We start from the raw sequence: 535,989 nt of genomic DNA, 5'->3' as shown, positions 1-535,989 counted from the left end.
CCTAGAAATTACCCCAAGTGTGTAGATAAAACCTTCATCTCTGTCCCTCCTCAGTTATCCCAGGTTTTCCTGGCTGGGAGCCACACAGAGGCTGTAAATTCAAAGGCAGAAAGAGAAGGTCTGTCAGCAAAAGGCACAAAGAAGGGGACAGGTTTCAGAAAACATTTCTGCAATCCAATGAATACCTCATTGAGTACCTCATTTATCCTTCAAAATATTCATTCTCTGCCCTGGACATTCCCTCAAGTTTTACCCCCAAAGGTTTCCCCTCCTGCCCACCCCTGACTGCCTCAGTGTCCATCAGGAGGCACATCCTCTCTGCTACAGGTGACCTCACACTGGACCCACTGCATTTTCCTGACCTCTCCACATCTCAGCAACTCACTTCTACATCAAGATGTTCATTCTCTACCCAGCAGACCCCCTCCAGGTTACTCTCAACACTTTCCCCACCTCTCCACCACCCAGGAACTCATTTTCACCTCAGAAGAGTCACTCTCTACCGTGCAGATTCCCACAAGTTTTACCCCCCAACATTTTCCCTGGAGGTCTGCAAGGTTTACCCCAGGAGGTGCATTCTCTCTCCTCCACATGACCTCTGATTTTACAAAGAGAAATTTTCCCTCCCTGCCCACCACTGACTGCCTCACTGGACCTCAAAAGGCTCATTTTCTCCCCTAGGTGACATCCACACTTACCCTCACAGTTTTCCCTGCCTGCAAACTACTTATTACCTCATTTTTACCTCCAAACATTCATCCTCTGCCACAGAGATGACCTCAACGTTTCCCCCAAAACCTCCTTACCTGTCCACTACTGATTACCCCAGTTTACCCCAGGAGGTGCATTCTCTCTGCTGCACATTACCTCAGCTTTGACAAACAAAGATTTCCCTCCCTGCCCACTACTGACTGCCTCACCTTACCCCAAAATATTCATTCTCTCTGGGACAGATTGCCCCACATTTTACTCCCAACATCTGCCTTACCTGTCCACGTCTGACCAGCTCCTTTGTACCTACAGAGGGTCATTCTGCACCCCACACACACCTCAGGCTTATCTCAAACCTCTCCCCACCTGTCTGCCACCGAGTGCCTCATCTTTACCTCAACACATTCCTTCTCTCCCCAGCAGATCACCTGAACTATAACACCCACAATTGTCTGTGTCTGTCACCACTCACTACCTCAGGTTACCTCAGTGTGTTCATTCCCTGCCCTGGAGAGAATGAACCTCCTTTTTAACCCCCAAACTTTCCCCTTCCAGCCCACTCCTGATTACCTCTTTTTGAACACAAAAGAGTCATTCTCTCCCCAGAGTCTTCCCTGCTGCACACTCCTGATTACCTCTTTTGGACCTCCAAATATTCATTTTCTGCCCTGCAGTTTTGCTCAAGGTTCACACTCAGAAATTTCTCAGCCTCTCCCCCACTGACTGCCTCACTTTGTTCCAAAATGTTCCTTCTCTCTGCTGCACATTGCCACAGATCTGACCCCCACAATTTTCCCTACAAGTCCACCACTGAGTACCTCACGTTCATCTCTCAATATTCATTCTCTACCATGCAGATTACCTCAGATATTTCCCCCCCAATTTTCCCTACGAGTCCACAACTGATTACCCCAGTTTACCTCAGGATGTAAATTCTCTGCTCCACGTGACCTCAAATTTTACAAACAGAAATCTTCCCTACCTGCCCACCACTGACTGCCTCACTTTACCCCAAGGTATTCATTCACTCTGCTACAGATTGCCCAGATTTTACTCCCAAAATTCTCCTTACCTACCCACATGTAATCAGCTCCTCTGTACAAATACATGTTCATTCTCTACCCTGTGGACTAACCCAAGTTTACCCCAAAACACTCCCCAACTGTCCACCACTGAGTATTCATTTATCCTTCAAAATATTCATTCTCTGCCCTGGACATTCCCTCAAGTTTTACCCCCAAAGGTTTCCTTTCCTGCCCTCTGTTGACTGCCTCAGTGTCCATCATGATCTGCATCCTCTCTGCTCCACATCATCTCTGATTTTACCAACAGAAATTTCCCTACCTGCCCACCACTGACTGCCTCACTTTACCTCCAAATGGTCATTCTGTCCTCTACAGATGAGATCAACTCTTACCCCCAACATTTCCCTTCCTCTACATCACCCATTTTCTCTTCCCGACACTCCAAATTTCCATTCCATCCCTACACATTCCCTGAGTGTTTCCCTCCCAAGCATCCTTCCCTTCTTCCCTCTTTAAGAACTCACACTCCAGCCCCAGGCTCTCCACTCCCCCCTCAGTGGGACCCCTCCAAAATGCCACCTCCCTCCCCTCTGCAGCACCTCACCTTTTCCTACACAAACAGTTGCTGGGTCCCCTCGAAATTACCCCAAGTTGGCAGCTACAAATGTCACCTCTGTCCCTGCCATGTTCTCCCAGGTTTCCCCAGCTGGGAGCTGCAAGGAATTCAGGCCAGTGAATGGACATCAGGGAACAGCTGTACATGCAAAGGCAGAAAGAGAAGATCTGTCAGCAAAAGGCACAAAGAAGGGGACAGGTTTCAGAAAACATTTCTGCAATCCAAGGAATAACTCTTTCCAGTTTCCCAGGGAGAAGAACAGGAACTCACAGCCACCAAGGCCTGACAGTGCCCTGCAGCCAGAGCTCAGCACACACCCAGAGAGGCAATTCCAGCATCTAAAAGAAAAAAAAAAAAAAAAGAAGAAAAAAGTGATTTATTTTGTTTTAAAGTTACTTTAGGTTGTTCCAAGCAAAGCAAGCCTTGCTTTGGTTTCAGTTGGGTGAACAGTGAGCGGTGGGCACAGGGCACGTCATTAATGCCCAGGGGATGGGGCTTTGTGGGGGAAGAGCAGCTGATGGAGTTGCCCAGTGCAATTCCTGCCCAAGGCCTGACTGGCCCAGGACAAACCCTCTGGCAGGCAGTGGTTTTGTTCCCTCTAATGGTCAGTGCCCCGTGTGTCCCTGTGGGCAGTGCCAGGCTGGGGACAGGCACACAGAGCTGGCAGCACTCTCTGCTCCAAAGACACTTCTGGGCTCCTTAGCAAACTGCCTCTGACACTTGGTTTTCTCCAGAAGAAATTAAGGAATTGCTCATGGCACTTTGGAGATGAAGTTATCCCAAAGGGAAGGAAAGAACAAATATTCCTGTCAGAGCCCTTGGGATCTGCTGGGCTGAATTGGGAAGGGCCCCTTATCCGCAGAGCAAATACAGGACAACCTCAAACACAAAGCCCAGACTGTCAAGTGGGGTGTGAAAGCACCACTGGGACAAACCTCCACTCTCCTGATTCTTTTCAGGGACTGCTCCAATTCAGCTCTGAAGCTGCCAAGCCCAAACTGTCCCCAGCGCTCTGGAACAACAGGATCTTCCCAGGGATGATGTACTGGAAACACAGCCCTCATTCTCACCCTCCACACGCTCCCAGGCTCACCCCAAATTCAGGACAGGGGGCCAAAGGCCACTCAGGCCGGGGCTCTCTCCGTCTCTGCGGGCTCAGGGACTGCAGCCACCAGGGCCCTCCAGCACGGACAGCCTGGACCCAGAGCAGATCCCTGGGGATTAGCAGCATCCTGGGCATCCCTGGAGACAGAAACCATCAGCCTCTGGGATAGCACTTCATTGCCAGCACACACAGCCTGCCAAATTTAGGGCTGCAGCTCTCGGACCACAAAGCCCAGTCTGACCCAGTTCTCCTGGGCACCAACAGGGACTCCACAAACCCACAGGAATGACAGTCTTCTGCTGCTTTGACAAACTTCAGCCCAGCTTTGCAAACCTCAGTCCCTGCAGCTCCTGCTCTCCAGAGCCCCGTTCAGGGCTGGCTCCAGTTCCCTGGAGAACCTGCCCCAGCCCCACTCTGGGCCAGCCTGAGCAGAAGCCACTGGGCTGCACAAGGAAGAACCCTCCCCTGGCTGCTGCAGCTGGAGGGAGATCCAGCTCCCAATGGAACCCTGGGAACAGCCTCCCAGATGGTCTCTCCCCAGCCCTTGGCAGTGGCTCAGAGTGGCAGCAGCTCCAGTGCCAGCTGGGTCCCTGCACGAGTCCTTGTCCCAGCCCTGCCACACGGACACACACGGGAGACACCCACGGGCACACAGGCCTTGCTTGCACAATTCCTCACCCACAGCTGAGGGAAAGCCACAAGACTAAGAAATACCCTGGGCTGAGAGCACTCATCACTCCAGTCCATCAGGACTTGGAGGCAGTTGGGTAGGCAACAGACCCAAATTCTAATCCTACCTCTAAATTTCTAACAGGTTCTCTTAGAACGATCCTGGACAGGAACTCAGACAACAGAACCCACAGACTGCACAAGCAATAACAGAAGGTTTGCCATGAAGAACAGGAGTTCCTTGTTTTCCTTAACCCTCTGGGACTGGAGGACCCAATCTTTGCAACCAAGGGACACCAGAGATGTGATTAACACTTAAACCTCTCCCCCATGGTTCTGCCTCAGAGAACTGGGCCAGCCCTGAGCTACTCCCAGGTGCCTGCAGTGCTTTGGGGAGGGGCAGGACGATGCCCCACTTCTGCTTGGAAACATTCCAGATGAGGAAAAGCCACTTCCCTTCTCTCTTTCTGACCCAGAACCAGAACAGTCCTGTAGGACAACACGGACTATGCACAGAAGGCCCGAGTCAGTGGGGGAAAAAGCCTAAACAAACCAAACCACCCCAAATTTCAAGATAAAAACATGTTGCTTCCTTAACAGGAGCACACCAAACTCATTGAAGCCAGAGAGGAAATTACAAACAAACAAATAAACAAACAAAAGACCCAAAAAGATGCTTTGCAGTGATACATTCCCTGGTCGATCATTCCAAAGGAAATTCTCCACAGATCAGAAGCAAGTACCAACACTTGCTTGTCCTCTGTTGAAAATTAATGACTTGAGGGGCTGGACATGTCCAGTGAGGGTTCAGGGGTCTGGTGGCTCCTTTCTGGCTGATCCTGGCCAGCCCAGGCCAAACCCAACCACCCCCATGGCTGCTCCATCCCAGACCTGGGGACAACATTCAGACAGTTTGGAAATACTCCCCTTCCCTGCTACTCCGTCCTTCCTTACACATCCAGTGCCCAGGGAGCAAATGCCAACAGGCAGGAGGAGAGAAAGGTGTCCCTCTGACTTACCCCACCCCACGGGCAGCACCAGGAGCCCCCAGCCCGGCCGGCGGGGCTGCAGCCTCTTGCCTTTGGCTGCTCCCAGCCCAGGGCACTTGGCAGAGCTGGGCTGGATCAGGGCTTTGGCCTGGCCTGGAAGAGAGGAGAACAAGGCAATTAAGTGCACCGGGCAAGTCAAAGGCTCCTGCCCTTCACCCTTCTCTTCAATTGCTCACTAGAGAGTTTGAGCCATGAAAAATCCAGGGGGGACAACAAATGAAACGTGGCCTTTTCCAGCATCTTTATTCCTCTCTACTTCAGGCACTAAAAGGAGGCTCATCTTTCTTACTGCATTCCTTGCCCCATTTGAACAGAACCTTCTTCACTCCAAACCCCCCTTGGGAGTTAGTCAATCCTCTGCCACTGGACTTTGGGCAAAGGAAGAGACACCTGGGATGCTGGAGCCCAGGAAATGAGGGAGAGGAAGCTGACAGGGAGAGGATTCGAGGCACTCCAGAACTCAGAAATATGTTCATGCCTTGCCAGCCCACCTCAATTCTCTGCCACCCACCTGAGCTGGGCAGGTGAGGCCAAGGCTCCCCTTCCTCCTGCCAATCACTGTCCCAGCACACGGATCCCCGTGCTGGGCAGCACTTGGAAAAACTTGGGAAAGGCAATAAGCAAATGGCACTGCCTGTCAGAAAACAAGTGTCCGTGAACAAACCTCCTGGACAAATTCAATCCCATCCCTCTGCTCCAATAAACACAGGGCAGGCAGGTCTCTCCAGCCCAGGGGAGAGCAGGAAGGAGAACTGCAGAAACACAGGCAGGCACAGGCAGCTCTTGGCACTTCTTCCCTGCAGACCTCTCTGCACTTGGGGCTCTTGGCACTTCATTTATAAAGAAGGGGGGGACAGCAGCCCAGGAATGCCCCTCAAAAATAAGGGCCTGGGCAGCTGGAGATTAGAGGAGGGGAGTTGGGAGGGGAGACACAGAGAGAGAACAGGAACAGGGGTTGTTTGGGAACAGGCTGGGTGTCCAGCAGGGAGGGGAACTGGAAACACGGGAGGCTGGAGGAAGGCAGGGGGTGAGCACGGGCCTGCCTTGGATGGATCCTTTTTCCCTTTCCTCAGGGGCCTCAGCTCCACCCTCTCTGAGAGCAGTAGGGAACTGCTGCAGGGGAAGAGTTCCTTTAGGCACAAGGCAGTGATGCAGCCACTGGGGCAGGGGAAGAGGGGACAGGAACTGAGAGCAACTGACACAAAAATGACACACCACTGAAAGGGACTTTATTGAGCTGCAACACAAACACATTCACAGCACACCAGGGCCAGAGGTGCCCACAGCACCACCAACATAGCAGCTGGGCTTGCAGGAACACCATCTACTCAAGTTATGGAGCCAGGGGCTGACAGTTGGGATCCATCCAAAAGATGCACTCAGGCAGTAATTGACCCCTATATTTACTGTTTGCATTTGGTGATCAAGTCAAGTCTTATTTCAAATTTGCAGGGCAATAATTTGCACTTACATACAAAAATCCCTGGCTTACTTACACTGAAGTGTGTTATTTTTCCAGCACGATATCAGTCGGGGCACTGCAGCAGTTCAGGAGACAAAATCCAGTTAATTTTTGCAATCCAGGATGTGAATACGGTCCTCCACAGCAGTTCCTTGGTACCCATTAAGTCATTCTGTCCCTTATTGCTTTGTATTACAATATACACACTATGGCATGGACTACTTTTGCCTCCCCCCATCGTGACTCTGGCACGGGTTAGATGCTCCTGCTTTCCAAAAGTGCTTCCCACTGACAGATGTGGCTGAGCCAGCAGTGAGCCATGCATGCTCCCTCTCTTCTCCCAGCACTTGCTTTGGGGTTTTTCCCCATTTCCCAGTGATTTGTGCTCACTGTCCAGGGGATCTACACTTGCTGCTTCAACCACAGGGCCGTTGGCAACTCCCTCCCAAGGCCTCGCTCCTGCCCCGACCCCTGCTCTGGCTCTGGCTTGGATCCACCATCTCCATTCCATGGTGCTGCCTTCCTGAGCATGGCCTGGCCTGTGCACCCTGGAGGAGCTTTTTACCCAAGGCCTTAGGGGGATTTCAGGCCCTCTTATCATTTGTTGTTCCCACTAAAGCCCAATAACGTACTCAGAGCCACTTCTCCAACAGGGTCTATCTTGGGCTGGCTTCCAGTAACTTCCTATTCCCAAATCCTGAGGGCACTTCCTTCCTACCTGTAACAGTTCGTTGGGATACATGCCCAGAATAAAGACAAGTGCCACAAACATTCAAACACACAAAATATCTTTATTGCAGTGAGAATAATAATAATAATAATAATAAACTTAGCAAAGAGAATCAAAAGTTAAAAAAAGGATACAAATGAACTACCTTAGCATGTGGCATTAAAACAAATACTAAGAACAGCATTCAATACAGTATAATATTAACTAGTAAAAAGGGAGTCAAAGGGATACCAAAAAGGATCTTAACACAATATTATGGATCACTATTAACACGCTATTTGGTTAGTAAAAGGGGAAATAAAAGGGAAAAATATTATGAATACTAAATAAAGAGTATTAAAGGAACACTAAAGGATATTTAAAGTCTTCCTTCTCGGTGGCTTCCCATCACTAAACTCTGCCCACCCCCCCAGACAGGCAGGGCTGTCAGGATCTGCAGCAGCTGGTCGGTGCCCATCCCTTCGCGGGCGTCCCCGCGGAGCAACACAGGCTCGGTGGCAGGATGAGGATCGCTCAGCTCAGCAGTCCTGACAGCCCATTTTTATCAGCTCCACATTACACCACGTAGGGCCAGGACGCAGTGTAAGGGGAGGCCTGAATGGCAGCCAAACCCCACCTGAGCATTGCCTGATGGCAACAGTCTGGGCCTGCCCTACTTGGATGGCAAGGGGCCAGCGACCCCTGCCCACATCATCTTCCTCTCACCATCATCTTTCTCACCCCTATGGGTGACCTCTACCCTTGTGTTTCAAGAGGAGAGGTATCTATCTGGCAATATGTAGCAGAACCAAGGAAGAACTCAGCTCTCAGAACAGGGGATATCAGGCTGACTTGCTGAAAAGCACAATGGACCTTACAATTAGCTTGTGCCATCAAGTTACATTGTACCAGACTCCAGCCGGTTTCACATCCTAATATGATTTCTTTCTCACACCTCTATGCTCCATTGATCATCTCATTCAAAAGTTCCCCCCTTACATTACCCTACTTCTGCCAGAGGCTCCAAGGGGCATCATTAGCACTGGCAGGAACCTTTAGTTCCCCCTCTCTGGCTCGGATTGGCCACAGGTCCAGAGCCTGTTGAATTGCTCCCTGAGCTGTTTCCAACCCTCCTGGCTGCTCATTTCCCACTCAAACTCACACTTCTGTCCTGGGACTTTACGGCACGGGCCAAGGATTGGTCCCAAAGGAGGACCTTCTTGTCACCAAAAGCCAAACAAACCAATAAACTGCTGGGCTTCCACCTTGCTCTGGGGGTGACAAAGCCTCAAGTCACTTGCCTAGTCCTGGGCAACACTTCCTGGGGACCACAACGCCACTGAGTTCCTAAAAATATCACAGGTTGGGGAGGTGCTTGAATTCTGTCTGGATTAACTCCCCCCCTTTCTTTCCACGTGCTGCACTACTCACTCTAATGGTGCTTGTACTCCCTGAACCAGTCCCTCACCCATCCAACCATCCCTTGTCCTCTCTCTGACAAGGACAGTGGGTCCAGGTGTTCTGCCACACTCCCAGGGCAGAGGGTGGGACTGTGGAGCCACCCTCGAGGGGGGAAACGTGCCCAGGGAAAGGGAACTGCCCTCAGTGTTCCCCAGCACAAGGCAGCCCTTGGAAATATCCACTGCAATGGGACACTCAGGGACAGCAACAAGCACTGCACAAGGCTGCTCTGGCACAGGACCAATTTGAAGCTCAGCTTTTCTCTGGACCACTTCACTTGGTTTCCCACCTCATCCTGCACTCAAAACTTGCTGCCATTGCAACTTTTTAGGGTGACCATAAATTAGAGGCCTCTGCTCCAGCACCCATGAGGGCCTGTACCGTCTGACAGGATCCATTTTTCCAGGGAATTCAAAGCTCCACCTGAGGACCAGGGTCTTTTCTCACCCATCCTTCTGCTGGAGCTTGGCCTCCATCTCACTCTGCTTTCAGTTCTTTCCATGGTTACAACATTGGCAGCCCTGGCCCTGGGTGGAGCTCGGCATCCTGATCCCATCCCTCCTGGCCCCCGGAAACGCTGACTCAGCAATGGGGCCCTCCATTGCCAAGGGCACGGTCCCGTCGGGGCTCACGGAGGGAGCAGAAGGTCGAAGGCTCCATCCCTCCTGCTACAACCTTCCACCACTACAGCCAACAGAGGAGCCTCCCCAGCCCTGCCTCCCAAGGCATCCTGAACAAACCCAGCCCAACTCCACAGGACAAACTGCTCCTTGTCTGCCCAGTCCAGTCTAATCCCAGAGGCTCCCAGATCATGCAGAAGAACTACTCAGGAGATCAGAGACTCCAGTCCATCTCTTCCTAGCACAGGTTTGGCTGAGTTTGGCAAAGAGGGAAACTGAGGAATTCCCCAATGTTTTCCCAGTTTAACCCCTGTCACACCAGTCACCTTAACACTGCCAGTCCTTAATTCACCCTTGATTGGGTTAAGGACTGAGGAAGTTGGACCTGTGTCTGACCAGGACATGTGCAAACCAAATGCTGGGGACTAGAACACACACCTGGCACTCCTGCAGCTCTTACCATTACATTCAAGAGAAAACAGCCAATTGTACCATCACTGCTTGTTTCTTAATCCCAATCCCACACTTCCTTTGCTTTGAGCTCCCCAAGGCCGGGCACCCTGAGGATCTCCCCGAATAATCCTTTCGGTGCGCGCTGGAGTCCTCGGGGTGCCCCAACCCGGGGGGCACCAACAGCACTGTCCCTCCAGGGGGCCCAATTTGGTCCCAAAATGCAGGGGGATCTTGCCTGTGTCCCAGACTGCTCCGGGGATCTGAGGCCCTTCCCGAGAAAATCTCGGTGCCGGCGTGAAGGCCCAGAGATCCCTTGGAGCCACGGGAGAGCAGGCACAGAGTCCCTCCTGCAGGGTCAATTCTGCTGCCTGAACTCAGCTCTTCAAAGAAGCCTCTAAGACTCAGCTGGTGAGGTTTAGAAGCCAGGCATTCCTTGCTTACAAACACCCTGCCATGATCCCATCCCACCGGGTGTCCTGGCAATCAGCTTCCAAAGGGCACACACAGGTATCTCCACTGCAGCTGATATGGCAGCATTACAGGAAGATTGATTTTCCTTCCCTGCATTCCTAATCCCTACTCAGGAAATTTTCCAACAGTCATTACCACACACACCTACCCTTAGAAGGTTTCCAAGGGGCTTCACCGAGGGCCTTCGCAGCTCTGCTCTGTCTGGAGCCCTCAAAGTCCTCAGTGCCTGCCTTAGGAACCTCAACACAACTCACCTGCTGATACAGGCACTTGGTGCTGCTTGGCTGCTGCCTCACTTCCCTTCTTCCTTCTTTCTTCACCTCCCTTGGTTAGTCCCTTTAAGTCCCTTGGCTCAGCTCTGTGCAGTTTCCAGGCTACATCCCACTGCAAAAAGGATTAGCTCTTGTTACATCTCAACACGCAGATATCATTCCCACTTTTTTCGTGACACTTGGCCATTAGGCCAGTGTCTCATTATTTAAAGCAGAGTTTGACTCCTCAGTGACAACAACAGCTACAGCCCTGAATCATAACACAGGCTGAGACACAAACACGGATGGGAACTATTAAGGATCCACTTTGTTCTGCTCACCAACCAAAAGGAGCTTTCTGAACTCAAGAAGAAGAGACTCAACATCCTTTTTCTGCAACTTTAGTTGCTATAAATGTGACCCACAAGACCTGCAAAGGCCCTTCCCACTTCACCTGCAGGGCTGGCAGTGCCACCACTGGACACGGACCCAGTGGCTGGGCAGGAACGGAGGGGCTGGGGCGTCCAATCCATCGGCCCAGGCGGCACCAGGAGTTCCTGGACTTCCTGAGGGGAGAGCCTCAAGCCAACAAAGGATTATGAAGATCATTTTAAACTTTAATAGGTATATCTCCTGGAATATGGGGACTTGGACAAGGCCTACTGGTGCAACAAGGACACACTCAAGGCTATCTATTAAAAGCATCTACCAGCACTCAAAAGCTGTCACTATCCTTCTTTCAGGGGCAACTCAGGAAACTCTGTTGGCCAAGAGCCTCCAGGAGGATTTCCAGCTTTTGGGGCTCTCTTTTAACCATTTTTCCCATCACTCTAGCTGGGACTATCACCTGCCCTACAGGGGGAACAGCCCACAAAGTTCACTTGCAGGGATGCCATTAACACAAAGTCCCTTCTCAGGGGGGTCACTGCACACCTTGTCCTTTGTTTGCCCTCCCCAGCAAAGATGCTTCCAACAGTTCTGAGAGATCTGGCACACCCAGAGCTCTCCTCAGGGAATGCTTTAGCTGCTTAAAGGCTGCCCTTGCACCATCTAGCCAAGGCAGCAAATGCTTACAGGCTGTTGGAAAAGCTGGTATAACAGTCTTACCACACACCCAGAGGGAGCAATCCAGAGTCCACCCCGTCCTACCATTCCCAAGAAGGCAGTTCATGGGCTGTCTGGGGCTCAGGGAGGAGTCAGGTGGCTTCTCTTCTTCCTTTCCCATTTCCAGATTTTCTCCTTCAAAGGCAAAGGTTTCTTGGCTTTCCTTGATCAAGGAGAGGCAGCAAAGGCCATCTTTTAAATCCAATACTGGAAACTCCTCGAGATTGTCATTCAAGGTGGTTCTCTCAGGTCCTGCACTCATCAATCATCTTGGCCATTGCTTTTCTTGGCAGGTTCTTGCATTCACATCCTACAAGCAAACCAGGATGAGCCAATTTAGCTGTTACTGCAACCAATCCAAGCTGGCATTCTCATTTTAGAGGACACTGGCTTTGCCTTACCCATATAGATCCCACATCAGGGGTAATACCTACAGGTTCTGCCCTCTTCCACTCTCCTGGAACTCCACTGGCCCACACCACAGGAACAACTGCAGCTGCCACTTCAGTCGGGACCTTGCTGCTGACAGGAGTTATTCCCTGCACAACAAGAGCTGCTGCTTTGACACATTTAGTTCCAGCAATTACAGTTTCAATATCCCCAGTTTTCCATTTCATTTCTGCCTCAACTTTTCCACTCAATCTCTTCCTAGCACAGGTTTGGCTGAGTTTGGCAAACAGACAAACTCAGGAACCACCCAATGTTTTCCCAATTTAACCCCTGTCACACCACTCACCTTAACACTGCCAGTCCTTAATTCACCCTCGATTGGGTTAGGGACTGAGGAAGTTGGACCTGTGTCTGACCAGGACATGTGCAAACCAAATGCTGGGGACTGGAACACACACCTGGCACTCCTGCAGCTCTTACCATTACATTCAAGAGAAAACAGCCAATTGGACCATCACTGCTCATTTCTTAATCCCAATCCCACACTTCCTTTGCAGTTGGAGCACCACTTTTAGAACCCAATTACAGTCCATTAGAGAGCTCCATGTCTAGCATGGACAGCTACACCTGGGATACTCTCAGCAATGCCTGAATCCATTGCAGGGACCTTGCTTTGAGCTCCCCAGGGCCGGGCACCCCGAGGATCTCCCCGAATAATCCTTTCGGTGCGCACTGGAGTCCTCGGGGTGCCCCAACCCGGGGGGCACCAACAGCACTGTCCCTCCAGGGGGCCCAATTTGGTCCCAAAATGCAGGGGGATCTTGCCTGTGTCCCAGACTGCTCCGGGGATCTGAGGCCCTTCCCGAGAAAATCTCGGTGCCGGCGTGAAGGCCCAGAGATCCCTTGGAGCCACGGGAGAGCAGGCACAGAGTCCCTCCTGCAGGGCCAATTCTGCTGCCTGAAAACAGCTCTTCAAAGAGGCCTCTAAGACTCAGTTGGAGAGGTTTAGAAGCCAGGTAACCTTTTATTCCTATGCTCTTGAATCATTCCACCCCGCCAGGTGTCCTGGCAATCAGCTCCCAAAGGGCACACACAGGTGTCTCCACTGCAGCTGATATGGCAGCATTACAGGAGGATTCATTTTCCTTCCCTGCATTCCTAATCCCCACTCAGGACATTTTCCAACACTTACTACCATACACACCTACCCTTAGAAGGTTTCCAAGGGGCTTCACCGAGGGCCTTCACAGCTCTGCTCTGTCTGGAGCCCTCAAAGTCCTCAGTGCCTGCCTTAGGAACCTCAACACAACTCACCTGCTTACACAGGCACTTGGTGCTGCTTGGCTGCTGCCTCACTTCCCTTCTTCCTTCTTTCTTCACCTCCATTGGTTAGTCCCTTTCAATCCCTTGGCTCAGCTCTGTGCAGTTTCCAGGCTAAATCCCACTGGAAAAAGGATTAGCTCTTGTTACATCTCAACACTCACATATCATTCCCACTTTTTTTCCTGACACTTGGCCATTAGGCCAGTGTCTCATGATTTAAAGCAGAGTTTGACTTCCTCAGTGACAACAACAGCTACAGCCCTGAATCATAACACAGGCTGAGACACAAACATGGATGGGAACTGTGAAGGATCCACTATGTTCTGCTCACCAACCAAAAGGAGCTTTCTGAACTCAAGAAGAAGAGACTCAACATCCTTTTTCTGCAACTTCGGCTACTATAGATGTGACCCACAAGACCTGGAAAGGCCCTTCCCACTTCACCTGCAGGGCTGGCAGTTTCAATATCCCCAGTTTTCCATTTCATTTCTGCCTCAAGTTTTCTACTCAATCTCTTCCAAGCAGAGGTTTGGGTGAGATTGGCAAAGAGACAAACTGAGGAATTCCCCAGTGTTTCCCCAGTTTAACCCCTGTCACACCAATCACCTTAACACTGCCAGTCCTTAATTCTCCCTCAATTGGGTTAAGGACTGAGGAAGTTGGACCTGTGTCTGACCAGGACATGTGCAAACCAAATGCTGGGGACTGGAACACACACCTGGCACTCCTGCAGCTCTTACAGTTACTTTCAAGAGAAAATAGTCCATTGTACCATCACTGCTCATTTCTTCTGTGACACAGCAACATCATTCCAGGCCTCTCACTGCCAACCTTATGCTTCTCCCAGCAGCTCCAGTGGCACCAAAACTTGTCCTGAAGGCACAAAGGCTCCTTTTGGGAGCACCACGACCCATCTAGACTGTAGCACTGGAATTCCGTCTCCTGGACAAGCTGGGAGAAGCAGGGAAGAAAACCAGGACCTTACAGGTGAATTGGGGCACCTCTCCATCCAACAGTAGCTCCAAGAAAGGTACTGAGTCAACACCTCACCAAAAACACAGGAAAACAACTGCCAACACCTCAACAATCACTCCAATTTTCAGTTGATAAAGCAACACTGAAGAACAGCTTTTCAGACACTTGGGAAGAGTCCATCCCACTTTAACCAGTTTGTGGGACTCGTTCCCAGCCTCCTGAGGTTCATTTCCCACCTCACTCAGGGCTGCAGTACACCTGGTTCTACACACACACAGGGAGCTGCTGCTCCTGGATTCCAGTCTCCTGGTTCTCCTTGCAACTCCTCCAGCTGTTTGCCCAGCTCTCCAGTGCCCATTCCTTTGCCCACTGCACTTGTTCACAGCCCCAGGGCTCCCAGGGCCACCCTGGGCTCTCCCCTGCCCTGACACTCAGGGCCCTTTCCCAGCCTGACTCCATCCAGCACTGACACAGCTGCTGCACCTGCAATTCTCCTGCTCCTGCCCTCCCTCTGCCTGCAAAACACCCCTGCCAGCTCCTGCACCCCCACCTCTTACCTCCCAGGAAAACAGAGCTGCATCCTCCTGGATCCTCCAGCTGGATGCTGCTGGCTCTGGGCAGCTCCCACCCTTCAGCAGGGGATGCCAAAGGCAGCTCTGGGGACTGTCCCGAGGGCAGGGACACCCACTCTGGGTCACACCAACACTCAGCCATCTCAGCCCTGGGCTCTTCTGCCTGCAGGGCAACAAACAGCCAAGCAGGGACACTGGGACACTCCAAGGAAACAGGGACAACACACTCAGGAGCCTGGCACACCACAACCCCCAAACCTGCCCAGGCTCCAGCTGCTGCACACACCTGTGGCCACACAGGACCCAAACCCACCCCCAGCACAGACAACCCTGGGGAGGTCAAGCTGCTCATTCCCAACCACAACCAAACATCCAGTGCCACTGTCTGCCAGCCCCTGCTCCCAGCAATCAATCATCTTGCCCATTTCCTTTCTTTACAGGTCCTTGCATTCACATTCTACTATCAAACCATCAGCAGCAAATTTAGCTCTTACTAGAACCAATCCAGCTTAGCTTCCTAATTTTAAAGGATACTTGGTTTGCCTTACCAGGAGAGACTCTGGCTTAGGGGTAATTCTTACAGGTTCTGTCCTTGGCCATTTTCTTGGAATTCCACTGGCCCACACCACAGGAACAACTGCAGCTGCCACTTCAGTGGGGACCTTGCTGCTGACAGAAGTTTATTATCCCTCTGTAAACACCACACTGCTTCAATACAAACAATCCAGTGGACACTACAACTCCTTGGCACTTTCAGTGGAACCAGTGCAAGTCAGTTGCTAAGTTACACAAGGTTTTCTTCTCAAGTTGTAACTCATTAAGATATCAAAACAACAACAACTGTGAAATAAGAGATCCCCCTCAATGGTTCTGCTTTTAGGGAAACAAAAACCCAAACCCCCATCCCCAGTACTACAATAGCTCAGGCTCCCAGAAAGGCCCAGGGGCTGTGCTGGGGCTTTTGGCTGCCCTGGAGCACAGGGAGGAACACGAGGTCACCACCCCACAACCACAGCTGAGAACCCAAAGAGCAGCCACACCAGCAGCTCCTGCCAGCCCTGCTGGGCTGGGCCTTGGGGAGAAGGGCACTGACCTTTCTTCCTGCCTAGGAGCAAAGAGCCTCCTTGCTGAGCACTTCTCCTGCCAAGGGCATCAGCTCAGATAGGAAGTTCACCAAGGGCAACTTCTTGCACTGAGCAAGATTTCTCTTCCCTGGACAATCTCTTTCCAACTGAACTCAGAAGTACACACAAAAGTTCAGGTGTTACCTAAAATTTCTTACAAGAACCTCTGAGACTCAATTGATGAATTTTAGAAGCCAGGTAACCTTTTATTCCTATGCTCTTGAATCATTCCAGCCCACCAGGTGTCCTGGCAATCAGCTCCCAAAGGGCACACACAGGTATCTCCACTGCAGCTGATATGGCAGCATTACAGGAGGATTCATTTTTGTTCTCTACATTCCTGTTCCACATTCAGGGCATTTTCCAACACTTACTACCATACACACCTACCCTTAGAAGGTTTCCAAGGGGCTTCACCGAGGGCCTTCACAGCTCTGCTCTGTCTGGAGCCCTCAAAGTTCTCAGTGCCTGCCTTAGGAATTTCAAGATAACTCACCTGCTGACACAGGCACTTGGTGCTGCTTGGCTGCTGCCTCACTTCCCTTCTTCCTTCTTTCTTCACCTCCCTTGGTTGGTCCCTGTCACGACGAGGGAAGAAAGTGACACTCAATATGAGAATCAGCAACCTTCGTTTATTGATCATTGCTAACAGCTTAATATATGCTTTATAATTAGCTCATACATATTGCAAAAGCTAAGCTCACTATTGGCTCTGGCTTAAATGTTGATTCCGCCTCTTAGTCCTTTCTTGTGTTGACACAGGTGGCTCTCAGTTGCCTTTGTTTTGCTAATCACAACAACCTGTTTACCAGCCAACTAGCAGGCACAAAGACACTGTAGCTTCCCTACCTCAGATTTTCTCACGGCCCAGGCAAGTCCTGCTCTATAGCCAATTCCTTACAGGTCCCTTTAAATCCCTTGGCTCAGCTCTGTGCAGTTTCCAGGCTACATCCCACTGCAAAAAGGATTAGCTCTTGTTACATCTCAACACTCACATATCATTCCCACTTTTTTCCTGACACTTGGCCATTAGGCCGGTGTCTCGTTATTTAAAGCAGAGTTTGACTCCTCAGTGACAACAGCAGCTACAGCCCTGAATCATAACACAGGCTGAGACACAAACACGGATGGGAACTCTGAAGGATCCACTTTGTTCTGCTCACCAACCAAAAGGAGCTTTCTGAACTCAAGAAGAAGAGACTCAACATCCTTTTTCTGCAACTTTGGCTACTATAGATGTGACCCACAAGACCTGGAAAGGCCCTTCCCACTTCACCTGCAGGGCTGGCAGTGCCACCACTGGACACGGACCCAGTGGCTGGGCAGGAACGGAGGGGCTGGGGCGTCCAATCCATCGGCCCAGGCGGCACCAGGAGTTCCTGGACTTCCTGAGGGGAGAGCCTCAAGCCAACAAAGGATTATGGAGATCATCTGAAACTTTAATAGGTGTATCTCCTGGAATATGGGGATTTGGACAAGGCCTACTGGTGCAACAAGGACACACTCGAGGCTATCTATTAAAAGCATCTACTAGCACTCAAAAGCTGTCACTATCCTTCTTTCAGGGGCAACTCAGCAAACTCTGTTGGCCAAGAGCCTCCAGGAGGATTTCCGGCTTTTGGGGCTCCCTTTTAACCATTTTTCCCATCACTCTAGCTGGGACTATCACCTGCCCTACAGGGGGAACAGCCCACAAAGTTCACTTGCAGGGATGCCATTAACTCAAAGTCCCTTGTTGGGGGGTCACTGCACACCTTGTCCTTTGTTTGCCCTCCCGAGCAAAGATGCTTCCCAACAGTTCTGAGAAATCTGGCAGACCCAGAGCTCTCCTCAGGGAATGCTTTAGCTGCTTAAAGGCTGCCCTTGCACCATTTATCTAAGGCAGCAAATGCTTACAGGTTGTTGGAAAAGTTGGCATAATAGTCTTAGCACAAATCCAGAGGGAGCAATCCAGAGTCCACCCCATCCTACCATTCCCAGGAAGGCAGTTCATGGGCTGTCTGGGGCTAAGGGAGAAGTCAGGCGGCTTCTCTTCTTCCTTTCCCCTTTCCAGACTTTCTCCTTCAAAGGCAAAGGTTTCTTGGCTTTCTTTGATCAAGGAGATGCAGCAAAGGCCATCTTTTAAATCCAATACTGGAAACTCCTCGAGATTGTCATTCAAGGTGGTTCTCTCAGGTCCTGCACTCATCAATCATCTTGACCATTGCTTTTCTTGGCAGGTTCTTGCATTCACGTCCTACAAGCAAACCAGGATGAGCCAATTTAGCTGTTACTGCAACCAATCCAAGCTGGCATTCTGATTTTAAAGGATACTGGGTTTGCCTTACCCATATAGATCCCACATCAGGGGTAATACCTACAGGTTCTGCCCTCTTCCACTCTCCTGGAACTCCAGTGGCCCACACCACAGGAACAACTGCAGCTGCCACTTCAGTCGGGACCTTGCTGCTGACAGGAGTTATTCCCTGCACAACAAGAGCTGCTGCTTTGACACATTTAGTTCCAGCAATTACTGTTTCAATATCCCCAGTTTTCAATTTCATTTCTGCCTCAACTTTTCCACTCAATCTCTTCCTAGCAGAGATTTGGCTGAGTTTGGCAAAGAGACAAACTGAAGAATTCCCCAATGTTTTCCCAATTTAATCCCTGTCACACCAATCACCTTAACAGAGCCAGTCCTGAATTCTCCCTCGATTGAGTTAAGGACTGAGGAAGTTGGACCTGTGTCTGACCTGTCTAGCATGGACAGCTACACCTGGGATACTCTCAGCAATGCCTGAATCCACTGCAGGGACCTTGCTTTGAGCTCCCCAGGGCCAGACACCCCGAGGATCTCCCCGAATAATCCTTTCGGTGCGCGCTGGAGTCCTCGGGGTGCCCCAACCCGGGGGGCACCAACAGCACTGTCCCTCCAGGGGGCCCAATTTGGTCCCAAAATGCAGGGGGATCTTGCCTGTGTCCCAGACTGGTCCGGGGATCTGAGGCCCTTCCCGAGAAAATCTCGGTGCCGGCGTGAAGGCCCAGAGATCCCTTGGAGCCACGGGAGAGCAGGCACAGAGTCCCTCCTGCAGGGCCAATTCTGCTGCCTGAAAACAGCTCTTCAAAGAAACTTCTTAAGACTCAGTTGGTGAGTTTTAGAAGCCAGGCATTCCTACACACTATGAGATATTTTAAAAGCTTACTGAGTGAAAAAACATAAAGCTTTTATCAGTGACATCTGATCTCAAACAGACAGCTCCTTTCTCCTTTCAGTACAAAATTATTTTCATGGAATCATTTAATAGGAAGTGCCCAGGAACCCCAGACTGTGCTTTCCAGAACAGAAAGGGAAGGAGCTTTGCACAAGTGTAACATACTCCAGAACACACCTGACTTTAGTTTTACCCCTTATGTTCAAATATAGCAGAAGACAAACACTCCAGCAGGAGAGCTGGCACATTACCCATGGTACCCTGAAAGTCCACCTTAAGAGAGCTGGAGAAAAATGGCAGTTGTGCCAGTCCCTTTTGCCTGCAGATGGCTGGGGATCCTCTCCATCCACCTCATGCTCTCCCAACAGCAGAAAGGGTGACCTCGGGGACATGGTGGCACTCGACATCCTGCTGAGAGAGCAAGGAAACCTTTAGCAGAAAGGGGAGTTGGAATCTAAAACTTCCTTTCCTGGGAGCTTTGGGAAGCCTGCAACCAAGAGGGGCAAAATTTGCAGCTCCTTTGGGGCAGGTGTCAACAGAGGCCAACAGAGCTTTCACCTTTTTCAGACAACTGTGCCCCTTTTGGCTCCCTGGCAGCTCCAATGGCACCAGAACCCCCTTCCAGCACACCCACGGCTGTCACACACAGGCACCCACACACCTTTGCTCCAGCCCACACGGGGCCAACATTTTCTCACCCTGCACATCCCAAGGAGAGTAGTTTTGCTGGAAAGCACAGCAACCCCCCTGTCCTCACAAACTGCCTCCCTGCAAAAAAAGGAATCATTTCTCCTGGACACTTCGCCCACAGTCAAGGGCTTTTCAAATGTGCTCAGGGTCCCTCCCAGCTCCTGCCTGTCCTTGCATTTCAAGGCATGGGCATGTTTCAGCAGCAGAACCCAGCTCCTCACTGGCAGTAGAAGCCCTGCTCTTACCTGGACAGACTGCCGGGCTCGGCACAGCTGTGGCTCATGGAGCAGCTTCCCAAGGCCCTTCTCTCTCCCGGCAGGAAGCACAACTCGCCTCCACTCCCCAGCACCAGGGGAAACCACGAGCCAGGCTGCAAACTGACACAGAACGAGCAAAAAGCATTAATGCAGCACCAAAAAAAACCAAGCTGAAGCAGTCTTTGCCTCCCTGCACAGGGAAAGGGGTTGGAATTCCAAAGCAAAACTTGAGACACCCAGAGAGCACCAGCCCCGCAGTCCTGCCACGGCTCCCCCAGGGTCACCCGGCAGGGAAGGGCTTTACCCGGCCCTTGCTGCCCAGCACAACGCGCCCCTAAACGCGCCCCGGCTCCCCCGGTGCACAAACCCAGCGGCCAAGGCGCTCTCCCCTCCGCAGCCCTCACACACAACCGACCGCACCCGCCCCGCCGGCCCTTTATACCGCGGGCCGGCAGCGCTGCCCAATCAGCACTCGAGCGCCGCCGCCCAATCCCAGCCCGCCTGTCCCCGCGGCCCCGCCCCGCCCGCTCCGCTTCGGGAGATCGGGAACTGGGGACAGGAACCTGCTGCTGGGGGAGACACCCTGCACATGGAATTGCACACGGGCACCTGAACCCCAGGCCATTTTCTTGCCTTGGCAAGGCCCTGCGTTGTTCCCAGTCGCAGGAAATCTCTGTTTCCCTGCCCATCCCCGGAGACGGGTGGCCCCTAAAATCCCCGGCAATCAGGAAGCACAGGCTGCAGGAGCTGGCGGGACCCAGTGGCCGTGTGTGCTGTGTGACACCGTGTCCTGCACAGCAGGGACAGGTCCTGGCAGCGTTTCAGTGCCGAGGCCAAAGCTGGGGCTCAGGGACAGCTGGGGCACATGGCAGCTCTGGGAATCTCTGCCATGGATGTCTGGGCATTCCAGGACTGCCTGCTGGGCAAAGGAGCTTCTCTGCAGACTGTGGAACCAACAGGTCTCATGGACTGTAGGAAGCCAGAAGTGCTGCAGGACTGTAGAGGAATCTGGGTCAGAAGAGACAGTTGAAGGTCTCGAAGTCTGACCTCCTGCTCAGGCCACAGTCACCAATGGGATCGCACCGGGCTGCTCAGGGAGGGATCCAGTCATGTTTGGAAACATTCCACGGATGGGGATACAACAACCTCCCCAGGCAACCCATTCCATGAGCGACTGTCCTGACAAAATACCTTCCCCTCCTCTGCGGTTGGAAGCAACAGCTGGGCTGGCAGGAGCAGAACCTCCCTGCTGGGCCATTCCCCAGCAGCCCAAACGCCCTGTACGGGGCTCGGTGCGGAGGCCTGGGCGGCTCGTTCCTCCAGCTGGGCATTTTAGGAGCTGCCCTTGCCCCGTCACTGCCAAGTCCCTCTGGCAGTGGTGCAGCTCCTCAGCTGGAGTGCCTCTGAGGGACCCCTGGCCACGTTTCCCAGCAGCTGAAGGAAGGGAGGCTCACCCCCCAAGCTGGGCTGCCTTTCTCTCGCTGCCTTTTCCCCACCTTTACACTGCAGTGACAAGAGCTGCACTTTCCCAGGGAACGGGGCAGTGCCAGGGGAGAGCAGCAGGCAGGAACCCCCTTCTTTTCTGCAGGCCAATGACTAACTGTGTGTGAAGGGACAGCGACTCTGGTACCAACTCCACCTCCCACTTCTTGTCACAGATCGATCTGAGGCACTTGTCAGGTCAATACCTGCCCTTTTCAGGAGCACCAGGCTTGTGTTCAGTGTCCTCATTGCAGCCCACGAATCCCTCTAGGTGTTAAATCAGCCTCTCTCTCCTGATTCTTCTAATGAAGAATTAGCATTTAATGAGAGATACAAATTATCCTGAGAGTGTCTATGTTACAAGCTCAGTTTGGCAGTGTTGCTATCCTGGAAAGTGTGGAACAGGGACTGTCAGTTCTCCTTATGCTGCTCTTAAACACCATCCCTACATTCCCAGGAGAACTCTGGAGGGAGAGACAGAGAGATTAAAACACGAAACCTTGGCATCGCAATTGTTATTTCTAAGGATGTGTTTCTATCTGATCCAGTTGTTGGGGTGATTACTCTGGAGAGTGTTTTGTACCTCAGGCAGTAAGTCTGATGGATCAGCCTCCTCGTGAGCAGGAACCAGCACGTTCCCCAAAGGAAGGTGGTGGTGCTTGTGCACAGCTGAAGTGAAGCACGCTTGGATTCGAACTGCTCTGGGAGATCTTTGTTGAGATGGGTATTTCTGCACAGCTTCTTGTGACATGTTGAATTTCGAGATGAGCTGATAAAGGCAGTGACACTGTTCTGTCATCACTGAGCTTTTGAGGGTTTCAAACCCCTTACTCTTAAGTCCAGGGGCTCGTTCCCGGGGGTCCGTGCTCGGGGGTTTGTTCCCGGGGCTCGTTCCCGGTCCCGCCCGTGCCCGCTGCAGGTCCCGGCCAGTGCCGCCTCTCGCCCGGCAGGCGAGTGGGGAGTGGGGGCCCCGCGGCGGGAGGACCGAGGTGGGATTGGGGCTGGGATCGGGACCGCTGCGGCCATAGCGGGGCTGGGACCCCCCCAGGGAACGGGACACGGTCCCGCTCGGGCCGGGGGAGCCGGGGCTGTGCCGCGGCACGGGAGAGCGGTGATCCCCGGTGGGCACGGCCGGGACTGCAGCCCCGGGGCGCGACCCAAAAGCGGGGGATGGACCCCAAACCACGGCTGGGATGAGACAGTGTGTCGTGGGTGGCCATAACCACTTGTCCCTGCCGCAGTCCTCGGCCCTGTCGCTCAAGTCCTGCAGTGGGGACTCGCCGTTCCCGGTAGCTGGAGAGGGCTCCCATCCCCGGGCAGCCCCAACGCCCCTAAATCCCGCAGCTCCTGCTCCCGATGCCGGTGTGCCGGCTCTCCTCATCCCGCCCCTGCCGCAGGTATCTGTACGAGTACGCCAGCAGCTACAGCCAGGCGCCCCTGCCTGTGCTCCTGGGCTCCACCAGGACCTTCCTCTCCATGGTCTCCACGTGCTGCATCTCCCCTGCACCCACCGCCTGCTTCCTGAAGGAGGTGAGCCCCCTGGCACCAGTGGGCTCATCTCCATGCTGCTCCTTGGCAATCCAGGCCAACCAATGACGCCTGCTTCCAAATTTCCAGCCACTCCCCCATCCCACCACAGTGATCCTCAGATCTCAATTCAATCAGACAAGACTCGACACATGAGGAGCGAAAATGGACATGAACTCTCCCATAAATGCATAAAGTTACTTTATTTTCAGTAGACATTTAATTTTGAAAAATATAAATGCTAAAATATCTCATCATCTTCATCTTTTGATTATTCCATAAAAGTCACAATAGAAAGCTTCATAAAACTGTAAAATACTATAATGTTATAAGGAATTTCATGTTTTATATTACTGGAAAAAAACCCCACTTTAATAATATTTGAAATGTTTTCTGCTTTTTTCCTTTTTGTTCCACCATCCTGATCCACTTCATTTCATCCCAAGTTTTCATTCTCTCCTCCAAAGCAAATACAGACTTAGGAGAATTAAAAACAATAATAAAAGTAGCTGAAAGTGCTGTTGATTCAAAATAAAAATACAAACACAAAGGTGTATCAGCAGGCCAGAGGCTGGTGGCCACCGTGTTCCCGGAGCTGGGACAAAGCTGGCTGTGGCTGGTGGCCGTCAGGGGTCCCACCGGGAGCTGGGACCTTGGATTTGTGAGGGGAGGGTCGTTGTTGACGGCCGACTCTGATCTCAGAGGGCTTTGGGTCAGCCTCCACACCTATTCCCTGAAGCGCCCACCCAGGCTTTTCCTACGAAATACCCAATTTGGATTGAGCTGCTCCTCTTCAGGCCTTTTCCCGTGTCTCTCCAGCCTTTTCAGAGCAGGTTTCAGCTGCATTCCTGTGACATACAACACAGCTTTCATGGAAATGGAAGCGAAGACCCCTTGAGAGTGAGCGGGGGATGTACGGAGGTGACGGCTCCTTTGTGGGAGCAGATGCTAAAATTTGGCATTTAAGGTCTCAGCACCATCAGAAAATCCTCTCGACTTCACCAACAGGAACTTTGGTTTCACAAGGACCAAGCGGCAGCACATGCCCTTCCTCTGCAGTGGGGTTGTCTCCATCAGGGAATTCACCTGGACAGCTCGGGGATTCTTTCTTCTTATTTTAATTTTTGGACGAAGCTTTTAGTGTGTTCCCTCATGTCCTGGTGAAACCCAGTTTCCCAAAGGCTTGTTTAGATGCACACACCAGTATAAACACACTATGGAGAGAAAATCCTCCCCTGAGGTGATTGCTCACTTGGTTCCACCCCAAAATCCTGGGATGCCCCTGCCTGGCCTGCTTGTCCTGCTGCATTGCCGGGTCTGGGGCTGAGAAGCTGAGTAGCCAAGATTTCGGGTAAATTCCACAGATGATGGTGTGGGATGCAGGAGGATGCAGATCACATCCCGTCTCCTTCACAGCAAAGATTACTCATAAAAAATAAACCCCATAAAACCAACATAACCCTAAAACAGCCAGATGCTTCGGAGCAGAAGGTGTTAATGGAACCGATCCAGCCCTGTGCCACGTCCTGGAGACTGTGGTGTGGTGGGTTTGTTTTTCTGTAAAAATCACATTATATATGGTACAATACATTTTTTACAGAAAGCCTGGCATCTAGAAATAAGAGGTAGAACTTTTAGATACTTCTGTATCTAAAACCCACAGAGCAATGCTCCGTGTTGCCCAAGGCCTCTCTGTGCCACCAAAAGGAAAGGGACTTGGGTCCCAGCTCTTAAACCCTAAGGATAATTTAAGGATTTATCATCTAGGGCTTTAGGTCCTACTCCCAGGAATTACCAGTCTGGCAGCAGCACTAATTTATTACTCTGATTTGTATTTCTCCCCTCCCAACTCCCAACAAAACAGTATATGACACCCTTAGGATATTAAAAAGTCAGCCCAAAGGCAAAAAAGCCAAGGTCAGCTGTGATTCCTCACTTAAAAGAGGAAAATGTAAAGTGGGAATGACTGAAAATAAAGATTACAATCAGCATTTATGGATATTAACATGAGAAATTAAAACCAAGAGAAGAGCACAAAAGCGAATCATCTAAGAAGGGAAATAAGTTAATGACCAACTGATCCCTGCCTGGGCAGCTTAATGACACAAATAATTAATTACTCTGTTAAGTGCTGATTTTTTTTGCAACTGCTTGGCACCTAAGGAAACAAACAGTGACAGGACAGCGCTGCAAATCCAGAACACCAGACTCAGAGGAAAAAAATAAATCCCACCATCAGCAGGTTAACACCAAGGGGGAGAGGAGAGGAGAGGAGAGGAGAGAGTGGGTGGCCAGGAGACCTGTCAGGAGCTGGAGAAAAGCACTTAAGCTGGAGGCACCAGAAGGAACAACATTGATTTTGTAACCAGCAAAGGAAAAAATAAACAAAACAAAAAGCTCACAAAAGCAAAATCTGTCATAAAGCAGAGGCCTGGAAATTAAAAAAGAGAGAAAAAAAATAGAACAAGAAAAAGTACTTCTCAAGTAAAAGGAAAGATTAAAAAATAAAAAAAATCACTCTAAATATATAGATCTATATTTGTAGTGCAAGTCAGAGTCAAGCAGGCATGCGAGAGGTTAGTTCTACTCGCTGTCGGCAGGTTTGCTATCACTTAGGAAAGGTTCCTGCTCCATGTTGTCCATTGGTATTTTAATACTTGGGACTTTTTCTGAGTAGGGGCAGTCAGACTGTGAAAGAAACGTGTAAAAGCTCTTAGAACATTCCCACTGCTCTCTCTCTCTTATCGTCTCCCACCCATTAAAATTATCCTTCACAGAGTTTCTGTAGGAACGGGAAAAAGAAAAGAAGGAAAAAGAGAAAAGCATTGTCCAGCTTAGTTTTAGTTGCCTGGTGGATTCCACTGGTTCCCCACTGCACCCCACTTCCCCTTGCTCTTCACACTCCAAAAGTAAAACAGACTGAAAGGATAATCTTGTGGAATTGTAAATTAACACAGATCTTCCCCTTTCCCACCCCACCAGCTTTTAAGACACCATCCCATTCTGCTTGGAGTCGGCTGCAGGAAATACAGACAGAAAACGAATCTGTAGGCAGACACAGCAGGGCACTGGCTGCTGGGAAAGCTCATCCAAACCCTTTATCCTCCTGGCATTTCTGTAAAACCCCTTAGTTGTTCCCAGTTGCTCTATGAGGGCAGAGGTTCCGTATGCTGGGCTGGTTCAGCAACTCCTCTTTAATTGGGGTAAAACCCAGCCTCAGTTACACCTCTAGTTCATCAATTCCAGGACCCTTGGAGGGATTCAGGATCCCTGGCTTGGCAGGACAAACAGCAACCAGGTCAGGAAGAGGCAAAGGGAAAAGCTGGAGTACCAGCAGGTCTTACACCCCACTGCCTTCTGTCACCCACCTGCTTATGCTTAGCAGACAGTACTTGGAATTATCCTGCTTTTTTCAAAAGAAAGGAAACTTCTCATAGCCAAGGAAAGGCTGATATTGCCTAACATGGCAAAGGCAGGAAGGTGGGATTTGCAAGAAACATTGGGACAGCAGCCCTGTGCCCCAAGACAGAAAGTCTGTGAGGTTTGGTTTTCAGGTGCAGTGTGTGGGCCAGCCTGGGCACTCCACAGGCAGCAAGAGCTTTCTGTCCTGACCCCTTTGCTCTGGGAGGAATCTTCGTCCGTACGATATTTGGGCAGTGGCACTGGCAGCTGGAGCTGTATAAAGCCAAGAGCCCTTCTCCCCAGCCAAGCAAGCCTGCAACTTTTGGCTCCCTGGTAGATTTGGTGGGCCACCCTGGGAACTCCACAGGCAGCAAGAGCTTTCTGTCCTGACCCCTTTGCTCTGGGAGGAATCTTCGTCCGTACGCCATTTGGGCCGTGGCACTGGCACCTGGAGCTGTATAAAGCCAAGAGCACTTCTCCCCAGCCAAGCAAGCCTGCAACCTTTGGCTCTAGAGTGAATTTGGTGGGCCAGCCTGGGCACTCCCCGGGCAGCAAGAGCTTTCTGTCCTGACCCGTATGGTCTGGGAGGAATCTTCGTCCGTACGCCATTTGGGAAGTGGCACTGGCAGCTGGAGCTACCAAAAGCCAAGAGCATTCTCCCCAGCCAACAAGCCTGCAACCTCTGGCTCCCGGGTGGATTTGGTGGGCCAGCCTGGGCACTCCACAGGCAGCAAGAGCTTTCTGTCCTGGCCCGTTTGTTCTGGGAGGAATCTTCGTCCGTACGCCATTTGGCCGTGGCACTGGCAGCTGGAGCTGCCAAAAGCCAAGAGCCCTTCTCCCCAGCCAAGCAAGCCTGCAACCTTTGGCTCCCTGGTAGATTTGGAGGGACAGCCTGGGCACTCCATGGGCAGCAAGAGCTTTCTGTCCTGGCCACTTTGCTCAAGGAGGAATCTTCGTCCGTAAGCCATTTCGGCAGTGGCACTGGCAGCTGGAGCTGTATAAAGCCAAGAGCCCTTCTCCGCATCCAAGCAAGCCTGCAACCATTGGTTCTTGGGTGGATTTTGTGGGCCAGCCTGGGTACTCCATGGCAGCAAGAGCTTTCTGTCCTGGCCCCTTTGCTCTGGGAGGAATCTTCAAACGTACGCCATTTGGGCAATGGGACAGGCAGCTGGAGCTGTATAAATCCAAGAGCCCTTCTCCCCAGCCAAGCAAGCCTGCAACCTTTGGCTCTCTGGTGCATTTGGTGGGTCAGCCTGGGTACTCCATGGCAGCAAGAGCTTTCTGTCCTGGCCCCTTTGCTCTGGGAGAAATCTTCGTCCGTACTCCATTTGGGCCGTGGGACTGGCAGCTGGAGATCTATAAAGCAAGTAGCCCTTCTCACCAGCCAAGCAAGCCTGCAACCTTTGGGTCTTGGGTGGATTTTGTAGGCCAGCATGAGTAGTCCCTGGCAGCAAGAGCTTTCTGTCCTGGCCCCTTTGCTCTGGGAGGAATCTTCAAACGTACGCCATTTGGGCCGAGGGACTGGCAGCTAGAGCTCTATAAAGCCAAGAGCTCTTCTCCCCAGCCAAGGAAGCCTGAAACCATTGGTTCTTGGGTGGATTTTATGGACCAGCCTGGCTACCCTAGGACAGCAAGAGCTCTCTGTCCTGGCCCCTTTGCTCTGGGAGGAATCTTCAAACGTACGCCATTTAGACCGTGGGACTGGCAGCTGGAGTTCTATACAGCAAGTAGCCCTTCTCCCCAGCCAAGCAAGCCTGCAACCTTTGGCTCTCTGGTGCATTTTGTGTACCAGCCTGGGTACTCTATGACAGCAAGAGCTTTCTGTCCTGGCCCCTTTGCTCTGGGAGCAATCTTCAAACATACGCCATTTCGGAAGTGGCACTGGCAGCTGGAGCTGCCAAAAGCCAAGAGCCCTTCTCCCCAGCCAAGGAAGCCTGCAACCTTTGGCTCTTGGGTGGATTTGGTGGGCCAGCCTGGGTACTCCATGGCAGCAAGAGCTTTGTGTCCTGGCCCCTTTGCTCTGGGAGGAATCTTCAAACGTACGCCATTTCGGAAGTGGCACTGGCAGCTGGAGCTCTATAAAGCCAAGAGCCCGTCTCCCCAGCCAAGCAAGCCTGCAACCATTGGTTCTTGGGTGGATTTTGTGGGCCAGCCTGGTTACTCCATGGCAGCAAGAGCTTTCTGTCCTGGCCCCTTTGCTCTGGGAGGAATCTTCAAACGTACGCCATTTGGGCAGTAGGACTGGCAGCTGGAGCTGTATAAAGCCAAGAGCCCTTCTCCCCAGCCAAGGAAGCCTGCAACCTTTGGCTCTCTGGTGCATTTGGTGGGCCAGCCTGGGTACTCCATGGCAGCAAGAGCTTTCTCTCCTGGCCTCTTTGCTCTGGGAGGAATCTTCAAACGTACGCCATTTTGGCCGTGGGAATGGCAGCTGGAGCTGTATAAAGCCAAGAGCGCTTCTCCCCAGCCAAGGAAGCCTGCAACCTTTGGCTGTTCGGTGGATTTGGTGGGCCAGCCTGGGTACTCCATGGCAGCAAGAGCTTTCTGTCCTGGTCTGTTTGCTCTGGGAGAAATCTTCGTCCGTACGCCATTTGGGCCGTGGGACTGGCAGCTGGAGATCTATAAAGCAAGTAGACATTCTCCCCAGCCAAGCAAACCTGCAACCTTTGGGTCTTGGGTGGATTTTGTAGGCCAGCCTGAGTAGTCCCTGGCAACAAGAGCTTTCTGTCCTGGCCCCTTTGCTCTGGGAGGAATCTTCAAACGTACACCATTTGGGCCGTGGGACTGGCAGCTAGAGCTCTATAAAGCCAAGAGCTCTTCTCCCCAGCCAAGGAAGCCTGAAACCATTGGTTCTTGGGTGGATTTTATGGAACAGCCTGGGTACTCCACGGCAGCAAGAGCTTTCTGTCCTGGCCCCTTTGCTCTGGGAGGAATCTTCAAACGTACGCCATTCAGGCTGTGGCACTGGCAGCTGGAGCCCTATAAAGCCAAGAGCGCTTCTCCCCAGCCAAGGAAGCCTGCAACCTTTGGCTCTCTGGTGCATTTGGTGGGCCAGCGTGGGTACTCGATGGCAGCAAGAGCTTTCTGACCTGGCCCTTTTGCTCTGGGAGGAATCTTCAAACGTACGCCATTTAGACCGTGGGACTGGCAGCTGGAGTTCTATACAGCAAGTAGCCCTTCTGCGCAGCCAAGGAAACCTGCAACATTTGGCTCTCTGGTGCATTTGGTGGGCCAGCCTGGGTACTCCATGGCAGCAAGAGCTTTCTGTCCTGGCCTCTTTGCTCTGGGAAGAATCTTCAAACCTACAACATTTGGCCAGTGGGACTGGCAGCTGGAGATCTATAAACCAAGTACCCTTCTCCCCAGCCAAGCAAGCCTGCAACCTTTGGGTCTTGGGTGGATTTTGTGGGCCAGCCTGGGTACTCCATGGCAGCAAGAGCTTTCTGTCCTGGCCCCTTTGCTCTGGGAGGAATCTTCAAACGTACGCCATTAGGGCCCTGGGACTGGTAGCTGGAGCTTTATAAAGCCAAGAGACATTCTCCCCAGCCAAGGAAGCCTGCAACCATTGGTTCTTGGGTGGATTTTGTGGACCAGTCGGGGTACTCTATGACAGCAACAGCTTTCTGTCCTGGACCCTTTGCTCTGGGAGGAATCTTCAAACGTACGCCATTTGGGCAGTGGGACTGGCAGCTGGAGATCTATAAAACCAAGAGAGCTTCTCCCCAGCCAAGGAAGCCTGCAACCTTTGGCTCTCTGGTGCATTTGTTGGGCCAGCCTGGGTACTCCATGGCAGCAAGAGCTTTCTGTCCTGGCCTCTTTGCTCTGGGAGGAATCTTCCTCCGTAAGTCATTTGGGCAGTGGGACTGGCAGCTGGAGATCTAAAAAGCAAGTAGCCCTTCTCCCCAGCCAAGCAAGCCTGCAACATTTGGCTCTCAGGTGCATTTTGTGTGCCAGCCTGGGTACTCCATGGCAGCAAGAGCTTTCTCTCTTGGCCCATTTGCTCTGGGAGGAATCTTCAAACGTACGCCATTTGGGCCCTGGGACTGGCAGCTGGAGCTGTATAAAGCCAAGAGCGCTTCTCCCCAGCCAAGGAAGCCTGCAGCCTTTGGGTCTCTGGTGCATTTGGTGGGCCAGCCTGGGTACTCCATGGCAGCAAGAGCTTTCTGTCCTGGCCCCTTTGCTCTGGGAGGAATCTTCGTCCGTACGCCTTTTCGGAAGTGGCACTGGCAGCTGGAGTTGTATAAAGCCAAGAGCGCTTCTCCGAAGCCAAGCAAGCATGCAACCTTTGGCTCTCAGGTGCATTTGGTGGGCCAGCCTGGGTACTCCATGGCAGCAAGAGCTTTCTGTCCTGGCCCCTTTAATCTGGGAGAAACCTTCATACGTACGCCATTACGGAAGTGGCACTGGCAGCTGGAGCTGTATAAAGCCAAGAGCCCTTCTCCCCAGCCAAGCAAGCCTGCAACCATTGGTTCTTGGGTGGATTTTGTGGGGCAGCCTGGGTACTCCATGGCAGCAAGAGCTTTCTGTCCTGGCCTCTTTGCTCTGGGAGGAATCTTCAAACGTACGCCATTTGGGCCCTGGGACTGGCAGCTGGAGCTGTATAAAGCCAAGAGCGCTTCTCCCCAGCCAAGGAAGCCTGCAGCCTTTGGGTCTCTGGTGCATTTGGTGGGCCAGCCTGGGTACTCCATGGCAGCAAGAGCTTTCTGTCCTGGCCCCTTTAATCTGGGAGAAACCTTCATACGTACGATATTACGGAAGTGGCACTGGCAGCTGGAGCTGTATAAAGCCAAGAGCCCTTCTCCCCAGCCAAGCAAGCCTGCAACCATTGGTTCTTGGGTGGATTTGGTGGGCCAGCCTGGGTACTCCATGGCAGCAAGAGCTTTCTGTCGTGGCCCCTTTAATCTGGGAGAAACCTTCATACTTACGCCATTACGGAAGTGGCACTGGTAGATGGAGCTGTATAAAGCCAAGAGCCCTTCTCCCCAGCCAAGCAAGCCTGCAACCATTAGTTCTTGGGTGGATTTTGTGGGCCAGCCTGGGTACTCCATGGCAGCAAGAGCTTTCTCTCCTGGCCCCTTTGCTCTGGGAGGAATCTTCAAATATACGCCATTAGGGCCCTGGAACTGGTAGCTGGAGCTGTATAAAGCCAAGAGCCCTTCTCCCCAGCCAAGCAAGCCTGCAACCTTTGGTTCTCAGGTGCATTTGGTGGGCCAGCCTGGGTACTCCATGGCAGCAAGAGCTTTCTGTCCTGGCCCCTTTGCTCTGGGAGGAATCTTCAAACATACGCCATTTCGGAAATGGCACTGGCAGCTGGAGCTTTATAAAGCCAAGAGACATTCTCCCCAGCCAAGGAAGCCTGCAACCATTGGTTCTTGGGTGGATTTTGTGGACCAGTCGGGGTACTCTATGACAGCAACAGCTTTCTGTCCTGGACCCTTTGCTCTGGGAGGAATCTTCAAACGTACGCCATTTGGGCAGTGGGACTGGCAGCTGAGCTGTATAAAGCCAAGAGCGCTTCTCCCCAGCCAAGGAAGCCTGCAACCTTTGGCTCTTCGGTGGATTTGGTGGGCCAGCCTGGGTACTCCATGGCAGCAAGAGCTTTCTGTCCTGGCCCCTTTGCTCTGGGAGGAATCTTCAAACGTACGCCATTTGGGCAGTAGGACTGGCAGCTGGAGCTGTATAAAGCCAAGAGCCCTTCTCCCCAGCCAAGGAAGCCTGCAACCTTTGGCTCTCTGGTGCATTTGGTGGGCCAGCCTGGGTACTCCATGGCAGCAAGAGCTTTCTCTCCTGGCCTCTTTGCTCTGGGAGGAATCTTCAAACGTACGCCATTTTGGCCGTGGGAATGGCAGCTGGAGCTGTATAAAGCCAAGAGCGCTTCTCCCCAGCCAAGGAAGCCTGCAACCTTTGGCTCTTCGGTGGATTTGGTGGGCCAGCCTGGGTACTCCATGGCAGCAAGAGCTTTCTGTCCTGGCCCCTTTGCTCTGGGAGGAATCTTCAAACGTACGCCATTTTGGCCGTGGGAATGGCAGCTGGAGCTGTATAAAGCCAAGAGCGCTTCTCCCCAGCCAAGGAAGCCTGCAACCATTGGTTCTTGGGTGGATTTTTTGGGCCAGCCTGGGTACTCCATGGCAGCAAGAGCTTTCTGTCCTGGCCCCTTTGCTCTGGGAGGAATCTTGAAACATACGCAATTTGTGCCGTGGCACTGGCATCTGGAGCTGTATAAAGCCAAGAGCGCTTCTCCCCAGCCAAGGAAGCCTGCAATCTTTGGCTCTCTGGTGCATTTGGTGGGCCAGCCTGGGTACTCCATGGCAGCAAGAGCTTTCTCTCCTGGCCTCTATGCTCTGAGAGAAATCTTCGTCCGTACGTCATTTGGGCAGTGGGACTGGCAGCTGGAGATCTAAAAAGCAAGTAGCCCTTCTCCCCAGCCAAGCAAGCCTGCAACCTTTGGTTCTCTGGTGGATTTTGTGGGCCAGCCTGGGTACTCTATGACAGCAAGGGCTTTCTGTCCTGGCCTCTTTGCTCTGGGAGAAATCTTCGTCCGTACGTCATTTCGGCCATGGGACTGGCAGCTGGAGCTGTATAAAGCCAAGAGCCCTTCTCCCAAGCCAAGCAAGCCTGCAGTCTTTGGCTCTCAGGTGCATTTGGTGGGCCAGCCTGGGTACTCCATGGCAGCAAGAGCTTTCTCTCCGGGCCCCTTTGCTCTGGGAGGAATCTTCAAACGTACGCCATTTCGGAAGTGGCACTGGCAGCTGGAGCTGTATAAAGCCAAGAGCCCTTCTCACCAACCAAGCAAGCCTGCAACCTTTGGCTCTCTGGTGCATTTGGTAGGCGAGCCTGGGTACTCCATGGCAGCAAGAGCTTTCTCTCCTGGCCCCTTTGCTCTGGGAGGAATCTTCAAACCTACGCCATTTTGGAAGTGGCACTGGCAGGTGGAGCTGTATAAAGCCAAGAGCGCTTCTCCCCAGCCAAGCAAGCCTGCAACATTTGGCTCTCTGGTGCATTTGGTAGGCAAGCCTGGGTACTCCATGGCAGCAAGAGCTTTCTGTCCTGGCCTCTTTGCTCTGGGAGGAATCTTCAAACGTACAACATTTGGGCACTGGCACTGGTAGCTGGAGATCTATAAAACCAAGAGCCCTAATCCCCAGCCAAGCAAGCCTGCAACCATTGGTTCTTGGGTGGATTTTGTGGGCCAGCCTGGGTACTCCATGGCAGCAAGAGCTTTCTGTCCTGGCCCCTTTGCTCTGGGAGGAATCTTCAAACGTACGCCATTTGGGCAGTGGCACTTGCACCTGGAGCTCTAAAAAGCAACTAGCCCTTCTCCCAAGCCAAGCAAGCCTGCAACCTTTGCCTCTCTGGTGCATTTGGAGGGCCAGTATGGGTACTCCATGGCAGCAAGAGCTTTCTGTCCTGGCCCCTTTGCTCTGGGAGGAATCTTCAAACGTACGCCATTAGGGCCCTGGGACTGGTAGCTGGAGCTTTATAAAGCCAAGAGACATTCTCCCCAGCCAAGGAAGCCTGCAACCATTGGTTCTTGGGTGGATTTTGTGGGCCAGCCTGGGTACTCCATGGCAGCAAGAGCTTTCTCTCCGGGCCCCTTTGCTCTGGGAGGAATCTTCAAACGTACGCCATTTCGGAAGTGGCACTGGCAGCTGGAGCTGTATAAAGCCAAGAGCCCTTCTCACCAACCAAGCAAGCCTGCAACCTTTGGCTCTCTGGTGCATTTGGTAGGCGAGCCTGGGTACTCCATGGCAGCAAGAGCTTTCTGTCCTGGCCCCTTTGCTCTGGGAGGAATCTTCAAACCTACGCCATTTTGGAAGTGGCACTGGCAGGTGGAGCTGTATAAAGCCAAGAGCGCTTCTCCCCAGCCAAGCAAGCCTGCAACATTTGGCTCTCTGGTGCATTTGGTAGGCAAGCCTGGGTACTCCATGGCAGCAAGAGCTTTCTGTCCTGGCCTCTTTGCTCTGGGAGGAATCTTCAAACGTACAACATTTGGGCACTGGCACTGGTAGCTGGAGATCTATAAAACCAAGAGCCCTAATCCCCAGCCAAGCAAGCCTGCAACCATTGGTTCTTGGGTGGATTTTGTGGGCCAGCCTGGGTACTCCATGGCAGCAAGAGCTTTCTGTCCTGGCCCCTTTGCTCTGGGAGGAATCTTCAAACGTACGCCATTTGGGCAGTGGCACTTGCACCTGGAGCTCTAAAAAGCAACTAGCCCTTCTCCCAAGCCAAGCAAGCCTGCAACCTTTGCCTCTCTGGTGCATTTGGAGGGCCAGTATGGGTACTCCATGGCAGCAAGAGCTTTCTGTCCTGGCCCCTTTGCTCTGGGAGGAATCTTCAAACGTACGCCATTAGGGCCCTGGGACTGGTAGCTGGAGCTTTATAAAGCCAAGAGACATTCTCCCCAGCCAAGGAAGCCTGCAACCATTGGTTCTTGGGTGGATTTTGTGGACCAGTCGGGGTACTCTATGACAGCAACAGCTTTCTGTCCTGGACCCTTTGCTCTGGGAGGAATCTTCAAACGTACGCCATTTGGGCAGTGGGACTGGCAGCTGGAACTGTATAAAACCAAGAGAGCTTCTCCCCAGCCAAGGAAGCCTGCAACCTTTGGCTCTCTGGTGCATTTGTTGGGCCAGCCTGGGTACTCCATGGCAGCAAGAGCTTTCTGTCCTGGCCTCTTTGCTCTGGGAGGAATCTTCCTCCGTAAGTCATTTGGGCAGTGGGACTGGCAGCTGGAGATCTAAAAAGCAAGTAGCCCTTCTCCCCAGCCAAGCAAGCCTGCAACATTTGGCTCTCAGGTGCATTTTGTGTGCCAGCCTGGGTACTCCATGGCAGCAAGAGCTTTCTCTCTTGGCCCATTTGCTCTGGGAGGAATCTTCAAACGTACGCCATTTGGGCCCTGGGACTGGCAGCTGGAGCTGTATAAAGCCAAGAGCGCTTCTCCCCAGCCAAGGAAGCCTGCAGCCTTTGGGTCTCTGGTGCATTTGGTGGGCCAGCCTGGGTACTCCATGGCAGCAAGAGCTTTCTGTCCTGGCCCCTTTGCTCTGGGAGGAATCTTCGTCCGAACGCCTTTTCGGAAGTGGCACTGGCAGCTGGAGCTGTATAAAGCCAAGAGCCCTTCTCCCCAGCCAAGCAAGCCTGCAACCATTGGTTCTTGGGTGGATTTTGTGGGGCAGCCTGGGTACTCCATGGCAGCAAGAGCTTTCTGTCCTGGCCTCTTTGCTCTGGCAGGAATCTTCAAACGTACGCCATTTGGGCCCTGGGACTGGCAGCTGGAGCTGTATAAAGCCAAGAGCGCTTCTCCCCAGCCAAGGAAGCCTGCAGCCTTTGGGTCTCTGGTGCATTTGGTGGGCCAGCCTGGGTACTCCATGGCAGCAAGAGCTTTCTGTCCTGGCCCCTTTAATCTGGGAGAAACCTTCATACGTACGATATTACGGAAGTGGCACTGGCAGCTGGAGCTGTATAAAGCCAAGAGCCCTTCTCCCCAGCCAAGCAAGCCTGCAACCATTGGTTCTTGGGTGGATTTGGTGGGCCAGCCTGGGTACTCCATGGCAGCAAGAGCTTTCTGTCGTGGCCCCTTTAATCTGGGAGAAACCTTCATACTTACGCCATTACGGAAGTGGCACTGGTAGATGGAGCTGTATAAAGCCAAGAGCCCTTCTCCCCAACCAAGCAAGCCTGCAACCATTAGTTCTTGGGTGGATTTTGTGGGCCAGCCTGGGTACTCCATGGCAGCAAGAGCTTTCTCTCCTGGCCCCTTTGCTCTGGGAGGAATCTTCAAATATACGCCATTAGGGCCCTGGAACTGGTAGCTGGAGCTGTATAAAGCCAAGAGCCCTTCTCCCCAGCCAAGCAAGCCTGCAACCTTTGGTTCTCAGGTGCATTTGGTGGGCCAGCCTGGGTACTCCATGGCAGCAAGAGCTTTCTGTCCTGGCCCCTTTGCTCTGGGAGGAATCTTCAAACATACGCCATTTCGGAAATGGCACTGGCAGCTGGAGCTTTATAAAGCCAAGAGACATTCTCCCCAGCCAAGGAAGCCTGCAACCATTGGTTCTTGGGTGGATTTTGTGGACCAGTCGGGGTACTCTATGACAGCAACAGCTTTCTGTCCTGGACCCTTTGCTCTGGGAGGAATCTTCAAACGTACGCCATTTGGGCAGTGGGACTGGCAGCTGAGCTGTATAAAGCCAAGAGCGCTTCTCCCCAGCCAAGGAAGCCTGCAACCTTTGGCTCTTCGGTGGATTTGGTGGGCCAGCCTGGGTACTCCATGGCAGCAAGAGCTTTCTGTCCTGGCCCCTTTGCTCTGGGAGGAATCTTCAAACGTACGCCATTTGGGCCCTGGGACTGCTAGCTGGAGCTGTATAAAGCCAAGAGCCCGTCTCCCCAGCCAAGCAAGCCTGCAACCATTGGTTCTTGGGTGGATTTTGTGTACCAGCCTGGGTACACTATGACAGCAAGAGCTTTCTGTCCTGGCCCCTTTGCTCTGGGAGCAATCTTCAAACATACGCCATTTCGGAAGTGGCACTGGCAGCTGGAGCTGCCAAAAGCCAAGAGCCCTTCTCCCCAGCCAAGGAAGCCTGCAACCTTTGGCTCTTGGGTGGATTTGGTGGGCCAGCCTGGGTACTCCATGGCAGCAAGAGCTTTCTGTCCTGGCCCCTTTGCTCTGGGAGGAATCTTCAAACGTACGCCATTTCGGAAGTGGCACTGGCAGCTGGAGCTCTATAAAGCCAAGAGCCCGTCTCCCCAGCCAAGCAAGCCTGCAACCATTGGTTCTTGGGTGGATTTTGTGGGCCAGCCTGGTTACTCCATGGCAGCAAGAGCTTTCTGTCCTGGCCCCTTTGCTCTGGGAGGAATCTTCAAACGTACGCCATTTGGGCAGTAGGACTGGCAGCTGGAGCTGTATAAAGCCAAGAGCCCTTCTCCCCAGCCAAGGAAGCCTGCAACCTTTGGCTCTCTGGTGCATTTGGTGGGCCAGCCTGGGTACTCCATGGCAGCAAGAGCTTTCTCTCCTGGTCTCTTTGCTCTGGGAGGAATCTTCAAACGTACGCCATTTTGGCCGTGGGAATGGCAGCTGGAGCTGTATAAAGCCAAGAGCGCTTCTCCCCAGCCAAGGAAGCCTGCAACCTTTGGCTCTTCGGTGGATTTGGTGGGCCAGCCTGGGTACTCCATGGCAGCAAGAGCTTTCTCTCCTGGCCCCTTTGCTCTGGGAGGAATCTTCAAATATACGCCATTAGGGCCCTGGAACTGGTAGCTGGAGCTTTATAAAGCCAAGAGCCCTTCTCCCCAGCCAAGCAAGCCTGCAACCTTTGGTTCTCAGGTGCATTTGGTGGGCCAGCCTGGGTACTCCATGGCAGCAAGAGCTTTCTGTCCTGGCCCCTTTGCTCTGGGAGGAATCTTCAAACATACGCCATTTCGGAAATGGCACTGGCAGCTGGAGCTTTATAAAGCCAAGAGACATTCTCCCCAGCCAAGGAAGCCTGCAACCATTGGTTCTTGGGTGGATTTTGTGGACCAGTCGGGGTACTCTATGACAGCAACAGCTTTCTGTCCTGGACCCTTTGCTCTGGGAGGAATCTTCAAACGTACGCCATTTGGGCAGTGGGACTGGCAGCTGAGCTGTATAAAGCCAAGAGCGCTTCTCCCCAGCCAAGGAAGCCTGCAACCTTTGGCTCTTCGGTGGATTTGGTGGGCCAGCCTGGGTACTCCATGGCAGCAAGAGCTTTCTGTCCTGGCCCCTTTGCTCTGGGAGGAATCTTCAAACGTACGCCATTTGGGCAGTAGGACTGGCAGCTGGAGCTGTATAAAGCCAAGAGCCCTTCTCCCCAGCCAAGGAAGCCTGCAACCTTTGGCTCTCTGGTGCATTTGGTGGGCCAGCCTGGGTACTCCATGGCAGCAAGAGCTTTCTCTCCTGGCCTCTTTGCTCTGGGAGGAATCTTCAAACGTACGCCATTTTGGCCGTGGGAATGGCAGCTGGAGCTGTATAAAGCCAAGAGCGCTTCTCCCCAGCCAAGGAAGCCTGCAACCTTTGGCTCTTCGGTGGATTTGGTGGGCCAGCCTGGGTACTCCATGGCAGCAAGAGCTTTCTGTCCTGGCCCCTTTGCTCTGGGAGGAATCTTCAAACGTACGCCATTTTGGCCGTGGGAATGGCAGCTGGAGCTGTATAAAGCCAAGAGCGCTTCTCCCCAGCCAAGGAAGCCTGCAACCATTGGTTCTTGGGTGGATTTTTTGGGCCAGCCTGGGTACTCCATGGCAGCAAGAGCTTTCTGTCCTGGCCCCTTTGCTCTGGGAGGAATCTTGAAACATACGCAATTTGTGCCGTGGCACTGGCATCTGGAGCTGTATAAAGCCAAGAGCGCTTCTCCCCAGCCAAGGAAGCCTGCAATCTTTGGCTCTCTGGTGCATTTGGTGGGCCAGCCTGGGTACTCCATGGCAGCAAGAGCTTTCTCTCCTGGCCTCTATGCTCTGAGAGAAATCTTCGTCCGTACGTCATTTGGGCAGTGGGACTGGCAGCTGGAGATCTAAAAAGCAAGTAGCCCTTCTCCCCAGCCAAGCAAGCCTGCAACCTTTGGTTCTCTGGTGGATTTTGTGGGCCAGCCTGGGTACTCTATGACAGCAAGGGCTTTCTGTCCTGGCCTCTTTGCTCTGGGAGAAATCTTCGTCCGTACGTCATTTCGGCCATGGGACTGGCAGCTGGAGCTGTATAAAGCCAAGAGCCCTTCTCCCAAGCCAAGCAAGCCTGCAGTCTTTGGCTCTCAGGTGCATTTGGTGGGCCAGCCTGGGTACTCCATGGCAGCAAGAGCTTTCTCTCCGGGCCCCTTTGCTCTGGGAGGAATCTTCAAACGTACGCCATTTCGGAAGTGGCACTGGCAGCTGGAGCTGTATAAAGCCAAGAGCCCTTCTCACCAACCAAGCAAGCCTGCAACCTTTGGCTCTCTGGTGCATTTGGTAGGCGAGCCTGGGTACTCCATGGCAGCAAGAGCTTTCTGTCCTGGCCCCTTTGCTCTGGGAGGAATCTTCAAACCTACGCCATTTTGGAAGTGGCACTGGCAGGTGGAGCTGTATAAAGCCAAGAGCGCTTCTCCCCAGCCAAGCAAGCCTGCAACATTTGGCTCTCTGGTGCATTTGGTAGGCAAGCCTGGGTACTCCATGGCAGCAAGAGCTTTCTGTCCTGGCCTCTTTGCTCTGGGAGGAATCTTCAAACGTACAACATTTGGGCACTGGCACTGGTAGCTGGAGATCTATAAAACCAAGAGCCCTAATCCCCAGCCAAGCAAGCCTGCAACCATTGGTTCTTGGGTGGATTTTGTGGGCCAGCCTGGGTACTCCATGGCAGCAAGAGCTTTCTGTCCTGGCCCCTTTGCTCTGGGAGGAATCTTCAAACGTACGCCATTTGGGCAGTGGCACTTGCACCTGGAGCTCTAAAAAGCAACTAGCCCTTCTCCCAAGCCAAGCAAGCCTGCAACCTTTGCCTCTCTGGTGCATTTGGAGGGCCAGTATGGGTACTCCATGGCAGCAAGAGCTTTCTGTCCTGGCCCCTTTGCTCTGGGAGGAATCTTCAAACGTACGCCATTAGGGCCCTGGGACTGGTAGCTGGAGCTTTATAAAGCCAAGAGACATTCTCCCCAGCCAAGGAAGCCTGCAACCATTGGTTCTTGGGTGGATTTTGTGGACCAGTCGGGGTACTCTATGACAGCAACAGCTTTCTGTCCTGGACCCTTTGCTCTGGGAGGAATCTTCAAACGTACGCCATTTGGGCAGTGGGACTGGCAGCTGGAACTGTATAAAACCAAGAGAGCTTCTCCCCAGCCAAGGAAGCCTGCAACCTTTGGCTCTCTGGTGCATTTGTTGGGCCAGCCTGGGTACTCCATGGCAGCAAGAGCTTTCTGTCCTGGCCTCTTTGCTCTGGGAGGAATCTTCCTCCGTAAGTCATTTGGGCAGTGGGACTGGCAGCTGGAGATCTAAAAAGCAAGTAGCCCTTCTCCCCAGCCAAGCAAGCCTGCAACATTTGGCTCTCAGGTGCATTTTGTGTGCCAGCCTGGGTACTCCATGGCAGCAAGAGCTTTCTCTCTTGGCCCATTTGCTCTGGGAGGAATCTTCAAACGTACGCCATTTGGGCCCTGGGACTGGCAGCTGGAGCTGTATAAAGCCAAGAGCGCTTCTCCCCAGCCAAGGAAGCCTGCAGCCTTTGGGTCTCTGGTGCATTTGGTGGGCCAGCCTGGGTACTCCATGGCAGCAAGAGCTTTCTGTCCTGGCCCCTTTAATCTGGGAGAAACCTTCATACGTACGATATTACGGAAGTGGCACTGGCAGCTGGAGCTGTATAAAGCCAAGAGCCCTTCTCCCCAGCCAAGCAAGCCTGCAACCATTGGTTCTTGGGTGGATTTGGTGGGCCAGCCTGGGTACTCCATGGCAGCAAGAGCTTTCTGTCGTGGCCCCTTTAATCTGGGAGAAACCTTCATACTTACGCCATTACGGAAGTGGCACTGGTAGATGGAGCTGTATAAAGCCAAGAGCCCTTCTCCCCAACCAAGCAAGCCTGCAACCATTAGTTCTTGGGTGGATTTTGTGGGCCAGCCTGGGTACTCCATGGCAGCAAGAGCTTTCTCTCCTGGCCCCTTTGCTCTGGGAGGAATCTTCAAATATACGCCATTAGGGCCCTGGAACTGGTAGCTGGAGCTGTATAAAGCCAAGAGCCCTTCTCCCCAGCCAAGCAAGCCTGCAACCTTTGGTTCTCAGGTGCATTTGGTGGGCCAGCCTGGGTACTCCATGGCAGCAAGAGCTTTCTGTCCTGGCCCCTTTGCTCTGGGAGGAATCTTCAAACATACGCCATTTCGGAAATGGCACTGGCAGCTGGAGCTTTATAAAGCCAAGAGACATTCTCCCCAGCCAAGGAAGCCTGCAACCATTGGTTCTTGGGTGGATTTTGTGGACCAGTCGGGGTACTCTATGACAGCAACAGCTTTCTGTCCTGGACCCTTTGCTCTGGGAGGAATCTTCAAACGTACGCCATTTGGGCAGTGGGACTGGCAGCTGAGCTGTATAAAGCCAAGAGCGCTTCTCCCCAGCCAAGGAAGCCTGCAACCTTTGGCTCTTCGGTGGATTTGGTGGGCCAGCCTGGGTACTCCATGGCAGCAAGAGCTTTCTGTCCTGGCCCCTTTGCTCTGGGAGGAATCTTCAAACGTACGCCATTTGGGCCCTGGGACTGCTAGCTGGAGCTGTATAAAGCCAAGAGCCCGTCTCCCCAGCCAAGCAAGCCTGCAACCATTGGTTCTTGGGTGGATTTTGTGTACCAGCCTGGGTACACTATGACAGCAAGAGCTTTCTGTCCTGGCCCCTTTGCTCTGGGAGCAATCTTCAAACATACGCCATTTCGGAAGTGGCACTGGCAGCTGGAGCTGCCAAAAGCCAAGAGCCCTTCTCCCCAGCCAAGGAAGCCTGCAACCTTTGGCTCTTGGGTGGATTTGGTGGGCCAGCCTGGGTACTCCATGGCAGCAAGAGCTTTCTGTCCTGGCCCCTTTGCTCTGGGAGGAATCTTCAAACGTACGCCATTTCGGAAGTGGCACTGGCAGCTGGAGCTCTATAAAGCCAAGAGCCCGTCTCCCCAGCCAAGCAAGCCTGCAACCATTGGTTCTTGGGTGGATTTTGTGGGCCAGCCTGGTTACTCCATGGCAGCAAGAGCTTTCTGTCCTGGCCCCTTTGCTCTGGGAGGAATCTTCAAACGTACGCCATTTGGGCAGTAGGACTGGCAGCTGGAGCTGTATAAAGCCAAGAGCCCTTCTCCCCAGCCAAGGAAGCCTGCAACCTTTGGCTCTCTGGTGCATTTGGTGGGCCAGCCTGGGTACTCCATGGCAGCAAGAGCTTTCTCTCCTGGTCTCTTTGCTCTGGGAGGAATCTTCAAACGTACGCCATTTTGGCCGTGGGAATGGCAGCTGGAGCTGTATAAAGCCAAGAGCGCTTCTCCCCAGCCAAGGAAGCCTGCAACCTTTGGCTCTTCGGTGGATTTGGTGGGCCAGCCTGGGTACTCCATGGCAGCAAGAGCTTTCTGTCCTGGCCTCTTTGCTCTGGGAGGAATCTTCAAACCTACAACATTTGGCCTATGGGACTGGCAGCTGGAGATCTATAAAACAAGTAGCCCTTCTCCCCAGCCAAGGAAGCCTGCAACCTTTGGGTCTTGGGTGGATTTTGTGGGCCAGCCTGGGTAGTCCCTGGCAGCAAGAGCTTTCTGTCCTGGCCCCTTTGCTCTGGGAGGAATCTTCAAACGTACGCCATTTGGGCAGTGGCACTGGCAGCTGGAGATCTATAAAGCCAAGAGCCCTTCTCCCCAGCCAAGGAAGCCTGCAACATTTGGCTCTTGGATGGATTTTGTGGGCCAGCCTGGGTACTCCATAGCAGCAAGGGCTTTCTGTCCTGGTCCCTTTGCTCTGGGAGAAATCTTCAAATGTACGCCATTTCGGCAGTGGGACTGGCAGCTGGAGCTGTATAAAGCCAAGAGCCCTTCTCCACAGCCAAGGAAGCCTGCAATCTTTGGATCTCGGGTGCATTTGGTGGGCCAGCCAGGGTACTCCATGGCAGCAAGAGCTTTCTGTCCTGGCCCCTTTGCTCTGGGAGGAATCTTCAAACGTACGCCATTTGGGCAGTGGGACTGCTAGCTGGAGCTGTATAAAGCCAAGAGTCCGTCTCCCCAGCCAAGCAAGCCTGCAATCTTTGGCTCTTGGGTGGATTTGGTGGGCCAGCCTGGGTACTCCATGGCAGCAAGAGCTTTCTGTCCTGGCCCCTTTGCTCTGGGAGGAATCTTCAAACGTCCGCCATTTTGGCCGTGGGAATGGCAGCTGGAGCTGTATAAAGCCAAGAGCGCTTCTCCCCAGCCAAGGAAGCCTGCAACCTTTGGCTCTCTGGTGCATTTGGTGGGCCAGCCTGGGTACTCCATGGCAGCAAGAGCTTTCTGTCCTGGCCCCTTTCCTCTGGGAGGAATCTTCAAACGTAGGCCATTTGGGCAGTAGGACTGGCAGTTGGAGCTCTATAAAGCCAAGAGCCCTTCTCCCCAGCCAAGGAAGCCTGCAACCTCTGGCTCTCAGGTGCATTTGGTGGGCCAGCCTGGGTACTCCATGGCAGCAAGAGCTTTCTCTCCTGGCCTCTTTGCTCTGGGAGGAATCTTCAAACGTACGCCATTTTGGCCGTGAGAATGGCAGCTGGAGCTGTATAAAGCGAAGAGAGCTTCTCCCCAGCCAAGGAAGCCTGCAACCTTTGGCTCTTGGGTGGATTTTGTGGGCCAGCCTGGGTACTCCATGGCAGCAAGAGCTTTCTGTCCTGGCCCCTTTGCTCTGGGAGAAATCTTCGTCCGTACGCCATTTGGGCCGTGGGACCGGCAGCTGGAGATCTATAAAGCAAGTAGCCCTTCTCCCCAGCCAAGCAAGCCTGCAACCTTTGGGTCTTGGGTGGATTTTGTAGGCCAGCCTGAGTAGTCCCTGGCAGCAAGAGCTTTCTGTCCTGGCCCCTTTGCTCTGGGAGGAATCTTCAAATGTACGCCATTTGGGCCGTGGGACTGGCAGCTAGAGCTCTATAAAGCCAAGAGCGCTTCTCCCCAGCCAAGGAAGCCTGAAACCTTTGGTTCTTGGGTGGATTTTATGGAACAGCCTGGCTACTCTAGGACAGCAAGAGCTTTCTGTCCTGGCCCCTTTGCTCTGGGAGGAATCTTCAAACGTACGCCATTCGGGCTGTGGCACTGGCAGCTGGAGCTCTATAAAGCCAAGAGCGCTTCTCCCCAGCCAAGGAAGCCTGCAACCTTTGGCTCTCTGGTGCATTTGGTGGACCAGCCTGGTTACTCCATGGCAGCAAGAGCTTTCTGTCCTGGCCTCTTTGCTCTGGGAGGAATGTTCAAACCTACAACATTTGGCCAGTGGGACTGGCAGCTGGAGATCTATAAAGCAAGTAGCCCTTCTCCCCAGTCAAGCAAGCCTGCAACCTTTGGGTCTTGGGTGGATTTTGTAGGCCAGCCTGGGTACTCTATGACAGCAAGAGCTTTCTGTCCTGGCCCCTTTGCTCTGGGAGGAATCTTCAAACGTACGCCATTTGGGCAGTGGCACTGACAGCTGGAGCTGTATAAAGCCAAGAGACCTTATCACCAACCAAGCAAGCCTGCAACCTTTGGCTCTTGGGTGGATTTGGTGGGCCAGCCTGGTTACTCCATGGTAGCAAGAGCTTTCTGTCCTGGCCCCTTTGCTCTGGGAGGAATCTTCAAACGTACGCCATTTGGGCTGTAGGACTGGCAGCTGGAGCTGTATAAAGCCAAGAGCCCTTCTCCCCAGCCAAGGAAGCCTGCAACCTTTGGCTCTCTGGTGCATTTGGTGGGCCAGCCTGGGTACTCCATGGCAGCAAGAGCTTTCTGTCCTGGCCTCTTTGCTCTGGGAGGAATCTTCAAACGTACGCCATTTTGGCCGTGGGAATGGCAGCTGGAGCTGTATGAAGCCAAGAGCGCTTCTCCCCAGCCAAGGAAGCCTGCAACCTTTGGCTCTTCGGTGGATTTGGTGGGCCAGCCTGGGTACTCCATGGCAGCAAGAGCTTTCTGTCCTGGCCCCTTTGCTCTGGGAGGAATCTTCAAACGTACGCCATTTGGGCAGTAGGACTGGCAGCTGGAGTTCTATAAAGCCAAGAGCGCTTCTCCCCAGCCAAGGAAGCCTGCAACCTTTGGCTCTTCGGTGGATTTTGTGGGCCAGCCTGGGTACTCCATGGCAGCAAGAGCTTTCTGTCCTGGCCCCTTTGCTCTGGGAGAAATCTTCGTCCGTACGCCATTTGGGCCGTGGGACCGGCAGCTGGAGATCTATAAAGCAAGTAGCCCTTCTCCCCAGCCAAGGAAGCCTGCAACCTTTGGGTCTTGGGTGGATTTTGTAGGCCAGCCTGAGTAGTCCCTGGCAGCAAGAGCTTTCTGTCCTGGCCCCTTTGCTCTGGGAGGAATCTTCAAACGTACGCCATTTGGGCCGTGGGACTGGCAGCTAGAGCTCTATAAAGCCAAGAGCTCTTCTCCCCAGCCAAGGAAGCCTGAAACCATTGGTTCTTGGGTGGATTTTATGGAACAGCCTGGCTACTCTGTGACAGCAAGAGCTTTCTATCCTGGCCCCTTTGCTCTGTGAGGAATCTTCAAACGTACGCCATTCGGGCTGTGGCACTGGAGCTCTATAAAGCCAAGAGCGCTTCTCCTCAGCCAAGGAAGCCTGCAACCTTTGGCTCTCTGGTGCATTTGGTGGGCCAGCCTGGGTACTCCATGGCAGCAAGAGCTTTCTGTCCTGGCCCTTTTGCTCTGGGAGGAATCTTCAAACGTACGCCATTTGGGCAGTGGGACTGGCAGCTGGAGATCTAAAAAGCAAGTAGCCCTTCTCCCCAGCCAAGCAAGCCTGCAACATTTGGCTCTTGGATGGATTTTGTGGGCCAGCCTGGGTACTCCATGGCAGCAAGAGCTTTCTGTCCTGGCCCCTTTGCTCTGGGAGGAATCTTCAAACGTACGCCATTTTGGCCGTGGGAATGGCAGCTGGAGCTGTATAAAGCCAAGAGCGCTTCTCCCCAGCCAAGGAAGCCTGCAACCTTTGGCTCTTCGGTGGATTTGGTGGGCCAGCCTGGGTACTCCATGGCAGCAAGAGCTTTCTGTCCTGGCCCCTTTGCTCTGGGAGGAATGTTCAAACCTACAACATTTGGCCAGTGGGACTGGCAGCTGGAGATCTATAAAGCAAGTAACCCTTCTCCCCAGCCAAGCAAGCCTGCAACCTTTGGGCCTTGGGTGGATTTTGTAGGCCAGCCTGGGTAGTCCCTGGCAGAAAGAGCTTTCTGTCCTGGCCCCTTCGCTCTGGGAGGAATCTTCAAACGTACGCCATTTGGGCAGTGGCACTGGCAGCTGGAGATCTATAAACCCAAGAGCCCTTCTGCCCAGCCAAGCAAGCCTGCAACATTTGGCTCTTGGGTGGATTTTGTAGGCCAGCCTGGGTAGTCCATGGCAGAAAGAGCTTTCTGTCCTGGCCCCTTTGCTCTGGGAGGAATCTTCAAACATACGCCATTTCGGAAGTGGCACTGGCAGCTGGAGCTGTATAAAGCCAAGAGCCCTTCTCCCCAGCCAAGCAAGCCTGCAATCTTTGGCTCTTGGGTGGATTTTGTGGGCCAGCCTGGGTACTCCATGGCAGCAAGAGCTTTCTGTCCTGGCCCCTTTGCTCTGGGAGGAATCTTCAAACGTACGCCATTTGGGCCCTGGGACTGCTAGCTGGAGCTGTATAAAGCCAAGAGCCCTTCTCCCCAGCCAAGCAAGCCTGCAACCATTGGTTCTTGGGTGGGTTTTGTGGACCAGTCTGGGTACTCTATGACAGCAAGAGCTTTCTGTCCTGGCCCCTTTGCTCTGGGAGGAATCTTCAAACCTACGCCATTTGGGCAGTGGCACTGGCAGCTGGAGCTGCCAAAAGCCAAGAGCCCTTCTCCCCAGCCAAGCAAGCCTGCAACCTTTGGTTCTTGGGTGGATTTTGTGTACCAGCCTGGGTACTCTATGACACCAAGAGCTTTCTCTCCTGGCCCCTTTGCTCTGGGAGGAATCTTCAAACGTACGCCATTTGGGCAGTGGCACTGACAGCTGGAGCTGTATAAAGCCAAGAGACCTTATCACCAACCAAGCAAGCCTGCAACCTTTGGCTCTCTGGTGCATTTGGTGGGCCAGCCTGGGTACTCCATGGCAGCAAGAGCTTTCTCTCCTGGCCCCTTTGCTCTGGGAGGAATCTTCAAACGTACGCCATTTCGGAAGTGGCACTGGCAGCTGGAGCTGTATAAAGCCAAGAGCCCGTCTCCCCAGCCAAGCAAATCTGCAACCATTGGTTCTTGGGTGGATTTTGTGGGCCAGCCTGGGTACTCCATGGCAGCAAGAGCTTTCTGTCCTGGCCCCTTTGCTCTGGGAGGAATCTTCAAACGTACGCCATTTGGGCAGTAGGACTGGCAGCTGGAGTTCTATAAAGCCAAGAGCCCTTCTCCCCAGCCAAGGAAGCCTGCAACCTTTGGCTCTCTGGTGCATTTGGTGGGCCAGCCTGGGTACTCCATGGCAGCAAGAGCTTTCTGTCCTGGCCCCTTTGCTCTGGGAGAAATCTAAAAATGTACGCCATTTCGGCAGTGGGACTGACAGCTGGAGCTGTATAAAGCCAAGAGCCCTTCTCCTCAGCCAAGGAAGCCTGCAATTTTGGCTCTCTGGTGCATTTGGTGGGCCAGCCTGGGTACTCTATGACAGCAAGAGCTTTCTGTCCTGACCCTTTTGCTCTGGGAGGAATCTTCAAATGTACGCCATTTGGGCAGTGGGACTGGCAGCTGGAGATCTAAAAAGCACGTAGCCCTTCTCCCCAGCCAAGCAAGCCTGCAACATTTGGCTCTTGGATGGATTTTGTGGGCCAGCCTGGGTACTCCATGGCAGCAAGAGCTTTCTGTCCTGGCCCCTTTGCTCTGGGAGAAATATTCAAATGTACGCCATTTGGGCCCTGGGACTGCTAGCTGGAGCTGTATAAAGCCAAGAGCGCTTCTCCCCAGCCAAGCAAGCCTGCAACCATTGGTTCTTGGGTGGATTTTGTGTACCAGCCTAGGTACTCTACGACAGCAAGAGCTTTCTGTCCTGGCCCCTTTGCTCTGGGAGTAATCTTCAAACATACGCCATTTCGGAAGTGGCACTGGCAGCTGGAGCTGTATAAAGCCAAGAGCCCTTCTCCCCAGCCAAGGAAGCCTGCAATCTTTGGCTCTTGGGTGGATTTGGTGGGCCAGCCTGGGTACTCCATGGCAGCAAGAGCTTTCTGTCCTGGTCCCTTTGCTCTGGGAGGAATCTTCAAACCTACGCCATTTGGGCAGTGGCACTGGCAGCTGGAGCTGCCACAAGCCAAGAGCCCTTCTCCCCAGCAAAGCAAGCCTGCAACCTTTGGGTCTTGGGTGGATTTTGTGTACCAGCCTGGGTACTCTATGACAGCAAGAGCTTTCTGTCCTGGCCCCTTTGCTCTGGGAGGAATCTTCAAACGTATGCCATTTCGGAAGTGGCACTGGCAGCTGGAGCTGTATAAAGCCAAGAGACCTTATCACCAACCAAGCAAGCCTGCAACCTTTGGCTCTTGGGTGCATTTGGTGGGCCAGCCTGGGTACTCCATGGCAGCAAGAGCTTTCTGTCCTGGCCCCTTTGGTCTGGAAGGAATCTTCAAACGTACGCCATTTCGGAAGTGGCACTGGCAGCTGGAGCTGTATAAAGCCAAGAGCCCGTCTCCCCAGCCAAGCAAGCCTGCAAACATTGGTTCTTGGGTGGATTTTGTGGGCCAGCCTGGTTACTCCATGGCAGCAAGAGCTTTCTGTCCTGGCCCCTTTGCTCTGGGAGGAATCTTCAAACGTACGCCATTTGGGCAGTAGGACTGGCTGTTGGAGCTGTATAAAGCCAAGAGACCTTCTCCCCAGCCAAGGAAGCCTGCAACCTTTGGCTCTCTGGTGCATTTGGTGGGCCAGCCTGGGTACTCCATGGCAGCAAGAGCTTTCTGTCCTGGCCTCTTTGCTCTGGGAGGAATCTTCAAACGTACGCCATTTTGGCCGTGGGAATGGCAGCTGGAGCTGTATAAAGCCAAGAGCGCTTCTCCCCAGCCAAGGAAGCCTGCAACCTTTGGCTCTTCGGTGGATTTGGTGGGCCAGCCTGGGTACTCCATAGCAGCAAGGGCTTTCTGTCCTGGTCCCTTTGCTCTGGGAGAAATCTTCAAATGTACGCCATTTCGGCAGTAGGACTGGCAGCTGGAGCTGTATAAAGCCAAGAGCCCTTCTCCACAGCCAAGGAAGCCTGCAATCTTTGGCTCTCGGGTGCATTTGGTGGGCCAGCCAGGGTACTCCATGGCAGCAAGAGCTTTCTGTCCTGGCCCCTTTGCTCTGGGAGGAATCTTCAAACGTACGCCATTTGGGCAGTGGGACTGCTAGCTGGAGCTGTATAAAGCCAAGAGCCCGTCTCCCCAGCCAAGCAAGCCTGCAACCATTGGTTCTTGGGTGGATTTTGTGTACCAGCCTGGGTACTCTACGACAGCAAGAGCTTTCTGTCCTGGCCCCTTTGCTCTGGGAGGAATCTTCAAACGTACGCCATTTGGGCAGTGGCACTGGCAGCTGGAGCTGTATAAAGCCAAGAGCCCTTCTCCCCAGCCAAGGAAGCCTGCAATCTTTGGCTCTTGGGTGGATTTGGTGGGCCAGCCTGGGTACTCCATGGCAGCAAGAGCTTTCTGTCCTGGCCCCTTTGCTCTGGGAGGAATTTTCAAACGTCCGCCATTTTGGCCGTGGCACTGGCAGCTGGAGCTGTATAAAGCCAAGAGCGCTTCTCCCCAGCCAAGGAAGCCTGCAACCTTTGGCTCTCTGGTGCATTTGGTGGGCCAGCCTGGGTACTCCATGGCAGCAAGAGCTTTCTGTCCTGGCCCCTTTGCTCTGGGAGGAATCTTCAAACGTAGGCCATTTGGGCAGTAGGACTGGCAGTTGGAGCTCTATAAAGCCAAGAGCCCTTCTCCACAGCCAAGGAAGCCTGCAACCTTTGGCTCTCTGGTGCATTTGGTGGGCCAGCCTGGGTACTCCATGGCAGCAAGAGCTTTCTGTCCTGGCCCCTTTGCTCTGGGAGAAATCTTCGTCCGTACGCCATTTGGGCCGTGGGACCGGCAGCTGGAGCTCTATAAAGCAAGTAGCCCTTCTCCCCAGCCAAGCAAGCCTGCAACCTTTGGGTCTTGGGTGGATTTTGTAGGCCAGCCTGAGTAGTCCCTGGCAGCAAGAGCTTTCTGTCCTGGCCCCTTTGCTCTGGGAGGAATCTTCAAACGTACTCCATTTGGGCCGTGGGACTGGCAGCTAGAGCTCTATAAAGCCAAGAGCGCTTCTCCCCAGCCAAGGAAGCCTGAAACCATTGGTTCTTGGGTGGATTTTATGGAACAGCCTGGCTACTCTAGGACAGCAAGAGCTTTCTGTCCTGGCCCCTTTGCTCTGGGAGGAATCTTCAAACGTACGCCATTCGGGCTGTGGCACTGGCAGCTGGAGCTCTATAAAGCCAAGAGCGCTTCTCCCCAGCCAAGGAAGCCTGCAACATTTGGCTCTCTGGTGCATTTGGTGGACCAGCCTGGGTACTCCATGGCAGCAAGAGCTTTCTGTCCTGGCCCCTTTGCTCTGGGAGGAATCTTCAAACCTACAACATTTGGCCAGTGGGACTGGCAGCTGGAGATCTATAAAGCAAGTAGCCCTTCTCCCCAGTCAAGCAAGCCTGCAACCTTTGGGTCTTGGGTGGATTTTGTAGGCCAGCCTGGGTACTCTATGACAGCAAGAGCTTTCTGTCCTGGCCCCTTTGCTCTGGGAGGAATCTTCAAACGTACGCCATTTGGGCAGTGGCACTGACAGCTGGAGCTGTATAAAGCCAAGAGACCTTATCACCAACCAAGCAAGCCTGCAACCTTTGGCTCTTGGGTGGATTTGCTGGGCCAGCCTGGTTACTCCATGGCAGTAAGAGCTTTCTGTCCTGGCCCCTTTGCTCTGGGAGGAATCTTCAAACGTACGCCATTTGGGCAGTAGGACTGGCAGCTGGAGCTGTATAAAGCCAAGAGCCCTTCTCCCCAGCCAAGGAAGCCTGCAACCTTTGGCTCTCTGGTGCATTTGGTGGGCCAGCCTGGGTACTCCATGGCAGCAAGAGCTTTCTCTCCTGGCCTCTTTGCTCTGGGAGGAATCTTCAAACGTACGCCATTTTGGCCGTGGGAATGGCAGCTGGAGCTGTATGAAGCCAAGAGCGCTTCTCCCCAGCCAAGGAAGCCTGCAACCTTTGGCTCTTGGGTGGATTTGGTGGGCCAGCCTGGGTACTCCATGGCAGCAAGAGCTTTCTGTCCTGGCCCCTTTGCTCTGGGAGGAATCTTCAAACGTACGCCATTTGGGCAGTAGGACTGGCAGCTGGAGCTGTATAAAGCCAAGAGCCCTTCTCCCCAGCCAAGGAAGCCTGCAACCTTTGGTTCTCCGGTGCATTTGGTGGGCCAGCCTGGGTACTCCATGGCAGCAAGAGCTTTCTGTCCTGGCCTCTTTGCTCTGGGAGGAATCTTCAAACGTACGCCATTTTGGCCGTGGGAAAGGCAGCTGGAGCTGTATAAAGCCAAGAGCGCTTCTCCCCAGCCAAGGAAGCCTGCAACCTTTGGGTCTTGGGTGGATTTTGTAGGCCAGCCTGAGTAGTCCCTGGCAGCAAGAGCTTTCTGTCCTGGCCCCTTTGCTCTGGGAGAAATCTTCGTCCGTACGCCATTTGGGCCGTGGGACTGGCAGCTAGAGCTCTATAAAGCCAAGAGCTCTTCTCCCCAGCCAAGGAAGCCTGAAACCATTGGTTCTTGGGTGGATTTTATGGAACAGCCTGGGTACTCTAGGACAGCAAGAGCTTTCTATCCTGGCCCCTTTGCTCTGGGAGGAATCTTCAAACGTACGCCATTCGGGCTGTGGCACTGGAGCTCTATAAAGCCAAGAGTGCTTCTCCCCAGCCAAGGAAGCCTGCAACATTTGGCTCTCTGGTGCATTTGGTGGGCCAGCCTGGGTACTCCATGGCAGCAAGAGCTTTCTGTCCTGGCCCTTTTGCTCTGGGAGGAATCTTCAAACGTACGCCATTTGGGCAGTGGGACTGGCAGCTGGAGATCTAAAAAGCAAGTAGCCCTTCTCCCCAGCCAAGCAAGCCTGCAACCTTTGGGCCTTGGGTGGATTTTGTAGGCCAGCCTGGGTAGTCCCTGGCAGAAAGAGCTTTCTGTCCTGGCCCCTTTGCTCTGGGAGGAATCTTCAAACGTACGCCATTTGGGCAGTGGCACTGGCAGCTGGAGCTGTATAAAGCCAAGAGCGCTTCTCCCCAGCCAAGCAAGCCTGCAACCTTTGGGTCTTCGGTGGATTTTGTAGGCCAGCCTGGGTAGTCCCTGGCAGAAAGAGCTTTCTGTCCTGGCCCCTTTGCTCAGGGAGGAATCTTCAAATGTACGCAATTTGGGTAGTGGCACTGTCAGCTGGAGCTGTATAAAGCCAAGAGCGCTTCTCCCCAGCCAAGCAAGCCTGCAACATTTGGCTCTCTGTTGCATTTGGTAGGTAAGCCTGGGTACTCCATGGCAGCAAGAGCTTTCTCTCCTGGCCTCTTTGCTCTGGGAGGAATCTTCAAACATACGCCATTTCGGAAGTGGCACTGGCAGCTGGAGCTGTATAAAGCCAAGAGCCCTTCTCCCCAGCCAAGCAAGCCTGCAATCTTTGGCTCTTGGGTGGATTTTGTGGGCCAGCCTGGGTACTCCATGGCAGCAGGAGCTTTCTGTCCTGGCCCCTTTGCTCTGGGAGGAATCTTCAAACGTACGCCATTTGGGCCCTGGGACTGCTAGCTGGAGCTGTATAAAGCCAAGAGCCCTTCTCCCCAGCCAAGCAAGCCTGCAACCATTGGATCTTGGGTGGATTTTGTGGACCAGTCTGGGTACTCTATGACAGCAAGAGCTTTCTGTCCTGGCCCCTTTGCTCTGGGAGGAATCTTCAAACCTACGCCATTTGGGCAGTGGCACTGGCAGCTGGAGCTGCCAAAAGCCAAGAGCCCTTCTCCCCAGCCAAGCAAGCCTGCAACCTTTGGTTCTTGGGTGGATTTTGTGTACCAGCCTGGGTACTCTATGACACCAAGAGCTTTCTGTCCTGGCCCCTTTGCTCTGGGAGGAATCTTCAAACGTACGCCATTTGGGCAGTGGCACTGACAGCTGGAGCTGTATAAAGCCAAGAGACCTTATCACCAACCAAGCAAGCCTGCAACCTTTGGCTCTCTGGTGCATTTGGTGGGCCAGCCTGGGTACTCCATGGCAGCAAGAGCTTTCTCTCCTGGCCCCTTTGCTCTGGGAGGAATCTTCAAACGTACGCCATTTCGGAAGTGGCACTGGCAGCTGGAGCTGTATAAAGCCAAGAGCCCGTCTCCCCAGCCAAGCAAATCTGCAACCATTGGTTCTTGGGTGGATTTTGTGGGCCAGCCTGGGTACTCCATGGCAGCAAGAGCTTTCTGTCCTGGCCCCTTTGCTCTGGGAGGAATCTTCAAACGTACGCCATTTGGGCAGTAGGACTGGCAGCTGGAGTTCTATAAAGCCAAGAGCCCTTCTCCCCAGCCAAGGAAGCCTGCAACCTTTGGCTCTCTGGTGCATTTGGTGGGCCAGCCTGGGTACTCCATGGCAGCAAGAGCTTTCTGTCCTGGTCTGTTTGCTCTGGGAGAAATCTTCGTCCATACGCCATTTGGGCCGTGGGACTGGCAGCTGGAGATCTATAAAGCAAGTAGCCCTTCTCCCCAGCAAAGCAAGCCTGCAACCTTTGGGTCTTGGGTGGATTTTGTAGGCCAGCCTGAGTAGTCCCTGGCAGCAAGAGCTTTCTGTCCTGGCCCCTTTGCTCTGGGAGGAATCTTCAAACGTACGCCATTCGGGCTGTGGCACTGGCAGCTAGAGCTCTATAAAGCCAAGAGCGCTTCTCCCCAGCCAAGGAAGATTGCAACATTTGGCTCTCTGGTGCATTTGGTGGGCCAGCCTGGGTACTCCATGGCAGCAAGAGCTTTCTGTCCTGGCCCTTTTGCTCTGGGAGGAATCTTCAAACGTACGCCATTTAGACCGTGGGACTGGCAGCTAGAGTTCTATAAATCAAGTAGCCCTTCTCCCCAGCCAAGGAAGCCTGCAACATTTGGCTCTCTGGTGCATTTGGTGGGCCAGCCTGGTTACTCCATAGCAGCAAGAGCTTTCTGTCCTGGCCTCTTTGCTCTGGGAGGAGTCTTCAAACCTACAACATTTGGCCAGTGGGACTGGCAGCTGGAGATCTATAATGCAAGTAGTCCTTCTCCCCAGCCAAGCAAGCCTGCAACCTTTGGGTCTTGAGTGGATTTTGTAGGCCAGCCTGGGTAGTCCCTGGCAGCAAGAGCTTTCTGTCCTGGCCTCTTTGCTCTGGGAGGAATCTTCAAACGTACGCCATTTGGGCCGTGGCACTGGCAGCTGGAGCTGTATAAAGCCAAAAGCCCTTCTCTCCAACCAAGCAAGCCTGCAACCTTTGGCTCTCTGGTGCATTTGGTGGGCCAGCCTGGGTACTCCATGGCAGCAAGAGCTTTCTGTCCTGGCCCCTTTGCTCTGGGAGGAATCTTGAAACATACGCCATTTGTGCCGTGGCACTGGCATCTGGAGCTGTATAAAGCCAAGAGCGCTTCTCCCCAGCCAAGGAAGCCTGCAATCTTTGCCTCTCTGGTGCATTTGGTGGGCCAGCCTGGGTACTCCATGGCAGCAAGAGCTTTCTGTCCTGGCCTCTATGCTCTGAGAGAAATCTTCGTCCGTACGTCATTTGGGCAGTGGGACTGGCAGCTGGAGATCTAAAAAGCAAGTAGCCCTTCTCCCCAGCCAAGCAAGCCTGCAACATTTGGTTCTCTGGTGGATTTTGTGGGCCAGCCTGGGTACTCTATGACAGCAAGGGCTTTCTGTCCTGGCCTCTTTGCTCTGGGAGAAATCTTCGTCCGTACGTCATTTCGGCCATGGGACTGGCAGCTGGAGCTGTATAAAGCCAAGAGCCCTTCTCCCCAGCCAAGCAAGCCTGCAACGTTGGGCTCTTTGGTTGATCTTGTAGGCCAGCCTGGGTACTCCATGGCAGGAAGAGCTTTCTGTCCTGGCCCCTTTGCTCTGGGAGGAATCTTCAAACGTACGCCATTTGGGCAGTGGGACTGCTAGCTGGAGCTGTATAAAGCCAAGAGACCTTATCACCAACCAAGCAAGCCTGCAACCTTTGGCTCTCTGGTGCATTTGGTGGGCCAGCCTGGGTACTCCATGGCAGTAAGAGCTTTCTCTCCTGGCCCCTTTGCTCTGGGAGGAATCTTCAAACGTACGCCATTTCGGAAGTGGCACTGGCAGCTGGAGCTGTATAAAGCCAAGAGCCCGTCTCCCCAGCCAAGCAAATCTGCAACCATTGGTTCTTGGGTGGATTTTGTGGGCCAGCCTGGGTACTCCATGGCAGCAAGAGCTTTCTGTCCTGGCCCCTTTGCTCTGGGAGGAATCTTCAAACGTACGCCATTTGGGCAGTAGGACTGGCAGCTGGAGTTCTATAAAGCCAAGAGCCCTTCTCCACAGCCAAGGAAGCCTGCAACCTTTGGCTCTCTGGTGCATTTGGTGGGCCAGCCTGGGTACTCCATGGCAGCAAGAGCTTTCTGTCCTGGTCTGTTTGCTCTGGGAGAAATCTTCGTCCATACGCCATTTGGACCGTGGGACTGGCAGCTGGAGATCTATAAAGCAAGTAGCCCTTCTCCCCAGCAAAGCAAGCCTGCAACCTTTGGGTCTTGGGTGGATTTTGTAGGCCAGCCTGAGTAGTCCCTGGCAGCAAGAGCTTTCTGTCCTGGCCCCTTTGCTCTGGGAGGAATCTTCAAACGTACGCCATTTGGGCCGTGGGACTGGCAGCTAGAGCTCTATAAAGCCAAGAGCGCTTCTCCCCAGCCAAGGAAGCCTGAAACCATTGGTTCTTGGGTGGATTTTATGGAACAGCCTGGCTACTCTAGGACAGCAAGAGCTTTCTGTCCTGGCCCCTTTGCTCTGGGAGGAATCTTCAAACGTACGCCATTCGGGCTGTGGCACTGGCAGCTGGAGCTCTATAAAGCCAAGAGCGCTTCTCCCCAGCCAAGGAAGCCTGCAACATTTGGCTCTCTGGTGCATTTGGTGGGCCAGCCTGGGTACTCCATGGCAGCAAGAGCTTTCTGTCCTGGCCCTTTTGCTCTGGGAGGAATCTTCAAACGTACGCCATTTAGACCGTGGGACTGGCAGCTAGAGTTCTATAAATCAAGTAGCCCTTCTCCCCAGCCAAGGAAGCCTGCAACATTTGGCTCTCTGGTGCATTTGGTGGGCCAGCCTGGTTACTCCATAGCAGCAAGAGCTTTCTGTCCTGGCCTCTTTGCTCTGGGAGGAGTCTTCAAACCTACAACATTTGGCCAGTGGGACTGGCAGCTGGAGATCTATAATGCAAGTAGTCCTTCTCCCCAGCCAAGCAAGCCTGCAACCTTTGGGTCTTGAGTGGATTTTGTAGGCCAGCCTGGGTAGTCCCTGGCAGCAAGAGCTTTCTGGCCTGGCCCCTTTGCTCTGGGAGGAATCTTCAAACGTACGCCATTTGGGCCGTGGCACTGGCAGCTGGAGCTGTATAAAGCCAAAAGCCCTTCTCTCCAACCAAGCAAGCCTGCAACCTTTGGCTCTCTGGTGCATTTGGTGGGCCAGCCTGGGTACTCCATGGCAGCAAGAGCTTTCTGTCCTGGCCCCTTTGCTCTGGGAGGAATCTTGAAACATACGCCATTTGTGCCGTGGCACTGGCATCTGGAGCTGTATAAAGCCAAGAGCCCTTCTCCCCAGCCAAGCAAGCCTGCAATCTTTGGCTCTCTGGTGCATTTGGTGGGCCAGCCTGGGTACTCCATGGCAGCAAGAGCTTTCTGTCCTGGCCTCTATGCTCTGAGAGAAATCTTCGTCCGTACGTCATTTGGGCAGTGGGACTGGCAGCTGGAGATCTAAAAAGCAAGTAGCCCTTCTCCCCAGCCAAGCAAGCCTGCAACATTTGGTTCTCTGGTGGATTTTGTGGGCCAGCCTGGGTACTCTATGACAGCAAGGGCTTTCTGTCCTGGCCTCTTTGCTCTGGGAGAAATCTTCAAACGTACGCCATTTTGGAAGTGGCACTGGCAGCTGGAGCTGTATAAAGCCAAGAGCCCTTCTCCCCAGCCAAGCAAGCCTGCAACGTTGGGCTCTTTGGTTGATCTTGTAGGCCAGCCTGGGTACTCCATGGCAGCAAGAGCTTTCTGTCCTGGCCCCTTTGCTCTGGGAGGAATCTTCAAACGTACGCCATTTGGGCAGTGGGACTGCTAGCTGGAGCTGTATAAAGCCAAGAGCGCTTCTCCCCAGCCAAGCAAGCCTGCAACCATTGGTTCTTGGGTGGATTTTGTGTACCAGCCTGGGTACTCTATGACACCAAGAGCTTTCTGTCCTGGCCCCTTTGCTCTGGGAGGAATCTTCAAACGTACGCCATTTGGGCAGTGGCACTGGCAGCTGGAGCTGTATAAAGCCAAGAGCCCTTCTCCCCAGCCAAGGAAGCCTGCAACCTTTGGCTCTCTGGTGCATTTGGTGGGCCAGCCTGGGTACTCCATGGCAGCAAGAGCTTTCTGTCCTGGCCCCTTTGCTCTGGGAGGAATCTTCAAACGTAGGCCATTTGGGCAGTAGGACTGGCAGTTGGAGCTCTATAAAGCCAAGAGCCCTTCTCCACAGCCAAGGAAGCCTGCAACCTTTGGCTCTCTGGTGCATTTGGTGGGCCAGCCTGGGTACTCCATGGCAGCAAGAGCTTTCTGTCCTGGCCTCTTTGCTCTGGGAGGAATCTTCAAACGTACGCCATTTTGGCCGTGAGAATGGCAGCTGGAGCTGTATAAAGCCAAGAGAGCTTCTCCCCAGCCAAGGAAGCCTGCAACCTTTGGCTCTTGGGTGGATTTTGTGGGCCAGCCTGGGTACTCCATGGCAGCAAGAGCTTTCTGTCCTGGCCCCTTTGCTCTGGGAGAAATCTTCGTCCGTACGCCATTTGGGCCGTGGGACCGGCAGCTGGAGCTCTATAAAGCAAGTAGCCCTTCTCCCCAGCCAAGCAAGCCTGCAACCTTTGGGTCTTGGGTGGATTTTGTAGGCCAGCCTGAGTAGTCCCTGGCAGCAAGAGCTTTCTGTCCTGGCCCCTTTGCTCTGGGAGGAATCTTCAAACGTACGCCATTTGGGCCGTGGGACTGGCAGCTAGAGCTCTATAAAGCCAAGAGCGCTTCTCCCCAGCCAAGGAAGCCTGAAACCATTGGTTCTTGGGTGGATTTTATGGAACAGCCTGGCTACTCTAGGACAGCAAGAGCTTTCTGTCCTGGCCCCTTTGCTCTGGGAGGAATCTTCAAACGTACGCCATTCGGGCTGTGGCACTGGCAGCTGGAGCTCTATAAAGCCAAGAGCGCTTCTCCCCAGCCAAGGAAGCCTGCAACATTTGGCTCTCTGGTGCATTTGGTGGGCCAGCCTGGGTACTCCATGGCAGCAAGAGCTTTCTGTCCTGGCCCTTTTGCTCTGGGAGGAATCTTCAAACGTACGCCATTTAGACCGTGGGACTGGCAGCTGGAGTTCTATACAGCAAGTAGCCCTTCTCCCCAGCCAAGCAAGCCTGCAACATTTGGCTCTTGGATGGATTTTGTGGGCCAGCCTGGGTACTCCATGGCAGCAAGAGCTTTCTGTCCTGGCCCCTTTGCTCTGGGAGGAATCTTCAAACCTACAACATTTGGCCAGTGGGACTGGCAGCTGGAGATCTATAAAGCAAGTAGCCCTTCTCCCCAGTCAAGCAAGCCTGCAACCTTTGGGTCTTGGGTGGATTTTGTAGGCCAGCCTGGGTACTCTATGACAGCAAGAGCTTTCTGTCCTGGCCCCTTTGCTCTGGGAGGAATCTTCAAACGTACGCCATTTGGGCAGTGGCACTGACAGCTGGAGCTGTATAAAGCCAAGAGACCTTATCACCAACCAAGCAAGCCTGCAACCTTTGGCTCTTGGGTGGATTTGGTGGGCCAGCCTGGTTACTCCATGGCAGCAAGAGCTTTCTGTCCTGGCCCCTTTGCTCTGGGAGGAATCTTCAAACGTACGCCATTTGGGCAGTAGGACTGGCAGCTGGAGCTGTATAAAGCCAAGAGCCCTTCTCCCCAGCCAAGGAAGCCTGCAACCTTTGGCTCTCTGGTGCATTTGGTGGGCCAGCCTGGGTACTCCATGGCAGCAAGAGCTTTCTGTCCTGGCCTCTTTGCTCTGGGAGGAATCTTCAAACGTACGCCATTTTGGCCGTGGGAATGGCAGCTGGAGCTGTATGAAGCCAAGAGCGCTTCTCCCCAGCCAAGGAAGCCTGCAACCTTTGGCTCTTGGGTGGATTTGGTGGGCCAGCCTGGGTACTCCATGGCAGCAAGAGCTTTCTGTCCTGGCCCCTTTGCTCTGGGAGGAATCTTCAAACGTACGCCATTTGGGCAGTAGGACTGGCAGCTGGAGCTGTATAAAGCCAAGAGCCCTTCTCCCCAGCCAAGGAAGCCTGCAACCTTTGGTTCTCCGGTGCATTTGGTGGGCCAGCCTGGGTACTCCATGGCAGCAAGAGCTTTCTGTCCTGGGCTCTTTGCTCTGAGAGGAATCTTCAAACGTACGCCATTTTGGCCGTGGGAATGGCAGCTGGAGCTGTATAAAGCCAAGAGCGCTTCTCCCCAGCCAAGGAAGCCTGCAACCTTTGGCTCTTCGGTGGATTTGGTGGGCCAGCCTGGGTACTCCATGGCAGCAAGAGCTTTCTGTCCTGGCCCCTTTGCTCTGGGAGAAATCTTCGTCCGTACGCCATTTGGGCCGTGGGACCGGTAGCTGGAGATCTATAAAGCAAGTAGCCCTTCTCCCCAGCCAAGCAAGCCTGCAACCTTTGGGTCTTGGGTGGATTTTTTAGGCCAGCCTGAGTAGTCCCTGGCAGCAAGAGCTTTCTGTCCTGGCCCCTTTACTCTGGGAGGAATCTTCAAACGTACGCCATTTGGGCCGTGGGACTGGCAGCTAGAGCTCTATAAAGCCAAGAGCTCTTCTCCCCAGCCAAGGAAGCCTGAAACCATTGGTTCTTGGGTGGATTTTATGGAACAGCCTGGGTACTCTAGGACAGCAAGAGCTTTCTATCCTGGCCCCTTTGCTCTGGGAGGAATCTTCAAACGTACGCCATTCGGGCTATGGCACTGGAGCTCTATAAAGCCAAGAGCGCTTCTCCCCAGCCAAGGAAGCCTGCAACATTTGGCTCTCTGGTGCATTTGGTGGGCCAGCCTGGGTACTCCATGGCAGCAAGAGCTTTCTGTCCTGGCCCTTTTGCTCTGGGAGGAATCTTCAAACGTACGCCATTTGGGCAGTGGCACTTGGAGCTGGAGCTCTAAAAAGCAACTAGCCCTTCTCCCCAGCCAAGCAAGCCTGCAACCTTTGCCTCTCTGGTGCATTTGGAGGGCCAGTATGGGTACTCCATGGCAGCAAGAGCTTTCTGTCCTGGCCCCTTTGCTCTGGGAGGAATCTTCAAACGTACGCCATTAGGGCCCTGGGACTGGTAGCTGGAGCTTTATAAAGCCAAGAGACATTCTCCCCAGCCAAGGAAGCCTGCAACCATTGGTTCTTGGGTGGATTTTGTGGACCAGTCGGGGTACTCTATGACAGCAACAGCTTTCTGTCCTGGACCCCTTGCTCTGGGAGGAATCTTCAAACGTACGCCATTTGGGCAGTGGGACTGGCAGCTGGAGCTGTATAAAGCCAAGAGAGCTAATCCCCATCCAAGGAAGCCTGCAACCTTTGGCTCTCTGGTGCATTTGGTGGGCCAGCCTGGGTACTCCATGGCAGCAAGAGCTTTCTGTCCTGGCCTCTTTGCTCTGGGAGGAATCTTCCTCCGTAAGTCATTTGGGCAGTGGGATTGGCAGCTGGATATCTAAAAAGCAAGTAGCCCTTCTCCCCAGCCAAGCAAGCCTGCAACATTTGGCTCTCAGGTGCATTTTGTGTGCCAGCCTGGGTACTCCATGGCAGCAAGAGCTTTCTCTCTTGGCCCCTTTGCTCTGGGAGGAATCTTCAAAAGTACGCCATTTGGGCCCTGGGACTGGCAGCTGGAGCTGTATAAAGCCAAGAGCGCTTCTCCCCAGCCAAGGAAGCCTACAGCCTTTGGGTCTCTGGTGCATTTGGTGGGCCAGCCTGGGTACTCCATGGCAGCAAGAGCTTTCTGTCCTGGCCCCTTTGCTCTGGGAGGAATCTTCGTCCGTACGCCTTTTCGGAAGTGGCACTGGCAGCTGGAGCTGTATAAAGCCAAGAGCGCTTCTCCCCAGCCAAGCAAGCCTGCAACCTTTGGCTCACAGGTGCATTTGGTGGGCCAGCCTGGGTACTCCATGGCAGCAAGAGCTTTCTGTCCTGGCCCCTTTAATCTGGGAGAAACCTTCATACGTACGCCATTACGGAAGTGGCACTGGCAGCTGGAGCTGTATAAAGCCAAGAGCCCTTCTCCCCAGCCAAGCAAGCCTGCAACCATTGGTTCTTGGGTGGATTTTGTGGGGCAGCCTGGGTACTCCATGGCAGCAAGAGCTTTCTGTCCTGGCCTCTTTGCTCTGGGAGGAATCTTCAAACGTACGCCATTTGGGCCCTGGGACTGGCAGCTAGAGCTGTATAAAGCCAAGAGCGCTTCTCCCCAGCCAAGGAAGCCTGCAGCCTTTGGGTCTCTGGTGCATTTGGTGGGCCAGCCTGGGTACTCCATGGCAGCAAGAGCTTTCTGTCCTGGCCCCTTTGCTCTGGGAGGAATCTTCGTCCGTACGCCTTTTCGGAGATGGCACTGGCAGCTGGAGCTGTATAAAGCCAAGAGCGCTTCTCCGAAGCCAAGCAAGCCTGCAACCTTTGGCTCTCAGGTGCATTTGGTGGGCCAGCCTGGGTACTCCATGGCAGCAAGAGCTTTCTGTCCTGGCCCCTTTAATCTGGGAGAAACCTTCATACGTACGCCATTACGGAAGTGGCACTGGCAGCTGGACCTGTATAAAGCCAAGAGCCCTTCTCCCCAGCCAAGCAAGCCTGCAACCATTGGTTCTTGGGTGGATTTGGTGGGCCAGCCTGGGTACTCCATGGCAGCAAGAGCTTTCTGTCGTGGCCCCTTTAATCTGAGAGAAACCTTCATACGTACGCCATTACGGAAGTGGCACTGATAGATGGAGCTGTATAAAGCCAAGAGCCCTTCTCCCCAGCCAAGTAAGCCTGCAACCATTAGTTCTTGGGTGGATTTTGTGGGCCAGCCTGGGTACTCCATGGCAGCAAGAGCTTTCTGTCCTGGCCCCTTTGCTCTGGGAGGAATCTTCAAACATACGCCATTTCGGAAATGGCACTGGCAGCTGGAGCTTTATAAAGCCAAGAGACATTCTTCCCAGCCAAGGAAGCCTGCAACCATTGGTTCTTGGGTGGATTTTGTGGACCAGTCGGGGTACTCTATGACAGCAACAGCTTTCTGTCCTGGACCCTTTGCTCTGGGAGGAATCTTCAAACGTACGCCATTTGGGCAGTGGGACTGGCAGCTGAGCTGTATAAAGCCAAGAGAGCTTCTCCCCAGCCAACGAAGCCTGCAACCTTTGGCTCTCTGGTGCATTTGTTGGGCCAGCCTGGGTACTCCATGGCAGCAAGACCTTTCTGTCCTGGTCCCTTTGCTCTGGGAGGAATCTTCAAACCTACAACATTTGGCCAGCGGCACTGGCAGCTGGAGATCTATAAAGCCAAGCGCCCTTCTCCCCAGCCAAGCAAGCCTGCAACCATTGGTTCTTGGGTGGATTTTGTGGGCCAGCCTGGGTACTCTATGACAGCAAGAGCTTTCTGTCCTGGCCCTTTTGCTTTGGGAGGAATCTTCAAATGTACGCCATTTGGGCAGTGGGACTGGCAGCTGGAGATCTAAAAAGCAAGTAGCCCTTCTCCCCAGCCAAGCAAGCCTGCAACATTTGGCTCTTGGATGGATTTTGTGGGCCAGCCTGGGTACTCCATGGCAGCAAGAGCTTTCTGTTCTGGCTGCTTTGCTCTGGGAGGAATCTTCAAACGTAGGCCATTTGGGCCGTGGCACTGGCAGGTGGAGCTGTATAAAGCCAAGAGCCCTTCTCCCCAACCAAGAAAGCCTGCAACCTTTGGCTCTCTGGTGCATTTTGTGGGCCAGCCTGGGTACTCCATGGCAGCAAGAGCTTTCTGTCCTGGCCCCTTTGCTCTGGGAGGAATCTTCAAACATACGCCATTTGGGCCGTGGCACTGGCATCTGGAGCTGTATAAAGCCAAGAGCGCTTCTCCCCAGCCAAGGAAGCCTGCAACCATTGGTTCTTGGGTGGATTTTGTGGGCCAGCCTGGGTACTCTATGACAGCAAGAGCTTTCTGTCCTGGCCCTTTTGCTTTGGGAGGAATCTTCAAATGTACGCCATTTGGGCAGTGGGACTGGCAGCTGGAGATCTAAAAAGCAAGTAGCCCTTCTCCCCAGCCAAGCAAGCCTGCAACATTTGGCTCTTGGATGGATTTTGTGGGCCAGCCTGGGTACTCCATGGCAGCAAGAGCTTTCTGTTCTGGCTGCTTTGCTCTGGGAGGAATCTTCAAACGTACGCCATTTGGGCCGTGGCACTGGCAGGTGGAGCTGTATAAAGCCAAGAGCCCTTCTCCCCAACCAAGAAAGCCTGCAACCTTTGGCTCTCTGGTGCATTTTGTGGGCCAGCCTGGGTACTCCATGGCAGCAAGAGCTTTCTGTCCTGGCCCCTTTGCTCTGGGAGGAATCTTCAAACATACGCCATTTGGGCCGTGGCACTGGCATCTGGAGCTGTATAAAGCCAAGAGCGCTTCTCCCCAGCCAAGGAAGCCTGCAATCTTTGGCTCTCTGGTGCATTTGGTGGGCCAGCCTGGGTACTCCATGGCAGCAAGAGCTTTCTGTCCTGGCCTCTATGCTCTGAGAGAAATCTTGGTCCGTACGTCATTTGGGCAGTGGGACTGGCAGCTGGAGCTGTATAAAGCCAAGAGCCCTTCTCCCCAGCCAAGCAAGCCTGCAACCTTTGGTTCTTGGGTGGATTTTGTGTACCAGCCTGGGTACGCTATGACAGCAAGAGCTTTCTGTCCTGGCCCCTTTGCTCTGGGAGGAATCTTCAAACGTACGCCATTTCGGAAGTGGCACTGGCAGCTGGAGCTGTATAAAGCCAAGAGCGCTTCTCCCCAGCCACTCAAACCTGCAACCTTTGGCTCTATGTTGCTTTTGGTGGGCCAGCCTGGGTACTCTATGACAGCAAGAGCTTTCTGTCCTGGACCCTTTGCTCTGGGAGGAATCTTCAAACGTACGCCATTTGGGCAGTGGGACTGGCAGCTGGAGATATAAAAAGCAAGTAGCCCTTCTCCCCAGCCAAGCAAGCCTGCAACATTTGGCTCTTGGATGGATTTTGTGGGCCAGCCTGGGTACTCCATGGCAGCAAGAGCTTTCTGTCCTGGCCCCTTTGCTCTGGGAGGAATCTTCAAACGTACGCCATTGGGACAGTGGCACTTGCACCTGGAGCTCTAAAAAGCAAGTAGCCCTTCTCCCCAGCCAAGGAAGCCTGCAAGCTTTGCCTCTCTGGTGCATTTGGTGGGCCAGTCTGGGTACTCCATGGCAGCAAGAGCTTTCTGTCCTGGCCCCTTTGCTCTGGGAGGAATCTTCAAACGTACGCCATTAGGGCCCTGGGACTGGTAGCTGGAGCTGTATAAAGCCAAGAGCCCTTCTCACCCACCAAGCAAGCCTGCAACCTTTCGGTCTCTGGTGCATCTGGTGGGCCAGCCTGGGTACTCCATGGCAGCAAGAGCTTTCTGTCCTGGCCCCTTTGCTCTGGGAGGAATCTTCAAACGTACGCCATTTGGGCAGTAGGACTGGCAGCTGGAGCTGTATAAAGCCAAGAGTGCTTCTCCCCAGCCAAGCAAGCCTGCAACATTTGGCTCTCTGGTGCATTTGGTAGGCGAGCCTGGGTACTCCATGGCAGCAAGGGCTTTCTGTCCTGGCCCCTTTGCTCTGGGAGGAATCTTCAAACATACGCCATTTCGGAAGTGGCACTGGCAGATGGAGCTTTATAAAGCCAAGAGACATTCTCCCCAGCCAAGGAAGCCTGCAACCATTGGTTCTTGGGTGGATTTTGTGGACCAGTCGGGGTACTCTATGACAGCAACAGCTTTCTGTCCTGGACCCTTTGCTCTGGGAGGAATCTTCAAACGTACGCCATTTGGGCAGTGGCACTTGCACCTGGAGCTCTAAAAAGCAAGTAGCCCTTCTCCCCAGCCAAGGAAGCCTGCAGCCTTTGGGTCTCTGGTGCATTTGGTGGGCCAGCCTGGGTACTCCATGGCAGCAAGAGCTTTCTGTCCTGGCCCCTTTGCTCTGGGAGGAATCTTCAAACGTACGCCATTTCGGAAGTGGCACTGACAGCTGGAGCTATATAAAACCAAGAGCGCTTCTCCGAAGCCAAGCAAGCCTGCAACCTTTGGCTCTCAGGTGCATTTGGTGGCCCAGCCTGGGTACTCCATGGCAGCAAGAGCTTTCTCTCCTGGCCCCTTTAATCTGGGAGAAACCTTCAAACGTACGCCATTACGGAAGTGGTACTGGTAGATGGAGCTGTATAAAGCCAAGAGCCCTTCTCCCCAGCCAAGCAAACCTGCAACCATTGGTTCTTGGGTGGATTTTGTAGGGCAGCCTGGGTACTCCATGGCAGCAAGAGCTTTCTGTCCTGGCCTCTTTGCTCTGGGAGGAATCTTCAAACGTACGCCATTTCGGCAGTGGCTCTGGCACCTGGAGCTCTATAAAGCAAGTAGCCCTTCTCCCCAGCCAAGCAAGCCTGCAACCTTTGGTTCTTGGGTGGATTTTGTGTACCAGCCTGGGTACTCTATGACAGCAAGACCTTTCTGTCTTGGCCCCTTTGCTCTGGGAGGAATCTTCAAACGTACGCCATTTGGGCAGTGGGAATGGCAGCTGGAGCTGCATAATGCCATGAGCGCTTCTCCCCAGCCAAGCAAACCTGCAACCTTTGGCTCTATGTGGCTTTTGGTGGGCCAGCCTGGGTACTCCATGGCAGCAAGAGCTTTCTGTCCTGGCCGCTTTCCTCTGGGAGGAATCTTCAAACGTTCGCCATTTCGGAAGTGGCACTGGCAGCTGGAGCTGTATAAAACCAAGAGTCCGTCTCCCCAGCCAAGCAAGCCTGCAACCATTGGTTCTTGGGTGGATTTTGTGGGCCAGCCTGGGTACTCCATGGCAGCAACAGCTTTCTGTCCTGGACCCTTTGCTCTGGGAGGAATCTTCAAACGTACACCATTTGGGCCCTGGGACTGGCAGCTGGAGCTGTATAAAGCCAAGAGCGCTTCTCCCCAGCCAAGGAAGCCTGCAGCCTTTGGGTCTCTGGTGCATTTGGTGGGCCAGCCTGGGTACTCCATGGCAGCAAGAGCTTTCTGTCCTGGCCCCTTTGCTCTGGGAGGAATCTTCAAACGTACGCCATTTCGGAAGTGGCACTGGCAGCTGGAGCTGTATAAAACCAAGAGCGCTTCTCCGAAGCCAAGCAAGCCTGCAACCTTTGGCTCTCAGGTGCATTTGGTGGGCCAGCCTGGGTACTCCATGGCAGCAAGAGCTTTCTCTCCTGGCCCCTTTAATCTGGGAGAAACCTTCAAACGTACACCATTATGGAAGTGGTACTGGTAGATGGAGCTGTATAAAGCCAAGAGCCCTTCTCCCCAGCCAAGCAAACCTGCAACCATTGGTTCTTGGGTGGATTTTGTGGGGCAGCCTGGGTACTCCATGGCAGCAAGAGCTTTCTGTCCTGGCCCCTTTGCTCTGGGAGGAATCTTCAAACATACGCCATTTGGGCCGTGGCACTGGCATCTGGAGCTGTATAAAGCCAAGAGCCCTTCTCCCCAGCCAACGAAGCCTGCAATCTTTGGCTCTGTGGTGCATTTGGTGGGCCAGCCTGGGTACTCCATGGCAGCAAGAGCTTTCTGTCCTGGCCTCTATGCTCTGAGAGAAATCTTCGTCCGTACGTCATTTGGGCAGTGGGACTGGCAGCTGGAGATCTAAAAAGCAAGTAGCCCTTCTCCCCAGCCAAGGAAGCCTGCAATCTTTGGCTCTCTGGTGGATTTTTTGGGCCAGCCTGGGTACTCTATGACAGCAAGAGCTTTCTGTCCTGGCCTCTTTGCTCTGGGAGAAATCTTCGTCCGTACGTCATTTCGGCCATGGGACTGGCAGCTGGAGCTGTATAAAGCCAAGAGCCCTTCTCCCCAGCCAAGGAAGCCTGCAACGTTGGGCTCTTTGGTTGATCTTGTAGGCCAGCCTGGGTACTCCATGGCAGCAAGAGCTTTCTGTCCTGGCCCCTTTGCTCTGGGAGGAATCTTCAAACGTACGCCATTTGGGCAGTGGGAATGGCAGCTGGAGCTGTATAAAGCCAAGAGCCCTTCTCACCCACCAAGCAAGCCTGCAACCTTTGGGTCTCTGGTGCATTTGGTGGGCCAGCCTGGGTACTCCATGGCAGCAAGAGCTTTCTGTCCTGGCCCCTTTACTCTGGGAGGAATCTTCAAACGTACGCCATTCGGGCTGTGACACTGGCAGCTGGAGCTGTATAAAGCCAAGAGCGCTTCTCCCCAGCCAAGCAAGCCTGCAACATTTGGCTCTCTGGTGCATTTGGTAGGCGAGCCTGGGTACTCCATGGCAGCAAGAGCTTTCTGTCCTGGCCCCTTTGCTCTGGGAGGAATCTTCAAACATACAACATTTGGGCACTGGCACTGGTAGCTGGAGATCTATAAAGCCAAGAGCCCTTCTCCCCAGCCAAGCAAGCCTGCAACCATTGGTTCTTGGGTGGATTTTGTGGGCCAGCCTGGGTACTCCATGGCAGCAAGAGCTTTCTGTCCTGGCCCCTTTGCTCTGGGAGGAATCTTCAAACGTACGCCTTTTGGGCAGTGGCACTGGCAGCTGGAGCTGTATAAAGCCAAGAGCGCTTCTCCCCAGCCAACGAAGCCTGCAATCTTTGGCTCTCTGGTGCATTTTGTGGGACAGCCTGGGTACTCCATGGCAGCAAGAGCTTTCTGTCCTGGCCTCTTTTCTCTGGGAGGAATCTTCCTCTGTAAGTCATTTGGGCAGTGGGACTGGCAGCTAGAGATCTAAAAAGCAAGTAGCCCTTCTCCCCAGCCAAGCAAGCCTGCAACATTTGGCTCTCAGGTGCATTTTGTGTGCCAGCCTGGGTACTCCATGGCAGCAAGAGCTTTCTCTCTTGGCCCCTTTGCTCTGGGAGGAATCTTCAAACGTACGCCATTTGGGCCCTGGGACTGTCAGCTGGAGCTGTATAAAGCCAAGAGCGCTTCTCCCAGGCCAAGGAAGCCTGCAGCCTTTGGGTCTCTGGTGCATTTGGTGGGCCAGCCTGGGTACTCCATGGCAGCAAGAGCTTTCTGTCCTGGCCCCTTTGCTCTGGGAGAAATCTTCAAACGTACGCCTTTTCGGAAGTGGCACTGGCAGCTGGAGCTGTATAAAGCCAAGAGCCCTTCTCCCCAGCCAAGCAAGCCTGCAACCTTTGGTTCTTAGGTGGATTTTGTGGGCCAGCCTGGGTACTCCATGGCAGCAAGAGCTTTCTGTCCTGGCCCCTTTGCTCTGGGAGGAATCTTCGTCCGTACGCCATTTCGGAAGTGGCACTGGCAGACGGAGCTGTATAAAGCCAAGAGCGCTTCTCCCCAGCCACCGAAGCCTGCAACCTTTGGCTCTCAGGTGCAATTTGTGGGCCAGCCTGGGTACTCCATGGCAGCAAGAGCTTTCTGTCCTGGCCTCTTTGCTCTGGGAGAAATCTACGACCGTTCGTCATTTGGGCAGTGGGACTGGCAGCTGGAGATCTAAAAAGCAAGTAGCCCTTCTCCCCAGCCAAGCAAGCCTGCAACCTTTGCCTCTCTGGTGCATTTGGTGGGCCAGCCTGGGTACTCCATGGCAGCAAGAGCTTTCTGTCCTGGCCCCTTTGCTCTGGGAGGAATCTTCAAACATACGCCATTTCGGAAATGGCACTGGCAGCTGGAGCTTTATAAAGCCAAGAGACATTCTCCCCAGCCAAGGAAGCCTGCAACCATTGGTTCTTGGGTGGATTTTGTGGACCAGTCGGGGTACTCTATGACAGCAACTGCTTTCTGTCCTGGACCCTTTGCTCTGGGAGGAATCTTCAAACGTACGCCATTTGGGCAGTGGGACTGGCAGCTGAGCTGTATAAAGCCAAGAGAGCTTCTCCCCAGCCAAGGAAGCCTGCAACCTTTGGTTCTCTGGTGCATTTGTTGGGCCAGCCTGGGTACTCCATGGCAGCAAGAGCTTTCTGTCCTGGCCGCTTTGCTCTGGGAGGAATCTTCAAACGTACGCCATTTGGGCAGTGGGACTGGCAGCTGGAGATCTAAAAAGCAAGTAGCCCTTCTCCCCAGCCAAGCAAGCCTGCAACATTTGGCTCTTGGATGGATTTTGTGGGCCAGCCTGGGTACTCCATGGCAGCAAGAGCTTTCTGTCCTGGCCCCTTTGCTCTGGGAGGAATCTTCAAACGTACGCCATTTGGGCCCTGGGACTGGCAGCTGGAGCTGTATAAAGCCAAGAGCGCTTCTCCCCAACCAAGCAAGCCTGCAACCATTGGCTCTCTGGTGCATTTGGTGGGCCAGCCTGGGTACTCCATGGCAGCAAGACCTTTCTGTCCTGGTCCCTTTGCTCTGGGAGGAATCTTCAAACCTACAACATTTGGCCAGTGGCACTGGCAGCTGGAGATCTATAAAGCCAAGAGCCCTTCTCCCCAGCCAAGCAAGCCTGCAACCTTTGTCTCTTGGGTGGATTTTGTGGGCCAGCCTGGGTACTCCATGACAGCAAGAGCTTTCTGTCCTGGCCCTTTTGCTTTGGGAGGAATCTTCAAATGTACGCCATTTGGGCAGTGGGACTGGCAGCTGGAGATCTAAAAAGCAAGTAGCCCTTCTCCCCAGCCAAGCAAGCCTGCAACATTTGGCTCTTGGATGGATTTTGTGGGCCAGCCTGGGTACTCCATGGCAGCAAGAGCTTTCTGTCCTGGCTGCTTTGCTCTGGGAGGAATCTTCAAACGTACGCCATTTGGGCCGTGGCACTGGCAGCTGGAGCTGTATAAAGCCAAGAGCCCTTCTCCCCAACCAAGAAAGCCTGCAACCTTTGGCTCTCTGGTGCATTTTGTGGGCCAGCCTGGGTACTCCATGGCAGCAAGAGCTTTCTGTCCTGGCCCCTTTGCTCTGGGAGGAATCTTCAAACATACGCCATTTGGGCCGTGGCACTGGCATCTGGAGCTGTATAAAGCCAAGAGCGCTTCTCCCCAGCCAACGAAGCCTGCAATCTTTGGCTCTCTGGTGCATTTGGTGGGCCAGCCTGGGTACTCCATGGCAGCAAGACCTTTCTGTCCTGGTCCCTTTGCTCTGGGAGGAATCTTCAAACCTACAACATTTGGCCAGTGGCACTGGCAGCTGGAGATCTATAAAGCCAAGAGCCCTTCTCCCCAGCCAAGCAAGCCTGCAACCTTTGTCTCTTGGGTGGATTTTGTGGGCCAGCCTGGGTACTCTATGACAGCAAGAGCTTTCTGTCCTGGCCCTTTTGCTTTGGGAGGAATCTTCAAATGTACGCCATTTGGGCAGTGGGACTGGCAGCTGGAGATCTAAAAAGCAAGTAGCCCTTCTCCCCAGCCAAGCAAGCCTGCAACATTTGGCTCTTGGATGGATTTTGTGGGCCAGCCTGGGTACTCCATGGCAGCAAGAGCTTTCTGTCCTGGCTGCTTTGCTCTGGGAGGAATCTTCAAACGTACGCCATTTGGGCCGTGGGACTGGCAGCTGGAGCTGTATAAAGCCAAGAGCCCTTCTCCCCAACCAAGAAAGCCTGCAACCTTTGGCTCTTGGGTGGATTTTGTGGGCCAGCCTGGGTACTCCATGGCAGCAAGAGCTTTCTGTCCTGGCCCCTTTGCTCTGGGAGGAATCTTCAAACATACGCCATTTGGGCCGTGGCACTGGCATCTGGAGCTGTATAAAGCCAAGAGCGCTTCTCCCCAGCCAAGGAAGCCTGCAATCTTTGGCTCTCTGGTGCATTTGGTGGGCCAGCCTGGGTACTCCATGGCAGCAAGAGCTTTCTGTCCTGGCCTCTATGCTCTGGGAGAAATCTTCGTCCGTACGTCATTTGGGCAGTGGGACTGGCAGCTGGAGATCTAAAAAGCAAGTAGCCCTTCTCCCAAGCCAAGCAAGCCTGCAATCTTTGGCTCTCTGGTGGATTTTTTGGGCCAGCCTGGGTACTCTATGACAGCAAGAGATTTCTGTCCTGGCCTCTTTGCTCTGGGAGAAATCTTCAAACCTACGCCATTTTGGAAGTGGCACTGGCAGGTGGAGCTGTATAAAGCCAAGAGCGCTTCTCCCCAGCCAAGCAAGCCTGCAACATTTGGCTCTCTGGTGCATTTGGTAGGCAAGCCTGGGTACTCCATGGCAGCAAGAGCTTTCTGTCCTGGCCTCTTTGCTCTGGGAGGAATCTTCAAACGTACAACATTTGGGCACTGGCACTAGTAGCTGGAGATCTATAAAACCAAGAGCCCTAATCCCCAGCCAAGCAAGCCTGCAACCATTGGTTCTTGGGTGGATTTTGTGGGCCAGCCTGGGTACTCCATGGCAGCAAGAGCTTTCTGTCCTGGCCCCTTTGCTCTGGGAGGAATCTTCAAACGTACGCCATTTGGGCAGTGGCACTTGCACCTGGAGCTCTAAAAAGCAACTAGTCCTTCTCCCCAGCCAAGCAAGCCTGCAACCTTTGCCTCTCTGGTGCATTTGGTGGACCAGTATGGGTACTCCATGGCAGCAAGAGCTTTCTGTCCTGGCCCCTTTGCTCTGGGAGGAATCTTCAAACGTACGCCATTAGGGCCCTGGGACTGGTAGCTGGAGCTTTATAATGCCAAGAGACATTCTCCCCAGCCAAGGAAGCCTGCAACCATTGGTTCTTGGGTGGATTTTGTGGACCAGTCGGGGTACTCTATGACAGCAACAGCTTTCTGTCCTGGACCCTTTGCTCTGGGAGGAATCTTCAAACGTACGCCATTTGGGCAGTGGGACTGGCAGCTGGAGCTGTATAAAGCCAAGAGAGCTTCTCCCCAGCCAAGGAAGCTTGCAACCTTTGGCTCTCTGGTGCATTTGTTGGGCCAGCCTGGGTACTCCATGGCAGCAAGAGCTTTCTGTCCTGGCCTCTTTGCTCTGGGAGGAATCTTCCTCCGTAAGTCATTTGGGCAGTGGGACTGGCAGCTGGAGATCTAAAAAGCAAGTAGCCCTTCTCCCCAGCCAAGCAAGCCTGCAACATTTGGCTCTCAGGTGCATTTTGTGTGCCAGCCTGGGTACTCCATGGCAGCAAGAGCTTTCTGTCCTGGCCCCTTTGCTCTGGGAGGAATCTTCAAACGTACGCCATTTGGGCAGAGGCACTTGCACCTGGAGCTCTAAAAAGCAAGTAGCCCTTCTCCCCATCCAAGGTAGCCTGCAACCTTTGCCACTCTGGTGCATTTGGTGGGCCAGTCTGGTTACTCCATCGCAGCAAGAGCTTTCTGTCCTGGCCCCTTTGCTCTGGGAGGAATCTTCAAACGTACGCCATTTAGGCAGTGGGACTGGCAGCTGGAGCTGTATAAAGCCAAGAGAGCTTCTCCCCAGCCAAGGAAGCCTGCAACCTTTGGGTCTTGGGTGGATTTTGTGGGCCAGCCTGGGTACTCCATGGCAGCAAGAGCTTTCTGTCCTGGCCACTTTGCTCTGGGAGGAATCTTCAAACGTACGCCATTTGGGCAGTGGCACTGGCACCTGGAGCTCTATAAAGCAAGTAGCCCTTCTCCCCAGCCAAGCAAGCCTGCAACCTTTGGCTCTTGGGTGGATTTTGTGGGCCAGCCTGGGTACTCTATGAAAGCAAGAGCTTTCTGTCCTGGCCCCTTTGCTCTGGGAGGAATCTTCAAACGTACGCCATTTTGGCCGTGGGAATGGCAGCTGGAGCTGTATAATGCCATGAGCGCTTCTCCCCAGCCAAGCAAACTTGCAACCTTTGGCTCTATGTTGCTTTTGGTGGGCCAGCCTGGGTACTCCATGGCAGCAAGAGCTTTCTTTCCTGGCCCCTTTGCTCTGGGAGGAATCTTCAAATATACGCCATTTGGGCAATGGGACTGGCAGCTGGAGCTGTATAAAGCCAAAAGCCCTTCTCACCCACCAAGCAAGCCTGCAACCTTTGGCTCTCTGGTGCATTTGGTGGGCCAGCCTGGGTACTCCATGGCAGCAAGAGCTTTCTGTCCTGGCCCCTTTGCTCTGGGAGGAATCTTCAAACCTACGCCATTTCGGAAGTGGCACTGGCAGCTGGAGCTTTATAAAGCCAAGAGACATTCTCCCCAGCCAAGGAAGCCTGCAACCATTGGTTCTTGGGTGGATTTTGTGGACCAGTCGGGGTACTCTATGACAGCAACAGCTTTCTGTCCTGGCCCCTTTGCTCTGGGAGGAATCTTCAAACGTACGCCATTTGGGCAGTGGGAATGGCAGCTGGAGCTGTATGAAGCCAAGAGCGCTTCTCCCCAGCCAAGGAAGCCTGCAACCTTTGGCTCTCAGGTGCATTTGGTGGGCCAGCCTGGGTACTCCATGGCAGCAAGAGCTTTCTGTCCTGGCCCCTTTGCTCTGGGAGGAATCTTCGTCCGTACGCCATTTTGGAAGTGGCACTGGCAGCTGGAGCTGTATAAAGCCCAGAGCCCTTCTCCCCAGCCAAGCAAGCCTGCAACCTTTGGTTCTCAGGTGCATTTGGTGGGCCAGCCTGGGTACTCCATGGCAGCAAGAGCTTTCTGTCCTGGCCCCTTTGCTCTGGGAGGAATCTTCAAACATACGCCATTTCGGAAATGGCACTGGCAGCTGGAGCTTTATAAAGCCAAGAGACATTCTCCCCAGCCAAGCAAGCCTGCAACCATTGGTTCTTGGGTGGATTTTGTGGACCAGTCGGGGTACTCTATGACAGCAACAGCTTTCTGTCCTGGACCCTTTGCTCTGGGAGGAATCTTCAAACGTACGCCATTTGGGCAGTGGGACTGGCAGCTGAGCTGTATAAAGCCAAGAGCGCTTCTCCCCAGCCAAGGAAGCCTGCAACCTTTGGCTCTTCGGTGGATTTGGTGGGCCAGCCTGGGTACTCCATGGCAGCAAGAGCTTTCTGTCCTGGCCCCTTTGCTCTGGGAGGAATCTTCAAACGTACGCCATTTGGGCCCTGGGACTGCTAGCTGGAGCTGTATAAAGCCAAGAGCCCGTCTCCCCAGCCAAGCAAGCCTGCAACCATTGGTTCTTGGGTGGATTTTGTGTACCAGCCTGGGTACACTATGACAGCAAGAGCTTTCTGTCCTGGCCCCTTTGCTCTGGGAGCAATCTTCAAACATACGCCATTTCGGAAGTGGCACTGGCAGCTGGAGCTGCCAAAAGCCAAGAGCCCTTCTCCCCAGCCAAGGAAGCCTGCAACCTTTGGCTCTCTGGTGCATTTGGTGGGCCAGCCTGGGTACTCCATGGCAGCAAGAGCTCTCTGTCCTGGCCCCTTTGCTCTGGGAGGAATCTTCAAACGTACGCCATTTCGGCAGTGGGACTGGCAGCTGAAGCTGTATAAAGCCCAGAGCCCTTCTCACCAACCAAGCAAGCCTGCAACCTTTGGCTCCCTGGTGCATTTGTTGGGCCAGCCTGGGTACTCCATGGCAGCAAGAGCTTTCTGTCCTGGCCCCTTTGCTCTGGGAGGAATCTTCAAACCTACGCCATTTCGGAAGTGGCAGCTGGCAGCTGGAGCTGTATAAAGCCAAGAGCGCTTCTCCCCAGCCAACGAAGCCTGCAACCTTTGGCTCTTGGGTGGATTTGGTGGGCCAGCCTGGGTACTCCATGGCAGCAAGAGCTTTCTGTCCTGGCCCCTTTGATCTTGGAGGAATCTTCAATCGTACGCCATTACGGAAGTGGCACTGGCAGCTGGAGCTGTATAAAGCCAAGAGCGCTTCTCCCCAGCCAAGGAAGCCTGCAACATTTGAGTCTCTGGTGCATTTGGTGGGCCAGCCTGGGTACTCCATGGCAGCAAGAGCTTTCTGTCCTGGCCCCTTTGCTCTGGGAGGAATCTTCGTCCGTACGCCATTTCGGAAGTGGCACTGGCAACTGGAGCTGTATAAAGCCAAGAGCGCTTCCCCCCAGCCAAGGAAGCCTGCAACCTTTGGCTCTCTGGTGCATTTTGTGGGCCAGCCTGGGTACTCCATGGCAGCAAGAGCTTTCTGTCCTGGCCCCTTTGCTCTGGGAGGAATCTTCAAACGTACGCCATTTCGGAAGTGGCACTGGCAACTGGAGCTGTATAAAGCCAAGAGCGCTTCCCCCCAGCCAAGGAAGCCTGCAACCTTTGGCTCTCTGGTGCATTTTGTGGGCCAGTCTGGGTACTCCATGGCAGCAAGAGCTTTCTGTCCTGGCCCCTTTGCTCTGGGAGGAATCTTCAAACGTACGCCATTTCAGGAGTGGCACTGGCAGCTAGAGCTGTATAAAGCCAAGAGCCCGTCTCCCCAGCCAAGCAAGCCTGCAACCATTGGCTCTTGGGTGGATTTTTTGGACCAGCCTGGGTACTCCATGGCAGCAAGAGCTTTCTGTCCTGGCCCTTTTGCTCTGGGAGGAATCTTCAAACGTACGCCATTTCGGCAGTGGGACGGGCAGCTGGAGCTGTATAAAGCCCAGAGCCCTTCTCACCAACCAAGCAAGCCTGCAACCTTTGGCTCCCTGGTGCATTTGGTGGGCCAGCCTGGGTACTCCATGGCAGCAAGAGCTTTCTGTCCTGGCCCCTTTGCTCTGGGAGGAATCTTCAAACGTACGACATTTAGGCCCTGGCAATGGCAGCTGGAGCTGTATAAAGCCAAGAGCGCTTCTCCCCAGCCAAGGAAGCCTGTAACTTTTGGCTCTCAGGTGCATTTGGTGGGCCAGCCTGGGTACTCCATGGCAGCAAGAGCTTTCTATCCTGGCCCCTTTGATCTGGGAGGAATCTTCAAACGTACGCCATTACGGACGTGGCACTGGCAGATGGAGCTGTATAAAGCCAAGAGCGCTTCTCCCCAGCCAAGGAAGCCTGCAACATTTGAGTCTCTTGTGCATTTGGTGGGCCAGCCTGCGTACTCCATGGCAGCAAGAGCTTTCTGTCCTGGCCCCTTTGATCTGGGAGGAATCTTCAAACGTACGCCATTTCGGAAGTGGCACTGGCAGCTGGAGCTGTATAAAGCCAAGAGCGCTTCTCCCCAGCCAACGAAGCCTGCAACCTTTGGCTCTCAGGTGCAATTTGTGGGCCAGCCTGGGTACTCCATGGCAGCAAGAGCTTTCTGTCCTGGCCCCTTTGCTCTGGGAGGAATCTTCAAACGTACGCTATTTAGACAGTGGGACTGGTACCTGGAGCTCTATAAAGTAAGTAGCCCTTCTCCCCAGCCAAGCAAGCCTGCCACCATTGGTTCTTGGGTGGATTTTGTGGACCAGCCTGAGTACTCCATGACAGCAAGAACTTTCTGTCCTGGTCCCTTTGCTCTGAGAGGAATCTTCAAACGTACGCCATTTGGGCAGTGGCACTGGCAGCTGGAGCTCTATAAAGCCAAGAGACCTTCTCACCTACCAAGCAAGCCTGCAACCTTTGGCTCTCTGGTGCATTTGGTGGGCCAGCAAGAGCTTTCTGTCCTGGCCCCTTTGATCTGGGAGGAATCTTCAAACGTACGCCATTTCGGAAGTGGCACTGGCAGCTGGAGCTGTATAAAGCCAAGAGCCCGTCTCCCCAGCATAGCAAGCCTGCAACCTTTGGCTCTCTGGTGCATTTGGTGGGCCAGCCTGGGTACTCCATGGCAGCAAGAGCTTTCTGTCCTGGCCCCTTTGCTCTGAGAGGAATCTTCAAACGTTTGCCATTTCAGGAGTGGCACTGGCAGCTGGAGCTGTATAAAGCCAAGAGCCCGTCTCCCCAGCCAAGGAAGCCTGAAACCATTGGTCCTTGGGTGGATTTTGTGGGCCAGCCTGGATACTCCATGGCAGCAAGAGCTTTCTGTCCTGGCCCTTTTGCTCTGGGAGGAATCTTCAAACGTACGACATTTGGGCCGTGGGACTGGCAGCTGGAGCTGTATAAAGCCAAGAGCCCTTCTCACCAACCAAGCAAGCCTGAAACCTTTGGTTCCCTGGTGCATTTGGTGGGCCAGCAAGAGCTTTCTGTCCTGGCCCCTTTGATCTGGGAGGAATCTTCAAACGTACGCCATTTCGGAAGTGGCACTGGCAGCTGGAGCTGTATAAAGCCAAGAGCCCGTCTCCCCAGCATAGCAAGCCTGCAACCTTTGGCTCTCTGGTGCATTTGGTGGGCCAGCCTGGGTACTCCATGGCAGCAAGAGCTTTCTGTCCTGGCCCCTTTGCTCTGAGAGGAATCTTCAAACGTTTGCCATTTCAGGAGTGGCACTGGCAGCTGGAGCTGTATAAAGCCAAGAGCCCGTCTCCCCAGCCAAGGAAGCCTGAAACCATTGGTCCTTGGGTGGATTTTGTGGGCCAGCCTGGATACTCCATGGCAGCAAGAGCTTTCTGTCCTGGCCCCTTTGATCTGGGAGGAATCTTCAAACGTACGCCATTTCGGAAGTGGCACTGGCAGCTGGAGCTGTATAAAGCCAAGAGCCCGTCTCCCCAGCATAGCAAGCCTGCAACCTTTGGCTCTCTGGTGCATTTGGTGGGCCAGCCTGGGTACTCCATGGCAGCAAGAGCTTTCTGTCCTGGCCCCACTGCTCTGGGAGGAATCTTCAAACGTACGCCATTTCAGGAGTGGCACTGGCAGCTAGAGCTGTATAAAGCCAAGAGCCCGTCTCCCCAGCCAAGCAAGCCTGCAACCATTGGCTCTTGGGTGGATTTTTTGGACCAGCCTGGGTACTCCATGGCAGCAAGAGCTTTCTGTCCTGGCCCTTTTGCTCTGGGAGGAATCTTCAAACGTACGCCATTTCGGCAGTGGGACGGGCAGCTGGAGCTGTATAAAGCCCAGAGCCCTTCTCACCAACCAAGCAAGCCTGCAACCTTTGGCTCTCTGGTGCATTTGGTGGGCCAGCCTGGGTACTCCATGGCAGCAAGAGCTTTCTGTCCTGGCCCCTTTGCTCTGGGAGGAATCTTCAAACGTACGCCATTTTGGCCGTGGGAATGGCAGCTGGAGCTGTATAAAGCCAAGAAAGCCTGCAACCTTCAGTTCTCTGGTGCATTTGGTGGGCCAGCCTGGGTACTCCATGGCAGCAAGAGCTTTCTCTCCTGGCCCCTTTGCTCTGGGAGGAATCTTCAAACGTACGCCATTTCGAAAGTAGCACTGGCAGCTGGAGCTGTATAAAGCCAAGAGCCCGTCTCCCCAGCCAAGCAAGTTTGCAACCATTGGTTCTCGGGTGGATTTTGTGGACCAGCCTGGGTACTCTGTGACAGCAAGAGTTTTCTGTCCTGGCCCCTTTGCTCTGGGAGGAATCTTCAAACGTACGCCATTTGGGCAGTGGGACTGGCAGCTGGAGCTGAAGAAAGCCAAGAGCGCTTCTCCCCAGCCAACGAAGCCTGCAACATTTGGCTCTCAGGTGCATTTGGTGGGCCAGCCTGGGTACTCCATGGCAGCAAGAGCTTTCTGTCCTGGCCCCTTTGCTCTGGGAGGAATCTTCAAACGTACGCCATTTACACCGTGGGACTGGCAGCTGGAGTTCTATACAACAAGTTGCCCTTCTCCCCAGCCAAGCAAGCCTGCAACCTTTGGCTCTCTGGTGCATTTGGTGGGCCAGCGTGGGTACTCCATGGCAGCAAGAGCTTTCTGTCCTGGCCCCCTTGCTCTGAGAGGAATCTTCAAACCTACGCCATTTGGGCAGTGGCACTGGCAGCTGGAGCTGTATAAAGCCAAGAGACCTTCTCACCTACCAAGCAAGCCTGCAACCTTTGGCTCCCCGGTGCATTTGGTGGGCCAGCCTGGGTACTCCATGGCAGCAAGAGCTTTCTGTCCTGGCCTCTTTGCTCTGGGAGGAATCTTCAAACGTACGCCATTTCGGAAGTGGCACTGGTAGCTGCCGCTGAATAAAGCCAAGAGCCCTTCTCACTAACCAAGCAAGCCTGCAACCTTTGGCTCTCTGGTGCATTTGGTGGGCCAGCCTGGGTACTCCATGGCAGCAAGACCTTTCTGTCCTGGCCCCTTTGCTCTGGGAGGAATCTTCAAACCTACGCCATTTCGCAAGTGGCAGCTGGCAGCTGGAGCTGTATAAAGCCAAGAGCCCTTCTCCCCAGCCAAGCAAGCCTGCAACCATCGGTTCTTGGGTGGATTTCGTGGGCCAGCCTGGGTACTCCATGGCAGCAAGAGCTTTCTGTCCTGGCCCCTTTGATCTGGGAGGAATCTTCAAACGTATGCCTTTTGGGCAGTGGGACTGGCAGCTGGAGCTGTATAAAGCCAAGAGCGCTTCTCCCCAGCCAACGAAGTCTGCAATCTTTGGCTGTTGGGTGGATTTGGTGGGCCAGCCTGGGTACTCCATGGCAGCAAGAGCTTTCTGTCCTGGCCTCTTTGCTCTGGGAGGAATCTTCCTCCGTACGTCATTTGGGCAGTGGGACTGGCAGCCGGAGATCTAAAAAGCAACTAGCCCTTCTCCCCAGCCAAGGAAGCCTGCAACATTTGGCTCTCTGGTGCATTTGGTGGGCCAGCCTGGGTACTCCATGGCAGCAAGAGCTTTCTGTCCTGGCCGCTTTGCTCTGGGAGGAATCTTCAAACGTACGCCATTTCCGAAGTGGCACTGGCAGCTGGAGCTGTATAAAGCCAAGAGCCCGTCTCCCCAGCCAAGCAAGTTTGCAACCATTGGTTCTCGGGTGGATTTTGTGGACCAGCCTGGGTACTCTGTGACAGCAAGAGCTTTCTGTCCAGGCCCCTTTGCTCTGGGAGGAATCTTCAAACGTACACCATTTGGGCAGTGGGAATGGCAGCTGGAGCTGAAGAAAGCCAAGAGCGCTTCTCCCCAGCCAACGAAGCCTGCAACATTTGGCTCTCTGGTGCATTTGGTGGGCCAGCCTGGGTACTCCATGGCAGCAAGAGCTTTCTGTCCTGGCCCCTTTGCTCTGGGAGGAATCTTCAAACGTACGCCATTTACACCATGGTACTGGCAGCTGGAGTTCTATACAGCAAGTTGCCCTTCTCCCCAGCCAAGCAAGCCTGCAACCTTTGGCTCTCTGGTGCATTTGGTGGGCCAGCCTGGGTACTCCATGGCAGCAAGAGCTTTCTGTCCTGGCCCCCTTGCTATGGGCGGAATCTTCAAACGTACGCCATTTACACCGTGGTACTGCCAGCTGGAGTTCTATACAGCAAGTTGCCCTTCTCCCCAGCCAAGCAAGCCTGCAACCTTTGGCTCTCTGGTGCATTTGGTGGGCCAGCGTGGGTACTCCATGGCAGCAAGAGCTTTCTGTCCTGGCCCCTTTGCTCTGGGAGGAATCTTCAAAAGTACGCCGTTTGGGCAGTGGCACTGGCAGCTGGAGCTGTATAAAGCCAAGAGCCCTTCTCCCCAGCCAACGAAGCCTCCAGCCTTTGGGTCTGTGTTGCTTTTGGTGGGCCAGCCTGGGTACTCCATGGCAGCAAGAGCTTTCTGTCCTGGCCCCATTGCTCTGGGAGGAATCTTCAAACGTACGCCATTTAGACCGTGGGACTGGCAGCTGGATTTCTATACAGCAAGTTGCCCTTCTCCCCAGCCAAGCAAGCCTGCAACCTTTGGCTCTCTGGTGCATTTGGTAGGCCAGCTTGGGTACTCCATGGCAGCAAGAGCTTTCTGTCCTGGCCCCTTTGCTCTGGGAGAAATCTTTTTCCGTACGTCATTTGGTCTGTGGCACTGGCAGCTGGAGCTGTATAAAACCTAGACCCTTCTCCCCAGCCAAGCAAGCCTGCAACCTTTGGCTCTTGGGTGGATTTTGTGGGCCAGCCTGGGTACTCCATGGCAGGAAGAGCTTTCTGTCCTGGCCCCTTTGCTCTGGGAGGAATCTTCAAACGTGCGCCATTTGGGCAGTGGGACTGGCAGCTGAAGCTGTATAAAGCCAAGAGCCCTTCTCCTCAGCCAAGCAAGCCTGCAACCTTTGGCTCTGTGGTGCATTTGGTGGGCCAGTCTGGGTACTCCATGGCAGCAAGAGCTTTCTGTCCTGGCCCCTTTGCTCTGGGAGGAATCTTCAAACGTGCGCCATTTGGGCAGTGGCACTGGCAGCTGGAGCTGTATAAAGCCAAGAGCCCTTCTCCTCAGCCAAGCAAGCTTGCAACCTTTGGCTCTGTGGTGCATTTGGTGGGTCAGCCTGGGTACTCCATGGCAGCAAGAGCTTTCTGTCCTGGCCTCTTTGCTCTGGGAGAAATCTTCGTCCGTACATGATTTGGGCTGTGGGACTGGCAGCTGGAGCTGTATAAAGCCAAGAGCGCTTCTCCCCAGCAAAGCAAACCTGCAACCTTTGGCTCTTGGGTGGATTTGGTGGGCCAGCCTGGGTACTCCATGGCAGCAAGAGTTTTCCATCCTGGTCTGTTTGCTCTGGGAGAAATCTTCGTCCGTACGATATTTGGGCAATGGGAGTGGAAGCTGGAGCTGTATAAAGCCTAGACCCTTCTCCCCAGCCAAGCAAGCCTGCAACCTTTGGCTCTCTGGTGCATTTGGTGGGCCAGCCTGGGTACTCCATGGCAGCAAGAGCTTTCTGTCCTGGCCCCTTTGCTCTGGGAGGAATCTTCAAACATAAGCCATTTGGGAAGTGGCACTTGCAGCTGGAGCTGTATAAAGCCAAGAGCCCTTCTCCCCAGCCAAGCACGCCTACAACTTTTGGCTCTTGGGTGGATTTTGTGGGCCAGCCTGGGTACTCCATGGCAGCAAGAGCTTTCTGTCCTGGCCCCTTTGCTCTGGGAGGAATCTTCGTCCGTACGACATTTGGGCAATGGGAGTGGCAGCTGGAGCTGTATAAAGCCTAGACCCTTCTCCCCAGCCAAGCAAGCCTGCAACCTTTGGCTCTCTGGTGCATTTGGTGGGCCAGCCTGGGTACTCCATGGCAGCAAGAGCTTTCTGTCCTGGCCTCTTTGCTCTGGGAGGAATCTTCAAACGTACGCCATTTCGGAAGTGGCACTGGCAGCTGGAGCTGTAGAAAGCCAAGAGCCTTTCTCCCCAGCCAAGCAAGCCTGTAACCTTTGGCTCTTGGATGGATTTTGTGGGCCATCCTGGGTACTCCATGGCAGCAAGAGCTTTCTGTCCTGGCCTCTTTGCTCTGGGAGGAATCTTCAAACGTACGCCATATGGGCAGTGGCACTGGGAGCTGGAGCTGTATAAAGCCAAGAGCCCTTCTCCTCAGCCAAGCAAGCCTGCAACCTTTGGCTCTCCGGTGCATTTGGTGGGCCAGCGTGGGTACTCCATGGCAGCAAGAGCTTTCTGTCCTGGCCCCTTTGCTCTGGGAGGAATCTTCAAACGTACGCCATTTGGGCCATGGGACTGGCAGCTGGAGCTGTATAAAGCCAAGAGCCCTTCTCCCCAGCCAAGCAAGCCTGCAACCTTTGGCTCTTGGGTGGATTTTGTGGGCCAGCCTGCGTACTCCAAGACAGCAAGAGCTTTCTATCCTGACCTCTTTGCTCTGGGAGGAATCTTCAAACGTACGCCATTTGGACCGTGGGACTGGCAGCTGGAGTTCTATAAATCAAGTTGCCCTTCTCCCCAGCCAAGCAAGCCTGCAACATTTGGCCATTGGTGCATTTGTTGGGCCAGCCTGGGTACTCCATGGCAGGAAGAGCTTTCTGTCCTGGCCCCCTTGCTCTGGGAGGAATATTCAAACGTACGCCATTTCGGCAATGGGAGTGGTAGCTGGAGCTGTATAAAGCCAAGAGCCCTTCTACCCAGCCAAGCAAGCCTGCAACCTTTGGCTCTTGGGTGGATTTTGTGGACCAGCCTGGGTACTCTAGGACAGCAAGAGCTTTCTGTCCTGGCCCCTTTGCTCTGGAAGGAATCTTCAAACGTGCGCCATTTGGGCAGTGGGACTGGCAGCTGGAGTTGTATAAAGCCAAGAGCCCTTCTCACCAACCAAGCAAGACTGCAACCTTTGGCTCTGTGGTGCATTTGGTGGGCCAGCCTGGGTACTCCATGGCAGCAAGAGCTTTCTGTCCTGGCCCCTTTGCTCTGGGAGAAATCTTCGTCCGTACGTCATTTGGTCTGTGGCACTGGCAGCTGCAGATCTAAAAAGCAAGTAGCCCTTCTCCCCAGCCAAGCAAGCCTGCAACATTTGGCTCTCTGGTGCATTTGGTGGGCCAACCTTGGTAGTCCATATCAGCAAGAGCTTTCTGTCCTGGCCCCTTTGCTCTGGGAGGAATCTTCAAAAGTACGCCATTTGGGCCATGGCACTGGCAGCTGGAGCTGTATAAAGCCAAGAGCCATTCTCCCCAGCCAAGCAAGCCTGGAAGCTTTGCCTCTTGGATGGATTTTGTGGGCCAGCCTGGGTACTCCATGGCAGCAAGAGCTTTCTGTCCTGGCCTCTATGCTCTGGGAGAAATCCTCGTCCGTTCGTCATTTTGGCATTGGGACTGACTGTTGGAGATCTATAAAGCAAGTAGCCCTTCTCCCCAGCCAAGGAAGCCTGCAACCTTTGGCTCTCTGGTGCATTTGGTGGGCCAGCCTGGGTACTCCATGGCAGCAAGAGCTTTCTGTCCTGGCCCCTTTGCTCTGGGAGGAATCTTCAAACATACGCCATTACGGCAGTGGCACTGGCAGCTGGAGCTGTATAAAGTCAAGAGCCATTCTCCTCAGCCATGCAAGCCTGCAATCTTTGGCTCTTGGATGGATTTTGTGGGCCAGCCTGGGTACTCCATGGCAGCAAGAGCTTTCTGTCCTGGCCCCTTTGCTCTGGGAGGAATCTTCAAACGTACGCCATTTTGGCCGTGGGAATGGCAGCTGGAGCTGTATAATGCCATGAGCGCTTCTCCCCAGCCAAGCAAACTTGCAACCTTTGGCTCTATGTTGCTTTTGGTGGGCCAGCCTGGGTACTCCATGGCAGCAAGAGCTTTCTTTCCTGGCCCCTTTGCTCTGGGAGGAATCTTCAAATATACGCCATTTGGGCAATGGGACTGGCAGCTGGAGCTGTATAAAGCCAAAAGCCCTTCTCACCCACCAAGCAAGCCTGCAACCTTTGGCTCTCTGGTGCATTTGGTGGGCCAGCCTGGGTACTCCATGGCAGCAAGAGCTTTCTGTCCTGGCCCCTTTGCTCTGGGAGGAATCTTCAAACCTACGCCATTTCGGAAGTGGCACTGGCAGCTGGAGCTTTATAAAGCCAAGAGACATTCTCCCCAGCCAAGGAAGCCTGCAACCATTGGTTCTTGGGTGGATTTTGTGGACCAGTCGGGGTACTCTATGACAGCAACAGCTTTCTGTACTGGACCCTTTGCTCTGGGAGGAATCTTCAAACGTACGCCATTTGGGCAGTGGGAATGGCAGCTGGAGCTGTATGAAGCCAAGAGCGCTTCTCCCCAGCCAAGGAAGCCTGCAACCTTTGGCTCTCAGGTGCATTTGGTGGGCCAGCCTGGGTACTCCATGGCAGCAAGAGCTTTCTGTCCTGGCCCCTTTGCTCTGGGAGGAATCTTCGTCCGTACGCCATTTTGGAAGTGGCACTGGCAGGTGGAGCTGTATAAAGCCCAGAGCCCTTCTCCCCAGCCAAGCAAGCCTGCAACCTTTGGTTCTCAGGTGCATTTGGTGGGCCAGCCTGGGTACTCCATGGCAGCAAGAGCTTTCTGTCCTGGCCCCTTTGCTCTGGGAGGAATCTTCAAACATACGCCATTTCGGAAATGGCACTGGCAGCTGGAGCTTTATAAAGCCAAGAGACATTCTCCCCAGCCAAGCAAGCCTGCAACCATTGGTTCTTGGGTGGATTTTGTGGACCAGTCGGGGTACTCTATGACAGCAACAGCTTTCTGTCCTGGACCCTTTGCTCTGGGAGGAATCTTCAAACGTACGCCATTTGGGCAGTGGGACTGGCAGCTGAGCTGTATAAAGCCAAGAGCGCTTCTCCCCAGCCAAGGAAGCCTGCAACCTTTGGCTCTTCGGTGGATTTGGTGGGCCAGCCTGGGTACTCCATGGCAGCAAGAGCTTTCTGTCCTGGCCCCTTTGCTCTGGGAGGAATCTTCAAACGTACGCCATTTGGGCCCTGGGACTGCTAGCTGGAGCTGTATAAAGCCAAGAGCCCGTCTCCCCAGCCAAGCAAGCCTGCAACCATTGGTTCTTGGGTGGATTTTGTGTACCAGCCTGGGTACACTATGACAGCAAGAGCTTTCTGTCCTGGCCCCTTTGCTCTGGGAGGAATCTTCAAACATACGCCATTTCGGAAGTGGCACTGGCAGCTGGAGCTGCCAAAAGCCAAGAGCCCTTCTCCCCAGCCAAGGAAGCCTGCAACCTTTGGCTCTCTGGTGCATTTGGTGGGCCAGCCTGGGTACTCCATGGCAGCAAGAGCTCTCTGTCCTGGCCCCTTTGCTCTGGGAGGAATCTTCAAACGTACGCCATTTCGGCAGTGGGACTGGCAGCTGAAGCTGTATAAAGCCCAGAGCCCTTCTCACCAACCAAGCAAGCCTGCAACCTTTGGCTCCCTGGTGCATTTGTTGGGCCAGCCTGGGTACTCCATGGCAGCAAGAGCTTTCTGTCCTGGCCCCTTTGCTCTGGGAGGAATCTTCAAACCTACGCCATTTCGGAAGTGGCAGCTGGCAGCTGGAGCTGTATAAAGCCAAGAGCGCTTCTCCCCAGCCAACGAAGCCTGCAACCTTTGGCTCTTGGGTGGATTTGGTGGGCCAGCCTGGGTACTCCATGGCAGCAAGAGCTTTCTGTCCTGGCCCCTTTGATCTTGGAGGAATCTTCAATCGTACGCCATTACGGAAGTGGCACTGGCAGCTGGAGCTGTATAAAGCCAAGAGCGCTTCTCCCCAGCCAAGGAAGCCTGCAACATTTGAGTCTCTGGTGCATTTGGTGGGCCAGCCTGGGTACTCCATGGCAGCAAGAGCTTTCTGTCCTGGCCCCTTTGCTCTGGGAGGAATCTTCGTCCGTACGCCATTTCGGAAGTGGCACTGGCAACTGGAGCTGTATAAAGCCAAGAGCGCTTCCCCCCAGCCAAGGAAGCCTGCAACCTTTGGCTCTCTGGTGCATTTTGTGGGCCAGCCTGGGTACTCCATGGCAGCAAGAGCTTTCTGTCCTGGCCCCTTTGCTCTGGGAGGAATCTTCAAACGTACGCCATTTCGGAAGTGGCACTGGCAACTGGAGCCGTATAAAGCCAAGAGCGCTTCCCCCCAGCCAAGGAAGCCTGCAACCTTTGGCTCTCTGGTGCATTTTGTGGGCCAGTCTGGGTACTCCATGGCAGCAAGAGCTTTCTGTCCTGGCCCCTTTGCTCTGGGAGGAATCTTCAAACGTACACCATTTCAGGAGTGGCACTGGCAGCTAGAGCTGTATAAAGCCAAGAGCCCGTCTCCCCAGCCAAGCAAGCCTGCAACCATTGGCTCTTGGGTGGATTTTTTGGACCAGCCTGGGTACTCCATGGCAGCAAGAGCTTTCTGTCCTGGCCCTTTTGCTCTGGGAGGAATCTTCAAACGTACGCCATTTCGGCAGTGGGACGGGCAGCTGGAGCTGTATAAAGCCCAGAGCCCTTCTCACCAACCAAGCAAGCCTGCAACCTTTGGCTCCCTGGTGCATTTGGTGGGCCAGCCTGGGTACTCCATGGCAGCAAGAGCTTTCTGTCCTGGCCCCTTTGCTCTGGGAGGAATCTTCAAACGTACGACATTTAGGCCCTGGCAATGGCAGCTGGAGCTGTATAAAGCCAAGAGCGCTTCTCCCCAGCCAAGGAAGCCTGTAACTTTTGGCTCTCAGGTGCATTTGGTGGGCCAGCCTGGGTACTCCATGGCAGCAAGAGCTTTCTATCCTGGCCCCTTTGATCTGGGAGGAATCTTCAAACGTACGCCATTACGGACGTGGCACTGGCAGATGGAGCTGTATAAAGCCAAGAGCGCTTCTCCCCAGCATAGCAAGCCTGCAACCTTTGGCTCTCTGGTGCATTTGGTGGGCCAGCCTGGGTACTCCATGGCAGCAAGAGCTTTCTGTCCTGGCCCCTTTGCTCTGGGAGGAATCTTCAAACGTACGCCATTTCAGGAGTGGCACTGGCAGCTAGAGCTGTATAAAGCCAAGAGCCCGTCTCCCCAGCCAAGCAAGCCTGCAACCATTGGCTCTTGGGTGGATTTTTTGGACCAGCCTGGGTACTCCATGGCAGCAAGAGCTTTCTGTCCTGGCCCTTTTGCTCTGGGAGGAATCTTCAAACGTACGCCATTTCGGCAGTGGGACGGGCAGCTGGAGCTGTATAAAGCCCAGAGCCCTTCTCACCAACCAAGCAAGCCTGCAACCTTTGGCTCTCTGGTGCATTTGGTGGGCCAGCCTGGGTACTCCATGGCAGCAAGAGCTTTCTGTCCTGGCCCCTTTGCTCTGGGAGGAATCTTCAAACGTACGCCATTTTGGCCGTGGGAATGGCAGCTGGAGCTATATAAAGCCAAGAAAGCCTGCAACCTTCAGTTCTCTGGTGCATTTGGTGGGCCAGCCTGGGTACTCCATGGCAGCAAGAGCTTTCTCTCCTGGCCCCTTTGCTCTGGGAGGAATCTTCAAACGTACGCCATTTCGAAAGTAGCACTGGCAGCTGGAGCTGTATAAAGCCAAGAGCCCGTCTCCCCAGCCAAGCAAGTTTGCAACCATTAGTTCTCGGGTGGATTTTGTGGACCAGCCTGGGTACTCTGTGACAGCAAGAGTTTTCTGTCCTGGCCCCTTTGCTCTGGGAGGAATCTTCAAACGTACGCCATTTGGGCAGTGGGACTGGCAGCTGGAGCTGAAGAAAGCCAAGAGCGCTTCTCCCCAGCCAACGAAGCCTGCAACATTTGGCTCTCAGGTGCATTTGGTGGGCCAGCCTGGGTACTCCATGGCAGCAAGAGCTTTCTGTCCTGGCCCCTTTGCTCTGGGAGGAATCTTCAAACGTACGCCATTTACACCGTGGGACTGGCAGCTGGAGTTCTATACAACAAGTTGCCCTTCTCCCCAGCCAAGCAAGCCTGCAACCTTTGGCTCTCTGGTGCATTTGGTGGGCCAGCGTGGGTACTCCATGGCAGCAAGAGCTTTCTGTCCTGGCCCCCTTGCTCTGAGAGGAATCTTCAAACCTACGCCATTTGGGCAGTGGCACTGGCAGCTGGAGCTGTATAAAGCCAAGAGACCTTCTCACCTACCAAGCAAGCCTGCAACCTTTGGCTCCCCGGTGCATTTGGTGGGCCAGCCTGGGTACTCCATGGCAGCAAGAGCTTTCTGTCCTGGCCTCTTTGCTCTGGGAGGAATCTTCAAACGTACGCCATTTCGGAAGTGGCACTGGTAGCTGCCGCTGAATAAAGCCAAGAGCCCTTCTCACTAACCAAGCAAGCCTGCAACCTTTGGCTCTCTGGTGCATTTGGTGGGCCAGCCTGGGTACTCCATGGCAGCAAGACCTTTCTGTCCTGGCCCCTTTGCTCTGGGAGGAATCTTCAAACCTACGCCATTTCGCAAGTGGCAGCTGGCAGCTGGAGCTGTATAAAGCCAAGAGCCCTTCTCCCCAGCCAAGCAAGCCTGCAACCATCGGTTCTTGGGTGGATTTCGTGGGCCAGCCTGGGTACTCCATGGCAGCAAGAGCTTTCTGTCCTGGCCCCTTTGATCTGGGAGGAATCTTCAAACGTATGCCTTTTGGGCAGTGGGACTGGCAGCTGGAGCTGTATAAAGCCAAGAGCGCTTCTCCCCAGCCAACGAAGTCTGCAATCTTTGGCTGTTGGGTGGATTTGGTGGGCCAGCCTGGGTACTCCATGGCAGCAAGAGCTTTCTGTCCTGGCCTCTTTGCTCTGGGAGGAATCTTCCTCCGTACGTCATTTGGGCAGTGGGACTGGCAGCCGGAGATCTAAAAAGCAACTAGCCCTTCTCCCCAGCCAAGGAAGCCTGCAACATTTGGCTCTCTGGTGCATTTGGTGGGCCAGCCTGGGTACTCCATGGCAGCAAGAGCTTTCTGTCCTGGCCGCTTTGCTCTGGGAGGAATCTTCAAACGTACGCCATTTCCGAAGTGGCACTGGCAGCTGGAGCTGTATAAAGCCAAGAGCCCGTCTCCCCAGCCAAGCAAGTTTGCAACCATTGGTTCTCGGGTGGATTTTGTGGACCAGCCTGGGTACTCTGTGACAGCAAGAGCTTTCTGTCCAGGCCCCTTTGCTCTGGGAGGAATCTTCAAACGTACACCATTTGGGCAGTGGGAATGGCAGCTGGAGCTGAAGAAAGCCAAGAGCGCTTCTCCCCAGCCAACGAAGCCTGCAACATTTGGCTCTCTGGTGCATTTGGTGGGCCAGCCTGGGTACTCCATGGCAGCAAGAGCTTTCTGTCCTGGCCCCTTTGCTCTGGGAGGAATCTTCAAACGTACGCCATTTACACCATGGTACTGGCAGCTGGAGTTCTATACAGCAAGTTGCCCTTCTCCCCAGCCAAGCAAGCCTGCAACCTTTGGCTCTCTGGTGCATTTGGTGGGCCAGCCTGGGTACTCCATGGCAGCAAGAGCTTTCTGTCCTGGCCCCCTTGCTATGGGCGGAATCTTCAAACGTACGCCATTTACACCGTGGTACTGCCAGCTGGAGTTCTATACAGCAAGTTGCCCTTCTCCCCAGCCAAGCAAGCCTGCAACCTTTGGCTCTCTGGTGCATTTGGTGGGCCAGCGTGGGTACTCCATGGCAGCAAGAGCTTTCTGTCCTGGCCCCTTTGCTCTGGGAGGAATCTTCAAAAGTACGCCGTTTGGGCAGTGGCACTGGCAGCTGGAGCTGTATAAAGCCAAGAGCCCTTCTCCCCAGCCAACGAAGCCTCCAGCCTTTGGGTCTGTGTTGCTTTTGGTGGGCCAGCCTGGGTACTCCATGGCAGCAAGAGCTTTCTGTCCTGGCCCCATTGCTCTGGGAGGAATCTTCAAACGTACGCCATTTAGACCGTGGGACTGGCAGCTGGATTTCTATACAGCAAGTTGCCCTTCTCCCCAGCCAAGCAAGCCTGCAACCTTTGGCTCTCTGGTGCATTTGGTAGGCCAGCTTGGGTACTCCATGGCAGCAAGAGCTTTCTGTCCTGGCCCCTTTGCTCTGGGAGAAATCTTTTTCCGTACGTCATTTGGTCTGTGGCACTGGCAGCTGGAGCTGTATAAAACCTAGACCCTTCTCCCCAGCCAAGCAAGCCTGCAACCTTTGGCTCTTGGGTGGATTTTGTGGGCCAGCCTGGGTACTCCATGGCAGGAAGAGCTTTCTGTCCTGGCCCCTTTGCTCTGGGAGGAATCTTCAAACGTGCGCCATTTGGGCAGTGGGACTGGCAGCTGAAGCTGTATAAAGCCAAGAGCCCTTCTCCTCAGCCAAGCAAGCCTGCAACCTTTGGCTCTGTGGTGCATTTGGTGGGCCAGTCTGGGTACTCCATGGCAGCAAGAGCTTTCTGTCCTGGCCCCTTTGCTCTGGGAGGAATCTTCAAACGTGCGCCATTTGGGCAGTGGCACTGGCAGCTGGAGCTGTATAAAGCCAAGAGCCCTTCTCCTCAGCCAAGCAAGCTTGCAACCTTTGGCTCTGTGGTGCATTTGGTGGGTCAGCCTGGGTACTCCATGGCAGTAAGAGCTTTCTGTCCTGGCCTCTTTGCTCTGGGAGAAATCTTCGTCCGTACATGATTTGGGCTGTGGGACTGGCAGCTGGAGCTGTATAAAGCCAAGAGCGCTTCTCCCCAGCAAAGCAAACCTGCAACCTTTGGCTCTTGGGTGGATTTGGTGGGCCAGCCTGGGTACTCCATGGCAGCAAGAGTTTTCCATCCTGGTCTGTTTGCTCTGGGAGAAATCTTCGTCCGTACGATATTTGGGCAATGGGAGTGGAAGCTGGAGCTGTATAAAGCCTAGACCCTTCTCCCCAGCCAAGCAAGCCTGCAACCTTTGGCTCTCTGGTGCATTTGGTGGGCCAGCCTGGGTACTCCATGGCAGCAAGAGCTTTCTGTCCTGGCCCCTTTGCTCTGGGAGGAATCTTCAAACATAAGCCATTTGGGAAGTGGCACTTGCAGCTGGAGCTGTATAAAGCCAAGAGCCCTTCTCCCCAGCCAAGCACGCCTGCAACTTTTGGCTCTTGGGTGGATTTTGTGGGCCAGCCTGGGTACTCCATGGCAGCAAGAGCTTTCTGTCCTGGCCCCTTTGCTCTGGGAGGAATCTTCGTCCGTACGACATTTGGGCAATGGGAGTGGCAGCTGGAGCTGTATAAAGCCTAGACCCTTCTCCCCAGCCAAGCAAGCCTGCAACCTTTGGCTCTCTGGTGCATTTGGTGGGCCAGCCTGGGTACTCCATGGCAGCAAGAGCTTTCTGTCCTGGCCCCTTTGCTCTGGGAGGAATCTTCAAACGTGCGCCATTTGGGCAGTGGCACTGGCAGCTGGAGCTGTATAAAGCCAAGAGCCCTTCTCCTCAGCCAAGCAAGCTTGCAACCTTTGGCTCTGTGGTGCATTTGGTGGGCCAGCCTGGGTACTCCATGGCAGCAAGAGCTTTCTGTCCTGGCCTCTTTGCTCTGGGAGAAATCTTCGTCCGTACGTCATTTGGGCATTGGAACTGGCAGCTGGAGATCTGAAAAGCAAGTAGCCCTTCTCCCCAGCCAATCAAGCCTGCAACCTTTGGCTCTTGGGTGGATTTTCTGGGCCAGCCTGGGTACTCCATGGCAGCAAGAGCTTTCTGTCCTGGCCCCTTTGCTCTGGGAGGAATCTTCGTCCGTACATGATTTGGGCTGTGGGACTGGCAGCTGGAGCTGTATAAAGCCAAGAGCCCTTCTCCCCAGCCAAGCAAGCCTGCAACCTTTGGCTCTTGGGTGGATTTTGTGGGCCAGCCTGGGTACTCCAAGACAGCAAGAGCTTTCTGTCCTGGCCTCTTTGCTCTGGGAGAAATCTTCGTCCGTACATGATTTGGGCTGTGGGACTGGCAGCTGGAGCTGTATAAAGCCAAGAGCCCTTCTCCCCAGCCAAGCAAGCCTGTAACCTTTGGCTCTCTGGTGCATTTGGTGGGCCAGCCTGGGTACTCCATGGCAGCAAGAGCTTTCTGTCCTGGCCTCTTTGCTCTGGGAGGAATCTTCAAACGTACGCCATTTCGGAAGTGGCACTGGCAGCTGGAGCTGTAGAAAGCCAAGAGCCTTTCTCCCCAGCCAAGCAAGCCTGTAACCTTTGGCTCTTGGATGGATTTTGTGGGCCATCCTGGGTACTCCATGGCAGCAAGAGCTTTCTGTCCTGGCCTCTTTGCTCTGGGAGGAATCTTCAAACGTACGCCATATGGGCAGTGGCACTGGCAGCTGGAGCTGTATAAAGCCAAGAGCCCTTCTCCTCAGCCAAGCAAGCCTGCAACCTTTGGCTCTCCGGTGCATTTGGTGGGCCAGCGTGGGTACTCCATGGCAGCAAGAGCTTTCTGTCCTGGCCCCTTTGCTCTGGGAGGAATCTTCAAACATACGCCATTTGGGCCATGGGACTGGCAGCTGGAGCTGTATAAAGCCAAGAGCCCTTCTCCCCAGCCAAGCAAGCCTGCAACCTTTGGCTCTTGGGTGGATTTTGTGGGCCAGCCTGGGTACTCCAAGACAGCAAGAGCTTTCTATCCTGACCTCTTTGCTCTGGGAGGAATCTTCAAACGTACGCCATTTGGACCGTGGGACTGGCAGCTGGAGTTCTATAAATCAAGTTGCCCTTCTCCCCAGCCAAGCAAGCCTGCAACATTTGGCCATTGGTGCATTTGTTGGGCCAGCCTGGGTACTCCATGGCAGGAAGAGCTTTCTGTCCTGGCCCCCTTGCTCTGGGAGGAATATTCAAACGTACGCCATTTCGGCAATGGGAGTGGTAGCTGGAGCTGTATAAAGCCAAGAGCCCTTCTACCCAGCCAAGCAAGCCTGCAACCTTTGGCTCTTGGGTGGATTTTGTGGACCAGCCTGGGTACTCTAGGACAGCAAGAGCTTTCTGTCCTGGCCCCTTTGCTCTGGAAGGAATCTTCAAACGTGCGCCATTTGGGCAGTGGGACTGGCAGCTGGAGTTGTATAAAGCCAAGAGCCCTTCTCACCAACCAAGCAAGACTGCAACCTTTGGCTCTGTGGTGCATTTGGTGGGCCAGCCTGGGTACTCCATGGCAGCAAGAGCTTTCTGTCCTGGCCCCTTTGCTCTGGGAGAAATCTTCGTCCGTACGTCATTTGGTCTGTGGCACTGGCAGCTGCAGATCTAAAAAGCAAGTAGCCCTTCTCCCCAGCCAAGCAAGCCTGCAACATTTGGCTCTCTGGTGCATTTGGTGGGCCAACCTTGGTAGTCCATATCAGCAAGAGCTTTCTGTCCTGGCCCCTTTGCTCTGGGAGGAATCTTCAAAAGTACGCCATTTGGGCCATGGCACTGGCAGCTGGAGCTGTATAAAGCCAAGAGCCATTCTCCCCAGCCAAGCAAGCCTGGAAGCTTTGCCTCTTGGATGGATTTTGTGGGCCAGCCTGGGTACTCCATGGCAGCAAGAGCTTTCTGTCCTGGCCTCTATGCTCTGGGAGAAATCCTCGTCCGTTCGTCATTTTGGCATTGGGACTGACTGTTGGAGATCTATAAAGCAAGTAGCCCTTCTCCCCAGCCAAGGAAGCCTGCAACCTTTGGCTCTCTGGTGCATTTGGTGGGCCAGCCTGGGTACTCCATGGCAGCAAGAGCTTTCTGTCCTGGCCCCTTTGCTCTGGGAGAAATCTTTTTCCGTACGTCATTTGGTCTGTGGCACTGGCAGCTGGAGCTGTATAAAGCCAAGAGCCCTTCTCCTCAGCCAAGCAAGCCTGCAAACTTTGGCTCTCTGGTGCATTTGGTGGGCCAGCCTGGGTACTCCATGGCAGCAAGAGCTTTCTGTCCTGGCCCCTTTGCTCTGGGAGGAATCTTCAAACATACGCCATTACGGCAGTGGCACTGGCAGCTGGAGCTGTATAAAGTCAAGAGCCATTCTCCTCAGCCATGCAAGCCTGCAATCTTTGGCTCTTGGATGGATTTTGTGGGCCAGCCTGGGTACTCCATGGCAGCAAGAGCTTTCTGTCCTGGCCCCTTTGCTCTGGGAGGAATCTTCATCGTTTCGTCATTTGGGCAGTGGGACTGGCAGTTGGAGATCTATAAAGCATGTAGACCTTCTCCCCAGCCAAGCAAGCCTGCAACCTTTGGCTCTTGGGTGGATTTTGTGGGCCAGCCTGGGTACTCCATGGCAGCAAGAGCTTTCTGTCCTGGCCTCTTTGCTCTGGGAGAAATCTTCGTCCGTACATGATTTGGGCCATGGCACTGGCAGTGGAGCTGTATAAAGCCAAGAGCCCTTCTCCCCAGCCAAGCAAGCCTGCAACCTTTGGCTCTCTGGTGCATTTGGTGGGCCAGCCTGGGTACTCCATGGCAGCAAGAGCTTTCTGTCCTGGCCCCTTTGCTCTGGGAGGAATCTTCAAACATACGCCATTTGGGCCGTGGCACTGGTCGCTGGAGCTCTGTAAAGCCAACAGCGCTTCCCCCCAGCCAAGCAAGCCTGACACCTTTGGCTCTGTGGTGCATTTGGTGGGCCAGCCTGGGTACTCCATGGCAGCAAGAGCTCTCTGTCCTGGCCCCCTTGCTCTGGGAGGAATCTTCAAACGTACGCCATTTGGGCAGTGGGACTGGCAGCTGGAGTTCTATAAATCAAGTTGCCCTTCTCCCCAGCCAAGCAAGCCTGCAAACTTTGGCTCTCTGGTGCATTTGGTGGGCCAGCCTGGGTACTCCATGGCAGCAAGAGCTTTCTGTCCTGGCCTCTTTCCTCTGGGAGAAATCTTTTTCCGTACGTCATTTGGTCTGTGGCACTGGCAGCTGGAGCTGTATAAAGCCAAGAGCCCTTCTCCTCAGCCAAGCAAGCCTGCAAACTTTGGCTCTCTGGTGCATTTGGTGGGCCAGCCTGGGTACTCCATGGCAGCAAGAGCTTTCTGTCCTGGCCTCTTTGCTCTGGGAGGAATCTTCAAACGTACGCCATATGGGCAGTGGCACTGGCAGCTGGAGCTGTATAAAGCCAAGAGCCCTTCTCCTCAGCCAAGCAAGCCTGCAACCTTTGGCTCTCCGGTGCATTTGGTGGGCCAGCGTGGGTACTCCATGGCAGCAAGAGCTTTCTGTCCTGGCCCCTTTGCTCTGGGAGGAATCTTCAAACATACGCCATTTGGGCCATGGGACTGGCAGCTGGAGCTGTATAAAGCCAAGAGCCCTTCTCCCCAGCCAAGCAAGCCTGCAACCTTTGGCTCTTGGGTGGATTTTGTGGGCCAGCCTGGGTACTCCAAGACAGCAAGAGCTTTCTATCCTGACCTCTTTGCTCTGGGAGGAATCTTCAAACGTACGCCATTTGGACCGTGGGACTGGCAGCTGGAGTTCTATAAATCAAGTTGCCCTTCTCCCCAGCCAAGCAAGCCTGCAACATTTGGCCATTGGTGCATTTGTTGGGCCAGCCTGGGTACTCCATGGCAGGAAGAGCTTTCTGTCCTGGCCCCCTTGCTCTGGGAGGAATATTCAAACGTACGCCATTTCGGCAATGGGAGTGGTAGCTGGAGCTGTATAAAGCCAAGAGCCCTTCTACCCAGCCAAGCAAGCCTGCAACCTTTGGCTCTTGGGTGGATTTTGTGGACCAGCCTGGGTACTCTAGGACAGCAAGAGCTTTCTGTCCTGGCCCCTTTGCTCTGGAAGGAATCTTCAAACGTGCGCCATTTGGGCAGTGGGACTGGCAGCTGGAGTTGTATAAAGCCAAGAGCCCTTCTCACCAACCAAGCAAGACTGCAACCTTTGGCTCTGTGGTGCATTTGGTGGGCCAGCCTGGGTACTCCATGGCAGCAAGAGCTTTCTGTCCTGGCCCCTTTGCTCTGGGAGAAATCTTCGTCCGTACGTCATTTGGTCTGTGGCACTGGCAGCTGCAGATCTAAAAAGCAAGTAGCCCTTCTCCCCAGCCAAGCAAGCCTGCAACATTTGGCTCTCTGGTGCATTTGGTGGGCCAACCTTGGTAGTCCATATCAGCAAGAGCTTTCTGTCCTGGCCCCTTTGCTCTGGGAGGAATCTTCAAAAGTACGCCATTTGGGCCATGGCACTGGCAGCTGGAGCTGTATAAAGCCAAGAGCCATTCTCCCCAGCCAAGCAAGCCTGGAAGCTTTGCCTCTTGGATGGATTTTGTGGGCCAGCCTGGGTACTCCATGGCAGCAAGAGCTTTCTGTCCTGGCCTCTATGCTCTGGGAGAAATCCTCGTCCGTTCGTCATTTTGGCATTGGGACTGACTGTTGGAGATCTATAAAGCAAGTAGCCCTTCTCCCCAGCCAAGGAAGCCTGCAACCTTTGGCTCTCTGGTGCATTTGGTGGGCCAGCCTGGGTACTCCATGGCAGCAAGAGCTTTCTGTCCTGGCCCCTTTGCTCTGGGAGAAATCTTTTTCCGTACGTCATTTGGTCTGTGGCAGTGGCAGCTGGAGCTGTATAAAGCCAAGAGCCCTTCTCCTCAGCCAAGCAAGCCTGCAAACTTTGGCTCTCTGGTGCATTTGGTGGGCCAGCCTGGGTACTCCATGGCAGCAAGAGCTTTCTGTCCTGGCCCCTTTGCTCTGGGAGGAATCTTCAAACATACGCCATTACGGCAGTGGCACTGGCAGCTGGAGCTGTATAAAGTCAAGAGCCATTCTCCTCAGCCATGCAAGCCTGCAATCTTTGGCTCTTGGATGGATTTTGTGGGCCAGCCTGGGTACTCCATGGCAGCAAGAGCTTTCTGTCCTGGCCCCTTTGCTCTGGGAGGAATCTTCATCGTTTCGTCATTTGGGCAGTGGGACTGGCAGTTGGAGATCTATAAAGCATGTAGACCTTCTCCCCAGCCAAGCAAGCCTGCAACCTTTGGCTCTTGGGTGGATTTTGTGGGCCAGCCTGGGTACTCCATGGCAGCAAGAGCTTTCTGTCCTGGCCTCTTTGCTCTGGGAGAAATCTTCGTCCGTACATGATTTGGGCCATGGCACTGGCAGTGGAGCTGTATAAAGCCAAGAGCCCTTCTCCCCAGCCAAGCAAGCCTGCAACCTTTGGCTCTCTGGTGCATTTGGTGGGCCAGCCTGGGTACTCCATGGCAGCAAGAGCTTTCTGTCCTGGCCCCTTTGCTCTGGGAGGAATCTTCAAACGTACGCCATTTGGGCAGTGGGACTGGCAGCTGGAGTTCTATAAATCAAGTTGCCCTTCTCCCCAGCCAAGCAAGCCTGCAAACTTTGGCTCTCTGGTGCACTTGGTGGGCCAGCCTGGGTACTCCATGGCAGCAAGAGCTTTCTGTCCTGGCCTCTTTCCTCTGGGAGAAATCTTTTTCCGTACGTCATTTGGTCTGTGGCACTGGCAGCTGGAGCTGTATAAAGCCAAGAGCCCTTCTCCTCAGCCAAGCAAGCCTGCAAACTTTGGCTCTCTGGTGCATTTGGTGGGCCAGCCTGGGTACTCCATGGCAGCAAGAGCTTTCTGTCCTGGCCTCTTTGCTCTGGGAGGAATCTTCAAACGTGCGCCATTTCGGCAATGGGACTGGCAGCTGGAGCTGTATAAAGCCAAGAGCCCTTCTCCTCAGCCAAGCAAGCCTGCAACCTTTGGCTCTCTGGTGCATTTGGTGGGCCAGCCTGGGTACTCCATGGCAGCAAGAGCTTTCTGTCTTGGCCTCTTTCCTCTGGGAGAAATCTTTTTCCGTACGTCATTTGGTCTGTGGCACTGGCAGCTGGAGATCTAAAAAGCAAGTAGCCCTTCTCCCCAGCCAAGCAAGCCTGCAACATTTGGCTCTGTGGTGCATTTGTTGGGCCAGCCTTGGTAGTCCATATCAGCAAGAGCTTTCTGTCCTGGCCCCTTTGCTCTGGGAGGAATCTTCAAACGTACGCCATTTGGGCCATGGCACTGGCAGCTGGAGCTGTATAAAGCCAAGAGCCATTCTCCCCAGCCAAGCAAGCCTGGAAGCTTTGCCTCTTGGATGGATTCTGTGGGCCAGCCTGGGTACTCCATGGCAGCAAGAGCTCTCTGTCCTGGCCCCCTTGCTCTGAGAGGAATCTTCAAACGTACGCCATTTAGACCGTGGGACTGGCAGCTGGAGTTCTATACAGCAAGTTGCCCTTCTTCCCAGCCAAGCAAGCCTGCAACCTTTGGCTCTCTGGTGCATTTGGTGGGCCAGCCTGGGTACTCCATGGCAGCAAGAGCTTTCTCTCCTGGCCCCTTTGCTCTGGGAGAAATCTTTTTCCGTACGTCATTTGGTCTGTGGCACTGGCAGCTGGAGCTGTATAAAGCCAAGAGCCCTTCTCCCCAGCCAAGCAAGCCTGCAACCTTTGGCTCTTGGGTGGATTTTGTGGGCCAGCCTGGGTACTCTAGGACAGCAAGAGCTTTCTGTCCTGGCCCTTTTGCTCTGGGAGGAATCTTCAAACGTGCGCCATTTGGGCAGTGGGACTGGCAGCTGAAGCTGTATAAAGCCAAGAGCCCTTCTCCTCAGCCAAGCAAGCCTGCAACCTTTGGCTCTCTGGTGCATTTGGTGGGCCAGCCTGGGTACTCCATGGCAGCAAGAGCTTTCTGTCCTGGCCCCTTTGCTCTGGGAGGAATCTTCAAACATACGCCATTACGGCAGTGGCACTGGCAGCTGGAGCTGTATAAAGTCAAGAGCCATTCTCCTCAGCCATGCAAGCCTGCAATCTTTGGCTCTTGGATGGATTTTGTGGGCCAGCCTGGGTACTCCATGGCAGCAAGAGCTTTCTGTCCTGGCCCCTTTGCTCTGGGAGGAATCTTCATCGTTTCGTCATTTGGGCAGTGGGACTGGCAGTTGGAGATCTATAAAGCATGTAGACCTTCTCCCCAGCCAAGGAAGCCTGCAATCTTTGGCTCTTGGGTGGATTTTGTGGGCCAGCCTGGGTACTCCATGGCAGCAAGAGCTTTCTGTCCTGGCCTCTTTGCTCTGGGAGAAATCTTCGTCCGTACATGATTTGGGCCATGGCACTGGCAGCTGGAGCTGTATAAAGCCAAGAGCCCTTCTCCCCAGCCAAGCAAGCCTGCAACCTTTGGCTCTCTGGTGCATTTGGTGGGCCAGCCTGGGTACTCCATGGCAGCAAGAGCTTTCTGTCCTGGCCCCTTTGCTCTGGGAGGAATCTTCAAACATACGCCATTTGGGCCGTGGCACTGGTCGCTGGAGCTCTGTAAAGCCAACAGCGCTTCCCCCCAGCCAAGCAAGCCTGACACCTTTGGCTCTGTGGTGCATTTGGTGGGCCAGCCTGGGTACTCCATGGCAGCAAGAGCTCTCTGTCCTGGCCCCCTTGCTCTGGGAGGAATCTTCAAACGTACGCCATTTGGGCAGTGGGACTGGCAGCTGGAGTTCTATAAATCAAGTTGCCCTTCTCCCCAGCCAAGCAAGCCTGCAAACTTTGGCTCTCTGGCGCATTTGGTGGGCCAGCCTGGGTACTCCATGGCAGCAAGAGCTTTCTGTCCTGGCCTCTTTCCTCTGGGAGAAATCTTTTTCCGTACGTCATTTGGTCTGTGGCACTGGCAGCTGGAGCTGTATAAAGCCAAGAGCCCTTCTCCTCAGCCAAGCAAGCCTGCAAACTTTGGCTCTCTGGTGCATTTGGTGGGCCAGCCTGGGTACTCCATGGCAGCAAGAGCTTTCTGTCCTGGCCTCTTTGCTCTGGGAGGAATCTTCAAACGTGCGCCATTTCGGCAATGGGACTGGCAGCTGGAGCTGTATAAAGCCAAGAGCCCTTCTCCTCAGCCAAGCAAGCCTGCAACCTTTGGCTCTCTGGTGCATTTGGTGGGCCAGCCTGGGTACTCCATGGCAGCAAGAGCTTTCTGTCTTGGCCTCTTTCCTCTGGGAGAAATCTTTTTCCGTACGTCATTTGGTCTGTGGCACTGGCAGCTGGAGATCTAAAAAGCAAGTAGCCCTTCTCCCCAGCCAAGCAAGCCTGCAACATTTGGCTCTGTGGTGCATTTGTTGGGCCAGCCTTGGTAGTCCATATCAGCAAGAGCTTTCTGTCCTGGCCCCTTTGCTCTGGGAGGAATCTTCAAACGTACGCCATTTGGGCCATGGCACTGGCAGCTGGAGCTGTATAAAGCCAAGAGCCATTCTCCCCAGCCAAGCAAGCCTGGAAGCTTTGCCTCTTGGATGGATTCTGTGGGCCAGCCTGGATACTCCATGGCAGCAAGAGCTCTCTGTCCTGGCCCCTTGCTCTGAGAGGAATCTTCAAACGTACGCCATTTAGACCGTGGGACTGGCAGCTGGAGTTCTATACAGCAAGTTGCCCTTCTCCCCAGCCAAGCAAGCCTGCAACCTTTGGCTCTCTGGTGCATTTGGTGGGCCAGCCTGGGTACTCCATGGCAGCAAGAGCTTTCTCTCCTGGCCCCTTTGCTCTGGGAGAAATCTTTTTCCGTACGTCATTTGGTCTGTGGCACTGGCAGCTGGAGCTGTATAAAGCCAAGAGCCCTTCTCCCCAGCCAAGCAAGCCTGCAACCTTTGGCTCTTGGGTGGATTTTGTGGGCCAGCCTGGGTACTCTAGGACAGCAAGAGCTTTCTGTCCTGGCCCTTTTGCTCTGGGAGGAATCTTCAAACGTGCGCCATTTGGGCAGTGGGACTGGCAGCTGAAGCTGTATAAAGCCAAGAGCCCTTCTCCTCAGCCAAGCAAGCCTGCAACCTTTGGCTCTCTGGTGCATTTGGTGGGCCAGCCTGGGTACTCCATGGCAGCAAGAGCTTTCTGTCCTGGTCCCTTTGCTCTGGGAGGAATCTTCAAACGTACGCCATTTGGGCAGTGGCACTGGCAGCTGGAGCTGTATAAAGCCAAGAGCCCTTCTCCCCAGCCAAGCAAGCCTGCAACCTTTGGCTCTTGGATGGATTTTGTGGGCCAGCCTGGGTACTCCATGGTAGCAAGAGCTTTCTGTCCTGGCCTCTTTGCTCTGGGAGGAATCTTCAAACGTACACCATTTGGGAAGTGGCACTGGCAGCTGGAGCTGTATAAAGCCAAGAGCCCTTCTCCCCAGCCAAGCAAGCCTGCAATCCTTGGCTCTCTGGTGCATTTGGTGGGACAGGCTGGGTACTCCATGGCAGCAAGAGCTTTCTGTCCTGGCCTCTATGCTCTGGGAGAAATCCTCGTCCGTTCGTCATTTTGGCATTGGGACTGACTGTTGGAGATCTATAAAGCAAGTAGCCCTTCTCCCCAGCCAAGCAAGCCTGCAACCTTTGGCTCTCTGGTGCATTTGGTGGGCCAGCCTGGGTACTCCATGGCAGCAAGAGCTTTCTGTCCTGGCCCCTTTGCTCTGGGAGGAATCTTCAAACGTACACCATTTCGGAAGTGGCACTGGCAGCTGGAGCTGTATAAAGTCAAGAGCCCTTCTCCCCAGCCAAGCAAGCCTGCAACCTTTGGCTCTTGGGTGGATTTGGTGGGCCAGCCTGGGTACTCCAAGACAGCAAGAGTTTTCTGTCCTGGCCTCTTTGCTCTGGGAGTAATCTTCGTCCGTACATGATTTGGGCATTGGAACTGGCAGCTGGAGCTGTATAAAGCCAAGAGCCCTTCTCCCCAGCCAAGCAAGCCTGCAACCTTTGGCTCTCTGGTGCATTTGGTGGGCCAGCCTGGGTACTCCATGGCAGCAAGAGCTTTCTGTCCTGGCCCCTTTGCTCTGGGAGGAATCTTCAAACGTACGCCATTTAGACCGTGGGACTGGCAGCTGGAGATCTAAAAAGCAAGTAGCCCTTCTCCCCAGCCAAGCAAGACTGCAACCTTTGGCTCTCTGGTGCATTTGGTGGGCCAGCCTGGGTACTCCATGGCAGCAAGAGCTTTCTGTCCTGGCCCCTTTGCTCTGGGAGGAATCTTCAAACGTGCGCCATTTGGGCAGTGGGACTGGCAGCTGGAGTTGTATAAAGCCAAGAGCCCTTCTCCCCAGCCAAGCAAGACTGCAACCTTTGGCTCTGTGGTGCATTTGGTGGGCTAGCCTGGGTACTCCATGGCAGCAAGAGCTTTCTGTCCTGGCCCCTTTGCTCTGGGAGAAATCTTCGTCCGTACGTCATTTGGTCTGTGGCACTGGCAGCTGGAGATCTAAAAAGCAAGTAGCCCTTCTCCCCAGCCAAGCAAGCCTGCAACATTTGGCTCTCTGGTGCATTTGGTGGGCCAGCCTTGGTAGTCCATATCAGCAAGAGCTTTCTGTCCTGGCCCCTTTGCTCTGGGAGGAATCTTCAAACGTATGCCATTTGGGCAATGGCACTGGCAGCTGGAGCTGTATAAAGCCAAGAGCCATTCTCCCCAGCCAAGCAAGCCTGGAAGCTTTGCCTCATGGATGGATTTTGTGGGCCAGCCTGGGTACTCCATGGCAGCAAGAGCTTTCTGTCCTGGCCTCTATGCTCTGGGAGAAATCTTCGTCCGTTCGTCATTTTGGCATTGGGACTGACTGTTGGAGATCTATAAAGCAAGTAGCCCTTCTCCCCAGCCAAGCAAGCCTGCAACCTTTGGCTCTTGGGTGGATTTTGTGGGCCAGCCTGGGTACTCCAAGACAGCAAGAGCTTTCTGTCCTGGCCCCTTTGCTCTGGGAGGAATCTTTTTCCGTACGTCATTTGGTCTGTGGCACTGGCAGCTCGAGCTGTATAAAGCCAAGAGCCCTTCTCCCCAGCCAAGCAAGCCTGCAACATTTAGCTCTTGGGTGGATTTTGTGGGCCAGCCTGGGTACTCCATGGCAGCAAGAGCTTTCTGTCCTGGCCCCTTTGCTCTGGGAGGAATCTTCAAACGTACACCATTTGGGCAGTGGGACTGGCAGCTGGAGCTGTATAAAGCCAAGAGCCCTTCTCCCCAGCCAAGCAAGCCTGCAACCTTTGGCTCTTGGGTGGATTTTGTGGGCCAGCCTGGGTACTCAAAGAGAGCAAGAGCTTTCTGTCCTGGCCTCTTTGCTCTGGGAGAAATCTTCGTCCGTACATGATTTGGGCTGTGGGACTGGCAGCTGGAGCTGTATAAAGCCAAGAGCCCTTCTCCCCAGCCAAGCAAGCCTGCAACCTTTGGCTCTCTGGTGCATTTGGTGGGCCAGCCTGGGTACTCCATGGCAGCAAGAGCTTTCTGTCCTGGCCTCTTTGCTCTGGGAGGAATCTTCAAACGTACGCCATTTGGGCAGTGGCACTGGCAGCTGGAGCTGTATAAAGCCAAGAGCCCTTCTCCCCAGCCAAGCAAGCCTGTAACCTTTGGCTCTTGGATGGATTTTGTGGGCCAGTCTGGGTACTCAATGGCAGCAAGAGCTTTCTGTCCTGGCCCCTTTGCTCTGGGAGGAATCTTCAAACATACGCCATTTCGGCCATGGGACTGGCAGCTGGAGCTGTATAAAGCCAAGAGCCCTTCTCCCCAGCCAATCAAGCCTGCAACCTTTGGCTCTTGGGTGGATTTTGTGGGCCAGCCTGGGTACTCCATGGCAGCAAGAGCTTTCTGTCCTGGCCCCTTTGCTCTGGGAGGAATCTTCAAACGTGCGCCATTTGGGCAGTGGGACTGGCAGCTGGAGCTGTATAAAGCCAAGAGCCATTCTCCCCAGCCAAGCAAGCCTGGAAGCTTTGCCTCTTGGATGGATTTTGTGGGCCAGCCTGGGTACTCCAAGACAGCAAGAGCTTTCTGTCCTGGCCTCTTTGCTCTGGGAGAAATCTTCGTCCGTACATGATTTGGGCATTGGAACTGGCAGCTGGAGCTGTATAAAGCCAAGAGCCCTTCTCCCCAGCCAAGCAAGACTGCAACCTTTGGCTCTCTGGTGCATTTGGTGGGCCAGCCTGGGTACTCCATGGCAGCAAGAGCTTTCTGTCCTGGACCCTTTGCTCTGGGAGGAATCTTCAAACGTACGCCATTTGGGCAGTGGCACTGGCACCTGGAGCTGTATAAAGCCAAGAGCCCTTCTCCCCAGCCAAGCAAGCCTGCAACCTTTGGCTCTTGGGTGGATTTTGTGGGCCAGCCTGGGTACTCCAAGACAGCAAGAGCTTTCTGTGCTGGCCCCTTTGCTCTGGGAGGAATCTTTTTCCGTACGTCATTTGGTCTGTGGCACTGGCAGCTGGAGCTGTATAAACCAAGAGCCCTTCTCCCCAGCCAAGCAAGCCTGCAACATTTAGCTCTTGGGTGGATTTTGTGGGCCAGCCTGGGTACTCCATGGCAGCAAGAGCTTTCTGTCCTGGCCCCTTTGCTCTGGGAGGAATCTTCAAACGTACACCATTTGGGCCGTGGGACTGGCAGCTGGAGCTGTATAAAGCCAAGAGCCCTTCTCCCCAGCCAAGCAAGCCTGCAACCTTTGGCTCTTGGGTGGATTTTGTGGGCCAGCCTGGGTACTCCAAGACAGCAAGAGCTTTCTGTCCTGGCCTCTTTGCTCTGGGAGAAATCTTCGTCCGTACATGATTTGGGCTGTGGGACTGGCAGCTGGAGCTGTATAAAGCCAAGAGCCCTTCTCCCCAGCCAAGCAAGCCTGTAACCTTTGGCTCTTGGATGGATTTTGTGGGCCAGTCTGGGTACTCAATGGCAGCAAGAGCTTTCTGTCCTGGCCCCTTTGCTCTGGGAGGAATCTTCAAACATACGCCATTTCGGCCATGGGACTGGCAGCTGGAGCTGTATAAAGCCAAGAGCCCTTCTCCCCAGCCAATCAAGCCTGCAAACTTTGGCTCTTGGGTGGATTTTGTGGGCCAGCCTGGGTACTCCATGGCAGCAAGAGCTTTCTGTCCTGGCCCCTTTGCTCTGGGAGGAATCTTCAAACGTGCGCCATTTGGGCAGTGGGACTGGCAGCTGGAGCTGTATAAAGCCAAGAGCCATTCTCCCCAGCCAAGCAAGCCTGGAAGCTTTGCCTCTTGGATGGATTTTGTGGGCCAGCCTGGGTACTCCAAGACAGCAAGAGCTTTCTGTCCTGGCCTCTTTGCTCTGGGAGAAATCTTCGTCCGTACATGATTTGGGCATTGGAACTGGCAGCTGGAGCTGTATAAAGCCAAGAGCCCTTCTCCCCAGCCAAGCAAGCCTGCAACCTTTGGCTCTCTGGTGCATTTGGTGGGCCAGCCTGGGTACTCCATGGCAGCAAGAGCTTTCTGTCCTGGTCCCTTTGCTCTGGGAGAAATCTTTTTCCGTACGTCATTTGGTCTGTGGCACTGGCACCTGGAGCTGTATAAAGCCAAGAGCCCTTCTCCCCAGCCAAGCAAGCCTGCAACATTTGGCTCTTGGGTGGATTTTGTGGGCCAGCCTGGGTACTCTAGGACAGCAAGAGCTTTCTGTCCTGTCCCCTTTGCTCTGGGAGGAATCTTCAAACGTGCGCCTTTTGGGCAGTGGGACTGGCAGCTGGAGCTGTATAAAGCCAAGAGCCCTTCTCCTCAGCCAAGCAAGCCTGCAACCTTTGGCTCTCTGGTGCATTTGGTGGGCCAGCCTGGGTACTCCATGGCAGCAAGAGCTTTCTGTCCTGGCCCCTTTGCTCTGGGAGGAATCTTCAAACGTACGCCATTTGGGCAGTGGGACTGGCAGCTGGAGCTGTATGAAGTCAAGAGCCATTCTCCCCAGCCAAGCAAGCCTGCAATCTTTGGCTCTTGGGTGGATTTGGTGGGCCAGCCTGGGTACTCCATGGCAGCAAGAGCTTTCTGTCCTGGCCCCTTTGCTCTGGGAGGAATCTTCAAACGTACGCCATTTGGGCAGTGGCACTGGCAGCTGGAGATCTAAAAAGCAAGTAGCCCTTCTCCCCAGCCAAGCAAGCCTGCAACCTTTGGCTCTCTGGTGCATTTGGTGGGCCAGCCTTGGTAGTCCATATCAGCAAGAGCTTTCTGTCCTGGCCCCTTTGCTCTGGGAGGAATCTTCGTCCGTACGCCATTTCGGAAGTGGCACTGGCAGCTGGAGCTGTATAAAGCCAAGAGCCCTTCTCCCCAGCCAAGCAAGCCTGCAACCATTGGTTCTTGGGTGGATTTTGTGGGCCAGCCTGGGTACTCCATGGCAGCAAGAGCTTTCTGTCCTGGCACCTTCTGTCTTGGAGGAATTTTCCTCCGTGTGAAATTTTTGGAGGCCGATTTGCCATTGCAGGAGAGGATTCCTCAAATTCAAGAACAGTGCTTTTCCACAAGTAAGAAAACACTTACCTTTGTGGTTTGTGTTGCAATTGGTTGGACAGCCTTGGTACTCTGTGGGCAGGAATTACTTTCTATCTTGGTATCTTATATCTGGGAAGTATCCTCATCCACATTCAATTTTTTGTGTTAGACTACCTTTTTCAGCTCCATGATTCCTGCAAGCAAACATCAGTCTTTTTTGTTTGTAAAGAAAACCCTTACCGTCATTGTTTCTGTTACAATTTCTGGGCTAGCTTAGACGCTCCGTGGTCATCAAACGCTCTGTGTCCTGGCATCTCAGCAGACTAGCTCAGCTCAGCTGCTTTTGAAGAGTTTCTGAGGTAACCAAGAGAGGAGTTGAGGTTCTTCCTTTGAGATTTATACTCCATTGAGAAGCTCCTCCGAGCTCAGCCCAGCTCAATCCAGCTGCACTGCAAGCTCTAATCATCTGATCATTGAATGAAGCTGAGGGCATTTGTGGGAGATTTAAACTGCAGGGAAAAAGTACTCCCAGCTCAGCCCAGCTGCCTTGCGAGGCCTAATCAGCTCACAAGAAGACGGTGTCCAGGTTGTTACTGGGTGATATAAACTGCTCCAATAGGAGTAAGCAAGCAAGGGTGTGGCATGTGAGGGTGTGGTTGGGCATTCTGGGCAGCAAGTCACCAAGGCAGGGGGAGCAGAAAAACCACAGCCGCTCTACCTCCTTTCCTCCCTCCCAGCTCTCTTTCATGGCCTATGAGGTAGGTCTGTGGTGGACAATCCTCTTCTGGTGTAAACCTGGTAATTTAAGTGGAAACTTTCAATACCAGATTGAGGGCAGTTCAACACTGGAAAGAAAACTGTTACCACAAGTCTGTTATTTTCAGCTGGAGGAACATTCTTGCTATTCCGTGTGCAGCAAGAGCCTTCTGTGGTGGCACTTTTTCCCTGGGAGGAATCTTCATTTTTATTAAACTATGGGGATGTGGGACCCCAATCCCAAGGCAGAACTGAGAAAAACAAAGAGCAGAATTTTACCCCAGTAAGGAAATCCTGGAACCTTTGACTCTGTGGTGAAGGTGCTGGAGCAGACTGGGCACTCTGTGGGTAGAAAACTTCTCCGTGCTGGAACCTTTTATCTGGGAGGAATCTTAATTTGTCTCAGTTTTTGAGAAGGGGGACCAGCAATTGGAGCACCGGGCTGAAAAAAGCGTATAGCAGCCCTGTTTCCTGGGACAGAAAGCCTGTGAGCTTTGGCTTTCAGGTGCAGTGTGTGGCACAGCCTGGGCACTCCGTGGGCAGCCAGGGCTTTCTGTGCTGGCACGTTTTCCCTGCGAGGAATCCTTATTTCTATCGGTTTTGGGGGGGGGGGCGGGCCGGGGCTGACCAAAGGGGGCAGCAGCCCTGTACCCCAGGACAGAAAGCCTGTGAGCTTTGGCTTTCAGGTGTAGTTGGTGGTGGTGCCTGGGCACTCTATGGATAGTAAGAGCTTTCTGTCGTGGCACGTTTCGTCTGGGTGGAATTGTCGTCCATGTGCAACTTTGGGAGTCGGGCTGGTATTTTCTGCACAGATGTGAGAAAAGCAAAGAATAGCCCTTATCCCCAGGACAGAAAGCCTGCAAGCTTTGGCTTTCTGGTGCAGTTGGTGGGCCAGCCTGGGCATGTCTTAGAGCTGTGGCTCATTGAAGCTGTCACAGCATGAAGGGAACAGCACCAGTTGTATTTACAGCAGCAGGGGTTTGCCCCAGGTCTGTCCCATGGATGGAATCACAGAATTCAAGAACAGCACCAGTTTGAGAGAGGACACATTGTTTTATTATTATGTGGGATGAGGGAGCAAAAGTCTTAATGACATCAGGCATCACTTATTTTGCTCATCCACTAACTTGTTCCATTAGACAAGATGCTCTTGGTGCCGTCGCCTTCCAAAAACGCCTTTATTGTTCTATGAAGCTGAAGGAGTCAATCCCAAAACCAGAAGCAGCTAAAATTAGAACAACCCAAAGAACTAGAAAAAAATTCAACCAGGCCAGTGAGACAGCTGACACTCTGCAGCCCTAGAATAATATACCTATTGTCTAATTAGGGGTGTCACCAGCACTGCTTTAAGCAATTACTTTGAAGGAACTGGTTCCTAGGTGGGAAATGGAAAAACAACGCACTGATGAATTGGAAATGCAGGTTTTTGGGGAAAGAAATTGTATTTATTTATCAAATATTTTCAAAACTGAGTCTGTTGTGACATGGAAGTAATAGCCCCTAAGAAACAACAAATTAGGCCCATGTCACAAAATCACCGTTCTCCAAGAACAGGACAGCTTATTTATCACCACAGATTAACAGGCATGTTTGTATTTGAGTTCTGAAGAATCAAAATTCTGAGAAGAAAAACGTTACTGCACCGATAAGTAAGTGTTTATTATCTTTTTCTTTTCTCAAGCAAAGCTTCAGGTTGCATGTGATGTTTTCCTTGTGTCCTTTTTCCACACATTTCTGTGGCTTAAGAAAGTGGCTGTTGGAAGATGAAGCAGAAAGGAACCCACAGTACCAGCACTGAGATATTTCACGTCTTTCTGCGTGACTATTGTACGATTTTAAAATCACACTGTTGCTGTGGAGGCAGCTAAGTCAGCTTTCACCCTGGTACCTGCCAAAACCTCCTCCAGTGATTTTTTTTTTTTTTTTTTTTTAATCACACAGCACAGTTTTTCTGCACCGGCTGATTCAAAGACTTTCTCTCACGGTCAGGGTGGGTGAATATTTTGTAAATAAAATTAAGCAGCTTTAGGGGGAGCTGTCTCCTGTGCTCTCGAGGTCTGTTGAGACAGCGACCTCTTAGCGTGTGTTTTGAAGTTGCCTCCTCGATGAGCAGGAGCTCGGGGGAGGTGGAATTGTTCCCGTAAATCGGCAACAAGAAGCCCCCAAGGCTCGATCTGAGAGCATTAGTGGCCAGACATTCTTTTATTGTCAGCGCTGACCACACAGGAGGCTCACTCCTCTAATCGCGTGTGTTTACTTACAATACTACATATTCAACAAAGGTCTTACATATTCACGCCTTCTCGCATAAAGTTCATACATATGTTAATTAGGTCTAAGAAGTTTGTCTTCAGAAGTCCTAATTTGGTCACTAGAGGGTGTTCTGGTGGTCTCTTAGTGGTCGTTTGGAGCTTGAACTTTACTAGAACTTGCCCGGTGAGCAGCCTATTTACAGCTGATTGGAAAGTGTCTTTGTTCAGCATTTCTTAGCCAAAAACTGGATACTTATGTTACCCTTGCTTTAACTAAAGCATTCAGAAACGTGGCTTATTCTGTTACTACCTTAACAGAAACTTACATTGTAAAGGCCGACAAAAATTTACTGAGAATTATTGCTCTTATTTTTACATTGTAGAGGCCGATAGAAAACTGCTGAACCTTGGAGCATTACTGCTGTTAATTTTTTACACTGTGAAGGCCGGTGGAAAATTCACTGAGCAATGGCTACAGCAAAGCCTCCCGGTTTCCGAGGCCCTCCCAGGGAACGGGGAACCCCCTCAGGTACGGGTCCGGGGCGGGCGCCCGGGCTGCATCCTGCCCCTGCCGCCGGTGAGGGAGAGAGGGAGCAAAACCGGGCTGGGAGGGAGCGAATAAGGAAATCCGGGCAGCGCTTCCCTCATGGCCGCCCCCTCTGCGGCCTCTTCCGCCCGCCCCCGCGCGCGGCGATGACGCACTTCCGCCCCCCGCCCCCGGCCCGCAGGCGCCGCCGCCATTTTGCCGCTCAGTCGCTGCTGGGTCCGGGCGCGGCGGTAGCGGCGGGAGCAGCTCCTGAAAGGGGGTTTGTTTGACCTCGCTCGGGGCCCCCCGCGCCCCAAGACCGGCCTATAGTGCGACATGTCCGGAGAGGGGAGCGCCGGCGACCAGGTGAGCGGGGAGCTGGGTGAGCTCGGCCGACCAGGGGAGCGGGGCGGCGCGGGGCCCAGGGGAGCGAGGGAGCCTCGCTTATTTCTAGTCCTTGAGCGCGCCTCGCTCGAGAGGAAAATTCCGACCCGGATAAGCTTTTTTAGGCAGATAATTTGCTGTGTTTGGTGAAGTGAGTGCTTACCGTTTAATTAACGAGGCCTCTTTAACGACACGTTTTTCTTCCGGGAAAAAGCGTTATTAAAACGCGTTTAAATTAGAAAAAAAATAATTAAAATACACTTATTTGATTACGAGACTTCTTTATTGTACGGCACAGATTTCCTCTAGCGTAAAACAGCTGCAGTTTCAGTGGAATTTGGCCTAGTTTTGTTTTTTTTTTTTTTAATAGACTAAAATACGTATTTACCATGACTTGTTATTTTTATAGGGAGGTGCAGTCAGGATGTTGTACATAATCTGTTTTAATCTTATGTTACTGTGTACTGTCTCCTGCTTGCTGGCAGAATTTCTCCAAACTGGCTTTTTTTTTTTTTTTTGTAATTGGGATTAGGTTTAAAATCGGTGTCAGTGAGAGAGGTGGGGATGGAAGCTCCTGGCGGAGGGAGGAGTGATTGATAACACAGTCACGTGCCTTAGTGGCCACGGTAGCCTTGAAAAACACTTCAAGTTAAAGCTGATGACTCAGTGCTTCTTTAGGAAGCTTTTTTTTTTTTTTTTTTTTGTAGAACGTAATTTTCTTTACCAAAACAGGTTAATTTTTCTGTGTTTGGGCCTTTTCCCCGAAAGGCTGGGGGTGTAAATTTTACAAAATCACCAATCCGGTGGAGGGGGTGGGTGGGTGTAGGAAAGACAAACGCACACAGTGTAAAATATCCGGGTTTGGCCTCATTGGGAGAATATCCCCAAAATTGCCAGCCTTTGTGCTCCAAGCTGATCAGGTTAGTAAGTGTACTTTGGAGTATGTTTTTGAGTAGGAGATTCTTCAGGATGGTTCGTTTCATGGCTGCAAAGAAGTAAGAATATGCTACAGCAAAGTTCTGTTAATCCTGGTGTGTAATGTTTCACATTTAATCTTCGCATTCCTATATATATATATATATAAAATAATGGATGTTTTATTGCACAGTTGAGCTGTTGGTCAAAGCAGTGTGTGTGTGTTTCTGTAGCTTGTAAGCCTTATTATTTAACTTAAACAATGCTGGCTTAAGGTTTTAATTTGTTTTGCAAGGGAGTGTTTGATATGCAAGAAAAGGCTGAATTACTGTCTGTAGAGTGAAGTAAAAGTTATTCTGTGAAGTAACAGCTGCAGCGTTGCTGTGCCACGTCACAGAGGGGTCTAGCATTCAAAAAACTGTAAATGTTTATTTGCAGCCCACAAGAGCGCCTGGTTTAACATATGACTTAGGGGTTGGTCCATGTTAAGGTTCATCTTTTTTTCCCCCTGTGATTACTGTGTTCATGTTGGGTGCACTTTAAATAAAAATAAAATATAAAGCTTTTGTAGACTGGGTTAATTTTTGTTGTCGTTTTTTTGCTGCTTCATCCTCTTTATGATGGATTTGATTTCCTGCAAGTCTCTAATTTTGTTGTAGCCACTTTTCTCCCTTCCATCAGGTTTCTTCAGCTTCAATAGCTTGTCCTCCACAGCCTTTTTTTCTTACCTGACAGACTTCTGTCTCTGACTCTGAATGTTACAACAAGCCACAACTTGATCTCTGTGCCTTTAGCAACACTGCCATGGAGTTTCCAGCACCAGAAGCTCCCACTCATCCCGTGGTGTAGGAGGGAGGTCCCTTCAGTGAGCAGGGTGCCAACCTGGCTGTGGGTGTGCAGGGCATGGGAGACCCAAATCCACCTGTCTGTGGGAAAAGGAGCAGCAGAGCCCTGTGAGTGGGGCAGTTGTGCCTTGGCCCTGCCCCACCCAGCAGCTGCTGTGGGGCACTCTGACTTAGCAAACACAGTGTTCTTAGGGCTGTAAATGTGCCCTTCTGTGGGAGGCTGAAGCTGGGCAGAGGTTGGGTTGCACCTGGCTTTCCTGTTTCAGGTTTCATTTTCTGCTTCCCCGAGCAGCTCCTGAGGTTTTGGGAATGTGGTAGTTCATGATGCAGGTTTAAAGCTCTTTTACAAGTCAGTGTTTGACTCACTGACCTGCAGGGGAGTCTGTGTCTTGCTTCCCAGAGCTCAGCTTTTGGAGGGGACTTCCAAAGGCAGCCAGGGGAATAACAGATTGTCCTGCTGTCTCCAGCAAGTACAGGGCTCTGGCAGTGTAGAAAGGAAGGACAGAGGTGAATGTTGGATGTGGGGAGGGCAGGAGAGTAAAGGTATTACAGGGTTTAAGAACTAGGTGGGCTTTAGGAGGCTTTATTGTACTGGGGGCAGCGCAGCTGAAATGTGGCCTTACTGCATTTAGGCCAAGTTTAGCACCAGGAATTGTTGGGCTGCTTTCCTGGGTGGATCAGGAGCCTGAGCTGTTTTATGTAGGTTGTCTCCTCCTTACATTGTTATTGTAGAACAAGATGGAGCTGCAACCATCACTATTCTAGTAGATTTTAAATTCTTGCACTGTGTTAACTGTGCTGGATCCAACTTAATTCTGTAGAACCAGTTGAATGGTGTCAGGACTTAAAATCTGTTAGGCCCCTGCCAGACATGATGTTTAACAAACCAGACTTTCCAGGGTTAGTTTTTGGAATAGCAAACACTCAGCCCTCTCCATATCATAGACATGCACATTTGTAGACTGGAAGGCTGCATCTGCCACTGTTGGCCAGCAAGTTCCCTGACAAGCTGTTCCCAGTCTTGTGTCAGGCTTACAAAGAGCACATGCTTGCACCTCTGTCTGTCTTTACATTTCTTGGACCTTAATGTACAAATCTAGTTCCATTTCAATCGTGGCTGTTTCATGTACTCTCTGACAAGACCTAAAGTGATTGTGCTTTCTCCCTCTTTTTACCATGGCACAAACACTTTTTTTCCCCACTTAATATATATTTGCCAGGCATCAGTTTTACCTGAAGACAATGCAACGTTTGCTTTACCTCTGCACCTTCTAATCTTTTAAGGCTGGAACACACATTTCAAACTTGCTGTGACTGTTTCCAAGACACATCCCCCAGTGTGTGTGATGTATATGTGTTATATGAATATGGAGACTGAGCTTGGGGGAAAAAGATGTTTGTATTGTCTCTGTGACTATAGAAGATATCTCTAGAACAGTCTACTCTCATTTCTTGCTGGTACTTTTCTCCCTTTTTTACTCCTTTCTCCTTTTTTTTTTACTCCTTTCTCCTTTTTTTTTTACTCCTTTCTCCTTTTTTTTTTACTCCTTTCTCCTTTTTTTTTTACTCCTTTCTCCTTTTTTTTTTACTCCTTTCTCCTTTTTTTTTTACTCCTTTCTCCTTTTTTTTTTTACTCCTTTCTCCTTTTTTTTTTTACTCCTTTCTCCTTTTTTTTACTCCTTTCTCCTTTTTTTTTTACTCCTTTCTCCTTTTTTTTTTACTCCTTTCTCCTTTTTTTTTTTACTCCTTTCTCAAGTTCGTGTCTTGTGTCTGTTTGAGGTGGTACATCATGAAAGTTTTTGCATCCTGAATACAATTCTACAATACTAAATGTTGTAATTAACTTTAGCTTAACATTTTAAAAATATATGTCATTGAGTGCAAGGCTGAAAACAGAAGGTTATTCTTGCAGGACTGTGTGGGTTTAACGTCTCAGGAGGAGCCATTTGAAGGGAACTTCTCTAAGAGCATATTTTATATGATACCTGTAAAACTGGGTTTATTGTCAATGTTTACTGTAAAACAGGTTGTAAACAGAATGAACACAAGTATTGATGAAGACTTGTGTCTTGGCAATGTGGTGGTTTTATGCCAGTTTTTATGCAGTTGTAAATAAACTATGATTTAGGTGCATTTCCAGAGTCAGTAAGTTCCAGGTATGACAACAAGAACTTGAAGTGGAAAATGTGTCAGTCTAAAGTTTGGGAAACAGTCCTGTGAGGAAAGAAGAGTAATCATTACTAATCTAAAGCTCTTGGTTTATCTAGAGTTCTGAAACAGCCCAGAATGTGTTGGGCTGGGGCAGTACTTACAAAAGTATCCTTTTTTAGTTATTTGAGATGAATGTGCTGGGCTTTATCTGCTCATAGTGATCCAGTCTTAAAGAACAACATTTTTTCAAGACTGGTCACAGTTAAATTCATTTAGTAGCAGAACAGAAGCCAAGGCATTAAAAACATTTAAGAAAGTGCAAGGTTTGATAAGCTGTAACTGTAGTGAAGGGATGTGTTACTGAGGAAAGGATTTTAAAACTTCTTCTATGCACATACAGCTATAAATAAACTTTCAGGAAAGAAAACCCTTAGGCTTGGCAGACCTGTAAATTTACCAAACTGGGGAAGTAACAATGCTTGTTGAGTGTTAATATGTTTGAAATTGTGTGCATTGGGTCTGTTACAGTCCAGGTTGTGATAAACTGCAATAGCCAACCAAAACCAGGCAGTAGCTTCTGTGGAATGGACATAGACTTCCTTTTGAATATTGAACCAGTTTTACTAAACCAGCCATTAAAATTCCTGCCTCTTCGTGTACAACAGCCTGTGTGTCTTGTTTGTAGGAGTTCTTATTTCCTAATTAGCACTGGTTTTTAAATCATCTTAAACTGGCCACTTCACAGGTGGAACAGCTGGTTTAAATACATCTCCTTTTCCCTGCAGAAGATCCTTCTGTGGAAACAGGAGGATGCCTTAAGAAATTCGATGCATTAAGTGGTGCAAATAATTGAAAGGTGTTTAGCTAAGTGTTTTCTTACACTCTTTGGAATCGAGGTTCATTCAAGAGGCCTGAGGAAACTGTTGCTTTTACCTGGATGGTATAAAACAATTTTTCCTTGAAAGTGATTGATAAATAACTTTAAGTAAATATTAGAAGTCAACTTTGTTTCTTCTGATTTTTTTTTTCCCTCTGACATTCTTTATGAATTTAGATTTGGATTTTGTGCAGTTGATGTATTTTGCAGGAAGGAGTTCCTAGACTTTTTGCTAGATAATTTGGTTTTAGATCTTTTCAGATTTTGGAAAGATCATTTTGCACTTTTAGTATCTGTGAAACCCAAAATCTGTTGGTATTTGTCAGTGTATAAATAATAAAAGGGAAGCTGTGAACTGGACTAGGTGGTAAGAAGACACAGAACCCTAAGTGTTAAAATAATGCCATGACCTTCAGAGGGTTGCTTGTGGGACAGGAGCCTGATTATGTGGATGTATACTGAAAACAGCTATCAAAAACAGAGGGAAAAGTGTTTTTACAGTAATTTACAGTAATTACAGTAATTCATTGTGACACTTTTTTTTAAGGCAGTAAAGAAAAGTTAAAAGCCAGTATCTATCTGTGATTAGGTTCAGTTTTATAGTAGTTTAAGCTGATCTAAGTTGGGACTGCTGAGGTCTTGAATGTTTTGCATCCTTTATTCTGCATCAATCTGGTCCTGAAATCAAGGGATTGAACTGTTAGAAAGTTAATCACTTTTCTGAGAGGTTATTTTTCTGCTGATTTAACTCGAGGAACTGGCTTGTTCCAGGATGAGATTAGGTGCAAATGCTTATCTAGGGGCAGGATCACGGCAGTGAACACCCAAGAACTAAATGTTCACAGTTTGGGATATTGGTGGTTGTGCAGGCTGTACAATGAAAAAAAATAAAAGCTACGTAGCCTTGAACTGCTAACAGCAGGTGTGAGCCCAGAGTGCAGTGAGCATGCAGCTCTCAAAAGTGGGGTCACGTGTCTCTCTGCCTCTAGCTCAGTTAGGTTGGAAGTCAAGCTCCTGCTTCCCTTTTGCTGTCTGTGTGCAGTGGGTGTTCGTCCTCACAGATTTGGTGTGTGGCTCAACGTGTGTTTGCTCACACACCCAGTTCTGGCAATCCTGGAAATCCTAAGGGTTGATTCCTCCAGTCTATCAGGAGTGATAATTTGTGAAGATGCAAAGTAAAGAGGTCTTATTTTCCCTCAGGTAGAACCAGGACACTGATTTCCTTGTAGTGCAGTATGTCCATGAAATGTGGATGGCTTCTACACATCCTGGAGATGGATAGGGACAGGAGAGGGAGTTCACACTGGCTGTAGAAAATTAAGTGTTTTCTTACATAAGGTAGAAGCACATTCAGGCAGTCTAGTTTAAAACTCTGAACATATAGTTATTTTCAATTCTGTAGAGCACCCATGTAGAGCGTGGAGAACTCTTTGCTGCTGCTGCTAAGGGAATATTTGTCAATTTAGGAAATGATAGTCTTTTTTATTTTCCAACAAAAGAATGGGCTTACTGTGCTTCTTACACACACTGAGCCCTGTATCAAAGGTACAAAATTAACTTGGGATTGCTATAGTTATGCATCTTACCCACTTCTCCTTTTTCATGAGCTATTTCAACCTGAGTTTATGACTCTATATCAGCACGGGTGAAATCAAATTCCTGGAAGTCTTCACTCAGCTGACACTGCAGTGAAACAATTATTTTTTTTTGTCACACTGGAAGGTTTGAGATAAGACAACTAAACTACTACTAAGATAGTTGAAATGTGCTTCAGTGGCCCATTCTACTTTTTCTTGTTGAAATTCAGTATTTTACAGTGCAGGACCCTGTGTTTTTGTAGGGTGGGGTCCTTTTTATTGTAGGGGACATTAATGGTACTGACATGCTGCTACTTTGGGTCACCTCTAGAGACAGTGCTTAAACCTTGGAAATTTCAGCTCCAGGGCTATGTTCTGTAAGCTGAAATATGTTTATGCATGTCATAAAGAAGAAATAAAAACACTGGTTCATTTTATACCGTTTTGCATCTCAAGCCTGTATTAGTTGAACTGTAAATTTATAAATTTACTACTTTTGAGCTGACAGTTTTGAGTTACTGCTTTTTAATTTGATTTTTTAAATCAAATTAATTTGGTAATAGTTTAATGTGGGACTTGATACTTCCCTTCAAACCACACTGCTTTGCACTGAGCAATTAATGTTAAGAATTACTTGAAAAGTAAATTAAAAAGAATAATGATCTTTAAACTCCTATAAAGCCCTTCCACTTGATTTTTTTTTCTTTTCCCTTTAATGCATATCTTCCATTACATGTCCATTTCAGAGTTCTGCAACATTTTTGATCATTTGTCCATTTTATAAGTAAATTTTTTTAAAAAAATAAATTGTTTTTAAATTCAGAAGGATGCACTGACCTGTGCCATGTGCTCTGGGATAACCCTGCTTGGCCAGGGAAGTTGGACCAGACAATCCACTGTGGTTCCTCCCAAGCTGCCCCATCCTGTGATTCTGTGACCTAGACCCAATGTTAACAATGAAAATTATTTCCTTGAAATAATCATTTAGCAGTTGACAGGGGCTTTTAGAAATTTTTCTGCACGGTAAATCAGTGCAGAATATATATATACTATATATATATATATACAATATATAATACAAAATTATATATTCTAACAGTAATTATGTAGCTAACTTGTAAATAAAATTTCACCAACAAGCTCTTGTAGTAATGACTTAGAGGTTATTACCGTTGCATCTCACAAAGGCAAGAGTTTGGTTGGTGGTATGATTTTTGGATTGCTAACAACTGCCTGAAAATGAGTCAGATCTGGAAAGTTTGTAAATAAGCTATTTGGAATACAGGTCAGATTATGCTTAGTAATAAACTTCATATCCTTTAGGGTTGTAAGAAGCATGTAGTTTAAGGGGTGTCTGTATGTGATCTTCAGATTGTAGTTTGTTTTTAATCTACTTCGTGATAACAGTGTTAAATCTAGAAAAAATATCTGGAAATCATAAAGCATCTGTTTTCAGAGGTCTTTGAAAGAAGACTTAAACCTGTTCTTTAATGGTAACTGTGTCAACAAAGTACACATTCAATTTGGTAAAGTGTTTTTTCTTTTTTAGAAAAAGGGCAATTTAAGGATAGTTTAGTGTCAAAACTACAGGAAGGCAACTGTAAGATGAGAGATCAGAAAGTTAACAAAGAAATTGTGCTTGGATAGCATGTATATGTTCCTGCTAAAACTGTCATCTCCTAGTTTATATCTTAAATTTCTGATACAAAATACTGTTCTCCATACACTGATGGACTTGTGCAGTAACTGGGATTTGTTTTTCTGGGGTCTGTAATAGAAATATTGGTCTGAATTTACTTATTGCATCTTAAAAGCTCAAGGGTGGTAAAAATGTTTAAAATTCAGAGTGAAGTCAATTTTCCAGCAAACTCAAATTTGTTCTTGTGTTTTAGAAACATGTAGTTTCTTTAGTCTAACTCTTTGCTGGATCTTCACAAAGGTAGAACTTGTGCTAAGAGTGCATTATCTTCCCAGGCCAGCTTGTTTGCCCCATAAATTACAGTTTAGGAAATCCAGCTTGAAAACCGAGCTCGGGAAATGTTACGTTGTCAGAATGTTATTGTTGGCTTGACTTCGTGGCTGGGGCAAGAACTTTTCAAACACTGCTTGTGATCTCTTATGTCTTCTTTTTGATTTTTCTAGACTGCTGAATATGTCCCAGAAAAAGTGAAGAAAGCTGAAAAGAAACTAGAAGAAAATCCATATGACCTTGACGCTTGGAGCATTCTCATTCGAGAGGCACAGGTTTAGTGATATAGGATTACATTTCCTTATCTATGGTCCACTCACACTATTTGGTTCTGGAGTAAAAATCAGCATATTCATTTACAGAAGTCATAATATTGTAAATGCTGTTTTGATTTTTAATTTTTAGAATCAGCCTATAGACAAAGCACGGAAGACCTATGAACGCCTTGTTGCCCAGTTCCCCAGTTCTGGCAGATTCTGGAAACTGTACATTGAAGCAGAGGTTAATATTTTTACTTTTTTTTGTTTGTTTGTTTTTTTCTTATATGACATTTAATAGGAGTTTTTAAGTTTCTACTTTTATAAGCATGATTAAGATAGGCACATAATATCTAGGGGAAAGGGGATTTTAAATATGCCTTGCCTTTATTTTGTAAAATAGGTACAAAGGAATGATTAAAATGAATTCTAAAGTATTGGGTCTTTTATGAGTTGATGATTGTTGCATTATGGAATTGCAACAACATTAAAACTGTTTCAATGGTATTGGAGTGCTTTAGCCTTTTATTTGCTTGTCGTGTCAATTTATTGCCTCCCGTGTCATTTACTTAGAGGACTTATTTTTTTTATTTACACATACAAACTTATTTGAATGACTTTCTCTGAATATTTGGATTTTATTTTTCTTTTATTTTGCTTTCTTAGGGAATTGAGTGTTTCTGTGAACAGTGTTTGCAGGGAGGGTGTGGGGTGGAAGCTAATTTCTGGAATGAAAATGCTGGGGAAAATGCATTAGCACAACTCAATAGCTTTTAAAAATCCCAACCAAAATTGTGTTTGTTTACATAACTGTGTAAGAGTTACCCCTCAGTGCATTGGTCATTTAGACCACGTTTAATGACATGCCATGGAATGCCCTGCAGGACTGGGGGGTGGGAGGAGTGTTGGTTCTGGTTTTATTCATTTCTGTAGTTGTTATTTAATCCTAATGCACATGCTTTTTGTGAGCATCTTCCAGCTGCCCATTTTTCTTGGGACAGATTTTCTATGTGCTAAACTACAGGGGTGGGGACTTGTGTTCTGTAGATGAGAAATGAGCTCAATATTTTTCCATTTCATGTGACACTTGCTGTGCAGCAATCTGAGTGGCAAAACTTCATTGTATAGTTATCATATCTTATTTTACATTAAATTTACATATCCAGACATGCCTGGCAGTAAATTTCGAAGACAAATAAAATTGGGATGATAGGAATCTAACAAAAATTTTTATATTGCAGTTTGAAGTAAGATGTTACAGTGCAATCTGAATTGATGTTACCAAATTAAATAGAGTTTTCACTATTTTTTTTTCCAGCAGTTTGTAGTGGGAGTTAGAATGTTGGTGGTTATACATGTTTGGGAGGTTGTGAATGGACTAACATGCAGATACATATTTTTGCCATTGGGACCCTGCAGCCAAATCCTTAAGCCTTTTGTATCCTGTAACGTTTGCTACAGGTTCCAGTCTTTAGAATGTCATCTAATTTCATTTTTACATTAAGTTACCTGATTTCTGTGCTTATTTAAAACCTTTACCTTTCCCATGCCTCAAGTTTAAGAGTAAGAACACCTCAGAAAGCTGGTACTACATTGTAGATCTTTCAGCAGAAAGTCCTGTTTCCAGTGTGAACCTTCTTGTCTTGAGCCACATTCAGAGATGAACTGACAGGTGTTACTTCCCTTAATCCATACCTTTTAACTGATCTATAATCTAAGAGTATTTAGAAACATTAACAGTGGCAAAGCTTGTAACAGTCTAGGGTATCATTTTTTTCTGTGCTCCTTCAAGGAAGGAAGATCAGCTGCTTCTCAGCAGGTTTGGTAACTAGGTAACATGAGGTAAATTTGAGAAGGAGAGAATTGGCCTAATGATCACAAGTTCTTTTGTGTCTGCCTAATTAATACACTTCAGATATTAGGGATATGGAATATGATTCTGGTATTCAAAACAGTGGAAAAATATGAGCTGTAGATTTGTGGTAGAGGTTACAATTGGAGAGGATTATATTTGAAAGAAATGGAAGAGGGCACTTTTTAGAAATTTATCTTCCATCTTAGCAGCCAAATTTTAAAAATCCCAGTTATGACTTAATTTTCAACCTTTTTTTCCTGGTTCCAGTAGCATATCACAGAACTCATATAGTGACTGATTTATCTACACAGCAATATGATTTTCTCTGCTTCTTCTAAGTATATGTAAGCATTTGTAGCTGTAAGTTGAAATAGCTTCTAATTTCCAAATTCCTCCCTAAAAATATACACACTCACACAATTGGATGCTCTTGTCAATGTTGTTTTAAGTTGCATATCGTATGAACAGCTCATCTGAGAGTAAATTTAAAATGAAATGTTATCTCACACGTTCTTTTAACACTGTGGTTGAGTATAAATTAAGTCTTCAATTAATTTTTGAAGGCTACCTGAGGTAGAGCAATTGTTTTGAGACTTCTTTGATTGCAGCCTTAAGATGTACAAAGAATACAGGGAAGGTATTTCCCAAGGACTTCTTTTCCATGGAAATCTTAGTAGTCTCCTCCTGCTAGAAAGTTTCTCTTGAACTGTTCAGTATAGATCTTTTCACCCTGGAGTTGGGAAAGTCAACCTGTGGTAGGTCTTCAGCATAGCTTTTGATTTGCTTTCACTGCCTCAGTATTGAAATCTGAAAATTGCTGAATCTTTAGTCATCCGTAAGTGCATTTCTCCTGATGTCAAAGAAGCATTTTACTCTTTAACATGGTAATGTTTCCTCTTTGCCTCACAGAAAGACAGAAAGGGAGAGGAAAGTGGGGGTTGTTTTCTGGCAGGTTGTCTTTGGCTAGAGAATTTTGTCCTCTGGAAGGCATAAGTCAGAGCTGCAAGCATTGCCGAGTTGTGGGCTATTACTGGGAGATTAGCCAGGAGTAGGGTTGTGATTGTGGCCTTAGGAAAATGAAATTAGCCCTTTAACAGTTGTACTCTATTGATACAGTTGTTAGAAGTCTTTAAACTCCTGTTTGCCTAACTCAAGGAATGTGTTCTTTTTAGTCACTTCAATAGGAATCATTGTTTATATGAACAAAAACCGTTGCCCTGCATGTGCCAGTCCATTTTGTAACGTAGAACGTCCAAGTGCAGGCCTTACTGCTGTGATTCCCTCTTGGGTTTATGACTCTTCAGCTCCCTGACTGCTTCCCTTTCTGTGCATGACTGTGTTCCCTAGTGGAATACAGTGCCCAACAGTGCTCAGCACCTGGTGTATCATCCAGCTCACTGCAGCTGATACACAGACTGTGCTGAAGGAACCAAATACTTCATGTTGGCATTTCGGGTGCCAAGCACCGATTTATGTGCTCTGGTCTCTTAGGTAGTCAGTAGAACATGGAAATTAACTTGGAAGGGCATGCTTTGGCTGTTTTTTAATGGGAATTATACTATTAAAGTTTGAATTGGTGAAAAAGTTTGGATTCTCACACTGGTTCTTATTTCTTCTGACCTTCAAAGAAGAATTGCAGGACATAGAAAGAATAGAATTGGATGAAACAACTCCGATTTCACAACTTTTTTGGGGTCATAGTATTTGAACACTTTAAATAGAGTTTGGGATTTGATACATATTTTAGCAAGTAAAATAGTTAACTTGCTATTGCACATCTCTTAAAATTAGGAAGTGGAACAGTAATGCCACTTTTCTCAGGCTCTTGTTTTCTCTAGTTGCTTAAAGGACGTTTTTCTCTTGATACCTTTCTCGTAAAAAAACCTCTTTCCAGAAAACTTGAATCAATTCACATGGCAGTGCCTCTTTCCCAGTTTTTATAAAGGAGTATGTAAGTCTCAGTGCCAAATGTGCCATAATGTTAAATCCATAGATCACACAGTCTGGATTCTAGCCTGCTCTGCTGATGTGCTGTGTCTTCTTGGGTAAGTTATTTAACCTGTTTTGCCATTATTAAAACAACCTACCTCACAGGGTTGTTGTGAGGCTTGATATAGTGATTAAAGTGCTTTGGCATCTGGCTAAAAGGTTCTACAGGAATGTAAAAATAAATTCTGATTTAATACCCTATGATCCCATAGGCCCAGCTGTCTGTTACTATTTTCTTTGTCTCTTTGACTGTTTGAACCATCTCTTAGACACAGAAAGACTTGATAATGCTTTCCATGCACATGAAAGAACATTGACATTACCAGTGTCGTAAATACTTCAGTAGTTCTGAAGCCAACACTTGAAGTTGTCTCTTTTTTCTCTGCTAGTTTTCCTTTGAGAAATCACCAGGTTGAAAATCCTCTTAAGCACATTTATTAAACTATGGTCATGTATTTGCAACATTTTTTTAATGAGCTAAAGAATTTTTAGTTCCAGTTACTCTGAATGGAAACTTTCATCTGTAATTGTCCTGAATGCTTCAGGCCAGTTCACACCACACCTTTTTATCTTTTTTTTTTTGTTGAGTATATTGCATTATATCGTGGTCACCTTAAACTGGTGTTAGTGGGGGTTAAAAGGTTGCCATAATTAAAGATTTAAAATTCATAAGTACAAGACAGTTGTGACAAACACCCCAAGTCTAGAAACAATAAATACAAACCTGGTAATGTGCGTGTGAAGCGTTGGGCTGTTAATATGTATTTTTCATCTCGAGAATTTTGCAACTGAGATTCCTGTGTTGTTGCTCTTTCCAAAGAAATGAAACTAGATACATTTGTTTACATAACTTCTATTTGATATGAACACTTTGAATTTTAGATGTCTTGTAGCAAACCAGATTCTGTGGGTGGGACCAAAGCTTAGGGTTGATTCTTTTGCATTTCATCATATGCAATACATCAGTATCTTTAATCCATGTAATTCACACTGGTGTGGATACTAGTCAGAATGTATCATTTAACATACTTGTATATGAAAAATGTAAATAAAACTGTTTAGAAAAATGACTGTTTTTGTTTAAAATGTTTGTGTTTCTTCAAAGCATTTTCTTCCCCTGCTTTACTTTAATCTGGTTATGAATTCAGGAAAAAAAAACTGTTGAACATACCACCAAAATTATTCTGCTTGGGATAAAATGGGAACTGACTTCTGTCAGGATGAAGTCGGAGTGATCAGAAGTCAAAGTAGAATAGACTCCTTGGCTGAGGTTGTGTTTAGTGGTGCTTTCAACCGAAAATATTGTCTGTCTCACCAGCTGCTCTTTGTTAAGAGAGCCTGGAAGGCATTCCCATGATAATCCATGCCCACCCCTCTAGCCTCCCACATTTCTCATGGTAAACTTCTGCTTTTGAGAAACTCCTGTACAGGTGCTCTGTACAAATACCTGTATTGCACAGTCTTGACTGCCTCAGTCTGAGATTTTCAATCTTTTTTACAACTGTATTATTTATGATCTTTTCTTATTCGTGTGTGGACTTGTTCCATTCCTGTTAATAAATGTTGTTCTGTCTGTGTGATTATTGTAGACTTGCACTAGAAGGTGGATGCAACTTCTTTCCTGTCTCTTCTGCTCAATATGTAAATACAGGCTGTACATCTTGCATAGTTGCCATGGTCCTACAAGTTGTACAATATCAGAAAGTTACCCACACACTGACACTTGTAGTTTCAGGAGATGCACAGTACAACACTGGTGGGTTTCTTCGTGACTCTGTTTTCTGTATTTGATCATTGAAAATATCATGGGAAATTTTTAGGACCTTTTTGAAGTGGAAGCGATGCCTAATGAAGAGATGACTATGAACCCTCTTCTGTCGTGTGTTGCTGTTTTCACATGAATAAACACGAACTGCTTCCTGTTCTGTTGTATTCTTTCCATGTGGGGTGACAGAAATATCCCTGTTAGAAATGTTAGCTGTATACTCTCGTTCACAACACTGTTGAAGTCTCACTTTCAAATGTAACAAGGACAGTGAAAACTTTTCTCATCGTGTGCTTTATTTTGTTGAAGTCATTCGTTGATTCTCCTGTTGATATTTTGAGGGGGGAATATGTGTGTTAGGTCAGGCACAAACTCGAGCTTCTTATGTCTGAACCTGAAAGAACCAGAAGTAAAAACAGAGGTTTCTTGTGTACCCTGTATTTGCTACAGATTGATTATCTTCTTCTGCATGGGAGAGGGAGCTATAGTCCTAATTTCTGATTCGTTTCTGCATCTCTTCCAGCTTCTAGCTGGTTGAGTTTCCTGATACTCTTTATTCAGATTTTGAGAAGTGTGATGGCTGAGAGAACACTCTGCTAAACCTTTCCTACCAGTGCTACTACATACAGTAATATGTTACTTTATTCGCTGTGGAGTCTCTTTAGGTTGTGAAAAGGCTTTGAGTCATGGCTGTCATGAAATGCAGTGGCTTCTCTTAGCTCGAAGCTCTGGGAAGGCATTCACTGTGACAGTCCTGTGCCCTGGTAGAAGAAATGCTCTTCATTTTAGAGTGTGCATTGGTTTTCCCCTCATTAGGATTTGCTTTTTCTCACCACTGGCTTCAGGTGCTCTATATCCAGTAGCAGTTTTGGATTTCTGTGTGGTGTACCTAACACCCTATGATATTTTTTTTGCTTTCTTACATAAAACGATTCAAAAGTGAGAAGTGACAGGCATTGGTTCATAACTCTACCATTGCACAAGCAGCACTCACTTTTTTAATGCACATTTATATACATGCAGTTAATTACACATGAGATCTTAGAATTATTTGAATCTGATCCATACTGGGGTTTAGCTGGATATAGGTAGTGACAAATATTCATAATGTAGAAACCTGGGAGCGTGTCCAGAGTTCATTAGAACTGTGGCATGGTAAATGTTTGGCATTAAGGACAGGCAGATAAGGAGAAAGATGTTCTTTTTAAATTTGGGTTGTGCATGGTTTTCAGTAATACTTTTCTGGAGTGGAGTCCTATTGCATCTTGAGGCAAGGCTGTTTGATAGAACCCACTGTTAACCTGAAGTGTAAACAGTTCATCTGGCTCTGGGCCTGTTCCTTTAGGAGCAGATTGTTCTGAGCCCTGTGGCAGAGGCTCTGCACTAACCTTAGTTTGCACAAGTTCCAGTGAGCGCACACTGCTGATCTATTAGTAGGTGATTTAACCAAAGATCCTTTAGGCTGCCAGGGGAAAGGCTTTCAGACTTTTAACATCATCTGCTTCTCCAAAAGGAGGAGAGGGAGAAGTGTTAGTGTGCTGAGGTTGCATGGGAATTTTACTCATACATTCACGCTGGCTCTGTGTTTCAGCAGAACAGCTTGTACGTATATCTAAATTATATAGTTTTTGTTCCTAATTCAAGCTGTTCCTCTGAATTCATATTAGTTAATTTGAAAAGTTTAGTAGTGTGATGGAGGATCAACTGTCTTACCTCCTTTGATTCCTGTAATATATCTAGATAAAACTTAGACTTTCTAATGACGGCAGCTTATTCTCTCTAGTTCCCCATGGTTTGCATTAATGTATGAAACAGAGAATAAGAAATAACCAGTGCATGAAACTGGAACAAGACATAACCATCCATTCTTGCTGTAAACATTCTGATACTGCTGTATTTGGTTTATGTGAGAATAAATATCAAAACATTATTTAAAATACTTCTCAAGTCTTACATTTGGACTAAAACGATGCCTAGTTATTCAGTTTGTAGGATTTTCTATGTCCAGACTGCAACAAAGTCATCAACTTCGGTCAGCTGTCGTTCACCCTGAAAGTATAGGTGTTCAAACACTATTCTTACTGCTGAAACAAAATAAAAGTGAACCCTCAGATTGAAATTGTTTAGATTGACAAAAATGGGGTGGCAGATTTGTGGTTATGTGTGTGTTATCCTGCAGATAAAACAGATGTGGTGAAGTTAGAATGTGAGCTCGCTTCATTGTGCTCAGTGGAACTAGTTATACGTCAAACTGTGTTTAAAATGTTCTCCTAATTTAGGATTTTGATTAGTTTTTATGGTTAAATGAGGGCATACTAGGTTCTGTGCCTGTGGATTCCTCAGGAATCTCTCAACATATGTACATGTATAGATACTCATTTGTGTCTATACATGTTTATGTAATGAGGTCACACCGCGTAATTAACGTTCTTTTTAAATCATAGAATAGAAATGTTGGTGTATGAGCTTGTTAATGTGAATTGTCTACAGGTAATTTACTCAGATTACCTAAAAGTTTATCGGTACTTAGAAAAATAATTTGTTTAGAATATATTTAAAATAACAGTGAAAAGAATTTTATTATGTGCAGCTTCAGCCTGAGTGCAAAAACATGACTTGATGCTGTATGTAAAGGAGTGGGAAAGACAGAGCTAGATTTCATTTTTATTTTTGTTGTCTTGAAACCAGTATTGGCCTGCATTTTCTCCATTCCTCCCTACCCATCAAAATACTATTTTTGTGTGTTTTTTGTGGGCAGATGTAGAAGTATATTTGGTGTGAGGATTGTGGGCTCTCAGGGATTGCTCTGGGCCATGTCTTTCAATGGGCACTTGCAGTTCCCCTTTCAGATGATGAGGAGGTCTCAGGAGGCTGTGATGGGACAGCTCAGACATTTTCTTTAAGTGTCAGAATTGTACTGACCATTTTTGATGGGGCAGTGAGTGGAGTGAGGGGAGATTCCCTAGTAATGAAATAATTAACTTTTTGTCGCCCTTCTGTAACTTTCCTGATTTTATTTTTAAAAGAAATGTAAAACTAACCCCGTGACAAACTTTTTTTGCATCCTAATTGTTGCAGAAGAAATCTGGTGCTCTTAACCAACTCTTAATTATGCTTATGCAACTGAATAGCTGCTGGTGAGATTGTAATGGTGTTGCATTTGTAAAGCATGCAAACACATTCAGCAGCCTGTGATATGCAGGATATTGTGGAAGCAGTTCTGAATTAGTTTCCTTTAAACTTTCCCTGGAACTTGGTTTGGTTAGTCTCCATAGTTTACTCCTTTGCATTGTATCACAATACTTAGAAGATCACGTTATATCATGCTGGAGTTTGAGGTAAAAGAAGCCCTGTCATTGATGTTAATACTGCAGACACTGGAGTGGTGGTAATTTAGTATATGTAGGCTTGCATCTACTTAAAGGTGTTCTGCACTTCTCATGTGCAATTAATGCAAGTTGAAGATGAGCGTCAGTGAATAAGTTTGCAAAAAATTGCTTTTGTAACACATTTGCTGATGGAAGCTCAGATTGCAGTTTCCTTCCGCCGCCTCTGCCAATTGACCCCTTTCCCCAGATTTTCCATGACATTGGAGTAACTAATAGTTTTAGTTAGAGTCTACCTGCCTAAACTGACAGTGCTGACAGGTTCATACATGAAGAAACACATCCTTCATACCAGATTTGAATGGAAGGCCCTACACTGAGAGCCTTAGTCGAGCAGGTTTCGTTTCATTAGGGAGGTTTTGTCGTTCTAGTCCTGGCTGACCATGGTTTGGGAATTGTGAATTCTGCCTAACTGTAAGATTGTGCTAGATGTGCACATCACAGTGATGGTGACTGATGGTATATAAAAGGTGACTAGAAAAAAGTATAGTTAATCTATAATGAAAAATGTGAAGTTTCAAGTGGACTGGTTCTAAATAGACTGGGATAAATGTTAAAAAGTACACGTAGGTGCCTCTGAAAACCCTACGAGCTACTGAGCTTTCCTTTCTAAAAATGCACTCTTAACATAGTCCCAAATGCATGGCTTTTTCATTCAAGTTACCTGAAAAAATGCTGTGTATGCAAGTTAACATGTTTAATACAGAGCAGGGTCCCCATCCCTGCTCCATCCCCTAAAAAATAAATTGCTGCCCCGGTAAGTATATGTTACTTGCCCATTGTTGTTGCCCCACTAGCTAGAATTCCTCAGGGAAATGTTACCAATAAACTTACATCAACTGAAATTCTGCACAGGAATACTTGAGCAGGATGGGCAAATACCTCAGAATATTCCACAGTATTTGCCCTTGGTAAACTGTCAGTGCTGGTAACCCTGAGCAGGAAACAGATGGTCTGGTTTATCCTTAAAAGATAAAACTTTAATTTCTCCTACATAAGCTGTGACTAAATAGAATTCAGGCTTCAGGTTTTTGGGGTTTTTGACTTTTTAAATTCAATTTGATTGAATTTACTCAGAAATTACATAGCACATGCTTTTTTGTATGTGTTCAAAATGGGTATAAAAGGGAAGTACTGTGGAACTTTAAAATTAGCAGACAGACTTGAATTCAGCAGAAATATTTTTCTGGCACTAAGCAGATGGAGGTAAGTTTTGTGCTAGTAGTCTTAGCTGTTAAAAAATTACTGTTGCATAAGAAATCTCAACTACTTAACCAAAAAAAAGCATGACATTAGATATCACGTTTGTTATTGTAATGTTCTTAAAATTTGGGTTTTGCCCTAGAAAAGTTGTGAATAAGGTCAATCTACGGGGTTTTTAATTTACTAATCAGAAAAATATGGGTGTTTCTAAATAATTAGGTTTGATAATTCTAGCTGATCTTTGGACTGAATCAAAGGAAGACTCTGTACTGATGAGGTCTGATTAGCCTGCATGACAGACTTCTAACAGTCTGTCATTTCTGCAAAAGCTTCATAGTCAAAACATTTTTCATTGCTCTTGGAGTGTATTTTGTGCCTCTAATGCAAAGAAACGTTGCCCAGCTGCTCAGCTACACCAGCTACTTGAACTCAGTAGTGTTGGCTGTGTTTGCCTTCCTCCCAGGCTGGCAGAGGTGCTAAGAACTAACATCTGGACTGTGACGTTTTTCACCCGTGTGCAGAGTTTCCTACTGCAATCAATATTTGAAATCAGTTCTCAAGTGCTGGCTGATTCAATCACAGGGCTTTTGTAGTGATGCTTCAACTGGGTCACCACTCAACATGCACCAAAACCAAGTCAAACGCTGTTGTCTTCCAGCACTAACGTGGGGGAGTTCACACCTTTTCTTGAGCTGTGTTTTCTCAATTTAGGTGGCTTACATTGTGTTTTGGTAGAGGTTCTCTGTTTTATATTTAATATTTTCTGCCAGTGATGGGGATTATCAGTTGAGATGCTGTGCTAGTTACGTGTCAGTTTTACAGAGCAGTTTGGTATTGTGTGCTTGGTGTCTTTACATCAGACCAAGTGCTGCTCTTGGCTTAAAGCAGCAAAATATAACAAAAAGGGCTGTTTTAGTGTTTCTGAGATCCCTACTGTTCTTTTATGCAAATTAGATGTAAGAAGTTAGTCGAGAGCCTGCATACCATTTTTAACATTTTAAACTTTTTTTGCAATCATTTTGCAGCATTCTTTAATGCAAATGCTGTCTGAATATATTCTGTATTTACATAACATTCCACCTAGCCTGGCAGTTAAAGTCAAGTCCTCACAGTCCAAATCAAATAAATACATGCTCTCTGTCTGCCATAAAGAGGCTGTTTTCTACAGGAACTTTTAGAACACTGTACCGTGGGTTTCTGGATCTTCAGCTACAGCAGAGAAGCCACAAAATGCTCAGTTAGAGGGAGAGGGGAAAGAAATATCAAACTGAATCTCTGGTGTCTCAAAACAGCAGTTGCCTAGAATATGCCTCGTTCTGCATGGACAAGCACTTGGTGGTGGGTGGGTGTAGAAGAAAACACACTTTTCACCCTGAAAAGCAACAAAGGAACGGGATGATTAGTACCACACAAGGCTTTACTGAAAAGAAACTAATTGTTCCCAGTGCTCTCTAGCACAGGGGGCAGAACTACCAGTGGTATTTGTTAGTTCTGTGCAGGTGTTCATAACAGTAGCACATATCTGGTCATGAGCAGGGTGTTTATAGTATATAGGTCAGGGCTAACCTTTCTTTGGCAGGTCTAGAGGTTTGCCTTTGCCAGTGTCTTTTCACTACCCCCAAATCAGAATCTTTAGCTGAAATACATGACCCTAACTCCTGGTGTTTCTTCAGATGGGGAGAGGGAGGTGGGAGGAAACTGGGAATTCCGTTGTATTCCGTCTCGCTCTTGTGCAGGCTACAAGGGCTGTGAGTTTCTGTACTGCTTCTGTGACATGCTTCCACATTTCATCTTTCCCCTAAGATGTGAAATAAGCTGCAAATGCACCTACCAAGGCTGCATGGGAAATGAATGTTAGCACATGGGATCTTTGTTACATTGAAATCTGGCATCAGAAGAACAGCTCTTCTCTCTAACCAATGGATTTCAAATAGGAACAACATAATGAATTGTCTGTGCAAGTCTTTTATCTTACAAGTACAACTGTCTTAAATGGGGTTTAATCTTACAGTTCTAATTGCATGGAGTGTATAAAAAAACCACGAACACAAACCAACCTCACATAAAGTGTAAGTTATTTTAAGCTGACCTGTAAAATTAGATGTCAGTGTAGAGCTAACCCCTCTCTCCTTTCAGCAGCAGTGTCACCTACATAGCTTTCATTTCTAAAGCATGGAAATGTGTGATCTGTGGTTTTATTTTCCAACTTCAGTGCATCTCTGTGTAGCCAATTATTCAAGTGTAACGTCATTTAGTGTTATCTAAGCACTACTATCAACTCAGACAGACTTAAAAAAGCTATACATATATTTTTGTCTTAACCCTGTTTTATGAAGTGAGACTGTTCCCACAGATGGAAGCCCAGCAGGGCATGAAGCTGAAGTTTAAAAGACAAGGAGAAGGGGAAGCCACTTTTAAAACTACTTATAGTGTTTAAATGGAGAAAAGTAGTATAGCATTTAAATCTTCTAGAAACCTGTTTTTTTTTTTAATGTACTAAGCAGTCTCATTAGCTAGGATAGTAATTGCACTCAAATTCAAGTATTCTGGAAGCAGAGGAGCCAGTGTAGTTGTGCAGAGCCTATGCACCTACGTGTTTTTGGATTAAGTCTTTAACCAAAAATATTTGCATTGTTCATGTGGTTTCAGATTAGGTGGTTGGTGATCAGTCCAGACTTGGTAACTAGATATTGAGAAAACCCTGCAATAAAACTCATGTCTTGAAGGAAACTATTAATTCTTACCACTAAATGCTACTTTTTCTAGTGAGTTTTGTTTTCTCTTTGTTGCCAAAAGGCAGAAATCTGGGTGTTCAATTCTGTAATTGACTTTTCAAATACAGTCTTTCAGTAACTGTGATTAAAAATATGCATTCTCATAAAAGACACCGTAGAGAATGTCCTTGATTTCTGGCAGGAGGATTTTTGATTAGGGCAGCTGCCCGTGTTAGAAAAATATGGTTATTTCCAGAATTTCAGCAGGAGTGCCTCACTGCTGTTAAAACAAAAGCAGCTCAATCATTATCTGAAGCAGATTATTATGCCAGTTTAGTAAATTATTGACGTAATAAATGTTTCTTCATGACCTCCTAGCAAATCCATGGCAAAACCAGGAACCACGTCCCTCCCTAAGATTATTTCCGTAGCATTGCGGTTAAAGGGCGCTCGCTTTGGGTTTAGTTTACCTTTAGTAAGGTTTGTTTTGCAATGGAATGTACACCTTGTCAACTGCATATCGATGCTGAGATGCAGTTGCAGAGAATTACTTGTGCCTCAGCATTAATCTGCACTTTTTCCTTGGAGGTTTCTGGTTCTTGGTTTCCTGTGGTCCGACATGAGAGCCCCCAGGCACCTTTGGAACTCAGGAGCAGTCTGATGGTTTTTGAGAGCCATTCTTGGGGCCATTTTTGCTACAAATTATTGGAAAACTGCTCTTGACATTCTAGTTGCAGAGACAAAGAGTTAAGAACATTTTGTCATCTGCTAACGGGCCAAACTGGTCTTGTGCTAATATGACAGGAGTAAGAAGATTATGCTGCATGATATTTACATCTTCTAGTACCATTTTTTACTCTTTGAGCCACCTGTGTTCCTTTCCCTGAGGAGAATTGCTTGTTTGGGTGTCTTTGTTTTGAGGAGAGCTTTTAGTAGACCAATACCATGCTGGCAAATGAGAGGCATTAATGCATGGTCTGTGAATGAATTTGAGCACCCAAAAGGGCAGCCGTTCCTTCTGGTCTTAATGGGTTCTTTGGGCTTTTAGCCCTTTTTGCTAAGTCAGTATGGAGGCCATTTGAGGGACCTCTGCCTTGTAGATGTTTTGCTTTTTTGAAAAGCAGATATTCAAGGATCCCTTTAAAAAGTAAGCTCTCTGAAATTCTAAATTGTTTGGGTGTATTATTAATGTAGATTCTTGGTGAATGAACAGAGACTTCTTAAAAACTTCTACAAAAATTATTATTATTTGATAACTATATTTTACTGAAACAAATTTCCTGAAATACCATAATTGACAGTGTGAAAAAATTATGGGTATTTAACTTATTCTTTTCTGGCCTTTTATACAAGAATATTTGTAGGTGTGATGGGTATAGTGAGAAATGATCAAACTATAAACCTAATGGGGAACTTAATGCACCCTAAAATACCCTATTTTCCCAAGCTGCAACCTCAAATTAAATAGTAGATTGCCACTTTTTAACAAATTTTGCTCTCTTACTCTTTCTGATGTATATTGAGTATAGCAAAGTGCAAGGAGGAATGATTTTTCTAATAGCTCTGCGTTACTGTAATGAACACTGATTTCTGACAGAAGTGAAAAGAATCATTTTAAATTCAGAGCCTTAATAAATTAGATCTTAAGTTAGAGGCTTGTAAGGTGTGAGATCTGTGTAGTGGAACAATTGGTTTTATTTTTCCCTCGGGTGGTGATGCCTCACAGCCCATTTATGACTTGTAATCTGTTGCAGTGGTCTGATCCCTGCCTTGTTTTTTAAGGTCTTAGGGTTGCAAGGAGTTTTTAGGTTGGGTTATGGGGTAATGCCTCACTGGCAGACTGCAGTGTGTCTGTGCTCCTCAGGCTGCCTACCTTGTGCAAGACACTAAATGTAGCTGGAAAAAAAGGATTAGAGGAGTGCAAATGTCCAATTGCATTGCCCCTGCTGAGGGACTGTTTGTTCATGAAAGGGGGTTGAGGCAGAAAAGCAGTGTCATTTATCTGAGTTCACCAATTAGGGATCTCTAGCCTGATGAGATGGACCAAATACATTGGGTTTAGGCTTCCCTCTTAATTTAACTTTTTAACTTTAATGATCTGGCCAACAGATAAGCCAGCAAGTCTTTCGTTTATCTCATTGCATTTTGTCATGTCTCTTGCAATCCATGGGTGGTGTGTGTGCTTTTTGAGTCCTGTAGTTTGAGAATTAAACAGTATAAAGCGGGTTCTGGGAGAAAAAGCACTGCTGCTTTGTGAAGTGGCACACTTCCTAAGAACTGCAAAGGATCCCAGTAGGTCTGTTTATGTTAGACATCTGAAAACACGTCTTAAAACCTCCCAGTGCTTCTGTAAAATACAAAAGACCTTGAGAGACAGGAATGAGAAGCAGAGGTGGACTAAAGTGCATAGGAAGAACCCAAATGCTTAAGTTGGGAAGGAAGCAAGGTAGTTGGCAGGGGTGTGAGTGTAGGGGGGTGTTTTCTGCTGTGGCTTAAAGGGAGTGTGACATTGAAAAGGAAATGACAAGCCACAGGGCAGGTTGAAAATTGACTTTTCATTAAAATAAGATCTGTGGAGAAATTGAGAATCCGGGTATGAAGTAGAAAGGAGTGGATGCTCAGCATATATAAACTACTTCAAATGGCTAATATTACATTGAATTTGATAATGGGCAAATTGCCTGAATAAAAAAGGTGATAGTTTTCCTAATTTGGAGCAGATATTAAAGAATGGGTAGAAGTAGAACAAGGAAGAAAAGCTGGTAGTGCTGCTGCTTTATATGAGCTGTGCATCTGTGAGCTTCACCCAGCAGAGCAGAGAACAGTCAGTTCAGGAGACTGAGGCGCTACTCATAGGGAAAGAAAACCTAGACATGGAGCAGTTCTCTTCTTCACCCTCAATTTCTAGGCAATTTTTAAATGTCAGATGTGTAGGGTGGTGAAGTAACAGATAAGTGAAGTTGTCTGTCTTCTTTTTGAAGAACACAGAGCATGCTTTTTGTCATGACTTGAAAAGGGCTGTTCCTGCAGCTTCACTCGAATTATATCAGTCCACAAGAGATGTTTGCAATAATGGGGCTCAGTTTGTCAGGAAGGACAATAGCAATGCAAGTAGTAACAGGTGGGTTTGGTGTTTTGACATAACTGCAAATCTGCCTTTTTTTTCCTGAAAGAGTGTTTTGGAAAGGAAGTAATACACTTAAACAAAATGAGACGAGATAGCAGTAGAATGCCATAGATAGGAAGGAAGAGAAAATACACTTGAAAAAATTGCTTCTTTGTTTTTATAATCCAGATTGAAGACAAAGGAAAGAGGTGTATGTGAGGTCAGAAATCAATGAGGTAGGGAGCGAATCAGTGATTGCAATTCAGTCTCATTCTCCAACTGGAAAAATCAGAGTTTTGTCACCATGAGTGTTTTTTTCAGGCTGCCTATAAATAAGTATTTCTCTGTACAGCCTCTGTCTGGTCTCTTGATAGTTGTGCCTGAAAGTTTTGCATACTTTTCAAAGATTACCAGGAAGGAAGGCCCTCCCTGCAGGACTAAGAGGCAGCATTTTTTGTGAGGGAGTAGGGTCAGACGTCCTGAAGATTTATTGGTATGTGAAAATTACTCAAATTGCACTAAGATATAAACTGAAGCACAGGAACTATTTTAGTAGCTCTGTCTCTGAGCTCTCTTACTTGTTAACAAAGTCCTTGTTCTTTACACTGGAGTAGATACTTAGGAATTAGATGGGGTAGGTACTTCTTAAACATCCCACACTATATTGTTAGTAGCAAAGTTAAGTTTCTTTGTTGCAGTGCCTCATCAATCTTTCATCACTTCTAGATCAATGCTTACTTGTATTGCTGCACTTGCAGAAAGCAGACAGTTTGCTCATACCTTAGGATATTCTATTCACATATTTGTAGGGATTGGTATCTTTCCTAATACATCTGAAAATTAAAGGTACTGGGTTTTTTAGTTTAATAGAAAAAGACACCTTCCACTTGCAGGTTTTTTGAATTGGTAATTACTTCTTTACATAGGTTTTTTAAATTGAGAATGACTCTTAACACTGCTTTACTGGATCATGTTGCTCTGCCTGTAGAGTCGCATTTCACAAGGTCTTCTTTTGTACTCTTTTCTGAAGACTTCTGCTCTGAGCTGCTCCCTTGCCACCCCCAGGCAGGTGCAGCTGGGTCTCTTTTATCCCAGACTTCCAGATAAATCTAGTTCTATGCTCACAGTTTTGAAAATAGTCTTTTCAAGTCTTCAGGCACGCCTGTTTTTTATTTTGTTTATCTAATTAGTCAGGTGGTGGAGAAGTTCATGCAGTGATCTCTCTAGGCTGCTGCCTCTGGGAGGAGAAATGTGGGTAGAGTGTGTTAACCTGGTGAGCTTTGTTTAATGCTCCTGAAGGTTATTAAAAGTTTGGGGTGATGAGGCTGTAAAGACAATTTTCAAAAAGTTCAGAGGAACAGCCTTACCTGTTACTGGCTGTTCATGCAGCAGCTCTCTCTGGCTCTGCCACTGGTCCCCATTTCCCACTGCAACTTGGCTTCTTATGAGAACTGCTGCCCTTCATTTACTAGTTTCCACTTTACATGTAGACATGACCACCTTTTGCTATTGAAAATGGTAATGTGGCTCAGAATTTTGCTATAAAAAGTTACCTTTTTCACTAGCTGCTCCAGAGGTGCCTGTTCTTGCTGCAGGATATTAACTGATAGTTGGATTTGCAGATTTACAGGTTCTGTTCATTAGCAGAACCAATAATCTTAGTTACTGTAAAATTTATTTTATTCCTAAATACTGTGAGCAAATCGAGAGTATATGTAACTATAAATATACAGTAGTGTATGTCACAGACCAGTCTTTTGGTAATCAGGAGACAACTGTGAAACCTAAAAGATGATTGTGATCAGGAAGATCACAGTGGTCAGACACTGGGACTGGCTTCCTGGAGACATGTTTGATGCCCCAAACCTGTTGTTGTTTGAGTGTCATTTGGGCAGTGCCCTTAACAACATGCTTGAGCTTTTGGTCAGCCCTGTAGTGGTCAGGCAGTTGGACAAGGTGACCAGTGTAGGTTCCTTCCACCTGAAATACTCTATTCTTAGGTTTCCTCAAAAATGGATTGCACAGTAGTGCAATCTACATTATAGCTATTTTTTTGGCAGCTATGACTGAAAGCTGTTTTCCAAGTGATGATGTATCTAGTGTAAACAACATGACTTTTAAATTTCGGTGTAATACCATGGTTCAGGAAGCTCTGGAAATAATACTTGTAATAGTAGTTGGAGACATTTAATTTAGAATACTTTTAAGGAACTTTTCAAATCCCATTTTATGGCAGACTTTGAAATTGAGACACATAACCATGTGCATGTGAGGCATTACACTGTTCTGAATGAAAACATGTAGAATCTCACTGCCTTTTGAGAAAACGAGTTTTCCCATAGTCAGTGTACTTCTTGCCTGCCTCTTCCTTGCAGGCTTTACTAATAGCAAGATAAAAGCTGTGTTCACAGGGAATATTAAAACTCCAAAGGAAGACTACAGAAATACCCAGTCATTCAATCCTTAGCTGGTACAGATTGTAGTAAAACAATGTATTACAGAAACTGCATCTGCAATTATATGCTAATGCTTTTAAATAAAGCATTTCATTGCTTAAGCCCTGGAATATCTTGCACAAATCAAATATGTGCTTTGCTGGGCGTATGTTAGATAAGTTTTACATCCAGTTATTTAGGCAGTTATAATCCAGCCTCGCTGGGTCAATGACCACGTGGAAGTGCAGTGTCAGTCCTGCATTTTACCTTTATCAGAACTTGGTTTGTTATTTGCAAGGCTAATTGCTGTTACTTGACCTGTAGGAAAGCAAGTTTGTCACATTAAGTGCTCACAAAATTAGTCACTGACTGGGAGCCTCAGCAAATAGCAAAAGGCCAAATGTGCTAAAGATAGAACAGAGAATCAGCATCTCTCCATCCTTTCAAAGGTGACATTTCTTTGAGGCAGTCTGAGAAGTTTGAACTGCTGTGGTCCAAGCTGTATTTATTCTACAAGTAAAGTGGGAACATCTCTCCAGCCAGCCCTAGCCTGTATTTTGGAAGCAGGTTAGAGAAATGTGAATGTATTTGATTACACTCACAGTTCTGTCCTGGTAGAGACGGAAATTACATCCCACTGTGCTCGAGGTTGGGAGTTGACTCTTTTCCTCTAGCAACCAAGATGTAAAAAAAAAAGAAAAGGCAAATGGGTTCAGTCATGATAGATTTTGGGTAGTCTGATTTTATTTTTAAAATGTTAACTTTTATTTGTCTAACTACCAATGAATATAGGTCTTTCACAGTGAGTTCCCTTCAGCTGATAAACAAGAGCAATACTTCCAAATACATACATGTTAGGGTCTGGTTGTAATTTTGTACCCTGAAACATATGTTGTGTATGTTTTTTTCAAAACAAACAAGCAAAAAAACCCCCAGCTAACGTTAAGGATGGTGCCTGCATGTTAATATTTATAACAAATCCAGATTTCAGGAAAATTCTCAGAAAGTTAACACCTGCCCAGCTGGGGCGTTTCCTTCTCTCCCAGCCTGTCCCTTTGTCAGCTGGTGCAGTCTGCCAGGGGTGCACAGTGTTTCTCTTCAGGTCCCTCTTCCAAAAAAAGCACAAAAACCCCCTGAGAAGTGCAAGGGCAGTGGGTAGAGAGCAAGAGGATCTGCCTCACCAAGGGGAGAACTGGAGGCAGTGGATAAGGGAGTGTTAGATTTTTATGCCTGAGAAACACATTTTTTCCCTGGAAAATAACCTTTGAAAAAAAGGAAGATGGAGTTGGGATATGGAAATGGATGACAGAAAAAGCCATGCTGGTCCTTAATTACCACATACTAACTCTGCTTCCTTAGGAGCTTGATGGAAAGCAAGAAACACTGAAAAGATTAAAACAAAACTGGGATGCTTTTTAGGCTTGTGTTGTATGTTGCCAGGCAACTACAAAGAGTTTTATGTCCCAAGATTAGTAAAATCACGTACCTTGCACGATCATAAGTGGTTCATATGTCTGGTAAAGGTCTATTAAAAAGGGTGAAGTGCTGTGTAATCTGTAGATTAAGTTTTGCCTTTGAATGTTGGTGAAGCTCATTATGGGGAATTACATTGTATATTCTGGGAAGAAATTTGACTTATTATGAATTCACCTTGTACAAAGCTGATACAGTAGTGACTTAAATTTCCTATTAGAGCATCAAATTTAAAGTTACTCTTTCAGCAAAAGGGGCAGGATTTCTCACTGCCACAGGCAGAGGAAGGCAGGCTCAGGAGTGTCCAAGTATGGCTGATCAGACAGGGTGGCATTTGTGTAGTCTGCAAGGATGGAGGGGAGACACTCATCTGTATGGATTTTACCTTGGAATGGCAGTGTCTCAGCTCATTAATAAGAGGTGGACTCGTGGTGGAGCCACTCCTTTGTCAACCTCTGTGAGGGTAACACCGACCTCCTCAATTAAAGAAATCAGAATAGGAATCCAGGCAGCCTTAGAAATGAAAGGATAATCTGCTGTAAACATCTCTGTAGTTCACTTCATGTTTGTCTTTTAAGGACAAAATTACAGTATAATGTCAATTCTTTATGCTTTTCCACATCTACTCACTGCCTGTTCCTGTGTCTGTGATAGGAAAAACAAGAAATGTGACAGGAGTGTGTGATGGGTCCTGGAGGCAGCATGTGCCCTTCCTGGGTGGGGGTGGACTTTCCCCACTCCTGTGGCATCCCTGAGCCAGGCCTGCCACGATGTTTGCTTGGGAGTGGTGAGCTAAGAAAGGCAAACAAATTCCTGCAGAAGCAATAGTTGCTTGTCCACTGAGAGACCCAATAAGCATTGGCCAATGTTGCTTTGCTTTTCCTTTATTTTTTTTTAACACATCCCACTGGTCTCCAACCTCCTAACTTTGTTGGTACCAAGATTTCTGGATTTTCAGATGTCAGACCGTTTGTGTGGCTTTAACAAATACAGAACACTGACTCGATGTGGTCAGCAGCTTGTCAGTAACCTGATAATTCACGTAGAAAATACTTAGCTTTGAGCCACAACACATGCAAATGAAGAATATACCTACTTTTCTTAGCAAAATAACTTTTCAAGGTGTTTGGTTATGGGAGGTGCATGCAGCCCAGTGGATATGTATTCCTTGTGCTCTGTGTTTTGTTGCCTGGTGACAGTGCTGCCAGGGCACTAATAAAGCTGCTCTATAAGCAAATGGGATGACCTGATGCTGGATGCAATTCCTGAGGTCACTGGAGTTCACTTCTGCTGAGTAATGGTTGTCACTGGGCTTTTGGGTGTTGGAGGAGCAAGGGGAAGTGCTGAGCAGGCAGAGAGCATTCCCAGCTTCATTTAGGAATTGTCTTGGCTTATGTGGCACTGTTTACATGGCTACGCTCATTATTGCTCTGCCTGCTTACAGCTTTTCATTCTGAGCTTCTAAGAATTATTTTTCATCTTGTTCCTGAATGACTACAAGGTGATGCCTTTTGTCAGTGACAAAGCCATGAATTAATTTTATTTAATTTTCACTAAAAAAAAAAGAATTCGTGCTATCTCCTGTCTCACTCTATTAAAAACAAATTAGTTCTGCCCATCCTGATGAAGGCTTTATTGAGTTAAGTGCAAGGGAAAAAGGTGCAGGCAGCTGTGCTGTGTGCTAAGATATACAAACCAAGGTTCATTTGTTCTTTTTGACGTGGTGACCAAAGACAGAAGAAGGAGATTGCCAGATGTGGGAGGCATGGACTGGGAGCTCTTTCTCTTTAGTGAGAGTTGAATCCTTTTCATCATATTATAAGAGATGTGCTGAGGAACCTGAAAAATTACTGTCAAAAAAAGGATGAAGTAAAAATGGGAGATGTCTTCCTTTCTTTTGGACACTAAAGGAATGAGAAATTTAAAATGTAAGAATGTACTTTTCCTTCAGCTGGAAGCAGAGCAACGTCAGGCTCCTTAATTCGTGTCCACAAAAGAAACTTCCATCTCCAGAACCCTACAATTATTAGAAGTGCTCTTTAAAGGCAGAAGGAATGTGCTCAACTCACAGAAAGTTTGTGAGAAAGCGGCAGTAGGATGTGGACACGTCCCTGAGAGCGTGTGGGGTCGGGGTGTGTTGCCAGGGGTTAGAGGTGTTCTCCAGAAATGCCGCCTCTGGATTTTAGTGAAGTGTTACTTCACAGCAGTGTTATGTCTGTTTGGTCATTTCTCTGGTCAGCTGTCTTTTAACTGAAGAGTTTGCAGGAAGACTCTGTGAAACTCGTGTGTGCAAGACAGGGTTGAGCTTAACTCTCTGCAGACCTGGATTTTGTGAAAGTCTTTCAGACTGGGCGGGATACTGCTCCGGTTGGAGTGGGGTACTGACATGAGGGTCCAGTCTGCCATGTGTGCCATTAAAGTTTTTCTTCAAAACCTGTTCGAGTTCTCTTGTTTTTGATTGATCTTGTTCAGGAGTGAGGGAAATGTCAATGCTCTGGGGACTGGGGTGTTGTGGGGGTATGGACACTGGGGAAGGAGGAGGCAGAAAAGGCAGTGCACGGAGCAGTACAGGCCTTACTTATTTTAGGTCTCCTGCACGTGAGTCGGTGTCTCCCAATGCTTCCATTAAAAATTCTGTTGTGCTTCAGTGTGGGAATGATGTAAAGTGAAATAATGAATACCTGGTGCAGGAGGGTGCTGTTTGCTGCCTGCCACCACGGTCCTTGGGGAAGTGGAGGGAAAGGCTTTCAGAACTGCTCCTGCTGAGCTCGAATCCTCTAAGTAAATGAAGAGGAATGAGATTTAAAGGGGAGGTTTGATGCTTTACAAATGCAACACAGCATAATGAATCCTTATTTCATTAAAAAATTCCTTACTTCAACGAAGATAAGCATCTTCTAAAGGCTGGTGTTGATTTTCCTTGTTTCTTCGGGGTGTGTCTCCAGAGATTGCCTGGCACGTTACTGTAACTGGAGCTAATAAATACATGAAGGATGCCAGTCTGTCCTCCTCAGCAGTCTCGTGCTTTTCTTTGTCCTGTCTGAAAGGCAGCCTCTTGGTTGCTGGCTTTCACCCTCTGCCCCTGTGGTGTGTGAGCTGTGTGAATGAAACTGGTGCCGAGCTGTGAGTGTGGTTTTGTCCCTCCTGGGAGCACCAGGGCTGGGGCACCTCTTGAAAAACAGGTTCTCCATGTTTATTATTCCCTGATGCAGCATCACCATATTATAGCAACGTGTAGTTTAAGAAATAAATTTTCAAGTGTAATAGGTTTATTAGCCTGGTAGTTTTGTAAATATGGTGTTTTACCCTTAATTTACTGAATCTTGATCTAGAACCTTTGGTACATAAGTCAGTGTATGCACTGGAGGCAATAGAATATCTTGACATTAGAGGTTAAGTCTGGCTGTTCAAACCAGAATACAGGAAAGCAACTTTGCCTACTGATACCTACATTTTGGAAGTGAAGAATTAAAAATAAAAATAAAAAGGCTGCCAATTTTGCAAAAGCTATGCAAAGTACATGATTTTTGTGTGTTTAATTATATTTTTGCAACATTATGTGTTGTTACAGTGTAATTAGTTCAAGGCAGCCAAAGTACAAATTGGAATGCTGTAGTGCTGTATAAAGAATATATTCCTACTATTCAAAAGTAGTTTCTTAAGTGATTTGTTTTTTTCTGCTTCCCTATAGATTAAAGCAAAAAATTATGACAAAGTGGAAAAGGTGAGTCCTATTAATATATGTAATATATCTCTATAGCAAGAAAAAGTACCTTGTGATTGGGCTGTATCAGATTGAAAAAAGCCACAGCTGTCATTGAATGTGCTGTTCAAAGACACAGATAAAAAGTATCATTACAATTCATTTGTTGTTGCTACAACAAATCAATAATAATAATAATAATAAGCCGTAATCAGTGAATTGTGCATGGGGATTTTTCTGCTTAATTCTCTCCAGTTCCCTTGCATAGCACAGAGATGCTTTAGTCAAAAGAATGAGTAGTTTAATTTACTCTTTCTTGTAAATCTCAATCATAATTACTAAGGTTATTTTAATCCACACTGTATAGTTTTGAAAGTAGAAACCTAATTTCTGTATCTGGAATCCTGATCACGTCTTCTTGATGTATTAAACAGTTATTTCAGCGGTGCCTTATGAAGGTTTTACACATTGATTTATGGAAATGTTACCTTTCCTATGTACGAGAAACCAAGGGGAAGCTGCCTAGTTACAAGTAAGTTAACAGAGTTGCTCTGAATTATTCTAGTTTTATGGTGAATTTCTTCTTCATTTTTCCCTAGGGGGTGGGGAGGAACCTGTGTGACAAATCAGTCTGGGGATATTCTGGTGGAGTATTGGAGGTTTGATGTATAATCTGCATTTAGAAAACATTTTCTTTAAAGTTCCTTTAACTGAGTTTCCCGGGTAAAATTGCTGCCTTAATCTGGATTCATATAACAAGGCTGGACAAGAGCAGGGGGGTAGCTGGTGTGTCCATGGCAGTTCCCTGCAGATGGGATTGGTGCTTTTGTTGTCCCTGCCCTCAATGTCCTGTTTACAATCTCCACAAAATTCAGCATTGATTCCAGCTGTACTGTATTTGACCAGTAATAGGAGATAGTTCAGGCCTTAGAGAAAAGGTTTAGAATGCAGAAAATAAAGCATAAAATTCAGGGTGTCTGAATTTTGGGGTGTATTAATCTTCATCCCTTTTCAGTTACTACATTTTGCTTGATTATGGTCTGAGTTTCAGCAAATATCAGTAACTTCCAGCATCTATAAGATCTCTCTTCCCCAGCCCACCATGATTTCTTTGCACAATAACTGGCAAGATAAATAGTGCATTAACAGAGGGGGAAAAGCAGGATTTTCTAATTTTACAAGACTGTTTTGAAACAGTTTTAAACGCCCACTCCCCCATCCCCAACCTTTTTATCCAGTTTAACTTTCTTCTCTTTTTCCTGTTAATCTTGTCAAGGAGGTAATAAGGTACTGAACTATGTTTGAGTGAAGGAAACTGGGAGAGAAGTGGTAGGGAGAAAAAACACTCATAGTTGAAACTTAACCAAGGAAATTCTGTGAACATTTTAAATCTGAAGGAAAATACTTTGAATTTGGGGGACCAAGAAATCAGTTTCCACACAAGGGAGCTAATCCTAATTGTCCCAGAGTTTTGGTGTTTCTGGAGAATTGCAAAAAGATCTGAGGGGAAAAAGGAAAAAAAAAAGAAACCATGGGTGCATCTGTCAGCTAAGAAGGTGTGGAGAGCAGGTTTTTTCTGTCTTCTCAACTTCTCATAGTATACATGGGTTTCCACTGACTTGGGAGGGTGGACCAGGAGCTGTTATTATGCTGGATTGCCACCAATAGTTTTAAATCATTTTCTTAAATAAAACAAATAGGCAAAACCCCAACATAACCTAAATACAGAATTTAAAGCTATCTGAATGCCAGGTTTTGCTCTCAGCTGTTGAATGATATTTCTCATTCCTCAATGTTTGGTTAGAATTTGCTGCCCAAAAGAATACTCTTCAAATAAAGAATTTTTTAAATACTAAACACTTGTTCTATGGTCTTTGTGGTTTGTTCTTTTCCTCAGAGAAAAAATGGCTCAGGCATATGATTTTGCTCTGGATAAGATTGGCATGGAAATCATGTCATACCAGGTATGTTTTTTTTTTTAATCAAAGCGCATTTTATTTCTAATTTTTTAACAAGTACAACTGAACATTGGATTCATTATATGTAATATTTTTTTCTCACGTAGATCTGGGTGGATTACATCAATTTTTTGAAAGGCGTGTAAGTACCTTCTGAAAGACTTTTTTTTTTTTTTAAGCTCAGTTGATGTAATTGCTGGTGTTCACAAGTGATGACCTGACATGAATTTCTCTCCCACTCTTTAGAGAAGCAGTAGGATCCTATGCAGAGAACCAGAGGATAACAGCTGTCCGTAGGGTTTACCAGCGTGGTTGTGTGAATCCAATGATAAACATAGAGCAGCTCTGGAGAGATTATAACAAATACGAAGAGGTAATCAACAACATGATTGTTTGTGACATTAGGAAAGAAATAACAGCCAAATGTGGTGCCCAAACTATATCCATTAAATAATTATGTGTAAAAGAGGTGACCAGCAGCACGAACACCTTTTGCGGGTGCAGTTTGTACCAAAGACCTGTGGCAAAACTCTACAGGTACCTGAGTGAATTTTAAAATTTATTTCAAAGACTCTCCATAAGATAAATTTGACTGCCCCATTTCCCAGCTGGCCCAGTGGAATTGCTAGTGAGTTAGAAATCGCTGTCACCAGTGATGGGGAATGTATCTGATGGAAGCTGGAGCAGCTCAGGTGGCAGTGAGGGCTGGTGTCCCCCAGGAGGCACTCCCCTCCTTTCACTTGGAGTTGAACAGGGTGAAATGGCATTCAGCTGTGATGGTTTGGATTTCCTTCACTGCATTAAGTTACGTGGTCTTAAGTATTTATAAAATGCTCCTCACCATCCTTTCCCTGAAGCCGTTCCAGCCTCCATTAGATGAGTTTCAGCAAGTGTGACCTCAGCTCATTGGCCTTACAGGCTAAGTTGTAGCTGCACCTTTACAGTGTATTTATAAACACATCTGTTAACAGCTGTTTGACCAGCCCCAGTCAGCAGCAGTGAGAATGCAGATCTGAGTGTAGCTGCCCTCGTGCTCAGCACTGCCAGGCAGGGATGCTCATCCACCACTCTCCCTTCTCCTGCTGATTGTGTGTGGGGCAGCTGTGCCCTGAGCAGGGAAGAAGGGCCAGTTTCCCTTTCCTTGGTGCTAATTAAGCAAGTTATGCTCTTGATGACCTCTCATGATGTGCTTAGCAAGTGGGAATACCTCTGGGTGGGAGAACTCTGGATGGGAGGACCTCTGGGTGGGAGAACTCCAGGCATCCAGACCCACAAGTGTGTACTGTAACAGCTCATCGCCCTGTTGTTCAGGGACACCACAGCCAGCCTGCTGACACCAGGGAAGTTATCCAGTGCTGTGCCTTCTCCTGTGCAGGAAAATCCCCAATACAACTTCCCTGTAAACCTTTTCTCTTCCCCTCCCACACAGCAAATGGAGGCTGTCACTGTTGGTTCCCACTCCTTTCATTAGTACATAGGGAGACTGTCAAAACAACAGCTCAAACCTGTCCAGTTTCTAGTTGAGGCAGCTCTGGCTGACATCTGTAACTCAAACCTGTCCCTCAGGCTGTTCAGAGCTGCAGGAAGATGAGGGCCAGTGCTCTGCTCAGACACAGGTTTCTGTTCTGGCTAAACTGGCCTCTGGCCTCAAGGGAAAGGGCTGCTGCTTGCAGGGGTCCTGGCACAGGGAAATGCTCCTCACCAGAAGGGCTCTTTGAGGGGGAGGTGATTCCCCACATCAGTAGCCCAACAACACAGTGATCACACACTTCTCTGTATGAAAGATTAATGGCTCTTTGCTCTAATTCGAGACTATTCTCAAGCTTCCCTTCAGCTCAGCCGTAGCCACCACCACGTAGCAATATCAGCCTGTCAGTCACCACTGTCTTTAATTAACTAAATGGTCAGAAGTGGCAATGCCCCCCGGTGAGTCCCCTGTCCCAGTGACAAAGGGACAGTCTTTGGCTCACCAAGCTGAATGGCTGCTGAGCTGGAAGTGCATCCCTGGAGGATCCAGCTGCGTCCTCAGCCTGGTCCTGGGTTAACTGGGGCGTTACTGGGTTTGTGTGCTAGCCCACACAGCACCCTGCACGAGCCCAGACAGTGCCTTTGCTTCCCTACTGAGTCAGTACCCAGCCTAGGTGCCTGTTTGGAACAGGACTGAAAGCTGTGCCCACCTTCCTCAAAGTCTTGCCAAGTTATGCCAGCAAAATCCACCTGGACACAGGCAGCAGCAAAAGGGGGGTTCTTACCCTGCTGTAAGAGCAGTTCTTTGTGGTTTTGTTCATGCCCAGGGCCCTGTGAGCAGGGCCCAGCTGCTCCCAACCCCTCTGCTCTTGCTCAGCAGCACAGCAGGGCCCTCTCACAACGTGTGCAGTCCTGGAGGGGTGCCACTCTCAGTGGTGACACATCTTGAGTCCCTCTCAGCTGACAAAGGTACACAGCTGGGAGTGTGCTGAATAGAACCTCTTTTAAAAGCTGTCACTTCAGGGGCAGAGGAGAAGGCAGAGCTTTGAGCCTGGAAGTCAATCTGTGTTACTTCTTGTTCGAGAAAATGGAGTTGTTCATATGCTGTCACCTGGTGAGCAGCAAGGCAGGGAGCTGTGACTGACTAGGTACTAATCGTCATTTAAAAGCAAAATTGTAAATCACAAACGCATTCTTTCCACTTTTGCCCCCAGCAGTTTATGCAAAGTATTTTTGAAAGTAATTAAAAGTATGCTGAGGCGCTTGAGGTCAGTTGATTTTTAGTAGTGAGTTTGTTCTCTGATACAAGGTCTTGCCCACGCTTTTATTAGGAGAAATGCAGTACCTCTTGAGATTGGTATTTTAAAATAACTTTGTCCTTGCTCAGATTTGCATCCCTTTTCAAACTCTTCCCTGTATAAAATAAGATTCCGTATTTCCAAAGGGAAATTGCAAATTCCCAATTCCTTTTTTTTCACCCTTCTCCAGGGCATCAATATTCACTTAGCTAAGAAGATGATCGAAGACAGGAGTAGAGATTATATGAATGCACGACGCGTTGCAAAGGTACAACCTTCTGTTGACTTCCCTTTGTTCTCTTTAATTCTACAAGCCATCATTAAAATCGGTCCTTATTTTAAATAAAGCTGTGTCAGACTAATAAGGTTGGTCTGATAAAATATTTGTATCTGTTTTAGAAAGCATAAGGTAAATAAAATAAACTTAAGTCTGCTCTTCAAAACATTGCTTCTGCTTCAGGAATATGAGACAGTGATGAAAGGCCTGGACCGCAACGCTCCCTCTGTCCCTCCTCAAAACACCCCCCAGGAGGCTCAGCAGGTGGACATGTGGAAAAAGTACATCCAGTGGGAAAAGAGCAACCCGCTGCGAACAGAAGACCAAACTCTTATAACAAAAAGAGGTAATTAGATACTGTTAGGACAGGTAGAATTATATTTCCTTGGCTTCATCAATGACCTCCAGCACAAATAATGTCGTCGTTTGGTGTTCGGGATTCCCTCTGGAGCAGAAGTTAATCGTATTCCTGGAATTGTGTGAGTGTTCTTTTAAAAAAACAAACTACGTTTTACTCAAGCCAAGCTCAAAGCAATACCAGGATTTTGGGGGACAGTGCTATAGTCATGTGCCACTGAACTTCAATTGGAAGTCAGGAAACAGTGGATCACATCCTAGTTTTTATGGCTGTTATTGAATGAGTTGTTCTTCAGCAGATTTTAGCTGCTGGTTATGATTCACAAAGTTTCTGGCAATATAAAAGGGCTGCAGTTGTGATCATTGGAGCCAGTCAGTGTTAACACTGATTTATTTGATGATTTTTGTACTTCACACTTCCACTGTGCAAGATGGTACCATTTCTGCAGTGATTTAGGAGTGTTTCCTACATTTCTTGCCCACAGTGATGTTTGCTTACGAGCAATGTCTCCTGGTGCTGGGACATCACCCAGACATCTGGTATGAGGCAGCACAGTACCTCGAGCAGTCCAGTAAGCTGCTGGCTGAGAAAGGGGTAAGCAGGTTGCCACTGGTTTTCTCTTATTTGATTGCTTTGACATGGTGTACTGTTATTTTTTTGGGTCAAATATTTAAGAACCAAAGAGGGGGGGTGTGAAAAATATATGTAGTACAATAAGTTGTGACGTGTTCAGAATTTTAAAATCGGGCCTGATGTAAGAAATAAAAATTTCTTTATTTGAGGTAAGAATTATGAAAAACAGTTTCAGTCTTGTAAAGGTAGGTTTGAGGGAGTTTTAGGTTTCATTTTTAGGTTTGGGGGAGTTTTTTGGCCTGGTTTTGTGATTCCTTATATGCTGGGGACATGATTAACTCTTTATTGGAGCACTGCATGGAAATTCACTGGGACTTGTCACACACGAGATATTCCATAAATTGACCTTCATTGTCACAGATGCTGAACAATTCCATTATTATACTTATTTTATAACAGGACATGAACAATGCCAAACTCTTCAGTGATGAGGCTGCTAATATTTATGAAAGAGCGATCAGCACTTTATTAAAGAAGAATATGCTTCTTTATTTTGCATATGCAGATTATGAAGAGGTAAGCAAAAACAGTGATGTACTGACTTTAAAATCCAAAGATGTCTCCCATCAAGAATGCCATTTATTTGAAACATACTTAATACACAGAATTCTGTAGAATTAATTTGCTGATTCTTCCAGCCTTACTCTCATTCAGGGTTTCTGAGCTGACGAAATGGAGAGGAAAATCTCATAGCATAAGTTACAAAAGTTTTGAAAATCTACTGTCTTTCCACTTAAATATGGACTATAATTTTCAAATTGTCATAAGGGTGAAATGCTTATAAATTTACATTTACCAGAGCATCAGCTTCTTCACTTTTAAAATGGGCATAAAGAGCATCTTTTCTATCTAGTTCTGAGAGGTTAATATTTGTATTTGCTGTGGTGGAAGATGGGAGGCACCTGTATTGCAGCTTTCTGGGTGGTTTTGCACATGAACCACCAGGAATAAAGGCTGTTTCCCACTGATCAGATGAGGACTGTGGAGTCCTCTGTGAGGTGTAGTTTGCCACTTACTGTAACATGGAAGAATCTTTGCAGGAATATTGTGAGGACAACAGGGGAAAAAAAAAAAAAAGCCTTTGCTCTTAAAAGAAAGAACCTTCCTTGGCTTTCAGTGCAGCTTCTTGTATGCTAAGTGTCCTGTTTTTTTAAGGCTGCACAATACAACGTGGAGGGCTGGAGCTGGCAGGGAACTGAATGGATTATTTGAAATGTGTAGGTTGGAGAGCGAAGGTGCTTTTCCTACCTGTCTGCACATTACTTTTAGACAGGGATAAAGGAAACAGTCTTCTTATCCCAAACACCTACAATGACAGTTCTGCTGCAGTACTACTACATTAGAAAAAGAGTTCAGAGTCTCTTGAAAAGCATGTGCATAAGCACTACTGGCAAATTAATGTTGGGAAGTAAAAAAAAATGACTGCACGAGACAGAAAACGCTCGCGAGTAAAGGGACTGACACGCACAGTGTTCAACCAGGGGAAAATGGAAGGGGAAAAGGTCTAGTTTTTAATTCAGATTGAGCTGTGCATTCTCAGAGGTGGTGTGGAATGGTGTTACCAAGCAGTCTGTATTTCTTTTTACTTAGAGTCGAATGAAGTATGAGAAAGTGCACAGCATATATAACCGGCTCCTGGCTATCGAAGACATTGACCCCACCCTGGTAAGATGATGCCTGGTGTTGAGTTTTCCCACATTTACATGGGTAGTCACTCAAACACGTGCACAGAGTGGGGAAGAGCTTACAGGAGTTCCTTGGCTCACAAGGGTGATGGAGCAGGTGGAGTAATGAGATGACAGAATTAGATTAAAATTTCGTGAAGGTTGATAAGTATAGTCTTTAATTCACCTTAATACACTGAGTCATGTGCATTCTCCTCCTCTGTCTCCTTTGGACAGTCTCTTAAAACAGATATAAAATATTTCATGACACAGCTCTTAAGAACTGATGTACGTTTGTCTCAACTAAAATTTCACTTTGCCTCCCCTTACCTGATTAAAACCACGTTGCTTTTGTCTGTTGTTCTCCCTACATAAAAATACACCATCCTATGTACCTGTAGTTTGTATGTAAATCTGTAATGCACCATATAAGTATCCAAGAGTATTGCTGTGCATCTGCTGAAGTTACAAACATTGTCCCTAGTGCCAGCTGTGGTAGTGCTGAACAAGTGGTGTGAGAAGTAACCTGCTCTCAAGAGGCAATTTAGTTTATAAATAGACACATCAAAGCATTAGAAGGAAAAAGAAGGTGTGAGGTCTAAAATGAAACAACAGGTCAGTGTTAGAGGAAAGGTATCCATTTACTGACATTTTCCATTCTTTAAAGAGAGATCATAATGTTTCCCAAATGCACATTTTATGAGAAACTGTGTCCCGGTTCCTCCTGCTTGAGGAATGCTGTTATTTGTGATCTAACTCAGAGTGAAGGAAAGTTAAATCCCAAAGAAAGGCAAACCACAAATTGGCCACTGAATTAAGCAGCACATTCATAATTTCCTTGATCAGGTACAAATATTTGCAGACTGGATGATTATTTTTATCTTGGATAAATGTACAGTAAAATCCTTCATCAAACCTTTTGACTGCTCTTTAGCCTTTTGGATGTCTTGGCTTTATTGGAAAGTTACCATCTTTACACTGATCCTTGAGTTCTCTGAAGGCAACAGCTTATGTAAATTACATTCATTTCCTTACCTGCCCTTCCTTGAAAAATCTGTGTATTTACTATTGTCTTTTCAGGGAATCAGTCTTAGGTATGTCCAGTTTCTTTTTTAAAAATCCATAAAAAGGTTTGCCTCATTATTTATAGCAAAACAACACGGAGGCACAACCCAGCCTTGTTTCTGTTGTGACTTATTCGCTGTATTTTGTGAGTGAAGATCATTTCAGATACAGTAAAAAAAAAAAAAACAAACAAAAACTTGGTGATATCCTGGTATTCTTTGTTAGCAGTGATGCTGTATCAATATTAACATGCCCCTTTAGGTTTATATCCAATATATGAAATTTGCAAGGAGAGCAGAGGGCATAAAATCTGGAAGAACGATATTTAAGAAAGCGAGAGAGGACGCCCGCACCCGCCACCACGTCTATGTTACAGCAGCTCTGATGGAGTATTACTGTAGTAAGGTAATCACAGGTGCTCAGTCTGACACCACACAAGTGTCAGCAGGGGGTGTGGAGCTCACTGAAGCTAATAACTGTTTGTTTTTTTGGTTTTGTTTTTGTTTTTTTTAACGTTTGCAGGATAAGTCTGTGGCCTTTAAGATTTTCGAGCTAGGGCTGAAAAAATATGGGGACATTCCAGAATATGTGCTGGCATATATCGACTACCTTTCTCACCTTAATGGTAAGCTCTGAGCTTTGGGAGGTCTAATGGAGCATGAATCTGCTTTCTCTGTGAGTTTAGGTTCAGGCCAAGTTCCTTGTATTTAAAATTCTTCTTGAAGAGCAATGAAATCTCTTCATGAAATTTGGGAGTTAATTTGAAAACAAAACCTGTTCTTCTGTCCTTATTGAAGTTCCAGAACATTAGATACTGATGCTACTGATTAGAGGAGAGTGAACTTTCCAAATTGTAACTCACTGGCATTGCAGGAGTTTTACAGCATCTGTTGTGAACGGTGGGAAGGACACTGAGAAATCTAAATCTTGAGGAAAAAGATCTGTAGGACTTCAAAATCAGCGTGAGAGGAGTGAGGGATTAGCTGGTCCTGACTAGAATTAATTTAAACTCCTTCTCCTGGGGTAGATAAGATGAGCAAGATACAAAATCAGTATTGTGCATATCAGTCCTGCTTGGAAGTTGCCAGGGAGCTGGTCTGCACTGGAAAGAGCAGGGCACGGGCAGGAGGTGGAGGTGGTGGTGGAAGGTCTCTGTGTGGGATTTCCTGAGGCAAGGAGTGAATATCCCTCTTACAAGAAACCAGGCTGCTGTGGGGGAGCAGGGGCTGACAGAGACCTTTGTGTGGAAGTTTCATGGGGAATTGAAGAGGGAGCAGTTCATCCCAGGGTCTTCCTCTGCCCAGTCCTGTCTGGTACCCGTTAGATTTTAAGATTTTTTCAGGTATTTCTTCAAGTAGTCAATTCTCTGGTTCAGTGTTTGTGGCATAACAGCCCAGAGGTGTAACACAGGGTGGGTGTAACTCTGCTGTGTGAGCCAGGGGCTGTGGGCAGTCGTGCTGCTGCACATCTCCTGAACCTACACTGTCTTCTGCAGGCACTAGGCACATGAGTCTCCTGTCAGACTACAGCACTTGGGTTTTTCAGGCTCTGAAAGTTTGAACAGGCTTGGAGGTTTTAAACAGAGATTTTTTTTCTTTCCCAAGTTCCAGTATATTTAATTTTGCAATAAACTATTGTGGGTCTATATGAATATTTGCAATGCCTTTCTGTAGGTTGCCATCAGAAATAAAAAAAGTTCTTAAAATTCCCTAGTGTATTGCTCTGTTTTAATGATCCAGCAGGCTACTGCAAACCAAGGGAACTGATCTCTGAACTCCTGTAAGTGTAAGGGATGGTAAAATACCTGGGGCAGAAGCTGGCACTTTAGGGAACAAAACCACCAACCACTCCATTGCCCCAGCTGGCAACGTACAAACACTGAGTGCTTGTTGGGAACCAGGCCTAATAGTCTGGGGAGGGCTTCTGAGGAATATACAAGTATATTAATATAGCCCTAGTTTAAAAGGGAAGTAATGAATTGAAAGGCCAACTTTAAATCTACCAAGATATGCTATTCTGATAATTAAAGAAAATGGAAAAAAAAAAAACAAACCAACCCAGAAATCCTGAAGAGATGCCAAGCAATTGCTGTGCTGTTATAGAAGAACCTGGATTAGGATCAGTTTGTCGCTATCAACAAAAATAAACTTCCAAAGAACAAATTTGCAATGGAATTTAACATCAGTAAAGTTTTATGTGGGCATTCAGATCTCTTTTTATACTTACTGAAATTCAAATCCAAGTATCAGAATATCAGCCTCATATCTAATTCAATGTACACATTTCTTTGAAAGGACATGATTTTAAATTGTCTTTAATGTATTTTACTTAGTGTGATTTTTCTTTTTGTCTTTCTAGAGGACAACAATACAAGAGTGTTGTTTGAACGTGTTTTAACTTCAGGGAGCCTTCCACCTGAGAAGTCTGGGTATGTCTGCAGAAGCAGTTTCACTATGCTAAAAACCCCTTTCAACCATAAATATCCCAAAGAAATCAGAAACATCAACAGCAGGACAAAATTAGGCACAGATGTTCCTTCCCCTCTTCGTGCTGCCTACAATAGCAACAACTGTGACAGATCTGTGAAAGTCCCTATCCCACTTCTAGTGAAATTCGTTTGTTTATTGACTTTATAAACCTCATTGATGCAGGATTGTTGAGGATAAAGTGCAAAATCCTCCTGTGCAGTAAAGATTCAGTGGTTTGAGCAGGGGGATTCAATGAGCAGTAAGGATTCAATAGTTTGAGCGGAGGAGGTGAGTCAGGAATTTATTGAGGAGGGTGCTGAACACCTCTCAGCCAACTGAAAATAAAATAGGAAAAAAACTAGACAAGACTTGGATTAACCACTCACCACCACATTTTCTTTGCTACTTTTTAAGTTGATTTCTCAAAAAAACCACAACCTACCCAGCCCTTGCAGTCTGAGTGGTCACCAGTATTATTCTGATAGACATAAGCATCAAAACTAAGCAATCAAACATGGCACTGCTGTACATATTCATTCTGCACTTTAATCCTGATCTTTTTGTGAGAAATAACATTTATGTCCATTTTAAAAGTGAGAAAACCCAAGAATTTAAAAGCTGAATCATCTTCAAAGGTGAATTCCAAGGCTAAAATGAAAGTTGAATCAAGTCCAGAAAAATGGTTGGATGTTGCTTAAGTTATATATGAGATTTTCCACAGAGAAATCTGCAGTAATTATATATATTTTTGGACTATGTAAAATTCTGAAGCAGTGCCTGCTGTGTCACAGGTTACTGCTCTTGCCAGCCAGAATATGTTGGTCTGTGCAGAAGAACTAGATCATAATGTATGTTGAAAAGTCCTTGACACGTGTTTGTGTGTCTTACATCGAGAAAAGCTTACCTCAGATGCTAAATCCTTGACACCAGTAATCCTTTCCTTTCCATAACAAAGTCCTTTGCAGTCCACTAGATTGAAAGTTTTTACAGAAATATATAAGGCACTGGGATGGCAATGCATGTGTGAGGTGCATCTGAAGTAAATCAGAGAAATGGCCACGTGCTCCCAGATCACCTCCTTTGAGTCCTTCCTTTGTGTTCTTTAACTGGGCTGTGGTCAGTAATTCTTTCTCCTTCAGGAACTGTCACTGTGTCTGTTCTTTTACAGTGAAATCTGGGCTCGGTTTTTAGCCTTTGAAAGTAACATTGGTGATTTAGCCAGCATACTGAAAGTTGAGAAGAGGAGGTTCACAGCATTCAAGGAGGAATATGAGGGCAAAGAAACAGCTCTGCTGGTGGACAGGTACAAGTTCATGGACTTGTACCCCTGCTCTGCTAGTGAACTCAAGGCCCTTGGTTATAAGGTAAGTGGGTAAGAACACTTCAATTTACTGTTGTGCTTTTCAGTCCCAGTAAACTTGAGGAATTCCTTGTTTAGCACTTGCCTTACACTTTTCCCCCCTGATGGAAAAGCAGGTAAAACAGGCCTTCTCCTCCTCCTTGTCTCATTGGGCAGCAAAGTGCCAGGCTTTGCTTAGTGGGCCAAGGACAGAAAGGAGCAGGAACACAACTAACGACTGCAGCCTCATGTCTTCATATTTACCTTTCATCTTCCCACGGAAAGGTCGATGTGTTTGTGCCATCACCACTCAGCACAGGCCTCCACTTCCGACATAAGCCCGAGCTCTTTCAAAAACCCAAACTCTTTCAGAAGTTTCTTGAATTGGGCCATCTGTGTGAAACATCACTGGCTGTCCCTCCACTCCAAGGTGGCAACACTCCACCCATTTCACTGAGAACTGTATCAAACCAAACAGGCTGCAGTCCTTGTGTTTGCTGCCAGTGGCTGAGGAAAACTGTCCACAGAGATCAGTGGCTGCCTGCTTGTTTCTGTTGTTATGGCTAAAGTGCTTTGGTGCTGCCATTTGGAACTTAAAGTCTGGGCCAGACCCTGTTATCTGGTGGTCTCCTGTCTTGTTTCTAACCACATATATTTTAACTACTATTTCAGTCATGTGGAAGGCCATAACGCTTCCAAAACCAATAGAACAGGATAAAATGTTGGGTAATATTTTTTTAAGCGTGAAGTAAATAGGCTGCTAGAGAAAGAGCTGATTGCCATTTACATGGACAGGAAGAGGGCCTTCAATTTACGTCTCTAAAACAGTGCCTCAGCTTCCAGTTATTTCTTACACAGAAAGAGTAATTTATGAAAAATACAGATGACATCAAAGTTAGCAAAGCAGCTGAATTGTTGCTCATCACGGAGCTGTAAAATAATCTGATAGGTGGAAATCAGAGTCACATTGAGCCACTGAACACTTTCCTTTGAATGCAGTGGGGACAAAGTTATTTTGAAGTTAAAGGTGTGGGTACAAGAGAGTTCTTGCGAGGTGCCTGCAGGGCAGTGTGTACCTAAGATGGTTCAGCCCTTGGGCTGATTCCTGTTGCTTGTAACGTGCCAAAACGTAATCCTGTTTGAACTGATGCTTTGCATGCCTGCTGACTGCCTTATGCTTTATTTCTTATCCAGCTAAAGCAATCTAGGGAATGAAATGAGGGAGAAATGATAGTTGTGAAGGCCTAGTGGTCTGCACCTGTTCACCTAAATCTTTTTAACCTAAAAATGGGGTCGCTCAAAAATGACAAACACGGGCCCATTCAGTAGCAGAAACAAGTGTTTCCACTCCCAGCTGGGACTAAAATGCTTGATGAAAACATGCAAGTTCTGCCCAGATGGTCTTGTAAGAGGACATCTGAAATTATAATGATGACAAGATGTTTTGTTCTGTAATTTAAACCAGCCATGTGGTCCTGCCGAGTTCAGCGCTCTCTGATTGCCTTTCTCAGGATGTCTCCCGTGCCAAGCTAGCAGCAATAATTCCAGACCCTGTGGTTGCACCTTCCATCGTGCCTGTTCTCAAGGATGAAGTAGACAGAAAACCCGAATATCCAAAACCGGACACTCAGCAGATGATTCCATTTCAGCCAAGACACTTAGCACGTAAGTCAGGCCTCGGTCGGGGGGGGTTGTGTTTCACCTGGCGGCGAGTTACAAACCTGGGTGTTGAGTCAGCCTAATCAGAGACTTCCCCAGTCTCCAGTCAGCTAAACCTGTACTTAAATTTGAGGCTGTTATTTCACTGTGTATGTTTTACTTAGTATTAAGGTCACATGGAAATAAGTACGAGTAGTTTGGGTTAAATGATAATAAGCTGTTACACACACTGCTCATAGACCAGATCACTGACTAAACAATATGTAATTAGTAGAGGCCAAAGGGACAGGGTAGCAATTATTTGCATCAGATATTAATGCTGCAAGAACAATTCTGGTCTAGCTGTCTTGCACTGGCTTCATATAGTTTTTCTTCCCACAGCTCCAGGTTTACATCCCGTCCCAGGTGGTGTATTTCCTGTTCCACCAGCAGCTGTAGTTCTCATGAAGCTCCTGCCACCTCCTATTTGTTTTCAGGTTTGTTTTAATGCATTCTCAAAATTTCAGAAAGCTGTGAAAGAGATTCTGTTGTGACAGAGCCACAGTATGTATCACTCTATTGAAAATAACCTTCTAAACTTTTTTTTTTTTTTTTTTTTTGTAACAAATCAGGGTCCCTTTGTTCAAGTGGATGAGCTCATGGAGATATTTAGAAGATGCAAACTGCCAGACAGTAAGTTACTTGTCCTCTCTGGAAGCTGTGACAGTGCTGCATAAGACATGGTTTTACATATGGATGTTGCTGTCTGAAATCCAGACCTCATTTACAGATGTGCAATTTGTGTTTAAGAGCAAAAGAGATTGGCTTTGTTTCTAGGCTGGAATCTACATAGAGACGTTTGTACATTTACCTGGGGGGAGATAACAAAAAGCCAAAAAGCTGAAAATCACCAGCTGCTCCTTTAATAAGATGTTGGTGAGATAACCACTGAAGGAAAGAAATTCAGACTTTCAGAATATCCTGTAAAAGCAGCAGGGCATTACTTCCAGCAGCATCGTGGCTGTAACATGGAATTAGAGATTTGCAGCAGTTCACTGGTGGGCATAACTCTGAATGCATGTCCTTGGGGACAAGCTAAGGGAGATCACAGAGAAAGCAAGCTAGGATTGAATTTGAGTGAAAATAAAATATCTATTTAAATCATATGCAGTATTTTTGGGGCTTCCTCTGTTGATAAGCAGAAACTGCTCTGCCTACTTTCTGGTGAATCATGAACTAGTTATACTGCTCCCCAGTAGGCCTCCCTGGTTTATTTAAGCTCACAGGTGACCTCAATGCCTGTGTAGAGGGAGGGCTCAAGCTGAAGCAGCAACATCTACTTTGTAATTAGCGTTCATCATTGCTCAGAGTTTCAGACAGTCAAGGCTTAATATCTGTGGAACAGGGCAGGAAAAATGTTTTACGTTCTGGAAATCTCCACAACGTCTCTCTCTTGGTGTCCCCGTTGGCATGCTGATTTCTGATCAGGGACTTTAGTTTCACAACTCAAATGAATCTGTGCCTCTTTCCAAAGCTGTCGATGAAGCTGTGCGGATCATCACCGGCGGCCTGCCAGAAATAGCTGTGGAGGGCAATGGACCTGTGGAAAACAGCACCATCCTCAACAAGACTGTGAAGAGATCACACGAGGATTCTGATGACGACGAGGAGAAAGGATCCGTAGTTCCCCCTGTACATGACATTTACAGAGCACGACAGCAAAAGAGAATCCGGTGAAACAAGTCTGGGGTTCTGCTGTGACAGACAAAGACTTGCATTGAATCAGTCTCTCAAAAGTCAAGCATTTAAAAGGGACAGCTGCAAACAAACAAACAAAAAAAAAAATCCTTGAAAATGGTTTTGTTACTGTGGTGCCTCTTCTTCCATATGGTTCTTGATCTGAAAACAGCCCGAACAACCTTAGAATGTGCTCTGAACAAAACTAAGTTTTCAGAACCTAAAGTGAAAAATGTCAAAACTGTATTTTGTTCTTCGAGGGTGTTCACATCTACCACTTGAAATCTTGTGGTTTTTTTAACAGTTTTATTTTAAAAACTGGATGGCTTATACTTGTGAAGCATTTTTAATTCACATTTTCTGGAAAACAGTTGTTCTCAGTTTGTTCATGTAGTGTACTGCCTTATTGTCCGTTTTTATTTATGGCAGAATGTAAGAAATCTGTTTTGTAGTTGAAAATCGGATAAAAACCAAAAAAAACATTCCTTTAAAATAAAAGGATGTCCATAACTTCATGCCTCATTCTGGTTTTATTCAAACACAACAAGGTACTTCTTAAATATTACTCAGCCACTTCAAAAGCAATGCTAATAAGACCGTCACAGGAAACTGGTCAGAGCATACATATTAGAATTAGCTTGTTTTCCATTTTTCTAGAGGATACAGTACACTTTTGCTTGTAATTCCACGACTGTTTGAAGAAGACAGCATCTTAAGACTAACTCAGTATATGTTTCAAAGGTGGGTTGTCCAGGACCACTGGCTAACACAGGCTGGTCCTGGATACCTGCACGGGTCTTCCACTGTAAGGTACAAAGCTAAATGTTAATAATCAGCTACATCGTTTCACTTGTTATCTTCAAACAAGCTAAAAAAAAAAACCACTATGTGAGCTTTCAAAGCAGTTTCTATGTGTACTTGAGCTTTTAACTTGCAATTGGCTATTCAGAATGGCACTCTGATAGGATCTGAAGAACCCCCTTGGACGTTCAGATACTCGAGAAAGTTCAAGAGGTTCCCATCTCCAGCAGCACAGCTGCCTGTGGGTCAGTGCTTCTCTCTGCCAGGGGGAGAGGTGAACCCCAGAAAGGTTCAGGTGGAGGGAGGAACTGGCCTTAGCAATCCTGGAATTCCTTTCTTGCTCTGCTCCTCAGTTGTATCTCCCTATTTCTTTCTGTGAGGATGTAGAGACACTGTTTGTCAGATGCTCTGATTAAAAAAAAACAACTTGGGAAAATCGTTAAGGTGATTTGCACTCGTGGGCATTTATTACAGTCCCTTAAGATCTTTACTGTTGGAAGGCTTGCAGCACCCACTCCCAGAGGCATTTGTTCCCACTGTGTGTACCCCCAGAAGTGAGACTGGAGCCAGAGGAGAGTACTGCACTCTTCTACGGGTCTATGTTTTTTTCCTGTATTAAGCCTTAGGATCAAACCCCTCCTGTGAGGAGAGATGGGATTTACTGTATCAACCCTGTGAGCAACACACGAGCACTGCTGGCAGCACAGTCCCTGCTGCAATGTCAGGACACCTGGACCCTGAATCCCAGACCTGGGAGCAGTCATTGCTAATTCAGTCCCCTTCACTCTGCCATCAGTTATGTTGTTCAAGGGCTTTTCTGAGTGTCTCACTGTCCTGTTGTTCCTCCCCACATCCTCGAGATCGTCCCCTACAGCATCTAACTTTGTGTAGTGTGTGTAAGTCCCAGGGGTTTTAAAGGCAGCTCCTAGGCAATGCTAAAAGAGAAAATAACGGCAGCAAAACTGAAAACAGCTTTGTCTTGTTACTTTGGTTACCTCTCCAGCCATAATGGCTCTGGCAGCTCATTGTTACTCAGACTGTCGAATTAACTTCTGTGGCTGCACTGAGAGGTGGGTCCTGCAGTAACAACAAAGCCCACTAAGCAGACACAGCAACCTTGAAGACCTCTCTAGTATCCTTTGCTGATGCAAACAGTGACACAATCTACACCAAAAGCCTACTCAGAACCCTTTTTGTCTGGCTAACCAACCTCCTCATTTCTGAATTGCCAAAGATTCAAAGACATTCATTTCACTATCTGAGTTTATTTAGCCAAGAGAGAAAAATCTGTCTGAAGTGGTAAACTCTTACAGGGTTTGGTGGTTTGCTTTTTTTTCCCTTGGGGAAAGGGGTTTGTAATCAATGAGAAAAATTTGGTTTAGAGTTGCATAGGCTAATATAGAAAAAAGGTCTTATTTATCTCGTATTCCTCCAAAATGAAAGTCAGAGCACCTCTATCCACACTGAGATTTAAAGGAAAACTAGAAAGGGAAGCATCAACACATTTAAAATCAAGTGCTTCTAGAAGTTCTCATACTTTGGTTGGCTAGTTGATTCATAAATTAACCTGGTTGTTGGCAATAAAAGGGCCCTTTTATTTATTTATTTTACATACCTTGTTGGTTGTTTTTTTTTTTCAAAGACATTCTGGCTTGGATAGCTTAGTACTTGGACCACTTACTGTTTGTAGCTACGAACTTTGCTTTCCTAAAACCATCAAATATTGATTACTGTAATACACTGTTGTGCTCAACTAGAGGGAAATTTCAGATGCACTTACCTCCCAGCTGAGTCTGAAGCTGCAACGAGGCTGTAAGATCACTGAGCTCTTCTGAGAACACTCATCTACACAACACACAGCTAATGAAATTCAAGGCCTATAAATATTCTAAGTTCCAAGAACACCTCTACAAAGTGAAAAAAAAAAAATCTACTGAAAATATTCCCTGTATATTCAAACTAAGTCATTCACCTCTCACACTGCATTAAAATCACTTATACTGCCCGTAGTGCTCTGCACTTCCTGGCTATTTTTGAAGACATGATTGAATATGCAACCGTCTCCTGTTGTAGTTTTTTTTTTAAAAAAAAAAAAAACCATGTACACTTTCCAGCCTGAAGTTTCACACACTTTAAATCCACCTTCTGAAAGTGACACAGATTTACTTTAAAATTAGTATCTCACATAAAAAGGAGGAAACTACTAGCAAAACAAGGTAAGAAATACCACTTTTATCAAAACATTTTAGCTCTGCCCTTCTTAAGTCTTTACAAGAGATAAATACAGCTGCAATCTATAAGATTGCCACCTTTGTAAGTACTGTACATAGCAGAGGACAGTTACCCAATAACCAGAAAATTTACTACAAAAATATATTATGTTTTCTAACATCTGCAGGTAAACAGCAAAAAAATGCTATTAAAAATGCAGTAAAATGCAGAAAAAACTAGTAGCCTACCATAGTGACCATAATGTTACAATAAAGTGCTGTTTGGGTTGGGTTTGTGTCTGTTGAAGTTCCTCTTATCTAGAATTTTAGCTTTCTTAATTCTTTAAAGTAAGATTTTTTTAAAACCATATCACCTCTTCTGGGAAGAACCATTGCTAAACTGCTCTGGATTAATTAAACTAAATTCACTGTAAATTAAGAGTTAAATGCCCTAAAATGAGCCACTTAAATACGAAGTTTTGTTCTTAAACTTGCCCTACCTAGAATCAGCTCCAAAATGTAAAAATTACAGCCAGAAAACTGCCATGATATTCCCCCCTAGGTTGCATCCTTACATTAAAAATGCATCTCTCATCATTTACTTCAGAACCCCTTTTGCACCTCGTGTATTTCCTCCATCGACCATCGCTCGTGAATTAGAAGGAACCAGTATTTACACGGAAAGCTGCTTTCCTAGACAAATATTGGTACAATTTTTATTTAATAGCTGACAATACCGTGTGGGTAGCACACAAACTGGGTTTATGACTCTTCTGGCTTCCCTACAAGTTGGGATTCTTCCTTAGTCAGTATTTTGCCAAGGACTGCATCATAGTAAGGGCTGAAGACCATTTTGTTGTAGTTGACGAGACGAACGTACTTGGCAGCGACCTCTTCCAGCTCTCTTTGGATAGGGCCTAACCCTCCAGGGATAGCAGGTAGTGTTTTCTGGTGACTGGATGCAAGATAATTCTCCAGAAACTTTTGAATTCGAGAATCTGGAAAAAAATGGGGCTTGGTTTGTTTTCAAAAGAGAGGGTCCATTAGAAATGGTGTAATCTCACGTAAAACGCAACAGGCCTGAAACACAGTCAAGTATCTGAGACATGAAATGGGAAGTCCAGCACGACACCCCTCCACACCAGTTACACAGAGAACGGTCACAGGAGAGCAGAGCAGCAGTGCCAGACGTACCTATGAGCCTGCAGATGGTGTTATCTGGATTGGCCACTGCTTGGATCTGCCCTTTAAGCACAGTCTCTCTCTCCGCTGAGAACGGTGTAAAGCCGTGCTGGGAAAGGCAGCTGTTCACTTCGGCACACACCTTCTCCCCGACGGTGGCCAGAGATTCCTTCAGGTTAAAGGAGCTACAGAATGTGGAGTAGAGCATTACTGAACCAGATATTTACTTTTTTTCTCACCTTTTAAAAATAAACCTTTCAATTAGAGTTGCCTTATTTATCAAATGCAACGGGAAAAGCATAATGCAGACAAAAGCCAGAATTATAAAGAATAGTACCTTTTAGAGATGTATGAAAAATAAAGCTGACCTCCAAACCAAGGAAGTAGGAAAGCATTAAAGACTTCCAGCCTGAACAATCCATACACACAAGAGCTGACTTTCTGCCTGCAGACAGCTCTGACTAATGCCAAACCAGTCACCAACCCTTGTGTGTACAGCAATCACTCTAAATCTGCAGGCAGCTCACTGTGCCACACTCAGCTTCTTGTGGAAGCCTGGCCCAAACCATGGGCAGGGTTAGCTGCTGGCAGCCTCATGTGCCAGCCTGGCATCATAAAAGCACACTGGAAAAGCAGTGTGGACACTTCATAAAAGAGCAGAGCAAGAAAAGACAACTCCAAGTGAGCGATTTGAAATAAAACTGTCAGCCTGGCTTCTTAGGAAGCCCTCAGCACCTTCTCTGCATATCCTGCAGTCCAGGAGGAGACAGAGAGGCTTACACTGGTTATTTGCCAGGGTGAAAACAGAGCTACACCTGCCCCTGTGTGACCAGGACCATCCCATACTCACGGAAGATGCGTTCCCGTCAGCAGCACCTTGACAATGGTTTTGATTTTCTCCGCAAATCCAGGCACATCAACAAGTGCTGGGCCTGCTGCACTGAACGTGACCAGGAGCACTGTCCCAACCAGGAGGAGTTGCTCCAGCTCCAGCTGTATTTCCAGGAAGCGGGTCTGGTCCATGAGCACTGTCTGTAATGAGTGAGGAAGCCAGCACAGGACGGGGTCAGTTTGCTGGGCTGGGAAGGGACACTGGGATGCGACAGAAAAGGTTCGACAGTGACACAGGGAAGAGCAAGATGCTCAGCAGGACAGCACCAGGAGCGAAATGAAAAGCATTAACCCCTCTTTTCCAACTAAGCAGGTTTCAGAACTGAAAGAGAAGTAGTACAAGAAGCTCCCAATGAAGAGAGAAATGTTTCAGTATTGCACTTGTCGCAAGGCTACAAATCTGAACAGCTTCTGTTATGTCCCAGAAACAGAAGAGCAGAACAAGCACAGCACCCGTTTTTTTTTGTTAAATACCTACTTCTGGAAAAGGCCTGTTCACATGATCCCACTTTAGGAGTTTCAGATAGGCCTGATTTTGTACAGCAGTGAAGCACAAGGTGGAGGCCCCACCAGTAGCACCATCATTGGAGTGGGGAGGCAACATTTCATGTCCCAGCTTTGCAAGATCATCCGCTGCTTCTTGCAACCACTTTGTGACAAGGTCTAAAGAATCTGGAGGAGCAAGGGAAAAAAATCTTGTTAGGAAAATTCCCTCTCAAAGTTTGGTTTTTCCACCAATACTTTCCAAACAAGCCCATTAGTTACTATGACTAATACCCATGATATCAATTGATGACATGCATTTCATTTATTGCATCAAGCAGAACATCTAAAACAAAACCACACAGCTACAGGAAATCAGAGGTGAGATGATGCTGGGTAATCATGCCCTACACTGTATTGAGATTAAACTGGACTCCAGTGCACTAAGTGCAGAACTATAGTTCTGGCAGATTTTTTCTAACCACAGTTTTGGGGCACAAGCTGTCATTTACCATATGAACTTATAAAAATATCTGAGTTTTTTTTCATGTTCTACAAGCAAAGACACGCAGTTTACTAGGAGGTCAGAAGGGAAGAAAGAAAGGAACAAAGTCATACTTGGCTGTTTCTCAAGAAACTCCTGAAACTTCTTTCTTTCATATTCAGCAGACTGCTGCATTAATTTTGGCCTAATACTACTGACAGCGAAGTTTGCCATATCCATTTTCATTAGGTCTAATACAGAGAAAATGGCTCTAAACAAACAAACAGAAAAAGTTATTCAAGGCTGCAGATGTTTCAGAGGTGCTGTTCACAAGATTTATTACAGACTGTCTAAGGAAAGAGCAAAAACATGCATGGGAAACAGTAACAGGGTGCTTAACCATTTAAAAGCATGAGACAGAGAGAAAGCTTGAGCAAGCATGTACATGCATGCATGTGCCTCTTCCAAGTGGGAAAGAAATCTTGCTCTCCTGTAAAAAAGCCTCCATGGAATTAACTTCACTAGCTCCATAGATTACATCTCCCAGGATGTGCAGTGCTGTATCTTGAGTATATAAAAAGCCATCTGGGTTTCCAAGCTTGCATGCTCTCTCTGTTGGCAGCCTAGAAAGCCAACCTCAGTGGGAAGTGAATAATCAGACCCAAGGGAAAAAAAAAAAGAAAAAACAAACACAAAAAACCCCCACCAAATAACATCTTAATTTTAAAACAACCTAATTCCTGCTGGCCATAATTCTGCCAAGTCAATCCTGAACTCTTGGAAGCTTTGCAAATTAGAAAACAGCAAGGTTAGTGAAACTTCTGACTATTGAGACCTTGAATTGAGAATATGGTGACAGAGCAGAAGCCCTGATGCTCCCAGATGTGGGTACAACACACTCCCTTTAGAACTGACAGGACTTTACACAGGGAGTGGGGTAAAGAGAGCTCAAACTGGAAAGAAAGGACAAACTGTTTGGAAACCAGTAGTACTTTTTCCCTATGCTCCTGTAGGCTTTTTTTCTCCTTTTGCTGTTGATGTTAATTTTTGATACAAACTGACTCTTCACCTGCTGTCTTAAGGCTTATATGCATTTGGCATTTAAGAAAATGTCCTTCACTGACATGCAGGAGCCAGACAAATACCCCAACTCACCAGAACAGAGATGGTCCTTGTTAATGACTCCTGGAGCATCTCTCCCCTTCACACCCACAGCTGTTTCCCTTTCCCTATCACTCTTTTCTTTCCTAGGAGCTGCAGGTTGCCCTGCTGGAACACCCCCCCCAAACACACATCTAAAACTATTTAAGGGACTCTGAACATGACTAATAAACACCATTTCAGTACCTGAACAGAGGAACTATTTCAGGAATATCATTCAGTTTCTTAATTTCTTCATCTCGAGCTGGAGCACAGAGAGTCCCCATCATCCCAATAACAAATTTGACCAACTTAGAAATGTCAAGGGCCCCGTTTTCTGCCTCCTGTTTTATCAAATCCAGATCAAGAACTTCTGTAATCTGGTTTCTCAGTCTAGTATGACCAGGCAACAAGAAAGACAGGAGATTCTGCAATGGAAGGTTTTTAACAGTGCATTAGTTCTACATATCAAAGAGCACAAGGATCAAAACCACTTCTTACAGAGTCATAGAATCACAGAATGGTTTGGGTTGAAGGGACCCTAAAGATCATTTGGTTCCAAGCCCCCTGCCATGGGCAGGGACACCTCCCACTAGACCATGTTGCTCAATGCCCCATCCAACCTGGCCTTGGACACTTCAAGGGATGGGGCATATTCTTATTTAAATTAATTGCCCTTTAAAAGTAGAATTTCTCTCTTTTTTTTTTTTAACCAACCACTCACCAACTCCAGATGTTTTACCTTGTTCTGTGTGATACTGAAGTTACTAAGTGGTAAATACTCTATGGCACAGATCATACTTCAGACTGTTGTGCTCAGTTTTATCAGCCCAGTGTTGGGGCATCCCATTGATTCCATAACTAATATTGCTGCCATAACATGAAGGAAGCTTGGGATTATGAAACTGGTATTACTTACCTTTTAATCATCTTACATGGATTTGCATTTGGCTTTAAATTCAAATTTCTCCTCTGGGGTTATACAACTTATATATGTTCACAGACAATGATACAGTAATGAAAAAGAACAAGAGAGTCTTTTATGAAAAGCCAAGCTTTGACCACTTTTGCTCATTCATATCAATGCACTACTCAAATTCAATAATTTACCTTGGTATCACATCATCTTACCTCTTTAATTTCTCCCAACAGTTTAATTGCATGATCATATGTTGGTGGCTCTTCCTTTAATTGAGCTTCCAGACAATCCCAGAAAGCTTTATGCACAATGTCTCTTACTTTCTTTTCCAAGCTGTGGGTAGATGTGACCAGTTAGAAAGAAGGAGACTTGTCTCTGCACCACCTTACAAAGATAACCTACAGCTCCTGAGGAAGAGCACGTAATAATATGAATATAATGTAATAATGAATATATGATGATTAACAGAGAAGAGATCTGTCATTTTATGTTCCTTGGAAAAGCAAGAAAAACTGGATGCAGGATTTGGAATGGCCTATGTCCTAATAAAGGGTTACACACAAGCAAAGCCGGCTACAAATTAAAGTACTTGAAAGTTCATCCTATGCTACACCTAAACTAGACAACTAAAATAAATCAAAAATTAAATCAAAAAAATTACAGTGTGTCTTCAAAAGACCAGTATTCATGTTCCTTTTAAAGGCCTCACTAAGTAAAGGCAATTCTACCAGGTAAAAGTCATTAGTAAACCTAACAGAAATGCAGTTCTACAAATGCAAACTTTATCTACAGATATATATAGATATATTTTAATAGATATATTAGGTAACAACCTTACCTGTGCTCTGGTAATTCAGCTGGTTTAATCTGGAAGTCTCCATTGACAACAATCTCGTGTGCTAATGCCATGTTGGTGACTCCCTTGGCTGTTTCCATGAGCTCTTCTATGGACACAGGCCGAGGAGGACTGGCTGCAACACGAATTACACTGTCAGACAGTTCTCTACAAAAGCCTGCAGAAAATAAAGTCTCCTAAGACTTTTGGCCCCTTTCCACCTTACTGACAGTACAGAGGGTCAAATGGCAGTGTCATCTGAAGATGTTTTGCCTTCCTTTCCCATCTAGTGGATGACACAGGTTTGGAGTATTACAGAAAGCAAAGGAGCGAGTCCCAGTTGATATTCAGGGCTCAGAACTTGCTTCCAAGTTCTATCAAGCTCTTTTAAGAACCAAACCCAAACAAAATCCCACACCCAAACCAGTACTTCTTTATGATGGATTAATAGCATCTTACCATCTTTCTCCATACTGTGGGAAGAAATAATTAAAATCACCAGCATTTTCACCACACTATTTCCACAAGTATTGTGTAGACATTGCCATTTCAATTTTACATTTTTCAGGGAAATTATTTCATCTTTAAAGCAGCCAGCAAACAAATCACAAAAGTGTTAAGCAGTAACACACCGGTAGCTAATTATCCTCATTACTTCCAGTGCAACTGGCACTCCTCCCAGCTCTTCTTTTCCCCCAGAGGCCACCATCCAAGCAACAAAGGATGTCAAGACCTACTCCCAGCTCCAATGCCTAAGACCTCTTTCCCTGGCAGGCATTTGGGACTGACCAGGATGGACCAGCAGGTTCAAACTGGGCCCTGGGGCACATAAGTGAGTAGCAGGAAGCACCAAACATTGAAAAAACAGGATGGTTTTCATTAGGAAGGAGATAAAGGTAGTGACTGACTGTGGAAATCTAGCAGGTAGAAGGCAGACAATTCAAAAAACTCAATTTGCTTCCTGGATGTACTGGGAATTACGGCTCCTAATAGTTCTGGGCTACACAACATCCTCCTGGGCCACCAGTGGCATTGTTGTAGTGCAGGAAGTGTCATAGCCCTAAAAATAAGTCAACAGAAAGGCAGAGAAGGTGCCAAGGGTGTAGGTCACTGGTTTAGGGGAGTAATCCCATCTCACTGAAGCCACCTGAAAGCACTGATTCTTTGTGGTAAAGGGTCCTCCCTGCTGTGCAGTGTCACTGCACACAGTGTGTGTGGGGGCCCTGCAATGCCCTCCCAAAAGTCAGGAGAAGCACCACAGCTCTTCCCTGGTCCAGGTATTTGAGAAAAAGGAGAAAGGCAGATCATTAGTGTCCTCAGGTGAGGCAGGCAGGAATGGCAAGGTTCACCCTGGCTCCTCCAGAAGACACCTTGTGGAGTGGAATGGGGGAAAGAGCCACAGCAGAATTGCCCCAATGGATCCATTCCTCTCTGTACATCACTCACTTCAATTACAGCAACACACTAATCCCAAAATGAAAGAAATGAACCAGGGATCTTCATGGGCTGGGCTCACTGAGATATGTTTTAGGTAAACTATTATGACAGTCTCATTTGATAACCCATGCTGATTTGACTTAGGAAATTACATAGAAAAGGTCTTTAAAAGTAGCTGTCCATCACTCGTCTGCCACTCAGAGCTCTTCTGAGTATATGCAGTGTGGTTCCAACGTGCTAATTTATCATTAATATCCTGCTCTTCTGCTGCAGCCCTCCTAAATCCTTGTTTCCTTCTGCTTGGAGCTTAATGTTGCAGGGTGACTCCGGGAACACAGTAAGGATTGATATTCTGAGAAGCACTAGCAGACAGCAAAGTTCACAGCTGAATGAGAGTGCTCTTGTCCCACTGCCAAATGACTTCACTCCAGCAGTGGGTGCACTAAAAGCCAAGACTCTCATTTGCCACAGAATACTCTTAAATCACATCATCTGCTCCCTTAAACAAGGGAAGGGCTTGAAACCAACCATTTCTTTGGGGTACAATGCAGTGCAAGACTGTGCTATGCTTTTTACTTTCCCGTGTTCAGAGCCTCTCTCCACACATACATCCCGTCTTCTGTCAGGCAACCAGCAGGGCATAAGAACATAAACTCCCTCAGAACGTCTCTTCTGTGTAACATGACACTAAACACAACACTAAACCTCAAGTAATAATGAACTCCATTTAAAAAAAAAACAAAAAAAAAATACAACAAACAAAATGTTACAGGCTGAGACACTCTCTACAGAAATTTAGAACTAGTTATCTGAGCACTTCTGCCTCTTTGAATTGAACCCCTGGAGCCAGAAAACCTCCCCTTGGTTTCATCTATAGATTTGCCAGGAATATTTGGTAGCCATGTTGCATCCAGCTCCTCATGTTAAAAGCAGAATGACAAGGAAAAATACACCTTAGGAATAAGCTTAAAATATGCAGTCCTGCTTGACACTGGAAGTAGTATTAGGATAAAATATACAACTTTCCATCTATACTCTGAGGGGGATGACAGGACATTCCTTTGTTGATAACAGCCTTCCTTGCCCTGCAGTGGAAACAGAGGCTACAACAATCCAGAAGGTTCAGCTGATAAGGCAAACAGCAGTAGCAGTAGCTGGAACACCCCAGGATGGTGCTTTACCCCTTCCATGAGCACAGACACACCAGGGTATTTAAGATATATGGGGATCAGAGCAACATGGTCACTGTGTATAATTAAGTACTAAAAAAATGGGGAAAAGGGTGTTACAAACACTTTCAGAGCAAACCATCAGGAGTCACACTATATTTAACTGCAAGACAGTCAAACTTGCACAGAATGGTATGAAACATTAGGATTGCCTTCACCAAAACCTACAGATTTTTTTTTTTAAATTATATTTCATATAAAGCAGTTTTGCTTACACTTGGGTGTGTCATCTCTGTGTGACCCTGGAGCGCTCTGCCGGATCCTTTTTCGGACAGACTGATCCGGGTTGTCCGAGTTCTCCTCTTGACCATCCTCCAAACCACTCAGCCTTTCTTCACTTGAGTGTAGCTTGTCAGGATTCTGAGACATTTTCAGTTGGTTCCTTACAAAAAAAAAAAAGAAAAAATATGGAAAAGGGAATGAATAAGCATTTTATGACATGGCTGAGTGAGAAAACATCACCAGGAGTTCTCTTGATTGAGAAAAAAATTAAGAATGAAAGAATTCTTATGAGGAATTATATGATGTCATCCCTATAATGGTAGGAGACCTGGACTCAGTGACTCACTTCCCATGTCCCACTAAATAGGATGCTTTCAACACAGCTACCATTTATTAATCTGCATTCCTACTAAGTTCTCAAAAATCTGAAACTGCTCCCTTTTGCCATAATGATACAGATGAGAGAGAAAAAGATATTTAGTTCTCTTTCTTAGCATTGCTTCTGAGAGAGCAGTGAAAAAGACCTTCAGAACAGTATCCCAGAAATGTTTTACAAAAAGATTATGTCAAATGAGATGTTTCCTCACTACACAGCAACAAGTCTTCCTCAGCATAACATACTCCTGAACTATGATCTACCCCAACTGCTCAGAACTTAAAAGCTTTTGCTCTGAGCCATCCAAAAGCATTAAGGAGCAGGAAAAGGACTAGAGAGAAATCAATATAAAATTCTACTCCCATATTTTCATTTCATGCAAGAGTAATGATTTATGCATAAAATTTCAGGGGTTTTTAATAAAGACAGTAAAGAGCAGTTATAGTATTTAAAATATTAGTTTATTACATTAATTTTTTATTATATTACCAAAATATTTTTATTACATCACAGACACATGCAGTGTAGCCAAAGTTATAATGAAAAAATTACCATAAGAAAAGCAAGTCTCACCATTCATTATCTTTGCTTATTTCACACTCAGATTTCCCTCTGAAGAATGTAATTTGTACATCCACCATGAAAACTGTCATGCAGGAAGCTGCTGTTAAGATTTCAGTTTTACAGAGATCTGTCAGAGAGCATATGATGTCTCTAACTCAATTAAATAGCCTGGATGTTCTGCGAAATGGGAGTCAGAAGGACTCTGCCTTTCAAAATAAAAGAAAGCTTCTGGAAAAACTTCCTCTTTCCTCTGGTATCTCACCATCCCCACTTTCAAAATTTGAAAGAAACAAGCTCTGAGCAAGAGATTCACCCTCCAGAGGCACCTCCCAGCTACTAGGAGAAAACAGCAGCAGAAGCAAGCAACAGAACAGAAATATAAAATGCACACTGAGACTTTTTTATTTTCATACAACAGCTGTAATAACCAACCCTGCTCCATCAGTGCTTAAATTGACTGCACCAGTGGGATTCTACAGGACAGCTGGAAAGCTCAGGGCATGTAAGGAACAGTTTTGTTCCACAGCAATGACTCAGGATCATCATCTTGCTTGATGCATGAGAGACAACAGCATGCAACACTTGCCCACAGCACTGTGTGATTTCTATTTTAGAAAAGGAAACAGCACAAAAAGCATGGGATAAATTACATGGGAAAACCAAGGCATCAGTACAGGTATTGTTAGAATCATACACTGGCCTACAGCTGGAACAGAGTCACTGATGTCCCTGCTCCAAATGCTTCACTATGTTCCTCTTCACACACAAAGGCTGGGACATGGAAGGGGTGATCTGTGCACAGCTGCAGTCACATTGCCACCCTCTGAACCAAGGCAGAGAGAGCCTCCAGCTGGGTGTAACTGCAGGCATCCCACCCAGCAAGGAACTGGGAAACCAGTGGGAAACCAGTGACACACTCCAGGAGAAGTGGATCTCCCATCTGGGGGACAGAAGGTCTGTTACTGCAAACACTCCACCAGCAAGAGGATGAGGAGCTCTGTTAATAAAGGAGTTGTTCACAAAAGAGATCATAGCAACAAGTTGCAATATAAAATAAAAACCAGGACTGGTTAAACAAAGGAGGGAGGCCTGTTGTTGAATTGGGCTGGGATAAAAGCATTATCATAAAGGCTTCCACATTCATTCCACCAGACTAGACAGCCACTCTTCCTATCCGGTCTCATCCACAAAGCATCCTCCTGAAGTCAAAATCTGAACCACAAAGATGACTCAACCAAAACACACTTAAGTCTTTAAAGCACATAACACTTCCTAGTGCCTCTCAATCTCTCACTGCACTTTAGGCTCACTATGCTGAGAAAAGCAGGGAAATACAATATACCTTACTTACAGAGAGGAAATTGAGGTGTGAGTTAAGTTGCCTGAGGACTCACAGAAGATAAATGACAGGGATAAGATGACAATCAGTCTCATGACTGCTACCCCCAGCTTTTCCCACCAGGCCATCATTCCCACCATGCAGACTACATCCCATAAAATGGCAGCTCAAGAGCTACAGCCTCAAACCCAAAAGTTTCATTTAATTACCATTTGTTTAAAAAAAGTCCTATTTCAGCTGTGGAAGGCAGGTACAAGAACTCCTGGGCCATTCTACCAAGTGACTGTTCAGCAGATGAGTTAAAAAGGCACACTTGTTGGTTTAGTTGTTTAGTTTGCAATAGTCTACTCTTTTCTGCTGGATTACTGCTATTATTTGCCAGAACACATCTAGAACATATCCTCTTTCCACTGGGTAAATAAGCTCGACAATACCTCTTCCAGAAGCACAATCATCATCTTTCCTTTCACAGAAACAATTCTGCCTCTTAATGGAGCAAAGCCTACTTCTTGGCACTTTCATTTATTTTTAATAAAAACAGAATCGCAGCAGAAAACCCCAGCAGATTAAAATTTAAACAAAACATTTTTCCACCGGCTCTTTTCGCTAAAGGTCCTCAAACCATCAGATGCACACCACCAGCACTACACAGATTTCACTCTGCTTCCATGGAGCACACCTTGACCAAGGTTGAAGCAGTTCCTTCTCACCACCAGCGCTGCCCCACTGCTCTGCAGGAGACAGCGCTTGACAGCTGCCCTGACCCCGAGGGCTGCCCTGCCTCGGGCTTCATTCCAGCGCTGAGCTCTCTCTCTGTTCACCTGCCACATCGCAGCCTGTTTTCCCTCGCAACCCAGCAAAAGGCGAGCTGCAGCCCCGTCCCCCCTTCCAAATGACAAGGGACGCTTGTGAAATTCCGCAGTTTTCCCCTCCGCAGCCCGTTCCGCGTGAGGCTCTCCCCGGTCCCTCCCAGCGCCATTCCCGAGGGAGCACACGGGGTGCCGTCCCCATCCCACCCCGCCCGCCGGCAGCCCCGGCCCGGGCACCGCTCTTCCCGGCGCCGCTGCCGAGGCTCATCAATGGGCCACGGGGGAAAACGAGCCCGGGGCGGGCTGTGGGATGCGCAGGGAGCAGGGGGATGCAGTGCCGAGCTCACCCAGCCGAGCTCACCCCGCGGCCCCGGCGCAGCCCTACCCGGCCGGGCCCGGAGCCGCCGCGGCGCCCCCTCGGCGGTGCCGGGCCCGGGCCCTGCTCGCCGCCCCCCGCCCTCCCACCGCCCCCGGGCCCCCGGGGCCGCCCCCCGGGCCGGGCCGCCCCCTCTTACCGCCGCTCGGCGCAGGGGCCGCGGCCGCCGGCGCTGACGGGCCCGGCTCCCTCCCGGCGGCGGCCGCGGAGCGGGGCTGGGCCGGCGCCGCAGCCCCAGCGCAGGGCGGGCCGCGGCGGCTCCGGGGCGGGGCGAGGGGCCCCCGCGCCGGGAACGGGGGGTTTTCCCTCAAGGAAGGGGTGAGGAGCAGCTCTGCTCCGCGCTGATGGAGCACCGACAGCCCTCAGGGCTCCCGGCGGCTTTGGGGCGAGCGAGGTCCCGACCCCAAACAGAGCAAGGGCTGCGCCCCAATAACCTGCGCCGGGGCTCTACAGAGTCACAGAATGAACGAGGTTGGAAAAGACCTCTGAGGTCATCGAGTCAAACCTTTGACTTAACACCACCTTGTCCACTAGACCATGGCACTAAGTGGCACATCCAGTCTCTTAAATACCTCCAGGGACGGTGACTCCACCGCCTCCCCGGGCAGCCCATTCCAATGCCTAGTCAGTCTCTCCGTAAAGAACTTCTTCCTAATGTCTCATCTAAACCTCTCCTGGCACAGCTTAAGACCGTGCCCTCTTGTCCTACTGCTGCTTGCCTGGAAGAAGAGACTGACGCCCACCTGGCTACACCCTCCTGTCAGGGAGTTGTAGAGAGTGATGAGGTCTCCCCTGAGCCTCCTCTTCTCCAGGTTAAACAACCCCAGCTCCCTCAGCTGCTCCTCATAGGACTTGTGCTCTAACATAGAGGGATAGAGAGATGTACAACTGCTCCAACCACACTGTACCGATTCACATTAAACCCACCCAGCAAGCAGGGAAAGCAGCCATGGCTTGTCCTTGCTGTCCTTAAGACACCTCATCCAGCTCACAGCAGTTCCCCCCAAGTGAAATCTTAGGTACTTTTGGAGGAGCTGTACCACCCCAAGCAGAGGAAAGGCCATGCTGACCCTGCCTTGTGCCCACTGGTGAACATTCGAGCCCCATTCCTCCCTGCAGGCTGCTTTTCCTTACCCTGAAAGCAAACTTGGCAGCAGAGCCAGCTCACTAACTCACAGGGCAGGATCTGTAATTCAGAACTCTCACTGCAGCAGGCAATGCCCACAGGCAGGAACTCATTTTCAAGATAGAAATCTCATCCTCTTAACCACGATGTTACATTAGGGAGGAGTTAGAAAGGGAATACACTTCTGCTGAAGGGGGAACCAATGCAGCACCATAAGTAACTTATTTTAACATATTTTTCCTAAGAACAAGGAACTGCCTTTCCACCCCCACATTTTAAAGTGTAAGTTAAGCCAACTGTTCTGAGGAAGTACATTTATAATAGAAAGCTTTCAGTTAAGACTAAGAACTATGAAATATAACTACTAAAAAGGGGTTATACTCCCCCCCCACTACTAGAACTGGACATTTTTTAGAAGTCCTTTCTAACCGACTAGAATAAGGTTTTCACACATTTGTCATCCATCCCCCATCAGGACACAGTAACACACTGTCTTATTGCACACCAAGCCCTCAGCTCTGTTTCACAGAAAGCATTTGGGCCACTGGCACCACACACCACTAATGACTGAAGAGTTACTTAGGGAGACATTACAGTATCTCACATGGGGCTGTGTTTTTAAAAATCAGATCACTACGTGCTTGTAACAGTTATTTCTACTTTGTTGTCATAATTAAACTAGCTTCTGTTCCCAAATAGAATAAAACAGAAATGGAACAAAATTTGTTGTTATCTCTTTCAACAGCAGCTGTAACAAAGTTTGGCTGATATCATCCCAAAGATAACCCCACAAGAGCCAAAATTAGATCTCTAATCATGCTCTATATCTGCCTGCAGTTGCCTGTGTTGCAAAGCTTGGGATTTCCACCGTAGACCAGACAGAGATAAACTATGCAGCCACAAGACAAGCCAAAGGCCTTTCCTTTGCTCCAACTCTTTTCTAATTACAGCTGGTGCCATCAATAAGAGTTACAGTCAGAGCAAAACACTGCAGGGATGAAGATAACCAGTCATAAACAGGACATCCTGTGGCAACCAAAGCCAGACTGATTTAAAAATCCAGAATATCTTTACCATCCCAGGACAGTCAATTCCTCAATATGGTGCCATTTTAGCTTAAAACAGCACAGTAATTTGTCATACACATAGACAGTATCATTAGTTGGCAAGCTTGAAGGAAAGCTGTGGAACATCAAGCAGGAGATGTTCTTCAGCTCTGTCCATTACACAGCAAGGCAAAGATCAATGCTACGTGTCAGTCACATAATGCAAGGCAAATTAGAAAAAAAATGTTCCGCATAAGATTCAGTGCTGAGGTAAAAGGTGAGAGAGACATCTCATTCGCGGTGTCTTCCACCTCAGGAATTTTGATATTTGAAGAGAGGGAGTCAATAGACTTGGCTTTAGGTGAGGAAAAGGAAGGATTATTTTGATCCGATAGCAATTAAGAATGAGAAAAGCTAAGCTATAAATAAAGGCTACTGTTGTACTGTTGGCTTTGGTAATAACTGAATACATTCCATCCATTTCCACAAAATAACTTTATTAGGCACAATACATGAATACAAAAATTTACAAATATATTAGTGTTTTCAATGCTGGAGTATACAAAGTAATCTCTATTTAAAGTCTCACACACACATATTAGTAACTCTGTCTCCAAAATACTGCATAAAAATACTTGGATTACTACTATGAAACTGGTCTAGCAGTCTCTTTCTCTCTTTGTCAGAGAGCTTTGAGTCTTCATCGATAGCTTTCAACAGAGACAACAGCTCATCTCTCGTGGTCTTCTCCGTATTGGAGCGATACTCTCTTTCATCAAGTTTTTGGCAAAAGGTATAGCCTAAAAGGAAACAAGAGACATTCAGAGCTAACACCACACTCAGCCACCCTAGGGATTCCACAGACCCATCCTCCTTTAGAGTCAAATTAGTCATCATTACAGCAAGTCTTTTTGCATCACCTATTTCTCGTTTTGGGTGCATGACGAGATTAAAAAGCTCAGTTTGAACTGTTACCTGTTATCTTACTGGGATCCTGGCCTTTCTGCAAAGCCAGCAGTTTATTGCTGACCATCTTATGCAGAGTCCCTGGGATCTTGAAGAGAAAGAGATGACAATGCATCTTAGAAAAGGCAATTCTGCATAGGCATACAAGATTAGCCAAAACCTGGTCATTTTCTAGCTCTTACCTTTAACACATCTCTTTGGTTGTCCACAAGGAACAAGATCAGGAGGTCAGTCTTCCCTCTGGATAAGTTTTTATTGTTGATAATAGCTTTAGAGAATGTTCTTTTCACAACCATCCTGTTGTCACTCTAAAGAACAACGTGAATTAAGGATGAAAAGAAGAGAGTTAGTCTCCCCCATTGTTCTTCCAGAGTCATTGCTCTTCCTGTAGTCACCTATTTAAGCTACAAACATGTTTTCTTACCAGTGTCTGTGACCTCTAGATTTCAGTAAGTGTAAAGCATCTATTAAGTACACACTTACCTCCTTCTGTAGTTTGAGCTCAGAATTGTGTGCTGCAACAGCCATGAAGTACAACAGTCTCCTGAACTCCTCCCTGACTTGGCTGTCTAGAAGTTTCAAATACAGCTGAACAGCTTCTAAAGATTGCTCCATCTTCCCATTCACTGGGGAGAGATAAGGGTATCTATTGCCATATTTATTTACATAAATGTTGCAATAAAACACCTAAATATCCACTGAAGAGATGTTCATCTCTCTACACAGAACTGGTCAAACTAAGAAATTAATTCTCACAAAAACTTCTCACAGGTTAATGAGAGCTGCTCTTAGACAGTCTGAGAACATCCCACATACAGGCTTTCAGGCTGATATTTAAGTAAGCTCACTTGCAATTAAATTCAATTACAGTTCAGCCATCTTGAATGGGATGTGAAATATTGCAAAGAGAAAATGGTTCTGTTAAAGAAATGAGTGAGCTCTTGTTGTGGAAATAAAGATCTCCCAAAAAATGAGAAATATGTTCTAAATACACGGGCTAGTGTGAGGAATTAACTGCAAACCACTTTGTAGAGCTTGGCTAAGTTTTAATTTGCCTTACTATGCAGAATAGCCATTTTAGATATGTGAATTATTTAATTGAAGTAGGTTGTACTAATATCATCCCTTTCTCATGTAGGCAGGAGGAATAGGATATAAATGCAAACTATTCCCACCAACAGGATAAACTATTCCCATGGAACAAGAAATAGGATGAAAAATATGGAGAACAGGGATAAGATGTTAATTGAGGACTAAAACATCAAAAGCTTTCTAAAATGTTGTCCAAGCAAAATTTAAGAAACATTTCTGTGTAAAAAAAAAAAACAAGAAAAGTTGTGAATGGGGTACAAAGCATCTATACAGCTTTCAGTTTAGCTCTCATAGCATAAATATTTAATATTAGGCCATATTTATGTTTCATTTCCCATGGATATTTAACTTCCATGTATACCAATTGCTACCAAATTATAGTGCTCCATTTTCACAGCCATTCTACACAGACCCAAGCAAAGATTACAGAACTGCATAAAAGCCAGGACCAAAATCAGGCACAGTCTTCATGGCTAGGAGCGAAAAGGAAAAAAAAAATACTTGCAGAAGTCAATATTTGATCTTGGCTGCTGAGGTAAACACTCAGTTTCTCAATACATATCTCACACAAGCATTGGAACACGGCTTTATTTTACTTACCTAAAAGCTCTGCAATTCCTAAATGGATTTCAGGTGCGTGGCTTAACAGCGGCTCCTTTTTTTGGCTGTAGTATCTACCAATATTGTCAAACAGCAGCAGTTTCCATGTATCTGCTTGATCTGGCTGATCAGGCAAGTTCCTGCTAATATCCACCACCATATGATCCGGAAGGTATTCCAAGCAATCTATTGCTGCCGAGAGCCATTCGTCTGTCCTGGAAGACAGAGGGGTTTAGGTTTGTAGCATTGCCTACAGGTGCCTTTCAGAGCTGGTTGCTTTGCTTTCCACAGAAAGCAGGTAGACTGGTTTCTCCATCCCACTGAAAACTGCATGTGTAAGTACTTAAATACATTAGAAATTCTCACACACAGAGGACACTTTACCTGACACACTCAGGTGGATCATAGTCATATACCTCTTTGTTATGTATTTAATCAAGATGAAGAATTAGTAACCCACACAGTAAACAGTCACAAGCAGTTAAACCTGAAGTCAGTGATGTCCTCTACTGTGAGATAAGGACATAATTATTGCTAGATACACAGAAACATGAACCTTGATCTGATTTAGACTGGTAAAAGTTTTTCAGACAATATTTTTAACTCTGTGCACAGTTTCAAGTTCAGCATTCTTGGCTCTTTAAATATAGTAGGAGGAACTAAACTATTTCCTCAAAAGTAATGCTTTAGGGAAAACTTTCAGGTTGGTAGTAAAAAGCTCTATTCTTCCCTCAATGCAGCAAAGAATTTCCCCTCTGAATACCATCATTGCATTCAAAAACCATTCCAGCATGCAGCAGAAATTATCCCATTACTCTGGCTTAGAGCTAAGCAATTGTTATTTACCAGTTATTCCAGTCAAGTCCAACAGGGAGCAAAGTGCCTGCTCAGTCCTTTCTGGCAGGACTGAGACCACTACATTTCTACCCAAAGATCAACTATGCTTTGCATTCCCATGGAAGCAGAAAGTCTTACAAATCTGCAGAGGAGAGCAATGAATACTCACTGTGAGTCACTGAAAGCCTTGAGGATCTCTCTGTCTAGGTAGTTGCTTGTGATGACATACCCAGCTCCCTTCCTTGGCTGTGGGAGCTGAGGTCTGATCTCTTGGTGCTCCAGCAGAGACTCCAGGAGGGGAAGGTCGACCAGCTGCAGCAGACGAGCAATTGTTTGTTCTTGCCACACTTCATTAATAACTGGGAAGGGTGGATACACAAAGCACATGGAGACTCAGCAAGTGCAAAAACAGATTATGAGAAAAGGACAACTCCCCTTCCTCCCATCAGGCCTAACCTACCAGACTAATTTTACTAAAATAGAGATTTACAGTAGCAAAGAGTGTGGCCCCTTATCACCTTGAAGTGCCTTTTATCACCACAAAAGGCAAGAATTACCCATTTGTTTACTTAACTACAAGTGTGAGAGAACTGCTTTTTGGATAAGTTTGAAGTGCCTTACATTCTTTGTGCTCTAATTTGCAAACAATCGTTGTTCTAGATAAGATATCAAAAAAAAAAAAAAAAAAGGCGTAATAGTGACACTGTCCTTATCACAGCTTCCTAGGATGTTTCCCTGTGATGAAACCACAGTTTCTAGGATGCATTAGCGTTTTTAACCAAGGGAAAAAACCACATTAGATCATAGTTTAATCCAAAAGGGACGACATGAGTTGTCAAGAACGGTTTCACACACTACTGAAGGAGTGCTGGATGTGCAGATAGAGAGTTCAAAAGCCAGGGAGGAGCTCTAGCTGGCAGTAGACTATTGGCCATGACTAAGTCAAGCACAGAAGCAGTGCAGGTAATTGAATACTATGAAGAACATTCCTAACTCAAATCAAGCTCTACACACTGGGTGTTCTTCTCCACAAAAACTAGAGATGATGGCTCTTGTCAAATAGAAAGGTAAAAAGCAAGTCTGCAACAAATGTAATTTGCCTTTTCACGACACGGTGTTCAAAACAAAATACTGTGAGACTCAGTTTGTCTCCCTCTCCAATCTGACAGGCATAAGTCTTTCCAGTCCTACAGATTTACCTTCCTTCTCCCACAAACAAATGACTGTGACACTATTTGGCTTACCTCGGCGGGACAAACTATCCGAGATGTTGACTTGAGGGGTATTTGCAGGCCTTAGACTCAGGTTTTCCCAAAGATCCTCCAAGTTTTCCGGTTTGACAGGAGTGGAGTGGAACAACATGCTCCTCTCGTGTCTGAGATTAAAAACAGTTTTTAATATATAACTATATTCATACATATAGATAACCAAACGTATCATGCAACATATAGATATGAATAACTGTCCCAAGATTAAAAAGTGTTCTCTCCTATATAGATATTTACACTATCTTCCCCCTCTTCTCTGCTGCCTGACACTTCCTTTGTCCATCCAGGAGAATATATGATACCCTAAAGAATGAATTGCATATAACAGTTGTGTGCACAGTTCCTCCCTTGGAGCTTGTCACAGCTGGCATCAGCAGGTTACTTCAATTACCACAGAGAAAGTTTAAGAGGATAAGTGGTTAAGCAGGGGAAATTAATTTTCAAAACCCAAATAAGATTCCCCCCCTCAGAACTTCCAGAGTTTTAAGGCATTATCCATGATAGCAAAGTGAGGACAAAAATTTAGTGATGTTCCTGAAAAACCAAGGAGGTGATTGCTCCATAGTTATGGGGCTTGTTCATGCCTTCAGCTAATGGAAGCCTTCAGAAACCTGTCACCTGCTTCTGTGTGCTGGCCAGTTCTTCTCCCAGCTGCTTGCACAGGCTGTGGAGTAGACAGAATTACTGCTCCAGCCACAAAATTAGCATTTCTCCAAGCATGTCTATTTAATTTCAACTCCCAGGGTTTCTTTGGTTTAGGACACTGCAAAAATCCTTCTGATGCCCACTGTCTTTACTATGGATGTGACAGATCAATGGACCTGTTCCTTTCACTAAATGAAGAAATGTAACCCAATGCATCTGTGCCCTGCCTGAAAGAAAACCACCTTCATTCAACACTAATAAAACATGAATACTCATGTTTAATGACTGTTTGTCCAATATGTTCTAAGTCTACTTTAACAATTCTTGTGATGAAAATATTTTTAAATACCACACTTGATTAAAGTGTTTTTAATTTCTCACAAATTCTCCTCTTTCCAAATAAAGACTTTGATTTAGTACACAACAAGAGTTAGTGGTCCAGAGAGGAGAAGCAGGATCAAGGAATTACTTTTATTCTGTCTGTTTCTATAATTTTTTCATCAGGGTTGATGCCTTCAAGTTCACGTCTGCTACTCTCATTAACATGTCGGTCACATAAGGAGGGTTTTTTTCAGGTCAATAATATTTGCAATTTTCAAAAGTGCATATTGCTAAAGCTGTTGTATTTAATACATCAGTGGAACTTGTAAGAATATGCTGGACTATGTGCAGAGATGAAGACTCAAAAATAGTTCAAGGGAAGTTACTTGGCAAAGTGGCATCTACATAGCATGTGCTCTGCTTTGTGAGGGTTTACTTAGTACCTGGGTTTTCTTTGGCCACTCCTAAAGAGACAGGGAAACAAAACCTCACCACTGCCCTTCCCTCTGGTTCTAGGATGGTGTGCAATAGCACAACAGCAAAACAGCCTGCCACCTAGCCTAGGAAGAAGTCATATATGCATAAAGAAATGGCTAAAAGAAAAGCCAAATTTGAAGAGTAGAGAAGCAAAGATGATGAAAGGGGGAAACAATTTTTCTTTAAAAGATGCATGGATTACTGGTTTATGCCAGAGTCAGATATGCAGTGACTGAAGATTGCTCTGTTGCATTATCCTGTTTGATGCACCTGAATTCCAGTTGGTTATATGGGCTTAGATCACTATCAATATACACTTAATTTCTACCCTCCTACCTCCTTCCCCCAAGGCAATGTGATAACAGACACAGAAAACAAGTTACTATGCAGGTTGAGTGATTTACTCTCTTCAAATTGCTGTTTCCTACCTGTCTTCCACCCACAAACATCTCATCTGCGTAGTATCTATTTTTTCCCCCTCTAGGTCCTGCAATTGTACAGCGGTTTTCCCTTCTCTCCCCCGGAACACTTAACATTTTCCTGCTGTAAAGAAATTCTTCCCTTCACACCCCACGCACTAACCTTTGTGGGGTACACTGCAGGTAGTCTCTATCGAATTCTGTTTGGTTTGAGGCGTTTGTGAACCTGTAGAGGCTGCTGCTGCTGTCCTCAAACACAGACCGCTTGTCTTTCCCGAAGACCCTCGTTGAAACAGCCTCAAATACTTTGTAATCCATCAGCGCCTGGCACACGCGCACTACTTTAGCACGGGAAATATCCACATCCCCAAAATACTTGTTCTGCAGGAGATGGGCAAAGACAACATCCACAGCATCTGAGCCAATGAAACAGTCATGGTGGCACTTCAGGTTCTGGCGGCGCTTTTTCACTTCCACTTGAGCTTGAAGAGCGCTGATAATGCTGCTCCAGACGTACGTCGCTCCAAACGGCTTCTGCGCCAAGCTAAAGCCTGAGAACAGAGACAACAAAGACTGAATTCATGCTGCAGCTAGAACAGAACAGCCCCCTTTTTGGCTCCTAGCTTTCATGAATCTCCTAAGGATTTAAAAAATCTTTGAGACTTCCACTTTGGCTTGGGTTGCGTATGCGTTAACGCTTTGTGACTTCCTCAGCAGGTCTGTCTGCTGTGTGCTGCTGTCTCTCTCTCTCTCTGGTGGTTCCTCTGGCTACATCAGCCTAAAGCTTTTTTACCATGAGTTCCTGGTTTTTTTCAGCCTCTCTTTCTGGCACTGTCCTTTTGTGTGTCCCTCTGTCACCATATGGTTACACTTGCAGAACCTACTCCTAGGCACACGTGTCCCACAACCATAAACCAGCTGTAAGTACTTGTAACTGCCCTGTTAGTTCCTCTACTAACACCAGCAGCTGGGCAGGGAAGAGGGAAGCAGGGATGAAGAGACACATCAGAACCTTGTTTCCTGCAGGATTGTGCACACACAAGCTACCTAATATGAGTGCTTAGCACATCACTAACAAGTTCGAGGATTCTCTTAAGACACCACTCACTGGACACTTGTCCCACCAAACAAGGTCCTGCCACCACAGCTCCAGCTGAGACCTTGGCTCTGTGTGCTCAGTGCCACTTCCTTGAGCCTTCCCTCCCCCAGTAAAGCCACTGAACTATTACTCATTTACCAGTCTGATTAGAGCAACATGCCAGCAGCCAACAGTTTGACCGGAGGCTACACTCAGCCTCCACAAGGACTTGAAAACACACAAAGTTTACAGGTGCCACCTAACTGGGAAGGGCTGCAGCCACCAGAGAGACTAGAATTAGAAAACATGTTTTTCAGTAAGTCAGATGAATAATTTAGTAAGACAGGAAACAGAGGAAGAAGAGGGAAATCAAAAGCTGAAGGATAAAATATGGAATGAAGAGCTGGCAGGAATCCTACAGAAAGCCATCTGGGATTGTGACAGACCTCAAACCAAATGAATTAACAGTGCCATGCAGTGTTTGAAAAAAAACAACATGCAACTCCTTCTGGAACATATTACCATGAGCATTTTCCACAGAGATGCAGGAGGTGTTTTTTTTCCTGTTCTGTTTAGTCTGAAGTGGCTTTACTTAGAGAATTGTATTCCAGTTTGGAGCACCAGTGTTTCCAGCTGATCTCCATCTACCAGAAAGCCCAGAAATTAGCAAATTAGCACGGAGAGGCAGGAAGGTAGAGAGGCAGTAAAGACTGATGGGGAAGCAGAGAACACAATATAATTTGAACACACCGACACTTATAAAGGACAGCATTAGTTATCTTTCTGAAAAGATTCATGTCATGGGGGGGGGGGGGGGGGAAAGCTTTTTAATGCACAGCATTGAGCCAGCCAAGGTAGCAATCTCTCAGAACCAGCAATTTCTGAAGTTTTAAACGTACAAGACAGACAAGGAACACACACTTGCTGGTACTTTAACCTGATGACACCTTCAGGCAGGCAGAGCAAACTCAACAGAACGCAGAGGAAACTTAACAGAATGCAGAATTCACTTCCAACTCTACACCTGAACAGCAGACTGACCTCTTTGGAAGGAAAAAAACCAGCCCAAGCCCGACACCACCAAATACACACCAGCGCTGGGTTCTGTTGCTAAAATAAACATCAACACACACGACCTGCAGTAATTTTACTACTAACCACGGCTTTATCACCTCTTCCTTACACACACACATAATGCCACAGAAAAGATTTGAGGGAGGTACGAGCGCGGCGTCAAGGATACAAGTTCCCACAAAGTTAAAGTGCTGAAGGCAGGAAAGAAAACCAAAAACCAGTTCCCAGTGAGCGCCACCTGCTCTTAACCTCAACCCGCTCTCCGGCCACGCAGCTGCCCCGCGTTGCCCTGTCACCCTCCCCGCCCGCAGCTCCGGGCTCTCCCGGGTCTCTCCCCGTCGCGGAGCTGCTCCGGTGCCGGCACATCCCGGACGGGGCCCCCGTGCGGAAGCGCCTCCCGGGTCCGGAGCGCGGCCAACTTTTGAACCTCCGGGAGCCGGGAAAGGCGCCACACGGAGCTGAAGCCGGCGGGGCTCCGGCGCGGAGCGGGACGGCTCCAGCCCCCATCCCACGGCGGAGCAGCCCCGTCCCGACCCGTCCCGTCCCGTCCCGCTGCGCCCGGGCGCGGGCAGCCCGCTCCCTGCTCCCTATTCTCCGCAGCTCCGTTCCCCGCTCTCCCCGGCCGTACCCGGGGGCCTGGCGGCGGGGCTGCAGACGGCGCTGAGGTTCAGGGCCGCCGCCTTCTCCCGCACCGTGGCCATGGCGAGCGCCGTCCCCGCGGATGTGCCGCGCCGGGCGGGCCCGCGGCTCAGGGAGGGACCCGCGGGGGCGGAGCTGCCGCGCCCACGCCCGGGGGAGGTGCCCGAGCCCGGGGCACAAAATGCAGCGACGGCCTTGCCCGACCCTCCCGGGCACTGCCCGGCCGTCCGCCAACGCGGTTTCGTTTCCTGGACAATCACAGAATGCCCAGAGTTGGAAGAGCGCTCTGCAGATGGTCCGGTCCAACCCCCCTGCTAAGGCAGGGTCACCCGGAGCAGGTGACACAGGGACGCGTCCAGGTCGGTTTTGAATGTCTCCGGAGACTCCGCGACCTCCCTGGGCAGGCTGCTCCAGTGCTCTGCCATCCTCAGTGGAAAGAAGTTTTGCCTTGTGTTGAGGTGGAACTTCTTGTGTTTTAGTTTATGACCCATTGGTCCTAGTCCTGTCATTGGGCACCACTGAAAAGAGCTGGCACCATCCTCTTGGCACCTGCCTTTGGGAGATTTATATGTACTGATGAGATCCCCTCTCAGTCTTCTCTAGACTAAGCAGGCCCAGCTCCCACAGTCTCTTCTCACAAGGAAGATGCTCCAGACCTCTCGTTTCTTTGTGGCCTCTGCTGGACCCTCTCCAGCAGCTCCTTGTCCTTCTTGCACTGAGGAGCCCAGACACAGCCCTCCAAATAAGAACTCCGGGATCCACAGGCAGCAGCGGGAAGGGGGGAAAAGTTGCAGGGAGCTGGTGCTGCCCGGGGTCAGGGCTCCGGTACGAGGGCCCTGCTGTTCCCAGACGGGGAACTGCGCCCTCTGCCCTTACACACCGGCGGGAGCAGCCTGGCCCTTCCTAGAGCACTGGAAACACCACCCGCATTCCTGGCACCAGGATACTCATCCCTAGTGCGTGATCAGGTGCTGGATTTCACAGAATGGGTCGGTTTGGAAGGGAACCCAGTGGGTCATCTAGTCCAACCTGCTCAAGCAAGGTCATCCCAGCGCACATGGCACAGGATTGTCGAACCATATCCCAGATGGTTCCAATATCTCCAGTGAGGGAGACTCCACTGGGCAATCTGTTGTAAAGAAGTTCTTCCTCATGTTCAGGTGAAACTTCCTGTGCATCAGTTTCTGCCCAGTTGCCTCTTGTCCTATCGCTTGGCACCACCAAGCAAAGCCTGGATCCACCCTTTAGATATTTACACACGTTAACGAGGTCCCCTCTCAGTTGTATCTTCTTGAGGCTGAACACACCCAACTCCCTCAGCCTTTTCTTGTAAGAGATGCTCCAGTCCCCCAGTCATCCTCATTGCCCTCTGCTGGACCCACTCAAGGAGCTCCATGCCTCTCTTAATTAATCTCTCCATTAATCTCTCTATTTACCCTGTATTTAGCATGCTGTTTAAAACCCCAAACCAGCCAGATCTAGTTCTGTGAGTTAACCTGAGCACAGGCCTCTATATAACCATGGCTGAACAACTGAACACTGTCCTTGGCTGTCACCAGGACGTATGGCTTGAACACCCACATATGGTTGAAGTTTTCCTCTAGTGTCTTCTATGAGCTCCTTATTATAGCAACAGGCATTTCTCACTGCAATAAAATAACAAATTCACTTTCAGGGTAGTAAAAGTGTTTTCTACTGTCTGCAGCAAACTGTTGAGAGATTCAACATCATTTTCTAAGCATGGATCATTTTGATAATTCATTCTTACTCAATGAAAGTGTATTAGAACAACATAAAATCAATCATGTTTTCAGACTGATTTCAAGAGGAACAAAGCCAAATCGATCTCTGTGATATCTAAACTCAGAAGTACATAATGCACATAGAAGACCAAATAATAAAGATGTTACCAGCGATGCAAAAATTCATTTTGAGTTATCAGATTATTGAACTGTTGTTGGCAGTTTTGCAAAGCAAAATCCCCTGCGAAACTTCAGCCTGTCCCCCCACAAGTTCTGTGCAAGCAGGTGTAAATACAGGATGTCTGCCACCCACTGAAGCTCAGGTCAGCCTTCTTTTATCCTAATTTGTCACACTCAAAGGTAGGGCACTGCAAGTTTATTCGTCATATACAAATGAATAAACAATGCACTGCATTGGAAGCTGCGAAAAATTAGTACAGGGAACTAATACCACAAACTTGCAGCAGATGTTTCATTGCCTGAGCAATACAGGATTTAATAATGGGAGTTCTAGGAGTGGAAGTTCTTGTGGAGGTTTTCAGATAAGGAAGTCTTGAGTTTCTGGGCCCAGAGAAAAAGGAACCTATTCAAACCATAGCAAAATGCCAGCCTTTGAAAATGAAAGTTCCTATTGTTTCTCAACAATAGGAAGTGACAAACAGAGATTTCTTTCTTAGGGGGAGATGTTAAAAAAGAAGTTGTCTTGACTCACAGGTGCCATTAAGAACCTAATAAAATAACATATATTGCACAGGTTAGTGGGGATTTCCATGATACCTTATTTTATTATTCCCTACTTTTATAGCAGTTTGATGCACTTTGTAGCAGTTTTTTGATGCATTGCCAAAATGTAATTGAAAATCAGTGAATGCCAGAGCTCATTTTCATATTTAAAAAATAATAATTTATTTTAGCATAGTTATTGAAATAAAGTGATGCAGTCAGTCCTTCTGCAGTGGTTCACCTAATTCTGGAGAGAATTTAAAACCACACACAATTTCAAATAGGAGGTGCACCAATCAGCTAAAAACAACATTACACCTTACAGGAGAGAATGATTTGGCAAAATACTGCTGGTAGGGAGCAGAGTGAATCACAGCACTGTGAGCTGCTCATCGAGAAGTTTATAAGATTTTTCTCCTCTTGTATTTTATTACTGGGGGATCAGCAATCTACCCTGTACTTCTTCCCATAGTGACCACAGCTCTGACACACGTTTCTCCACGGGCACATGGCAGGTATTGGCTCCTCAGACAGCTGTTGTCAAACAATATCTGGTATCAAAGAATGCTGAAAACTGCTGTCTTTTGGTGTTTCTTAAAATAACATCATTATAAAATGCTTTCCTGAAGCACGGTTAAGACTTTTATGTAATTATTAACATATACATAATTGATTTGTTTATATTTCATATAGTCACTTTAAATAATGCAACCTGTTACAGCCAGTATGGTCTTAGCTGGTGTCATTCCTTGGACTGTGGTGGAAAGATCTCAGGGTGAATGTGCAGCTCTCTGTATCTGGTTTCCCCTTCCACAGCATGCTGCCCAAATTAACCTCCATAAAAGCTGAACACAGGATGCACAAGGGAATGCCAATTACAAAGACATAATTAATATAATTAAATCCTAAAATCACTTAGGACCAACTTAGTGGCATTCCTACATGCACATGGAACAGTAACTGTCCTCCAAAAGCAGTTCCTTTGAAAAATACAGAACTACATACAGAGACAGGTGGTACTGTAGGCAAATATATCCAAACCTGGTCTGTGGGGTGTAATCTGCAAATGAGACTGCAAACAGCACCAGAGATGGAAGTGATAAGATGGACACAGCTTTACTGTTGGCTCTCTGTCTATTAATGTTGTGTGAAGTTGCACAGAACAACAATTTTGTGATATGGTTATGGTGACTAAAAATGTATTTTTAACAAATTATGCAACCAAGTCTTAATTTGTACAGTTATGTCAGATTCTTTGCAGCTGTCATAAAGAACTTTTATAGCAAGGAACAGCAAGATAAAAATCTATTTTCATTTATTTCCAGGTCGTATCTCTAGGAGAAATACTCCTACCACCTACAAAAGGATCAAGAGAGTGGCTATGTTTTGGAGAACTTAAAAACTTCAGTTTTCAAGAATTCCTGAGTCTCATGTAAGAGCTGAGGGTTTAATTAGAAGCACAGAGAGTACTGAAATTCAACAGCCACACTTTCAGGCATGTCTGCTGCTCAGGAGCTGATTAACGTGCTGATGTCAATTAAGTGTTTGCTCAAGGATAAAGATGATGATAAAGGATAAAGACCCACATTCAGGTCTTCTCTGATCATGGGGAGAGAGAAGGCAAAATGGAAATTTTTTCCTCACAAAGTGAGGAATGATGCACACCTTTATGCAAAATGCTGTCTAGATTTTTCCATAATGAACTTGGAAGCTGGACAGCCAACCAGTATTTGGATGTGAGAGCACCTGTAATTTTCAGGTATTCTGGGCATGAATGAAGGAGATATAATTGAATACAAGACCTTACAAAGTAAAAACATAAATGTGTGATTAAGTATTTCAATATCACTATCAAAAAGAGAAAAGCTGGAGACATACTAATAGAAAATATGGGGTGCTGCTTTTTTTTATCTACAGCAGGTCAATGCTTGGTTAAGTGATTGGGAAATGTTACCTGTTCATGAAAGAAACAGAGGAAAAAGTTTAAAATTTAAAAAAAAAAACTTAAAGAACACCATACCTGGAACATAAGATGTTCTAAAACCAAGCAGTGTTTAATGTTCCAATTATTATTCAAATTTTAAGTGCCAAAAATAGATATTGATTTGTCACTGAAAATTGACCATGAAATAAAGGGGGATTCTTGCAGAAAAATACTATCCAATTTCTTATTTTCAATAGAATTTAGATCCACTTTTCCTAATGGTTAACACAGAACTCTGCATTTCAAATGCCAGTCTTACATCCCATACAACAAAAGGCTCTCCCTCCTGTACCAAACCTTTTTCTTTAGATTTCAAATGTCTTCCCATAACAATATAAGCTTTAAAGATTAAGTACATGTCAACACAGCTTAAATGTATACATACATAAAACTTTATTGCCATAATCACGAGGATCTCTTGAACCCAACCTTTGTGGCTGTTTCTGAAGAAGCACAGCCATTAATAATTACCATAAAAATTCAGAAAAATATTCCAGTTATTTAGAACAGTTACTCTTCTGTTTTTTCCCCACTTAAGTATCAACAATGCCTGTATTCTCTACAGTGGTGAAGTTGGTGAAAGGAGAACATTTTAAACAGTAACCCTTAAAATGTTGCTCCATTCCATTCACAAATGTCGAGACAAATTAAAGTTCAACATATGTCACACTGTCACACAGAGATGCTCGTGTAAGGGAAGTAGCAGCTTCAGTTACAGAAATTGCTACTTTTTTAGGTCACAACTATCATGATATTATGAAATCTCCTCTGTTTTATTGTTTGAAGATACAAGTCCAACGGGTTGTTTTTTCATACTCAAACGGACCTATAAAAATTAGAAAACTCTCTGCCCTCTCTATTAATCTCAAATTTAAGAAAATGAACAGCTATTCATCAATACTGGATTGCAAAGGGCTGTTTGATATACTGGACAGATGTGAAGGCAGATGAAAGAACTCCTGCAGTGAATCTCCCTTTAATTACCAAGGAACACGTTCTGCCACTGTAGTTCAGAGCACGGGGATTGCTGGGGGCTGAACTGCACCACCTGGAGAGGACGGACACTCTCCTTTACAGTGCAGAGCAGGTTATCCACAAATTCACTCTGCTCAGTCCCAGTTTCCTACCTGAATTAAAAAAGACCATGTAGTACTAGGTTCTGTGGGATACAGTGATGCCACCCAGCAACATTCAACCCAGAGCAAACTCAACCTCTGCCCCACCGTGCAGAAGCCACTTGCAGGTGCTCTCTGGCTTGGCACGAGCACCATTTACTCCCCAAGTGCAACTCCCGTATTTGCCACTGAAGTGAAATCTGTAAGGATTCAAACCCTGGCATTTTGGAACAATAAACAAGTTCTCAGGACAGAAGCTTCTGGGTGACTGACAGCGAGTCGACAAAGGGGCGCATTGTTCAGGGGCGCAATCCTTCCATTCCCGGGCTGGAATGCCAATGTGACGGCGGCGGGACCAAGTCAGGCAGGGCAGTGGCAAGGGAAGGGCAGGGAGGAGCCGTGTGGAGCCTGTGCTGGTGCACAGTGACCCCCGGTGGAACGCGCTGCACTCCGAGGAGGAGTCCACAGGCAGCGGCTGGAAAGGGAGCAGGTTGTGGGCAGGATTACCCGAGGTGGTTTGTGGTAAGGAAATGAAAGGCTACAGGGGGCAAAGACTATTCGTGAGGTCACCAAAACCACCAGTAGTGATGTCACAAGCCTCTGCTCCTCAGTCTTAATAAAGACAACAGGATTTTGCCTTAAATGGATTTTTCAATTTTTCCCTCTTGAGGAGGTTTTTTGGGATCTCCAAGCAGGATTAGATACTCTAGCCAGAGACTGAGTACACCACGAGATAGCACGGTCACTGTTTGGATAACAACTCCTCACAGAACAGTAAAGACTCACTGTCATCTACACGCCACAAACCTGTTCAACCAGAATGGGCAAGTACAATCAGACACACTGAATAATTGAAATGTCAGAAGTCCCTCTCTGCCCAAGCTGGGAGTTACCAATTCTCAGGTGAGCTGCAGTTACTGACCAAATGTGAACTCCTGTACCCTGCACCACAAACCCAAATACGCTAACTTGTGTTGCTGTGAAAGGGGCTCTAAGTAAGGCCACAAAGAATTAAGGGAGCAGCTCTCACCAGTTTATACAATTGTGCAGGACCAGCTGAATGAGCAGTGACGTCCACCTGAGGCACGGTGAGGTACTAACTTATCTATCATGGATAAGCTCCACATTCCTACTCCCCACATGAGCAGTCACTGGTGGCACCAGCTTAATGGGATAGAATCACAGAATCACAGGATATTCTGAGTTGGAAGGGACCCACAAGGATCATCCAGTCCAACTTGTAAGTGAATGGCCCTTACAGGGAGCAAACCCATAGCCTTGGCATTATCAGCACTACGCTCTAACCAACTGAGCTGATCTCAGGGCAGAGGGAGCTGAGGGAAGAGGAAAAGGAGAAATCTAAATGGATTTGCTGGGCAAAACTGAATTCCTGATTTTGACTACGAGGTTTGACTTCTTTAGAAATTGGCTACAACCATTTATGTTCTAGAGAAGAAAATCAGGCTTATCGTTTATGCATGTTAGAAGCAGGAAGATCTGTAATTTACCTTTTATATTACTGTGCAATGTGCTGGGGCCACCAAACTCAATTATGCCATGTTTTGCCAGGCCCGCAGTTTATAATGGGAAAATGGCCCTGGAAGCATCCCACAGAGAGCTTTATTACCCCACTAAAAGTCAAAGGGAACTTGCAGAGCGCCTGTCAAAAAGAAAGTAATAACCCCTGGACAAGCATTTCTCATTACCTGGTTTGTGGTTTTTTTTTTAAGCCAGTTGGTTCCAGAATTGCAACACTTGGATTCTCCCAGAACACGTGAGCATTCTCTTCAACTCCTTTAGTACAAAGTCCATTGACTGTGGTCAAACCACCTCTCTGGCTGTTTAAACAAAGTTGCTGGACGTTGCACTGAAACAAAGAAGTGTTCCCTTACTGTCTTCTGTTATGAAAGGGATAGGGATTTCTGCATTCTGACCACCAACAAAAATCTGGGAGCTTTCAGAAACCACCAAAGCTGCTTTATTTAGAGAAGAGCTTTAAATCCTTGTACTCCCAGAGCTTTGAATGACTTGCCCATATGACCTAACCTCACGATAAAACATTGATCCTTCAGCTTTTATTCAGTTATCATATCATTTACCTTCTGTTGTCTCAGCAAAAAATATCTGATACATAAATAATGCATAGAAAAGTCACAACAGCAGCCACCATGGTTAGAGAGGAAAGGATGATGGAAAACAACACAGTTTTACTTAAAAGGTCTTGCCCTGGAAGCCTGAGAAGGCTACAGCATGTACTCCAGAGATAGAGTTTAAGATTTCAAGTAACACACGTAGAATAAAAAGAGACTTCATTTATTAATAATTTGAGCCATAAGCACCTATGAAGAAATCAATCACAGCATTTTAAATTGGATTTTTAAAATTCAAAGCATTAGTGACTGGATCTAAGAGTGGCCACTCCCATCTATAATCTTTATCATACACACAGAATCAGATGCACAATTAAAATTCTCCTGTGTGTAAACATCCCAGTGTGTCTAAAGGATGACAATTACTCTGATTTTGAAGCTGTTACACAAACTGTATGATTAGTAGTTTGCATGTTCCATTAGGGCTCAGTTGTTTAAAGTTAATGCACTGGCTGGAAGTTTTGCAGCTCAGTTACTGCTGACTTCATTGTTCACACATTTGCATTACTGTTGTTCACTCACTGAATGCCCCTCCTCTGATGGCTGTTTCAGGGCTTGCTCACTTCCCAAATTCTTCCTTTTCAATGTCCTCCCACATCTGCCCCATGTTTCTTGCAACTTCCCACCCCTCTTCTCCCTTAGATTCCTCCTTGTACAAACCATCACATACATATGAGCCCTTCCACGTTATTCCCGGTCTTTTCCCCCTAAAATGAAGGGCCTTAACTGCTCCTTCAGTCCTGCTTGTGGGCTCTGCTGTTACTGCTGATTCCCTTTGGGCATCATGTAGCTAAGAAAACCCAACAAAACCAACCAAAACTAAACACACACACCCAAAAGAAAATGCCCAGTGAAACTTTTAAAAGCAGAAACCTAAGAAATACCCAGGGCAAAAGAGGTACAGCCCTGAAATTTTGTTTGCTGTTTTCCCTGACTCACCATTTATTTTTCTCCTTTATAAACATCTTGTTCTCTGTATTTAGTGCTGTATTCTCATAAGAGATCAAATTAAAAGAATTTTAAGACAGGTCTCTGTACTTCAGTTTCTGGAAATGAAACAAAGATTTGTTGGTTATCTATGGGAGAGGCAAATACCTAATGCAAAGCAAGTAATTTTGACTGCCTAAGATACTTACCCACAAATTGCTGATAGCAGGAGCTGGTGCTTTCTTTTGAAAAGCTGTGTACATTCAGCTTCTTGCCTTTCTTTTACTTTAAAAAAAAAACCTTCATAAAATTATAATATATCTGAAATGCAGTATCAAAATCTTCAGCTTCCACACTGCAACAGGACATTCTCTGCCTACTTGCTTCCTAATGTCTTTTTTTTGCAGAAAACAACAATCAACTTCATAGGCAAATGACTCATTTTATACTCATCTTGGTTTGGAAAGCAGCTTATACAGAGAGTCATTAAAAAAATTAAAATATTCCAGCCCTTCAGATTCACGTTTTTCTCCAATTATAGATCTTATGGACAATATCCACAGCATGGGATTCAGCCCTCTCCCTGAAAGAAAAACACTCCTAAGGCTATGCAGAGTAATTCATTGTAATTTGTGGGGAAAAAAAAATAACAAAACTCTCTGGAGTACCATTTCTTCCCACAGGTGCATAGAGATGATATTCTAGTTTAGCAAGAAATAGAACAAGTGAAATTACTGCAGGAAAAAAACCACCTGAATCACAGCAGTATTCTCCCTCTTACCCCAACTGTCTGGCTCCTCACTTGTCACAGAAGTTTAAGACCTGGCAGATACATTGTGAAAATTAATTCAGAACATTTAGAACCCATAACTGTAACAGTCCCAGATAAACCAGACACGTTCAATTCATGTAATATAGTGGAAAAACAACCCCAAACCCTAGAACTGTATTTCTTCATACTGCAATCAGAAAATGTAGTTTAAATTGCCAATTTGTTTCCAACAATCTAACTTTTCAAGACTTGACATTTTAACAATAAATGACTAAGCATTATAAGGTTTTTGTTTAAAAAGTGTTTTCACTTTAATGGGTTTAGTTAATAACATCATGAATGGTACAAAACTGTCCTTTTTCACATTTCCATACATTGTATTATGGACCACCTGAAAATCTGGACTAAGAATGCATAAAGTGTCTCTTAATTAGCCCTAGCTTCATTTTTGCCATATGTAGAGCAGATATGCAGAAAAACATGCATTTATTACCAATGACATGTTAATATTAGCTTAAACAATAAAATATGGCAGGATGTGCATTGTATAATGCACAGATATGTAATAGGGTAAGAGAGACCAAATGTCAAGTGCTGGCAACAAAATAAGAAATGGTCGATGACACACTGACATTTTGTGATCATAGTATTAGCTCTTCTGTTTTAAAATTGTTTTAAATAGTAGTAAATATTTAAATAATATTTAAAATATATTTCCTATGGAAATCATTTACTTGGAAGACAGCCTGTAAGATCTGACTTTTTAAAAAGCAGTATTTCATTTCGACAATATATGAATACAATACATGCCACAGAACTTCAGAGATCCTAAAGTCCTTAGCTGTTTTCAGAAACAATTCCTCAATCCAATTTTGCCTCTGATTTTTTTGCTAGCAAAACTTTGGAAGTAGCATCTCAAAGAAAACCTGCCTTTAAGAGAAATACTGTACTTGAATAAAACCAAACCCTGTGTAGAATGGGATGTTGCACTGAAAGAAAGGAGGTGAAATTAAAAACCAAATAATAGATTATGCAACTAACTTCATTCCTATTTTGCTAATTCATAGTCTAAGGAGGGCTTTGTTCCTTCCTAGTGCATCTTCTCTTGCAGTCAAATGAGTCCTTAATTTCCACTGTCAGACGTTAAGGGATGAAGACCTCAGTGTTGCTTCAAGGGAAAAAGAACTGAAGTGTGGGTGCAGAATTAATTACCTAAAATGCAACAAAACAAAGCAGAGTATTTGTGCAAAAAAAGTACTTTGTACATTGACTTTTTTCCTAAGTTTGCTTCAGTATAAAAAAAACCCTCTTCAATCCCACTAACGAAGCTTTATTTTGATTTATGACCCTTCACCACACTTCAGAGTTCCAAATTTTTACTTTTTCCAATTTGGTAAATCAATAATTCAGCCACCATTTTTGCAGCCCAAGACAAAGATGGGAGCTCCAATATATTAATCTTTAATAGACTGGGGTAGTTACTTTTATTCACGACAGGTTTTTTTTTTCCCCTGTCTTCTACAGGCACAGTGCTTGTTTAACTGGCCTTGAGAATAAAACAGCCAAAAATAAGCCAGGTCACCTTCTATGGCAGTGCAGAGCATCCTGGCCTCTTTTTTGTTTGTTTGCTTGTTTGTTTTAAAATGTTGCTAAAATTACCTTCTTTTTAAAATAGGGACAAGCTACTCCAAAAGCCTCTCATTTCTTTTCTTCCCAGCTTCTAAGGACTGAAAGCAGCTTCCTAAAGCTGCTTCTGGATTCAAAACCCCAGAGTAAGCACACAGTAGTGGTACAGTAATCATTCAGAAAGCACAGAGACCTCTCTCAACCAGTTGCTTCATTAGTCATGTTGGGAAGAGGTGTGAGAGAGGCAAAGTCTGATGAGCTCTTCACTACACCAATCCAGGAGCCGACTCCATTGTTCCCTCAGTCTGTATCCTCATCATCTCTAGAACTACAGACCAGGAATTCCCAAACTCTGCTGTGCCTATCACTGCAAGGTGACAACAGAACTCTGCCTGGGCAAGTAAATACCTCTCCTGAATCTACACACACTGCCAAGCACCCCACCAATAAGGGAATACGCTAAGGAAACTTGGGAATCCCCACTGTGGATTAAAGAGTATACCAGGCATGTTTCTACCATACCTCCAGTGTGCATATTTACATGAAAATAGTTTTATCTGATTGCTACCAAGGTTGGCAATTTTGCTGTTTGGTTTCCACTGTATCAACTCCAGCTCCTACCAGATTGAGTACGACTGAAACTCTTCACCCCTGGGGTTACCCTTCTTTTCACTGTGAAAGTTAATTAGCTCCATGATTGCTCTAAAAATCTGCATATTCTTCCTAAACCCAAACCCATCTCACTCTCCTTGATAGTTGCAGACCTAGCAGTAGCACAATGCATTTAGTAACACGTGGCCTCCTTTTTTAAAGCAAAACCACTACGGAGAGGCTTAAAACAAGGCAAGAGCACATATCAATTCCTGTTCATTGTAGTCTGCATACAAATTGTAAAGGAGAATTATTGCTTTTTAAGGATGAAAAGCTTTGGAAATACAGTAAACATCCTACAAGGTTCTAAATCTAATCAGCTAAAATTCTGTACATACTTTAATATTCAAACCTCTATTTGCTTACTCAAGATCAAATAATTTCATTTTCACATCTATTCATTAAACTCTTTATACTTCTACGGTCTAATGAATATTTAACAACTAAACAGGATCAAAACATGGGGAAAAGGTCCCATGGCAATGAACATTATTTCATTTGGCCAATGAATAGTGAACCCTGCTTTCTTGGCTGAAATTAAGGCACTAAGTGGCAGTGAAAGGATAAAGGAATGAAGTTTTTTTTTTTCTCTACATTATCTGAAAAAAGACCAACATGACTTTTTTTTCTCTTTTAGGACGCCAGTAGAGTACATACCCATTGTGAATGACTCAGTAAGGCATTCTGTTGGCAAATTTAAAGAAAATGTTCTCCTGATTAGAGCCCATTACATTCATTGTCTGAGTGTGACTAGTGGCACTACTTAAGTGTTAACAAACTGGAGGGGGGGAAAAAAAAAGCTACAAAGATGTCTGAAGACTTGAAAGGCACCAAAAAGAGAACAGCTCTGCAACTGCCAGTTCTACAAACAATTATGTAAGCTGTGTTTAACACTGCATATAAGTCTTTTCAATCAACAGTCTTTGTTGACCAAGATAAAGTGTAGTAGCTCTTCATTTAAACTCTCAGTTAATCAAGTGCTAGTTTAGTAAGAAATTTATTTTCACGTATCAGAAAATAATTGCAGTGTCTAACACAACTACACTTAAAGCAAAACTAGTCTAGTATGCATTATGCATTATTCTGGTTAACACTGAAGCAAACCTGTATAAACAAAAGGGTTACCTCGAGATACATAGTTTACAATATGAAATCAACATATAAATGAATAGGATTTACTGAAAACAATGGAAAGTGTATTACAAAGATACATGTAACAATTTTAACCACAATATTTCCTCTGTGAAAAATACAACTATTAGTGAGATAAAATGTACAATTGAATTCTTTTTTTTTTTCCAAAAGGAAAAAAAAAAACACAGTATAAAGGAAAATATTTTTTTCTTCAAAACAGGGAAAATAGTTAAGGTCATTGTCTTTCATTACAATATAATTTGACACAAAAGCAGTCATAGGATTGCACCAACTCCATGTTCAGTCTCCTGAACATGACAATAGTAAAAGGAGTCCATAAAGCATAATGAAATTTCTGGATTTTATTATGGCAATATACGTATGCAGAAACTGATGTCACCCCGGCTCTGTTCACAAAATGTACAAAACTCTAAATTTGGTGGCCAGACACGTAAAAATTAGTTCACCCCAACGCTGACTTTTCTCTCACTTAGTCAGGGATGGAAAAATCTGTAGTATTTTAGGTGTTGTTATCTGTTCAGCAATAAAAAAAAAGAAAAAAGTATATGTAGTGCATGCTTTATCACTTGTCAAAAACGTTTCTGAAAATAAAACTAAGTTATCCAATAGTTTACAAAATAGAAAATAACTCTTCAGGTTAAAAATGTGGTTAGGTTTTATGTTTAGTTCCATCTTCAAAGGACTGATTTCCTTGGCAGCATCACTTTTCCTTAGCACGAGCCAAGGCACAAAGTTCCATAAGGAGAAATAAAAATGGCTACGAACAAGAAGCAGTCTGGCATTGTAAAAGAAATCAGAGCCCCTCTCTCTGAGCCTTCTGTTCCATCAGGTTAGTGCCGTAGAAAAAAACCGGGAGATCTGGGATACACTTTCGTTAGGAGCATTTCTGCTGGACACGATTCAAAAGTTCACCAAACTTCTCGAAAAGATCCTCCACCCATTTGATGTTTTTCATGCACAGCTGCACAATCTCTTCCTGGCCTAGGTCTGCACTCGTCTTCTGAACAGAAGAAATCTATTTAAAAAAAAAAAGAGAAGGAGGGGGAGAGAGAGATTCACACACACACACACACACACACACACACACACATATATTAGGCTGCCAGAATTTAAGAATTTTCATTTTTATAGGTCTGCAGTTAAAGACGAACCTTCTTTGGAAAAAAAAAACCCCAACTCTATGCTTTAAAAACAAGAGGAAGTGCCCCCCAAAATGCATTTCTTAACAACCAAGCCAGAGCTCAACTCCTGTATTTCTGCTACCTAAAATATTTCCAGCAAGGATTTGCAGCAAAAATAAAGGAGTGGCACTCTAAGACAAAATAAACTCCTAGATCCGATGAGTTACACACACTGGTAAAATTTGTTGCCTTTTTTTTTTTTTGGATAACAGTGAAGAACAGTTTAGGGAATCACACAAACCTTGAAAGCCTCATATCTGAATGTTCTGAGCAGCAGTGCCCATTAGGGGCAATGTATGTGCTCAGTGTACCCTTTCATTTGCCATAAAGAATTAATCAAAATAGGAGGCCTCAATCCATACTCATCCATCAAGAAGATGAGGACAGTCCCTCTAGGTGGACTCAGTTCCCTCAATAAATTTCCTCAATGCATATAAAAGTAGCTCAATGGGAACAATTACTTACCTCTTCTTTACATGTTAGATATATGTGATATTTGTAATGATGGAGTGAGTGATACAAAGAATACAACTGTATTTTTTCTGGATCTACTGTAAACTCCTGCAAAAAGAACAATTATTTCATGTAAATTCATGTTATTTACCAAGAGATATTTCAGATATTTTCTTCTGTAAACAATTTTTTTCAACAATTCAGAAATTCAGTACTTCTTTCAAATAATTATTTCGACATATTTTGGCAAACTGTAATTTAATATATATCATAATTATCTCCTATCTCCACTTTCCATGTTGTTTTATCAAAATCAGGTTTGGGAATGCTTTCAGTTATCCTGAATGCACTGCAAGTCCAAAAGAGGCAAGACATCTCCTTCTCAAGAACTATTGCAAGAATTACCAAAGCTTAAATACATTTCTATCAAATTGATGGGTATCACTGCAAAAAGCACACACTTTATGCTTGAGAAGGCTGGTCTGTACTTACCTAATATGTTACTTTGACAAGAAACATGAGTGTGAGCTACATTTACAGGTCATTTGTCGAGCCACTATTTACTACTGGGAGGTTAGTCAGCCTATGTGAGCCAGTACTCAGCCAAAATCTAGTTATAGTGTTCCCCAGGAATAATATGCATCTCCAGTTTTTACCACACCGCTTTTTAATGTTATTTTTTTCAATTTTTTTTTTTTTTTTGAGATACACAGCTTCATTCTGTCTTTGGAAACGAGGAAAGGAGCAATACAGAGCTCAATTTTTAATCTCGGATTTTACATTATTAACACTAATTTTTCACTTTTGATCTAGAAGCCATTGTATCATTTACTTTAGAGATTTTGCAGCAAGTCTAAGAAACTCTTATTACTGTGATCCACGCAGTGACTTCACCACAACTGCAATGTTGAAGGCAAAATGGTGTTGCTTCAACAACAGCCCAGAAGGCTGACAAACTATCTTTTGCAGATGAGTTAAAATAATGATTTAATGTACTGCTTTTAATGTTGGTTCTTAACATCCCTTTGTTACAGAAAAAGCACCTCACTCCAAGATTTTATATTTTGATAAACCTACCGGAACACCTAAACACATGAAGCAGCATTTTATATAATGTAAGTGTGGTTATCATTTTACAAGTCAGATGGTGGCAGCAACAAACCCCTTTGAAGACTCACCTGTGCTAATTTAGTGGTTGACTTAGAAGCCCTCAGTGTTTTTTTGTTGTAAGCTTTCCCATTCATTTTGATCTTAGACACAGACGTTCCTCCACATTTTGTCTTGGGGTCCCGAGTGATCACCGTCAGTTCAGGAAAGTTTTCCAAAGCATTCTTTAACAGAGCATATAAAGACAGAGGATTATGAAAAAAAATCAAGGATGGCCAGATTGATGACAAATCGACCATTTTTCTTTCAAAAGTTTAGAGTGCAGCCTGTTATGAAAAACTTGTCCTTCCACAAAGACCTGATGAAGTGTCTTTATCAGATCAAGCAACCATACAGTTTGGAAAGCGTGACCGCCTGTTCTTCACTACTATAATTTTTCAAGACCACAAGATCCCTTCATTGTGTGTCAAGATTATGCTCTCTGATTCTCCCACTAGAAAGAGAAAAAAAAAAAAAAGAAAAGCTCTACTGGGCAATTTCTACACAAGAATCTCCAAGGCAAAGTTACTTGAAGATCCTTAAGTATTTAATGCCTAGTCAGGCACAGGAAGTCTACCAACTCTAATGGGGATTGGATGCCTAAATATTCATAGCTTTTGTCCCATCTTTTGCAAATTGTAAACTAATTGCCTTTTATCATATCTGTAAGGTAGAAAAGCTTATGCACAGTGCAGCAGAAGGCTGGTTCAAAGAGGCACAAGTTTCAGACATATTAAGTCAGGGGAGGGAACTGCATTTCTACCAGCTTTAGTTCTATGTTATTGGCATGAGTCAATTTGAATACACCTTTGTTGTACAAATGCAGCATTATGTGAGCAGCTGCTTTCAAATAGTTCTGCTATGCCACATAATCTGGTCCTGAAAAAACAATGTTTCAAGTTAAATGAACGTGCTTGTATAATACTTAAGCACAAGGCAGAAAAAGAGGCACAGAGAAATATGTATCAATGCTTAAGGACTTAACTTGTATTGGGTTAAAATATGAAGTTGACTCAATTTTTCTATTCTGTTTTAACAAACAACACTAGAATTCAACAACCTCCCCTGCCTGTGATTTATTAGCTCTTTATATATATCTGTAATTTTTTCCTTTATTAAACAAACCTCTCAGCAAAAAGCTGTAAGATCTACAGCACAGAGGTAGCTGCACAGTGGTAGCAGTAACCCTGAGCAGCCAACCTGTCCATACCCAGGCTTCATTGCAGTGCTTTCAAACTGGTACAACTTCAACAGGTTTCAATTATTTAGTTTTTCTATCCACTGTAATAGCTTTTCTCAAGGTTGATTTTGAGTATCAAGGGGGCTCTGGCCACTTTTGCCTTCCCCTGGAGAATTCCCAAGAGCTGGAACAATTTACATTACCTAAATTACCTAAACCAGACAAATTTGGATTGGAATGAAGAAGAAAATACTAGTGATTTCTGCATCTTTGAGAGCATGAGACCCAAAATGGTGATAATTATTTTCAAATGAAATTTGCACAATTCAGCTAAGATGCTTCACTTACTGAGCTTCAACTAAGGCAATGGTAATACTTCCTAAGTTTTTATAAAAACTATTTCACACAGGACACAATAAACTGTTAGAACTATAAAATATGATACAGGCAAAACTATCAAACACTGGCTGCTAACTTCAGTGTCTGGTTTGTAGTACAGTGATAATATATTCCACATTAACTGTGTCCAGTGGAAAACCAATATTAAATTTATCCATGCCTATCAACGCAGAATAGCAAAACCATTCCAACTGAATGATAACTGTGAAGGACAAATGATATTTTTCACTTATTGCTTTCTTCAGTGCCTCATTCAGCTCTAATATCTGAACTAGTTATTTGATCAAAGGTAGAATAGAAACAGATCTTCATTAATGAGCAAATTAACCCAGATCTTAAGGAGTATCAAACACATTTTCCTAACCAACACAAACACTTAAGATGACAAATAGGCATTTCATTTTTACCCAAAATATTGACCCAAGGATGGCACGAGTTGGTACCTTCATACCAAAGAAAAACATAAGAGGTTTTTTATCTTGCAGATGACATCCCAAGCAGATCCCTTCCTGACATCCATTAAATTCTTGCAGCTTATATGATGAAATACAGGCTTAAGTAAACTTTAGAGATATAATCTTTACATAATCTGCTTCTAAGTGAACACACAGCAAAGCTATTGCATTCATTATGAACTCCAACTGAATAAGCAGTTGTAATTACATATTGGTATTACAGAAAATTATATTAGCTTTTTTCCCTTAAACTGGGAACTCAGCTACCTCTCTCTTTTTGTGTACTGAGAATGTAACCAGAATTCTATAAATTTGTAGCCCACCTTAATTAGCCTGTGTTCTCTGCACAGACAGGTGAAAAAGAAGCAGCTATATTAATAACTATTAATACAAAATTCTCACCACAAAAGAAAAACAGAAATGGAGAGTTAGCACACGTTACCTTCTCTGGAGCTCTGTGTATGGTTTAAAAATACACAGCCCTCCCCATGCCTTCCTACTCTAAGGAGGAAGCCCCAAGAAATTCTGTTCAAGCAGGTACAAAGTGTTCAGCTGCTGGGAAAACAGCATAACTAACATTAAAAAAGTTCAAGAGTGGTGTGAATTACAGCTGTTTCACTGGTTGATGATGTTCTCATCCCCGAAACAATGTCACTTTATGGCCCACAAGACTTACCAGGAATGGGTTGGGGGGAAAGGGATCTCTCAAAGATTTCATGATGAAAAAAGCACAACTTTCAAGTCTGTTACTATCTCCCTCACCACGTAGCTCTCAAAAGCAAGTTCACAGCAGTACAAAGACACCACAATTCTCCAAGTGTCCCTGTACCTTGGGCAGCAAAAAGACAGGTAAAGACAGGCAAAAGAGCAAGTTTGGTCTGATGTGTTTATAGACAAACCTGCTTTACTCTTGTTGTTCTCAAAACTGTACCAAGAACAAATAATCAGTCTGATTACAGACATTGACAAAAGGGTGTCTTTTATTCCCAAGCGGGAGGACATGAGGAAATGACCTCAGGTTGTGCCAGGGGAGGTGTAGATTGGATATTAGGAAAAATTTCTACACCAAAAGGGTTATCAAGCACTGGCACAGGCTGCCCAGGGAAGTGGTGAAGTCACCATCCCAGGAGGCATTTAAAACACGTGTAGATGTGGCACTTGGGGACAGGGTTTAGTGGTGGACTTGGCAGTGCTGGCTTAATGGTTGGACTTGACCATCTTAAAAGGTCTTTCCTAACCTAAATGATCCTACGAGCGAAAAAAACCCTTCATTCACTTCACTGCACTTGCAAAACCTGCGTTGTTGCTTGGAGGGTGGGTGGGAACAGTAGGAACCCCAGTGATTATCCTCCTGTTTACCTTCTCTCTACTGAGATGTTACGGCTTCTCTCTTCCCTGTCCACATCCAGACCTGTTTTTTTATTACCGCGTCAAAGTTGCTGTAATATGGGCTTGTTATCCACACTTTTCTCAACCTTCCATGCTGAAGATACATGAAAGAGCACACAAATGAGTTGTTCTTGAGTCCCTCTGTCCTGGTTTTAAACTCCTCTGATCATGTTCTCTACTTCAAAGAAGTTCAGACATCTGCTCCACAGCACAGCTATTTCATGTAAAAGTTTATTTTTAGGCAATACGATCGCTTAACCAAAAGCTCTAGAAGGACAGGAAACAGATTTGCTTTTGGCAAATTTGAGAAGCTTAAAAGAAAAAAAAAAAATGCTTGAGAACGAACCAGAAAGCATGGGGAGTAAAACTAGAACTTTACCTTTGCAGTATCAACTCCTCCATCACAAAATGTTCTCCAAATGCCACATACAAGTATTACATTTATAGCATCTCTTTCAAATCCATATTCACTTCTGTTAAAAGTGTGCCTTCTGGGGTTTAAGTTGTGCCTGCACAGTATGCATTCAATGGCTTACTTATGACATGACTCTTAAAAATCCCAGAATTTGAAAGAGAATACCTTGAAAGCATGATCCAAGCGTAATTTGGGAAGCAGCCTTTTCCTATTGTCATTCAGCATACCATCAATTTTTCTCATGTGAGGCAAAAGTAGCTCATCTAAAAGACACATTAAAAACCCGCAGCAGTTGATTATTAAGAGATGCACAGTAACGAGGTCCATCTTCAATCTGTACTTTGACCCTTTATTACACAATGTGGACAGTAAAAAATAAAGTAATTTGCACATAAAGTAATTTCAAATGTGAGAGAAAGATCTTATTTTTCGGACCAGCTCACTAGATATTATGCAGTTTAATTGCTGGCTGCATTCCTGCTCCTTCTCTGACTTTCTTTGCTCAAAGGAAAAATGAAGATAGAGCACTACAGAGCATAAATTTTAGAGACAATTTCACACCATTTCCTCCTAGATAGTTTCGTTGTTTTATGAAGATAAGTTTGTGGTTGTGACATTTGTTATTCCATTTTACAAGGGATGACCCTGCTGGCATTTATAACAACAGAAACTGAGGAAAGTGCTTACTGATAAAAGTTATCTGATAAACCACTGTGAATTGCACCATATACAGTTGAACATAGGCATGTGGCCATGAATGAAAATTTACAGCTCAGTATGGAGCCTTTTATCTCTAAAGCAAATTTCTTTGCTTTTAGTGGGACTACTGACATAATGCATGGGTCTGAAATCTTGAGGTAAGTGTGCACTGATGCACAATACAAGCAAACCAGGAATGGAAAGGACAGAAAGCAGGTTTTTTTAAATACAGCCAAACAGAATATAGTACAAAACAACAGCCTGCAACTAAATAATACATGAAATAATTCCTCTTTTGAGATCTTTATACAGGAGTGTTTTCCTAAATTTTGAGAAATAGAAGTTTCCACTTGTATCCTGGAGTCTACTAGGGTAAATAAGTCCAAATATTTTGTCCTCAAAGAAAAAGTGTGTATTAATATAGTTTTCTTTAGCAACAATTTTAAGATTTCAGAGTTTGAAAAGCAGAATTTTTAATAGCAGCAAGAATGAAACTCTCTTAATTTTAAATAAATATTTGCTAAGGTTTAGAGTATAATAATGGCAGGAACAAAGAGCTCAGTTCTGACATTTACAGCACAAGTCTGATACAATAAAACAGACAAAACAGTATTTGCAAATTACTTTGATTATTCAAAGAGATAGTGCAAAAACATATATACACACACAAATAATTTGTGTAGTGTTCTTCAGATGAGGTTATGTTACTAGAAGTTTAGTAGGCTTGTGGGTTTTTTCTTTTAGAAAACCCCAAAAACATTTGATTTACTGATTAATAACCTTAAAATCCAGTAAGAACATACAAATGTTAAACATACTGTACCATTGCTCTTTTCCAAGGCTTGCATTGTGTCGGGATCCAAGGCAATGCTAACAAGCAACTCCATGTAGCTCTTAAAAGTCTCTTTCATAGCTCTTGTGTTCAAAAAGCGAGTAACAAGGGGAGCTGGAGGTACAACCTCTGAAAATGAATCAGAAAAGAATGGATTTTTTCCCCTTGTCATCCTGCAAATATCTGTGTTTTTCAAAACTGAAGGCTTCTCTCTTAAAACACAAGTGACCCCTACTGGTACCCCAAGAGATTAAAACTCAGTGCAGTCAATTGTGATAAACTGCTTATCTGCCAAAAACAGAGGCAGACACCAAATATGCTACAAATGGATGGGTCCTTTTTTTTTAACTATCAGCATTTAGATTATAAATTTATGGAATTCAGACATTTTCCTATTCCTGTAGCTGAAAGTCTACAGAAAATGGAGAATGAATAACTTCAGTCAAGTCAAGTGCCATAAGTGCAGGTTTCACATCAATGCAAGTACATCCCAAAAATGCAGAATTTGGATGTGTCCAATAGAAAAAAAAATAAATTCCAGAGCTCAAATATCACTTAAGAGCCTGCATACCATCGAAGCCAATCCCACCTAATTCTTCAGCTCACAAAAAACATGTAAAGCAAATTTTCCCAGGGAAGCAACGTAGGGCATATTGGCGCTTATTCTGAGGCAGCTTTTGTTTTTTCATAGACAGCAATTTCAAACATGCACATGGAGCAGTCATCACTTCTAGTCAGCATTCTGGAGCTTTTTATAGGCTCCATGTCTGGCACCAAGGTTTTCAGTAATTTAGCTATCAAGGCTGTTAAACTTCCTTGGGTATACACATTTCTACGGATGACTATCATCACCAGGTGACTTGAGATTTTAAACATGGACAGTTGTACATATCAATGGTTACTTGGGCAAGTTGGCTTGAAAAATAGTATTTTAAAGGTGTTGTTCTCATAGAGGCAGTGTTCCAGTACACCAGTGGTAGCTTGTCTGTATTTAAAAGGAACCAAGATGCTTTGGAAATGCAGCAGTATAAAGCATGAGTAATACACAGCTTTGCTTCAAGCACACAGGAAACAAACCAAGAGGACCCTGCAAAATGCACTGTGTATTTGCTACCACAGGTGACCTCTACAAAAGACTGCAAACTTCAGAAAGTTCCCTTTCTGTCCTGGAGAATTCCTGCCAACATGGAATCTCAACGTTCCACGAATGTCTTAACAGCAAATCTGCTCAGCAGGCTCCATTTGAACAGCTGGCACTCAGACAAGCAACGGAGCAGCCAAAAAAAGTCAACTGTTTTTTCTCCTTGGGTTTTGAAAAAACAACAGTAGCATCTGAATTCTGCCCACATCTGCATGGAGACAAACATTGCAGGAATGTTATTTTTGACATGACACGCAGTTGCAATGGAAAATTAATGAAGAAACTCATTCTTGAGATGTATTAAAAAAATCAAATCGGATTCTCCTCTTACAATTGCACCCATCGTAGAAAGCAAGCAGTAAAAAGTATATTTATCTCACTGATAAATTACATGTAAGATAACTTCAATTATGCTCATATAGAAACAGCAAGCAAAAAGTTTTGAGAAACTCATTCTGCATGGCACTGTTAGATTTAAAGTTTACTTTCTGAGGCTAGTACAGAAAAATGTGCATGGTCAAACAATGCAATTTTGTAATACTCTTCTCAGTGAAGTTCAAACGCGCCCAGATGCCAGCAATGGTATCTCACTCACCATCCTCTTCGCTCTGGGCCTCAGGTGAAGAATCAGACTGGGAAGAGGAAAATTCTTCTTTCCACTTTTTCCTTTTCTTTGGTGGTGGTTCAGCCTTAACCTTTGGCTGTTTAGCTTTGGGTTTCACGGAAGAGACTTTTGTTGCTGTTGGTTTTGGTGTTGGTGGATCAGGGGGTTTGATGTTGCTATTACTAGGTTTGCAATGAATAGTCCTGCAATATTATGAAGATGATCTTCATGACAATAATTACCACACAAGATTTGGCATTAATAAAATAGCCATATTCTCATTTAAACACTGATTATATACACTTACTTCATTGTCAACTGTGAGAATTAGGTCATACACACTATACTACTATATTTTTGATATAATGCTTAACCATTATTCTCAGCTACCTATGATTAAATAATATTCCAACTTTATAACTAGATAAACAGGCACAGAAATTTTAAATTGCCCAATGTTTGTAGAGTTTATGAGCCAGAGGAGATTGGAGCTAATATTAAAATTGACTATTTAATGAAAAAAAAATCAGACTTGACACACTTGAACAAATATTAGTAATCAATGAGATCTGAGGTTTGCTGACAAAGTGAATTTGGGATATTGTATCTGCACAAAGATGGGAGAGAAAATCATCCAGGTAGAAATGAAGGAAATGCAGGAACTTGAGGACTAGAATAAGAAACCAGAAAACTCCTCTCCTTTCTCTTCCCACCACTCACAACAGGAAAACAAACAGGAATATTAATCCTATAAATAAAAAGTTATGTATTTTAGGACTAACACACCACAGTTTTGACAGCATGGCAAGGAATACAATTCTGGGAAGCACTAGGCAAGATTTTTGTCAAGATGGGAATGTTTTTCAATTTCTTAGTCTGGGACAAGCTTTCCATTCCTCTCATCAACAATCCTGAGTTATAACTCTTGTTTATTAAAATAGGTGTGTGCTTAATAGGAAAACAATATGGCAAAATGAAAAACAAATTGAAATAAAATACCTTGCTGACTGTACAGGCTTGATGCGTGGTTTTTTTGAGCATACTCTCACATATTCCTTTTTGTTTGCATTTTCAACAAACTTCACATACACTCGTTTGTATTTTGTTTTTGCATCGCCAAAATACCCAAGATACTACAAGAAAAAAAACACAACAAAACCCACAAGTGTTTCAGTTAAATAAAATTAGTAGTTTAACAACTGAAAATGCCAATACCAAAGAAAAAAATTCATTTTAAAAAAAAGGGGTTACATACCAAATGGATATGCTATTCAACAGCATTTGTAATTTAAGAAAACTTCTCCATCAGATTTGTAGATAATATTTAAAATTAAGGAAAATAAGGCCAGAGGTACTTTGGGCTTCATTTTCTCCCCTTATTATATTCTCCACATGTGTTATCCCAAAAGGATTATCTGCCTGGCAAGAGGCTGCCTGTTGAAATTGTATCCTCCTCTATCATTCCTATTGGAGAAAGCAGTTGGTTCACGAGCCTGTTTCCACTGACTTTATTCTGGTTGGGAAAACTTCTTCCTTTATGCACCCTAAATGATACCAAAGAATCCACATTGGAAAGCAAAAACTCTGCCCATGAATATATTTAGAGAGAATTTGAGTCGGAGGAAGTCAAGAAATTGGTTGGGGTTTTTTTTTCCCCCTCAAGGATGATTGCTAAGAATGTATGCCAGAATCTTATTTTATTTTGTTTCCTAGACTTCCATCAAGGAAATCAGCTCCCATGAGGCTTCACAAGGGATTTTTAAGACTCACACTATTAGTAGCAGCAAACTCTCTGTGTCCGTCTCGCACTTCAGGAACAAACTTTTGCAGTAAAGCCTTCTGTACTTTCCAGATAGCTGGAGGCTCCTTTCCTGTTTGCAAAGCAACCTGTAAGAACATAAAGTTATTTGCTCAAAACAGTGCTTATTTTTCTTCCTGAAATGTGTTTGTGGACTATATTTTTGAGGAAGTTAACCGGGATAAAGTTGAAATAGGTAATTTGAAATTTCAAACCCTCAGTCATCACATGCTGTTTGCATTGAGACAAGTTTGTAATTATTATCTTTAATGAGAATTCTCTATAAATCCTACACAAAATGACTAATTCAAATAAACTCCTTCTGGAAAAACATATAGTCATATTGGTCGTATTTGGTTACTTTTTCATGACTCTTCAACTAACTAAAATAAAATTGAAATTCAAAATATCTCCTAACACACTTTAATCCATTTTATAACTGACAAGGGAATATCTAAAACTGATAGCATTTGTTTTATGTGACAAAACTACATGAATTAATTTAAAACTGCAGCTCATAAGAGGATGAACACAGACAAATAATCAAAAGTATTACAAATTTTCCAAGACTAAGAATATTGCTGGCTATGATAGCCACCAAAGGAAAGGTAAACACACAGAAGAATTTAAAATGAATTAGCAACAAAACCAAACCAAACCAAGAAATCAAAGACAACAAGGAAATTCACATAAACTCATGTGAAGAGCTGGTTACTTATGGAAGCCATTTCTTGTTGGAATACCAAGCAGAACTTTTTACCAAAAAAAAAAAAAAAAAGAAGACAATCAAGATCTTTTGCAAAAACCTAAAAGTCATTTCCTCAATACCTTACACTTGAAAGTCTAGTCCTATCTTCTTAACAAAAGAAAAAAAAAAAAAGAAAAAAAGGCAGTCAGCTGCCTGTGAAAAAATTTATGCTTTTGAATATTCAGACAGGTAATTCCAAGTTCTAACAGAGGTTACCAGCAAGCAGATTTACTTTACTGTGTCTGTAGCAAAAAATGGGTCATGTACATTCAAAACACATTGGCAATCTGCACTAGAAAGATCCCTTTAAGGCATTTTGGCAGCAATCAGGGAATATTAGAATAGAAACAGAAAACTCATATGCAGCCTCTCCCCTCTCGGTAGTTTGTCGAGGCTAAATTCACACGCAGGATTTTTTCATGATGTGTTTTTCCCCCCCCAGCAAATATTCAGATTACCTTTAGTGTCTCTATATCTTCAATCTTCACTACAAATTCATCACGTTCTCTGTACATGCCCTCTCCTCCACTGTCCATGTTCTCCTCGTCAGTACACCCTTCTATTGCCACAGTCTCCTGCGTTTTTGCCAATTGTTCTGTAGTCACAGCATCCTGCTGAGCTGCTTTTAAGGGGTCAGCTGGATTCACTTTCTCCTGCACATTGCCTACAGGGGCAGTTGTCTGGGGAGATTCCTGCTTTATTACAGCAGTAGTGGTGGTGGCAGCAGCAGTGACAACTGTCCCTTTCTCAGTTTCTGAAGGAAAAAAATCCATATTTTAGTTAAACAAATTATCAAGGTTTAGCAATGTCAAATGGGAACTAGAGTTTTCTTCTTTTCTGTTACAATATATATTAAAAGCAACTATTCTAGGAAAAACACCTGTTCTAGGAGTTAAAATAGAAGCAGTATCTTGGTCACAACTAAACCTCAAACAAAACCAAAAATACTGTGGCTAAACACCTCTGTTTGTATTAAACTGCTGCATCTGTCAGCATCTGGGATTAACAAAGATGAATGCTTTAGAAAACAACTTGATAGTTACAGACAGATCACCAGGAAATACTGTTGAACTTTGTGGCAATAAGCAAGCACAACAGTAAAGGTCACAACACTGAATCTTGTTTCCAGTCTGCTGATAAGTCAAGTCTTTTTAAACTGGATTACAGAAAGAGAAACACACATGGAATAGGAAAACATTTTCTGAATGACTTTTGGACATTTACCATTCACATCTTATGACAATGTAACTGGAAGTTCCAGATTAAAACTTTGGCAACATCCTAATGGTTTTTAATATTAACAGAGGTGAGCAATGAGAACTGATGGTACAAAACAAAGAAGGGAAAGAACATTCTTCTCCTCCTCTATTCCAAAGAGCCAAAGGAAAGTCCCACCTTTCAAAATTATTATTCTTTCCCACCTGAAAAAAATTAGAATCCTTTTTAGATATTACTTTATAATCTTCTTTATAGTCTTCTATACATATTAATTTTAAGACTGACTTGCTGACCTAAAAGAAATCAAGTTATATTTTCTATAAGACAATTACTAATCACTTAGGAAACTTAAAATAACCATTTTACAGCTTTGTTACAATCACTGCTAATTGTTGACTTTTTCACTTGAAAAATTATAAAAAGGATAACGTAACATATTTTAACAAAAGTGACTCCAAACAAAAGATTTCCATGTCAAATTAATGAGTCAATACAAAAGCTATATACCAAATATGTGAAGATTCATTAAATCAATTCAGTAAAATAGTTAAGCCATGAAATACGTTCTCCTGGATATATCACATCATATTATTGCAAATATGCTCCATTTCTTTGTTCAGTGAAAGCTATGCCAGCTTTAATTAGACACAGCATTATTAGTTCCCCCAGTATAGTTACACATTCTTCAGAACAGCAGATAAAGACACATGTGCTATTTAATACTATCAACAAAAGACTGGGTTTTAGTATTTGTCTTTTTATACTTATTGGCAAAAACAGATGAAAGAGGGAATTATTTGAAAGCCTGCAAAACACCAGCAAGTAAGAAAGATGTCATTACTAAGCACCTTGTACAACGTATGAACAATCTTGTACATAACAAATCAGGAAGGTGAATTCAAGAAATAGGTGGTATAAATATTACATCCTTGTGGATAATAAAGAAAGTATAGTAATACTGGAAAAGAAATTACTGCAAAGAAAACACTAATGAAAATTCCCACCTAACAAAAAAACCCTTTGAAATGTTTCCTCTGGATGTTGTAGGCAGAAATGGCTTATTAAAATTAACAAACTTCAGCAAGAGGCTCACATCATGGCACTGTCCACATTTTGGCTTTTAGGGAAGAAAAATGTCACTGATTGCTTGTTTAAAATACATATTCAACTGGAAGACACAGGAGGAACTTCATCTTCTGTAACAGACTTTCCAAAATGCACGAACTTAACAATTACATAGAAGAATACAGAATAGTAATTAATATAAAGTATTGCTTAGCATATCATGTATTCTGCAATATTCTCCCAGTATCTTAGGTCTGATTATTACAATTTAAGTTCAGTTTTGCTATGTATTTTTCAGTAAGTCACATCACTCCTAGATAAAAGAAAAAAATCTCCCTCTCTTCTTTAATCTAAAAAGGGAAACCATTACTTAATTCTATCTTGTTAAGAATCAGCCTATGGGTCACAGGTCCCAAGTCCTGAGAAAAGATAAAGGAATGTTTCATTTTCTCCCTGTAATTATTTTGGAAGACAATGGTATTTCTCCTGAATTAGTACAGTTATGGGATTGGCTGGATAGTTTCTAATTGCTTACCAGAGGAAAAAATAAACTTGACTGAAAAGGTCTATCTAGGCAAAAACATGTTGTATATTGAAAATACCTCAAAACAAACAGATGTAACACAAATGAAACTGAGAAGTGTGTGGAAAACTACCCACTACTGTGATCAGTGGTTGCTGCCTGCCCCTCCCTGCCCAAAACAATCCTTCCCAGATTTTGTTCTTTTGCTAGCAATGTATTATCAACATGGAGCTGCACCACCCCTGATTACTATGGCTGAAATCAAACTCAAATGACTCCCACCTTGGACATGCCCAGTCAAAACAGTGCTCAGTTTACAAGTGCAAAAGTTGGTTCATAAACATATTTTGTGCAACGTTATCATCACAGAAAGTGCATGTTTAACTCTACCTAGGAAGAGCTTAATGCCTGCTGATGGTAATTATTAATATGTTCTCTTGCTTGAGTTGTTTAAAAATAGGTTTAGAACCTCTGACATGACGGTTTGTTGAGGTTTCCAGATGAAAATCATATTTAGCATTCTAAGCCAGAAATGAGGATAACACATGCATTATTCCAACTCCAGGCTAAAATAGCTTTTTGGCATTAGAAGAATCCTACTTAAGTAACATGAAAAATTTTATTTACATATTTTCTACTTGTGGAAAACACTAGTTCAGTCCATAGTCAATACACCTTTTGAACAAAACTCTTAATTATGGCCAAAACCAAAACAAATCAAAACCTTTACCTGAAGACAGCTAAAATTTTTCATTTTTTTCCCCCCATCAGCTACAGAAATCTCCTTCAACATACACACTTGTAGTAACCATTTTACCTGATCTGATCTTTCTATCAGATGTGTCATCCAGGGCTGACAATGCAGTAGAGATGCTCTTCTGAAGATCATGGTTACCACCCACGGAATCATCTTCATCAGAAGAAAACGAAGGCAACGTTTCTAAATTTTTCTTGAGTTCTTCATCAGCTTTTTTGGTCGGACTTTCTCCACTAACCTCAGGAGCTACAGGTGTTGCTGCTGCTGCTGGCTGAGGCTTTGCAGAGGACTGTAGGCAAGGGGCACGAACTACCTGTGTGACTGGTCGCCTAGTCCTGTTTGGCATTCGCACAGCTGGAGTGGAAAACTGTTGCCTAGGCCCCGACTTTAGAAAGTCTAAAAAAGATGCAATAAATCCTGTTTTGACTTCGGGCTGTTTTTCTTCAACTTCTTTAATTTTTTGCCTCATTCTTTCCTGATGTTGGTAAGTATCATAACAACTTTCAGAAACAGGAGAGGAGTACGTGAAACATGAGTCATTTCCTCTCGAATTCTGACGTTTACACTGCCCACTTCTTTTCACCTGTTTCTGAATTGCACTGTCATCTTCTGCAGCATTTTTGTTTTGGCTTTTTCCTTTGCTTTTTTTCTTCTGAAGGTTCCCTTGAGCTAAATCTTGGCATTCTTCTTCAGTTCTATTAATGGCTCCATCTCCGCTTTGGGGCACAGATAGCGGCTGCAACGGAACCTTTGACTGGTTACTTGCTAATGTACCATCATCACCACCCACACTAAAATCATTCTCTGAAGCAGCACTTTCTTCACTTAGGCTCCTACCACTTGAAACAAACTCTGTGTCTCTTGCATTCAGTGTACCATCAACAGAAGCATCATTATCTTCTTCAGATTCGTGACTGATGCTGGATTGTTTCTTAACTCGAACAGCCCCTTGCTCCTGCTCTTCCTGACCAGGACCAAGGGTGGGAGAGGTCATTCTTGTTGGTACATTTTGATCAGAAGTTTCAATGTGCTGTTGATCCAGGTTCACAGTTTTTGTCTGTATTGCTGACACTGGTGTAAGATTTAGAGTAATCTGGCCCCCATTCAGAGAAATATTATTTCTGCTTGCTGGCTTCCCAACTACAGTAGGTGAGGCACTGAAAACAGAAGACACATGTCTTACATCCAGTGATCGGAACTGTGCTTTAGACTCCTCACTATTTTCAACAGTCTGGATTTCCTCATCATTAGAAGCTGATTTGGCAAAGTCAGATGGAGTCACTCCACAGGCTGCTGCTGTTGCTGCTAAGATGTCATCCACATTGGATAATATATTCCTCTCATCACTGAGAAGTATAGATTCTGGGAAACATATTGAACTAAGAGAAACAAACTGATTCTTTGAATCATGTTGATTTGTCTGAGTAAAATGATCTTTTGCTGTCAGATGTTGCTGTAGTGGTTTTGCAGACTCAGAAATGTCCATTTTCATTACTTCTGAATTCTGACTATGAAGCTGCTGCTGAGAATGACCCCCGTTACTCTGAATAATATGACCATCCATCTGAAGGAAGGGATGTGTCACCTGTTGAGGACTCTGTATTCTTTGCACTTGCGGCGATGCCTTTGCCTGTCCCAAACCTGACTGCAGTATCGACTGGTGAAGGATCTGCAAGTCACAGGTTGACTCCAGCAGTACCTGTGCACTGGGCAGACACAGCTGATGGCCGTGTCTTAGAGCGTGAGATTGGACCTGCGGTGGAGTACTAATGACTTGGCCCTGCTGTTCTGGAGTCTTACTTTCGTGTACCTTATGCATCAGAGAATGTTGCTGGTTCAGCTCCTTAGCGCTCACAGTCCCTTGTGTTGTTCGCATTAAATTCGCCGTCTTTTTCATGTCGTGGCTCAGGCTGGTGATATGGCCAATGTGTTGGGAGAGCTGCTCCACAGAACTGACCATTCTCTCATCTTTTTTTGTTCCCTGAAGAGTAAGTCCAACAACTTGATCTTCAAGGCGAGAGTTACTTCTGATCACGCTTTGAGAGTATCTGTCATTTGCTTTTGAGACCCTATAGGTTGCATCCTGAGCATTGATTTCCTCCTCAGTTAGGCTTTGAGTGGAAGGTTCAAGGGTAGCTTGCTGTTGCAATGCCTGCATCTCCTGCATTGACAACTCCTCCTCCTGTTTGGATGAGGCGTACAGGTTAGAGTCAGACTTCCTCTTAACATAGGCCTTTGTTTCTGAGGAAGGCCTGCTGTTCTGCAGCGTCTGTGAATGAGCTGGGGATGCAAAAGGAGACTGGACAGATGGCAAAAACTTTTGAGACTGTGGAGAGGAGGATTCTTGCGACTGAGAGTTCTGAGAAGAATGCAAAGAAATATAGTTTTGATTAGGACTCGAGGCTGGAAGAGTTTGTACCCGAGGAGAGGCATTAAAGGAAAGAGAAGGTGATGTTAATGTTAAAGACTGCCCTGAAGAATAGGTTTCTGAAGGACTAACGGCTGATAAAACTTGTGATTGAGATGAAAAATTAACTTGGGACTGGGTAACTGGAGATAAACCCTGAGAGTGACTAGAAGAGTAGCTCTGAGACTGGCTGACTGAAGCAAGTTCCCTCAATTGCCCAGAGTAGTTCTCATTTGGAACTGAGGTCAACACCTGTTCCTCTGAGGAGTAACTTAGAGTCTGACTATCAGAAGTAATAGTTTGGGATTGCCCAGAAAAAGTCAATGTTTTATACAGGGAGGGCAGCTTCTCAACCTTGCTGGATGAGAAATCCTGTGAGTGACTGACAGGTGGCACATGCTGAGCCTGGCAGGAAACATAGTTTTGGGACTGACTGACTGACAAGAGGCTCGGGAGCTGTGCTGTAGAATAGATCTGTGCTTGGCCTGTAATGACAGAACTCTGGTTCTGTGCAGTTTTGGCATAGCTTTGTGTCTGCACAGTGGGAGCTACACTTTGAGGTTTGGGGGTCTTTGTCGACCCTGGAGGCTGCTTCATGGAACAGTTTTTCACTTTTGCTGTGGAAGCAGATGGAAAACCAGGTGACGGAATTGCAGATGTGTACGACTGAGCAAGTTCCACCGTGACTTGAGAAGTCTTCTGCTGCGGTCCTCCATTGCTCACCTGAGTAACATCTCCAACCGGACTGCAGGACAACGCCGAGTGCCTGGAGGTATCCTGAAAATTGACCCCACTGGTACTCGTCAGATAGCTGTGTAAGGAATGCTGGGAAACAGTCAGCTGGGGCTGAACAGACTGAGTGCTTGAAGGCCGCTGATGGTGTTTAATGACACTACATTCTCGCTGAAGCGCTCTGTCGATCGACGCGGTGGAACCAGTAAAGGCAGACGTGCTGTACGCCTGAGACACCTGCTGGGCTCCTCCAAGGGTCGAAGGCAACAAACTAAACTGAGGTTGCAAGAGATGGGGTGCGGATTCTTGAGCGGAGCGATAGGTTGATGACTGGGGTGGGATGCTGGTACTTAACACAGAACCGCCCAGGCGCTCGAATGTCAAAGCGGTGGGGACAGTGCCTTGCGAGGTTTTAATCTGTAATAAAGGATCATGGGTAGTTAAGAGACCGTTTGATGTAGCACTGAAAGTAGTATCTTGAAGAGTAAGAGAAGGGGTAGTAGCAAAGTTTCTAGTGCTGAAAGTGTTGGGATGCTGATACGCTGATAAAGCAGATGTTGGTGGAAATGTTCCAGAGGTTGGCAAAGCTCCAGTAACAAACAGTTCTGTGGCTGTTGAGGAATGCATACCTGGAAAAAAACAAAAACAAAACAAGAAGGAAAAAAGAGCATAAGGGAGCTTTACAAGTTACAGCACTCTGCATTTCTGTAAGTCATTTCACTGTAAGCTCTTACAGCGTTTACAAATATAACGTTCTTCAGAATCACCACCCTTTAAACTAAAAAACTGTACCAAGTGAGGCATTTATTATGGGCAATTTTTAAAATGGAAGTGCAGGTTTTTCTAAGAATTCCAAACTCTATACCTGCAGTGAATTGTCGGGGGGAAAATCTCATATCCTTAAGGTGCAGATTGTTTATGAAAAAATTGTACAAGATTAATTCTGCTTTGAAACTGTAGGTTCTTTATTAGTTTTTATTTCAGTTTAAGAAGTTCACAGTGAACTGATCAAAAGCCTCGAACACATTCAATATACAGTAAAAACACAAAATTATGCCTTACCAATTGCAATATAGACACAGTTAAAGGAGCAATCCCATCTCCTGCATTTACCCTCACCAGTACTTTTATAACTCACTTTATGGGAAACATTTCAGAGCTTACAGTGAAATAGCTAATGTCTATACACTTTGCATTAAATTTTCTTAAAGGAGCGTTCTGACTTTCAGTACAAGCAATAAATATGATTTGTATGCTGTCCAAAGTGAGAGTCCAAAATATCCATAGACAGCAACTATGTGCACAGTGCAACAGCAACCATCCGACTGAAAAGTATAATATTACTTATTTGCATCCAGCCATGGGTATGACATCCTGGCTCAAACAGGATTTCTCAACAGAATATACTACTCCAGCTGAAACAGGAGTGTGAAATTCCCTTGCAAGCTTTCAGGCTCACACCAGTGATCCATATCATTCAGAGCTTTTCACCCAGTAACTTGCAGGTATTGGTGAAGTTTGTGTGCTATTTCCAAAGTCTATGAAAAAAAAAAAGTGAAGAATACAAGTTTATTCCCAGAGAGGCTTAAAATTCTTGTAAAGGAATGAATTTCCACTGGGAAATTTACTCGGGTATGCAAATCAGATAAAAACAAAATCTCTGGTATAATTTGACTTTTTTCAATTCTTCTCCCATACTTAAAACAGATTTTAGCTTTGGATCATCTAAGAATAAATAAAAAAAAACTCTCAGCAAATGAAGCTTGTTTTGAAAAAAACCCTTCAGTTAAAAAAAATATTTAATTTTAAAATACATTAAGTTCTCTTAAACTGGTTGCAACTTAATCATACAATTGCTTTTGAAGGTTCAGGTGAAGCTGAGAAATAAATTCTTTGTTTCTCCCTTTCAGTTCAAGACAACTGATATGAAGAGATGTGATAGTGAAGGAATGCCAAGGTATTTTTCATTAGTCAACAATAAGGTCTTTCTGAGCAAGAAGGCATAAACAGTGTTTTAATGCACATTTTTTCCCCTAATCTAACAAACTGCAACATCATGTACAACTGGGCTCTTTTCACTAACACAAGGGTAGGGCCATCCAGAAGCAGCAAAGAACAGGAAGAATTTATACCTATTTTAACTGCAAATGTTAGTTTCTCATCTAACCTATATTTTCTCTTTCTCTTCCATAAATCAAGACCCTTCCTACTATGCAGGTAATTTCTTAAACCAGACAAGAACTGGTCACAAAAGCACTAATATAGAACTGCTAGGTTTTATATTTTTACTTTTGTTGAGGGGCAGACAAAAGGTATGGCAAAGGTAGTAAATTTTGTGCACAGACACACCTCCACTACCCTAAGAAATCAAAACACTGATAACACAACTCACAGACCAAAGGAACACTTGGTGGGACAATGTAACACACTGTTCCTCCCTTTCCCCCAAAATCCACAGCCAAAGGGTTTGGAGAAAAACCCTGAAGTAAGAAACCCTCCTAAAGAAAGGTCACCTTGAAGAGCAAAGAGCTCTTGTTTTCCCTCATCAAAAAAAAAGTCTGCACAAGACAAAGCTCTCAGAAGACATATGGGGGGGTTGAGGGTTACAGAAAAGCAGCAAAAGTATTAAAAGGACAACAGAAAGCTCAGAGAACTGGTAATATTGAAAAATGGGCTTACTGATGAGTTCTTAGTTATGAGTACTGAGAAGTCTCTCAATCACTGGTACCAACATCAAACCCGACCCACAGCATGTGTCCCCATTCTTCACAATTCACTGCTAGGCAGCTGCAATGGAGAAAATGCTAGGACGAAGAGAGAAAAAGGTTTCTTCCCAGCTGACATTCTGGTGTGAGGATGGGTCATCACAACTCTAAACACCACTGATTTATAGTAAGATTTTTTGGCAGATTAACAGTGTGCATCTTCATCTGTGCTGCCACATATCTGCTTCTGTCACTGGTGAGTAAAAAGCCACGTTCTCTACCCTCAACTTTTTTGAGTAGTTCTTCACAAAATGCAGCTGCACATTATTTCTCTTAACAGAACGAGTGCAAACTGTCAACAAAAGGACTGTCCCACTCTTCCTACCTTGTGCCTCCTCCCCAGATCAGAACAATCATACAGCTGCACTGAGACACGGATCAGCTTGCTGATACAGAGGAAAACCATCCCACCAGAGGAAAAAAAAAAAACCACTCAAACATCTTCTGTCAGCAGTGAATGGACCTGATTCACTGCACAGCTGCACAATCACTCCACAAGATTAACCATAACTTGAAGCAACTCACAGATGCAGTTGCAACACTTATCTTGGTGTGACTGCCTTTAGTAAGCTCCAAATATGCAGTTTCCTGCTCTGCACAGAAGGCCTGACAGATGGGGGAGGTTTATAGAAGGCAGTCAGTCTGCCAGAAGAGATGGCACGTTTGTTTAGCTGCAGATTAGATCACTTATTTCTGTGTGACATGCGTCTCAGACCTGTCTGAGAACACCTGGACCATTACTTCTGTGTACAAAGGGGCCAAAGTTATCCAACAGGCTTTTAGTAGTAATATCACAGAAGAACTATCATAGGGAACAGAGTTTGAGAACGAAAGGTCAGCTAGGATGTACAGGTAGTGTACCTGAACATGCTTATGATGATACTGAGACTAATCCCAAAGTTGGGAGAATAAATTTGACTCATTAGACATCCTATGCATCTAAATTCCTTCCAAACAATCAGAACTTCTGCTCATATAATTCTTCTGCTAATATAATTTCACTGATTGTAGTATTCTTAAATATCGAGGTGTAAAACAGGTAGAAAACATGCAGCCTTTTCAGTCAGTAGGGACATTTTTGTTTCAAATTCTCCCAAACATTCAATATAATCATGACAAAGTTTTATTTCAAGAGGAAATTTTCACCTGTCTGCCAGGAAGGAGCCCTGAATTGTGGTAAAAGGGTAGATCCTGAAGAGACTGCTTGAGCAGTACGAGACTCGATAGCAGAGAGAAAATTCATAACTGAAGAAGTTTCCTTAGTGTTACTTCCAGCACTGTGCATACTGGTATCAAATATTCCTGAAAGACCTGGATGATGGTGGAGGTAAATGAAACAAAACAGACAATTCAGATGAAATTCCAAGAAGCTCAATCAAATAACAAGGATATACATTCATCATTAAAAAAAAAGGAAATACGTTATGAAACATTAGCATTGTTATTAAAGTACATTGATTTTTCTGGGTTTAACTCTTATACACTGCTACAGCTGTAAATTGGAACTATTAAATGTATGTCAAATATCATGCTTCAAACAATATTTAGGTACACCCCTAAAATTCTCCCTTCATCTGAAGATTCACTGTTCTATTTTCACATTCAGAATTCCTCCTGAAATGGGTTCAGCTTCTCTGTATCACCCTTTGTGCCCTTTGGGCAGGTTGTAGCAGTTTTGGACACCTCTGTGGGACAGGGCACATGAAAAGGAGTTTTGGTTGCATTCCACAAACACCATTATGTGTTTCCCACTGCTCAGACCTTTCAATAGCAGGGGACTCAATGGAAAGCACTGGAGAGATCCAGAGCTGTGAGCAACTGAGATTATGTCCAGACTGCAGTTCTGACCCTCTCTTGTCCTGATCAAGGACCTGGCCAAGAGACTCCAGACTCCAGTCAGCACATGACCTCAAACATTTTTCTTCAAAACTGGGTTGCAAAGGGAATGTGAAAGGTCTTCTCCGGTCATGGAAACAGGGTATGATCAGGATCAGGATCAGGATCAAAGAGAGATCCTGGTGCAGATGTAACACAGCCTACCCCATTGCTACACAGAAAATAAATTGTAACATTCCCCCAGCACTGTCTTTGCACATGGAAGTACCAGCAGTAGCAAGTCCCAACTCGCATCAGCTTTGCTGTTTGCTCTGGTCTAGAACTGGCAGGATTGCTGCTGCTGCCTTTGAGGTATGTTTAATGTTTGGTCCTCATGCATAGGCCCAGTCCTGAAAAGCTGCATTTTAAAGAACAAATGCAGTTTCTTCAAAAGCCAACAAGTTCCTAAGCCTAACCTCCCTCTTATTACTTATGACATTTTGATAAAAGCTAACAACTGTTAACTTTCTGCCACAAACTCAGGTTTTCTAATACCACTGGCTACCACCTGCAGGACAAACTCCCTCTGATTATAAAATCCATCAACTTGAATCTAAATTACTTAACAGTTGGGGTTTGTTTTTCTCTGTAGCTATTTAAGCAGTATTCTCATGACATGGAGAGTTACCAGTAGGATGTTGTGTAGCAGAGTATCCAGGAAGCTGATGAGAAGCTGTGTATGTCTGTCTGTGAAGGTCTGTTTCTGAATGTGATGAATGTCCTCCTCCATAGCTTAAGCTAAGGGAGAAATGAAACATTATTAACAAAAATATACAGCTGCAGAAACAAAGATCAATTATGAAATTCCAGTCGCAAGCCAAAAGGTTGCAGAAATAAAGGAGGGATGTAGTTGTGCCACGATATCACTAAAAATGTTAAGCAGATAAAAAAAAGTATGATGAAACCTGACAAGCCAAAGGGGGAGGAGAAAAAAAAAAAACCACCAACCTTACAAAAAGCAAAGCTGATCATGGAAAAGTTTATAATGGACTAGGTCAGAAAGACACAGTTTTCTAGTTCAACTGTAAGAAACACTGGCTGGACACTTTTTGTAATGATTTACTGATATAAAGTCTGCAAAGGAGATGACTATGAATACAAGTCCACTTTAGCACTTCCACTTCTAATTCCATTAAAACTTACAGGACCTCATTTAAGCCCAAGTCTGGAATGACTAGGAAGCTGTGGGAGCAACAGTGTTTTAAAATTTTGGTACTTTAGTGACAATTTAACAAAGTTGACAGTGAAAGCACTACAAAGTGACAAATCCATCTTCAGCCCTCTTAGCATTAAATGTAAGTTAATGATTCACAGCTTTTATTTAACGTTTTTAAATGAGTCATCTAAATTAACGTGATGTTTTAATCAGGCTTAAGGGAAGCAAACTGAAAACACACTGTGTCAGGGTCCATGCAAAGGCAACAACGCAGAAAATAAATAAATGCAATCTTAACACCGAGCAAGATTAGGGACTTGCCAAAAATCCTAATGATTTCCAACTTAGAAAGCAGAAAAGAGAGGGGGATGCAAAACAAAACCCCAAAGCTTTCAAGCTTCCAGGTCTGCATAGCACCTGTCAGATGGGAAAAAATGAAGGCCGGCACGACCAAGTTACCATTTCTCTTCTTCTCTTCTTGTGTTCTGGATGTTAAGTTTATAGGTAGCTGCTACTTACTCCAGGGCACATGTGAGATTGCTTTAAGTTCAAAATTCAACTGTAAACAAATGCCAAAATAACCCAAATGACAAAACCCACAGCCCTCCCTGCTGCCTGCTCTAAGGGAGACTTCCCTTATCCTCTTTCATCCCCTGGGATGAGGGGGCAGTCACTCTGCATCAGGGAAAAACCGAACACTCGATGCCAGGAATCGTGACATCATGGGAAACTTTTTATAGAAGACACCAAATAATACAAAAATTGGCAGCACCGCTGGACTTGCTCCGTTTTCATTACGATGACAAGAGGAGGCAGATGAGCCTCCAAGAGCACTGTGACCTCCACACGTTCTGAACTAGCAAGAGCCTGTCTGAGCAGGACTTCCTTGCCTTGAGATGCTCAGTCAGGGGATGTATTTTCCACACAGTCAACGTGCCAGGCTAAAGCACAAGCCTAAAGAACGAACCAAAAATCCTTCAGCAAAACAAAGAACCTCAGCCCCTGCTTTTCTCGGCGGCACTCATGGTCTAGCACTTTTAACACCTTTCACAGCAGTCACTGCAACTTATGAGAATTGCCAGCCCCAAATTCAGAGTCAGCACATCCACGTGCTTGTGCTGTAGAGGACAGATCTTTGTGCAGTTCAACACTGTGCATCAGCAAATGATTTCTATGATATGCTGACTGAAATCTAACGATCTGCATCATTGTTATGGACAACTGGCAGGCACGATCACATGACACTGTAGGTTATTTCTTTTATTTACGGCATTGAAAAGTTTTCATTATTGCCAGACAAGAAAAAACTGCAGGGGTGTTCTGCACATAAAACATTATGCATGCAATAAAGCCAATTTAAGTGCAAGTATTTTCACAAGAAAAAAAAAATCTAAAGTTAAGGCGGTTTGGGGGTTTTTGAGAAAACTTGCATAGCTAGGAAAGAAAAAACCCATAATGTGAAGTTTTCTTCAGATTTTTTTTTTAATAAATAAAAATGCATTACATGAGAAAATACGTTTCTGAACTGAACCATGGCAGCATACACAATGATAATAAGAATTACCTTCATCAAAAGAAATGCTGATCTTGCAAACCTCTCCCCTGTGCAGCAGAAATAGGTTTTACTTAGTTTTTCTTTCAAGACCTCTTAAAGCATTTGCCTACATAAAAGTACATGGTGCCAACTTCTCTTTCAGACATTTTAAAGGTAAACTCTGAAGTCCTACTCCAGCTATCATCAGGACACCTTCCTTTTCCCACTGGGGTATTTTCAGGCTGAGAGGTACATCTGGCATTGCAGGGGTGTACCAGGCTACTGGGCCTAGACTTTGAGGCAAAAATCCTTTCAGATGAGGCGACACCCCAAAAAAACCAGCACAGGTTATATCAAGGAGTATTGCATCATTCTTCCTCTTACCTTGTAACAGCAGAAGTTCGTGAGGAAAAAGGTGGATTAACCACCTGAAAATAAGGGAAACTGAAAAATTGATTTGTTGGGGGGGGTGTCTTCGGCTTGTTTTTTTTTTAATTTGTTTATTTGGGAGGGTTGTGTCTAAGTGTGTTTTGTTGTTTAGGGTTTTTTTGATTGGAATCTTTTACTTACTCTGGTTGTTTGGTGAAGATTGTGATTAATTTTCCCCTCTTCAGTCCTCTACAACAAACACCTTTGTTGTAAAGGGCAGGTACAGCACACACAAAAGGCTACTAGAGAGCCCTAACACACACAAACCTGTAGACCGGAGGCAGAACGCTCTGAATGATAAAAGTAACTTGTAAAAGAAACTCGGACAAAGACTTTGTAACAAGAAAGACTCCGAAATTAACACTGGGATACAAAATAACCTCTAAATTTAGGAGCCCAGAAACATTGTTAATTACCAGAACCTCAACACTGGGGTTCTGATGAGCATTTTGAGAACACTCAAGGTATGTGATGGCTGTTGTTTTTCTTTTTAATACAAACTCCACAGTTAATGCGACCGCAACCTCAAAAATGAATCTGTCTTTCAATAAAAACTTTGTATTTATTTGAGCAGTTAATTGTTTATTGTATAATTACTGGTTGCTGGAATGTAGATTCTTATCTCAAAAAGCCTTGCATATATGCCTGCAGTTTACATAAGCTTATCCTAAACAAGCACAGCAATCTGAAAGATTACTGCCTTAGGGTTTCTTTTTATAAAATTTATCTTTTAAACAGACCAGCTTATACAGCATGTAATTTGAATATCAAAAATACATTCACCATGATAAATAACCTTGTGGCTATCGAGCCATTTGTACTCTTGTTTCAAAGTTTGCCAGAAGTCCTTGCTTGCACGGAAATTTCACATTAGTTACTGAAGAGACATTCCCACTACTCAGTACTTTGTTTGTTATCATTATTTGCTACACAGTGTTCCAAAAACACTTGGCCCTTATCACTGAGTATCACACTGGTTCCCACTTTTACTGTCATAGTTAACTGCACAGTGGAGTGATTAGTGCTAGAAAATAATACCAATTCGACATACAAATTTAGAAAACAGTTCCCTGCAAAGCATTTTTCATTGAGAAGATCCATTCAATTTTAGTGGAATATTTAAGTGTCCTTTTAGAGCTGTCCCATAAAGAGTCATCACTATTTGTCATTGCTGTAATGATGCAATCAAAACCAAAAACAAACAACTTATGACAATGAAAGTGAAACGACTCAAGTACTAATCTGTTTTTTTCAGCTGCATTAGCTGGGCTAATAGAAGACTGCTACCTCTGCAGTAAACTTGTGGGGAAAAAAATGTATAGTCTGTGCATTTCATTGTTACTAAAATACCTCAACCTTGATTTACAACTCCTTTTTGTTAGCCCAGATTAAGTCATCCCAGAATCCACTCTTCACACATCTGTTTGTACTGCTATTCTCACAGTAATTTATTTTCAAAGCATTCTTCAATCTTAATAATTTCATATGAATTCAGGTTTCCATCTGCAAAAGGTTATTGGCCTACATTGCACTCACCACCTGCCAAGACAATTATCAGGTTTGCACTTTACACAAGTGATGGGTGCATTTCTCAACTTCAGACTCAGATGGAAGTATCATTTTTACATGGAAACAAAATTTAGCTGCAATAAACACTAGACATACAAGTATTTTTATTTCTTTCACTTCCTTCAAATAACCTTGTTCTCCTAGGCACCCATACAGAATGAAACACAGAAGCAAAAACACTTAAACCCAAGTATCTTAGTTCACTTAATACTCAATACAAGAAGTATCATAACATGGAAAGGGGGCATTTTCATCTTTCTATTTTATTTTCTAGGGGAAATATTACTCGAATTTCCCTCTCTGTGCCAAAGCTCAGACACTTGGCAAAGGAGTCTCTCTCCAAGCAGCTACTTCGCTGTGCAACAGCAAGTTCCAGTCAGAGACCAAAAGCAAAGCCATAAAAATGACAAATGCACTTCTAAATATTAAAAACATCATTTTCAATATAAGATATAGAAATTGATATGCAGCCTACATCCCTTTCTGTCCGCTATATTTGATTTTAAACATGTAAAATGCAGTTCCAGCTTCTATTACCTGCTGGCAGGTTTGTAGGTAGAATTATTTTAGTAATAGATACAGCATTTATTATTTTGCTTAAACATTTATCTATATCAATTTGCCTTTATTCAATCATCTTGTGGAGAAAGAATGGAAGAGTATTACTCAGAAACATTATTTGAATTTAATACAGATGAAATGGGGGGTAAATGGCCCTTCAGCTGCCCATTGTAACAGTAAGAGTTCACAGTTTGCTACATCAAACTAGAATGTAATTCAGCATCTGGGGTTCATCTGCAGCTCAGAATAAAATTAAAATTTAAAAGCAAAGTTACAGGTAGATAACTTGAATCCAAAAATGGGTTTGTTCTTGTATTTAAAAAAAAAAAAAAACAACCACAACTCCAAGAAGCAGCAACATAAAGGACAGAGGGAGTTGCCCAGGAAGAAAGCTGCTAAGCAAATTAAATTCAGTACTGTTAGTGACACCAAATCACTCCTGTCCAACACACTTCTGGAAGTTGAAAAGTAAGCCCTTAAAGGCAATAGAAGATGCTTCAGAAATACCAAAGGAAAAGAATGGAAAACAAACTCCTCAGCCCAGAGACTCGTTTCAGTGCAAAGTATTTTTTTAAATGTATACAAGATGTGATTTTTCACCTCTATTTCCCAGACACATACTGGAGGGGAGGGGGAAGACACTGCAAGAACAAATTTTATTTGAAGCTTGAAAATGTTGGCAGGCTTAGGAAAAATAGGAAACCAGCCTACTCTCTGCATCTAATTTCCCTGATCCTCACATTAGATTATACAAGACAAAACAAACCTTCATGTTTGAAGATTCCACTTATATTTGCACAAAGAATATTTAACAGTCTAGAACAGTTATGGTGTCCAAGAGACAAAAGAAAAAACTAATTTGCTACTCAAAAGATAGAAGTCTACATCTGAGAAATTAGAAGCATCTCTAAAATTAATACATCTTAAAAGGTACATATAGCACTCTTTTAAGAACACCCCACAACTTCAGTATTTGCCTAGCCTGTTTTTGAATTATAACAAGAAATAAAGAGATGTCAATATTTTCAAGTATTATTAACTATCTAATAATGTTATTTTTCAAGATAGGTGACTTTTGAAAAGAGGGAAAATACAGAATATGGTCCTGAGGTATCTCAGTAAAACACACAAGAGGAGCATTTTATCAACAATCAACAGACTGTCTGTTGGCTGTGCCACATTCTTCCCCTTTAATGCAATTACACACTACCTATCCCGTGCAGAATATATCACATTATAACGTACCAAAGGCAATCACCCTTCACTCTTTCATTAAAGATGAAGCTATAATGATAATTTCCCACTTCAATTCAAATGCAGAGCCACCAAGAGCAGGGCTGAGACGGACACAATGTGGACTGAAGGTTGCCTGGAGCTACTTTTGAGAGGAAACACTCATTACTTCCTTGCTTTCTAGGAGCGAAGATAAGGAGCTTCTAAGAAATCGATTTTGAGGTAGAAAATTACATGCAGGGAACTGCCTGAGTGAGCAAAAGTTCACGCTGTTCCTGTGATTCTTCACCTGAATACATGTCACATTTCAAAGGAAAAAAGAGATTTTATTGCTAAAAAGGCCCATCTCCCTTTTATTCCCACATTAATGTGTCTGAACTCCTTATGCTTGATCCTTTTAAAAATGAAAAGCCCAAAACCGCTTCAGGAAAGCCGAAATAGTCTTACTGGCACTTCAGTGCCTCAGTGCAAGTGCTGGCTTGTCTGATTAAGTAACCTGCGGAGTTCTTAATAACAAAGACAATATAATTCTGTTTTCAAAAAAAATCAGTTAAACTCTGTCTTGAAACCGTGTATGTGAAAAGCAACATTCAGATAGAAGTGAGCTATTTAGAAACTTCAACTTCAGTTACTATGGAGGGACTGAACAAACCACCTAATGGTCTTATTTTTTTAAGGTATACACTCTAAATCAGCTTTTTGATGAGGTCATCTATGGCTGAAATGCAGGACATATAACAAAATCATCTTTTTCTCTCCTTTTTCTTTTTTTTTTAATCAGAATTGGCAAATACTTCAACCACTTTTCTTGGCTTTGACCAAAAAAAAAAAAATCTTTGAAACCTAACCAAAGTGATCTTCTATCAGAATTTTTGCAGCTTACAAAAACTAACTAAAACTAAACTATCCTACAACAATGCCAGTTTTGAGCTCCTGATGCACTTTTTAAGATTTCAAGGTCTAGAGAGGAGCTTTCAGTGATCCTGCTCTGCATGTTGAAACTTCACTTTGATATACTTACTAACTCAGTATCGTCACTCTCCACATGCAAACAGACACTGATATGTCCACATACCCTCCCAATTTATATTATAGAGCAGTGTCAGAAATAATTTTAAGGCATTTGTTTGTCAAGCAATGTTTTGGGGATTTTTACATCTTCCCTGACAATTTCTACTCTACCACTCCCTGCAGAAAAACAAGTACCCATTATGGTCTGAGGAGCTCACACCACAGAAAGCTCTGCAATCTTATTCTCTGGGCTTTTGAGACACTGGATTATTTTGTCACTACATTTATTTATCCTCTTCTCTTACCTTTCCTCCATGAAAGAACTTTTTCTTTATCCAGCAGGGAGAGAATAGTTGGGATTTTTTAAATTAGCAAAACTTCACTCCTAGACCCTTACTCACAACTTCAAAAGACTTTTGTAACAGACAGTAATGGAAATCTAACACTTTTTCTGCAATATGTGATGCTATTCTGCTGTCAAAAGCATACTTGGGAGGTGTTCAAAACTCTCCTCTAGATCATTCCAGTATTAATGGTTGAGCACACAGCATAATCCTCTATTACCGTTGGCTGAGATACACACAAAAAGATTTCATTACTTTTAATAACAAAATTTTATTTCAAAATATAAAAACCATCAGAGCATTATCTCAAGATGTGGCCTGGCCACATCAGTGTCTTATTAAAAATACAATTCATTTCAGCTATTGAAATGCTTCTCAACCCTCATCCTCCCACAGCTATTACAGCATCGTATTTTGTGGCAAGCTTGAGTCTTACCTTTAGGCTACTATTGGAATACTTGATATCCCATTCCTTAATAAACCCTTCATTTTCCAGTTATATGGGAAAAAACGGTGCCGAAGTTGAGATTTTTCACCACAAAAGAGGTAAGGAGTGCAAATATGTGCTATATACCCACAGAGTCACCTTTGGCAGCACCTCTTTTCATTACCAAATCCCCAAGCAGTTTACAGGGACATAATCCACGAAATATCTTCTCCTTTAATCTAGGGAAACTAAGGCACAGCTACTAACCCACCCAGATTCACAGCCCTCACCACCGAGTCTCAAACACTCAGTACTGAAATAAGAGTCGGTTTTTCAAGGTTTGGTGAAGTTAAATTTTCTAAGAGCTCGGTACCCAGTATACTGGACCCCCGTGAAGATCAGTGGCTGCAGAACTGGCACAGAAGAGAGGCATCTACTCACTGCCCACACCTGAGACCACAAACCTTGCTATCCTTGATCATCCACACAGCCAAAAACTCAGGGCCATTAAATGGGCTCCAAGCCTCCCAGCACATTTATCTAGGTATCTGCAGTGTCTTCCCCACCCTACAACACACTGCAAGGGCCAAGCAGCTCACATGAGCTCCTTCAGATTCAAAAACGAGGCACCCCTATGACTAACACCACTCCTACCCCAATTTAGGAGGTGTGCCCAGGAAAGATCCAACATATTAACAACACAGTTCATCATAAAATGCTGCAAAGAGTCCTTTACATTAAAGGAAACATTACAGGGTGTTATTATCTAATTTCGTGAGGTAAATTAGCATAGCCCTTGAATTTAGCTCTTACACCTCTTCATCCCAAAACAGGTTTAAATGTACATTTCTAACCTTGCAAAGAGGACCTTGGCTGCCACGTTGTCACCAGTCACTATTTAGCTGAAAATACCATGTGAACATGCCTGCTTCTGAAAACTAAAAAAACTGCACTGTTCAAAACTGTAGAAAAACAGTTACAGCTACATGGCCATTTATTTTGAGATGGGAAAAACTCCACTATATGAAACAAATTCCTTGAATATGCCTCAGATATTGATTTAAGATTTCCTGATGATCATGCAGCTATCTAAACAAAAGCAAGTGTTGAGATCAAAACAGTCTATACGCATGCACACACTAAAAAAATATCTTTTAATTGGTGAAAAACTTGTATTCTCTTAAAAAAAACAATAACAAAACAGGGTTTTTTTTGGAGGGGAAAAGATGAAAATCCCATCTCTTTCCAGTGGTGCTGGAGTATCAGTAACATCCAGGTCACCAGTGCCAGCAACTGAAGGTAGTTAACACATGGTTGTCCTGGGAGTCTGAAGGAGTTGGCTGTCTACGAAAACTCTTTGCACAGCAAATGAGCAAATGTTCGCATTCAAGAAAAACTTATTAGAAATCCTATTCTTGGCAGACTCAGCAGAGAATAATGAAATGGGAGGAACACAGGGATTGAAGGATTATTCACTGTCTAGCACTGGAATTTTTGACACGAAGACGAGAGAAAGTAAACAGGATGTGGTGTGAAGCACTGAGCTGCCATATTTCTGAAAGGGATTTCCTGGTCAGAAAGAAGAGCACCATGGAACGTGCAGCACACACTGGTACATTCAGTGTCACCACAGAACACCCTCCCAGCTGCACACACACCACACAGGAGCTGTGGTCCTTTGTCTGGTAGGTTCTGGAATTCCAGATGTTGCCAGACATCTGGAAACGCTAGATGAGGAGCTAGAGCCCTCCACCTCTTCTCACACAAAGAGGGCTATCTCCAAGGAAATCTAGATGTATGACAGCCCCGAGTATAATTCCTACAGGGTTATTAAGGAATAAATGTTCCTTTGTATCCTCCTATGTAAACACTATTACTCTAAGATAAGGATGCCTAAGGGTGCCTTCTTCCTGCTGAGTGTAATTGGTTGCACTTCTACAAGTCCTAAGCAAGCAACACAGGTAGGCATGTAGAGGGAAGATGAAAAAGAAGAAAAGCAATATGGGCAAATAAAAGCTTGTCTAAACATATGTATGTTCTTGCTGAATTGTTTTGGAGTAAGAAACTTCCAAGCATGCAGAGATGCAGGAATAAGAGCTCCCTGCTGTAGCCCACAGTCAGAAAGGTTCTGAGGGTGCAAGTGTCCTTGCACCCCTCCAGATCTGTCCAGAGCAATGAAACAAAAGAAGGAATGTAACAAGAGGTGAGACAATAGCAGAAGTAAGCCCAAAAACTATGAAATCTGCCCAGTGAGGCAAGTAAATCTAGTACTTAATAACCAAGTGCTCTGAGGACATTTCTCTTTGTTTAAAAATTCTAAGAATTTTCCTTTCCCTGTCACTTGCATGGGACAGCAAAAAATGCCCTGCTGGAAAGGCTGAACTCTGCATGCTGCTCAAAGTTATTTTTGTCACCCTTTAGGCTGCTAAGGGAGGTTTGAAGTGAGCCTATTAATATGCTGCCTTTTAACTGGTTTTTGGTTTTTTTCTTTGTTTGTTTCATGTATGGAATAGGCACTCACCATACAAAGTAACTTTTTAACATGCAAATTTGTGAAGGCTTTGACAAAATACAACAAAAATATCCAAGCAAATACACCCACTCTATAAGAGGTCTGGTATTGTTTAGAATCAATGTAGTTCAGTCATAGGTGTTTTTTTCCCCGACAGGAACAAAGATTTTTCTAAAAACAACCTCCTTCCTATGACAGCTTTATGCCAGAATCAACAGCATCTCCAAGTAAAAATAAAAGGTGGGCAAAAGCACAGAAGAAACAAAGGGGTATAAGGTAAACACCTACAGGTAAAGTTAACAGGATGAAAGGTAGAATACGTCTATGGGACCGAAACACTTTTTGCATAGGTGGAAGAATACAACCCCCCTTTCTTTCAGAACAAGGTATTCAGTAACCTGTGTTGAAGTTGTTGCCTCTGTGGGAAAGGGCTCACATCCAAAATATCACTCCAGGTGATCTCAAGAGAGGTCAAGCACTCAGCTAAGACAGACACCTACCGAGTGCTCCCGGTAGGGAAGCAGGTGGTACAATTTGGGTGGGATGTTCATTAAAGACAGGGACGTGGCAAGACTGAGCCCATCTAAAACGTGTCCAAGACTGCCGGGAAGAATCTCTGCCAAGGACACACAGCTCACTCCTTCCAGCTCTGCTCCCTGCTCGTTCCCTGGTGCCACCCCTGGATCCCAGTCTGACAGCACAGGTACACCAGCACAGCTCTCCAGCTCAAGGCGTTCACCATTTCAGCCAGGACAGTTTCCTCACGGATTAACAAACGAGACCAGCTCCCCGGGCAGTTGCACAAACACCAGAGCCAACACAGGGGAGGAGGAAGGGAGCCCCTTTCAGCAGCAGTGAGGCTGAGCAGCCAGTTCAGCCATCTCATGTAACTGCACCCTCAGACTAAGTTTCAGCTCGTCCCTTCTGCAGGCTGTTCTGTGTCACCACTCACTGCTCACTGCAGCACAGTGACAGACACAGCTTGAAATGTTTCACGTGAAGCTGGCATTAAGTGAAATAAAGTGAGCAGCAGGTAATTCCAAACAAGCCTGTCTGGCTCATTTAGAAACTCTGGCAAAGATTTTGCAAGATGACCACACATCTGCACCTGGGAAAAGCTATGGGACAGAGAGCAAGAAAGCATTCAGCCTCTGTTCAATCTTTGACCTTCTCACAGCTGTGATCTCAGTGTGTGCTGAATGTAGGTTAAAACAAATGAAAAAAAGAAAGAGAAAAGGAGAGTAAGAAAAGCTGGCAAGTCCCTGTAAGGTATCTGTGCTACACCATGGATTCCTGGCGTTTATTTTGCATGTATAAATGTTTATGAATGTTTTAGATATAAACTCCGACAGAAAGTTTGGTAAGATTTGAAACTGACCTACCTTTCTATATGTTTATTTAATTTTCCTGTGCCTTTTAATAGCAAATGTTCTAAGTATATTCCCAGATTACAAGCTTTCTTTTCAACATTTAAAATACTACGCCATAGGGAACTTTTTGCAGGATATGTGTTTAACGACAAACATCGGTTTCACCTCTCAGAACAATTTCATTTGATGAAAGAAAATGTTCTGCTCTTTTCTAAAACACGCTGTCTGCACTTTCAGAGTTTCTATAGCTGTGCAAAAATCCATTAGAATTTAAAATTGAGCCTTGACTAAATCACAATTATCATACAGCTGTTACAATAAGCATTAGTTTGACAGCTATGCAAAACTGAGTTAAAAAACCCATCATAACCATTTATAACAGAAGTATTGGTCCCCTACCTATGTAACTTTGCATATGAACTCTCACTGTAACTAACTCACTTTCTTAGATTGGCTGTTATGAACACAGACCACACTAACCAAATGCCAGTGTTATCTATTGCAAAGAACCATCTTGAATTAAGCCATATAAAACCCCATGTGTTTGGGTAGGGCAGAAATGGACAGAAGACTACTGGGCATAAAGAAACAAAGACCATGGCAGTCACCATAAAATTTACAACACCAACAAAATAATTGTGACTGACTTTTAATCACATATAGCAGAAGATTTGAGTCTTAGAGCTGTGGGAAAAACCAAACAAGAACCGTGAGATCCCTCCACTCCTAAAAATCCTTCTCTGAATAAAACCTCAAGTCAGACATAAACTAAACCAGAAACCTCATCCATTACCACCTGTTCCTATTTCTCTTTCCAAGCAATTATGAGTCTCTCAAACTATTACACATTCACCTGTTTTCTGAATACCATGTTTTTCTCTAGCAAATAACCAGTAAGCACATACCTTCTGTGCTATTCAATAGCTTTAGGCTGTGCCACAAAAGGACAGTTTCAGTACAGAAGTAAGGTTTCCTAGCAGCTACAGTAAAAGGTCAGAGTGGCAGTGTGCCCATCAAACCATCACAAATTCCTTGAGGATGCTGACAGCCTGTGTAAGAGGTGGAGGGGAAGGGGAAAGCAGTGGGCAGGAGTATCCCCTTAGCCCCCTGCTATGGGGCTGTGTGGCTGCACTGTCCCAAAATGCTCCTCAGCAGGAACGATCTCTGCTCAGTTAACACAGTGATTCGGGTGATTTCCACCAGCTTCCATCCCCAGTTCACCATCTTCTCCTGTTCCATGGGAACGGTTATGTCACAGCAGGCCTGGTAGCAATGTCCTTATAACACTTCACCACACATTTCCTTTCAGTTGATAAGAATAGTGCCATTGCACAGACAAAACAGTGCCTGCAAGAAATAAGGAGCAGGATAAAAACCAGATGGCTGAAGTGAAGCGCAGGAAGACAGGAGCAACGCTTGCAGGGAGGAGAAATCATTCTGGTGAGCTGAGACTGTGAACATGGCTCTCCACACAAAGGGAACATGGCCTGCCACGACACAGCCTGCAACAGCATAAATATGAAATGAAATTTGAATGAAATATTGTTATCTATATCACCTAAAGGCTGAATTCTTTTCCAGCAAGTACCAGATGAACATGACACACATTTTTTAATTTAACATCAGGCTAATGCAGCTTCAGCTGTTTAGGTGACTACCTGTCAGCCACAATCAGAAACACCATTTTGAAAAATGTGAAGTGATCTGTAACACAAGGCAAGAACATGGACAGCATATTCCCTTACAGTACATCTGCACCTTCACAATTTCCTTCCAGGCTGGTGCAAGCCTTGGCAGTGACAGGAATCACTCTTACATCCCAATCCCCCAGCAACTGGCTCCAGCCATACAAAGACAAATGCTACAGAGGAACCCAAACACTTCTGCAAGCCCAGACTCTACTTAACACTGTGTCCAACGGTAAATTATTTCTTATTAAAATGACATGAGCTCCAAGAACCCAGTTCAGGAGAACTTCAAGCACAAAATATGATTCATAGTGTTTTCCCTCTTCTTGCTACAGATAAAAAACAGTTTGAATGTTTCAGTCAACACATTATAAATGCATCATTCATCACCACGTATAAAGCCTTGAGATGAAACTTTAAAGAACTAAAGCAAGGTCTTCTTGACATTGTTTCCTGAAGCATAGCATAAATATTGTCAGATCATATATGGATGCAGTAATACTAATTTGATTGGTATAGGTAGCAGGCATTGATCCAGTGAGCTTTGGCACGGTAGTTGTCTTGGGACTTTTCTCCATGACATGTCAATTAAGGAATTCCCAAAATATGCAATTTGAACTGCATTAATATAGCAGTTATTAAAAAGATTAAGGTTATGTTTTAAAACCAGGGTATTTTTTTTTTAAATATAGAAAAAAAATCATCAAGCAGTCGCATTTCTTCTAAGATCCCTCAGAAATCCACTTTTGCTTCTGCACCACATATTCTTAAATGACCTGGAAAATTCAAACCTCCCTCCTGGAATAGATGGCATGATCCTCAACAGATGATGAGAACTGGCAAAAGCACCATAGACAGGACATGCTGCTGTGTTGGTTTTGGTGGAAGTGAGTGACATGATCAAAAGCAGTTAACAACTAAGAAGAAAAATTGGAAAGGATGATAGGAGACCTTACTTTGCCAGGTAGTCAATTCTGCAGAGAACCTGGCTAAGCAGCTTCATGGGGCAAGGGTTTGTCCAAAAAACCACCCATCCTTGCAATTCTATGGGAAATAGGGAAACTAGAGTCTCACACCTCAGGGAGGTCCTATGATCTTCTTATTTACCATTATTGACTTAATTGCTTTCTCAAATGCAGTGTCCACAATTCAGGAAGGGTGACAATAAATTGGAGGGAATCTAAGAGAAAACTGGGAGAATAACTAAAGTAGCAAAAAAAAAAAATTAAAAATATCTGGTAACAAACTTCAAAAGATTATGTTCATGTTCTTAAGAAAAGTAAGTAAAGCAAGAAGTTAAGCAAAATTCATAAGAATTCATAGTCAAGAAAATATGATATTTAATGGGATTTTCAGTATCAATGGGCTGTAAGATTCAGTGGCCAGAAACTAGAGGTAGCCCTCTTCAGATCAGAAATCAGAAATAAAATACAAATCAGTATATTTGTATACTTTACCAACAATTGTGCTGAATTTTGCCTCACTGGAAATTTTCAACTGCACCTTCTGAAACGTAAACTCTAGTTTCAAACACAGATTGGGAGGGAAAATAAGTCCTATGGCCTGCATTATGAAGAGGTCACACTAGATGATTACACCAGTCCTTCTGACTTGATTATCTATTAATCTTATCAGACACATCCGACCACTTTCAGAACCAAATGCAAAGTCATCTATCTATAAGCGCACCTATTTTGAAGGGGTATTTTTAGCCCCTGAGACTCTTTTACCTTTAAACGTCGCCGAGACGGGAACTGCGGATAAATCAAGCCACAAGACATAAAAAAGGCAGGCGACAACGAAAAGCCTCATCGCCCAGAAAACACTCCTTTTAGCTGGCAGAGTTACACAATCAAAAAGCAACCCGAAGCCAATAAGATATCCCGTATTTTCCCCCCGCGCTTCCCGGAACTTTGCAGAAGTCTCCGAGGGACTGAAGTTTTTAGCTGAGAGGAGGCTCCGCACGCCCCGGAGGGAAGAGGCTCCCCGGGCTCCCCGGGGCCAGGGGCGGGCGCGGGGGATGCCGGCGCGGCGGCCGCGGTGCCCCGGCCGCGGGCAGCTTTGTTCGGGCGGGCAGCGCCGGTGCCCGCGGCCCTCCGGCAGCCGCGCAGGGACGCGTGAACTCTTGAACCCGCGCCGCAGCCCGACGCGAGCCTCCGGGGCGGGGAGACCGCCCGCCCCGCCGGGACAGCGGGGGCACAGCGCGGAGCCCCCGCCGCCCCCCGCCCGCCGGGACGCGGCCTCCCGCCCGCCCCACGCCGGCCCGGCCGCCCCGGGCCCCGCTCGCCCCCCGCCCTGCCCTGCCCCGCCAGGCCGCCCTCGGCCAGGCCCCGGCGCGGCCCCCCGGCCTTGCCCGCCGCGGACCCTCCTCACCTGGGCTTGAGGCTGCCGGCGCCGCGCTCGTAGGCCCAGGAGGCGGCGGGCGGCGCGGCGCCCGGGGCCAGGGGCTCGGCGAAGCCGGGGGTCGCGGGGTAGTTCCTGTCCATCATCGGGGCTCCGCGGGGGGGGCCCTGCGCGCAGGAGGGCGGCGGCGGGGACCGAGCGGGGCGCGGCGGGGGAGCGGCGCCTCATGCGGGGCGGGCAGCGCCGCGGCCCCGAGCGGCCCCTGCGCTCCGCTCCGCTCCGCTCAGCGGCGGGCGGCGGGCGGAGCCGCGGGCGGCGGCGGGGGCTGCGCGGCCGCCGGCCCCATGTCGGGCTGCGCGTTCCCGGGACGCTCCTCCCCCGCCAGCGCACTGGGGCGCACGGAGCTCCGTGTCCGGGGGCAGGGAGGCCGCGGCGGAGGGGCCGCCGGGGCCGCCGCCAGCAGCGCCGGCGGGGGGAGCGGGAGCAGGAGGAGGAGCTGGAGGTCTGTGACTCGCGGCCCTGAGGGGGAAGCGCGGCGGCGGCGGGAGCGGAGCGTGGCGGGGGGGCGGCGTAGCCACCACCGGGGCGGGGTGGGGGGGCTGAAGGCGGGGACGGGCGGGGTGGCGGTGTCGGGGAGGCCGGTTCCTCGGCGGAGCGAAGCGAAGCGCCGGCGCTTTGTTGGAGCAGCCGGGGCGGGGCCATGTTGTTCCCGCGGAGGGGAAGCGCCGCCAGCCGCGGGCTCCGGGGCGGCCGCCGCCGCCAAGATGGAGCCCGGCAGCCGCCCCATTGTGCGGCGGGTTGTGGGGCGGCCCTGCCGCCCTGCCCCTGCCCCTGTCACCGCCACCATCCCCGGGCGGGGACGCCGCTCCCCCCGCTGGCCGCCTCCTCCTTCCCGCGGCGGGGCCCGCCGACCCAGCGCCCTCCGCCTCCGCTTTTATCTGTCTGTGTGTTAGAGCTTTCCAAAAGCCTCAGGCATTCCCCCTATCAGTTAGTCGTTGCGGGCCTGGAGCCTGGATAGAATCGTATAATGGAATTACAGGATGGTCTGGGTTGGAAGCGACCTTAAAGATCATCCCGTTCCAACCCCCTTGCCACGGTAAGGGTCACATTCCACTAGACCAGGTTGGTCAAAGCCCCCTCCAACCTGGCCTCGAACGCTTCCAGGGATGGAGGCATCCACAGCGTCTCTGGGCAACCTATTCCAGTGCCTCACCACCCTCGCAGTTAAGAACCTCTTCTTAAATATCTAAACCTATTTTCAGTTTAAAGCCATTCCCCCTTGTCCTGTCACTGCATGCCCTTGCAAAATGTCCCTCTCCAAAAGTCAACTAGAAAGAGAACAGTAAGAATATCTATTTATTCTTTCTCTATTTTTATTTAGAGCAGTCTAACTTTAAATGGTAAAATGCTAGAGAGGTTCTAGAGGCCTACTTTAGCCAGGACTGCCTAAAGCAGTTCATTTTTATTTAGAGCAGTCTAAACCACTGGTTTGCAGACAGTATCTTCTGCTGTGTGCTCATTAAAACAAAGCATAAGGGAAATGGGCACCAGCTGCACAGAACAGGGTAGGGGCAAAGGGGACATTGGTGTCGGGCAGGGGGATGGTGGATGAACTGTGTCTTGCTTTCCCTGCAGAGTGAAGGTACAAGGGGCGACATGAGCAGGAGGAATGTGCCTCAGGGGTAAAGTTGAGGAATATGGTCTGGAAAAGAGGGTGACTGCACCTGAAGGCATTGCTCAGAACAGGAAGGTGTATGCTAATGAGTAAGTAAGCCTTTTGAAGATTCAGTTTGTAGCACTCCAGGCAACGCTGAACCACAGAGTGAAATGAATTCTGTAGTGAAATGCATTTAGAAACTTGGCTACAGTCAATCAGATTAGATGCTAAAAAAAAAAAAAACAGTTACAAAAATATCAACACTGGAATGAAAAGGTGGAGTGATCAACGTTAAATGAGAAAGCAGAAAGGTAAGAGATGTCTGGAGGGAAAGCTGAGATTCTGCTTTTCTCATGCTTTGTTTCAAGAAGCAGCAAAGAAAACTACAGGAAGAAGCGCAGGCTCGGATGAGAAGGGAAGGGTAAGTGCGAAAGTCATCAGCGCTGAGGAGACCAGAGAAGTCACCCAGAGGCCAGGGCAGAGGGTGGAGGGAGAAGCAGCAGCGCACCAAAGCCAGAAACCAGCAGAGTGAGTTTTCCTCGTGTTTGCATAAGTTAGCACCTGTATTGCTTGCAGCTGGAGCAGCGCTTGTGGGGGGTGGGAGACCTCCTTTCCCTGGGAAACAGGAGGATGGCTGTTTTACATATGAACGAGGCCTGATGACAGAAAATTACTCCAGTTGTTTGCTAATGGTGAAGCGTTTACGCTGCCGATACTATTGGAAGTGCCATTTCCAGCGGGGAAGGACCCACGGTTTTTTCTTTCCCTGCAGGATCTCTACTAATCTCCATTATATTATTATACTTAGAGTGCATTGTTTTCCTCAAATAGGCCTGAGAGGAGGGTGATACATGGACCTAAGTGATACAAAATGCTGCAGTGCTTGGTTATTCTGGAGTGAGCGTGTTGCTGTGGAGTTTCTTGCCCCAAATTTTGAACGATGTATTAATAAATTTTAAAACTGCTAGTGTCTTCTTTGATTTTTTTTTCTCTCAAGTAATGGCAAGATGAACTTTAAAGAGCACCCTAATGTTGTGTATTTTCATTACGGGATCTCTCTAAAGGGGAGGCAGGGGTGTGTATGTGGCTGTAAAATCATGTTTCGTGAGAAATCACAACAAGCAGGGAAACACAGACAATTCGTTTAGGTCACTAGATGAACTCATTGTCAGTATGCCACAGACACAATGTTTCCCTGAACATTGCTGGAGTAGATCCTTTTTTCTGGTAATCAAATAGTGAAGTTGAGCAAAATAGAAATTGTGACAGCTGTTAAGTTTAATTTCTTTTACATGGTTTTAATAGAAGTGGAGTAGACTGAAAACTTAATTGGTAATGTCCATGACCATCAGATAAAGTCTGTTTATCCAGTGGTTTGTTTTTCCTGTGTATGAGATAAATCTACTTGTCCTGAGACCGGCCAGTTTTTTCATTAAATGGATCTCTGCTGTTTGTTGCCACCCACTGTTTAGGAAATCTTCCTCGAAGTTTGTGCATTTTATCTTTTTGTAACCTAGTGATATTTTGTAACACTGTTCTCTAAGACCACGAAAAAGTCTGCTTAGAGTAAGTGCTTTTGCAGAATCCTGGTATCCAGAATACTTATAAACAGCTTTTCTGAAAGATCTGTTCAGTGATAAAAAAATTCCTTTGGTAGATCCTGTTTATTATGTATGTTACTTTAATGTGTAGATTAAAGTGTACGTATTAAAATGTAATTAGAAGTTGTATTAGACATATTAATAATTCTGAATATTGAAAATACTTTGATGCTTGTCTTAATAAGGAATGCTTTTATTTCAAATGCAGCTGTTACTTGCTGTTTAGGAACTGAGCTTTGGTGGGCTTAAATGCCTTCTGAACTGTAATTCATAACTGAGTGCCTAGAGCCAGTAATGATATTGTATGTGCTTCTCTCTCAAGTCAGGAATTTAATATAATACATATATTTTGCTGAAACATAAGCTAATACAATTTTTCACTCCATTTAAGACCAAAATCTTAAATTGAAGCACTGTAACACAGTGTGTGCAGCACACCAGCCTGGAGCTGTGCTGAATTTTGTGTCACTCATTTCCTTCTCTGAATGAACAGTCTCCACTTGGAAAAAATAAATCCTTTGTAGAGTAAAAAATATCATGTGATGGTTAGGAGACAGATTTGAGTACTTAAGGTAACAGTTTAATGGGAATCATCTGCCTAAGGTCCGAGGAATTGTCTCTCCAGGTATGGTGTGGCAGCAGGGCTGGGCTGCCTCAGCTGCTTGCTGACACCCAAAGGAGAAGGCTTTACTCTCCCTCCTTCCCTCCTCTCACTCCTGGTGATGAGGTCTGACCACAAGGTGAGCAATGAATTCACCCCACCGGCAAAAGCACATTTACTGCTTTTTTTGCCGGCGGTCATTTTTCTGTAATTGTGCTGAGCTGAGTCAGCTTGCCTTTGCATGAAATGAGAGCTGGCTCAGGGCAAGCAGTCGTGGTGTGCAGCTGGAAGGAGATGTCAGGGATGAGCAGGGAACTTTTACTTTTGATGATGAGATGTTGTCTATGCTAATGGTATATTCAATATAGAAATCTCTAGGGTCTGGGAGTGCTGGAGGATATATCTCTGTAGACAGTGACTGGCTCCTCTGCCTATGTGCCACTTCAGCCAGAATCAAGCCAGCTCTGTTGTGGAACTGTGTTAGCTAATATACATTGCTCCCTTAGGGAAACCTTCCTATTTTCCTCTTTCAGTTTAAATTATTTAATGTTACACAATGCAGAATGGCAATATTGCTTTCTGAGGTCTGGTTTTATGTTTAAAGTGACCGTATGCCAAATGAAATGCAGGATCAAATTAATGGGGAGTTGGCAGTTTTCTGTGGTTTGATCATAATTAAAGCAATATATCAATCACAAATCCAGGCCCGGAATAATGCTCCAGTTAATGATTGACATGGATTTATTTATCTGTATCTGGTTAATTAATTAATTATTTGGTTCATAATGTGCTATAGTTATTACTCATGTTAACAGAAAAAATTCAGCCAGTGTTGAGTTGAGTGTGATTGAATGTTTTGTATGTTGTGTATCATAGAATCATAGGATGGTTTGAGTTGGAAGGGACCTTAAAGATCATCCAGTTCCAATCCCCCTGCCATGGGAAGGGATACCTTCCATTAGACCACATTGCTCAAAGCCCCATCCAGCCTGTCCATGAACACTTCCAGGAATGGGGCATCCACATCTTCTCTGGGCAACCTGTTCCAGTGCCTCACCACTGTCACTGCAAAGAATTTCCTCCTAATATCTAATATAAACCTATTTTCTTTCAGTTTGAATCCATTCCCCCTTATCCTGTTACTCCAGGCCCTTATAAAAATTCCTTCTCCATCTTTCCTGTAGCGTTCCTTCAGGCTGCAATTAGGTCACCCCAGAGCCTTCTCCAGGCTGAACAATCCTAATTCTCTCAGTCTTTCCTCATAGGAGAAGTGCTCCATCCCTCTGACTACCTTGGTGGCCTCCTCTGGACTTGCTCCAACAGGTCCATGTCCTTCTTGTGCTGTGGACCCCAGAGCTGGAGGCAGCACTACAGGTGGGGTCTCATCAGAGCAGAGGGGCAGAATCCCCTCCCTCAACCTGCTGCCTACCCTGCTTTGGATGCAGCTCAGGATACATTTGGCTTTCTGGGCCCATGGCCAGGTCACATCCAGCCTCTCATCCACCAGCACCAGCAGGGCTGCTCCCCATCTTCATCCCCCAGCCTGGATCGATGCTGGGGTTTGCCCTGACCCAGGTGCAGCACCTTGGAGCGCCTTGGTCTTATTAAACCTCATGAGGTTCTCATGGGCCACTTCTCAAGCTTGTCCAGGTCCCTCTGGATGGCATCCTGTCCTTCAGGAGTGTCAACAGCACCACTGAAAGACAGGAGGTACAAGACTGGCCAGGCAGGAAGCCACATGGTGTGTTACAGCTTTATTGGTACTGTGGGTTTTCCCAATGTCACTCATATACCCATATGCCCTCTTCTTTCATGAAGAGCATTGCTCCTGTCCTTTGCCTTTCCATAACGGCTGATGCCTGGTTTTGGTCTTGTTCTGGCTCTTTCTTTGTGTTTAAGTGCTAAATGTATTTTTATTTTCTTGCTTTAAGAGGCTTTTGGCTAAATCAGCAAACTGGGCTTTGCAGCAAAATTCTTAGCAAAATACTTCAGGGAAAATTTCGATGGGCTGAAAAGAATCATGGAGAATAGTCTGAGGCACGTGCTGGCTCAGCAGCTTCAGCTGCTGTTGATGGAAGAGGGTGGTTAAAGGCAGAGCATGCAGTTAATGGTGCAAGTCTGAGATTACAGCTTGGTTGTTGAAAGTGGGCAAAAAGGATTGTATTTCAGTTCATAATAGTACTCTATTTCGGAACTATCACAGTATCATAAATAGTTTGCTAACATACTCAAACATCTTGGTGATTAGTTTTCACTGGCTAATCATTTGTCAACAAAAGCTCTAGAAATAAGCTTAGCAAATAGCCACGTGCTGAGAGAATGAATCTTCACAATTGTTTGGAAATAGTGTTTTGGAGTCCTGAGGACATTCTTTTTTGAAAACTAGTGTTTCCAAGATAAAACACCCAAATAACTTGAACGTGTCCGTGTGAAGTTTGGAGAAGTTCAGACCAAAACTGAGCTGGGTCTGATGTATTAACAGATTCTGAAAAGTGTACAAAATGAAATTTCTGCAGTGCCTGTCTCAGTTGAATGCTGATGGATGGTAGACATCCCCTTACAGATCCTGGATGCTTCACCTTTGTGGAAGCTCTGTCTGTGCTGCCAGCCTACTTGAGCAGGAATGGGTAAGTAAATCAGATAGGCAGTAATAACATCAGTCTTGGTTAGGCCTGTTATTAATCACTGACTGTGTTGTTTGTTGTTGTAATTGTGATTCTGACCAAAGCATAAAATTGCAGTTGCTTAACAGATTAGATTTTGCATTTAATTTGGCACATGGCCTCTTTAAACATAAAGCTAGGCATTAAGGAATGTGTAAATAGGGAAGAAAGTACTGCCTTTCAAAGAACACACTTGATCTTGGAGCCTCACAGCAAATACTCTCTTTCTTTGCATTTCTTCACTTCTATTACTCTGGTCATTTATTTGATAACTTAAGTATAGGTACAAACAAATGAAGCAAAATCTTCAGCATTCATTCTATTGAACTAAAGTTGATCTATGAAACTGTGGTATATCTGACATGGCTAGAGATGACTGAGCTGGTAGAAAGCTCACTGCAGTGATGAGTTGTTGTGGTTTCACACCTTCCAAGGTGCCACCACTGGCACTTGTGTTGTCTCAACTCACCCACTCTTGAGAAAGCTGTCTGTGTTTTTGCTGGATGATTTATGAGGGGATCTAGTAAGCACCAGAACCAGGTATAAGGTGAGTGGGAGAAATGTGCAGTGGCGTATAGGAAAAAGAAAACTTAAGTAAAACCTTTGCTCTTGAGCAAACTCATAGTTTTAACAGGGAGTATTTTATTTTAACTACTCTTAGTAGATATTTTCCTTTGTATCATATCTGTGCTGGTTATTTAACAGTAAGTACTGGATGTTTATGTGTTTGTACTTAGGAGTTGCTGATCTTTAGAGAAATTAAACTGAAGCTGCTTGAACTACCTGAGTGATCACAGGTGTTTCTTATTTCCTAAATGAAGTAGCACTGCATCAGAAATTTAAAACCTGTTACAAGGCCATTTCAAAACTCATGTTTAACTGTACCAGTTTCTGGTACACTGGAATATTTTTCCTGACCTTTTTTTGAAGTCTGGCTGCTCCCTTTTAAGTGTGAGCTTCTGGAGGCTCCCAGAATGTAGGCAGCAATATGCCTGCATCTGATGGCCCCTTTTGTTTCAGTGTCTTATTAGTCTGGGTGCTGTGGAAAAAGGTAGGAGTGAAAGAAGGAACTGCTTTCCCAAGACTTCTAATGGGAGTGAAGCATCCATCCCATCAAGTATCAGTTCAGTTGACTGATTAAAAAGATTCATTGAATGTTCAAATATAGGAGGAGATTCTGGTATTCTGTGGGGAGTTTTAACCAGCTAGCTCAGCTCAGCTCATCTTGTGTGGCTGGGAGAAAAAACATAAATCTGACTATTATTTTCCAGAGGGCAAATCAGGAGTGACTTAATTTAGTGTAATTTGCTGTGCTCCAGTATTTGCTCTGTCCAGTTGCCCTCATCTATCCCTCCTGCCTCTGTGTAGAAGTTCATTCTCATTGCACCACATATACCTCCACTTCAGAATGAAATCAGCATTACCAAACGAGGAACTTCTGCTTCCTGCCTTTTTTGCATGCCTGTTCTGGGAGGATCTTGCTCACTTCACTAAGCCTGGCAAAGTGGTATTTTTCAGCCACACTGTTGTTGTTCAATCTTCTCACCAAAGGCATGACAAAAGGAAGATGGAAGGGTACAACACCTGCTTGAGTTGGCTTCTTTGTCTTGAAGACTTCATCTTCAGTGGCTGCAGTTGATGGTTCAGAACCTCAGGTGCTGAAGTGGAGCAGGAAGCTTCTGTCCAGAGTAGAAATTGCTGATGTTAAAGAAAACAAACTATGGTCCTTTTTCTCTGCTGATTAAATGCTACATGGCATGAAGAATCATGGAATAGCAGAATGGTTTGGGTTGGAAGGGACCTGTAATGGTCATCTAGTTCCAACCCCCTGCCATGGGCAGGGACATCTTCAACAGGACCGGGTTGCTCAGAGCCCGATCCAGCCTGGACTTGAATGTTTCCAGGGGTGGGGTACCTACAACCTCTCTGGGCAACCTGTGCCAATGTTTCACCACCCTCATGGTAAAAAAAAGTCTTCCTAATATCTAGTTTACATCTACCCTCTTTTAGTTTAAAACCATTACTGCTTCTCCTCTCACAACAGCCCTGCTAATAAGTTTGTCCCCATCTTTCTTGTAAGCCCCCTTTAAGTACTTCAAGAAGAGGGCATGTTGTTACCAACTCCATTTAAAAGAAAAAAAAAAGAAGGTTGTCAGAGGGTTTTTTTTAATTAGCATTTTCTCTTTTGCTGTGATTAACTCATATAAATATTTATTTGGAAATTGTTTTACAAAACAGTATCGAGACTAGCAGAGTTTAAAACGTTGCTGCCCCTCACCCAACAAAATGGCAGCACTTAACATCAAAGTGAGAATTAAATATAACCAGTGACAAGTGCATTCAAAAGGTCCTGACAGATAAGTAGAAGGAAATATGTTCATAAGATTAATTAACAACTGTCTATACAGTTCAGAAATTACTGGAAACAGTCAAAAATTACCACTTGAATAAAGAGCAGGGTATTTGGGAAGATCTGCTTAAGATTTTTGAGAGGAAAATACATCCAAGTCCTTGATTGTGGAAATGATAGTCATAAATTTGTATCTGATAGGAATCAACTGAAAGACATTTACAGTACAGAAAGAGCATGCTTGAAGTGTTTGAAAGATGGCTTTTAAACCTTGAATTTCCTTCTTGTTCTCTACACCCCATGAAACAAGTGAGGATATCAGCAGTAAAACTTTTGTTGGCAGGTGAGACTGTGGATAGAAAAGTTTGTTTTGTTGGTGGTGTTTTGCTTTTTATTACCTTGATGGTTCATTTAAACTTTAAACAGTGTTGATAATAGCCTGATAATTAAGGCATCTTATTCACAGCTGGTAATCTGAGGAGTGATAAGGTATTTTCCTATGCTTTCCAAATTTGAAATTTAACTTCTAAGGGCTGATCAGCCTCAAACATTCTAGTTAATATAAGCAGGCATCGTTGTAACAATAGAATACTCTAAATTGGGTTTGGCAACGACATTGTGGTAAATAATTTGGCAGAGCATTATACTTTTTATTACCTGAAATGATCAGTTATCTCATTTTTTGCTGCAATCTCAGTTCAGCTGAAGCCAATAAAAAGCTTCATAGACTTTGACAGGACCTGAATGAAATGCTTCATGACTCACATTTTCATGAACTGTGGTGAGGAAGTTCACTTCCATGTGGTACTTTGGTTTTGCTGTTCTAATGAATTCACAAAAAATCCAACAAAAACCCCCCCAAACCCTATAATGCTTATAATACTATTCATCAGAGGATTTGATAAATCAAATAGCAGGCCTTCCTATTGCAGCAATAAACAGGTTCAGTGGATTTGTTTTTCAGTTGACAGAGCCAGAGATCACTTTTCTGACTCTCAGTTATTTGCTCTATTTATTCAACTGTCCTGATTTATAAAAAGTTGCATGCTGTAATCTTGTATGATGCTAAAATGTCTAAGTTTTGGAAAGCTGTTCAAGGCAATGGCTAACAGCATTTACTGTGAAATGTTTAAACCTACTCTGAGAGAAACAGAATACCAGTGTTAACCAGTGTTTTGTTTAGATATTTCTTTTTTCAACTGTCATAGATCTCTGTTAATTCACTTAAAATCCACTGTCTTTCCTAACAGTCCTCGAAAGAGAGTCCAAAATCAAACCAGTAATGATCTACATCTCTGTACAAATTAAATTGCTTTGATCCTGAAAGTCTATGTCCTTCTCTCCCTATTGAATCATAGAGTGGTGTTGGTTAGAAGGGACCTTGAAGATCATCCAGTTCCAACCTCCCTGCCATAGTCAGGGACATCTTCCACTAGAGCAAGTTGTTCAGAGCCCTGTCCAGCCTGGCCTTAGACACTTCCAGGGATGGGGCAGCCACAACTTTTCTGGGCAACCTGTTCCGGTGCCTCACCACCCTCACAGCAAAGAACTTCCTCCCAATACCTAATCTAACCCTGCCCTCTGTCAGCTTAAAGCCATCCCCCCTGGTCCATCTACATGCCTTTGTGAAGGCCACTTCAGGACAGTTATTTGCTGTTTCATGTATTCTAAGAGCAACTCCATTTCCAAAAGAAACTGCAGGTAAAATTTGAAAGTGTGGCAACACTTCCAAATTCACAAGTCACTGTAGTGTACCTCTTGTTGATTTTTCTCTCTGCTAACCCTGTTGAATCACAGGTTCTAAAAAGAGACAAGATATAAGGTAAGAGTGTCTCAGGCCAGCAGTCAGTGTATGAAAGGAGAAAACCAAACTCAACCCAAACAACTGCTGTTCAAAGGCATTTTCTCCCTCTACAAGGAGAGGTAAGTTTACACTGTATTCAACTAAATTTTAAACTTTGCTCCTTATTTATAAAGGGCAGAATGTGTCTTGCAAATTGTTATGTTACATGCAACCAATATCTGAATGTCAGTCACTGCATTTTTTTTCAGTATATTCAGGGTCTAAAGTGCAGACTCTGAGTAAATTTGAGTGTTTTACTCTACTGAAGGTGCAGTTTACTCCCCAGAGCACCACAGCTGATGTTTAGGTTATACCATCTTAAGGTTTTTGATTAATTAAGAGGAAAAGATTTTTGCTGGTATTGCATGGAATCGTTTGCAAATGATTTGTAGGAATAGCAGAAAAATGAAATTTCCAGTGATTACATTGGATTCTGCACAATTTCTGTAGTGTATTGAAAACATGACTTTGCCAGATGGTAACTGTGGTATCATTAAAGAATCTCTGAACTCTTGCAAGCCCTGTGAAATGCCTTTCCTTGAAAGTCTTCCTATCAGTTCCATTAGGTTTGTAATTTTTGAATCCCAGGAAAAATCTAGAGATAAGTGTGCTCTAAAGCTGAAAATGCACATTCACGAATTTAAAAATTGTTACCTAAATGAAAAGGAACTATGGGAGAATGTTTTTGCAAGCTTGTAATTCCATAGCTTCATCATAACCTTGTATTAAGTTATCAAAATACCTCACACGATTCAGTGATTTCAGTCTTACAGAACAGCAACCTCCAAGAACTTCAAAATGACTTCACAAGTCGGGTAAAAGTGAATTCTCTCAACAAGAAAGAAGCTGCAAAGGTATTTGTGACTTGTCAAAAGCCAAATCTGATGCTGAAGTTTCATGAATAAGAACACCAATGTCCACTGATATCAGCTGTGTTTTGTGTGTTTTTCATTGTGGAGTATTGTCAATGCACTCTCTTTATATTCCAAGACTTGGAGCATTTTCTTAATTACAAAAGCATTTAAAAATCTCAGACCAATCCTCTGCATCTCACTTAACAGCACTGTAGGTTCTAGCATGTTAAAAAACATCAAATTAAGTGAAATGTTACATATAAATATCCAGCCTTTATTAAAGTGCACTTTAGGCACCAAATTAGGTGCCTTTAGGATTTGCTGCTGACAGCATTGATCCAATGAGGGGCAAAAAGGGGGACTTGTTTCTTTTTAAAAGACTTCATTGCATGTGTGTATAGCCACTGTCAAACAGGAAAACACCAGCCCAACAGGTTGCCTGTGAGATCCTTGGATATGCTTTCCTGGGGCAGGGAGGTGAAGGGACACAAGTGTTGGTCAGCAACTTGCTCAGCAAGATCTGAAAGCCATATTTTAGCAAGTTGTAAAATTAATGGTGGCTACAACCGTAGATACAGAAACTGTGTTGATACAGTTAATCAGTAATTCCCTGAAGTCCTCCACTAGTGCTCTGTGGATACTGGTTATTCATCTAATACAATCTTTCATTCTACTTAAATGATGTTTTGTCATCCCATTAGTGCAATAGACACTTATCAACTGCCTTTGATTTGAAAATTAAATGTCTTTTTCAACATTTTAGTTTTTAAACTACAAAAATAACATTAGCTGTGAAACCTGAGGAATTTTTTATCAAGGGACAAATCTCGAGCTCTTTGCTTAACATCCCCTGATCCACAGTACTCTACCAAATTCTCTTTTACCTGGTATTTACTGTTGAACATCAAAACCATTTGACAAAAGTATACTTTGTCTGAATTGGTAGCGTGCCATGTAATTAATGGTTCCTTTTGATCCAAAATTATAATCACAAAAATACAACAAATTAAGTCATGTGACCAGCAGTGTCTAAAATAAACCAGTATAATCCAGAAGCAGTACTTTCTTTCTGTCTATATATATATATTTGAAAGATCAAGTCATGAAATAATTTTCACACTCAAATCAATTATTAGAATGAATAGAAAATTCACACAGCAAGGAAGTGAACGTGTCAAACAACAAAGTGGACTTCTTATGGTGGTTTAAAGTACTAAGTCACAAAAAATGGTTAGGGTCAAGAAAAGCAATTAAAATACTGTTCCTTCTGAAGAAAAAAGATGAAACTCTTAATGAAACAGCAGTAGTTTGATGGGATGGCTCAAAGTGCATATGGAAGAGGGCAGCAGTACCAGCCTTGCTCTTTATGCACTGCCTCCTCTCAGCACAGTGGCTCTGTGCAAAGAATAGTCCTGCGGCCTTTGCAACAGGTGACCTCTTTTCCCAAATGGGAACTTCACTTGTTCCTCGTTGTCCTAAAGATCTTTCACATCTCTGTAAGTCATCTTGCAATATGCAAGGTAGCACACACTTTTCCAAAAGTATGTTATGCTTCAGTAATTCCCCCTCAGGCCAGAAGGAGGTCTGTGACTACGGGGCAGGAAGAGACATGGACTTTCTGAACACCCGTGTCCCTCTTGGGGGCCCTGGGTAAGGGGGTGGTGGCATGTCATGCTGTCCATCTGAAGTCACTGCTTGCTCATAACTGGGGAGTCCTGAATCATCAGTTCTGAGAGGAAGTGGGTTTAAAGAAAACTCTTCATGCCTTCTGAAGATGTTCGATGAACCACGTCTTCTGCTTCTTACGTAATCCAAGTACCTGAACAAAGGGAACAGCATAATAAGTGGCAACTTCTGTTTTAAAGGGAAGAAAGAATATAAAGTCTTAATCATAAAATAAACAAAAAACAAACCAACCCAAAAAACTCCCCACCAAAAACCCACAACACAGGAAAAAACATGCCTTCAATGATCATAAAGACCAGAAGCCAAATACTCTCTCCAAACCACAGGGTAAGAATAGCTCAGTAATGTGAAATTTATAAGAAAGAGGAACCACAGAATCCTCTTACATTCCTTTCAAGTTTAGGATAAAGGAACAAGCAGGAATAGAGAATTGGTAAAGAAGCATTTCCTCCAAACTACTTCATCTCCCATCTGAGGTTGACTACATGCCACGAAAGGCATTCATCCTATTTTGAAGGGCAAACAGAACACATTAGACTTTCCACTGCAGGCCCTAATCTAGTAAAATGATTCCATCTTTTTTAGTAAGAATATTTTGGAACCAACAATACACACACACAAAGAGCAGAGCCAAATGTTTGGGTGTGCAAGTGTTGTTTTAAGTTTTTGTGTTATTAACTTCAGCATAACCACTGCTAGTGCTCACCTAACTTGGCTTCCAGGCAAGTACAAACGAGAACTCCCATTAGATTCTCTGAGAATACAGTTAGACCAACCCACAGTGATTTTTAAATTCCACTCTTAAGCAAGAGTTTGTTTTGGTGTGTGTTTGTTTTTTGGTTTTGTTTTTCTTTTTTTTTTAAAGCACTGAAATTCCTTACCCCGGTGGTTGCCTTGATTTGCATCTACTTTTGCAGCAGTAGAAGATAACCAGTGCAATTATAACCAACAGTACTCCAGCAGCAACCAGACTGACGAGAAGTCCTGTGACATTGATCTTTTGTAGTGTCTCATCTCCTGAAGATAAAACATTGTTTATTTTCATTATGTATTCTTTCCATCTACCTGGTTTACACTGTAAAATGCTGTTTGAGATGTCCATCTTCTAATGCCTTCCAAGTATTACTGCATGTACTTTTGACCTTGATCAGGCTGTAGATACCAGTTTTTCATTAAACATCTGGCATCAGACTACTCTGAGCCTAATTCAGACTGTTATATTAAAGAAATGGGGGAGGGAACAAGCAAAATAAAACTACAGAAAGCAGTCACAGAATTATTGCAAAGTTTACCAATTGTGTAATAAAGCAATGGCCAAGAAAATGATATTGTTTTTACCTACAGAGTTATAATGGATCCCATTCTAAGATGCTTCAGTGAGTACCTTTTATTGCATCAGATAATGAAATATGCTTGCACAATTCACAGTGATCTTCAGTAAAAAAATCAATTGTGATTTTGCTGACTGAATGCACAGGGTATTGAGTGTACTATTATAACAAACAGAAAATACTGCAATATAAGAAAAAATAAGAAGATAACTTACCTATTTTTATTTTAGGGCCTTTAGTTAAATAGTCTTTCCAAAAATCCATCTATGAAAAACCAAAAAGAATCAGATTTATAACTGACAGGCCTATTGACTTTGTCTTTAATATGGTACGTTGGGCAAAATTTACCAATGGCATAAACAGAAGTAGCTCCTGCTGAAGGATTTGTACTTGCTCGTCCCACGATATTTTTCTTATACATTCAAGTTTGCATTGAAATTTCACAAAGAAAAACTGCAGTTGGTGAAAGAGAAAAGTGTATTAAACTGTCCAGTGTTACATCATATTTCTGCCTGATTTCAGTAGAAGTCAGCTTATATTCTGACATTAAAAAAATGCTTACAGTTAATCTTTGTAAATGCCTACAAAAGAGTATTTAAGAGGCAAAGTTCTTAAGAATCCTACATTTGCATGAACAGTATTTGAATTCATAGAAGCTAAGAAAAATAATGAGATTTATTTAAGAGAAAAACTTTTATGTTGCGTGACCATCAGGCATTAAATGTGTTTAGCTATAATTTCCACCTTTGCTACCCAGCAAGACTCCATCAAGATTCCAGTTTAACACTTGCACCTTTTTCTTAGGAAAATGCTTAGCAATGGCCAACTAACATTTCCACATTCAGAAGAGGAGTGTATTCCTTGCTCTTTCTGCAGCTTAGTGCAGAGCACAGCTACAATCACTAAGAGATTCTTGCTGCATGTGGCAAGGGCCAGCCTTCAGCCAATCATCACATTCCCTTATTGGGCTGAAGGGTTTCTTATATTTTTTTCTCATTTTTTATAGCAGGTTTCTTCCCATGCAGGTAGAGATTCAAAAGATAATGCTTTAGGAACACTCAGCAATAGCTGAACTGCAGATTTGCTCCGTACTGGTCTCTTCCAAAACACAAGGATGGGATCTGCCAATTAGTAATAATGATGAGAAGTTACTTAAAAAATAAAAAGTCTGAAAACATATTGGAATATCCACAAGTGGAACTTTTAAAGCTTCATTTCTGTTTGTTTGCAGAATTGGAGCCCTTATCTAAAGTCTTTAAAACTTTATTCAAGTACATATTCAAGTGCATTCACTGTGTATCTTGAGTAATAACCCCATCTAATTGTGGTATCTAGCTTTAGATACTTTTTGTCATCTTTAAGTGCTGTGTCAGAGGGGCTACAGTACTTGTGTACAATAATGATTTAGTCAGTAACCTCCCTCGGTACATTAAATTCAGTTTGAACCGCTACCGTTTTATCGTGGTCTTCAAAAATTTCTCTTGCTTCTTCATAATTGCACATCTCTTCATAGCACTCTCTTTCCAGGTTATCTGCTGTGAATGCTTCAAAGTCAAATCTGTTGTTCAGAAGGTGTCGTCCAATGAATAAATTGGCCTCCTTTTCAGATGTGAACACTAATTAAAAAAAATAAAGTTGATTTAAAACAAGTTAGGGAAGCTGAACTTGACATTTGTAAAGAATGGTTAAGATCCCAAAGGAGCACATTGAGATCACTCCTTCCCCAAGTATCTCTCAGCTACATACAAGAAAAAGAAACAGCCAGGTCTCCTCCTAAATGTCTTTTCCACTGCTATATCTTCTAACTATGTAATTAAAATAAACATATTTTCCTTTCAGCTATCCTTTATAGTGGCCAAGAGAATTTGATTCTCATGAGAGCTGTTGGTCAAGCTTTGGTGTTGTCCCTTCTGGGATGTGGGAGATGGTTTTTACTGGAGCTCTTAAGAGCAAAGTAACAGTCACATAAAGCAGAAATTCAGTCACATACGAACCAAGCACGACACTGATGTCCTGGAGGAAGGAGACAAGGGGGAGGACAGGGGGTGAGGGAAGAGAAAAACCAAAACAACTCTTCCTTCTAAATAATCCTCAATATGCATTTGTCAATATTTGGGTATCTGTAAGTACCAAATTTTATTCATGGAATCTGGTTTGTAAATCACGGCAGCAGACTCCCATTCATTTTACATTTGTTCTCTTTTCACAATTGTGGCATCAAGTTTTAACATAACAGTTGCCATACTGCCAGGTTTATTTGTTCTCAATTAATCCACAATATGGATTTTACTGACTGCAGGCATTTCTGAGGACATTTAATTCTTCTTTTGTTCACATTACAGGCTTCACGAGGCCTCATGGAGTATGTTGTGAGGTGAGATTCCAGAACAGTGAGTGAAATTGTAGAAGGCTTTGGAATACAGGAATGTATTTCCTCACCAGGCATTTTCCATAGTCAAGTTTTAGCCTGCTCTTGCTACAGTTTCTTAGGAAAAAAAAAATTTAGAACATCTTTATATGACAAAACTAGTTTTCTGGATTGGTTTTCAGTGAAAGCCTAATCTGTTTCCAAGAAATTCAGACTATTTGGTTGAGCAAAATGACTAGAGGATTACTTTTGCAAGTGTAATGCAGAAACAGCATTGTTACATGCCAAGCCAGACAGCTAAAAAAGGAGATGAGATTCAGTATAAAGTTATTCAGTCACAAATTAGCTTTGTGTTCTTGTTAGCCTGTTTGGCTGGATTATCACATCATTCAGGAATTTTTACCCTAATTGTTACTGTTAGATCTTGCAATGGTGTCTCAAAACAGTTTGCTCTCTGAAAATTGAGAAAACTGCAGTGTAACTTACATATTGGTTGTTTATTTATTTAATATTATAGTATATTTAAGGAATATTACAGCATATATTTATATAATTTACATACTATTACAGTATATATTGAAGGAGCCACATGTGTGGAAGGAAGGAAGGAAGGAAAGTCTGTTATTCTAAAGTAATTGCAAGAAAATCTGAGCTTAAAATATTTATACTATACCTAAAAAGAAGGGCCTAATATATCCAAAACAAAACCAGAACAACCCCAAACCCACAAGTGGAAAGGGAAAGGAATTACATGGGAAAACATATCATCAATATTCTTGGTTCAGTGCAAATCATGAAAACAAGTTCAGTCTTCTGCAACAGAGACCTCCAGTTTTGCTCAGTGGTGTTTCACTCCTTACCATGCAAGTGGTATTAGCTATACTTCTGAATTAACTTAGAGAACTGATGCATTTTAACTAACATGGAATGCATAGGCAAGCTGCCTGGAGCCTAGGACCCCCAATTCCCAGGGATACATAGATCCTTTTCTCTTTTCAAGATTCTTTTATCCATTTATCTGCACTTTCCCCCCCTTTGTCACGTAGTCAAAATACACTTATCTCCATCTCCAACTTACTTGCAACCTGGTGATTAAGAAAGTATGTGGAGAATGAAACAGCTGGACTGGAATTCTCTCCCATACATGAGGGACCTGAATGCAGTTCTGCAGACCTTGGTTTGAAAAAATCATCCATGAAGTTTTAGGATGCCCAGCATTTAACTAGAAATGCACCCACACAATGTGCTCAGTAAAGTAACTGCTGGTAAAAGATGTTCAGAAAATGCTGAAGGGGAAACCTCTCAATCCCCATACCCTTGACAACTGTTCTACTTGCTAAATTACTGAATAAAGAGAAGGGCCTTTCTCTTTCAAACTCCCTCTTTAAAGGTGGAATGGCCTGGACCTGTTTTCAGGAGAACATTCTGTGCTATGAACTCACAAGAGAGAGGCAGCCTGACTTTTTATGCCTGGAGCAGTAAGGATTTTAACAAATAATCTGTCTGAAGCATTTTTCTGCTAGCCATGTTTTCTGCTCCATAGCCTTGAAGGAGCCTCATGCTCCACGTGATGACTTTTTAAAGTCCATCTTAAGGTTTCAGCACTCCTTATGCACTGAGGAGACTGGACAGCTAAGTTACAAACTCCTTTTTGAAGCCCTGATGCTTAAAATGTTAAGCATCACATGGTTCAGCATTGTAGTGCTTGAGTCCTTCTGGGGAACTTCATTTGTTTGTACATCAGTTCCTCTCCGCTTCTCTCCCTCCAAAGTGAAGAGCCACAATAGCAGCACTATGCTCGTCCTTCCAGGTGTTGTAAGAGGATTGGGTATTGAGAAAAGACATCAGTTTCAAAAAGCAACCAAATAAACCCTTTCAGATACAAAGCCACTTCAGATAAATACAACTATGATGTGCTCAAGCAGTACCAAAGCAATACTGTCAATACAGGTTTAAAATTTTTTGAATGTTGATGTTACTTAAAGGATTCTGGTTATATCAATGACAATAACCCTGGAAACCTAGAGAAAACTCGATTGTCCCAATCTGTACTTACTACTGGATCTGATAAATACTTCATATTGACATCCAAGTCAATAAACAATCATGTCAGCAAAAGATATTAAAATATGCTAAAATTAAGCTAAAACTGCTTAATTTTTAAAATAAAGTAAAAAAAAAAAAAAACACAAACAAACCAAAACCAGCAACAAACAAAACAACAAAGCAAAGTTAGATACAATTTTGGAAAGGATAAAGTTATGTTAAAACTAAGTTACCGTCTTTCCATTCAGGTTGCTTCAAGTTACTTAATCTCCCCGGGCAGTGAGGAAACGCGAACATCATCACATGCAGTTGACACAGCACTACCAAAAACGCGAACATGGCCGGGATCTGTCAGACAGAAACTCGTGTGAGTTTAAAAAAATGATGACAACGCTGAACGACACTTCTGAAGTGTCACCGATGAACCCTGGATGAATCCTAACACGTGAAGTCATCTCGCGCAAGCACCTACACGCAGCTGAGGGTAAATGGGTCCCTGGAAGAAAGGCAGCGGCCCGAACAGGTCCTGCCTGTCTCCTGCGGAGTTCTCGTTGTGTAACACCCGCACATGTCACCGGGGCCGCTCTCGCCGCCTCCTGTCCTCCTCTCCCGGCTCAGCAGAGCGGCAGCCCCGAACTAACGGGGGAAGATCCCCCCACAAGGTGCCCCAGGTGCGCTCTGAAACCGCAGAGAGCTACGCCTTAGCTGCCGGAGGAGGTTGTAAAAGCGTCCCGACGGGAACAGGTACAAACCCCCTTTTGTCAGGGGACCGCCGCTGAGACCCTCCTCGCTCCCTGCGCTCCGAGGAGAACCTGCGCTCCCCCACCTCGGGCTGTAGAAATTAGGAGTCACATGAACCCTTCGAAGAGACCCCCCCGGAGGCGGCCCGGCCCGGGCAGGCTCCGGGGGAGCCGGAGGCGGCCACGGGAAGCACGCCCATCCCGCGGCCGGGAGCAGGAACGCCGCGTCCCGCATCGCCCCCCGCGCTGCCCTCACCTGTCCCGCGGCTGCTCCGGCGGCGGCCCGAGCGGAACAGCTGGAGGGGCAGCGTCTCCCAGGGCAGCGTCTCCCGGGGCTGCTCCAGCTTCCTGGAAGGGGCGCGGCGCAGTCACGGGACCGCACTCGGGCTGCCCCCGCCCGCGCTGCCCGAGCCGGGATGGGGCCGCCCGGGGGCGGGGGTGGGAACGCCCCTGGAACCTGGAGAGAGAAGGGTCGGTGGGGAGAGACGGCGCGGGGCGATGGTGCTGCGGCTTTTCGCCGGCCGCCAGCCCGGGCTTTGTTTGCAAACACCTGTCTGTGTCCTCAGCCCCCGCCCGGGCTCCCCTGCGGAGAAAGCAGCAGGTCCTTCCGCCTTCTGCGAACCCTTTTTACCGCTGGACGCGACTTTTTGCTGGCTGGGTTAATCGTGGCGCTGAGGACCCGGTTTGCTGGTGCTCCCCCACAGCCGAGCGCTGTGTGAGGACAGGCTGCCTGCGGAGCAGGACCCACGCAGGGTGTGCCTCCCCGGCGAGTCACGGCCGCTCACCCAACACACCTGGAGAGGCTTGTCTACACCCAGCTTTCCTAGCCCGGCAGCTAACCGCGGCGGAGAGAGGACCAGCATAAGTTTTCACGCACGTGAAAATAACTTTTGATGGGTTCGTTGGTTTGTTTTTTTTAATCAGTGAAGGTAAGCCTTAGCCTTAAAGGCTAGAGAGTGGCAGAGGTGGCGCCCTGAAATGCGTGAGGTTGGTCTGCACCTGCTCCAGGGGCTTCCTTCACTCTCCTTCCCAGTGCAGAGCAGCACATGGATCTGTGGCTCTTTTGGCTTCTCCAAAGGACAAGAGAGAAGCAGTTAAGTACTTCACATTTGCTGCAAGAATTTGTTTAATACTGTGTGCTGGGAACATTAAACATCTGAGAAATTCTGGGATAGGCTGGGTTGGGTTTAAAGCTGCACACCAGAGAAACTCTCGATGCACACGACTGGAATGATTTTGCTACCAGGAAACCCAGGGACTGCCCGTGATTTGTGTCTGTGCTTGCATGTCTCCAGTAGTGACCCTGGATTGTATTTTTTTATTTAAGTGCTGGAGTGACTTGTATATACAGAAGCAGGAAAGAGTAGAATGAGAGGGTATTGAGTAACACTAGTGGAAGCGATCGGATGTTCTCTGGAGAAAACCAGAAACTTCTGATGTGTGAAACAAGGAGAACTGCTTGGAGGAATGATGACTGTAGTTAAATATTTACTTTATGACATCAACACACTACAATTAAGGGGTGCTTGATGAATATGTAACTTAAAAGCCAAGCTTTTTAGCTGGTGGAGATCTCAACAGAAAATTCTGTAGTGTGGTTATGTATGTGCTTATAACACAGTGGTGAACTCAGATAACGGTATTTTATAAGAAAAGAGTAGTATGGATTGTTTATTATCTAGATAATACTGAGTAGACAAGGATACTTTGTTGCTACATGTTGGAAAACAGGAGAAACTGCCATTAATTTGTTAAGGACCTTACAACTTTCTCCCATGCACCTCTGCTCAGCCCTCACCCTGAGTTCCTGCCTGCCTGTCTCAGTGAGGGTGGTGTCAATCAGCAAAATAGCTGCTGGCAGCTACAGTGCAAGGGCATGAATGCACAAGAACTCTGTGGTGCATCTGAGTGCAAGTAAAATACCTGCATGCACACGTGGGAACATTTAATGTGCCATAACAACTTTTTGTATGTGGAACCTCTGTTGTACAAGCAGCCAGTAAACCCCATTGTGTTATGCCACCACTACATATTAATTACAACTATTAATAGGAAGGGAAAGAGATTTTGGAATTCCTTATGTATGTCACGTGGGGAGTGGATGTGGATCCCACTCCTAATCCCAGCCCTGCCTGTATCAGAGGAGTGGACTCTGATACAGGTGTGGACTGAGAGATGGATCAGCCTCATCCAAAACTCTCTGCTGGACCTCACCCCTCACTCCTCTGAAGATGGAGGAGTGATGGTGTAGAACTGTGGTGGGAGAGGCCCTCAGAGCTCTAACACTCACCAGTGGTTACTCAAATGTTTTTGTGCAGTTTTTAGCAGAAAACTTGTGTCTTCTCTGTGTGTGTGCATGAGTGCTTGTGCAGGTGTGGTGGAGGCTTTTTAAACCATACCACACTAAACATAAATGGTATGAATTATTTATTACTGAGATGCAACAAGAAAATATTGTTATACAGTGGAAATCAGGACAGGGTAATCTTTGCTTTGGAAAAGAGTGTAACTTTCTCCTATGTGTCCCTCTGAGCTCAGGCTGTGTTGCAGTCTCTGTGATCTTGAGGACTTGTCAGTGAAATCCTCACTGAGGGTGACTGTCCAGGTAAATGGATGTGTGAATACTCTGTAACATGTTTATGTGTTTGTCTCTACAGGAAAATGAGTGAGAAGCTTGTAACAGCAAGCACTGTAACAAGTGTGCAGGAGTCCTCTAGCTTCTTATATCTTCTTGTGTTAGGCCACCACTACACATCCTTATTGAGACACAACAACAAAGAAAGGCTCAGGAAGGTTTATCCCTGCCCACCCATCAAGTGTGGATTGATTCTGTTATTCCCAAGGTAGGAGCCACCCCTGTTTCAGAACCATACCTGAATTTTTGCTGTCCCAACCCTAAGACTCAAGTTTGCTGTTGAAAGCAGCATTACCACAGCAGGAATAAAGGCAACAGTGAACACAGCTCAAGTTAATTATTACATAAGGAAATATTAAAATTTTAGGGTTATACTATAGGTAATGACTAAAAGTGTGCTGAAGTTCTCATTTGTTGTACAGATCATAGAAAAGATAGATATAAGTATAAAAGGGTGCAGTGAGTGCTCAGGGTAAATGGAGTGTTTCCTGTGTGTATGCAGTTTTTAGCATGGCAGAAAGATAAGTATCTTCTGCATGTTACTTTCCTACTTGTGAAGTAATTTTTCAGGTAAAAGAGCCTTGATTAACAAGCTATGTGATGAAGAAGCTCAGCAAGATGAAATCACCATTAAAGATGTTATTTTCACCAACTTTTTCAGATAAATGCCAACGTACAGTATAGTAGATGTGTAATTAGAGGTATTCTGAGAGATGAAAAATAGGAAATGAATTTATATAACTTGATTTTAACATTGGAAGAATATATAATTCATATTTCTAAAAATATCTCTAATTTATTTGCCATACTAGCTAGCATGCTTGTTTACCTGTATTTTAAAACTTCACTTGTTACAGTGAAGTTTGGTAAAATAGTACTGGAGAAACCAAATATGGTGCTGTTGAATTGAACCAGAACTGTTGTATCACCTCACTAGAGGAGGATGGTGCCAATCTAAAATGTCTATGCAATTATTGGGTTTTGCATATATTGATTACTTTGCTGCAAATGAATAGTGGTGTATTCATTTTTTAGTATTCATGTTTTATTTTTAGTATATTAAAGAACAATATACTTTACTGATTTTCGATTGGGAGAACTTTGGGTCAGGAATGCATCTAATTCCTTGCTAGCAGTGTCCCATTCAGATCATCCTATTCAGGATTTTTTTTTGGTATTTGATATAGAATGATGAAAATTAACACCCTTTATCTCACCCCAATATGCAAATATATCCTACCATAATCTGAGTAATACATTTCTTATTGTTCAGTTTCTCATGTAGTATTTATCAGTTGAGATGGTAATGAAATAACACAAATGTATAATTGAGAATGACCCTTCTCATCAAGGAAATCTGGAACTGAGTATATCTGGTTCATTCTTTGTAATGGTTTATTTGATGTCCTGAACCAAATGGTACAGATTTGTACTTTATTCAAAACTATTTGAAGTTCTTACATTTGTTAAATCAATTTTTGTCCAGGTAGCTCGATTTGGGAGTAATGCTTTTTTACTAGGGGTAATTGAACATAACAGATTTTAATTATTGATTTTTATACAGGTAACATCAAAGGGCTTTGACTATCATATGCAGCAATAAACATGTCAACAAGCAAGTGAACCATATCAGTATCTTGGACAAACTTGTTGCCCCATTCCTCACAGAACATGTTCTAGGGAAGGGTTTTTCTAGACCAGACCATATTTGAAAAAGGCAGTTTCTTTTTCAGGTACTCCCTGGTGTCCCTTATACCTTCCTGTAGAAATGACTGTTTTTCCTGTTTACTGGTTGGTCTAATAAAAGACATGATAAATTGTTATATTGTTTGACAAACATATAATTGATTAAATCTTTACTTGGAATCAACATTATTATTGTAATGATGTTATAATAGATGTAATGATGTTATGTGTATTGTAAATGTGCTTTGATTTCAGATACACACCCTTTTTAGTTAAGGCTGTCACTTCATCCCCACAAGACATGACAAAGTCTTTTAAGTGTTGGTCATGAGATTCTTTGCAGTTAAGAACTTGAATTTAGCTGGTTAACTTTTGCTGAAGTTATTGCTTCTCTCCTTCAGAGGACTGTTGGTGATTTTTCTACTTGAAAAAAAATTGTTGGCACGAATATCCTATGGCACTGTAAGGGGAAAAGAAAGAAACATGAAAAAAATAGGGGTTTAGTAGCAAAATAGCTGATTTTAGGGACAGGTTGATAGATAAGTGTCATTTGTTAACTTTCAGGATGAGGCAGGATTTTTCAAAAACAATAAAACCAAAAGAAAGCCTTTACACAAATTTAAATATTTAATTGTTAACCACCAAGCTGTCAAGATAACTTTTATTGCTTGGAAATAATCACAGAAACTCGTAATAGCGCATAAATAACAAAAGTAATTATACATGCAATCAACAAAGTTCGTTATTATCATAATACTAATCTTTATGGGAAACTTTTTCAACTAGAAATGCTTACAGAGGGTCAGTAAAAGCCTTGCAGGGCTCAGTTTCACACGTAATTGCTTTTGTGTTCAGCTGTTTGAAAGGAAATATAAATGTCACCAATGCTGAAGGGGACACGAACCCCCACTCTGATTTCAGTGCTGTCAGCTCCCACTGCAGGCCCTGAGAACTCTGCTCATCCAACAGGATTCAAATTCTGCATTGTCAGTTGCTCAAAATATTTTTAGGTTGCAGCAAGTTTAATAAAGCCAAACTTTTTCTTGCCATAGGAAAGGCTAACAGGTCGTGAGGCTTGTACGTACGTGAATTCTGATGCGAGAATTCCAGGAAATGCTCTCTGGAAAACTGTCAGCGTAAGTTGGTTTGTTCGGAACAATGTGCTCCCAAATTTACACAGGGTAAAAAAATGCCATGTCAAAGCCTTCTAGCAGTGTAATAAAACTCTGCTCCTGGCTTTTCTTGGTACAGTTTTGTCTTGTTTTGGTGAGCTGCTTTTGGATTAGTGAAATGAGCCTCGTTGGGTTTGGTATTTAAGGTCGCTGGGCAAGGACAAAAGTTCTTGGTCTCAAGAGGTGGGAGTCTCATTGATGAAGGGAGGATGTAAAGCAGATGGAGCCAGGCTCTCTTCAGTGGTGCCTAGGGACAGGACCAGAGGCAACAGGTACAAACTGAAACATGAGAGGTTCCTCCTGACCACAAGGAAACGTTTTTACTGAGGAGATGATGAGGACTGGCACAAGCTGCCCAGGGAGGTTGTGGAGTCTCTGGCCTTGGAGATATTCAAAGCTGGCAGTAGGTGGTCCTGCTATGGGGGGACCTGGGGACTAGATGACCGACCTCCAGAGGTCCCTTCCAACCTGAACCATCCTCTGATTCTGTGATACTGACTTCCAATAGAGCAAAACCCCTGATTTTTTCCCCCTTACCCCAACTTTCTGGGATCTGGGGCTCCTATTTAGCTCCTGAGCTATTTCTGTTGTGTTACTTTCTTGCCTCAGTGACCCATTTCTCTGTACAGTTGAGATCTTGGATTTAAACGATTTCCTGTCCCTGCTCACACTAGAGGGAGCTCGGTGGTGGCCTTTCAGCTTTCTCCTACAGCTCCACTTTCATTCGTGATTCTCAATGTTCCTGCTGAGGATCTGTTATCAAAGTAGACAAGACAGAGCTGTGCCTTGAAAAGGTTCAATTTTCTAACAAAACTGAGCTTTTGAGTTGTTTGTAGGTAAAGTAAGGTAAGAGCAGATTGACAGCTTTGGCTGTGTTTTAATTTTGCACAGCTGCAGCAACAGTGCAGGATTCTGACGTGCATTGATGCAGCAGATATTGATATTTCTGTTATGCTTGGCTCTTATTTTGGTAGCTGTGGAGACGTATTTGTAAACTTTGTGTTTGTTGCTGTGATACAGGCAGTTTCTATCTGGTATGTATTTGGTTGATCCACAAGGAACTTGTTTGTGATTGTGGTAGGGTTGCTTGAAGGCTTAAGGTGAGAAAGGGATTTTTAAGTTTTCTTCAGACATGTAAACTTAAAATTTCAACTTATTTTCGTTGATGAGTAGAAGCCAACTTTAACTGTTTATTTTAGGTGCTTTAATCCAAGCAGATAGAATGATTTTTAGGGTTGATAATAGATTATGTTTTTACTGGTTTTCAAATTTAATAGACATTGGCATTAACTTTTTCTTTCCCCTGCATATTGTGATATTGTGCTGCTCTTTTTATATTGATTTATATTGATTATAGTTTCTGGAAAATGGCTTAGGATGTTACACCCAGATAAAAAGCAAAGTGAATATTGTTGAATTTGAGGAAGCAATCAGTGAGAGTCTTTGTGTTTTTAGTCCAAATGAGAGAATGCCCCATTTGTGAGGTAAAGCCCTGCTGAGGATGCAGTCATTCTTTGTTGTGGGCTAAAAGCTGATTCTAAACACCCTTGAAGACTAGACAGAAGTTTTTCTGAAAAATGTTATTAAGATCAGTGATGACAAGCTGCCTAAATAGTCATTCTGCCCAAGAAAATATGCAGAAAATTTAGGTAAGCAATCTCCCTACAAAGACCAGTCCAGCAAGAAGCACTGGTACAAATTCTTCTGCCTCTTTTTGCTTTATGGATCCCACTTTGTTTCCAACAGAATAGTTTTAGTGACAGCATCTCAGGTGTGTATACAATTCTTGACATTTATATCAGAGGCAAAATATTTCAGAGTGGATGGCAAACTAATGCTTGGGGAGTGTTTCTTCTTCCTTGATTCTTGTTCTCGGGGAGCAATTTTTTGTAAATTTAACAAAAAATTACTGGAAGAAGGAAATAATATGGTGGGTTCTGTCAGACCTGTGACAGAAGGAGTTTTTGTGACATGGAGCATTGCAGGGCCTTCAGCAATCTCCTCCATGAATGCATTAAGCAATTAAAACAGCAATATTGGTAAAAGGCTATATCAGATTTCCAATTTTGGTAAATGCTAAACCATTGGAAAGGGCTTCCACAAGAAAAGTAACCATTTTAATTATGATGTGGATCATAGATTTTTCTTCTGTAAGGAAGAGGGGCTTTGGTCATGCTTTCTTTGATTATTTCACCATTACCTCATTTCTTGAGGTAGTTGAGATCTTGTCTGCTACTTAAGTTTTATACAGACTTCCTTTTGTTCTGCTTCTTTCTGTTCCCCTAAAAGAGAGTTAGAGTTGAAGTTTGTTTTTACATCTCTATGCATTAATGTTAAATTCTTTCCCTGGCAAAGAATGTGTCTTATTTTGTCTTTGTAAATTATTACTAACATATTCATGATGATGCTGGGTGGACTCCGATTTTTTTTTTTTCTTAAGAAGTTACTAATCATGCAATAAATTACATAAGCAGGTGAAGAACTTGTTCTGCCTCTTCCTCTCAGCTGCATTTTGCCACTTCATTGTCAGCAGTTTTGAAAGAGCAGAACTATGTCAGTGGAATGGATTAAGCAAGTAGGTTGAATCATGGTGTGTGAATGCTTCTGAGACAGTCTTGCTTTTGTTCAACATAAATCTTGTATATTTAATTCCTCTGCTCTCTGTGTCTACAATTAAGATGTTTGTTTAGTAAAACAAACAAGAACTTCCTATTAACTTCTCCTAAGGAGACCAGCTGTAATTTCCCCTCATTGTTTAACTACTTGCTGTTTTCCAGCTTTTTATTCTCTTACAATTAGGTTGGGTTTGTAGTAGCTGCAGCGCAATTTCAGAAATAAATGTCTTCTGATTTATTTATTAGATTTTCTTTAAGAGAAGAATAACACAGTAGCTCATGTGAAAGTTGCTAGAAGTCGAAAAGTTGGCCAGTTGAGTTTAAAAATAAAAAAGATGAAATTATAATAACCTGTGTCTCTATTGATACAGTTTGGGCCATGTTTACTGATTTGTGCAGGGAGGCAGAGGTCCCATGAGATATCATGGACTTCTAATTGTTACTGAACAAGGCATGAGAAATTTTGTTCCCTGTTTAGTGCATTTGAAATGGAATGAAAGCACAAGGAAATTTAAGTTGTAGGATTCTGTTATGAATCTGTTATGAATTTTCTTACTCCTTTGAGCCTCTAGGCCAAAAGTGCACGAAGGACTTGCTGGTTCTAAAGGACTGACAAATCTGACTTTCCTTGTGTTGTAAGCTCTTGGATTCCACTGTGGTGGAATCATTATTGCCATCAGTAGTTTTTCTTCCAATGCTGAAGTGTCCAAGTTCTCTAGGAAAAGGCTTATGACATTTTTTTTTTTTAGATAAGAAAGATGTTATATAAAATGATTATGCTATTTATGCAAGAGAAGCCTAAATTAAAAAATCCTGCTGGCATAAGCTCGCTTTGAGTTTGTTGACTTTGCATAGAAGAGTATTAAAGAATAAAAATAAAAGAATATTGTGATGCACTGGTGGAAGTGCCCCATATGAAATAGATTTACAGTAAAAACAGATATAAAAACTGTGAAGGCACAGGAATGCTTTTGGATGCTTTGTAAATTCCTCTAAGTACCAATATGGATATGATGACACCTCAAGGTGCTTTGCTTCATTCTTCAAGCTAAGTCCATGATGGTTTTTAAAGCTATGGTTTCTTGTTAGAGCAACACCAAAAGACATTTTTGATGCTTATGTATGAAAGCACAGACACTTAGGTGCACAATACAAGCTGCAATAACAGAGGTACTAAAATAATACTGAGTAGGAAGAAAGGAAGGCTAAACAATATGCTATTTAATGGAACAAAAATTACTCTATAAAACTGTTTTCAGATACTTTTTTATATAGACAGCTTTATGACATTGGGTTTATATGATCACTTTTTTTTTGCATTTTTTTGATAACGTCACAATATGAAACAACAAAAAAGTAACCACGTACTACCACCAAACTGCTTTGAAAATGTCTGTTTAGGATTAATTTAGAGAATTCTTTCAACCAAAAAGTATGTGTATATATTTATCACTTTAATAAAGATATATTCAATTAATTTTGAAAACCAGAGTAGAAAATTAATTTCCCTCCCACAGTCTTAATGAAGAAATAAAGAAACTAATTTCCCATTGCTGTTAGAGGGGTAATCCACTCCTTCACATATTAAGAAATTAATGTAACGCATCCAGTCAGCCAAAGAGCCTCTGATTCTTCCCCTCCCCCCAACCTCTTACACCAGCTTATTTTGTGCAACACAATTATGGAAAACAGAACTGAAGGAGACTTCAGTCTTTTTAAGTCTTTCAGATTTCAGTCTGGGCTAATTTGAGGTCTGGTGCTGTTTCCAACCAAAGCACCACCTGAATGTTATGGTACTTGTTAGTTTTGGTTTTCTTTTAACAAAAAAGTTAATAAATTTAATACTATTACTACTAATAATAATATAAACACCCCATACCCATTTTTTAAAAAATGCTAGAAAATGTTAAAGAAGAACTGTGACTGACTTTATATACCTTTGTGGGGTTTTATATGATAAAAAGTCATCCTCTTTATTTGAGCTAATTACCGAAGAAATATAGTTTCTTACCTTTATTTAATTTTATTTTAATCTGATGCCATTTTTTAAGGCTAGAAATATGTTTGAGCAGAGTTTTATTATTGAAAAACAGGTCAACATGTTATTTTAAGGTATTGGACATGAGTATTTGAGAGATGTTCAGAATTACAGTACTAGAAATTATGTTCCTAAGACAGACTGTATTTTACACACATAAGCAGCTTTATTTATTTGTTTATTAAATGACACTCCCTGCACAAGAGAGGCACCAGCTGACAGCGTGAGTGCAGTTTATGTCCTTAATGTAAGAAAACTATGAGATTATGTTCATGTTCCTTTAAGGAGGCAGTTTACACTAAAAAAAAAACAACTTGTTTTGAAACTTGTCGCTTGGAGCAGACATTTTTGAGGGCTAATCTTTTTTTGATGGTGAGTGTTCAGTGAAGCAGTTCATTGTGTGCACAACTTGTGAATGGCATCACTGATAGCAAAAAGCTACAGGGTAAGTATAGATTTAATTGATTTCTTGATCAGAATTGCTGCTGCAACAGCCAGAACAATGGAGCTTTATTACCCATCGCTGGTTAGCTGGTTGGTTGGTTGGTGTGGATGTGGCATAATTCAGAGAATGGGGAGATGTCCAGAGCAAGGAGCAATGAAAATACAGCTGCTCTAAGATCATCTAGCACATAAAGCTTTTTGGAAAGACTTGAGACTGTAGAAACAACAAGGATTTAAAAACCAAAGATAGGAGTCCATAGACAATTTTTTGGTATGGAGAGATAATGGAAAGAAATTAGTTTCCCTCCTTTTTTTCCCTTTTTCCCACTCCCTGGTTTGAGCAAAAGTAACCAAAACAGTGTAGGAAGAGCTACAGACTACAGAAAAGGGAAAATAACAACACAAAGGTCCATTGCACCAGACAAAGGTGTGCCTAGGCTGTAATACATGAATTTTATTCATTTGGGCTGTCATGAATGTGAGGGGCTAGTGCAGGGGAGTAATTGTGGTACCTGCAGACACAGTCTCTTCTGCAGAGGCAAAAGGAGAAGAGAGGCTAAAGTCAACCCCCTCTGGTAAATTCTCAACAAACAATTCCTTCCCTGTGTGCCGAACCAAAGGAAGGCAAGACTTTTTGAATCTTACTTTCTTCTTCAAAGATAAGTATTTATTCTCTCCATTAAGGGAATATTTTTTTTTAATTTTCCCTCCATAACATGTGCAACATTATTATGTCTCAGCAGTTAACCTTATCATCTGTAAGAACCATTGATTCCAACAGGAGTGCTCTATGAGAAGAGCACCGTGCCTTTCAGGACTGTATTCCTGGTTTTGCTCTGTTATTGTTTTGATATTTGTGTGCAGCTGTATTAACTATTTTCAAAAAATAGTTCCAGTGGTTAGTTCTTCTAACATCTCTGGTAGATCTTGTTCACAGTATTTCAGTCTCTACGTGTTCTGATATTTTCTTCTATAGATTTATTTCTTGTAAACTTATCTTAGTTATAAACCATCTGATGCTGAATTAAGAAGCAGAGGTCTAAATGCAGTAGTTAATAACTTGGAAGAACAAATCAAAAGTGTTTGGGGACAAATGTTCTGTTGTGGTTCTGAGAGCTTGACACAAAAAAAGGTGAAAGTCTGGGGAACAGTCCACTTGCTGCAGTCCATCTGGAATGGAATTTTCCTTCCAGATGCATTGGTCTGATCATGTTAAGGAGTTACAGAAAAATTGTTATGAATGGGACAATAAAGTTTTGTAAACACAAAACTTTTGGAAGTGGGAGAACTGTTCCCATTTTCTCTCTTGGGCATCTTTCACCATTTGACCAATTGTATACACCAACTGCATTTTCTGTAAGAATTTGTGGTTCCATGTTCTAATTTTAAAATCTATTTTTAATATTTTCCTTTAGTGTACTATGTTCAAATTACCTCAGAGGGATAAGTTTGTGCATAAGGAACTTTAAAACAAATCAACCAGTGCAACACAAATGGATATAACTGCAAATATCACTTTCTAAAAATATGACTTGATGGATTCCAAAATTGCTAAATGAATGTCACATTACTATTTTATGAAATATCTCACGTTAACAATGATACTGTCAGTTTTAAGTATAACTTAACTGAATTTGGGTTAAATCTAGCAATAGCATCTGCTGAGAAAGAAAAGGCATTTATTGAAACATAGCCTGTGATTGGCATATTTCCTTATCAAGTATACATTGTGCTTAAAACATGGGCACATGATCTAAAGCAAGTATTTACAATAGATGGATGCAGATTTGAGATGACACTGAAGATTTTAAAATTAACTTGTTTTTCCTTCAGAAAGGGATTTTTTTCTTTTTTTTTTAAGTATGCCTTTGCACGATTAACATTTGGAATTCCTGGTGAAAACCATCAGAGCAGTGATAAAGGTTCACTTAGTATGTCAATCTACTGAGACTGCCAAATGTATTTGGAAGACTGGAGTGCTGTGCTGAATCACAAACATCCTGATTTCCAGCAGCAGCCCTGGCCAATACGTGCTGATCTGTTTTTATTTGTAGCACTGTCTATAAACTCCAGTAGGAAGGTCAGCCCTCTGCTCTGTTCCTTACACAGCTTCCAGCTGTGGCCTTGGCAGGAATAAGTCTCATGTTACTGGTGACAGTCCAAATTATGTCCCCATCTAGGAGATCTAGATTACCCATTTCCAAACTTCTGCAGAAGAATGCTTTCTGACTTGCACTTTGGAAAATATTACATTTCCAGGTATCGTTGTTTCAAAGAAATATCTTTGGATTTGCCAAGTAAATCATTGGATTTTGGAGGGGGAAAAGGCAACTCATTCCACAGTGACTATGTTATTTTTCCATAAAATGTGATTTATTTGTAACACTGAATATACATAACTATTTGCTATCAACTTTCTTGAAAACACAGCATGCAATGTACAGAAATGATGCTTTCGTGGAAGTTCATGCTGTTGTTGAGGGCAGTAATCCAGGTGAAATGCAAACAATCTTGAGTTAAAAACAAGTAACTTTTTTTGTACATTTATATTTGAATTTTAGCATAGAGAGTATCTTCAAATTTGTTTTTTGTTTTCTTTGAAGATAGGACATACATTTCTGCAAGTTAGTTTTATTCCCTATTGTCCGGGAAACGAAATAGTTACTGGAAACCCATTTATTTCTCATGTTCTTCATCCCATTTATTTTTGCCTCTTTCATGTTTGACCAAGCAAAAGTAATGAATCCTAATAGCCAGTTATTGGATGACTTCAGCTTGCATTCCACGTTAAATGTAAACCCTTGATAAAGAAGTTCCCGCATACCTTTTCATTATAGCACATTGTGCTCCTATTATACTTTGCCTGACTTGTATGACTTTGTATCCCCTTTCTTCCTCTTATATCTAGGCCTTCTTCCATCCAGCAGTTCAGCATTGATTAATTAATGACATGAAGACAATTATAAAGATGAATGTCAAGTTTGGCAGAGAACTGCTTAGTTGATAAATTCATAAGATGACACCGTGGTTGCCACGTAGGTAAGAACTAACAGCATACAATTTTGACACTGTTCTTAATGAAACTTTAAAATGTTGTGGTATTTCGTATATAGTACTGGGTATAGTATTTCCAGTTTTAATTCTCTTAGCATTTTGTATGAATATTGCAAAGCAGAGTTGGACAAACCATTTCATACTGTCTGATCTTTAAATAATTCAGTTGTATTTAATGTGTTATGCTTGTGTTATTTGGTTCTATTTATCTTGAAGTCAGTGAGAGAGGAGGGTTGATTAGATTCTTCAGTCCAACTAAGTATTTGTGTAAATAAAAGATCAATTCCATTGAAAAGTGAAGATTCCTTGGTAGATCTTCCTGAACAGATAATATATTCCAGTTGTGTATTTCCAGTAGTCATCCAGTAATACTCAAAAAAACCATGACCTATGGGGAAAAAACATTCTCAACCAACCCACTGCTCAGCTGCTCCACCAGCTGAAGCCTTGTGTGTGTTAGCTGAAGATTTTTGTTGTAATACATCTGTAAAGTCCATTTGTGACAGACAAACCCTGGGACTCTGACTCATGAGGATTAACTTGACCATGTATTGAAAAGGACATCCAGTGTTACATCGGCACATGGAGCGTTCCGGAGGGTCAGTGTCACTGCAGCTTTCTGGCATTACTGGAATAAGCCTTCTTGGGAATATTCCTTCTCCTTAGTGTCACGTGTGCTTTAACTAGCCGTAAAAACCAAATGATATTGTTACGGTTTAAAACGAAATAGAGAAATCTAATTTTTTGCGCAAAAAGAAAAAAAAAAGAAAAAAAAAAGCCAAAACAATACAATCAAATCTCCGGGGAAAAATAGTACAAAGCTTGTAGTAAAATACTCATACACAAAGAACTACATACGGGATGAGGACAAACGGTATCTGGTATGTCTCAAACCCCAGACTGTCTTCTGGGTTCCTTTCACTTTAAAATGAATTTACATGGTGTCAGCAGAGAGCAAAGGATTTGGGGTATATTAACTGTATTTCTGTGTTTTGCTACATTATGAGCGTGCCCAGCACAGAGCCCTTCTGCCCCGAGGGTGTCAGCCCCAAGCCCTTCTCCCCTCACGGCGTCTGCCCCGAAGCCTTTTCACCCTCATGGTGTCAGCCCCAAAGCCTTTCTGCCCTCACTGTGCCTGTCCCAAGCCTTTCTGCCCTCACTGTGCCAGCCCCAAAGCCTTTCTGCCCTCACTGTGCCAGCCCCAAAGCCTTTCTGCCCTCACTGTGCCTGTCCCAAGCCTTTCTGCCCTCACTGTGCCTGTCCCAAGCCTTTCTGCCCTCACTGTGCCTGTCCCAAGCCTTTCTGCCCTCACGGTGCCAGCCCCAAAGCCTTTCTGCCCTCACGGTGCCAGCCCCAAAGCCTTTCTGCCCTCATGGTGCCAGCCCCAAAGCCTTTCTGCCCTCACTGTGCCAGTCCCAAAGCCTTTCTGCCCTCACGGTGTCCTCCCCGAGCCTTCCTGCCCTGTCGCTGTCTCCCCTCCCTTGCGCTCCCTCAGGGCGCCTTGGCCTTGAGGGCGGCCGCGGTCGGGCCTGGGAAGGGGGCGGGTGCTTGGAAATACGTCTCGTTTCCAGGGAGATTTACACTTCGGAGGGGAAAGCGTGAAGTGTTCTGTTTTTGTGTGGTGGGAGCAAAGTGAAATTAGCTGCGTTACGGGCGCGTTGCTGTCTCTGCCCGTGCTCCGCCGGCTCCCTAAGGGGGCGCGGCCCCGTTTCTGCCCTGGAGCCGCGGCTGCTGCCCTCCAGAGCTGGGTAAGGTGTCGGTGCTGTTCCTGCTGGAACCTCTACTGCGGTGAAATTGGGCGAAACAAGGTGTGTGTGTGTGTGTGTGGTTTGGATTTTTTTTTAAAAGGCAGTTTTCCAGCTGAGCACAGGAAGCCGCCACGCTCTTGGGCCTGTCCTGGAGAGAGCGGTGTCTCTTTCCTTATTTTTAATATGTAGGGCTTGGTCTCTTGCTTTTTGTATGGATTGTTTATGCAGCGCCCATTCCAAAGTCTGGAAATACTTATTTGATCTAGTCAGGCTGCTTGATTCGTGGCATTATGAAAAGTTTTGTCCTGCCACAGGTCTGCGAGGAAACTCCATCAGCGCGTTAACTGCATTAACATCTCTGTCAGCAGCTCTTCCAAGGCTGTTCTGAATCCAGATGGACCAGAAAGTACGGGAAAGTTTCTCCTGCTTTCACTGTGAGCCTCTCCTTGCCTGTATATCCTCACACAGTTCACCTGATGCTCATTCCATTCATTGCTTGTGTCTGGTTTCCCCCATGTTCCAGCCCTCATTTGAAACCCTGGTGCCCTTTCTGGTTTAGTTTCCTTGGATGCCCCAGTGCCAGTTGTCATAACCATGGTAATGTATTTTTTTAGCTGAAAAAATAGCATGTAACCAACAGTAGAGTGCTTCGAGCTGCAAAATTTTTCTCAGTAGGAAAATTTAAATTTGTCATTCACTCAGGAATTCCTACAAATATGTAAAACATCCACATTTATTGAGTATTTTGAGTAAGATCTCAGTCGTGTGCCTCGTGTTCATGGTAAAGGCTAACAGGAAAAAAAGCTCTAAAAGTATGTGTTCAGTGTGTTTGTGTCATCTTTAAAGTGTTGCTGTTTTTTGGTTTCCTATGTCTTTTGAATTCGATTTTTTTATCACTGTGTCACGTAACTGTGGTCTTCTAATGCTCTTTACAGGAAGCTCATGCATTCTGTCCTGCAAAAGTGCTGTACCCTTTCATGTATTAGGTTGGGTACCCAAAGAGGGAGGAGAACCCCTGCCTGCTTTCTTGCAGTCTCTGTTGTTCTGGAGTTTTGGGGGCGCTGTGGCGTGAGCAGGAGATATAAAACTTTTTGTTCTGGTTATAAGGCTGTTCCTTGCCTTCTCCTGCCCTTCCTGATCTCCTGTGGGAGCTGTTCCAAACCCGGTGCTGCAGAGATTTTCTTACTCTAAACAAGAGCTAGATGCACATATATAGAATTAGGGAGTCGTTTCTATGATGAGAGAGGATTTTCTTTGATCACTAGTATTAACATTATCTATGATGCTCAGGCAGCAAATAAACAATTTTCATATGTTATGCCCCACTGAGATAATAATTGAGTTCCTTTTGAAGCTTTGCCATAGGGATACCAAAATATTTAATATTTAATTAGTTGAGGAATGGTTTGTAGAGGAAAATGTGGTACTTCTTGTCAGACACCTTTAAAAGGAAGAGGGAAGAAAAAAAAGAAACAAACCAGCCTTCAGGGAAATAATTTTTTTTCTGGATATAACATAGATACTTCCAAAATGTTGGAAAGAGGTTCCATATCAGCAGTGAGTGAACTTGCTGACACAGGAGATTGTTTGCTCCTCCTGCTTCTGTGTCCCTAATCTTTTGGATTAGATTTAGGCAAGAGAGCAATTTATTCCCCTTAATGAGTCTGTCATGTAAGAAACCCTCCACAGCTCAGTGTGGTTCTGAGTGATGCAGTCAGCCTCCCTTAACTGATAAAACTAAATTTCACAGGTCTTTATGTTTCTCGTCTATGGGGACGGTTTTCTTCATTCCTCAGCGAGAATATTTTGAACGTTCATATTATATTTGTTTGGACTGATCCCTTAATTGATGGCACCGTGTCTATTTATTTCCTTGTTCTACACTTGGTGTAGATGTTTCACGACTATAACCACGAGCAAGTAGCAGCTGCCACGTGGGAATGCTGCCTGAATAAATCCGTATTTTTTGCAGTGAATCACATGTGAATGAGCTCTGAAAGCTGCAGTTCTGCTTGCTTTGTGCTGGCAGAGTGCTGCTGCTGGACGGGGAGATTAACTGGGGCTCTCATTGCTTCTAAAACCTTAGTCCTTGCACAGACGTGCGTTTGGGAAACGCTTCGATGTCTGTTCCATGGCTTCAGCTGCGATTACGGTGCATGGAGGACGGCACAGTTCGGTAGGTTGTCGACTAGGTGGCAGCATGGTGTTTAAAACGGGCATAAACGGCTTTTCGTCTCGCTAAAACTCCTCTGGCTTTTTCTGTGCCTGTAAAATTTGGGTAAATCCATGTTCTGTTAATACCTTCAACAGCTAATGCCTCTATACTAATAGTTTAAGGGATGCTGATTAAATATTGAAAAATATTAGGATTGAAAGGTTAGGGAGAAGGAGAATTTAATCCCACATACAAACATGTTATAAGTAGAGAACAATTTTGCAGTCTTAATTAGAGTGCAGCTCATATAGTTTCCTCTTTTAATTTGAGCTGAAATGAGTTATCTTTTTTTTCCTAGTTTCTTAACAGTATTTTTACTTGTGGTTGAAAACACCTTCAGTTATTACCTGTGGTCTTACCATAGTACTGCCCTATACAAGACAGACACAATATATTTTGTAATTATTTTTGATTACAGAAAGTAAGGATCCTGATAATGTGTTTATGTGTTAGCCCTACTAACCAACTAACATGACATGAAAATTTTAGATCACCCATTTTTGGGACATGCTTGGACTGGCTAGCTTGTGAAAGGTTATGTATTTTCCTCAAAAGAATTCAAATTACTGAAGGCAACCTCTTGTTCAGTGGTAGGAAAAATTCACGTTCCAAGCAATGTAGTGCTTGGACATTCAGCTCCAATCTCCTGAATGTCATCCAGAATCCAAGAGGTAGCTAATACAGACTCTAGAAGAACTGACAAAACATAACTCTTCAAGTTATGTTTCCTAGACCTCTGTATTTGATGGGAGTAATCTTTACTGGGTTATGATCTAAAAAGCTGAATTGGAGCACCACAATAATTGCTTGAAACACTTACTATCACATCAAAATGAAGTATTGCTGATTGAATAAAGACTCTCAAAGGGACTTTCCCATATGCTTTCTGGGTCATCAGTTTGGTCTTCTCAGCTTTCCTTCTTTTTTGTTCTTTTTTTGTTGTGGTTTTTTTGGCATCATATGATGAGTGTCCATATAACAAGCTTAGCTGGTTTATTTAACTGGGTATGAAAGACAGATGAAGATGTTAACCATAGCACTGTATTTTATAATAATTAACTTACCTGCACTCCCTAACAGTTCGTTAACGTGTTGAAACAGAATTGGAAATGTGGAGGAAAAAAAAGAGGAAAAAAAAGAGGGGAAGAAAGAGGAAAAAAGAGGAAAAAATGCAACTAAAACCTTCCAGGCAAACTAGTAGAAGTAAACAACCAAATGAGACCAATTGCTTCTTGACAAAGAAAACCTGAGGGTTCTAACAGTGGAGAGTTCTTTATCCAATACTTTTCCCACAGTTTTATTAAACTCTGAAACTTTGGAAGGTGATATGTCACCAACCAGGTTGTTTCAGATTACTGGTGACTAATGATGGTTTTGTCAGCAAAGATCCTAAACGTTTTTGAGGACAGTTCTTGTGCTGTGTTGTGGAGGTAACATTGGTTTCCACCTGGACAGGACATGATACTTTCCCAGGCTTTGACAAAGGTAGCTGTAGAAGAGGTGCAGAGCTTCCACAATTAAAATCTCTACACTTATCAAGAAGTTAAACAAATGCCATTGAATTTAGGCCAGAAACTGCTGGTTCCATAGATAAGGGCAGTTTGATGTGACTGTGGCTGTTCTGTCTTTGGAAAATAAGAAGCACTTGCACATTCACAAATCTCTTCCTTGGCTAAGATGAGCTGAAGTGTAGGATGTGTACTGTCAGGAATAAGTCTGTTATTTTAAGTATTCAGCTGTTAGAGTGGCAAAGAACAACATCTTTGCTTTCTTTGGTAACAGGCTTTATGTTTTATACCCTGTTTCAGAATTGCTGCCACGAGTCCTCTAGACAATTCTGCCCTGGTGTTGCTAAGGTAAGCTAAAAAAAAGTGTAACCTCAAACTTTGGGAAAGAGAATGAAAAAGGGTAGATAGAGCCACTTAATGAGAGAGTAGGTACAGCAAAGTGTGATGATGATGATGATGATTAATCCATTACTAAAGGGATGGGGAATGTTCTCCAGAAAAGCCTGGAAGAAACAATCTTGTTCCACCAGTGTTCAAAGGTGTATTGTCCAAATTGCACACCAATGGTAATGTTGTACTTGACTCTCACAGTATAAAAAGCAACACACGATCCAGATCTGTGCTCTTTGCTCATTTAAAAATCCTATAGTTGCAAGGTCAAGGAGAAGAATTTCTGTTCACTTTAATTCAGTAGAAGAGAATTATAACTGGGTTTTTGTTCGTTATAGACGAATAGAGAGGTAGAAGGACCTTCTACCCAACCTAGGACAGCTATTCTTTCATTATGTGTGCTTAGGTAATGTATGAATAAGAGGAAATCCCATGGAACTTTAGTAAAAATCAATATTTATTTAGAATGAAAATTAGCATAAGGCGGTCCTTTAAAATTAGTACTTTGCATTGGCAGTACTACTTGATTTGCTGTGAAATTTCAATAAGTCGTATAATTTTCTGCATTCAAAAACCACGAGCCTGCCTCATCCCTCCTCCAAATGATTTTTGATTTAATATCACCACTACAGAAATACAAATATCAGATTTTTATTGTCTTATGGTTTTGAGTCTTTAAAAGGGTCTCCATCTCGATATTCTGTTTTGAGGGAGAACATAATTGCTTGTAAATGAAAACCAATATATTTGTGTATTAATCTTAGCTTTTAGAAAGAAATTGTCTTATGAGGTTGACAATACATTTTTGAAAACTGAAAAATTTGGGATTTTTTTGAAATTTGATTAAAGAGTTGCACTTCTGGACCTGTACAGATGGATTCTGGGTGGGAAAATTCACTGTGTTGGTTGAGTTTGGGTGATGTCTGGTGTACACAAATAGCTGTTTTTCCTAAAAAAAGACGGTATAACTCTTGTTGGAAGATGTAGGAGAAAATGAAAAATAACATTTATCTATAAATCCCTAAATTGAAAAATTAATTAAGGCACGATTGAACATAACTGCATACAGTATTTTTCAACCTGTAAAAGTTTGAAAATAACTAAACCTGTCTACAGAAGAATGTCTGAATCTTAAGTATATATATAAAAAAAAAAGCCAATTGTGATAGGGAGAGTGCTGTCTTCAAAAATTATTTTTTTTTTATTCAAAGTGATCTCAAGAAATGTAAGATGGGTAAAATAGGTGTTAGGCCACGTAAAGGCCACCTTTACATTTGGGTTCTTAGCAAGTCAATGGTTCTTAAAAAATGTAGCTTATTCTGGATTTCTTTTCTGCACTTGCCTTTACATGGGCAACGTACCAAGTTGTCTTATAGCCCACATTTTAGGGCACTGTGTGCCAGGAGATTTTCTTACCCAGGAATCTTACCAGGAATCCCACCTGGCTTCTGCAGCCAAGGTGTGAGACAGACATGATGTGTGGAATCTGGAAAAGGATGAACACCTGCTTTTGCTTTCACGGTTTTTTTCTGGTGAGCTTTTCCTGGCAGAATCCTGGAGTCTGGGCTTTTAGACAACTGGCTGCTTGTTTTCTGATTCCTAAACTTACTGTGTAAGCTGTAACTTCAGAAAATTGTAATTGAACTTGAGGATTTATCTCGTCTTTATTTTTTTGAAGATAACAGTGGGTTGTAGTAAAATCTGGTTTTAGTTCTCTCCAATAAAGGAAGACGTTTGAACAGTATAAAAAAGACATTTCCTTGGAAAGTGAAAATGTGTGAGACTTATTGTCTTGTGTTTTTATGAACCACACAGTGCCTCTAAATGTATTTTGGTCTTTAATGGTCATAAAGTTAACTTTATGTCATTATTTATTTATAATACTTATGACATCTCGTATAAAACTCAGTCATACTATGCCATTTCTGTGTGTCAATATTTTTTCAAAATAATTTTATTTAAAAGCAAACAGTGTTCTATGCTCTTCAGTTTAACATGACAAAAATCTGAAGCATGATTGTTAAACTGCAGTCTGACTTGATGGTTCCACAGCAGGACTGACATCTTGAAAATACAGTAACTCATCACATTTAGATTTAAATTCCAGCTCTTGAGTGGACACAACTATGTCTGTGGGTGTATTAGGTGCCCTGTGTACCTGGATGAATTTATTGCAGTTTTGTACTGTTGTACTGCAGTACTTTTGTCCTTTTTTCCCCAAACAGTTGTAGGAATGTTTCTTGCAGGTAAGAAGTCAGTTTTAGTGGGCTGCACCTGAAACACAGAGGTGATAGAGTTCATTCTTATTCCCCATTCTGCATCTTATGGGGACAGACATATTTTTATGGCCATCCCTTTGATCAGAAGTGACTGAACTTAAGCAGGTAAAGTTTGTCCAATAATAATTTCATTCCTGAGCTTCACCAAGCACAGATTTAATCCTTCTGCTCCAGTGTAACTTTTCTGGAGGCAGCATTTGCAAACACCTTGGATTATTTTAGGGCAGATGTTTTGCCTCCTTCTTGTGTGTATGTAAGTGCTGATAAACAAACAAACGAAAATCAATAATTACTTACCAAGGTTGACACGTGCTTAAAAATTGATCCAGCCTCTGCTGAAATGCCATAAATTACCCCGTTTCTAAAAAGAAACTCGGGGTGTTGCAACAATTTACCTGAGGGGGGTTTTGTAGAGAAATATGGAATTCTGCACACATGCAATATTGGAATGTGTGAAGTGAAATAGCAGGGGGACCCTATTTCCAAATAGTTTTTTTTTAAGATATTGCTCTCAGTTGCACTTGGGGAATCTGAATGCTTTAGTTAATATCCAAGCCTGCAGTTGTTATTGTGGTAAAATGATAGTGTGAAATTGCTGCTGTTATACTATAACAATAAGGACGTGACTCATGTATTTTATGTACACATGCATTCAACTGTAGTGACAAATGGCTTCATGCTGTGTGATTAAATGCATATTAGCATTTGCCCTAGGCATTTGATTATTACCATCTTTACTTCATTACATTACCACACTGTATGGCCATATAATTTATAAGATAATACAGACATCACTTTGTTGCTGATAGGAATTATTCTGTTTTATGGATGGTGTCCTTTAATTTTGCCTTTCATGGATTATAAAATTGGTTAATATCTGCTGAAGTGAATCACTGGAGAAGCAAATAAAGATGTTGGCCTCGGGTCACAGTGTCATTTGTGATACTGGCAAAATCTTACAGCCTCATTTATCCCTGTACATGATTGATAACACCATGGGTTAAATGGAGAAAGCTTTGCTTCCATTAAAGGATCATCATGAATGAAGACCTCCCACTTAAAAGTCAGGCATGATGAGAAGACAAGAGACTATCTACAGGTCAAATTAAATAACTTAAATAATTTAAGTGGAATGACAGTGTAATTTGTTCATTCTGTGTTATTACCCTGACCCCTATCAGGCTTATAGGCTAACTTACTTTCTAGTGTAGGGTATTTAAGATGTAATTTTTAATAAGTGCTTTTCAAAGATATAAAGCCCTTTATAACACTTAAAAATGTGTTAAAATGGATTTTTTTAATGTGCTTTTTAAAAAGTAATTTTTGTCCTTATTTTGTTAAACGTAAAGCAAATAATAGGAAAGCAAATATAGTAAATGCTTCAAAATAGGAACTTCAATCTTTCCTTTTCAGACAGTTATCATATATATGCTTCAGATTTTTTTTTTAATTATTTTCCAGGTATTTTGACAAATACCAATTGCTAAAGTAAAAATGCATCTCTTTGGAAATATCTTTTGATTACACAAGAATTTTTTTAAATTTTCTGGGATGAAGGGCATTTATTATTTATCACTTAGCTCTGCAGTGGCTCTAGAGGATTGTATTGATGTGTGATATCGAAAGTAGGCGTTTTATCAGTCTGGTAGGTATTTTATTTTGTGTATTTTAGTTTCTAACCAAGCAAACTCGTGTGCAGGTAACTGAGTTCTTTGATCTCTCAGCGGTGGAAGAGACCACGGAGGTGTCCGGCGCTGAATTCCGAGGAGGGCAGGAGGGAGTGTGTCTAACACACACTGTCCCTTGCAGATTCCAGCAGTAGGCTGGGAAGCATTTTTGTTGCAGTTTTGGAAAAGCTGCCTGAGTACAAATTGCCCGTGAGAAAATAGTAGTGTCAGGCTGAAGGGATGGGGGAAGACTCAATGAGCTTTGCTCAGGAAAGAGGGAAGGTGTTTATCCTCACTCACGGCTTAGGGAGGGGAAGCCTTGTTTGTTAAGTGCTCCTGCTGAGATCACTGAGCTGAGAGAAAGCCCATGGATGCCTGAGGCCCTTTTTCTTCTGTCCCTCAGAGTATAGCCTTGGTTTGAAAACATCCCCTTGAGAAAATAATTCTCAGATTGCTTCTGTGATGGGAAGGAAAAATCAGAAGCCCCGGTGTGTATCAGTTAATGTACATTCTTCTACTGGCTGACCTGAACAGAGATTATTTCATAGCTGAAGTTCACTTCTTCAAGTGCACCTGCCTTTGTGGGATGGATCCTTTTTCTGAGCCAGGTTTTTCCCAGGCACTTTTAATTTTTTTTCCCCTTATTAACACAGGCTACCAGGATTCTCCATGTGGTACCAGCACTGTCTTGTAGAAATCCATCACTTTAGGATTGCCCAACTTCAAACCTGTAATGTCACCTGACAGCAATGGAATTAGAGCATGTATCATTATATTTGCAAAAATGTCCTCTTCAGATCAAAATATAGGATGAGTGAAAGTGAAATCAAATGGCTCTCTGCCTAATCTATTGGGCATAATATGACCATTTTTATTGGATTTATAGCTATGATCATCTCCCAGTACTTGATATCAGAAGTTTGTTTGTGGTAGTTCTTCATCAGTTATTGGTGCAACATCTCAGTAAGGAAACAGTTTTGAAAACTTGAGTGAAGCAAACAAAATTTTCAATGTGCTTTTGGGAGAGTGTGAGTTCACCGATTCTAAATTCTTTGGCTAAAATATAAGTAGTGGTTTTTTTATCCTAATGTTTTTCTTTAAAAAAACCCCGTGTCTAAAATGTATGCAGATTGCCTGCACAGTGCCTGATTCATGTTGGCACATTGACACAACAGATTTGCTGCCTGAAGTGGTGCTTGTTTATACATGGTTCTTATTCAGACTTGATTTGCTGCCTCTTCAGAAGTCCTTCAAACACACACATTTTGACACCGACAAAAGAATTTATATATTTCATACTGAGCAGTTCAGTGTTGGTCATATGTTTGAAAATGAAAGGCAAAAATGAGCCTGATTTGTCTGTTTTTAGCAAACCCATTGTTTCACTAACAAAATAACTTTGGTGGTGGGGCAGCTGAGCAAGGAGTCAATCTATTATCCATGACCAAGCAGCTTAAACGTGATCTATGTGAGGGGTTTATTTAGACAACAGCAGAAAAAGTGGTGAGCCCTGATTTGTAGTTGTTATGGCCCCATGATACAGACCAGGTCTCTGTTCTTCCTGCAGGAATTCTTTCCTAGAGGTTCTGTGGCAGCAGCCAGGTCAGTCATAACTCCTGTGCTCTCACCCTACCTCTGTAATTCTTAGTGCAGAGACACACACGGGGTGTCTCTGGGAGGGACAGTGTCCTGTATTCTAGTGGACTGGTGAAAATTCAGGCTCAAGAATTAAAAATTATAATCTGGGAAGTACAGATGAAGGGTGTACACTTGTTCTGGTTTTGTGAATAAAATGTGAAATAAAATTTTTGTGAATAAAATGTGAAATAAAATTTTTGTGAATAAAATGTGAAATAAAATTTTTATGAATAAATCACCTCTGATGTCACTAACAAACACGCTTCATTCTAACAGAGGCACCTGGGGCTCATGTTAGCACAACTCCTTGCTTGACAACAGTTGATGCAGCTGGCTTAGAGTGCAACATTTTGATACTTGATCTAGTAGTAGCAGAATCAGAAAGTTTCCTTGTTAAAATTCAGAAGCAAGGACTGTGAGTATTACCTTGAGTTCCTAATTTCAGGCCAATCTGAAGGTTTCCTTTAAAAGTGAGCCTGTGTTGTGATTTTTGAAATCTTGTAGGTAGGCAGTTACTTTTTCATGGCCTGATGCATTAACTGCAGCACCTTCATGCCAGTGCAGGGCAGGAGATCTAGAAAACAGCCCGTGCTACTTCTTTCTGCTCATCAGTCTTTGTTTTTAAAACTAAAACCAAACCAAAAAATAAAGGGGAGAAGGAAAGGAATACTGATAAAGCTGTTTGTTTTCTTTTACAATATTGCACACAAATTTGAAATGGAAATGTTGCTAATTGCACAATGGCTGCAGTTGGTAGTTTTACTCTTTTAAAAAATGAGTTTGCTTCCATATTTGCGAGTTTTGCAGTTTGAATGTTCTCTTAAACCGGAGAGGAAATGCACATCTTAGTTTTGCAGAAACAAGTTGGAAGAATGGATGAAGACTTCAAAGCCCAGGCACTTGACTGCACTCTGCAGAGTCCATCGGAGACATTACTTTCCATTCGACTGTTGGACTTCAAGACGAGTTTGTTGGAGGCAATAGAAGAGCTGCGGATCAGAAGGGTAAATTTGTTTGTATTGGTTTTAGTGTCTTTGTCTTGTCTCTGTCTCCCTGTGTGTGTAATCAGAGAAAATGCTGCAGAAGCGTGCCTGTATTTTAAGTAACTCACCAGCCAGGGTTTTGTTTAAAAATATCCTAGGCTTAGGTAGTGTCTGTATGACAAATTTCTCTGTAGACACCACAAAGGCAACAGGGTTGTAGGGGAATGAATTTGGTTTTCCTGTGCTAGTGTGCAGAGTTGATGGTTGATGACCAGGCTACTGACAAAATTATCTACATTAAATTTTTGCATTTCATTGTAGTTCTTCTCTTTAAGAACAGACTTAGACAGAAAAGAAAGAATCCAAGTAATTGCCAAGTCCCTAAGTCTTTCTCTTTTCATAATTGATTTGGCATTTGGCAGAAGAGCAATGATTTTTTACTTATTTTTGTCCATTTATTTTTGCTTTTCAGAATTACATAAGAGGGCAAAGAGCTACTGTGATAACTTTATTTCACCATTTTTAAGTTGCTAGACTATTAAGCTAGATCCCTGCAATAACAGTGCATTGAGTATTCAGGGTGGGGGTGTTTTGTTTTTTAACTGTGAGTTGAATCATCTTGTAGTACCAAGGTAAAATTGATTCTGCACTGGTGAAGGCAGCTGTGTTTTGCTGTAGTTAATTTTTCAGTTGTATTTTTCCCTGGTTCCTTTTTTAGTTGTGTGTGTGTGTAAACATTTGGTTCTATTTCCCCCCTCAGTGTTCCTGAACTGTATGTTGTGTATATGGAAAGACCCAAAGTGTATCTTGCTTCATTTGATGAATTTGACCTGTTCAAAATATCTGTATTATTACTTTTAAAATATTAGTATTGATGACATGCTTGATTTATGCTTATTTTGATCTAAGTTAAATGCTATAATCCTCTCTTTAAAAGCCATAAACAAAAGAATGACTGCCATAAACAAAAGAATGACAGCCATAAAATAAAAAGTAGAAAAAGGCTGCATGATGCTGCCTTCTTGGTGCAGTATTGTTGAAATCCAGCATGGTCTGATCCCCAGACCTGTGTTACAATGGTAGTGTTTGCTCCAGCCTAACTATTCTTGTATTAAAAAGTAAAGACTGAATAGTTTATTCTGATAATTGCAGTATATTTTCTTTATAAGATCTGTTAACTGAATTCCATTTACATTGTTAACTTAACCTTGCATTTTTAATGCACTTGGTCAGAGCCTGCAGTCTTTATGGAGTGCTCTGGAGTTTCATCTTTGGGGATTTTTTTTTGGTTTTTTGGTCTGTTTTTGTTTGTCTGCTATACTACAAGATTACATGACTGTGATTTTATAAAAGTCACCCTGTGAAGGTGAGTAATTTTTTACCTTAAAGGTATTTTTAGTTTCAAAACTGATGCAAATGCCAATTCCACAGTTAAGACGTGGCCCTAAGGTCCTAAAATAGCTGTGCTTTCCTTTACCCTAAAAATATATATATTTTTTTATATTTACCTGTTTAGGTGGAAATTTAGGTAAAAAAAAGGTTGAGCGTTTTACAGGCAGCCAGTTTGAAATCTTCAAGTATCCCTGGATGCATCTTGTTTTGTTTTGATTTAACAATCATTTCAGGGCTGCTTGCTTAGTATGTTTGAAATTTGGAATATAAAGCATTACTATTTTGAACAAGCAAGGGTTATAGAATAATATGGCTACGCCTGATGTCATCTTTTTAAGTAGAACTTTGTATGGATGTTTTTGCCCAAAAAAAACCCATCTACAAAATCCTCTCCTGATTTTAGGCATGAATTTTTTTACAAATTCAACCAACAGGAGGTTATTCTGTTAACCAGCCCTGAGAAGAAGGTAGTACAGGGGTAACTCAGGGGATTGCTGTGCTTGTCTTGCACCCTGCTCATTTTTCCACGGGCAAGAAAGAAACATAAAAACTGTGTCATCTGCTCCATAAGAAAGCAAAGGAAAAGTTGCAGTTCTGCAGGTTTCTTGCTACTTTTACCACTTCTTTTCCAGGTTCTAGTGAGGTTCAGGAGACTTGACAGCCTGAGGGAGGCAGCAGAGCCAGTAGGGTGCATTTCACTCTCAATTTTGTCTTTGACCTCTGACTTGACCTTAGATGAGATTACTTTACATCTGTTTGCTTCTGTTTTTCTTCCCGTTGTTGGTCTTGCTTGTCACTTGGGAGATTCTTCAGGACAGGAACTTTTGTGTATTTTGAATTTAATAAACTGCCTTGGATGGTTGGTTAAGCTGCAGTATAAATTCAGATTAATAAAAATAAATTTGGAGATGAAATTAGCAGTGTGAAGATAGACAGATGAAAATCAAACTCTTAAATATGAAAATATTTTGAGAGACTTGATGCAGTCCTTACTTGATGTCATCAGATACTATTTTAAAGTAGAAATATCTTTTTTTTTTTTCCTGAATATGCTTATTCAAATCATGGAGTTACTTCAAAGCATCTCTCAGTTTTTCTTGGTTAAATGTATAGTTGTATTAAATTCTCAAAAATAGTTTGAGGATTTTCTCAAAGTAAGTGAGATGAAATCCCAGGCAGATGAAATCCCAGTCACTGATAGCTGTGGCTGTTTGTTCTAAAGAATAAATTGCTTAAATGCTAATACTTGATACAGCTTCACTTTATTCTTTTGGCTGTTCCATAGGGTCTTTGTTCTCAGTATGAATTGACATAATATGAATATGTATGTAATTAAAACCTACCAAAAATTACATTTCTATTTCTTCTTCCCCCCCAGGGATTACTTCACACTCCAGTAGTTTGAATGTCCTATTTTTTTTTTTTCCAGTTTAGCTTTCCCACTCATCAAACACTGATCAGGGATTCTTTTGTGCTGGATATCCCATTCACTTTGTTCCAGGTCTGCCTGCCTCGATCCACAGTCAGCTGAGTGCATCTTATTGGGATATAAGAGATGATCCTTTGCTTAAGGGATAAATATAATCAATTTTGGCAGCATGAAGCTGTGGAGTAATAGGTCAAATTGGAAGTCTTTAATGCTTTCTGAAGTATAATCCATGTAGGACAACTGACATTAGGTCTAAGAAAAATGTTTACAAGGACAAGAAAGCAGATATATTGTGTGATTTTCTTCCTTGTCCTAGATACCAAAAAAACATCCTTAGGCAGAAAAGCATGTAAACGTAAGAAATCAAGGGAATTCTAACACCCTGGGGGCATGGATGGTTTTAAGTAGCAGTTGAAGCACCGTGGATGTTGATTAGCTGAACACAAGGAAGATAAATTTTAGTGATGATTTGTAAAATTTTAGTAATGTTTTATTTGGTGCAAAGGATAAGCGTCAGTGACCTGTTTCCATACCTGAAAACAAGCAGCTGTTGAGGCTCTTTCTGGTGTTAACTGAGACCTCATAAAGCCTGGGTGATGCTATAGATTCTGTCCTTTGTGCCTTGAATTTATTAACTTTGATACTCTTCTGTTTAGTCAAAGTGACAAACAATAAATTTTACTCTTTCCTCTTTGAGCAGTTATGATATAGGTATAACTTGGTAGTGCTTCTCTTTTAACTAAAATACTTAGTAATTTTTTCCAGCTCTCAAATTTTCTTGTGTTTCTCGCAAGGGTAATATTTGCCATAAAAGAAAACTGTTATATTAAAGAACATTAGATTTCCAAAGAGCATTGATTTTACCCATAAAAAACATTTTCTGTGTTCAAATAAAGATTTTAATATAGGATTCTTTAGAATCCTGGACAAACTCTCACCTCCCACCCCAAAAAACCCACGACCCTTTGTAAATTGAAGCCATATTGACTTGCTGTTACTGGTACTTATCACCCTACTATTTAACATCAAGCACTACATAAAACTGTGGCCTTGCTTGAGCCAAAGGAGTGTGTTGATGTAGCAGGTGGCATTAGAACCAGCCACCAGAAGGGGGGATAAGATGTCTGATTGGCTAAGATTTTCTACCTGTGCTCACAGGAGTTTCATATCTGATCACAGCACAGAAATGTGGGGTCTCAGAATTCATTCTGCAATGTTGTGGACAGGAATATTCTTTAAAAACTGGTTGGTGCTATCATTTTGCTGTTCACTCACTTTCCCTGCCCTTATTACTCTTTTCCCCTCTTTCTTTCCCCTGTTTTTCTGAGTTTCTGTTGCTTTCTGTCTTCTGCCTTCTTCTGGTTTGATATGTGAGACCTTTTGGTGCTTACCCATTTCCATGCTGATGCCAGTGAGCAGCCACTGAGAAAGAAAACACAAGAAGGATATTTACTTTTTTGCTAAAAGAGCCAAATCCTGACTCACATCTCTTGCCATGCTGCAGACAGACATTATGGCTCTCACAACACCTCTCCTGGATTTTTTTTTTCCTGGTTGCTGTTCTCAGATGCCACAGTTCACCCTGGTGCTGCAGAGCTAGATGTGCTCTTCTTTTCAGAGAGTTTTGAGCAATTTATCTCAAATTCCTCCTACTCTAACTTTACTGTGGCTTTGGCTCTTCTAACCTGTGTCCTTCAGCACAGAGGCCTGTTTTTAGTTCTTCTTAGAGGCAGGACATGAAGGAGCTTTGCTCACCCTTGACTACTCTCTCCCTTTCCTAAAATGTGCTTCTGCTTTGCACTGCAAAATGGGACTGGAAATGTCACTTGGACCCAAAAGACAAATTGCTTTTTGAGATATTAAGTGAAGAAAGTTGATGAAACCATAAACTTCTCAGAATGGGCAAAGCAGAGGGACTGAACTTGAGTTATCAGTGGCATTACAATATCGGTGGACATGCCAGTTATGATCATAATGGTCATATTTGTTGGCTTATATCTAGACCTAAAAAAAATCCCTAGAAACATTACAATATACCAAGTGCTAAATCTTGTTGGAGGCATGTTCTGCAGAAGAGGAACCCCCTTCAGAGATGTAGAACAGCAGAAAAGTTAAAAAGGGCACCAGAGGCACCTGTAGCTCTGTAGGCAGCTCTGTGGCAACCATCTACAGTGACCAAAACCATGAGATTGAATGAAATTATTGCATAAATACAGATTTACTTTTTTTTTCTTTTTAATTAAACAGAGCTTGGTTTTAAGTTATTTTCAGGCTACTACATAAGATAAGTACAGAATCATGAAAGAAAGAAATGTTTTAATACTGTATGTTTTAATACTTGTTCATGAGAAGGACAATTAGTATTTTAGAAAGTAAGGGAGAAACATTTTCTGGAAATAAAGAGACTGCTATGAAAATGCAAGATTTTAGTGAGGTTTATTGCAAGGAACAATTCTAACTGCTAACAAACAATAGGAATGGTGAAGAGTTTGATTTTATTTTCTTAATGGGTAGAGGAAAAAAAAGGAATTAAAGGAGGGGGAAACAATTCTTGCAGTTGGAGAGCACTAGAAGTATCAATGCAATGCATATCTAGGAATACATTTCAATAGATGAGATTTATTTAAATATAGAACAATTGCAGCCTGTGCAGTGGAGTCAAGGACAGAGCAATGAAACATTTCCAAAGGAAAAAGGTGGTTGGGATACATTTCTGTGTCTTTGCTTCTGAAAGTTTTGAGAACAGGTTCCAAACATATGGTGGCTACAGTTTTTTGTTAACTGTCATAACTATTAAGATCCAAAAATGTTTTATCAGGAACTAAAGTTAGAATAACTCTGCTATAAATATTTTCTCTCCCTTTGAAATCTGTGCTGGAAACCAAACTTAAAAATGATATCCATAAAGTCCACTAAAAGTTATACTGCTCTGTTTAGTTCATGAAGGGAATTCTAATTATAGTATGAGACAATGGGAAACTGTAGTTTCAGTGAGTAGTATTTGATTGACCTGCATGAGAATTGGATGTGCAATTTTGTAGGAGGTAGATTGTGAGTTTGAAAAAGATAATAAAAGTACCTAGCAGCAGTTTTGGCTGCTTGGACATGAGCCAGCTGTACTCTGTTCCTAAATCTGTTCAGGGTCAGGAACCGAGGGGGCTTGACCAATCCACAGCCCATCTTGTAAAACCACAGCCTGAAGCAAACACTTTAAAGAAGGCTTGACACTTTCTAAAGGTTATAACGAGTAAATAAACCATCAAATTACTCCTCTTTTATTGTTATGGTAGTCTTTTTTATAAAAACACTTAAATCCATGTAGTCCTAAGGCGCCTAATAAAAAATGAACACTTCTAAGGTTTTGTGGGTTTTTGATACCTCATCAGAGTTATATACAATATACAATATCGTTCTCCTAAGTCTAACAAAAATGTTTTTGTCTTATTAAACAGCTGAGAGAACTTCTAAAAAAAAAAGTGCTTCACACAAGTTTTAAAAGCTTTCCATTCAAAATGGGTAAACTGTAAATGTCCTTTGAAAGATGTAAAAATGATGGATAAGGCTTATAACTGTTGGCGATTTCACATGAGAACGTTTTTGTCATGTAATTGTCATTCTCAGTTTAAGTATTTATGATGTTTATTTTTTTCAACAGTAGTTACATACATTCACATTTTTGATAGTTTCCAGATTTTCCTTTATAATCTGGGAGTAGGTTGGAGGAGTGTTGTTCACTTAGAACTTTGGTTCTTATCCTGTTTAGTGCTCCCAGCAAAGGACTTGCTTAAAATGGAATTTAATGCCATTTTCTTAAGGTGTTGAGCAACACTTTTCCTAATAATATATCATTTTAATAGCATTTGTTGCTTAATGACATAAATGGTTTAAGATTACACCTTTATAAGAAGCTCTAAGTCAAACTTGTTTGGTTTTAACACTCCAGGGAAATGAAGGGGTTGTATTTTCCTTCAGTACTTATAGATTAGTATCAGAAGACAGTGTCATTGCAACTCTGAAGTACTATTTGTTAGGGCAGAACTGGGAAGCATTGATAATCTCTCAAGTTCTCCTAATTTTAAATTTTTTTTGCCTTAAAGCATATGAAATCTTTAGGTCTCTTCTCCATCTATATTCTACTGGTACTTACCAGAGAAGCAAAAGCTAAAGAACTTTTCTCTAGTTTTCTGTAAGCCCAATTTTAATTTTGTATTTGTGTTTAGTGTTTTGTAAAATGCAAAAATTCACGTGAGTGTTGAGGTATATTTTTAGACCCTGCAAGAATCTCTTGAAATGCTCAGGAGTAGCCTCCTGTGGATAGAAGTGTGTTTCCATGCACACATGTACCTGTAAACTGTCAATCAAGGAAGTCAGTTTTGACCCTAAACCCTCTAAAAGATGTCAAAAACCTAATTTAAATCACCCCGGGATGTATTTTGCCATTTTATTTTCTATTGATGATACAGTGGGACCATGAATCAAACATTATACTAAGCGGAAGGGGTTGCAAAATCTTCTTTAGAACTGTTTTGCACCAGTTGTTGAAGGGTTGAAAATACCCTTGTATCAAAAACTTGGAACCCTCATTTGTACTGAGTTTAGGAAAGAATTGCATTTCTTAAAGCTGCAGCATACTTGATAACCAAAGCATTTTTGTTGTTTGCTTCACTGTGGAAGGAGAAAGAGCCCCAGTTTGTTCTTTCAGTCTGTCAGGAAATGTATTGTTTCGTCCAGAGGGGATTTTTTTTTTTCCTCATGGTAAGTAATAGTTGTTCATGGTACTGCAATTCAGTAGAATTTTACTTAAACCCCAGTTTTAAGGCAATAATTTTTTTCGAGGCCTGCTTTTAATTTTTTACTAGGAAAATCTGGTTTTTTTTTTCCTGAGATGTCACTGTTTTCCTAAGGATTATAATCACTTCTTGACATGTGAGTCATTTCAAGAGCACTAATTTATTCATGAATTTACATTGCAGGTTTTAAACTCTAGTGGGGAAGTTGAACTCAAAAGAGCATAAATGTGCACATAATATATCAAAATACACCGTTCAAGTATTGGGAATATTCTTTTACCCTCACACAGTCAGCTTGGCCCTTGTTGGAGCGTGTCCAACACAAGACCTCAGCAAATGTTCTTAGTGCAACAATTCATCAAAGAGAAGTCTGTCTTACCTTAATGTGGTCCCCTTTTCAAGCTGATCATCAGTGTGCAGAGAAAAGGCAGGAAATCTGCCTTTTGAGGCTCAGAGTGACACATTAGTGTAGCTCCCTAGGTCTTTAAGGGGTATTCATTATTTTGACTACATGCAATAAAAGGACAGTGGTGAATTGCTTATGACATGTATCAAAGCCTGTTCTTGCAAGAAGTCGTGACTGTTCCACAGGGGAACCTGGTTTTCCTTTTTTTTTTTTTTTGATTATTGTGTTTGTAAAGGAAGGCCCATGCTCATAAAAATTTGGTTCAGAAGGGAAGCTGATTCCTGTTGGGAAAATTTGACTTTAATACCAGAATGTTTCAGGGAAATTCTCCTAATTTTTTACCATCTGTGATTTTCAGCAGATAAGGCTCATTTATTATCACAGTAATAGTTTGAATCTTGATAAGGTGATTCTGAAAGAACAGGGAAACTGGAGAACACACCTTCCTGTTGCTAGTACCTCTTCTGGATTGTGAAGGAAACTTCAGACTTCAGTTATGGTCTTCTCAGATTTTCTGACAGCTCATTTTATCAAAAATGTGTTTGTTATCCATGATTCTGTTTAACTTCTTTTATTTAATAGGTCTGGAGGCTTCTCGGCACGAAGGTTATGATAAACATTTAGCTTTTTCCATAATAACAGAAGTTCTTATTGCTGACACAAACTTTTCACTTGTCCCTAGGAGATGTCAAAAAGCATAAAGGTTCAAATGCTGTGAGTGGAATATTTCAGAAATCCTGAAGATTCTGAGTCATTAACCACGATTATCTGTATCATTGACTACAGTGGATCCATAAAGCATTTTGCAGCTTGCTGAATTTCTCTTCATCTCCTTGTTTTGACTCTCTTCATCAGAATCATTTTTCAGTGGTGAAGTCAAGTCTGGTTTATTCCCTTTGAGTCTGGTTTTGTTGTAAGGTGCAGAAGATAATATGTGTGAAGAGGGAACCATTCCTGCTAATTAAGAGAGCTGTAATCCCAGCTCCTAATCTTCTGCTATGCATTTCAGTAGATGTTATTTGTTCTGCAAATTTTCTGACCAAACCAGCTGAACTCATCTGCTATTTTGCCATATCCAGAGAGCTTCTGTTTCCTTTTTATCTGTGTGGTGTGCAGATACATGCTGTTGTGTGTACTGGACTGTAAAGCAAGAAGAAATATGAATACATGACTTATGTTGGTGTTTGATTTGCTGGTACTGTTTTATATTTGTTTTTTTGTTTGTTTTTTTTTAACCAGGAAACAGAGACTAATTATGAAGATCAAATAAATAAAATTGTTGTAGAGAAACAGGAACTTGAATGGCAGAAGGTAACTTTCCTACATGCTCTTAGAGTTTGACCTGCAGAGATTTAATTTTAATGTATTAACATAAATTGTGATTTGCTACCATTCCTCTTTTGAAGGCTGTTGTTATTTCTAGTAGCAGAATGTGCTAGCCAGGAGTTTATTGTTTAGCCATGAGCATGTGTAGCTTTTATATTTGATTTGGATTGTACCTGGCCTAGAACTGTGTTTAACAAAAAACTATCAAAATATTTGGCATGACTGGAAATCTCCAGTCCAGAAGGAGGGAAGTATTGAAACAATAAGATATTTAGCTTAACGTGAGGCATGTTGACATATTAGTGTGGGGGAAGCTGTGCAGCAGCTTCTCTGTATTATGCTTGACTTTGGCAAGTGCAAATACAGCAAACAACTTCCCTTGCAATGTTCTGGAAGTGACAATTTTTCCAAAAAGAATTCTTTTAGACGAGAACTTGTATGTTAGACATACTCAAAAGCAGTTTGTCAGCTTTTAAACATTCAGAATGAAGTTTTTGGTAACAGAAGTCTAACATTCTTCTTGGAGTTCGGGCTCCTGAGGTTATGCTTTCATAGGAAATCCATTCCCTTCTCTAATACAATCAAACTTATGACCCCTGTCAGTGGGTCACAGGATAAAAGGCTTCACTCTGTATATTTTATGATCACAGAAAAAACAATAATTTCAGCTCTATCCTTGATCTTGGGATTTTTAACATAGTAGTAGTAAAGGAAGACTATTTCATCTTGGAGTTCATCCTAACAATCTTAAATTAATAATCCTAACTATGTGCTTTTCTTTCCTGAAAGATATATATGTGCACAGAGAAACAGGAAACATTTTATATTTGTAAAAGCAACAGTGCTTTCAGTTTGTAAGCCTTCTTTGCTTTTCTTACCTAGCACTGCAGTTCTTAATAATCTGGGTTGAAAAGAGGTGATTTCCACCCATTCTGAGACCTTAAACAGCAATTTACCATTAATAAAAAGGTGGGACTTACAGGTAATTAGGTAAACTCTCTCTTTTTTTTCCTGCACATTGGCACATGGCAAAGGTAATGTAAAACAACAAGGTGTAGATTTGGGGAACTTCGTGTGAGCACATGTTCTGGAACTTCAAAGAACAAGTTCATACAACTTTCCTGGAGATTCCAGTAAGATGAAAATTCTAAGTCTGGCATTTAAATTGAATTAGTGTCCTGATGGTTTCTGAATGCAGGCTCACATTGACCTCAGTAGTAGTTCAGTGCATAGACAAGTTATCAAAGATTCCATTATGTTTTTTACTTCAGAGATTTCCCCTTCAGTCAACATTTCTGTCATTCATTTTATTTTACCTTAAATTTAACAAACTAGTTTAAAATAAAGACGTGACTTCAGCTAAGTTTCTGGTTTAACATTACAATTTTAAAGCAAGTATTTGTCTACATTTTATGAAAACTGTTGCTGCTCTTGAGAAAAATGTGCTAGAGTACGGAAAACAGAATAACTGGAGAAAATACTGCTTTACATATAATGAGCATACTCATTGTACTTGCTATAACATCACTATATCAAAGCTGATTTTGCCTTTATTTTTAAAAAATAGCTTAGTTCTTCAGTCTCCCTGCACCACGCATACATGCCATACATGGAAAATATATTCCAAAACTGAATTTCTGGGAGAGTTATATATAATCATTGTCTTTGATAGTCTTACCTGTGAGGCTTTTTAGGAAAGGAATATCTGTAGACACTCCCCTGTCTCTTTTTAAGAGTAAACTGCATCACTTGAACATACAGTACAAGGAAGTGGTATGTTATGAAGACTTCAGTAATGCTTTTTTTTTTCATTACATCTGTGACAAAATTATGTAAAGGATGACTGTTCTATGAAGCCAAACCTATATCTCCATAAATTACTATATGATGTCGACTTGGATTCCTATTATTTAAAGTAGTGTGATCTTAATTTGACAATACAGTGGATATAAAATTTTATTCCTGTGGTGAGTAGGAAAAGTCCACTGAGAGCAGTCAATTTGCTGTCCCTGCTTCTGGTTCTCTTACCTTTCTCAAGACTTCTGTTTTCATGTTTTGGAATATTCATTTATGTAGTATGTATTGTTTGTCAGATGCAGAGCAAAACTTTCCCTACTTATCTTACAATGAGTTAATGAGTAAGTACATGACTGTAAACCACCATGGATTCTACTCTTGTATCAAAGGGCAACACCTCTCACTTATAGAATATGAAAGCAACACCAATTTGCTGCAGGAAAGCAATTTTGGAATGGGCTTTATGTTTAAAAAGCTCTCACTTTCTCAATTAAGGCAGAAGAAGAAATTAGACTTCTTGTGTGTGAAACAAATGTTCAATTTATTTTCTCCCATTCATTCTTTTTAATAGTCTCGATTTATATTTGGTTTTGTGCAGCCATTTCTGATTTGTTTCCTATTTCACACTAATACATCTTACCTAAACTCATCTATATTTTGAGATAGCTATTCGAGGACAGAGCCTTTTGACTACCTTTACCTAATATATTTTAGTGTCTAGGACTTAGAAAACCTGATCTTCCATATTTGCCTTCCTTGGTAAAGGTGAAGTATCTTGAACAGAAGCATGATGCTTAAAGATGTTTGAGATTTCTAACTTGCAGAGTGTAGTATCAATCTATAAGATCATGACATGAAATAATAACAAAAAAAAGTACATCCTAACTAATTTTCTTGTTTTGATAGGTAAGAGTAAAGCCAGGCAGGAGGATGATAAAAATTTTATACTATGGCCTTACACTTAGTCTTTTCTGCCCTCCCTCAGCTCTTTCTTGTAGCTTGATAAGTGACTAAAGTTTTAACTAAAAGCAGAATAACAGATTGTTATTTTAAATGGGATTATACTTTTAAATGGGTATTAAAATTCTATTATAAGTACCTGGAACAGTGTCCAGATGCTGTGTTAAGATGGCAGTGGATGTGGATTTGGATTACATCTGCAGGTTGGTGGGATGGGTAAGGATTTGCTTACAGAAGTCTTAGCAACAGGTCTGTATTCCAGGGGTGAGAATTGTTACCTGTTAAGACTTAAAAGAGAAGCTGCTACCAAAGAGATGATTATCAGTTAACAAATGCCTCTTTTTAGTCTTCAGGGTTTTTTAATCAGTCATGTCTTTCTTAGCCAGGAATCAGGTTTTTTTCTGGAAATACTACATATATGCTTTGCTGTAAGATAATATTTAAATAGCACTGGTGTTATTTCTCATGAGCAGGAGACTCTGCAGCATCAGACAGACACGTTGCAGCAACAGAACAAAGAAGCTATGGCAGCTTTTAAAAAACAGGTAGCAAAATAAGGCCTTCTAGGTTTGACTGTGAGATTTTTCTAATATTGATGGCATCATAGCAAGTTACCAGTTGGTGTGAAAATATTTTTCTGTTGCATAGAAAACGTTAGAATATACAGCTCAGAGAAATCATGTCCTTTTCTTTTTTCTGGACACAGTATAATGCTTGTGTTTTGACAGATCTTCCCAATAAGCCACTCCTCCTGGGATTTTTCTTTCTTTTTTTTCCCCCCAAAAAACTCCTAAAGAAGAAAATGCTTCTTATAATACTTTTCTTGTTCTGTTTTGGTTTTTTTTTTTTTTCCCCTCTAAGATGGCATGACCTCTGCAAGGATAGATTCATAAACCACAGTAAAAGATCTGCCACAGAATTTACTCTGGCCAACATGTGTCAGTCTTGCATTTTACTCTCCATAATATATAATGAGTAAATATTAAATGCTGAAAGGCCTTGCAGAGAACAGTCATAGGAACTGAAACTGTTGCACGTGGTGATGAAGAATTTATCACCAGTGCTGCATCTCAATCCTGTCACACAAAAAAAAGAAACTGGCAAGCAATTAATTTTTTGTCTTGAAAAAATAATTTGAGATTCACAGATCTCTGTTTGTGACTGTGGTTTAAAAAAGAATCAGATATTACACTGTGCAGGGTAATAGAACTATATTGTCTTGTCAAGTTGCATGAATAAAATTGATGTCATGTGTTGTATTGACTTTGTTTGTTTGTTTCTTGTTTTTCTTTTTCCCATGCCACTGATAATCAAGCTACAGGCAAGGATGTTTGCCATGGAAGAAGAGAAGGTATTCTGTAGCTATTTGTTTTTGTCATCCAGAGAAGTGCATAAGCAAATGATAATGCCATATAACTTACCAAACAAGTATAAACTAAGTAAATTGCAATTAAGTTATTTTTCTTGCAAAAGGAATTTACTTCTGGGGTTTTTTTTTTGTTTGTTTATAGCCTATGGAACTTTACTCCTGAATTGTCACTTTAAAATTGGTTTATGCTAAAATTCAGTGGGGGAAAGAGTGTTCTTTGATATTTCTGTATTGAAGCTATACAAAATTTACTTTATTAGGGGTTGGGGTTTGGACAAACTGTCTTTGGCCTTTCCAAGTACTAGGGAAAAATAACATTTCTAACTGGTTTAGGGAAACCAGATTTTAATAGAGCTTTTCTTGACTTAGCTGAGCCAGTTTCATAAGAAACTTGAACTAAACTGAAGCAAGATATACTTAACCCTGAATTTATGTGATTTTTCTTAACCACGTGAGTTTTTATACCAAGTTTAGTGCCTGTTTCCTCCTCTGAATGAAGGATTTGCATTTAGTGTACCAGGAACCTGTTTCAAAGAGTGAAATCAATGAATGTATGTGTGTGGATTCTATTGTTTCACTCAAATTTCCCAGTAGTTAAGAGCAGATGAGTATCTGCACGTTCCATAGCAGCTTGCATAGAAATTTTCAAACTGGTCAAATGGTTGGAAAGTGCATCAAAGTAAACTTTGTTTGCTGCATTTATATTTTCTGGTTATTTTCTTGGTTGTATTTGAAGTTTCTTCTTGCCAAGAGTTTCTGTTTGCCCACACATACCCACTTATTAGTCTCTGATTTGTGTTTTCAGTGGCAGCTACCATTTCAGAATTAAATTGTATACTGATTAATTTTTCCTTCTAAATACTTCCATTGAATTGAATAGTACTTTCAGTACTTTTATACCAAAGTAACTGAAAGAATAAATGAAGCTTTCATGTTTCAAGACAGAGTTGAAAGACCAATATTTGCTCCAGTTGAAATTAGGTGTACTATTAATCATCAGGATGGTTTCAGGAGATTGCCCAGCCAGCACTATGTTAGAAATGTCTGGAACATGCAGGGGTGGTTGAATGGATGCATTTGTGTTCCCTGGTGTATTCTCTGATATTTGATTCTACTCTCCACTGACTGCTGCCTAAGATTCTTATCTGATTTAATTCTACTGAGGTCCTTTGACTTTGTTCACGTGCTCATTTTATACATATGTGTGTGTGTGTATATGAGCACACATGTATTTTTATATTTATATATAGAAAAATACAAACTGTACTTAGTAATTCTGTTGATAGCAGCTTACAGTTCAGTCTTTGTGGTTTGGAAAAACTGAGGCAGTTGCTTCTGTGAAGACCCTTCTACAGCAGATAAGAAAATGGATTTACCTGAAACTTTTTTTTTTTATATTTAGTGTCTTTGTTGTAAATTAAAGTAACTTATTAATTCTGCCTTTGTCAGGCTTGTCTCTCCAAGAACAGGAAATTTTAAGACTTGCTGAGTATGGTCATAAGTGGTGAAAATATGCTATTGTGTTTTCACTTTTCTTTGTATACCAATATATTTCTACAGTTTAAGATTATTTAGCTGAATTTTTCACCAGTGACTTGTTCTGTCATAGCAGTCCAAATTCATTTTTGTAACATTCTTTTTGATGAATTCTTAATGTAAATGCATTTATCCCACCCAAATCCTGAAGTACAGTTTTGTTGAAAGGGAAAATACCAACTTGCTGTAGAAACAAAAGAAAAAGAGATTGATGGACTGAAAGAAACATTAAAAGCATTACAGGTAAGCTATTATTTTTGTTAAATGACTTTTTTTTTTTTGGTATTGCAAGTGTTTTGGGTTTAGTTTTCTTGCTAGTAAGAAAAGAGTTGTTTTTAAGAGGGGTCTTTAAGGCCTTGTCATCTAATCTTTCTAGGACATGTAGACATGTGACACCTGACTAACACTGAGCTTCTGTTCTAATCTTCAGTGCCAAGGCTACTCTAAGGCAGCCCCTTCCAACTAATGTTCTCTTCCTCCAGAAGAACTGCAGGCCCAAAGGTTCAGATAGTGTGTGAAGTGGGCTTTCTTTTCACTTCCACAGCCTTCCTGTTTCTTTCTGTTCTTGTCATCTTACTTCTCACCTGTCTGGAATCTCTGGCTTTGGACTCCTAAACAGAAATAAGCATTTGTTCTGGGCCTCCAACTTGCAGGGCTACCTGTGGTTTTGGGTATTTTCCTTTGTTTCACTGGGAGGTGTCTGTATTTACCACTTAATCCATGGTTTAAGACCAAAGCAGATATGTTGAAAATTGACTATAAGCATTGTAATTCATTGTCAGATTTCAGGTATTACCAGGAACTAATTATTTTTCTGCTCAAAACTGAGTGGGATAATAATTAATTCTATTGAAAACAAATTAGTTATAATGGATTATTACCATGATTTTGCAACTTGCTTTGGTTCTTATCAACATTCTGTTGTGATGGGATGCATTTACATGGTATCAGATTGTTTATTTAACCATGTAGTTAGCACTGAATGTATCTTGGGAGCAAAAATTAATTCCCATGGTTGGCCTTCTGTGCAGTGTCTGTAAGGATTTTGTTGCCTTGTTCAAACCTTGGCATAGCACAGATGATGTAGAATATCCCTCCATGGTCTGCTGAATATAATATGGGGACAGCAGGAGGAATAAAAGATTCCACTGACCTTTCTCTTGTAGGATTAAACAGAAATTTAAAAGAAGCTTAACTGAAATGTTTAGTGTTCACAGATCAAACATTTGTGTTACAGTTTAGTTCATATCTAGGAAATTCTGCTGTGGCTTGAGGAAGCAGGAGGTCACAATGAGCATGTGATCCCAGGAAAATTGTTTGGAGGAATTTTAAATTTGATTCTGTGTTCCTCTCTATCCAGAGAGTCAGAATTCTACCTAAAAATGATGGTTCTCTTGGTTTTTCCTGTATAAGATATATATCTGTATGCAGATATATAAATCTGTACAAGATTTGCACACACTGGGTTCTTCGACATGACTCATTTTTTTTTCCTTTTACTCTTCAGTGTCGTTCAAATTAAAATACTCAAATCAAAATACAGTGGTGTATTAAAATAGTGTTAATGGCTTCTAATGTCAGCTGAATATTATTAAAGCATGTGAGATTGATACAATATCTCTTTATAGGCTACCATTCAGAATATCTAACTAGATGGTTTGGGGCTTTTTTTTTCCAACAGGGAACAGACATATATTCCTGTAGGAGTTGAGGGAATACTTTAATTACTATCTCTGTTTTCTTCTTTCTAAGAGTCCATTTACACTTTTTTTTTATACCTGTCAGAAAACACAAGGTTTTATGCATTTTTTCAAAACTCCTCTAGTAACAAATCAGTGTAAAGTGGTTTTACGTAATTTAAATATTGAAGTGAAATTATGTAAAATGAATCTAATAATAGTGTCATCATTAATTCAAAACTAGTACTACTCTGTTGGATGGATTGGCAACAAATGCAATTGAATGTTAGGTATAACAATACCTAAATATGCAGGTTGTTGTCAGAAAAAAATGTGAGTACAATTCATTGACTAACTCTCTTGTTTTACAGATTTCAAAATACACTTTACAAAAGAAACTGAATGAAATGGTAAGAAATTAATAAAAGTAAGAAAATAAGGAAGAATTTTTATGTAAAGAGAATGTCTGCTTAGAGCATAAATCAATGCTAAGCAACTTTAATACTTAAATGATGTGTGATAATTATTACAAATAATGCAAGGAAGTGCCTCAGCTTCGAATGTGAAAAACTTACAAATGCAATGTTTTTAGGTTTTTATAGTGTGATAGCTACTGTTTAGCACGTGGCATTCTTTCTCATTGAATTCAAGTAGAATAGGTACATTTGTTCTCTTTATAGATTAAAGATTTTTTACAAACTGTGATTTGAATAATATAATTATATTTCTGATAAGATCTAGCATATTCATCTCAAAAAGTAATAGGTAATTCCAAGAAGTTTTTGGTTTTGTTTTTAAGAAAAAATGCTGGTTTTCCTCTCGCTCTTTTTCACTCCTTTTCTCAGAATTACTTCTTGACATCAGTTCCCCTGAACAGTTTAGATTTCACCCAGTCCAGCTCACTCCCTTTGACACAGAGAATAAATTTATACAGAGTGACAGCATAGTTGCTCTGAACCCTGTTGTCTGTTTTAGGAAGCGAAAGAGTGAGCTGCAGAAACACTGCTAGGCTTGATTGAATAAATGCTGTGAAAATTCTGCTGCTGCTCAACTGGAAAGGATAAAGATAATATTGTCAGACCATTACAAACTGGGATTTTAATTAAGAAGCTCAAAAAACTAGAGTCCAGCTTAGCTTTAAGTACCATGACATTTGTACTGAAAGTCATCTTCAACGCTACAGTGGTTTTACACAAAATATGGTGAAATTGAATAATGTGCCCTCTGACCTGGGAGATAAGGCTACAAGTTAAAGATCAAAGGCAACATAAAATGTGGTTTGTCTTACTTCACTTTTAACTTGTATTTGTTCTTCAAATGCAGCTGATCTAAAAATGTGTTAAAAATTTACGAAATTATTGGACTTACATTTAGGTCATTTCACACATTATCTTTCTTTCATAACTTACAAGCTCAGTCTTCCATGTGAGTGAGAATATTTAAATGACAACACCTTTTCTATAAGCTGGAAATGCATCTGTGTTGCTTAAACAAATATCTTCCTTTCTTACGTTTGGAAACTTTTCAATAATTGATTATTTGAATATTTTGAAAACATTGGGGTACTGTACCTTTGATACAGAGTGTGGTAATTAAAAACACTATTGAGTGGGGCACAAGATCCTAGAAATCCTGTTTTTCAGGTAGCATTCCATGTAACATGTACAGTTTGGACTTATTTATGGGAAGATGCCCTGATATGAAATGATGCAAACAAAAAACCCACAAGGTAGACAGAAGTGAATTCTTCCCTGCAGCCTTATGCAGGTTTTAGACCAGGTCAAATTCTACCAACTTTACTCCTTGAGTAGTTGCACTGAAAAAGCTGATATGTTCAAGGTGTCAGAGTAGCAGGTGCCCACGTAGACTCTTGGTCATTGCAAATGGCAGGGTGTTTAAAAGTAAAATTGGTTGGAACTCCAAACCATTCATTTATTTGAGGTCCATTTCTAATTCAGTTTTAGCTTTGTTAAAGACAGATTGGATCATGCCCTGGCTTGTGTTTTGAGAGTAAGCAGATGTGCTGTTCAGTTTATATCTGGCACTTTAGAAACCCTGCCAGGCAGTGAAGGAGCTTCTGTGCATGCCAGGGACTGAGCATGCCTTACTGATGGAGCATTTCATTCTGGTTTTGTTCCTTTAATTCTGTTCTTCTAGTCTAATATATGCAATGTTAATGCTTCACATATACACCGTATTTTAGCATGCTATCCACTGAAGTTTATGTGAAAATTTAGTGCTGGTATAAATTTTACAATACACGCTATAATTTTGAGATAGTGGAAGCTTTTGTTTCATATTGAAAGACTGCACAGAGACAAAGAAATAAAAGATTTCTTTTTAATCCATCTTTATTTTGTTGTTTCCACAATAGAAGTGTTGACTGTTGCATGCTGTGTAGTGGCTTTGCACCTCACTGCATATGGACAGTAATGCTTGTGCAGTCAGGAGGCTACGGGGTGGTTACTGCAAAACCAGTTCTCTTGACAGAGTACACTTGAGTGTGAGCTCTGTATTGCATTCTTTAATTGCTGCTGAAATAAGGACATCACTGCCCAGAAATGGCTGTGGTTGGGTTTTGGTTACCTGGCAGGTGATCCACTGTAGAATGCCAGAACTCTCTATGTGTAGCATCTGTTCTTGTCTTCCCTTAGGAACTCACGTTGGCTGATCCTGGGCGTGTCTGAGAGAGTGAGCATTTGGAGTTGTTTGTCTTCTGCAGTACCTAAATCTTAAATATATATATATATATATGTTGTAGTGCTAGAATGTTAAAAAATCCCAAGAATGAGATTGAGGCTGGTGTTGACTGCTTTAGAAACCAAATCTGTGCCATTCAGAAGAGCAAATTTGGAGTGCAAGATCTCTAGGTAGTCAATGAGGGACAGTGAGTACAGTAGATGGGGTGGGTGCCTCTGTGCAAGACTGCTAACTAGTCCAGTTTCACTTGCTGACTGTATTTGTCCTGGTTAACTAAATGTGTGTGAAACCACTTTGTGAAGCTGCAATGAAATGGTCTAGGTCGAATAAACTCTATTACTCTTCAGAAAAGAGGGAAGCTGGATCTAAATAACCCACATTGTTCCCAGCAGACAGTCCCTCAACTCTGCCCAGGACCTCCTTGCGTGAGTCCTACCTGGCATAGGCCAACATGTGTCAGGGATATTTTAACAACAATACTGGCATTTCCTGAGAGCTTCCCTGCCACCATTTAGTTTTCTAATACAGATGTAGTTGCCACGTGAATTGTGAAATAATTACTGCAAAATGTATAAAATATATGAATGTGTTAAGTATATGAAACTTTAAAAGTTGGTTTGTTCTTAATAATCTATGATAGGAATGTTATTTTTATTTCCTTCCTGCATTTTTAGGAGTTTGCCTGTATTCATACTGTGTTGTTTAAAAACACAGTGAGAAGGCAGTGATATAGGATAAATTATTTTAAAGTAGAAAAATGGTAGGAACTAAAGGATCTGTTGTGGAAAAAAAAAAATCCCTGTTTCGAAGATTTACAATTGGTAACCCTTTGCATAATTTTCACATGATCTTGCCTTAGGTCTCCGTGCCACTACATCTCCTTTGTTTCTCTGACACTTTCACCTCCCAATTACCACCTTCTGCTTCACTGAGTACCTCTGACTAGTGACTCAATTTCCAGAATATCTTTGAGATATGAGCAATTCCCTCTTTGTGTTCCTCCAGTCACCTACTTGACCCTGAGCTATTTCTCTGGTCTGGTTCCACCAAGAAATCATTGTGCCTCAACAAACCATATGGCCACAATCAATTCCACTCCCCATCCCAGCTTATCTTTATTACTAGTGGAGGGCAGGGCAATAATTCCTGTTCTTGCAGTATCAGACGTTAGGAAGAGGAACCAAGATTCTGTGGGTCTTACTCCAGCTCCAGGGTCATCCCCTCCCTATCCTGCAGTGTCTCCTGATGTTTCTTGCTTGTCTTCTATGGAAAATATTTTATGACCTTTTCACTGTGAGCAGAGGAATCATATACTCAGGCTTTTATTTTATAGTGCACTAAGCCTAGAGAGCAGCTTGCCATCAAAAATCATATTTAGGCAAGTGGTGAGCTCTTAATAAAACTCTTGCAGAGAGAGCAGGCCAGTTCCTTTTTTTTTTTTTTCCCTGGAAAGAGCCTTGTGAAATAGCAAAGCATATTTCTACTTTTTGAGAGAGGAGGAGGGAGCATTAACACTGTCTTGCTGACTTAAGAAATAAATTGGGATAACACTAAGAAAAAATCCATATTAAAAAAGTGCAAACCCCCTCAGATCTTGCCACAAGTCTCAAATCAGTGATACCTCCTGTTCCTCAGTCCCTTAGAATAAATACACCTGATGAGGGACTATCAGGAAAAACAAAGAAAATTTTTCCTTTTAATTTTTCTGTTATAAAATCCCCCTCCTGGCATTAGTTAAGCACAGTTCTTCAACAGTTAACTTCTGATTAGGGAAAAGAGAAAGTATATGAACATTCAAAACCTACATTCCTTGCAGTGATTCTGTAAGTGGTGGTGTTTCTTTACCAGTGCTTCCATTATGACTTTCCATTTGCTGTAGTGTGTTTAATTTCATACCTTATAAAACATGAGAAATTTGTATTGTATATCCTGTTTTGCTGGCCTTATGGTGGTCATTTCTTTTGATTACTCTCAGCTTTTATTATCCTCTGATGCTTGGACATGTATTGCATTTGTTACTGTGTGGAAATGGAGCCTTGCATAACCCAACCAGACTGGGCCAGATGCATCCTTGTGTAACCTGAATTTACACACAGGGATGAATTTGGCCCAAGTAATTTTAATTGCTGTGTTGCTTTAATGTAGATTAGAAATGGATTAGATATCTAAATAAATGGTTATCCTTTCTGAGGAATTAATTTAACCCATTCTCTTCAGAAAAAAATTAATTTTAAAACTGACCAAATAGTACCTACACAGCTATTAACAACAAAACAATACAAAGAGGAACACAAAAAATTTAGTACATGTGAAAGAAAGGATAACAAATAGCTTTAAAAAAAATCAGTGGCATGTGTCACTGAATAGTTTGCTGTGAATATGTATTTTCAGTTGCTCCCCACAAAATGAGAGATTGGTAAAAGTCAGTAAATACATTTTAATGAATTACCATGTGGGTTTCATTGTGGTAAAATATTACTTAGGCCAACATGTCAATAGAAGTAAAAATAAAGTGTTAGATATTTATGAAAGTAGTTAGAAACTTCCCTACAGATACATAATGTTAAAGTAGAAGTGAATTTGAGCACGTGTCAGGTGCTCAAAGCCCTTGATTACCATATTTACAAACACCATATTACAAAGCACCCTGTACTCTGAACAGTGCTGTTGTTGGTAAAAAACCTGTTTGAGTGTTTATTGCAGTATAGCCTAAAAAGTTGTCATTGTTGATTAAAAGCATGTTATGCTGGAGAGCATTTCAGAGCATAAAAGGAAGACAGTGCTTTTACTAATGGCTTTGCAAATGTGGCTTTGAAGGATGGCTTGCTTCTGTTGTGTAACAGGAGACAATAAATGTCCATAGGCCTTATTTTCACCATGAGTACACTGGCACTGATGCCAAAGTTTGAGGAGCTTGTTTTCTTACCTATCTCCACTTACTAGTTTGTGCCCTGGGCTCCTCTGTGAAGCTGCTGAGACAGTGGGTTGTGAGGAAAACTTGAGATCAGGATTTGAAAGCAGTTTGTACAGTTCTGCAGGCATTTACATGAAGGTTCTTCTAAATATAAGGGCTGATATACAAAAATATGTAAAAGTGCATTTTTGGTAATCTGGCACACAGGTGAAGGTCTTCCTGCTATCTGAAAATGGGAACTGATAACTAGGTATGAAATAAACATCTGAGATATTCTGGGAATGATTTTGCATTTGTGCTGTTCCATTCAAAAGCATTTGGAGAGCTACTTACTGTCAGTAAATGTGTGCTTCATTTATGTCCCTGACAGGATCAGAAATTACAGATGCACTTGACAGCGAAAGAGGAGCATCATAAGAAGCTGAACGAAGTCGAGAGGTGTTATGCTACTATTGCATCTCAGTTTGGAGTCATAAAGGGGGTCCATGGAAAACTAGAGCACAGTGGTATGTATGTCTTAAATGTCCTCCTGAATTTGATTTTTCTGTGTTTTGACAGCACTGAGTTGGAGACACCTGACAACTCAAAAAAATAGCAGCTGCCCTGGGCCAAGTGCTGCTCTTTGCTGATGCACCACTACAGCTGTGTGTGGGACCACACAGGAAATTATACTGAGGAGCTGATTTGTGATCAGAACAATCCAGCAGTAGATCCATCCCTTTCCAAAAAAAAAAACAACCCCAGAATAAACCCAATCAAAAAACACTCAAAAAAGCAGCTTAATTTGGACCAACTCCCTGTTGCCATTCAGCATAATCAGCTTAAAGCAGTTGTACCAGTGAAAATGAGGGGGTGAAAGTAAAGGAATTAGCAAATAGGAGAAAATGAATGCTTTTAAGTGTAGATTTAATGTTGGAAAATGGATGAAAACCATTAATGAAATAATACAAATTATTTTCTTGTAAAGAAATATAAAATCTTAAACCAGTTCAATAAATAAATAGGGTGTTATGAATAATTTTATGCAGTTAACATTGTTATGTAGATTCTTGCTATGTGTCTATTCAAGCTTTATAAATCTCTACCACATCCCCATTCATGTGCTGACACATAACAAAATTATTTGTGAAACTACCAACAGGCAAAAATACTATTCCACACACTTTTATTTTCTATAAATATTTAATTTTTATCTGTCAAATAATTACTCGGATAACCAGGTGATAAAAATACCTCATTGAAATGAAGTTTTGTACGTGTTAATTCGAGAGAGACATCCTTGTTTCTCATAGCAAAGTGATAAATTTCCATGCAAACATCACAGTGTATGTTTAGAATATAGACTTTTGTATTGTTTCATGTGCCTGGAGTTTACATCCATGTAAACACATACACAGGACATAAACAAAAATAAGTGTTATTAAGGAAAAGAAGTAGTTGTATCACTGAAAACAAAATCAACCACCAACAAAAACAACAAACCCAATCAATCAAACAAACAAAAAAACCATCCAGAACACCAAAAAACTTTTCAAATACTGAATCTTACTAAATTTTTAGTTTCTACCTGAAACTAAAAATTTTATTTTCAGATCTAGTTTGAATAAACTGGTGACATATTCAGTGTATATTAGTGATATTTCAGTACCTCCAGTTATTTTTTGTATTCCATTTTTTATGATGTTAATTTTTAATACTAAAAACATATAAAGATAAAATATTGCTGTGTTTTGCTTTTATTTCCATTGGACAGGAGTTTACTGTTATATCAAATACAAAAGTCTTTTTGCAGTGTCTTGGAAAAATAACAATTACTCTCAGTACTTATTACATTTGAATGATAAAAAAACCTTTTTTTTTTTGCCGTGTTTCTACTTACATTTATCAATAATTGCAAAGTGAACCTCTAGAAAAGATTAAGTGGGTCACTAACTGCTTCTGTTCAAGGAGCCAATATCTTCACCAGTTTGACTCTAGTGTGCCTTTACTGCAGAGAGTTCAATTTGCATGGCAGTGTGTGAGATGTGCAATAGGCATGGAGGTGACCTGTAAATTCTGAGCAAGAGACTGCTCTCAGTGGGAAGGTCAGGCAGGAAAGGGTAGGAACAATTTTGTGCAAATGGTTTAAATTTATAAACTGCTTGTTCTTTATCTGCAGTATTAAAGCAATATGTAGGGACACAAGGAAGTGGAAATCGATGTGTTATAGTGCTGTAGAGGGAAAATACCAGAATTGGTAATAAATCCAGAGCTTTATTGGCTAACTAATGTCCCACTATTAGTACTGTAAAGCAAGAGAGTGAGCACATGACTCTTGTTGAAGGATAGGAGAGAGTTTTGCCAATTTTTGCTTGCTTGTATATGTATGGGCTTTTCCTAAGCTGTATCAGAAGATAGCTGTTATATTCTTCAGTATTTTAATGTTTTAAGCACATATTCTCACACAAAACTGCAAAATTGCTTCTTGTGTTGTAAGGCTGATGTCCATCTTCCCCCATGATGGAGCATCTTTAGCAGAAAAGGGAAGGACTTTCTGGGTGTGATGGAGTGTGCAGAGCTCCTGTATTCAAGTGTGGTGCCAGAAGAAAAAGGATTAGGAGTGAATGAAGAGGAATCAGAAAATAGAAAATGCTAAAGAGACACCTCAGAGGATGAAAATACTAAGATTGAATAGAGGTGACTGAAAAAGTCCAGGGGCCAGTGAATATCTTCAGTTTTTCATTGTGGAATTTCAAGCAATTTCCCAGTGATATCTTGACTTGTATGAAGTCTGAGAGAAAATTCCCTTCCCTTTCAGAAGAGACAGAGGTTACTCTTAGAGTTTTCTGCTGCATTATCCCCTGCTGTTTGCTTTCTCCCATGGCCTACATGCATATAACTCTGTACATCAGTTAACTCAATTATTTGTATGTTCTGTCCATTATGGCCCATTGTGTTCTGTGTTCCTCTGAAAATTATGACAAAGCCTTAGTTAAAAAACAAAACTAGGATTCAAAGTTCATGGACAAGCGATCCCAAAAAAATGTCATCAAGTTACACTAAAAATTAAATTACAATTAAAAACAAAAAAGGCAAACCAACGTAGAGAAGAGTCTTCTCTCATTGTTTGAGGTACAGAACAACTGGTACCACCTGGTGTAATCCTCCAGTATTGTATCACACTACACAGAAAAAGTAAATGAATCATATTTTCAGTTTTAGTCTCCTTTCCACGAAGATGTTTAGTTCTTTTATGAATTATATATGCATACATTGCAGTTATAAATCAAATATTGATAGAAGTCTTCATTAACATGCTCTCACTTTTGTTTGAAGTGCAGGAAGCCATACAGCACAATAAGAAGCTGACAGCAGTGAACAAAAGACAGGAGACTGAAATAAGTAATCTGAAGGAAGTAAGTATGGGATGCATTTCTGAAAGTAGAAACAGGATTCTCTGGGACTTCCAAAAGCCTCTGCAGTATTAATGGGAGTGGTGGGCAAGCAGCAGAGCAGTTTTTCATTCTGTGACATGGCTAAATTAGTCTCATGCTTCCACAGATACTTCAGTTAAAATTGGAGCAGCTCTGAATAATTTCTCTAACTTGGGAACTTTTATTTACCTCTACAGCATCCTGCTTGTTTCCTGCTAATTATTAATGACCTCTCTTCTTCTTGTGCTGTGTTGTCATTGCTTCTCCCATCTGATGTGGAAAGGTGTTTCCAGTCTAGTCAGAGGTGATAAACTGTGTAAGTGAATCTCTTACAGAAGTGGGAGAGTTTTGTGACAGGCAGCTGAGACATTGGATTATAATAATTTTATTTATGAAGAAGTTGTCTGGCCACTGAGCTCTTTTCCCTCTGCATCTCTTCAGAAGGTACTATTTGTCAGGTACATTTTTGAGTTACACTGTTGAACATATGTGACAGTGGGAAGGATAAAGTTCTCTTTTCCTTTTGAGCTGTTTCTTAAGGGCTGACAGGAGAAGAACCAAAGGATCCTCTTAAGTCAGACTTATTCTGTACACTCAGTATCTTACCCCAACACATCTTTTTTATATCTCCTTATCTTTCTATTTCCCTCTTCTTTTAAATTTTTTTTTCCTCCCTTAGATTCTCTAATGATTTTAGATAGGGAACATGATTGTCTTGGCTTCTTGGCCTCATGTTAATTCCCAGTTTCCAGATGAATGCTTTGAGCTACCATGGAATATTTGTAAAGATTGTGATTCTTTTGGAAAACAAAAAGGGTCAGGGGAAGAAGGTAATTTGTACACGAGGAACAGGGACTATATACATTTTATATTTATGTTTATATCTATATTGATCAAAAATGGATGCTTACCTGCCACTACCTGTCTTTCCCTGAAAAATGGGGTTTGAAGTTACAGAAGTATTTGAACAGTCTCCCTGAATCTGGTGCTGGTTTTTGTTCTTAAGAGCATGCAGCCTCTTGTTGTTAAGGTTCTTTGGAGTTTGATGCCATTAAAAGCCTGACTTAAATTTTAACTTTTATCTTGAAATATAAACAGTTTGAGATTTTTTTTCATTTGTTTCATTCCTACCTTCTCTAGTGCTTTATTTAATTCTTATCTTTATTACATAGCTACATTAAAAATTAGTGAGGGACTCAATCTAGATTTGCTTAGTTACATACTAGAATATAACATACCAGATCTCAGTATCAAAAAGATCAAGTTTTGAAGTGATTGTTGGATCTCAAAATTTCAGAACTCTTACCATCATAAAAGCAGACTGAGAAACACAATAATAGTAAAGCAAAACACTGGAAAAGTTCTCAGATTAATGTCTAAATCACAGTTAGGCTTTGTGGAATTTAAAAACGTTTATTTAGCTACATAATTCAAATTATAGGTTATATATAAAAGCTATATATATTTATATGAAATATTTGATGGGTGGAAGAGCAACAGAAAAATATCAGAAGGTGTCAATGGCACAACTTTGTTTGCATTGGGTACACTTCAACTGTGCAATTCTTTTAAAGAAGGGTAAATAATTTGCACGTGACAAAAGGAGGGACATTCATCTAAAATGCAGCATATCTTTATTGTAATATATTGTATATAAAAAAATGTAGGCGTTTTAGAAATATTTAAGCATCACAGTAAATTGGATTTCTTGCTTTTGGTAAGAAACCAAGACTAATGAATTACTTAGCATTCTCTGAGGGGAAGTCATTTGAGAGATAAGAAAATAGAAATGTTTAAGGAAATTTTATGTAGTGAAATTTGTGAGTAACATAGGTGTGAGAAACTTGATAGTGATTTATGTACTCCAACAATTAAACATATTGCTTGATCCACTCTTTTTTCAACTGTACTCTTGATTCTTAAGGTCATGGGTGATGAATTTTAAATAAAATACTGTTAGATAAGCAGAAGAAGGGGACAACTGAAACTTAATCTGGCTGCTTCAGTTCACCAGGAAATGCCTTTATTTCTGTTATTTCTGAATTTCTTATTGTTTTTTTAGTGTTTGATTATCCTGTTCTGAACAATCTGAACTGGACTGTTTAGAAGAGTTTGGAAAAGGGATTAGCAGGCTATTTTCACTTGCTACATAGCTGAAAGAAGTCCTGATATCTACAGCACAAGTTTGGACAACTTCTAAAGCTGTTTTTATCTGCCTTGGAGACTTGACTGAACTCTAACAGCTCTGACAACTTATGGGTTCGAACTTCTTTCCTCTGTAGCCTCAGTGCTGGAGCAGGAATGACTGTCCATAGTACTAAAATCTTAATTTGGTTGTCAGCTCTTATCACAGCCATTACTTTGACTCAGACCAGGATGATCTCACAGGTTTGTTCTTAGTGGGAATATGAAGTTAGTGAATGCAGTTCAACATTTATGGATAAAAAGCCCCTAATCTCCAATATAATGAAATTGCATGTATGTTCTGGGTGGTGTTAAATATGTACAACAGTAAACTTGGGTTAAGCTGCAGTCTACTCTGCACAGGTTTAGTCTTCTGGGATGTCAGGAAAGAAATGTTATTTGGAGAGGTTGTAGTTGTCTCTTGGCATTGCCAGCTTCAATTCCAGTTCCTAAATTTTAATGTAATGGACTGTGGCAAAATTTCCTTTTAGGTAACAGTTGCTTTTGGATTTGAACATTTTGATATTCAGTGTGGTAGGATTCTTTTCAACCACTGTGAAAACGCTTGCATTGAAATCTGGCCAAGAAAAAGGTTTCTTTCATTCTGCTGCTTAAAAAGCCAACTAATGCTGCTCAAGACCCAAAAGATGACAAAAGAACAGCACCAATCTAGGAAGAGAGCAAAAAGATGTAGTTATAATTTTAGGACAGTTAAAGTTTGCATAAGGTGTCAGCGTAGTCTTGGGAAGTGGTTACATCTGCCTGCCCTGGCTGCTTTTCCAGTCCTTTTCCATCTGGAAAATGGATTTATGAGCCTTGAGGTGGTGTAGAATTAAAATTTCATATTGATCAAAACTACATTCGACAAAAAAAAAAAAAAAAAGGTGGAAGTTTTAGCTTAGATCAACATGCAATAGGAAAACAGGTTTAAGGTGCAGACAGGGTTTTTGTGACACTCTTGACTTAGGCTGGCATGAAGTGTTTTTGAAGCCACGTCCCTCAGCGTGTGCTTCTGGGAACACATCAAAGGAATGGGCTTAAAGCCTTGTCATTCTTTCTTGGCACACCTCGAAAACTGATAAAATATGTTCCATGGTCAATTTAATTTATATGTTTTTGAACACTGCTAGTAACTTTAATAATAAGAGAAATCTACTAGAATAAAGCAGAAGCTCTGAGGGTGAAATTTTAAGAAAATATATGTAAGTATGTACGTATAAAATTATTTTATATTAATTTTACAGCTACACAGCTTGCGATTTAACTCACTATGGAAAACTTTGCTGTTGTTTTTGGTGGTCTCATTTGTGTTGGTTTTTTGGGAGTTTGTGTTGGGTTTTGATTGTTAGCTGGTTTTGGCTTTTCCTGCCTGCAGCTTTATATTAGCAAATCTGGGTTTGGTTCCAGATGGATTGTACACATCCACCTGCTAATTACAAAGAAGAAAATCCAGGCATCTTTTCTACCTCAAGGGCACGATTTACTTCGTGTGACTTGTTCTTTCCCCGTGACAAAATAAGTAGTAAGATTTTTTTTTTCTCCACACTGTAAAGCCTGAGTTTTGGAAAATACATGGTACCATATCCATGGCAGGCTTTTGCACCTGCTTGTGTGGCCACAGCCTGTCAGGTGTGTTCTCTATCCCTTTATTCCAGTTCTCTGTGCAGATTGGCACAGGGCACGTTTTCACCTGTACAAAGTTAAAACTGCTCGCACCTTCTCCCACTTAACTGCAGCAACTCTCCTTGCACATTTCTTTACAGAGCCTTCTAGTAAAAACAGTGCTACTAATGCATGTTTTTATTGTAAAAAATGGGGAAAAGCCTTACTAGCTTACAGAATATCGTGATTTTAAAGCGTTGCTGTCTTTGGGTTTTGTAATTGATTCTGCAATTGCACTTAGTACTTACTAGATAATTTTAGATTTATTTATGGCTAAAATACATGAAAAATAAAACCTCTAGCAAAAAAAAAAAAAGAAAAAGAATTGATTTTTTTTTTAAAAGTAGTACCTATACTTATATTTTCCATAAAACTTTGTGAATTTCAGCTACAACATAATCTTTCCTTCTTCTTTTGTGCTGTTCTATGATTTTGTCCAGAACAGTCAAAACCATTGGTGTGTGATAATTCTGTCTGTGATAACTGGAATTCCAGTTTTGTGAAGAAAAGTTAAACAGACCAAACTTTGGTTGTTAGATAAAACTATTGCCATTCTGAATGCTTGGTTCACCACTATGGCATCATGAAGAATTCTTGATACTATCTGTGAGCAGCATTCATAACCTCTGCTGTTTGTCTGAGTAAACGTCAGGGCACTCAAGGAGAGAGAGATATTAAACAGACTACCTTGTACCAGAATGGGAGGGGTGGGGGAGAACAGGGCACAATATTTATGGCTCCAGGAACTATAAGTTGTAATTTAATGAGATCAAAGCATTTGCTGTTTATTTGCTGCACTAGGAGCTTGGAATAAACTGGTTACGAAACAGATACCAAAACCAAAAAAAAGGATATTTAAAAGAGCACAAAGACTATAAAATCAAAGGCATCATGTTATAGAAGCTTCTAATATAAAATTAATTTAGCATTCTCCTGAGAGTAAGTAATTAATGTTACAGGAAAAGCAAAGATCCTTCAAATTTATAGCCAGTTCCTGTTTTTACCAGATAATCACTGTTCTTTCTTTTCCCCTCCTCATTCCAGGAACATACACAGTAGTTATAATAGTACTTTATTCCTATTATATATCTCAGTGTAGGAGGTTTTACCAATACCAACTCAATGTCCACTTCTGATATACTTCTTGGAAGAGAAAATAACAAAATGACCAAGTAAATACTTCAAACAGAGTAAAATCAGCACAATAACATTTTACCTCCGAAAATAAACTTTTAGTCACCTGTGACAAGTTTAAAGTTTAGCAAGTCAGTCTTACAAATTTCGGTACCTCTAACTTGTTCTGCTGTTTCCATGCATTATTTAAAAGTAGAGCCTGAACTCAGGATAGTTTAAAAGATTTGTCTGTGTTTTGAATTGCAATGCCTATGCTGGATGAACTATTTATACGTGTTTCCTGTGTTAAGGAACTGAAGAAAGTAACTACAGACTTGATAAGGTCCAAGGTCACATCTCAGTACAGGGTGGGAGAAGAAAACATCAATCTTGCAGCGAAGGAAAAACAGTTTCAAGAACTGCAGCAAAAAATCAGAATGGTATTTTGGAATTTAAACAAGTTAAATTTTTGGTGATTATTTTCTGGAAGTTATCTCTGATGTACAGATCAGTGACTCCTTTCTATTAACTCCATATACAATACAACGAAACTATTTCCAGCACAACCTTTTCTAGGGAAATAAATATTCTATGAATATCAGTATCATTTCATAGTTAAATAAAATGGGTGAGAAGACACTTCAACATAATTCAATTTCTTTAAATAGCCTCATGATGATTCACTATTTCACATTAATACAATATTACTAAGGAAAATTGACACTAATTTTAGATGCCTTTTACTGTTCTTCATGCTCTTTTTTTTTTTAAGGAGACTGCAGTTAGTAAGAAAATTCAAGAAGAAAACATTCACATTAAAGAAGAAAAGCTGGTGAGTTAATACAGCTTTGCTGCTTTAAATAACTTAAGAACTCTGAGTGCTATATTTCATGTTTAAGTTTCTTTAATTATTATACTAAGCTACAAAAATTAGTTAAATTCAGTTGTTTACTCAACAGGAATATTTTAATAGTAGCATAAGTGGGATTTTACTGCTCAGATTTTAGAAAGAGTATTACCAGAACAAAGTCTATTTGTTTGTCACTTTATTTCATTTCAAGTCTTAAATTTTTGGTTTTGAATTCAGATGGGAGAAACTTGGTATTCCCATGAAACAGTTGTCTCCATGTCAGCTGAGTACAGATAAGCAGAAAGGCTGGTGTAACACGCTTGTTGTTCTGCTTTCTGGTGGCCAACAGTTCACTATTTACCTTATTATTTATTATAATAATGGTTGACATTGGTGTTGAAACCAGGTAAAATTGGAATAATTTGTCAGTTGTATGCAAAGGAAATAATGTTCCATTCATACAGAACATAAACATTTTGACTGTAAAATGCCATCTACACTTGCCTGAACAGAGTTAAGACTCTCTTCTATTGCTAACTCAGGTATGTTCCAGAGCAAATGCTGGTATTCAAACCAAGGTATATGGAGTCAAGTATCAAACATAGCAAAAAAACCTTTGTTCCCTGCAATAACAGCATAATACACTGCTTTGCAGAATATTAAGCCTTAAAAGGGTGGTTGTTTATTTTGTTTTCTTCAGCAGTTGCAGAGTTTTCAGTCTACAGGGAACATGTCAGGGAAGTGTCTCATTCTTGTTCTCAGGGAAGGACAAAAGCAGTAGCTTGCTTGTGTACCCACAGAGGTACACACTGGAGGCTCATCCAGCAGCACTCTTCCAGTCTGTAAAACCCTGGTTTTTTAAAAAAAACAAAACACTTGCCAATAAACAAAGGGAAAAAAAAATGAGAGACAAATTCAGGCCTCATTACTCTCACAGCCCTGAATGCTCTAAAAGCATTTCTGTGGAGATGCATGTAGCATAATTCACGTGCATATTTGATATGTGTTATCTAAGAGAAGGACTCTGCTTTGTGTCTCTGCTTTGTTCGGTGTGAACTGCTGGGGTTAGTTTGGTAGGTTAGTTTTAACATATGGAGGAGCTGGGTATGAGTCTGGGGAGGGCTCTAGTGTAGAGATGCACTTTGTGTTTTCTCCAAGAGCTTGGGTTAGAAGACATGGATTTCTGTGTTATGGAGCACTAATAATTCACCATCTGGATCAGCTGAAACCTTGGCTTCAGTGGTTCTTGGGCTGAGGCTGGAAATGCTGTCTAAATTGTAGCTGATTTGCACTGAACTGTGTACAGAGAAGCAATCTGGTCTAGTTGGGTGAACACTGTACTAGATTTAAAAATCATGACCAGCTCTGCCACTGACCTGTCAGATGACACTCCACAGCTCTGCAGTTCAGTTTTCTAGATGTAAAATTAAAGCAAAAATTAAGTGAGGCTCGGTGCAAAAATATTTATTTCTGCATAAGAGTATACGTGCATGAAAAACAATGAGCACACTCAAAATAATGATTTTATTTTAGTAGTCAGCTGTTTCTGTGTATCCAATAGAACCAAAAATAGAATAATTTGAAAGCACTTGGCAAGTATGTGAAAGTGTTTGTTTTAATAATATGTTGCTCTCAATGTATTTTGAAGCCACTGAGCACATTCAAGACTGGCTTCTGTCTGAAACTCAGTGTTTTTTCCTGTGCAGGTCATCTTTTAGCAACTGCTGTAACTGTTCTTTAGGGAGTAGAGGTTGCCTTGTCTGGATCGTTCACTCTTGTCTTTGAAACCCTGGGAATGTGTTCTGTAGTGTGTGATACAAAATGACTCCCCCTCTCAGTTTTCAGCTAACTGCCACAAACTTAACAGCAGCACCCATGGGTTTGTAAATGCATGGCACTTTAATCAACTCATTGTAGGTGGCTCTTTTTTTAGAATTCACTCTTCTTGAAGTAACAATATACCTTCTTGATGAAGGTACCACAGAAGTTCACATAGTGACAGCAAAATCTGATATACTTGCACCATATGATGCAAGGCTAATATGTGACAGTTCACATCTATTAGGGTTTACATCAGGTGATACAGAATAATGTCACATAAGAGTAATCCATTAATGGAGTCATTTCTTTGGGATTTTCCATATTTTTCCCAACTTTGATATGGTAACGTAAGATTACTCTGTCCTGAATTGAACTCACAGTGGGGTTGGATTTGATATATTTTATTTAGATTTGCACTGAAGTGTGTTTAAATTATTAGTGGATTTCATTTTAATTATAAGAAAATTCTCTGAAAAGGAGTAAGTTATAGTAAGTCATAATAATGTTGTCTTCTCCAAGGCAAAAGGCCAGAAAAACTGGGCATTGTTCTGATTTCTCCCTACAAACTCTTCCCCAGTGCTGATTTTGGAGTATTTTTTATAGGCCTGATTTTGTAAACACTGACAGAAACAAAAAATAATCTAAAAGACACACATTAATGTTTAAACTGTAGAAACAAAAATCTTAATGTATCCTCTTCTGTATGTATTAACAAGGAAATTCTCAGCTCTCTCCAGTGTGTGCAGGAGCTCCTTCAGCGAATAACCCAAACGAATGCCAGAATGGAAAGTGAATTAAATGCACTGAAAGAGGAATATCAGGTCAGATTTTTCTTGATTAGACAAGCTGCTACTATCTTTTCTGTAATTTTTGAGTTCAGGGCTGTTAAAGACATCAGTGTGCTTTTCAGAACTTTTGACCTCACTTCCATTGCTCCCTCAGCTCCTTAACTGTCAGCATGAACCTTGAAGCACAGGCTGTGGTTTCCCTCTTTTACTTCTCTCCCAAAAGTAAATCATGGTTGCCATTCTTAGCAACCATTTCTGGAGGGCAAAACCAAAACATCTTTGGGCTTGCTTTCAAGTATTTTGAAATCAAATAATTTTATGACTTTTTTTTTCCTTGTAATTTGTGTATTGGTATAAATTTCTGGAAACACTTCAAATTTCAGATTTTCAGTCATAGCTAGTGCTTGCCCTCAGTTTTATTAGAGCAGAGGGCCTAAGAAAGAGCATATCCTTGGCCCTTTCTTGCTGTGCTGTCTGGTGTCATATTTATTCTAGAGGTGGTAAGTGGTCACATGGAGAGTGTGGAGTTCCAGCACTCCTTAGTTCCTCTTTCAGCACATAAAAGTAGCTCAGAACAGTTTGGATTCTACATTTCAGTAGCAGATTGGCCCACGGTGCACTAAAGATGAAGGTCATATCTGTTCCCACCAGATGTGCCATGCAGAGTTCAGGTACAACCATTAATTGGTCTGTTAATAATTATTATCTAGTATTTGTCCCTGCATGACCACAACTATTCCATTCTTTGGCCTGTGAGGCCAAGGTTTTGAACTAAGATAGATAATTTCAAATTAAACTTCCAGTGTGCATGTATACTTTTGTTTCTAAGTAAATGCTTCTATGCTAATTTTAAATAAGATTAACTTCCCATAAGTCTTACTTTGATTTTTAATAGTTGTAAGTATTTTGCCTTATACCACAAATATAGCACTTTTGCATCTTGATTAAACAAGTAAGGTTAAAGGTGAGCTATGTTTTCCATCAGAAACTAGCTAAAATTTCTCTAGGAATTAAAAGATTAATTGAACAGTCCCTTGGCTGTAGAATTGCCTAAAGCAGCAGGATTTTCTGTAACTTCTCTTATTTATATGTTGGGTCCAGTGAGACAGCTGGATTCCTTGCTGTTCATACAATACTGTTTTCTGGTAGAATAAGAAGGTAATGTGCTTTTTATTTTTTTAAGATCATTGAAATTACTTTGTAAATTAAACCAGCAGCTCAAGATAATTTAATTGGTATATAACCTTACTGATGATGACTTACATACTATGGGAGCCCTTTAGAATCTTTGTGTCAGCATTACTGAATAGCAGGTGTATTCTAAAAGTGCTTTTTTCTGATAGTATTTCTGAGCTATTGTTTCCCATCTCAGATAAAGTTTATAGTGTGCCTTAAAGCTCCAGCTAAAACTGTAAATAGTATCTGTGAATCTTCCCTTTGAAGACTGCACATAAATGTCTACAAGTATAGCTTGTTTTCTTCTTGTTAAGGTATGAATTGAGTGCAAGTCTCTGTTGTGCAGCCTGTTCAGGCCAAAAATTGATATCTGATTGTGATTATACTAATTCTGATTGGAGACCCTGCTTTGGTTTGGGTCTGTTTATTTTAGATTGGGGAGTTATTACTGTTTCCTGCTGTTCCAAGTACAGCACAAACCATTGCTAATCACCAAAGCTTCAGTGCAGCCTTCAAAGGTAATTTCTTGCAGGCATAAGTACTTTAAATGAAATTGGTGTTACAAGACATGGATAACTAATAAGAGGCTCTTGGTTTGATGGTTAGTTTGATGTAAATATTCCTTCTTAGGCTCCACTGTGTCACTTAAGTTCAGCCAAGATTTGATCCCAGTTGAGTTTTGTGAGATGATTCTGTGCATTCTCAAAACCAAGATGTTCTCACTTGAGAATGGGAATTAAAGGATTCATAACATTTGTAAAAGCACATATGAGTGATAAGCTTTCATGAGAACACATCTGGAGACATAAAAGTGGCTAGATGTTTTAATAGGTCTATTTTTTTGTAAACATTATAAATACATGCATAAAATGCAGTGATTCCTTTAAACAGCATGATGTAAATCCAGTGTGATATTAAAAGTGAATGTCACAGGTTCTTGTTCCTTCCAGATGAACTCATGGGATTGTTTTGATTTATCAGAAGTGTCTGTCTTTCAGTTAAAACAGTGGTCATAAAATATTGTTGCTTTTTTATAGCTACTTGTTTGGCTGACAGTTTGATACAATTACCAGGATATTCCAGGGAATGAGACAAAGTTAGCATCTTATTTTGCATTGTCACTTTTTTAAAACATCAAATGGAACTTAAAAAATAGGGAGCTGAATATATAACTCGAACGTCTATGCACTTTCATTCCAATTTGGGAACTATTGATTTCATCTGTATTGAGTCTAGAGCCTCAATATGATAAATGGGATCTAAAGCTTATGTACTATTCTTGTGCTCTGTTCCACTTCCCTGTCAAATTTGTGGGCCTTGCTCATTGAGCAAAAAAATTTCCTCAGAATAACCCAAAACCGAAAGGAGTGATTGTACAGTCCCGTGGAAATGTTTTTATTCTTATACTCACAAGAAATGACCATTTATTTTTAGGCTTAAGATGACAGAACACTTGCAAGGTCATATTCCAAAGGATCCTTTCTCATTCTGCCTATGCATACCTAGTGCTAGGATGCCAATGCCATTATGACTTCAGAAAAACAAGTTCTTTACCAGATAACAGAATACTTGAGAATGCCAGGAATTCAGGTATCCCCCCCTCTCTGCACAAGTGGCTTTAACATATGATCAGTTCAGGTATTTTGCCCTAAGAGCTGTGTTGTGAATAACTATAATATTCCATCTTTGAGGAGGTTGCATTTGAGATGCAAGTAAAAGCATCCTTGGAGTTAAGAGCAGGGTTTATCCAAGAGAGGAGGTCTTGGATTCCTTGTTTATACAACAGGATGAAAGATGCTACATCAGTGTGATTATTCAGGCTATGTATTGTTGAATTGTCTCATCTTTTTAATTGTATAATCTATCAAAGAAGGTCCATTATGTTCTTACACAGAACTTCTCCCAAGTGTACAAAAGTGCAAGGTAGTTTGAATTTTCCCAGTGTTAATATCTGTAAGACATATTTTTTATTAATAGTGTAGCTAAATTAACGCAGGCATTTTAAAATTGATGCTAAGTGAATCAAGTAGACTCATTTTTAGTTAAAAGATTTAGTAAAAACGAGTTGCTTTGGAGTCTTGCCTCTGTAACTTAACATTTTTCAAGTGGACTTTCAAAGAAGCTCAGCAGAGTCATAAATATGTAGCTGGCCATATAGCTGCATGCATTAAAGTTGTGTTTACATTATCAAGTATATAGCAGGTCATGGATGCAGTGAGTCTTTTATCTTCCATATTGTTTGCTAGAAAAATGTGATGGGATAAAAATTCCAAGAGTACCTGAAATGCATGTGAAGACACTGTTGGTTTACACGAGCTTGCTTTGATTTATCACGGGAAAGCTGAAAGAGTTAACCCCAAAATGTTGCAAGTACAGTTATGATTGTATAAAACTTAGTATTACTGTTATTTCAGTGCACTCCTATGTCAGTGATCTAATAAAAATAAATTAAAGGATAATCAGATGTATACTTCATGTTCCAGTAGATATGTTTTAGAATATAAAGACTATACAGTTTATAAGAGAGGTTAATAAAGAATTTAGGACAGAAAAACTGTTCAGAAAAATAATTTTTTTTCTTTCAGTATACAGTAGTTTTTTCCTTTAAGTACAGCAGGTCTAGATATGCTACATTTCATATTTCTCATCTCTGGACTTTATATTACTTTTTCAGAACATTAAAACTTATGCAGTGAAACTGAATAATGGCAAGTGTTTTTATACCCTTTTATAGCCATTTCTTTTTTCATAACCTCCCCCTGTTTCCTGTTAGCTAAACTATAAGCACCTTTCTGTTAATTTATGAAAATTATTGTTGAGATAGCACATTATCACTGATCTGTATGGCACTTCCAGCATGTTAGAAGCAAAGGTCCAAGCAACATAAAACACATCAAAATTCATTAATGTGGTATTGATTATTTTTTGGATAATTAATTTTATTGCAGGCCCTTGAAAGAGATAATGAGCTGCAAAGGGAGAAGGCAAAGGAAAATGAAGAAAAGTTCCTTAATCTTCAGAATGAGCATGAGAAAGCACTAAGAACTTGGAAAAAAGATGTAGGTTTATTAAATTAAATGTTAGAGTATTAAAAGGTTTTTGAAATAGTCATCAAGCATTTCAGGCAATTCCTAAAAGCCAAGAAAATATTGCAGAAATAATACAATAAAACCAATTTCTTTTCCAGTAACACAGATTCTTCTAGAGATGAGTATTTTTTAAAGGTAGATTTAGGTTGACTTCTGTGCTCTAAAAGGTCAGTGCTCTTCCTGCAGTTCTGATTTGACAGGAATTCTTCAGTGTGGACTGAGGGTGAAAGGGGATAAGAAAAGGTGTATGTCTTGTATGTCCTCTCAGTGAATTCACTTCTGTCTACACCTAAACAATAATTTGTCTTCAATTTGACATTCTTTCTACAACTTCATTACTTTTAAAGAGTCCTTCTGTAATTATTTAATCCAAAACAATTAGCAAAACACTGTAGCTGTAAAAATTGTCTGCAATAATAAATGCATGTTTACAAGTAGGAAAGATTGATACCTCTTCAATAGGACAAGATCTGCTTAGTGTGTGGAAACCAGACTCTAAGCAGCATTTGTTTAATAGTCTGTCTTTTTTATTTCTATGTATTTGGCACCTTCTGCCAGAAAGGTTTTGATTTTGGTAGATGGATTTCCAGGGAAGCTGTGGGGAAATAATGCAAAGTTGTCCTTGTAATCCTGTTGTCTAGGGCTAACTCCTTTGAGTGCAGCCACTATGGAGATGACTGCAACCATGAGGCTACAAAATAACTAAACTGTTCTGATGCTCAGTTCCCTGAGAGAATTTGATGTCTCTGATTCCTTGGAGAGTTTTATACCATAGTTTCATGTATAGACATTGGATCTGCCCTGCTTATTTCTCAGGAATGTTTGCAACTGTTCTTAAGAAGATTTTTTTTTTTTCCTTTTCATATTTCTGCTATGGCTAACTAGAAATTTGGTCTCTTAAAGTGTAGCAGCATCACTGGTAAAGTTAACATTATACACTGCTCTGGAGATCTTTGTAAATGAAGTGAAGGTATTTCTGTAAAATTGCCCTTCTTACAACTTGTGGTTTGGACCATCCTGCTTGTTCTAAATACAAAAATTTAATTGTTACATATTCACTGAAGAAGAATAGCCTCACCTGAGGCTATTTACAGAAGTAAAGTGCCAGGCAAATTATTTGCTGTTGTAGTTTCCTGGCAGTGTAGGTAGAGAATCATGTTTATCTTTGAGCCAAAAAAAGAAGAAAGCTACAAATACAAATCTCACTTTTGAGTGTTGCTACTTGCAGTAAATGGTGGGGGGAAAAAACCAAACCCAATTAATAAAAGGTATAATCTGCAATGGAAACATGCTTAAAAATTTGGTTTGAATTAGAGAGCTCAATTACTTTGTGCAAAGAAATTCCTCAGCATCTATACTTTTCTTTTAAGGATTTACTTTAATTTTCTGAGCTGTTGATACCCTTGTAAAATGCTGGTTTACATATCTGTACATGCAGTAAAGTGTTTGTGTGCTCTGTGTACTCTCAATTATTACAGGAGGAAAACATGAGAAGAGAAATAGATACTATTAAAAATGAGCTGAATTCCCTTAAAGGACTTCATGGACATCCTGAAGATTATCATCCTCCTCAGGGAAATCAGCATTCTGAGCAAGTGGAAAATCTGCAGGTAAGTGTCTCTACCAGCTGCAGTACCATCCATGTCTTCTAAAAATTTTAGAGAATAAGAGATATGACAGTTTTTCTGATCTTGTCTGTCATGTCCACTGATCTTCCTTTGACATTGGTAAACCTAAAAATTTATCTGTGATATTTATCAATGATCCAAAATACTATTAAAATTTACTGTACCCAGAGAATGTTCCCCTTTCATCCAGAGGGGTGCTTATATCATAGAAACCTGAGATATTACTTCATTAATAAATTTATACATAACAGTTAGCAGTTATCTTAAACAACCCATCTTCACTAAATCCTATTTCACAGACATATTTTGCATGCATGTTTCTCAAATCAGAAGATTCTTTTTAATCAATATACAGGTTATAGAAGTTCTAGTTTTAGTTTAACAACTCCAACCTTTATGTCACTTAGAGCCTTTAAAAGGCACAGCAAACTCAACAGGTGATGAATATAGGAGGTGAAAGACTGTTTTATGTGGTGCAGGTTCAACTAGAATTGAGCTTGCATTGCTGGGTGAACCAAGTCCATGTTCAGCTCTGAATTCAGAGCACATATGAGAAGTCAGCAAGTGGTTAAGCACATGAAGATGGTCTTTTGGGACAAAAGGAAGAGCCCTGCAACTCTGTGTTATCCCATGATTAAACTGGATTGCAAATTTGTATTCCAGCTTTTTATAAAATTGAAAAAAATGGGAAGAGTCAGAAGCCATAAGAAACTTTCCCTGTGCAATGAGTGTATTCTCCTGTTCTGTTGAATATTGGTTATATCCTTTTTTTCATTAACTTTTACAGTCAAATAATGACTTACCCTTCAAAGAAGAGAAAACTCATTTTTCATGTATACAATTTTGCTTTCAGTATTGAGGAAAATAGGAAGACACTAGGACTGAAAAGACAGATTATTTTTTTTTTTAGAATTAGTCTATTAATTGTTAATAAAACTACAAACTGCAAAAATATTTTAGAATCTTGAAGAACTTAAAATAAATTTCTTCACAATGTATGTTTATAGCTCATGCTCAAGCACACACAGAAGCATATCTGCTGCTTTGTGCTTAATAATGCAAGGGAAGTTAGACTTACTCATTGTGCCAAAGCTGTATGAACTCTATGTGGTATAATGCAGAAGGTGTAACTTTTAAAAACCATTGATTCCTTGAATGAAAACAAAATATCAATTCTGTTTAGGATGCAGAATCAATGCAATGAGTCGTTCATGATAAGCACTGTGGGTTTGAAAGCAGAAAAGCTTAAAGCTATGCTCATAAATGGAAAAAAAGTCTGAGATGTCTTCTAAATATACATCTTACACTACCTTATGGCAAATTGCCACACCACTTTGTGTTGTACAATCACTAGATTTCCAAAGCTAGGCAGGCTGGACTGAGTCAAATCTCCAGTGGGACGCTGCCAAGAAACTACAGGAGCTGCAGCAGATCATATTGATTGTGCTGATTTGTGGAATTCCACCTTGTATCAGTAATGAGTCAGTGTGTAGTGAAACATAAAAGGGAAAGGGGTTGGCTGCAATTTAGATCTTGACTGTGGTTCCAAGTGTAGTAAGGAAATATGCATATATTTATTTTTACACCTAGTGCAATCTGAAATCCCTGCAGTTATCTGTGGGGCATGAAACTTAGAATGCACGTAAACTTCTTCATATCGATCACCTCTGGAATAGTAATTAAGCAAAGGGCCTTCTTAAAAGAAAGATACAGTATCAGACCTCATTACAGACTTGGATTGCAATTTAGTTTAACCTTACCGTGCTTAACATTTAATTTAATATGATTTGTAATACAGCTGTGCACCAACAGAGAATAGGGCTACACCTACTAATGGGTTGCTGTAATTCTTTTGTGTGTATTTGTAGAGAGGGATCTGGTTTTGAGCAGCTTTTGAATTTCCTAGTATGAAATAATCTGTTGAGGGAAAGGTCATCTTAGGTATATGTATGTAACTTATTTAGATTTTACTAAATCACAGGCAAAAAGTTAAAATCCAGGTTTAATAGTTTTGATATTTAGGTATTTTAGTTTATGCATCTTGGACCTGTTTTTGAAGGGCTGAACAGTCATTTGAAGTTATTGAAAAGTAGGTTTCTTCAACCCATCTGAAAATCTGGAAAGGAATCGTAACCTTTATGCCTTTCTTTATCCTGTTTATTTCAGATGCATTCAGCAGTTCAGCCCATGCCAACAAACATGGTAAGTTCCACTCCAGTAGCTGTTTTATAACTGTATAAAAGAGTTATACTGTGGTGTTTGGTGTTTCTGTCTAAGGAAACAGCTCCTAGAAGCAAAAGATTATAAAAGAGTTACAGCTTTCCTGAAATAAAAAGGAAATTTCTAGTATGTGTGTTCAGAAAGCTTGAAAATGTGGTGCCAAGGCTATACAGAGCAAAGAAGAAAAACTTAGAAAATAAAAAGATGTAGTACATAAAATTTCCAAATCAGAATGACAGGGAAGCTGATAATAAAAGATGAGAAAAAGAGGAAGAAATTTCAACTGAAACTTCAATTTGAAGGATCAGGATGTTTCTGTGACCTCTATAAAGCTGTTTCTTGCAGATTTGTGTTCTGCATCACCTCCTCTGCCACCACTGCAGTAGTCCCATTTTTACCAGTGCTGTCCACGTGCCTCCCTCCATTTTGCAATACACTCTGTCCTCCCCACACATCCAGTGCCCAAGCACAGAACTTGTAGCCCCCTCCCACATCCCAGCCTTCCTTCTGCAACACCTCCACTCACCCAAGTACCCTCAGCTTTTTCTCACATCTTTTATGACTAAGCTCCCTCCCACATGTGCCTACTTTTACATCCTGTCTTTAGGGCAGGAGCCAGCACGTGCTCCTGTCTTCAGCTGCTGAACAGTTGATGAAAAAAGATGCATCTCCTTTTCCTTTTGTTTTGGTGGGGTTTTATTAAGTTGTTTCTTCACTATTCAGCTCCTAGTTTTCACAGAGCTTTATTGACTGTAGCTTTCAAAAATACACAAATACAGGTGCAGTAGTGGATCAGTGATTTAGACAGTGATGTAGACACATCCTTCAGGCTTCTACTCCTGTTGAATTTGACTCAAATTTGGGTTAAAAAGCCACCTGGGAGGGAATGAGGAACTGCATTACAGGGATTACAAATTCATGAGCCTTATATGCTTGTGAAATTAAGTTAAAAGTCCTAGATGGTTTGTTTAAAAAAATGGTGTTAATAGGTGTGTGTATGCACATGTGTTGGGAGTCAACAGCAATCCTGCAGGCTTTTCCTGCATGGAATTACTGAGCAGGTCACTGATTTGGCCACCAGAGAGAGGGAGTGATCCAGTCAGCACGTGTACAACACAAATTCCTTCCACTGAGAAATTCTGTCAGTCTTTGTAACTTTGTGGACTGTAATAGCAGGACCTAATTTCTTTCCTACTCTTCTAGGGTATTAGTCTGCTTTTTTATTCCCTCTTATTAACGTTAACTTTTTATACTTCAGGTGAGTGGTCTTTGTTTTCCAGCAGAATTGTAAAATTAATTTTAAGTCAAAGTCCTGAACTTTAGATCTAATCAGTGAGTGGAGTAAATTATTAAAATACATATAATCATTTGTTCCTTCTTATGCTAGAGTGGTCAAGAACAATCAAAAGACAGTGAAATACAGGCTATTCATAAAGAAAATGAGTTCATACAATCTGTAATACGAAAATATGGTAATTGTGGACGTGAAGAAGAAACTGAAGTAAAAACCACAAGAGACCACTCTTCAAACACTGAGGAATTACAGACAGAACTAAGTAATAACCTTACATGGATAGCAGAGATAAGTAGTATTGTTGAAGGAAGGATAAATGTTTGCAGGTACAGTGCATGATGAGGATGATCAAATCCTGAGTTAAGTGATTTAGTACTAACAACAGGAAAATTCTTGGTGTGAGTAGTGCTCATCTGTGATAAATTCACCAGTACTTCCAGTGGCTGCCCTGGGACACTGAGAAGGGTCAGTGTGCTCTAACCCCTCAGGCTGTTGCAGTGTTCTGTGTGCTTTGTTCAGAAGGAAACAGGGCTTGGGAAGAACTGTAAGGTGTATAGAAATGTTTGAAAGCAAAACCAATGACCTTCCCTTTCCCAAAAGACAATGAAAAAGGCTGAGAGTGGTTGTGCTGCCCTAGGGCAGGGAAGGTCTGCTCATGTGGATGATATAACAATACCTATCACAATCTGTACAAAGCACTTTGTAACTCCAGTAAGTAATTTTTTGAAGCCACCTAAAGGAAATGCACTTAGTCTCTAATGCTCAGTCTCTAAAATGTAGCAAAGATAAGCAGAAGTTTAAAAGCTTATTAACTGCAAAGTGACTGATTTAAAAGATCAATGCTCACAGCTTTCAATGCATCTTTTGGAAAACACCCTTCTGGTATTGAAATGGCCCACTGCTATCAAGTTGCTAGCATGTTGCTTTTGGTGTGTCCCTTAAACAGCTATTTTGGCTTTGTTTTCCATTTAGTTAAAAATGCCACTTTCAAAAATAAAGACAAATACAGTTGCAGTAGTAATGAGTGGCTTAAACTTTACATAGCCTCACATTATTATGAAATAATGTTATAATTTCATTATGAAGACTCCTTTCAATAATAAGGCTGACAGATATCAGTTGAGAACTATTTCAACTATAAGCCATATCTAAAATATACAGAACGTTAATATATTTTCTGTTTTATCAGTTTATAAGTATTTTGCAAGCTACCATAGTGCAATACTTCAGTAACTTTTTGTTAGGCTTGTATGTGTAATATAAGATAAGAAAAATCAGTATCAATATTAATCTTGAGTCCATCTCTTTGGAAATTATGAACTATAAAAATAAAGCATTATATAACCTCTGGGTTATCATTTACCAACCCTACAGATTTACAAGTTCTTGAAAACAGTTCTAAGGATGAAATTAATGTTGCTAGTGCTTGTGAAGAAAAGCAAAGGGAGGCTTCTCCCAGGAATACCCTCTGCACAGATACTGATTTAATTACCCAAGGACAGAGCTCGGAAATGCATGTCACTGGGAGCAAAGAGGCAGAAAATCCAGGAGCAACACAGAGAATGTTACTGGATGAAAACAACACAAATTTAGAACAAAAGCCACAGGCCAGCACTGAGCCATTGGCAGGAGGCCACACGCAAAGAAAGGCCTTTTTAGACAGTACTGAGCCTGTAGGTGCTGACAAGAAAAATGGGAATCAGGAGACCAGCTCCAGCAAGCAAGAACTGTGGAATGCTACAGCTGAATCAACTTCTGCTAAGGCAGACACAAAATCAGACACCATACAACACAGCAAAAGTGTCCTTACACCTGAAGCTTTCAGTCCTGAGCCTGAAGTGGTTCTTTGCACTGAGAAGAACTCTCTGTGTGAGAGAAGTACAGGTGACCATCAAGCCAAGGAGTTAAGTTTTGGCATCCTGCCTTACACTAAAGAAAGTTCTCAAGCAGATTACCAAAAATGTAGCTTGCTGACCAGTGACAATTATGTGGGCAACAGATTACACAGAACAGAAAAAAACTTAAATTGGAGTGGTTTCCATAAACTTCCTCTTAAACAGATACATGCAGATGCTGAAGACAGAAATGATGCCAGAAACATAAACACAAATGGTGCACTGGGGAGCAGTGGAGTTCCAGCAACTGATGCTCAAAATCTACCAGCTGTGTGTGGTGATAATGCAAGTGGTGATGACGCTGTGAAAGAACACAGTGACAGTATGTCTGCCTTAGCTACTTTCAATTTATGCCCCCCAAAAACTGAACGAGGAATAAATGCAGGTGACATGCCCAGCAAGCAGCCCCAACAAGACACTACTAAACAAACAGGGAATGCTACAAATACAAGCACCTCCAGTGCTGAAACCACACCTCCAGTAAAGGCTGATGGTCTTGAAATTGCTCATAAAAAACCCCCAACAGATAGAGCTGGTACAGATAAACTAATTCCATGCAAAACAATTAATGATGATACTCAGATACACTCCATCAAAAGTGGACATTCCCTGGAGATTAATAATTCAACAAATAACACATTGTTAAAAGAGAAAAAAGACTTGCTGAACAGTACAGTTCCAGGAAGGAAGTTTGCTGAGGGTCATCTGAAAGAATCATGCTCTTTACCCATGAGAACATCTGGAAATTTAGTAAACATAAGTGGAAGGTCATCCTTTGATCTTTCAACCTCAGATAAAAAAGCTGAGAAAACTCCACTATACTTCAATTTTTTAGACCTTGTTTCTTGTTCAAGAGTAAATCAAATGAGAGGTCAAGCTACATGGACTTCAGCCTCCAAGGAACCTTCCCTTTTGAAACTACCATGCTTGGTGGAAAACACAAAGGTTATTTCAAAAACACAGTGTCAAAATCTCAGTGAAAATGTGTATACAGGAGAAGCAGGACAAGGTGAGAAAACAATAAACATTTATGCTTTGAACCATATACTGAATAAGCTTAGAAAAATTATGAAAATGTGAAATTTCTGTATCTCAGTGTAGAAAAATGTAAACCTGACAGTTATATGGCAAAAAAAATGAAAGGTGCTATTTCTCTGTTTATAGTATGAATGCAACTAACTAAGCTTTTGTTAGTTTAATTAGTGGATTAAATAATTTTTTTTCTCATATTTCTCTTTCTAAAAGAACATCAGTGCAATGACAAACTGAATTTTGACAGAGATTTCTAACCCTAATATAGAACATATTCTATCAGTTCTCTGCATGGATCTAAAAAACACTGAGCAGCTTTTGGAATTTATTCAGTGCTCTCAGTTTGCATCAAAATTTAGGGTAGCTTTTGAACCAGTAGATGCTTCTTTGAATGGGGTTTAGAGGTGGTTTACTTTTTATTTTATTGTACATCTCTAATTCAGATGGACACTTCAAACCATCAGTGTATTGAACATGTGAAAAGACTTTATATTCTTTCAAGCTCTGGAAAACACACTGAGCTTTAGGAGTGCTCAAAGAGTTTTTTTATCTCCTACAGTTGGCACTTGGCTATTATTTGTTGAGCAATATTTTGCATATGAAAAACAGTAAATATGAGCTTTATTCCACGCGTTTCTAAATTATTACTGAAATGTGGAAAAACTGTATTTTAGGTTTGTTTTGCAGTAACATTAGCTTCCAGATTACCCCTAGGTTTATTTACCAAAAGAGCCATTTCTAAACTCAATCTTTGAGCAAAGTAACAAAAGCATCATTTTTATTTCCACAGTAATGTGACTCCAATGCATTTGCAGATGTTCCTCTACTTCAGTAACTGGACAGAGCAAAAGGCAGTACAAGTGGTGCCTTCCTTTCTCACAACAGAGCTTGCATGCAGATTCTATTCTTAATGCCTGCTGTAAGCTTAAAAAGGCAGGTCTTTTGGGCTCTTGAACAGAAAGCCCCTGATTTTATACAAAACTGGAGCCTTGAGTGCTTAGATGTTTTTCAGAAGAGCAGGACCCACAGTACAGGGTGTTTGTGTCTACTTGAGGTTTTGTTGGTGTAGCGTTTTCAGCTTTGCCCCTTGAACAAACCAAGAGAAGGATGGACTCCCATCCCTTACTTTTGCAGCCAGTGGCAATGAGACAGAAAACCAGCAGTTTGGTTTCTTTACATTGTTCTGGTGTTATGAATTAAGCTTAGCAGGCAAATTTTTTTGTGTACTTGTGTCCTGCCTATGCATATTTGTGTTCAGATGCACCATTTTTTGAAGCTCAGTTTCAGAAGTATCTTTGTCCCTAAAACAATAGTGGTGGTAGCAAGGCAGCAGGACCCCAATCTCACATGGTACATTAATTCTTGTAGTAATGTGAATTTTGATTGTTATTATTCTTCCAATCAAATGAAAGAATAATAACACACAGTTATGTGCTGTTCTGCATGGATCTTTTCTGGAAGAACAGACAGCACTGTCTGAAGTTCTTCCACGTGTTCCTCCTGCTCTCCTTGTCAGAAACCTTTCTGTATGCAAAACACTGGAATTCCAAGAAGTTACTCGTGACTCAAAGTTTATCCTAAGGAGTTTGTAGGGATTTTAATCTAACTCTTATTCCCAAATGAGCTGCCTAGTGACCACACTTCTTGGATTCTAGTGAGGATCTTGGTCTGCATCCCAGGTGTGCCTCATTCTGCTTAATTTAGATAGGCCCCTACTTGAGCCTGCTCACCTCTCCAAATCCTGCACCTCTTTTGGAGACTGGAGAACCTCCCTGTCAGGGCACCTATGAGTCACTGCAGCTCCCAACATTTATTGTGGTTGGGTTTTGTATTGTTTTGTTTCCAGATCTTTTCCCAAAAGGCAAACCTGGAGTAGAATCCATGTGGATCCCTATATTTTTTTAAATTTTGCCATATGAAAGATCTAGAGGTGAAGAGCATTGGTGAACGAGCTGAGTAAACCAATCTGAGGGAATTCCTTTTACTGCCTTACCACAATGCAGTTTGCTGTTTAGACCACTCTGGTTCCCAGAGAGCAGCCACTCCACATCAGTAAACAGAGGAATGAACTGGGAATGGGATAGATCTTCCTGGAGAGTGCTTGAAGAAGAAAACAAACCCATAACCATTTTCCTGCCCAGATAAAATGACAGTATTCTTCAAGAACTATTACATACCCACAAAGTAACATGTATTTTCATAGCAAAACAAAGATTTTTACTATTGATGCAGTGATCACAGGCATCTGTGTAGTGACAAAACAGCTCCTGTTTGCACTGGAATTGTGAAAGTATGCTTGTGTTTTCATCCTGCAAGGAACTTGATATTGCTTTCAACAGAGTCTGTTACAGTGCATAAAACCTCTGCAGGACTGGACAGTTATACTTTGCCAAGATTAATCTACTTATCTGTCCTTCCTACCTTTGGTAGATGGCTACAGCCTGACCTCTTGAAACATTAGATACAGGCACTAACAAAAAAACCTCCTTAATTTTTAAAATGTTTTTTGATTGTCTAAAAAACTTTGTATTAAGAATGTCTTTTTTTATTACAAGTCGCCCTGGAATATCATGTAAGGATGGCAGTACTTGTGTATTTTACTATAATTATCAGAAGGTGAGTTTAATATAAGTGTTTGAAAAAAATGTATTCACTTAGAATATTTAGAATACACACATTTTCAATAAATCACTATTTTGTCATTAGCTTAATATGTGAAAATGACAGGAAACATTTTTAATCAAAGTAGAAACATAACACATCTTTAGAGAAAAAGAGATGCAGAAGTATGTGAAAGAAAAAAAAATGAAGGAGAAAAGCCTACAACAGAGATCCAGTGATTTAAACCAAAAATATTTGATATTTTAAGATCAGAGGTAAACCAGTTTAGTTACTTTACAATTAGTGCCTGGAGATTAAATTGCAGTTGTTACCATTTCCTTTTTGTCAATCAGGTTCTACCAGTTCTAACAGAGCTACCAACACTTTGAATACCTCTAATATCCACCAAGACCCCCAGGGAGACCCTAGTGAAGAATGGAATGCTATAGCAAAGACTTTTTATGATTCCTCTTTTCCCACAGAACATGTAAGTCAATTAAAAATATTGCAGACCAGACCTCAGTGAGCTAATTCCACAGATATTTGTACAACTGTACCCATCTGGATACTTTAAGGCTGAGTCAATCTCCAAAATAATATCAGAAGGGCAACAAGACACCATTTTTCACAATTAAGGTTGATAGAAAGCAGCAGGAAAAAGTCACAGCATATGAATCAAACAGATGCTAACCAGTCTGCTTGGGAGGGGAGGAAGAGGGTAGTTCATTGTGGACCCTAATAAAAATCATCACCTACAGTAAAAGTAGGGGCTAAAAAAAAAATAGTATAATGCTAAAGTATAAAAACGTTTCATTTATTACTTGATAAGACTATGTTATTTAAAAGAATATGTAAAAGAACAAAAATTCAGCACATCTATGAATTAGAGCCTATCTGTTTATCTTATGCTGCAGTTCTGGGATGTCCTATTTAGTTACTTCTTACTATTTAGTAGGATGACATTACACAAATGTGTAAAAGCAGAAAATTAAATAGAAGCCTGTTGTTTCCCTGTAAGACAACTTCATCCAGGATGGCACCAGCAAGGGCATTTTCAGATCTGTGTTAGACTGGAGCCTGAACAGCTGTAACTGCTGTATGAGAATTTGACCTAATGCTAAACATATTATTCAAAAGTGATACAATTATTTACAGCTGCAGTTGACCTTTCTTTTTAGAAGAGGTTCTAGAGCTATTTCTCAGGTAGTTAAGGCTGTCTCTGGCTGAGGTCTGAGGTCAGGGTGTACAGTGTTTTCAGTGACAACACTGCCTGACTTCTGAAGACTCAATCAGCTCAATGCCATCAACGTTCACATTCCCTAAAATTTGGAAGACTGTTTTAAATTACTCACCTTTCCTAGTCTGACTCTATTTGTGAATGACACTGGGGTGGATTTTTCACCATGGTGGTGGTATTTACTGTGTCTCTTTTATTTTACTGAGTGAACTACACTACATAACCTACAGCTGACGCAAAGCTGTATTTCACTATCTGATTGTGGTTATGTCTGCTTTGTCACCTCCAAACTAAAGCTCCTTATCCAGTAGCTAAGTAAAAGTGGAGATGGACAAGAACAGAGTATTTTCCAAATACTTAATCTATGAAATCTCAGCCTGGGATATTGCAGGCCACTCCCTCCCTTCTCTGTTGGTGTCATTCTAGTACCTTCTGTCCTCAAATCCATCATTTTCGTGACGGAGATGAAAAAGCTGCTGGGAGATTAAAAATGGCCTGAGCAGTTTGTTTTGACTAATATGTATGATTGTAATTAGAGCAGACTTAAGCCTTCTACAGTTTGGGTAATCTCATTCAACCACAGCACAGTACTCTGAAAAGGGATAAAAGCTATAAACAAATGCTACAGGTGCACTCAAAATTCTAGTAAAAATATTAAGAACTGTTTTAAACATTGGTCTGTCCTTGCCTAAATACCAAGGTAGGAATAACCATCCTCAGCTCAGTTTAAACACAAATCCCTCAACGTGCAATCACTGTTCAGCAATGAATGGCTTTTACACGTGTCCCATATGTTGCCATATTAGTGCTGGCACTAAGACACATTTTATTTGTATTTTATTATGAAAATGCTGAGGCCTTTTAGTTTTGACAGCTGAGATTATGTTTTTATTCTAAACCCACTGTCACAGAACTATATTAAAATTATATATATCTATATTATATGTGTGTGTGCGTGTGACCTAACTGCAATTACTTGTCCAAAGAGGTCCAAACACTTGTCTTCAGTAAAATCCAAGTAACGTGGCATGGTTGTATATCACTAGAAAATTTCACTTCCACATGTGGAAGACCAAAATGACCTTGGATTATCAGACCAGGTTCAGCCCCACATGGTATTCCATAGAGATTTTGACTAGTGGCTTGCAATGAAATATGATTTATTTCTTGCTGAGGCCTTAGGAAAATTCTAGTGCTCCAATGAAGAAGTTGCTTCCTCGTGGAAATGGAGTCATTAAGGACAGTCATTATTGCCCTGAAGTATCAGTACCTTCAGCTGCATGGCACTAACACTGTTACAAATGCAACAGGCCAAGCCAACAATTTGCATGAATTCTGTTGTTCACATTTCAAGCTTTCAGAAATGCTTGTGCACCGAGGGAAGGAAGGTTTTAGCATAAAATTCATGTGCTAAAATAGAGCAGGTGGCTGGTGCTGTGTTGGCCTCCACGAGAGCCAGAGGGTCTCAGACTGCAAGCGGAGAACTCATCGTTCAAACGCAAGTTTTTTTGCTCATCGAGCAAAAAACTTGTTTCCCTACTGTGTTGCCATCTGTCTTTGATTTGCATGGATATGAAGTATCTATCAAACAGTAATTAAAACTATTAAAAGAACAAAAAGATCTTTAACATAAAAAGTCAACCTATTACAGACCTTGCATTAATGATTTTTGCTTTCTAATCTATACAGCGAAGCGGAGAGGGAGTTAACACTATAAACCTCATGGTTTTGGGTTTTGTTAATCAAATGCTTGCATAGCCATAGAAATGTCAATTGCAACATTAAACTCTTTAATTAAGCTATTTATTTTGCTAATCTGCATTCTCATACAAGGTTGTCCTTTTTTAGATCATACTCCTGTACTAAGTCTTACGTTAAGGTTTGGTTCATAAAAGTGTATTTGTCATTATCAAGTTTTCTAAATTAAATATGAAGCAAACACTTCAAATTAATTTTTTTTTCCAACTGATTTATTGTCCTGTTCACGTTTCCTTGCTTGCTTAGTGCTTAACAAAATTCAGTGATCTAAACACTTTGCACCTGAATTTCACTGGATTATCAACTGCTACTTTTGTATTCTGTCAGGTGAAAGAAGGATTTACTGCTTTACAGCAGAAGCAGAAGTCTTCTCCCGTGACTGTAACTCCAGCAAGAAGTGAAAAAGCACCCAGAGATGAGGACAGCTCTGCTCTTCAGAACTCCATTATACAAAGCCAAATAGAGACTGAGAAATTCCTGAATTTGGAGATACTTCATTCAGCAAGAAAAAGAAAATATGAAGAAGGCCAGTGAAAATGAGTGTCAGGAGATAAGCATGTCTTTTAGGCATAGCCAGATCACTTACCTAAACCACATTTGTAGAGGTATTCCTATAGAATATGGTATATATGTGTACTTTCACGTTTAATACAGCATATAAACATTTCTTTTGTTCAAAAATTGATACAGTTCCTACTAATTATGTTAGTTCTGTTTCTGCAATCAAATTCAAGTTACTATTGGCTTTGCCCAAAGTTAAAAAGTTCCTAAGTTAATGTTTTAATATATGTTAAGTAAAATTAAATGACTGCTTAACTGTACTCTTTTCCTGTTGAGCAGAAGTTTTGGCTGAAATAGTTCAATTCATTTTCTCTGCCAGACTGCTCAGTTTTCAAGCAAGATCACATTCAACTGTTTCAGAATACAATGGTTTCTACACTTACAACTAATTCCAGCAGTTCTGAGTGGCAGAAGAACAGAAAACTCTTCTGCTTCCCTTTACTGCCAAATTATTTAAGCATATCTGTCCTAGTAGATTCTGTATCAATAAGGTTTCTTTCAACACTGAAGCACCAGGTATGATTACAGAGATAAGGCAGCAGATCAGGCTTCATAAAGCTTCACTTCTAACTGGGTCACTGTAGTGGGTTTCTCCTCCCTTGGAAGGGAAATTTTCTCTTACTTTACAATTACTTGCACTACATTTTTTGGACCTCCCTCCCTTCCTCCCCACAACTCTTGCAAAGAAAGATCCTCATACTGTAAACCTAAACATGAACAAAAGAACCAATATTGCCAGTTTGTTGCTGCTAATTATGTAAGAAAATCAACAGAAGATATTTTCCCATGGTAGTTTTATTGCCTTTTTTTTTTGTGTTGCAATTTAAAATATTTAGCTTGTTTAAACCAATTGCATACATTTTTTAGAAACATTTCACAAATTGTCAAAGTTTTGAATAAAATTCCTCTGTACTGATATTACTAGGTCAAAAAAAATTCTTAGGTGTCTGAGAGACTGAGGAGACTGTTTTTCACTTGATTCAAATTTTGTTTCCAGGTGTTTAGAGTGTCATACAATTGCTGCCACTGCTGCTTTCCAAAAGTCCGATGTGTGCTGTGACTAGAGAAGTAAAACAAAATTGGAAGATGATTACAAGATGTCACACTCACCTCATAATTCTTTTACAGCATTACTTCACTCTCACAAATGGGAAAATTTTTATTTTCTCTACAGAAAAGGCTTCCCTTTACCAGTTAAGAGAATTCTGTAGCCTTCCCAAATATTTAAAGCAACAACAGTCATTAGTATTCTTGTCACTATTAGGTCATTAAATGAAATGTGCTGGAAAGTAGGACTCTTTCATTAAATAAGCTAATCACATTCAGTGTGAGCTTTAATAAAATTATGATAAATAGCAACTATTTAACTACCAGCAATTGATAGGAACAATACCTGGCTCCTAGTTAAAATATTCTACAAATGTAAGTGAAATAATTAGAACACACTAAGTTCTGCAAAATGCTGTGAAGAATTAAGTCTTACCTGACAACTACTTTCCTCTGTGTCTGATCTATTTTGCAGTACACCATCTTTGTCTTTACAGCTGCAAAAAACCAGTGCTGTTTTAAGAAACGTTTTCATGATAGTGCAAAGGTATTAAACATCATAAAAAACTGTTCAAAATGAGATCAATACAAACACAAGAACATGGCAGTTCCCTTAATATGTTTTACTGTTGGTTTTAACAGCCTGGTAGGGCAGAAAAGCAAAATGATGTAACAAGGTGAAGGTCATGCACGAACCCTATTGTTTTGTGCCAGTCTATTAAAGCAATATCCTGTACAGTTTTTATGAACTTCTCTCCCCTACAAACACATCCTGTTTTAATGACAGCAAACAAAACCAGATGACAAATTAAACCTGCAAACAGTTTATTAGTTCTGTAAAGAATCACATGAGATGCGGTTCCCGTCACCGAGAAGAAAAACACTGTTTAAGACCCAGCAGTTAGGCATGTCTTTAAGCACGAAGCTGTGCAGCTTTATCATGTAAAAAAGACAGAAAAACTAATATTTTTTCTGAATATTTCACATTAGCTTAGGAGACTGTAAGAGGTGTTGTGCATGAGCAGTGTGTAAAGGGTGGTACTGCAGTTCTTACCGTCGATAACGAACGCTTCGACATCGTCAGCTCCGATCTGAAGTTCCTGTTGCATTGTGTCAAAAGAGATTTCTTTATTCTCTACAGCCATCCCCATGAAAGTAAGTAGCCTCATTTTTGCCATATTGTGTTCGTGCAACAAGCCTGAGTAAAAGTGTTGACAGTTTAATTAATTATAGTTCATATCAAGAATTTGCTTTGCACGCTATTTTTACTATAAAACTTCCAATAATTTATTTCATATCAATAAATATTCCACCTTTCCTTATCAACAGGGTTTTTGAGGTAAAATATCAAATCCTGCGTTTTCCTGCCTTTTGCTAAAATAACTGTTTTAGTTGTGAATTCATCAAGACTCAGTCATTTTCAGTAAAAAAGTATTATCTACAAAAGTGAAGCACATAGGGGGTTTTTTGAGCAGTAAAAACATCACCTTAAGAGAATTTTAGGCTGTGAGCATGCAAGTGAATTTTTCAGTTGCATCACCTGGAAGAACAACAGTGCAACAACAAATGGAGAGTACGTGGCTGGTAATGTCAAAACCTTCCTTCAGCCTCACCACTCACTCTCATGTAGTTTCTGGAAAATAAACCTCTCACAGTAATGGTTTAGGAACATAACATTGTGGTGCCAGAAGAATGTGTTTTGGTACTGAATTAACTGTCTGTACCACAGCAAAGCAAACATCACGAGCTCCATATGTGCTTACAGCATCCACTGTGGCAAAGAAAAGTGCTCTCCAAAACCAGCAGAACAGATACCGAAGTCAGGGTACATCTTTTACATGATGTTGCATGAATGGCAACACAAGGAATTGAGCCAAGGGCTTGCACATCTAAATCAGAGACCATTTTCTTGGAAAAAAGTCTAGGTTGGCCAAAAGACATTGAGATGAAACAAGGCATTTCTTAATCCTGAGTTCCATCAGGTACCAACTAAGACTCTGTGGAAGTTTCTTTAAAATGAATGTCACTCGTTTTGTTCCAGAATGACCTTATAAACATCCACATTGCTTCAGTAAATATTTAAGTTTGGAATTTATAACACCCATGCACTAACAGGAAAGCACATTAGTGCAGGGCATCATGTTGTGTTAATTAGCTGTAATTATGATGCAGGTTCCCTGTTTGGCACCGATTCAACAAAAATCACCATAATTCATACGAACGAGGAGCACCAGCAACTATACCTAACTGGGTTTAATGGAACTCTACAAGCATCAAAAAATCAATTAGCACACATTAACCCTAATTAACAAATGCAAATGAGATGCTGATTAACTTTCCGAAAAAGACTGCTGATAATACCAGATTAACTGTGGCCATGTTAGGGCGATTCAGTTGACACAGTTGTCAGCATTAATAAAACAACAAATTGTAACAAACTGATGCCACCTGTAGGAGCCTTTGCTTGCAGGGCTTTTGTGAGCCAGTTGTAACTGGTCCTGATCCAGGAAAGGTTACAACTACACCACTGAAATCCTATCATTAAATACCCTTTATTTTAAAGCCTGGTATCTTGGCAAGTAATTTAAAAAAAAGAAAAAAATCTGTAAAGCATGGTTAAAAATTGGGGACCAGATTGTTTTTGAATGCCTTGTCTAATAACTGTGTTGTTGTGCCTACCAAAGTGCCCTTGTTTTTCAAAGGCTTGGCTGAACCGCTCAGTTCCCAGCAGTACCATCTGTGCTGCCCCCCAGTCTCTGCCTGTCCACTGCTCAAAGACACACAGAATTTCTGAGTGCACCATATAAAGCAGGTAAGAAATCAAGGCAAGTGGAAGACAAGACCGTCTTTCTAAACAGTTACACAGATATTTCAGGATTTCACTAAGATTCTGTGAATCGCAGATACATTTAGAGTTCACACGCCGTGAATTCACAGAGGGAAACATAAACAGGGAGGCAAAGCAAAAGAAATCATGACTATTGTGTATGATACAATTAATGCTACATATGTCTGTAGTTAATCTTCCATAAATTTATTCAAATGTTAGTGTAACATTCAGCAAATACTTCTGTGGACAAATAGCTAACAGATAAGCCATCTCAGTACACAAAAATAATTACAATATAAAACCTGCTTTCCCCTGAGAGAGAAAAAGCATAAGATGTCTGCACAACTAATGTTCAAGTACACGTGACAGAAAGTACACTAACCCTATATACATATTTACAAGCTACCAAAAACTTGCTGCTAATTTTATCCACCAAAAATCTCACTGATATTTCCATCATTTTAATCCCCAAAGTACCACCATTTTAAGCCTTGGAGGGTAATTATTCTCAAAATTGTATCACACTCCATTAAACAAAATAATGCATCTGTTAAAAGGCTGCAGTAAACTCTGTTTTATCAAAACTATGCCTTTCCTCAAATGCATTCAGCCAATGCTCAAGTGTCATTTCAAAATCAAAATTATAAAAAAATAAAAATTGTATTTTTATGGAAACATTTATTCATTACCAATATGTCAAAACCTTAATGCAGTAATTAAAAAAATCTGCATCATTGAGCAATTTCTGCATTGTCACTGACCCCTGTCCTAAAAAGCTGGAATATAAAAAACGTAATTTTAATGCATGCAATAGCTTATGAACCAGTGCTCCTTTGAAACAGTCAATTACACATCAACGGGGGAGTGTCAAAGTGTTAATTACTACTCCTTTTTTCCACAGTGTGTAAATAAAGAGGGTGCTGACATTAACATTCCATCACATTGCTTCATGTGATGAAACAAATTAACTGGGACAGACTGTGGCTTGCCAGGTCTAATGCATCAGCACATGCAGACACACACACACACACACACACACAGTTTGCATGTTTTAGCTCACTGTTCAGCAGAAGTATTTGCTGTTATATAAAGTTATTCATCATTAAAAAAAAATTAGAACAAGCTGGTGGTTTACTCAATAATGTTGTGATCTCAAGCCTAGCCCAGAGTATGAATGCACTAAAACTCCCCTCCTGAAAGCTTTAAGAGAAAAAACAGTGGGTAGAAGCACAGTTCTCTTCCAAACCCATAAACCAGCTTGGTTTAGTAGAACAAACCACAGTTAGATGGTCCAATTATGATCTAGCAGAGATTACAGTCTACAAACTCTAATCCATTCTTACAAATTCCTATTACATTTCCTTGGCTTCAATAGATGAGCTCAAAGTGAAGCACTCTGTGACTTCCATATCTTAAGCCACATAAATAGTCAGAAATGTAATGATCTGAAAACTTACCAAGGGAGTCAATGAAGTCTTTGTTGTTCTGATAAAACTTGACATAGGATGCTAGTTTAGCACTTACAAAAATTGTCAAAAGCTAGAAGATGGAAAACAAATAGAAGAACAGTTTAAATATTTATCTTAGTTTCCCTCCCTACAGGCTGGACAGATGTAAACTACTGGTAATTGAACACAAGAATAAACTGTCTAGAGCTAAAATTCTGTCTCCAATAGCTGTGGACAATCTATGCTGAGCTTACTTCCTTTTCTCAGACTTGAAAGGCAGATTTTGTACAGAACTCATGTGAGGGCAGGACTTGTAAATGAGTTTCTGAAACTTTGAAAGGAAACATTCACATGCAATTTTTTTAAATTCTGAAGACATTAAAAGAAATAGCACATGGCAGCTCAGGATTACTGACAAAGATATAACTATCCCAATGGATTTCGAAAGACACTAATAAAACAAAGCACTCTACAGGTATAAAACCATCTTGCTAAAAACAAAGTTACTTACATCGTGAATGAGTTCCCCTTCCAAAAATTTGACTGGTTTTAAGGCAAGAAGATGATCAAAGAGAAAGGTATTTGGATCCTTCAGTGCTCGTACAATACATCTAATTAGAAAAGGAAAATGGTTACTTTTACAGCAATACACATTTTTATGACTAAGTGCAATTCAATTTATTGTTCCTTGCTTTCTAGGAAACACCCAAGGGTTTTCAACTGGTCTTAAATATAAGACATGTCACATTCCAATTTTAATCTTCATTTTATAGATGGAAAAAAAGCAAGGAACAGAAAGCATTAAGTAATTTGCCCACAAATGAAATGTGCCAGGTGGTTAACACCGCAGATTCACCCTACTGCTTCCATCTATGCATTTATTTCCAGCCCAGCCTTCATTCCTAGAGGCATTTTTACCGTCCTCCAAAAATCTCATAGAATTACGTTGTTTAGGAAGATTAATTATACTTGAATATGTGACCCCAACACCAAACAGTGCAAGGCCTATGATTTATTAGTTGCAGCTCCAGCCTACAAACAGCCCTGTGTGTTTCTAGGATGCCAGATGAAAGCTTTTGTCAGCAGCACATCAGAGGCCTCGGTGCTCCACTCCTGATGGCCCAGCACACAGCCCTTCCACACATGGAACATCAGGAGAACCCAAGGAGAACCCACGCTCTGCCTGGACACAGCACGACACCAGCTCTGGGCACACGTGTCCCTTCAGATGGGACAGCCCCAGGTCACTGCAGGGGACCCACTGAAGTTCTCACTTATGCACAGACACTCAGATTTTCAAAAGGAGTCATCCTGATTTTCCTCCATGGTTAAGGATAAACAACTCCCTTGAGAACTACTGGTTGTACACACCTGGCAGAGCTACACAACTTATTAAAAAACTAATCTCTAAGAAAAATCATGACTGATAGAACATCAAAATACAAGCTTTTACTCATTTTAGCCAGCGGGGAAATTACAGTTCTGAATCAATTTAGTACAGCTTGTCCAACAAGTAAGTTTATTTCTGTGCAGTTCACATCCTTTGTACTTGCCCATAGAGAAGAGAGCAAGAATGTCTTTCCAACAGACAGTTCTATTTGAAAAAAACCCTCAAGTTTAGATAATAAAACATGCAGTAAGCAAAAAATCTGAAATAAAGGATACCAGTTCAAACTTGGATTGCACGGTTGATGTAAACAAAGTCCTTACCCAAGGCTGATCTCTCTCAGCAGTGACCAGAAATGCTCCTGTGCACTTGCACACTGGAGTAAACCTGGCTCTGCCCACAAACCACCACACCTCTGCAGACTGCACAGGTTAACTCTTGATTGAGTCAGCAGTGCTACAGAACAGAGGCTGGGGCAGGGCCTTTGCCTGCCAGGCCATTCAGGCAACCAAAATAGTTTGTCAGTTGAGAAAAAACTACTTTTAAGGAAACTGGGAGGTCAGTATTACCTGTGAGCATCAACTCTAGCCTGGGAAGCGTTGTCCTCTGTGTAACTTCCCAGTAGCTCCACCATTACTTTTGCTGCAGTGTCACTATAGGAAAAAAAAAATAAAGTTACCTCAAGATTGCTGAAAAAATAGTTCAAACGAGACACTCAAATATTTAAATAATTCCATTATGATGTTATAGGTCAAATTAAATTACACTTGAAAAAGATGTAGATGATTCATTTTGATTCTAGTGGAGAGAACAAATTAACTAGATGTATTCTTTCAATTCTTGTTCTACAAAATGTTTATCTTCACCCTTCATTTCATTCTCTTAAATTGATAAATTACCTGCTGGTTATGGAAAAAGCTTTCTGAGCTAGGAACAGCTTTATATGGTTCACTAGAATGCTCCTCTTATGCACATCTGGATTTAATCATTGCAGAATAAGTAGCGCTGCAAAGTTTATTTCAAATGTAAAATGGCACATCTTAAGGAATATTTATGGTCAGGAAAATGACTGTATAAGAGCTGCTTTCTTCTTTCACAGAATCTCTCTTCAAGTATTCAGAGTGGAGCTGCTCATTTTACTGACACAATTACACAGCCAGCAATTAAACTGGTTCAGGCTGCTGGGAAGCAAACAGCTTCCAACACTGCTCTGACAGACTGACTTTGGAAAAACAACTCATTCTCAGCCTTGTCTACCCAGATTATTTGGTAAACAACATCAGTGTTACTGCAAACCAGCTCTGAGACCGTTATAGTGTCATTTAACAGAGTTTGATTTATTTACCACTAACGAGGTCAGCAATTGCTGATGCTTTTTACAAAATTTTCAGCAAAAAACGTACACGATCTAAGTGCTGTGTGTATACACACACAGAGCTATATCCTATTTCTCATGGAATTCTTGTTAACTCTTACAATAGAAGGCTGTGTCAGTTCTTACAGATTTTGCTGATGGCCATGTCACTACCTCCTTTGAACAAGACAGGGTGTGGATGTGGATACGACCAAAACTCCATGTGAGAGCACAACCCAACTCAGTACTGTGAGCATGTGCTTTGCAGAAGTCTCCATGCACAGACACACTGGTGACTGCCTTCCTAAGAGGTACTTTCTCAGTGGGGGAAGGCTGGATACCACTCTCCAGAGTTGCAGTGTAAAGTGAAGCTCTTCCCCTCAAAGTAGCTCATTTGCAGACACAGCAAATTTTTCCTACGTGGTCTAAAAGCATAGACAATTTTCCTTAAAACAAACAAACTGCAAGAATAAAGTTTTTCAATTCACTTTAATTACTTAAGTTAATGGCATAAACTGCACAGGGAAGGAGCACAAAAACACAACACACCCAATATGTTCTGTGCTGTGACAGAGGTTTAACCCATCCAGCAGCACAGGTCTGAATGGTTTCTGCAGTACAATAACACTATCTTTATATGGGTATTTATTTCAAATCTCACCATACTAATGTCTGACAACCACTCTCTAGGGAGAGGTTTGTTCTCTTAGAGAATTTACCAGATCTCAGAGATGTGCAGTACAAATATTAACACATCATGAGCACTATAAAATCTGAATGTCCACTGAATGATGACAGTTTGTGCCCAAGGCAGGGGAATTTTCTATAGGTCCCAGAACATTCCAGAACCACGTTCAGGGATGTAAGCTTGAATGAAACATTTGTTTTAAAACTCCAGCAAGAGGTCAGCTTATGTTTTGTCACAGTAACCAGTACTGTGTAGAGGAATTGACAGCTCTATATCAGTGAAAAAAAAAAATCACTTAGACAGCTTTACATATGAGAGAAGCATTTACATATAAGTAAGCCTGTGACAGACTATGATTTTAGTACTGGTGAAATCAACACTAGATGTTCCAGTGGAGAGAAAGGACTAGTCTAATACAGACATGGTATAGACATTTAAACAAAGAATCTCAGCTCACGTGCTATTCGACCTAACAATACACAACTCTTTATTTAACAGAAGCTTCCAGTAGTTGTTCTAGTACACTTCGGACCTATGTTACAGTTTTCTGGAGGTTTTCCTCTCCTAATCTTCCCCTTAGGAACAAAAATTGAAAACTATCACTTAACTAATTTCAAATAGTATTTGCAGCACCCCCCCCTTCTTTTTTTTTGAAGTGGGGAAGCAGTGGAGTCTTTCACTTGTATCTCGAGGAAACATCAGAAGGCTACAAGACTCCCAAACTTCCTGTGCTAAATTTTGTGAGCCTCAGCAAATATGGCAGGCCTTTGGTCTTACTCATTCTATTCAGTGTCAGGTTACTACCATAAATAAGGACTAATACAGATCACTATTTTACTAAAAGCTCATTGCTAAATGTGTTTCACCTAACATGCAAATGTGAACATTTTTTCTAGCATTTACAAAAGTGCTCTTGGCTCCACTTGCCATCTAGATGCACAACTTGACAAAAAGCCAGTGAGAATTAAAGAGTGATGGGAGATAAAAGGAAGGAAAAAAAACCACAACAAAACATTCAGAGACAGTAGTAGGATGTTGGGAGTCCCACTACATTACCTGATATTAAATGGAACTAAAATTAAATGAAACAATTACTTTGCAGGTGCCTGACATGCTGAGCTTTTTGCTACAGGTATGAATAACCAGACTTGCCAGACCTGTTTGAATTTAACTTGGGCAGGACTAATGCTGCTCTGAATCCTGCCAGGTCAAAGGCAGAGACCAGCTGGAAGCTGCATCAGGCTGGCTGGAAAAGATTTCATACAACAAGCTTTCACCTGACACCACAGGAAGAGGGATACCACACATAACATCTGCATTCAGGAGCTACCCATCTATAAACTACCAACTTATCCACTGGGAGATAGTTTATCAGCTATGAAAAACCGTCTCTTTGCCATACTGAGCAAAGTTTAAACATAAACAGACAAAAAAATTAATTTGTGTTCAATAACGCAGTTATTTTCCCTTGATTATAAAATCAACGTGATAACCGAGATATGATTTTTATTTCTTATTTTTCAGTTCCCACTTATCTTCCCATACCACTAGATAGAGCAACATTCCTCAGTGCTACAGCTGGAATGCTGCTGTGAGTTTCCCATACTATTGCAAACACTGCCCACTGATCCAGGAGAGTGAACCAGGTCAAAGGTGCCAGGGTCACTTCTTGTTTTCTTTTCTGGAGAGAAGAGCAAGCGCTCTGAAACACTGCTCTGTTCAGTGCACAGCTTGCTGCAACTGATAGTAAGGACATGGAGTGAGGGAGTAATGTCTTACAGGGTTTGGGGAAGGTTTTAATGCCTAACTTAAAAATATCACCCATGATTGGTGAGCAAAAACCATTTAGTAGCAAGGTTACAAGGTAGCAGTGGAAACAAAACCTAGGAGTTTAATCCACTGATTTGACAGCAAGACTAGCTAAACATAGTTAGCTCTTGGTTATGGGAGTTAAACTAGTTAAAACCTCACAATAAATCAACAGAATGAGAAATTTTTAAAAGAGTAGCGTTATCAGTGTAATATTTCTGAAACAAAGTAAGCACCAAGCCGTGGCTGAGATCTGTGACTAACATTTCTGAGTCTATTTTGGCCATCTGAGATCTGCCATACAGTTCTATCCACGCAAGAGCATTTTAACGTTACCAACAGGAATTCACAGTAATGCAGCTGACAGTGTAACCACTCCGTGAGGATTAATCACCCCTAAACTGAGGTTAGTTAAAGATGATCCTGCTGTGCTGATGCAGCATTTCCAGGCTAATTTCAGCAGGCCAGAATAAGCCAACTTGTCTGACAGAAGGAACTCTTCTCCACCTGTGACAGCTTCACACTTGCCTTTTCTAACCCGTAGCAAGGTCACGTCCCCAGCCCAACCCACTGTGCAGTCACACAGATGCTACACCAGCACAAACACAGGTACTGGCAGCAGGAGGGGACAGGCAGGAACAGGGGGACAGGACAGAACCCCTTCCTTCTGCAGCAGCACAAGGTTATGCAAATGTAGGAAATGCAAGCCCAGTTCTGGTACCAATGTGAGCCAGCAGTGGAGAGGTCCTGGTGCTGCCTCACTGCAAACATCGAAAAAACCTAGAAAAGTAACTCAGAAAACAGACTGAAAGGGAAGGGCAGGGGGAAGCAACACACACACCACATCCCCATCCCAAACTACAGGGACAGTTCAGATAGGCTCCAACTGTTGTGGAACTACATGCTGACACTACTGGATCCCAGCCCATGTGTGCAGCCCTGGCCAAAGCAGTCAATACACTTATCACATCTGTAAGATAAACTGATGACAGCTCTCACTTAAGGCTTGCATTAATTTACAGGCACGACACACACAGGATTACTTTACATGCCAGAAGACAGTGGTCTGCCAAGTTTGTTAGATCAAAGATGATCCAGGATAATAATTCAAAATGGCCAAGCAGGTATTCTGTGGACATTAATTTCCATGACTAGTGGAAAGCTCTGTCCTAAAGGTAATGTTTACTTAAAAAGACTGATTCTGTTTGCTGTGATTGATAAGCCTCCCCACATCATTAAGTAAGAGATAGCACTACCATGCACTAAAATGTCAGAAGTGCAATTAAATAATAAACTTGGCATTATGCTACAATGCTCTAAGATTGGTATTTATAGAAAGGAATAGTGTTATTTTGTGAGTCTGTAGTTTGCAGCTAATTCCCTACTAACTTTAATTTTCTTGGGAATACTTGTTTAATATAAGACTGCTTAAAAACACCAAAAAAACCTCACCTGAGTATATTTGGACTGAATTATCAGTAAAGGTTAATTTTAAAAGTGGTGTGAGAAACTTTCCTTATAGATCACCTATAGTACATCAACTTATAATACACAGTTATCTAGTGTCTATGACTTGTCTTTTATACCTTTTCTTGCAGTCTACTAGGACATCATAGAGCAGTCTCAGCAGAGTATGCTTTTTCTCTGTGGCCAGATTCCAGTCAGAAATCCATTTTCGGACCTAGGCAGAATACAAATGAAAAAGAAGCATTGGGGTAAAGACTAAAATAACACTGTTAATATTTTTCATTTTCTCCCTACTAGAAAAGGATTGTAAAGTTTCATGCACAGGGATTTCTCTTTTAGGTCCTCTGAGTCTCAGGCTCTCCATGCAGAACCTGTAAGTCTTCCTGTGAGAGGCCAAAAGTCTGTGCTCTCCATGTTACTTCCTAAATAAGGATGAGTGATTCTCATACATGTTGATTCCAGAGCAACTTGACTGCTCACTCCTGATCAAAGCTTCTCAGTTTGATTTCTATCACAGGAATCAAACAGACACACCTAACTACGATCAGCATCAGAAATGAGGAATAAATAGCAACTTCACTTCGATTCTGTAGCCAGGCCTTTAAAAGATAAATTCTGTATTCTGTGTTTCTTATTTAGAATCATAGAATGGTTTGGGTTGGAAGGAACCTGAAAGATCATCTAATTCCAAACCCCTGCCACGGGCAGGAATGCCACCCACTAGATTACGTTGCTCAGAGTCCCATCCAGCCTGGCCCTGGAACACTGCCAGGGATGGGGTATCCCCAGCTTTTCTGGGCAACCTGTTCAGTGCTTCACTACCCTCACAGTCGAGAATTTATTCTTAACATGTAAAATCTTAATCTCTCCTCTTTTAGTTTAAAACCATTACCCCTTGCCCTATCACTATTTGCCCACGTCAAAAGTAGCCCTCCCTCTTTTTAATAAGCCCTCTTTAAAGTAGAAGGCCACAACAAGGGCACCCCAGAGCCTTCTCTTCTCCAGGCTGAACAACCCCAATTCTCTCATTCTTTCCTCGTAGGAGAGGTGTTGCATTTCCCTAATCAGCTTCCTGGCAACATCACTAGGCTCTGGCAGTGTGTAACAGAGACAGTCTGTATCAGCTCTGACTAATGTTCACTGAGGTGCAACACAGTTACGGCCTCAACTCGAAGGCCTTAACATGAATTACCTGATCTAGTTCAGTTGGAATGTACTGGATGGCACCACAGGACGAGGCCACTTTGAGAAGGCTGCAGTACACTGTGTACCTCACAGGAGTGTTCTTGTCCATGCCATGGAAGAGGTTGCTCAGGCTACACCGCAGACAAGGAAAAACGGAGTTAAAGAGGTTTCAAAAAACATCACTGCAGTGCAGGTAAATGGTCCCATTAAGGTACATGCTAGTACAGACAAAGCACACCTGGCTGCACCTTACAATCCTGATGAATTGTAACAGCTTCCAGTTTTGTAATTGTTTTCAGCCAAGAAGCTGAAAAACATGCATTTTAATTTTCTAATACCCAAGGAAAAAAAACCTATCTATTGGTACTTCTATTTTATGATAAAGAAGGTAAAAAGAGAGTGCTTCCTGCAACAGAGAGACAGACACCCCACACTTTGATTTAAAGATATACAAGATAATCCTTCCTCTTTAGAGGCACAATTGCTTTGCAAGGGGCCATTGTCCCACATTCCTTTGTCCCACTTTCCTCTGTACAATACTTACAGCTGCAGTCTAAGAGACGGGCGCTCTCCTTCCCGAAATTTTACTAACTTCTCACACAGGTTTTCAATCAGTGCCTCTTGTTTGTCAGGTTCCAGGATAAGAAGCAAAGAGACTACACTGTTCATCACACTCTCAACATCTGCATAAAACAAAACAGAGAGCTGCTGAAAACTGCAAGCAACAGTTTTATCATCAGTAGCTACCTACTGCTGGAGAGTTACTTCTGCTATGAATGATGATTTTCCAACAGCAAGAACTGGAAAAGGGAGAAAATGCCAAGATAACCAACCTGGATATTCATTAGAATGTACCAGAGATTTGGCTCAAGTGGTCTTAGACCAACACATCTCCATGTAAGAATTACCACTCTAAGGTCAACACCGAATGTGGTATTTGATATCACGCTTGCTCTGAATTCTGTTTACACATAAGAGAAATCAGAGGAGCTTCAGGTTTTGGTCTTAAAAACAGTGGCTTCCTCCTGCACATCCAGAAAACTGCCCAGAGTTCTACAGTGAAAATACTAACACCTAGTGCTCAACTACAGTAAAACATTCCACCAGCAGTAAAACATTCCACCAGCAGAAGGGATTCCCAGACCACAGGGAAAATGTCCACAGGAAGAATGAAGCATATTCAAAATCCTCCCTGGCTCCTGTTTTAAGTGTAGTGTTCCATCCTTCCCAAACAGAGCCAGACAGGTCTTGTGTTTCCTTTTCAGTCTGCCCAAATATCAGTCATACAAAGGATAAGAACAAAATTCATTACACATGGAATATACTTATTCCCCAAAATATCTGAGCATCAAAAAGCAGAGCAATAAGCTGCTCCTGTATTTCCTACTCATTTGCCTACAGTAAAAAGCAACATAAAAAATAACCTCAAGTTGTCCTTCTTAGATGAACCAAGCATTCTTTCAAACAACACATATTACTCATACTAGCAGTTGATTTTTCACATGTAAAAGTTTTAGATGGAATTTGCATGTTGGTACAGAGCACAGCAGGCACAGGAAGATCACTGAAGGCCACTGCAGCATTATCAGTGTAATTAAATAATATTAGCAGTTTCTAAGGATCTACAGCCCTAACTAAAAGAGTTACTGACTACTGAAAATCACAGTGCTTCAGACAATAATAATCATTTCATGTTTAGGACTTAAACTTTCTATTTACAGATATCCAGGCCTAATTTTTGTTGTTACTTTAATTTTTCTTGATCTGCAGCATCACAGCCACTATTTGACAGTGAGTCTTACTTTTATAATACTTTTCCTTTTCCAGAGAGAAAACTCTGTTTTACATAAACCTTGCTATGCCCTCAGGCATACAAGGCACAGTGGAGCTCCATTCCTGACTTTCTTCAAAGGGCTCTGGATGTTTGGAGAAGGGAGGGGCAGCGAGTACATGCAAATTTTCCATGGCAATGATGGAAATAAGCAGTTCCAGTTTCATGAAGGTATATGGCTTGTGTATTAACACATGCTACACACTTCTAAACTCTGCCAGCTCTTACTGTTTGACAGCATTAGTGGTGATGTTCAGCAAAACCAACAAGACTCAAAGGGGCAAACCTTTGTCATCCTCTTTCAGGCACACATCACACACTTCAATGATCTGTGCCAAGTCCACATGGAGTCCACCTTCAGCGTTTTCTTCAGAGATTTCTGCTCCTTTGGATTTCAGGTAAGCTCGCAGTTCTGCAGCCTTAAAAAAAAAGGAAGACAATACAAAACAAAACAGTTGTTTTGTGAACAGCAAGGTCAAAGTAATTAAATTTCATACAGATTTCTGTTCTGCAACCAATCCTCTGCCCCCAGCACTCACTCACACTTCCTCTTACTGCTCCCTGCCACCCTGTACCCTACAAGACTCCCTTTCCTTCACTTTAGGGTAGAACCCACAGACCAATTTGGTGCCAGATTGTAGCACTTGCTAGAGCTGTTTTGTCAGTGACTGAATAGGTCACACAACTGTTGGACTTTATCTTATAGTGTGAAGGTGTCACTTACAACTGGTTCCTGCACAGCAGGCCTAGTAAGTTTTTGTGACAAAGATGCTTTCTTAGAAATTTTTATTATCTTTTACGCCCTTTGAAAACTTAAACAGTAAAACCTCTTAGTTGCTTCTTCACCAGAAATGGGAGGTATAAACCAGAAAAAGGGTATAAATTTTAGAGAGATCAGAACTTACAGTCTTCACACAACTTTAAAGACAGTTTCCAATTTATCACAGAATGGTTTGTGTTGGAAAGGGCCTTAAAGATCATCTTGTTCCAACCTCGCTGCCATGGACAGGGAACCTTCCAATAGACCAGGTTGCTCAGAGCCCCCTCCAACCTGGTCTTATAATGCTACAACCTGCCTTACACTGTTAGGATTTAAACCTGCACTAAGAAAACACCTTTTCCTCAGCGACATGCCTTCACAATCCACAGTTTCAGCAGCAAAACCATAACCCTTAAAAAACAACAGTTTGTTTTGTGTGAGGCCACACAACGTTTGGCACAGGGCACCTCTGACCAGGAAGCTGCTGTGATGACAAGTGTCATTTACATCCAGTTCAAAGCCAAACCATTACAGAACCATCAGATACAGCTAAATTAATGCTCTGGGACCCTTTGCTGCACCTAGGATGTTTCAAATCAACGACTTGATAGAGCTGTACCACTATGAGGAGAGGCTGAGGGAGCTGGGGCTGTTCAGCCTGAAGAAGAGGAGGCTCAGGGGAGACCTCATCACTCTCTACAACTCCCTGAAAGGAGGTTGTAGCCAGGTGGGGGTTGGTCTCTTTTCCCAGGCAACTATCAGCAAGACAAGAGGGCATGGTCTCAAGTCGTGCCAGGGGAGGTTTAGGTTAGATATTAGAAAGAATTTCTTTACAGAGAGCGTGGTCAGACATTGGAATGGGCTGCCCAGGGAAGTGGTGGATTCTCCGTCCCTGGAGATTTTTAAAAAGAGACTGGATGTGGCACTTAGTGCCATGGTCTAGTAACTGCAGTGGTAGTGGATCAAGGGTTGGACTTGATGATCTCGGAGGTCCCTTCCAACCCAGCTGATTCTATGATTCTATGAAAAGTGGATGAAGGCTGTGTGTGCAGCTGTGTGTGCAGGCTTTCTTGCAGACTTCCAGCTGTGTGTATATACACCCCCTCAAAGACACTGGCATCAACAAACCCGAAACTCCAAGGTCACAGCAAAGAAGCAGCCCAAAGACAGAACTCCCAGTTCCCACGCCCGTAGCAGCGAGAACCCCGCAACGCCAAGGCGCGTAAGTAACGCCCGTACGCGAACCGTCTTCTCCTAAATAAAAAGCAGGGGTGGGAGGGCTGAAAACAACATGACGAGCACTGAAGAGGGAGCAGCAAACACAGCAATCACGTTCAGTGTCCCTAAATCGCCCGTTTGATCTCGGTGGGGAAGAGCCCGGAGGAGCCCACGGAGCGCCCGCGGCCCCGGCGGGGCAGCTCCCGCCGCCGCCGCCGCCGCCCGGCCCGGCGCGGCCCCCCGGCCCGGCCCAGCCTTTGCCGCGGTGCGGGCGCTGACCTGATCCTCCTCGGTGATGTCGATGAAGGCCGGGACGCTCATGGCTCCGGGCACGCCGCGCTCCGGAAAGGCGGATCGGCTTCCGCCGCCGCGCCCGCCCGGCTCCCCTTCCGCTTCCCGCCGCCAGCGGGCGGGGCCGCCGTCCCACCGCCATCCCACAGCCCGGCCCGGCCCTGCCCCTGCCCCTGCCCCGGGCCCGGGCGGAGTCTGAACCTCGGGTTGGTGCGGCCCAGCCGCGGCACCCACTGCCCCCCTTCCCTCGTTAACAGCTTAAGTGCGTTCCTAGTGATTTTTCCTGGGACGGGATGAATAACAAGACTTCGTTTAGGCGTGTCGGGAGCGAAAGGCGGTCGGACCAGATGCCGGTCCCCTGATGATTACTTGGCCTCAGCCCCTGAGCTCGCACTTGCAGTTAAAAAGTGGCGAGCCGCCGCTCGGTGTTGCCGGTGTGTCCCACGTGTGTTCTCCCTAAAGAAATTTCCCGTTCGGCTCAGGAAGACCCCCACGAACATAGGTTGACTTTCCCCATGTTGCAAAGGCTAAAATGAAAACAAAGAAAATTGTAAAATCGCTGAGGTCGGATCCAAGATCACCATGACCAAGCAGTGACCCAGCACTGCCGTGTTTACCTCTGAACCGTGTCCCCAGGCGCCACATGCAGGCGTTTTTTGGACACTTCCAGTGATGGTGACTCCACCACTTCCCATTCCGGTACCTGGCCGCCCTTTCAGTGAAGAAGTGTTTCATAACATCCAATCTAAACCTGCCCTGGTGCGACTTGAGGCTGTTTCCTCTTGCCCTGCCCCCTGTTACCTGGGAGAAGAGGCAGACATCCACCTCGCTGCCACCTCCTTCCAGGTTGTTGGTCACACCTCTCAGTGCCTTCCTGGTGTTACCTCTGTTTAGCAGAGACTGCTCTGCTGTCAGTGAAACACTCAGCCCCAGTTTTACCAGTGAGATTTGAGATATAAATATGGAAACGCAACTAAAAAGGGGCCTTAAGCACAATACTTGGTGTTCTCAGTGGTTTGTATTTAGAAATTCAGAGACCCATCGAGTATCAATGACAGCCTTGGAGTTTTCAGAGGGGTTTGCCAATATATTGGAAGGTAACTAGAAAGAACTAGCAACTGATAATGAACACAAGGTATGTATTTAAAAGGATTCCACTGCAGACAGTTGCTGTGCTTGAAAAGTATTTTTGTGGTCCTGGAAATTCCCTATGAAAATCTTCATCCCAGTGGCTGGTGGGTGGGAGTTCCACCCCTTCTGCAAAAGCTGAAAAGAATTAATTCCGCTGTGGAGTTGATGGGCAATTTGTAGGGATATAAAATCCCTACTCTGAGGGATATAAAAGCCACACTGAGGTTTGGGGGAATATGCAAAGGACAGCCTTTGCATCTCTTGGCTCTGTACTCTGACCTTTTCACGTTTGTATCAACGCTGACACACAGAGTGTGATTCTATCCATAGCCTGTCTTTGTTTTGGATCCTCACACAGTTGGGGGAATGTTTCTAATACTGGTTTTGTATAAAATATGTAGAAGATACTGAAAGCACCAGCAGTTTCAACCTTTTATCAATAAAGGCTGAATTAATTTTTAGTCTCATCACCTTATTATCATTATATCCACCATAGTTTGCAGAGATAAAAGTGTCTTTTAAAAGCTTCTTATGTTTCCTAAGTTAGTAAGACTGCTGTGCACAAACCTCTTTTTTTTTTTTAATATAAACCTGACCAAATAATGACTAAACTTCTTTATTGAGTCTAATACCAGAGCAGGGGTAATGCCTGCTTCTGAGTTTGTACAGCACTGAGCACACTGAACCTTATAAAGGCCCACACTGCCTTTATTAAATGTCATGGCTCAAATTAGTTTTGATCATCTATGTGGTTGTGTGACTTTTGAATAATAGTTCAACTTTTAATTTTTCTATCATCCAAATCCTGCCTAATTAATTTATTCTACTTTGGGCAGTATTTTAAAAATATTATCCTTACTGTAACTGATTAATTATCTTTACTAAGAGTGGTTTAAAACAGAATATTTTAATACTGTCTGATTGATAGACTTACAAGTATTTTGTATTTCACAGGTCAGCATTCTGGAAGTTACAGATAGATGTAGAGAGAGGTCTCATCTTTATCTGATCTGGAAGGGGATCTGATTTTCAGAGAATGAGAGCTTGAGCATTTTTAAAGTGCAGATGACTTTCATCTAGTACTGCTTAACATGGTCCTGTGAGAATAAAGGTGATTCGGGATCCAGCACCCCAGGGGGGATAGGGATACATTATATAATGTATTTGTACACATCTTTAGGAGACATTTCAGGTGCTGAAGTACATTCCTAACGCCAGTTTACATTCTGGAATGTGCCTACATGCCTTCAAGCTGCCATGAATCTCCTATAGATCCCATACTGTGTCTGAGATTCCTCTGCAGATGCCTCAGACACCCCAGGGCATAAAAATGTCCCAAGTCACACGGGGACCTCCCAGCCCCAGTGTCTCTTTTGTGTTTAGGTAGTGCACCCAGGTGGAGGTTTGTCATGTATTATTCTGAATGTACAAAAATAAAATAACCATTGATCACACTGGGTAGACAGGACATGACTCTAAAGAGCTCTGCTGAAATATCCACATATGGTCTGTTGCATGATACTTTATTTGTCCCAGAAGAATTAAGATGATAGATGATAGCTGGGGTTTGAACTTGTGCATCAGGAAGGCCACTTTGAATATAAAGGGGGCAGTATGTGTTTTGTGAAACTACCGATGGAAAGAGGATTTAGTGGGGGAATGGGTTTCAGTTTTATTGGAATTATGACATTTCTGTGGAAACGAGGCAGTTGTTTATAGTCCTGTCTGCAGCTCGTGAAGCCAGCTCTGGAACGGGGCGTGGATGGGGTTAAAGCGCTGCCGAGGGAGCCAGAGGTCCCTGTGGAGGCTGCCGGGACTGGTGCTCCCAGCGCTCCCGGGATGGGGAGCCCCGGGGCAGGCAGGTCTGCAGGGAGGGGCGGGAGCGGCGCCTCGGGGACACCCCGGAGCAGGAACCCAAAGGAGGTCACCACAACTGGCTAATGTGTGTTTGTCTGCGTGTGTCTGTAAACACATGGAGGAAGTCTTAAAACCCAGGCAAAAGATGAATTTTGGCTGGCACCCACCGTAAATTGTTTGGTTTCCTTTCTGTAGGCAAACCACAGAGAGAGATGGAGCCTAAAGAAGTGATATTCCGCCCTGCGTGCTTTGAACGTGGTGACTGAAGAAAACAAAGTCCTTCAGGTGACACATCTTTAAAAGCATTTTTAATGGAGGCTCTTTGAAATCAGCAGACAGCTTTCGAAAAGGAAGGGTTGAAGGCTGACTCAAGAAACTGAGCCTCTTTTGTTAAAAGCATCGATGAAACAGATCTCCAGCACAGAAAAGAAATGCAGGCTTTATGATGGCATAATTTTTCCTCTTCGGATTTTTTTTTTTTTCCCTTACAGTTTTCTCTCTGTAGGCAGAGCTGAGAGCTGAGTTGTCTCTCTGGGAAGCTGTGTAAGGATAAGTGGAATTGCAGCCCCCTTTCCTCAGCGCAGTCCGTTTTGTGCTGAGTGCCCTCTGGAGGTCTTGGGCACGCAGTGACCCGGACGAATCCCGGGTACCGCGACTGTACCTGGGCTGTTCATGCCTCCTTCCTTCAAAGGTTTTCCCTCTCTTTTTTCCTCCTTTGGGAGAGTTGTTCTAGCCAGCCTAGACGGGGTGGGGGGAGCACAGTTAAGTCAGCTATTAGTTAAAGTCAGAATTATGGCCTATGAGTTACTCAGAAAAGGTAAAAAATAATTCAAAACTTTTTCCAAATTCCCACTCAGCCAAACTAAATCTGTTTCGTATTTAGGAGCTTTGATTAGCTTTATCAATGCATGGAAATGTGCTTCTTACTTATGTTTCTGGTTTTTCCCTAGATCTCTCTGGGACTAAAGGGAAACTGCTAAAATACCCTTTGAGCCTCTTCTTGCAAGACATATCAGAGATCTCAGGGGAAGCTTGTTGTCCTTCTTTTTCCAGCCAAGTTCCATAGTCAGAGGAACTCTGGATAACTTCTGTAAGTATAGTAACTTTTGGGTTTTTATCTGATTTTCTTGTAATTTGTAAATTCTCTACTTTTTTCCACTTACTCCAGTTCCCCTGGAGTAACTGTAGAGTTAAAAAAAACTCCTGCACTCATCCTGACCAACATGCTCTCTTCATTCAAAATATGTAGTAAAATTTTTGAGCTGAAGAAGCAAACTTCAATATTGCATTATTATTAATAATATTAGGTTCTGACATGGAGTTTTGCCTTTGAAAAGTATTTAGCAATATATTTTTTTTTCGACTCTTGATGTGCTTATTTTGCTGCTAGTGTAGCAGGTGTTTTTCTTAACCATTTTTAAGGAGAAATCCTAAGTTTAGAGGAAATGAGCACTCAATTATTTAAATTTCCTGAGATTAGAGGAAGAACACTTTGCCAAACAATGCCTCTTCACTTCAAAACCTCTCCCCATAAATTATGTTAGGAGATCTTATTAAAAGTCTGTAAAAATTTCCTATTAAAAATGGTTGATTGCAGTCCAGACCATCACAGCTTTTGTGCTTGCAGTGAAATACCACAGCTGTCGCAAAGAAATATGTGTGAGACAAAAGGTTTTGTTTCCTTAGTCATAAATTATTTTTGTGATATCTGAGGTAAGATAAAACTTTCACTTACGTTTGAGTGAAGGAAGATTCCAGTGATAACTTGTTCAAAAATCTATAAAAAGAATATAAGAATGTAGATCTAGATAGCAAATTAGAATCAGACTTCCTTTTTGTTTAAGGAAAGCAATTATTTCTGAAGTCAGTGAAGATTATAACCAGGGATAATGGCATAACTTTGCAAAGCACAGTGCCTTTATCTCAGTAGAACCTGAAGTTTAAACTTTCAAGTCTGACCTTTGAGAACTATACAATAGAAACCTCTAGTGTTGGACAGTTTTTAAACCAAAGTTAAAAATTAGTAAGTACTCTGTTTACTGATTATACTGTGTTATATTATATTATGCTATACACGTTATACTACAATAAACCAAAAATTAGACTTTTTTATATTTTAAAAGAGTATCAAACAAATTGGTTTTGACCATACTTGTTTTTCTATCAGCAAATGAGTTTTCTGCTAAGGGATTCTGCAGAAACAGCAGCCCTTTAGAGAGGGAAGGGTGCAATGTACACTGAATAGACTGTGAAGTGTTTGCTGTCAGGACTGGATTCCAACTATGTTCATCCAGTCAAAGAGTAGAAGCATATTCCAGATATGACCTGTGTATGTTCAAAATAATTTGCCAAATAATTTTGAATGAAAGATAAGTTAGGGCATTCACTATTTGCTCATCCGTCATTTCTTTATGCATAAAGGTCAAATTTCTCAGCCTCCTCCCCTGTTAGAGAGATTACTGAATAAAGAAACATAGTACAGGTGCTAGAGTTTGAGAGATATTTTAGGTTATTTGTGGAAAAAATCCATATTCTTTTTCTAACTATCAACAGCATTTATAACTAAACCAGTTCTCTTTACCCAGTGCCATCACAAGAGTTTACTGGAATTTGTTTAGTTGCATATTTAAATCAGGAGTGTACAAAACAAAAACACAGGATGGCCTTCTCTTCTGCTGTGTAATTTAGAGAAATGGATATGCAGCCATGATCCCTTAATAGCCCCCTATTTTTTTCCCCTCTGAGTGACTTTTCCCATAACTTAAAATTCATCTTCATAGTGCTTTTTTATGGCAACATGTGCTCTGCATTCTTCAGGTCAAGCTTACTCAGACTGAAAGACCTATGAAGATCAGTATCTTTAGCATAAGGTCTAAAGCAAAATAATCAGCACTTGGGAATTATTTCCCTTGTGAGGATGAGGAAATATATTTCACATCCCGTGTACCTGGGGCAGGGACGAGGTGACTCAGGTTTTTGGGAGACCAGTGGAGATGAAGTGCCTCAGGCACACAGTTCCATCCTGGTCCAGCCATTCCCAAAGGGTGTGTGGAGCACCTGGGGGTCAGGGAGGAGAACCAAAAACCTCTGTAGTCATCTGTACCCTGTTAGGCTCTAGTTCTGTGTTCTCACTCATGCTGAAGGGTCTTTTACAAGTAATCCCACTGATGTCAGCGAGACTTTTCTGTAATAAAATGCTGTCTGACAAGAATATAGATATCAGAATCTGGCCCTCTGTGTACTAATTCCATTTTAATGAATACTTAAATGGAGTTATTATTAAAAAAGTCTATTTCCTAATATTCAATAAATCAAAACTATAAAATCAGTTTACTGGTTGTTGCCACTCTAGTCAAAGCCAGTTTCTCTCATATTGAAAATAATAGTACATACTGTCTCCATTCAGGAGGGATTAATTGTAATACTTTTATCTGCTTCATAAGATTTATTTCTAATAATGAAGAGCAGAGAAAAGTAGGGGAGCTTTAAACATTTATTGTTTTTATTAAAGCGCCATATATTCATGAGATGTTTCATAAACATGGAATTTGAGCTTAACATGAGAAGCTTGTTTCATGAATGAGCAACTTCAAAACAGAATTTTTAAAAAACATTATTAATTTCTCTGATCATATCCCTTTAATTTTGTAAGCTGGAGCCTTGGGCACTGTGTGATAATGCTGAGATACACCTTAAAAGCCTGCTAAGATTCTGTAGGCCTGTCATCTGATGAAGACTGTTAGAGCAGTATTGTGATGTGTTGCTACTGGGGAAACTACCTGACATCAGTCCCCACTGTTGTGAAACACAGTGGGACTATCTGGAAAAATATTTTGGATTTGAGGTGGTTTCTCCCTACGTGTAGAAGAAGACAGATCTGCTTAACTTCCATGGTGACATTCACACCAAGGAGTAGGAAATTTGCTTATGGTGCTGTTTGACTTCGTTGCACAGTAACAAAATGCAAATAAAAAGCAGCAAAGGGAGGGCAAAGAGAGAAACTGAATTCTCTTTAGTCAAAGATAAATCTGCCATTGTATTGAGAGCCTGGCAGAAAAAATCTAGCAGAGTATTATTTCCTTGGAATTTGCTAAATCTTTGAAATCCGAATGTTTCACAAGGGTGGGGGATTGTTCAGCTCCCTCAAGACGTTCTTCTAGGCAACAGGCAAGTTTTCTGATTTTATGCCTTTACACATGCCAGGTTTCCAGAGTCTCTAGCTTTGATGCAGTCCACTAGACACCCTGATGTGGGGCCAAGGATGCCAACTCCTCCATTGCTCTGCAGCAGCCTACCAAGTTGCTTTTACAAATTATGCATTTTCTCCAACCATAAATATTGCTCCTAAAAGGGATACTGAAATGAAGATAATATGACTTTTCTGAAATAGGTCTTCTAATGTCAGCCATTCTGTTTAAACTGTTCAATTTTCAACAGAATTAAAGATCTACACAGTATATTCTACCTCCTGCAGACTGTAGTTGTTAAAAGAAAATAAATCACTTAAACAGGGTCATGAGCAACAAAGGCCAATGTGGGTTCAAAGTTTACAGGTCTCTGCATTTATCAGGTAGAAATATGCTACATTTCACTATTTCATAAAATATCCTTTTATGAAAAAGCCATCAATCTTTGTATGGCCTACTAAAACTGATTTCTCAAATGAAAGAAATGAATGATGACACCAAATCAAAAAATCGTTTATGAGTTTATATTTTTGCAAGACCACCATGACTTTCACATACGTTTTCAATTTTGGGAAGGATGTGATTATCATGTGGATATGTTTTACTCCCACCATTTGTACTAAGGGATCTGTCAGAACTGTGTACCCTTCCCTGGGCAGCTCAGGATTTGTTCAGATTTTTTCATTAATCTATAGTGGTTTTTATCCAGTGATCGTTATCATTTCTGTACGTTGCCTACAGATTTTCTGGGTTATACATAGATATGTATAAAATCACATCTACCATGTGCAAGTTCACATTTAAACTAAAACTGCATCTAAATGACTTAATTATTTCTCAAAGGTTTTTAGCATTTTTGTGGAATGATTTTTGTGTGATTTCTGTCACACACTCTACAAAATATCATATTAAAAACATCGTACTTATTACAGGTTTTTCATTATCCTTCTGATCTCTCCTTACCGTTGCCAGGTTTCCTCTGGGAGTCACCAAACTCCTTGACCAAAACTGGACAATTTAAGACACTTGAAAACAGTATTGTATATTTATGCTTCAGATATTGTAGAACTGCTGGGTTTGGGGCAGGAATGATATAAAAACCTACTTTATTTCTCATCTGATAATGACAACCAATACAACAACCAGACTGCTGCGCTGGAATAGGGAAAAGTGATTTCTGTTCTGGTAAATGGTGTGGTCTCCCCTTGGGTTTGCACAGAGAAAATGAGCTTGGCCTTTCTGGGTCTCCAGTGAAAACAGAGACAAACAAATTAATACAATTTATTAAGTATCAGTCTCATAAGAAGAAGACTGTATGGGGAAGTGGATCTGAACTTCTGTAAAAGAACTTGTTGCTTGGGTTTTTAAGAGGAGCATTTTGCTCCATTTGCTGAGGAGTTCATTTTGGAAAAAACTTGTCATTCTTGCGCAGGTTTTTTTAGGAATTTTACTTTTTTTTAAGCTTATTTAGGAATTATCTTTTTTATCTATTTTTGATTCAGGAATGAAAATTTGAAGTTAAGGAATGTTCTGTGCTTCCTTTTTAACTGAGAAGTTAGAACTTTTAGTCAAATAATGCATCATATATTATCCCTATCAACCTCCTCTAGTCCCTCCTAGGGGGAAAAAAAAAAGACAAAAGCATTTAAAAGAATGGAGTTTAGTTGTAAATAATGGAATTTAGTTGTAATTAATGTAATTCTTTTGGGAAGAACCTTTTGCCAAGTCACACACGGAGTGTTTGATGCAGAGTCAGCACTGTCAGGACACAAACCTTGCTGCACCATGGCTGGCACTGCTCTCCTGCAGCCTTATGGTGGTGACAGGGTCTCACAGAGTCATTTCACAGCCTGCTGTGAAATACAGCTCATGCCACCACCAAAGACTCTGGAAAACCTTACATATAGAGAAAACATAAACATTTTTCAATGAGCACTTTACGTTACAAACCAAACATCTTCTCAAAACGAAATCTGTCTTATTTGATTAGACTGAAAGGTAAACAAAATATCCTGTTTGTCTGGGGAAGACCTTAGAGAAAATGTTGCTGTTAGAGCAGGCAAGATAGGAAGTTCTGGGTTTTAAATTTTCTTAAAATGAATCTCAGAAGAATGGTACTTACAGGAAATCTGAGAGCTTTTGTTCCATGTGCTCCTCAAAGAATCCTGAAAAAATTCACAGAATTCTGTAACAACTCCCTCAGATACAAAAAATAATGCCCCCAAATCCACAGACCGAGTCGTGGAGTTCGGTGTGCTTTGCCTTCACATCTCAGTACAGTTCTCTGTGGTTCTTGCAGCCGAGGGCCCAGGGCTGATTCACACATCAGAAACATTCAAAGTAGCTGGAAGAAGCTGAGGCCGTGTGCATAAAGTGTAAAGAGCTCATAACCCTTTTTGAGAAGTTTTTCATCAACTTAATGGATTCTCTACCTGAGGAAAAGCAGATCAAGAACTCGGCAGCTTTGGGTGTGAGAAAGGCACTTTCCATTCTAAGGGAAATGGAAGTGTTATCTTAAAAGTATCTTAGGAGCACTTTCCCTCCCTTTGACCCATATAAAATCTGTGGAAACCTTATTAAAAGCCCAAGATATAACAATATTTTTCAAATGGCTAAGATAGTTAAATTCCATTCTGGTGACCGTCTACACTGTAAACAGCGTGTGTAATCTTAAATTTGAAGTTTTCTCTGAAGAAAACTTTATTAATGTGTTCTGTAAATGAATGCACTTTTGCAAGTGCGTTAGGATGGTCACATAGGAGTGTGTCATAATGTGTCATGTAGTTTGGTATGCTGCATCTGATCATGGCTTTGGGGGATGGTTTGGAGGATGATAGATGGAGCTCCAAAGCAGCCTGTCAGAACAAGTTGTCCAAGGAAGGCAGGGAAAAAAAGAGTGGAAAGGTTCTTCCTTGTCTCTTTACAGCCACTGTTTGACATGCCACGAAATGTAAACATAATTTCCCTCTCCAATAAAACACTGAATGTTTTCATAATCTGTCATTGATTACCAAATTGCAATGGTAAGAGGTCTGTAGCTGATCCATTGAATCACACCATTTTTATAGTGTTTTCAATTACAATTTTATTAAAGAGTGAAAGATATTCTGTGAGGAGTATTGAGAAATATCCATTCCAAGAGGAGTGGGAAGCTTGTCTTTGCAGTGTTTTAAATTCCACTTCCAACCCTAGTAAAGCCAGGGGTTTCTCTAGTTAGTGATATGCTGTTACACTTTAGTTTCATTAGAAGTCATTTATGATACAGACTAAATACCAAGTGCCCGTTTTCTCTGTATCTTTCATTATTTAATATGCCTTTGCTGAATACCCCCTTAGCCAACAATGGTCCTCTTCATGGCTGTTTCTGCTCATGAAGAAATCTTTTCAGACTTCTATTCATTTGTCTGTGGCTCTGCCCCTCTTTGTGCAAGAGGTCCCATAAGTTGTCTTGAAGCAAAGGTTTTGAAGGATATACCCCTCTCTGAGGTACCAGAAGTACAACGAGCTACTATTGTATGAAACTCTCACAAGAGAGCAGAGATATCTCGAAAACAGGGCAGATTTCCATTGCTGAAGAATCCATCTCTCTCTAGGAGTTACACTGCCATTGTTATTCTCCCTTGCTCTTTAATTCTAAAAGCACAGTGATACGTGATATGTGCTTCTCTTGCTCTGTCCTCAAGGACATACTAATGTGCTGCTGGGCTAGAAATACTTTTTTAAAAGTACTCAAATGCTGGAAAGCAATTTTTTTCAGGAGAGCTGCAACCTGAGAATATCTTTTCTTAGGGAAAAGAACACTTCAGAAACTTCTTAACCATTTAAATGCACTGTGAGTTTTTGTAATTTAACTTCTTTTTTCAAGTTACAGTAGACATAATTACATGAACTATGTATTTCAAATAAGTAATGTATAACTATGTTTTTCTTTATTTTCTGTAAATTTTTATGATAAATTTCATTTTTTTAAAGAGCTCTATCTTGCTTCCATAACTTAGGCATAGGCACTACCCTTCATGTTATTATATTTTTTTTAAGTTTACTACATCTTGTTGTGCTTCTTGCATGAGAAATATCTTCAGGGAGCCACATGACTCATAGAATCAGACACTTACAGAAGCATCTTCAAGGAAGCTTTGCTTACTTGTTGCTGCTACCAAACTTGATATTGTTCCTAGCAAGGCTACTAAACGGAGTGCACAGTTTCAGAAGTTTAGTTCCAACTGATGTTTTCCTTTTAAATCTCGTATTCCTGACATAAACCTAGCATTAGGGTTGGACTCAATGATCCTTGTGGGTCCCTTCCAACTCAGCATATTCTGTGACTCTGTGTGATTCTGGAAAGTGAGCTTTTTTCACTGGATAACCATGGTCAGAGGTAATTTGTACTGGTGAGTAGCTTTGAATGTGAACAGCATAGGAAGGGATGTTCTTACCAGTTCAGAATTCTGCACTCAAAGAGAGCCTTAATAGAAATGGCTGGGTTTGTTGTTTTTACTCCTGTTAGCATTTGGCTGGATTTTGTGTGGGTTGCCTGGTGTGTATTGGTGGAGCTTTACATTTGGTCTCCTGCTTTCCAAATCACCAAGAAAACTATCTGCCTAAAGAGCAATTACCTGGCTGTGCATGTTCAGTCACCCGATGGCTCTGAGCAAAAGTCATCAGTTATGTCACGGCGTGTGTTAGTTTTGTAAGTGTCGTGTGAAGGCTGACAGAGATCACATTTCTGTGTTTTGCTGCTTGGTCCAGCCCGTGGCCTCTAGAGGTAATGGATCTCTGCAGAACCTCGCTGGAGCAGGTCACCAAACAGTGCAGGATTTCAAGAGCTGGTGCACTTTTATTGCTACAATATTCTTGTCACGAAGGTGACGGGGTTTGTATTGTGGTTTCATGTATCAGTGTGGCTTTACGTCTGAAAGCTGAGCCCTGTTGGTAAGCTGGATTAATCTTCTTTTTTCTTTTAAAGAGGTTTTTCTTCTGTTCTTAGAAATGAATTGCTTCTAAGTAATAGGTTTCTGAGTGTACAGATTCATATATGCTATAGTGAAAAGGGCAAATGCCTGTATATGCAGAACAGCTGGACTCCAACACTGGCAATGGAAGGGAGGCTCTGCTGTTACTGAGGTCTCCAGATCTCAGAAACTCCTGTGAGAAGCATCAAAAAATTTATCAGAGCATGGCTCACTCACAAATTACATGAATTTGGCCAAGAGAGTGACACCTACAACCATCCACAACCCTGGGCCAACTGCTGTTGGCAAAGTTTTGCTCTGAAGGTACATTGTAAGCATTGTGTTTGCTGTGTTTTACCCTTAGAACTAGGCAAGCTGCAAGTGCTTGCTAGATGGGCAGGGTCTCAGAGCATTGTAGCCTCAATATAGCATTATAAAAAACCAGAATAACCCAGCCAATTTAGGATGAAACTACTTAGGACATCTGTTTATTACTCTAAAAACTCATGTAGTTGTTTTCCTTCCTTTTTTTAAAAGGAACACAATGGAAGACTGGGATTTTATATCCCATCTTCGTTGAAGCACGTGTTTACAGGCAAGTTATAAAGTCCTGGAATGGGTGTTTTATTAGATGTCTGTGCTACTGTTATTTATGTACACATTTCTCTATTAATTATTTAATGAAGCAGAGGGCTTGACTAACCCCACTCTTACAGTTATGGTGGTTCAATTCCAGACTCACCAGTGATGATTCAGGTTTTCTCATAACTGCCTTTTGACATCAGTGGGATTTACATCTGCATGACTGTTCCAGCATGATTTGGGAGTGACACCAGGGGTCACAGCACGGCACTGCACTAAGTAATCACAGTCTCCCATGGCCAACTTATGGGAGGAGCTGGGCTGTTTTGGAATTCCAGTGTTGCCCTAGAATGTCATTGCCCTGGAAGGTCAGGCCACAAGTGCCAGAGGCAAGTGCCAGATTTGGATTTGCACAGAGTAGGTAGGGAGTCCTGGCAATCTGGGAGAGACATCTGTGGCAGCTCCTGTTCTGTGGTTCCCTGGTCCACAGGGATCCCTGGAGATCCCAGCTTAACTGCCACTGCCAGAAGCCTTGGTCACATGTGCTTACAACTGGCAGCATCTTGTGGCCCCAGTGATATTCCTACCAGGAAAATAACCCCTGAATTAAATCCAGCATTTCACCAGTGACTTCTGACTTTGAAGGCTTCCTCTTTGCTGTCTTTAGCATGGATTTCCAGATGCAGTAGCCACATTACTCTGACAGGTGATGCTGTTTTTATGGTCACATCTGTGCTTTGTTTGTTGCAAAGTGGAGGAGCTGAGCCCCCAAGGGATGCATTCTGGGAGTGCCAATCTCCAGGCTCTTCAGCAGGAAATCAGGAAGGATGTTCTTTCCCTCAGAGTAAGCACTGCTGCTACCACTGAAACACCTTGGTTAACAGTTTTAACTGGAATGTGACAAAATTTGAAGGGACAGAATTTGGACCCAAACACTTGGAAATACTTGAGGGTTATTTTCTCTTTAATTGCTTTTAAAATAGTTGTTGTTGAAGAATTTTTTTTTTCTGTGCAGTATAGTAAGGTGAGGCCTATAAAACTTGCTTCCCTATTTTCTGTGTTAAATGTATATGTTAAAGGTTTTTTAGTGGCACTGAGTCTATTTTATGTACTCTTTAAAAAAATAAGACATGAAGACTTTTAAAAGCTGTTGTTTTTCTTGACTTCGCCTTCATTAATCTTATTTAGTTTCTGTAAGGGGCTATTTTGTGAGCTCCACCGATGGGTAATGTTTTCTTTTCCAAAGTTCATGATTCTTCTATTCAAATCACTAATTTTCACTGTTACACTTCAGTGGTTTAGTGCTTCCCAGGCCTCAAGGAATGAGTTTAATTAGCAATGCTGAATAAATTCAGTGACGTGATTCATCTTTCTTGTCACTCAGATCTAAGTAATAAAAATGCAATTTTAAGATGTACTTAAAAGCCTTGTGAGAATGGCTTCTTCTGTGTGATTGGGAAAAGATTCAGATGTAAATTTGGAAAAGAGGATTTTACCTGTCTGCCTGTTTTCAATTTAGCTAAAAGTTGCAGGATTCAGCCATATATCCTTGAAGCCACTACTGTGTTGTTTTCAAAATACTGAGCTCTGAGCAGTACTTGGCACATACATTCCAAGTTAAAACTCTGCATTAGAGCTTTTTTTTAGATTAAGTAATTTACTTGACAAATTTCAAAACTATCCTAGATTTAATGGGATTTAATTTACCTCTGGATTTTTATACTTTGAGCTGAACATACAGAAGGGAAAATGCCATTCTCCAGTGATCCCAGCTGTTGCAGTGCAGAGGTCCATATTTTGTCACGTTCTTTTCTCTGCACCAGGAGAAGGTGTATTTCTAAGACATGGGGGGAAAATAGGGAATGCAGAAAGGGAAAGAAGGAGTGAAGTCAGGAGAGTGGTGGTTGTATTTAAAACCTTGTTTTGGCCGTGCCCCTGTGGGCACTGCCAGCAGTACAGAGAGCAAAAGTGTTTTGCCATGAAGGATCAGAGCATTTTGCAACGTCAGTGGATGACAACTCTTCCTCAAAACAGCTGTGGGAAGAATTAAATGTAGTTTCCCAGAATTTACAAAAATGGATCAAAATAGTAAGAAGGAGAACTGGAAGCCAAGTCAAGCTGAACTGCCTAAATCCCAAGTTTAATTCTGAGACTGCTTTCTCTAGTCCAGCACGTGGAGCACTGTGGATAAAAAATATGGATTGTTTGGCACCTTTTTTAAGTAGGAACAAAGAATTTAAGGAAAAATTGTGGCTCTAGCCAGTTCCCTGGATTTTGTCAGATTCAGACAGATCCCAAACGTTATTTTTTATGTAACCCTAAAAGAAACCCCTTGCTATTAATTTTGTATTTATTGCAGTTACACTGACCCTAATGAATTTTTTAAAATTAATTTGACAGATGTCACAAATATTTTAGTGCTGTTTAACATAATTAAATATAACCTTTCTTAGAAAAAAAAAATTCTGTGAAGTGAAGATACAGTAAGTGCAAATGCTGGATTCTGGAAAGTTGTAGGTGTTGCATATTACTTAGAACACAAAATAGATGGTAGGGAATAATGTTTTCAGGGCAAAATTACAAGGTTCTCCCTCTTATGTGTCATCAGTACATCTCACTTAGAAGGACAAGCTCCTTTAGAAGAGAACCTGTTTATTAATTCAGGGTTTAGCTGTTGGTTGTGCCCTCAGAACCAAACTCAGTGACCTTAGGAACTTTTTCCATTATTTTTATTATTATTTTTTTTTAATTACTTTGCTTTTGTGTGAGAGCCAAGAGGGCTAAATGGAGCCTCTCACAAGGAAGGGTTATTCCACTTCCTTGGAGACATGATCTTGTTTTCTGTGAAGCTTGCACAGTTTTTTTGCACCTGGTGGGCCTAGTTCTGCTTGGAAGAAGGACAAAGAATAAATCATAGTTCTTTACCTTGTATGTGGACCTGTGGAGCACTGCAAATATGTAGTTATAATAATCCAGGCCATGAGAAATATAAAATAAATTATCTGAGGCCTGGATTCTACTGGATTCCAGTACTCTATAAACTTTAGAGCATTGGTAGGATCCCCAACTGGAATATAAATAAAGCAAACCCTTGCAAAGGTTTATAGGACTGTACTTGGTCCTCTCTTACTGCCCTAATTTATGATTGGTGGGAATTCACAAGCTGTGAAATGTGCTGGTCACAGAGCTGATGGCAATAACTTCAGAATATGAACGAGAGCATCTGGGTTGCTATTTACCTTTGTTTCACAAAGTCAGCTTTTTATCTTTGCATCATTTAACCTCAGAAATATGGCTGGGTTAGACAGGCATGTGGAGCCTTCTGTGGAACAGAACATTTGCTTCCTGTAACTTCGGTAGTTTCTTCTATAAAAAAATATACCTTTTGCTTTCCCATCCTGTGCTGTTCCTGTACAAGTATACAAAACAAATTAATGTAAATAAAAATAAGCAGTAGCTTTCCCCTGTAAAAGAAATAACGGTGCTGAGACTTGGAAATTCTTTATTTTATGTTGACTCTGTAGTGGGCTGGGTAAGGTGAAGGCCCAGGCAGCAATCCTGTGGAGCACACAAATCTCATTTAGACCCCCATTTCCAGACTTCCATAAGTGCATATAAATTTGCTTTGTTTTAATTACAGTTTAATTTCTCTGTGCCTAACTTTGATGCCTTTGAGTTTCAGTTTCCATGTTTGTCAAATGGCAGAGAGATGATAAAGCTGTCAAAAATTTCTCAATTGCCATGAGTTGTCCTTGGCCTGAAAACTATGGTATTGAGTCTTGTTATTGTTCACCAAAAATGGGAATCCAATGGAGATGGTTCCTGTGTGCTAACAATTCTTCTGTGCTTGATGTCCAGAATATTTGAGACTAATTCAGGAATAGTTTGGTGTAATTTAATGGTCTGTGTTATGTGTGGGTTCAGACTAGGTAATGACAATGGCTACTTTGAATCTTTGGCCCAGTAAGTTTTTTTACCAGAAAAAAGGAAAACCTTAAACTTCTTTGGTGATTAGTGGGTCTGAATCAAGGTACTACCACCAAATCAGGATCATTCTTTTATTGTGGTGCGACTGGATGTAACAGCCCAGCCTGCATTTGTTTGCAGAGCCTCTTGAGGCTTTTCTGAATTGATGGGTTGGTATAAAAGAAACTTAGAGGTTGTTGTCACCATATTTCATTTTCTGTTCTTGCTTGACTTGTGTCAGCTCTGCTGAGTTTATAGTAAATGTTATTTGTGATGAATCCCCTTGCTTGGCTTCAGCTGTATTTATGGAGACAATTTTGACTGCTTAGTACTACTTTTACTGCTCACTGCCCCCAGGTCTCCTTGTACAACACATGCATATTAAGCACCATGTTAAGGACTGGTCAGCTCTAAGGGAATGGATTGAGGACAAAAAAGATAGAAATAAAATTCTCTTGTAAGAGCAAAGGAGTTTTGCATCCAGTGAGACATGAAACTCTTTCCTTCCACTTTCAGAAGGGTCCTGTCTCTTATGGCCAGCACTGGAAGTTGGAACAGCTTCCTCCTTCCTCTCTGACTGGCAGTGCAGAGAAAGCAGGAGGCTGGTGCAGCCTGGAACTTCTCATTCTTTCACTTCAAGCATGTAAGTTTATTAGTTGTTCTGTGTTGACTCCAGAGCAAACAAAAAAAAAAGTTCATTGATCATTCCTTGTTTATGTGTTTCTAATTCTTTTTGAGAGCTTATTTACAGAGGTGCCAGCTTGAAATTGATAATTTAGCATACATAGGATTTGATAAAGTGCCAGTGAGATGAGTTACATAGCTATCTTCCTCTCATACACGCCTTCTGTCTGGTTGAGGTTTGTTTATTTTGCACCCTTCTTTTGAGTTTTTGGGTCAAGCCACAGACTGGGAGTGCCTTTCTAGAGTTTAGATACTGAAAAGCTCTTAGAAATTATGTTAGAGGAACTCTATGAACATTTTCAACTATCCTGAGTGGCAAATGGTTTTGAAGAAAATTTATTGTTAGAGATCATAGGTAGTTTTGAATCCAGAGTTTATTCTTCCCAAGCAGAGTGTGTACAGCATGTGATATGTTCCTCAATGTCATTGTTTTATCATGCCTGGTGTGATGTGGAGATAATTGAAATAGCTCTGGAACGTGCTACTGATAAGGATGTGTGTAGCAAATATATATATACATATTTATTTATGTTTTGACATGTTTGAAAATATCAATTGACAGTATTCTGTATGTTTTCTTCCCCAGCCTGTAAATGGTTTTAGTTCCACCTTCTTTTCTTGGCTAAGAAATTTTTTTCTGTTTTTCTTAGCTGTCACAGGACATCATGCTCGGGTGGCCTATAACAAATATCTCTTATTTATATATATCATTAAAACTGCCAAATTCCTCTTCTTTTAGATGTTGAGAATTTAGGCAGGATTCTAGGCAGGATTCTCAGTTTATATTCATGATCAGAGCATGCCTCTCCCAAGCAGGGTACATTTCTTTTTTACTGTTTCTATTTTCAAGAACTTTTAAAGTGAGTATTTTACTCAGCTGGTGGGTGGGTGATTCTAACTTAGTGTTTCATTACTCTGTTATGTTTTTATTTCCTCTGCTGAATGCTAGAACTGGAATTGCAGAGAAGTTCATCCAAGATTCTCTGTCTTTTACTGTACAATTAATCTTCTAATAAACTTGGGTAATGTATTTCTAATTTGGATCCCTGTTCATTTATTTTACCATTGAAAGGAAGAACTCACAAGAGAGGCTCGAGTTCATGTCAGTATTTTCTTCTTCTAAGTTTTCCACAGCCCACCTGGTGGTCCCTGACCACCACATATGGCTCAAGAGTCTTTCCAAACCTAGTGACCTTTGGTAGATCCAAAAAAAATCCATTCTAGAGCCTGAATCCCATTGGGCCTCCACTGGTGGAGGAGTGGTGGATACCATACTGAGCCCCAGCCTTTTTCCTTACTGCAGAATCTGTAGAAACAAATGCAATCTAAGCAAAGATTAGATTAATTTTCATCCCATTGCCAACTTAATTTCACCTGATTAGGCTGTGTGTGCATGCAACAGTGAAAAAGGTCGGCTAACAGTCTTGCAAATACTGTATTCTGAAAACTTTCTGTTTCTTCCTTTTTCTGACCGTATGATGGGCAACCAAAAGTGATTAATTGTACACGACTACAGTGGCAGCTTTTCCCCCAATAGTTGATAAAATGCTGATAAATGTTGATAAAATTCCTGATGTTGCTGGTCACATAGTCCATTTAAATTCTGAGAAGAAAGAATTTTTATTAATTAAAATAATGATGGCATTTATTTAGCAACGGGAAACTTGTGATCAGAACTTCGAAGTTTTACATTCTTTCCCCCGTCAAATCCAAAATGCAGCTGGGGGTTTCTCACAGTAAGGACTGAACAAACAGTGAGGTCCCAGTGAAAACAATAACCCTGGTGTGATGCAGTATATCTTGCTGTTTTGCATAGTAGCTTTTGTAAATATCGAAGGATTTTGTCTACAGTTTATAAATAACTTTCCTTCAACAACAGCTGCAGCGGAGAGGCTCAGATTATGCAACTGCCTTAGAAGAGTCTGGAGTAAACTGAGTAATCAGGTTGAAAATTTGTTACCTGGGAGTTGAGAAATGAGCCTGGAAGAGGCAGGAAATTGCTTCATAGGGGTAACTGAGATCCAAATAGTCGGGACGAGAGCTGGAGCGGGCGGGAGCTGTGCCTGGGACAGGACTGTGGTGTTGAACACTCCATTGGCAGTGATGGGAGCTCAGCTCAGCAGGGCCTGCAGTTCAGCAGGGCCCACAGCCAGCAGGTGCCAGTGCAGCCAACTGGGATGAGCAGTCACAGCAGGGAAGGATGATTTGTCAGGGTGCAGGGTGGGAGAGGGGGAAACCCAAGTCAGAGTCCGTGATTTCAAAGCTGTAAATCTACGAGCTCTTTCGGAGAAGGATGCCCCTACTCATGTTTAGATTTCTCCAAGTAAGAAAATGGTGATGTCTCATCACCAGCCCGACACTTTCAGAGACATCTGTGTTTAGTTTACTGCAGATTACAAAAAAAAAAAAAAAAGTCAAAAACAAGTAAAATTTTCAATCCCTCCCTCTGATTTTTTTTTTTTTTAGAATAAAAATGAGCAGGTTTTGTATGTAAAGGAAAGGTTAAGTCCACCTAAGTTAGAACTGTGATGAATTGTTATCAAAAAGGTTATTTTAATCTGCAGTGGTCGATCTACAACTGGCAAATACTGCCTTGGAGAAAGTAATCGTGGGCCATAAAGCTGGAATAGTAGTGCTACATTCAGAGTCATGGTTTTGTCTTATAGGGACTTTTTCTTATGATTTGGTTTAATACAGAAGCCAATAGGAATACTCACAGGTGTAAGAATAGTTCACATGAATTAGAACAACATCTGTAAGCCATATCTTCATACGTGGTGCTGGTGACAATGGCATAAAACAATATTTAAAGATAAGTACTTGAGACTTCAGGTTGCAGAGTTATACATTAGACAATTTTTTTTTAAAATGCAATTCTTTTTTTCTCCTGTGGCTACTCCTGAATTCAGATGTGGAGCTGAATGTGTTTCTGAATTAATCACAGTAGCAGTTGTTATAGCATGTGTAAGGATTTGGCCTATTCTTTTAGAAATTTCTTCAAACACCTTGAGAAGTCGTGTTTTAATTAAAAACTGGGAAGTGACTCATACCTGTGACTTCAACATATTTTAAAATCCAAACCATTCATAGACAGATGATCTTGATCCATTCAGGAGTTACCTGAGTTCCCTTCAAAGGATCAATTTCTATCTGTGTCATTCAAAGGATTGTATGTTTAAGTTAAAATTAGATGTTTGGGAATGCAGCGTGTTGTGCACCCCACCTCCCCAGTTGTATTTGGGCTAAGATTAAAGGTGTAGATTCCCTTGAAGCACATTTTGAGGTGTTTTCCTCAACACTTGCACGGCTCCAGACTATAAACTGTCTAGACAGCCTTTCAGAGTTTATTTACAGCAGACAGTGCAGCAGAAGCAGCCATACATGATCGCTGCAGATGAGTTATTCATGTTAATATTTACCAAATACTACTACCTTAACCAGGGAGATTATGAGCTTAATTTAGAACAGATATTTGTCCTGCAGCACACTACGTCCAGTAGTGCCTCCAGCAGAGGCACGGGAGCATGGAATGGCAGATAACAGCTGCCTTTGGTCTCCCTGGAAAACGCTGGGACTACACGAGCAGTCCGTGCTCCTTCTGTGGAAACAAAAGATGTGCCCCGAAAAAAAATTCCTGGGAGGTGAAAATAACAAAAATAACTTAAAGTATACTTAGGAGATATTGGGCCAGTTCCACAAAGACATAAGTAAGCAGAACTTTAAAAACAAGTGGAGCTGTTTATCAGTGGAGAGATTTTCAAAATGGCATAACTGCAGCCAGCCCTTGGTGTGATGATACAAAATCCTTTCTCTGCAATACTGCACCCTTCAAGTGAGTTGGGAATGTGGTCAGACTGATTTGAAAATACATCTTTTTAGTGAAGTACCCTGTTATGATTTGTTATAATTGGCGCTTCCTCTGGCTGCTTTTAATCTATATAATTGCAAACTTTCTACCGAAACAACTTTTGTTTTAGAAGACACTAACAGAGCAAGAACACATACAGTTTCCACAGGAGGTGTAGCTGTGATCTTCCCTGAGTCCCAGGAGACCAGGACATTCCTCCTACCAACATGAAAATTCTGTACATGGTGTGGAAAGGAAAAGCATCTGCCCAGGTCCCACAGGGTGTGTTTGTTTAACTGCTCGGTTTTCTTCAGACCAGGACGTACTAATGCAGTTTTGCTAAAAGGTGCATGTTGTCGATAAATAAACCCTGTGATTCCACCAAGGAGATGATAGACCCAGTCCCCAGAGCTCCTGACACTCCCAGGAAGCAGCTCCTAACCTAAGTAAATCTGGGGGCTCACACCCTCTGTGATGCACAGTAGAGGCACTGTGCCTGCCACATGTTGCTTGAGTTTAAACGGCTCCTCTGCGCCAGTGTTTGCTTTCCAAACCTGCTCTGCTCCTTTCCCCCTCTTCCCACAGCCTTCCAAGGACAGCTGTAGGAAAATGCATGGCAGGTGATTCTCTTGGTGAGGAATGGACAGTGTTGTTGGAGAGCTGAACGCAGGTTATTTCTGAGTACTGGCTGTGCTTGATTTACCGCTGTGGTGGGTTCTGTGCACCTGTGCCAGGTCAGGGATCACACCTTTCTCCTGCATTTTGAAGGCCTAAAACAGATTAGCATCCCTCTCTAAAGTGTGGATTTGTTGATATTAACACAGAAAGTGGCATCAGATGGAGGCACTGCTCCTGAATGCATGCAAACAGTTATGCTTAGCTGGAGGGGTAAAACCATTCAACAATTAAAACAAACAGCTAAGTAAAGAACAAGTAAAAGAGCAAACAAATCTAATATCAGATGAACATTCATATAAAAGAATTATACACAGATACAAATGATTTATCGCTTACAGATTACTTTGACTTGGATCCAAGTGAAAATACTGTTCCCATCTGAATCTTTCGGTTTAGTTTTGTTTAAAATTCCCTTTTCCAAGCCCTGAATAGGGCTAATATTTGAGATGGGTAGTTTGTTAATATTTTACCATGTGAGCTAAGATAAATTTTGATCCCTTCCTGTGAGGAGAAGAGAAAATTGTGCATATTTCTTAAAAATCAACTTTTTGCATATCGCTTTTATGTATTTGCTATTCAGTGGACAGTGTGATTAAATGTTCAAAAGAACATCTTCAGTGAAATAGGACTTTGGTTTATTATTGGTTGGACTAGAAATCTTTCATGTGGTGCTTACTCAGATCAGCTTTATCTCTCTGTTGATCAATAGTTCATCTCTTAAAACTGGAATACTGGGCTGATAACTGTAATCCTGCTTTTTAACTTTGATAACTCTTTTGAGCTCCAGAGCTAAAGATGCTGGAGAATCACTTGCACACTGCAAAGATTATTTGCAAGATTAAGTTGGCCCTGCACACCTTGGCTTAAAAAGTTTTATATTCTCCTGTAGAAATGTTGAGGACATAGTAAATGGGTTGTTCTGCCGTATGTTTTTTAAATAATGGATGTTAAGTGACAAAATTTCAGTCAATGAGAAACAGTTTGCATAAACATACTGTTGTTTGTTTTTTTTTTTTTAATTTAAACCTTTAACCAGTGAGGATGTGTGCTCTGAATTTCAGAGATTTTTTAAGTGGTAGGTTGGAGTAAGAAGTTGTTAAAATCTACAGCTTTGCAACTATAACCAAGTTAGAAATCCCTTCAGATCTGGCAGTGTCCATATTTTCTTTGTTTGTTTCTCTTTTTCTGTCCTACCAATGTGAAGTGGTTTTTGGTAGCAAACAAGTAATCCAAATTCTGATATAATCCAGAAGGAAATTCTAACAGAGATCACTGATAGAAATGAAAGCTCAGGTGATATGGCTGGCTGCACAGTCCTTCCAAAGAGCTGCACAAACCACATAGAAAGAAAGACCAGCTCTATAATTCCCACATTTCTGGGAGTGCTGAGATTAATTATTAAAAAAACCCAAACAAAAATGAAACAAAATTCTGCCCAAAATCTCTCTTGTTATTTCAGCCTGAATTTAGGAAAATGGTCAGTCCCAGCTAACACCAAATCTGGATCAACCTGCCTGTGGCAGGAGGACCAGATGACCTCCAGAAGTCCCTTCCAACCTCAACCATCCTGTGATTCTGTGAAGAGCAGAATATTACTGGGATGAACTGTTCTGTGTATAAAAACAATGAGTAGAATTTATTCTTTATTATTATTATTATTATTGTATTCACCTGCCCAATAAACCTGTACTATCATTTTATATTTGATCACATAGTGGAAACTTACCGAAAACAAAGAGACCGCATTTGTTTGTTTTTAAAAATCCATTTATAAATGGATACAGAACATAAAAAAGCCACTGGCCCAGGGTGTTCTGAGTGCCACAGAATGCTGTGTCTTTGCCTCTTCAGCTCTGAGCTGTAGACCAAACAGTTGTGTGCTGAGCACTATGAGCTTTTAGCAAATACTGATCGAAAAACAAAGGGGGAGAACGGCAGAGAAAGAATTATACATTTATTTTCAGGAAATTGTCTGACCTTGTTTGTGCTAATTATTAGTTCCAGAAGAAAAACATTTCATTCTTTGATTCTAGTCCTTCAGCTTGGAGATTACTGTTATTTGCACAAATCAGCCTTTGTTTGCTCATTGATACACACATAAGGTGAAGTTCTTTTTTCTGTAGTATTTTGAAATCCAAACTGTCTAACCTTCCATATTGTCATTAAAAGGCTTGCATGATTTTTTTTTCCATGGAAATTCCTGCTTAGACTGGATGGCTCTTCTGAGGCAGGGATTTATTATGATTTTGGAGTGTAAAATCTAATAAACACATCATAATTTAGTTAGCTGTTTTTAGAGAGATTTGAGTTTTTGCACTGAAGGTGCTTAAATTCCTGAGTTCCTGGTATCACTGCTGGTACCAGGTGAAATTACTTAAGCCCAGAGAAAGGCCTTTGAATTCAGGGACTGAGTAAGAGACCAGAATTTAACCTTTCGACAGGGGAAGGGAGCATTTAAAACATGCTTACCCTGGGATGGCAACAAGAACAGTATAACAAGCACAGTGTCTGCACAAGCTGTAAATCTGGTGGTGGAAGGCTCAGCAAAGGCTGAGAATTTGAACACTTCCCTGAGTTAACTGGAGCAGGGGAGGAATCCAGTCAGTCATGAACCTGTCTTTGTTGCTCCTTGCTGCCTCAGAGCCTCCTGGAGTAAGTACTCTGGGACAAGCTCTCCCTTTGCCTCGGTTTTCATTTGTTGGGGGAATAAAGGTAAAATTCTATTGAACTCTCGGTCCTGGTTAGATAATACCTTCCTTCCCTTTGCCTCGTTTGAAGGGGATTTTTTTTTTGTTTAATTTAAGAAATGCTTTTTGTTCCTCTCCTAAAATTCCAAATGGTTTTCAGGGATGAAAGTGGAAAAAAAAAAGTTGTCCCTATGGCACTGAAGGTTTTTCCCTGCTGAGCATCCCAAAGGCAGGAGACAAAATATAAGAATTCTTTCTGCAAAAAACATACTCTGGCTACTTCATCAGTCAGGAGTCTACGAGCAACAGCATGAGGCTTACAGAAACAATCACACACACTTGCTCACACACTCTGTGCTTACCTCCCCACACCTAAAATGTGCTGCAAAACTTTCAGTTCAATTATCTGCTGGTTTCTTGAACGTTTCTGAGAACATTCCTGTGCAGCCTGTAGGACTTCTGTGAAAAAGATTCAGTTTTGTGAACGGTGAGTGCTTAAATTCAGGCAGAATTGAACAAGAAAATGTTTTTCTACAAGGATGTAGTCTCACTCTGGTATTGCTCAACAAAGCGAAACAAGGACTTAGCCTCTGTAGTGATAATGTAGTATTTACTTAGTGTCATATGTAGGTGTGGCTATCAGGGAAAATCATTGAACATATTTTTGCTTTACAAAGTGCAATTGAGAGTGATATTATTTGTAATTAGTTTGGACTGAGATTTTTTCCAAAGCTACTCATTATTAGCTTCGTATTTACACATCAGTGGCTTTTTCTTCTCCTGAGAAGCACAGCTGAATCTCAGTGTAGTGCTATGGCAGTGTAAAGCGATTGGAAAATCCCTGCAGCTGGTAGAGGAGGAGGCAGACACTCCCTAAAAATCTCCCTTCTGAGGTTTTATTAGTGGTCATGCTCAGTAACTGACCTCATCACATAGTGCATGTTGGAAGTGAGAGGGTTTGGTGGGAAGTAGAGGTGCTCTTAGTGGCCTGTAGTTGGTTTGGGGAGACAGAAGTGAGTTAAGCCCTTAGGATTCCTAAAACTGTGTCAAGCACCAGTCTGTGTGACAAAACAGCCACAACCTTGGAGTGAAAAAAATAAATTAAATCTATTACTCGTGTGGGCAAAGGAGTATTGTGTTTTCAAGATGTATTGCAGCAGCAGAGTCAGACCAGCACTAAATCCTGAGCATTGTCTGTGCAGAGAGGGGATCCTGGCTGTGCCTGTCACCCTGGGGTAGGAGCCAGGCCTGTCCTGCACCAGTGTTGGCTTCTCCCACATCAGCTCGTGGTGTCTGGGATACCCCAGTGGGAACTGCAGGGTGAGATCAGTTGTAGATAAAACAGTATTATTATTTGTGTTGTTAATGAGCTGTCTTACCCTATCTCGTGGTAAATATGATTAAGAAAGAAAACACGACAAAGAGTGGCCACGACCTGTTCCTTTTAGTTTTGGTTTTCAAAACACTTGTTTTGTTTCTTTGGCAAAAAAATGGGGGAGAACTTAGCCTGGAGTATAGTTTCCTTTTGCCAAGAGCAAAGAAATTATAAAAACAAATTCTTGGCCGCAAACTTAAAAGGATAGGTTTGGAATGTTATCTTAAAGGACGTTACAATCTTGGAGCTTCCAGTCATACTCCAGATAAAGCACTTTGTTTATACATTACCCCATTTCACATACAATAGCTTCTATGGGAGATGAGGTATAAGTGTTCATCCTGGGTTTGGAAGACACAGAATTTAATTAGAGGTTTGCTTTTTTTTTTTCCTTTCTATAATCTGCTAGTTTTATACATCACACATATGATCTACACTTTTGCAGCAAGTACTAATTAAATTGTTCAGACAGATTTCATATTGTTGTTCTAGGATTTATTCCCTTTCAGGTGTAAATGCTGAGGAAGCCAAGAGAAACTTTAGAAATATACAGTATTTATATCAGTGTGACCTGGAGAAGAATCCAGGAGAAGAGTTTTTGGTAACACCTTTAACATCTACTTTAGACTTTGATTTTAGACTTTGTGTTTTGTTTTAAAGAAAACGAGACTTTTAGAGCTGTCAGGACTAAATTAGTATTGCCATTTCTATACTGATGAATTATCTAAAGTGTGCATACCTTCATGACTGAGAGAGATCACAGTTTGAATGGTGTTTAGCCCAACCAGTAGCAAGTAGGAAAAACTCACTGCCTTACAGCAAGTGTTGACACCCCTCTTTGTTGTTGAAAACAAACCACAAAGGGCTAAATTTTGGGCTTGTGGGCTTAGATAATAAAAACTGGGTACAGTTCAGGCTTCCACTGAAGTTGATAGCAAAGCTTCCATTGTCTACACTAGCAGCAGGATTTCTCTCTGTACAGCAAAGCGTGGGAGAGTTGCAGAGGATCTGTAAATGTTTTTGAAACTCAATACTAACTTTGCTTCTCCTCAGTGCTGAGGAAAAAACCAGTTTTCTGCCTTGAATGCATAGCATTTTCATGCCTTTAAATTCTGCTTGGTAATTTGCTCTTACTTGTGCCTAGCAGTGCTAAAGGCCTGCAGAACAGAAGGTGTGGTCTTGTCAAATAAACTTGTGTTGTTTTTGTGGTATCCGCTTGATGCTTCACACTTTTGCTTTAGCAGTAAAAGTGACTTGTGCTGACAGCTGGAGTAATTGCTGTGCATGGGATAAAACTGATTGTCTTTGCTCCAGTTCTAAAATATAAGTGTATTCTTGCAGATCTAAGCTGAAATACGTAGATAAATTTTTGCTGTATGCAATAAAAATGGTTTATATGTTTTTCTGATGCTTGAATGTGCAGAAGACACACGTAGCCACTATTAAAAGGTAAAAAAGAGAACGGGGCAGATTTGGAGGCAATGAATTTTATTTTTATATCCTATTCTTTTTCATTGTTTGTTATTTTTATAAGCTCTACTAGTGCTTTTTCCAACTCCCCTTGAAATTAATGAGAGCCAGACCAAGTCCAAAGAGACTTTTGTAGATGTTTGAAAGGTGAAACACTCTTTCGAGAGGTGACAGAGCTCTAACTTTAAAATGTGTCCTGCTAAGGGGAGTTAGGAGCTGTCTGCTGGTGCAACAGGTAGGCACTTGCTCTGAGGGAGGTAGAGCTTTAAGCAAATATCAGTAAGTGACGGTCCTGTCACGACATTCATGGCAATTTCTGCCTGCTTCCACATTTGAACATGTGGGAAAATATGGCAAAGGTTTGTGCTGGATGCCACTGAAGACAGGTAGTGGATTTTCATAGTGATGAACTCACTTCTGAATTCAGCAAACCACATATTTTGAAGGTCACACATTGTCTTGTGAATCTTCTTATCTCACTAGTCGTTTCTGTCATGTCATTACGAGCTGGCTACTACAAAAGTTCCTTTTTTTGTTGTTGTTTTTTGGCTTCTTCTTCTACAATGCTGTCTCAGAAAGCGATGGGAGGATCTGTTTTTAATGCAGCATACTTGAGAAAGATAGCAATGCTATTTAAGCTTCGTGCTGTTTGGCAGTGGGAATGAGTTCCAAGGATCTTTTGCACTAGTTTAGGTATTAGCTGTAGGAATAGTTGTATCCCTAGCAATCACCACTGGTAGCAGCTCAGGGGGAGTTTTCCTCAGAAGTTCCCTGGCATCCCTTTGTTCACATTGGCATCAGTACAAGCAGGTTTTAGCCACAGGTGGGGGCACTGGAAAAGTCAGTGCTTTGTGACTCTTTGGAGAGACAGAAAAACACACAGTAACACAAGGAGGCTTTTTGGCTGATCATTACTGGTCATGCTAAATTGGTATAAAGAGCTACAGAAAACACAACTGCATGTGATAAATTTGACAAAACTGCTGGATTCTGTTACACCAGGCTGTGGTAGGAGAGATTCTCAGACACCATCAAGTTGCATGTCAGATATGCCCAGTATATTCAGGCTCGCACAGCCAGAAAAAGAAATGCATGTTCCTAACTGTGACTTTTAATTTTTCTTTAAAAGGCAGTGCTGGCTGCCTTTTAAAGCATCTTTGTTTAATTTCCATTCTTTCATAAAGAGTGATGTTTATTTTGTGAAGCTGTCCAGCTGAACCACATGCATGGGGGGTGAATGCTTTTGCCTAGAATGTAGCGAAGCTTGTGATCAGTGTAAAAGGAAAAACCCGCATTCTTGCTGCCTGCTGGAATGCACAGCTGCATTCCCGGAAGAACCAGCCAGTCCAAAAACCTTCTCCTGTCTTTTCTTCTTTTGCTTGGCCTTGAGTTAGGTGACTACTTTTTGTTTGTCTGTTGATTTCATTTGCAAGACTACCTATCTGTTGTCCTGCAGGTAGGCGCTGGGTTTTGGTCAGAGAAGTGGTTCCTTTCTGGCCCTTACTGAGAAACAAGAAAACAGAAACTGCTAAATGCAGTACATGTTAAATGTCCACCATCTGCACAACACAGGCAGATTGTATTCTGCAGTTGGAGGTAAACATTGTTCTCTTGGATCAGTACAATAACTTTGATTCAGGATTAAATCCTCAGGCTGTTTGTCAGCTTCACAACTACCAGAACAATCTGGCTCTGGAAGGAGTGAGTAGCTGATGTGTGTAGCTGCTGTTCCCTGACTGATGTTGGTGTGGAGGCTCCCTTGTAGAGGGGACAGTGGGACAGCAAGGTATAGGACACCAAAGGGACAAAGAAAATTAATATTTGTAAAAGAGGATGTAGAGCATGACTGAATGCCACTCCATGACTAAAGGCTACGTCCAGCATAAGGATCCAAAACCCTGGGGCTCTTTCTGCTGGGGGATTGCACCCAGTGACTCTCTTAGCTCACGTCCAGTGAGTTGCTGCTGTTTACACAAGTCAGTGCTGTCAGTGGAGCTGTAGAATTTTGCTCTGTAGCCGCTATCGGTACTTTATTCAAAATGATTCATAAAACTAGAGTTAGGGTATGTTAACATAGTTTATTGTAGCTGTCATACTTTCCCCTTTAAGCAGATAAAGTTGCCATTCCTTTCAATTTAAAAGAAGAACAGCAAAAAGAGGAAATCTGTATTGTAGTGCAGTGTGCTGTTACCCACAGAACTGTAGTTTTCAGTTACATTGCTTAAGTTGCAGAGAAACACTTATTTATCTAAACTAATGTAATTTTATGGATCTGCATTTTCTCTCGTGTTCCTCTCTCCTCAGTTTTAGGCATTCAGAGAAAACCCCAAACTGTAAAATAAAACTTCAAATGCTGCAGAAGGCTGAGCACAGCCTTTTACTACATACCTTTGCAATTAGAACTAATTTACTGCCCTGTGAGACGGGGGGAAATGTGCAAGGTACTTCTTGGATAAGTATACCACAGTAAGAAAAGCATAGCTGCTCTGTAAAAGTTATCTGCTCGTATTCAACAATTATCAGGGTCATTCTTACAGCCACATACCGCAGAGAGTTAATTAATGGGGCCGCAGCTGGTGGTACCACTTTGGCTGCTTCAGCCCAGCCTCTTATTCCATATTTCTCAGGTTCGTATGACCATTCTTGGACCACTTCCCATCATTTTTTTTCCCCCCAAAGTACAAAAAGTACTTAAGTCTCTACTGGAAAACTGCCAGGCTTTCATAAAAAGAACAGAGCTGTCGTTTCTTTGCTATTTTTATCTTCTCTGCCAAAAAAAGACACCATGTTGCATTGGCAGTTGTGTATTTTAAATTGCCTTCTCTGTTGAGCCTCTCGAGTCAAACCCAAGCCTTTCTAGAACCAGGGGATGTCCAGCATGTTGTGGCTCCACCATGAATCTCAGAGCACTGGGTTCCCACACACAGCAGGACTGCACTTCTCGGTTTCCTAATGTCAGGAGGCACACGAGTTTGAAAAAGAGCTGGTGGGGCAGGTGTATGGAGGAAAGCATGTGAGCCTGTGGTAAAAAGCTGTTTCCAGTCCTGATGCCTTTTTCAGCAAAGGAAGGTGCAGTCATGACTAGGTTTGGCACAGTGGCAAAGTTCCCTGACCTTAATGGAAGAAGGATCTCGTGGTCTGAGGGGCTGCAGTGGGCACAGAGTGGTTCTGTCCTCCTGTGGTGTGTGAGAGGGAGCGTCCTGCTGTGAAAGCCAAGTCACTTCATCCCCACTCTGCCAGGTTCTGTTCCTCAGGAATTCTTGAAATGGAAACAGAAAGGAGGTAAATCTATTCCCGTTGTTTTATGTCCTTTCAGCATAGAAGGCAATTTCACATAAGTGTAATGTGATTTAAAGATGAAGGAGTTACCTGCCAAAAGCATTTAAAAATAAGGTTGTATGCAAAGCCCAAAATACTTACTTTGCCAGTGCTTTTCATTCTGATGAATTATCATTTAAGATACTGCTTTGGACTGTGAGAGGTAAGATTTCATTGCCAAGATTTCATTGCCGTTCCTACAAATACTGACTCTTGTATTTAAATTTAAATTAATAATATGAGTGGCCTCTGCTGTGATTGCTACAACCTAATTTGGGATGTGCAGAAAACTTGTGAGATTAAAACTTTTTGGATGCTATTGTTAATGCAGACACAGTCTTCAGCTTCAAACTGCCTTGGAAATACATGTATTTAATGGTACAGCACCTCAATGTGTGTTTTTACTGTAACTTATAATTTTGTTAGTTAGTGTCTCTTAAATATGTATGTTTCATAGGTGTATGTACAGAATCACACCAGAGAAATGTTTGAAAAAAGACTAGCAATCTCTGGAATAGAGAGAGATGGTGAAAGGCTTCATGAAAGCTGTCCTACCACAGGAAACACAGTTTACTGTAAAATGTTCAGTGGTGAAAAATGTGACCACACTTACTCTCTACTGTTTGAAATATTCCTTTCCCCCTCCTCCCCCAACATTCTCTTGGCTCTTCGAAATCCTTATAACAACAGGGTTTTTTTAAGGTCACTTTCATCCCACAGTTCCTACTGAAAAATGCTTTGTAGGTGAACACCTGCTTTATTTACACAAAGATGAGCTAACTTTCATGCTTTAAAAAAAAAAAAAAAAAGGCTTCATCATCTTTGGTGTTTATGCCAGATAGAATACAGCAAGTGATTCCTCTGCTTCAGAATGGAGAATGAACTTTCTGAGTATTTATACTGAGTATATTTGATAAACAGCACGTGTCTAAGGCACTCTTTACAAAGTGTAGTAACTGAGAGGTGGCTCACGATGCCCTGAAGAGGATTAGCAAATAGAGAGATTAGTGGGTTAGAAGCTTTAACTTCTTACATGCTGCTTTTAATCTTTTACTGGGACCACACTGCAAGGAAGCAGATCTTTCAGCTCTTAACCCACATGCAAAGCACACACTCTGGCTTTTATTTCTGATTTTTTTTTTATTCAGTACCCTCTATGCCAGCTTGCCTTAATGTGGAATTTGGTCCTCGGAGCTGAGGGGTCTTTTGCCTTCCTCCCTGTAAATCAGCTAATCCAGAATCCTGGGCAGGCTGCCTTCCCCACGCACAAGTGCTGAGGGAAGTGATACTTGAGGGAGCTTACAGGCTCCCTCTTTAACTGAGCAATGATTTATGGCTTTTCACTGAGGTCATTGCTTGGCACATGGTGATGACCAATTTGATGGATTAAGGCCTCAAGCAACTCAAGGGCCCTTAACATTTGTAACCAATCATAATCTGGCTGGCAGTGACCACAACAAAAAACCCCATGTATTCTTGTTTGGATCTATTTTAAACTGGTTTGGGTTTGTTTTCTTCTTAGAGACCTACTGCTGCCCTTAGATACTCTTTGATTTGGTTCCAGGGATGGGTCGGAGTCACATTTTTCTTTGATAAACCTATTTTGGTCCCCTCATTGATGTGCACAGCTGAGAGCTGCACGTTTCTTTTTGGTCTGGTATTGCATTACCACATCAAGGAGAGCTTGAGGGGCTCTGAGTTCTGCAGAAGAGGAAAGAGGGGATTTCACATGTCACCAAGTGCACATATGCTATTTTTCCTTCATGTCCACTGAAGAAGCAGGTTCAGCTTAATAGCACCTTAAGTATCACCAGTTCATCTACACCTGTAAGGTGTGTGGAAGGCAGAGTGCTCCAGAAACAGCATCAGTAAGACTTTACTGCAGAAACTGCAAGGAGGAGTGGTGAGCTCTGCAAGGAGGAGTGGTGAGCTCTTAGAGAAAACACTTTTCCCTAGATGGACCTTCTGTCACAAGAGGTACATTGTCACCCCTGTACTACTGAGCAGTTGGTAGCTCAGGTTTGTGAAATGTGGAAATTTCCTGCCTCTGGAGGGTCTGCGCAGACAGTTTCTCCCTGTTTCCATAAACCCTCCTTAGTGAGAGCCATTCTCTCTTTTAGTCTTGGAGATGCCATGAGTCTCTGCCTCTCCACGTGTCTTTATTTTGTCTCATTATTTAATTTGGATTGTACAATATCTTTTAATACTTGTATTACTGCCTACTGCAATGTGAATTGTACAACAGTCTCCGAGGATGGAGTAGGAGAGAAGCTCTGAATAAGGGAAACTCCCTGAGTATACATTGCTCACTTATTTAAAATTAAGCCTAGTTCAGGAAGAAAACAGTCATGTCAACTGCAACGCCCTGCAAGGCTGATACTAATGTCAGTGGCAGTGTAAAGCTCTGTGGCTTTGGTATTGAGCCCCTTCCTGTAAAGTTAGGCTTTGGAAGCTGGCTTTTTATGTAAAAAATGTCTTGCTCTACTACATGTCTTGGAAGGAGATATTTCTCCCATATGTAGTGTAGGCAGCTCAAACAACAGCAGTGAGAATCAATACTAATTATATATGTACTTATTTCACCCACTGTAGTGAAATAGCATCTCTTGCACAGGAAAGTCCCATTTTATTTAGGTAGACTTGTTCTGAAGGTGGTGATTTATTTTTCCTCCATGGTATTTCACAACTCCAAGAGCTTATTTAGAGAATATTGTTATGCCTTTTGGGTTTTACTTTTCTCTGTTACGTTCTAAGTGACTATAGGTTGAAAATAAATTCCCTAAATACTTATTATTGTTTTATTCTGTGCCGGTGCCTTGGAGCTGTGCTGCTGCTCCCTCCCCAGTGGAGGGGAGGAAATGAATGTAGGAAAAGGTGAACTTTGCTTCAGAGAGAGATAAAATATTTCTCTGACATGCAAAGGAAAATAAATACCAGAAAGGCTGTTCTTTTACTCAGTGTAGCTCTTTCAGAGTGACTTTGTGTGGATGAACATGTTCTTTCCTGTGAAGATCCTCTAGCTCAGGATTGTGTGTGCAACGCTCCTGAGCTAAAATCCATGCTGGAAACATCAGCACATGCCTTCAGCACTTTGGGGCTCACACACATCTGTTCCAGAGAGCTAAGAACTCTCCTCCCAAATTGCCTCAGATCTCGATGTTCATCTTAGAAAGTGCACCTCCTCCTTTTTACAGATGGAGGTGGGAACCAAGCACTCCTTGACTATGGTCATACGATATGTCCCTGCAGGAGCTGGGACCAAGACCTTCTGCCTTGTAACCTCGTCACCTCTGCCTTGTCCACAGAAGGGTGGGGATGAAATGAGTTTTCTTCAGATCGCCAAAAATGTCATCAGACATCAGATCTCCAAACCTAAACTGTCTCCAACGCCTTCTCATGAGTCCAGGGCCTCACCTCTTCCCCTCTGTGCAGCTGCCAAAACCTCTTGCTTCCTTTCACTGACAGCTTCACCAGTGCAGCTGTGTATTTTCAATGAGTAGCACTAGGAAAATTTGGGGATGGAATATAATGAAATTTTTAAAACCCGCAGGAAAGTTTCTGGTTTGAACATATTAGTCACTCAAGTTCGATTAAAGCTTAATTTCTGAGGAAGATACCTGATGATCCAGGGAGCTGCAGGGTGATCTCTGCTTTGCTGTGTGCCAGTCCCAGCCCTGTCACTCACATCCTCATTAAAATCAGTAGGAAAACCAAGGTACTGAAGGCCGGTGACAGATTCATGGAAGGATTTGTGTCAGAATCAGTTTGGGTCTTGGGAATTTTTGGTTCTGGTTGCTGTGCAGGGAGCCATGGCAGCATTCCCTTTGGGAAGCACAGCAAAACATGGCCTCTCCTTGTCATCTGATGAAAAGAAGGTAAACATCAGATGCACTTCAGTTCTGAGCAATGCTGAGTTAGGATTCATGCAAGCCTTGTTCAGCAGAAATAAGGTAATGTTTCGAATGCCTTGTAATCCCTCTCTTTCTTTCATGAAGCCCTAGGTGTTGCTGAAGCACATGCCTGGGTAATCCTGCTTGCTTCCTGAGCAAGGGATTCTTTAACTTATATGGGGCATTTTCATAGCTGGTGTCCCTTCTTGGATCTGTTTTGAAGGTATGGGAAGTCGGTGATGCATTATATGAGACACTGATAAGCTCTGGATTTATTTGCTGGCTGTGGAGTTGTTTAGCCCTGTCAAAGTCCTTGTCTGGGCAACAGGAAATCTAAGAACACAATTGCCAGATGAATGGAGCCACCAGAAAATGATCTGGGCTTTCTTGGGCATACAGCTCTCTCAGATACAATCATAGCTCCGTGTAAGTGAGTTTGTGTGGTCCTTTCTGGCTCCTGCATCTTATCTTTCCTCTTACCTCTGCAGAATGCTACAGCCCAAGTGATGAAACCACCTCTAAAACTGCTCATGGGCAAATTCTGCTGCTCTTCTTTCTACAAATGTGCTGCATGTTACACCTGAACTGCAAGATCAAGACCCTTTTCCTCTCTGCAGTGTGCTTTGGCCACTTATTCTGACTGAGACCTGGGCACATACCTGTCTTTTTAATTCTTTTCTGTTCCCACATCTCAATTGCAATGAAGAAGAAACTCCCAGAGGTCCAGTGGAAGCCACATGAGTGACTCAGGGCCTTCAGGCTCAGGTGTCTTCAGGACAAGCTGTAGCAGGTACCTCCAGTGGTTTAGACAGGCACAATCACTGGGATAGGAAAATTTATCAGGAAGGTTTAGCCCCAGCTGCTCCTAGTTCCACCCTGTAGCTAGCCAGGCATTGAAAAACTGTCCAAACTTCTCCCTCCTGAGGGTTTTGAACTTGCTTAGCTAATATGGTATTGAGAACAAACTATGGAGGAGTTAAATCTCTACACTTAAAGGAAAAAGAATAAAATGGTAAGCAGAAGAGGCTTTCCAAGGGTTTGTACCATTCCTTTGGGGATGGTGTGGTTAGAAATAACAACTGGAGTTTGAAGTGACAGCTACTGATCTGATATACATTAGAACATGCTGCTGATAATTCTGCTTCTGCCTTTGTAAAGCCCCCTGTTAATGGCTGGGTCTGTGCCCTATCCAGAGCAAAACTGAAGCTGATTTTGGATATCAGTCATGCTTAATGACATTCAGAAATGAAAAGTACCAAAACAATGGAGATGGTGTCACAGGTCTTGTCACATGGGAAGAACTGAAGACTGGGAATGAGAAGCCTGAGATGTTCCTTGTAAGACTCTGCATTCTAGACTGACCTGGGCACTTTTATGTCATCTAGTCAGCTTTTGACAGAGCAGGGAATTGATATATAGCTCATAAATACATCTCTCTGGGGTGGTTTCTGCCGAGTGGGCTTTTTCTTTTGTGGTGTCCTTTTGTGGATGTCACAGGACGACTTTTTATGGGGTCCTTTATAGGAAACGAAGGAGAATCGGTTTACATCCCACTTAGAAAAAATGGCATCAAACAGCTTCTTCAAAGTTCAGCACATTTCCCTAAGCACAAGTAAAAGCCTAAATGGTTAAATCAGTCCCAACTAATTCAACGTTCAGTAAACTCTGTCCTTACTCACACATTCTACTGTTCCCAGGCAGAGCAAAATGTTGATTTATAGGAGACAGTGGTGCAGATGAAAAGAAACAGAAAATATCCTCCTTTGGAAGGATACAGGTTCTTCTCTGGAGTATTTAGAGCAACTTGGTGTTTGCACCTCTAGATCAATGTTATTATACATCTTTTCCTTCCCCCATCAATGCAAATGTTCGGTTCAGCTTGCTGAGGATTGATCGAATCTCCTACTGCCACAGGCCTCCAGTGGTTGGAGACAGGATCTGAAACACCAGCAAATAAAGGTTTTGAAAACCCAGTATCGACTGAGCTGTGCAAATAACTCCTTTTACTAATTTCCTGGCTGAACTGAAACGCTGAGAAACAAGTTGTTCTGTGACAGTGGAACTAATGAATCCTAGCTGCCTGGATTCGAATCCTTGCCTCTGAGCTCTCTGCCCACCCCTCAACCCCTGCTCCCTACATGTCCCCGGTGATTCCCTCCCCTCCCACTATCCTTGCTTCCCTTCCTTCTCCCCAGATGACAGCTGGGCAGTGGTAGCATGTGCTGTAGTTTGTTCTGGTGAGTAACTGGCCGGGGGGAGCCAAACTGTGCGAAGAACTGCTGAGCTCACTCGGCAGAGCTTCCTTCCTGCACCATTGGGGGCACTGGTGTAGGTCCCTTTGTTTCTGTTGAGCTGCCAGTTTCTTGAACTTTCTGCTCACTCAGCATTGCTGGGAATGTCACGTCTGGACAGAATCTGGCTGAAACAGGTCTGAGGTTGAGAAGTTATTGGAGAGACAGATGGACTGGCAGTGCAATCACACAAGCCTTGTTTCCTGAGGGAACCTGCCTTCAAATGCTTTGCTTGAGCTAAGATGAAGTATTTTTGCTTTGTTTTCCAAGACTTGTTAACTGCTTGGATTAAACTAAGTATGTGTATTAAATGACACTGCAAGCATGTTAGTACTTTTCTGTCAGTTTATGCACATATTCTTTGGAAAAAGTAGCAGTGAATTTATTTCTTTACATATTTTACAAGCAAAGCATGGCACAGCCAATCCTGCCTAGTTTATGTTGGCTTCACATAATTTTTGCTGTCATGATGCTATTTCTTTTATATCCCTCCTCTTTCCCTCTGCATTTGATGCATCACACAAATGTTGCTGTCTTTGTGGGAGAAATACACAATATCTTTGAGCATTTGCTGTCTTCTTAAAAGGTTGTGGTACTAGTCCTTAGCATGGTTTCAGGTGTTTTAGCTTTACTTAATGCAGAAGATCAAAAATTATATAGAAATGGCTAAATACACCTAAAGTATTAGTAAACTGCAGCCTTTGGGAATGACAAGCCCTGGTTTGCCATTTCCTTGAACAGGCACCGTGTCCAATCACTCTGTTTGGGCAGACAGAAATGAATACTGGAATGGAGTCTCCTGGCATGTATTGCCACGTCATATTTACTGATAAAGGTGTTTAAGTTTCCTCTTTGTGAACGTAGCAACCATCAACATTAATGGGTTGCTCATCCTCATGAAAAAGGAAGGATGACTTACATTCATAAATATCTCATTCACTAGACCCAGTTCATCTCAAATGTTTATCTTCCTTTTCTTAACTCGTTCCACAATTATGACCAGCATTTTGTACTGCACTGCAGGGCATTATGTGATCTTGGTGTTTATAGAGACAACACAACATAATCAGGGTTTCTTTTCTGAGCAAGGAGCTGATTGCTATTGCTGTACTTTTATATAGAAAGAACAATAATAAAAAGATAACCTCAGGAGGCCATCAACACTATCATCATCTAACTTTTGAGTAAGAAGAGTCGTAAGAACTATAAAAAGGATGCAACTGGCAAAATCAATCACTAACTCAGAATTGTGTTGAAATCCAGGCCCTAATTGCACAGTACCAGATGTTAAGCTAAACTGTTAAGAATTAAGATTTTCTAATAATCAGTTTTCATCTGCTGCTGTTCTTTATTTGTACCACTGAAGCAGCTGGGAGCTGTGGTGACAGACCAGTGCCATACTGTTCTAGGCACTGTATAAACACAGAACAGAGAGTAGGAGTCCTGCATTTAAGGATTTTAAATTCCCATAAAATATATCAGTGCTTTGAAGAACATCAGGGATGACATTATCAACTATTAATCTATACAGTAAATTATATATTGTCTTTTCATGTCTTCATTTCTAGATCCTATTCAGAAACATTTTTCTCTTGCGTATATTTATTGATTTTTGTCCTGTATTTCATTTAACGCATTGTGTAAATGTACTAAAAGAAGTTATACTTTGAGAGAACTATCTGGTCACTCCATGCTGCAGGTGAGCTTTAGTTCATTAGTCTTTGCATTGCCAGAGCAAAGGGGTGATTATTGAGGCAGGTTAGATGGAAATACAAATGTACATTGGTAGGTTATAGGGTCTTTTATTATTACTGTATTCAAATCCAGTCTTGACTGTAGTAAATGCATCATTGTCACACTGCTAGCTGCTTGGTGTCTGATAAATGGAGTTCACAGAGTAATTCCTGCTCACAGGAATAGCCAAACTTGATGCTAATTGCCAACTTTGTTGCCATGGTTATGCAGAACAAACATCTCCCTAACCCCCTGGGCAGGAATCAGGCATAGCACAAAGGTAGCTAATTTACTGCTCTGAATAGAAACAGGTTGAATAGAAAGCTTTGGTCAGTGAGGGATTCTAATCCAGTTCCAGTCATTAAGCATCCCGTGTAGAGAAGTGATCTTAGGGCTTACAAGCTGTTAAAGCAGATGCACAGGTTTCTATTTTCTCTATTACAGATATCGAGCCCATCTGTGCTTTCGGTTCCGAAATTTGACAAAGTTGTTTGGCCATGGCAAAGGAGAGGAATCATTTCTACACCTCCATTATCTGCCTTTGCTAATGGATAGAGGGTGTTGGTTTATGTGAAAATGTGTTACATTTTTATCCACCCGCTCAGCTCTGCCTTCACTCCCAGTAATTGTGAGCTTCCATAATGAAAGCATCAGAGAGAGTTTTAGTATGTCATGGTCTACCCAGCTAAGACATGGCTGAACACTTGTGTCTGTTTGATGCCACTCTCTTGATAATAACAAGTGGAGCTCATGATGCAGATTTGATGGGTGTGCTGCAGGGATGAGAAAGAGCTAAGCTGTTTCTTCTAAAGGTGGGAGAGTGAGAGGAAAAATAAAGACTGGGGCACACATGGAAAGCCAAAGCAGCTGGTGAGGTGCCTGACGAGTTGGTTTGAAAGGATAGAGGACCATTGTGCTTTAGTCCCCAGCTGTAGCTACAGCCCCTACTTCTGCAGTTCTTCTGCTGGCTGCAAGAGCAAGTTTGGGAGATGGAAAGGAGATGAAACTGTGATAATTTTGACGTTTTGTATGGCTCACTTGCTCTGGCAACATCCTTTCTGGCCTGTGCTCAGAGGGAGTGCCGTGCACAGCTGCTGGTGCTCACAGCAGTGCAGCAAATACAAAAGAGTTGTGCCTCCAGTTCACAAGTGCAAAACCGACTCTGTCAATTGGCAGCCGTGTTCTGTTCTGCCAGCAAACTACACAAAAATATATTTTTAATTAACTTCTTCAGTTGTAAAGGCCATTTAAATGACATATGACTTTCAAAACAAGATATTCTGTGGGGTCTATATATCTCTCCCCACTCCTATGTTTGCTTTTCCTGCTTTGGCATCTGACATTAATGTCTGTCACTGAACATCTCAACCTCTGTATCTTTCTCATGGGAGACACAGATCAGAGTGTTTAAGCTTTGTAATTTGGCATTGCTGGCATTTTTGTTCACCACAAATGTTTCTGATGATCCTAATGACTTTTCATCAAGTTTGGGGGGAAAAAAATCATTAAGAATGGAATAAAAAAACCCACCTTGTTGATCTGAAGTGCTCTCTGAATGAGCTCTGGGAAGTTTAGATTTGGACACGGCATCCAACCTTTCCATTTGTACTAGAAGTGAGACTATTTGCAGATACTGTTTGAGAGAAAACCAGCACTGAAAACTTCAGACAAAAGGTTTTGGGTTTGTTCAGCAGAGATATGACTACTGATCAAAAATACATTCTGTGTGTTTTCAGTTTATTGAGGCATACTCAATTCCAAGAGCAAAACTGCTGTCTTTTTATTTTTACAGTCTTTGTTTGAACTGAGATCCACATTCATTGTTACTAAGCTTTAATAATCTAAGGGTCACTTGAAGGGCTTTTGTTTGAGAGACCTTTCAAGCCAAGCCAAGGCAGCAGTTTAGAGAACGTTTCTTGTTTGTAGACAAAAATATATTAAAACAACCAAGGGAGCTATTACTCTTCCACATAATTATTTTTAATGTCTCATTGGACATGTATGAAATGCCTTTCAGTTCCTGTGGGAGAATTACTTTTTTGCATTTTGCAGCGTAGCTTTTGTTAAATTTCTGTGCTGCTTTTCCATTGAGCAATGCTCACCCCAAAAGACTTTATAAACACGAACAGTATCTCCAGGAATAGGCTCCCAACATAATCCACATAAGTACTCAGAGATTTGTCAGTGGTCATGGGCCTGATACCTCACATACCTTGTGCCATCTATTTTATTTTCTGGCCATAGTCAGGAAAGAACATGACCCCAGTTCACAGTGGGAAAAGTCAGAGAACAGCCAAGAGTCCTGCATGAGATGGGGCAGGGCCATGTGCTGCAGCAGCCAGTGGTAAGGGCAGGGGGGAGAGGGGAAAGGCTAAGACTCCCTTCCACCCCCTTTCCCTTGGTAAATGCACGCCAGGTAATCGGAGCACCTTTGTGTCTTTGGAATAAAAACGATCGGCAAACGTTCTGCGTGCTCTGTAGCTCCTTCCAGTTATCTAGGAAAGACTGGAATGGTGGGCACCCTTCCCAGTTATAACAAGAGTGCCTTCAGGGGGAGGAGAACAAGCACAGAAGTTGAGGGGAGAGGGAACGAGTAGCTTTATGGAAAGACAGAAACCATCCTGCAAAAATGTAATTCTAGTAAAAAAATATTTGGGCTTGGCTTGGCAAATGCACATTGTCTGCTAATTTAGCTCCACAGAGGTGCAGCCTCATCAGGTAGATGCAGGGGCTTTACTGGGATGTCTCCTTCCTGTTGTGTATTCGTAATCCTTTAAATCTGCCTGTTGCCTGTTCCATTTTGAAAGGTGCTCAAATACTGCTTGCTCAGGCATTGAGAGCTCCCACATAAGAGCTGTCTTAATTCTGCAGCCATCACCCTTCTCCCAGGCACAGCAAAGCTTTTGGTGGCCCCAAATGGACTGTGCTGCTGGAGTGGTTCTGGCACTCGCTTTGGACGAGGGCCCAGAAGGCCTCAGGGCTTACTCTAAACCTGAAACCTTGCATGGGTTAAAAAAGAAGTTATTGCTATTGCTAGTTCCAGTGAATTTACCTGTCTTTTCTGCTTTAAAAAGAAGATCTGACTCTTGAGCTCAAGGCTCTGTGCCAGTTTTGTCACCTTGCACAAGCACGCACCGTTATCAATGTCTCCTCATAAAGCTGACAAAATTTAGCAAAAATGGGCATCTAGATAACTGTATTTGCTAACTAGATGTAAATCTAATTTCAAATATATAGTGGTCCCAGGCTTGAAAGAGATAAATTACCATGTTCAGCATCTTCAGAGGGCTAAACTTGAAGTCTTTCAAGCTAAGCTTAAAAAAGCATAAGTTACGTAGATAAAGTATGTTTTCAATGTGCTCTCGTTTGTGGAATGACTTTGCCTTGTTCATGGATAAAACTTAAACATTTTTAGCAGACTGTGGAAGCTGGATCTTCGAGCAGGATATGATTATAGAAACAAGTTACTGTAAGTGTGGAACGCAGTGATGTTATAATGTTTTAAACATGACTTGCTCAACAATAAGTGATTTAATCGGGTAAAATAATTGCCTTTACATTAACTTCAGTGTCTTGAAATAATCATTATGTTGTATTTCAAGAATATATTATGAGACTGTAAGGGTAACATGCACTTACCAGTATCTGCCTGATGTCACAGTGGCAGAACACTTATAAAATATTTTGTACATAAAAATCCCTGCAAATATGTACCTAACGGCACATCCTTTGAGACAAGGATTGTAAAGCAAACCAGGGCATTTTTTTAATATATCATTACTTGAGGGCTTCCTGTGAAGTTGATCTTGCAGTGTCATCCAAAGTTCCCTGTCCTGATTTGACAATTTTATGGCTTTGAACTCTCACTCAGTTGTTCAAGGTGATTTAATCATTGGTTTGTGTGTCTTTACATTCAGAGACTGCCAAATGTGATTGTTTGCAGAATATTTGTTCAATTTGGAGTGTTTCTATTCAGGAGAGATGCTGTTAGAGGGAGCTCAGAGGAGTGGACAGTGGGAAAAATGAAAAAGACTAAGTATGTGCAGCCTGTATAAAGGATAGGAAAAGCTGGGATGAAAGAACATGATAGTCTATATGTAACTGAAACATGTAAGCATGAGAGAGAGAGAGAGAAGAATTATTTAGAGCTTGGCAGGAGGATGTAATGAGTAATAGATGGAAAGATGAAGGGGAAATAAAATGGGCTGGATGAAGAAAAGCTTCCTGACCGCGAGATCTTGTTTGATTACTGAAGTTTCCCAGGGGACTTCTGTGATTTGGGAAAAGTTGTACAAGACTGTTCAGAGCCTCGCAGTGCTCCACAATGCATAGCTCTGTAGTCACCTAATAACTTGGCATCCAGGAGTGGATAGTGCTTCCCACCTTTCAACTGTGTTTGAGGTTCTTTGGATTCCTTAGATTTGCTGGGCAGCCCAGAGCATCCCTTGTGTGCTGGCCTCTGGCTTCTTGTTTAGGTAGGATTGCTAAATAATATGACAGATCTTGAAGAAAACCTACCTCCTCTGAGCTTGTGCATGCAAATGTGTTTATTGTGGTTGTGAGACTGATCCTGGTTCTTTGATGCTGAGGGCAGGAGACTGCAAGGTTGGATTCAGCTGTCCAAGGCAACAGGATCTCTGAAGATGCATTAGGTGGCAATTGCAAATGCCTTTGTGCATGTCCTCATGAACCTGGGCCCAACCCTTCACAGTATCTGTATGGAGATCACTGATAGATGGTGTTGGAGTGGAGCATATTTCAAGTGTTAAATACTCTGAAATCCTTATTTGGCCAGAGAACTTATTCAAGAACTTTCATTCCATGATAAAGCATATGTAGCTATTATGAGGTGTTCATGTTACCCAATCATAGAATTATTTCGTTATAGATCTGGTGTCTGGCTAAAGCTGACTCCAGTAGTTCCTCTGAGAGAAGTTTATCTGATGAAAAATTAAGTGTGTTTTTAGCTGATATCCAACCAATTTGCTGAACTTATTTTGACTTCTGCCTAGAGGTTCTGAGAGTAAATTGATAACTGAGACTCCATTTGGATTTGAACAATTAGGAGAGATGCATGCAAAATCCCAGAGGTAGTGAAGACCACGAGGCTTCCATAAATTGGGGAGCTCAGATCATAGAGTTAGAAAAATGGGTTGACAGGCTGTTTTCCTGGTGGGTCACTTCTGCTTGGCCTTTCAGTGTATTCTTTGTTTCCTAGCAGCTGCTCGAAGCATTTCCTCAAATGCACGTAGAATATTGCAAAGGCTGCTGCTCCTCAGGGTGAAACAATGAGATAAATTGGGAACAGCACTGTTTAACATCTTTGTCAGTGACATGGACAGTGGGATGGAGTGCAGCCTCAGCTGGCTGCCAACACCAAGCTGTGTGGTGCAGTTGTTGCAGGGAAGGGAGGCCATCCAGAGGGACACGGACAGGCTGGAGAGGTGGGCTCATGGGAACCTCAGGAAGTTCAAGGGGCCAAGAGCAAGGTCCTGCACCTGGGCTGGGGCAATCCCAAGCACAGACAGAGGCTGGGTGGAGAACAGACTGAGAGCAGCCCTGAGGAAAAGGACTTGGGGGTTTTGCTTGACAAAAAGCTCTACAAGAGCCATCAGTGTGCACTCACAGCCCAGAAAGCCAAACGTGCCCTGGGCTGCATCCAAAGCACCGTGGGCAGCAGGTCAAGGGAGGGGATTCTGTCCCTCTGCTCTGCTCTGGTGAGACCCCACCTGGAGCACTGCATCCAGCTCTGGGGTCCCCAACATAAAAAGGGCACAGACCTGCTGGATCAAATCCAGAGGAGGCCACAAAGATGCTCAGAGGGCTGGAGCACCTCTGCTATGGAGACAGGCTGGGTGTGCTGGGGTTGTTCAGCCTGGAAAAGAGAAGGCTCTGGGGAGACCTTCCCACAGCCTTCCAGCACCTAAAGGGGGTTATGTGACAGCTGGAGAGGGACTTTTTACAAAGCCAGGCAGTGACAGGACATGAGAGTGGCTTTAATCTGACAGAGGACAGGTTTAGATTAGATATCAGGAAGAAATTATTTACTGTGAGGGTGATGAGGCCTGGAACCAGAAAATTTGTGCCTGCCCCATCTCTGGAAGTGTTCAAGGCCAGCTTGGATAGGGCTTTGAGCAACCTGGTCTAATAGAAGGTGTCTCTGCTCATGAGGGGGGGTGGAACTAAATAATCTTTGTGGTCATTTCCAACCCAAAGCATTCTATGATTCTAAATAGTGCTGAGAGCTCAGTTTTGAAACTGCACACAACCCAATGTCTGCTCTGCTCCCAATAACTAATTGTTTGGAACTGTTGGAAGCCCTGAATTTTGAAACAAATCACACAGAAATGTAAGATTTTTCCTGTAAATTAATCCACTAATAAATAATTTTTTTGAAAAAATCTTCTTATAAAGATACTCCTTCTTTAAAATGTCTTCTTATTCGAATTTAATATTTATTATCTCATGGGTGCAGGATTAACTCCGTATCAGTAGGTACATAACTTGTACATTCTGAGATATATCTAATGTCTACCAAAGGAAAAAAATAAATCATTTAGATCTGGAACAGTGATCACAATGGAAGTTTCATTTGCAAAGGATTTATGGGGACTTGAAGTGAGTATTATGTTTTGAATAAATGCACCATTGACCAGTATCAGATTTCCATAGGCTTTATCTTGTTTTTCCTAAGCAACTGCTCATAAACTTTTTTAATATCTTGACTAGCGTGATAGTGCTACTTGCAAATCTGTTCATAGAGCTATTAATCTATGATACTGCAATCTAAAGAAAGGAATCACACTTACTTACTTGTTCCTTTCACTATTTCATTTAAAAAACATAAATAACAAGTCGACAGGGTTTCTTCGTGCTTCTTTCTTTCCAGCTAACATGTTAAATATTTCAAGAAAGGTTTGTCAAGACATCACAAAAGTAGGTCTCAGTTCTGATCTGAACTTTACTGAACTCTGCTTTCATGTAACAGGAAGGAACAACAAGGGTAGATTTGATCAGTCTGCGCCCATGACTCAATAGCTACAGCAAACTCTCAGCACTTTTAATTCCTGTGTCAGAGCAGTACTCAGATGAATTTAGTGGAATCAAACGTACATAAAATCTGAAGGGAAAAGAATGCCCTGTGTCTTGTGACGAAGAAATTTGACTTCTAAGGCAAGTTCAACCCATGGGCTCCCTCCCTCCTCTCCTTTCTTCCCTCACCTCTCCCTGCAAGCTTAGTCACTGACTGTCCCTGCATGTCCCACTCTCAGCACGAGCCCTGTGGGACAGGTCTGTTGGTGGCAGTAGGGTCAGCAGAGGCTGCAGCGGGACAGTGACAGACACAAATGTGAAAACAGCCCAGTCCTGCAGTGACAGGCTGATGAGAACCATGCAGGCACCTCCATAGCCTGGATTGTATTTGATTCTGTGGGGGGATTGTATTTGATTCTGTGGGGGACACCAGGACTCCTTCCTCTGCTTGTAGCAGGTCTCTGTTGGGCTGACGGCCTGGAGCCAGGGAGTTTTCAGATGGCCAGACCAGGCATCCCATACAACAGCATGTGATACCTACACAAGGGAGAGAGACTGGCTGTAAAGCTTCAGTTTTGAAGAAAAAAAGAAACATATTGAGTTGGAAGGCTCACAATTAAGAACTGGGAAAACTTTCGTTTCGGTTCGATCTACATTTTTTGCCGCCTGTTGCTTCCAGCCAACTAGACGAGAAAAATGATCTTTGCTTTTTGCTGCAATGCACACGTCTCAGTACATGTAGTCCAGAGACAGAGAAGAGACATGCACCTTCATGTAGCTGTGATAACAAAGGACTGGGTTTGCTCAGTTGCTAAGGAAGCTAAAGGGCTGTGCTGGAGGACTGGGGGCAGTGGAATCTCTGCCCGGGCTGTGAAGGAGCTGTGGGTGTCGGCGGGTCTGTGCTGATGGGGCTGGGAGGAGGGACTCGATGTGTTGCAACACAGCTCGAGCTCGAGCCCTGCCACCCCCTCACGGGTCACATCACTGACACATCGCACAGAGCTGTGCTGTATAATGCAGCCATCTGCATTTCTTTGCTTACCCAAGGTCTCCAAGCACTCCACAAATACTGCTGGAGTCCCCAGTTGTTCTGGCAAAATTACTGTCACCTCTTCCATTTCTCTGGAGCATGCAGGACGTTTTAAACAGAATTCAGGAGCTTTTGTTTCTCTTCTGCTTTAGGCAGTGGGCACATTGTCCCCACTGCTTGTCTTCTACACTCACCAAATATCTGTAGGCAGAGGACATGCTTGGCTTTCCCCACTGCCTGGGCCAAGTCCTGGTGGACTGACATCCTTCAGCAATGATTTCGGTGGGACCACTCTTGCTGTACAGCACCCTTAGTCAAGGGCTTACAGGGAAGAATTCCTCTGAGGTGTGTAGGATGAGAACAAAACCCAGTGGAAAGGGGTTTAGATCCTCACCTAAGACAGACCAGCTTGGTGGAGCCCCTGGTTTCCCTCTGAGGAGGACTGGTCAAGAGAGTATCTTTGCACAGGGGCTGCAAAAGGACTTTGCAAGAGCAAAGTGAGATTTGGACGTTGCTTGCGTTGTTAAAGTGTGTTTGTTCAAGAACGAAGATGAAAGATAAAGGCGTGGATGGTTAGTGTTTAGGAAAACATGTTCGTGGACAGTCTGCTGGAGAAACTGTAAAGGATAATTCATCTTCTGTCCCTGTCCTGTAATACCTGAGGCTACTGCTGCCTTTCCTTACCCGTGAGGTACCAGGGATACTGCAGTGTGTGGCTGGGGATAGCAGGTACACTTCAGCTGGAGCCTTTCTCTTTTGAATGCACAAATGTTTCGTTTATGTTTCTAATGTGTACCCACATTCAAAGGTGGTGCTCAGGTGGCTCAAAGAATTCTTTGAATTGGTGTCCATGCAAGGTATTGTTACTGAGTTGTTTCTGTATTATTACATTTCGAGTTCAGTGTGCCTTTATAGTGGGATCTGCATTCTGCAAGCAGGGAGAAATTAATTCCTTAGATCTCATTTACCTTACATCCGTTTATAATGTACTAAGTTTTAGGATATTTTTATTTTCCTCTGCCAAAACAATAATTTTATTACTTTCAAAGCCATTAGAGGTATTGTGAAGAACTGAGCATATTACCTAAGAACCATTTCCCCCCAAATTTCTTTCGTATGTAAGTACCAAATACCTATAAAAATTCTATGTAATAGTTTCAGTATATCCCATTGTATATCTAAGACTCTAAAAACGTCACACACGCCAGATCTGAAAGATGTTACCGATACCCGGCTTTCCATGAACTCCTATTCACCAGAACCCCGGCGAGGGGCAGGATACACGGGGATGCTTTATGGCCCTATACAGCCCCGTGATTTATACTGAGCCTCGTCTTAGCAGCACGCTAATAAATTTGTCGGAGTGGTACCTCGCCGCTGGCTGAAGCCCCACCTCGCAGCCCTGCGGGCACCGCCCGGGGGCAGGTGCGGGAGGCGGAGCGGGGCCGCCCCGCGGGTTGAACGCGGGGTCAGGGCCGCGGTCCCGGCGGGGCCGGGCCGGGCCGGGCCCATCAATTTCCCATGCTCGGTGCCTGCGTCCCGGCGCGGCACTAATGCGGAACAAATTGAGACATATCCTCTCCGTAATTAGTTCCAGCGCTCCCAAGATTTACGGGACGGCAATGGCCCGAGCCCGGCCCGCCGCCGCTGCACGGCGGGCTCGGCGCTGGAGTGGGGGCGGCCCTCGCCGCGGCCAGCGGGGGAAGGAGCCGGGCCGAAGGGAGATGCTCAGCACCCCTCGGACTGCTCCCCGTCACCGCCGCTGCCCTCCCACCCCGCCCCGCGCTGGGCCGGGGTCCCGCCTCGGAGGGACCCGCCTGTGCCCCGCTCCTGTCAGCAGAGGGACGGGGAGAGGTCGCGCATCTTCCCTTCTTTGTGCATCAAAAAAAACCGAAACAAAACAAAAAAACCCCCCAAAACTCATTTCCCCTCACCGGATGAACAAAATGTCCTCTATGCAGCTCGAAAGCGTTCCAGTGCCCCCGTCAGCCCGGACAGGGAAGGCCGGTCCCGCCGTGCCCGCGGATCCCGGCTCCCGCAGTGCTCGGCAGTGAGGAATGCGGGATCGGGCCCGCAGTGATGAGTTCCTGCCCCTCCACGCCCTGTGCTCCTGGAGATGCTTCGCAGCTTTGTTTCTGCTGCTCTTGGCGCTTAAATAATCAAACTCTGATCAGCTCCCTGAGCGAAAGCAGATAGATCCCCCTGCGTGCTGGGAGCGGCGTGAGCAGGCGTGGAGGGGCTGGGGATTTATCTCTGTTTAAGTCAGTCTCCCCCACCCCCGAGCCGCGCGGGGATCATTTATGGGTTTAGTAAAATGTAGTAAGAATTACCGATCCCATAATTGGTTAGTATGGCGGAGGGAAGCGGAACGGGAAAACATCGGCTGGGGAGGTGCTTCAGCGCTGCTCAGGTTGGAGCAAGTTCCCGATCCTGTTTTTCCCAGGATCAAGTGGGACTCTCAATAGAATACTCCTACTCCGGTAAATATCTGTTGTTTAATCTTGTCGAGTATGCCTTCGAGCACAATCGAAGATTAAGCATTATCAGGAATTACCATAGCTATGAAACAACGGGCAGCACAATGAAGCCTAATTGCTGCCTGTCACAGATTTGGATAGGGCCGTGTTTGGAGGAAAGAGGGCAAAACGTTCCGGGCCGCCTGGGTCTGGACACGGACCAAGGAGATGCTGTCCCAGAACTGCCACCTCTCCCCGACCATTGTTTTCAACTGGGTTTTCCCGGCGTGCGGGACTTGGAGAGATTTACGCCGCATGTGATTGGAATCTGGGTCGGGATCTCTGGGGAAGAGGCAGGCAAGCGTCCCCTGCACGGGGGGAGCAGCTCCTCTCGGCTGCCGGGGCGCCCCCGAGGGCACCTGCCGCCAGTGCTCCCGACCTGGGCTAGAGGAGATTTTTCACTCTCCCTGGTGCTGGATGGAACGGAACGGCTGCGGGAAGTGGCGCTGGCCGTTTCCCAAAAGTCCCCAGCCCGTCCCGGGGTAGAACGGTCCGGGCTTTCCTCCCCCTCCTCAGGCTCCATCGCTGAGGGTTTCTCCCAGGACATCCCGGGACGCGCCTGCCTGGCTCTCTCCTTTCCCCGCACGGCTGAGCAGCCCTGGATGCCCGGCAGGGCTGAGCTGAGCTGAACTGAGCTGGCAGCTCAGGAATCCCCCGGCCGAGCGCCGCTTTCCCCATCCTCGCTGGGGCTGCTGGCAGCCGCGGGGAGGGAGGATGCGCTGATGGACAAGGGGTCGTCTTGTTTCACCGCTGGAATATGCGAGAGAGGCGAAGATTCGGAAAGGGTTCGGCAGTTCTTCCTCCCGGGTGGAATAACGGCAGACCTAAGCGATCAAGAAAACATTTTTTTCCTTTCAGGAAGATTTATCAAGCTAGTTTATGTCAAGAAAAGAGAAAAACCCCACACTATTTCGAAAAACAGCCCGCTGCGGGAAAGGCTTTTTCTGTTTTAACCAAGAGAGGTCTAGTTTTCATGGGAAATTAAATCCCCTGCTTGGGCTGGCCTAAGACTTCTATTTCTGTATGTGCGTTGTCCATCGCAGAGCCGAAGATCATAGGATCGAACATAGAATCGTTTAGGCTGTAAAAGACCTTTAAGCTATCGAGTCCAACAAACCTCATGTCTCCGTCGGCCACCGAAACGAGCAAACCCAGCAGCAGCCCCGCTCCCGATCCCGCACCTTCCCGCAGCCCCGCAAGGCCCCTGCGGGTACCGGGCAGGGGGCGAGCGCGGTGTGCGGGAGCCCCGGTGCGGCCAGAGCGGGAGGCAGAGCGGGAGCAAGCGCCGAGGCCGGCAGTGTCAGCGAGGGCAGCGCAGTCCCCCCGCACGGGCATGGGCTGCCTTCACAAGCGCCATCCGGGGGTGCTTTAGTTTGCTGAAGACTCTTAAGAAGCGGCAGATCCTCTAAGCTTAGGGGATATTTACTATCGGCAGAGATAATCAATGAATCTTTCGCACTTACGTTACACGTAGATTTCTGTAATAAGTAGATTTATGCATCAAAAGAGAGATTTTTAAGGGAAATTATCTGAAGATAGTTTGTGAAAAAATAAAGTAAATTTCACTAATAACAAAATCCGACTGTTACGGTTAATTAGTTTTAAGAGAATATGAATTTATACTTGGCTACACCAATAACGACCTATTTTGATTTATTTTGCTGTAGAATTTACCCTTTGAATCTTAAAACATCGCTTCAAAATTGGCGATGCTGGCGGTAACCTTTGATGCCGCGGCGGGAAGGAAACACCGAAAGTGCACATTATCACCGGGAAGACAAGAGGGTCGGTCTGTCCTGCGGCAGGTAAGCGTTCACGGCGTCTCTGTCACTGCTTTCGCTGCAGAGGGGGGTGAGGTGCGGGCAGGACGCGGCTCTGCGAGAGGGAGGGGACCCCGGAGGCATCTGCGGTGCCGCGGTTTAAAAGCGGCCGAGGACGATGCGCAAGGGACAGAGCGGCGGGTCTGGTACTTGGCGAGTGCCCTGCGCCGGGGCCAGCCCTCGGGAGCTGTCCCACGTGTGCTCGTAGAAGCAACATCCCCCACCCCGGCTGATTTTTAATTAGTAGTTCCAAAGGAAGGCGGCAGGATCCCTCTTATTGCCTTTAGTGAGAGCGTGTCCCGCGGGGGCGAGAGGGGCTGAGGGCTCGCCTTTGCCCCGGGTCCCGGCAGGCTCCGCCGCCCTCCTCGGGGGCTTCCTGCCGGGACAGTCGGTCTAGGTGGGCTCCCGCACCGCCAGAATCATGGCACCGCTCGCTGCCAGGGCCACCCCGAAACCCGCCGTGTCTCCTGGGAGGAAGGACCGTCCGGGGATAAACGTGTAAGGTGCCCTCGGGGGCCTTCCCGCCGCCGCTGCTGCCCAGGAATGCGCGCTGAGGAGCTGCTGTCCAGGAGGCTGGGGAGGAAAGAGAGACTCCGGGGCTTCCCAGGAGCAGTGCCAGGTGAATCTCTCAAAAGCAGGTTGCTCACAGCGCTGCCATCCTCCCCCGCCTGCCCAACCCTTCCTTCCCTCTCACGTACAGATAGGTCGGACAGATAGGGCCAGGACTGGGCACACGCCGATCCCGGGCCCCTTGCAAAGGGCCCCCCCCCCTCCCCTCGCCGGCGGAGCCCTCGGTGCCCTGGCACGGCCGGCCCTGCGCCTCCAGGGACAGGGAACACCCGGTGTGCGGGGCGGGACGACGGGCAGGCAGCCCGGACCCCGCAGGAGCTCGTGGAGACGCAGGTTCTCCCGTAGCGGGAGAGAGGCACCTGGAAAGACACTTTCCCCTCGCAGGAACGGGGTCCGCCCGCAAAGGGCTGTGTCACTTCCCCTGGCTCCCGCAAGGGCGGAGGCTTCCCCGGGCGCTCCCCGGGGCCTGCGACCCCACTGCCCTCCGGAGTCCCCACGGACACGCACGGAGCTGGCGGGGGAAGTCGTCCAGCACGTACTTACTGGCCACCTGGATCCCTCTAACAGTCTTGCAAGTCTCTCCCAAAGCGAAGGGACGTTAGGGTGAGATTTAGTGGCGCTTGCACCAGAAGAAGGGTGGGAGTGATGCGTAGGGGAGATATATTCTCCCACAGTCACCTCTCCCCCTCCATCCCCGGCTCTCCTCGTTCCCCCCTCCCCCCCGCGTGTCTGGTCCGGCTGGGTTCAGCAGAGCGGGCTGTGGGCAGCCCCTCGGCGGAGGTTGTGTGAATGGAGGATCGGCGTGCTGACTCCTCCTCCCCTGCAAGCGCCTCTATTTGAGCTTTGCAAAGTTGAGGGTGAGCAGGCATCCGAGGTGAGGCGTGCGAGGCGGCTGTGCCCCCCTAGCACGGACAGGCGGACACACGCGCAGACAGACGCGCCACACACGCGGACACACAGACACGGGCACACCCCACCCTGCCCTGCGCTGCGAGCGGGTGCAACCCCGGAGGCGATCCTGGAGAACAACCTTTCCCTGTCGCTGCTGCCGGCTCCCGCAGGGCTGGACCCGGGGAGCTGCGTCGCGGAGCAAACTTCCCCCAAAGGGCTGAGCTCTTCGGCCTGGTGCCTGCAGCCGGAGCCGGCCTCCGGCTTGGCGGGCAGGGGCCAGGTGTCCTGGAACAAGTGCGGCCCGGGGGGAGACTGGCTGCCCGGCGGCAGGCAGAAGGTCTGCGAGCAGATGGGCTCCGACGTCCGAGACCTCAACGCGCTGCTGCCCTCCGTGCCCTCCCTGCCGGGCAACAGCAACTGCACCATGCCGGTGAGCAGCGCGGCGCAGTGGGCGCCCGTCCTGGACTTCCCCCCGGGGGCCTCCTACGGCTCGCTGGGGCCGCACTCCTTCATCAAGCAGGAGCCGAGCTGGAACGGGTCGGACCCGCACGAGGAGCAATACCTGAGCGCCTTCACCGTCCACTTCTCCGGCCAGTTCACGGGCACGGCCGGCGCCTGCCGCTACGGGCCCTTCGGCGCCCCGCCGCCCAGCCAGCCGCCCTCGGGCCAGGCTCGGATGTTCCCCAACGGGCCCTACCTGCCCAACTGCTTGGAGAGCCAGCAAGCGATCCGCAACCAGGGTAAGGGCCGCGCTGCCGGGCGCCCCGGGCTCGGGGGGCGGCCCCCGGAGGCTCCCGCTCGGCCGGGCCGGGCCGGGCCGCGCCTGATGTAAACAGCAAGCCCAGTCTCCGCGGCAGCCGAGCCGGGTCAGGCGAGCCAGCCTCCCCCTGCCTCCCTTCCCTCCCTGTGCGGCAGCCACGTCGCTCCGGGGAGCTTTAGGAGCCACGATTTGCTCCCCCACACCCCTCCCGTTGGGCAGCGGAGGCTCTGCCAGGCGGCTGGAGCCCCCAGGCCCCCTGCCCGGGTTGGAGCAGCCTCTTGCCTTCGCAAAGGTTTGTTCGGGCCGGAGACAGCGCAAGTCCTGGAATGGAGGTGGGGCCGGTGGCCCGAGACAATTCCCTCTACATATCTTGGGGGTGATGGGGTGGGGGTGTGTGTGGGGTGTACCTCCAAACCTCCTCCCGAATCCGAAAAGCGCCGTCCGCACATTAGTGTTTTCAAGCCCCTTGTCGAATTGACCTCGGGAGGGCTGAAAGCCCCCGGGCCGGAGTGCACAAACAGGGCCGCCTCGTCGTTTCTTGTCAGCATCTCCAGGACCGGCTGCGCGGTAGCTCTCTGCGGTCCCCGGTGTTTGCACAGCCCTGAGAAACTCCCGTGGGCTGAACGGCCGGGCGACAGGTCATCTGCCTGTGGCACCGGGATCAGCAGCTAATCGTTTTTCTTCCAGTGGCTGCAGTATAAATATCTGCGGGTGCAAACGCGAGGAAGAAGGGGAAAGGGGATAGCCTGAGGGGAGCTTGCCCGAGACTTTTCGGGTCTTGTTCCCTCTCCTTCAGCTGGCCCCGGAGCCGCGGGTTGTCGTGAGTTGCCCTGCACTCCCCGGCCCCGGGCGAGGTGCCGGGAGAGTCTGACCAAGGGGAGTGGGGCTGTGGCGGCCTCGAAACCCGAGGAACGGGGGACCGGGAGGGGATGCGTGGCTCGGCCAGAGCGGGATGAGTCGCCGGCGTCTCACTGCTTTTGGCAGCTCGCAGCTCGGGCTTGCGCCGAGGGGTCAACCGCGTACCCACGGAGAGGGGCTGGGGCTGACCATCCCCGATTCGGGCTGTCCGCGCTCGCTGGCGGCAGGGCACGGGGCAGAGCAGAGGCCGAGGCCGGACAGACGCGCTCGGTGCTGGCCGCCGAGGCGTTCCGGAGCGATGTTTGCAGCGAGGACAGGCAGGGGCGGTGGAGGGGAAGGGGTTGTTCGGCAGCGCGGCCGCGCACGGGCCCCCCCGGGCAGCGCCGGGTCGCAGTCCCGATGCCACCGCTCTGCTGCCCTCGACCCCCCGCCCCTGCCCCCGGGGTCCGCCCGGCGCCGGGATCCAACGTCGGAAACCGTAGAGCCCTGCTGCCGGTCCCGGCTTGGCAGCATCCCTGGAGCTGGGGAGAGGCGCGGCCTCGCCGAGGTCCCGGGGCAGCTCCGTGTCCCGCGGGGTCCCAGGCTCCGGCTGCGGGACGGGAGGGGAGCGGCACAGAGCCCGCCGGGACAAGGGCTCTGCCGGGGAGTTGTAAAAGACATCTGAAAGGATTTTAGACATCGGAGAGGATTTGTAATCGCTGGGCCGAAATAGCCACGAGAAGATGGAGGGAAGGGTGAGGGAAATAAATTCGGCCCTGCGTTAGCCAGGGACAAAATAGCTGCGACCCCGCGCCATCCTGCTTAACCACCATCGCCCGGGTTTAACCACCCCGAGGAGAAACGGAGCCTTTAACCCACCAAAGCTGGGTTAAACCACGTTGGGCTTTACTCGGGCTCGGCGCCCTGCGGGCGGTGCTCGGCCCGCGGCACCACCAGCCCCGCAAACCCCCGCACCTGTGCGTGCCTGGAGAGCCGGGGCAGAAGGGCTGACACCTCTGCACCTCCCCGGCCCTGGGCACCGAGGCCCCGCAGGAGCCTGGGGAAGGCTCCGTGGCGGGGAGCAGGGACGGTGTTCCGGCTCCTTGCCGGGCTCTGCCAGGCCGAGCTGCCTCGATGCGGGCCTTGGGGGATCCCCTCGACTCGGGTTTCCCTTCCCGCACGTGCAGCACTGCGGCTTAGCCACAATTATTTTCGGCGGCACGCAGAGAGGGTGCTCCTCCTTCGGCAAGGAGCAATTCGGCAAAGGGTGTTTGCCTTTTTTTTTTTTTTTTTTTTTCTTTTTGTGGATGGATAAAATGTTCTTGCTTTGGCTCTCCTCAAGGTTGAACTCCTCTTTTTTTTTTTTTAGACGGTTCCTCCGACCGTGGGAAAGATGCTACCTTGGCTCTGCGATGACATTTCTGCCAAGTCTGGGATGGGGTGGGGGTTAGGAAACTAAGGCTTTGAAACCTCTGCCCAGTTTTCTTCTTCTCCTTCGCCTTTCATCCAGCTGGGCTCCTCCAACAACTGGATGCCTCCAGCGGGCCCCGTTCTCCAACAGATGTACAACTTTCAATTATTTTCAGCACATTTTAATCAGGACTGGTTCTGATAACGCCCTAATTAAAGAGACCTCGCTATCGGCAGCTCGGTTCAGAACTCAACTTTCTTATCACATTCCTGAAGCTTTGGGTCAGGCAACACCGGAAAATGCGGCCAAAACCTCGTTCTGCTCTGAGCTGAGTTTTGAAGGTCACCGAAACTGTGTGGCGGGCCAAAAGTAACGTAGAAAGTGTCAGTGTTTTCTGAAAGTTAAAAAAGAGGCACAGGGAAATGGGGGAAAGGGAGTTGAAGGTTGAGCCTCCACCCTGAGGGCTGAGGGAGGAGATAACGAGCGAGAAACAGCTGTAGGATGGGAGCCCGTAAGGTACCGGCTTGTCAACGCTGCTCGAGTCGCCGCGACAGGAGCTCTGCTCTTAGGGTCAGGGCGATGTGAGAGACATGTGGCTGGGAACAAGCCAGTCCCACTCCTATCCCAGCCCCGCAGTCTCAGGGCCGACCTAAAATCATCGAGAAGGTGAAGGTTTCAAAGTCTTCTGGCTTATATTTTTTCCCCTCCCCGTTGCTCCCTTCGTTTCTCCCGCTCAGCCGCGCAGGTTAATGACATCCTGTGATGTCGCTGGATCCAGCCTGTCTGCAAAGAGAATAAAATGGAGAAGCAACATTCGGATACCTTTGCTGCCTCTGCATTTTATTCTCCCTGAAACCCGCTGTGGTCACCGACCGGCGGCGGTGAAACAGAGACCTGCCCTGCGCCGAGCACCCGGCATCGAAGGGGAACTGAGGGAAGCGCCTGAAAACAATCCCGAGTGCTCCCTCTCTACTAACAAAATCCCTCTCCAGCCACACAGCCCATCCAGACGGGTCTGTGGAGGATGACCGTGCTGGAATAAGCAGGTTAAGGGAGAGGAGTGTGAGGGAGGAAGCGGTCGTAGTCCCTTTGGTTTCTTTTCCCAGCCCGCGTCGGACTTTTTGTTTTGTTTTGTGGTTTTTTTGTTTTGGTTTTTGGTTTGTTTTTTATTTCTTTTTTTTGAGTGACTCTTGGAGGAGCTTGGTTCTCGGGGTAAATGCTGATGAGCCGAGAAGCCTCCGAGATAATATTACTTTGTAATTACTTTTTTAGCTGAAGTTGTTTAGCCAGCTCCAAGTCATTAATGAAAGTTGGTGTCCAAGCACCTGATTTACGATTCCGTGTCGGCCCGGGGTCAGCAGAGGTGGTCTCTTTCCATCTGAATCTGCTCGGTGTAGGAAACAAAATAGGCTGTTTATTATTTTGGAGAGCAATTTTCACTGAAAGGAGGAGTTTTATTTTTGCATGTAACATTCCGCCTCTTTATTGCAGACTCTTCAGAAAGCGGCTCTTAAAAAAAAATAAAGAAAAAAAAAAGGCAAGATTAAAGGGTAACTTCTAAATTGGAAACGCCAGATGAGTACACTAAGCAGATGGGAATCTTCCTTTTTAATAAGAGCAACAATTAATGAAAACATCCTTTTTATTACCGAAGCCGATCTGTTCTCTTTAAGCACGAACGAGACTTCCGACTTTCCGCCCCTCGGAGCGGGCAGCCCGGCCCGGCTCTGCCCGCGGCGGGGGGGTCCCGCGGGGGTCCCCGCGCCCGCAGCCTTGCGAAGTGCGTGTGCTGAGAGGGGCGGTGGGAGAGTGAACGAAGGGGGCACGCTCTGGCCCTGTCCTTTTCCTCAGCGCCGGCAGCAGCCCCGCGGGTGCGATAATCGCGATGTATTTGGGAGCCCGCGGCGCTCGGCCGGGCGTGGGCTCCTCTCTCTCGACGCCTGCTCGGAGGGGCTTGTCGGGGGGCTCCTGCTAACCCCGCTGTGGTCTCTTCGGCAGGTTACAGCACCGTGGCGTTTGACGGGACCCCCAGCTATGGCCACACGCCGTCTCACCCCGCCGCTCAGTTTACGAACCACTCCTTCAAACACGAGGACCCCATCAGCCAGCAGCCCTCCCTAGGTAATTTCAGCCTCCGCGGGGGCCCGTCTCGAAGGGCTTTGCCGCCCGGCTGGCAATCCGGGGTGGCTCCGGAGTCGCACCGCTGCCCTAACCCCCTGCAGGCCTGGCACAGATGCTGGAGGACGGGGCCCTGGAGCCCGCTCTGCAGCGCAGGGCGAGTGGAGGGGCGGCCGGTCGCCGCAGGGGTTAACTCTTTGCCGCTTTCTCCGCAGGGGACCAGCAATACTCGGTGCCTCCCCCGGTGTACGGCTGTCACACCCCCACCGACAGCTGCACGGGCAGCCAGGCCCTGCTCCTCCGGACCCCCTACAACAGGTACCTCCGCCGGCAGGGGAGCTTTGCCTTCCCTCCTTTCGCGCGGGTTGTTGCTGGGACGCGGTCTCTCTCCCCCGCATGCCGTTCAAACAGCTTGTCTTTTACGCAAGGAAACAGATTTATTTTTATCCTTCTCAAAAGAAAAAAAAGGATTCGCACGTAAAAACCAAACCGTACCGAACAAACCCAACCCAAACCAAAACCCCAAAACCAAACCAAAACCCAACCCAAACAAACAAACTAAACCTCCAAAAAAACAAACCCCACAAAACGAAAAAAAGACTCCGCGCCTTCCGCCCCGGGCCCCGACGTGTCCCGGAGATTTCCCGGTCCGCCTCGCCCTCCAGGGCCGGAGTTCGCGGGGGACGGCGGCCCTGGCAGAGCATCCCGGGCGGGCTCGGGAGAGCCGCTCTCCAGCGGCAGGTGCCGGCTGGAGAAGGTGCCGGCTGGAGAAGGGAGCCCTCTGGGAGAAGGGAGCCGGGCTGCCTGTTCTCCTTGGAACACTCCTGCCCGGTAGCCCGCCGGTGCAAAAACTTTGGGATTTGCCCTTAACCACGCCGGTGGGATTTACCCGGGACAGCCCAGCTGACTCTGGGGCTACAGGGACCCGCTGCCGGCCCGGCCCCTACGCCTTCTTCCCACAGCCCCGGAGCTCTCCCTCGAGGCCGGGAAGGTGTGGGAGCGCTGGTTGGTGAGCAACAGTGATAGGCAGAGCGTGAGGCACGCAATTAAAACTCAGGTCCGTCTGAGGGCTTCGTCTTGCAGACCAAGAGCCCTTCCGGTGGCTCCCAGAAGTGATGGGAACTGGCCTGCAGGGAGGTTATTTATTGAAATCGGGGCAATAAACCTATCGGATTTCCTTGCTGGGAGAAAGGTGCGTCTGGAGCTTTGCTGCAAGCAACGAAATCTCTTTGCCAACAGATGGGCCTGTGGCAAGCGCGGCTTCCCGGTTTTTTTTTTTTCGGTCTGACATGGGGGCTGGGCGTTGGAGTTTTACAATGTGTTTAGTGAGTAAAAGAAGTTTCCCAAAATTTATTCTTCAACTTTTTGTGAACTTGGAGCCAGTCCCGTATCTTGGAGTTGCTAAGTAACTCTCGCACACAAAACAATGTGCCTCTGAGAAGGAAGCCGCGAGCGGCTCCTCATGTAGGCCGGTTATATCATCTCTGATTAATCAACACTGGACGTGAGACAACAAAATTCTGTCACTTCCAGAAGCCCCTTCGCTAATGAACGTGAGTTGACGTCAAGGGAAGGAGGGAATGAGGTAATGAAGGAAGGAAAGAAGTCTATCCAGAGAGATTAGCTTGCAGAATAATTGGCGGGGCGAACTCCTGCGCTGAAGTGACAGAGATTGCTCGCCGTGCAGGGAAATCTATAAATATGGTTTGTAGGGAGGCTCGGAGACGGCAGTTCCGAGCGGCCGCGGGCAGACACCGTTTACCCAGTCCCACCAGACCCCAGGGCTCCCCATCGCCCCGCTCCTGGAAGCGGCAACACCTGGGAGATGTGATTCCGATAGGAGATCGCTGATAGTGTCGAGAGCTCTCTCCTCCATGTGCCTCCACTGAGGCGGCGTGGGGCAGGGGGTGAGCACAGCGGTGTCACTGCCTTAACACGGCCACCTCCCGCCCAGCGCTTTGGGACCCGCACCTGAGGTCGGATTTCCTCCCGACCTCAGCCTTGATCCTGCCCTACTCCCTGGAAGGTTTACGGTTTACTCCGATAGGATAAGAATTTAAGCCCTTAAAGCTCACAGAAGCCAGTACTGATGTGTGGGGGTGTAAGTCAGGCAGAACTTGTTCCACGTCGAGGGCAGCCTCACAGAGCTCCCGCATGGAGGCCCGCACAGGTGGGCGAGCTCGGTGCGGCCTCCCCTTAATAAAGGAGATTACTAAGTGTCCTCCTAATGAACACATTCAAAAACGCCTAGGAAAAAACCCGATCTTCCTAACAAACAAGTGTTCTTCCTGTGGATGAGTAGTTGCGGTGCAGAAAGGGAGGGGATTCATTTGCCGCATCTCCAAGGCCCTGAAAAAGGCCTCACTTCCTTATCCATATTTATATTGATTTGGCTAAGTTGTTTTTGTTTGTTTGTTTGTTTGTTTTTCCCCAAGACCGTATTTATTCCGCACCTCCTTCGCGAAGGTTTCTTTCACTTTTCGCAGTTCGGGTGAAGTTTGACAGCTCTGCTTTGACAAGTGATTTGCTCGGTCGCCGCATCCGAGCGCCGGGGCCGGCCGTGATGGATGCTCATCCCTGGAAGGGGGGGTGGTTCATCCTTCCTCGAACTGGCTGGGGACGGCAGGCGCTATCGTTCGCCTTGAGCAGTGGAGAGGAGGGTGATGTGGCGGAGGAGACGAGGTCGGGGGCGGGAGGTGTTGCCTCTCTCTCCGGGGGGATGCGCCGGCCGGTGTTTGCCCTGCAGCACCTCCTCTTTGGAGTAGCGCTCGGGCGTTGTTTGTGGTCCCTCGCCCACTCCAAGGTGGATCTGCTCCTCCTTGCGTAGTCCTGTCAGGGCCACACCCTCGTGTCGAACACGGCCCTAAGGGCGATGCCGGGGAGGGCAGAGGTGAAGCGAGAGAGCACCGCGAGGAGGTGTAAAGGAAGCCACCTCCATCCGATGCTCTCTCTTCCCGCTCCTCGCCATCTCCCCGGCTGGCTGCAAGGGACCGCTCTGGGCTTCCCCGCTCCCCGAGGGACCCGCGCAGGGTCGCGGGTGGGCGTGGGCAGGAGGGTCCCTCCGCCAGCACAGCTCCCGGCCCGGCTGGTGCCCGTCTCCAGTGAGGGGGCACTCGGGGAGAGGGCCTCGCCATCCCTCCCGTAGCGAGGCAAAGCACTGGGGAGGGCGGCAGCTTGAAGGAAATGGTTAAAAGATCGTAATTCTTATACTGGAAGCAAAACTATCTCTGAAATCTCTCGCCTCGGCAACTACTTGCTCTCTGTTTATAGCGCGGCCCGCTGTGCTGCCAAGGAGCCCTGCGCCTGTGGTTGGTAGCTGGACACGGATGACAAACCTGCGCAGATCACAAGTGTGCGTTTGTGAGTCCATTAAAATGGTGATGTGAACTTTTCTACCTCGCGCTGTTTAATGTAGTAAACATGCTCGATGTTGAAAATTTACTGTGAGTCACACTTGCAAAGACTCTAAAAGTGGAGGAGTCTCAGTTCAGATTATAGCTGTTTCTGTGCAGAGGTCAAGAACTCGATAATACTGCAGTGCAGGCCAAAACAAACTCTATATGATCTACTACTGGTTTCCTTTTAAGTTCCCTTTTCGCTCAGCGTTGACTTCCTTTTATTCCACTCCAACTTACATTAATCCCCGTTGTAGAAATGTTCCCCCCCTTCCTCTCGTTTCTCTTTAAAAGCATCTCTGTAATGAAAATAAGTTATTTTTAGTGTCTTCTTTGTGGCCGTTAGAAGGGCCAAGGATTCAGATTGGAATCAGCGCAGGCATATCCCTGGAGACCCCGCTTTCCTCCTCCTCATCATTCAAACCTCATCCAAAGCCGAGATTTTGAGCGGAGCTGTTAATTCCATGAGATCATCTCACGGTACTGTCAATAATAGGCCATGGCCAGGCGTAAATGGCGTTAGGGACACCCTGTTCTCTCTCGTGTCAGATGCGAGGTGTTTAATCCCAGTCGGTGCCCGGTGGCCCCGGCGCGGCCGTTCCTGCCTCCGGCTTTAAGGGGCGCGAAGCCCGGCGATGCTCACCTGCCTCCCTCCTAGGGCCGATTCCCACGATTTAGCCAAAGCTTGGACAATTCCGGTTCGTTCGAGATGGAAACCTCGACGGGCCGCGGCTCGGCATAGAAAAAGGGTTTCTCCCCTTTACGACTGCCAGCAGCAGAGATCGCACAGACCGCCTCTGCAGCCCCTGTGAGGGGGGTGCGGGTACCCCTCCGCCGGCACCCCTGTCCCGGGGTATTCCACACCCGCGAGTCGGCAGCGTATCCCGCGGGAATCCGCTCTCGGGGCCTCAAGTCAAACTTCTCTTTCTGTTCCGGGTCCGCGCCCGAGCACCTGCTCCCCCCGCACTCATCCCCGGCTCCTGCCCCACCGCACAGGGAGGACGAGGGGTGCGAAGGCTGCGGGTCTCTCCTGCGGCCGTCCCGTTCCGGAGGCACCGGTTGTGGTAGAGCGGGGTTTAGCCCAAGTAGCGGAGTTCCGCTCGCCCTGTATGTCCCAGTGCTTCCCACGACGCCCAGCTTTCCCGGGAGCCGCTCCGGGCTCCCTTCGGAGGCTGAAGGCAGCTCGGGCTCCGCCGTTCAGCTGCGGCTGCACAGCCAGGAGCGAAGCGCGGCCGTACCGCGGGGGGGTCGGGAGGGATTTTGGCCAGGGGGGCTGCGGTGTCCCCTGACCGCGGGCACTGCGCTGGTTTGTTTTGGACACTGTCACCCAAAGGCGGCATGGAATACAGTGGCTGCGAGCTGTGACAAGATGAATAAGTGTATTGCTTTATGAAAAAGCAAAGGAGGGGAAAAAAGTGGATATTGTGGGGGAGGCTCTTATAAATGAACTGTCAAGCGAAAGAAAGTTAAAGGGAAATCTCCTGCTGTAAATGCATCGGGCGGGCACTTCTAATAAAAATCAGGGTCCTGGAGGAATTAATTACAGCAGCATTACAGGAAGAATTCGTGGAATTGCAAAACGTAGTTGGCACAGACCAGCACGGACTGCTATTGCAAATGGGGAAACTGCAGGAGAGTTTAACAATTCCTGAGCTGATATGCAGGACATTGTAGTAGCATAATAGCACTTCAGACATACTAATGAATAATAGTGTCCAGTGATACTGACAAATGATATTACGCATACTTCGAGATTGAAGTCACCTAATTTGTTTTTATATGCAAAAGCTTCCCACTGGAATCTGGCTTTTTTAGGTCTCTTCTACCTGCCACGAAGTAAAAAAAAAAAAAAAAAAAAAAAAAAAGAAGAAGAAAAAAATACCCTCTTCTAATAACAATGAGATAAATTCACCGCCTAAGTCCAGCGATTTTAGGTGTGATTAATCAACGGGGAGACTTGCGTTTATTGTGCGCGGCTGTTCCCCGGCATCAATCACATCTCCCGGCTGAAGGGCTGGGGGCTCCCGCCTCGTCCCCCCGCCGCTCGCCGGGGAGCTGCGCTGCGGGGAGACCCCGGAGAGGGGGAGCCCCGCAGGCGGCCCGGGGGGAGCCTGCCCCGGGAGGCGGCACCTCCTCGGCCCGCTGGAGATTTGCCGGGCCGGGCGAGCACTCCCGGGGCTCCGCGGCAGCCTCCCGCCGTCCCGCACCGCGGCCGCGCTGCCCGCGTTTGCCGCTCCGGTGGCGGGGAAGCCGCGGGCCGCAGCCGCCGCCGGGCTGCCTTCGGTGCGTACCGGCGGGGAAAGAGCCTGTTCCAGCGGCGAGCTTCGTTTATCGCCCAGCCACTCCATTTTTCTCCCGCTTGTCAAGCCCCTCTATGTAGTAACATCCATCATGAGTCACGATAGCTGTTTCACTCCATTACCCACGTGGTCCCTCACACTCCTGGTTAAAATAGTTAACAGATTTGACTTTTTAAAACAAATAATCCGCTGCGTTAGTCCACCCGGCTGCCTATATTCGTTTTACTCATTTCAATATCGGATATTATGTGTGTCAATATCGGATATAATTTTTCTGTAAGGAAGAAGTTTTATGTCTCCATTTCCAGCTGTTTAAAAATCGTCAGGCTTGCAGATTCAAAGGGACTTTTCGATCCACAGCCTTTATTTTCTTCTATTTCCTTTTATTATTTTTTTTTAATTCATAATGCGTAGATAGAGGGATTATATAAATTTACTTTCTGCTATTAGATAGTAATAGTTAAAACCAATAACAAAGAAATTGTTGATATCTTGAGGTATTGTTTTTTATTTGGTATCTGTAACTTTAGTTCTAATTCTACATGTTTTCTCAACAGTGACAATTTATACCAAATGACCTCGCAGCTTGAATGCATGACATGGAATCAAATGAACTTGGGATCCACACTGAAGGGGTAAGGAGCTTTGTTCCCTTCTAACCTGTTGCCCTAGTGTAGCTGTGTTACTGAGCTAACTTAATCTTGTATTTTACGTCTTGAATCCCATGACTTGCACGAACAGAATACTGTCCGGTCCTGAGAATGGCTCATCATCTGGCTGCAGTTTGCCGGGATTTTGATAATCCCTGCAATAGCCTGGGCTGAGGGCTGGGGTGCCGCGCCCATGGAGCCCAGCCCTGGATGTTTCAGGGCCGAAGCGCCGGAGCCGCCCTGTCCCGCCGGGGCCGGGCTGGGGTCCCCGGGCAGGGCAAGGCAGGGATGGGCTGTGCCCGTTCCCAGTCCCTGGGCCCGTCCCAGAGGAGCAGCCGCGGCCCCTTCGCGCTCTCCTCCTTGAGCTGTCGCCCCCTTCCTACCATCCCTCTTCCCTTTCCCTGCCTTCGCCAGGCCCTGCGTCCTGTGTCCCGGCCCGGCCGCCTCCCGGCTTCCTTCCTCCCGGCCATTGTCGCCCTCCCACCTGCCGGGAAGAGGCTCCGGCCCGCCTCCCCCGCGGGGCTTCCTGCGCCTGGGCGGGCAGGAAGGCTCCGAGGCGCCGCGGGGCCCCGCCGGGGTGGCGGCCCACGGAGGGGGGTCAGGCTCCGGTGCCTGTGCCCGGTGCCTCCGTCAGCCCTGCCGGGGTTGGGGATCCTCCGGCGGGTGGGGCAGGACCGAGACCCGCGAGGCTGATGCACAGCCGTGTCCTCACCTCGTTTCGTCTGCGATCGCGACCATGAGTGACAGAGCCACCTTTCCATTTTAGCCAAGAGAAAGCCACGGAGTAGATAATTCGCTGCTCTGAGTAGATAATTGGCTGTGAAAACTCCCCCCCAGTGAAGGCAGGTATTGCCAGCTTTGAGATGGTCTCAGTGTCTGTGCTTGTGTTGCCCCAAGTGAACAACAGGAGAGGCCGAGGAAAGCCTTGCATAGCTCTGTGCTTTCATGTAGTTGTCCATAAATGTCAAAATTCTTGTTCAAGGTGGGCTTTGTGTACAGTGCTGTCGTGTGATGAAGGAATAAAATGTTATGGATCTACTTCTAGCTCATTCACAAATGGTGGTTTGAAGGTTAGAGGGAGAAGATAGTAACATAGTAAACTATCTGTATTGAAGTGAAGGAGGGAATTGAGCCTGAAGAGGTCTGTCATGGAGCTCTCTTATGGTTAGAGAAGATCCAAAAATCCTGCAGTTGTGTACAGTTCACTGTCTTTGCTCCTGATCCCCTCTTTTAAAGGTTATTTCCTACTTTTTTTTCCCACATAAGTGTTTTTTATTTCCTCTTTAAACTGTACCCTTTAAAGATCAGTCATTTCAGTATTAGACACTGTTTTGTCTCTTCTGAAGAAAATATCCTGCAAAATGGAGAAACACATCAACCTTGACCGAGGTCCAAGTTATTAAAGCAAGGAAGAGGTTATTCTTTGGGGAACTCAGTGAAAAAAAAAAAGTCACAATAGAAATATTAAAGGAGTACTGAACAAAATAAATGGCTTCTTACTTGTCCAGGAGTCAGACTGTTAGCAGTGTAAAGTATGTGACCTAGGATGCATGAAAAGGGGGGGAAAAAATCAAGATGAATGATCTATGGTAAAACAAAGCTGAAAGTTTTGGTATAGGCCAAGATTGTAGAATCTGTGGAAAATCAGTGCTAGACATAGCCTCATCACTGGTAATATGAGCCAAAATAGTTATCTGTCTTTTCTGGCTGAGAGTTACAATACACAGTACCTCCAATCTCAGTTGCCATGAACATAAGGTATTCTTCCCCAGATTTACATCTTCAAAATATATGAACTGTTCATAAGTGATTTCCAGGCGTTTAGTATTTCAGATGCTTTTCTCAACCTTGTAGTTGTAATTTAAGAATTTTGGAATCAATCTTTCTGTTGAAATATGGAGCTTCTAGATTCTGTCCAACGATGACAGTCCCTATTTAGCTCCTCGCCTTCAGTTCTCCCCAGCAGTTCTTCCTGGCTTCAATAAGGCACATTATAAGAAGGAAGAAGACGTTGCCAGTGAGTTCTGCAAACAGTTAGAGAACTCTACAATTATATAAAACTTACAGGTCATACACTTTATACTTGACAGCAGCCCAGGTCAGTAGCTTGCTTTCTGGGTTCATGTTCAGCACAAGTTTAACACACTGAAATGAAGCTGTTGCCATGCGTTTCAGGCAGTGTTAGTTAGCAGTTTCTATGCTGAATTTACCTGGCAGTTTGTCTGAGAGCATTCTAGTTTTAGCTCTTTACGTTCTTGCCGGTATTTGAGTGATAAGCTCCAGAATCTCCTCACCCCAGATTAAAAGTTGGAATTTGAGGAAGGAGCACTGCCAGGTGTCCAAAACTGTGTCCTTTTCAGTCATTGTGAAAACCATTCCTGTTGAGTTGCAAGCTTAGGAACAGTCCTCTCTGTGTGTGAGGAACTGACAGCAAGAAGTTCTTTTGTCTCAGTGGAGTTTAGTCTTTGAGTGCTTTCGGTAGCTGTAAGCATTAGGAATCTGTGGAAGGCATGGCCTGAGACAAGCAGAGGTGAGCAGTAAAAGGCATGGAAGAGTCCCTGACCAGCCATTGCTAAGTGGTGAAGAGAGACATCTAAGGTGAAGTGAGATGTTGTCTTCTGGCAGAATACAGCAACGTGACGGACTGGCAGGGGAAGGGGAGAGAGGTGTAAATGGGGAAGCACATAGAAAAGGCTGCAGCCACGAGTTTTAGATGTTTCTACTTGCTGGCAAACCAAAAGGATGTCTGATGGCCCAAGATGAGCTTCTCTCTTCGAGGAGCTGTCCCTGGAGAAGAAAACAACCCACTGCTTCTACCATAGAGTCCAACTGACTTGAATCTGTGTTTTAGATTTTCGTTTAGGTTCTGGATGCCAACTCGATTGAGCTCTGATTGAGCTCAGGTTGTTCTTATAACTCAGGTGAGGGAAGAACAGTGCCTTGTGAACTGGTGTGTTGATTGTGTTGCTTGTTTGTCCTGGGACCTCTCTGTCACCTTCTGAACTTTGGGTAGACAAGAGGGAAGGTGGGCTTGTTGTCTGTGAGCTGGCAGCTTCAAGAATCCAAAAGGAAAGCTTCATTGCTAAGGCAATAAACACCCCTGGGAGACTGGATTTTATCTCCTCAGGCTGTTTGCTGATGATTTGTTCCTAATTTTGTGGTATTTTGTTTGGAGCTGCTGAGATTAGATTTATACTGTTGCAGGAAAGCCAGTGGGTCCTTTGCTGACCTGAGAACTCAGGTCCTAGACATCTCAAAATGCATGTCCCACATTAGTGGGCACCTTTTCAACTTGTGTCTGTTCTTAATATTTTCATGGGGTTTTTTTTGTTTATCCAATATGAAAAACACTGCTTCATTGTGTAGTAGTTGTAAGAGTAGATAGACCTCATGACTATAAACCTCCTCTTGATATTTTGGTGAGTTATGCATAAAAGTGACATGAAAATAACTGATAACAAGCAGGAAATGATATGGCATGGTTGACAAGAAGTGTAGCTACGTTCCCAACAGCAATACTTGACAAAATTGTCTCTTCAGCTGCTCGAGCAAGAAGTTTTGATCCATATTTCCCACAGTCATCTGAAATTGAGTGCATAACCAGACAAAATGTTGGTTTTCCCCTTTTAGTTTTGCTTGGGTGTTAAATACTCAGCATGTTCCATGGAAATTGATATTTATTGCTGTTTTCTCACACTCACTGGAAGACATACTAGGTGTGCTCTCTGCAGAACACTTTTAAACTGCATCTAAAACAAGACAGTGAGTTTAGGAGTTGTTTTGTTTAGGAGTGAATTGCAAAAGCTTTTATGTTTAGCTTTGGTGGTATTATTAGTAAAATTTTGAGGTGGAAAACTTCCTGCTTAGGTTCAGTTCTGCAGTCAAGATGAACTGGAAATGGACAATAACCTACTGTAATACTGAATTGATCCTTTCCCACTTATAGTTGAGGCTCTCATTTTGAAAGTAAGTGTTGGGTAAAATCCTGATTCCACTCAGGTCAAACCAAAGAGAGACTACTGAAGTCAGAAATACTAAGATCCCCTGAAAATCCAGATCCTTCCTTTCATCAGCCAGCTAGTTCTCTCACTGAAGATGGCAGAAGAGCTCTTATCTGTGAAATCGTGTTTTTTAATATTCCTTTGCCTTGGAAAGTACAGATAAAAATGCAGCTTTATACTCCACCCTCTGTAATAGCGTTAGACAAAAACCAGGCAGAAACAGAATCTTCTATATAACTAATCAGAATCTTTTTGCTGTCTTCATACTTATTTTTCCCAGGGTGCTAGGATGGTAAATATTTTAGCAGAGGGAATTAGCTCTACTTCTCTTCCTTTATGTTCTGTTATCAACGGCACTAGCCCACACCCTCACTTTGCCTCATTTTTGGCTCTGTTTCTAAACCCTAAAATTCCTGTTCCTGCACTGAAACACAATTAAATTGAGGCTTAATGTGGTGCCTGTTTTATGTAATCTTGCTTTCTGGCTTTTTTTTATTCTTCCAAGTCTGAATCTCATGAATCAATGTGTATTCACATTTCATCTGAAATTTTCTGACTCTCCTCAGTGTGCCCTAAAGCTTCCCTTTTTTGGTTTATGAAATAATAATAAAAAGCTTAACTCTTCAGATTAAGTTGTAACTGCTTTATACATTAGACAGGCAATTTCAGTCTAACAAAGTAAAAATGGTGTGAGAGAGAAATTGCAGCTTGATTATTTTTTAAAATATTCAGATTAGAATGTCATCTTTTATGAGGTTTTTTTTATAACCACTCAAATTGATACAACTCTCTAAAGCTGCTCTGTTTTTCATCACACATTCTCATCTGTAAAACCTTCATTTTTATTAATCTTTGTACAATCTGTACAACTTGGAGATTAATCATTTTAAAAGAGCTACTCTCCGAGTGTTAAGGATTTGCTGGGCTAATGGTAAATGCAAGCCCTTTAAATGCTCTACAAAACAGAGCCTTTCCTTAGCATTCCGTGTTGTGTAAGTATCAGCCTTTGTTTCCCAGTTATCTAGAATTACATTTTATGGCTGTGTTTCCAGGTCTGTTTCTGGCTGTCTAGATCCAGAGAATAAAATACACCGAGTCCTTTTTTCACTGACTAACCCGAACTCTAAATATTTATAGTCCAGTTCTGCCCTTGTGCAGTTCCCGTTGAAGTTAAAGGGAGCTGTATATTTACAAGCAAAGGCAGAACTGGACAGTGAGGCCAAATCCTCCAGTCCTTGCTCAAACAAAAATTTGTGTTGGATCCTGGCAGGCCAGTTTGGCTGCATCTGGCCTTGCTTAGTTTTGAGTCCACTTAGGACCTGTGGAGGGATCAGTGTAGTGTCTCTCCTGACTGTAACTCTGGGCCTTACTGGGGATTTTTCTATTTTTCTTTTTTTTTTTTTTTTTTCATTTTTTTGGTTAATTCAACTGTTTGCTCCCTGATCATGCCCCTGGCTTTAGCTGACTTCTCCTGGGGGCTGCTCAGCCCTTGGAGCAGGGCAAGGCACAGTGTAGGAGCTCTGGCTGTGCTCTCAGAGTGCACTTGCAGCAGGGCAGCGAGTGGCTCCGCTGGCAGTTCTCCAGGCCTGCTGTGGTGTTGTCTGAGCAGCCTGTCCTGCTGAGAGAGAGCATGTGCTTTGGTGGAGATCTAGACTGTCATCTAATCCTGGGAGTCTATCAGGATAATTATTCATTATTATATGTATAGATTTGGTGCCCTAAGTGTTTAAGGCGTTGTCTCTTTGCCTGGTTAAACACAGAGTGTCCAACCAGAAAAGGTGAAAGTTAAGAAATGTCCTACCCTCTGGAGATTTCCATTTAGTTAATGTACTGCAGATATAAATTCATCAGTTACTTGTATTGCTCATGTTTGTGGCACTGCATCTGCTCATTGTCTCTTGCGTGCAATCAAGTGGGTGTTTGAGTTTAATAATGTATTTAGATTTATATCGGTTCTTCTATCCCTGCTTTTATTATAGTATATAAGTTGCAGCCATATGAAACAAGCCAACTGTGCCAACTGTGGTGCACATTTTGGGGCATACATCATGGATGCATGGAGTAAAGAGGCAGGGAGAAGAAGAATTATCTTTCACAATGAGTTTACTTCTGATGCAGAGTGAAGGCTGAGGTTCAAGGGAGCAGTGTTGTAGGCATGGTTTGTGAGAACTCCTCCTTCAGTGTTCCAGTTTCCCACTGGCTGGAAAGAATATCCACCTGTTAATTCCTATCTCCCCAAAGGTCAAATTATTCCTTAGTGCTTCATAATGAATAAACAGTATTTTAACCAAGAAATCTCTCATGATCCATTTTGCTGTCATCATCCATATGGCCACGCTGAGTACCAGCCAAAGCTGATGGAAATGTGCCCAATATTAAATGAGAATTAGGGCTCCTGATTATTAAAGTGTCTCTCCTAGGGAGCTGGTTAAGGACTTAGTATATTATGAGTCTAGAGGCTCAGAAAACAGGTTTTAATCTTCACAGCTTTGCAGTTGTATGTACAGTTTCAATGAAGTATAACTAGAAATAACGTGAGGAAATATGTAAGAGGCTGAATGTTGAGGAAGTCTTCCCAAATGTGCAATAAAAATTGAGATAGAGATCATCTGGAGGATACCTCTCCTTCATAGAGCCATTCCTTAGGGCAGAGTCAGGGTCTTTGTTCTGTTTCTTATTCCTGGGAGGAATTATTTCAGAACTGACTGGTCTTTACAAGAGAGGTTATCACTGAAAGATGAAAACCATGAGAATTTGGAGGGAAAGCGGGGCTGTGTTTTATGGTGTGAGCTTTTACTGCATATTCCTGCTTCTCCTGGGAATTCCTCTTATCTGACTTTCTGTCTGTTGTTTATTGTAGTGTTTAAGGTTGTTAGGACAGGTGGGAATGGGAGGGTACACGGTTACTCAGGGTGACCAATGCTGAAGTTCATATTTACCCTTGATTACTGCTGTGTTACAGATCAGCAATAGCTTCTGCTGCAGAACTTCCTCCTTGTCGATGGTAGTTCTCATTTCATTTCTGTTTTAAAATGCACTGTGTAATTTGTGATCAACAGGTGTATCACCACATGTTGGGTGTTTTCAACATCCTTCCTCCTCCCCTTTTTCTTTTTAACATGTACAGACTTGCTGCCTTTAAATAGAGAGGAAAAATTGATGCTTGGGGGGGGAACCTGAACTGATCAAATGGTAACAGCAAATGATAACAGCAAATGGTAATTTGTGACTTTTATTAGGATGCAAAAGGCCACATCTGGGCCCTAGGGAGAGAGGAGACCCTATTTATTTGGACATGGTGCATATCTACAGAAGAGTTTAATCCATTTAAATCAGATAATGACATCTTCTTTATCTATTATTACAGACATTACTACAGATCAGAGATACTTTCTTGCCACCCCTCTATAACTTATTTCATTATGATCACCTGTTTACTGCTTAAAATTGAAATAAACAGAGCATACCCTCCCAAAAGGTGTAGGCTGTGATTTGAATAGTCAGGTGGAGCCAGGATTTGAAGCTGGTGGTGTAAAGCAGCAAAGGAATAGACCCCAGGGAACCCACTTGCCAAGTGGCAGCCAGCGAGTCGCTGTGGGGCCGAGTGAGGAGGAGCACAACCCACCCACTGCAGCCAGAGCTGCTCACAAACACTGCTCCCCTCCTCCTTACCGACGTTCACAGACCCTTTAGACGTGTCCCATGTTCCAGTCCCACTGCCTGTTCTGCAAATCACTTAAGAGGTTTAAAAATTCCTTGTAATTCTGCTCTCTGCACATGAACTTTGAGCGAAGAGAAAGGAAGGACCAGTGAAATGAGAGTCTGGGCCTCAGGGACCCCTTCAAATTGCTATTGCAAGCATTTGGCAAAGACTGGGATAACATCCTACATATCCATCTTTGTCCCTAGATGTGTGCCCTTGGGCTTTGTTCTGCACTTTCTAATTTCTAGTGTTGTGTAAAACATGTACACTTACCACTGCCAATATATATATCTACATGTGATAATGTACACATTAATGTAACATACTCATTCAAACATAAAACCTAGATGTATTTACAGAATTTTGACATTAAGAAGGCTGCAAACAGGAAACACAGCGATGTTCCAGCATTCTGGACAGGAGCACACAGGATTTTGAAGAACAGAATTAGATGAAACATATGGCTGTGACACACACGAAACATAGCAAAAGTTGCAAATTTTGAAAATTAGTGTGTTGCGTGAGAAATCTTGAAAATTTGTACCTAGTAGGGATAGACTGGTTTTTTTTTATTTTTTTTTAATTTATTTTATTTTATTTTTATAAAGGGTTAATTTGTAGTGCATCCTGCAAGCTGATATGTGGAATAAATAGTTTAGACACTGATTTGTAATCTCTGTTTATGAGTACATGACTGCTATTCTTATAAATGTCATCACTTTCTTGGTAGTATCTGGTAATATCTGAGTCATGAGGTGCTGACAAAAATCCACTGCACTTAATGTGAAACTTGAGGCATTTTGCTCATTCCAAAAGATATTAGCAATAGCCAGCCCCACATTTAACTGATAAATAATGTGTACATGTGCACATGACACTGTTGTGCTGCTATGTGAATTTTTCCCTCTAACCTAAAATCTTTGTGGAAATACATCAGAGTTTAAATCATGACAATTTCTTTTCTTTTTTCTTTTTTTCTGGACTATCTTGATGGATACTAATAGATGTATGTATGGAGTCAGTGTATTGTGCCAGTGGGAGCAGATCCATCTGAAGGCAGAGCGGGTTTCCTTTGGTGAATTGAATTTGAACTTGGATATTATGGCTATAAAAGGGAACTCTGCATATGTTATCACTGATGTAAGAAATGAAACCTCTCACCTGGAGCTGGGTACTGAAAAATATTTAATTTTCCCATTATTCCCCTCTTTATTTGCAGCCATACAGCAGGATATGAAAATGAGAACCACAGTGCTCCCATGTTATACAGCTGTGGGGCCCAATACAGAATACACACCCATGGAGTTTTCAGAGGCATACAAGTGAGTACAGTAGGGCATTCTCCTTTGGAAAGTAAAACTACTGCCTGTTTATAGTGTTAATTTACTGTTTCACTGGTATTTATAAATCCATCCTTGATTTGTGGTTTCCCTGGGTTACCAAGAAATGCTTTATGTAAATGTCCTGGCTTCACCGAAGCCATTGAACTATAACTTAAGATTTCTTTCTGACACAGTCATTTAAAATTCCTCATTTCTTCTTCTAAAGTTACGTCTGCATGGCAATATTCCTTCCATCCTTCTCAGGATGGTCCCAAACATACTATATCCCCTTTCCAGCTTCTGGCTCCAATCACTCTGACCCTGTGGAGCTTCTGTGGTTGCAGTGGACTGTGTCTGATAACTGTATATGTGTGAAACTGTTAGATGACATTTTGCTTTTATGTATCTCTGAAACTTTACTAATTTAAGCGTATTTCCTTAAAACAAATTAGAATATGTGATCGTGTCCTAATGACTAAGTAATTAGTGAGTATTTGGAAGGAATTTACCATTCACAGGAGTTAATTTCCTCCTTTCTGAGACAGTCATATCACTAATAAATACCACTGTAAAAGATATACCTTCTTAAAACTGATGGCAAAGTCATTACAGAATATCTGTCTCTTCTTGCTCTGTGTTGTCAACGTACATCAGTGTTTTTAGATAGCATCTTTTCTCCTTTTCCTTTTCTGTATAGTTTAGCAAGTCATTATTCCATGTCAAGCTCTCAGAAACAGGTTCCTGAGCCAGCTTTTGTTGAGTGAATAAAAGTAAGTGGCTGACATTGTTTAAGGAAGTTAATTGTCCCAGAAGGAGGAGATCATCTTTGATGGAACATTGTGACAGTGGCCAAAATGCATTAAGGCCGAACTATTCATCAGCTCCACCTAGACAATTGTTTTTGTTTTGTTTATAATCAGGTTGTATTAATCCAAGACATTACTTTCCTTGTCCTTTAACTTCATATGAGCATTTAAAATAAAGAGGATAGTAATACTCTGGCTCATGCTTTTATCTGGTATAAGCTTAAAACTATTTCCTATGCCAGTAAGAGTTCTGCCAGGATTGTGTGGCTATACAGGAGGCCACAGTGTGAGCCATTACACATAAATATTGGTGAGAGAATTCACTGAGTTCACTGTATTTCACCTTCAAATAACTGTGATACTCTGCAGAGAACAGATTAAGGTATGATAAGGTTGCAGATCGTTAATGTAGAATCAAATAAAACTGCCTGTTTACAGTGTGATCTGTGTAAGTATCTCTTCGTCCTGGCGAAGTGCCTCTGATTGTTTGTCTTTGAATATGCTAAGTAGGAGCTGGAAAACACACAGGTTGCATTAGCAGGTCTCTGTCACTGCAGGATGTCCGGCGGGTGCCAGGAGTCGCTCCAACCATTGTCCGATCGGCGAGTGAGACGAATGAGAAGCGTCCCTTCATGTGTGCCTACCCGGGCTGTAACAAGAGATACTTCAAGTTGTCCCACTTGCAGATGCACAGCAGAAAGCACACTGGTGGGTAGAAATCACGGGGCAGCACTGCACAGCAAGGTGGGCAGGGGGGTTTTAAAATAGCATAGGGGGCAAGAAGTGAACTGCCAGGTCAGGGAACCGTGAGAATCTGTCAGAGGAGTGCCTACGTCCTCTGTCCTCTGGGCAATCCCTCTTTTGGATGCAGAAGAGCCTCTGAATCTAGTGAAGAAAAACACAGAGCACCACTGACAGCAAGTGGCTCACCTCCCTCCCTCCCTTGCTGTTACAGGGCATCATTTAGGGCTATGAGTTGTTTTCCCCTTTGATTTTTTTCCTTCTTTTCCTCCTCATTTGGGAACATTGAATCTTGCCCCAAATCTTATTTAATGTTGACTATTAAGAAGCTTCTTCTGCAAGAGGAATCTAGACATTTAACATCCTCTTGTTCTCCTGGGTAAGCCTTTTCTGGTTGGGGGGGTGGAGGCAGAGATTGGCAAATAGCTTCCTGGCTATGGGATCTTTCCATGAAAAACTGAGCCTGAAACCATTCCTTTGTAGGCTAAGGTCTGGATTCTCTCTGAGTTCAGGCAATAAAAATTACAGCTCAAAATGTGGAAATCAAATGCTCTTCTGCACCTTGCCAGAGAGCAGAGTTATTTCCCCTTTTGGAAGATTTATACTGTTGGACATGTAAAATTATGATATGTCTTTAGATATGATCCTTACGAATTTTTTTGGATTGCCTCTCATATTTTTATTTATACAGTTCTTTCTGTGCTAATCTAGAAATCTGTGGATAAAATCTGTGAATTCAGATGTTCTGTTAGCCATTGATACGCCAGAAAGTCTAAGGGATGAAAGAGAGAACAGAAGGGCAGTCCATGCTGCAGTGACCTAAGAGATTGTCAAATATTTCATAAAAGATAGTTGCAAACTTTTGCTTTTGGAGATCATGTGGTTAGTTAATTGCATAAAATACTTACAGGTGAGAAATGAACACAAAGCACTTCTAATTTCTGAATGGGCAAGTGTCAAAATATTCTGATAGCCATCTTCAGTATTGCTCAGATTAAACATTCAAGATAATTTAGATTGTAAGTGCGATTTCATCTTTAGAGACAGAGGTCTGCAGAAATGCTATTCTATTTTCTGTAAATAAATTGGAAACAAGAAAATTTAGAGATCTTTTGCATTCAGTGTTTCTGCTGTATGCCTAACCAGCTCTGAATTTTAATCCTAATCACTTTTTCTTACATTCCTCAATTGATTTACTCTGTATTTTAACGGTCATTAGTTGTTCTGGTCCTGTATTTTATTCCATTTAGTTGCTTGGCTTTCACAATGTTATTTCTGGATGAATCACAAGGACTTCAACTTATATATTTTTATTTTTTTTCCTTAGCTGTAGAAGGTTTTCAGAATTATACCACATACAATCTAGGCTTGTAGAGTCACAAAAGCCCCAAAAGACATTGGGGATATGCCTATGGCTGTCTAACACCCCTAGAGAGGCTTCTCCCATTGTCTTTGAGGTCATACATGCCCCACACTTGGTTTATGCTGTAGTGGAACAGGTTAGAGGAAAGACAGTTTTTTCCCTTCAAATGTCTTTTCTGTACAGGTGGGGCCCAGACCTTTCTGTCCAAGCATTTTGATATGTTGACAGTAAAACTTATTTATTTCTCAAATCTTTTCAAGTTACTTTCCGTAAGAGGCCGACTTGTTTTGCAAAGCTTGTATTTGCTGATACAAACATTGCTATGCAAGATTTTAGGGTTGATTGCAGCTAAACAGAGGAAGCAAGGGATGATGCACTGCTGGTGTGAAAATTGCTTGAGTTACTTGCCTGGCTGATGCATTCAGATTTAGGATTATAAGGGAGCTCTTCCCTTTATCAGCTGGCAGGATTTTGTCCTCAACCTGTTGTATGGGCACTAGACATTTCCTATTATTATGATCTGGAAATTTTACTTGCCAAATTCCCAGCTGCTGTAGAGGCTTAGATTATGATGCCCTGCATTTCCTGTCTCTTGCTGTGTTCTTAGTCCTAGTTTTGGGAGTGCTTGGTGAACTATGCTGTAAGGGAGCATCTGGAGTGGGTAGTCTGCGAACATTTCTGAGTTAACATATTTTCTTGGCTGCTTGGTGTGTGGATGGTCTGGACTTAGTGGCCATAATGGTCATTTCCAGTCCCATGTTCTTCAGGGCAGTTGAACTGACTGTTGTGATGCAAATCCATTTCCAGTCTCCTTTGTAACTCCACGTCTTTTTCTAACCCTGGTTTGAAAAGCAAAATTTGTAAACCAGTTTTGTCCGAGGGCAGATCAGTCATCACTATGGAGAATGTGTCTTGTTGATACCAGTTATGGTAGATACAGTTCACACTTCTCTGCACCTTCTTTCTTTTCTCCCTCTGCTGTTTCTGTATGGCAGGGGCTGCCTTAAGAGGCCAGTATGACTCCAGTGAGGCTGTTGGTTTATGTTGGTAATTATATGGGTGTCTCTTGGGCTCTCTGATCATCTTTCTGTTTGTAACCCAATGAACTCCAAACCCCAGTTCTAGAGTTCTCTACTAGGTAAAGAAATTGGGCTTGGTGGAATTAGCCTGTTAGGCAGAAAGCAGTTGGCAACCATAACACCTAATATTCTTAATAAACAAAAGGATGTGTCTCTTCCTCTTCTGTTCCATTGTTTCGATGGAGAAGAATCCTGGAGAGCCAATCTAAAATCAGGGGAGCTGTCAAAAGTCAGCTGAAGTGGAGGATAATTGGGTTGTGTTTGGTATACCTCTCCTTAGCCAACATAAAATTTTACTGCTCCTCCTGTAAGGTGGTCCTGGATTCACTCATGGGTTTGGAGCTCTTCCACCTTAAAGTATCTCAGTGTAGTGGTAGGTCAGGTTTTAAAATTATGAACACGTGATTTGAAAACAAGCTGTTACATATATCTAATATTAAACCAACAGATATTATCTTTGCAGAATAATGTTTGCTCTAGGTTACCTTTTTTTTTTTTTTTTTCTGTAATAGATACATACAAAGACTGGCTCATCAGATCTTCCATTCTTCACCAGTTGCATCACTGCAAAACCAAACAAGGCCCTGAAACACAAAGTTGAATTCTATAATCAGTTTTCCCCAAAGTTTCAAACAGCCTCATTTGAAAATATGTTAACATTTTGTACCCTCCAAGACTGCTTATTCATTCTCAACAATGCCTTTATTGAAACATGTACAGCCAAAAAAGCTTTTTTCTTATCTCGCTCTATTTTACTGCAGCAGATAGGCCCCTGAAAGGAAATGCAAAAAATACATCTAACTTTTCAACAGTACAGCAAATAATGTGAGTTGTCATTCTGTGGCAGACTTCAGACACTTCCTTTCAGAAACAAATTGATGTCTAGACCTCCATAAATTTCACTTGTGGTGGAAACATCAGCATTCTTGCCAGAGACCCTTTGGTTTTAGTGCCACTCACTGGAAAAACTAGATTTCTTCTAACACAGAGCTAAGCATGTTTGCAGAGGAAATATACTCTGCCAGGGTTATTCTTTTGCCTAAATATGCTCAACTGCAGGTATGAGCTTCTACAGTGAAGTATGAGAATCTGTAGATCAGGAAGGTTGTCCTTTATGTGGTAGGGGACTCAGGTCTTGGTGGTGAATTTCTGAAGCTCTGGGAGATGTAAGTAGATGGGCCTTTGGCCTCACCCAGCATGGACTGCTTTTAGGCTGTGATTTCTACAGAGTAAAATAAGAATACTTTTGAATTTAAAATGCAAGATAGTTTCAGCACAGTAATGACATGTCACAGCTGAACTATGGTGTGAAGATGACAGAAAATGTTATCTGTAGAGGCTTCCTACTAAATAAATAAACATACATTTTATCTAAGTTTGCTAAAGCAAATTATACTGAATAAAAAAATGTTGTATTACCGAGGCAAAGTTGTGATCATGAGGCTGTGCTTGTTTGATTAGGTGGGTATACTTATTTAAGAAAATGGGCTTAAACTGGTGAAGGAAGAATAGACCAACCATCAGATTCTCATTCACACTTGCAGTCAGTCTCTGGTTTCAAAGTCAGCCTCCACTCCTCATGTTTTCTTGTTAGTGATGGGCTTTTGCTCTTGCAGAACTCCCTAATTAAAAGCAATGACTATGAATATTTTGTGCAACTGCTACAACAGTAGGATTTTCTGTTTTCCCATGCATTTGCACTGGAGAAAATGTGGACCCTTCCCCTCGTTCAGGTTATCTATTTTTGAGCAAATAAGTTTATTTTATTAGAAGCATTTATTGCAATATGTGCAAAGGTCGATTCGCACTTGTTCTGCAATGGTTGAGCTTTATTTTTTTGGAAGTATTTTGCTAAATGTTAAAGATCTGCTGTTCCCTCTATCCTCTCTCATCTTTGCTATTTCATTATGCACCAAGTTTGGCCTTTCTTTTGTGTGCCCTCTTTCAGTAATGTAAGTAATCACAGAAGCCTTCAAGTCCCAGAGGGAAGGGCTGGTGAAGCTTCATCTGCATCTCCTGTTTTATTTTGAAATTGTATGTGGTCACATGAGAATGTGACAGCATTATGGGATATTTTCACAAGTAAAGAGACTCGAGTCTTTTACTGAAGAGGCTTTAATAGGCCTGGGGAAACTAAACAGTGCTCTAACCTCTCTCGGTATAGGAATTTAATGAGGTACTAACAGGCTTTCTCTAATCTGGGACATTTCTGTTGTCCTGTTCTGATGAAACTTGAGGGAGCTACAGGCATATGACAGCTTTGGCAGGCATTTTGCTTGGCACTAGCTGACATGGAAGATGTAGAAGGAAAGGGAAATTAGGATTTCTGTCCAAATGTTGTGCCTCTTTTCGTTTATTTGCTTTTTGTTTTCCACGCACTGTCATCACATCCCTATGTAAACATTTTGTTAAATTTGTCTTTAATTTAATCAAGACTGTTTTTCAAAGTATTTAAAGAAATACTTTCATGTGTGTGCCATCAGACCCACTATGCTGTTTTATTCAAATACTTCCTTAACCATCTTTTGCGTTTATATTGCAATTAGCAGACAATCATCCTGTCACTGCATTCTGCTCTGCTGACATTCCCCCTCTTAAATCTGCCAAAGGGCTGAATTCCTTGGAAGTAAGTGGTTTCTGAAAAGCAGGCCCCCCCCCAGGGAGTCCTTGCGGTCAAAGTGTATGGAACTATTTCAAACACCTGTGGCAACTTTAATCTCTCATGCTAATAAATTAAGCACAGCAGACATGGAAATTGTCCACACCTAGGTCTGAGAATCAGTAAAACTCCTTTGGGTGACTGTCACAGGAAGTTAGCTTGTTTTGATTTCAGCTATAGCGGTATGAATTTGGAATGCTCTCCTTAATATGCTGCTTATTCCTTGTCACCTGGATTGGAAGGCCTCTGCTTTAAACAAAACTTGGAATACCAGTGAAACCAGAATACATTTCCTCATCATAGTAGAATCAGAAATGTAGACATTTGCAATGAACATTTATCAAACCGATGTGTTTTTAAAATTATACAGAGAGAGATTAAACCCACTGATTTAATAATAAACCACTTCAGCTGATGTTTTTCTGTAGGTGCTTCCTACTGAACCTTTGGTTTACATCTCAGCTTCCCACAGTAGACAAAGCAGGTCCCAGCTGCACTTGTGTGTACCTTCCAGATAAAGCCTGGGATCCTCCCAGCTTTGCAGTGGGAGATGTTTCATTACTGCTTGTGCTGAGGCCTCTGTGCTATGGCACTGTAACCAGGCTTTATGTAGGAATAAATGTAATTGTATCTGAGGCTTTGGCAGGATTTCAGTGCTGTGCAAAGGGACTTTAGTCTTAGATGTGAATCAGATCTGAAGGATCATACAGCTCCTCCTATAACAGCAGTTGTTCTGGTTTGTGCTGGCCAAATTTCGCCAACTTTGTGCTTTGCTACCTGCTGGCAGTATTTCCCTTTTTCCCCAAACTCCTTGGTTGCTGCATTTCTTTTTGCATGTTTATGTGGTTGGTGAAGTCCCTTGCATTGAAAACCATGTTCATTTGAGACTAGCTTGTAGGGATTTCATTTTCTAAATAATTCAGAATCTCACTTTTCGTCCCAGAGAAAACCCACCCTGGGAATCTCTGCTGACCTGGATGGGAGGAGGGGAAGAGTTTATATGTACATGAGGCTTTGGAATAATTCATAGCCTTGACTGTGGGATCCATGCAGCTACATAAGAATTTCTATTTAATAGTACTTTATGGAAGAAACCTTATTTGTGTTTTGGGGAAGAATGTGCATTTTTCTGTGGTTGAATTTTGCTCAGTTTCTTTTAATTAATTTAGTGCAGTTAATTTAGTGCCATCTACATGGATGTAATTTGTTTAGTTTTTGCTTTAAATCCAATTTAGAGCAAACTAGAAGTTGATCCTTTGTACAAAAGATGTATTACTGAGACAGGTGGAAAGGGTTTAATGTGGTTTTTACAGAAATACAAACCAAGAGATTCCTGTTCTTTTCCAGCAGAAAAAAAATTAAAAAAACATGCAATCTGAAATTTTTTTGTAGCTTTAACCTAATAAACTATTTTCTTAGAATGAGCAGATTTGGTATCAGTGTCAATGCAGTAGAATTGTGCCAGCCTTTCCAACAGAGTTTTATGTTTAAAGCCTGGTCTACCACTAGACTGCTATAGAGAGAGAAGACTTTCAGAGCAACAGGTTTCATCTTCTGATTCTAGTTGACATATTCACTTACTTAGTCACATTTTCTGATAAACTGTTTTTCCTTTACAGGTGAAAAACCTTATCAGTGTGATTTTAAGGACTGTGAACGAAGATTTTCTCGTTCAGACCAACTCAAACGGCACCAAAGACGACACACAGGTTTGTTTACAAGACTTCTCTACTAATTGGAGCTCATCTTTATGTGTGAATTGTGACCTCAAAGTATACTTCTAAATATATATCTAATTTCCTAATGTTGTCTGCTCATACACAATACCCACAGTGCCAAATTCCTGAAGTTAGTTTTAGGAGAGGGCTGTGGCTGGTTTGTTTAATTAACCTTTCAGCACTACTGTGGTTGTACAGGTGACTTTTACTTCCTAACAGCATCTCTTGAAACAGCTTTCTTAATGACACTACTCCATACTGTATGCCCGATATAGGGAATGTATTATTTTTAAAAACTAAACAGTTCTGCAAGAAAAAGTTGCCAATGTGTAACCTGAAAAGCATTACTGTTGGTGTGTCAACAATCACGTGGCAATGCTGATAGGTGCATGTGCATAACCTGAAAGGCTTGTGGTATTGCTGTGTGCTTAGATGTGGAAAGCAGAAGTAGAGAAAGAAAAGTCACACCTTAAGCTATAATGCTTAAGGTCCTAATTCAGCAAACCACTCAGGCTTAGCCTGAAGCCTCTGTTGAATTCTGCCAACTACAGAAGGACTCTAGGAGCAGCAAGGAGAGAACCATCAAAGACCTGTCTGGTTGAGTTGCAAAAATAGCCTGGAAAGTGCATGGCAGTTCACATCCAGCAGAAGGGCAGCAGCAGCCATCAATGGGTCCAGATCCTGGCTAGACTCTTTCTCGGTGAATCATTTAATGGGGGAAATGTTCCAAGACAACCAAAACTACTTGTGACTTCAGTTCAACTTCAGTATGTTCTCTTTTGCACGTACACCACTCTCTGGAAACCAATGAGACAGCCCAGTTCAGTGTTTCAGGAGTTCTTGGGGGTCTTCCATTGACAGGGAAGGCAGCTGCCCTTCTCAAAGTCACAAAAGAGGAGATGGTGATGGCTCCAGCCCTCTAGCTGGGGGTGGAACTAGGAGGGCGCTGTGTGGAACATGAGAAAGGGCTTCAGAGTACTCTGAGTCACAACAAGAAATTGCGTCTGGGTCTCCTGTATTTCAGGGATTGGTCTGGCAATTGGTTTACTCACTGCTCTTCAGTGAGTAGTAGTTCTTCACAGGTGGATTTCTGCCTATGCAAGATGTTCTGTCTCACTTAAACAGTGTTATCGAGAGATGTAGGAAGTGCCTCTGAAAGCTGGTGGTAAAATTACTCTATTGGCATAATAGATTTTTAGCAACTGCATGCTAGAACACACCTGTGTGAAGCAGTGCCCAAGACCTGTGTGTCTACTTGTGTAGAGTAGAAATGTGAAGTAAGTTAAACCCGGTGGGAGCATATAAAAATGTACTTCTGCACCTTGATTCCTCTTATGGCATATTTGCTTATACACAATACCAGTAGTGCCAAACCACAGGATCAGGATTAACAGCATTTGCAGATCCTCCTTAGTCCAGCAGTGTAAGTGGGTGTTTATTTATGATGTTCAGATGCTTCAGACCCAGACACTGGAAGATGAGGTTACAAAGGGGTGGTAGCCTGATTAATGACTAAGTTTCTGTAATGTGTAGGCACAGAGCAGGGAGGAGCAGTTACAGTAACTAGTGCAACAAAAAAATCCAGGCTTTTGAAATTTCAGAAATATATGATTTCACCCATCCCTCCAAAAGATGTTGGGATATAAAAATAGATTTTTTTTTTTTTTTTGTCTCTTAGGCGTGAAGCCCTTCCAGTGTAAAACCTGTCAGAGAAAGTTCTCCAGATCTGATCATCTGAAGACTCATACCAGGACTCATACAGGTAAAACAAGTGCGTAAACTTTTCTTCACATTTATATTTCATTATTTTTTAATTTTAAACCAATGTTGTTGTATATTACATGCTTAGAAAGTCTCTTAACCAGGAGTTAAATATGCAAAACGACAGAAAGAATTTGAGAGTGTGCTGGTTTTTCAGTGTGACTCTATTCCCCAAGCATGATAGTCACTTTTCACAAAGGGATTTAGCTGATTTTGGAAACTATGCTTTCTTCCTTCATGTTTAAAGAAATTTCAGCGTGGCAAAATAAATTTTGTCAGCTATTATGAAGTGAACGTCATGGTCTCAGCCCACAAATGTCAAGTTGATCTACTGCCTTTACTGAAAAAACCCTACAAGATAGAAATTTTAATTCTAGCTTCAGCCAAAGGTCTGTAATCTAAAGTATTCGTGCCTACTCATGCTTCTCCTAAGTGTCAGTTGAGCCTAATGCAGGATAGCACAGCAAAGCTCTTGCTGTTGCTGCTTGTACTGTAATCTCTCCAGAAGATAAAAGGAGTGCCTTTTGCAAACTCACACTGACAGACACTAAAGTAAAAGCTTACTCAAATATTCAAGGGCCTTTTTTGTAGAAACCGTAGTATTTCACATAAATACAGGGGGAGGGAAAAAAGGAGGCCATTTTAGTCTACTCTGCCCTCACATAAATGTAAACACCATTAAGAAGCAACTGCAGCAACCTCTATTTTAGTTTTAAGTTTTAAGATTATTCCTGTGAACTGACATTTTCTGTTCCTTCCTCTATGTATGCAGTGTTTTTACCAAGTAATTGTTTACTGACCACTTTTGGCATGTTATTAGATTTTCTATACTGGTGTTAACCTTTTAAATTCAGTCTCTGTACAGATGGACAAGGAGCCTGAAAATCTTTTTCTCCCCGCTAAGAATTCTTTTTTCTCTTCCGGACCATAAAAAACACACATTTCAGACTTTCAAAAATAAAAGAGAGAAATTTTAATAAAGGAAATGATTCACCTGAGAACCAATGGCATTTTCTGTGGCACTGGCCAAATAAATGCTTCCCGTAATGGCCATATCTACACTCGCAGTCCGCACACGGCAAAGGGCACAGCCGTGTTCCTGGGCTCTCCCCACGGTCTCCTGCTGAGCTGCAGGGCCTGGGTCTCTGTGCATTTGCATGAAGAAAAGATGTTTTCTTAACCAGCAAGAGGTAACGTTCTGGGAGAGGCAAAGTGGCGAGACATGGTTTGTCACGTGCCAGCCAAGCCGGGATAAGCCACATTCTCCATCACATTTCATTGCTAACTGATCTGCCAGCTCAGGACGTGCATGACTCCAGTGATTTTTTTTTACCCCAGATTAGCTAAAGTGAGGAACTTGCTCTCCTTTTCCCTAGTAAACCTCATCTCCTTGTTCTAGTTCCTCCTTGCTCCATGTGGTCAGGGCCCCTATTGCTGCCTGCAGGTTCTGTGCAGCCCAGCTGGGTGCTGCTGTGGGGATGCTCCTGTCAGCATTTGGATGTGTCATGCTCCTCTGACTGTAAAATACACATGTCCTGAGGGCAATGAGCACGAGTGGTGGGTGGGGATTTTTCATTTCCATCTTGCCCTGTAGCTTCATTCCTCTTACTTTCTTGTATCCCCTAAATTTTGCAACAAAGCACCGAGCTCAAGTTCGCTTGCTCCATGTTAAATCTTGATGAAGCAAAGCACAGGCGTCTTCCGTCTAATTCCAGCCTAATTTTAAGTCAACTACCAAATTATTTGTTCAGCTAGTAATGCAGGGTTTTTTATTCCCCACAAGCAATTTTACTGTGACAGCAATCTTTGCTGTAGAAAGCAAAAAAAATGAATTAGAGGAAAGCTCTATACATCCATATACATGTTTAGCAATGGAAATGTGATTTCTGATATCTGTCCCATGAAGCCGTACAAAGTAATTTGTGCCCAGCACAGAACTAATAGAGATTGCTGCTCCCCTGTTGTGAGAGGAAAATCAGGGTTGCTTGTGAAACAGCAAAACTGTGCTCCTCTTAATGTGTTGGTGCATGAAAAACTGGCCAGCAATAGGTAACTCACATCAGTTCATAGGATGGTTTTGCTAATGCTGCTTGGGTGAAGAAAGACCGGTTTATACAATCTGTGATTTTAAACAGCAGCTCTGACCAGATCAATTTTGTGCTGTACTGTTTTGTGTGCTCATGTGAGATAGTTGTTGCTTTTGCCAGCATGTGTGTTAAGTGGATAAAATAGATTTTAGGCACCCCCCCCTCGCCTAAAGTATAACTCATGGGAGTTTACAAACAGAAATACACATTTATACCATTATCCCAGATCCCCTTTTGCCTGAATGTGGATGTTTGTGAAATGCACAAAGTGTGAGGCAAATAAGAAGATGTCTGGGTGAGCTTGTACCACCCCAGTGTGTCTCGAGTGTATTGGAGAGCACAAGGTGTGTAGACAGCAAGAGCCCAGCCCCGGAGCTGAATCTACTTTAAAATATTGCATTTATTTTGAGGGGAAAAGAAAGAAAATGAAAGAAAGAAGCATGAGTCACCAGGCACTGCTCTGAGCTAATGAAAGCATTCCATCAGCATTCCTGCGGCATCAGAAACACAGCCTGAAATTCCACTTAAACATTGTAGAAAATCAAGAGACCAGATTAAACTGCTAGAAAGTCATAGAATTTATTGTTAAATTTGAATGTGCTTTGCTCGTAGACATTTGTAGTGTATACCATGCTCATGGAAATGTTAGAACAATACTATTTTGAGCATTTAACATCTCCTATGGATGCAAATCCACTTTATTCAGACAGTAGAGGAAAACTTCGAGTCTGGCTCGGCAGACTTCATGCTGAACTCTGCGGCTTCTACCACATTCACTTACACTCACCAGTTTCAAAGAACTTCAGCCAAAACTCATTGAATTAGGTGGAAAAAACTCTCCTTGACTGGAGGTCAAGTTCTAAATAGTCACTGACAGTTTTCACAGTGACTAACAGTATGTCTGCACCACAGCCCGAGGTGCGACTGAAGCTTGTGCGAGTGCCAGAGTGACTTTTAAGCTAGTTCATTCGAGAGCTAAGAGTAGCATAGACATGGCAACACGGTGTTCAGCAAGGGCCTCTCTTCAGGAATGAACCACTGCAAAGTGTTCTACATCATCTGAAAAGGCTGTTGTTAAACATCAGCTGAGGGAGATGTAGGAAAGCACTGAGCGCTGACGTGAGCGGGAATTTGGGGCAGTCCCACACCCTCTCAGGACAGCCCAGGGTGCCTTCCCTCCTGACAGGGGCTCTGCCCAGCTCCTCACAACCCCATAGAAAGAACAAAAATAGCAGTGTCTCAGACGAGCTGTATGCTCAATTAATAACAGGGTGTTTTGTTAACAGGTGAAAAGCCTTTCAGTTGCCGGTGGCCCAGCTGTCAAAAAAAATTTGCCAGGTCTGATGAATTAGTTCGTCATCACAACATGCACCAGAGGAACATGACTAAGCTGCAGTTGGCCCTTTAGACAGTTCAAACAAGTGAATAAACCAGATGGGACATTATGAGCTACTGCAAACTTTGTCAGCCATCTTCGATCACCTCTGTCAGAGAGCTGCAGCTGTCTTCGCATCCCATTTGACACAAGTTAACTAAACCGTAGGATTCTGCTCAGCCTTGTCTTCCATTTGGAGTTACACAAGTTCCTACTCAATAAGTGGTTTTGTTAAAAAGTAAGCAAGATTGCCTCCGTTTCAAGATTACCATAAGCTGTTCTTAGCTTCACGTCTGTCTCCATTTTTTTTTTGTGTTATCCTCACTCGAACTTTTCCAGGTACAAATTGTTGTACCCTTTTAAGTCCTGCAGTGGATAGGGTGATTCCTCCCTGTTGAAGGTTAGTTCTATGCTTACATCATCTGTGCACATGCTGAGGTTTCCAAATGCTGGTACATCTATCCTCAGAAAATGAGACAGAACAGTCACCGGAGATACTTTTGGTAAACTTTGTACTCGTACTGCCAAAGGGCAGGCTTTTAAAGTTGGAAGCTCTGCTTTTGAATTTCACAAATCAAACCTTTTTTTAAAGGATGTCTTTCTAGAGCAGCTAAAGCTGGATGAACCAGAGCCTCTCTGTACAGAAAATAAGAATCTTACCATTAAGTTAACTTGTTTTTTAAATAATCACATAATTGATCTCTCAAAACTGTTTTGTTTGTCAATTAACTCTCTCCCTTTCTCTCTCTCTTTTTAATGTATTTGTTTAAATTTATTCTATCATAGATCTCCTTTACACAAAACTAATTCTGATCATTGTAGACATTTGGGATTTGTTTACAATGTAAAGCCACACTGGTTATGTGGCTCACAAGCTGTATAAACTTAAAACTGAACTTTTAATGGGGCTGGTCCAGGATCTCCATTAACAGATTACTCTTAAGATAAGTAACTTAAAAAGACTCTTTGTCAAGTATATGTGAAAAAGACATTATTAGTGTAAGGAAATATATTATTTCAGGGTTTTGGGAGGAGGGGTTTATTATTTACTTTTCATTGCTTGAAATTGTGTGTATATATATATATCTGATAATGTATTGCTCTTAGACATCTCCAGTTAGAAAGTGTATAAATATTAGAAGCATCACTGTTCTGATGTTGTTGCTGTTAAAAACTATGGATAACACTAAGAATGTAACCTGCATTTTTCACTGAGCTTTCAATTAAAGCCCATTCAAAGAGAAACAAATGAGAGTCCAACAGATGTCTTGTTTCATGTCTGGTATTAAATTTCAAATGCCCTGTCCAATAGTATCCTTTTTTTTTTTTTTTTTTTTTTTTTGTATATAAAGGTACCACCAGCACTGATGACCACTAGTTAACCTGTCCAGGTCTTGACCACAATTTATCCATCTCACTTGGGAATCATACTGGCAGCAGAAAACAGTGTCAAGTTTCATATTGTGCTATAAAGCAGTTGCTTCAATCGTTCGTCTTCTTACCCAACTATTCCTTCTCTTTCGACCTGTGAGATTTGTATAAGAACTTTATAGAACAGTAAAATCCCATTTATAAATAGCAGTACTGGCCTTCTATAGAACTGGGCTGAAACCATAAGCACAGATAACTTCTTAGATTAGGATGTCATAGACTGACTTTTAAGTAAAAGTTAATTTAGAGTTGGGGTGGCTTAAATCAGTTCAGCAGGTTGAAAAAGACAGTCCTTCTTAGATGATGAAGTGTGAAAATGAAGATAAAAAAATATTACTGTTTCTTTGTCATACTGCCTACTTTTCTTTGGAAGTAAGTACAGCCTGCCTCAGTGCCCTCTGCCCTTGCAAAATATTTGTATCTCTTTAGCAAAAATCTTTAATGTATCTTGCCAAGCTTTTTTCTCTAATGTACACAATGGAGTTCTATGATGGGTTGAGCTTTCTCTCTTAAAGTGCAGCTGCATCGTCAAGAAAACTCAACAGTTAATTCTTCAAGTCCTCTTTTTCGCATGGGTATTGCATCACTGTTAATTACTGTCGGGGTACTGTGAGTCATTTGTATCAGTCAACTTTATCTTTTGCTGTCAAAAGACCGCATCTCTCTGGAGAAACTCATAACAAGTGTGGCAAACATCAAATATTTGGAGTGAGCGGTGTACATAAAACTCCACAGAATTAAAAAATAAAGCAACTCCTCCTGCTTTCTTGAAAGAAAAGTTCAGCTGCAATAACAATGTCCTGTGATTTACCCAGCAGCCTCCTGCAACTACAAAACAATCTGGTTTTCAGTCAGCACCCAAAATAGAGAGCTGCCACGAGTGTTTACACTGAAAGCCAAAAAAAGAAAAATCAGCCTCCAGTTGTGCCTGCATCAGTCAAACATAAATAAAACCATCTTTTGTGAAATACAGCCAGAACTCCACTGCAGCACAGGCCAGACTTCCAGTGACCTGTAAATAGCTACAGCCTTGGTTTGCTGCTTGGGGAATCACATGCCAAATAATAATGGTAGATGGCTGCAAAAAATGAAGCGTGGGTTGATGAGTGACAGAGCATGTCCTTTTGCTTTTGCTGTCGCCACTTTTTCAGTGAAAGACTTACTGCTACTCTGCTGTTTGATGAGCATTACATCCCCCAAACTGCCAAGAATGGTGAGGACAATGGTAAACGTTTACAAGATTTTTGAAACTTTTATTCCTAGTTATTTTACAGTCTTTGTCATGAGAGACATTTTATATCTGTTCCTTTCCTTTCCCTTCCCTGTTTTCAGGATTCTATCAGGCACCTTTATGGAAGTGGTTTACTGCATGAATTTCTCAGAAGCAGCCCCCAGATTCTGGCTCTTTCAGCATGCGATTCCTCAGTTTGGGACAAGCAGAGACTGCTCAGCAGGCTGAGTTTCTGTGAGCTTGACCTCCCTATGAAAGATGTGGGGGCTGTGCTCTATTATATCTTACAACTATCCTCAGCTCTCTGGAAAATTTTCAATCCCACGATTAATTGAGCAAATCTTTTATGCCCCTGCCCTCTGTTCTTAGACTGAAAATAGTGACTGCTGTAATTTTGGCTGATGGTTAATGTATTACTGGTATTGGCACACTGTTCCTGTCCTCTGGCTTCCACAGCCCCCCCCCCCCCCCCGAATGGTCAGTGTTAATTATATAGATAACACTTCTACTTTTGCTTGCCACTCCATGAGGTATGGTATCTTAAGTAGGAAAGGGGATGTGATCTCTTCCCTCTCTTGTGGTGTCAGCTGGGATTCAGGGGTTGACCAATGTTTTTAAGGTAGGTGAATCCAGCAAAGTGTCTGTCTGCTTTAGGAAAGCATGAGAGGGTTGTAACATGCCTGGGTTGTAACCACATGATCTACTTCTGGTGCATGTCATGGTCTTCATGGGTGTGGATTGTAGTGGCCAAACAGGAGGTACCAAGGTGTTGTCTTGCTTCAATTGGGCAGCCCACCTGAAGGCAATCCATCCTTCAGACAGGTGATGATTCCTGTAAGGGAAAGGGAGGGATTTGTAAAGAAGTAGCTCTTTCCTTCTGTCTCCAAGGTGGGTTAAGGAAGTTGCTCATTTTGGAAGCCACTCCAACCAGGCCTGTCTGTTTCAGGATATCAGTAGGATTCATTTCACTGCTCCAACAACAAACCTTACAGCAACTGGGAACGGTTCCTGAAGATGCAGGTAGGTGCCTTAAACCAGTGTTTCTTCCTCCTTCCCTTTCCCCAGACAGGCACTGAGAAAACTTTGTCATGTGCAGCCTGTTTCTGTCATCAGTGTGACCTGACAGCAAATGCAACATGGTAAGCAAGCTGCTCCCTGCACCTTGTCTAAAAGCCCAACAAAAAATACTGGAGTGGATTGAGGGACTCCAAGAAGGTCCTAGGTCTACTTCTTAGCATGAGGTGGGTACATAAAAGCCACTAGCAGGCACTAGTATGCTGCCAGAACACATGAAAAAGTTCTACTGTTTAGTCCTGCTCTTGCCATCTTTGTACCTTCCCCTTGGAGCAAATACAGGCAAGGAGAATCACTCAGTTTTCCTTTGCTTGAGGAAAATCCTCATTCTCCTCCCTGCCCTCCAATTAACCAAAAAGTAATTAAAGGCAGTGTGTGCAGTTCAGAATGGCACTAATGGACAAGAAAGCCCAGCTGCAATATTTGGAAAGATCCAATAAAAGAGTCATTAGGATTCTTTGAGTTATTGGGAGTCCTGATGACACAAAGGAGCCTAGTGAAACAGAAGACCTGGTCACAAGAGTGATGAGTTAAAAAAAGCCCAAACCCAAATCCCAACCCCACTGACACCATTCTAAAAATTAGACAATTAAGAGTAAAACCAGGAATGTAGCCAGAACTATTCCACCTCAAATAATAAACACAGGGATAAGTTGCCAAGTGAGGTCAAAGAAGCAAATGGTAAAGTGAGTTTAAGAGACAGCTAGACACTTTTATGGGGAGAGAGGGGATTGAAGGATACAGTGACAAAACCGGGGGTAGAGTTGAGATAAGCCCAGAGGACAGTGGTGGGCCAATAGCCTCAGAGAGTGCTCAGAGCCCCAGGTGCTCAGCAGAGATGCAGAGCAGCTCTTGCCATTCGAGGGGGACTTACCAGGGCTGTCGGCAGAGACCCGTGAGGGAGGGAAACTGCCAGAGCAGTTTGAGAGGGAGATGAGCCTGGCAGACAGCAATGGGTGTGCTCTCAGTGGGTGTACTCTCAGTGCACTGCTCCTAAGTGCTGCCCTTGGTTTCACTAGGGAGATGCCCTGACAAACTTGCTAAAAAGCAGATTTTTGGAGAAATCCTACCCAAGAAGCTTGCCTGCTTGCAAGTTGCCAGTGCAAAGCACAGAAAGATGCCAAAAGAAAAAAAAAAACCAGAAAGAATCCCCCCTTTTTTTTTCTTTCAATTTTTAATTAAAGACTACTTGTAATACAGGGAAGAACAGGAGTGACTAAAATATGATACAAATGAGGCATAGTGAAAATGTGCAGACGTTATATTTTTCTTTGCTCGTAGGAAGCTTTGCATATTTTCTTGTTGTCAGCACAGCCAGGGTCTGTTCCCATAAAATAAACTGGCAGAACTTCCTTGGCCTCACACAGCAGCATGATGAAGCCTGGCTTGAAGTGCTCAGCTTGGCCATCTGTGCTCTGACAAGCAGGTGTGGTTCCACCAGCACAGTCAAGTTAAGTGGTAGTGGTGAGTGAACCAGGACCAGCATAGCAGAAGCAAGACAGAGCTTCAAATAAGTGCAGTTTACTGTATAGGTTGCAATCCAAACACAAATGCCAGCTTCTGCTGCCAGAAGTGTTAGCTCTGACAGCTCAAGGGCTCTGAGCTGTGAAGGTGGTCTGAAAGATGGTATTGTCCTAGAAGACAGACATAACGTGGACAGGTCTTGTGCTAGGTGCTGTAGGAGCACTGAGTAGCAGGAAGACTCTGCCCTGAAGAGGTTGCAAGCCACAGATAAGGCTTTAAAAGACAAGTGTTGAAAGGCACAGAAAATCTTGTATGACAGACTATAGTCCCAGGCGGGACTTTTCTATTCCTGATGACTAGACACCCATCCCACAGGTATAAATATAATTTAGCTGCATCACTTTTTTTTAACGATAAACAGACTAGTTATGTTCTGATGAACTCTGGCAAAACAAAGATCCTGATCTGCAAAAATAGGCTGAGCAGTAACAGAAAGTCCTGGCTGATCATCCTGGCTTGAATGACTAGATAATTCTAATATAAAACTATTTGTCCTTCCCAGCATCATAAAAGCCCTTTTAGTGCAAAGGAGCTAAAAGAAAACACAGGGCACTGAGACACCTTAGTATGGAGGTGCAGGAGAGAAATACAGCTGTATTTGTTCTCAGGCTGTTTCTTTTTATGGCTCATTCTCATCTGAGTCATGCCCCAGAACTCCCATTCATTTGAATGAAATGTTGAAAAACGTAACCACAAGAAAAAAAAGTAACCTCGCTGACCGGAAAAAATCCTGCCCCAGAGTTTCTTGGGAAATGGTGTGTCCTCATGCATGTGCTCTACTCGTACAGCAATCACATCTGCTTAATGTTTCCTCCCAGGAAGGTCTCTGACATTTTTAACTGTATCGCTGAGGTTTTGAGGTTAAGTTATCGGTGTAGCTGTGCAGTAAAGGTCCATTGTAAAGGCAAATAAGGAGGATTTTATCTGCTGTACGGCGGTCACTCCAGCCCAACAAAGCCCCGTGTTTAGAGCAGGGGAGTGATTTCGCTCTCAGCCACTAGACGGCCCGGCCAGGAGGGTTTGCTCTCTGCTGGGACAGCTGCCTTTCAGGGAGCGGGATGCAGCCAATCCATCCGCTGGAGCTGGAGGAGTTTCCCAGCTTGCGACAGAAAGTTACAGGCCTCGCAAAGCAGCCGGCAGAGCTGAAGACTATCATGCAATACAGCTCAAACTGTAGCTCGGAGCCCGAGTATGGTGTTGTGCTGCTATTATAATTACAGCATTTATCCCAGTGAATCTGGGTAGCTACTGAGAATGAGAGTGTTTCAAAAATCTGGTTGCCTGGGGTGTTCTTCAAAGGCCAAAGCCTCTGCTGTCCTTGAGGCTGCCAGGGATGGTGCTCCATGCTCTGCAGTGGTGTGCTGTGAACCACTCACTGCTCGTTACCTCGGAAGGGTGGAGATGTGTGCTTCTGTTATTAGAAGGGAGAATTAATCGAGAGTCAAAGAAAGGAAAGGTCACGTGGCAGCAGGATCTGAATTGCCTGCAGTGGATACTGCCCTGGTGGAAATCCACTGGTCCATCTGGAATACAAACCTCAAATTAGTTTTGGTGCTGTTGTGGAATGGATTAAATGCTTTAGTGAGTGAGCTGCTTCCTCACCAGCCCTGAGCTGCAGGATTTCTGTGTGCCTTGCTCCAGGCTTCCCTTTTGTGAATGCAGGGTGAGCTGCAGTTTGCAACACTGAAGGTCATCGCACGGGACAAACAACCTAACAGCAGTCCAATATTTCTAAGCTGTATAAATTCCTAGTGTCTGCTGCAGGCAGAATCCAAACACTTGTGTCAATTCTGTACCATGCCCCAGACTGCCAAAAAACATTAATATAAGCATATTTATCTGGGCTGCAGTGTGTTACAAGAATTCATTAGGACAATATGTGATATGGTGCTGAAACAGAAGGCTGGGTTTCTCTGGCCAGAGATGAGGAAGTCTAGTCCCTGCTGAACTTTTACTACTGATAAAGACAATGTCTGCTGGCAGCATTCATTTTTTACTAGGCCATCTGCATCTAGTCAAGGATAACTTGACTTTCTGAAAAAGCCATTCATCAGAATCAACCCTGTACAACTTTCTCTTGATGAGTAAAGCAACACAAAGGAAGACCAAGATGGTTAATAAACTTCTTTGGGAGCAAAAGGTCAATGCTGGTGTAAACAAAGCAGTGTCATAGTACTATACAGAAGCATTGAAGTTTCCTGTGTGTTTATATGGCTGATGCCCCATTTCTTTTTTATCAGTGTTTGTTATCATTTATTTTGCTCTGCTTTAGCTGATCTATAAATCTTTATAACAGTGTTCTTTATTTTCTTAATTTTGTCATCTCTCTTATCACCTTTTATCACCTGTTTGTGTCCAGTATGTTTGCTACTCTGTGCTGCTTGATGGCTGCCCACGATTAGTTTTTTTAACCCTTTAGTTCTCATCTACCTCACACAGGTCTAATAGTTGAGCCTTTCAGAACTTCCCTTTTTTTCTAAGGCTGAATCAAACACTGAAGAAATTTCCATTGTCTCCTTAACAAATCATTAACTATTAAAGGCAAGAAATGAGCGAGTGCACTGATGGGGAAATATTCCTGCCCCAAGTGACAGAGCCTTGCTTTTAGCTACACAACACAGAGAGTAGGCAATAACAGGGTATTTTTCACTTCAGGCCTGTACCACTGCACTTCAAGTCCAATTGGAGAGTCCTAGACTCTGTGGGGAGGTAACAGGTTGTTTTCCTGCCCCCCCAAGCTTTTGTGCTTGGTGGCTGTGCATGTGGAGAATGCAGCCACTAGAAGCTGAACCAAAGTCCCCAGGCTCCCTTCACAACAACCACTGATCCTCCAGCCAAATGTTTTACTGTGAGCTTGGTCTAAATTAAAGGCAGCCAGCTAACAGCAGAAGATTCCAGATGCACAGTGACAAACACAAAGCAGCTGATAGCTTGGTAATGTTATTTGGTTATTCAGCGATACCTGCTGTAGAGCCATTTAAAACCTCACAGATACACAGGTGACATTTGCTTAGAGAACAAATATTTTCTTGAACATTTCAGAGAGAACTAAAATTCTTCATTAAATAATGTCAAAGAAAAAAAGAAAGAGAATTTTTCGTGGCGAAGAGCCTCTAGACTTCACCTTCCTTCCTTTGATGTGCTATTTTGTTTCATGTAATTAGATTACAAAAAGTTTTGTATGGACTGGATAGCCGAAATCACGTGAAAAGTTGTGTGGCCCAAATCAGTTTTTGAGGGATAGCCTCAGCAAATCATATACTGCTCTTTTTAAGGGTTTACATCTTGAAACGTTTTGCTTAATAGACACTTGCGCAACGTAAATTACTAATAGCACTGGAGTATTTATTGAAGCCGGGTACTACAGGGAACCAAAAAATGCCAGAGACTCTCAATTTCACAGTTAACCATGAATTTTGAGACCAGCCAGTTAAAACATTCTTTTCCCTTGTTAATAAATGTAATATAGTGTAATACACTTCTAACAGTATGAGCCTCTGCTGAAACCGCAGTCTCAGACGCCCTACTTAGAAATGCCCCATGTTCGTGAAGTTAATATGTGTAAGACTTTTAACTGAGAAAAAAATTGCTGACTTGAGATTCAAAACTCACTGATTATTCCAAATTTAGTGTCCTAGTTATTCCACATGAGTATACAGTTACAGGATATTCTGTCAGATCGATAGCAAGACTACGGGAAGATCTATGTATTGGGATTATATTCTGGATGTTTTATAGTTCAGCTGGATTCCAGTATCTCTGATATGTGTTTCTGCATTTAACATGGTAAGACTTGCAAATTACTTAAGTAGAATAAAATTTCAGGTGATTGAGAAATCTCGGGCAGGTTTTTTGTTGGTTTTGTTGGGTTTTTTTAACACCCTCTCCTCGTCTCTGCCTGGAATGAGTATTTAATTTTAGAATATAGTGGTGAGCCAATCTTCAGACTCAGTTGAAATACTGGCCCAAAAATCTGAAGTCACTTCAGAAGCAATGTAGTGAATAATCACGAAGTATATAACACTGTTTTTAGCCAGGGGAAATTTGGTCAATTTGTGTTGTTTGACTTGGCCATTTGCTGGAAATAACTTAGTACATTCCTGGCTCTTTTCGCAGAGATTCATCTTTAAAGGCAGGCTGTTGTTTTAGATTTTAAATGTTTTTATTAAGACATATACTAAACTAAAAAAAAACAAACACCTCTTAAGTAACACAACTGTATTTTTCAGTTATAATTTTAAATCAAAGATTATTGTGATTTAATTTTTTAATCCTTCTCTTTTATATCAGCGCATTTAGAATTCTGACCTTTTCTGAAAATGTTAATGGCTGGTGAAAACAATTTTGCCTTCTAGTGGAGACTCAGGATTTCTGTGCACTGCACAGATTGCTTGAGCTGACTGGCATAAAATTTAATTTGCATCAATCAGCCACAGGCAAGGGCAAAATGAAATGACTGCGACCCATGAGTGTAGGATTTCAGAGCACTTACAAAATTCTGCTTCTGAGCAGCGTGGAAAACCAATGGCTGGTGCAGGGCATGTTCTGTCTGATTCATGAAGTGAATCCCCCTAATCCAGCCTGGTTGTCAGAAGAATTTGGGCTGTGTTCCTTGAGCAAGGGCCCCTTCAGCTGCGATTTGACAAAGAACATAGGGTGTGACACCGGGGGGAGAATCTGCCACAGGGAATACAAATTCAAACATTCCAGTTTCAGCAGGTGAATGTGGCTCAGCCCCAAATCCCCAAATGCTGAGCAAAGCCCCAGTGAGGAGCAGTCCCAAGGGGCTCAGCCACCTCTGCTGCCCACGGCAGGTGTTACCTTTGAGTCAGCAGTGGCTGAACCTTCCCCTCCTGTGTGCTGCAGCTGAATGTGAATTAAGCACTCCAGGGATTCTGCAGAAGGTATTTTCGTGGTTGTAATTTTGGCCTGCATGAGTGTGCCATTGAAATCAGAGTTTGAGGCCTCCTTGTGTGAGATGGGCTGCAGAAATGTTGTCTGTGAAATGGCCGGGGCTCTCTTGGGTTAATTGAGACGTGAAGTTTTCCACCACATCCCAGTGCTAAGTCCAGCCAATATTTATACTGCAGTATACATACATTTATAAGTACCTGCCTGACTAAACTGTTCTTTGAGAAATTTTTCAACCACACTTGGTTTCATTTCTACACTTTACTTAGAGTCTGCACCAGTCACAGACTAGGTAACAAGCAGTGGATATAGAGTGTTTTAAAGATACAGAATGTAATTATCTGCTGACAGAATCACATGTACCTTTATTTCCAGCTCTATGAACACTTCATTTAGCTAAACATCAGGATGATTGTTCATTGCATATGGTATTGCATTTGGTGCTGCTCAGTGTAACTGTGCAAGGGAAGATATCACCACTGTGTTTCTATAAGGAGATGCTAATTTGACCCATAACATTAATTCTTCTTTGCTTCTGGTGGGGAATTAATGCATTGTTGTGGCATTGATGTGGCTGTGAACTCTGAAACACTGCAGTATGAAGTACATCACTAAGTTAATTAAAGGTATGAATTAATGTTTCAGATGAGCAGCCAATCTTAGGTATCCAGGTATCCATCTCAAATATCAATTTAATTGGGCCAAATTTACATTTAGTCTTTTGGGTGTTTTTGTCTGTTTGGTTTTTGTGGTTTTTTTTTTTTTTTTTAGAAATAAAATGCTGAAAAGTGTTAAGTCAAGTTGAACAAAATGTTTCTCTCAAACCCCAAACTGAAAGTTTTGTTTCAGTATCTTGTGAGAAAAACAAAGGGATTGAAGGGTACAGCCCTGCTTAACAAAGAAGTCTTGTGTTCAGAACTATGGAATGAGAGCATTTGGGCTGCAGAAAGTGCAAGTTCAATTTTTTCCTTTCTCTTGTGTAATTCCAGTGAATCATTTTCATAACAAACAAGTACAACACGGTGATTTCCACCAGGCAAGCGAATCACATTTTTATCTACAGATACAGGAATGCTGGTTTTGTTTTTTTTTTCATTACACCAGATAAATCAGAAAAACTGATACTGGTGGTGCTGGAAGAGCTTGGTCAATGACCACCTACTACAGATCTGGCAGGCACTGAATCTGTCAGGTAACAAGACTGCAGACACTCATGGTATCATTAGTGAATTATACCTTAAATCACTTAGTTTTGATTTACTAGTTGAGGTCTCAGCCAGAACAAAGACAAACAAAAAGTCTTGCTCTTAGTAGTGCACCTGAAATGAGGCTTTTAGTCTGTGCTGAGCTCTTCACAGCTGAGTCCTGTTTGACAACACAATGAAAACTCCATAACCGAACTACTGATGTCATCACAATCTCAGTCCACACGTACCTGTAGTTAAGAAACTGTCTCAATGTTCAAAATATGAAAGGTGTAACATTTCCAGCCACATAACAGTAGCATTTCACATTTCAGAGATCTGCTTCCTACACTAAACTAACAAAAATAGCTCACGGTAAAACGTGGATACGTGACACAGTGGGAAAAGTATCTACTGAAGAAAGCTTTGGATAGGGGTCACTAACTCCAGGGAAGTGCTTATCTCCTTTATTTGTTTCCATTATGTAACAAGCAGTGCAAAATAACACTCCAGTATCCCATTGTGCCTGATTTTTTTTTCAAAATAGGGCTCATGGATGTGCAGCTACGACAGTTCTCTGCAGCAAACATTTTTTCCCTTAGGATATATGTTACCTAATGTATACCAAGATTTTAGTAAAATCTAGGTGATGATCTGAAAGGCTGTTTCCCTTTGCAATTTTTTTTTTAAAAAGTCATAGAAGCAAACAATTTTTTGTAAATGACATCTCTCATTGCACTCTGCTCTGGTAATTTATAAAGGCTCGCAGTCATCATTATTTCAAAAGATTGATATTGTTTAAATAGACAATTGAGCAGAACAAGACGTTAGTGGGATAGTTAGCTGTGTGTCACAATATACTAGATAAAGGATTATACCCCACTTAAGAATTAATAACATTTTAAATCTCTACATAAACTATTTTTTTTATCAATAAACATGTCTCTGACAGAGGGCCAGATGCACTCACAGGTCTTAATTGTTCAATCCAGTGACTAATCCCCACTTGATCAAGATTTTACTGACTTAGCAGCTGTCTGGAGAGTGACAAATTTATGATTCAATTGCAATTTCATCTTAAACTTGAAACTACATGATCATTTGTGGGAATTAGCTACCTGATAAGATAACGAGGGTGGAAGAAGCGCACATAATTCTGTGCAGCGGAATCACAGTGTTGCAGAATTCCTTAGGATGCAATGGAACGACACAAATGGCCATTAAGGGATTAGCCCATCACTGATTGAGTGGCTGCACAGAGTTGAGGTTTGCTAAATCACTGGAGTGCTGGGTCATTATCCTTGGATACAGGAGACAGTTGAATCTGTGTCCAAACACATGAACAGTAAATTGGAGCGAATGGATTGTGCCAAAAATGAAAAATAAAAAATGCTGAACCCTTGCTCTTCAAGTGTTCAAATTTCCAGGTCATACCCCAAGTTTTTTCTTTCTTGGCATAAAAACCATTCTTTCGCTGCCTTTAGTATCAGCATATTCTTGTCTCTGTAATTTCTTTTGAGTGTATTGCTTCCCCTCAATGCTATCAAATTTGTGCTTAGTTAACAAATGCTGAAACTTAGATAACATTTTAGAAACTGATTAGGAAAGCAATGCTAGGAGTTTCCCCTCTCCAGTTTTGATGGCTTGGGCACAGTTACTACTAAATATGTAATTAAAATAAATGAGCTTTCCTCGTTTGGGTTTTTTAATGATAATGTTTTGGTGAGTCTCTTCAATTGTTTTATGTGCTATTGAAGTGAATCGATAGTGTGCTGTAATAGTTCTGTTTATTTTGAAGAGCTAGGACAAAAATAATGCTTTTGTTATAAATAAATACAAACCCAATGGTTTTTTCCTGATGGAAGAAATAATAAAATGTTGCAGTAATAGCACAACACTCTTGCCTTCCTTGAACATGTGTCGATGCAGCTGATGAGTAAAATTAACTGCTGAGCAATTCCAATTCAGGGCTCTGTAACAATATGTCTAAAAACTATTTGGCAATTCAAATGAATAGCTTAAATATGTCAAATTTTGGAATTTTTGCAGTGCTGGCTGTGGCCTTTGGCTAGCCTGAATAAGCCCAAACTCCCTTGGGGCTATTTCTCTGTGAGTTGAACTTAGTGATCTCTGTTCCCAAGGTATAGATGCATCTAATGTTGTTCAACTTATCTCAGTCTAGAGGGACACATAAGTTTAGAGGGGCTCATTTCCTGAAACATTTCACTAGAAATTTGTGAGCTGATAGATTGGAAAATTCACCTTCACAGAAATACAGTTAATTTTTATCGTGCAATGAACAATTTTCACTTCTTAACATGACAATAAAATCTGCAGTGTTCAACAGAGGTGGAGCTGGAGGCCAAACTCCAATATTTTACTCACCTGTAAGTAAATGTTTTTTAATGTAGCTGTTCTTTGCTGAGATTAACAGAAGAGGAAGGTGAAAGTGTTCAGCAATAAAGGTCTTAGGTAAGCTTACTTACATAAGCCCAAAAATGTCCTGTTTGACCCAGCATTCATCAGGTGGTACCAGTAATGTTGTGCTATTTCTCAGTTCTTTTGCCCTCTTACCAGTCCCAGTCTAAATGCTGAAGAACTACTAAGGTTCCTGGGTTTTTGGGAACATGCTAATACCTAAAATAGAAAGCAGAAGAATCCAGTCCAGCTGACTTTAGTAGGAACAGAAGCAAGATAAAACATGGGCTAACGTGAGTTTGGAGGAAATAAATTCAAAGGAAAAATTAATATGCCAAAAAAAATCACAGAGAAAATGACTGTTTTGTATGTTTGGACATCACTCTAAGGGCAAGTCTGAAGGTTTAAACTACCTGAAAATCTTTATCTACATTTTAAATGTTGAAATTCTTAGCCAGCTCTACTTTTTAAGATTCAACTGATGTCCAGAAAGTTTGGATGAGTAGATGGTGAGTAGGACTGGGAGAACAAGCTAAAAGGAAGGAAAGTGCAAGAAGAAAATCAATCTGCCAAATTAGACAGAGCAAAGGAACAGGAAGAAAAACAGGAAATAACCTAGTAAAATATAGTGGAAAATAAATAACTTCCAGTGCCCCAACAATTTCCTCTTACAAAAAGTATTGGCAGTATAAAGCAAATTACAGGCACATTTCTGTCTGGCTGTGGAAAGTAAGCTATTTAGGGACAACATATGGCATTTCCCCCTCAGCCTCCACCAAATGCAGATACCAGCATCAAGCTCAAGCTTGAAAGTCCACCAGGTGAGGATCAGAGCACAAGTACAATCCAAGCAATGCAAGTTGAAGAAGTGGTTTGTGAAGGCGAACTTTTTGAGGTGCAGCCATGGAAATCTCTGCCCTCTATTCTGATTAGTCCCATCTCAGGGACTGGTGTCACAGGGAACATAGGAAACCTGAAGGAATTAGGGCAACACCTCTGTGTCATAGCATCCTACACTTCTGGAGATCTCCTGAGCAGCCAGACACAGTGGGGACTAGAGCAGAGAAGGGGACATATAAGAGAGTTTTGTGAACTTGGTACTGATCTCAACTCTACTAGGCAGCAAAGGGGCCAAAGAAACTTACTCTCCCCCAGGTGGATTCTCAAAGACAGCATTTACTTAGGAACGATGCCACAGACACCATCTGCACAGTGCCACCAAGTCATTGAAACAGTTTAACCAGCAGTTACCTACAAAGATACCTCACCAAGAGTAGCAGTCCTTCCCCATTTGCAGGAAGTTTGGCAAATAAGTGATGGATCTATTTTCAAGTGGAATCCTCGCTGTGCAGTGTTTACGGTTTTTGCACTCTACAGAGTGTGATTTTAAAGAGGCTCAGAGCTTACTTCAAATTATTAAAGTAAACACTGTAGCATTAGTTTCTAGCCAAAACCAACAGAAATATAATTAACTTGAGTAACTTTGTACAGAGCAACAACATAGATGATTTACTTGTTTCCCTGTGTTTAACTGATCTTCCATGGAAGCAGAAAGCATATTGGAAGTGCAGCTCAGTCACATGAAAGTTAAAGTGTGTACTTAAAGTGAGCCAGTAATTTTTATGAAGGATTCCACAGGTGAATGAAAACACAGTGTTAATAGTGTGATTTATTTACATATGTTTCATCCTGTGCGTAGGTCCGATGGGATACAGAAGAAAACAAGTTAACCACAGTTAAAGCGAACACAGAATGCTCTTAATAAAATCAGAATCTTTAAAAACACACATGCATTTTCAGCTTTGAGTTTATCATTCATTGAACTGGAATAAAATGACTATCTTTCGCAGCACCAAGAAGAGAGCTGCTTTTATATTTACATCATTTCTAGCTTTAGAATGACAAAATGAACCAGGGCGTACCATGCTGCGGCTTCACCCGTTGACACAAACGGAAAGGATAGAACAGACATAATACATCTGGTTTACGACTTTTAATTGCCTTTGTGACCCAGTTCATACCAAATCCTCTCAAGGCAAAGTCTCTTTCTTTGTATGCATCATGGGGCTAAATCTCTATCTGAAATATGTTGCTTAAAAAAACATCGCCATGTTAAAAAGTAACAATATTTCTTGCTCACATAAATCTTTAGTACTTGCAGGTGACCCGAGAAAGTGAGAAGTGGAGAGTTCAGTTGTCTGGTAAATGAGTATGTTAAACTTTCCAAATAAAAGCTACTCCTAAAGCACCAGATTCTTTTAGCAATTAATCACTATACTGTTGTTTATTAGGAAGACACGCCTGGAATTTTTTAGTAACTCAGGTAACCTTTCATGGTTTGATGGATACAAAAGATAACTGTGTCTGCAGTGATTTAATGAGGCTCTCTGATGTAATATAGTAGTCTGTGACTATTGAGTTGGTATCTCTGTCCTGGGAATAGGGAAGGGATATAGGAGGAGGGCACGTGTACAGAAACACACCGTTACAAAAACAATCTCTCGCTAATCAGTTGCAAGAAATATTTTCTATGTCGTGTAGCAAGCCAGAACAGACTGCTGGGATAACAGCTCTGAGCTTTACTAGGAGGCTGGAAATCCTGTGGCAATGTTGAGTAACTTCAACAAAGGAGATTTGAACGAATCAAGAAATGAACAATGTGCTCAGTACAATATCTCACGGACACACAATACTTTGACTTTCCTGATCTCTGAGTATTGGCACTCCTTCAAGGCATGGGAGCATGGATCCTAAAAACCCTTGCTGTAATCAGGGGGTGAATCACTGCATGTGCTGCAGACTTTGCATCAGATGATGGCGATGATAGTTATTTTTGGAAAAATATAGAGGCTTCTGAAATGTAAACAGCATCTTCCTCGACTGTAACCATCCTCTCTAAGAGCCAGGCACCGGATCTCTCCCTCACACATGGCACAGACGGGATTGAACTGCACCCTGTGTCCCTCAGGGCCAGTTTCCTAACAACAGGATCGCTCACTGCTGCTCAGGGTATTAGAACATCAAATGTAATTTAACAAAATCTTGCTGTCTCTTTGAGGCACTCTCTCTAAAATTCATTCTTAACTCCCAGTTTTGTAAAGTCTGCATTCAGGTAACTACTGTTTTATCATTCAACTGTTCAAGTCCTGTGTGACTTTCAAGAAGGGCAGCGTAAAATTGCTCATTCAAGGAACCTGTTCCTTCAGTTTTATCCAGCAATTTTATTTCTAAATTATATATTTCCTTTTTGGATTTTTGTTTGGGGTTTTTTGTGTGTTTGTTTTGTGTGTGTGTGTGTGTGTGTGCTTTTTCCTAGAACAGTTAAGCTTGGGAAGACTGGATATAATTCTTTCTTGTGCTGCATGGCATATTTAGTAGGTTCCAGCTGTATGGTCTATAAGAAATCATTCCCATTCATAAAATCGTTGAATATGTCTGTAGCCTACACACTGTTTAGAAATGATGGATTTGCTGAAGTGCATTCCTGAATTAGAAACAGAGAGGTTGAAATGGAGGTGGTGAGCTCTCACAAATGTACCTGAACAGTTATCATCTGAAATAATGTGAAAAACATGAAAATTCTCTCCATATGAAGATCCAAGTGAACTTGGAAAGCTGGCAGCAGAGAAAGATGAGGTTCTTATTTCCAAACTGAGCGCTCCTGGACATGGAACAAAAAGCATTCAGCACAGGAATTCAGTGGGTTTAGACATGCCCAGCTTATTCACGGTAGCTAGAAACTTTGAATGCTTCCATTTTTGAACAGCCAAGTAGAGGCAAACTAAAGAGGCAAACTACTCATCTGTCCTCTGAAAAATCCCATCCTTTATTACATGTTGTAGAACCAAAATCATGACCAGCACTAGGAACTCTGGAGACATCAACATCAGGAAGTACATTTCATATGTTGTTTACACGTGCTCTGAATTGCCAATATTTTAACAGTGTTTTCACCAGTAGTTTCTTCAGATAATTCAGTGTCTCTAAATATTTAATATATATATTCAAAAGCAAAAACTGAAACGGTCTGCAAAGATCCCAAAATTCACAGTGCTGGTGAATCCAGGAAATGTGACACACATCAAAGCATTGATATTTTAGAGAAAGCAAAGACCATTAAATCCTTTGGAGTTTTTTTGGAATTCTACAGATTCCTTAGCTTCTCAACCTTTGCAATACATCTATCCCCGCTTGCAAAGGCATTATCTGCCACTGCCTTCTCAGCTTTGTCTTTTTAGAGGATCCTTATAGCCAAAAGTACCACTTCTAGTAGGTTAAGGATCAGTCTAAATATTCTGTAGGGAAAAAAAAATCAGAAAAAAGAATTTGGTATGAAAGCAACATTGACAAAAAGAGTGTGTCACAGGGAAAAAACCCAACCAAACAATCAAACAAAAAGGGAGAATAAAACTTTGAATATGGTATAAAATGAGATGTATGCAACTTAACCTATGTCAGAATAACTACTGCTGTCCACTGCACTTTCTGGGGGAATTTGCAGGTAAATAGTTGCCGAATTTGCAAGAATTCCAGGTATGATTTTTTGATACTTCAACTCTAACAGTTAACATCATTATATATCAAACAAATAATTGTTCCTGTATTTTCTTTTTCTTGTCGCATTTAGACATTAACTACAGATTTTCAAAGCTCAAGTAACATTTTTGTTTTGCTTACAAACAAACGTGGATTTATCCTGCAAGATGCTGGACACCACCCATTTCTATTCGTCATTTCCCAGGAGTGCTTGGAACCTCCCAAGTTTTGCTGCTTTCTTTTGGGAATAAAGCCCTTGCAGGCAAGAGGGTCACTTTGGGATCTATTGCTGGTGTCTTTCACACAGCAGCAATACGTGTTGAAGGTGCAGAGGTGCTTCCAAGAAACTCTCATTATGAAACTTCTCTCTTTCCATCTAAACTGTGCAAGTGTTACAGTAGTTGGGAACTTGGCAACAGTGGATGAGCTATTTGTACAACAGGTCACCTTCCACGTCTTCTCCAACATACTGTTATGTGACAAAATGGTTTATATCTTAATGCATGAAATTTATTTTTTACTGGTAAAACAAATGATAATGAGCAGCTCTTTAAACTAATGCTTTATTTCCACTGAGTCAAAGTTTTGGCATTAGTTTCGTGGAAAAAAACATTAATCTCCACAATTGAAATAGAAAGCTGGTTGACTAAATATGACCTGACAAAATTAATTTTGAAAACTGTTAACAGAGCTTTCTCATCAAATTTTAAACAGCTCTTATTTGTTATTGACTTTTAAGGATTAATAATTATTTTTTCTATTTAGGTTCAGTTGCCACGTCATTTGAAACATTCACTTCCAGAAGCAAGAGGAAAGGCACATTTAAATATCTGCTGAGATGTTTGTATACGTGAAAGGAAGTGTCGGATGTAATGGGAACAAACATTTGTTACTTGCATTTAACCTTTGGTTGACCAATAATGTCGTGAGTTGTAGTTCACAGGAGGAAGAAATGTTTGTTCCCAGCTGTGTGATAGAGACAAGCCTTGAGGGCTGTTGTGAAGTTCTTTGAATTATTTTTTTCTCCTCCGTCCTGCTGGGAAATGTACAGAAATTGATACAAGACCCCGCTATCATTCATGTGGCAGCAGACTGGGAATGACTGCTAGAATGTCCGGGACATGCTTTATGTTTAGTGCTGACAATCTAAGCAAGACAAATATGATTTATGGGACAATAGTTCAGATGGGGAATGAATGGAGATGTCTTGGTGAAAATATCAGCCTAAGTAGGCTATGAGAAGGAAGTGGTTTTAAGGAAGGATCTAAAGGAGATTTGGCATGTGGCAGATGGGAAGTTATTCAAACTATAAGAGGCGACATGGAAAAAGAAGTGAAGCTGAGAGTGGGAGAAAAATATGAAAGGAACAGTAGGACAGAGGGGCACTGGAAAAGTCCACTGTTCCTTTCCACGTGTAACTAATCAAATATGTCTTCACAGCCTGAGAAGGTGACTAATGAACTTCTGGTGAATTCTGGTGTGTCCCCATAGATAATAATTAACAACATTTCAGCAAATGTCATCAAGTCTTTCAAACATGGGTATTTCTCCTTACCAAAAGAATTCACAGGCTGAAACAAGCTCAGGAATCATTATTTTCATTACTGTACCACTTTTGTGCAACAGGCTGTCCTTGTTCAGAAGAGTTTATTGCCTGCTCAGACAAAAAACAGGCAAAGGGAAATATTACCAACAATACTATTACCAATATAATTCTTTGTATTACAGGAGAACAAAGAGACCTGCCAGGATCAGGTGATTTGCCCAAGGACATGAAGGAAGCTGAAATGGTGGTGGAACTGAGACTTAGTATGCGAACCTGCAGTGCTTCCATCAAGCTGTAATTGCAACACCAGCTTCCCAACAGCTAAAGGTCATTCATATCCATTCCTAGTTTGATAGCAGACTCCATGTACTCACACTACACACTTTAGGAGAGTCTTAGATCACCTTGGAAGGTTAAATGTATACTTTGAGATAGGTCTATAAGAAACTTCACATAATTTTATGAATTTCTCTAGTAGACTTTTATTCTACTTCAACTTTCTTTCCTTGGTTTAAAAACCATGTACAGCTTTGCCTGTCCCTTCCTAACTAATATGGTCCCCAGTCCTTTTCCCTGCCTTGTTTTGCTGGTGATACAAGCCTCGTCAATCCAGTTGTTTCCTTCTTCTCCACTTAATTTTGCAGGGTGTGCCATGCTGATTAGACAGAGAGGAGTTCTCTCCTTAAGCTGACCTCTGCTGTTCAGCACCTCTGCCTTCCCAAGCTCTCCATCTCCAGTGTATTAACTGATGATCATCATTAGGCAGATGTACATGGGTAGAAATTATGCATATATAATGAAAAAAGGAAGGAAAGTTAACACAATTTGTATGTAAGAGGTTACACAGTTACCACCCTCTCTGTCGTTGTTGCCTTTTCCTGAGAGGGACTTAAAACCAGAATGACTGAGGTAAAAGAGCACAGAGGAAGGAATAAATGTAATGTCTGGGTAGATAAAATCAGATGGACACGTAAAGAATACAAAAAATGAATTCTACCACAGCTCCAGAATAAGGGCTTCCAGAATCCCCAGTGGTGCCAGGACTTACACCCCACAGCAGCACACATTGTGTACAGTGTTCAGAGTTTACCCTGTTGCTTAAATAACTTGGTAAGGAATCTTCTGGTTTGGGGCTAGTGTAGCCATAAAAGCCTTTCTCTGCACTATTCTGAGAATGAACTTTATTCCATATCTTATCTTCTGCTTGAAAATGAACATCCTTTCTGTTCTTATCATGTTTCTGCTTTTTTTTTTTTGAATTGTTGAGTGTCAGCCATATTCTGCTTGGCAGTTACGTGAAGTTGTTCCTGCTCGGCTCTGTGTTGTGCTCAGTTACCTTTGAAATTCATCCCTCTTTTTATGACTATGCTCCAGAGGCCCTTTTAACAACCTGCCCAGGGCTAATACTTCCATGAAAGCCAGGCTTGCTCTGATGCACTCACTGCTTTCTCATTAGATGGTGCAAATCCTTCACTGGAAGAAAACTCCAGATAACCGTGTACCACAGATCTGCTTCATTCTATTGGTTAAAACTAGTCTTGGATCAGGTGACAGCATGGAGACAATCCTCCTTTGTACCATCTAACCTAGATAAAACAAATGTATTTTTCCTTCATGGGCACATCAGGGATGTCAGCACTGTTGTGGGGACTGGATTCATCGAGTGGTCAGGGCTGCAGTGGAACACACGGGGTGCTGTGTAATGAGAGTGTATCACGGATGGTTTGGAACATGCTCATTTTATTTCTCTATTTTCCTGATGGTGCATGTATTTAGAACAAATTATCCTCTAAAATAAAAGGGCAGTCCTTCAGATGATAGCATTTTCCTGAGGTAAGGAGGTCAAATGCAAGGCCTGAAGAGACTGCCCCTTTCCTTAAAACACACACTCATGGGTCAAGACCTTTTCCCTACCCCCAGCCATTTCTCAGCCCTCTCTGGCAGCGGGCTCTGTGCTTCCCCTCCTGCCTCCAGCACCAGGTCCATACCCATGGGAGGCAATGGTATTTCTGAGCAAAATGTTGGGTCTTCCTCAAAAAAATATCGAGGAACAACCTGTGGGTGATGTGGGGAGCAGTGCCATGGGTGGAGGCACAGCCACAGCCCTGGAGCACTGGCTGGCCTGGGCTGTATCCTGAGTGGGAACACGGCTCTGGGACCCTGCCCGGGCTGGGGCTTCCCTGCCACTGCAGCCCCTGGGGTGCTTGGAGGTTTCCCTGTCCTTGGGGAAAGGTGTGTGTTTGCCTTGGGCACTGAGCACACAGAATCGTTAGAAGAGAAAATAAATTCCAAAGGAAATGTCTTTTTTTCCTGGGAAAAAAAAAAAAAAAAGCTGGATAGATTTCCTTGCTTAGTGGTAGAAAGCACAGTTCTTGGCAAGCTGGAGCCTGTCAAGGCTTTACTTGGAACTTCCAAGAGATACTTTGGTTAAAAACCCTTAAATCTTTCCTTTGGTTAGCAACAGCATGCAGTAAGTAAAAAACAAAAAGGAGAACGTGAATCTAAATGACTGAAGTTTTTCTTCCAGATGAAAATCTTCATGTAACCTACAGGAGTAAGAATACAGCTTACGTTCACTTTATCCCAAGGAAGCCTGTAACTAATTGGCCTATCTGTAATGTTTTTGGAGTGGTTCCACTACAAATATGCTCTTTATAATTAAACTAACTGGCTGATTTATTGGACCTTCAGTTCAGATGCTCCTGCACTTAAGGGATTTTGTTGCATTTCTTTTAATGATGATCACGGTCTTCTCAGCTGGCAAAACTTACCATCAGCAATTCTTGGGAGATAAAAATTGCTTGCAGGTGTTGCAGAGTAGTACTTTTAAGGTTTGGCTGGGGTGGTGATCCTTTCAGTCTATGAAAAAGCTTGTGTAAAACTGATTGCAAGAATTAAAAAGGTGTGGCTTTTTTTAAAAAAAAAGGATGTAGTGTATCCTACCTGAGTATGAAGCTTTAGTATTTTAGTGGCTTTCAAAATGCTAATGGATGGATTGTAGTCTGTGGTGTAGTGAGCAGTGTGAAGTCAGTGAAATTCTCACATGCTCCTGTGGAAGGAGTTACTCTGGCTTCTGTGGAATTTGGGTGGGGTTTTGTGCTTATGAGTTTATTTTATAAAGTTATCTGAGAAGTGGAGTAAGTACTAGTAAGAATAATAGCTGGATGGAGGATTTTTATGTCTGGTAACTTACAGGGTTTTTTTCTCAAAGTTGTTATGAAGACTTAAGTATAATAGTATAAATTAACTTATGAGATATGTCTGCTACATAGAAAGTAGTTATTAATTGAACCTCTGGATTAGCAATTAACTCTTCCTGCTTCACTGCTTCTCATCTATTTTTCTAATCTATTTACTTGCTTGGTTTTTCCTTTCTTTAAATCAGTTTTTATCAGGCACTTTGGTGCAAAATTTACTTCTTTTACAGCGATAATTACATTTCTGGCTTTTTCTTTTTGAAATAGTGTTTAGCTGTACTACCAAAGATCGCTAGTCACTAACAGAAGGTGGTTGTGTTTTATGTTATGTTTTGCAAATATGAAGCTAAAAGCTTTTGGAGTCCTTAAAGAGCAAACAGTCCCGGGTATCAGAGAAGGTGGTTTCCAGACAGCAAACGCAGGAAGTGCTGCAGCTGTGTGAATCTGGAAGAACATCACAGTAAACCGTGGCAACGAACTCGGGTTGAAGATCTCCCAGATTGCTGCAGAAGGATCACTTGTGTCGGTAAAACCATCAGGTTCACAAACACCAGTGACTTAGAAATTCCTCTAGGTGTATTTCAGTGTGCACTGCAGCCCGCCAGGTCCCTCGGGATGGAGGGGAAGCTGCCATTTAGCATTTTCTGAGAGCATTTGAAATGAATCAAAAGGCAGGAGCACGCAGATTTACGTGATACTCTCTGATGTTCTGTGATTCGCTTGATTTGCAGCGTTGCTGTATCACCGAAACGAAACAATTGCACAGCAGTCCTCTCATCCCCACAAACACTCGGACAGTGCAATCGAGGGGGAAAATAGCAACCAGACTGCAGCTGTCACTACTCGTTTTGCTTTTTTAGCAAAGAGCTGCAAACACTGAGGAGGCAGCGGGGTGAAAGTGCCGAAGCTGCGCTCCGGGTCGGGCGTGTGGGGAGGGTGGTCGGGATGAAGGATGCTCTCATTTTTCGGTAGGTGCTTGTTCGAGGGCCTGTCGGGGGGGTGGTTCTGAAAAGCAGCTGTCTCTGCAGCAGGCTGAGGTTCCCTAAACCTCTCCCGAACCTCGCCGAGGAGGGTCACAAGCCTCGTTAATGTTACCCGACTGCTCCCTCTTGTGCCGGCTGCCACGGGCGCAGCGCAAACACCTCCCCCTCCCTGGCCGCGCTCTACAGGTACGTTCTTTTGTACTTTTATTATTTATTTATTTATTTATTTTCAGTCTTAATAGTGGTTTCGTGCAATACGCCTAGTTTCGTGGGTTCGTTCGACCTTGTTGCTGTCGGTCACTTCACGTGGAGGGGATCGCTAAAAAAAAGGCGCCTCAGATTCTGTGTCACGAAATGTTTTGGTTCTGTGCTCTTCAAATAACATGGTTTTCAGACAGGACAGTTTTATACACAAACATATTTATACATACTTATTAAGATGAAAAGCATATTTAAAAATACCCTATTTTTGAAAGGCAGGTTAAAATGCTGTGAAGGTGTGCATCCCTGCCTTAGTGACTTCTTCCCAGTAATGCCAATTTAGCAGTGAAATGTCTTTATGTACATTCCCAAGTACCATGAATAGTCTTGATGCACCTGTACACGTTGAAAGGATGGTACTGAGATTATTCAGGTGAAAATGGCTGACAAGAAATTCCTCCCTATATTTAAAGGGATGTGTGCATGGAAAAAACTATTATAAAACACTAATTCTACTGTTGCAAGCATTAGGTGAATCCTTTCTCTTTTTACAATATTTTTATTGTAATGTCTTTTAGGAGATTGGACATTTCTTAATACTGCAAAGAATACTACTTTTCATTTTTCTTTTACTGCAGGTTATCGAGGTACACAAGATTTTCAGGGCATGTTTTACATGCAGCAAAATTGATTTGAACTTGGGTCCTCTTGTATTTGAGCTGATAAATATTTGCTAGAATTAACAAATGTTTGTGAATATGCCAGACCATTCTAATATATCTGAAACTGCGTTGATCTTTTTGAAGATTACTGGGTTTTATAATTTTTATACAGGAACAATCTCCTGATTATTGTGTCATGTCCTTGCATTTTTACTGTTGATAGTATACTGTTGATAGGATGTATTTTATTAAGACCCATATACTCAGTCTATAAGTTGTTTTATGAAAATTAACAGGTCTTTATTTAAAGCAGCAGCATTTTATTTATGTAAGTAGCTTTTAAATATAGTTTTTAGCATAAACTTTGATGATGTTTGGTATTGTTTCCACAGTTGTAAAAGTTAATATTTTTATTAATATAATAGATATTATCAGAATTGGCGAGTTTGATTTAAAGTAATGAAATTTATTGCCAGTTCCACACCCCCCACGACCCCAGTGCCAGTTATTTGGAGCTAGTTATTCTTGAAATTAGGTGTAGCTCTTGAACTTGGTGTAATCCTTGTAGTGTTCTTGTAGTCAGGTGTAGTTACAGTATCTTGCCAAAAATAGAGATGAGGAGGGATATAACTGCAAAGAGAATAAAAAGCAGTGACAGTATCACAAAAAGGAATATGTTTTTGGAAGGGCAGAAAAACTTTTTGAAGTTATGCGGCCTATCACACGCTTCTCAATGTAACACTAAGCTAAAACCAAGCAGAAATTAATTGTTTTAATTGATGTTCCCTCAGTGTTCTTTAGTTAAGACTGTCACATTGTGTTCATCTGGGCTGGAGGCAGGGCACTGCTGAGTGTTTCATGTCAGTGACACAGGTAGGAGTGTGTCATTAAGGAGTAATGTTGGACAGAAGGCAGTGCACATCAACACAGGGGCTTTGGAAACTTTGTACAGCACTTTTCCCCAAACCAAGGCAGATACTCATTGATGCAGCGTGTTCTAACATCTGATGGCACGTGGTGAACATTTTGGTTGCTCACAGCTGAAGCGATTTCGTACGTGACAAATGAAATTCTCGAATTCTTTCAACAAATTAACGCAGTGGATTTCTTTTCTAAGAGGTAAAGGGGGTACTGCATCTGTTTGTTGTCCTTACTGCTATAAAAATAATGACCAGCAGAGGGTTTTTTTTGTGTTACCTTAGTAAAAGATCCTCTGGAAGTCAAACACTATTAACTTTAACGAAGTAGCTTTGATGGCAGGGAAGAGACAGCTGATACTACACTTCCCTAACAATAAACCACAGTGACAGATAAAAACAAACACGTGTGTGATAACATATAGCATTTCAGAGAATGGAGCCAGAAACTAATGTCAGCTGAAGTGATCTTTGCTTTTTTTTTTTTAAAGCCTGTTACTGCTTTTGAAATGGTTACTTCTGCAAAGAATTAAAATTTAATTCTGCTTCTATGAGGAATTTATATCATGCTACTGAAGTAGGCAAAAGCAAAGTTGTATTGAAATTTTTTGAAATTGGTTTCATTTTGCTTAAAATGAATGCTTACACATTAAAGCTGGCAACTCAATAGGAAGGAGCAGTTTGTTCTTTCATCCTGATGGGTTGATTCCTTCCTCTCTATGTTCTGTTCTTTTTTCCTGAACTTGCTCACTTTTTGCACTTAGCTCTGGGTATAAGAGAGCTGCTGCTCATCATTTTTACCTGAGCTGGAGAACCACTTTATTTTCCAGTTATGTTTTTATATTGAGGACAAACATGCAGGATGCACTTGCAAATATAAATAATACCAAAAAAAAGAAGAAGAAAACGTTAGTTTTTGCTTCTGGTGGTCAGAACCTGTGTGAGTTCAGAGCTGGAAGATTGCTTCATTGTGCTGCTGTCTGCAGCTCAGTGGTTAGGGCATTTTTTATGGAAGGTGGAGGGTGTTTGGAACTTTTTTCACCGAGGAGGTTGTACTCTCAGGTTTCATGTGTTTTGGACACCTTGATTACTGTTAGATAAAGTGTGTTATTTTTCACTGGGCTCATTTTCACCTGCATCCAACAAGACAACTTTGGCATCTGAAGTGTAGGATGGGGTTTTGGGAAGTGAGGAAGAGTCTCACCTAGGAGGAAGGTGGAGTTTGAGACATGTCTGAGTACCTGCAGTGAAGCATTTTGATGCTGACCATTGCCACATTAAAGTCCTGTTGTAAATTGAACCGTGGTGTCTGATGTCTCATTGGCAGTAACATCATGACAGGAGTGGCTTTCCAGTCCATCTCCTGCTTTTTAAAATTGTAATAGCAAAAGCAAAGTATTTATTCAGGAAAAAGAGTATGCTAAGATCAACAGTGTTAAAAAGGTTTTAAATCCCATAGCCAAAGCTGTTTTCAGATTTGTGATGTATCCTAGAAGCTACAGCACATGCATTTAATCTATGCCATGATCATGCCTGTATATTACAGTCATTTTTAGAGCAGATTTCCACTGTGCAGTTGATGTCAGCCCCTATTTCCATCTGCATGTTTCTCGTGAGCCGCTTTTCAGACTGCATCTTTCTCATCCAGACCTCACAGTGAATTTCCTCAGGCTTCACCTTCCCCATGAGGACAGGTGCTTGTAAACCAAGAAGACAGAGCAGTTCCTTGCTTACATGAATTGTCAACATGTGCAAAAAGCAAAAGTGTTGGTTGCATGTTTGGATGTGGCACTTAGGGACAAGGTTTAGTGGTTGGCAGTGCTGGGTTAATGGTTGGACTCAGTGATCTTGGAGGTCCTTTTTGACCTAAATGATTCTATGATTCTAACTAAGCAAAGGCTAATTCTGTTATTAACTATTAGATGGTTTTTATAACTAAATTTTTTTAGTTGCTTTGGATTATCTCAGAGCACAGAAAGTTATATTTAAGTGGAACATCTGATTAAATATTGTGAAATACAAAACTAGTAAGTCTTCCAACCTCTGACTTTTTTAATTGTGTCAAAAATAGACTGATAAGCTTGGCCTGCAAGATTAGTGCAAGGAAGAATCCTATAACCTTGTTTTGTTTCCCCATTCTTATCAGACTGACCCTCTTCCTGAGTCATTCTGTATTTGCTTTTCCATGATGCTTTATATTCAGAATCTTCAGATGTTAGTTGAATCAGTGTCGGATTTCCCGAAATAGATATTTTAACCTGTGCACGCCACACGTTGCTTTTTGACATCCTGATTTACATTTATCATGTGGTAATCTTATGTTATTTCACTCACAGCATTTGAGTTTTCGTATAGTAGTTGAAATTACCTGTGTGTAAGATCCCCTGGCTGCTGCTTTGCCTTATTTTAGCATGTGAGCTTTCCACAGGGGGCCGCCTTGCATGTAGGAGGAGCTGATTTTAATTTGGCATGGACTGGATACAAATACAGCCTGAGATTGCACATGAGCTGTGCCCTCTTGTGTTCACTTGGAAAAGCAACCAAAGCGTAAGAAAATAAAGCAAGCCTCCAGAAATTGTGTTGGTTGGAGTTGATGTTTCACACATCCTCTGCCTCAGATCCCAGCGCAAGTCTCAAACTGTGGAAACGCTGCATTTGAGGATTCCAGAATTTAATGATTTCCCCCCTCTCCAGTCGTGGGCAGTACAAGTTAGATCACTTTAATTTCATTTAAAATGAAAAGAAGGCAAATTGTAAGAGCAGAAAAGACTAGAGGGCAATAAGAAGTAAAAAGCAAATTCATATTTGGGTGAATTCCCTGCACCCCAAAAAAGTAACATGCAGTAATAAAACTTTGGCAAGCTAAACCTTCCCAATCTTGTTCTGTCAGTCTCTTAGAAGGTGATTTGGTATGCTCTGTGCTTGGCTATGAAATTATTTGATGAATGAAACCATTCCATTGATTAGTTCCTTATTGTATTGTAAGCTAAAAATTTAGACATAAAACCAAAATGCAGTGAACTGGGAGTCAGCTTGTTTCCAGTGGGTCTGTAGGTGTTTGTAAACTGTAACCAGATTGTTATCATATTTGTCGAAATTCTGGTTTAGTTTATCTACAGTTGCAGTGAAATGCACTTATATGGATTTTTCCAATGCATTTTCAAATACTAACCTTATACTGATGTCTACTGCTCCCCTACTTCCACAGTTTTTAGATTTATTTCCTATAGAGAACTACAACATGTGTAAGCCATGTCTTACTTTGACCTCTTCTTTCTCATGGAGAATATATTTTGGTTTACATGAATCATTTTGTCACTTGCATTTGCATTTCAACCTTTAGTGAATCATTTGTAACATCGTTTTTTGAACAGTATTGTTGTGTTTTGTGAGCATGAAGTTTTTAACTTGTGATTTTTGGAAGAATCATCATTACAGCAGGGAGTTTTTTTGTGGACATTGCAAAATATCTGTGTAAGTGTCTTTTTATATGTAATACTTATAACACCTCAGTAAGGAATTGTTTATTGCAGATCAGTTGTTGCCTCCTGGTTTTTGGTACTGTGGGAGGGAACAGAAAGAGAGGTTAACTTCAAGTGGAGTGGCTCAAACATGATTTTAAGTATCATTAAAAATCAGAAACAGCCAATTTGGCTATGTCTTTGTGAACCTTTCGCCAAGTCTAATCTGAGTTTCTTGTCAGCCTGACTAATTTCAGAGGTTTTCTTTTGCAGGAAATCACATTGTATGCTTGCCTTGTAGGGACCTGGACTGAGATAGAGAATGTGGTATGAAATGAGATTATTTGCTGGCTTGGAATGGGTATTGTTTCATATTTTATGTTGGTATTCTGCTAAAAACAGAGATGTAGGTTTTATAAAGAACAGATAAATCTTGAAGTCTGAGTGAATTGTCAAATACTGTGGAGAATAAGATTTTAGTTCAGGAAGAGTGAGGTTTTTGAAGCAAACATCTAGAACTTTGCATGCTTTTTTAAAAAGTAAAATATTTATATGTATTTGAGAGGTTCAAAATTTATATGAAAACACTTTCCCATTTGGAGAATAACTGATGTATCAGTGGGTAAAAATCCTTATTCAAGTATAAGAATAGAAACCCAGATGGCATAAAACTCATTATTCGCTTTACTAATGACACCCAAGACAAATGAAATAGCTGCAGCAAGAGGATAGGAGTTTTTGATGGGGTTGCCCCTTTTCCCTTATCTTGGGTTGTGTAACACGTGTAGTCAGGTCAAAACAAAGTTGTTTGCTTCACGTTTATTTACTTTAATTGTGGCGGAGTTTTGTTGTACCTGAGAAATTCACTGTGTTCAGTAGAATACTGTGCAGACCAAATCCCTGCAGATGACACTTGTAGATCACACACGCTCTAACAAAATCAACAGAAACTCCAATTAACCCGAGGTCGCTGGTGGAAACATCCACTGTGGCTCAATGCTAAGGGTATGCTGAGGATAAATAATTTATGACCTTTGCCTTTGTAACTGAAAGGACAAGTTAGTTTGAGGTGTTTGTTTCCTACCAAAGCCTGAAAACATCAAGGTTTTGGAAACACGAGTTTACATGTAAGATCTCATTAGAGAATTTAACACTGGTTAAGCTCTGGGCATAACCAGTGGAGTGCAATTAAACAATGTGCTAAGGACCAGTCTGGGCTGTCTGTTTTTATCACCAGTTTTTTATTATTGTTTTGTGGCATATTGCCTTGAAGCCTGAGAGGATGACAGGCCTCAGTTCAGAGTTGCGATTAGTTTTGTGACCCGTCCATAAGCTGTATCTCACCTGGGAGTTCAGATCATCCCCCTACCTCACAGTTTTTTCCTTGGGACAGCTTGGTCTTTGTTGTACTGTGCCAGATCCAGTGTGGTCACATCCCAGGGTGACCATTCCTGCCTGGCCTGCTCTCATGTTCCTCCCCTTGGCTGCTGTTTTTATTCTCTTGCTCGAGCTGTTCAAGTCCTGCACCTGAACAACAGATGTCTGTGGTACCTGCCAGAATGAATGGTGAGTCTTTCACTGTTATTGCCAAGATGTTTCTGCCTGAGATTGTTAAAGTTTCTTTAAGTAAAGACAGTGAGTTGCTATCAACAGGAAGCGAAAGAAAGATGGGATAGGAGTGCCATGTGGTATCACTGTGGAATTGGGGCACTTAGAAAGAAAATGCAATTTCCTGTATGAGTCTGCTTTTTACTTCTTCAGCTGTTTCAAGGCATGTTAGCTTTGGATAAGCTCATTATTTTTCTTAAGGTATCCAACATTTTCTCTTTGAGTTACCAGGTAGTAAAAGCAATCTTATAACCTTTGCTGTGATCTTGCTGATCCTGTAACTTTGGAATTGCTCTGTGGTTGGGTGAGTGTCTAAAACTTCTGCACTTGATGCTCAAAAGACAAAGATGTTGATTCTGAGCCCCAGAATTGGTGTTCAGCTGCTGTGCTTCTGATGGAGGGCTGTTAGTCTGTAAAAAGAAAATCACTGGCACTGTGGGCAGATAATATTGTCGAGGCCATACTCTGTGACTTGAAATGTAGCAACGTTGAGAGACCTTGAGAAAGGATACACTGAGAATGTGAGTTGAAGAATGTTGCTGTATAGCCCGGGTTTTCATGGGCAGAGAAGTTTTTTTCAAGTTTAGGAAGGATTGAAATGTGTTCTTCCCTCCCTGCAAAAAAAAAAAAAAAAAAAATTAAAATTAACATTTGTTTGCCTGTAGGTTGTAGTTAGTCAGTTAATTTGAGTACAACTGACTACTTCTAGAGCAGAGTGAAAAGAAATACAGTCTTACTTATGGAATATTACCAAAGATATGGGAAAACACTTTGGTAGTTTGAGGCTGAACTCAGTGACCCAGGAGTCCATATATCCTTTAACAATGTGTATGCTTTGTGCATATAGATCATTGTAGAACTCATACTCAACATTGTTATATGGTTTCAAAAGGAACCCCAAGGGTCCTTTTAATCTTCATGCTCTGAAATAACTTGTTCTGTGCTTTAGAATTAAGGGTTGGTTTGTTTGCTTTTTGTTTTGTAGGGAGAATATTATATACTACAACATTGTTTCTTTTAGTTTTAAGGCTTTCTTGGTGTTGTGGAATATTCTCAATCTGTTCAGAGTTCTTGGTCCATCTAAGCATAAACATTGCACATTGAAGGAGCTTCACTAGTAGCATATTCTCCTTCTGTAATTTCTGAGTCAGCATTAATTATTGTTGGCTTTTCTTGTCAGTGACACAGATGTGATCCCTTAAGAGCAAACAGAAAAAAGCACAAAAAGAAGATTAGATGGAATCATGTTCCTGTCTTTGTTGCCCTATGAAAATGTGGGTTCTCAAGAATGGAACTGTGATCTTGTGAACCCCAGCACATGTGCTGCTTTATTCCAGTTATATCTAGATTGCATGCACCATTTGATTTTTTTTAAAATCCTGCAAATACTAGAATTGCACATTTCTGCCCTCTCTTCATTAGTCTGGGGCCCTTAGGGCTGACTGGATCCCAGGGGAGGATCTGACTGGTGTGCTTTGCCAGCTCCTGGTGAATGGTTGGGTGGTCAGGCTCTCCACAACATGCAGGGGTCAACACCACTGTTTTCTGAAAGGAGATGGAAAACAACTCCTTATACCAAGCACAGCAGCTGGAGCCAGTGCCTTAAAAGTAGGAGACCAGACTTGAGTTTCTTCTGAAGCTTGGCAGTGGTGTGAGGTCTACATCTGGGTGTTGAGTCCAAGTGTTTGCAAGGTTAGTGCTTTAGCACCGAACTTTTAAACACATCTTTTATGGGATCTAGCTGTAATTCTGCTTCCAGTGTGCTACTGGTTTATCCTCTTTCCATGTGTAAGTCTGTAAGAAATCAAAACATGTACATTGGTGTTAGCAGCAGCTTTCTTTTTGTCTGCATACCCAGATTTGATTTATAATCTTGATGTTGTCAGCATCTGACTCTAATTAACTGGATAAATGAAGCTGAGATCTTGACTGAATTAGCAGTTGAAGAATGCTTCTTACCAGAAGCAGATGGAGAGAAAAAACAGTGTATTTAGTTTATGGCCATTCCCCTGGTTTATGGCCATTTCCTATTTTTAAGGGAAAAAGTTCTGCCAAATCAATTCTTGTCAAATGCTAATTAAATTATAGTGATGATTAATCCTGATGTAAATACATTATTTCAATGTTTAGGAGAGTTAAAAAGTTTAAAGACTTAAGAGACGTTGTGAATACATGCTTAATCTGGAGTGCATTTGGGAGAGAAAAAAATGCCAATTAGATAATTCAGTGACAGTTTATGTAGTTTAATTTATACTTTGTAAATAATGTTTGTTGTCATTAGCCTCTGTTGTAGATAGAACTCAACTAAATCTCTTTGTCAGTAAAAGAATTCCTTATAGTGACATTTCTACTGTCCTCTTTAACATCTTTTTTTTTTCTTTTCTTACTAGAAATCTTATAGTTTTGCAGAACAAAGCAAATGTTGTCATTTCTAGGCTGTGGAAAAAGAAAGTGAAGCAGGAAGGTACTCCCTAGGGTCTCCAAACAGGCAGAGAATAAAATCCATGTCTGCTAGCTAGCTCCATATGGTGCCCTAAATGCTGTGGAAGGAATATCCTTTCATGGCACTTTCCACTGCATATGCTAAGAAAGTGGGCAAGCAGCATCAGAGGTTACATTACCCTGTGTATGGTCTGATTCTTAACTTTGGTAAGAATCTGAACCATGAGAGGGGGAAAAAAATGTGAAAATTTACCACGTGAAAATACTACATTGTTAATTAAAAAAACCAACCAAACAAAAAAAGCCCCCCCCCCCAAAAAAAAAAACCAGAAACAAAAACAACAAAAGGAATCCAAAGCTTTGCTTTCAGATTATTTTATCTGCTGCAGGGAGAGGTCAGCCCCTCACTTGGTATTGGTGAAAAAATTTCCTGAAAGAGGTAACATGTCTTGGTGAAGAGTTGTTAACACTGTTACTGTGCTGAACAACTGGTGTTTTTGTTGTTTTTTTTTTATTTCCAGCCAGACGCTCTGGTCACCAGTCAGTGCTCCTCAGGAATGTGTTTGGAGGCAACCTTCAGGGAAAGCTCCATTCGGGTTCCAGATTGATGAGGTAAAGCAACAGACCTTAGCATTTCCTTAGTCCATCACAATGGCGCCTGCAACACCTCAGTTCACCACTGTGCTGGCAGATGTATAAAACAAAGTTGGAGGTTAATTTATTGGTAGTGGAGGAAAGAGATCTCTGCTCCTTCATCTGCAGCATTCTATGAATTATATGCTTACGCAGGGCGAAATGCTGAATTTTTCTCCGCTCCGTAACTTACCACGCGTTCGCTACTAACAGGCAAGGAAGATTTGCCAATTTTCAGTCATACACGTCATATACACAAGCTGGAAACAAATATTTTTTTGGCTTTGGTTGGAAGCTTCAAATTTATCCGGAAAGGAAACGTAAGATAATGTTGTACAGCACCAGCATCTGGAATCTTTTGGGGAAAAAAACCCCAAAGGTTTATCTTTCTTGTCGCGATAAATAGTTTGACATCAAAAGTAGAGTTGTTTCTAATAAGCAAACCAAAAAAAATCCTTGCAGTAGGCTATTGCATCTGCCACAGCGTGGAGACAAATAGTGTGTGTGTGGAAGTGACAGCTAGTGCAGAGAACATAACAGTATCCCCTTACGAGTTTGCATCAATTACAGAGGGCAAAACACTGTGTCACTGAGGGAGTGTTCTGTGGTGGCCACCAGTGTTTTCCTAGGTGAAAGGGTAATTATTTTGCTGTTAGGTCTTAATTTATTAATAGTCAGCACCAAATGTTAGGGTAAAGGATTATTCCAAACACAGTGACAGATCAGCTGTGTGGAAGATGTAGTGATTTTGCCGCCGATAAGAAAAGCTATTAGTGTAAAGATAAAGGTCAGTTTGGAATCTGAATGTTGCTGAGTGACATTTAGGACAAAAATGAAAAGTGAAATGAAACTCTGTACTGGCATAACCTGGTACAAGAGGTAAGTGTAATTTTAGGTTGCCATTCCAGCTAACCATTTTGGTCATATTAGTATTATAAAAGAAGCAGTTGAGAGCCTGATCCAATTTACATGTAAATCAAAGAAAGTCAGACACCGAGAATTTGGATTGGATATTGAAAGTCCTCAGACAAAAGCAGTTGTTACTAAAGAAGATACATTCAATCCTTTGTTGTGTTTGTACTGTTCCTGTTTCTCCAGAAAGAGCATGATCAACTTTATTTGTTGTTTGGTTTTGTTGTTTTTTTGGTTTTTTGTTTTTTGTTTTTTTTGTTTTTTAAAGAAGTGTTGAGTTTTGAATGTGAAATGGCAGACATTTTACTTTAAAAAACAATACAAACCCCAGTATTTTTGTGATTGGAATTCCTTGAACTTATAATGATTTCCCTAACTTGCCATGGATGTTGGATGTTCTGTAAGCAGCGCTCATGTGCTTGCATCAGGGTTTCAAAAATGGGCCTTTTTGGGGAGGGATGGTGTCCCAGTTTCAGCTGGGGTAGAGTCAATTTTCTTCACAGTGGCTGGTATGGGGCTGTATTTTGTATTTGTGCTGAGCACAGGGTTGAAAATGTAGAGATGTTTTTGCTGTTGCTGAGCAGGGCTTGCACAGAGCCAAGGACTCTTCTGCTGTTCGTGCTGCCAGGCTGGTGAGGAAGCTGGGGGTGCTTGGGAGACTGGGAGGAGACACAGCTGGGACAGGTGACCCAAACTGACCAAAGGGATATTCCAGACTGTGTCACATCATGCTCAGTGTGTAAAGTGGGGGGAAGAAGGAGAAAGTGAAGAATGTTTGTAGGGGGGTGGCATTTGTCTTCCCAAGTACATGTGATGGGGCTCTGCTCTCCCAGAGATGGCTGAACTTCTGCCTGCCTGTGGGAAGCAGTGAATTAATTCCTTGGTCTACTTCATCTGTGTGTGTGGCTTCTTTTGCTCACAAATTTTCTTGCTTTTACCCTTCCCATTCTCTTCCTGATCCTGCTGGTGGGGAAGGGAGTAAGCAGCTGAGTGGTGCTTGTTTGCTGGCTGGGTTTAAATCATGATGGGTGGAAAGGCTTAGAATACAACTTTGTCTTTGATATAGTATGGCTGGAAAATCAGATGAGCCACTTTAGTCAGATAATACACCTCAAAAAGTTGCTGGGAAACCAAATGCTTTTGATGTTGTGCTAAACTTAAACATGTCTGTGTAAAGCACACAAGATTGTATCACAGCTTGCCTAGAAAGACAGCAGGTTCATTGTGTTCTTGCAGGGGGGACATCTAAAAGCCAAGATTACTCCTGAAGTACACTTCCCATTAGCCTGCTCTCATTTGAACCAAGAGTGTCCCAGTGATGGATTTTTTTTTTTTCTGAGGGAGAAAATCTGTGTTGCATGAGCTGGCTTTGACTTTGCAAGGATCAAGATAAAGAAAACCAGAAAAATTTGTTTTATATTTAGCCAAGTAGCATTATTTGTAGGTTACTTGCATGGTGGACAGCTGTATGCAATATGGCATTCACACCTTGTATGTATAGACTACACAGCTCCTTAAACCCCTTGGTGCATGTGCAAACAGCAAGTTTGGTTGTTTTTTTTGTTTTGTTTTGGTTTTTTTTTTTTTAATATGGAATGTTTTGAACTGCAATATCTATAAAATGCACTGAATGGAATACAGAGAGAATTCCTTGGGCTCAGTTTATGTTTTCATCAGATTAAATCAGGAATAACTTGGGTAGGACCTAACATCCAAAGTGGAATAAACAAAGCTCTCAGAAATCTGAGCTCAAAGGGACAGTTTCATGCTTGGAGTAAAGTTATTCACTAGCTTATTCACCTGAAGAATATTTCAATTTGTTGTTGTTGCTTTTTTGTCTTCTGAGATCTGTGTCCTTAAACTAAAATCACAACCTTTGCTGGTAGCTAGCATAAAGGAATTTATTTACCATGTTGCATAAACCTGACAAAAGCAAACTTCTGCTTAGTTTTTCTTGAGATATTTGCCTTTTTTGTGTGGGGTGACTTCAGGAATCCTGTCTTCACATTTTATGGGGTTTTCTTTGTTTAGTGACAGATTTATAATAATAAAGGAGAGAGCCTGTATGGGAGATAGTGGGAGAGGAAATGAAAGATATATAGAAATACATTATTTGATTTCGGAACCGTGGAATTAGTTCCTTGTCTAATGAAGAATGTAATGAAATGCATTAAGAAGCTGTTGCCTATCCCTGTCTCCTCAAGGCCTGGGGAAGAGAACTGAAGAGTTTTTGCCCTCTTGTAAACACACAGACATGATTTCCAGGGCAGGGGGTGTCGTTCTGCACAGACACCACGGAATAATGGGGCGAGGGGACAGGTCAGAGGAGACTGGATTAGCTGCCTGGGAGCAAAGCAGCACAGAACCAGGAACCCTCTAGTCACAACTACTGAGTTTAAACACAGTCCAGTAGGTGTGACTGAAGCCCTCTTAAAGTCACTTCTGTTTGGATTCAGTGGCTTTGTTTACAATAACTCTGCAGATAGGAAACTAGGATTGGATTTTAAGCATGATTTTTAGATGTCCTACATTCCTTCAGTTTTTGAAGAGTTTTGTTCTAAAACATCCAGATTCCATGTGGTACTGTAGGAAAAATATATTTTTTTCTGGTGAAGTTCTGTTCTGTAGAAGTTGACAGAAAAAGGTGAGTTGTCTGCGAGGCACTGCCTTTCTCGCTATAGACTAATTTTTATTCTCTTTTTATCTCCAATTCTTCCTTTTATTAAAATTTTGCAGTGTTATTTTGCAGTTTAATTGCATTATTTTAATTCCAAAATGTCTAGCAAGTGCTCAGCATGTCTCAGTGCTTGAGGTTTGGTCATACTTAGCCATTTGCTGACTGCCAATGAAAAAACCACGGGGGGTTGGCAGCACTATTGACAATGCCTTTTTGCAGTGTTTGGGCACAGTAATAATAAACTGGGCATTGCCCTTCATTCTGTCTGATTGGAAAAAATCACCTGTGAATTTACATGAAACAACAAACCAGCTGCTGTCAAACTGGAGCTCAACCTCACCTACCTGAAATGCTTCTGATGCTCCTAAAATAGCTGGATAAACGTAATGTGGGTGAGAGTTGGAGAGGGTAAAGGAAATAAGATACGGTGCATATGATGAGACAATTGAATAACTTTCTCTTGTAGTTATTCTGACTTATTATATGCAAAAAAGAGTATTGAACTTGTGTTTTGTTTCATTTAATGCAGTTAGAGACAACAATAGCAGTCTGATACCGCGTGGCCAGCAAGTACAGGCCACCTTGATGGCTGCTAGGATAAACAATTCAAAACAAAAGCACAGCTGAGGAAAGGATAAATGTGGAATTCTGCAATTAGGTGCTTTAAGGGCAGGAAATAATACTAATAATTTATTTATTTCACAAAGCTTATGCACATTAATGCAGTTCAAGGATTCCACAGAAGTGATGCTGCGTCCAAACAACCCTTACTGTGAGTAAACAGCTTGGTCTTTTCTAGTGTTTCAGTTGGGTGAAAAGAGTCTTGAGGAGTATTGTTGAAATGTGCCTGACCTGTAAGGCTCCCTGTAGTAGCTGGTTTTTCATTTACTGCCATAAGTCAACTGCATGAACTTTTAATGGTCAGAAATTACTTTCGTTAGGCTGAAAACAAATGTCAGAGCAGTCACAAAGGCTTGTTTGAAAATGTTGCACTCCACAAAGAATTTTTCTTTTGAATGTAACAACTGCAGCTTCTTTCAAGGCTATGGTTTGATTGTAGTGCTAGTTTGTGATCATAAGACTATATTCCCATGGAACAAAAAAGAAGAGAGGATGTTCCCCCAGAGCAGGGTATAATACTTGAAAAAAATATTCCTTGCAGGCAAGCAGAAATTACTCAGGTTGATTCAAATGAGTTAAAAGAATAGCAGAAACCTGTTCAAACACTACAGATGTATGGCCATTATTCTGATCACTCAGCCTGATGCTTTTGCTCTTTGCAAATTATTTTGAGTGCATCAATGAGCATAAATAAACCATATTTTAACTGGAGTTTCAAATATCAGCCTAGTGAAATGTATCAGAGGTGTTGTATTGCTAATGCTTACAGGATAAAGGTATGTTTAAAGAGTGAGAAATTAAGTCCTTGACTAGAGTCCTGCCCATTAGTGCTTGGATTTCTAAATACCAGTGGGACCCTTCTGTTCAAATGGCTTGACCTGTGTCACTTGAAACAGGCATTTTTGATTAATAAATCATCGTGGACTTGGTAATTCCTCGTTGAGCTATAGCAGCTCTATTTGGAAAAAAAAAAAGTCTGTTTCTGAAAGAAATATTTCTGGTGATGAAGAATCTTGGGTATACTGTTCCAATAATTAATCACTGCTGCTGTTATTTTTCTTCAGTCAGAGTTTCCCTAGCTTTGGCTTTCAGAGATTGCTTCTGATTAGTTCTTTTGTTTCTGGATTAGAGACCTATTGCTTATTTAGAAGCCTTTTCCACGTGCAAATATCTGCTGGTCTCTGATGAATTCTCTTCCTCCCTGTCAGTTGAAAAAGCACATTGATTAGAGCCTTTTCTGTCTTATGGGCAGAAGTCATCTTTCCCACAGTGGATAAGTTGTTGGGAGCTTCTTCCTGACTTTTTGAAATGTAGAAATAGCTGTTAAATCACCGCTATACAAGGTGGAGTTTCAGTGCTTTGCATTGATTCACTTTCATCACTGCATCTCCTCAGGGCCTTTGCTATTTATATATATCAAGGTTTTGCTCTAGGAATTCATTTTCTGGATTTTAGTAATCATTACTCCAAAACATGTAATCATTCTTGGGTTTTAGGCTGTGGGTGAGGTTGCCAATCTTGAGATTGATCTGCGTCTGTTGTTCTTAGGCATTAACTTATGCTTGATAATATGAGAATTCAAGTGAATTAGCTGACTTGTGTGACTGATATAGCCCAATTCAATGACTTCTTTTAGAGAGAGTTTGCTGCCAGTGAAATTGTATCCATCTAGTCACTGATAAAAATAGTAGCACTGGCCCAAAATCTCTGAGACTTTGAGACATAAATAATTCCACACTAATATACTTTTTTGTGGGGGATCACTCTTCACTGGTTTTGAGTCTTTGTGGTGAACTTCATTAATTTTTGTATAGTGACAAATGTCCCTAGAGAAATGCCATGCTTTAAAGAAAATGTCGTATCTATTACAGACCATGGTTAGCAGCAACTCAGTTTCCTTATCAGTTGGCTTTGTAATATATATTTTAGCAAGTTTGTCGAGCTTTACTTTCCACATAACTGTTTGTTACTGTTAATTATCCTGCTATACTTTAGTCTTCTTTGCATACATGATCTTGCCATGATTTAGCTTTACATTGATGTTAATCTGACTAAACTGTAGTTAATAGGGTCATCTACTTATCTCCTTTTTAAAGTTCACATGTTGCCTAGTGAGTGGCAGTGTAGAAAGCATTTCCTCTTCATGGTAAGAGAATAGTATTTAATTTATTTCCAGCACCTGTGTACTACATGTAAATTATTTTAATACTTAAAGAGTAGCAAAACCTGAGGTATTTTGACCCACGTTTTGGAAAGCTATTTCAAATGAAGGTTGAGGCACTCTCAGTGTACGACTGTGGGAACCTAAGGGTTGGAAAACAAAGTGAAAACAAGGAAATGCAAGACCAAACAGGAGCTGCAGGACTGAGACAACCAAGGCTATGTCTGTGTTAGCAAATGTGGTGAAGTGGTATGAACGTATCTGTAAAACATGTCCATAGGTCACAGCAGCTGGTGCTGAGGACCTGATGTCTATGCAATACATGGGCTTAGGTATTTTGAATTAGCCCTTTCTTGTCCTGCAGTCTAGATCTCTACTAGCATTTGGAGCACAGCTTCAGGTTTGTTTTCATCTCTGGGAATTCCCATTGATGTGTTGCAAGGCTGCTCTACATGGCAAATGCCAGCAGGGTGTGTGAGGCTGGTGGCTGCAATTCAGGTCAAAAGCCCTCACGTGATCTGAACTAAATGTTAATACAGATACAAGCCAGGGTGATGGTGTTGGGTCTTAACAATCCGAATTCTGCATGCAAAAATGGCTTATTCTGTGCTTTACAGCCAAGTTTGAATGTTCTGAGAACAAATTTTGCTTAGAATCTCTCTCTGTTAGCTCTTCTACTGGATGAGAATAGTTGTGGCATGTTTTGCAGTTCCCATCCCCAAAAAAATTTTCTTATGGAAGTTGAGGTACATCGTGAATACTTCATGAGCTGATTATTTATTTATGTCAGTTATGGTTTCATTAAAAATGGCACTACCTGCTGGGCAGCACAACTATGCTTTTAACAGTTTTTATCAGGTTGTTAAAATTACACAGATGATGAATATTTCAATAGTGAGAAAGAGCAAACATTTAACAAACTACATTTGCTTGAGAACCTTATGCTACCTAAAATGGCAGTGCCTGTTAATTTTTGTAAATAGCCAAAGCTGCATATTAAGAAGGGGAACTGAAGGTTGCCCGAAGCAACTTCAGCAAGTCAGAAAGGAGACTTTTTAAAAGCAGCAAATCTGTGTCAAGAGATCATTTTATTATAGCAAAATGAATGTTTTCAAAGGAGCAGATCTAACCAGAGGGAAAACTAAGTATCTTAATGATGTTAAAATTATTCCCTCCCCCCGATCAATAATGTGATTAGTGTTATAGGTCTGGATAGCCAGCTTTGTTATTCATTGTATATAATTAGATTTGTGAGTATTGGTTATAATTATAACATGAATTTTTGTTCATGAATTTGCTTAGTGTAGTTTTAAGGATTTCCACTTGGTGGAGCTTTATGATTGAATTTTTAATATATAAAATTCTAAATATTTGTGATTCAGACTTAATAACTTCTCCACTGCAACAAAACAAAATAAATTTGAGAAAGTGAAATGAAGAGTAAATTTCAGGTGTTTAGTATTCCCTTTCACTTGATTCTTGGATCAAACAATGATGCTTTTTACAGGGTATCATTATATTACTTAAAAATTCCTTAATGTGATAAATTTTAATGATTTGAAAACAGGGTGGCATAATAGCTCTAATAGGTATTGATATGTATATTCTGTTCACAAATTTAATATTACTGCTCTGTGAATATGTGTATAGGTATACATATAGATATATATTTAAAAAAGAAAACTCAATGGTTTTAGTTAAACTAGTGGAATAGTGTTGTAAATTTATCTTTTGTTCTTAACTCTGTAGGGTTTTACTAAATCCTGAAAGATCCTAGAAAATTTCAGAAATTACTTTCTCAGAATAAAACACCTAAAAAGATGGAAGATTTTTCACTGGAACATATGGAGAGACGATGTCTAAGATTTCTGTCCTTAGAGAGACTCAAAACTAAACTGGACAAGACCACGAGTAACCTCATTAATATTGAAATTAGCACCACTTAGAGCAGAGGAGTGGACCGTGTATCTTCTTGACATCCCTTTCAGCCTAAATTATCCTGTGATTCTGTAAAGCAAATTTTTAGCTGTGGATTGTGATAACAGGCACAGAGCCACTAACTTGACTGCCTCAGGTTTTTGGCTTGATTGATTTGTAAAGTGGAAGATTTTTGGAACAAGTAACATTTTGATAGCGTTGTGGAAGAATGGGTAATTTAGTATATAAACGAGGAGAGGGCTGTCTCTTGGGAGCAATTAATACCCAGTGTGTGATAGAATTGCTTTACCCATCACCAAAATATATCTGCATAAAATGTAGCAACATTTCAACAGTCGTAGAGGGTAATGAACAAGGCCCTCCACACATTTTTGCAGCCTACATGAGTATTGCTGTGGGAGATTTCAGTTCCCCCTTATGTATATTATAAATAACTTAGAGGGAGTGTTACCCTAGTAATAGATCTAACTAGATGTTCTCTTTGTCTGTTTTCCTTTGCCCTGTTTGTCTCTAAGGTGGTCAAAACTTCCATATATACATCCAAGAATTTAAATTAAAAAACCCTGAAAAAACAACCAAAACTATCCTCCCCCAAACAAATACCCCTCAAAAAAAAAAAAACCCTCAACCCAAACAAAAAAACCCAAACTGCAACAAACCAATCTGGATTGTTCTTGTCTTATTCTTTAGAAGAATTAACAGTTCTGAATATTGTTGAGTTTAAAACCAGAAGTAATATATTGGGATAGAGGGGGAATAATTATAAAAAATTAATTTCCACTTTATATATTAATAATAATAATAATAATAGTTTTCAATTATGGGATACAAAATATGCAGCAGGTAATTGGCTTCCCCCAGATTATGAGTGGATAGGAAAATGTCTTGGCAGGTTGAGAGAGAACCTGAATGTCTGACAGGCGTTGTCTGAATGTCACCCAGTGATCGAGCAAACCAGAAAGGAAACCAGGTCATCCTGGCTGGGGCTGTGCTTGGTGCCACACAGATGTAGTTTGACTGTCTTTAAAAGAAATCAGTTTGGATCCCTCAGGCAGAGCAGTCATTCCCTGCATCAACTACACTGGGGTGGTATTTTTCTTTTTTTTAAAATTTTGTTCTATTTTTTTAAATATATTTTTTAATTGATTGTTTTTTGTTTGTTTGTTTTTTGTTAAATAAAAATGTATAAAATGCTCCTAATGGATCTTGAAATTTATTTTTTTTTTTACTGTTATCCTGCCTTCCAACTTTGCCAGTCTAGGATAACAGGAAAAGAAAAAAAATGTGTAAGTGGAGTAGCTGACAACAGGGATCCTGAGGGAAAATATTTAAAGGAATAAATAGCTTTTGAGGCCAAAGTTCTGTTTATTAAAAAAATACATCTATAGGACTGTCACATGTGCATTTATGTGGTGTTAAGTATTTCTGTATGTAAGCATGTAGTTTAAGATATGGTTAAATAATTTTAAAATGTTCTAATTAAAAACCATTTCTAGGGTAATCCATAGGAGATAGATTACACTGAAAGGTGTTTCTTTCTTTCCTATCCTCATGCCTCTGAGCTGCTTTGAAGATAAACAAATGTGATTCTTTCCCAGGCACTGTTAAGGTGGTTGAAGTGTGTGCAGTTCTATTGACTGCACGAATAGCAAGTTTTTTGTCCTAAATTTCTGATATTTGAGAATTAATTACAGGTATTAAGTCCCGTTCAAGGTGGGGGGGGGGGGGATCTACTATCAATCCATTTATCACACCAACTAGTTTCCCAATAACTTCTAAAATCTTGGGTTGTTGATCTTTAGAAGGAAAAAAAATAATGAACTAAGAATAACTGAAGAAAGGTGGTGTTTGCAGAAAGATGTTTCTTAGTTGTGTTATTTTTCATGCTGGTATTGAACCACCAGTGTTTTTCCTTATGAAAGCAGAGTAGAATCCCTGTGTTCTGGCATTTCACCCTCTGTGATGCCTTAAGAGGTGACCCAGCTCACTTTTCCAGTCAGGACAGGTGAAAAACAAAGCAAAGCCTGTGTGATCCTTGTAGACCTGAAGCCATGGCTGGAGGAGTAACCACAAACAGGTTGTGTTTTGAGTGTCACTGTGAGCAGATTCTCAGTGAGGGTGTCTTGGGATCTGCTGGCTCCCGTGGGCTTCCCTGGCTCCAAATCTGAACCCTGAAAGAGTTTCAGACAGCATTGCTGTGGACTTTGCCTCTTCATTATTGCTGTGTGTAACAGCTTCAAAAACTACTGCCAGAATAGCTATTCCAATAACATCTGGATTCTGCTGGATGCAATACACAGCAGTTAAGTGGGATCTTGGCAGAAAGAACTCAATGGATGAAATGTGCATCCTTACTTCGTGCAGGCTTTTGTGCCCAGTGTGTGATATGTTGGATTCAGCACCAATGCTCTGATTAACCAGATTGGGGTTGTAATTGCTGAAGGGCTGATGCAGGAAGAGGTACAGTGGATAGTTTTAGGTCGTTATACAAGAAGTCTGTGGCAGAAGTAAAGCTGGAGCTGCAGTCAAGTTGCACCATCCTCCTTCCCAGGACAGCTTCATGAACATGTGTGTGTGGGATGAACGGATGAAAAGCTCAAAAAAACCCTGCCCAAGATGATGTTATAGGTAAGTACATTGGATTTGCTACATCCAGCCTACTTTAGAGTAATGTAGGTGGTGTGTACATTGACACCTTTGGACACACACTTAAGCAAAGCACACACACTTGCTCAAGTTTTAATGGGCTGAGAGCTCTGCCATACCTTTTTTGTGTGTGGTGTTCTTGACTGTGCAAAGCAACATTTACGCCATGCCTCAAAACTTCCTGACAGATTGCTGGGTAATGTGAAGCTGATAGTTTTGTGAGCATCAGTGGAGGCTGCTCAGGCTCACGGTGGGTTCAAAGGTGAAGTGCCACATGCAAGATGCTCAGTCTGATGTTCTCTGTGACTTGGTCTGTCTGCTGAGATATGCACGACTTGGGCAGTCATGGGGAAAGGGTCGCTGTGTGGGGGTGGGGCAGTATTGCCAGTCTTGAACATTTCAAAATTATAATTTTGGGGGTTTTAAACAGAATCATTAGGCTGATCTGAAATATCCCCACGCCTTTCTATTGGTGTTTTGGGTTTAACTTCTTCCTGTCGTGTGGGCTTTTCGTGTGTGTCTGAGACTCAAAGATGAGTCTTGATAATCTGAACACCTGTGCTGGTTTTGGCTGGGATAGAGCTAATTTTATTTCACAGTAGCTGGTATGGGGCTATGTTTTGGATTTGTCCTGGAAACAGGGTTGATAATACTGGGAATTTTTTTGTCACTTCTGAGCAGTGCTTACACAAAGTCAAGGCCTTTTCTGCCTCTCACCTCACCCCAGGTGGGGTGGGAGGGGACATAGCCAGGAGAACTCATCCTAACTGACTCAAGGGATACTCCAGACCATAATACATCATGTTCAGCATATGCAGTGGGAGAAGACAAAGGAAGAGTGGGGTGTTTGGTGTTTATCTTCCAAATCACCATTGTGTGTAATGGAGCCCTGGACATGGTTGAACACCTGCCTGCCCACTGGAAGTGTGGAATGAATTCCTTATCTTACTTTGTTCATGAGTGTGGCTTTTGCTTCACCCATTAAACCTCTGTCTCAACCCAGGAGTTTTCTCATTTACTCTTCTAACTCTCTCCCTTTCCCACCAAGAGAGGAAGTGAGTGAGTGACTGGGTGGGGTTTAGTTGCTGTCTGGGGTTAAACCACCACAACACCCTAAGCTTATGAAAATGAGGATACCAGCCCTGTCTTTGCCTCCTGCTCCATGACTCTACCTCTCTTCCCAGTTCTAGCACCTTCCCAGTTCCACTTCTTTCGCAATCCCAGCTTCTAGGTGAACTTCCTTCTTCAGCTACTCCACTTTGTCATCTTCCTAGCCTTGGCAACCTGCACCATGCTTTGGCTCTTCCCTGAAGGAATGATGGGTGATGTGATGTAGTTGGGGTGTTGGACTGTACTTGTGCCTTGTCAGTGCTGCTGCAGTTTCTTGCTGAACTGGCAGTGGGGGGTTGCTGGTGCAGCTGGTACCTGAACTATGTGTGGGTCTCTAAGCACACAAGTGGGCAGCTGCTGTGCCAGATCTCTATTGCCTACAATTGCTACCCCAAAAATCTACACCGAGCCATAATACCCCGAGAAATCCCACAACATTGGTATTCCTGCCCATGAGTGGGGGTGTTTCTAAGGAGACATCAGTTTAGATGTTCAACTGTGGGTATATGAGGCAGAACACTCTTGAGCACTGCAGCAAAAAAATGAGTTTTCTGGTTGCAGTGTAGCAGCTTACTTAGTTTAGGATGGATTTCTTTTCACTACATACCCTTATTATTCTTTCTCTGCAGCTTGTGTGAGGAATCCTGGATACCAGCAGCACTGCACCCACAAGTGTTGAGCAGTTTGTGGCCCAGCCTGTGGTGCAGTTGTAATTCAGTGCACTGATATTTGGTATAAAGGCAGGAGCTGGGCCCTGTGTTCCAGCATGGCAGGGCTTTTGGGCAGGGGGCTGTACAAGAAGTAACAAAGGCAATCTGGCAATGTCATAAGCCAGGCTTTAGCCTGCATTTGATAGAGCAGGAGGTGGGATGCAGGGACACAAGAGAAGGACAAGGTTTCATCTGGAAAGACAAATCTCAGTGCATTGCTTGAGGTAATTCTGCAAAGTGCTGCTTGTAGTGGGATCACAGCTGGAGTAGGTTATTGGGAATGATTTACAAGGATGAAAGGAGTGCATCACAAGAGGGTCTGGGAACAGAGGTAAGAGCACCTGTGTGGGTATGGACTTGAGAAATGCCAAGCTCTGGTTTTGGTTACCTGATGTGCTGTGCTAACCTCAATTATCAAGTCTACAGGTGTGCTGTTTGCTCAGCACAGAGGCTGGGTTGGTTGTTCACTTGTTTTGCTCATTGTAAATGAAGAATTGCCATAGCAACTGTGTGGTACCTGGTGCAGGTTTTTGGTATTCTAAAGGTTGATTATTTAACTGTGATGAGAAAACTTTACCATTTGTGTTACTCTTAATCAGCCAGTTAAGGAACCGGTCAGAATTTGGGATTTTTACTGTGTTCTGTTGGTTTCAACTGCAACTAATGAGCTCCCAAAGATTTAATGGAAAACATGCAACTGAAAGGTTGGATTGGTTATTAAGAATTGCAGAAATTAACAGCAACCACATCATAAATCAGCTTTTTTTTTTTCCACAAAAGATCCTGATATTTTAGCATTTGCTTTCTTGTATTAAGGCAGTTTCACTTTTTATCAAAAGCATAACTTAAAGAAGTGAGCAAAAGCAATATCAGCTGAATAAGCTTTTTCAAACTCAAAGTGTGTTTGAAGGCTTCGTACCTTAATAATGTAAGTTACTGGCTCACATATAATCTAAGATTAACATAGTGAAATACTTGTAATAATTTAACATGGATCCATAGAAGGAGGTGAGGGAGAAGTTATCTCATGCTAATGATAATTAAAACCCTTCTGTGTATGTGTGAGCTTTGTGTCAAAAAATGTCTTTTTTTTTTTTCTTTTTCTTTTGAATTAGCTGCAACTGAGCAGAGAATGCAGGAGACATTATGAACATTTTTAACTATGATTTTCTTTCGGTTGGTGCATCTTGCTTCTTAGTAAATGACTCATTCTGAGGTTTGGCTTGCTCGTTTTGTTGGAGATCTCATAAAATCCATGAACTTTTCAAACTTTTAGAATAAATGGTGAAAGAGGATGCAGTGACTGAAAACTATGCACAGGCCATCTGCCTGAAGGGCTTCCCTGGGCTTCTCTCCCAGGAAAGAAAGAGAAACCTGTTGTTGTGAGGAGATTTGCAGAAGACAGAAGCTGGGTGATGGTGTAGAGGACAGAGCTGGGCAGCAGTGCTGGTGACAGGGAAAATGGTGTTTCACACCACACTTCCAATTCAGCATAAATGCTTTTCAATATCCAGTGTGCAGTAGTAATGCTTTTTTGGTAACATTTCTTTGGCATTCAACAAGTTTCAGCTCAAGTCAGTGTTAACCACTGAGTAAAAAAAATAAGTGGTCTGTGTTTGAAAATTCTAGTTTAGATTTTTTTTTTTTGTTAATGAGAAATACACAGAGCACTGCAGAAGCTTTTACAGGCAGTATCATCGGATCCAGTGACTGCCCCATCCACACAGGTATGTGCAGACAGGAATGCTTTATAAATATTAACAAATGAAGCATCATGACATCTCTGAGGAGGGGGAGAAGTACTACCTGCTTTACAAGTAAGGAAAGTCATGGAAAGGCTAGTTCCTAATTTATGGTAATATAGTCAGTCTCTGACAGAATTGGGAAATTTTTATCTGCTGGTCTCTGCTTTAGCAAGAGGTTGCTCTAATTTATGATTTTTTTTTTCCTCCTTCTGCCTTTTCATTCTTACTTGTTTCATGTGCATACAGGACACTGCCAGACTGTGTTGCAGTTGCATAGTTATGTTGAACTAAATAGCATATACCATATATAAAATAAACTTCTAAAAATGAGTAGATAATTGTATCTTTTAAGTATCAGTTTTCTAACTCACACATTTAAAAAGAATAAATTTGAATCCACGGGAGAAACAGTTTTAACATCTTCTTTGTATGCTGGTTGTCTTTTTTTCTTTCGTCTGCAGTAGCATTAAATAACTGAATAAGTAAAATATCCGATGTATAAAAGGTAGCATTTTTAACACCATGAATGAACTAGTGCTTACCCAGCAGAACTGCAAGACATTTGGAAACATAGGAATTCGAGTTAATGATGTAGAAATTGTATATATGCCCTGCCTGAAACTCATGCTAAATGGCACTGGGTCAGTTTTTGCATAGAAATGGAAAGAAAATTAGTTTATTTTACGGATTTGAGGGTATTTTGTAGGTATTTTGTTTACTGTACTGATTACATATCGGAAAGTATTAGTTAAGAATTAAATATCATGAAAGTCTTTTTCATGATATTAGTGAAGCATTTTGTTGCATGCCTGGGGAATACTTTTAAATGTTCCACTAAGCACTACATGTAATTTGTTCTTCATATGTAATTTTTCGGTGTTAAGTGAGAAGTTTTATAAGGGTGAAGATAAACTACATGAACTGTTGCTGCTCATGAAAGTCATATTGTTGATTGTATATGATACATTACTTCTATTTATAATATTGAATGTATTAAAGAATTCAGAACAAAATGGGACTCGCTGTGTCCTTGTTAGATATATCTTTTTTTCTGCTTTCCTTAGTCAGGTTTTAGTGAGGTGATTCTTAATTTCCGTGGCTTTTAGATACCAGATATGCAGCAAAAGTTTTTTCACTTCAGCTTTTTTGCTGGTATTTAATGAAATGTAGGTCTGATGTACTGGTAGTAGAACAAAATAATTACTTTTATCAGTTATTAATTTGGTTATTTTCCTTTTAACTGTTTCACAGAAAGCACTGTAATTGTCTTTTTAAGCTAATGCAAGATTGTTTATTATGGCATAAAAATGCAGAAATGAGATGTGAGTTTTCTTTCAAAACTGTAATACCTCGAATTGCATGGCTGCTCAAATATGTATTATTATGTTACTTTGTTGCTGTGTTCCAGCTTTTATATGTCGTTTGGATTTTGTCTTTATACTGTCTGTATTCATCAATCCTATGTAAAGTTGTTCCAGGAATAGTGATCTTCCTGGGACTAGATGTGTGTGGGGAGTATGAGTGCATCTCTTGGGAAGGGATGTTTATTCGGTTTCGGTTTTGTTTTGTTACTAGATTTAAGAAAGATTTTCATTCTCCTGTGATGGATTTTATGAGCTCACATTGTTAGTCTGAAATGAAATGAACTCACAGGGTGGTAGAACCGAAGAATGGTGTATTATTGAATATTACAGATGCTCAGATGAGGGAGCTATTGGCCTAGAGACGCACTAGTACTTGAGAAAGCTAGAAAAAATATTCTATTTAGAGACTACTCTGCTTATATGTCATTTTCTGTATTTATCTGACCTTTTGCTCATTCTTTATTACTAGGGCAATTTACATAAAATAGGATCTATGCCATTTATGAGTTCATGTGCTCCTGCTGCTTATTCTTCCCTTGAAGTTCTAATCCTTTGTGGCATTTCACCCCAAAGCACTTTACAGTAATTGCTAATTGATATAAAAGGATCACTTCATCCACCCCTGACATGTAGCACCTCGGTAGTGAAACTCAGAAGCTGTTTAACAGCGAGCAGTAGGACTACATAACATTTTTAGGAAGGGAAAAAAATAGGCCATCAGGCTGAAAATGGATGGGTTATTTACACAGTCAGGAATTAGCTGCAATATCCATTTCAGGACGGGGTTAGGACATCGAGGTTAATAATCCCAGTCTTCAGAAAAGAGACCCTTGGTCACAAGAAGAGAACAGAATGGCTGTGTTACATTTTATTCAGAAACCAGCACCTCCATAAGTTTATTACTCTTGAAACAGTGTATTTTCCCAAAGCTTGTGAATTGGATCAGTGGAGACTTGGAGGAAAGGATTTTGCTCACAGGACCCCAGTCTTGGTGTGGTGTGGCTCTCAGGGTCACTTTGAGATTTCTCTGTTAAGATACAGCTTGGCTGCCTCTAGCAGGTAAACAGTGGCATTGTGCACTTAGAGGAATGCCTGTAAAGCAAGGCTATTTTACACAGACTTGGGCTGGGAATGGCAGCCACAAAGGGGAGTAAGCCACAGAAAAGCCCTCCAGAAGGTCTCAGACAGCAACCTGCTCTTTCCAAAACACACCCTTGAAGTAAGGTGACCTCTTTATTAGACTACACAAGAGCTGCACCTGTCCAAGAGGTACAGAGAAGGCGATTTTTTAAATTTATTGAAATGGGCCATGAGAAGAGAGAACACAGAACAAACCTGGCAAGCTGTCAGAGGAACTGCTTGAGAAACCAGGAGAGAACTGCCACAGCAAGTGCAGCAGAGTTGCTAAGATGTGGGTTAATAACTTGAGGTTTGCGTGTGTGCTGCTACTCAAAATAAGCAGATAGCTGTCTTTCATGGTGTACCCCCTGGCTTCCCTCATGCCTGCATGACAGGTTTGATAGCACATTTGCCCCACTTGTTGGAGTCAGTATTATTTATGCCTATATTACCTGTGTACTCCTGAGTGATTTCATTAATTTGCTGTATAACTATGTAACAGTCAGTGGCACTTAATTTATTTTACTGATTTATGTCTACCATTAAAGAAGAAAGCCTGTACAAAGCTTTGAGTGACATGATGGTAATTAAATTTTAAATAACTATAAATTAAAATATAACTGCAAGTTAAAGTTAACTATCAGTTAAAAATAAACTTCACAAGCCAGCAGTCTTTTGCTATTCAGAGAGGTGGTAATTTATCAGCAGACAATCTGCAGAATCTGATTTGGTCTCAAATTATACTTGAAATCTAGCAAACTGAGTGACTTTTGCAGTGTTTGAAGGGTTTCCACTTCTTTGGGCTTCACATCCTCTTGGCCTGAAGCTACCAGATTCCTAGGCATGTTTGGGATCCCCACTCCTTAGGATGACTCTCTTAAATGCACTCTTACTAAGTGTAAAAGTGGTAGTAAATGACAAGAAAAGCTTCCCTTCACTTCAGTTAATAGATATTTATAATTAGTATCTTAAGTTCTCCCAATAAGTGATTAATTCAGATTCTAGAGCATTTGTCATACACTTAGTGTTTATAGTGTGGAAAGGTCTTGATAAAGCAAGGGTCACCCTGCAAACCATTTCTTTTAAAAGTGAAAATCTTATCCTGTGCTTGGAAACAAAATTGTGTGAGGCTGCTAGTAAAGCTTTGATTTAGAAATACTGTTTTCTAAGGAAGTTGAGTAAAGCATGGGGACTTATTTGTGTTTTAGAATGATCTAAGAATAAAGCGAAGGCTGCTTGACCTTTTAAATGACGTTTGGGTATTAAATTATTGGGATACTTTCAAGTTACTTCTAAATTCTTCTATTCCAAATCTAACAGAGAAAGAGTTTCAGGGATAAAAACATTGCAAATACATTAAAAAAAAGATGTAATGTCAAGAATGGCCATGTCTGTGGAGGGAAAATATCAACCTATCCCAATACTTTTTTTTTTTCTAGAAGCCTCAGACTTTCTCTATTTTTTTTTTATTTTTATTTTTTTTTACCTCTAGGAGAAGTGCATTGTGTGGGTTTTTTTCTGGTTCACCTCATACAGCACAACAGGACCTGTGTGAATATGTTCAGTGTCCTGGGATGGTCAGGAAGATGGGACTTTGAGGAAGGAGTCATCAGTTGAATGAAACTGGAGAAATCCACTGAGTAAAATCAGGAAACTGCTCTGGTTTAAAGGGAAGGTAGAGACTTCAAAAGAGTAAATGCACTCCATTGTTAGTGGCACTTCCACAGATAGAAAAGCTTAGTCTTCAGAAAACATCAGACTGCACAAAACCAGGCTAAATTTAGGAAGGCTGGTGTTATTTTTTTTTCCAAGTCTGCTTGTTGGTGTCCAAGTTTAGGGAGCTATTGACTGATTATATTAATATATTATCAAATACACACAAGATTTGTACAGCTTTGTGGCATAAAACTGCAGCTTGTTTCTCTGGAACGAGTGTTTAGAGTTGGAGGTGGGCTGATGGCAGACAGGATGTTGGTGTGAGTGCCAACCAATAAAATCAGAGAGTTAAGAGTGATTTTAAGCTGACTTTGCTCATTTGACCCAGTCACTCTGTTCAGATTAGTGGAATCCACTGTTTAGCTTTCATCCAATATTTAGAAGATATCAAACTACTTTGCTCTTTGCCAAATAAAATATTTAATGGTCACCCAATAACGACATGTAAATATTTCAAATTGAAAAACTTACAATAAAAATATATTATCATTCCATGAAACGTAAGTTTGAGTAAAATGCTGTGGATCAGACAGTGCCTTTTACAAAGATTAGTTTTTGACATGAAACACTTAGGTTATTCAGTGTGAAATTAATTTTGAGCAGTGTGAAACAGTTTACCTGATACTGTATCACTTATAAATAATACAAGACTTGAGTTATTTGCTTTGTTGCAGAGAGGTTTATTCTGTTTTCTAATGGTTTTGGCTTTTTCCCCCCTATTATTTTGCTTTTAAAACAACAACATTTATATTGTCAAATTGAGTTTCAGGTTGTTGTTTGGCCAAAAATACCACGGGAAAGCTGTGGAGTCCATCAACCTTCCAGCCTTCACAACATCATAAAATGACAAGCCCAAAAGAACAGGAACTCAGATCAGAAAGGCAGGGATTTGCTGAAGAGCCTGGTAGTGGGTCTTCCTCCTTTTAGCTTATTAATATCAGTTTGTCATATGACTGAAGACTGTCAAATGTTGGTATTTTGAAGGTTTGCACAAAATACCATGGCTTTTTCAATTCCTTCTGAACAGATGGATGTTTCTGAATCATAAAAACAGCCACTGTTCCCTCAGCCTCTACCTGATAGTGAAAAAACCAAGGTTTTCCTATTAATAAGAAATAAGTAGGGAGAATGGAGATCGGCTGAATGGAGAGTTTGAACACGTGTTACTGCACCAGAATTTAAGTTGAGGCATATTGATTCGCAATCTGTAATAAGTACCTGATTGACAACATAGAAATTCATTGGCAGTTCTGTTACTTCTGCAGTATTTCTTCTGTTTGAGCTGTAATCATAAATAACTGAAGAAGTCCTCGTAAGCGTGAACTGTAAACAAAGAAATCTTGACATATAGAAAAGTTTGTAACAAATTGATGCTTACCACAATTTTATTTACTCAAAATCACTGATATTTTTTTTTTGTGTAGTGAACAGAATATGTATCAGCGGGTTTGTGATGTTGCTTTTTGAGTTCTTAAGCAAATGTGGAATATCATGACTTCACATTGACTCCTAAAATTATGCAAGATCAGTAGGAACCTGAAATGCTCCAGACTGAAATTGTTGTTCATTAGCTTTGAATTTTTTGGGTAGTGTTAACTCATACCATACATTGTGGGGTAAATTACTCAAGAGAACTTCCAAAACAAGCTTTTGCTCTGGTGGCCTTTCAGACCTTCTGTTCACATTCTCTCCCACGTGTATAATGCACATCCCAAACACATATGAAGGATGTTTCCTCCCTTTCCTTGCACGATTGACTTGCTGAAGTATATAGGTTTACTTTTTATTTTCAACATCAGTGGCATGTTACAGATAGCTGCAGCTACTAACACTTTAAAATTTTCCAGCTTCTTTTAGCTACTTCAGTAAAATTTAAACTTAGCCAAAGTGTAGTTGGATTTCCAAATGTTTGAGTTGCACCACCGTTGGAGTTGGATTCAGATATGGTGTTCAGGTCTAGAATGTGGGACATCATGACAATTTTTCTTACTTTATATGTTTAATTTAAGGCCTTCTGGAAGCACAACTGCTTTAATAATCTGCAGGTAGATGGATTAATGAAAATAATACTAGAGAATCACATTTGTCTATGTTACACGATTTTTTTTTTTCTGGTTGTGAGTGTGACACAACAGAATTTGGAAATCTTGCACCCCAGTTGGGCTCTTTATGGTACTGTCTTGCCTTCGTAAAAGTTGTAAACTAGGATGCTTTCACACAAAATTCTTTCTCAGAACATCTGCTTTCTGAAGTTTCCTCTACAGTTTTTCATCACTTAGCACTGCTGGTGTAATTCAGGTACGTAGCAGTAGAAGTCAGCTTGTGGTAGGGGTTTAGCACTCGGTGTATTGGTAGACCATGGAAAACCCAGTTATGTAAAAATTCACTGAGTGACCTCAAAAGTCAGTAATAGGGAATGTCAGCCTGTCAGATTGCATTATTAGAATGAGCTCACCCTTATTAAGTGCACTTGAGTTCTGCAAGTGATGATTCATCTCCCAGGTGGTGCAATGCCCACTCGCTGGACCTCAGTGGAGGTTTTCCTCGTTATCCGTTCTAGAAATTAAGTGCCAGCGACTATTGCAGAAGCTCCAAGTTATCCACTTCTAGCTATAGCCTCTGTGTGGAGCTTTTGGAACATGGGATTGATTTTTCTTCTCTTTCTCACCTTTGCTTTCCTCCCTATATTGGTCTAACTTGGAGTGAATCCGAGTCCAACAACAACTGGGGTCAGCAACATCTGGGAAAAGTAATATTGCTCTTAGTGGCTTATTTCCTCATCCTTGTTATGTGGCTGAGGCAGTGAAGGTAATGTAATGTTCCCTTCTGAATATGTAATTAAGTGTCCACTGTTGCTCAGCAGCTCTCCAAGGGAGAGAGTTCCAAGTCAGCCTTAGATGCCTTGTTGCTTGAGCATGTCCTCAAAGGACCTTCAGCCTTTTAAGGTTTTTAGTTTTCATTTGATTTTGGTAGAATTTAGCAACTGGAGTCTGGAACTCCACACAAAGGAATTTCATCTGTTTTGCCATGATTTCTGATCTCTGAAAAGTCCATTTGACACTGGAAGATACACCTAAAGGATTTTTTAGCTGATTTTTTTAAATAATAGTCAATATATATTCGTCAACTTGTCAAAGCATACCCATTGTGTTTGTCTGTTATCCTATTGTAATTGTAGTCTCTGGGTATTAGAAGGTCTCCTTTATTTTTCTTTTTTATGTAAAGAAATTAGTTCTCTATATTTGATAGTGTGATGAGAGATCAGCTTGAAGCTCCAGTTGCTCTCCTGAGCTCATATTTTACTAACTTTTCATGTTGGTGGTACCTCCCTGCCCTGAGGATAGACAGAGCTTCCTTTCCATGGCAAAATCTTCCATTAGATATTTTGTCTGAGTTGGTGACTGACCTTAGATTAGCAGTGTTATGTCAGCCTGTGGAAAATATTCCTTGGTTTAGCCATGTTGCCCAAAATGATGGCAAAAGAAAAGACATAGCTGGAGATGGTAATGACAGGATCCTATCTTCCTGCAGCAGTTGGCAGCATCAGATGATTGAGATGAGGCAGCTCAGCACACCTTCCACATGATCTGCACAAAATGAGATGAAAGGAAAGGAAAGGGGTGCTGGATTACATTCTGAAGTGCTGCGTGTTTTCTCCCTAATCCAACCCACAGATTTCTGCCTGCTTTTAAGTGCACAATGACCTGAAGCCTTTGCCATTGCTCCTCTTATGATCTTTCTTATTGATTATGTCCATGGAATCAGACATGGGGAAATATTGTGTTGTGTTTTGTTGTTTGGTTGGTTTTTTTTTTTTATGTATATAGTAATACAGGAAACTGATAAGCAGTGATAGCATTTCATTACTTGACTAAAATTTATCATTAAACTTGAATAAGGTTTTAGCAACAGATAAATGACATTACAGTTGACTTGAATTCCTCTGTTGACTTGAAAATTGTAGAAATAAAGAAAAATACTTGAAAATCCAGTGAACACACACCCACGCAAAACCCAACTAAGCAACAAAACATAAACTCCATAATATCATACTGAAAGAAAAGGACTTTTGTCATTGTTCTGGAAGCTGCATTATCAATTGTACTTGGGATTGATTTGGAAAAAGAAACAAGGGAGGTTAAGAGTGTTATTCTTTTACTTTTACAGAGAACTTTTTCTTTCTTTGTTACAATTGAAGAGGTTAATGCCTCCTTTTTATTCTGCATAGCTCATGTAAGGCAAATCTTCCATATTCACAGGAAAAATGCAGTGCATACTACTATAAGTTATATGGTAGACTTCAGGCTTACATGCTTACTTTATATGGGAGAATCCCATTAGCTACATTTTCTTTAATATTCCAGCATTTGCTCTATCTTTTTAAGAGCAGCCCCTACTTTTCCTGTCATTTTGGTGTTTTGAGATTTGCGAAGGAAAATGGCTTGGAAAGGACTATGCACTCCTGAATGTGCACATCGAGGGAAAAAAATAAGGTCATGTGTAAATCTGTTACAGGGGTTTATGTTTTAACGTCTTATAAGCAGCTCGTGTGGGTTTTAAAGTATATCTGTTATATAGGTGACTGCTTTTCTGTGCTTGCTTCAATATTTTACATGCATATAACTTCACAGGGGAATATGAATAATGTTATTGTGTGTCTTTAATGGCTGTCAGATGAATTAGTCTTTCAATTAATAACATATCATTGAGAACGTGAAAATAAATTTAGGCAGATGTAGTCTGATTAACTCATATACCATTATGAGAACGTAGTAGGTTGTGAAAATCAGTACTGCTAGGAAAGTAGGCAGATTTTGGTTCAAGGAATCCCTTTGTCCTGAGTATAACTGCATGATTCTCATTTAAAGAATATCGATCTTTATGTTGCATTAAAATTAACTTCCGTTTCAGACATCTGCAGTTGATGTCTGAAACTTCTGACTTTTTTTTTTACAAGTGAATCCTTAGTGCGATGTTGTTGATAGTTTTCAGGGAGAAGTTGACAAAACCAAAAAATATGAACCCCCCTCCATAAAAATCCTACCTTCCCCTCCCCCCCCAAACAAAATCATATGGTCACAATTAGAATTTTCCATCAAATAACAATTTTTCTTTTCCCCCTTTTCCTTGCAGTGTTCTAAAACTTATTTTCATCTTATTTTGGGAAATGAAATATTGAAGTCATTCAATACATTTTTCATTTCAGCTTTAGAGGATGATAAATAACAATTTACAAAAAATGTTATGGAGGGAGAAATGAGGCTTAAAAAAAAGAAGTTAATCATATCAAGGCAGCTCAGTATGATGAGACAACAAATGACCAGCCTCCCCTTGGCAAACAAAACTGAATCATAGTAAGGAAATGAGGTTGCCAAGGCAGTGAAAAACAGAGCTGGAAACTTCTCTTCGAAGTCAAGTCACAAGTCGCGAGGCATTCACAGCCTATGGGAAATGGTGAGTCCACTGGGTGCCTCTCTTAACAGACAGGGGCTGCAGCCTCCCATCATCTCCTGGCAAAGAAGTCACTGATGTCTTCTGTACAAAGGACAAACTGTGCCCTCGCTCCATAGGCTTTCACTAGTCGTGGCTGAAGTGCATGAAATTTTGACTAACAGCGTGCAATGACTGTTTTGTTGGGTGTAGGGAGGATTTCCATTTCTTGGGATATCAAACATTCCCTGCATGAGGGTGCCATAGTTACTCTGAGTGGTGCAATGCAGTGTACACAAAGTGCCTGGGTTTGAAGCTCATGAAATTAGTGGAATATACCATGCTGATGACTTGTTCCATAGTATGTTCTCCTTTCCATCTCTCTGAAATGTAAATCCTGTTAAAAAAGCCTGCCTTATTTTTCATGTCCACCATATTTAAGACTCCAACTACTTAATGTCCTCTTTCTAGGCACTTAGCAAGGAGGAGTTCCAGAACATGAGTGAGTGAATGAGGGCCCTGCCCTTGGCTGTACCACTGACCTTGAGGGTGGGGTGACTGTGGCAAGTTGCCTTCTCTCAGCTTCCCTGCTCACAGGACAGGATTAATAAATAATACTTGCATGAAAATTACCAGACCATTAATGAATAAAAGCTACTATGTAAGTATTTGGTAGCCAGTTGTTGTTTGCTTGTCATTTCACTTTGCAAATTTTTTTAGAAAGTTAGAGGTATGAGAGAAAAGATTGTTTAGATGTTATACTGAGGAGGAAAATCTCAGTTTCCCTCAGAACTCAGTCAAATGCCCCAACAGTGCAAAAAAAAAATAAATCTGTCAATACATGTGCCAACACTTTTTGAGCTGTACAAGTTATTTCTGCACTAAACACCTCTTTGAAACACTTTTTCCATGAGGTCTGTGTAGCAATACTTGAGGTCTGGAAGAAAAAGAATTCCCCGAAGCATGGAATTGTCCATGGAGCAGTTCTAATTCTCCAGCACCTCTTGTTTTGCTGCGGCTCCTGCTTTTGTGGATGGGGACACTGCCAGGCTCTGTGTCCTGTGGCTGGCCCTGCCTCCACTTCTCCAGGAGCTGCAAGGGCAAAGCATGTAACCAGAGCACACAGAGGGCTCTTCAGCTGGTTTTAGTAGGTCTTTTCACCTGTTCCCCCTTCCATGCAGGTCTGCCTTCCTGGATCCTCTCTCAACAAGTGAATTGCATCCTGGAGACTGAAGGTAATTGCTTTTTGGACACTGCTGAAGTGCACCAGCCCTTTCATCACTGCTGCCTTTGATGGTGACAGAACACCTGTGGTTGCTGCTACTCTGACTGATCTGCTTTCTGAAGGTAAGGTTAGAAATTCACTATAAAAATGGCAGCAGTGGTGGAAAAGGTTAATGTGTAGGGATAGACTACCAGGAAGGGGGGAGAGAGCTGTAGTTAACTGAAAGCTGGTAAATGCCTCTTTGGATTTGTGTGTGGAATTGTCTTATTGTCGCTTAACCTGCTTCACTCACAATCACCTAAGCTAGCAAAGGCCTCATACTTAAACTCATTATTGGAATAAACAAGAATGACTTCAAGTTAAATGGACTAGAGAGCTGGCCCCAGGAGCAGGTGTGCTGGCTGACCTGAGGGATGGGTACGTCTCACCCTCTCCTTCCCAGAGGCAGAGGTAAGTATTTAGGTGTGCTTAACCTTTCCTGCCACAGCTACTTCTGGAAAAAGGTGTTAGGAAAGGTTAGATGCTGAAGATAACACTGGCAAGCCTGTACTGTCCACTAAGACAGCTGCTGTTGGAGCTCAGCTAATCAGCATGAGGGTGAAATATTCCAGCCATAAGGTGAGTTAGTAAGGAAATGGGACCCAGAGAGAAGTGTATCAGTTTAACACAACTCCAGGAGTCAAATGGGCTTGACTGGAATAATTTTCTTAATTACGCCTCAATTTCATTTTTTAGGATGAAAAATTTAAAACTTTAAATGCAGGAAATATGAAATGCTAATACTGAAGACAAATAATATTTTTGTTCTCAACACTTGTGCATATTTTATGCTTCCTCTTGCTACTGGAGTATCATAACGTGTTGTTTGGTTATGCTTTTCGCTGTAAAAATTTGCTAGTAGTTTTATTTTCTTTCATCCTTCATGCTTTTAAAAATTATTTTATGTGGGCTGAATATGTCTTTATTGGTTAAAATAAGTGTGTTCTTAAGCATTAAAGTAAAGCATGTCCAACATGACCCTGAATGCCTGTAACTTGTTGGCAGAAACTGTGACAATATATATTGCCCGAGGAGACACTCTCATTAAAAATTTGTTTCTTTCTTGCAGATAGATAAAATTTTTGGAAATCCAATTAGATTTGATGCTTTTTTTCCTTTCCAATTAATTTTGTAACTGATATAAACCAAAATGAATTATGACTTCGTGAAAGTACGGGATTTTGAAAAAAGTTAAAATAGGCTTCAAGAACAAATTAGTGCACTGCAAAAATTAATACATGCGAAGTAATGTAAGCACATGGCACTTTTAATTTTTCAGTGGCCTGGGGGTACTGTTATCTGGTCTTTTCTGGGAAATCACTCATCATGTTGCTATCGGGGAAAGAGAGAGCTGCAGCCCCCTTTCTGGGAGCAATCCAGTGCAGTATGGATATTAATTAAATTTATTAAACAAATAACACAGCGACTCAGGGAAGCAGGGGTCCATCTGCCAGCTCTGTAGATTGATCTCTGCAGAGACGCGAGTTGAATGGTAGTTAAAGCTAAGTTGCAGAGCTCAGCAGATGGGCTCTTGTCTCTAGTGGGGGGAGATTTGGTGGCGGTCCAACAGCTTTTTTCCCCCTCCAGGTTTTTGTTCCTTGCAACTGTGACTGAAGAAGCACTTCTCTGCCTTTTCTCAGCCTTGCCCCCCCTTTTGTTTATCTGAGCAATGTTTAAGTCTGAGTGATTTGTTAGAGAGGCAAGTCCCGGCTGATCTCATTTTGTGTATGTGATGTAAACCTCAAGCAGAAAATAATTAGGAAAATGTAATCCCATTGACTTTACACCCCACTTGTGTACACTGCTACATCTCTGCCTGGTGCCTTGGAAAAAGAAAAGTCTAGTAGCAGCACGGCACTTACTATTCAAAATCACTGCCCATCATGCATATATTGTTAAGAAAACCTTTGCTGGAAGCCTGTGTGCACAGTGTGAAATTATTTCTGCCTGTAGGTCTAGGCTGTGGTGGTATTCTTTTGATTTCACTTTATTTTATTTCTTCCTGTTGTGTTCTTCTCTGGTTCTTGAAAATATGTATCTTTTGAATCCCTCTGCAATCTTCCTGTAAACTGATACCAGGCAAATACTGATCTAATGAATAGTTTGGTTTATGTGGGCTACCTAAAACCTATGGTGTTGTCTATTGTGGATTAAAAGCCCTTGTAATTAATTATGCAATTAAGCTCTTTATTTATTGTATATTTGCAGGTGGGTAGGTCTTTAATCAAGTCTTGAGTGTGATGGGTAATATCTGCTGTTGGAGACCAGTCATAATGCCACTTACATCCTTGGCAAGAGTCCCACAGACTGTAGTGGGAGCAAGACTGGCCTTAATGCTGCAGGGAATCCCGCTGGCTGTGGTTCAGAAAGCCTTCTGAGAAGGTTTTGTAATCTCTAATCAGAGTTTGACTATTCCTCAGTGAGTGCTTGCAATGGGAAAATCGTAGCCACACAAAAGTCACTGCTCTATGACAGCTAGCAATAATAAAGAGACGATGAGCAGCATAAGAGGGTTCTGCTGTGTGTCACAAAAAGATTGCATTTGTCTTCCCTGGATGAGGAAGAACTAGGCAAAATGGCTTCTGAACCCGGTGGGAACTTTGACAAAAACAAGGCCTAAGGGATTTGGCTCTAATAATGTGTGGTTTACAGAGTAAACAAAGGAGAAATCTTCTCTGGATGATAGTTTATGCTTTTGTAATGCTTATTCTTTCCTCTGAATTGATATTTTTTTTTTCTTTTTGTTTTATTGGATCAACCTTGGTTGGAAGAACAATATTGGTGCTTAACTTTGGACATGAATTTTTATATGGGTTTTATCTAGAGGGAAAAATAATATTGCATCTGTGAGTTTACTGTGCTTTGCTATGGGTATGTTTTCTCTTCTAGACCATGCCGACACTAATACCATGAACATTTCTGTAAAGGCCAGAATTAGTTCATTCTTTAATTAGTGCTCTGCCAAACAGTATTCTGAATTCTAGAAGAGACATTACCGTTCTCTGGTGCTCATTAAACTGACCCAATTTAGTGCAGAAAGGAGACGATTACTTTTTGAGAAATTCTTGTTTCCTGATGTGTAATAGATGATCTAGTAATTTATTTATCTATCTGGCTTGTTGGAGTTGAGACATTTCAGGATTATGAAGCCTGTATTTGAATTTATAGACTGTTACCACAATCTATATGTTGTTTTATACCAGGGCTAATTTTACTCTCTAATTTGAGTAGCTATCCTCTTACTTAAGAGAAGACTGCCTGTTGTTCATGAAAGAGTTGTTGGGTGGAGTTATTTTTGATTTCCTGGAGGCATATCTTGTGTTTAACTTGAATTTAGTATAGAACAAGACAGTGATCTCAGTGCATTATTTAGGGTAGAAATAAAATGGTTAAAATTATATAAATTCTCATAAACCAGAAGGGGAAGATAAGGGAGACTTGCAAAGTTTGCTGTGCTTAACAACATGTTGCTTAAAATCATAGGTCTTGGAAATTAATCTTGCATGTTTTAGGAGCAAGCAGACTAGCAGAGGAGTTTGTAGTAGGGGTTGTGATAAATGAATTTAATTTGCCTGAAGTATTTTATGTTATTACTTCTATTAGTGGTTTTTAATTCCAGTATTCTTAAGCGAATAGAGCTTCTATCAGTGTTCTCTGACAGAGACCAAAGTACCAACTACATCTGTCAAATTTTTCTCTCAAGTAGTATCACTGGGGTGCTGTTAATTTGGATGGAATTGTAGAGGTAGAAGCAAGAGTCCTTTGAAGTCGATGAGATGTACAGTAGTTCTGCTTATACCATGTGAACATTGCTTGTGATTTTAGCGAACTCTTCCTCAGGTTTAGTTATTTCTAGATTCCCTTGTGCTTCCATTTTTTGCATTATTTTCTTGCCCTATGACTCCTGTGTATTTACACTGAGGCAAATAACCTCCACTCATTACTGAGCAGAGGCTTTCCTAGCAGTCTCACAGTGTTTCTTGCTAAAAACCTGTAATAATTCGAAAATTTTACAGCATCCAGACACTGCAGTGGCAGACACATAAGAAGCTACCAAACATTTGCAGATGCTGCTTCGTTTCTGATTTTGAAGCTTCACCTGGATGCAGTTAATTTGCAATGGAAAGCTAGTGTATGGATTTGCTACAGTTAGCTCTCTCTCTCTTTGTCCTACTTGAATCACTATTGATTCATTTATGTAATTACCAGTAAATGTGGAAGAAATTGAGGAACTCTTGAGCCTGGAAGTAGCCTAGACATGTCTTGTAAAATATATTAAGAATGATGATTTTTGCATTAATGTGAATAGTCTCTAATAACATGATGTATCTTTAAAGAGGGCTTTGGCTTTATAATGCCAAGTGAAGTACACTTAGCTCTTTAATAGCACTTTCGAGTGCAGGCTTTTAATGTTGACAGCTATATTTAGTACATTTGATATTCCACAGGGTGTTCTTAGGAGAAACGAACACACCTGATGGAACAAACCCATTCTCCATGTTCAATTAGCAACAATACTGCTCAGTGGAGGTTAGAACAGATAGGTTCTTAGATGTTACTGTGAATATGTGTATCAGTGCTTAGGGACAACAGATCATTCTACTTAACTTTGAACTATATGACTTTTACTAGTAGTTGTCCTTTAATATTAATAGGACATTCCATTTTGGCTTTGTATATTTCAGAAAAGATAAAGATTTTCAGTCTTTATCTTGAAACTCATTTCACTAGACTAATACAGGTATTAGATGTTTAATTATTCTAGCAGAGAAGTTACTACGTGGCTTAAGTCTATATTTTAGTGTAGGTATTACCATTTTGGAAATGTGTGCAGCTAATACATAAAGAAGGATATGAAAAACATGTGGGCCATTGGCGGACATATCTTTGGATCTCACGTAGTCTCAATTGTTTTGAAGTTCACAAACCTGTGTTTCCACTAAATACACTTAAACCCAACCAAAGGAGTTATTAATATCTATTTGGATTTGCACACCTGCAGTGGCATTTATCAGAGCTCTAGATGTTTGGGGTTTTTCTGTGTGTGGCATTTTTGGAGGCTCAGTTTCTGGTTTGGGACCACTTTGGTCTGCCAGAAACATGCAAGGTTGGTCAGTGCAAGGATTTAATACCTTGGAGGTTGCTCCCAGCTAAACATTTAACAACTTGGGGATGGCTCACAGCTACACAGTGAGACCTCTTGTGCTCTGAAGCAGGGATAAAGTTCCCCGAGCTGCTGTAAGTTCACAGCTTGCAACACCGCCCTCCTCTTGGGTCCTTGTGGACTGCCAGGCTGTGCTCTGGGGCTCTGGGGCTCCCAAAGCACAGCTTCAGGGATAAGATCACTCCAAATGCTCCCATGCCTTTCCACTAGTCCAATGTCTCTATGGAAACATTCCATCCTAAATTTTCCGCTTTTATCTCTGCACTAAACGGATTTTTAAATAAACCTTTACTCTGTTTTACTTCAGCAAGGCTCAGTGTAATGATGTTGGCATTTATAGGTAGAAGTCAACAGAGAAATTGACTTTTGACAGAGAAATTGAAATTTGACTATTTGAAGTTTGACTATTTCCACTTAGTCTCCAGTCTTTGGTATGATGCACAGCTTAGGAAGGAGGTGAGTAATGGGGTTTGATCCAGTTTTTATGTAGCCACCTTATAATCTTTAAGCAGCCAGATCAGTTCTGGAGAAGCCTTTCACTGTCTGTACATGGTGTGCTAAATTTGGTTCCTGTACAATGCAAATACAACCCTAATTAGTTGTGATGCCTCATGTTTATTATCCTCTAGCCAACAAGGAGATGGCAATGGCATTTATGGAGAATGAGAGTGTGTTGGCATCCTAAATCACAAGTAATACTCCATACCTCAGTCTTTAACTGTGAGTGAATTAACCAACTGTGTGTATGTGTCTTCAGTCAAGAAAACTGTGTAGCTCTGAATATTATGGTTTGGGACAGGCATCAGCTTTGTGATCCTGGTGTGAGATTCCCCATTGTCAAGTTCTGAGATCTTGTCATTCTCTGCAGTTTCAGTAATCAAGTATATATTGTGCTTTCAGGATGCAATACACTTAGGCTGTTGATTTTGGGGTGTAGAGTGAAAATATCACAACCAACACTCACATAACATTTGTACAGATTGTTGAAGCCATCTCAGCTGAAGTCTGGTTCTCGGTGCTTGGTTCTGTTCCAGGCAGTCACCATTAAGCTGTTGCTGTATTGAGTGACCAGGGAGCAAAGAACTTTAAAAAAACCCAAGAACTGGACTGTGCTGGATGGAAATCGAGACCCTGCTGTCCTATGTTAATGTCAGTGGTGACAAAATATCCCAGTGGGCAAAATATCAGTGAGCTGCTTTTTGATTTCTAGTATTTTAATATATATATTCGGTGTCTGGAGTGTACACAACATTGTCATTCTCAGTCTGTGCTCTGTATTGTCAAACAAATTTTCAGCGTGTGTGTGTGTGTGTATACACATGTATATGTGCCATGTATGTATGTCTATGTATATGTACACATGCATATACACACATGGATACATGGGGGAGGTGTGTGGATATGTGTGTATAAATATATGTGTATAAATCTCTATGTACACACACAAACTTCTATGTGGTTTGGATGGATTTGGATGTCTTGGTGTCCAAAACCATCTTCAGGACTGAAGATGTAGAAAGAGTGATGGTAACCAAGAAAAGAACAGTTCCCCACCAAATTTAATTATTTATTTACTTAAAGTAGACATTTTACTGTTAGATATGGAGGGGTAAAAAAGAATTTTGAAAGAATGTTCACACTGCTGCAGTTGATAGCAGCTTTATCTGTTCTGTAATCTTTTGTCCCCAGAACTCTTAATTTTACTGTCACTTGTTGAGTGTCTCACACACACCGAGGAGACTGTCTTAGAAAGGCTGAGTTTGAGTTTTACTGTAGGCTGATAGAGATCATGATTTTGGATTCTTTTGAAATCACTTTTTTCAATTCCTTTTTGGGGTTTTGTGTTCATTTTTATTGTGCTGAATGAATACTTCCTACTCAGTCCTGGGCTCTTCCATGCCTTTAACTGACTGGACTGCAGTGCACATAGTGAAGTTGCTGAAGTCATTAGCACCAAACCACCACTGCTCTACTTCTAGAATGAGTTCTTTGGTACAAATTCTTTTTTCTCTCTTTTCCTTTGTTTAATGAAGCATGACCTTCGGGGAAAAATCCATCTGCCACAGTTTTTGTCCAATTTTCATACACGGTTCAGTTTAAGAAATAGAAAATATTACAGTAGTTGTCTCTGAGATGCAGCAGTTCAGACATGCAGGTCCTACTCTATGCACAGTCTATGTGTTGCCCAACTTTTTTTAAAAAATATAAATGCTGTAAAGTGAATAATTCAAACCAGATTTGCATGTTAATCTGTTTTTAAATTAGTTTTTTTCTTGTCATAGATCTATGCATAATTCTCTGGAGGTTTCAAGCAAGACTGAACTGGGTCAGATTGGCTTGTATATTTTCTCTAAATAGGATGGAAATAAAATCTAGCAGTGGATTGGTGATATTAATCATATGACTGCTGAATTGGAGCCATTATTGGGCTCTTGAAGGCCTGTAAATTAATTTATACATTTCTATAGGATCAGCCATGCTAGTGTACCCACTCAAAGGCATTTATGTACAGTATTTAAGTCTCTCAGAGCCTCTTTTCCATTATGAAAAGTATTCAGCATTCGTATTCATGTACTTGGAGAAAAGTGAGAAAAAGCATCTTAAAAAAAATAATTAAGGTATGCAAATGAGGACCTGGGATACCTTCATGCCTAAACTTTATTTTTCTTCACACTGCCTACATCTAAACCCATAAATTTTCTGTGCTAACTATATTTAAGTAAAAATGTTGCATGTAAAAGGTTTAACTTGATTGGTAACCTTACCCTTGGGCTCCCTGGGAAGTCTTGGCTGCTACTTTGAAGAAAGCCACGTATACCTTGGTTAATGTGTGGTTACTACTCTTTTTGAAAAGGTGAATTGAATGTTTTTCCTACTGGGAGGGCAGATGGACAGACAGTTACCTAGTCCCCATTCTGGCACTGTCCTGAGTGCTTTGGAAAAAGAAACCCTCCTCCTCTTTGCTGTTTCTCACCCCTCTAATTCCAGCTCCCTGACTGAGCAGAGCTCAGGGTCAGCTGCTGAAGTAGATGTTTAGCAACATACATTTTTATCCAACTTAAAACATGGATGTTTGGCAAATTGCTCCCAGCTTCCTGAAACCGTGCATCCAGAGAAGTTTTTAAGCCTTAATATTCAACATAATTGTAAATTATCTAAACCTGTCATCATGACAGTTCATCAGCTTCTATCTGGCTTTGAAACTCAATCAAAGTGGATTGGGTAAAACTGAATTGAAGGTTTACTTATGTGATGATGAATTGACTTTCAGGGATATTAAGGCTGTATTTTCCTTGGCAAAAGGAACACTTTGTATAAAAAAACTTCTCTGCTTTGGTTTTGTGTTTTGAGTCATTGCAGTGTGATTAACACAGTGCTCAGTTAAATCTACATAAGTACATCTTTCTTTTCTGTTTATGACAGAATAATGGTTAATTATCACCTATCAAAAAGATGAGTACTTTTTCATTAAATTAAATAAAACATTTTTTAAATGTACTATTTCAGCTCGTGAATAAATTTATCAAAACAAATGTGTATTTGCAGCTTCCTGAAACTTCTGTTTTCTTGCTGGATTTCTGTTGGTACAAGTGGAACGAAATTCCCTCAGGAAGGCAAAAAGCAAAGCCATGGATCTGTTTTCCAGCCTCTATTTCTAGGTTCTGGAGGGCTGCAGGTTTTTTTTTCTCTAATGGAATGAAAAAGATCAAACTGTGCTGGCATGCAGTGCTACAGTCCAACTGCTTCTACCAGCTCAAGTCTTCTGAGCTACTTTTTTTTAAGTAGCCCTATGGACCTCGAAACACATGTCTATCAAAACTGCCTGCTGCTCTTCAGACACATGCAGTTTTTCTTTTCTTTAGAACAGTGATGTGTCCACATGGGTGGACATCAGTGTGTACATAACCTGTAAAGAAGAATTGATGGATGTAAATTGCTTCTAAATGGTTATGGTAAATATGCTAATTTCTAAATATTACCTCTTTTTTAAAATCCCACCTGGAGTCCTAGTCTATTTTAAAAGCCAAAGAATGAAATGGAAGTTCTGTCCCTGCAGGTGGACTTGATTACTTGTGTATTCCAGGCAGAAAAAAAATCCCAAACCTCCCAATGAGGAACCCACATGCACTGGAATTACCATGGAATGCAAGGCAATGATATAGAGCTGAACTCTTTCAAAATTTGGGGACATTTGGATCTCACTCAACCTCTTCTCCCCTCAAATCTTGTAAATCACCTCTTACCCCCAGTAGTGTTGGATTTATTGACTATAAATAGCCTTTGCTCATCTGAAATCTCTCCAGTGCAAGGGAAGCTTTTAAATTCCTTTTTCCAGGGCCCAGATTTTAATTTACACCTATATTTATGACCTGGATTGTATGAGTTGGGATGATTTTGATTGTGTGGGGATTTTGTGCGGGTTTGTTTGTTTGTTGTTTGGTTTTGTTTGTTTGGTTTTGTAGTTTTTGTTTTCGTTTTTTTTAAACCTGCATCAAAGTGCCCTGTGTTCAGCTCCAAGAGTGCACTGCGATTCACAAAAGGTAGATGTGCCAGACAAAGGGATTTCTGCCCTGAAGCATGTCAGCTCTAAAGAGGCATGAGCAGTTGCACAGAACAATTGCAACACGGCCAATAGGCACTGCATCTGGAGTGCTTTGTGGAGCAGATGTGGTTTTCAGGTTTCTTTTTTTGTTGTTTTGTTTTTTTCCTTTGGTTGGATGAGGTTTTCTGTTTTTAATAGGGGAAGAGAAAATTGAGACACTGCTTTTTGCACTACATGCTTAAACTCTGTAAGCAGAGATTCAATGGGAGATAGCAGTAGGTGAAGAACACGAAGTAAAATATTAAGGATTAGAAAGACACAAGTAGATTAGGAAGAGAAAAGGCTGACTATGGAAGAAGAAACATAGGGGTGAATCTTTGATCTTTGGCTGCCTTTTTTTTTTGTACATAGTTGTATTTTGTGTATTGTGTGTAAGAGTTAGCTACATGAGGTATGAGAAATAATGAGTGGCAAAACAAACTGTCCTTTCTCAACCAGAATGAGAGCAGGGGTGAATAGTGCCAGAAAAAGTCAATGAGTGTATGGAGGAGTGAGAAGGGAGGGGTGCAAAATATTTTGCTTGTGAGCCAATAGATGTATTAGAGGCATGAATATAAAACCATCTGATAGTGAATGTTCTTGGTTTCAAGTTGTTCTGACAGCAGTATATACTGAAGTGTGACAAGATGGTGCTATTACTCTCTTAGCTGTTATATAAATGCGTTGCTGAATCTTTCATATATACTGTAAAGGATTTTCATCAGCATAACTGTAACATTTATGTAGCTCAGACCTGTGATTATTTCTCCCTAAACTACTAAAGGTGTGATGCCAAAGTTACTACATCATCCCCTTTCTTTTCTTTTAGTTTAATATAGAATTGTGTTGATGTTATTTAGAACAACGAGACTTTTACAATGATTTCTGGGACCAATGCAGAGAAACATGAGCAGTTTGGGAAATGAAGGACTGTAATTGATAGCAGACATACTCCCTACACTTACTTCTTACCAGTCCAAATAAGACAGAAGAATAGTGACCAACTGTTGTCTATCACAGCTACTTTGACACTGTTATCAAGCATTACCTGATCAGGTATGTGTGTGTCTCCATGGGGATTACCATGTATATTTATTTACGTGGGTGATTTCAAAGTAATATAGTATATCTATCTCACACTTCTGTGTTAGGTTACACTTCACTGACAGGATTTGAAAAATGCTAAAGCAGTGGATTGAATACACAAGGAGACTGAAGTGGTCCATCCATGAAGTGCTGCTTTGGCAGAGGGGGTTCACTCTGCTTTTGCTTCTGCTCTGTTGCTTTTGACTAGCAGTTGTGTGGCAAAGGATGCTGTGATTGTCAATAAGCCAGAACAATCTGTGATCCAAATAACTCCCCTCCCTTTTTTTCCTAACCTGAATCATTTTAGAGGTGGGTTTGTACTGTGACCCCACAGACAGCTGTATTGGCAGCACTTTAAGGAGCAACAGCTCTGGACACATGGGAACAAGCACTTGCTTTGCTGCCATGGCAGTGTACCATGAAATGGTATTTTGATGGTGTGACATGCCTGTTAGAATTTCTGCAGTAGATGCAATGTAAGCAGTTCTTCCCTCTTTTTACTTTTCAGCTTATTGCTCCTATTATACCTGCCAGGGGTAAGAGTTGCTTTGTGCCTGCTCAGATATCTGTGCCCACAGATTAGCAAGATCAATTAAATTATTTGGTTTGAAAACAACACAGAAAGGCAAACAGCAAAATCTTCTGTATATGTTGTTTCATTTGATAGATCTTGCTGAGGTATGGCCATAAGCACTTGAATTATCATTGTCTATGTGTGGAACTTTATTCATTCAAAGCTCGTACAGAAACATCCAAGGTAGTTCATGTATTCCTAAAAGGATATCTGTGGCATATGGCACTCAATTCAGACAGACCAGAGAGTGTTTACACAAGATTTAGGAATAAAGGTTGAAATGAGTGCCTTTTGGCCATGGAGCAATTCTGGTTTTCATACTTAGCACTTACTTATGTCTCAAGTGCTACGAGGACCCACATTAAAAATCAGAGGATTTCTTATGTCTTGCAAGAGGATTTCTCAACATATTTGCTTTTATCTGGTTAGAGGTGACATAAAGGAAAAATAGCCTGTTGGGGCTAACTTTTGTAAAAGACACTTCCTTAATTATTGTACAAAATGTTGTGCCTAAATATAACTTTTTTATAAGGTAGAGAGGTATGGCAAAGTTATATGTTTTGATTAATATTGTTTCTCTTTTGTTATGTGTGAATATTAAATTGTCCAGGAAGGAAAACCTATGTAGTATGGCAGATTATTTTCATGTGTCATCCTTTACCAAAATGTGATCATCAACCATGAAACACCCTGCACACCCAATTGCTCTGCATATATATTTGTGTTGAAAAAGCCAAGTGTGCTGAAGAACCTTAGTGACTCTGCACAGCACAGTTAATAGTATAGTACAGATATTTTCATCCTCAGATGCCTCTCTGTGCTGAGGGGCAGGGTCGGGACCTTAAATGAATTAATGAGGGTGATCTTGACCTAGAAATCGAATTTTGTACTACTTTTTAAAAAAAAATTTAGCTAATAAATGTTAAGGCCCAAAATATGGAATGAAAATAGGATTCTCTTGACCTGGACCTCTTTTGAAAAGGTAACCTGTGATTTGTTTCTTAGGAAACAGCCAGGATTGAAAGGCATGAAGCTGCCTTGTTTCCTTTCCCTCCTCACCATCTCTCCTTCCTCCTCCTGCCCAGGTTAATGCCCATCTCCCTTCACAAGGTGAAGTTTGCTGAAACTTCTCTCTGTATTTCAGCATCTTTGCTGTCTGTCCTGAGTTTAGGGGCAAGGCCACAGTGGTTCTGAATGATGAGAGACAATGCTGAAATGGAATAATGCATCAGCCTTTATAACCCCGGTTTTTCAGCACAGTGTCGGAGCTTCTACTTGCTATAGGAATCAATGTGAAGAATGAGGTTACATTATTTTCTGAGGGAAAATTCATCAGAAAATCTGAGGGAAATTACTGTATATTCTGCATCAGTTACCTCAGGCTAAAGATACACCCTTGCTGAGAGAAGCTGGCTGTACAAGCTATGTACAAATTATCAGTTGTCTGGGAAATAGCTGGTGCATTTGCACAGAGTGATGAAGTCAAGTCCTTGCTGTGTTCCAACAAGATATGTTGTTTTCTCTATGTTTAAAGTAGAATTTGGTTTTGGTTTTGACTGTCTGTAGTTCAGAAAAGCAAGTAGACAGTTGGAGAAGCTGTAACTCCAACAGCATAATTGGGTAGTTTTGACCTTCCAGATTTAACACAACATCAAAATTGACATAATGACACGAATCTGAGGGTAAGTGAAAGCAGTTCATCAAAATTTGTTCATCAAAGTTGTCACTTTGTTCAGACCACATATTTAGTCTTCCTGTGGAAGTGTTATCTAGAAATCACCTTTGACACATACTGGGTTTTTTGTTACTTCTCAGTTTAAAGTCTTACAAATGGAAACCTTGAAGACACAATAAACTAATCACTTAATAATTGTCCTCTACTAAATTGCTTTCCACCAATGGTATTCTGGTTTCCTTGGGATTAATTTTACCTCATGTAAGCTTAAAATGTTTAAAATTATTTCAGAACTTTTCTTTGTAGGTCTGAAAGAAGACCTTGCAAAGAAAATGATTTAATGCACTGTGTTGATGCAATAACAAGTTACTGTCAGTTCTCTTGACATCACTGATGGTACTGAATCCCAGACAAGGACAAAAATTTAGAGACTTATTGGCAGAGACACCAAAAAACAGTGGTTGTGATAGGAAAAAATCTGCTGTGGAGATTAAAATTGTTAAAATTGGTAAGAGACTGTTAGATTCATAAGAGAATAAAAAAAATGGAAAATAATTGACTACGGGAATACAAGATACCTGCTATACTTCATTTGGCTATATCTGTGGAATGACTCATTTGTCCAGAAGTTTAAAAAGAATGATTAGAAAATAAGGAAAGAGGTGTGGAGAAAATTAGGCTCTTCATGATTTCTCTTGAATTAATTACATTGCAGCCTACTCAGTTCTTACTCTGATCTTTCCAAAGGGCTTGTTATTTTGAGCATCTCATCAGTGGTAGCTGTTTGTTTTACAGCACAGATAACTGTTGCAGTTTTTCTGTATATCTTTACCCAGGGGAGAGTAAGATATTATATGTTATATTATCTTCCTAAAGAAGTTTGGAGCAAATAGATTGACATGAATTATTTTGAGGAAATCCATCATCATTATCTGCACCTACTTGAAAGAAAGGACTAGACTTGCATAGAAGGTTTTAAATAAAAACTGTAAGTGTTCATCAACTTCCAAAAGGTGTTCATTTCCTTTGCTGACCAAGTACCTGTAAGAGACACACAATTCTTTTAATAACGGGACTAAGACCCCTGAGCGTGCTCCCCGAGATTCTCTCAAGTTTAATATTTAAAATGTATCCTTTTATTTATTTATTTATTTATTTTTAATGCATCACCTCACAGGATCTCTGCTGCTTTTATTTGCTTGTTTGTTTTCAATGGCCACGTACATAATGATGTGATCTTCTAGATGCCTGTTTTATTTTGAGTGGGGACCGGGGGAGCAGGCTCATAAAAAGATGATTTTTACAGCCTCAACAGAAATATTACAGCTGGCTGAACGTTCTGCAAGGTCTGAGTTAACTAGAACTGTCTAAACACCATATAGGCTGTGCACTGCAGATGCCAAGGGCCAGCACTAGGTAAGGTGTGCTATGAAAATATCCTGTGTTGTGTGTATAGCTGTAATGATGGTTGGCCTCGGAAAGAGAATTATGTTTTGTTTACATCAATGTTTTAGGCCTAATTTTTTCCTGTTCCTTTCCTAAAGCAGCAGGATGATTTCTTTCTTGCCTCTGAAGATGGGGGGGGGAAAAGTTACATTTTGAGAAAAAAAAAAAGAGCCAAAGTATGTTGAAGAACACATGCTGTCTTTTAAGCTCATCTTAATTTCAGTTTTCTGATTTTATTTCTTTATGAAAACCAATGTTAATACATGTTTGGCCCAATTTGTACCTTAATGGTTTTCTGCATCGTGATTAGTGCACATTTATCAATTTTTATGACTCATATTGCACACCATCTCTTGTCTAGTTTGTTGGGGTTTTTTTGATCCTTTCACATGAGAAAGTCCCAGATGCCAGAAGGTTTTTATTAAATGGCTTGGTGTCAGTCAGATCCAAAACTTTGGCTTTTTTGGATGCAAACATGAAAATATTCCTGTGAGGAGAGACATAACTAAGGCACAAAGAGTTTGCTGAGTTGGAGTGTCAGGCAGGAGCCCAAAGGCTCTTTTTATACACAGACCATGATCATAGAATCACAGAATATGCTTAATTGGAAGGCATCCATCAGGATCATAGAGTCCAACTCCTGGCCCTGCACAGGACACCCCAGGAGTCACACCCTGTGCCTGAGAGCATTGTCCAAATGCTTCTTGAACTCTGTCAGGCTTGGTCCTGTGACCACTGCCCTGGGGAGCCTGTTCCACTACCTGACCACCCTCTGGGTGAAGAACCTTTTCCTGATAGCCAGCCTAAACCTCCCCTGACACAACTTCAGACCATTCCCTCAGTCCTGTCACTGTCAAGGGACTGAAGAGATCAGTACCTGTCCCTCCTCTTCCCCTCATGAGGTTGTTGAAGACCACAGTGAAGTCTCCCCTCAGTCTCCCCTTCTCCAGGCTGAACACACCACGTGCCCTCAGCTGCTCCTCACACAGCTTCCCCTCAGGGCCCTTCCCCATCCTCATTGCCCTCCTTTGGATGCTCTCTAATGACTCAATATCTTTTTTTATATTGCAGTACCCAAAACTGTGTGATAAGCACAGAGACCTGAGGCTGCAAGACAACCTGTGGCCAGCCTCGCAGGCCCCCTCTGGGTGTTCTCCTTTTTCCATGGAAGGTAGTGCCATGCTTCTGCTCAGCTGGGCTGGTGGCACGTGCTCCTGGCTGGAGAAGAGGAGCAAGGGGTGCTCCTTCTTGGGAATGGGTTGCAAAGGAGAGGAGGTAAGCCCTGGGATCCTTACACAGTTGCTGAGTGAAATGCATTCCCAAGCAGTCAGGCTTCATTTTCTTCCTGTTTTTCAGAGGGATTAGCTTGTCTCACTTCTGCCATACTTTGCTGCTGCAACTTTTTAAGCTGTAGTGAACCTTGTTGGGAGCTTCCCTGTCCAAAATAATTTTGTGTGGGTATGTACAGGAAATTACAATGCTGACCAGATCAGAGGAGTACAAGAGTGAGTGTGATGCAGAAAGTCTGTGGTTAGGTTCAGTACCTTTGAGGGTCGACCAGCTACACTACTAGAATTGTTTGGTGTCTCATCCAGTGTACACAGGAGGGCTCTTACCTCCCTTCCACTCTTGGAGCAGGCCTTTGCATCTGGATCCAAAATACCTTAGGAAGGAGCAGAGCCTCTGTGTTGCCTGGCTTTGATAAGATCAAAGAGCATCCTTGGGAAAACTATACAGGCACCAGGGAGCTGTAGATGCCTCAGGGTTGGGTGGCAATTGCTGTGGAACTTTCGAGGTAGTAATTTTGGGCTTAGCTGCAATTCTGCCTAGATGTCTTACTGGAGCCAGCCCTGAATTGTAGTGTGCTGTCAGTTTAAACATGTTTTTAAATTAGATATCAATAATGTATCAATAATTCACCTTTCCAGTTAGAGCCCTTTCTTAAAAATGAAGATTCCTAACCTTTCATGCTGACTCTAGCTTGCTCTTAAAGTAGAAAGATGTATATGAAATTCCAATCATTTTGACATATGTAAGGGGTTAAGTCATTCTTGAACAGTTTATCGCTCATCAATTGTAATTAAATATGTTTATATTAAATTATGTTCTGTAATTAATGTAAAATCTTTTAGCCTGTGCTGTTATTAGAACCAGATGCTGAAGTATCAACAATATTTCAACATGACTGTGCTGCCTTGCCAGCTGTCTAACTGTAATTACTTTAATCTCAGCTTGTTATCTAATTATCACCTTTGTAAAGGGAAAAGTACTCTCTAATGCGTACTGATTGTTTCAGATGATGATGAAGAGCGTGAAACAGCTGTCAGATATCTTAGCCCTGCTTATCTGGATTAGAAAACTTATTGGGAGGCCTACTTTGCTTCAAACCTTCCTGACAGAAAACGGGACAATTGGAAAGAGGGGATTTTTTTCACCTTGTTTACCCTAGAAACGTGATTCCAATAATCACTGGAGACAACGGATGAAACAAGGTAAACGATTACTGTTCCCAGGAAAAAATAGCAAGGCCATGATACAGCACAAAGTGTGAATGATGTATGAATTTTGTGGTGGACTGTATATTTGCCTATTTTTTAAACTTCTGCTTTCATTGCAATGCGGGATAATTACTGTTAATTTAGTTACGTGGGTTGTGCTGAAATGTGGTGGCAAAGTTTACAATGTAGGTAATGAGTTTTATATAACACACCTATATAGATAACCTCTTCCTGGAGAATCTTGAGTGGTTTTAGCACTGAACAAATTACACTAAGAATTGTATGATTTGCAGTTCTCTTTGGATATCTTGTTCATGACAATGCTGGAGTAATTTTATGGAGTACTTTAATGCTGTACAGTGTTTAAGGACAAGACACAAACATCTAAATAAAATTCAGAGGGGAAAAAAAAAGTAGAATGCTAAAGTAAAAATTTCAGTAGATTACTCAATTAGTAAAATTTAAGTAAAGGTGATTTTTGCCTAAAATTCTGTTGGCTTTTTTTTATTATTTTTCCCTTCTCTTCTGTTTGTCTCTCACCTCCAAACAGAACTGACACTGATGCTAGTTCAAAAATTTTCCTGAAACATTTGAAGTATTTCATTTGATGGCAGTAATATAACGGGTAAGAAATCAAACAATCTTATAATAATGTCTTCATAGCAGTTGTAGCTTTTAAAGTGGAGCCTTAGTAAGGCTTCTTGCAATTGAAGTGTATCGTTGTTAATGCTGGCATGGTTTGAATATTGTGAAATATGTGAAAGCAGGTGTGTCTTCTCTTTCCCTGACACTCTCTATACTATACCATAGCAATTTGTCACTCTATTAACTGTACTAAGAATAAGGTTTTGTTGTTTTGGGGTTTTTTTGAGGGGAGGTGTTTTCTCTGTGCTCTTTCTCAGTTTGATATCAGGGCTTAACTTACTAGTTACAGGACAAAGATAACTTTCTGCTCTTGATTTAAAATGCTTTGTGTGCCTTTTCAGGGATAAGCTCCAGTGAGGCAATGAAACATCATTTGAGAGCTGCTGAGTACCCTCAGCTCTTATGAAGGAACTGAGGAACTTTTTTGAACTTGTATACAGGGGCTGTAAGAGTACCCAGGTTTCAAGACGTGCTTTATTAGCCAAAAGTTTTAATAACTGTGCTTTCCCTTTTCCAGCTCAGATTTTCCTTGCAGTTCTAGCTTGACTTGTACACAAAACATCATTCAGTCCAGCAGAAGGCTGTTTGAATAAAAATAGATAACGTGCTCCTCTCTTACTTATCTCTTATCTTTCTAGAAAAATAACTGATTTTCAGTTATTTTCAGTTTCACCACACAGTTGCTCAACCTTTTTATTTCTCTTAAAAGCATAAAAAATGCAGTTCTGACAGGGTTGACAGGGTTCAGAACAGAAGCAAGGCAGCAGAGTTGTGCTGAAAGGCTCTCAGCTGGAGGAGAGGAACTTGTTGCTAGAGCTTCAGGGCAGTTGTTTCTGTTGTGCATCTAAAATTACGAGCCTGTGTAAAAGAGTAGACGTGCATCTTCCTGCAGATACAATTTCCATGTTGTGTATATTAGCATTTAATGCTCAAATTGAATATACTCCTTAACACTTAACTTTTTTGAGACTCAAATCCTTAAATTAGAAGTGTATCTGTAACACTTGATGAGGATGTCAGATTCTAAAGGAGAGTCAGTGATGCTTCAGCAGTGAAGACTCATCCAAAGTACAGATGAATACTGGGTTGTATTGACTTGATGGCAGATACAGAACTGGAGCAGAATCCAGCACTATTCATTGTCAGTTCTATTAAATACACAAATATAATGTAATTGCTTTCAATTTTCCCTTCTAAGCTTTCATGAGTTAATGTAAAATTAATTTACTTTAGGAAGTATTCTATATTTTGGGCAATCACTTAATGTAAGATTATTTGCAAGTATTGCAAGCAGTTAATTTTTATTTCCTTTGACCAAGAATAATATTTTGTCAAATCTTAAGACAGCCAACTGATGCTATAAAATAATATATTATTTTAAAACTACTTTTGATCAACACTCACTTCTTCTGCAAATCTGTTTAAAAATAAGTTGGTGATATGCAAAAAGTCAAAAAGGGTCCTTTGTCATCTCTAATATATAAACCCTTTAGTTCTTGTGTGGGGACTCTATATTGGCCCATTAAACTGTAATGGCTTCTTCATTTTATAAGGTCAATGAACCATGAACTCCAGAGTCTCCTAAATAGGCCCTGGCTATTTCTGTAAAAGGGCCACTACCATATTACAGGTGACTTTTTAACTACAAATTCCCAAGGAAGTGGCCTGACATAGCTGCAAGTGCCAGGCTTTGTGGAAAAAAAAATAACAAAAAATACAAATGACCATTACTGAAAAATTCTACTGTGAGAAACTGAGTGAAATAAAGCTGGAGGTGGACTCTTATGCTGGATTTATGCCCCCTACCAATGGATTTAAATTATGGATGTACACAGAATCATGATCCTCACATTGATTTTTTTATGTAGTTGTTCTTTAAAGAAAGATCTTTATTTAGCTGTAATATGTAGCGGTTCATTGGGTTTTGCTATTTCAAAGTGACATAACTGCCTTTAACAGGTGCTAATTCCAGAAAAATTTCTTGAAAATAATTTCCCCTGTATGAACTCTATTGTTTTAAGTGTTGAGTTATAAATACTATAGATCGTAGATTTTCCTCCATGCTCAAGTATAAATGTTGAGGTTTTGTTTTTTTCATAAAATAAGTGTGCATGTTTTGATTAAATTATGCCTTGTTATGCTGAAATAGAAAAAAATATTAGTAGATTTGTGGATATATGTATACATATATATATGCATGCTAAATTGGCATATACACATACACAATATACATGTTTGATAGATAAAGTATATATATATTTGACACTATGTATTGATTATTTGTGTGTAACTATAGAGCAGTAGGTGAAATTGTGATGCTTTTGAAGTTAGTGTGAACTCTGACTTCACTGTATACAGGATTTCACTGTGTCTGGAAAAGAAAGACTTCGAGTGATATCTTCAGTCCCTTGCTTGAGCTGTTTATGTTAGCCTGGGGCAAAGAAGTCTGAAAGCTCATATAAGCTATTTACTGTCTTTAAATCAAATATTGGAGCACTAAAAACAAATTACATGACAGAGCAAAGTGTTTCTCCTCAGTTTGTGAGGCCTTTTCTCTTTCTATTAGCTTTTAGGATTAAAGGCTAAGCTGTTGAGGTTGAAGAGGTTTACTAATCACAAGGAAATAATTTCAAAGGTCTGTGGGTGAAGGCTTCTGGTGTTTAAGGGTATCATCCTTTGAAAAGACAAGGATCAACAGAGGAATGTGCAACCACAGGGACACAGGTATGATGAGGAAGGTTTCAGTTACAGTAGTGAGACACTGAACTGAAGTAAAAAGGCTTTTGCTGCACTCAGAGAGTTGGATTGGTGTGAGCCAGGACAGCATTGTACAGGTGTGGGAAAGGAGTATGTCAGCTTTCAGAAAACAGAGAGAGAGACAGAAAGAGCTGTGCTTCTCTGTAAGAGTCAGTGAAGACATGGAGGGCCTTGGCTTTGACCAGCCAGGTAGCCTGGTCTGCTTGACAGCTACAGGTTACAGCAAAAGGTAGGGAAACTTGGGTTTGGGGTTTGTAAATACAATTGATTCAGTTTGCCAGTGGCACAGAAGCTGCTTTCTTCAACTTTTGCATGTGTTTTCGGAAAACAGGATGGGGAAGATTTTCTTTTAAATACTTACAAAAGTGTATGTGTTGACCAAGTGAACATAGCACATATTGGATGTTGCCTTGTGAGGCTCAGTCTAAAATCAAGACTTTAGTTGCACGCTTTGCAAGGCAGATTAATAGCAGTGCTGCATTTCCAGCTAGTGAATGATGGCCTGGATTATTTTTCTGTAATTCAAGTAAAATATTACCCTTTACTTTAATAATGGGATTTTGGATGGAAGAGCCTCATTCAGAGTTGCTGTCTGCAGCACATAGATCTGCACAAGTGGTGAAGAGCCAGTGCAGCAGGGCTTGGAAGTCAGGCTGTCAGCTTAATACATTGTGTGAAAATTGGGGCCGGAGGTCACCAATCTCCTGGTACACAAATCTCCCTCTGAGAATCTCATTTCATTCAGACTATCAGTTAGATTAGAAATACCCTAATTATCCCACTGAAATTAAATTACTTTATGTAAGGGTGATATAATGAACAACCATAAAGAAGCTATACAACCAATCATCCTATTAGTCACAGCAAGACTAGACTATACACTAAATGGCTCTGGTTTGATTATTGCAGGCCGGTCTGTGCCACATAAACTGGGGGGTGAGGGGGGAGGGAAGGACCTAGGGGAAGATTAGTTCTGATCTCCTTTTCTCTTTTACTGGAAGAAAGAAAGTCACATTTTAATTCACAGTGCAAATCCTCCAGGTGAGAAAGGTGGAAGGTTGGCTGTCGGAGAAGGCATAGTGATAGTGTTGCAGGGCTCCTGAACTACGAAGAGGTGATCTTTCTTAGGCCATACTGAATTATGTGGCCACAGAGAGCAGAAAGAGAGCTGTAGGGATGCAGACACACTGCTCCAGCACCTCAGCTGGCAAACTTTGTCATGGGCTCCTTCTTTTCTAGATACACTTGCAAGTCACGCACAGTCATCACTGCTGGAGGAAGGTGAGGGTGATCTTGACCTTGGAAGAGGAGAATACTTCACTGTCTTGAAAAGGTCAGCTGTTAGGAGCAAGCTGAAAAGACTTTAACTTAGTCTAGGACTGAGAGAAAGTCAGTTGTTAAAAGTGAGCTGAAAAGACTCTTTAACTTAGTTCAAGACTGAAAAAACATTCTGGTTTCTGTTCTCTGGGCAAACCCAGAGGGCTCATTGGCCAGTCCATTGTGGGCATGTTCTTGTGTCAGAAGAGCCACTACTGTGATGAGTGTTGATGCCAAGAGACACTTGACTTGTGTAGAATCTTTGAGGGAATATTAAGCCTGCTGTAACCGACCATATATGGCTTCTATTCAAATCTCAGGATAGGTAGGAACAACTGCACTTCACAAAATTTTTTTAATGAAGCTTCTTTTACATTAGAGTTTTCAATTTAAGAAAATTGACTTAGCTGGAACTAATATGCAGTATTTTAATCATGGTGTCTGGAGGTAGCACAATTTCCCCATTGCTTTGAGCAGAAATTCATGCTGTTTTCGTAGATTACTGCCTGAACATCTATTGAAATCTTCCATTTTTTGCTTTATTCACTTTTGTGTATTCTCTAGTTTTCATGTGTAATTTGTGGAGAGTGGGATGAGAAATTAATATGAGCCAGCTGGTGAATGGAAATACCTTCAAATGATGGTGCTTTTGAAATTAAAATAGTACTGACAACAAAGAATACAAATTGTTGGTGGTTTTTTTTAATATTATTATGGACTAGCACAGTCAGTAATCTGTTGTGTGAGGGCTTAGCAAGATCCTATGGAATAACCTTGATCTGATAGTTAAACAGCTGGAGAGAACCACCAGGATTGTCAAGGACCCTCAGTAACTGTCATTATGATCACTGCTGTGGGCCCCCAAGTTCGTGTAGTAATTTTACATACTGTTTACTGAAAGGGGTCAGAGTTCTTTAAGATCTCAGGCTTTTTTTTTTTTTTTTTTTTTAAATAAAAGAAGCAATATTTCCCTACTTGTGCGAAATTTCCTGTAAAAATCTATGTTATGTAGATGCACTCTATGACCTATGTGCAGTACACCTGAGCACAATTTATCACAGGCCAAGCCAGATCAAGCAACAGAGTATAATAATTAAAGGGAGATTGATAAGTTGTGTAGAAGGTATTTTTAGAAAAACAGGAGTATTTAATGGTGCAGCCTAAAATCTTTCATAAGTGCATAAGTTTATGTAATAAGCTATTTTAGCATTGAAAAAAAAAATATGTTCTGTAAGTACTTCCAGGAGATGCATTAGTCTAGCAAGTAATTGTGTTCATCTCTCTGGAACTCTTCACAAGAAAATATTTGTGCAGGATTTGTTCTTGGGGAGCTGGGTGGAGACAAACCCGATGAGGTTCCAAAGGGCAAGTGTAGGTAGAGTCCTGCACCTGGGGAGGAATAACCACAAGTACCAGTAGAGGTTGGGGGCTGAGCCAGTTGAGAGCAGCTCTGCAGAGAAGGCCGTGGGATGTTGGTGGGTGACAAGCTGACTGTGAGCTGGCAGTGTGCCCTTGTGGTCAGGAGGGCCAGTGGTACCCTGGGCTGCATCGGGAAGAGCGTGGCCAGCAGGCTGAGGGAGGGGATCCTCCCCCTCTACTCATTCCTAGTGAGGCCACATCTGGAGTGTTGTGTTCAGTTCTGGTGTCCCCAGTTCAAGAAAGACAAAGAGTTACTGGAGAGGGTCCAGTGGAGGCCACAAAAATGGTGAGGGATCTGGGACATCTCTTTTATGAGATGAGAGTGCGGGACCTGGGCCTGGTTAGTCTGGGGAAGAGAAGACTGCGAGGGGATCTCAGCAATACATACAAATATCTGAAAGGCAGGTGTCAAGAGGATGGTTCCAGACTCTTTTCAGTGGTGCCCAGAGACAGGACAATGAGCAATGGCCATAAACTAAAACACAAGTAATTCCACCTCAACATGAGGAAGAATTTCTTTCCATTGAGGGTGACAGAGCGCTGCAACAGGCTGCCCAAGGAGGTCATGGAATCTCCCTCTCTGGAGACATTCAAAGCTGAGCTGGATGCATTCCTGTGTCACCTGTTCTAGGTGACCCTTCCTTGGCAGGGGGGTTGGACTGGATGATCTCCAGAGACCTCTCCCAAACCTGATGATTCTGTGATTTGGCCTGTCTCAAGTCAAAAGTTGTTAGCATCAATTGTCAGAAATTAAATACTGAAAATGGAAAACTCAAAGTTGAATTTTTAAGCTTAGGTTGGACATGCCTCTGTATTGGGACCCTGTTCTTTTGCAGACTGGCAGTTTAGGGATGCACATTCCTGTGCAGGGTTGGGACTGTTAGATATTCCCATAGGAAAATGTATTGAATAGGTCGCTTCTTTTAGTGTTCTCACAGCAAAAGGAAGAATATCCCATATGGAATGTGGTATAGAGATAGAGATGCTGAGAAATTTTCTCAGTTCACACTGCAGAACTTATGCTAGACCAAAATTAGTTGTACTTAAAAAGAGCCTGAGGTGGATGTATGAAAAGTTCTACCTTTCGTAGCGGTGCTTTGTTATCAAATTTAAGCAAAATCAAAGTCTGGATGTATCTTATGTGTTTGTCTTATGTGTTTGGGATGGCTTTCAGACTTTCTACAGGATTAAATCATATCAGCTCTACTGTGCAAAACGTTGTTGAAAAGAATAGGTTGTATTGAAACAAAATTGTGCCAATGTGTAATTACTCCTGTGTGTCTGTGGCAATGTGTCTTGCTTGCAGTGTGGTGGGAACATGAATTCGTTTATATTTCACCATCCAAGCATGATTTCAATTTGCGTGCTAGAACCTTTTGATTGTGAACCAAAACAATTACATTACTCCATATGCTTTTCTAGACTAAAGCATTTTATGTGATTTCTTGCTTTATATTCTGACTGTGGTTTATTTCAGAATGGTATCTAAGTTTTAGGTTTCTGGTTTTTTTAAGAGGAAGCATTTAGCCTGCTTTTTTGAGTTGTATTTGCTGCATGAATTCTCCTAATCACAGAGATTTTTTGGTAGCCAGGTAACATACTGTTATGCACTTTGATGTGTGTTGAGGTAGGTGTGGTTCCCTTTTTCAAGGTTGACCCAAAGAGCAGCTAGCCCTGGTTTGATTCAAAAAAGGCTTTTGCTTTAGGGACTAAAGGGTGACAACTCTGTGGCTAATTCTTCATATGTTCATTTTCACCTACATTGCAGGAATGGTAGAAAAGGAGGATTAATCCAAGTCTGAAAACTTGGATTTACAGAAAACGGACATAAAATTCACACAGAAGTGTGTTGCAACAAGAAGTTGTAACAAAAAAGGGAAAAGTCCCCAAAACATTTTAATGTGAAATTAACATGTAAATATATTGAATACAAATAATGTATCTGATACTAACACGTAGAAGAAAATTTGACTGTTCTAAGTATTAAAAAACCTCAACAAACTGTCAATTTTTGTATCATGACAATTTAATTACCACAACTTAAGTCCATTAGAGGCTATTCTAAACAATTTATTTTTTTTTAATTTTTCATGTACTTTTCATGTCATATAACTCAAGTTAGTTTATCATTAATGGTAAATAAGTCTGTGGTAAATCTGGGATTTTTAAAATCCTTCAGTGTAAGAAGGTAGTATCATCTTGGATTCCAGTTAAAACTCTCCTCCAACTAGGGCAAGGTGTTTGCTTCTGATGGCAAGAATTATTCTTTCTTAAGAATTGTTCTTTCTTTTTTCTTTTTTTTTTTTTCTTTCTTCTCCCTCTCCTTTTCAAATCATTTTGAGATTTATACTGAGCTTCAGGAGTAACCACCTCTTGTTTTTACTCTGGGATCAGTTGGTAATAGGAGCAGATCAGGGAAAGGGACACTTGCCATAATGCGAGAATTTTAAGAAAATCAGAAGACAAGCAAGCAGAGAAAGTTTTAACAGAGTGGGTAATAAAACTCTAAAATCGATTGCCACAGAAAGTTTCAGAGACAGTATTTACAGGTTCAAAAAGGGAGTACTCAAATTGGGCAAGAAGTTTATAAACAGATAGCAAAAGGATTAAGCAGGGATGGGCACTAGAAATAGGCCAAGACAGTTCTGGATGCTGGGAGATGCAAGGAAAACAAACCACAGAAAATGATTAAGGTTACCTGCTCTTATGAGAGAGCATCTGCTTTTTCTCGTGGGAGACAGAATGCTTCCCAGGATGGACCGTTTATCTGGCCCAGCAGAACACTGTATGTATTCAGAACAGAAGAAGCTGCATAATGATAACCTTTTATTTAAGCCTTTGCTCTTTAGTTCCTGGCACTGTTTGAGTAAGCCCTTCATTCCTCTGTCTTTCTGCACTTCAGAGGCAGGAGAGAGGATCAAGCAACTTGGTTTGTGCACATGTGTTTGAACTTTTCCTTCTAATGAGAGCAGGAGAACCTCCAGAGGACATGGAAACTGATCTTCTTGTTTTATCTGGGCTTTCTGGAGTAAACCTGAAGGGATGAACATGCCCTAGCTGTGCAAAAAGAGGAGGAGTGGTAGCTACATGAAGTTTATTACGCCCCATCAAGTCTGCCAAGTTTAATCTGCCATTACAGAGAGAAAGCTGGCTGTGAAATGGTTAGGATTGACTGACAACACTTAACTAACCACTGAGAATGATTTTGTCTTTGTAGTACAATTCATGTCTTTCCACCACGTCCATGTTTTCAAATGAATTTAATTATGAGTGATGAACACTATCTTTGTGGATGAGCTTTCCTCTGATACTATAACTGATGGCTTTTCATCTGGACTTGTCACCAGTGTTCCCAATTGTCCCAGTTCTGCACTTACCTTCCATTAGTTAAACTACTGGGGCTTTTGGGGGAAGTTGAATTTGTTTTTTCTTGATTGGGATTTTTTAATTGTGGTTTCAATTCTGAGTGGAAGTTTTGGGTTTTGTTTTGTGATTGCACAAGAATATGTGTTTCTGATTGACTAAGTGGGAGTCAGTGCCTTTGTTTTCATTTGTGATTTCTTAGACACTGATTCAATTTCTAGTCTCTTGGGTGCTGCTCAGCATTGAAGGAAAATGCAGAAGGTATAAACTTTTCTGGTAAGAACTCATTTTGCTCATATTCGTGAAAGGGTTTCTCTGCATATGCTACAGGATTGCATCAGGCATCTTCCTATGACACAACAAACTGAGATCAGGAAGTCTGCTAAAAGAAAAAATTGATCTTGATTTCAGGAGAAACAAACTCCTTATTTTCCACTTACTGGCATATTTATAGTTATCTCAACAGCTTTTAGATTGTGAAATGCAGCATCAGTTGGAAGAAGAGTAGGAGACTTTTGCAAAGTACGTAGAAAGTTAGGTGATACAATAAATGTATAGAAATTACTGCTATTACTGCATTACTTCACTGTCAAGTGTTGTTATATTCTTTATGTGCTCAAAAGAAAGTGATCACTCCTTTTTCCCTCCAGTGTGTACACGTAGGCATTTGCTTGCCTTTGATTTCATTCCTGATGCTAATTTTATACTGAAGCTGAGGTGCCCTTTATACGTACCACTTTTCCGGGTGTTGCCTACTTTCCACCACACAATAACCAATATTTGCATGTCTAATGAAGCAAAAAGCTAGGGACTAACTCCTCTTACATTTTGTACCGAGCTTTGCCTTGAAAGCTATGCTCATCTAAAAGGAAACACGTTTGTTGGAAACTTCTGAAATGCACAGAATCAACTTTGGAGCAACTCCTTGAATTGGCTAGTAAGAGTACTAGGAAGAGGCAGATGCAAAGGTCCAAGATTTCTTCCCTGCTTATACCACTGCCAACACAGAAGAATTTCTACCATTTTTCTGGTGTTTTTCTCCAGTTGCGATAGTGCATGTAAGGAAGAATTTTTAATATGTCTTGCAGATGCAAAAGACTTTTACCTGGTGGGCAGGCTTGCTACTCTGCTCAGCCAGGTGAGTAAGACACAGTCATTGCCAGAATTCATGAAAGAGCGAGCATCTGAATCAGAATTCTTGCTGTTGGGAACGAGTTTCATCCTAAAACTGCCAGCCAAAAATTAGTGATTAGAAACTGTAGAAGAAATTTAACTTGAGTGCAGCTGGGACAGCTTGAAGTACGCTGACACAGAGGGACAAGTTGGCATGTGGTATGGGCTCACACGGTCATTTTTGTGCAATCCATCAAGCATGCAATGTGCTGATAACATTTGTAGACTTAACTGAAGGAGGAAAGATAGGAGTTGTATTAATTACCAAACATTTAGACCTCCTTCCTTTTATCTTAATCATTTTAGTGAAACGCTTGAATGAAGTAAATTTGTTACATTAGTGGTGGTGTCCTTGTCAAAAGACCCCTAGCTTTTTTTTTGTGAAGGAAACTGCTCATTTTAGCTGCTGAAAGATGGTGCAGGTCAAAGGGAGAACCACAGAGATTGTCAGCCCAGTTATAAATGTGGACATCTGCACAGAGCTTGCGAGGCCTCGGTCCACAGGTCAAAGTGCCAAACTCCTCTTTGTGTCCTGCTCTCTCAAATTTGACTTGGCACATGCTTAGTTCCTTTTAAGTGTAGAGTTGCTGAAAGCCCGTGTCAGATAGTTACAGGAGGCATCATAAGGGTTTGAGTCTAATTGGTGTTTGAGTTTTTGAGTTAAAAGCCAAGGCATTACACTTTTTTTTTTTTTAATGCAGCTGAAATTTGCAATACTCAGTGATAGTAGATGAGCCCTAGGAAAAAAAAAAAAAAAGACATTTTTGTTTCGAGTCTTGTCCATTCATCAATCCTTGTCCACCCTTCTGCTCCCTTCCCGAATCAGCGACGTCCCCTCCCTGCCCACCTGGCACCAGATGTGCTGTCAGGCACTGCTGTGTGTCCCAAGCCCTCCGAGTGGCAGAATGCAAAATCTCAGGTGACGTTCACCTGGAAGCTCTTAGCCCTCAACAGCTGCAGCCCCTTGATTACCTCGCCCGCCTCGGCGGCTCCGCGCCGCTGCCGTATCAATTGCTTGTCAATTCGGCTTAGCCGTGACTTTGACTGACTGGAACGAGGGAAGTGGGAGTGGGGTGTAGGCGAATGGTTAAAATTAATTGCTACATAAGAAAAAATTGAAAGATAATTATTCCTGCTTTCCTGTCAGTGCTCGAGGGTAGATGACCTCATTAACTTGCAGCTTGTACACAATTCAATTACTAGGAGATGGAAAATACATTTTTAATTACCTCGGTGGCTTGTGCTCCATTCATCTCCATTTGCACGGCTTTTTTACTGTTGTGTTCTGAAGAAGTAGCATGGTCTTACTAGGGCTACCATAAGACCTTGGTTCTTGCTACAATTGTCCTTTTTTGAGGAAGGATATTAAATGTGTGAAGTTAACCCTTTGGTGCCAAGTGAGTTGGGAGGTCCTGTGGTGGCACTAAGGTGTTTTTAGTTAGTTTGCCATGCCGAGGTTTTGAAATTTATCATATCAAATAATTACAGAGAGTAACTCTGTTCCTTTGTGCATTTTGTTGCTATATATTTTAAGAAAGCATTAAATTAGTGCATAATAAGCAGATCAACTAGTTAGACAAATATCATATCGATGAATGTCGTGGGAAAGGATTCTTTTGTAATTTCTAAAAGCCTATTATGGCATTTACTGAAGTAATGATGACTTAATTGTTTAAATACATAGCTAGACAATCATTTTAATGCACGAGTTTTTAAAACTGTCAGTCGTGTGTTGAAGTCACAATACACGTGGAAAGAATACTTGTTCATCACAAATCATTTAAATTAAAACTATTGCAGTATTGAAAGGCTTGGAGCTAAGAACTGAGGAACTCTGTGACCTCCGTGCACAGGTTTTATTTTTATTTTTTTTCAGGAAAGACTTGTCAAGGTTTATACAGAACTGATCTGGAGCATTTCAACTCCTGCCAGTCACAGCATGACACAGACTATAATTCCCTGCTGTGATGGTGTGCACTGTGTTGATGGGGAGACAAGGTACAGGCCATAGAGGAGAGATGGTTATTAGGTCATGAGGAAATGCTGAGAGAAGTTGTGAAGTACAAGTTGTGATATTTAGTGCTGGGAACTGGATATGTTTTATATGATCTATATTTGGTCACTACTTTGCTCTCTGAAAAAAATAAATGAAGCATAATACAGGTCTTCTTGAACTAGTCACATAAACTTCATTGTGAATGTATTAGCCCCATTTAATTCTTCTCTAAAGAGCATTACAATAAGATAAGGTGCTTTAAAGGCTCACTGTCAGAGAGCCTTTAATGATACTCTAAGAACTTGTAATGAGAACTAAACCATTAGTCCATGGTGTGGTCTCAGCTGTGATCTGCTAGGGAGCATCATCGTGGGAGATCTCTGAGGAAGTGACGTTGACAATTTATACAGTCATCCTTCCTCTTCCTGGCTCAATGTGATCCAGGGGATAGTGAGAAAGTCTGCTTCTTGCTATGCAGGAACATTTAGGATGTTAATTCTGTTTGAAAAGAAAACTATGGTTGGACTCATACACACTTTTTAGCCTATCAAATTTATTGTGTTGTTTTTCCTCAAGGATATCTGCTAAAGGAACATACACTGGAGGGTTTCTTCACTGAGCAGTCTTTCAGGAGCAAGCATGTGAGTCATTCCATTTAAGTGAAAGACTGTAAATATTCTAAACTACTTACATTCCTTATTTTATTTTTTACACTTCCTGTACTTCATAACCCAGGAAGACATCTAAATAACCAGCTTTGGAAAGATTAGTTTTCTGGTTTTGTATTACCTTAGTATGGAGACATACAAAATGTAATATTAAGGAATCAGTTGCTTGAAGACCTGGACAGAAATTATGTTTGGATTTTGCTTATACCTCATGAAATACAGCTGCAATTTCTCATTGATGTTTTTCGGTGTGAGGATTTTGTTGGTAATTTTTACTGGTTTACTGTTAGGTTTGGTGGTCCTAGTGCTGGCAAAATCTCAAATGCAGCCAAAATTCATGGCATTTGCATGAGATGCAATGTCTGTTACTAGTTGTGCAATGTTTACTTTCACATGTGGCATATTTCCATTGTTCTTCCAGGGATAAACAATACTGTAGTCCTGAACTTTCTTGGTTTGCTAACAGCAATTAAGCCAATAGACTTAACACAAATCATAAACATTTAAAAAATATCAATATATGGAAACAAATGTGACTTGCATTCAACAACTGGAGGAAATCAACACAAGCTTAGTTGCTTGGAATATACCCTGATACCTTCTCTTCTGCCTGCATTGATTATTACTTCATCAGTATATTTTGATCAAAAAAAATTTAGGTCATCTGAAATATATGTAAAGCTTCTGCAGCTATCTGCCTGTCAAGTCTTTGACATGTATGTGACCACAGCAGAATTCTTTATAGCGCTCTAACAGTGCTCTATTAAGGCAAAATTAATATAAATGGTAAGATAATAATTGGAAACTGACTTAAATGTGACATTTGGGCCAACATCAGTGATTCTGCAGTGTTAATATATTTTCAGATGACACACAGGGTAAACCATTAAGGATCTAAGGGGAGAGGCTGATTCAACTTGAAATTCTTTGTGGATTTTTTTTTTGTGTTGAGCATCCATTGTCCTCATCATTGAGCAGTAGGTAATTTTAAAACATTATTTCTGTCCTTTACCTCCTATAACTTCCTGTTGTTTCTTTTTAAAAATTAGGATTATGTTTCCCCTTTTCCAGTCAGTGTGAACTTCACTGGACTGCCATGACTTCCTAAATGTGATGGATAGTGGCTTAGCAATTCCATCCTCCAGTTCCCTTGGGACCTGTGGATTTATCTCATCAGATCCCATGGACTCGTGCACTTTCAGATTCTTTAAATTGTCTCAAACCAGATTATCTTGTGCAGTAGGTGATTCTTCATTCTCCCAGTCCCTGCCTTTGCCTTCTCTGACTTGAGCAGTGTAGCTGGAGCACTTTTCAGCAAAGATGGAGGCAAAAAAGTTGAGTACCTCAACCTTCTCCCTGTCCCATGTAATCAGGTCTCCTGTGTCCTTCCTCCCTAATCTTCCTTTTATCACCAATTTACCTATAGAAGCTTTTCTTGTTGCTCTGATATCCCTGGCCGGATTTAATTCTATTGTGGCTTTAGCTTTCCTAACCTGATCCCTGTCTGCTCAAACAATTATTCTCTATTCTTTCCAGGTTACCTGTCCTTGCTTCCACCATCTGTAGGCTTCCTTTTGGTGTTTGAGTTTGTCCTGGAGCTCTTGTTCATCCACACAGGCCTCATGTCGTTTTTGCTTTCTGGGGCTGCTCTTCCCTTCAGGGCTTTGTCCTCTTCTGGAATCTGCCTGATAAAATACCATGAGACAAAGTCTACTCTCCTGAGTCCAGGGTGGTGAGCTTGCTGTGCACCCTCCTCACTGCCCTCAGGATCTTGATCTCCAGCATTTCGTGGAGAGAAAGGTCAAGCCAAGGCTGCCACTGAGCTTCACATTCCCTACTACCCTCTCCTCTATCGCTTGGAGAAAGAATTTATCATCAACTCATTCCAGGAACCTCCTGGATTGCCCCTTCTCTGTTGTCCCTCCAACAAAGTAGTGTGTTCAAAGTCCCCCATGAAGGCCAGGTCTTGTGAATATGAGGCTTCTATTTGTCTGTAGAGACCCTCATCCACTCCATCTTCCCGGTCAGTCGGCCTGTCACAGAACCCCACTAAAGCCCCCTGCCTCAGCTCTCCCTTTAATCCTACCCATAACACACTTCAGTTCAAGGACACTCCCTCCCTGTCTGCCCTCCCTGAGTGTGAAAAGAAATGAAGCCCGTGTTTATGAAGTGACTTCTTTGGCTGAATTCAGTAGCAGGAGTGCAGTAATGGGTGGGTACATTGGGAGTTATAGCACCCATAGCTGAAAAGGGTGTTCTGTCAGTACTTCATCCACCTACAAATATGCCAGGGTGTATTTGGAGATTGAAAAACCAGATGTGAATTCTCAGCTAAATGCAGAATGTATTAGGAGTTCCAACATGGTTCTGGAAATATGTTTCCAGCATTGACACATAAGGCTGTGTTGGCACAAACCCCGTGATATCTACCTAAAAGTATCTCACCGTTTGCTATGGAAAACTCAGGCAAGGAAGTGCCTGGATGAATGAAGCATTCTTCATTTTAGCAAAAGGAAAATTGCATGTACCAAATGAAGTTTCAAGTGAGACAGTATCCCAGGACTCTTGGAAAAAATATTCTTAAGAAGATGTCACAGAAGAGATTTTATGTTCAGTGATGTGTTGCCCTTCTCGCACAGTAGTAGTAGCTTGTAGTTAGCTTGTATGAAACAAACAGTAACTTGCTTTCTTGCAAAAATCCACGTTGATCTAGCTTGTTGGCTCATTTCCAAAAGAGATTTGCACATGCTGATTATTAAAGGCTTTCTTTTAATCCTCTTCTGCCCTCCTGGTTTAAGACTGATTGGAGGTCTTTTCCTTCCCGCCCCCCCCAGATGCAATCAATAACATTGTACTTACTCCTAAAGTAGTACAGGAGTTGGTTATGACACCAAATACACAGTATTCTCCAATTACACTATTCTCAAATTACTCCAGTGTTTAGTTATAGTAAGGATATTGCAGTCTCAAAAAAACCACAGTTTAAACTTCTCAAAATCTTTAGCAAGTCTACGATGATGTAAATGCTATGTTGTTTAAACTACAAAGCCAAGTTAACTTTCATAAATGGAGAAAAATGGTTCATTAGAAGAACTAAAAAAATACATGTGAAGGAATGGGCTCATTACGAAGTGTTTCACACATAATCTAACTAATTAACATGATAAATTGCAGGGAACCATATTGGAATATCATATAATTAAATAAATTCCATACGGGCCACATAAGTTAATGTTTTCTTTTTGGAAAACTGTATGCCTTGGCAAATAAAATATTCAGAGGATTAACTATAAAGAAAAAAACGGCTTTGTGTAATTATTCTCTCTTGTAATTTGAATTAGACATAATTACATTTCCTAAATATGAAAGGAAAATAAGTGTGATCTATAGAGAACAGACAACACCACCGAGACAAGTCTGTCTTTGTTTCCTGACCCATTAAGTGACAATTATGATACTTGTGTTAAACATCTTGAAAGTGGCATGAACTTGCCATAACTCTTCGCTTATTCTGCTTGAAAAGATCATAATAGGAAATGCTTTTGCTCTTCTGTTTTTAAATGGAGCTGAGACTATTACCTGTGCAATACCAAAAGTTTACAGGGAAATGCCAGTGCACTATGTGCATAAAATAAAGGAGTGCTCTTGTTGCAACTGCACAGCCACATAGTCTTCTAGAATATACTGATGTAAACCTGTGTGAAATGTATTTATCCTTATGTCCTGTCACGTGTCCCTGGTGAGGGCCTGTGTGGTTTCAGTGGAAAACATACACGGCGTTTGCAGATGTCAAGTGTGTTTGTGCACTTCGAGTTGAATTACTGATGCAAGTTGTGAATGTACTTTTTAGTTTCTTCAGGGTTGTTTGGGTTTTTTTTTTTTTCCCTCAACCTTTATTTATTTGAAGTTAAGCAACAGCCAGGCAACATAGGGTCTGAAATAAATTCAGCGTGGGTTTTTTTTAAACATTTTTTTTTTCCAGTTAGCTTCAGAATTTTTTGTATATTTGTGGAGAGTTGTAGTACCTAAATTGACATATATATATTCCATGTATAGGTGAATATCCAGTTAAGAGTATTGTATGAGCCTGAGGATCTACACACAGAGTTTAAAAACTTTGCCTACTACTTGTGTTGCTCGGTCTGTGCTGGTCTAAATAATTTATACTACTGAAAGCATAGCAGTTCACATATTCTTAGATGAGATCCATACATTTTGGCCTTTCATGGAACTTGTCTGTGGATCACCTGCCTGTGGTTTACTGTGTTGTGACAAAACCAAATTATACAGATGAAATATAATTATGTGGTTTAACTAAATAATTGCTGAAGTAATTTCAGCATTCTTTACGATTTACTTTTTGATAGGAAGTAGTCTTACATAAATGAAGTAAGTAAATGGATTTATTTTTTTTAAATTCTTCATAAAAGATGCTTCTCAATCTGTCTGTTGCTCTATCATGAAATTTTTTTCTTCTATATATGTGATAAACAGTATCTTTTGTTTATCTACTATAGATAAAAACATTGTTTTCTAGGCAGATATTTAAAAAAAATCATTCTTTAATGTAAATTTTTGGTTTAGTAATCCTCTTTATGCACAAGACCTTCTGTTACATCTTATGTGTTAAGGCTCCTGTGTGTTATGCTGTTATACTCTGGTTTCTCCTTGGGACTTTTGTCTCATCGATTATGAGAAAGGTCAGTGGAAAATCCTCTTGCTGCAGGTGTGCTATCTCCTGTCATTTATAGAGTTTTTCTGATAATTGTCTTATTTTTTCTAATTTCTTCCCATGAAATATATATCTCCATTCATAAAATGTTGTGGGATCTTTTGATCTGCAGCAGCCAAAACTAAAGATTAAAAAAAAAAAAAAAGGCAATTAATGTAATAGTGGTGGTTTTATTTCTTGCTTTGCTGGAAGGCAGTGTGTACTGGTACTTCTCTTGGTCATACCATTGTTTTTTACTTACAGTGCTTCTAGAGTGGGAAGATGTTATCCACACACTTAGATTCCCACCCATGTCTCTTTGATATAGTGGGGACCAAAACTTAACACACAGTTCCAGGTGTGACCTAACAAGCACTTTAGTTCTGACAGTAACTTAGAACTCCCTGCTCTCAACACCTATCCTGACGTGTTTAGAGCCAATTTAGATTATTTCATTAGTAAGTCCTTAGATGGCACTTGGATCAAAAGACTTTTCAACACTGCCTTAAATGATAACCTTGTGTGCTTTGTTTGGCAATTCCTATGTGTAGGACAGGAGACTTTCACTCCTCCTTACAGATGCTGTACTTGTTTAGCTTCATGTTGCACTGGGAGAAGAGCTGATGTGTTTTTAACTACTCAGCTTGATAGTGATGTAGAGAAGGCTCAGCCAGAGCCAGACTTTCAGCTCCTTCTCTCTGCTGCCTTGCTCTGCTCAGTCGACAGAACACATCTAGATCTCTCTCTTGCAGACTCAGACAGATCCAGTGAAGTGGACTGTGATGCACAATTTCCAAGCCAATCCATAACACCTGTCTTCTAAGTTGGTTTTAAGTTAGATCATCCTTTGGCCTTTTCCCATTCTTTTTAAACATATGCCTGTATTTAAACAAAATTTCTTTTAATAAATTCTCCTCTTAGAAATCTTTGTCAGCCTTGTCTGGTCCTGATTTTTAATGTAAATTCACTGCAAACAACCAACTGTTTTCTTAGATGTCTCTACTTGGGGAATATTTTACTGTATTAGAATAGGTTTTGGGCAGACCATTCTCTCAGTATCTGTGAAATGGCAAGATTCTTTTTGTGCTAAAGCTATTAAGAGAAATATATTTGTCTCCACGGTGTCCTGGTTCTCCTTTTATGTTCTGCTGGTTGAACAGATTAAGTAGTGAGAAGTCCTCTGAAAGTTAGTTATCTTCCTTACTTCTCTAAATTTGGCTGTTCTGCAGATTCCTCTTATTGTGACATCACAATCCTCAGTTTATATGTTGCTTTCCTATACTTCAGGCT

The 535,989-nt window shown here is 43.1% G+C and overlaps 9 protein-coding genes and 4 long non-coding RNA genes across 47 annotated transcripts; 5 read left to right on the top strand and 8 right to left on the bottom strand.

The window, feature by feature from the left end:
- Positions 1 to 7,087: 7,087 nt before the first annotated feature.
- LOC127465894 (uncharacterized) lies at positions 7,088 to 20,531 on the bottom strand. Of its 16 annotated transcripts, XM_051776430.1 has the most exons (10): positions 20,217 to 20,531; positions 19,533 to 19,692; positions 18,062 to 18,151; positions 17,367 to 17,491; positions 16,994 to 17,045; positions 16,587 to 16,664; positions 15,548 to 15,635; positions 14,952 to 15,129; positions 12,108 to 12,245; positions 11,858 to 12,016 (listed from the first exon to the last, which is right to left on the bottom strand). In XM_051776430.1, the coding sequence occupies exons 2-10, from the start codon at positions 19,534 to 19,536 to the stop codon at positions 11,972 to 11,974; spliced, it is 798 nt and encodes a 265-aa protein (XP_051632390.1). In that variant the 5' UTR covers positions 19,537 to 19,692; positions 20,217 to 20,531; the 3' UTR covers positions 11,858 to 11,971. The 16 variants fall into 16 exon arrangements, 1 of the variants encoding a protein (XP_051632390.1); XR_007902476.1 differs by lacking the exons at positions 11,858 to 12,016; positions 12,108 to 12,245; positions 14,952 to 15,129; ... (1 more) ...; positions 16,587 to 16,664; positions 16,994 to 17,045 and adding exons at positions 7,089 to 8,693; positions 10,606 to 10,735; positions 11,057 to 11,181; positions 11,710 to 11,841; positions 13,411 to 13,540 and having other exon boundaries at positions 19,459 to 19,692; XR_007902479.1 differs by lacking the exons at positions 14,952 to 15,129; positions 15,548 to 15,635; positions 16,587 to 16,664; positions 16,994 to 17,045 and adding an exon at positions 13,411 to 13,540 and having other exon boundaries at positions 11,861 to 12,016; positions 19,459 to 19,692.
- On the top strand, positions 13,108 to 17,113 carry LOC127465948 (uncharacterized). Its single transcript, XR_007902490.1, has 3 exons — positions 13,108 to 13,192; positions 16,369 to 16,664; positions 16,994 to 17,113. It is a non-coding gene; the product is annotated as an uncharacterized LOC127465948 (long non-coding RNA).
- A 42,246-nt stretch (positions 20,532 to 62,777) lies between the features above and the next one.
- Positions 62,778 to 69,865, bottom strand: LOC127466260 (uncharacterized). Its single transcript, XR_007902675.1, has 3 exons — positions 69,828 to 69,865; positions 67,891 to 68,028; positions 62,778 to 62,850 (listed from the first exon to the last, which is right to left on the bottom strand). It is a non-coding gene; the product is annotated as an uncharacterized LOC127466260 (long non-coding RNA).
- A 40,033-nt stretch (positions 69,866 to 109,898) lies between these two features.
- CSTF3 (cleavage stimulation factor subunit 3) lies at positions 109,899 to 158,734 on the top strand. The gene is made up of 21 exons (XM_051777259.1): positions 109,899 to 110,083; positions 118,609 to 118,710; positions 118,841 to 118,936; positions 142,310 to 142,342; positions 142,756 to 142,853; positions 144,219 to 144,285; positions 144,387 to 144,421; positions 144,526 to 144,652; positions 147,235 to 147,312; positions 147,505 to 147,667; positions 148,164 to 148,273; positions 148,712 to 148,828; positions 149,903 to 149,977; positions 151,303 to 151,446; positions 151,564 to 151,666; positions 153,400 to 153,469; positions 154,678 to 154,873; positions 156,360 to 156,513; positions 156,889 to 156,983; positions 157,119 to 157,179; positions 158,021 to 158,734. The coding sequence occupies exons 1-21, from the start codon at positions 110,054 to 110,056 to the stop codon at positions 158,221 to 158,223; spliced, it is 2,157 nt and encodes a 718-aa protein (XP_051633219.1). The 5' UTR covers positions 109,899 to 110,053; the 3' UTR covers positions 158,224 to 158,734.
- Positions 113,324 to 114,278, bottom strand: LOC127466477 (uncharacterized). Its single transcript, XR_007902720.1, has 2 exons — positions 113,561 to 114,278; positions 113,324 to 113,494 (listed from the first exon to the last, which is right to left on the bottom strand). It is a non-coding gene; the product is annotated as an uncharacterized LOC127466477 (long non-coding RNA).
- On the bottom strand, positions 158,567 to 173,757 carry TCP11L1 (t-complex 11 like 1). Of its 4 annotated transcripts, XM_051777265.1 has the most exons (11): positions 171,429 to 171,715; positions 170,050 to 170,216; positions 167,172 to 167,304; positions 166,546 to 166,666; positions 165,622 to 165,842; positions 164,409 to 164,545; positions 163,786 to 163,979; positions 163,267 to 163,448; positions 162,429 to 162,601; positions 162,115 to 162,232; positions 158,567 to 160,931 (listed from the first exon to the last, which is right to left on the bottom strand). In XM_051777265.1, exons 2-11 carry the CDS (start codon positions 170,201 to 170,203, stop codon positions 160,913 to 160,915), a joined length of 1,452 nt encoding a protein of 483 aa, XP_051633225.1. In that variant the 5' UTR covers positions 170,204 to 170,216; positions 171,429 to 171,715; the 3' UTR covers positions 158,567 to 160,912. The 4 variants fall into 4 exon arrangements, with proteins under 4 accessions (XP_051633225.1, XP_051633222.1, XP_051633223.1 ...); XM_051777262.1 differs by lacking the exon at positions 171,429 to 171,715 and adding an exon at positions 173,660 to 173,757 and having other exon boundaries at positions 158,567 to 162,232; XM_051777263.1 differs by lacking the exon at positions 171,429 to 171,715 and adding an exon at positions 173,492 to 173,510 and having other exon boundaries at positions 158,567 to 162,232.
- A 2,415-nt stretch (positions 173,758 to 176,172) lies between these two features.
- DEPDC7 (DEP domain containing 7) lies at positions 176,173 to 185,204 on the bottom strand. Its single transcript, XM_051777260.1, has 9 exons — positions 185,098 to 185,204; positions 182,481 to 182,868; positions 180,432 to 180,562; positions 179,357 to 179,546; positions 178,351 to 178,565; positions 177,142 to 177,284; positions 176,841 to 176,966; positions 176,668 to 176,746; positions 176,173 to 176,492 (listed from the first exon to the last, which is right to left on the bottom strand). The coding sequence occupies exons 1-9, from the start codon at positions 185,168 to 185,170 to the stop codon at positions 176,278 to 176,280; spliced, it is 1,560 nt and encodes a 519-aa protein (XP_051633220.1). The 5' UTR covers positions 185,171 to 185,204; the 3' UTR covers positions 176,173 to 176,277.
- Positions 185,205 to 195,830: 10,626 nt separating this feature from the next.
- QSER1 (glutamine and serine rich 1) lies at positions 195,831 to 238,289 on the bottom strand. Of its 5 annotated transcripts, XM_051777253.1 has the most exons (13): positions 237,943 to 238,208; positions 222,364 to 222,473; positions 221,007 to 221,171; positions 214,017 to 217,724; positions 210,852 to 211,147; positions 209,618 to 209,734; positions 208,847 to 208,980; positions 207,839 to 208,050; positions 206,094 to 206,231; positions 204,737 to 204,834; positions 200,766 to 200,918; positions 199,600 to 199,695; positions 195,831 to 198,968 (listed from the first exon to the last, which is right to left on the bottom strand). In XM_051777253.1, the coding sequence occupies exons 1-13, from the start codon at positions 238,056 to 238,058 to the stop codon at positions 198,828 to 198,830; spliced, it is 5,484 nt and encodes a 1,827-aa protein (XP_051633213.1). In that variant the 5' UTR covers positions 238,059 to 238,208; the 3' UTR covers positions 195,831 to 198,827. The 5 variants fall into 5 exon arrangements, with proteins under 5 accessions (XP_051633213.1, XP_051633215.1, XP_051633218.1 ...); XM_051777255.1 differs by lacking the exon at positions 221,007 to 221,171; XM_051777258.1 differs by lacking the exons at positions 221,007 to 221,171; positions 222,364 to 222,473 and having other exon boundaries at positions 214,017 to 217,512; positions 237,943 to 238,289.
- A 62-nt stretch (positions 238,290 to 238,351) lies between these two features.
- On the top strand, positions 238,352 to 240,534 carry LOC127466476 (uncharacterized). Of its 2 annotated transcripts, XR_007902719.1 has the most exons (4): positions 238,352 to 238,414; positions 239,548 to 239,676; positions 239,938 to 240,097; positions 240,401 to 240,534. It is a non-coding gene; the product is annotated as an uncharacterized LOC127466476 (long non-coding RNA). The 2 variants fall into 2 exon arrangements; XR_007902718.1 differs by lacking the exon at positions 238,352 to 238,414 and having other exon boundaries at positions 238,586 to 239,676.
- Positions 240,535 to 250,317: 9,783 nt separating this feature from the next.
- PRRG4 (proline rich and Gla domain 4) lies at positions 250,318 to 258,048 on the bottom strand. The gene is made up of 6 exons (XM_051777301.1): positions 257,909 to 258,048; positions 257,146 to 257,260; positions 253,951 to 254,114; positions 252,714 to 252,762; positions 252,049 to 252,184; positions 250,318 to 251,300 (listed from the first exon to the last, which is right to left on the bottom strand). The coding sequence occupies exons 2-6, from the start codon at positions 257,249 to 257,251 to the stop codon at positions 251,072 to 251,074; spliced, it is 684 nt and encodes a 227-aa protein (XP_051633261.1). The 5' UTR covers positions 257,252 to 257,260; positions 257,909 to 258,048; the 3' UTR covers positions 250,318 to 251,071.
- Positions 258,049 to 259,926: 1,878 nt separating this feature from the next.
- CCDC73 (coiled-coil domain containing 73) lies at positions 259,927 to 336,522 on the top strand. 5 transcript variants are annotated; one of them, XM_051777286.1, is made up of 23 exons: positions 259,927 to 260,495; positions 263,026 to 263,109; positions 271,151 to 271,281; positions 273,359 to 275,220; positions 277,068 to 277,115; positions 283,599 to 283,745; positions 292,981 to 293,052; positions 296,298 to 296,369; positions 297,140 to 297,175; positions 298,898 to 298,972; positions 300,780 to 300,818; positions 306,393 to 306,528; positions 309,338 to 309,417; positions 314,706 to 314,834; positions 315,167 to 315,226; positions 317,782 to 317,886; positions 321,978 to 322,088; positions 323,597 to 323,728; positions 325,913 to 325,948; positions 327,354 to 327,522; positions 328,635 to 330,164; positions 333,142 to 333,275; positions 336,111 to 336,522. In XM_051777286.1, exons 4-23 carry the CDS (start codon positions 275,176 to 275,178, stop codon positions 336,315 to 336,317), a joined length of 3,363 nt encoding a protein of 1,120 aa, XP_051633246.1. In that variant the 5' UTR covers positions 259,927 to 260,495; positions 263,026 to 263,109; positions 271,151 to 271,281; positions 273,359 to 275,175; the 3' UTR covers positions 336,318 to 336,522. The 5 variants fall into 5 exon arrangements, with proteins under 5 accessions (XP_051633246.1, XP_051633249.1, XP_051633248.1 ...); XM_051777289.1 differs by lacking the exons at positions 259,927 to 260,495; positions 263,026 to 263,109; positions 273,359 to 275,220 and having other exon boundaries at positions 270,045 to 271,281; positions 277,068 to 277,106; positions 283,591 to 283,745; XM_051777288.1 differs by lacking the exons at positions 259,927 to 260,495; positions 263,026 to 263,109; positions 273,359 to 275,220 and having other exon boundaries at positions 270,045 to 273,044; positions 283,591 to 283,745.
- A 599-nt stretch (positions 336,523 to 337,121) lies between these two features.
- EIF3M (eukaryotic translation initiation factor 3 subunit M) lies at positions 337,122 to 353,780 on the bottom strand. The gene is made up of 11 exons (XM_051777300.1): positions 353,648 to 353,780; positions 351,677 to 351,809; positions 350,104 to 350,242; positions 349,567 to 349,690; positions 348,494 to 348,588; positions 343,626 to 343,709; positions 342,181 to 342,280; positions 341,679 to 341,760; positions 338,446 to 338,589; positions 337,828 to 337,888; positions 337,122 to 337,404 (listed from the first exon to the last, which is right to left on the bottom strand). Exons 1-11 carry the CDS (start codon positions 353,687 to 353,689, stop codon positions 337,284 to 337,286), a joined length of 1,125 nt encoding a protein of 374 aa, XP_051633260.1. The 5' UTR covers positions 353,690 to 353,780; the 3' UTR covers positions 337,122 to 337,283.
- A 113-nt stretch (positions 353,781 to 353,893) lies between these two features.
- Positions 353,894 to 441,498, top strand: WT1 (WT1 transcription factor). Of its 8 annotated transcripts, XM_051777294.1 has the most exons (12): positions 353,894 to 354,794; positions 356,843 to 356,932; positions 357,598 to 357,737; positions 404,554 to 404,691; positions 411,174 to 411,296; positions 411,509 to 411,611; positions 417,546 to 417,623; positions 426,562 to 426,664; positions 428,028 to 428,178; positions 434,932 to 435,021; positions 436,709 to 436,801; positions 440,165 to 441,498. In XM_051777294.1, exons 7-12 carry the CDS (start codon positions 417,562 to 417,564, stop codon positions 440,284 to 440,286), a joined length of 621 nt encoding a protein of 206 aa, XP_051633254.1. In that variant the 5' UTR covers positions 353,894 to 354,794; positions 356,843 to 356,932; positions 357,598 to 357,737; positions 404,554 to 404,691; positions 411,174 to 411,296; positions 411,509 to 411,611; positions 417,546 to 417,561; the 3' UTR covers positions 440,287 to 441,498. The 8 variants fall into 8 exon arrangements, with proteins under 8 accessions (XP_051633254.1, XP_051633257.1, XP_051633256.1 ...); XM_051777297.1 differs by lacking the exons at positions 353,894 to 354,794; positions 356,843 to 356,932; positions 357,598 to 357,737 and adding an exon at positions 370,900 to 370,977; XM_051777296.1 differs by lacking the exons at positions 353,894 to 354,794; positions 356,843 to 356,932; positions 357,598 to 357,737 and adding an exon at positions 403,472 to 404,366.
- The last annotated feature ends 94,491 nt before the right edge of the window (positions 441,499 to 535,989 follow it).

This window comes from Manacus candei, unplaced genomic scaffold (assembly GCF_025592945.1).
Source record: "Manacus candei isolate 608988 ecotype Guabito, Panama unplaced genomic scaffold, ASM2559294v1 h1tg000009l, whole genome shotgun sequence".
In the NCBI taxonomy this organism is placed as follows: Eukaryota; Metazoa; Chordata; class Aves; order Passeriformes; family Pipridae; genus Manacus; species Manacus candei.
Note: the sequence above shows the minus strand (reverse complement) of the source record. Positions and strands in the feature narration are given on the sequence as shown.

Bases quoted from the DNA above. Each gene is read 5' to 3' on its own strand.
- LOC127465894 (XM_051776430.1), bottom strand. The intron at 17,492-18,061 runs GTAGGATGGGGT...TGTTGGCTTGAG, and splicing joins GAACTGCCTTCCTGGGAATG to GCTCTCCCCTCAGGAAGTCC. The intron at 12,017-12,107 runs GTAAGGCAAAGC...GTTTGCTTGTAG, and splicing joins CTGATGTGGGATCTATATGG to GATGTGAATGCAAGAACCTG.
- CSTF3 (XM_051777259.1), top strand. From the start codon at position 110,054: ATGTCCGGAGAGGGGAGCGCCGGCGACCAG. The intron at 154,874-156,359 runs GTAAGTGGGTAA...TGCCTTTCTCAG, and splicing joins TCAAGGCCCTTGGTTATAAG to GATGTCTCCCGTGCCAAGCT. The intron at 157,180-158,020 runs GTAAGTTACTTG...CTCTTTCCAAAG, and splicing joins AAGATGCAAACTGCCAGACA to CTGTCGATGAAGCTGTGCGG.
- TCP11L1 (XM_051777262.1), bottom strand. From the start codon at position 170,203: ATGTCTCAGAATCCTGACAAGCTACACTCAAGTGAAGAAAGGCTGAGT. The intron at 167,305-170,049 runs GTAAGCAAAACT...TTCGTGTTGCAG, and splicing joins CAGAGATGACACACCCAAGT to CCAGTCCTCCTCGGCCTGTG. The intron at 165,843-166,545 runs GTAAGATGATGT...CTTCCATTGCAG, and splicing joins TGTTGGGAGAAATTAAAGAG to AATCTCCTGTCTTTCTTGTT.
- DEPDC7 (XM_051777260.1), bottom strand. From the start codon at position 185,170: ATGGCCACGGTGCGGGAGAAGGCGGCGGCCCTGAACCTCAGCGCCGTC. The intron at 180,563-182,480 runs GTTAGTGCGTGG...TTTTAATCTCAG, and splicing joins CTGCAGTGTACCCCACAAAG to ACACGAGAGGAGCATGTTGT. The intron at 179,547-180,431 runs GTAAGCCAAATA...CACCCTTCCCAG, and splicing joins GGATAGTTTGTCCCGCCGAG to TTATTAATGAAGTGTGGCAA.
- QSER1 (XM_051777253.1), bottom strand. From the start codon at position 238,058: ATGATGGACAGGAACTACCCCGCGACCCCCGGCTTCGCCGAGCCCCTG. The intron at 221,172-222,363 runs GTAACTCTCCAT...ACCATCATCCAG, and splicing joins TGCTACACAACATCCTACTG to GTCTTTCAGGAATATTTGAT. The intron at 211,148-214,016 runs GTAAAATGGTTA...TTTTTCCTTCAG, and splicing joins TGATAGAAAGATCAGATCAG to AAACTGAGAAAGGGACAGTT.
- PRRG4 (XM_051777301.1), bottom strand. From the start codon at position 257,251: ATGTTCGCGTTTTTGGTAGTGCTGTGTCAACTGCATGTGATGATGTTC. The intron at 254,115-257,145 runs GTAACTTAGTTT...TTTTTTAATTAG, and splicing joins GCAACCTGAATGGAAAGACG to TGTTCACATCTGAAAAGGAG. The intron at 252,185-252,713 runs GTAAGTTATCTT...TTTTATCTTCAG, and splicing joins AGGCCCTAAAATAAAAATAG to GAGATGAGACACTACAAAAG.
- CCDC73 (XM_051777286.1), top strand. From the start codon at position 275,176: ATGGCTTCAGCTGCGATTACGGTGCATGGAGGACGGCACAGTTCG. The intron at 283,746-292,980 runs GTAAATTTGTTT...TTTTTTAACCAG, and splicing joins AAGAGCTGCGGATCAGAAGG to GAAACAGAGACTAATTATGA. The intron at 317,887-321,977 runs GTCAGATTTTTC...ATTTTATTGCAG, and splicing joins CACTGAAAGAGGAATATCAG to GCCCTTGAAAGAGATAATGA.
- EIF3M (XM_051777300.1), bottom strand. From the start codon at position 353,689: ATGAGCGTCCCGGCCTTCATCGACATCACCGAGGAGGATCAG. The intron at 348,589-349,566 runs GTAATTCATGTT...TATTCTGCCTAG, and splicing joins TTCCAACTGAACTAGATCAG to GTCCGAAAATGGATTTCTGA. The intron at 337,889-338,445 runs GTAAGAACTGCA...GGTTTTTTGCAG, and splicing joins CGAAGCGTTCGTTATCGACG to CTGTAAAGACAAAGATGGTG.
- WT1 (XM_051777291.1), top strand. From the start codon at position 406,517: ATGGGCTCCGACGTCCGAGACCTCAACGCGCTGCTGCCCTCCGTGCCC. The intron at 411,612-417,545 runs GTACCTCCGCCG...TTTTCTCAACAG, and splicing joins CTCCGGACCCCCTACAACAG to TGACAATTTATACCAAATGA. The intron at 435,022-436,708 runs GTTTGTTTACAA...TTTGTCTCTTAG, and splicing joins GCACCAAAGACGACACACAG to GCGTGAAGCCCTTCCAGTGT.